Source organism: Choloepus didactylus, chromosome 10, assembly GCF_015220235.1.
Source record: "Choloepus didactylus isolate mChoDid1 chromosome 10, mChoDid1.pri, whole genome shotgun sequence".
Taxonomy (NCBI): Eukaryota; Metazoa; Chordata; class Mammalia; order Pilosa; family Megalonychidae; genus Choloepus; species Choloepus didactylus.
The window spans coordinates 91364211-91924641 of NC_051316.1; the positions used below are offsets into that span (position 1 = coordinate 91364211).

The window sequence follows — 560431 nt, forward strand, 5'->3', positions numbered from 1 at the left end:
GCAAACTGCATAGGAAAGAGCAGTATAGGTACAGCTCTTAAGGGGTATAATAGGTTCCTCAAAATCAGTTCCTAAATTGCTGAGCAAGCTTCTCTTCAGGCAGTGGGTGTTGCGGGGCTCAGGACGAATTCTCAGAGATGCCCCACTGTGTGTGCAGCATTACAGTAAGAAATAGCAGGTGACCACCAGTCCTCCCACAGGAGAGCCCAGACAGGCACCGTGGGAAGGAAGTCAACACTTTTTTTTTTCTTACACCATTGACCCAGCCCAACTGCCACAGCTGTCAATCTGTAGACCTGACAGATTCCTGGTAGAAGGGCAGGGCACCCAAAAGCAGTGGCAACAATTGAGCAGTCCACAGTAGATGCTGGGAGGTCTTAACCTGGGTGTTGGGTCCTGGGAGATGGTGAGCTGTTCTCTCCACCAGGAAGCAGCAAGGCAGATTTGGTCAGACGTATGTTCCTGACTTGTACCTTAGCTTGCCCTGTCCGTTGGAACAGAGAAACCAGAAGGCCCCCAGCTTCTCATTACATGACCTGTTATTTTTCCACATGGCTTCCAAATTTCAAAAGATTTTGCTTACTAGACTGTATTTGTTGACAATTATGTTTTTCCATTTTTTTCACCAATGATGATAGGATTCCTATAAAATGTTAAGAAATGAGATGCTGTAGCACACCAGGGCAGTCTAGAGGAAGCAAAGGGAAAGCATTTTCTTGCCCTTGGCATCAAGGTAAATTACAGAGTTGGCTTTTGGACACCATTACTGAATTGCTCTGAGCTGCAGTTCCTCATCCGTAGCAGTCCTTTTCTCACAGGGCTCTTGTGGAGATTAAAAAATGTTTACTGAGTACATACCATGCCCAGAACTTGTCCAGTGTTGGCACAGAGTAAGCACTCAATAACCCAACACTGAGGTCAGCAGGTCAAGTTTGTCTCCCCAGTCTAACATTGGAGTTACTGGCTGGATGGTGTGCCGGTTTGAGTGTATTGTGTCCCCCAAATGCCATTATCTTTGTGGTCTTGTGTGGGGCAGAAGTTTTGGTGCTGGTTGGATTTGCTTGGAATGTGCCCCACCCAGCTATGGGAGATAATTTTGATGAGATGTTCCCATGGAGGTGTGGCCCCACCCATTCGGGGTGGGCCTTGATCGGTGGAGCTATATAAATGAGCTGACTCAAAGAGAGAAGGGAGTGCAGCTGGGAGTGATGTTTTGAAGAGGAGCAAGCTTGCTAGAGAGGAGCGTCCTGGGAGAAAGCCGTTTTGAGGCCGGAGCTTTGGAGCAGATGCCAGCTGCCTTCCCAGCTAGCAGAGGTTTTCCGGATGCCATTGGCCATCCTCCAGTGAAGGTGCCCGGTTGCTGATGTGTTGCCTTGGACGCTTTGTGGCCTTAAGACTGTAACTGTGTAGCGAAATAAACCCCCATTTTATAAAAGCCAATCCATCTCTGGTGTTTTGCATTCTGCAGCATTAGCAAACTAGGACAGATGGTGATTGTACAATCAATACCCTGGTGAAGGAAAGTTTAGCAAGAGAAGGCAGAGGGAACATTCTAAACTACCCACCCCCCTCAGAAGTGGTTTTGCTGGATGCAGTCCAAAGGGGCAGGGCAGCATGGACTAAAGGGGTCTCATTTGCTGAGCACTAACTACGCTAAGCAGCTCTTCATATGACCCTACTGAAAAACAAGGACACCAAGGTTCAGTGTTGTGGTTACATTCACAGGCATGGGCCTTTCTAACTCAAACCCCATGTTCTCAAATGCCAGGCTCCACTGCTTCTAAAGCACATTTAGACAGCATGGACAACTGAATTTCTAATTAGGAAAGTTCTATACTGGGTGTGGGGGAGGGAGGGGAAGCCAATGAGACCTGGAAATAGCAAGGGGCCCATTAAAATTATGGCCAAAGAGAGGAGCAGTTCCTCCAGGCCCTTGCCAAGCGCCCAGCCTCTCATTCAGTCACCAATGCAACTCCAAGAGGCAGATATGGGGCCAGGACACACCCTTGCTACTGACTGCGAGTACAGCAGGAGCTCTGTACAAGGTGGTCACTCACATATGGCAACTGAATGACTGATCCAAGTCTGGAAAGGGGGGAGCTGGGTTAGATCAGTGATTCTTAAAAGTGTTTGTCCTTGGATCAGCCATATCAGCATCACCTGGGAGTTTGTTAGTAATGCAAATTCTCAGGCCCCACATGAGACCTACTATATCAGAAACTCTGAGTCTTGAGGGTATTCTGATGCTCACTCAAGTTTGAGAACCACTGGATAAGATGATCCCCAAGGTCCCTTTCAAATCTTTTCTCAGCTTCACCATTCTGGAATTGCTTCTAAGTTTCTCTCATTCTTGAGAGTTCCACCTGATTCCCGGGCTCCCCATTCTCAAGATTCCCCATCCCTACTTCTCAAGCTTGGTTCCAAAGACACCCCTGGTAATCCAAGCCTCTGGAGAATCAGCAGACGAAAGCTTTGGGTAAGGCAATGCCCCCACCTGGAAAACCCGGGTCAAGTGATGTGGATTCTCAGGCCCCTTTTTATTTTGAACTTCTATGGTGTAATAAATCGAGGATAATTCTAACATTATAATAAACATAATAACAACAACCAATAGAGCTACTTTCTCAGTCCTTACTGTGCCAGGCACAGGGCCAAGTTCTTGATTTAATCTGTTACCCCAACAAGATTGGTGTGAAAACACTTAGGTTCTCGTCTCACTTCTGACCCTTATTAGCTGGATGACCTGGGGGTGGTCAAAATCCTCTCTAAACTCCAATTTTTGTAGTTTCCAAGTCAGGGGTTTAAATGGATAAACTGCAAAAACATGCTACATGAAAGAATCAGACACAAAAGAGTACATACTGTACAATTCCATTTATAAGAAGTTCTAGAACAGGCAAAATAAATCTATGGTGAAGAAATCAGATCTGTAGTGTGGCTTCCAAAAGGCGGGAGGGTGAGGGCAGTTTTGACTAAGAAGGAGTACAAAGGAACTTTATGGGGTGATGAAAAGGTTCTATCTTGTTTGTTGTGGTGACCTCAGACTGTTTATACATTTCTCAAAACTTTTATCAACTGTACATTTAAAAAAGATGAGTTTGAGATATCACAGGGCCCTGTCCCAATGAAGATGGCCGAGTAAGAAGCTTCAGGGCTCCATCCTTCCGGAGAAGCTTTGAACAACCAGCAAGAACTGGCAGAGACATCTTTCTTAAAGCTCCAGAAAACAGTTAAAGGATTGTAGTAACAGGGTGAGTATCAAATTTTTAAAAAGGCCATTTAAACGTGGTAGGATCTCCTGTACCCTGGCTGGCCCCTCTTCTACCCCTTACCAGCCCAGCACAGAGCTGGCAGTGCTCTCAGTTTGGATCCCTGGTCTCTGTTCCAGGGGGAGCACAGTGATATACTGGGAGCATGTAAATCTGGCCCAGTCTGTCTTGTGGTGGCCTGAGGGACTCTCTGTCCCAGAACTTGCCCTGCATGTAGAAGGTGGCTCAGAGCTCTCATACAGGAACGGTATGAGAGAGCACTCAAGTGGCTGCCTGGGCAAGGGATTGCTGGCTGTAGGGCACATAGTACAGTGTCTAGGACCATAAAGAAACTATTTTCTACAGAAGAGGGGGCATTTGTATCTATGTAAACATTCCAAGGGCTTGCACATACCCAAGTTGAGGTATGTGTAGAAAGGATCAGGGAGGCCCCAAATTTTGGCCTAGAGCTATTCTCTAAACTCAGTGGATGGATAAATTCTGAAGAAAAACACTCTCACAGGTCAATCTGCAAAGACTTGGAAAGGTGTTTTGTTTTTCTCCTTTTTTTGTTAGCCTTTGACATTCAAAGAAAGCTCTGTCATAATACTAGCTGGATACAATTAGGAATAGATGCCTCAGAGTCTAAATTCCAGTGACAACACATTAAAATATCAAAATGTTCAGGTTTCAAGAAAAGATTACAAAACATACAAAGAAACAGGAAGTGGTCAAAGGAGAAGATCAGTGAGGAGGATCAGATAAGGGACATGCTAGACAAAAACTTATAAAAATTGTCCCAATTATGCTCAAAGAGCTGAAGAAAAACATGGACAAAGAACTAAAGGAAATCAGGAAAATGACAGATGAACACAAAGAGATTATCAACAGAAATGAAAAAGCAAGAAAAGGAACCAAACAGAGCTGAAGACCACAAGTTACAGAAATTTAAGATACCCTAGAGATGTTCATTTGCAGATTGTAACTGACAGAAGAAAAAATCAGTGAACTTGAAGAGAAGAAAAAATCAGTGAACTTGAAGATAAACAATTGAAATAATCTAGTCTGAGAAGAAGAAAGAAGAGAGAATGAAGAAAAGTAAATAGAGTCTGAGGAACCTGTGGGACACCATCAAGCGTACCAATATATGTATTGTGGGAGTCCTGGAAGGAGAAGAAAGAAAGAAGCAGAGAGAATATTCAAAGAAATAGTGACTGAAAACTTCCAATTTAATGCAAGGCATGAATATACACATCTAAGATGTTCAATGAACTCCACACAGGGTAAATCCAAACAGACACATATTGTGACATATTATAATCAAACTACTGAATGCCAACGACAAAAAGAATTCTCAAAGCTGCAAGGGAGAATCAATGTCACATACAAGGGAGCCTCAAAAGATTAAGTGCCAATTTCCCATCAGAAACCACGGCAGCAAGAAGGCAGTGGGAAGACATATTTAAAGTGCTAAAAGCAAAACATTGCCAACCAAGAATTCTATATCCAGCAAAACTGTCAAAAATGAGGGTGAGATTAAGACATTCTTAGATACAAAAAAGCTAAAGGACTTCATCACCACTAGACTGACCCGACAAGAATTGCTGAAGAGGGTTCTGCAAGTTGAAAGGAAAGGACACTCGACAATTGACTGAAGCCACATGAAGAAATAAAGATCTCCAGTAAAGATAATGAAATGGGTAAATATAAATATCACCATTATTGTATTTTTAGTTTGTAACTCTACTTTTTACTTCCTACAGGATCTAAAAGGCAAACAGAAAATGTAATGAGAAAGCAATGGTTTTGGACTCATAATAATGTGCGTGTGTGTATCTACATATATATAATGTGTAACAAGATCTACATATAGATGGGGAAGAGAGAGGTATAGAAACATAGTTTATGTATGCTATAAAAGTTAGTCTGGACTCAAAACAAATGAGATTGTCATAGATGCAGGATATTAAATTTAAGCCCCATGGTAACCACAAAGAAAATATCAGAGAATATGGAAATTCATAGAGACAGAAAGTAGACTACAGATTACCAGGCATGGGGAAGAATTAATGAAAAATGAGGTAGGGTTTCTGTTGGGGGTGAAGGGAAAGTTCTAGTAATAGATGGTGGTGAGAATGCGAAGATTTATGTTTCCACAATTTAAAGAGAGAAAGTAAAGAGAAAATAATTAAATGCAGTACATGATATTAGAAGGGATCCAAGAATGGAGGAGAAGAGGCTCAAAAGGACATTATTGGGACAGAAGAAAAGACTGGATTATAGGATGCAAGTTTTTTATCAATGCTAAATTTTCTGAACTTGATAACTACACTTAAGGTGATTATATAAGTGAATATCCTTGGTCATAGGAAGCGTACATGGAAGTATTATGTGTTCAAGAAGTATGTGTGTAACCTGCTCTCAAATGAAAATTGATGGATCAAGGTATCTAGGGTGGGGGTATGTTAGAATTCTCTATATAGGGTTTGTATTATTACTGCAATTGCTCTATAAGTTTGAAATTATTTCAAAATAAAAAGTTAAAAGTTCCTAGTAAAACAAGGGTTTTGAGATTGGATGACTTCTAAAAATGCTCTGAGCCTAATATCCTGTATTTCTAATATTCCAATATGGAATAACTTACACCACAGAGGTTAACAGCCTGTTTGATAACAGAGGTCAGGAGGAGATGCATTCAAGCCTGTTGTCATCTGAGGCTTTGCCCCAAATTTCCACTGTCATCTCCCCCGGGTCTTGATACAGAAAACAACCTTTACACCTCCATCTCCCAGCCATGTAGGCAGGACATCAGTAAACTACAATTTATTTTTAGTCTGTTCCAAAATATAGCTTCTGGAGTTGAAGTCAAGTTTGAGCTTCAATAGCGGCTGCCACAGATCTGCTAAGATACCTAGTAGGTGTCACTATTGTCAGTGGGAGCAGGTGGGAGGCAGTTAACTAATTTAATGAACAAAAATCACAAAGAAAAAATTATAAGAGGGAGGGAGAGGAGAGAAAGCACCAAGGAGTCAGTGACTCCCTAGGATTACAAACATACATTTCTGTCATAGAATCTTTATTTTGCACATTTGCATCAAAGCAAGAGAAACCATCCCATACATCATCCTGATCTAAACCCCGACCCCCATTATGTTTATGTACTCTTCAATGATTAGTGTGAAAAAAAAATGACAAATCCTTCTGCATCCCAATCTTAACCTATAAAGCAAAATATTTACAGACCTGCAAGCCCTACCCAACTTATTCATGGATTAATTATGTCTGATTTGTGGTCACAGGTCTAGGCAAATCCAGTTTGCAATCTGTAAAAGTTGCTTAAGGAGTCAAGAAACTCCCTTGTGTGTCCAGGATTTTTGGATCCTTCTGTAACAGTATCTTAAATGCTAACAAGTCCAACTCATCCAGCCCTCCTGTGTGATTTGGCTACCCACTACAAAACCTCAAACCTTGCCTCAAAATAAACTCACTGTCCTGGGGATGAGTTTGCTTTTTTGTTTCATTTTGAACTTTGCTAGCTTAATCTAGAAATCTTCCTCCCAAATGGCCTGTCTGCAAACTTCCTGCCATCAGAATTTGAACAGGTTCCTGATGCAACTCAAACAAACCCTTGCTGCCCCATCTACTTGCCCTACTCCCTCAGTGTGCTTTCTTCCCTCAGCATCTCAGGGGATATGCCTGCCCCATGGCCTAGGATGAGACATCTAAAATCATTACCTATTTTTTCAAGCATAAACCATGAAGAGAGGGCACAGATGTATCATCAGAATACAAGAGGCCGCTGGGGAATTTGGAGAATGTTCAGCTTGCCTGCCGATCAATAACTACATTCCGGGTGATGACAAGTATTAGCATCAACTCAAGTGGATGACTTTTAAACACTCCATACCAAAAACACCATAAGAAAAATTGGATTAAAGTGATCTTTTAGAACATTTGGCATATTCCAGATGAATATCTTTTTGGTATACCAAGAGGTATCAAATCAAAGTCTTAACTTCTCTAGTGGGAAGCCATTAACTTACTGAATCCTAGCAGGGACGGGGAGAGCAGGAGGCCATTGGCATCCTGGATTCGTCATATTCTGAATCTGTTAAAAGCAGGGCAAGGTCAGAGAAAAGCAAAGGAGTGAGGCATGGAGTGTAGAAACAGGAGTGGAAGAGTGGCCATCTTTTACACTCTTCCTTGGTCTGTAAGGACTGGTTTCCCGTAGTACCTGCTTCTAAATACTAAAACAAGACATACTTTTTAGTGTTGGGGACGAACATCATACATAGCCCAAAGCAATAAAAATAGCATTAGTATATCCTGTCTTTATAAAATTCCCCTAGTTTAGAAAATATATCCTTCACATAGCTGCTGGGAGAAAATGCTGCAGTACACCAAAGCCTTTAGCCCTCATTCCCAGACTGAGCCTCTATGGAACTGAGCAATCAACAGGCATGGGCAAAAGTGGGGTAGAGGAGGGCTGGAGGAAGTGGGGGGGGGGGGAAGGAGGGACAGCAGGGTGGGAACAAAAGAGAAAAGATCTTGATGAGACCATAATGCAGGAATGGAAATCTCACCATAACAATTGCATGAAATGGACTTAAGATTAGGCACTGTGCTGAAGCCTTGTGGCTGGCTGGGCATGTCCAGGGGGAAAAAAAACCCTGGAAATTTTACTGTAAAGTGGTTTCTTGAAAGAAAACTGAACTGACTCAGGCCATAGTCTGAGGAACCATCTTAAAACTGGAGCAAGCTTTTCCATACAGGAGAATGAACTGCCAATTCACCAGAGTCATACTCAGCAGTATAAAATACATTGCTACTAAAATTTTAAAGCATTGTGGGACCCAGAAACAAGCTGATTGAGTCCTTGGTCACTGTTAAGAGGAAGGATTAAAATAACACTTGTCCAAGAAATAATCTTCTAGTAAAACACAAACTTTACTAAAAGAAAACAAGACCCTTTACTTCCTAAAATTTCACGGTCAGCAGCACTTCCCATCCACAACAGATTTCTCAAAGGAAACATGGATATTTTGTGTAGGTAGAAACAGTGAGTAGGAGAACAAAGTAAGCTATAAATACCATCAATCTCTCTGCAATGTGCACCCAATCAGCACCCCCCCCCAATCCCTGATATACTGAAAGGGCTTCACCATTCAAACACTGTATTACAATAATGAACCCAAGTGGGCTGCTAAAATAGGCTGCAGGAAAAGGGCTTGTTAGCTGGAAAAACTACTTGGCTCTGGACCCCTATCAGTCATCTACTCAAGAGCAGAGCTGAACACTGGGTCACAGCTATTAAGTGATGGAAAAAGAGAAGAAAAATTTACAGAACTGATGGAAAGTATAGTTCTTTTTTTCAAACTTGAACTCCCACCTATTTTCTCAATCTTGGACTAGGTTTTTGAGTTTTCTTAATTATTGGCTTAACCTCAAACCTTCTACCATTTACTTCAAGATATAGGCAAACGATCTGCTTGTTAGGAAGGCTGTGCTGGCCTTTATTTCTAAAATGCTACTGTATCTCACCTACTCCAGAAGGGTCAGGTTTATAAAATTGCAGCAACCCAGCAATTCTATGAGTGAGCCTAGAGGTATGCATGGGATTTAAAGAATGCTCTGCCCCACAGAGAGGCCCAAGACTCAGGTTTGCATGCTAATATAGTCGCTGAGGCTCGGTATCTGCCAGTAGAGGAGGCAGGGGTGGCAGCAGCAGCCAGGCTCCTGGGATGAATCAGTCAGGCTGACTCAGTCAGACTAAGATAACAGTGCTTGTCCACACACGTTTTCGTTCTCCCTCTCACTCCTTCACTCACTTACTTCTTTATTTTAAAATCCAAGCACATGAAAAGAAGACCCTCCATGGAGACCCTTTTGTTCTTGCCAAGAAATCTATCGCTTAGTCAACAACATCTGCTTGCAAGAGAACAGCAAATGCATCCCTCTGCAGAAGTACCTAAAAGGGTTTTTGGTGGCCACAGCACAGGACACATTTCTGTAGCACTGGTATCATGTTTATGCACAGGAAACGAAATGTTAAAAATATTCCCATTCTCCCTCCAACTTCCTTTTCCTGTCACATAGCTACAAGTTAATGTTAAAAAAATTCCTTAAATTAATACTCAGGGCATATTTACCTTTCTCCTGCAGATGGACAGATAAACGAATGCTTCCCTAAACCATGTGTCCAGAGGTGGAAGATGCTTGCTTTGATTCTGTGCTTAGTCAGAACTGAGACTTTGTGAAGGTTGGACTGTGCAGAGCACAAATAGCTGATAAAAGTGTGTAAAAGAATGCTTGCTTCCTCATTGGTCATTTAGGAAGTGAAAATGATCAGGAAAGGGAAAACAACTGTTTTCTGAGTAGAGACTTTACAGGTTCCCAAACCTAGGACAGTGATCACCTCCTACAAATCCCATTGTTTCTGACTGACACTTCCAAGCTTGAGGTAAGAGAACAACATCCAGAGACTGTCACTGTCCACTCCCAAGGAGGCCCTTGTCTCTTACAGATGCAACTTACTGATGAGCCCAGGCAGGGATGGGCTCTAGCTTCTGACACACCTGGGCACTAGAAGCGACCCTATCCAGATGGCACCCAAGCATTTAAACAACTTTCCTGATGGGGCCATATTTCAGTCTCCTGACTCAGTCCTGAGCTACCAAAAACACAATGAGAAATTATCACCAAGTACTTGTAGGGCCTTACTCAAAACAGATAGCTCTTCTGAGCTTGTCCCATTATTCAAATGACTATCTACAAGTTGCAATACTGTTCATTTTATGCAGCTACCCATGTTCATCCCCACGCTCTGAAAGATTGGAAGGGAACCTCACTGAGTTTCAGTGACAGATTTCACTATCCCCGAATCCCTGAAAGTAAAACTGTTTAATGCACTCATTTTCTTCAAATACATATTCTTAGAATACAGGGATCAGATCTCTTTAATTCCTCTATTAGAAATCTTATTTAGTCTATAGGAAAAGCTTTTTTAATGATGATGATTTGCTTATACTTAAGTATTTGCTTAAACATTACCTTTCTTCACCAGCTGCTCCTTAGAAAAAATTCCTTCCCATTTTTTTTCCATATTCTGACCACACACACACACACAAAAACACATACAAGCCATAAGAAAAGAGTGAAACAAGAGCTGGTGCTGCTCTGGGCAGCCAGGGAGGTCAGATGTTTGGGGAAATCCTACAGGAGAATGTTTTTCTGAGCTTAAAAATATATTCTTTCTATCCATCAGGCAATTCAGAATATATTTCAATCAAAAAGCCATTTTCCGCCAAGCAGGCTCTGTCCTAGGTCTGTGACCCCAACAGTGACATTACAGCCCTCAAATGACAGAGCTCTTTCTGAAAAGAACACTGGGCCTCTAAAGCTGTAGGTTCCTGGTCACTTTCAGAATCCAGAATAAAGGTCTGGGGCAACATCCAGGGCTAGAAATCTTGGGGGCAGGCTCTTCAGACCAAATTGGATTTTGACCAAGGTGATTCCTATTTTGCTTTCTCAATCTAATTTCATTTATTTTTGTCCTTGAAAGATGCAATAATACTCTCCCTCTTTCATGTCTTTGTAAGTCCTTGTATCTTCACTCAACGTTTGCTCATTTCCCAAAGTCCTGTTCCTCAACTGTGATTGGCATAATACACACACCTCCTGCCTTCCTTTCCCCATCCCCTGAAATCACCAACATTTGTTTCTATGCTGCAACACAGTCACAAGTGCATATACCTTAAGAGCTCCCAATAAAAAGAAATATATATTAAAAATTAAAAACAAATTCTTCCTTTTATCCTCCTCTTCTCTACACTCCCTCTCCACCATTCCCATGTGAAAGAGAATTCTAGCTGCCTATAACCAGCCACAGATCCAGTTTTCATAAAAGAAAGGAAAAAATTAGGTTTCCATGGCACTTTGCTCCCAGTCACGCGCTCTGTGGTGTCACTGTCAGGAGGTGCCAACTGCTTTTGCTCACCAATGGGACTATTAATAAATTAAAAGTTTTCTTTGACAGTGCCATCTTCAAAGTTGGCTCCATCACGCAGTGCCTTCCCAATCGCCCTGGGGCTCCAGGGAGCCATTGGTCACCTTCTTGACTTTCTTCATATTCTCCATCACACCTGATGTTGTCACTCTGAAAAGGAAAAAAGGAAAGAAAAAAAAAAATCAAGACAATCTTACAATCTTATAGTATAATAAGTAAAACCCACTTCCCAGAACTGTCATGAGGGGAAAATTAGATGCTCCAATATACCTAGTCAATAAATATCAGCTATGATTATTACAATCATCATTAATCTTTCTCTCCCTTTTTTCATGGCCCCCAAAATTTTTAGGTTGCATACATAACACAGCTAAAATTTGAGATATCTGTATCATAATTAGCATTCAGAAAAGAAAGCTAATCAGCTGTACAGACATTTATAATAACTAGCTACAGTGGATCACTTATAAGTAATGCGACAGATCCACATGACTTTGGAGGAACCTACTGGGCCCAAAGATTCTTTGACCATTACAGACAGAGAATTAGGTGTTTTCTGCAAAAGCAGGCCCTAGTACCTGCAGGCCAGGGGTCAGGCCAAGCAGCTGCCAGTCAGCATGTGAATTCCACCTCCACTCTGTGAACTCCAGAGACCTATTCTCTTTATTTTGGAGCCTGGCACTACGGAGGTGCCACAGAGACATTCATTAAATGAGTAAATTAAAAACAGAAGATTACTGGCCTCAAACAGTGTCACAAGTTAAGCAAGGTGACCCTTTCCATAAAAGAAAATCACAATATCCCTTGAGAAGGAGGGATCTATGAGAAGACTACCTCTTAATTCACAAAAGGTGAGCTGGACAGATTTTAAGGATTGTGAGAATCTGTGAAGGAACTGGGTGGCTTAATGGCAGGAAAAACCAAGCAGAGATATTAACTAGAGTGTAAAAAACCACCTAGCTGATGAATGTACAACTAGAATATCCCATATTTTTCCTACCTCCCTATCATTGAGATATATTCACGTACCCTACAACATCCACAGTTGTTCCGGTGACCCCAACAGTGACATTACAGCCCTCAAATAACAGTGACAATTGTACACTGTTGTGCTGGTTTGAATATATTATGTCCCCCCAAAAGCCATGTTTTAATCCAGCCTTAATGTTTTAATCCAGCCATATTTTAATCCAGCCATGTTTTAATGTTTTAATCCAGATTAGGTTATTTCCATGGAGATGTGATTCACCCAACTGTAGGTGATCCATTTGATTAGATTATTTCCATGGAGGTGTGGCCCCGCCCATTCAGCATGGGTGTCTATTAGTTTACTGGTCCTTTAAAAGGAGCAGACCCAGACACTGCTGATGCTTTTTTTGAGATGCTAGCCTAGAGTTTGCTCCAGAGAAGCTCAGAGAGGACAAAACACCCCAAGAGATGCTTGCTGATGCTTAGAGATCCTTGAAGACAAAGACAGAAGGACATTTGGAGATGTTAATCTAAGAAATAGCCAAAGACATTTTGGAGAATGCCATTTTTGAAATGCAACCCAGGAGCAAAGAAGCAGCAGATGCTAGCCACATGCCTTCCCAGCTGACAGATGTGCTCTGGATGCCATCAGCCATTCTTCAGTGAAGGTATCATCTTGTTGATGCCTTAGTTTGGACACTTTTATGGCCTTAGAACTGTAAATTTGTAACTTAATAAATCTCCTTTATAAAAGCTAATCCATTTCTGGTATTCTGCGTAATGGCAGCATTAGCAAACCGGAACAACTGTGGATGATTTGTAGGGTATGTGAATATATCTCAATGATAGGGAGACAGAAAAAATACGGGATATTCTAGGTAGTCTTTTTTTGCTTTTATTTTTAATTTTATTCTTATTTTTATTTTTTGGAGTAATGAAAATGTTCAAAAATTAATTGTGGTGATGATTGCACAACTATATGATAATACTGTGAACTGTACACTTTGGATGATTGTATAGTATGTGAATATATCTCAGTAAAATTGCATTAAAAAAACAAAAAAACAAAAAACAAAAAAACCCACCTAGCCCAGCATTTCCCTTAAGTACTCTACGAAATAATGAGGCATTTATTTCCCCCACCATGGACCACAGGAATTTCCTACTCAGTAAAATAAATTCAGTCAATCAACTTAATATAGTCTCTCTAAGGACCCTAACCTATCCTTTTCCTGATGACAAAATCCTTTCATCTACAAATGATAATGTGGTGGCCCTATATTTGACACGTAGAGTTTGTACAGCTGGACCTAATGGTAAATAAATGTTTTCATGGGGTAAGGAAAGAAAAATCCCCTTGTCCTTTTTTTCTCCCTTCATTCCTACCACCATGTTGCTGCTATACCCAAGCCTCAAAGCCATCTGGTCTCCCCCAGTGAGTCGGCACTTTTCTCAAACAAGAGTCCTTCAGAATCATAGGTTACTTGTATTTCCGGAAAAGTGAGAACTAGGCATATTACCAGAACATGGTTCTCATGTGAACTGAGAGATTTCTCCTGCTGCTGTTAACAGCAACAAAAGAAAACACCTCCACCAATATAACTCAGTGTCACTTCCTTTTGGCTAGTTCACATTTCAGGCCTGATCCCATTAAAAAGAGATCACACTTTTTCCCAGGAGGAATGGGAGGCACACAGTGCTGTTCTTAAAGAGACCTTCTCCAGACTAGGACACAGGGAGTTGGTGTATCTGTTTGACTAAGATAAGCCTTTCTAACTCCAGGAAAGTTGCCCTGCATTTCTCCATACTTGTTTAGATCAGAAAAGAAATGTAACTTAAAGACTTACAAAAATAATGGAACCTTGTTATTATAATAACTTGGTTATTATAGCACCCTGTTAGAAAAGCAAGCCGGACAAGGAATTCAACACATGTTGACACTGAGAGGCAATGCACATTCATTGTGACATAATATGGTGCTGAAAGTACATCTGGAAAAAACATGCTACCTTTCTTTCTCTAAAAAATATTTCTTTCCAGATGGTGGCCCAATTGAGAAAACAACTTGCAATCTTTCATGTCAGACCTGGTGCTAGGGACAAAGAAGTTAAAAAAAGGAATTGTCTCCAGAGGAATCAAGGCAAAGGAGACAATCTTACTGACCACAATGTAAAACCATTTAAAATATAGATAGCAGTGCTAGGAACCAAGAGTTTAACAATTGCTCAAGATGAGAAGAATCACTTCCGTTGGCAAAACTGGGGGACAAGCTTTGAAGCCTGAATTAAAAGAGGAGGGGGGAGGCTGGTAAGCAAGACGGAGGGGTGGGAGGAGGGCAGAGAAGTTTCTGAAAGAAGAAATAAAACATGCAAAAACACAGAGGAGAAAAAAAAAAGAGAGAAGAAAAAGAAAGTTCTTCAGAGCAGTCAGGGACCAGCAGACAGTGGAGCAGCATATTTAAAGTTCTTAAAGAAAAAAACTGTAAATCAAGAATTCTGTATCCAGAAAAATTATCTGTCAAACATGAAGGAGAAATTAGGACATTTACAGATAAACAAAAGCTGAAAGAGTTCATTACCAGAAGACCTGCTCTACAAGAAATGCTTCAGGCTGTAATAAAAGAACAGTTGACAGTAACTCAAAGCCATAAGAAGAAATAAAAAAATACTAGTAAAAATAACTATATGGGAAAATATAAAATCCTATACTATTGTACTTTTGGTTGTAACTGCTTTTTAACCCCATATGACTTAACAGGCAAATGTGTTAAAAAACTTTCAATTTATGTTAATGGGCATATAATGTATAAAGATGTAATCTGAGAGATTAACAACATAAAGTGGAAGGGACAGAGGTATATAAGGGTAGAGAGTTTGTTTACTACTGAAACTAGGTTGCTACTAGTTGAACTAGGTTATTAGTTTTAAGATGTTAATCGTAATTACAAAGACAACCACTAAGAAAATAACTAAAAAATATAGAGAAAAGGAAAGAAGAAGGGAATCAAAATGGTTGGTTCACTACAAAAAAGCAACTAAATTTTTAAAAAAGGGGGCAATATTGGAGTAAGTGAAGAACAAAAACATACAAAACATATGAAAACAAATAGTTAAATGGCAGAAGTAAATCCCTCCTTCTCAGTCATTACTTTAAATGTTAATGGTTTAAACTCCCCTATTAAAAGGCAGAGATTGGCAGACTGGATGAGAAAGATGAACCATCTAAATGTAGTCTGCAAGAAACTTACTTTAGGTACAAAGTGACACAGAGGTCCTAAGTAAAAGGGTGGTAAAAGATATTCCACACAAACAGTAATCAAAAATTGTTGGAGTGGCTATATTATTGTCAGACGAAATAGACTGTAAGTCAAAAAAGATTACAGGAGACAAAGAAGGAAATTATATATTGATAAAGGCTCATTCAGCAAGAAGATATAATAATTATAAATATATAAATGCCTCACAACAGAGCCCCAAACTATATGAGGCAAAAATTGACAGAACTGAAGGGAAAAACAGATAGGTATATAATAGAGACTCCAATGCAATAATAGAGACTTCAATGCACCACTTTCAGTAACTCATAGACCATCTGAAAAGAAGAACAAAAAGGAAATAAAGGACTTGAACAAAACTATTAACCAACTAGACCCAAGGTACATATATAAAACACTCCACCCAACAACAGCAGAATACACTTTATTCTCAATTGCACATGGAATATTTTCCAGGGTAGACCAAATGTTAGGTCCCAAATCAAACCTTAATAAATTTGAAAATACTGAAATCATACAAAGTACCTTCTTGGACTACAATGGAATAAAGATAGAAATCAATAATAGAAAGAAAACTGGAAAATAAAAAAAATGTGGAAATTAAACAGTGCACTATTAAACAACCAACAGATCAGAGAAAAATAACAAAGGAAATTAGGAAATACCTTGAGGTGATGAAACAAAAACATAAGACACCAAAACTCAAGGGAGGCAGTGAAGGCAGTACTCAAAGGGAAATGTGTAGCTCTAAATGCCTAAATTAAAAAAGAAGAAATATCACAAATCAATAAATCAACTTCAGACCTAAAGAAACTAGAACAAGAAGAGAAAACTAACCCAGAGTTGGCAGAAAGAAGGACATTCTGAAGATCAGAGCAGAGATAAATGAAATAGAGGAGAGAAAATCAAGAGAGAATCGACAAAACCAAAAGCAGTCTTTTTTTTGTTTTGTTTTTGTTTATTTGTTTGTTTTTAAGACCATTCAAATTGACAAACCTTTAGCCAGACTGACAAAACACCAGATAGGACACAAATAACTAAAATCAGGAAACACTACCATTGATTAAACAGAAATAAAAAAAGGGAATACTATGAACAATTATATTTATATGCCAACAAATGAGAAAACTTGGATGAAATGGACAAATTCCTTGAAACATAAATACCAAATCTGACCCAAGAAGAGATAGAAAATCTCCACAGACTCATAAGAGATTGACTCAATCATCATTTTAAAACCTCCCAATGAAAAAAAGGACAGGATCCAATGGTTTCACTGCTGAATTCTATCAAACATTTAAAAAAGATTTAATACCCATCCCTCCCAAACTCTTTCAAAAAACAGAAGAGGAGGGAATATTTCCTAATTCATTCTGAGGTCAACATTACCCTGATACCAAAGTCAGACAAAGACAGCATAAGAGAAGCTAATTAAAAACAAATATCTCTTATGAATATAGATGCAAAAATCCTCAACAAATAATGTCAAACTTGATCCAATAGTACATTAAAAGGATTGTATACCATGAACAAGTGAGATTTATTCCACGACTGCAAGGATGGTTCAACATAGAAAAATCAATGTAATACACCACATTAATAAAATGAAGGAACAAAAACACACAATTATCTCAATTGCTGCAGTAAAAGCACATCACAAAATCCAACATCACTTCATGATAAAAACAGTCAGAAAACTAGGAATAAAAGGGAATTTTCTCAACATGACAAAGGGCATTTATGAAAACCCCACTCATAAGGTGAAAGACTGAATGCTTTCCCCCTAAGATCAGAAACAAGAAAAGGATGCCCACTGTCATCACTGTTTTTCAACATTGCCCTGGAAGTTCTAGCAGAGCGATCAGGCAAGAGAAATAAATAAAAGGCATCCAAATTGGAAAGAAAGAAGTCATATTATCCTTATTCACAGATGACCTGATCCTATATTTAGAAAATCCCCCAAAATCCACAAGAAAACTACCAGAACTAATAAATGAATTCCGCAAAGTCGCAGGATACAAGATAAACATGCAGAAGTTAGCTGGGTTTCTATATACGATAATGAACAATCTGAAAAGGAAACCAAGAAAAAAATTCCACTTACAATAACATCTAAAAGAATGAAAATACCTAGGAACAAATTTAACCAAGGAGATGAAAGACTTGTACACTGAAAACTACAAAATAATGCTGAAAGAAATTAAAGAACTGAATTAATAGAAAGACATCCCATTTTATGGACTGGAAGATTTACTATTGTTAAGATGTCAATTCTGTCTAACTCAAACTACACATATGATGCAATCCCTATCAAAATTCCAGCAGCCTTTTTTGAAGAAATAGAAAGGACGACCCTCAACTTCATATGGAATTGCAAAGGGCTCTGAATAGCCAAAACAATTTTAAAGAGGAAGAACAAAGTCGAAGGACTCACATGTCCTGACTTCGAAACTTACTTCAAAGCTACCATAATTGAAACAGTGTGGTACTGGCATAAGGACAGACATAATGACCAATGGAATAAAATTGAGAGTCCAGAGATAAATGCACACATCTACAGCCAGCTGATTTTTGACAAGGGTGCCAATTCCTTTCTATGGGGAGATAACAGTCTCTTCAACAAATAGTGCTGAGACAACCGGAAATCTACGTGCAAAAGAATGTATGTGGACCCCTACCTCTCACAATATAAAAAAATTAATTAAAAATGGATCAGTGACCTCACATAAGAGCTAATACTATAAATTTATTACAAGAAGACACGGAAATATCTTCAGGACCTTGTGAACTTTCAGATTTTACACCAAAGCACAAGCAACAGAAGAAAAACAGATAAAATGAACTTCATCATAATTAAAAACTCTACTGCATCAAAGGACATTATCAAGAAAGTGAAAAGACAACCTACAGAATGGGAGAAAATATTTGGAAACCACATATCCAATAAGGATTTAATATCCAGAATACATAAAGAATTCCTACAACTCAACAACCAAAATACAAACAACCCAATTAAAAAACAGGCCAAGGATTGGAACACACATTTCTCCAAAGAAGATATTCAAATGGTCAATAAGTATATGAAAAGATGCTCAGCATCATTAGGCATTAGCAAAATGCAAATTAAAACCACAATGAGATTCCACTTCATACTCACTAGGATGGTTATTATTTAAAAAACTAAAAATACTAAGTGTTGGCAAGGATGCAGAGAAGTAGGAACCCTCATACATTGTTGGTGGGAAAGTAACATGGTGCGGTCACTTTGGAAAACAGTTTGGCAGTTCACCAGAAAGTTCAACCCAGAATTACCAAATGATCCAACAATTCCACTCCTAAGAAATGAAATACTTAATTTCCTAAGAAAGTAAATACTCCAAAGAAATGAAAGCAGGCACTGGGACAGATATTTGTACACCAATTTTCATTGCAGCATTATTCACAATCATCAAAAGGTGGAAGCAACAAAGTGTCCATCAACAGAAGAATGGAGAAACAAAATGTGGTATATACACACAACAGAGTACTCTTCAGCATAAAAAGAAATATGCTACTACATGAACAAACCTTGAAGACATCATGTTGAGTGCAATAAGCCAGACACAAAAGGACAAATATTGTATGATTTCTCTTATATGGAATACTTAGAATAAGCAAATTCATAGAGACAAAAAGCAGAATAGTGGTTACTAGGGGCGAGGGGAGGGAGGCATGGGGAGTTATTACCAAATGAGTATGAGTTTTGGTTTGGGATGATAAAAATAGTCTGGAAATAGATTGTGGTGAAAGTTGCACAGTATTGTCAATGTATTCCATGTCAAAGAATTGTTCATTTAAAATTGTTAAAATGATTTTTTGTTATGTATATTTTACTGCAATTAAAAATAAATTCTAAAAAGGCAATTATTGACATGAAATAAATTGGAACATAGACTATAAGTTTATATTAATGTCAAATTTCTTGAACTTGATAACTGCACTTAAAGTGGTTACATAAATGAATACCCTTGTTCGTAGGAAATGTACATGCAGTATTAAGTGTTCAAGGAGGATGATATAACCTGCACTCATGTCTTCAGAGAATGGACTGATAAATGGAGAGACAGACAGACAGGTAGATGGCTAGCTAGATGGATAGAATGATGTGGCAAAATGTTAATATTGGTGGATCTGGGTATTTGGGGTGTTCTAGTTTGCTAATGCTGCCGGAATGCAAAACACCAGAGACAGATTGGCTTTTATAAAAGGGGGTTTATTTGGTTACACGGTTACAGTCTTAAGGCCACAAAGCGTCCAAGGTAACATATCAGCAATCGGCTACCTTCACTGGAGGATGGCCAATGGTGTCCGGAAAACCTCTGTTAGCTGGGAAGGTACGTGGCTGGTGTCTGCTCCAAAGTTCTGGTTTCAAAATGGCTTTCTCCCAGGACGTTCCTCTCTAGGCTGCAGTTCCTCAAAAATGTCACTCTTAGTTGCACTTGGGATATCTGTCCTCTCTTAGCTTCTCTGGAGCAAGAGTCTGTTTTCAACAGCCGTCTTCAGACTGTCTCTCATCTGCAGCTCCTGTGCTTTCTTCGAAGTGTCCCTCCTGGCTGTAGCTCCTCTTCAAAATGTAACTCACAGCTGCACTGAGTTCCCTCTGCCCGTCAGCTCATTTATATGGCTCCACTGATCAAGGCCCACCCTAAATGGGTGGGGCCATGCCTCCATGGAAATATCCAATCAGAGTCATCACCCACAGCTGGGTGGGGCACATCTCCAAAGAAACACTCAAAGAAATCTAATCAAAACTGATAACGTCTGCCCACACAAGATTACATCAAAGATAATGGAGTTTGGGGGACACAATACATTCAAACTGGCACAGGGGGTTAGGAGTATATTGGAGTTCTCTATATAGGGTTTGTATTTTATTTGTAACTGTCCTTAAAGTTTGAAGATATTCCAAATAAAAAGTTTAAAATAAACAAGCATATAGATATTTGAGCCTCTGGCATTTGGAATCTGAATCTCCAGGGGAGGGACCAAAGAGTTGATACTAAAACAAACAAACAAACAAACAAAACACTCCACAAGTGGTTCTGGTAGCTGTGGAGAATGAAAAGGAAGGAGTAAGATCAGGAGAGGACAGCAGCAAGAGATCCTGAGTAAGTCCAGCCACAAGAAGAGCAGGAAAACTGGGATAAAGAGATGTGAGAGATACAAAGTGAGAATTACAGTATGCGGTCACTCACTCCACGTGGGCTGAGGAAGAGGGAGGCTTAGGCCTATGCCTTAGTCTTGGTGTTGGCCTGGGTGGACGGCAGTGCAGTTTCAAGGCTGAGATGATGGTGGGCAGGTAAGTACATGGATCTGAAGTTCAGGAGAGTGGAGTGGTCAGCAAGTAGATGGTAGAGGCAGCCTCGGGCTTGGATGAGTACCCAGAATGAGTAGAGGGAGAATGGAAATCTCCAAATGGTTTAAGATCAAGGATGAAGGGAGTAAGGGCTTGTGTGAGTTCAGGAGATTTCAGAGGCGGAACAGGTGATGATGAGAGGTTCAGCATGTGACAAGGAGAGTGAGCAGCTGAAATGAATTTAAGGAGGTCAAGAAGTCTGGCAGTGGTAATATTGGGCGGGCCACTGCATCCTGTTTCTCTAGCAAACCTTTTGGGAAATTAAAGGGATGCCTGGTGCCCAAGCGCAGCAGTTCAGCCTGGGTAAACCCCTACAGACTTTGTTAGTGACTCTCCTTGTGGCTGAAGCTTCAGACAATGCAGCAGTGTGAAAGAATGAGACCTAGGTTAGATTAACAGCCTAAACTCTCTCTGGCAGGCACACAAAAAGGTGGTGCTTCAGCAACTTCGCAGCTTCCCATGCACCTCCCTGGGTGTCCTAGTTTTGGTGCAAACAGTGAAAGGGGCCAAATAGCTGAAGAGGCAATATCCAAACAATCTATACCACAGATAACCATTCTCAAATGCCCTAAATGCAGCATGGAAAGGGGCTCTACAAAGCTTGGATTAAGCAATGAGCAGCAATTATTTTTAGTCTAAATTCAAACTCTACAGATTCAGTCACAGCCTCACGGAACTGCATAGATCACTGTAACCACTACTCATTTTACAGATGGGGAAAGCGAGGTCTGGAGAAGGGCAGTACCTACTGTTAAAATGAGGTCCAGGGAAGGGTGATACTTGCTGTTCTTGTCTCTGCTCATTCCTTGTCTAGTTCTTGTGCACCCTTCAGGAAGCCTGCCCTGACTGCCCCAAGCAGGTGAGATACCCTTCCTCTTGGCTCCAGGTGCACACCTCTATCACAGCACTATCTATACTGTGTCATACTTGTCCCCACACTGGACCACGAACTCCCCGAGGGCAGGGCTTCTGCACAAGCTGGTGTGTCACAACTTCCTATTGGGATGATAGAGTCGATCACAGTGCACGGACAGGCTGGCCTCCCTGCCTGCCAAGCCCCAAGCCCATTCCAGCAGCTGTCCTGCCTCCTGTACTTGCTGAGGGAAGCAGTTCTTTGAGGCAGCAGCCCAAGAGCTGATCTGTGCTGAGGGGACAACAGTGATAAGCCAAGCAGAGGTGCTCTCTGTGGGATCTGTACTGGAGAGTCTGCGGAAGATAGAGAGGAGAATGGAGTGTAGAGATACCCAAGAGTAGCAGAGGTGCTCAAGAAAACAATCAGAGGGCTCTAACAGATATGGAGAGAGCAGCTGGACCCAAGACCACCACCCATGTCCCTTCTATATCTAAGTGGTGATCCTCTTTTCCTTGTAGAGTACTGAGTCTGTACTTGCAACCAAAAGGGCCCAATGAACACAGAAAAGATATGAAAGGGGGTCTCAGGCACCCACTGTTTCTTCTGACACATTAAACTGCAAGCGAATGTGGCCTGGGCCCATATGGTCCATTAACAAATCTGTTTCTATAATCAAACAAAAAATGTTCATTTTTCTGGACTTGAAATATAGTGAGGCCTGGTTAAGACACAATTCTATTAGTCTCCAATTCTCCCATTTCCACTTTTCTTCCCTATCCACCCAAATGAATGCTTTAAGCACTGAAAGGTTAATGGCAACTTTGAGGACAGCATCCTGGAACAGAAACCCCAGGGAGACAACTTCCAACCTTGCAAACCACAAATTCACACCAAATATCTCTTCCCCACTTCCACTTCTCAAGATGGCAGAAATAATTCAGGTCACTGAGAATAAGCATACCATAAAAGGAGGCTACCAAGTAAATGTGTTAATTAAAATTGCATCTGATACTTTTTAACTTTTTATTTTGAAGCACTTTCAAACTTACAGGACAGTTACAAAGATAATACAAACTCCATTCAGAGAACACCAACATATCATTCCCCCTCGGATACCCAGATTCACCAATTTTAATATTTTGCCATAACTGCCATATTATTGTACCTATCACATCCACTACTTTTTAACTTGCTGAATTCTTTTATGATAAATTGTTAACCAAATTTGTAAGCTTCTTTGAGCTTCAGCCCAAATAGAGATGTTGAAAAAATAGAAGGGGAAAAAGACAGAAAGGCAGTGTAACTTCTAATTGCATCCTCATTATACAAGTTCAGAAGATGAAGCTGTGTTAAGCCTAGTGGGTCAACGGCTGGGCAGAAGGTGACTGCGCCTCCTCTCGCTGCACTGAGCTGAGCTGCAGAGGGTCTGGAGGCCACCTGCACACAGGCCTGGGCTGGAGGAAGGGTGGGAGCAGCTCACCTGGAAGCACTCTACCCCCAAAGGGAGCATGACTCAGCCCTGGGACCAATTGGCACGACTCACCTCCCAAATGCACTGCACTCACATAGCTCAACTTCAGATGAAGGCGGTGAGGACAGGTAAAAAAGGAACTATCCAGAATCTCAGTCAAGAAGGTCAGTGGGTGACCCAGATTGGAGTTCAAGTGCTCCCAATGGATAAGACTCATTAAGAAAAATCTGGATTTGTTTTGGGGTGTGTGTATCAGGGAAAAGGGGCAGAAGGTTTAAGGAATATCACTTCCCATAAAGTGCTGCTTTGCTCTGTGGCAGGGATCAGACCTAGCTCCCTCCTTCAGGAAGCACCCACCAATGTATGCACTGTAAAGTTATAAAACTTTACAGGGAGCTAACAATCTTCTAGAAAACAGAGGAAAGGGCTCTGCTTGCCTGTGGCTTGGATTATTTCTGGAGGATTTAAGAGATGCCATGTAGAAACAGCACTTCCCCAAGTAAAAGCAAGAGATGACAGCCCTGGGTACCTGTGTCATCACTGAGAAGCTGCACTAGCCTTTCCACTCACCTGCAGAAGAATATGGATGACAGGTTGACAGCTGGAGCCTCTATCTCAGGCCTGCTATGCTATGTAACATCTTATAAATTCACAGAACTTTTCCAACAGTAGAGTTCTCGGCCAAAGAGAAACCCAAGAAGAACTTCCCCAGAACAATTTCCTTGCCAACTTAAAGGCGCTTCACCTGAATCAGCTCCTGAACTTCATTTGTTCCTCTGTTTACCTAGTATACTTCACAAACTTCTTTTTCACAGGCTAAAATTAGGCTACTGAGTACTAAATATACCATTGCCCTAAATAAAACCCTCATTTGGCTGATAGTTGAAACCTGTTTGACTCTTTCTATATAGTTGTAATACATGCAGCCTTTCTGCTACTGAAGGAAAACTTACTTTATTATTACAATATGGCTCATACTAAGAAAATGTTCAATTTAATCAGAGTTTTCTTCTCCTTGTAATAGGTATGTAAACTGAGGTAACTAGATAAGCCTTGATCCAACATTCCAAAATTCCTCACATAGGAACCCTTCTCAAATCTTACCAGAATAAAGAACACACTCCTCCTAGTCCCCAAAACTACAGTGGTCTATCTGTCTACTCCCTCCCCCTTTCCTTCCCTGATTTTAACACAGACATAGAATTTCTTGCTACTTTAGCACTGCCATCAAATATCATCAGAGAGAAACAAAAAAACAAAACCTACCAAACTGAAACAAAAAAGATTTTGCAATGCTACAAAAATATCTTCACAATGTATTCATGTTTCAAGATGTAATAGCTGATGGAAAGGATATGAGGAAACAGAAACTCCTACATTGCTGGCAGGAATGTCAACCCATACAACCATTTTGGAGTGCAATTCAGTAAAGTGTGCTATGACACAGCCACTTTACTTCTAGAGCTGCCTGCTCCGGAGAAACTATGCAGTGACATTTATGGAAACAAGCTAAAGATCTCTCAGTAGGAGAACGGGTAAATACATGATGTTTAAGGTTACTTACAGCTGTTGCTGCTTATTAGACTGACTCTTCACTTATGCCTCTTTAATAATCATTGCTTAGGTTCTGCTAATTCTAGAAAAGGCACATCTGATGGTTCTCCTGCTTTACATCCCACTATCTAAAAAGGTTATTTATTGTTATGCACAGGGAGATGCTGTTTTGGGCCCATCAGTAGGACCTGCCTTCCATTTATTGTTCCAGTAATGGAGCGAACACAAAGAGTTGTCTCATGCTGCCTGACCTGTCCAACAGTCAAGCATAGCGCAGCCCAGCATGGGCCTTGTGTCTTAGTCTTCGAATTGCAAAAAATCAAAAAGTTGCCAGCACAATTGATATAAGTGAAACAGGAAGGGAAAAACTCAGCCTTAGGCTAATCACCAAACACAACAATTGATCTGGCTCATCAAATTTCATGAGTTAAGAAGCAAATATGTTCATTCTCTTAGAAAATGAATGCCCTTTCCCAGAAAATGGGACCCTAGAGTCACTTACCTTGTGAACCAAAAAAAGCACATATCAACACTCAGATATAGGTCAAAGTCAGTGTGCTAGCTGTGAAAATCCACTTAGTTAACTGATGATAAATGACGTTTGAAAATAATTAGCAGGCTAACAAATGATTCAGATGATTACATTTTCAGATGTAAGCTCCCAACAGCAGGGGCCCAAAAGAACGCAGGGGTGCCCATTCTCAGCAGTTCTGAACAGGCCAAGTATATTCCCATATTCTTGCAACTGAATTATTTCAAGCAGGATCCAATTATGCTTAATAGGACAGCAAGTTCTATTTTCCCTGAAGAGACTGAGCACTGATAGGCAGATATGTTCTTCAAACTAAATAAGAGAGCCTGAGGCTAAAGTGTCCATTTCCTTTCACTAAAAATAGAGGAACCACCTCTGGAGCAGCAAAATGCTGAGAGCAGCAGGTCCAATTCACAGTGTGCTGCTTTTAGTTAGGCAAAGGGGTCAGGTAAAGAAAGAGGGAAGACAGAGGAGATTTCTTACACAGACTCCATTTCCAAGTCATCTTCTTCCTGAGAAAGCTGTAGGTAGGGGTTATCTGAAGCTGGGCGGAATTTATACCCAGTTAGAACAAAGAATACCAGTGTGGCCATTTCATCCAGGAGCTGTAGATGTAAAAAAAAAACCACCCAAATGAAGATTAGCAATACTGTTCTTTAAATGGCAGTGGAACTAAACACATTGACACACTCCCCCATCCAATCCACTATTCTCTGATTACACAAATGCCCGAGTTCATTGCTAGAAAGCATTTTCCTTAGAAGATTTGCTGAAGCCTCAGCCAGCAGCCATTATGTCCAGAGATAGCATTTAAAAATCCTTGCTTTAACCAGAGTCTTCATTGGTATCTTTTAAAAGCTCAGTATATACCCACATATTCCTCCAATGCCTACAGCACAAAGTGAGTTCTTAAAGAAAACGGAAGTCTCTAAATCATTTGGTGGTTTATTCTAGTAGTTAAGCTTTCTAGTATACTGCAAAGATACGTTATTAGTGAACTAATAAAGAAGAAGGGAGGCCTGGATTCAAAGCTATTCTAAGCCCTGTAGCTGAAGGAAAAGACCAAATCTTACCTACCTTTTAATTATACAGTACAAAGCTTACTTTCTCTGCTTGAGGTTTTTCTGTTCAAATACTTTTAAAACTGAGAACTAAAATCAATAATGCAAATTCCTTCCATACTTCTCATGCAACCCAGAAGCTTTCCTAGACAAAGAGATAATCTTAATCGCAGACTAGAATGGATGGCAAATCTTACTGATCACTCTCAGATAAATTATAACAACCTTAAGTTATACCTGTGACTGTTCCTGCACCCTAAAGACTTTACATCCTCAGAAATAAGATCTCTGGCACTGTCCCATCCCAGCAGCATACCTGGTAGAGCCACTTCCACTGGAATGGTACAGCAAGTTTGAGGAGAAATGCAATGATCCTTGTGAAGTATATGTAACATACAATCTATATAAAGAAGAAAGAAATAAGAAATAAAATCAATATAGAAATTATGGCACCACTTTCTTCCAACAATTTGCTTTTACAAATTAACTACAAAAACAAAACAAAACAAAACAAACAAATAAAAATCCAAAATTACCCTAAGGAAATTGATGCTTGCAGTGCCAATAAATGTGATAGAACAAGAGGACTACTCTGCTAGTTACACTTAAAAGGATTTCTTCACTCTCTCTAGGTGAACAAGACATTGATAAACACCCACAGAGAGGACAAAACTTTGCCATGCTTGTTCTTGCCTCTTGAGTAACCCCTTCCTCACCCTATTCATATACATAACCCATTGATTTCAATCCCCAAAGAGTAATAATTTTTACTTCCACACTCTGAGGAATATTTTCCAATAGTAATAGCAACATAAAGCCACACAGGGAAAAATACTGACTTTTAGTCTCTTTCACCAGCAGATACTGTAAATATTTGAGGTACACATTCAAAGAAGTAGAATTAATACTAAGCACTCCAGGCAAGGAGGATGCCTTCATTTCTCCTGTGACAAGGGTTCAACATGCCAGCCACAGAAGCATGGACTGCTCACTGGGACCTGCACCTGCTCAGTTTCAGGGCATTAAGGCTCACTACCCCTGGCCTGGCCATCAAGGACACTCTTCATAGACACTGCCCCCGAGGAGAGAGCTGCCTCCTGCACCTGTTCTGATGGACGACATAAAAGCCATGGCAAAAAAAAATCAAACCCAAGAGGACTGTCTGCCCTGGCTTCACTACTGCTGATGTCTCTAATTACTTGCTCAAGCAAATGAACTGTCTAAAGTGACAGTTAATGCCAAAACCACAGCTGGAAGAGACTTGGAAATTTTTTTTTTAGGAGATAAGAAGTAAACTCTAAAAGATCTCTACCTTATACATTCCAAGAAATTATGATCCTAATAACTTATAGCAAGTCCTGACTTCGGTGCTATGCTTATAGGACTTTTCATGTCCATTGTAGTTCTGTTTTTAGGTTTTACAAAACCTGCCATAAGTTTTCTGTTCTTAAGGGAAATATTTTTACCATAACATGAAACTAGTTTTCTGTAAGGAAATTTGAAGGAAGAAGAGAAAAAGTATACATTATACTCTAATAATTTTTTTTAAGAGGACAGAAATTCTCCTTTACTATGTACTGCTCTTGTGCCAGGCATGCACTGTGCTAAGAACTTTACATGCATTATTGCTTTAAATCCTCAAGCCTCTCCTGTGAGACTGGTATTCTTATTTTCCTATTATATATGAGGAAACTGTATACTCTATTTTAAGTTGGGAAAAAAAAGCTACAGAAGAACATTATGGTATAATCCCACTTTTGTAAATGAGTGAAACTAGCAAAAGTTAGTACTGTGTATGCTCAGGAAAAAATCTAGAGGAATAATTACTAAGCTGTTAGCAGTAATGACCTTGGGGGAAGGGAAGGAGTAGGAGAGAAGATCAGGATCACACAGGGCTTTTGCTGTGTTTATATAATCCACATATTTTTTTTTTTTTTAAAAGCACATATTGCTTTTCTAAGTATTAAAAACCAAATTCAAAACTAAAATTTAAAAAGTAACTCAGACATTTTAAAAGACACAATTTGTTTTTTGTTTTTTGTTTTTTTTTTGGTAAATCACTGCATTACTTATAATAACAAAATTGGAAGCAATTCAAATGACATTAGTGGGATGGTTAAGCAAAATATGGTCTATTCATTCTATGAAATATATAAACATTAGAAATAATAAATAAAAAACAGTTTAATGACTTGGGAAACTGCTTATAATACAGATTCTTCTTCTGATTCTTCCTGATCTCCCTGAACTCTTAGTTCATGGTACTCAAAATGTGGCCCACTGACCAGCAACAACATCCCCTACGAGCACAATTTGATTTTATAAAATGAAATTCACAGGTCCCCAGGTAGCATAACACCTTATGGTTTCACCAATGCTTTGGAAGTTAATTTGTTTCTATTCCTTGATTTAATCTTATTTACAGCTTTAGGATATTTTACTCACCAAGACATAATAATGTCTGAAAAGTTTCAGCTTTGCTAAGTTAATAGCGGCTAGGGAGAAGAAAGAACAAAAACGAAAGGCTTGTTAACTTCTTTTCTCATTTTTAAAAGCAATTCACATTCAGGCACCTTTGCAGTCAAGAAACCAAGTCTAACACAGATGAATACTGCCCAGGGACATGTCTGTATTTCTGAAAATGCCACCATTTGGCAGGACCTCCCCCAATTACCAGGAAGAAACAGGGAGTTCTGGGAGCTGCACGCTGGGTTCCAGCTTCAGCGGTCTAGAGCTCAGCTCACACTGGCAAATTAGTGCATCTCTCAACTCTGGGTTCAGCAGCTTGAAACTGGCCATGATGGGAGGATACTGACACTACAGAAATTAGCAAACACTACAAATCAGGACTGTTTTTTTTTGGCTCCAGAGAGTCAATGTTAAACTTTTTCCAGCACACTACTACTGCTGACAGAACTGTACCTGCACCCTCCACCAGGACCAGTCTCAAGAGTGGTCCCAGAGCACCAGCTGGGGGAGCCTCCTGACACCTAAGGGCCTGAATACAGTTAACCCATCTGTGCATTTTGCAAATTTCACTTAGGTTTTTGCTAAGTGCCTTGTAACAGGCCCTTTAAACATGACTTCTCTGTTTATGTCCTGTCTTCATGATTGCTCAAGGTCAGCTGAGCCAGGACAGCTAACTTCTGCCACCGCCTACGGCTATGAAATATTGATGACCACAGAGGGTAGCCTGGCTCCCTCCCCGATTAGCAATCCTTTCATTCATCATAAACCTTCCAGCAGGGGGCAAATTAATTTTTGCTTAACAGCATTTAATTACTGATTCAGTTTAAGAATGGGACTGTGGGTGGTGAAGGTAAGAATTTCCTCTTCCCTCTTTTGGCTCATGATCAGTGGAGGGCAATCAAGCTTTTAATTCCAAGGGAAATTCCTGGAATCCTAAATTATCCTCAAGGTGATTATCAACTAACAATAAGTATCTACAAGAACCTCCTCTGAGAAACTGAATGCAATGATGAGGGGAGGTTCAGAAAAATTTTCAGGGCCATTCTGACTTCCAAAACTGAGAGGATAAAACACCCACATCTAGAGCTGCAATGGATTCACACACACAAACACTTGAACAAACTAAATTAAAGTAGGTAGGTCAGCAGAGGCCTTCTTGTCTAGCAACCTCTTTGGTAGCCTTGTTATTATTTTTTTAAATTAAATCTCTCTGCTTACAATCGAGTGAGACAAACATTAAACAAATAGTAACACAAGTAACTATGAAATTATAACTAGATGGTACAATGTCATTTACATAATTTTAAAAACACATAGGAACAAAACTACTGAAGTTTTAAAAACACATTATGTAGTAAAAACATAAAAACATAAATGGGAAAGAAACACATCAAAATTCTTGATAGTAATTCCTCTGAGCAGAGAGACAGGAGAACAAGCATGGGGAAGGGGACATTTTGTGTTTGATTTATTTTAATGAGAAAGGAAAGATTTGAAATGTGTAGGACTAAAAGATGACATATGTTAACGTTGTTAATTCTGGGTCAATGTTAAATTGTTCTCTTTGTTTTTCTAGATTTGCTTTTTAAAAAATAAAAATATATTTGCAAATAAAAAAAAAGTAAATCTCTCTGGTCCTCATCCATTGTTTTACTTAGTCAACAAAAATTTATTGATTCCATACTCTGCCAGGTGACACAGCAGTGAATAAGATGGACACGGTCTCTGCCCCAGCAGAGGTTGCAGTCCCATGGCGAACAGAGAAGCACTGCATCAGTTATTATAATAAAACTCAATGAATGATAAGTGCACACAGAATATTGGGTAATATGAGCATGTAATCAAGACATTCCTCCTAGTCTAGATGGATGGGGAAGGCTTCACTGAGAACAAGACATTAAAATTGAGAAATACCGGATAAATAAATTACCAAGAATTTAAAACTTTGCACACTTTTATGAACCAGTATTCCTTTTGGGTTGCAGAGCAAAGCATACACAACTCCTGTTCATACTGCCAGTGGTCAAAGAAGTGGCCAGATTGTACTGCACTGTGCCCCACAAAACCAGCTACTCTATGGGAACCGAGATCCTTCCAAACAAGCTAAATTATTGCTTAACAATGAACACTCAATTCTCTTCTTTGTAAATAAGTGAGAAAAAAACCCCAACACAATGAGAACATTTAAATAATCAAAATGCTTTAAAAATCTCTTCTGAATTTTGTCTGCTAAAATAAAACCTGACAAATGAAACTTCTACCTTCATCAAGAGCCATCAGCAACATCGAGAAGTGCTAGGTCAAGGATAAGCAAGGCTGCCACAGACACACTCAAGAAAGGGCTGCCAACCCAGATGCAGAGAAAGGAGTAGAAAGAGAGGATTTCCCAAAGGAAATGATGCCTAAGCAAAGGCTTGGATGGAGCTCAGGAGTGAGCAAGACTGGAGAGAAGGCAAGTGGAAAGAATGTTTGTGAACAGTAGGTATAAAAGCTTAGAGGTGATAGTATCATGTCAGCTAAGGGAAAGCAACTTAGGACAGCTGGACATGGAGAGGTTAGGGAATAGATTTGGGTTAGGAGTAAAGCCGAAAATTAAGTACAATCCAGATGACCATGAACTTTTCAACCACGTTAAGGAATCTGGACTTGATCCTGAGGGCCCCAGGGAACCTCCACAGGGTTATTACTATTTAACTGTGGTAACATACACATAAAACACAAAATTTTCCGTTTTAACCATTTTTATGTGTGCAATTCAGTGGTATTAATTACATTCACAATGTTTAGCTACTATCACCACCATCTCAATACCACAACTTTTTCATCACCTCAAAAAGAAACTCTATACCCATCAAGCAATAACTCTCCATTTCTACCCACCCCCCAACCCTCTAACTGACCCCTAGTAACCTCTAATCTACCTTCTGTCTCCATGAATTTGTTTATTCTCAATATTTCATGGACTCATACAATATTTGCCCTTTTGTGTATTGCTCATTTCACTTTTAGCATAATGTTTTCAAGGTTTATCCATGTATGAGAATGTCATTCCTTTTTGCAGCTGAATAATACTTCATTTATGCATGTACCACATTTCAAGTAGCGCAGAGTCATGATCTGTTCTACATTTTAGAACAATCTTTCTGGAGGAGAAAGAATGGAGAACAGGAGTAAAAGCTCAAATGAAGTCAAAAGACTTTGAATTTGTGGAGGCCCCTGTTGTGAGTGGAATTGTGTCCTCCAAAAAGGTATGCTGAAGTCCTAATCCCCAGTACTTGTGAATATGACCTTATTTGGAAATAGGGTCTTTGCAGACATAAGATGAGGTCAAACTGGATTAGGGTGGGTCCTAAATCCAATGACTGATGACCTTTATAAGGAGAGAGAGTTGGAGACATACACAGACAGAGAGAGGGAAGATGGCCATGTGAAGATGGAGGCAGAAATTGGAATGATACAGCGAAAAGGCAAGGAACACCTAGGATTACAGGCAACCACAGAGGCTAGGAAAAAGCAAAGAAGATTCTTCTCTAGAGTCTTCATTGGGAACACGGCCTTGCTAATACCTTGATTTTGGACTTCTAACCTACGAAACTTTGAGAGAATAAATTTCTGCTGTATTAAGCTACCACATTTGTGGTAATTTGTTACAGCAGCCTTAGGAAATTAATAAATCCCCTATAAAAGGTGGTGAGACTTTTCTTTATCAATGTAGAACAACCAAGGTGTGGACAGGGGGAGTGAACAGACTGATCTCAATTGGTTTTTGCTGTGTGAGAGGGCGGAACTACAAGGCGGTGAAGTTGAGGACAGCAGAAAGAAATCTTAAGGTAAAGTATGATGGGTCCCCTCCCTTTCATAGGGAAGGAAATGATGGTGGCGGGAGCAAACTGAGAGAAAGCAGAGGAGTTAAGGCACCATAGGCCTTAATGGAGTACAGGACAAGCATAGGGTATGTGAGCAAGGGAGTGAAAGCTTTGTCTGGTATCACCCCAGTGTCATGCACCAGCAAATCTTAACCTTACAGGCTGACTTTTAAGATGCTCTCTGAAATGAGGCAGGCTATGAACCACTCAAGAAATGAGACTGTAGGGTCCACATCTGGGCATCACTAAAGAAAATTCACAACAGACACAGGTGTCATGCCATTCCAGGGCATGTGTTATGACTAGCAAAAGGATCTTGTGAAATACAGAATTTTGCCTATTAAGAAATGCAGCCAGATGGAGCAGAGTTCAAGATTTTTCCTAAAGCCCATCAATATTAACAGAAACCATTTCCAGTCACATGTAAGGCATCTGTTTATGAGACTGATGCTTGCAGGATTCAGGTTCCCATTACCAAGGGGCATTTCTTTTTCTAGTTCTAGTCACAACCCAGGCAGTGAAGGCAGGAAGCTAGCTTATTTACTGCAGTAAGGAACAGGATGGCAGAGTGGTTAAGAGCACAGGCCCTGTACATCTGATCATCTTGGGTCCAAATTCCAATTCTGCTGCTTACTAACTGTGTGACAAGTTGCCAACCTCTCTGTAAGACAGGACCAATAATGCCTACCTTTAAGGTTGTTGGGGGAATTAATGAGACACTGCATGGAAAGCAAACAGCACCTAGTAAGCACCAGTGAACGTTTGATGGGATAGTATTAATAATCAATAGGCAGGCCCAATACCAAATATGGCATATACTGTGTCACAGTGGCTGCCACATTTGGCAGAAATCCAGACTTCTGTAAAGTAAAACTGGAACAAATGGTGACCTGAGGACTGCCAGAGAGCCCTGGGCTCCCTTGGAAGCAATGCTGCCATATGCATATGATGAGTCAGGATGTTGAGCAGGAGATGAACCAGCTCTGAGGAGTGTGAAACTTCCTCAGCATTATGCAATGATCAGTGACGCAGCAGGTCTCAACCTGGAATCCCAAGCTTTGCTTTTCTTCCAAAGAAGACTTTCCTGGAGTTAAAAATGCTGACAGCTCGCTGCTCACTGGACAGAAGGAGCTGGGCTCCCAGAGGAATGAAGGCTCATGAAGCCTAGGATGGCTATTTCTGGCCCTACCACAAGAACAGCAAATATGGTAAAAGAATGAGCTTGGTGAGAGCCAGGAGACCTGAATTCTGGTCCCTACACCATCATAATTCAGTGTGCCTGACCCTGGCCTACCACTTCCTTCTCCAAGTACTGGTCTCTTCATTTGAAGAGTCAGAGATTGGGTGGGGAGGGGTGAGGCAGTAAATTTGAATTTTATATGGCAATACTTCTTAATTGGGGAAAACACCAGAATCACCTGCAGAGCTTTACAGATGTCCTAGCTGCATTCTCTCCCACACCCCCTCCAACTTACAGAATCAAGCCTGGGAATAAGGAGTTTGAAAAACTTATCAGGGAGTAGGGAAGGCAAATAAATGGAGGAGGGAGGAGTCCCTCATATATACCTGCTTTAGGAGCACCCACAATGCTGACCTCTTCTGTTGTGAGATTACTCTTTCTCCTACTCACTGTCAAGAAAATGACCATAACTTCCAACTTTGACAAGCACTTCTTACTGATGAAAGTAGAACAAGTGCCCACTGAGGCAGGAAGTACCACAGATCTTTTAAGTGCTTAACAAGTCTCTCTCAACCAACAGCAAAAGAGCAAATTCAAACCATCTAGAAGAGATGTAGTCCTTTTCCTAGATTTTCACCTTTCCTCTTTAAAGTTAAAGAGTAAGCAAGCTGGCAAGAAGACAGATTGCCCCTTTCTTCCCCAGAGACTTCCGTGGATGATCTTGTAACCATGACAATGATAAAAACAATAGCATTGATGGCCACCATTTACAGAATGACTACCTTGTTCCAGGCACTGGGCCAGGTGGGACCCTTTCAGGTTTCATCTTAAGTGATCCTCACAATAATCTCTATGGGGGAAAGGGTGTCTTTACCACTGTCTCACATATAAAGAAATGAAGCCTGGAGAAGTTATTATCAAAGTCACAGAGCTTATAAGGCAGGTAAGTCAGGACTCATGTCCACCTCCCTCCAAGGACCAAGGTCTAAATGCCTACAAGTTGCTATAAGACAAAGGCAATTCATAGCTTCATAATCCACTGGCAGGTCAGGCAATGCAATCATGGTTCAAAACACCAGGCAATGCCCAGGAGTTGCCAGTAATTCATTTTAAGGAGTTACTACTATCATGATTTATGTGACACACAGAAGCAAAGGCCTGAGACAGCCACTTAAAAGGTGAAAAATTTCCAAAACAATCCTTCCCTGGGTGTAAGGAAAGCCTCAAGGCTTAAAAACATTTCCACCTACCCATTATCCTTTACTCCTCCTTCCTCCCTGATGTGCTTCAGACGGAATTTTGAGTCAAACATAAAAATTAAAGAAATTAGGGTGATGGCAAAGACTGGTTGGCATTAGACTCACTTGGAGTTTTAACATTTCCACAATGTGCTTAAGCTGGGTACTCAACCTCACTCCACATGGGGCAAAAAGGGCGCTTGTTCCATTCATAGTCAAGCAGGGTCCTGAAAACCAGGCTGCAAAGCCTATCTCAGTAACCAGAAAGAGACACCAAAGGCTGCAGGCCTCAGGCTGAACTGTACCACACTGTCCTGAAAGCATCCATTCTGGGGCGTGGTTAGCTAAGGAGGTGCCCTCTGGCCACCAACTAAGAAGAGATCCCACTAATCCATCTAACAAAGACAGTATCATGATCAAAAACAGAGAAAGGCTGTGATAAGATAACAAGAACAACAGAGAGAATGAAATTCTTCCATCCTCAAACTGTTAAGTGTCGTATGAAAAAGTGATTCAAAATACATTTTCAGTATTCATTTAAAAAAAATAACCCAAATATATACCCAAAAGAAATGAAAACATATATCCACACAAAAACTTGTACACAAATGGTTACAGCAGCATTATTCATAATAGACAAAAGGCAGAAACAACCAAACTGTCCATCAACTGATGAACGGATAAACAAAATGTGGTGTAACTATATATGACAGAACATTATCTGGCTATAAAAAGGAACGAAGTATTGATACATGCTACAACATGGATGAACCTTGAAAATATTATGCTAAGTGAAAGAAACCAGTCACAAAAGACCACATATTGATGATTCCATTCATATGAAATATACAGAAAGAGGAAATCTATAGACAGAAATTCAATCAATGGTTGCTTAGGGCTGGGGAGTGTGAAGGCATGGGGGTATGGGAGGGTGATAGTAAGAGGGTATGGGGTTTATTTCTGAGGTGATGAAATATTCTAAAATTGACTGTGGTGACGGTTGCAGAACTCTGTGAATATACTAAAAAAACACTGGATTGTACACTTTAAATACTAGTATGGCATGTAAATTATACCTCAACAAAGCTGCTGTTTTTTGTTTTTTTTTTAATGTCCCAGGAGTGGTCAAAAGTCACTGAACTGAGCAGAGAGCTGTACATCTTTTTGTAAGCAAATTACATCTTAAATAAGTAAAAAGCATAAAATAAATAAACTAAAATCCCTCAAGAAAGTAGCTAAAGAACATATCACACTATGAAAAACTAACTCTATAAAAGGCTAACTCTATAAAAGCCTTCTGCTATGAATTCTAGTAAGTTTTTACCTTCCACTTCCCTTCTATTCTAGAACCACACTAAAGGCACTTCTAGAGAAGGTTGTCCTAATGGCCGGCGATCTCAGACCCTGCTCCTGTCAGTCCCCACTGACTCTCGGCCAGCCTGCAGTGTGCAGCTGCAATGCTGCATCAGTCAGGCATCGCATCCGAGACTGAAGTAGAGCTAAGAGGCATGTTGCTCCCCTTGGTTGTCCAATGCACGGATTCAGAGTCAGCAGTGAGCTAGATGACGAAGAAAGTCAGACTTCCCATTGCCCAATGATGCGAGCAGACCAACAACAAGAAAACCTTCTCAATAAGGGAATATGATTCCCCTAAATAAACTGCCATAATCATATGAGAAGAGTTGGTTCCAACAGTGGCTCATGACACAAGGAAAACAAATGCATGCTAACAGCATCACCAAGTCCAGGCAGACCCAAGGAGGGCATACCACCAGGGATCACTAACGAGGCCCACTGGGTAGCTGAGAGCCCCCCAAGGTATTTAGGTTCCCAATATTTAAAGACATAATAAAAAAAACTGGCAATGTATCTATGACAAGGCTGCTTCTGAGGCTGGTGATATGGGGGGCCTCAGGGAGGTATCACTGGTCCATGTATTATTTCAAAAGGTTGATCAGAAGCCATGATTAGGTTGATGACATTACAGGATTTCTGGATAATCTGTTGAGGCAAAGTAATAAGAGGTTTTTCCCAGAAAAGATCATGTTCTTTTAATCCATTTCTGTGGTTGTACACCTATGGTAGGTGGGACCTTTTAGTTGGGTTATTTCAATTTAGATGTGACCCACTGTTCTGGTTTGCTAAAGCTGCCATTATGCAAAATACCAGAAATGGACTGGCTTTTTAAAAAATAATATAATATAATAGTTTAAAAAAAAAAGAGGTTTTTGTTGATCAAAAGAAAATTAAAAACAACTGTATTAAACCAGTCTAATACTCCCTCATTGTCTCTTCATAACAGTCTATTTAGCAGTTTTTAACCTGTCTAGGGACCCAGACCCTGTTGAGAATTTACTAAAAGCCACGAACCCTCTCACAGATACATGCATGCACAAAATCTCACCTAGTTTCTGGGATCCACTGACCCTCCCCTGTGTAATGCATTCATAGAGGTCATGTGAAGAATATCTCAATCAGAGAGTGAGTCACATACTTAAGTGAGATGGACCAGAGTGTAGAACACAATCTTTTGACGGCTACTTCACCTCATGTCATAAGAGAGACCTAGGAACTTCATAAGTACATATGTCAATTTGCCAGAAGAGAAAGTACTATTTGCCCGCCTACCGTAGATTGTTCATGATCCTCTAATCATGACTTTAGGCTTCTGGGACAGGCATGATGTACAAGCATATGTTCTAGCTACATGGGAATAAAATTTTTTGAGTAACCAGATAAAGGGAGTTTCATCTTTTCTGTCTCTTCTCTCCTAAACCACAAAACAGTGCTCCAAAGGGTGAGATCCCAATAAACCATCCTCAATAGTAGTGCAGACAACAGCATACTGCTGTGTTGGAGGAAACCAACAAGTCATTCTTGACCAGACTTCACCCAGTTCTACACTCCTCCCCACATGCTGGAGAGACAGAATCACAGCAAAATGTGCAGCTGAGAGGTACCTTTCATTCTAAAGCTCCTGACCTGGAACACGTAGATTTAACCTTGTAATAATTCTCAGGGCCTGTAGCACCAGCGGCTCCAAGAATGGAAAATAACAAAAATCTAAACATGAGTTGCAGCCATGATGCACACATGATTATTTCTCTTCCTTCTCACCTGAAGGTTTTTCATTAGGTTTGTTTATATGAACACATCCAAATAAAACAGTTATTTGGCATGAGTTGCCCAGAACTAATGGACATCTTAAATAGCCACAAGCATCTGGCCAAATAAGTCTCAGATGAGATCAAGAGGCAAAGGAAAAAGAAGCAGGCAGCCTTCCACTCACTTTCACTGTTCTTACACAGTCATCATAACCTCAAGAGACTGAAGATGCCTATTCCCTAACATGATGGTTCTCAAACTTTTGGTCTCAGGACGCTTTGAACAAAATCATTAAGGACCCCAAAGAACTTTTGTTCCTGTGGACTATAATGAGAAATTAAAATTGAGAAACTTTAAAAATATTTATCAGTTTAAAAATAACAAAAATAAACCTATTACATATTGAAATACATAATTTTTTAAAATAAAAATGACTCCAAAAAATTTAGTGAGAGAGTGGATATTTTACATTTTTGTAAATCTCTTCAATGTCTGGCTTAACAGAACATAGCTGAATTCTCACATCTGCTTCTGCATTCAATATGTTGCAAAAGATAATATGGCCTTACACAGACTATCACATAACTATGGATAGTCTGTAATTCTATGCTAAAACTTGACAAATCGTAGTTTCTTAAAGATTACTGCAGTGGGTAAACTAAAAAGCAGAATCAATGAACTTTTTGCACTCTGGTACATTAAAATCCACTGGCCCATCTTGTACTTTGAGTGGATCTTTTAGCCATGCATGAATGTGTAACATCTGCACTGATCATTTAGAAAACATTGTTTAACTGAGTCATACAGATCTTTCAAATACTGAAACATTTTATTATAAAATATTTTAAAAATCAAATTTGTTAATATCACTCCAGCTTATCTCAGAAGTCTTTTAAGTATTGGGAAAGTGTCAAGCTGACAGCAGAGGATAAAAATTTTCCTAAATTCCAATTTTCACTTGAAAGCACAAATTTTGTCACTGGTAACAAATACTATCAGTTGTTTTCCTTGAAGTGATAGTCTGAATTCATTCATTTTCAAGAAAGTGTCTGCCAAAAACCCAAATATAAGTAACTATAGTCTGATATTCTTTCAAGTAAAAATGATATTCCACAGAAAAAAGTGGTTAGTTCAGCTTGCAACTCAAACTATCAGTCGCACACAGTACTTTTTCATCAAGACAACCAGTACACAAAAGTGTTTTATGCATGCTTTCCATTCATCACACAGATGTACTCAAAGGTTGAGATTTAATAAAATTAATAGTTCTTGATATTTCATCAAGGTCATTCTTAAGTGAAATGAGCTTTCCACCCCCTCTGAAAGCAAGTAGCAGTGGAGACTGCAATAGCTATTATTAGTTTAGTACTACTCCCTTGATTTGTGCTATGGTGCCAGCCATTTCATTGCTTTTGCACCATCAGTGCAAATGTCAATTGTGAAAAGGCCAATAATGTAATATTATAAAAACAGTTGTGATCCAAGGACTCCCTTGAAAACTGCTGCCCTTACAAATACCCCTCATGGCCACAGTTACTTTCAGAGCACGGGAGCAGCTCAGAAGGAAGCCATTACTCCATAAACCCTGCAAACAGCCAATCATCATTTGCTTAAATGCTTTTGAAGCTCACATAAAAGCTAAGATTCTTCAGGATACTTGCTCTGAATTTTCCACAAAAACACAGGGAAAAAATGGATGATTAGATATGTTCAGAAGACAGAGCAATAGATGATGGATGATAGATAGGGAGGGAGGGAGGGAAAGAGAAATGGCGGTGTGACAGCATGTTAAAGTTTGTAGATCGGGGTATCGGGGGAGGGGGGTCAGGGTATGCTGGAGTTCTGTGTATGGGGTTTGTATTGTTTTTGCAACTGTTCTATAACTTTGAATTTATTTCAAAATAAAATTTTAAAAAAATGGATGATTAGAAGCAGACATTGTTCCTTAAATTTATGGGGTATACTACCAAGCCAGTCCTATAAGGTAATGACACTGGAGAAAGAGAAGGTAACAGGGGATGCAGGTTCAGTGACCACAGAAGTCAATAAATCTTGGCAGTGGAACTAGAGGTAGATGTGTCTGTGGCAAGACTCAATTAAGCTTCCTCTTAGAAGACGCAGTGCAGCAGTGAATCTAAATGACAGAGGACCCAAGAGAAGCAACAGTGTGCGATAGAAGAGAAACAGACACAGCTTAAGGACAGTGGACAGCTTTTCCTTAATGTTTTCCTTTACACTTCCCTCTGGTTCAGTCAAAAGGAACCCTGAGATAAAAAAAGTAAACAGAGGGAAGTTCCTTGCCAAGAGTGCCAAGGGCTCTATCCTTGATTTTCTGCTTTATCACTAGAAGAAAACCCAGGAGGCACCCTGATCAAAAGTGTAGATTTCACGATTCGGGGAGGAGAGTCAATACCAGAGATGACAGAATGAGAATCCAGAGTGATCCTGACAGCCTGAAATGCTGGGTCAAAAACAATAAGATGCGGGAGAGGCGGGGCAAGATGGCAGACTGGTGAGCTGTATGTTTTAGTTACTCCTCCAGGAAAGTAGGTAAAAAGCCAGGAACTGCGTGGACTGGACACCACAGAGCAATCTGTCTTTGGGCATACTTCATACAACACTCATGAAAACGTGGAACTGCTGAGATCAGCGAAATCTGTAAGTTTTTGCGGCCAGGGGACCCGCGCCCCTCCCTGCCAGGCTCAGTCCCGGGGGAGGAGGGGCTGTCAGCTCCAGGAAGGAGAAGGGAGAATTGCAGTGGCTGCTCTTATCGGAAACTCATTCTACTGATTCAAACTCCAACCATAGATAGACCGAGACCAGACACCAGAGACTCTGAGAGCAGCCAGCCCAGCAGAGAGGAGACAGGCATAGAAAAAAAACAACACGAAAAACTCCAAAATAAAAGCAGAGGATTTTTGGAGTTCTGGTGAACACAGAAAGGGGAAGGGCGGAGATCAGGCCTTGAGGCGCATATGCAAATCCCGAAGCAAGGCTGATCTCTCTGCCCTGTGCACCTTTCCTTAATGGCCCTGGTTGCTTTGTCTATTAGCATTTCAATAACCCATTAGATCTCTGAGGAGGGCCGTTTTTTTTTGTTTTTTGTTTTTTGTTTTTTTTTTTTTTTTTTAAATCCTTTTTGCTTTTTCTAAAACAATTACTCTAAGAAGCTCAATACAGAAAGCTTCAAAGAATTGAAATTTGGGCACATCAAGTCAAGAGCAGAACTAAGAGAGCTCTGAGACAAAAGGCAATAATCCAGTGGCTGAGAAAATTCACTAAACAACACAACTTCCCAAGAAAAGGGGGGTGTCTGCTCACAGCCACCATCCTGGTGGACAGGAAACACTCCTGCCCATCGCCAGCCCCATAGCCCAGAGCTGCCCCAGACAACCCAGTGTGACGGAAGTGCTTCAAATAACAGGCACACACCACAAAACTGGGCGTGGACATTAGCCTTCCCTGCAACCTCAGCTGAATGTCCCAGAGCTGGGAAGGGGGAGCAGTGTGAATTAACAGAGCCCCATTCAGCCATCATTTGAGCAGACTGGGAGCCTCCCAACACAGCCCAGCAGCCCAGAACTGCCCTGGGGGGACGGCACTCACCTGTGACATAGCACAGTCATCCCTCAACAGAGGACCCGGTGTGCACAGCCTGGAAGAGGGGCCCACTTGCAAGTCTCAGGAGCCATACGCCAATACCAAAGACTTGTGGGTCAGTGGCAGAGACAAACTGTGGCAGGACTGAACTGAAGGATTAGACTATTGCAGTAGCTTTAAAACTCTAGGATCATCAGGGAGATTTGATTGTTACGGCCACCCCCCCTCCCCGACTGCCCAGAAACACGCCCCACATACAGGGCAGGCAACACCAACTACACACGCAAGCTTGGTACACCAATTGGGCCCCACAAGACTCACTCCCCCACTCACTAAAAAGGCTAAGCAGGGGAGATCTGGCTTGTGGAGAACAGGTGGCTCGTGGACGCCACCTGCTGGTTAGTTAGAGAAAGTGTACTCCACGAAGCTGTAGATCTGATAAATTAGAGATAAGGACTTCAACTGGTCTACAAACCCTAAAAGAACCCTATCAAGTTCAGCAAATGCCACGAGGCCAAAAACAACAGAAAATTATAAAGCATATGAAAAAACCAGACGATATGGATAACCCAAGCCCAAGCACCCAAATCAAAAGACCAGAAGAGACACACCTAGAGCAGCTACTCAAAGAACTAAAGATGAACAATGAGACCATAGTACGGGATATGAAGGAAATCAAGAAGACCCTAGAAGAGCATAAAGAAGACATTGCAAGACTAAATAAAAAAATGGATGATCTTATGGAAATTAAAGAAACTGTTGACCAAATTAAAAAGATTCTGGACACTCATAGTACAAGACTAGAGGAAGTTGAACAACGAATCAGTGACCTGGAAGATGACAGAATGGAAAATGAAAGCATAAAAGAAAGAATGGGGAAAAAAATTGAAAAACTCGAAATGGACCTCAGGGATATGATAGATAATATGAAACGTCCGAATATAAGACTCATTGGTGTCCCAGAAGGGGAAGAAAAGGGTAAAGGTCTAGGAAGAGTATTCAAAGAAATTTGTTGGGGAAAACTTCCCAAATCTTCTAAACAACATAAATACACAAATCATAAATGCTCAGCGAACTCCAAATAGAATAAATCCAAAAAAACCCACTCCGAGACATATACTGATCACACTGTCAAACATAGAAGAGAAGGAGCAAGTTCTGAAAGCAGCAAGAGAAAAGCAATTCACCACATACAAAGGAAACAGCATAAGACTAAGTAGTGACTACTCAGCAGCCACCATGGAGGCGAGAAGGCAGTGGCACGATATATTTAAAATTCTGAGTGAGAGGAATTTCCAGCCAAGAATACTTTATCCAGCAAAGCTCTCCTTCAAATTTGAGGGAGAGCTTAAATTTTTCACAGACAAAGAAATGCTGAGAGAATTTGCTAACAAGAGACCTGCCCTACTGGAGATACTAAAGGGAGCCCTACAGACAGAGAAACAAAGACAGGACAGAGAGACTTGGAGAAAGGTTCAGTACTAAAGAGATTCGGTATGGGTACAATAAAGGATATTAATAGAGAGAGGGAAAAATATGGCAAACATAATCCAAAGGATAAGATGGCCGATTCAAGAAATGCCTTCACGGTTTTAACGTTGAATGTAAATGGATTAAACTCCCCAATTAAAAGATATAGGTTCGCAGAATGGATCAAAAAAAATGAACCATCAATATGTTGCATACAAGAGACTCATCTTAGACACAGGGACACAAAGAAACTGAAAGTGAAAGGATGGAAAAAAATATTTCATGCAAGCTACAGCCAAAAGAAAGCAGGTGTAGCAATATTAATCTCAGATAAAATAGACTTCAAATGCAGGGATGTTTTGAGAGACAAAGAAGGCCACTACATACTAATAAAAGGGGCAATTCAGCAAGAAGAAATAACAATCGTAAATGTCTATGCACCCAATCAAGGTGCCACAAAATACATGAGAGAAACATTGGCAAAACTAAAGGAAGCAATTGATGTTTCCACAATAATTGTGGGAGACTTCAACACATCACTCTCTCCTATAGATAGATCAACCAGACAGAAGACCAATAAGGAAATTGAAAACCTAAACAATCTGATAAATGAATTAGATTTAACAGACATCTACAGGACATTACATCCCAAATCACCAGGATACACATACTTTTCTAGTGCTCACGGAACTTTCTCCAGAATAGATCATATGCTGGGACATAAAACAAGCCTCAATAAATTTAAAAAGATTGAAATTATTCAAAGCACATTCTCTGACCACAATGCAATACAATTAGAAGTCAATAACCATCAGAGACTTAGAAAATTCACAAATACCTGGAGGTTAAACAACACACTCCTAAACAATCAGTGGGTTAAAGAAGAAATAGCAAGAGAAATTGCTAAATATATAGAGACGAATGAAAATGAGAACACAACATACCAAAACCTATGGGATGCAGCAAAAGCAGTGCTAAGGGGGAAATTTATAGCACTAAACGCATATATTAAAAAGGAAGAAAGAGCCAAAATCAAAGAACTAATGGATCAACTGAAGAAGCTAGAAAATGAACAGCAAACCAATCCTAAACCAAGTACAAGAAAGAAATAACAAGGATTAAAGCAGAAATAAATGACATAGAGAACAAAAAACAATAGAGAGGATAAATATCACCAAAAGTTGGTTCTTTGAGAAGATCAACAAGATTGACAAGCCCCTAGCTAGACTGACAAAATCAAAAAGAGAGAAGACCCATATAAACAAAATAACGAATGAAAAAGGTGACATAACTGCAGATCCTGAAGAAATTAAAAAAATTATAAGAGGATATTATGAACAACTGTATGGCAACAAACTGGATAATGTAGAAGAAATGGACAATTTCCTGGAAACATATGAACAACCTAGACTGACCAGAGAAGAAATAGAAGACCTCAACCAACCCATCACAAGCAAAGAGATCCAATCAGTCATCAAAAATCTTCCCACAAATAAATGCCCAGGGCCAGATGGCTTCACAGGGGAATTCTACCAAAGTTTCCAGAAAGAACTGACACCAATCTTACTCAAACTCTTTCAAAACATTGAAAAAAATGGAACACTACCTAACTCATTTTATGAAGCTAACATCAATCTAATACCAAAACCAGGCAAAGATGCTACAAAAAAGGAAAACTACCGGCCAATCTCCCTAATGAATATAGATGCAAAAATCCTCAACAAAATACTTGCAAATCGAATCCAAAGACACATTAAAAAAATCATACACCATGACCAAGTGGGGTTCATTCCAGGCATGCAAGGATGGTTCAACATAAGAAAAACAATCAATGTATTACAACACATTAAAAACTCGAAAGGGAAAAATCAATTGATCATCTCAATAGATGCTGAAAAAGCATTTGACAAAATCCAACATCCCTTTTTGATAAAAACACTTCAAAAGGTAGGAATTGAAGGAAACTTCCTCAACATGACAAAGAGCATATATGAAAAACCCACAGCCAGCATAGTACTCAATGGTGAGAGACTGAAAGCCTTCCCTCTAAAATCAGGAACAAGACAAGGATGCCCGCTGTCACCACTGTTATTCAACATTGTGCTGGAAGTGCTAGCCAGGGCAATCCGGCAAGACAAAGAAATAAAAGGCATCCAAATTGGAAAAGAAGAAGTAAAACTGTCATTGTTTGCAGATGATATGATCTTATATCTAGAAAACCCTGAGAAATCAATGATACACCTACTAGAGCTAATAAACAAATTTAGCAAAGTAGCAGGATACAAGATTAATGCACATAAGTCAGTAATGTTTCTATATGCTAGAAATGAACAAACTGAAGAGACACTCAAGAAAAAGATACCATTTTCAATAGCAACTAAAAAAATCAAGTACCTAGGAATAAACTTAACCAAAGATGTAAAAGACCTATACAAAGAAAACTACATAACTCTACTAAAAGAAATAGAAGGGGACCTTAAAAGATGGAAAAATATTCCATGTTCATGGATAGGAAGGCTAAATGTCATTAAGATGTCAATTCTACCCAAACTCATCTACAGATTCAATGCAATCCCAATCAAAATTCCAACAACCTACTTTGCAGACTTGGAAAAGCTAGTTATCAAATTTATTTGGAAAGGGAAGATGCCTCGAATTGCTAAAGACACTCTAAAAAAGAAAAACGAAGTGGGAGGACTTACACTCCCTGACTTTGAAGCTTATTATAAAGCCACAGTTGCCAAAACAGCATGGTACTGGCACAAAGATAGACATATAGATCAATGGAATCGAATTGAGAATTCAGAGATAGACCCTCAGATCTATGGCCGACTGATCTTTGATAAGGCCCCCAAAGTCACCGAACTGAGCCATAATGGTCTTTTCAACAAATGGGGCTGGGAGAGTTGGATATCCATATCCAAAAGAATGAAAGAGGACCCCTACCTCACCCCCTACACAAAAATTAACTCAAAATGGACCAAAGATCTCAATATAAAAGAAAGTACCATAAAACTCCTAGAAGATAATGTAGGAAAACATCTTCAAGACCTTGTATTAGGCGGCCACTTCCTAGACTTTACACCCAAAGCACAAGCAACAAAAGAGAAAATAGATAAATGGGAACTCCTCAAGCTTAGAAGTTTCTGCACCTCAAAGGAATTTCTCAAAAAGGTAAAGAGGCAGCCAACTCAATGGGAAAAAATTTTTGGAAACCATGTATCTGACAAAAGACTGATATCTTGCATATACAAAGAAATCCTACAACTCAATGACAATAGTACAGACAGCCCAATTATAAAATGGGCAAAAGATATGAAAAGACAGTTCTCTGAAGAGGAAATACAAATGGCCAAGAAACACATGAAAAAATGTTCAGCTTCACTAGCTATTAGAGAGATGCAAATTAAGACCACAATGAGATACCATCTAACACCGGTTAGAATGGCTGCCATTAAACAAACAGGAAACTACAAATGCTGGAGGGGATGTGGAGAAATTGGAACTCTTATTCATTGTTGGTGGGACTGTATAATGGTTCAGCCACTCTGGAAGTCAGTCTGGCAGTTCCTTAGAAAACTAGATATAGAGCTACCATTCGATCCAGCGATTGCACTTCTCGGTATATACCTGGAAGATCGGAAAGCAGTGACACGAACAGATATCTGCACGCCAATGTTCATAGCAGCATTATTCACAATTGCCAAGAGATGGAAACAACCCAAATGTCCTTCAACAGATGAGTGGATAAATAAAATGTGGTATATACACACGATGGAATACTACGCGGCAGTAAGAAGGAACGATCTGGTGAAACATATGACAACATGGATGAACCTTGAAGACATAATGCTGAGCGAAATAAGCCAGGCACAAAAAGAGAAATATTATATGCTACCACTAATGTGAACTTTGAAAAATGTAAAACAAATGGTTTATAATGTAGAATGTAGGGGAACTAGCAGTAGAGAGCAATTAAGGAAGGGGGAACAATAATCCAAGAAGAACAGATAAGCTATTTAACGTTCTGGGGATGCCCAGAAATGACTATGGTCTGTTAATTTCTGATGGATGTAGTAGGAACAAGTTCACTGAAATGTTGCTATATTATGTAACTTTCTTGGGGTAAAGTAGGAACATGTTGGAAGTTAAGCAGTTATCTTAGGTTAGTTGTCTTTTTCTTACTCCCTTGCTATGGTCTCTTTGAAATGTTCTTTTATTGTATGTTTGTTTTCTTTTTAACTTTTTTTTTCATACAGTTGATTTGAAAAAAGAAGGGAAAGTTAAAAAAAAAAAAAAAGAAAAGAAAAAAGACAACAAGGAAAAAAAAAAAAAAAGATGTAGTGCCCCCTTGAGGAGCCTGTGGAGAATGCAGGGGTATTCGCCTACCCCACCTCCATGGTTGCTAACATGACCACAGACATAGGGGACTGGTGGTTTGATGGGTTGAGCCCTCTACCATAAGTTTTACCCTTGGGAAGACGGTTGCTGCAAAGGAGAGGCTAGGCCTCCCTGTATTTGTGCCTAAGAGTCTCCTCCTGAATGCCTCTTTGTTGCTCAGATGTGGCCCTCTCTCTCTGGCTAAGCCAACTTGAAAGGTGAAATCACTGCCCTCCCCCCTACGTGGGATCAGACACCCAGGGAAGTGAATCTCCCTGGCAACGTGGAATATGACTCCCGGGGAGGAATGTAGACCCGGCATCGTGGGATGGAGAACATCTTCTTGACCAAAAGGGGGATGTGAAAGGAAATGAAATAAGCTTCAGTGGCAGAGAGATTCCAAAACGAGCCAAGAGATCACTCTGGTGGGCACTCTTACGCACACTTTAGACAACCTTTTTTAGGTTCTAAAGAATTGAGGTAGCTGGTGGTGGATACCTGAAACTATTAAACTACAACCCAGAACCCATGAATCTCGAAGACAGTTGTATAAAAATGTAGCTTATGAGGGGTGACAGTGGGATTGGGAATGCCATAAGGACCAAACTCCACTTTGTCTAGTTTATGGATGGATGTGTAGAAAAGTAGGGGAAGCAAACAAACAGACAAAGGTACCTAGTGTTCTTTTTTACTTCAATTGCTCTTTTTCACTCTAATTATTATTCTTGTTATTTTTGTGTGTGTGCTAATGAAGGTGTCAGGGATTGATTTAGGTGATGAATGTACAACTATGTAATGGTACTGTAAACAATCGAAAGTACAATTTGTTTTGTATGACTGCGTGGTATGTGAATATATCTCAATAAAATGATGATAAAAAAAAAAAAAAAAAAAAAGTAAACAAAATCCATTCTCCAAAAGCTACACTCAATTGCATATCCAGGATGAGCAGCTATAAACAGCAGTTCCCCTCATTGGCAATTAGTCAGTCAGAATTGTAGCTAAACTAAAAATGATATTCTTAAGTCCAAGTCATTGTCCAATGTCACACTACGAGTCAGTGGAATAATGAGCCTAAGAACAGGAACCAGAATGTCAGGATGCATCTAGCAAATTGCTTCCAAATCTAATAAAAGACAATACTGCCATAGCCTTTTACTTTTCCAGTCACCTCTAGGATGGGCTAGATTTCAGAAGGGATGAACTGAGAAGCACAGATGGCCAACACAATGATCCAGGAAGGTTATAGTATGCTCATTCCAGCTTTCCCATACTGCTTCCCATCTGTCCTATTGTGGTTGAGCAGTATACTCTTCCACATTGCAGTCACATCCAAGGCTGGCTTGCCAACATGGAATGCTATTCCTGCGAGTTCTCTGTAGAAAAGACTTCAGCTGTGAGAACATGGCTGCTTGACTCTGAAGTGTTACAAGCATAACCATTTTTCAAAGTATAGCATGAAATACGTATTTGCAGATAAGCTCAAAAGCATCCCACAGTCTAAACTCAATTTAGTCAAAGTTAAGAACCTAAATCAAAAAGACACACCCATGCTAATCTACTCTGTCCCACTGTTAAAGAGGTCATGATATTCGCTGGTTAAGAAATGGGTACTTAACAGTATGTCATCCTGAGAATGGTCAATGTGAGCCCAAGTGTGCCATGCTACTTACTTCCTGCTTTCATATTCGCTCGAGACCCCATACTGCCACCTGGTGGAAAAAAAAAAGGAGAAACTGCCTAGTATGCTCTAGGTCAGGACAAAAGCATTCCTGTTCCACTGTTTCCGCAGATGCTGGGGGTCAAACCTGGGCTTCACTGCTGTACTATCCACCCCTGGCAGAGTACTTTACTAGGATTCTTTGTTAACTACTAACAGGATCCGGAGTAAATAAATGATCACAGACACAGTTAACAATAACCAGTCATCCCCAAACCTCTAAAAGCAACTAGTGGAGAAGGCAGAGTCAGTCAGAGGGATTAGAATAAGGGAATTAGTGGGAAAGGGACAGAAGAGGCCACAAAGGGAGAAGAATTACACCAAGAAGAAAAATACAGATACAACTTATCACCTTAAAAATATTGCCCATAGGAATTCTGATATATTTTCAACCAAACAGCCAGAAAAACTAACTCAGAAACAAAGAAGTACATAAAGATGAGAAATTCAAATGTCTCATCTCAATATATGAAAATAAGAAACAGAACTATTGCATATAGGGAAAAAATAAATACTTATTGCAAACTATATACTACAGTTAGTAGTATTTTAACATTCTTTTATCAACAGTAACAAATGTACTATACCAAAACTATGAATCAATAATGGAGGGGGGGCATGGTTAGGGGTATGGGAGGATCTGAGTTTCCTTTTTTTTGGTCTTTCTTTTCTAGAGCAGTGAAAATGTTCTAAAAATTGAAAAAAAAAAATTTGTGTTGATGGATGCACAGCTGTATGGTGGTGCCGTGGGCAACTGATTATACACTTTGGATCTTTGGATAGTTGTATGGTATCTGAACAATCTCAGTAAAAACAAACAAACAAACATATATATATATAAATAGATTGGGGTGATGAATGCACAACTATATGATGGTACTATGAACAGTTGATTGTACACCATGGATGATTGTATGGTATGTGAATATATCTCAATAAAACTGAATTAAAAAAAAAAGAAACAGACCTATTCATAAATTATAAAAATAATAAAGTCATCTTTCTTTATAATGTGTGTGAAGAGACAAGAACATTCCCCCAGACATTAGTTATTTCCAGAGGGTGGGTTTTTATTTTCTTCTTCGGGTTTTTTTCTGTATGTGGCAGGGTAGTTTTCCTTTACCCCATTCCAATAAGGCAGGAGGGTCCTCTGTGCCCCCTGGCTCAAAGGAAACTGTGTAGCCAGGCCAAAAGCAAAAACTCTCTGATAGTAAGTGTTTTAGCTTAAACTCATTGAAAAGTTTACACCAGAGGGAGAAAAAGGGAATCCAAGGCCTCCGAAGGAAAAGAGGAGAAAAAAAGAGAGAAGGGCTATTTCTCAGGACTAGAAAGGAAACAAAGGCCAACATATTCTGCGAGAATCCTGACGGGCCTTGGGAGGCCGGACTCTGAGAACCAACCAGGGCTCCTAGCTGAGGCAATAGGCAAGATCCTCAGGCCTAACGCTGCCTAGAAGCAAGAGAGCTAATGGACCTCAATAGACCACAGGGGACTGGATAATAGGAATCTTGGAGGTAACTAATGTGGGCCAAAACTGGGGATATCCTCCTGAAAGCTATTCTAAATAAGAAGAACCCTTGGACTCTGCCTGTAAAGACTGGAAGGTAGGTTTAGTTCAATTTAAAGAAAATCACGTGATATTCATTGTATACCAAGTTTATGAAATCCAATTCATACCCACTATGTTTTCCAAATTTTCTAAAATGAACCCACGTTACCTTTATGATCAGAAAAAAAGGTCATAACAAAACTTCAACAACAAAAACCCATTTAAAAAAATTATTGGTAACTAAAAATCTGCCTTACAACAAAATAAGGTTTTAGTGGCTAAGAGAATTCAAATAGAGTCAGGAGGTTGTCCTGGAGGTTACTCCTATGCAAGCTTCACCTAGATATGCCAAATGACCACCATATGATAAGCCCAAATCAACAGCAGTCCTGAAAACCTTAAAGAATACCCAGATCCCTATCTGAGACTCAATAAATTTATTCTTCAGAAACTCAAATCCTTCCGAGTGCTCCTATGCCAGCTAAGTCCCGAAACCAAGAGGCAACAGCCTCTTCAAGAACAGCAACTATATGTGTTCTCTTTGCTCATAAAGTTGACACCCCTTTTCAATATGAACAGGTTAGGGTGGTCACTGCCTAGACATCCCTGAAGATCGGGAAAGTGATTAAACTAGAGGAAAGGGTAGCAACAGACAAGATGAACATGACATAGCAAAGGATTATGAATATTGAATTCTTATATAATTTTCTTTTTCTTAGTTGTAGGGTATTAGAATAGTTAGAAAGAAAGAATTGAAATGGTGGAACTGTAAACCATAACATCCTTTGAAATTTGTTCTATAGCTACTTGTTAAATTGTAATTTGAAAGCTATACCTTTTTGTATATATGTTAGATTTCACAATAAGGAAATAACTGAAAATGTGGTACTATAACTCATAATAACTTTGGAAATTTCCTATATATCTACTTGTTAATCATACTTTGAAAGATATTACCTTTTTGTATATATATTTCATAATAAGGAAGTAACTGAAACTGTGGAATTGTAACCTATAATATTCTTTGAAATTTGCTATTTGTTAAATTGCACTTGGAAAGCTATCACTTTTATGTATATATGTTATATTATACAATAAAAAATATGATTAAAAAACTTATTTGAACAATTAAGTTTTGCATGCACGTAATTTAAAAATTGGAAAACACAGAATAAAAGGAAATAACACTACTTATACTTCCACTAAAAAAAAATCTGCCTTAAAGAAAAGAACATGAATATCAGCACTGGGTGTATGATTTCATGGATCCAGAGGCAGCTTCGATGTTTGAGAGAGAACTGCTCCTTGAACCCCTGTGGTTTAGGAATTCCCTTTATGCCAAAGCCATCTGTGGTTGTGGATATAATTCAAATAACCTCAGAAACACTCCAAACATTTTCTTTGTGGCTTCTTTACTGACTTAGGAGGAATGGTTGGAAAATCAAGGAGATGTAAAAGGTTTGTAATGGCACAACCATTTAAAAATCAGAGTTTTAAAGGTTCTTTCGGGCATCAGGGTCTCGTTTTAAATTAATACCAACACATCTATTTTGAAAGTGTGTTAAATCAGCAGGAAGGGATGCTTTACACATATCCATCTCCAAGCCATAATAGCTCCTGTTCTCACGATGAAGTGTTATCTCTCCCTGGCCCCTCCAGGACAAGATTTTCTCTTTCTGATTCAATTTTGAGAAGGTGAAAATCACGCTCATGAGCAGAAGCGAAAAAAATCATCTTTATAAACTGTGATCACCCCCAAGCCTCCTTATACAAATGGTTTCTATAATATTCAACATTTGCTTCTCCACCAGACAACCCTTGATGCTCTTGCCAGTGAGCCCAAGGACTCCTCTGAAGACAGTATCTTGAGACCCATCAGTCCTTCCTCCACCTCTTAGCAGCACTTAAGCATGTGGGTTCAGGGAAAGCTGAGCAGCACAAAAAGCACAAGAGAACTTGCCTTTTCCATCTGTTGCTGATGCTTCCTGTAAATGTCTGATTGACCTAAAAATAACAAAAGGTTAGCTAGAAAATTTGCATTCTTCTCTATTTCTAGCTCTAACTATGTATGATTCTGGTAAAGACAAATATTTCTGGGCCTTGAATTCCTGAATTATAAGCTGAAAGAGCTGGACTAGATGATTTTAGAGCACTCTTCTAACTTAAAAAAAAAAAGTGATCTCTGATAATCCACACAACCATGTATAGTGCTCAAGTCTGAAAGCGAAAAATGCCCTCTGCTGGCTAAATCAAAAAGTCTGGCAGGAGCCAGTGTAGGAGGAGAAAATCAAACAAAACAATCAATTAAAACTCCTGATACCCATTCAATCTCTCATTCCCATAACTATTCCACACATTCCCTCCTCCCAATCCCCCAACACCAAGACAATGGGGCATCACTGACCCCACCTGCTATCTGGAAGAAGACAACCCTATAAGAAGGTCACCAGGCTGACTCCTAAAGTCTAAATCTATACACTGTAAGCATATGGCTTCATGCAAACTTCGTATTTCACTGACTGGAGATTTAAATTTCGTTGAAGAATATCAGCCTCCAGCAGATATCCTGTGTGCTTTGGGATCAGTTTGACAGCTGTTGCATTGGACAGGCAAGTCATGTGGTACCACATGTGTCCTCCCTACCTGCAGGTTACTCACCACACCACTGGGAAAAGGATGGCTCCACAGCACAGTAGGTCAACCAGAAACAGAGAATCCTTCCACAAGCCATACTCAGTCGTCCCTTCCTCGGTGGACTCAATGATAATGTAGGCTACATTTGCTAGGACCTAAAAGACATGAGAAGATGCTGAGGCCCAAAAGCATGGATGTTTCATAACAAGAACAGCAGCCCCAATAAGAGTGTGGACACCTGAGCTGACAGGTCCCCAACCTTTGACCACAGCATTATTTCTGGTCTCACATGCTCTTCCAGAACTTTGCCACTTTCCTATCAAGAAGTAGCCTCTGAGTTCTTACATGAACCAGAACAAATGTATGTCATTATTGCAAGGTATTAATAATAGGGTGGTATATGAGAAAAATTACAATTAATGCAAACTAAGGTCTAAAGTTAACAGAAACATTATAGTATTTCTTCATTAATTGTAACAGAGGCACTAAACCAAAGTTAAACATCAATAATAGGTGGGGTATACGGAGTATGGGATTTTTTTTCAGAAGAAATGAGAAAATTCTCGTATACACTATGGTGGTGAATGCATAACTATGCGATTATACCAAGGGCCAGTGATTGAACACTTATGATGGATTGTATGGTATATGAATAAAACTGAAAATAAATAAGTACATAAATAAATAAATAAGCCAAGAAAATTAATAAAAGGCATTCAGATTGGAAGAGAAAAAAACAAAAAGGAAGTAGTCCCTGTGCCATCCCCTTGAACCTGAGCAGCTTTTAAGTACTCTGACCAACAGAGTAGAGTGAAAGCAATGCCATGTGATTTCCAAGACTCTCTCTCTTGGGACACATATCTTTGGAGTCATGAGCCTTCTTGTAAGAAGTCTGATCACCCTGAAACTGCCACGCTGGAGAGATCATGTAGGCATACAGATGCCCAAGAAGCCCCAGTTATTCCAGCCCCCAACTGATCAAGTCTTTCCAGCCCATGAGACAGACATGAGTGAAGAAGCTTTAAGATGATCCCTGCCCCAGCCACTGTCTCACTTTACCCTGTTGAGACCCCAAGCAAGACCTATCCAGTTAAGCCACCCCCAAATTCCTGACCCAGAGAAACCATAAGAGAATAAATGGTTATCGTTGCTGTTTTTAACTTTTTATTTTGAAATACTTTCAAACTTACAGGACAGTTACAAAATTAACATAAACTCCATACAGAGAACTCCAACATGGCCCTCCTCCCTCAAATACCCGGTCTACTAATTTGAACATTTTGTCACATTTGCTTTATCATTCCATCTATCCATCTGTCTGCCTGCCTGACTATCTATTTACCAATCCATTTTCTCAACATTTGAGTGTAGGTAGCATACATCATGCTCCTTGAATATTTCCTAAGAAAAGGTTTTTCACTTAGGTCACCAACCACATTAAATGCAATTATTAAGACTGAGAAATTTAACACTGATATAAAGCTTACAGTCTATATTCCTATTTGGGTTTATCCTGTTCAGAATTTGATGAGCATCTTGGGGATGTGTATATTGATGTCTTTCATTAAACTTGGGAAGTTTTCAGTCATTATTTCTTTGACTATTCTCTCCACCCTTTTCTCTCTTTTCATTCTGGGACTCCGACAATGTATGTATAGGTTAGCATGACGGTGCCCCACAGGTTCCTCAGGCTCTGTTCACTTTTCTTTATTCTTTCTTTGGTCTGCTCCTCACACTGAATGATTTCAATTGTTTTATCTTCACGTTCACTGAGTCTTTCTTCTGTAAGCTGCAAGCTGCTGCTGATACCCTCTAGGGAATTTTAAGTCTTGTCCTTTGTTTGAGCCATTATTTCTGGTTTCTTTGTGTGTTTTGTGACCTTTTGTTGAAACATGTACATCTGATATCTTAATTTGTTATTGTTAAATTTAGATGCTGAGGCATCTGTTCTTTAAGTTTGCATCCAGCTAGTACTATGACAGAGCTTTACTTCATTATCAAGAGCTAACAAAAAAAGAAAACACTTCCCCAGTCTTTGCAGAAAGACCTGTACCTGGAAGCCTTATCCATACAATCAGTTTAAGGGTACAGCCCTAGGTCAAAGGGTAGGGGCCTCCCTGATCCCTTCTGCACATCTTGTCTTGGGCATGCACTTGCGGCCCTTGGAATTCCCGCATTTACACGGTTCCAAATATCCTTTCTTCCCTAGGAAACAATCTCCTCAAGGTCCTGGGCCCTGCAGTCTATATCCTACAGTCAGAAATCCCTTGCCCCAGGCAACACAACTTGTCTGCTCTCCCACAGCATTCTCTAAGAGAGTTCCATGAGCTACCGTCCTATACATAGGGCAAGTTCTTAGATGGCAAGTCCCCTAGGCCACCACCAGCCAGACTGGGCCAGACATACATGCTCCAAGTATGTGAGTGAGGGTGACTCTGCCCCTTCTGGCACCAGGACTAGGGATCTACTCTGGAAGCACAGGCTTCCCTGCACCAAGCCAACTGAGGGTGGGGACTGGGCCAGCCAGGGTGTTAGGGGATCCTACTGCTTTTAAGTGGCCTTTTTCTTGATTTGGTATTTGCCCTATCACTGTAGTCCTTTAACTGTTTTTTGTTTGGTTTGGTTTGGTTTGGAGCTTTGAGAAAGATGTTTCTGTCAGTGCATGCTGGTTGTTCAAAGCTTCTGTAGGGAGACAGAGCCCTGAAGCACCTCATTCCACTATCTTGAGTCAGTGATCATTATTGTTAAGTCACTAAATTTTGGAGTGATTTGTTATACAGTAATAGACAGTTGGAAGACTGTATTTTTGCTTTTTTAGGCACCATGGGCCTCAGAGGACTCACTCAGGTGCTGAGCAGGTAGGACTTTATATCCAATTTAGCCACAACGCTCATAAAAAAGGAGTAAACAGGGAAGTCTGGGCTCCATTACCCCACAGTTCATGCCAAAGGGAAGACGATTCAAAACAGAATGGATGGTAGCAGGTACTAAAGGAAAAAAGACACAGGAAGGCAGTATGGCAAAGTAGGAAGAATGCCCTCGTTCCATCAAGCTCTGAGACCTCGGTAGGCTGTAGGAATTTGGCCTGGGTCAGAGAAGTGGCCCTGACGGCTCAACAGCCAAAAGACCCATACAGAATCTTCTTTCACCAGACAGAAGTATTACATGTTTCTGCTCCTACTTCTTTGCCTTTGTCATATTCCCTCCCTTAAACATCCAGTCATAGCCCATCTCTGCCATAAAACCCTCCCAGATCATCCTAATTTAGGTAATTTGCCACTCCTTGGAGCCCTATAGCAACTGGTCTGTAGCATTCATTTGGTGCTAACATGTTGCTTATTATTGAATGTAAGGGTGGCTTTGCTGCAAACAAGTGCCATAATTTATCAAACAGATGCTCTTTGGTCGGCAGAGCCCTACTAGAAGCTCTCTACTTAGTGTAAGACTTTTATGTCCAGGTTTTGCTTCTAATATAACTGTTTAATATAAGACACGATAAGACTCCTCTTCTGAAGAGTTTATAACCATGTAAGGCAGACCTCAGCCCAGGGCCCCAAACATAGGAAGTGTTGAATATATTTGCCCACAATGCCTACTACAATATTCTACCTTGTGGAAATTCACTGGCATCATCCGCAGTTAATAAAATTATTATGTACCCAAGCTTCTTCAATAAAAGTACCATTTTGTTATAGGGCAAACTGATGCAGAAAAGGCAGTAATTTCCCAACTTCTCAGCAGCTTTCCATTCAAAGTCTAGGCATCCACATGCTGGTTTTAAAGACGACTGATGGTCAAGCATCTCTTAGACCAGAAGTCTAGGTTTTTGTCAGAATTCCAGAAAGAGAGCCCTGCAGTCTTCAATCCCCAATGGCAGACTCAGCCTTGAACTGAGCCCTGCTGAGGGCCAAGAGAGGAACTAGAACAAGCAGGATTAGAGTTCCTTTACCTGGAGTGGAATGACAATCATGAAGATCTTTTTGTCCTTATCAGAAAGGATGTGCTTAATGAAAGCCCAGCCAGTACCAATAAGTGCAATGGTGATAAAGAGTAGTGCACCTTTCAATCTGAAAAAGAAAAAATTTAACAGACACCAAGAGATTTCTTCAGATTCTTATTCTGAGAGTTAAATTGTGCAGTTCATTCTAGGACTTCATATGCCTCTTACAAAAGACAGGCACCCAAATTCAGAAAATTCACCTTAAGTGAACAATGAAAATAGTTAGCTACAAACCCAACTACCTACCACACAAATATTTAGCTATGTACTCCACTATCTGAGCATTCAAATGCTGCAGGTAAGCAGTCTCCTTCTAGTAATGCACTAGCAATCCTGGGTTATTAAGTAGAGACAGCCACCTATAAGTCACACACCTTTAGCATGGCAAAGACCCAGATGGGCTGCCATGGGAGGGCAGTGCTGGTCAACCTGGGACAGGTCCTTTCCTACCATGGCTTTCCTAACTTTTCTTGTATATCTTTTCATGGTATAAGTATTTCACATGTCACCCTGCATACTTACAGGTGAGTGATGTAGTACACAACAGCCCAACCTTCAATCGGAAAGCCCTGGGAAGAGATGTAGTGATAGTCGATCTGAAATCAAAAAACTGCATTTCAGAAAGGCTGATCTACCACATGCCTTAGCACACACTGAAAACAGCAAATCACACCAGAGGATCTCATGATGGGGAATGTCCACTCCCACCTAATTCCCAATTCCTAATTTGTCAGTTCACAATTAAACATGTGAGTGCACTAACAAAACATCAGGTAGTGTGATAAACTTGACATAAGGTTTCAATGTCACTAACACCCAGATCCTTCCCTTGAGAAAAATGGCTGCCTATTATGTTCTTAAAAATCTCTAAGGTCCAAATGTCACAGATCTTTTCAGTATCCAAGTCTATATATACATATGGATATATATAGATATACAGATACAGATAAATATATAATAAGTCAGTCAGTCAGTAAGTAAAATAATGTATGCAGAATCAGCAAAAGATTTGGCTTTGGAAAAAATCAATAAATTTAGAACTACCCGAGGCCACCAAAGCATTGTAATGAAAGTAGCAAGTTTCAGTAGTATGCCCAAAATGTTTCCTGGCAGAATACAAAATTCTAACTTTAATTTCTTTATACAGCTCTCATCCTATCACAAATGGCTATCTAGATATTAAAGTTAGTCAAGGATTCTATCCCCATTATCTATATGGTTCCAGAAAGAATCTTTTAACTGGATCGAATTGGGAAATTATCCCATTAACTGACATTTCTTGAAATTGTAACTGGATATATTATTGCTTTTTCCAGTGACAACATTTTTAAATGTGGTAGGAGAATACATGTCTGGAGATTTCTGCCCTCACAAGTGTGGTCCATGGGCAGGTCTACAAATTGGGGAAGTTGTGATCTTAGCCCCACAGGATAAACCTTCAGTTCTAGATATTCAAAACTTAAGCTTGAGTCTTATGTTTCAATCTTTAAAGCATCAATTTGCTCTCAAATAAGTATAACACTGAACTTCAAACCAAATGGGAATGTGAGGGAATATTTGGAAAAATAAAGGAAATAGTGGAAACAATTCAGCAGGTGGTACTCTAATCTCAAGAAATAACAAAAACAAATAAATAAAAGCAAAATAGTGTTCCAGGAAAATTCTGTGTTTGTAGGGAATATAAGATTTCTTAAGTCTAGTTTTGAGAGAAGTTGTGATCATTTAGCCCCCAAGACCAGCCCCCACCCCAGATAAAAGAAAGCTTCTTAGAAAGACATTGTTTCATCTTTTGTTTCTCACTGATCTAACACCTTTCTTCTAACTAAGTTTTTTTGCTCATATAGTCATTGTATACCATTTCACAAATGACCCCCAAAATGCTAATACATACTGCGTGGAACACCAAGGAAAGAGACTTGGTGAAAGGAAGAGCTGCCATCAGCCAGTGAATTTTAAATACATCATTCCTATAAAAACAGAGAAAACAGAATTAAAGAAGTATTTTATTCTCCCCAAGGAGAGCAGAAGCTCCAGGCATCAGATATATTCTTAAGGAGTATATACACCTAAAATAAGCAAACCACACAAACATGAAGGCTTTTTAAAAAAGTAGTTTCTGAAGGTAGAAAAGGCTTCAAATAAAGCCTTAAAGTCATCTCTAATATATAATCTGATGTTATGAATGGAACCACGAGTTGTGCACTAAAGCCAGACATGGGCTCTGAGTCCTGACAAAATGGAAATCTAACACAGGCTGCTGGCTTCCTCCCCAGAAACCACCCTGGAAAAGCCAGAGACAAGAGTGAGGTGGATGGATCTGAGAAAACAGAATGAAAACCTCAGGAGAAAGCAGAAGCTGATGAGGGTGCGTAGGGGAAATCTGCAGCTCAGAGTAGAGGAATGCTGAGAGCCAGGCATCAGGGATGAGCTAGAACAAAGTGCTTGCACCACACAGCTTTCTCTCCCCCTCACAGCTGCTGCCTGCCAAACACACCAGGCCAATGGGGCACAACACCTATTGCCACCCCCACCTCCCAACACAGGGGTATAATGCTGGTATTAGCCCTCCTTCAGTCTTCTAGGTATTAAATTCCTCTCCCACTTCCTCCTAAGAATTAACCTAATAGAGGACACAGGAGAACATTATGGAGAAAAAGGTAAATCTGTATTAAAGTACTTAAGTGAAGACTTGAATAAGAGCCACAAGGGGAACTCACACTCTCAGATATTAAGACATTCTGCAAAGCCACATGAGTAAAAATAGTGGAACACATGAAGATCAGACAAACAGACCAAGAGAACAGACTAGAGAGCTCAGAAATAGATTCATGATTGTAGGGAAGCTTGTTCTATGATAAAAGTTACACCAAATCAGTAGCAAAGGATACACTGTTTACTACTTGGCAACTAGAATAATTGGCTCAAAACTATACACAGAAAAAAAATAAAGTTGGAACTCTACTTCATACATATATAAAAGGAGAACTCCAGATAGAGTTCTAAAATAAAAATGTAACACAAACATTTTATGATGTTGGAGTAGGAAAGAGCTTCTTAGGATCCAAAAGATACTACCCTAAGAGACTAAAATTAAGAAGCTGTGATGCCACTGAAATGAAAGGCTTTCGTTCAACAATAACACTACAGACAAATCTGTCTTCTACCAACAGACTGGTAGAAGAAATCTGCAATGTCCAAAATGGACTAGGGATTGATATCCAGAAAAGACAAGAAACTCATGTAAAGCAACAAGAAAAAGACAGAACACCCAAAAGAAAAATATGCAAAGAATATGAAAAGATAGTCACAAGAAGGGAAACCCAAATGGTTCACAAATCTTTGAAAATATACTTCATATCAATAATATTCAGAGAAATGCAAAATAAAATGAGGTATCAGTTTATATCCGTCAGATTGGCAAAAATTAAGGTGTCAGTGTGGAAGAGCATGTGGGGAAATGGGAACCCTTACGCACTGCTGGCGAAAGATAAAAGTGGTATAGCCATATTGGTGAGCAACTCTTATAGTACTTAATAAATGAGATTATACTCCACCACCTAGCATGCCTCCTTCTGGGAATGTACCTCAGGGATTGCACAGATCCATAAAGAGACAGGCAGGAGGAAAGTTCACGGTAGCACTGTTGGGGGTAGTATGGAGATGGAGGCAACCTAAGGGTCTGTCACTTAAGGAATGAAAAAGTAAAATGTGGAGATACTTACTACGGAATGTTGGGGAGTAGTTAAAAATCAATGAACTAAAGCTACTTGAATGTTCCATTAAAAAAAAAAATGAAGTAGATGTATATACATCAATGTGAAGAGATTTTTATAAAAAAGGATAGTAGAATGGAAGGAACAAAGTTATTTCAGAATATGTGTTTTTCCCATTGCTTTGCTTTATTTTGTTTATAAGTATTTTTTATTTGATAAAGTAATTAAAAAAGGATAGTATAGAGTGAAAAATGCATAAGAACAATATCTATAGAAAGTATAGTTTATGTAAATTAAAAATACATGCAGTATCAATAAACGTTATCTATTTATATGACTGCGTAACTATCCAAAAACACATGTCAAACACATTTGAATGGATATCTATGATTGGGAGGGAATGTGAGAGAAGATAGGAAATGGAGGGGAAAAACAAAATAGAAGATGATGATAATGAGTGGGTGCCATGAACAAGGCATTTGTGGTCCAAGCACAACCAGATGATTTGTTCCCTGTTACTTTCCTATTCTGGTGCCCACCTACTTAGAGGTCAAAAGGGAAGTCAAGGCCAGAGTAGTCTGTCACTACTGAATAGCAATGAGATTTACACACAGTGCAAAACTGCCCATTGTAAAGAGCTGTGCTCACTCATACATTCTGGCAACTTTGACTAAAATGTCAATGGCCAGGACAGTGATATGATGGAAAGAACACAGGCTCTGAAGCCACACCAACCTGGGCTCGAATATTGCTTTTACCCTTATGAACTTAATCTCTCTAAGCCTCAGCAACCTCTTCCGAAAATGGGGCAATATCTACTTCAAAAAGCTGTTGGAAAATTAACTGAATTAACCAGCATAAGTGCCTGACTAGGCACAGAACAGATACTCAAAAAATTACCAGCTGCCTGTTTTTCCTTAACACTTCTCCAGGATTCTCTTCCCCAAGATTTGAAACCCAAGACAGAACTCACAGAGTTGAAAGAGCCAAATATATACACAGCAAGCAGATATGAGTTCCAGTCCCAGTGCTGTCATGTGATGCTAGCCATGTCTCTCACTTCCCCTCCCTGGGCCTCAATAAAAGGCCACTGAGCTCTCCAGTTCCTTGTAGCTCTAAGGGGCTAAAGCCCTCTGAAATGCCTGGCAGCCTTGAAGTCAAATACCCTTACATCATTAAAATGTCCAACCTACCGGAACTATCTGTAAGACTCCCAGAAAAACATAGGGATGAGGCCAGAGGGCTTAAAATATTTATGCATTTCTGCATGTATACTCACATTCTACTTTGAAAAAAAGTTAAGCATACATAACTTATACAAAATAGGCCAGCCTCATTTAACCACAGATTTAAAATGTCAGAGCCTGTAACAATGACTATTGGGTCACTAAGTAAACGCCTGGTTAGTAAAAATTATTTTACATGTATTTCATATTTGCAGAGCAACCTGGTTTTCAAAGCACTCTCATATAGATTATTGTTTGGAAATCATATAGCAAATCTAAGAATCTAAGATTCGAAGACAAAAGCAGATTACTGTCCCAATTTTGAGCCGAGGAAAAAAGAGACTTAAAGTGAAGCAAGGCATGCTGGTTGTAAGAGAGACTTCACACTTGAAATCAGGTCTTCTGGCTCCTAGTTCTTAATTTTCTAATAAAAGGAAAAGCAAAACTTTCAATCTTTAAAAGAAAAACACAAAAACCCTTTATGGCCTGAATTTGTAGGATTCTTTCTATTTTAGAAATGACTGCCTGATAATCTAGTCTAAACAGGATTACATAGGTTCTTCACAACCAAACAAGAAACTCCTTCCATCAGGTGGATGTAAAAGATATTACAACAAACAGGAATCAGAAACTGTACCCAGCCAGAGCCCAATATTCCCGACTCTGAGAATGTCCCCTAGAAGATAATCATGCTACCGGGAATTTAAGCCTCTCAATTTCTGCCCCCAATGCTCCATAGAAAGAGGTATTTGGTATTTGTGGATGCTTATTTTATGAATTTCAATTAATTCCTTTTAAAACATACATCATTTACTCACTTTATGGTCTTATAATATCATAAATAGTTCATACTATTTATTCTCTAACAGAAAATTAGTATTTTCTCAATTTCTCAGAAGGGAGACAGACAATTAAACATTAGCTCCATGCACATGCAGCTACTGCCTCAAGAACCAAGTAGAGGAAGTTAAAGCCTCAGGGATTTCAGAAGGAAGGCCAAGAGCCAGGCAAATGGGATCTGAAGAAGCTCCCTCCAGTGACAAATATCTGGATGTCAATAAAAAGAATCTATCCCAGCCAGGCTTTCAGCTGATGCCCTCAGTACTGAACAGTAACTCCACACTCTCACCCAGGCATGGGTCCTTTTCATTAATCTCCTCTTTAGAATGATCAGGCACTGAATGGGACCAATGTACTCACTCTTGGTTCTAGACTGTGGTATCTCTGCTGTGGAAACACTTTGTTTACACATTTTATTTTGTTTGTATGTTATTGAAATATTTGGATTTGTTTTTAAACAAAGCAATGGGAAAGGAACAAACACCAAGGAATGCAAAGGTCTCCCACACTACAAGAGTCCTGAACAACCTCCCTAGTGTTCTGGGGACGATGCTCTTTGACGACAAGATTGCTAGTGCTAATTCCTCCCAGATTCAGAAGCCAGTAAAAGATGAAATTTAAAAATCTCAAGACACTCTAAGTTGAAGGTCTAAAGGAAATAATAATTTACCGTCTTTTTCGAAGGATGTGAATCCAGATGGTCCCAGAAAGGAAGAAGAAAAAGGCCATAGAAATGTATAATTTGGGGAGAGGAATTTCTCCTGCTGAGAGGTAACTGTCAGGATTCTTCTCTGTGATCTCAATCTGAAACCAGTATGAAATCAGTTTTACTTTCAAGGAAGGGATCATCCCTTACTCAGCAACTTGGAATCTCAGTTTCCCCTTGAGCTTAAGAAAGTGAGTATCAGCAGATAAGAGCCACACTCTTACTGCATAGTCAAAGTATAAACCACTCTAAACTGCTTTAATATTATTTATGGATTCTCTGCTAAAGTACCCCAGTAGCAATGATTTTAAACTTCCACATTTTTCTCTTACTCTGCTTAAGAGTTCTCAAAATCTATTCTTATCGAGAAATAAATGATTTTCATTTTATACTGCTGACAACATTCTCAGGCCACCCCATGTGGAATTGTCTCCATACGGTACTCACATCAAGGCTGAATGAAAACTTGCCACTAGACCGTCTTTCATTTCCAAGGCATTTATGAAAATAAAGACTGTAGAGGCCTTCTTGGTCATCAGTGCTGATGTTAAAGAAAAACTGAAAATGAAGAAGAAAAAAAATTTAATCTTCAGCTAAATTTTTAAATCTTAGAAATAAATCATGACTATTCTAGACAGAAGAAAATATAGTCTACTTAATCAATGCTCCCAGAGCAGTTTAAACAATGTTTTCTTGTTCTGTGATTCCCCTTCCAAACATTCTGTCCTGACAATTTAGAAGTATACAGAAAAAACAATTGGACTATGAACACCTATACACCACTTCCTAGATTCTACAATTAACATTTTACTAGAGTTGCTTTATCACCTATCTATCCATCTATGACAGCCTGCAGAGATAATCTAAGATTCAAGCCCACATATCATTCTGCTCTCTAAGTAAAAAATACTCTTTAAAAAGAAAGGAGGGACTTTTGGGAAGATGGTGGAATGAGGACAGGCAGAACTCACTCCTCTACCATAAAACAACTAGAGAACAGGCAGAAACTGTACAAAGCAGTGGTTCCGGGGCCCGGGTGACCAGAGAAGGACCACTGCAATATATAATGAAGAGCTGGATGAAAAAGCGGAGAAACTACAACTGAGAAACTACAATTGAACTGGAAGTGTGCTCAATCACAACCACCCTTGAGGCCCACGGCTGTGCACCGGATGGACCATATTTCGGCTGCAGTCTGGAGGAGTTAACCCTCTCAGTCCTGCAGCCTAGAGTCTTTCCATGTGGGAGCCCAGGAGCCAGCAGACTCATTATGTCCACATACAGAAACCCTGCTACGGAGCCCAGTGCCCAACCCCCATCCCTGAGGCTGGTGCTGTAGATGCCTGGACTTGGGGGAGACTGAGAAGCCCTCCCCTCGGGAGGAGAGGGAAACACAGAGCAGTGTTAGTCTGAAGGCCAGCTGGAAGGGAGACCCTCTGGGTCTTACAGCCTGGATTATATCTGCATGGGGGAACCAGGGCTCTCATGGCTTGGCTGCGTACACAAGTGGAGAGGCAGGGTGAGGGAGAGAGCTACATTGCAATGCCAGGTACCCTTTCCCCGTACCCTAGAGGCTAGCAGGTGTACACTGGCCTGGGTTTTGCCCGCTGGTGAAATGCAGTGCACTTGTGGGTTGGCTGCTGGCTGGTGAAGTTGAATCTCTAAGACTTGTAGCCTGAGATCTTTCCTTGCAGGAGTCTGGGAACCACCAGATCCACCATACCCACAAGCAGAGTCTTTGCTGCAGTGCACAGTGCCCATCCCCTATCTCTGGAACCAGGAACTTCCTGTGTGCCTGGACCCGGGAGAGACCGGAAGGCCCTACCCTCAGGAAAACAGGGAGAAGCAGATTAGTCCTAAGCTAATCGTTGGCTGGAGAGGGCAGCTCTCTGGGGTCCAATGTTCTGGACTCCGACCTTGTCTAGACTCTGCCCAGCCAGTTGCTACAGTCAGAGAGAGGGGAGGTTGAGGGGAATTGGTGGCCCAAGAGTACCATCTGCTGGAAAGACTAGGAAAGTGCAATCTGGCAAGCTGCTTTTCTGCCCAGCCACTAACACAGCCTTCTGAAAGTGGATGCACCCTCTGGGAGACCCCAGCCCTGGTCTGGCTGGGAATTACTGACAAATCAAATACCTAAGGAGACCTTCAACGCAAACTCAAGCAACAACAAAATCTCAGACAAGCAAAGGAAACCAATTTTCAAAATAATCTTATCAAGATTATCAGATGCCACGAAATCAGCAAAAAATAACAAGGCACATGAAGAAACAAGAAGATACAGTCAAGTCAAATGATCAACTTAAAGTCAGAGACAGAATTTGGAAACAATGAATCAAGGATGTTCAAACAAATCTACTAAATAACTTCAATGTGATGGTTAAAGAGATAAGGGATATCAAGAAGACAATAGAAGAGCATAAAGAATTTTAAAGAACAGAAAAGTAGCAGATCTTTCAGAAATGAAAGATACTGTAGATCAAATAAAAGTATACTAAAGACATACAATAGTAGATTTGAAGAGGCAGAAGAAAGAATAAACGAATTAGAGGACAGATCAACCAAATTTGAATGCACAAAAGAACAAATGGAGGGAAAAAATGGAAAAATTTGAAATGGATTTCAGGGAAATGATTGACAACACAAAGCACACAGAGGTTAACAATAATAGGTGCCCCAGAAGGAGAAATGTAAAGGGCAAAAAAGATTATTTGAGGATATAATTGCAGAAAATTTCCCAACCCGTACAAAAGACAAATATGCAAAGCAAAGCACAATGTACTCCAAATAGAATAAATCCAAATAGACTGATTTCCAAGACACATAGTAATGAGACTGTCAAAGGCTGAAGAGGAGAGAATCCTGAAAGCAGCAAGAGGAAAGTGATTCACCACATACAAGTAAAGTCACATAAAGACTAAGCACTGAATTCTCATCAGGTGCCATGGAGGCGAGAAGACAGTGGTACAATATATTTAAGATTCTGAAAGAGAAAAATTGCCAGTCAAGAATTCTTTATCCAGCAAAACTGTCCTTCAAAAGTGAGGGACACTTTACAAATTTCACAGACAAACAAATGCTGAGAGAATCTGTTAAAAAGAGACCAGTCCTGCAAGGAATACTAAAGGGAGTTCTGCTGGCTGAATAAAAAAGACAGAAGAGAGAGGCTTGGAGGAGAGTATAGGAATGATGATTATCAGTAACAGTAACTAAAAGAATAAAAAGAGAGAAAAATACCAGATTTGACAAATAAAAGCCAAGGGATAAAACAGTTGAAATAAGGATGGCTTTTACAGTAATAACATTGAATGTTAACGGATTAAACTCCCCATTCAAATGACAAAGATTGGCAGAATGAATAAAAAAATATGATCTGTTTATATGTTGTTTACAAGAGACTCATTTTACCCTAAGATACAAATAGGTTGAAAGTAAATGGATGGAAAAAAGATACTACACGCAAGCAACAACAACAACAACAAGCTGGGGTAGCTGCACTAACAGCAGATAAAAAAGACAAACAAATAACAATCATAAATATTTATGCACCTAATCTAGGTGCACAAAAGTGCATGAGGCAAACCGGCAAAACCGAAGAGAAAACAGATGTTTCTACAATACTAGTGGGAAATTTCAACACAACACCCTCTTCAACAGACAGAAAATCTAGACATAGGATCAATAAGGAAACAGAGAACCTAAATAGTGTGATAAATGAATTGGACTTAACAGACATTTATAGATGGTTACACCCCCAAACAGCAGTATATACAATTCTTTTCAAGTGCTCATGGAACATTCTCCAGGACAGACCACATGCTGGGGCATAAAACAGGTCTTCATAAATATTAAAGGACTGAAATTATTCAAAGCACTTTCTCTGATCATAATGCAATGAAGCTGGAAATTAATAACCACTGGAGAACTGGAACTTTCACAAATATATGGAGGTTAAACAACACACTCTTAACAGTCAGTGGGTCAAAAAGAAATTTCAAGAGAAATCAGTAAATATATGAGATAAATGAAGACAAGAATACAACATATCAAAACTTAGGAGATGCAGCGAAGGCGGTGATGAGAGGGAAATGTATAGCACTAAACACCTACATTAAAAAGGAAGAAAGCGCTAAAATCAAAGATCTAACTGAACTGAAGAAACTAGAGAAAGAGCAGCAAACTAATCCCAAAGCAAGCAGAATAAAAGAAGTAACAAAAGATTAAAGTGGAAATAAATGAAATGGAGAAAACAAAGATTCAAGTGGAAATGAAATGGAGAATAAACAAACAATAGAGAGAATAAATAAAACCAAAAGCTGGTTCTTTGAGAAGATCAATAACCCCTTACCTAGCCTGACAAACTCAAAGAGAGAGAAGATGTAAATAAAGAAAATCAGAAATGAGAGGGGTTGGGGGGGTTATACCATGGTCCTCGAAGAAATAAATATCATAAGGGGATACTATGAATAACTGTATGCCTACAAACCAGACATGTTAGATGAAATGGGCAATTTCTTAGAAACACACAACCTATTACAGATGAGAGAAGAAACAGAAGACCTTAACAAACCAATCACAAGTAAAGAGATTGAATTAGTCATCAAAAACCTCCCTACAAGGAAAAGCCCAGGAGCAGATGACTTCACAGGGGAATTTTACCAAACATTCCAAGAAGAATTAACACCATTCCTGCTCAAACTCTTCCAAAAAAATTGAAGAAAAGGGAACACAACCTAACTCATTCTATGAAGCTAATATCCCCCTAATACCAAAACATGATAAAGATACTATAAGAAAGGAAATCTAAAGGCCAATCTCCCTAATGAATATAGATAACAATAATTCTCAACAAAATATTTGCAAATCGAATCCAATGGAACATTAAAAGAATTATATACCACAACCAAGTGGGTTTTATTCCAGGTATATAAAGATAGTTCAACACTACAAAATTAATTAATGTAATTCAACACTTTAACAGATTGAAAGGGAAAAAAATCACACAATCATCTTGATTAACATTGAAAGGCATTCGACAAAACCCAGTATCCTTTTTTGATAAAACACTTCAAAAGGTAGGAATCAAGGGAAAGTTCCTTAATAAGATAAAGGGTATATATGAAAACAGAAAAACCTCCCTACAAAGAAAAGCCCAGGACCAGATGACTTCACAGGGGAATTTTACCAAACATTCCAAGAAGAATTAACACCATTCCTGCTCAAACTCTTCCAAAAAATTGAAGAAAAGGGAACACAACCTAACTCATTCTATGAAGCTAATATCCCCCTAATACCAAAACATGATAAAGATACTATAAGAAAGGAAATCTAAAGGCCAATCTCCCTAATGAATATAGATAACAATAATTCTCAACAAAATATTTGCAAATCGAATCCAATGGAACATTAAAAGAATTATATACCACAACCAAGTGGGTTTTATTCCAGGTATATAAAGATAGTTCAACACAGATAACATCATTCTCAATGGTGAGAGACTGAAAACCTTCCCTCTAAGATTGGGAATGAGACCACGACGCCCACTATCACCACTGTTATTCAACATTGTGCTAGAAGTTCTAGTTAGAGCAATTAGGCAAGAAAAAGAAATAAAAGGCATACAAATTGGAAAGGAAGAAGTAAAACTCTCATTATTTGCAGATGACATGATCCTATATTTGGAAAATCCTGAGAAAACCTTCAACAAAGCTACTTCAGGTAATTAATGAATTCAGCAAACTGGCAAAAAACAAGATCAACATGCAAAAATCGGTACTGTTTTTATACACTAGTAATAAGCTATCCAAGGAGGTAATTAAGAAAAAAATTCCATTAGCAATAGCAACTAAAAGATACTAAAAGTATCTAGGAATGAACTTAACCAAGGATGTAAAGAACCTGCACACAGAAAACTACAAAACATTCCTAATAGAAGTAAATACCTGAAACTGTCGAACCGCAACTCAATGGCCAAGACTCTTGAAGAGGCTGTATGTATAATGATGTAGCTTACAAGGGGTGACAGTGTGATTGTGAAAGCCTTGTGGATCACACTCTCTTTATCCAGTGTATGGATGGATGAGCAGAAAAATGGGGACAAAAATTAAATGAAAAATAGGGTGTGCGGAGGGGGTGATTTGGGTGTTCTATTTTACTTTTATTTTTTATTCTTATACTTCTTCTGGTAAAGGAAAATGTTCAAAAAATAGATTGGGATGAAGAATGCACAACTATATGATGGTACTTTGAACAGTTGATTGTACACCACGGATGACTGTATGATATGTGAATATATCATAATAAAACTGAATTTAAAAACAAAATAAAACAAAAAACATTACTAAAAGAAATCAAAGACCTAAATAGGTGGAAAGACATTCCATATATCTTAATATCCTTTCATCGACAGAAGAAACAAGTGTAATACACCAATACTAGGGGTCAATACTACAGGGGAATAAGTGGTATGGGGTATTTTTTTTTTTAATGTCTATCTGTTATTTTCTTTTTGGGAGCGATGAAAAGGGTTTAAAATTGAATGTGATGATTGCACAATTAGATGACGATACTGTGAGGCACAGATTGTATACTTTGAATGGGTTATATGGTATGTAAATATATCTCAATAAAAATTGCAGGTTAAATAAAAATAAATAAATAAATAAATAAATAGCTGACTAACTAATCAAATAAATAAAGCAAGCTGGTAATGGGCCCTCATAGAAAACACAGCTTGCTAATCAACAAAAAAAGGGATGAAAATAAGTGATGGTTAATACTGTGTACTCATTAGTTATGTGGCTTTAATCAGAAAAATGAAGCAAAGATATGCAGAAAATTTGGATATAATAAAGACATTGCCAAAACAGTTATCGATAAAACCAGCAGGAAAAAAGATAGGAAATTTGCATAATTCAATGTATAGGATTTCCCCCTTAAGGAGGAAAGAATTGGTCACTGTATGACAACATGGATGAACTTGGAAGACATCATGTTGAATGAAATAAGCCAGACACAAAAGGACAAATATTTTATGATCTCATTGATATGAAATAACTAGAATAAGTAATTCATAGAGTCAGAATCTAGAATATAGGTTACCTTGGGATACAGTGGGGTTAGGGAATAGGGAGTTAAGGTTTAAAATCTGCAGAACTCCAATTTGGAATGATGGAAATGTTTGACAATGGATGGTGGTGATGGTAGCATAAAATTGTGAATGTAATTAACAGCACTGAAATATATATTTGAATGTAACTAAAAGGGGAAATATTAGGTCTCAAATATGGTAATAATTTTTTTTTTTTAAGTCCCCATGGTACTGCACTACATAAACAGTAAACCCTAAGTTGAACCATGGATTCTAGTTAATAGTTCAATTACAAAAATGTGCTTTCGTCAATTGAAACAAGTGTTCCACACCAATGCATGATGTTAATAATAGGATGGTATACGGGAATCCTGTATTTTATGCATGATTGTTTCATAAACAATTTCTCTAATAAAAAATGTAAAAAAAAAAGGGAGATTCACTTTGATACTTGAAAAGGTAAAGAATCAATGTTCCTTAATCAAAATGTATGCCTATAATTTAAGACAATAAAAAAGGCAACATTTCTGTATTTTGACATTTTTCTATAGTTTCCATATATTCCATGTGATACAAATGAAGTTCAATGTAAATAAAAAGACCATATAAATATAAGCTCACAGAATGTGCTTCCTTGGTCAACTCTAAGAACACTTTACTATAAGCAGTAAAAACCTGGAAAAGTCCTAACAGTAAAAAGGAATCTGTCTAAAATATATTGTTTAGGACTGCATATATAGATGGTAAAATTATAAAGAAAAACAAGGTTATAATTATGATAAAATTTTCATAAGGGTTATCTCTAGAGTTGGGAAGGGATGTATAGGACATACAAGGTTTCTGGGGTACTAGCACTGTTCTATTTCTTTTCCTTGGTGATGCTTACACAGTTGACTATTGTTATTTCTTAAAGACAATATAAGCACTACACATTGTTCTGCATTACACTATTGTGCCGGTTTGGATGTATTATGTCCCCCAAAATGCCATGTTCTTTAATATAATCTTGTGGGGGCAGACGTATTAGTGTTGATTAGGTTGGAATCTTTGGATTAGGTTGTTTCCATGGAGATGTGACCTACCCAACTGTGGGTAATACCTTTGATTAGATTATTACCATGGAGGTGTAGCCCCACCCATTCAATGTGGGTCTTGATTATTTTACTGGAGCACTATGAAAGACAGAAGGAGCTCAGTGCTGCAGTAGAGAGAGACGTTTTGGAGATGGCCACTGAAAGTAGACTTCTGCTAGTCCAGAGTTTGCCTGGGAGAAACTAAGAGAACGCTCCCAGAAGCCTAGAGAGAAACGTCCTGGAAGAAAACCAGTTTGAAACCAGAACCCCAGAGCAGATGCCAGTCACATGCCTGAGCCTTTCCAGCTGACAGTGGTTTTCCGGACGCCATCGGTGTTCTTCAGTGAAGGTACCCTATCGTTGACGCCGTTGTTTGAACACTTACATGGCCTTAAGACTTAACTTTGTAACTAAATAAACCCTACCTTTATAAAAGCCAATCCATTCCTGGTATTCTGCATAACAGCAGCATTAGCAAACCGGAACAGCTATATCTTGCAATTTAAAAGAATGGCAAAACAAGAGACATTTGATGAGGGGAAAAAAAAAAAAGACCAAGAACACTAAAGCTGAAATTATTAAAACATGTTCCAAACTCATCATTGTAAACATGACAGCATATATTTTAGCCTTTGTAGGATAGCCAGAAAAAGAAAACTTCTAAACTTATGAATAACTTTTAGTTCCAAAAGTTCCAAAAGTTCATGTGACATTTAGTTCCAAAAGTTCCAAAAGTTCATGCGACATTTCTAAGAAAAACACAAAAAAATCAGTATTTATGACACCAAAAGCAGGAGCAACAAAAGAAAGTATCAAGTGGACTTCATCAGAATTAAAAACTTTTATGCTGCAAAAAACATTATCAAGAAAATGATGGGCAGAGTATAAGTGTATTTGTGGGACCCCTGAGGAGCTGGGGAGAAATGCAGAAATACTGGACTTCCCCATCTGGGCTATTGCTGATTTTCCCACAAACACTGATGACTGCCAATTTAGTGGGCCAAGCCCTCAATCTGGGGGCCTTCCCCTGTGAGGCTACCTGCTGCAAGGGAGAGGCTAAGCCCACTTATAATTGTGCCTAGGAGTCCCCCCCAAGAGAGCCTCTTTGTTGCTCAGATGTGCCCCCCACCAAGCCCACTGGGCAAGTGAACTCACTACCCTCCCCGCTACGTGGGACTTGATTCCCAGGGGTGTGACTCCCCCTGGCAATGCAGGAAATAACTCCTGGAGATGAGCCTGGACCCAGCACTGTGGGATTGACAGGATCTTCTTGACCAAAAGGGGGAAGAGATGAAGCAAGTAGGGTTCCAGTGGCTGAGAGACTTCAAAAGGAGTCGAGAAGTCACTCTGGAAAGTATTCCTATGAACTATATAGATAACACCTTTTAGTCTTTAGTGTGTTGGAATGGCTAGAGGGAGATACCTGAAGCTGTCAAACTTCAACCCAGTGACTTTGATTCTTGAAGACAATTGTATAACTATGCAGACTGCATAGTGTGCCTGTGTGACTGTAAAAATTTGTGGCTAGCATTCCCTTTACCCAGCATATGCACAGATGAGTTGAAAAAGAGGGGTAAAAATCAGATGAAGAATAGGGTGAGATGGAGGAGATGGAAAGATTTAGGTGTTCTTTTTTGCTTTTATTTTTATTTTGGAGTAAGGAAAAGGTTCAAAAATTGATTCTCGTGATGAACACACAACTGTATGATGGTGCTATGAATAACTGACTGCACATTGTGGATGACTGTAGGGTGTGTGACTAAATCTCAATTAAACTGTATTTAAAAAAAGTAAATGAACAATGGGGGGAGGAGCAGAATGGGATGTTGTAGATATTCTTTTTTATTTTAATTTTCACTTTATTTTTTGGAGGAATGAAAATATTCAAAGTTTGACTGTGGTGATGAAAGCACAACTATTATGATGATACTGTGAACAACTGATTGTACACTTTGAATGACTGTATGTTATGTGATTATATCTCAATAACACTGCATTAAAAAAAAAGCAAAAAAACAAAAACAGAAGTCCTAATGGGGTAAAAAAAAAGACTTCAAGAAAACAAAAAAGGCAACTGAGAGAATGGGAGAAAATATTGAGAAATGATGTATATCCGAGAAGAATTTAATATCCAAAAAATATAAAGAACTTCTTCAACTCAATAACACAAAGACAAGTACCCCAATTAAAAAAATGGGCAAAGGATTTGAATAGACATTTCCCCCAAAAATACATACAAGTGGCTAATAAGTACATGAAAAGATAATCAACATCATTAGCTATTAGAGAAAAGCAAATCAAACCACAATAATAGGGAACCTGTGGAGGAGGGTTACATGGGAAATCCGTATTTTCTGCATGATTTTTCTATAAACCTACACATTCTCTAATAAAAAAAAAAAGCAAATAAAAATTTGAAAAAACAAAAACCTACAATGAGATACCACTTCACACTCTCTAGGATGGCTATCATCAAGAAACGGAAAATAAAAAGTATTGGTGAGGATGTGGAAAAACTGGAACCCTTGTGCATTGCTGGCAGGTAGGATATAAAACAGAGCAGACACTGTGGAATAAAGTCTGGCAGTTCCTTAAACCGTTGAACACAGAGTTACCATAGGACCCAGCAATTCTACTCCTTGTATACCAATGTTCAAAGCAACATTATTCACAATGAATGGATAAGCAAACGGGAGTATATCCAAACAATGGAATGTTATTCAGCCATAAAAAGGAATGATACATGCTACAACATGGATAAACCTTGAAAACATTGTGCTAAGTAAAACAAGCCAGACACAATAGGAGAAATACTCTATGATTCCACTTATGTGCAATATCTAGAATAGGCAAATTCATAGATACATAAAATAGATTCTATAGATTACTAGGGGCCAGGGTAAAGAGAGAAAGAGAATTGCTGCTTAATGGGTACAGACTGTTTGAGCTGATGAAAAAGTTTTGGAAATAGATAGTAGTAATGGTTACACAACATTGTGTGTACAACATTAATATCAACAAATTGTACATTTAAAACCGGTTAAAATGACTAATTTTATGTTATATATGTTTTACCACAATAAAATTTTTAAAAACACAAACACAAATCAAGAAAATAACCATGGTTGATCAGAGTAGGTACCTGACCCTTAAAGGAAAAAAAAAGAAAAAAAAAAAAAATGCAAATTTTAGAATTGGAATGAGGCCTGACAGTTCCCTTCCTCCCTTTGGGCAGATTAACTATCATCTCCATGTCCCAGATGAAGCAGCAAACACAGACCAACTGCATAGTTCAAAACTAGGAGAACAACGAGGTGCCTACTGAATTATTTACATGGATGGGGAAAAGTCAGAGAAAAAGTAAACTGTCCGTTCACTGCCTGTTTTATGCATCATAAGAACCCTATGAACTGGCTATTTTAGCCAATGCTCTTAAGCATCACATATGTGGCTTTCCCCCCTCAACACTCATCCTGACAGAAAGGGTTAGTAGCTGACAAATGTGCATGTATCCTACAACACTTTCCTTTTGTGATTTTAAAAAAAAAAGGCTAACAAATCTTATTAACAAGCATTTTAAAGTGAGGGAAAGAAGAGAAAAAAGTACCTCTTATATTTTCTCAAGGAGGTAGTAAAGGCAAGTTACTCAACCTTAACCTCTCTGAGCCTCAGTTTCCTCATCTGTAAAAGTGGAGTATTAACAGTACCTACTTCATAGAATTTTAGGGAGGATGAACTGGGATAATACACATATGAATACTTAGCACAATGCCTGGCATTTGTTCATTTGTCCCCATAATTACTGATCTAGGATCTATTATGGACCAGGTTCAAGTACTAATGTACTTGAAACTCCAAGGAGATTATTAGAAATAAAACAGATAAAAATCCCTGTCCTTATGATTACTTCAAGAGGGAGAGATAGACTATAAACCTAATAAATAAGTATAGTGTACAGTATGTTAGAGTGGATAAGTGCTAAAAAAAAAAATACAGAGCAAGGTGAAGGCAAGTGGAAGTGGGCTGATTTTAAAAGATGGTCATCAGGGGAAGCTTCATTGAGAAGGTGACTTTTTTTTTTTTTTTTAAGTCTTCATTTTATTGAGATATATTCACATACCATGCAGTCATACAGAACAAATCGTACATTCCATTGTTCACAGTACCATTACATAGTTGTACATTCATCACCTAAATCAATCCCTGACACCTTCATTAGCACACACACAAAAATAATAAGAATAATAATTAAAGTGAAAAAGAGCAATTGAAGTAAAAAAAGAACACTGGGTACCTTTGTCTGTTTGTTTGTTTGTTTCCTTCCCCTATTTTTCTACTCATCCATCCATAAACTAGACAAAGTGGAGTGTGGTCCTTATGGTTTTCCCAATCCCATTGTCACCCCTCATAAGCTACATTTTTATACAATTGTCTTCGAGATTCATGGGTTCTGGGTTGTAGTTTGATAGTTTCAGGTATCCACCACCAGCTACCCCAATTCTTTAGAACCTAAAAAGGGTTGTCTAAATTGTGCGTAAGAGTGTCCACCAGAGTGACCTCTCGGCTCCTTTTGGAATCTCTCTGCTACTGAAGCTTATTTCATTTCCTTTCACATCCCCCTTTTGGTTAAGAAGATGTTCTCCGTCCCACGATGCCAGGTCTAGAGAAGGTGACATTTGAGCAAAGACTTGGAGGAGGTAAGAAATTAGCCATGAAGCTTGTGAGGAAAGAGCATTCCTGCCAGCAGGTACAGCTAGAGCAAAGTCTGGGGTCTGATCTTTTTGAGGAACAGTCAGATGACCTGTGTTGTTTGATCAGAGTGAGCAAGAGGAAGAATAACAGAAGAGGTCAGAAAGATAATAGACACCCAGGGCCTAAAAGACCACTGAAAAGACTTGGGCTTTACTGTGAGACTAATGGGAAGCTGCTGAAGGATCCTGAGTAGATGAGCACCCTGCAAGCACTCAATAAATGCTAGCTATTAATACAAATGGTGATATGAATATGATGTGTACTGAACTTTAAAACACTTAAAAATTGTTAGACAGTCAAAACAATCCGTGGTGAAAGAAATCAGAATGGTAGCTGTGGGGGTGGGGTACTTTCTGAAATGATACAAATATTCTCCATCTTGTTAGAGTGCATTACACAGGTGCATGTGTTTGTCAAAGCTGACTGAATTGTATGCTTAAGGCCTGTGCATTTCACTGTAAGAAAATAATACCTCAATTAATGAAAACTGGTTAGAAAAAAGGCAGTGATTTTTACAAATTGATATAAAACATTTGTACAGTGCTTTATGAAGCACTTTTACACACACAAAAAATATTTAAAACAACCTTATGAGATACGTGTCATCATTTTTCATTTTTAGATGATTAAACAGCGAGACTCAGGAGTTATCCAAGGTCTTCCATCAAGTAAGTGGTTTCTGAGACCCACTCCAATGTCCTATCCCCCTACATATGCTGTGATGCTGCCATAAAACAGTTACCATGCAATTAATAATTGTGAAAGTTGGGCAGGTCACTAAAGGCCACTGAGTTTCAGTTAACTTATCTCTAAAATTATGACAACATCCTAAATGATCACCAACAGTCCCTTTGGGTGTAGAGTTCTATGTTTCTGGCTGTTATGGTACACTCTGAATGGAGGCAGCGTGGTCAGCCAGACAGAGGAGTCACAGGGACAGCCAGGAAGAACTAGGTTGGAATCTGGGCCTTGTCACTTACATTGGAATTCATGAAGTTATTCACTGTCAGTAACTTAAGATTTAATACTAGAGATAATAATATCCACCTTATGCATTTATTATAGAGATCTATTATATTCAAGTGACTGACAAATGGGGTGCCTAAAATATTACTAAGTTCAAATTTCCTTACAAAATTCACTCTTTTACATGATAGAGTTAAACTCTATAAAGCTTTACTCAAAGAGAACACATACCTGAAATGAAATTGCCCCATCATTATTATGAACAGAAAAGGATTTCTCTCCCATTGCCTAAAAAGATACAACAACCTCTTTTTAAGATAATATCAGCAGATAAAGTATGCTAATTAAAATAAAAATTTTAAAAAGCTTCTTCTTATATCCAAAATTTGCCAACTTTCAAAACTTCTCTGAAAATTCATTATCCTTACCAAGATATGTTTGGAATCTTTCACAGAAAACAGTTACTGTTCTTCACATATTTCCTTTATTCAGTTGTCTCTTCTGCCTCTTCATGCCCCCTTCCCTGCTATCTCCCCAATCTTCTTGCTAGAGTGCTTCTCTACTCTAAAAGTATCAGCTAGTATTTGTAAATTAAGGAGGCTGACCCACATCACATCCTGACACATCACCTGAACTCCATTCTTAATCTGCAAATGATCAAAACAGTACCATTTGTACAATGGAATAATAACACTAAGCAATGAAAAGGAATGAACTCTTGACCACTGTAACAAAAGGGAAGAATCTCAAAATAATTATGCTGAATGAAAGAAGACAAAGAGTAAGTACTGTATAATTTATTTACATAAAATTTTATAAAATGCAAACTAATCTATAAAAAGAGATCAGTGGTTATTTGAGAACAGGGTAATTACAAAAAGGGAAGGAAAAGCTTTTGGGGGTGATGGATATGTTCATTATCTTCATTGTGGTGATGGTTTCGTAAGTGTATATGTCAAAACTTGCCAAATTGTACATTCAAGTATGTATGGTTTGTTATATGTCAATTATACTAAAACAAAACTGTTTACAAAAACAAAACATTACCATTTAGATGCCCCACACTGAAAAATCAAGATATCCCAAACTAAAATCTTCTCAATTTTTACACTTCTGGTATAATTGGGAAATTAGACCATTGTCAAGTCCTCTGACCCTCTCTTACTGGCCCTTTCTAAGATCTCTTTCTCTGCTCCCAAATATGTTCCTTTTACTTCAAATAGGCCAGTGCACAGCACCTGTTACGCTCATTATCAAGTTCAGGTCTTTGCTTATGACACTCTTCATCCCCTGCTTTCTCCTCCTCTTCCCCAAACAAACCCACCGAACTCCAAGCTCAGTCCTGGTGACATCTTCCAGAGGGTTCTCTAGATGCCTCAGCTTCTCTCTTAACTATCTATCAAATAAGTGCTATACAATTTGGCACTCAAATTGGCTTTGAAATTGTTTCAAAGGTTAGTTCTTACCTTTGAATCCACTGTACTTCTTTTAGATTTTTCACTGTCTAGAAACATAAACATGTAAAAGATATTATTGAATGATTCAGCTCACATACACCTTACAGTATCATTTTATGAGCCCCCAGGTTGTCTAATATCAAACAATCAAAACAAAGCAAAAAACAAAATAAAAAAAAAAGTGAGGTCATAAGCTATTTTATGGGCTACAATCCCCTCAGGTCTCAAAACAGAATTCTTGAGCCATGGTAGCAGCAAATCAGAACTTGTTATATTATAAATACTATCTAATAAATGACAATCATTAGCACCAACAGAGGAATTCATCCCTAAATAATCTAGTGTATGTTACTGCCAGATATGGCACATGGAATGATTTTCCTTATTTTCCAAGTAATTACATTTGAAAACAGATAATTATTTTTAAAAACCATATAAGAGGTTTATTTACACATATGGAAAAATTAATAGCAAATAATATTAGCATAATGCATACTTTTTTTTTTCCACAGCAAGGAGTGTTAACATTGCTAATGGCTTCTTTCATGGAACAGAGGGCATCTGTGCCTTACTTTTACTTAAGATACTCTTCATGGGGAAGACAGGATTTCAAGCTCCCTGCAGGAAGGGAGAGAGTTTCAGAATAAAGAGAAGGAAAAGAACATTCTCCGTCCAGGGATTGGTTATGTGAACATGAGGAACCTGGACAAGGAGATGGTGCACAAACATTAAGACTACACCATCATACAAATTTAATATTTCTATGTCTTCCAGTGTGGGTTAAGCTTTACAAACTTAGGGGAAAAAATGTATAAACAATACAATACATAGTAAATTACCTAAAGGTTTCATATAAATCATTAGAAGAACTGATAGTTAATAAAAGAGGAAATAAATGTAAATTGGTTAATCAACATACAGGGAAAAGTATAGCCTCAGTAATAAGGAAAGAGTGAATACCAAAACAAGAAAAACTTTTCTTTCAACTTCAGATTTTTTTTTTTTTTCCTTAAAGAAAATACCCAACAGTGTCTAGGACATGGTGATGTAGGCACCACTCTTACATTTTCCTGACTGGAGTATAAATTAACACAGCTCATTTGGAAAGGAATTTGAAAATGTGTTTTAAGATTCTCAAAAGTATTCATATCCTTTGTATCAGTAATTCCAATTCTGGGAACCCACCCTAAAGAGAGTTTTATACATTAAAAAAGAAGTTCTATGAATAAAGAAGTCCAATATTATGCAATATATATAATGGCATAAGAAAGAAAATGTCTCTGGAGTTTATTCTTATGCATTATGTAGATATTCCTTTAAGTTTCTAGAATAGCTGGGGGGAAATGCCTGAATCTGTTGAACTGTAATCCAGTAGACTTGATTCTTGATGATGATTATAAAACTATATAGTTTTTATCATGTGACCATGTGATTGTGAAAACCTTGTGACTGATACTCCCTGGATCCAGGGTATAGGCAGATGAGTAATAAAATAAAGACAAAAAACATATATAAATAATAGGAGGGGATGAGGAGTATGGGATATTTTGGATGTTATTTTATATTTTTCTATTGTTTTTATTTATTTGTTTGTTTGGAGTAACAAAAATGTTCTAAAATTGATTGTGGTGATGAACGCACAACTATATGATGATACTTTGAGCTACTGATTATAATAGTTCGGATGGATATGGTGTGTGAATATACCTCAATTAAATTGCATTTATTAAAAAAAGGAAATGTCTCTCCTTAAGGGAACAGTTTAGCAAATTACAGTATCCATTTGTAGTGGGTTGAATAGTGTTCACCCGAAATTCATGTCCACTGGAATCTCAGAATATGACCTTATTCGGAAACAGGATCATTGCAGATGGAACTAGTTAAGATAAGATCATACTGGACAAGGATGGACTCTAAATCCAATGACTGATGTCCTTCTAAAAAGAGAAGACACACACAGACACAGATACATAGAGAAGAAGGCCCTGTGAAGATGAGGCAGAGATTGGAGTGAGGCAGCTACAAACCAAGTGACACCAAGGATTGCTGGAAGCCAAGAAAAGTCACGGAGAGGCAAGGAAGAAATCTTCCCTAGAGCCTTCAGAGGGAGCATGACTGTGCCAACAACCTGATTTTGGACTTATAGCCTCTATAATTGTGAGAGAATAAATTTCTGTTGCTTTAAGCCACCCAGTTTGTGGAAATTTGGTGAGATCCCTATAAAACTAATACACCATTTAATGGAATATTATATAGGCATGAAATATGTTAAAGTGAACAGGGATGCATATAAAATTATAAACATGACTATGGATTTTAAAAATCAAATTCTCTAGATTTAGCCAATAGGACTAGAAGGAAACATAAATTACCAAAATTCTTACACTGGGACTAAGGAGAAATGACTGTTCCTTTTCCTTCTTCATATTTTCCACATTTTTCTTTAAAGTTCTGTAGTTTTTGTAAAATCTCCAAAATAAAATAATGCTAAGACTGCAATGGATTACATTTGTTTTTACTTAGCAATAAAAAAGGGTCTACAAAGTAGGATAGTGAAAAAAATGCTAGTTTCAACTTCATAGCTCACCTTGCTTTTTCTGAGTCTGGTTGCCTGCTGAAACAGGATTAACACCAAGCTCCTGGCTGGGTCCAAGGACTTTCTCATCCTTGCTGAAGATGATCTTTGGTAACTGGGTACCAGCTTCCGGTGGAGACTTTATTCGTACTCTACATTCAAATAAAACAGAAGGAAATTGCATTGCTTATGGCCATTTATTAAGTGCTGTGTGCTAGGCATTGTGTCAAGCTCTAAATACATTATCTCATGCAGTCTTTACAATAATATCATAAAGATTCTATTATCCACATTTTACAGATGAGGAAATTGAAGCTCAGAAAGGTTAAATAACTTGCCCAAGGACACTAAGGTAGTAAGCAGCAGGGTAGGACCCAGACAACTTCACTTTAAATCTTAAGCTCTTAGCAACTACACTATTCTGCTGTATATATATTTTCCCCTAAATATCCTTAATATGTTCAACAAATTGTTGCACAAGAGAAAAGAAACAAGAAGTAAAAAAAAAAAAAAAATACCCCTATTAGTTGCCTGCCTAATAACCAATTTCACCCTTCTCCCTTCTTACCAGACCCAAATTTTGTTCACATATCCATCCTGCCTGCAGAGGGGCCAGTGACAATTTCCATCCCAAGGGGACACGTAAACTAAGCTGGCACATTCAAGGTGAAGGGAAGCATTTCTACTCCTTGAACTGGAGAAGATCTCCTCTCTTTCCTTGTCCTGGATGTGAACAATTAAGCAGAGCCATGTGGTAAGACTAGGGAATCCAGCCTGAGGATGACGCTAACACTGAGGATCGCGAAGCAGAGAGATGAAAAGGACCTGAGTCCCCAATATCATTAAGCTACTGCAGATCTGCCTCTCACCTGGTGCCTACTTGCCTTAACTCTAGAATTTCAGTGAGGTGAGATATGCAATGCATACAATGTCTTCACTGTTTAAGCCAGCTTCCAGTGAAGTCTTTCGTTGCCTGCTGCCCAAAGCACCCAAACTCACACAAGAGACTGTCATTAGTGTTCTTGAATGAAGACAGAGGTTATCACAGAGAATATTTACCGAGTTATATTCTGCAATGGTTTTGTGAAAATGCATTTTTAGAATATATATATTTAAAAATTTCCTAATCAGTCTTCTTACCTCCAATCTTATTCATCTCAGATCTATCTACTCCTGAGCTGCTAGTAGTCTCATCTGAAGAGCAAGTCTGAGTACACCATCTCAGGCTTAAAGTCCTTCAAGGACTCCCCAAAAAAAACTACACACAGGGGACCTGTGAAATGGCCAGGTAGAAATGTACTGAACTTCAGAACACAAAGTTTCTTCTAGTCATCTAAGTTGAAATATTTTAAAAAGACCGAATTATCAGAAATCCTTACAACAATCTTATGAGATAGCTAAGGACACTGAGGCTCAGAGTCATAGAGCTGGTGTATGGCAGAAGGAGTCATCAAATGCAGCCTAGTACGAGAACCTATACTCTTAATGACTCTCCTAGAGCTGAGGGTAAGACTCAGGCCAGAGCCATCAGGTTCCAAAACTATCAAGAGCCCAAACTCCTTGGACTGGCATACAAGACTGTCCCATTATTTGGACTCATTCTTGTTTCTTTCCATGCTCTCCTCCAACTTTATTCTCTATCAGTTTATTGAACACATGGTGCTATTTCATGCCACTCTGCCTTTGCATATACTCTTCCCTCTGCCTGGAATGCCCTTCCCTTTCTTTTCATCTGGTAAAAGCCTATTTATTAGAAGACTGCCTTAGTCAACATATACCTGCAACCTTCTCTTCCATTCTACAATTAATCAGTTTCTCTTCCCTACTAATTCTGTACTTTGTTGTGTTCATTTGTACTGGTGTTCTGTCTCCCCCACTAATCTATAAGTTCCTCAAGGACAGGAGCTCTTCTCTCTCATGTCATTTTTCATCTCCAGTACACAGTACAATAAACATTAGTTTAAATAGTAAATTCCTCCTAACTTTACTCTATTATTGAACTGAAGGAATATTAAAATTACTTACTCACTTCTGGAGATGTCTAGGATTAGAAGGGTGACAGAAAATGACTGTTTCTTTAAAATACAGTAATTCACATCTTCATCCTGAGAAGAGAAGAACCAACTGTACATAGTCTTATTCATTCACATTAGAGCAAGAATAAAAATGTTTGCAGAAACAATGCAAGTAAGTGGTATGATCTCCATTCCCAAACAGCAAATGCAACTGTGCAACTATGGATGTTCAAAAATGCTTGGAAGTAAAAGCAGTCACCACCTCAAGAAAATGGCACTGAAAAAAGCAGGGTGTTCCTCTTGGGCTGAACTGAAGAGAATGATCAAGTTATGTACATAAAACTTACCAGATAAGAAGAAAACCCATCATTCTTTGTGCGGTCTAGGCTGAATCCAATCTAAGAGGGGGTAAAAAGAGCACAGGTAAATATTCATATGATGCTCTGGTATCCACACCTTTCTTACTCGAAGAGCAGAAAAGGTGATTCTTTTAACCTAGCTTCCTCTTGGTTTTCTTAGCATTCATTTTTCAAGAAGGCAATACCTGCTTAAGTAAAATCACTAATTACTAGAATTATTCAAGAATTACAAGTTAAGCATTAAAAGTAAAACTATCTGATGCCATAAATATAAATTTGGGACTGAAGTTTAATTTTCTCCATATTCTGATATTTTATATTAAAGTATGGGGGGCGGGGAGGGTGGAGCTTTCACCTAACCAATGGAAAAGAGTAAGCCCCTTGATCTCATTAAAAGATACTTACAGTTGCATCTTTGTCTGTGACTCCTTCAGGCTCATTTACCGAGAGGCTACTGACATTCACCACCATATACCCATCCTTGAAGAAGCCAAAGGTGTTCAGGTGAACCTTATGCCTCACATCATCCTAAAAAGATTTGCAGTAGAGTAATTAGTAACATGCAGAAGCTAACTTTTGATTATTTAACCTATTCATTTGTTCGAAAAATTATGGTTCCTAATTTCCTGCTAGCAGGCCAATGTTTCTATATGCGCAATAATATATACGACTGTGGTACCTTATCTTTCCCCAAAAGCTGAAGAAAACTCACCAGAAATTCATTAGATATAAACAGTTTTGCAGAAGGAAACACAACATGCATTCAATTCATTCCAATGCATTGGTATGAGTCCTGGAGGCAAACTTAAAGTCAGTGGTCAGCTGGAATATGAGTTTCAGGAAGGAGGAAACATGTTTTAGTCATCCATACATCCTTTGAGCTCAGTATAATGTGTGGCATTCAGCAGACATTCAAAACGTGTATGGGATGGAAGGGAGAGAGTGCCAAATCTATTTCAAGAAAACACTCATTTGTACAAACCCTTTTGTACAAACCAGTTTGTGTGTACCTGACTGAAGGACATTTCAGGATGAAGAGAAATATCTGCACATTAATTTTGTTTGACTTTAAAACAAAGTTTCATTTGCACCTAAAAATGTAGTATATGATGAGTTTTCAGGGAACAAAGTTTTATGTAAAAGGAATCCTAGTTGGATGTAGTAGGAACAAGTTCACTGAAATGTTGCTATATTATGTAACTTTCTTGGGGTAAAGTAGGAACATGTTGGAAGTTAAGCAGTTATCTTAGGTTAGTTGTCTTTTTCTTACTCCCTTGTTATGGTCTCTTTGAAATGTTCTTTTATTGTATGTTTGTTTTCTTTTTAACTTTTTTTTTCATACAGTTGATTTAAAAAAGAAGGGAAAGTTAAAAAAAAAAAAAGAAGAAAAAAGACAAACAAGGAAAAAAAAAAAAAAAGATGTAGTGCCCCCTTGAGGAGCCTGTGGAGAATGCAGGGGTATTCGCCTACCCCACCTCCATGGTTGCTAACATGACCACAGACATAGGGGACTGGTGGTTTGATGGGTTGAGCCCTCTACCATAAGTTTTACCCTTGGGAAGACGGTTGCTGCAAAGGAGAGGCTAGGCCTCCCTGTATTTGTGCCTAAGAGTCTCCTCCTGAATGCCTCTTTGTTGCTCAGATGTGGCCCTCTCTCTCTGGCTAAGCCAACTTGAAAGGTGAAATCACTGCCCTCCCCCCTACGTGGGATCAGACACCCAGGGAAGTGAATCTCCCTGGCAACGTGGAATATGACTCCCGGGGAGGAATGTAGACCCGGCATCGTGGGATGGAGAACATCTTCTTGACCAAAAGGGGGATGTGAAAGGAAATGAAATAAGCTTCAGTGGCAGAGAGATTCCAAAACGAGCCGAGAGATCACTCTGGTGGGCACTCTTACGCACACTTTAGACAACCTTTTTTAGGTTCTAAAGAATTGGGGTAGCTGGTGGTGGATACCTGAAACTATTAAACTACAACCCAGAACCCATGAATCTCGAAGACAGTTGTATAAAAATGTAGCTTATGAGGGGTGACAGTGGGATTGGGAATGCCATAAGGACCAAACTCCACTTTGTCTAGTTTATGGATGGATGTGTAGAAAAGTAGGGGAAGCAAACAAACAGACAAAGGTACCCAGTGTTCTTTTTTACTTCAATTGCTCTTTTTCACTCTAATTATTATTCTTGTTATTTTTGTGTGTGTGCTAATGAAGGTGTCAGGGATTGATTTAGGTGATGAATGTACAACTATGTAATGGTACTGTAAACAATCGAAAGTACAATTTGTTTTGTATGACTGCGTGGTATGTGAATATATCTCAATAAAATGATGATAAAAAAAAAAAAAAAAAAAAGGAATCCTAGGAATTAGTCAGGTGGAGACAGGATCTTAGGGTTATGGGACAATCCTAAAGTTTGCTGAAACCACATCACATGTGCATATGCTGATTCCACCAGCTCAAAACAGTCTTAAAGTTGTAATTACAATCTCAACTAAATCCCTACATTTTAAGGTCAACGGAACAATGAATAAATAAATTTTTATAAAACTTAAATTACAAAAAAACACTTTAGATTATGTAAAATCATTGCGTTTTATGTTGGGAATTATTTACCTAGACCAGAGCACCTTTAAGAAGTCTGTAATAAGCTAACAGTTACCAAGTAACTCAAAACAAACTGCCAAGCACTATGTTAAGTACTTTTCTAAAACTTGTATTTGGTTCTTCCTCAAATCTGCACAGTCATTTTTGCATTTTTGTTTCTTGCTTATATTTTAAAATCCCATCCTTTGCTTCTTTAAATTTTAAATACAGCAATTTTAGCAATTTTAGCTCTAGGGGTCTGTGTCAGTTTGGGTGTATTATGTCCCCTCAAACGCCATGTTCATTGATGCAATCTTGTGGGGGCAGATGTATTAGTGTTGATTAGATTGGAATTCTTTGAGTGTTTCCATGGAGATGTGACTCAATCAACTGTGAGTGAAAATGTTTGATTGGGTAATTTCCATGGAGATGTTATCTTGCCCATTCAGTGTGGGTGTTAATTGGATCACTGGCGGTCACAGACAGAAGGACCTCAGAGCAACTGAGAGTGATATTTTGAAGAGGAGCTGCAGCTAAGAGAGGACAAAACGCCCCAAGAGCAACATTTTGGAGAAATCCATTTTGAAATGCAACCTGGGAGCACGTGGATGCCAGCCACATGCCTTCTGAGTTAACAGAGGTTTTCCAGATGCCAATGGCCATCCTTCAGTGAAGGTACCCTATTGTTGATGCCTTACCTTGGGCACTTTATGGCCTTAAGACTGTAACTTTGTAACCAAATAAATCCTTTTATAAAAGCCAACCCATTTCTGGTGTTTTGAAAAATGGCAGCATTAACAAACCAGCACAGGGTCTAACTCTGCTTGTCATTGTTTCTGCTGAGTTTCACAGTAGTTTATTTCCTTGTGTAAGTAGAAACTTTTTATTTCCAAATTTGGGATTTCCTGGACATCAAAGGTAATGTAAATTCAAACACCAAAGACTTGTGAGGAAAGACTTGTGTATCTGATCTTCTGCAGAAACATCATATATTACACACACACAACCCACCCAGCTCCAGTTAAAACATTTTATTGCCATTAGAAGGCTTTTATTTACTAGCCCATTCTTTCATTCAATGAATATAGCTCTTACAGAGTCCTAAATTTATGGGCTGAGGAGAAGAAGGATGCAGTTCCAACTTCCCTCACTGCATGGGACTAAGACCTTGATTCCTGCTATCCCTAAGCAGCTGGTAAAAATCCAAGATTCTAGGGTCCTCATTCTGCAATGCTACAGGGCAGACCCGGCTTTGGTGTTCTTTTACCACTGGAGTTTCAGCTCCTTCTCCGCCACCCCACTACCCCCCCCCCTTTTTTTTTTGGTTCCTGGGGATTTCCCTTATTTTCTTAGCAGCTCAGCTATGTGATTGAAACAGCTTTGTTGGATTTCCATATCCCAGTAGGATGGAGTAGATTCCTGTAAACCAACACTCCCAGGAAGAACAATCAGAAAAGCCAGATAAGATAATAGAAGTCATCTATTGGAAGGCATTGGAGAGCTGCTAGATGGGACAGTAAGAACCAGAAAGGCTAAGGCCACAGCCTTTGTCAGGGCTCTGTGAGAAAATTAAGCCTTTCAGAAAATGAACTGAGTGACGATTTTCTCAATTCTCCCAAGGATGGTACATAGCCACTACCACCCTAGATACATAGGAGAGAAATTAATTCAACTACACACAATGGAGGCCTTAGAACATTAGGGCTTAATTCTCTGGCAAAACCCTAACCTGAGAAGGGCTGCAGAGGAAGAATGAATGAGAATGAACAGACTTCACCACATAGAACAACATGGGTGAATCTCACAAACATACCATGGAGTTAAGCCATATTTACCACAGGTATGTGAATCTAAACACAGAAGAAAATAATCCATGGTGATAGAGGTCAGGATGGTGATTAGTCTTGGGAGGGAGGGACTTTCCAGGCACTTGGAGGAGAGGTGTGTAAGGGGTTTGTGGAGGTGCTGGTTGCATGAATGTGTTTATATTACAGAACTTTGTTGAGTTGCACTCTTATAATGAGTAATTTTTGATATATAATTTTAATTCAATAAAGTTTTCACTTAAAAATACGCTTGTTCCAATTTACATGTTTAGATGTTTTGTAGCAAAATGAAAGGCACATTTTATATTCATGGTCCATCACATTGTATGGTTTCTAGATTTTTATGGGGGGAATGTTACATTTGCAATCTTATAGCAATTCTTTTTTTTTTCTCACATAAGCAGTAAATTTCTTCATTGCTTTTTCCTCACCTTGATATCATTATTTTATTTAATAATGTGAAGCCATTTAAAACACGTTTTTGAAGAATATTTTAAATAATAATAATGCTGTAACAACTTGCAGTCTTCAGCACTTACCAAGTACTAGGTTACATGCCAAGTGCTTTACTTATGATCTCTAATCCTCATTTAGACCAGTGTGTTACCAGTAGTATTCCCATGGTAGGAATGAAGGAACAAGTTCAGAGGTGAAATGATGACCCAAGACAATGTAGAGTATACGTGATAAAGCTAGGATTTGAGCATGATCTGCTATGAAAGCCATTTTCATATTACTCTCTCTTAATATGGGAAAGTAATCATGATAATATTATATGTAAAGAGCAGAATTCAAACTATATACAATAAGATTCATGTTTGTAAGAAATAATTAAAAGGTATATACTTATACTTTTATTTATTTATCTATTTATTTATAAAAGACTTGAAAGAAATTCACCAAAATATTAAAAGGTTAGTACCAGTGGAATTGTGGGTGACAATTTCTTTCTTTACATTTTTCTATATTTTCTAAATTTCTATCAATGATGGTATATTAATTTATAATTAGGAAAAATCAAGTATTTTGTAAAGTATTACATTTGTCAATAATACCTGCAGAAAACTTCACCTAACTCCATCTCCATTTTAAGATATCATCTCACCATATCATATGAAATAATGCATGTAATTGACTTTGTAAACTATACCTCACTATACAAATCAGAGAAACAGAAATCCCAAAGCTAGAAAGGACCAGGAAGGTCTTACATTCTAATCACTCATTCAATTTTATTGGTTTCAATTCAATGCAAATAAACCAATATTTACAGAAAACTATTAATGGCTCAGTCTCCGGAAATGAAAATACTCAGTCTCGAGGATAATTGGTCTGCAAATCTCCAGCAATCAGTCCTAACCATCCAGGAACAAACAGACCTTTCCTTTCACCATAGGGAAGTCAGAGACCTGAGTGCTCTGGGATAAATGCCCAATCCACTCTGCAAGTCCTACACGCAAGTGCTTCAGACAGCATCTGGGGTGGAGTGGGAGTGGAGAGACAGAAACCTCAGCATTCACATCCATCACCTTTCATATACTCTCCTAGAAGGGGCAGCAATGTCAGGGCACTGCCTTTCTCCAGTCTCCTGAAGGCAGGATAATAAAGCAAAATGAAGCACAAGCAAGAGTTGCCAAAGTGTGGCGAACGTGACTATACCAGACACAAGCAACAAAAATTTAATTACCTTTTCAACAACCATCCTCTCATTTCCATTAGCACTGATGGCAGTAAAGTTTGTTTATTTGTCCAAGGATTTCAGGGATTGCAAGCATTTAACCTCATATCTAGTACTGTGTTAAGAGCTTTATATTATCACTCATCCTTATTACAGCCCTGGGAGGCAGGTGTCATTATGACAATTTTACAGACAAGGAAACTGAGACTCAGAGATGTAAAACTTGCTTAAAATCATGAGGTTGGTAGGTGGCAGAGCCGTAGTCTAATCCCAAACCCATGCTTTTAAACACCTCAAACTTTTTTACAACCAAATAAATGGCACATCTTTAAAAAAAAAAAAAATTACATTACAGAAAATTTCAAACTTTCATAAGAGCAGAGAAAATAATACCATATATCCATCACCCAGCTAAGAACAATCATCAATTCATGGTCAGTTTTGTTCCTCTACTCCTCCACCACTCCCACTCACAATAAGGTAGCAGCAAATCCCAGACATCCTATCATTTCAACTATTAATATTTCAGTGTGTGTGTCCGATAAGGGCTCTTTTTAAAATCCGAGCTTTCAGTGAGTTGTAATCTTTTTGCTGACAGAGGGTCTTGCCTCGATGCTGATGGTTGCTACTGATCAGGGTGGTGGTTGCTGAAGGCTGGGGTGGCTGTGGCCACACCTTAAAATAAGACAACAATGAAGTTTGCCACATGAATTGACTCTTCCTTTTGCAAAAATTTCTCTGCAGCATCTATGCTATTTGATAGCATTTTACCCACAGAACTTCTTTCAAAATTGGAATCAATCCTCTCAGACCCTGCTGCTGCTTTTTCACCTAAGTTAATGGAATATTCCAAATCCTTTGCTGCCATTTCAAAAACGTTCATAGTATCGTCACCAGGAATAGATCCCATCTCAAGAAACCACTTTCTTTGCTCATCCATAAGAAGCAACTCCACATTTGTTAAAGTTTTAATGAGATTGCAGCATTTCAGTCACATCTTCAAGCGCCACGTGCTATTTCCACCACAGCTGCAGTTATTTCCTCCTTTTAAGTCTTGAAACCCTTAAAGTCATCCATGAGGGTTGGAATCAACTTCTTCCAAACTCCTGTTACTGTTGATATTTTGACCACCTCCCATGAATCACAAGTGTTCTTAATAGCATCTAGAATAGTGAATCCTTTCCAGACGGTTTTCAAATTAGTTTGCCCAGATCCATCAGAGGAATCACTATCCATGGCAGCTACAGCCTTAGGAAATGTATTTCTTAAATAATAAGAATTGGAAGTCAAAATTACTCCTTGATCCACATGCTGCAGAATGGATGTTTTATAAGCAGACATGAAAACAATATGAATCTTATATTGTACATCTCCATAAGCTCAAGTGACCAGCTGCACTGTCAAAGAAGAGTAGTATTTTGAAAGGAATTTTTTTTCTAAGCAGTAGGTCTCAACCTAAAATATTCAGTAAACCATGTTCTAAACAGATGTGCTGTCACCCAGACTTTGTTGTTACATTTATAGAGCACAGACAGTAGATTTAGCATAATCCTTAAGGTCCCTAGGATTTTCAGAATGGTGTATAAGCATTGGCTTTACCTTAAAGTCATCTGCTGCACTACTCCAAACAAGAGAGTCAGCCTGTTCTTTGAAGCCAGGCAATGACTTATCTCTCTAGCTAGGAAGTACTACATGGCATCTTCCAATAGAAGGTTGTTTCATCAGCTATGAAAATCTGTTGTTTACTGTAGCCACCTTCATCAATTACCTTAGCTAGATCTTCTGGATAACTTTCTACAACGTCTACATCAGCACTTGCTGCTTCACCTTGCACTTTTACGTTTTGGAGATGGCGTCTTCCCTGAAACCTCATAAACCAACTCTGCCAGCTTCAAACTTTTCTTCTGCAGCTCCTCACCTCTCTCAGCCTTTATAGAATTGAAGCCTTGCTCTGGATTAGTTTTGGCTTAAGGGAATGTTGTGGCTGGTTTGACCTTCTATCCAAACCACAAAAGTTTCTCAATATCAGCAATAAGGTTGTTTCACTTTCTAATGATTCATGTGTTCACTAGAGTGGCACTTTTAATTTCCTTCAAGAACTTTTCTTTGCATTCACAAGTTGGCTAACTGTTTGATGCAAAAGGCCTAGCTTTCGGCCTGTTTCAGCTTTCGACATGTCTTCCTCACTAAGCTTAATTATTTCTAGCTTTTGATTTAAAGTGAGAGAAGTGCACCTCTTCCTTTCGCTTGAACACTTAGAGGCCACTGTAGGATTATTAATTGGCCTAATTTCAATAGCGTTGTGTCTCAGGGAGTAGGGATGCCTGAGGAGAGGGAGAGAGACGGAGGAACTGCTTGTCAGTGGAGCAGTCAGAACACACAACATTAATCGACTTAAGTTTGCCATTTTATATGGGAGCAGTTCGTGAAGCCCCAAAACAATTACAATAGTAACATCAAAGATCACCATAACAGATATAATAATGGAAAAATTTGAAATATTGCAAGAATTACTAAAATATGACAAAGACATGAAAGTGGGCACATGCTTTTGGAAAAATGACACTGATGGACTTGCTCAATGCAGGGTTGCCACAAACTTTGAGTTTGTAAAAAACGCAATATCTGCAAAGCGCAACAAAGCAAAACACAATAAAAAAGGTATGCCTGTACTTACTGTTCCCAGATACATATTTATACGGTTGGTTTTAAAACTTGAAAATCCTGGCTTTTCTAGCAGACTTATAATATTTTAAATCAGGGGAAACATAACTGGCTTTAACACAATTATAATCTGATGAGGAAACAAGTATTAGTATGAAGATATTGAAGCAGTCTAAATTAATGTATACTTGATTTATCCTGAAGGATCTCAAAGAGAAAAAGAAGCAACAACAGTAACTAGACTTACAGGGGTTTAAACAATTATTCTGAAAGGTCTTCTTATTTTCAATAAACTACTTTGTGAAATTACAAGATTATTAAAATTTTTAAGCAAAAATTTATTCATAAGTTTTAAAAAATGTATAGTTTCAGGCCTTAGTTATGGATGCAATTTTATGTTTTTCCCATTTTCTGTTTGCATGCAACTTTCTTCTTTTTTTTTTTTCCTATGTTTCTTTGTGGCTTGTTTTTATTTTTTACGGCTACAGAAATTTAAAAAAAAACAAGACAAACTTTCAGCAACTTTATTCTTAACACAACAAATGACTTATCAGCAATTTAAGAACATACACACATTGAGAAGTAAATTCTTACTGAAGTGAATTTCCCTAAGAATTCTGATTTATAGAGGAAATCTGAAATTAAAAGACAACAGAAGGCTAATAAATATGCTGAGATCCTGAACCTCAGGAATAATGAACTTAAAATGAGATGTCACTTGTTTCATGTCAGGCTGGCAGAATTAAAGACATACATTATGCTGTGTTTTTAAGTATGTAGGTAAATGAACATTTCCTAAACTACTGATGGGAGAATAAATCAATAAAACCTTTACAGAGGGCTTGCTGCCACCATGTATTTAAAATAACCCCATATGCGGGAATCTACCCCACAGACATACTGGCACTGGTGCACAAACATACACAGACAAATGTTACTAAAGTAAAAAATTTTTAAAAAGATTTATGTACAAGAGTATTCACAGCAGCCTTGTTTGAAACAGCTAAAACCAAACAACATAAATGCAACATAAATATTATCAACAAAAGAATAATTTTTTAGAATTATGAATCCTCCCTACAATAAGTTAACACTCAGTATAGTGGTTAAAAGCACAAAGTAGGCCCATATTTACTAACATTTTAAAAAACATCCACAAGGTTAGTGAAAAATACAAATTTATTCATTCAACAAGTATTTACTGAGTACCTACAGCCCTTGGTGGGTAGGTTCTAGATTTTGAGAATGGAGCAATGAATAAAATGAACAAGAATTACTGCCTCAATGACAGTAATCAAGTAAACAAGTAAAAGACATGGCATATTAGACCATGATAATTGCTACACAGAAATAAAGCAGGAAAGGAGATGAGGAGGAAAGTGGAGCACTGCCACTGAAATTAGGGAGGTCATGGTAAGCTTCACCAAGAAGGTGATGTTTGAGCAGAGACAGAGGAATGACGGTATCAGCCAGGCAGGTATCAGGAGGAAGGGCATTTGGGGACTGCACTTTGGCTTACAAGTCATTGAAGAGCTCTAGGCATAATCTGATCTTAGAATTTATTAAGTGTGATTACACACACACACACCCCCACTCCGCCCTACTCCACCCTCCAAAAAAAGAAAAAAGAAAGAAAGAAGCCTGCGTTTGGGCATGAATATATGAAGAACATTAAAATTATGAGGAAAAATTTGGAAGGATACACAAGATTTGACAACAGTTAACTTTAAGGAATACAACTGAAGGGATGGGGAATAGGAAAGAATTTTTAACAAGCTCTTACTACTATTGTAATATAAAAGTGTTTAGTATACTGTTATATACTAAATACTATTTTACTCCTTCAAACACTTTATGAAAGGAATTGTAATTCGTGTTGTTCTATTTGTACTGTAATAAAAAATGTCTTGTTTCTATAAACTCTGAAAGAAATATTATATTTTAAAACATTGTTTTTATCTGACTTCCATGAGTGAAATGTAGGACAGATTTTAAAACTATAATTTTTAAAAACTTACAATTTTTTAAAAATTATAAGTAACATCCACATTAGGGAAAACAGAACCAAAATAATAACAAAAGGGCCACCCCTTTTTTCAACACCTTGTGAAAATCATTTAAAATTTTGAGACTTTCCTCTAATCTCTTTTATTTTATTTTATAGCATATTTTTAATTTGAATTGTAAAAAAAATTAATTTGGGAAAAAAACATAAAAGAGGCTGTAAACCTTATTATTCAGACGTAACTATTAAGAGTAGTTTGGTGTTTTCATTCCACATCTTAGAAACTTAAAACCTTTTTCAGTCATCAGAGCTCTTAAGTGGTTCTAAGCAAACAAAATATGTTATAGCTAGAAGAATATAAACAGAACCATTTATGATTTTGCTATCTGATGGCATCAATAGCAACATCAGTCATGTATTAAGCACCCACACTGTACCAGGAGCTAAACTACGCCCATCACCCAAGAGCAGAGAATTTCTACTTCTATAACTATGGTGTGGCAGACTGAATTATGTACCCCAACACAGACATATTCTTAATCTTAATCTGCATTCCTGTGTGTATGAACCCAACATAAACAGGACCTCTGAAGAGGTTATTTTTAGTTGAGGTGTGGCCAAGTGAAGCAGGGTGGGTCTTAAACCAGATTATCCGAGGTCTTTTAAAGAAAAGAAACAGGAAGCCAGAGTGAGGGAAGGCCACAGGGAGAAGGTAGAAATCAGCAGGAAGAGGGGAGGACATCGCCATGTGACAGGAAAGCCAAGGAACCCCCAAAATAGGTGGCAAGCCAGCACCAGAATGCTACCAACCTTGGGAGGAAGCAAGGCTTCTAGCTTCTGAAACTGTGAGACAAATTCCCATGTTTAAACCAGCCCATAGTGTAGCATTTGTCATAGCAGCCTGACAAACTGAGACACAAGGCAACAATACTTTTTCCAATAATAAGTGCTCAATTTAGAAAAACTGGAAAATAGAAACACACATATTCCCTCATTCAACAACCAACTACTGAATCCCCAATATGTGCCAGGCACAGTGTAGTCAATGGTCAGCAAGACAGGTGTGGTCCCTGTCCTCAGGAGGCTTATAATCTAGGGAGAAGACAACCAGTTTCTGATTTTTAAAAATGTTTTCTAAAATATAGAAAAGTAAAAGCAGTAACAATCTATTTACCCAAAATGCAGAATTATCAAATGTCTATATTTATTATATTGCTTCAGATCCACAGGAAGGGAGAAAAGGAAGGAAATAAAACATTAGCAAAAAAGTTAAGTCTATTCATACTCCTGCTGGATTCTATTGCCTTCCATCATCTTTCACCACCCTCATGAATTGGTTAGGTTCTTTTTATTATTATGATTATTTTTTAACACACTTTTATGACATATATACATAGCCATAAACATAGTACAGTATCATTCTGTGTTTTTAAAATTTAGATAAACTATGTCATAATGTATGTATACTTCTGCAACTAACATTTTCAGTCAACATTGTATTCTTTGGGGATTCGCTGTTGATACATTTGTTATGCTAATTTGTCATTTTATCTGTTTGTAGTTCATCACACATACATCACATTTCTCCATCATTGTGCCTTCATGTTATTTCCAATTTTTTTCCTACAGTAATGCTGCTATGAACATCTCTGTACAAATCTTATCTGTATAAAAGCAGATTTCTAGGGTTTATATCTAGACATGAAAACCTTGGGACCTTTATTAGAAATAGCCAAACTGTTCTCCAAAGTATATGAGAGTTGCTCATATCCTCAACCAACTCTGGTATTATCAGACTTTATTTTTCCCCACTATCGGGGTAAATTAATGCTTACATTTGCATTTTCCTAATACTTTGTGAGGATGACCACCTCCTCTTATGTTAATGGTCCATTTAGGTTTCTCTTCTGTGAAATACCTTTCATATATCCTATGCCCATTTTCCTATTAGTTTTGTTTGTTGTTTTTTTTTAAATTCATAAAAGTTCCTTACATATTCTGGCTACTAATCTTTGATTTTTATGTTACAAGTACCTTCTCCCAGTATTTAGTGTTTTTGTTTTGTTTTGCTTTTTAAACCATGTAGTTTATTTTGTAATTTAGGTCTTTCTAAATTTTGAAAGAAAAAAACTTATAAATCATTATTCTTGACAGTATATTATCTTTAAATATCTTTCTAAAGATAACCTTCTCTAACTTGAGCTCATAAAAATATTTACCAACATTTTATTCTAAAAGTTTAAGTGTTTTCATTTTTTGGTCTTTAATCTACCTGGAATATACTTTTGCGTATTCTCTGCGCAGTGAAGGGTTAACTAAGCAGGGTTAGGATGTTCAAACCACGCACAATCCAAAAAAGGACTGGCCCTTGACTGGCTCCTGGGCCTCTCAACCCTTGGGATAGCCTGCCAGATAACACTGTATACTGGGGCCTTAGCCTATGACAGATCATTTATACTACCAGTCAATGTGATTTATGGTGAATGCCTGTTTTTGTTCACCTAGGACCCTGGGCCACACTGTATCAGTCTGAGAGGGGAGCTGGAGATTGAGCAGTTAAGGCAACCACATGGATGGATGCTCCATGCCATCATTACTGACACCCAAAAAAGCCCTGGACGCCAAGGCTTGGGTGAACTTCCCTAGTTGGCAATACTTTATTCACTGCTGCTGAGAGAATTAAACTCTGTCCATACAACTCCACTGCAAGAGGACAACTGGAAGCTTGCTCCTGCTTTCTCCTGGACTCCTCTCTATGTGTCTTTTACTTTTGCTGATTTTTGTTTCTTAAACTTTTTATTTTGAAATAATTTCAAACTTACAGGACAGTTGGAAAAAAAAACCATCCAGAGAATGCTAACATTACTCTCCCAGACACACAGTTGCACCAATTTGCTGAATCATTCTTTTCATCAATCCATACATCCATCTATCCACCTATCTATCAATGTTCTAAACATTGAGGTTAGGTTCCATACATCATGCTCCTTGAACACATAATTATTTCATGTATATTTTCCAAGAACAAGGATATTCACTTATGTAAACACCTTAAGTATAGTTATCAAATTCAAGAACTTTAACATTGATATAAAGCTTTCAATCTAAATTCCAATTTTTTCATATGTCTCAGTAAGGTCCTTTGGGGTCTTTTCTCCTCCATTAGTAGATTCAGTCCAGGATCACGTATTACATTTAACTATTGTTCTCTTTTGTTGCCCTCTCTTTTTTTTTAATTGTGGAAACTTATATACAACATAAACTTTCCCAAATCAACCAACTCCCAAGCATACCATTCAGTGAGATTAATCATATTCACAATGTTGTGCTACCCTCATCACCATCCATTACCAGAACTTTCCCATCATCGGCCTTTGATGATTTTAATCTATATCCTTTCAATGTAATAAATCATAACTATGAGTGTAAGAGCTTTTCTACATCAAACCTGACTGTGGTCCTGGGGACCCGACACAAATCTATTTCTTTTTTATTTATTTTTTCCTAAATGGAAAGCAATCCATCCTAACCTTCACTGCTCTATGATGCCACCTCTGTTGTATATCAAGTTCCCATTAAGACAAGAACAACAAGATCCAGCACTTCTATTCTACATTCCAAAGAAGCAACAATACACAGGAGCCGCTGGCCATTCTCCCTTGCTGTCTCACTGAGCCAGCACACTTAAGACATCTACCTGGTCTTTAACAACATTGAGTTTGTGACCTCAGATTTTTAAAAAAATCAGATCCAAAAAGTAAGCAAAAGTGCCTTTAAGTAGCTATAACCAGCTTTTCTATTAATGGTAAAAAAAAAAATTGACATGGATAATAATAGTATATACCATTTACTGACTGCATTCTATTAATGGTTGGAGACACTATCCTATGAAGCTTGATATTCAAATTCTTGACTCATTTTCTATAGATAGCAATTCACAAAGAGAACGGGGTCAAATTTGCTCAAAACAAAAACCTGACAGTTACGCACATGGGGAGAGAGAAATACTACAAAAAGTGGAAAGAGAACGAAAAAACACAGAAGGCTGGGTGGGATCCTTTAATATCCTGACAAACAGGGCTATACTCTTCAACAGTTACTGAGGTCTTCAGGCATCTGAAGCTCACCCACTGTGGGTGGTAAGATGGAAGGAGCACCGATCACAGGTTCAAATTTTGACTCCTCCACTTACTTAGCCCAAGTTTTGCTTTCCTAATTTATAAAACAAGGATAATAACATTTATCTCAAAGGGCTGCTGTGAGGAGTCAATGAATAAAAAACATCAAATATTCAGCACAGTCTCTGGTTCATAGTAGATGCTTTACTAACAAGCAGCTATTAACATTACTTAAAATTTGTATTATGTTGAACACCTCTTTTTCTCCAAGAAAACCAAGAACAGCCGTCACTGGAACAGTGGTCTCAAACTTTTTTGTGCACATGGCACAGTCTCAAATAATAATTAAGAGATTGAAAGACTCAAAACAACACTAAAGGTGTCAACAATATTTACGTCAAATTCACACTCTTCACCTCATCCCCCCTTCTTCCTGTCTTTGCTATTCAGCTGCAGTTGCCTTGGGTCAGCTGTTGGCTGCCTTCACTAAGCTCTTCTTCATGCTCACAAAGCAAAGATGCTGGGCTTGACATGAAGTTACCACAACAGCAAACTGTACCCTCTTCTACACCATCCTGATCAAGAGAGTCAGCTCAATATTCTGGACACACATGGCTAACTATAAAGTTGCAGCAAACATTATTTTTACATATTGATTGTAGTTTTGGCAGCACCCCTAGGAAGGGTCTGAAGTTTACCTTGATGGACCAGCTGAGAACCAAGAGAGATGAAGAAGATCCTCGACTAATTTCCCAAAACTTTACAGATACTTTTTACTTTAGGAGGTGGAGAGAAACAGATGCATCCCTCTCTACTGGGAATCCAGGAAGCAGTCTGTGAAGGCTGGGCTGCAGCCACTGGTTTAAAGAGGTTTCACCACACAAGGCTTGAGCAATCAGGCAGATCTTGATCTACTGGCAGTGATTCTAGAGTATTTGTATCAGGAGGGTTTGGGTTTATTTATTTATGAACATCACTAACTTGCTAAAGATGTTCTCTAAAACTTTTTACTCAAAAAATGTAATAACACATTGTTATGAAGGTAGAGAAGAGGTTATTACATATCCATGCTTTTCATTATTTGTATTGAGGTGCTCTTAATTACCTGGCCCATATTTATGTCATCATTCTGTAACTAAACAGATGAAGGAAAAGAAAAGTTCTTCTGTAGTACAGACAATATTTCTTGACCCTAACTTTTTTTTTAATGAAATTCAGTTTTATTGAAATACATTCACACAGCATACAATCATCCATGAAATACAATCAACTGTCCACAGTATGATAACATAGTTATGCGTTCATCACCACAATCTCTCTCTGAACATTTTCCTTACATCAGGAAGAACCAGAACAAGAATAAAAATTAAAAATGAAAAAAGAACACCCAAATCATCCCCCATCCCACCCTATTTGTCCTTTAGTTTTTATCCCCATTTTTCTACTCATCCATACACTAGATAAAGGGGGTGTGATCCACAAGGTCTTCACAATCACACTGTCACCCTTGTAATCTATATTATTATATAATTGTCTTCAGGAGTCCAGACTGCTGGGTTGGAGTTTGGTAGTTTCAGGTATTTACTTCTAGCTATTCCTATACATTAAATTCTAAGAGGTGTTATCTATATAGTGCATAAGAATGTCCACCAGAGTGACCTCTCGACTCCATTTGAAATCTCTCAGCCACTGAAACTATTTCATCTCATTTTGTATCCCCCTTTTGGTCAAGAAGATACTCTCAGTCCCACGATGTCGGGTCCAGATTCATCCCTGGGAGTCATATTCTGCATTGCCAGGGAGATTTACACCCCTGGGAGTTCTTGACCCTAACTTTTAAAATTATTATTTTCGAAGAATAAACCACATACAAGAATCTAAAAACAAAAACAAAAATAAAATCTATAACAGCAATGGATAGGACGGAGGACAGGGGAAAGGCAATAAAAGTGGAAAAAAGAAAAAAAAAAAGAACACAAAAAAATCACTGGAATTCTCCAGGCTGTTTTATTAAGAAATCTCAGCAACTGAACATTTAAAAAAATCATTTAAAGTACATGTTTAGGTTAGGAAACTTGCTAGTTCAAATATGGCCAAGTATTGATGCTAAAATAACTTTGTACTATGGACTATCACAGCTTGGCACATAAAGGTAAGAAAAATGAACAACCCAGATAAATGTATATGTTAACGTTATCCAAGTCCAAACAAAATGAAAACCTGCTGCCTTTTGGCCACACAAATTAATTAAAGAGTAGCATGTGCTCAAGCCACCTACAACAAATTACACCGCTGGTTAACATGAGGAAAAGGAATAATTCAGTTAATGGCTGATAGACAGGAACTGCCCTTCACATTGTGCAAAATATGTCAGTAAGATAATGATACCACCCCCACCCCCAACTTAAATCCTTCCACCAGGAATGTGAGTGGGAGAGTGAGAACCTATGTTTACAATCTGTGGATAAATATTCATATTGCTTACCAACTATTACGTCACAGTAACAGTAATATTTCATCTTCCTCCTGTCCTCCTATGGTTTCTCTTTTCCATGGTGACACCAATTTCCACAATCATAATCCCTGTCAGCTACCTAGATGCCATCTCCTCCCTCACCCCCACATCTGTCCAACATTGTCCTAAATAACTGGTGTAACTGTCCCCACTTTTTGCTTCCACCATTGTCCTACTTTAGGCTCTAATCTCACACCTAGATTATATCTATAACCTAGCTGGTCTCTTGCTTCCAGTCTTGCTCTCTCTGATCTAGCTCCAAAAGTAAACTAGCTATCTAAAATGCAAATATTATTCTGTCACCCTCAGTCTAAAAACACTCCAGTGGATCCCCAATGCCAGAGATACGGATAAGAATGCCCTCCATGTTATAAAGGCCTACCTCTCATGCATTTCCTCTGCTCTTTGCCTCACTATACACCAACACCATGCTCCAAGGACAATTTCTTGATGCCCATGAGGCTGTCCCCTCTGACCGAAATATTCTACTCTTTGTTTATACTTTTCTTGGTTAATTACTTTTCCTATCATGTAAACTTTTTTAAAGTTCAGCTCAGATATTACCTCCTATAGGAAATCTTCCCTGACCTGCCCTCTTGGAAAGAGTTTGGGACCCTTTCTGTGTGTTCCCCACAGTACCTGGATGTGACCGTTATCACTGCCACCATATTGTCTCATAACTACCTATTTATGGTTCTCATTTTTATATCCCCAGTATCTAGCACAAGGTAGGCATTTACTGAATGTTGAGTGAATGAACTACTAAGTTCACTGTACCACTCAGTGTTACTATTTTACATAAATTATACCTAATCCTCACTATAACCCTATAAGAGAGCTAATACCATTCCTGTTTTACTGGTAAGAGAACTGAGGATCAGAGTATCATATGCACAATCTCCGGTGCTCTCTCTCCCACACACACTCTAATCCCAGTTTACCCTGAACTATCCTTATTCATTCTTCAGGTCTCTGCTTTAATGTTACTTCTTCAGAGAACTGCTCCCTTATGCACAAGACCAGGGCAGCTTTCTCACCACACAAAATAAAATTCACATGCCTTACCATGGCCTCCAAGATCACATGAACCTCCTCACCTGCAATTCCTACCTAACACTCTCCCTGATCAGTCTGCTCCAGCCCTGATGACCTCCTTTTGGGTGTGTAAACAAATGAAAATGAAGAATTTTCCTACTCAGGGCCTATGCATTTCCAGTTTCCTATGTCAGTAACACTCTTCCCTAGATCTTCAAATGCTTGGCTCATCCTTTAAGTCTCTGCTCAAAAGTCATCTCTTCAGAGAAGCTTTCCCCAGACAACCTATCAAAAGTAGCCCCCAACTTCATTACTCTTTAGTTCCATACTGTTTTATTTTCTTCTTATTGACTCAACTCAATTTTAAATTATGACGTGCATCTATGTGTTTAATAGTTTCTGTCCATTATCACTAGAATGAAAGCTCCATGTAGGTAAGTGAACAAGTCTTGTTCAGTGCCACAGCCTGAGTCTAGAACCAGTGCCTATCTAGCATATAACAGATACCTAATGAATAACCTAATTGATAACTAATAAATATTTATTGAATGAGTACAAGGAGGCCTATGTTGCAAAATCAGCCTAAAAAAAAAAAAGTAAACTTAAAATCATTTGTTTTAATCAAATATGTACGGGTAGTTTTAAGTCAAAATAAAATTTCAGAAAAAATAAATAAATAGAATATTTCAGGTACATATCTTTTTTTGGTGATTTTCTGCTTTAATCCACCTTTTCACTTAAGACCTCTTGTTCTAGAACCTATCAATTAAGAGGACTTCTACTACTGAAAGTCCAAAAGTTATACAGCAATTAATGAGTCAGGATTCCAATCCAGATTTGTCTCTTCCAAAGCCATACTCTTTCTTGTATTGTTTGTTAAGCTGCTGGTATAAAGTTTTGATAATTTGAATTATGGTTTGTGAATAATTATCATCAAAATAAGTCCCCAAGTCAATAAATATCCAAATTAAATCAAAGACATGTCTACAATGATAGTGGAAGACTTCAATACATCACTGTCCTCTATAAATAGAACAACTAAACAGAGGACCAATAAGGAAACTGAGAACTTAAACAGTATGACAGATGAATTAGATGTAACAGACATACATAGATCATTACATCCCAAAGTACCAGGAAATACATTCTTCTCTAGCAACTATGGAACATTCTCCAGGATAGATCGTAAGCTGGGGCACAAAACAAGTCTTAATAAATTTAAAAAGACTGGAATTACTCAAAGCATATTCTCTGACCATAATGGAATACAACTAGAAATCAAAACCACCAAAGAACAAGATCTTTCACAAATATGTGGAGGTTAAACACCACACTCCTAAACAACCAGTGGGTCAAAGAAGAAATTGCAACAGAAATAGGTAAATATCTAGAGACAAATAAAAATGAGAACACAATATATCATAACCTATGGGATGCAGTGAAGGCGGTGCTAAGAGGGAAATTTATAGCTCTAAATGTATACATCAAAAAGCAAGAAAGAGCTTTAACCAAAGACCTAACTGAATAACTGAAGAGGCTAGAGAATGATCAGCAAACTCACCTTAAAGCAAGTAGAAGAGAAGAAATAACAAAGATTAAAGCAGAAATAATGAGCTAGAGAACAAAAAAACCAATAGAGAGAATAAATAAAACAAAAGTTAGTTCTTCGAGAAGATCAACAAATTGACAAACTATTAGCGAAACTGACAAAGTCAAAAAAAGAGAAGACCCAAATAAACAGAATCAGAAATGATAACGGAATAATTACTACGGACCCCAAAGAAACAAACAAACAAAAAATCACAAAAGGATACTATGAACAACTGTATGCCAACAAGCTAGACAATTTAGAGGAAACGGACAATTTTCAGGAAACACATGAACAACCTAGACTGTCCCAAGAAGAAATAGAAGACCACAACAAACCAATCACAAGCAAAGACATCCAGTCAGTAATCAAAAATCTACCCACAAATAAAAGCTCAGGGCCAGATGGTGTCACAAGGGGAATTTCACCAAACTTTCCAAAAAGAATTGACACCACTACTGCACAAACTCTTTAAAAAAATTGAAGTAAAAGGAACCCTACCTAACTCATTTTATGAAGCTAATATCACTCTGATACCAAAACCAGATAAAGATATTACCAAAAAAACAAACAAAAACAAAACAAAACAAAAAACTGTACGCCAATCTCACAAACTAATAGAGATGCAAAAATCCTAAACAAAAGACTTTCAAATCGAATTGAAAGGCACATTAAAAGAATTACATACCACGACCAAGTGGGGTTCACTCCTGGCATGCAAGGGTGGTTCAACGTAAGAAAATCAATGTAATTCAACTCATCAACAAATCAAAAGGGAAAAATCAAATGATCATTTTGATAGATCCTTAAAAAGCATTTGACAAAATTCAACATTTCTTTTTGGCAAAAACACTTCAAAAGGTAGGAATAGAGGGAACCTTCCTCAATATAATAAATGGGATATATGAAAAACCCACAGCCAGCATAGTACTCAACGGTGAGAGGCTGAAAGCCTTCCCACTAAGATCAGGAATGAGACAAGGATGCCCACTGTCACCTCTGTTATTCAACCTTGTGTTAGGAGTTCTAGCCACAGCCAATTCACCAAGACAAAGAAATAAAAGGTATCCAAATTGGAAAAAAAGAAGTAAAATTGTCATTGCTTGCAGATGATATGATCTTATGTTTGGAAACCCTGAGAATTCGACGACAAAGCTACTTGAGCTAACAAAAGAATTCAGCAAAGTGGCAGGATATGAGATTAAAGCACATAAATCAGCAATGTTCCTATACACCAGTAATAACCTAACTGAAGAGGCAATAAAAAAAAAAATACCATTCACAATAGCAACTAAAAAAATCAAGTACCTAAGAATAAACTTAACCAAGAATGTAAAAGACCTCTACACAGAAAATTACAAAATTTTACTAAAAGAAATAAAAAAGGACCTAAATAGGTGGAAGAATATTACGTGCTCATGGCTGGGAAGACTAAATGTCATTAAGACTTCAATTCTACCCAAACTGATCTACAGATTCAATGCAATTCCAATCAAAATTCCAATAACTTACTTTGCAGACTTGGAAAAGTTAGTTATCAAATTTATTTGGAAGGGAAAGGGGCCTCAAATTGCTAAAAACATCCTTAAAAAAGAATGAAGTGGGAAGACTTACACTTCCAGACTTTGAAGACTACTATAAAGACACAGTGGTCAACAGAGCATGGTATTGGCACAAAGACAGACATATTGATCAATGGAATTGAATTAAGAGTTCAGAAATAGATCCCCAGATCTATGGTAGACTGATTTTTGATAAGGCCCCCAAATCCATTGAACTAAGACAGAATGGTTTCTTCAACAAATAGGGCTAGCAGAACTGGATATACATAATCAACAGAATCAAAGAGGACCTCTACTTCACACCCTATACCAAAATTAACTCAAAGTGGATCAGACTGCAATATAAGAGACAGCACAATAAAACTCTTAGAAGATAATATAGGAAAACATCTTCAAGACCTAGTATTAGGAGGTAGCTTCTCAGACCTTACACCCAAAGCACAAGCAATGAAAGAAAAAATAGATAAATGGGAACTCCTCAAAATCAAAAGCTTCTGCACCTTAAAAGACTTTCTCAAAAAGGTGACGAGGCAGCCAACTCAATGGGAGAAAAATTTGGAAACCATATATCTGATAAGAGATTGCTATCCTGCATATATAAAGAAATCATACAACTCAACAGCAATAGAACAAAAACAGCCCAATTATAAATCGGGCAAAAGATATGAAAAATCATTTCTCCGAAGAGGAAATACAAATGGCTAAAAAACACAGGAGAAAATGTTCATCTTCACAAGCTATTAGGGAAATGCAAATCAAAACCATGAGATACCATCTCACATCAATAAGAATGACTGCCATTAAACAAACAGGAATGTATAATGGTTACAGTCGCTGTGGAAGACAGTTTGGCGGTTTCTCAGAAAACTAGATATTTAATTACCATACGATACGGCAATTCCACTTCTTGGAATACACCCAGAAGATCTGAAAGAGTGACATGAACAGACATTTGTATACTGATGTTTCTAGTGGCATTGTTCACAAGTGCCAAGAGATGGAAACAATCCAAGTGTCCTTCAACAGACGAGTGGATAAACAAAATGTATACATACACGATGGAATACTATACAGCAGCAAGAAGAAACAAGGTTCTGAAACACATGGCAACATCGATGAACCTGGAAATTACAATGCTCAGTGAAATAAGTCAGACACAAAAGGAGAGATATTGTATGTTACCATTACTATAAATTCCCTGAACAATGTAAAATCAATGTCTTATAATGTAGAATATTGGGGATCTAGTGAGAGACAGAAGCTAGTGGAGGGAGAATGATAATCTAATATGTTCATATATGCTAATGACGGTGAATTCAAAGATATGGGAATGGATGGGGCAGTGATTGTTTGTTACTGGGATTATAAGTATCAGAGCTGTATTGAAGTGAATGGGATCGAAAGGAGTTGTTTAAAGGCATATATCCCATACAGCAGCACTACAAATAAACATAGCTGTTTGCATGATAAACTTCTAAGGTATGCACTAGTACAGAGAGTTGACAACAGAATGGTATATGGGAAAAATCTACCTATTGCATTCTAGGGACTATAATCAATAGGAATACCTTACTAGTACCACACAAATACTTGGGTCAAATAATTAAGGGCTGAAAAGAGCTATGGGTGTTTTCGAGTCATGAGAATTGATTAAAATGGAGAGTGATGAGGATTGTACAACTAAGTGGTGAAAATGTGAGACATCAATGAATTATGGTAGACATAACATATGCTATGGGAACTTAGGAACCTCCTACTTCATAAGTCAAGCCCTCGATCTTGAGGCTTGCTCTTATGAAGCTTATGATGGTAAAGGGGAGGGTAAGCCCATCTATCATTATGCCTAGGAGTCACCTCCAGAGAACCTCTTTTGTTGTTCAAATGTGGACTTTCTAACCCCAACTCTGCAAATAAATTCATCACCATCCCCCCGACATGGAATTGGATCCCCCCCAGGTCCCTCTGGCGATGTGGGACATGGATTCTGGCAAGGAACCTGACCCTGGTATCAAGGGGTTGAGAATGACTTTTTGACCAAAAGAGGGAAAAGAAAAGCAACAAAATAAGGTTTCAAGTGCCTAGGGGAATTCAAATAGAGTCAAGAGGCTGTCCTGGAGGTTACTCCTATGCAAGCTTCATCTAGATATGCCAAATGGCCACCCTCTGATAAGCCCAAGTCAATAGTAGTCCCGAAAACTCTAAAGAATGCCCGGATCCCTATCTGAGACTCTATAAAAGTTTCACTCACTAAGTTTATTGTTCAGAAACTTAAATCCTCCAGAGAGCTCCTATGCCAGCTAAGTCCCAAAACCCAGAGACAACAGCCTCTTCAAGAACATTAACCAGATGTGTCCCCTTTTCCCATATGTCGACAACCCTTTTAAATATGAACAAGTTAGAGTGGTCACTCCCCAGACATCCCTGAAGATTGGGAAAGTTATTAAACTAGAGGAAGGGGTAGCAATAGACAAGATAGATATTAACAAAGGATTATGATTACTGAATCTTGATATAATTTTCTTTTTCTTAGTTGCTAGGGTACTAGAATAGCCAGAAGGAAAGAACTGAAATGGTGGAGAGGTAACTTGGAGCATTCTTTTAAATTTGCTCTAGAGCTACTTGTTAAATTGTAATTTGAAAGTTATCACCTTTTTTTGTATATATGTTATATTTTACAATAAGGCAATAATTGAAACTATGGTGCTGTAACTCATAACATTTTTGGAAATTTCCTATATAACTACTTGTTAAATCGTACTTTGAAAGTTAATACCTTTTTGCATATATGTTTTATTTCACAATAAGGAAATAACTGAAACTGTGGAACTGTAACCCATAACATTCTTTGAAATTTGCTAATTACTGGTTTAATTGCACTTGGAAAGTTATCACTTCTATGTATATATGTTATATTCCACAATAAAAAATACGATTACAATTAAAGAAAAAAAAGACAAGGAATCTAGAGAAAGATTAAAAGTGAGGAAATCGGGAAAACCAGAAGAATGATGAAAAATGGACTTTGGGATAAGAAAAATGAATAAAAAAGGAAAGAACTCAATTCTAATTTTTTTTAATAAACAATAAAAATATGGGAAGAAGGAAGTGATATTGGGTGGAGGTGGGGAGAATTAGCTACTGGTAGATGGTTGCTTGGCCTGGTTGACAGGTACTTTGGGGATTCATTATACTCTTGTCTACTTTTGTGTATGTTCAGAGTTCTCCATGATAAATAGTCTCCTAAAAGATCAATGCATATCTCTAGTACTCAGCAGCCTCTTCATGTTGTTATATTCAGGCTGGGTTTATAATCCAACCAAGTCTCCTACTTCTCACTCTAATGTTGTCACTCTGACAGGCTCTCTGGGTAATTTTCATTTCCTTTGGGCTAGAATAATGTTTATTTTAAAAGAAAAAAAATTACAATATAATTTTCGAATGAGTTCCAAAGTATAATACATGTTACAAAGAAGAAGAAAAACATTAAATGATTTAGCACAATAGGGAGAAATCAATCACCAGAATTAGATCAACTCCAGTTTGCATCTACTACTGAGCTTAGTATACTTTTTTTATCTATACCAGCATTAATCAAATAAACCACCTGGTAATTTAGTTCTAGAAATGCACAAAAAGCCCTGGACTGGGAGCCAGGAGACACAGAAGTAGTATGGATTACTACTAGCTTTGTCTCTAATTTATAAACTATAAGAACTTGGATTAAATAATATTACTTAATCTAAAACTCAGTATCCTAAACTACAAAATGAAAGACATTTGAAGATCAGGAGTTCTTAATCTGTGGACATAAACCTGGACACTGAGGTCTATGGATAAGCTTCAGCAGGACTGTAAATTCCCAGAAAATCCAAGAAAGTTTTGTCTACATTTCTACATGCACTGCCTGGGGAGAAGTTCTAAAGATTTCAGCAGATTCTCAAAAGGATGTAGAATTCATCAATCTCTCTACTATTAAGGACTGTTTTAATCAGGATAATTTTTATTTACAAACAGCAAAAGTTGATACCCAAAAGTATGGTGGTGTCTGACAAGGCTTTTATGTCCTGAATCTGTATTCCTTAATGTCTACGTTAACAAATGAAATGCTTCGTGGTTTATTAAAACAATGTGTTTTAATAATACAAACTTTCTACAAGCTCATAATGTATGAAAATTTGTATACTATGAAAAAATGTACAAGACTTTGAGTAATAAGGATTTTTTTCCTATTTGCCAGATATATTAACCGGCTGAATCGCCTGCAAGCACGTTTTAGCCTTAGGGGAATTTTGGCTTTGAGTTATAAGGTGAGGCTCAGGGGATCATTCTAAATCTATCACAAATCTTCCTTCCCTAGACAGAAAAGAACGGGAAAGAGGGAGAAAAAGGCTGACTCCCTAATTAGAAAAACATTTTTTTAAAACAGGTTTTAAATTCTCTGTCATACATTTCAAATGAGATGTGATATTCCTTCCGGGGATTCCCTCTCTTTTAAGTCCAGAAAGTGCCCTAAACCCAGCAGGGAAACCGAGCCCAAGGTTCCATTTACCTTTAATCCACTAGGCACAGGGGATGGAAAAGTGAAGACCGCGGACAATGGGAGTCAGAAATAAAAGTGGTAGGTGAGGGGAGCCGGGAGGAAGAGCAGCAAGGATGGCAAGGACGTGGAGAAGCCTACAGAGATTCCAAGCGCGGCCTCCGTGAATCCTTCGGGGTTACGCCACAGTTCAGGCCCTTCCTCACCTCATTTCGAATCTTTCTGCTCTCTCTACAGGGTCCGAAAAACTCCCTCGCTGTCCAGCACCTTCCAGCCCCCGCCGTCCCCACCACCGCCTCCAGTCCCCTCTCAGAGGGATGCCACGACTGGCATCCCCAATCGTCAGGCCAAAGTTGCCCCCAGCCCCAGGGGTGCAGCCTCGACCTCCGCCCCGTGGCCCAGACAGGCCTTACCTTTAGCGCCAGGTGGTGGACACGGCCCAGGCCGGGCTCGGCCAGCAGCTGCAGTATCCCCAGCAGCGGGAGCAGCCGGAGGCCTGCGGCCAGCAGTGGACAGCCGGAGCCCGAGAGACCGACGGGCGCCGGGACCGCCATGTTTGTTCCAGCATCACCAACCCCTCCCTCTCCCGCCCACTTCCGGGGTTAAGGGGTGGCGGCCGCCGGAAGGGCCTGCCCAGGGGCGCGGCGGTGGGGCCGAGGAGCCCGTAGTCGCTTTTCTGTAGGGTACGGCCGGAGAGGTCGCCGAGAGGCTTTAACTGGATACCTCGGGCTATTCAGTTGGCTTCACCTTTGCGGACTTGACGTTTTTAGCCAGAACAGGTTGTTTCCCCTTGTGGCGGCCCCGTGGCAGATGCCGTGGTAACCGTGGCTGGGCGGGACCAGCCTGGGCCTCATCTCAGCGTTGTGGAGCTTTGAAAGCGGCCGTGGGCCTGAGGGACCCCCAACCAGAGTGGGGTCCTCGGCACTCCAGGAGTGGGGATGTGTTACACTATGGCGGCAACACGGTGCTTGGCCGTTGATTGGACTGATTTCATGAGCTGCGGTGACTCGGTGGAAATCATCTTTAAGTTCTTGATTTGTCACAGGTCCCTTTTTTCCCCTGGCACTCTACACTGAAACAAATCTCAGGAGGAATGGTTGCAGTAATAGGATTCATTGAGCGCTTATCAGGTCTTTTATGTATAGTGTTGCGTTGAATCTTTGAAACAATCTGATGAGACAGGAGGTAGGTACTATTATCCCTGCTTTACAGGTAGGGTAACTGAGGCTCCGAGAAATTTGTTCCAGGTTGAAATGGGAATCACGTGGAAACTTAACTACTTTGCTGTATTGCCTCATGCATTTCATCCGACCACTAGGGTTAGGACAACTCTGAGTCAACGTATTTTTCTTCATCCTGTGCGGAGGGATTCCTTTCTTTTCTAATCTTTGAACCCTATAGGGAGATATTTAATGGAAGAAGTCAGTCGGTCCTCTCCGATTCCCCGTTTTTTTATCAAGGAGTTTTAGAAGAACTGGCTTATTAAAATTGTAGATAGAATAGCCAGGTTTGATTTTTTTAAGATTCTGTTTTTAGCTTGCTGCACAAGTTAGGCATGCTCTTGTGTGAAATCAGATAAACAAAAAAAGAGGAGAAAATAAAAACCAGAAATCCCAACAGTGAATTATTATGTGTCCTAGTCTGTTTATGACAGAATGAGATTTTTAAAGTTTGATTGCAACTAACAACTAAAATTAACATGAAAGTACTGCATTAAGATTTTTTAAAAATCAGTTGCGAAAGTACAGATCAGGAGTCAACTAGGGGTGAGGGGCAAGGTAGAATCCTAAATCATGAATTTATTAGTTCTTCCTTTCAATTAAAAACCAGTACAAATTCTGCAACACCCTCTGCAAGTACAAAAGTGCACACTAAGGTGGAGCCAGGAAGATTGTAGTATTTTTAAATGCTGAGGTGATCACTCAAGAAAAAGGGAAAGTTTACTAGTAGGTAGTGAATATTCTTTTTCTTCCCTAACCTCTGGTCTTTGGCCATCTATTACAAGTTTCATGTAATCTTACACTTTTGAACAGAATTTTCATCTGATCCTACTATTCCATTTTACAGATAAACTGAGAATAAGAAACTATAATTACTATTTTGTGAATACGCACAGGGAGATAAATTTATTTATTGAGTGATTAAAATCTACCAAATATTCTGCTAAGTATATATGCATTATTTCATATAACCTCACAAAAACCTTTTTTCTCATATGAGGCAACTGAGACCTTGCAAGATTAAGTAATTTATTCAAGGGCACTCTGCTCATTTATAAGTGATCCAGCTAGAACTCTTATCCAGGCTTGTCTGCCCACAATGCCAGCACTTAATCCCTATCCTGCATTGTTGTAAAGAAAACTTATTAGGCTAGGAAGGTCTTTAGATAATCAACTAGATCATCCTTCTTACCTAACAGATGTGAATACAAATCCAAGAAAATTAAATGACTTGCTCAAGATCACACAACTAGTTTGATCATTTTTGGCAAGTATCTTTAGAACCAGAACTGCTTCTGAGTTGGATCTGTGCTTCTTGCACCATACCATGTGGCTTTCTAGTTCTTATAATTTTAATTTAAGAAAAAAAAAAAAGTAAAGCCCAGAGTCTGAGTAACAAATATGCTATCAAATGGAATGCTAGAGTTTTAGATAGCATTAAAAAAATCAATAATATGGAAAGAATATAGTAGGAATGTAAAGTAAATGATATTTTCTTTTAGGTATCAAGAGAAATAATACTAAAGACAGTAGATTAACTGATTCTCACTTCGATATGAAACTAATTGTTAAAGGGAAAGGTGATTTTTAAGGGCAGTATCACTATTTAAAGGCAATATACAATGCTTTGGAGTTTTATCTTTTTACTTTTGGGTGCCATTTTTGAGAATGGCTGGTTTTAAAATTTGAATATTATAGGCTTCTAAAAATGGAATGAGGTAGGAGATTCTTAATTTCATTTGATAATATAATAGTGATAAATATTAAGATAGTTTCTAAAATAGATGACTTTGTTTTCTAGTTTCTGGAAAATGGTTTTATAAAGGCTTAATATTGGGATCTTATGATTTCTTGCTTCTTTATACTAGGGAATTATGTGACCTTCACAGGGTCACACCAGTGGTACCTCCCCAGGGTTTTGTGAGGAATGGCTTCCTTAGGTATTTGAGAGCTATATGGTACCAATCATTATTTTGGGATTGAGAGGGAAAAGTAGTTATAAAGACTTTTTTTAGATAGTTATTTTTCAAATTCTGTAAAAACTGCTACCTTGGCAATTTTATTTAGGCACATGATTTCAGAGTTTCTAGAAAAGGTCATTTGCATAATCACGACATTGTAACTGGAAACAGACATATTGAGTAGCAAAACAAGTTATGCCTGCTTCTCCCTGGCAACATTTTCAAAGGGGCATTAAACTTTAAGGTATTGACTGAAAAAGCCTGGAGGGGTTGCAAAAACTTATCTTCTAAATCTGGGTTTTAGGCTTACTCTCCTAGTCAAATGCATTTTATTTTCCTATTTCTCTGACTTTGTGGGATCAAGTAAAGGTTACCACTACTAGTAGAATTTGTAGTTTGTACCTAGTGCTATTAATAATATTTGACATCAGTTTAGAAATTTCTAAAAATCTTTGAGGCGATTAATGGGTTTATTTTCTCCAGTTGTAATAAGGTATAATTGTCATGTTTTTCCTATCAAAAGAATTGATATTTCAGACCTACCTATATAAATATAGTACAGGGAACCAGCTGTCAAATTGCAGCCTAGCAATACACTCAGAAAGTCAAATGTCACTTGCATTCTTTGGCTTGAAACACCATTTATTCCGGAATTGCAGCTAAGGTTTTCAGGCATTTCCTGGGGCATGGGGAAAGTTCATTGGGACATCATGGAGAAGCCAGGCCCTGGCAGGTATGAAGTCAGTATGATGGTCCTGACACACCTTAAATCCTGCAGGTTGGAGATGAACTTCAAATTCAAGTCTCTTCAACTTAATGACACAATATGTAACTTGCTTGCCACAGGACAGCTGGTTTTTCCTGATTATATGCACATATTTACAGAGCTTCAAGGGAATTAGATCTGGAACATCAACAGATTATCAAGTGCAGAACTGAGTTGCAGTTTTGAGATTTTACTTACTGTAGAGGTCCCAATTTTATCCTGCTCCAACTTTTTCCACTCAACAGCTTTTTTAGATCCTCAGTAAATAGTTGGAATGCTAAACAAATGGAAAATTTTAAGTTAAAAGGTGATGGAAACTATTTTAAAGGAAAAATTCCTAAAAATTTCATTAGGAGCATATTTCAGCAAGTGAATAGATAATCAACTATAATTCAGGAAAGCTGTAGTACTGCATCAATTAGTATAAAGGATTGGTTTCCTTGATACAGTAACAATCTTCCTTCCAAAATAAAGGAAAAAAAGGAAAAGGAACCAATATTTGTGCCTTTATTATGTGCTAAGCATTTTACATGTATCCTTTTAATCTTCACAATAACGTTTGAAGTATCATTTCTATTTTATAGAGAAGAAAACTGAGGTATAGAGAAGGAAAGTACATCAGCCAAAACTCTGTAGCTGTCTGAGGAGAGCTATCCAACTCTGGTTTAACTCCAAAGCCCATGCTCTCCCCATAGTTTCCTCATTTCAGCCTCATAACAGCCTGTGGGGTCCCTATTTTATGAATGAGGAAATAGAAGTACAGAGAGGTTAAGTAACTTGCCTAAGGCCAAACACCTAATAAGTGTTAGAGCACAAGGGATCCCAGTTTAACAATTATAAAACTTTATCTCCTTTAATATCTCTTACATCTAAGCCCTGGATTAGATGTTTGTAATTGCAGGCAGGATAAGAGTTGCCAAACAGTCCAAATGGGGTACTTGCCTCTAACCCCACAGCAACCTATACAGGAGCTCTCTTCATCCTATTTGTACAGATACTTTATTTCAGTGCTAATAATATCATATGATCAGATTATTCAGTGGAACTTTATATAGAATCACCCATCAAGATCATAACTTTGTAAATCTGTGTTCTCCAGGTATTACTGAGAAGTGAAACCAGTTGTACATAAACCAGACCCTCTAGGTACAGCATTTACATAGACAGGTTTTATTTTTATTATTTTTTTTATTTTGAAATAAATTCAAAGTTATAGGAACAGTTGCAAAAACAATACTAACCCCATACACAGAATTCCATCATACTCTGACCCCCCTCCCCGATAGCCCAATCCACCAACTTTAACATGCTCATAGACAGGTTTTAGAATACCTATTGTGAAAACTGATTCCTAAGTAGGTGTTCTAGTTTGCTAATGCTGCCAGAATGCAAAACACCAGAGATGGATTGGCTTTTATAAAAGGGGGTTTATTTGGTTGCACAGTTACAGTCTTAAGGCCATATAGTGCCTAAGGTAACATGTCAGCAATCAGTACCTTTACTGGAGGATGGTCAATGATGTCCGGAAAACCTCTGTTAGCTGGGAAGGCACGAGGCTGGCGTCTGCTCCAGAGTTCTGGTTTCAAAATGGCTTTCTCCCAGGACGTTCCTCTCTAGGCTGCACTTCCTCAAAAATGTCACTCGTAGTTGCTCTTGGGGTGTTTGTCCTCTCTTAGCTTCTCCGGAGCAAGAGTCTGCTTTCATCGGCCATCTTCAAACTATCTCTCATCTTCAGCTCCTGTGCTTTCTTCAAAGTGTCCCTCTTGGCTGTAGCTCCTCTTCAAAACATCACTCACAACTGCAGTTGCACTGAGTTCTTTTTGTTTGTCAGTTCATTTATATGGCTCCACTCGTCAAGGCCCACCCTGAATGGGTGGGGCCACACCTCCATGGAAATTATTTAATCAGAGTTATCACCTAACAGTTGGGTGGGGCACATTTCCATGCAAACAACCTAATCCAAATGTTCCAACTTAATCCCCACTAATATGTCTGCCCCACAAAACTGCATCAGAGAATATGGCTTTTTCTGGGGGACATAGTACATTCAAACCAGCACAGTAGGTCAGGTCACAGTAATTTCTTAATAGTGAGAATTCCTTGTCTTAGAACCACCTCCTCTTAATGTAAGGGAAACTGAAATGGATTTAGTTCTTAAAAAAATAATGTGCTCTATTTATTTTATCTTTTTCTCTGCTGGCTCATTTGTCTTTATCATGAACCCTGTTTGTTTCCATTGCTTCATCAATGGATACTTTTTCTTTTTTTTTTTTTTTTTAAGATTCTGACACTTTCATTTTCCAGTTACCACCAAAACTTAATGAAGTCAAAGTTATTTGCATAACTCAGTTCCATACAGTTCTGCTGTGGCCTTTAATTGTTCCTATTAACAATTTCCTCCTTACTCATCTTAAAAAGTTTCATCTTCATGTGGTCTCTTTTTCTTCTGCTGGTCCTTCCTCCTCTTCATCCACTTCTTCCTCTTCTCTAAAACAGTGGGTTGATTTTTCTCCTGATTAGCATATTTTCACAAGTGGTCATTTTTTTTTTTTTTTTTTTTTTTGAGAAGACAGACACCAAGAATTCAGTCAAGATTAGATCATTGTATTTCACTGAAGAAATATTCAAGTTTGACAGGAAAGTAAATTGAGGTGATTACCAAGGCACTCTTGTTAAATAATCTGCATTTCATAAAATTTCCAAATGTTAGTAGACTAAACTGTGCAGCATTGTTTGAAAGTCCAAACTCACTCTGGCTATTCATCTGCTCTAGGAGGTAGGTGGCTGGCTGTTCTGATTGCTCTATATATCTAATGGTCTCTGAAGTAAAGAGTACCCAGACATGGTAACTGTAAAAGCAAAATATTTAAGCATATGCTCATGCACACACAAATGTTAAAAAAAAAAAAAAAAAAAGGTGGGTGGGGGAGCTTGTAACTGAAAAAAGACAGACCAAACAGTTTTGACAGTTTAAATTTATTTTAACTCTGTCCGACAAAGGAAGTAGACTTGGAGGTTTATCTGCAAGGGTTTTTCAGCTCCACCCTTTCATGGGAGAATGATAAACTGGTTGGGGTTGGGGACTGTTGGAGAAATGCATCATTGTGAAATATTTTTAGAATGAGGCCCACTTTGGGAGTCCACAGTTACTCAGAAAAGGATCTAGTAACAGCATTAGCTGAAAGAGCCAAGGGGAAAAAAAAAAGATTTTGGGAAAAAGGAATTGGTGATTCAGAGAAAAGGGTTGGAACTCCAAAAATTCTCCATAGCTGATTGGGAATGATTTTTGATATTTGCATATACCTATGGAATATAGACAAGGGGAGTCAGTATCTGCAGATAAAATTAGCTCTCAGTTAACGCGATAGGCCAGGTAACAAGTGCTCATCTCTTTTATCCTCATCACTACACCTACACAGCGATATGGAAATAGTTAACTCTTTTTGGCAGGTAGGATTTCCGAGCTAGAGAGGTGGGCTCATTGTCCAAGACCACTCAACTAGTACGTGCTGGAGGCTGGATTTGAACCAAACAAGTTATCTGCTTTTACCCACCAGGCGATAACATGATTTCTGAGAGTTTCTTGGCCAAACAAGTTGGAAATCACTGGTTTCAGAGATTAGAAATCACTGGTTGTAAGCCCCTGGATTCCTACTCCAGTCACTCGAAGCTTTTCCTCAAAATCCCCATTTATACAGAGCACAAACACCTCCGTGCCAGGTCCCACACCCACTGCTCAAGGCTGCAGGGTCTGTCGAGACTCCCGGGTTGCTGGGCGGTGGGAAAAGAGCATCCGGAGCAAACTCTGGTCGATGTGAATGGCTGCCAAGGAAAAGTATTGTCCTTAAATCCAAGGCGGCACTTGGCACAGTGGAGCAATCTCAGGCCTCTGCAGTGAACCGGTAATAACAGGGGCCGGCTACGTTCAAAGACGAGGGGTTGTCCTAAGAGCAGAAAGCGTGGTTGCTAATAAGTAATTTCATTTTCATTTAAAAGTTGCAAGGGGGTGTCCTCCCGTCTCCAGATGCCGGCTAGTCTCCGCGTCCTTCCGGACCCCCGGGTGACACGGACCTGGCGGGGGGTGCGCAGCAGGGGAGGCTGGGTGGGACCGGACGCGGGGCCCAGGATCAGGGGCCTGGGGCTCCGGTTGGGGGAGGGACAGGGGCCTGGGGCTCCGGTTGGGGGAGGGACAGGGGCGGGGCGGGCGCGCCTGCGCGAGCTGTCAGGACGACCACGCCCCCTGCGCGCGGCCCTGCCCTCTCCACCCCTTCGCCCGCCGCCCCTCCCCTCCCTTCCCCCTCCCCTAGCCTCTCAGGGTGTGGGGCAGGCGGGCGGGCGCTGCGGCGGCCGCGGCTGCTGCTTCCTCGGGCCATTTTGCTGAGGAGCGACGGGGAAGAGAAGCAGCCGAAGAGCATCAAGGAGAGGCGCGGCGAGTCGTAGGAGGCACGGCCCGCGGGCACCAGGCTTCCCTCGGCCGCGAGGATCTCGGGAGGCGAAGGGATCGCCGGGGAGGGGGACTGGAGGAGCCGCGCCCGCCGCGCGGAGCGCCCCTTCCCGCCCCCTGCACCATGAGCTGGGGCACCGAGCTCTGGGTGAGTGAGGGGCTGGGCCCGCCGGGCTGCCGGGGAAGGTGCAGGGCGCCTAGGCAGCGTTTCTCCACCGTTTGGGGAGGGGGCGCGGGCCCGGCTGCCATGGTGGAAGCGATGGTGCGCGAGTCTGGTTCCCCGTGGCCTGGAAAGGGGGCGCGGATCCCGGCTCCTCTCGTCGGCCTCGACCTGAGCGGTAGGCGCCGGCCAGACTCGCCCTTCGGAGGCGAAAAGGAGCTGCTGTGGGTCTTCCCGGTGGTCTGAGAAGGGGGCGCGGGTCTGGGTCTCCCCGGCGGCTTGAGGAGGGGGCGCGGCCGCGAGTCTGAGACCCCCTCGGTCCTGAGGAGGCCCCGAGCCCAGCGGTGTGTACTGGGGAGAGCCTTAATCCCTCGGATCGAGTAACCGGATGGATCCCCTCTCTGCGCCAGGGAGGGGCTTCGATGGGGCACGGAAGCCTTCGGATTTGGGGGGCTGCGTTATTCGGGAGCCCCAGCCCGAGTTGCTAGAGCTGCTTTCTCTCTGTGGAGGTGCCTGGACTGGCGCTCCTCCTGGGGGCGGGGCGGCCGTGCCGGCGCGGGTACGAGGTTTTGGGTTTTAGGGTGCCAGGAGCGGGAAGTGGTGTTCTTTCCCCTGGAGGTGAGGACTTTTGACCTGTGGCGGTTTGGGGAGCACTTGTAATCCTTGAGGGGCACCGAAAATCCTGAATTTTATTTGGGAACTGCAGCGTTTGGCCCGGAGGAGGAAAGTAGTAGAGATTAGGGGAGATCTTGTTTTATTACCCTTAGAAAGAGGCATTCGCTATATAAATCATTCTTGAACCGCTTAGAGGAAATAGCTTGAAATGGGGAAGGTTGGCGGAGAGGGGCTCCTCGCCCAGATTCTTTGGGTCGACTGTATCCTTATCCTGGTGGGTGCGGGTGGGTAAACAAGTAGCTTTGTGTTGAGTGGCTCTCTTTCCAGTACTGAGTGTGAATAAGGGATGCGAAGGCAGTTCAGGCCGTCCCAGGGAAGGAGAAGCTGTTGGCTTTGGAATCGAGCTTATTTCTCTGCCTTTCTCTGGGTTCCTGGGGAAATCACTGGGCAAGAGCTGGGCAGTGCGGTGTCCAGTGGGAGGAGTGAACGAAATCTCAAATTATTGCGCTGAAGTGCTCTCAGGACGAGCCATTTCCCATGATGAACTCTAAAGTAACTCTCTTACTACCTTTTGGAATTCAATTTTAAAGGGTGTGGAAGAGAAAGTATGGGGTGGTAGTTACTATGTGAAATGAGGCCAAGAAATCTCCTGTCAAAATAAAACAAGGTTAGAGCAGTTATAAAAACAGCATCTTCCTTTATTTTTTTTCTTTAATATTCATGTCTTAGACCCAGAAACAGCTACTGTATACAAAATCCTAAAGGCAAAAGCTCCTTTAAACTAAGGTAACTCGTTCTATAAACATCCTCTGTCCTAAAGGATTCATGACAAGGTTTCTAGTGATGTTTACAAATATGCATTTTTGAAATAAAATAACAGATGACTTTAAATATTTGCACATACCTAATTAGACAAAATCTATCATTCTGAGTGTTGCATTTCTTTCTTCTACTCCTCCTCCACTCTCTTTGACTCTTTTTAGCTTATCTGGGGTAGGAGAACAAATCAGAAGTAATCTATCAAGAGAAAAAGAATTTTGCCATGATTTGTTCAATTAGGAGAATGAGATTGTGCAGGAAAAAAATACATCTCTAAGTGAAATAGACTGTGGTTGAAGGGACTGAACACAATGGTGGACATTTCACAGTGATATTGGTGAATGTTTTAGAAGGTGAGCCAGTGAAGAGGAGGCAACTACCAGGAGGGAACTGATAAAACAGTTCCAATTCCCTGCATTGTTCTGAGCCTTTTTTTTTTGGGGGGGGGGGGGAGGAGGAAGGAAGGTGAGGACAGAGAATTGAAAATAAATGGGAACTGGAATATTTACAGATGAATTGATATAAAGTCTTGGGTTTGCTTCAGAATAATTCGGGGGTGGTAGTATATGGGGATATCGATGAAATAAAATTGACCATGAGTCGCTAACTGTTGAAGCTAGGTGATGGGTATAAGAGGGTTCATGACAGTTTTCTTTCCACTGGCTATGTTTGAAATTTTCTATAATAAAAATACTTGGAAAATATTTGTAAAGGAGAAAGTATGTGAACTATTTGAACTTTTTTTCACTTGGTAAGTTTATGAGGAAGGAGTCAGTTAGCAGTTCTATATATACAAATATATGGCAATGAAGAGTTAAAAAAGGAAAGGCATTACTATAGAGTGCCGTCTTTCACCCTTGAGTAGTTTATAGCTTAATGGAGAGAATCAGTACATTATTTACACTTAGAAGTGCAAAATCTGATTTTTAAGATGAAACACAAAGAAGTATAAGGGCAGTAAAATGTCTATTTTTGCCTTTTTTTATTAATGGTATTTGAGATTAAGAAAAAAATAATTAGAGGAATCAAAGACTCTGAAAATTAAACCCTCAGTTTTCTATTGGTCTGAGACTGGATGATATGTGGTGTGTTGGGTAGACCAGCGGAGGGCAGTGATTGAGGGTTTTTCTTGAATGGTGGCTTTGGGATCATGCACATGTGTAATGAGATAATGATGGGGCACCAAAGCCTAACTTAGCAGAATTGTACTTCTGGATGGAGAGAGACGGAGCTATGGTTTGGGTGTCCATGAGTTGCTTATGACAGGTGGTTGCAGCATTTCATGGACCCTCCCTGATACTGTCAGGTTTGACACACATTTTCTGACTTTAGTCAAAGTTCCATATACGTTTTTAAAAACTGCAGGTTTCTACAGACATAGGGAACTGGTGATTTAATGGGTTGAGCCCTCTACTGTAGGTTTTACCCTTGGGAAGACGGTTGCTGCAAAGGAGAGGCTAGGCCTCCCTGTATTTGTGCCTAAGAGCCTCCTCCCGAATGCCTCTTTGTTGCTCAGATGTGGCCCTCTCTCTCTAGCTAAGCCAACTTGAAAGGTGAAATCACTGCCCTGCCCCCCTACATGGGATCAGACACCCAGGGGAGTGAATCTCCCTGGCAACGTGGAATATGACTCCCAGGGAGGAATGTAGACCTGGCATCGTGGGACGGAGAACATCTTCTTGACCAAAAGGGGGATGTGAAAGGAAATGAAATAAGCTTCAGTAGCAGAGAGATTCCAAAAGGAGCCAAGAGGTCACTCTGGTGGGCACTCTTACGCACAATTTAGACAACCCTTTTTAGATTCTAAAGAATTGGGGTAGCTGGTGGTGGATACCTGAAACTATCAAACTACAACCCAGAACCCATGAATCTCGAAGACAATTGTATAAAAATGTAGCTTATGAGGGGTGACAATGGGATTGGGAAAACCATAAGGACCACACTCCCCTTTGTCTAGTTTATGGATGGATGAGTAGAAAAATAGGGGAAGGAAACAAACAAATGAACAGACAAAGGTACCCAGTGTTCTTTTTTACTTCAATTGCTCTTTTTTACTTTAATTATTTTTCTTGTTATTTTTGTGTGTGTGCTAATGAAGGTGTCAGGGATTGATTTAGGTGATGAATGTACAACTACGTAATGGTACTGTGAACAATCGAATGTACGATTTGTTTTGTATGACTGCATGGTATGTGAATATATCTCAATAAAATGAAGATTTAAAAAAAAAAGGGGATAAAAAAAAAAACCTGCAGGTTTCTAACATGCACTTTACAGTAAAGGCCTACTCATAAGCCACATCTGTCTTCATAGATAGAGTGAAACCTTTCTCTTCTTTTCCTTTTTTTTTTTTAGTACCTCTATGGGAGTAAACTTTCATATTTTAGGAAGTTTTGAGAAGTCGTGAATTGTCAGGAAGTTATCATACAACTATAACAATGAACTCAAAACCCATAATTAACTGCTAGTTATGTTTGTAATAACGTTATTGGATTAGTTTTTATTTGAATTGATGTATTCTATTTTTGTATCGAAGGATATGGCAAAATATAAGTGGCTGTTTTAAAGTGATTAGGTTATAATTGTTTCTTTACGACTCTTCATAGCACTACCTTTTAATCAAATTTTAAAACTTTTATTGAACAACTACTAAAAACAAGATACCTATTTGAGTCACAGTTGTAAGTCACATTGTATACATTGAAGTATATCTACTTATTTCAGTGACAACATATAAAGTATTTTTACTTCTGGCCTAAAACATCAGAGTCAAAAGATTTATGTTTCTATGTAAGATGAACCAAAATGTATTTACTTGGGATTTGTTAAAAAGACAAAGGTAATAGAGTAAATATGTTGCACCAACTTATTGAAAATGTTACTAGTCAGGAAATATCACACAGCAAGAGTTTGCTACGTTTGAATGCTTTTCTTACCTACTTATTGACAGGAAGCGACAGTTCAGCTTTTTATTAGCTTGCTCATGGAGTGTGATATGAATAAAATCCACTGGAAATTTTTTAACTTTCTTAATAATTACTCTACTCTTTGCAGTTAACACTTAGTGACAGAACCTCGTTTTGTTGTCTCCCAGTGTCCTCTCTGCCATCTTTATTTTTTACTCTGGTGCTATAAAGAAATGAAGTAGCTCCAAACACCAAATGGAGGAAAGGACAAAGAGACCTGAGTAATACATATTGGTTAGCATAGTAAGTAGCCTCCTGTGTTGATCATACCTATTTTTTAAATCAATTTTATTTTTTAGAACATTTGTAGGTTTACAGAAAAATTACACATAAACTACAGCATTTCCATATACCCCCAGTTTTCCCTATTATTAACATTTTGCATTAATGTAGTACATTTGTTACAATTGATAAACCAATATAATTAGAATTACATTATTAACTAAAGTCTATAGTTTACATTAGAGTTCACTCTTTGTATTGTATGGTTCAATTTGTTTTTTTATTTTTATTGTAGCAACATATCCAACATAAAATTTCCCATTTTAATGACTTTCAAATATACAATTCAATGGTATTAATTACATTCACGATGTTGTGCTACCATCATCACCATACATTGCCAAAATGTCATTTCTTTTTAATCTGTATTTTTAGGATAATGCTTAAAATGAGCTTTCAACGTGTTGAATATGTTGACATTGATTATGGCGTGTGATTTTTAGAGACAACAGGGTTAGAGTTACCTACCAGCTGTATTGAGAATAATACCTGGCTCATAGTAGGAGTTTAGTAAATATTTATTGAATGAATGAATGAATCCTTTTTTTTTTCCTTTTAGCATTTACTTTTTTAAAGTAACTGACAAGTATGACAAGTAATCATAATACCTTTCTGCACTTTGACAGTTGTAAATATTTTTGTAATCCTAGGCACCTTTTTTTTAAATTTTTAAAGCAGGGCTTGAAAATTTATATCTTCTCTGCTCATGCTACTTATGCCTGATAAATACAGGTGTGGTTTATACAAGAACACTTTGTAGTGTGTTGAAATTATAAACTAGGTAATACTGATTTATTTATTTATTTATTTATTTATCTTGACTATTAGTCGTTCCAGGTTTTGGAGAATTATTACCTTTTGTTACTGCTCTTTGAATACTAAATGGAGTAGAATATTAACAATAGTCCATAGTTCTTCTATTGCTGTTTATATTTAACACTTCAAAGATTTCTGTTTGGTTAAGCATAGCACGACCATCAGAGAGACACATTACTCTCTGAACTATGGTATATAGAGCAGAATTACCTCAGAAGATAGACTAAATCAAGTTTAATTCTGTTGCCCAACCTTCCATTAGAATAGGCTTTGCAAAAAATATTTTCTGGTTACTGAATAAAACATGGAAAGTCTGGTGATTCTGTGGTTGATATTTATATATTAGCTTGTTGCTTTCACTTTATACATTAGGTATATACCTGAAAACTTGTATAAATTGCATTTTTGTTAGGTAAAACTGTATTTCAAGTATCATAGGAAGGTTTGTAAATGTCCCTGCTTACTGTGACCACATTTCAACTAGTGCTTTACATTGGTGCAACATAGAAAGTGCTTCTTTGAAGGACTATTCAAGTATCACCCACTTCCTAGCTAAAGCTAATATTGTGTTTCCTGCAAGTATTACTCATACTTGTTTCATCAACACCACCCACATTTAAAAATAAGGCTTTATTTTGACACTTAAAAATTGCAAGCTACCCAGAATACATGAATGCCCTGGGAAATTAATCTAATTAGATTTTAGAATATGGGTGTGAAGTCTTCTGGAATTAGTGTTTATAATGAAATACTTGTTTCCTGTTTTAGTAATGTACAATCATACTGGCTTGCACCTAGTGATGTATCTGGTTTAAAAATTTAAAAAACGTACAGGGCCAAATATTTTATTGGAGAGTTTGTTGGAAGTATACAAGATTTTAATGTTGATTGGTCATGCTTTTCCAATTGGGACTGACTTTTAACTCATAACCTCATCCTATTTGTAAAATACTATGTTTAATTTATGTAAAGCCTAACCTCAATTGTCAAATACTAGAAATAGACTCAAAAAATTTAAATAGATGAAACTTCCATTTTCTTGTTGCTAAAGTTATAATACCTATTTACCTTTAAACTGTAACACCACATAAGTTATAGGGTAGAATTTTTAAAAAATTAGAACATACTACTCTAGTAATTTAAGTTAGGTTTTTAACAAGAATTAGTGCTTAGAATAACATCTGTGATTTCTGATTATACAGTTTAGCAGTTACAGTTTCCATTTGTACTTTTCTACTCTCTTTGTATGGTTTTCAAAAAAGAAATACCTATGACTGCCTAAACTCTATTGTTCTTGTAATATTTTTGCATGCATCATGGCCTATTGCCTTAAAAACTGTTAACTCATCATCATCACCACCATATATTGAGTGCTTACCACATCCCAGGTACTCTGCAAAATGTTTTACATCCATCATCTCATTTATTCTTACTAGGATTCAGTGAGGTAAGTACCATTTATGCCAGCACCTGGAAAGATGATGTTGCGATGAAGTTAAGAATGCAAAAAGTTGACTCTGGAGTAACACCTGTGAAAGAAAAAGGGAGGAATTGGGATTGGGCAGAGGGAGCCGTCAGAACATAACGCAACCCTGACAGTCTCTGTCAGCCCAAGGAGGACTTCCACAGCAAAGATTACCCATTCACGGAGTCTTGTAGTTGGCAGCAATGCAAGGCCCTTGTACTGCCGCCTTGAGCATTCATTGGCCAAGGGCCTCCCCAAGAAGAGCAACTTTGGCTACCAACTCAGCTCAAAACATGAGTTCCTGGTAACTACCCTCATTGCGGCTAGGCCATGAGTCCTTTCTTGAAGGAGGTATCCAAGTAATTGACGGTTGGCCACATGATTAATATCCCTTTTTAAGAGAAGTTGATGCTCGGAAAGGTAAAATAATTTGCTGAAAATCGCAAAGTAGGAAGCAGGGATTCAATCCCAGGTTTTGGGACTCACTTAGAGCCCTTCTGCCTCACCCCCCCCCCCCAAGTTGATACCTTTTTTAAGTTTATTATTTATTGTTTGAACTTTTTTATTGTAGAAAGTTTCAAACACACCTGAAGTACAGAAAATAATGTTATTATCCCCATGTACTCATCACCCGGCTTCAAGAATTATCAACATTTTGTCATTCTTGTTTCATCTATCTGTCCACACATATTTTTTAGAGTCCTTGTTTTCACCACCATACATTGTAAAGCTACACTGCTGCCTCACTTTCTGGAAGAATCACACATAAATCCAAAATTCTTCCCTTGCCTTTAAAATACGGAAACAGAAGAGAACCAACATTTATTAGTGCGTAATGCACTTTTATTAGGGGATTTAAATAAATCCTTTCATAATCTAACAAGGACCCTGTAATTTAATAGGAATCTCCATTTTATAGATGAGTGTCAGAGAAGTGAAGTTACTTAATAGACTCATACAAATAGTGAGTGCTAGAGCTAGGATTTAAATACAGCTATTTTGTTGTTTGTTGTTTCTGACACTAAACATGCCCATGGTGATTGGAAAAAAACAAACTGCATTTTCTGTGTTAGTAGCTCACAATCTCCTTTATTCCCGTAAGTCATATTTCCCATCACTGATGTAGGTTTTTCTTTCTAAAACAGTTGCTGTTACTCATATTGAGAATCCACAACTCACAGTGCTAGTGCTACACATTGAGCAGGAACAAAACAGTCAGGAATGAAGTGTAGTCCTCTAGCATGTGTTTCATGAATGTCTGGTGATCCCTTCATTCTTTCAAATCCAAAGTGATTTTTTTTTTCTTTTCTAATTTATAAGAAATTAATTTCTAATTAGTAAGAGTAATATCAAGTTTCTGATTTTATCTCTAACAAAAGTATGTCTTGGTGAATAGTATTTTTAATTGGATTGAGGAAGAGCGAAATGAATAGAGACCACTTTGGGGATGCTTTAGATGTCATAGGCAGGACTTTCAAAGTTTTGTTTCTCAAAGAACAGGAAACCGAACATTTTTTTCTCTTATCTATGGCAAAAGAAAACTTGGCACCTTTAAAGAAAGGTATTCCCCTTGTACTTCTGTTGGCATAGCCAAAACTGAGGGTGGGTCCCTGAAATGTATTAAAAAGCAGACAGATTCTTGGGAGAAGTGATGTAGGTGCTTCCAGTGGAGTGAGGCAGCACTGGGGGCTCAGCCGGGGTTGCAGCACTTGCCTAATCTAACATTTATTAGTATTGGATGAGTCCTGTATCTCTGTTTGTTTTCCTGATGGTATGACGACACTTGCTTTCCTTTTCACAAAGATGAGTGCTTGTTTGAAAACTGCTTTGAGAATGTTGGATAAGAGGTGATGGATAAATATGAATTATTATAGTAATGGGAGGATTAAGTGGGGAAAAAGCTGTTCCTTGGGAACAAATTGTAGAACTCTCCAACTGCAAGCAGGACTCATAAAAAATGAACAATTCACTGTTGTAGCCCTCTAGTTTTCATGATGACTGTAGTCTTTGTCTTTTGTTTACATGTTAACAATAAAATAACAATATTGAGAAAATGCCTGGAAATCTTTGCTTTGGAAAGGAAATCGGGATTTGAGGAGGTCATTACTACATGTTCATTTTTTTTTCCGTATAAAATATACTCCAAAACACTAACCACACTAATTTTTAGCACTCTATCTAGGTCTTCTCAAGACATAATTTTAATGTTACCCTTTTAGGATGGAAAGAGGTCTCTCTAACTCCTCCTTGGCTATTATTACCACTTTTTTAAAAAAAGTTCTACTGAAGTCACAGTGTTTCCCAACAAAAAGCTGGATATTTGCCACTTGAGAACATCAAATATATTATTCCATATACCAGCTTAGTTTGTGATTGATTTCTTTTTAGCAAAGAAAGCTGAAGAGTTTAAAAATATTTGCATTAGGACAGATTTATATGGAAATGACTGGAAATCTTTGGGCAAATAAATTTTAATTTCAGGACTATGTGTGTATGTAAAATATATTTTTCACCATTAATTTGAATTTTTAAATTTAAATTTTACTTATCTTTAAAAAGAGGTTATCTATTTTCATAGTTCAAATTTCAGAAGGTACTAAAGTATACATGAAAAGTTTCCCTGTTATCCTAGGATATATTTAATTGCTAATTATCATTTCCATTTTTGGCAAGAAGAGTGGTTGTGTTAGTAGTAAATAACTATGACTTTAGTATATAACAGGAGAAGCCAAATAAAATTTTATAAATTACATTACATCAGATAAGAGATACAGACATGATTAGTATGCCTGAGACTTACTTATTTTATCTGCAGTATATATTTATTGAGCACTTACTGAGTGCCAAGACATGGTTCTTGCCTCAGGTAGCTCATAGTTTAGTAGTGTTATAGAAACGTAAGCAGTGTGGTAAGGACTGAGGTAGAGTAAATACATGGAAGCATATATACAGGAGTGTAACCCAGTTGGGGAAGAAATGACATCCATGTAGAATCCTGAAGGACAAGTAAGTTATAGAAGTGAAGGGAAGTGGGCAGTTTAAAGGAGTGATCTAGACAGAGCCTTCCAGAAAGTGGGAGTAAGGCATGTCCAAAGGCTGAGAAAGTGCAAGAGGGCATAGAGCTCCAGAATGAACAGGGCATGTGATGGGGTTATAAGAGGAGCCTGAAATGGTAGACTGAGGCTGAAAACCATGTAAAGACTATGGTTTCACCCTGAGACTTCACAAAGACACCCTTTAACTCCTGAAAGCAGGAAGCTACAGGGCCAGATGTTCAGTCTCCTTATTGCAGTGTGGGGAAGGTTAGAAAGGAGCTAGAGAGCTTGCAGAGTTGAGGGCTGTAGCTCCGCGCGGAAGTTGCTGCCTTGCTGCAGGGATCATGGTGTTCTACTTCACCAGCAGCAGCGTTAATTCATCTGCTTACACTGTTTACATGGGAAAGGATAAATATGAAAATGAAGATCTAATAAAGTATGGCTGGCCTGAAGATATTTGGTTTCATGTGGACAAACTCTCTTCGGCTCATGTATACCTTCGATTACATAAGGGGGAGAAGATAGAAGACATTCCAAAGGAAGTGTTGATGGACTGTGCACATCTTGTGAAGGCCAATAGCATTCAAGGCTGCAAGATGAACAACGTCAATGTGGTATATACACCGTGGTCTAACTTGAAGAAAACAGCTGACATGGATGTGGGACAGATAGGCTTCCACAGGCAAAAGGATGTTAAAATTGTGACAGTGGAGAAGAAAGTGAATGAGATACTGAATCGATTAGAAAAGACCAAAATGGAGCGGTTCCCAGACCTAGCAGCAGAGAAAGAATGCAGAGACCGTGAAGAGAGGAATGAAAAAAAAGCCCAAATTCAGGAAATGAAAAAGAGAGAAAAAGAAGAAATGAAGAAGAAGAGGGAAATGGATGAACTTAGAAGCTATTCATCATTAATGAAAGTTGAGAATATGTCTTCAAATCAGGACGGCAATGATTCAGATGAATTCATGTGAATGGAGAAAAGGACCTTTTAAAGATGCAAATTTAGGGACAGCTACAGACATTTTGATTTCAGTTATGTTCTGAATTACAAAAACAACCAACCACAATTCTACCTTCATTCTACACAAATATTAATTTTGGAGATTTTTTTTTTGAAGTCCCCTTTGTTGCTGACAGAAAATGTTCATATATATATATTTAATATAGATGGACTTGAAGACAGCATATAACTTTAGGAAAGTGAAAATATTTTTGCCAGAACATCTCTTGGTACCTCATAAAAGCTGGCTGCCTTCGTTCTTCAGATAGTCTTTAGAAAGAACCAACTCTGAAAAGTATTTCTGTTACTGTGGTCTTTCCCTGAACACAGATGTTGAAAAGCTTTTCATATTCTTAAAATATCTTCTCCCATGTTTATAAGAATGTGTTGGTGGGCAGTATAGGTGAATGCCACCCCCATACACACCTGATTTCCTGATTAGAAAAAAGAAGCACATGATTTTGAAGATAGTAGTGGTATTTTCAGAAGATTGCTGGCTTCAAAATCCATGTACCATTGTGTTGTCTTCGTCTATTATGATCCTCAGGCTTTTGACTTGTTCTAGTTTCTACATCCTTGCTTTCTCTGAGTGAGGGCCTCCATCTTAGTTCCATCGTATTTAAAGAAATTACCTATGTTAATCAAGGTTGGGCCTTGTGGGAGCTTTTTCTTGAGCCCCTAGTAACCCAGGCCACATATATTACAACTTCCAGGCTCTGGAGTCATTTCTCAGCCCTGAGGCAGGGAAATAGGAGAGAGGATGCTCTGTGAATCCTTTTGGAAATGTAGGTTACTGATTTTTGTCTTGGGATACACCATGAAGCAAAAGTCCACATTATAATTACAATTTTTAGGAAGAATTAAGCCTTTTGCTAGCTAGCCAAATTTGTTTACTTACTTTGACATAAGATTTATTTTGAGTTGAAACCTGAGGGTTCAGATTTCTCAATTGTAGTCTCAGTGATTTAAGATGTAACATTACTACTGATTTGAATGACCAGCTATCCAGTGTGATTCTGAATAGAAGATACGGTTTTTCTTGCAGAGTATAGGCAAACTCTGTACAAACAGACAAAACAAAACAATGAAGGGGGTAGAGAACAAAACTTGCAGGACAGGACGGACACAAATTCACGTTTGACCACACTGAGAGCCTTCTTATTCTTAACTGTATTCTAATCCAGCAAAACTCTCCTACAAGAAATATTCTACCTGCAATAGCACTTTGATACTGTGGATAAAACCAAAGGACTTTAGTGTTTCAGTATATCCTAAGTTGGTCTGTGGGTTGAACTGGAAAATTCCCTTAAGGGGTTTTGAAGGGATTATTTAAGAAGACTCCAGAGATTAGTGATGGTGTGTTTGAGTGTGTGTGTGTGTGTGTGTGTGTAATGATATTCTACCTGGTATTCTGAAATTTAAAAAAATTATAATAAAATATCAATTTTTATTTTGGAAAAAAAAAAAAAAAAAAAAAAAAAAAGAAAGGAGCTAGATAGCTAGAAACTGGGCCAGGCTCTTTGACTGACTAGATTAATGATGGAGATTGGAGTAGAGAGCCTTTCCATGTACTGTACCCCCCAACATTTTTGTACAAGTAGAATTAGGTTAAAATGAACTGCTGAAGAGCCTTGGATGGCTAAAGAAGACCTGGCAGTGTACATTTTGAGAGGTGAGCCAGAGAATGGGGAGGGTGAGGCAGATCCACTGCTTTGGCTTTAGGTTAAATAGTACATCAGCCTCAGGTCCTTTTTTTCACCAGCTGGGCCCCAAACCCAAACCAATAATCACTATTTTCTTATACTCTCTTTGTCTCTGGTCAAGTTTGTTTCTGGTAGAGTTGCTACCTTATAGTATTGCTGCTCTTCAGCTCTTTTAAAAAAGCTAAGAGATCTGGTATTTTCAATATGCCTAAAGGTAACTCACACTAACCAAATTCCCAAGACTGGTGCATAAACCTGAATGCAAACTTTAAATTTATGGTGAGAAGTATATTCTTTTTTTAAAAATTTTTATTAGAGAATTTGTAGGTTTACAGGAAGACCATGCAGAGAACACAGAGTTCCCATATACCTGACCCCATTTTTAACATTTTGCTTCAGTGTGGTACCTTTATTACAATTAATGAGAGAATGTTATTATAATTGTAGTATTAATTATCGTCCATCTTTTACATTAGGGTTCACTGTGTTGTGTAGTCCTATGGTTAAGAAGTATAATCTTAAGGAGACTGGATACTCATATTTGCTGATCTGTGCATTCTCTCCCTGTAGGCTAATCTATGTGGAAAGTTTCTTGGAGAGCATAAAATCAAAATAGAGTTGGATGATCTTAATGGCTGGTGACACCAACGCTGTGGCAGCCTCAGGCATCTATCTCCTCTAGAGACAGATTTGCATTAACGGTAGACACACCCAATTTAAAGATATGTAGGTGATTCCTTTTCTGTTTACCCATTATTTCTTTATACAGACTATAGGGTAATTGGTTATGTTTAAACCTTCTTAATTCTAATCTGTATTTGGTTTTGCATCTCTGAGATTATATTCAGATACCTAGATTGGATGGTGGGTGTTCATCATCTCATCACTTACCAGCATTTCCCAAACCACTAAGTCTGAGAATCTGTAATTTTGGAAGCTCTCCTAGGTAATTATGATGTGGCTTAGGTATCACTGTATAACACTTTGATTCCTTGTCATGCATTCTAAGTTTTTGTTCATTTTTATTATTCTTTATAACAAATTTAAAATCTAATGATATTTTAGAGCTATTTCCTTACCCTTTCAGCTTACAAACATCAAAACCATTTTAAGGGATCTTTGTTCCATATGGTTCCCTAGTTGTTATTCGCTCAGTTGCCCACATAAGTCATCATTCATTAATCATTCAACAAATATTATTGACCACCTACTATGTTTCAGTCATTGTTCTACGCAAAGGGTAAATGATAGTGAACCAAACGATAAAAAGTGTTGCCCTTCCCACTCAGCAGGTAAATCCACTGCCCTTCCCGCTATGTGGGACATGACTCCTAGGAGTGTAAATCTCATGGAAGCACGGGACATGACTCCTGGGGATAGGCCTGGACCCAGCATCGCAGGATTAAGAAAATCTTCTCGACCAAAAGGGGGAAGCAAAATGAAACAAAATAAAGTTTCAGTGACTGAGAGACTTCAAATTGAGTCAAGAGGTCACTCTGGAGGGTATTCTTACGTGCTATATAGATATCCCTTTTCAGTCTTTATTATATTGGAATAGATAGAAGGAAATACCTGAAATGGTCAAACTGCAACCCAGTAGCCTTGATTATTGAAGACAATTGTATAACTATGTAGCTCACATGGTATGACTTTGTGATTGCAAAAACCTTGTGGCTCACATTCCATTTACCCAACATATTGACAGATGAGTAGAAAAATAGGGACAAAATAAAACAAAAAATAGGTTGATATGGGGGAATTGAATGTTTTGGGTGTTCTTTTATACTTTTATTTTTATTCTTTTTTTTGTCCTTTTTTTGGAGCAGTGAAAATGTTTAGAAATTGATTGTGGTAATGAGTGCACAACTATGTGATTGTGCTGTGGACAACTGATTGTATATTCTGAATGACTGTATGGTATGTGAATATAACTCCATAAAACTGAATTAAAATATTAAAAAAAAAAAGTGTTGCCCTTATTTGTGATCTCTACATATAGGGTATCAGCTAATGATAAGTGCTATGGAGAAAAATAAGGGAGTGAGACTATGAGAGAAGTAGGATTAGGGTTGGGGCTGAGGGGAGAAGAACAGAAGTTAGTGCTGGCCATTTACTAGCTGTCCATTACATATCCAAGTGGAGAGATAGTTAAATGTGTGCATCTGCTGTACAGGGAGAGGTCTAGGCTGGGTAGATCAGAAAATTTGGGCAATCAGAAAAGCTAGAATTGAAATGGTAAAATGTAAGCTTTTGATATGCTAGAGCTATGTTGCTAAGTAAAACTGTCATAATATGTTGACCTTTTGAACAGTGACTGCATCTCTGTTTGCTGAAGTGTTTACCTTACTGAGAATCATTATGTGAAACTTGTTTTAAATTGAGAGGGGTATAGACTTAAGAGTTGATTGGTTTGGCAAATTGTTATAAGTACATAATAAACAGATGTTGAGATTTTTGTATATTTAGAAATAAAACTAACGTGCCAATTCATAAATTGAAAAAGTAATAATAAATGGCCATTGATAGCTATTCAGTGTTTGGTAGTAACAGAAATTAATGTCACACATGCATCATTTAATAGGGTTTTGCAGATGGTCTAGTAGTGTAGATTCTACTCCTTTGAAAACTGCTTATGTGCTTATTTTGACATTTGGAGATGACCAGAGAATGTTAAGAATTACTCATTTCACACTCTTGTTGACTATTTGAGATCTTTTATACCCAGTATTTTAAAAATTTTCCTCTTTATATTATTTCTCAGAGATAGTTTAAAATCGGTAATACTATATTATGAAATAAATCAGATTTGGGGAGAACTCTACTTGATATGTAGTGACAGATTCTATTTCACAGATGGTCACAATATCTCTTATCCCACCCGCTCTTCTTATAATGTGACCTTGAGCGTCCTCCCACTGAGTGGTGGTAAGCTTATGTCCCTTCCCCTTAATCTTGGGCAGAACTTTGTGATTACCTTGATCAATAGCAAGTGGTAAAACTGACACCATATGACTTCCAAGGCAGGAGCATACATAAGCCATGCATTTTTTTTTTGGGGGGGGGGGTGGATTTTATTTTTTAGAGAAGTTGTAGGTTTACAGGAAAATTACACAGAAATATGGTTTCTGTATTCTCCCTGCCCCAGTTTTCCCTATTATTGATATTTTGTGTTAGTGTGGTACATTTGTCACAATTGGTGAACTACTATTATTATAACTATATTATTTTATATATATAATAATATATATATAGACTATAAAGTCCATAGTTCACAGTAGAGTTCACTCTTTGTATTGTGCAGTTCTATTTTTTTAATGTTTTAATTTTTATTGCAACATATAGAAAACCAAAAATTTCCTGTTTTGACCACTTTCAAGTGTATAAATTGGTGGTATTAATTGCCTTTGCAATGTTGTGCTGCCATCAACACCATCCATTCCGAAAGCTTTTCCATTACCCCAAACAGAATCTCCACCCAGTAAGCATTAACTCCTCTTTCCCCACTCCTACTCCTGCTCCTATACCATATACTTTTTTTTTCATGGTACCATATTTATTCAAATATTTGATTACTCTGTAGAGTATATGTTTGATAGAGGCCAACAATGACACAGCTAACTAATGTCCACACTAGAAAGAGGGCTTTGACAGATGTTAATAATCAGTGAGAAAGCAAGTGTAGAACAAGTTAATTTCAGTATTTTTCTTAGTCATAGTTAGCATTTTTCCATAAAAGACCTAGAGAAGATTATGTTGGACCAATGATGACAATGGTAAGAATCAAAAATGATGATTAATCCAAATTCCTGCACTTGATATCATAGGAAAAAAATACAAAAAAGTAAGGAATATTTAGAAAGAAAAACATTTTTACAATATTTTTAAATGATTTAATAAATATGCAGTGCTTTCCAAAAGATGAAATTATTATGTTTGTAATAAAGAATCTTGAAATCATCTGCAAGGCGAAGGGAAGTGACTATTTAAAAAAGAATTTAAAAAAAGTAGTAAATTGTTAGGATAAAGAGTTTTTGTTGGGATTGGATATTCAGTTTTCACTGTGAAGATTATTTGGAAGAGAATTATACTGGTTTGAAGCTGTTATGTACCCAAGAAAAGGCATGTTCTTTTAATCCTTCGCTGTGGATATAGACCTATTGTGGATGGGACCTTTTGGTTAAGTTCTTTTAATTGAGATGTGACCCACCACATTCAAGGTGGGTCTTGATCCTTTTACTTGAGTCCTTGATGAGAGGATAAGAGAGGTGAAACCAAGAGAGCTTAAAGAGGACAGCACTGGAACTAGAAACTGAAAGCAATGAGACCCGGGAGTAAAGGACCAGCAGACACAGGCCATGTGCCCTGCCATCTAACAGAGGAACCCCAGATCCAGCAGCCTTTCTTCAGAGAAGGTATCAGTCCTGTTGATGCCTTAATCTGGGCATTTTCATGGCCTTAAAACTCTTAATTTGTAGGCTAATAAATTTCCATTGTAAAAGCCAACCCATTTCTGGTATATCACATTCCGGCAGCTTTAATAAATCAATATATAGTGGTCTGTGTGTATACCTTGTAAAACACCTGTTCTGAGAAACAGTTCAATATCAGAACCTGTTTTCACTAACTCTTCTATTTTCTTAGGATAAATCTCACTTTTATTATTTTTGAATTCTTCATTTATCTTAATTCTGGCTGCTTCTAATGCTCTGGCATCATTTTTAAAAACATGTTGTCTGGTCCTGTGCAATGTTTTAAAGAGTTGTAAAACCTTGGCTACTTGACCCATGGCTGTCCTCGCCACAGAGCTATATCATATACTTTTGCCTTATGCTTTTGGGACAAACATTCTTAGAACCCAACTGCCATATTGTGAGGAAGCCCAGACAGCCTTCAGGGAGATACCATCTGAAGAAGCCAACTGTGGAAACTCTAGTTGACAGTCCAATTTAGCTCTCACCCAACAGCCATCATCAGCTGCCAGACACAGGAGTGAAGGTGCTTCCAGATAATTCTAGCCCCCAGCAGTCAAGTCACTGCAGCCTTCAAGTCTTCCCAGTTGAGGTTCCAGACATGATGGAGCAGAGACAAGTTGTCCCTGATATGCCCTGTCCAAATTCCTGACCCATAATAAAATGATTCTTGCCCACTGTTTTTTTAACTTTTTATTTTGAAATAATTTCAAACTTACAGGACAGTTACAAAAATAAAACAAAACCAGTACATAGAACTCCAACATTCTCTCTACCCAAATACCCAGATTTTTTAACATTTTGCCACATTTGCCCTTCTTCCTTCCTTCCTTCCTTCCCTCCTTCCTTCTTTCCTCCCTCTCTCTTTCATCTATCTATCTATCTATCTATCTATCTATCTATCTATCTATCTAATCTATTTTCTAAACATTTGAGAGTAGGTTGTGTACATTGTGCTCCTTGAACATATTGTCCCAATAATGTCCTTTTTTCTTGCCTACTAAGTTTTGGGGGTAGTTTGTTACACACCAGCAACAGTAGCTAGAACAATATCCTTGAATGTGGTTGTAGATAGTAATAATACTACCTCTTCTTCATTTATTAAAGGACAAGGCAACCATGGTCCTTTTATTCTAATCTAAAAATAAAATAAGATCATTTTCTCTGTGAAAAATTCCCTTATGATATGAAAATAAAGAGAGAATCAACATCCAAGAAACTTTTACTTATTTCCTCTGAGGTTGATGGAGTAGGAAACTGAGAAGCTCTGATATGAAGACATTGAGGCTTATTAGAGAAAAAAAGAAACTGAAACTAAATGTGTGCTAAGGTTCTTGTCACAGATTGCACACTGAATGTGGTGATTCAGTGTTATTCTTCATCAAATCTTGGGATGTTTACATTAATGTCATAACATCCATTGACTCAAAGAAGAAGCCATTTCATGGCTATTTTCTTTTGTAAGAAGATGTTTTGCCAGTTTCTTTCCCCCTTTATCTCCTTTTCTTTGAAATATCAGCCATGCTGATCCACTTCAAAATTGTTGTTTTCAGGAATATCTATTAAAATGCAAACTCTCTGTAGGTTTAGTTGTGAAATAGAATCAAGTTTTGGAGGCAATTAACTGCCAGACTGAAGTTAGGCATATGGATCTAGTTCTTTCTCTGCTACTTTAAAGGAAAGACTCTTTAAAGCCTGTTTATTTAAAATTATTTTCTTTTGTTCTTATTAGATTAGGTGTCTGCAATTTATGCAGTATAACTTATTGTTCAGGAGTATGAGTCTGGAGTCAGATTATTTGTTCATAGCCTGATACTAACTAGCTGAGTAATTTTGGGCAAGACATTTAACCTCAGTTCTTTTATCTGTAAAATGGGGATAATAAGAGTCCCTCCCTTATAGTATTGAGAATATTAAATGAGTTAATGAATACTTGGAGGAGTGAATATCTGACACGCTAAGCTTTATTAGCGTTAGCTATCATTATTTACCTCAAACACAGAGCCTTTCATGCTGCTGGTTGTGATGATATTTCATTCCTGTCTAATTCCATGTTAAGTAGAAACTGCATGAGCACTTCCTTGTTGCGGGTTTTGTAGAGGGGATCAATGAAATGGGTGTAAACTAAACGGGGTGACCTCAAGTTCCTTCAACTCAAGTGTTCTAAGGTAATCTGAGCTCCAGGATCAACTGATGCTGAAATAGTTGTCCTAGGAGTACTGATTAATAATAAACACAGAACATGTCAGTGCCAATTAAAGTAGAGAAACTACTTCTAAGGTTGGAAACTCTGTTTAGAAATGTTAGGTATAGTTCCCACAGTGGAGCTCAAAGAAATGCTAGTAATGTTAATAGGAGGCTTGTAAAGTGTTCAACAATCCAAAAAGTGACACATAAATAGAATTATTAGGCGCATTCCTTAAGAGGCTAGACACTGGTTACAACAATTGGGTGTTTTGCGTGTGATTCTGTAGGCAAAAACATGAGGGACTTGCTCATCCAAAACTTTTTTTGAGAAACCTGAGAAGTCTTTCTAGAAAAGCTTAATGTTCAATTTATTTTGCCACTTTGGTAGATCAGTGAGTATATAGGTAGGTAAATAATATCATTTCAGAAAAATTTTAGATGGTAAAATACTTCATTTCTAGATAAAAACATTCTGCATAAACTTGATGAAATGAAAAGCAGAGAGATATTTTTCTCTTCATTTCCAAATTTCCTTGGGTTATGAAATGCTAGTAATTATTTGAGAAAGCAGAATGAATAGCCAATTAGATGAGGAAACATTCAAGAAAAGTTGGAAGCAATTGGGTGGATAAAGAATGTTTCTAATGACTTCAAACAGATCTATAAAATATCATTTGATTATTAAAGAAGGACTGAAAAACTAAAAAGCTAGTTGCACAAATGAGCAGTGTAGTGCCCATCAACAGTGTTCAGTTAGGTGTCACCAATGTGTGAGACTCTGTAAGTATAATCTGTTTATTTAAAAATAAATGATACTTATTTGAGGTATGGGCCTCTCCCCTTCCCCCAGCTCAGATGCTGTTAAATTGTGTTTAACACATGATTGTTAAATGATTTCAAATGCAGGACAAACTAAATATTATATTTACTTTGATTCTTCAGTGTGGCAGACACCAGGTTAGTTTGAAGGGACGTTAAACAAGACTATTTCATACATCAACTATGTACCTGGTAGTCTTTGAATTGTGGGCCAGTCCTACAGCCAAGGCAATCTCATTTGGGAGATGAGATTGGGATAGTGCTGGAAACTACTGCACTAGGCAAGGTAAAGTTCAGGCACCTCAAAGTGTGAGTGTGGAGAGTGAAAAATCTGTAGAGAAACTGCAGAAACTGCTTTCAAAGAGGAAAGAGATCCCAGGATGAGCTTCCTATGGGGCAATTAGCCTTCTGGGAACTCATTAAAAGTAAAGAAAAGGAGAAAAGAAAGACTAGAGGGAATATAGGATATACTCATGTGGATGAAAGTTTGAGCTCAGGGTAACTGAGTAAAATGCTAAATGTCCAGAATAAAAATGTTAACCATCCAACGGGTCCTATAGGCAGCACCAGGAAAACACTCAGCGACCTAGATCACCTCAGATGGAGTGGGTGGCACTCAGACCTGAGCAGAAAACCTGTGAATGACTCCCTAGCTCAGAGTAAAAACTAAATTTAGACAACCCCTTTATCTTGCTGGTCTGGCACTACTTCGCCCCCTCCCCCCACATATTTTCCAGCCCCATATGCCTTCTCATTCTTAACACACACCAGCCTGCCCCACTTCAGGGCTTTGTGCTCCTTTGTCTAGCTTTGCCCTCCACCAGAAATACTGTTGCCCTAGAAAGCTTCATGGTCCTTTACCTCCTTCAGCCAACCCTACTTGTATGTAGCTTTCATCATCTTAAAATCCCTTCAGTGCAGTTATACACTTAAATGAACTCTGGTATTTCAGCCATGATTAAAGAAGACTGTTAAATAAGCAAAATTGGGGGGAAATCGTGATTTCAAAAGCATGGTTTATTACTTATTTGTTCATGCATTTTTGAGTAAGCAACACATGTACATGGTATACATTTCTCTAACCACCAAGTTTTCCTCCCTAGAGGCAGTCCTAGTTTCTTGTGAATTCTTCCAGAGATACAGCAAGCATTTATAAACAAATGCTCCCTCATTCAAATGTTAGGATACTATATACACTTTTAGGTACCTTACTTTTTTCCCTTATACTATCTTAGTGGTTCTTTTTTTTCCCTTTGCTGCTTCTTTCTTCTTAATGTAACCATTAATGGCTAATTAATAGTTATATAAATTTCTGTTGTATGGATATATTGAAATTTGTTCATCTTTTAGATTGTTTCGATATATTTTGCCAGATTTGGGATTAATAGTCTTGTGTATGTTATTTTGCACATGAAAAAATATCGGGGGGTTAAGTACTGTGAACTTAGATACATATTGTCAAATCACCCTTCCAAGAGGTTGTAACAGTTTATGCTATCACCAGCCATGTGTTAAAGTTCCTATTATACCACATTCTCCCCAACACAGTATGTAATCAAATATCTACTGATCAATCAGGTGAACAGTGGTATTTCAAGATAGTTTTAATTTTCATTTAACTTTTCAAAGTTTAAGAACCATTTTCTTTTCTGTAAACTACTTGTGTCCTCCAGTCATTTTCTATTGAATGGCAGTGCAGGATATGAATATAGTTTAACAAATAAGTAAGCTGAATGTATAATACAAAATGACTTGTTTTAAGTATTGGCATATTGTCAATAACTTAGGAAAAAACAGATTAAATTTCATCTCCAAGAATGTTTTATTAAAAAACAATTAGATAAAATGTTTCTTTCATTGCCCTACCATTCTCAGTTTAGATGGACTACCATATGTCTTTTTTTGTCATATCCTTACTGAAAAAGAATCTTTTAAAAATAGTTCATAACTATATAAATTAGTATAAAATAGAGGTTATATTTCTAAAAATTGAGATTATTAGTATAAAAAGAAGAGTGCTGCTATTTGTCTGATGTTTCTATTCTTGAGGATACTAAAATAAAGTATGTTCCATATTTTTGGCCCCAAGGTTTTGTAAGCTCATAGTAAATTTGTGTATTTCCTTGTTGTAATTACTTAAAATGTACCTGATTAATATGCCAAGCAGTACTCTTAACAGTAAAAGTAAGATATTCCTTTATTTAAAGAACACAAAGAACTTAAATTGTTCTTTTATCTCTGTACATAAGAGCCCTAAATGGCCTGTTAATGGGTTCAATATTTTTAAATATTTCTATGAAAACTGCATTAGCCTTTTTTACTATGTCTGTTTCCCAGGTTTAATAGATTTAGTAAGTATTTATCAAACTTTCCTTGGAAGGTTAGTTCCATGAGGGCAACGATGTTTTGTTCACTGCTGTATAGTGTCTGGCACGTAGTAGCTGCTGAATAAGACAGTTGCCAAGCTGGAAACAGTCTCTGACAACATACCCACTTGGGCTCTTTTCTAATTCATGTGACCTCCAAATATAGACTTTAGCAGTATGAGTAGGTCAGTTTTAAAGAAATCAGTAGTTAAGATTAAAATTGTTTATATTTATTGTCACCAAAATGGAGAATAAAAACAGATCGGTACTGGGTATCTCTATGATGGCAAAGAGCTAATTTGGGAAGCTCTTTGGTCTTTGGAAATTTAAAAACTAATGTAAGTGTTGTACAAAACAATAGATCTTTAACTCCTCACAAGTGTTCTATAAACTTTATACCAAGTAATTAAAGGATTGCTGTGCTGTGTTTGAAGTCTCCTTAATGGTTGTCTAAGTACACTGGTTGCAAAACAGGTTACTGTTAAATACTAGATGTTATTTTAAAATACACGCACAACATTAATCCAAATGCAAAGAATTAATTGGGAATTGTTCACTCTGCAAGTAATTTTCCATCAAATCAGTTGTTAGTTATATACTAAGTTAAGTCTGCTAATGGTAGTCTTCTTAAGAGCATGTGAGCTGAAGTAGAAGAGAATGGTTTTTGCAGTGGGCATCCAAGTAGCTTTGGCTTTTTTACACCTCATTATAATTATAGTGTGTGACTGAAAATAATTATTTGGTTCTCTTTTTAAACTGCTATATTTAGATTGACTATAAATGCTATAAAATTTACCTGTGTTGTAATTTATTTCCACAAACATGAGCTGTGCAGGGCACTGAGCTAGGTGCCATGTGGGGTAGATATGAAAAAATTTGGCAACTGTCCTTAAGTTTAATAGGGGTAAGATTTAGAAATTGCTTTAATTTTTCATTGTCTAAAACCTATCTGTTCTGAATTACTAGTTTTATATTATTTGATATCAGAAGAATTTTGAAAAAATAACCAGCAGTTAGACATTGTTTGGGGGAAGGTTTCTTTAAAAGACAGAGGTGAGAATGTATGTGTGTTTATCTGTTTAATAGTGCTTTTAATTAGCCTCGGTAACAGGGGAAGTTAGAACTAAATCTAATTATGTACGTCACACACAATCTACACATCCAATCACATTTTATATTCTGTTGTTCCTGTATTGAGGAATGAAGAGCTGAAAGCTGCTCACCACTTGAAAAAATGCCAGCTTTTCAAAGTTCTTAAGTGTTAACCTCCTTTGAATCTGTTAAGGCATTCTGAGCAGAGTACAAGAAGCTTAAGATTTGAATTACACTGTATCTCTTTTGAGTTGGCATAGCATAGTAATTCTCTATTCCTGTAGTAACTTTTCGTGTTATTCCTACATTCTTAGGGCTTTTTGTTTCATGTTGATGTGAGGTCCTTTAAGTGTTACAGAAACAGTAGTTTTAAAGAAAAGTTAATGGGCAGTTGTAGAGTGCCCTGATTAAATGAGAAAAGTTCATTTTCGGTTAAATTGTTAATATGAAAATGAGCACACATAACATTGTCTCCAAGCAGAGACACTGCTGTTGATGCCATTTTTATCATGCCAGGGTTTTTACAGCCAGTGGGAATTTCCCTCTTAGTATTCACACTGAGAAATGTGATTAAAACCCTTGCCTGAAAGGCAAGTTACAAGAACAGCTTTAAAGGATACTGCAGCAGTTACTTTCAAGTTATGTAGCCTTTTTAGTTTTGTTTTTAATCTGTTGGGGTCCTGTGAAAATAGTCCATGTTTATATAGATAAATTCAGCATTGTGTATTTGACTACTTGAAAAACTTGAGGTTTATCTCTGCCAAGCCCAAAACAAACAACAAACCAAGCAGGGGTGGCATTGTTTATTTCTTTCCAGTTAATTATTGCCAAATATGAATTCATGTGGCAGATTTGGGTTCCAGATGGAGCAGTCATGATGATCTGTTTTGGAACTTTACTCATTGATTTTTGTAAACATCAGAGCAAATTACAAAATTGACAATCCAAAATATTTTCTTAAACCACTCCGTGGACTTATCTTTTATCTCAACTCACTATTAGATCCATAAACACTGTCTTTATGAAACCAATGCTTCTAATTGTCAGTTTAATAAAAAAAAAAAATCAACTTCGCTGGTTGGCTTTTGTCTGGGGAAAAATATAACTGTTTGATTGTCTTTTTCAATATATTATTTTGCTATTTCTAGTTAGCAAAAGGTGATTCTGGCTTTCAATGAAGTCCCCCACTTTAGGAGACAGAATTTTCAGGGTTTGTAGAAATTCTCCTAGCACAATTTAGCTCCATTATTATCCTTATATTTAGTAGTAGTAACTATGTTATAAAAGTGAACAGTTTTGACTCTATTTAAAATAATTCAAATAGTTTCTATGTGCTATGTGTCAGATCTAAAAATAAAATTTTAAGATACCACAAATTGCAGTGAGCCCTGGTAATTCTTTTTTCTCTTCTATCTACAATAATTTTCTATTTTTTTATTTTTAATTTTTAGAGCAGTTGTAGGTTTACAGAAAAAGTCATGCGGAAAGTACAGAGTTTCCATATTCCACCACCCCCCTCACAACATGCAGTTTTCCCTATTAACAGTTTGTATTAGTATAGTACATTTGTTACAGCTGGTGAACCAATATTGTTATGGTTAAATTAATAACTAAAGTCCATATTTACATTAGAGTTCACTCTGTGAATTGTTCTATGTTGTTTTTAAATTTTATTTAAAAATGTATATGTGTGTGTGTGTGTGTGTGTATATATATATAAAACAATATTGTTACCCTCACCATCATCCATTATCAAAATTTTTCCATCACCCTAAACAGAAACTCTTGTACCAATTAAGCATTAACTACCCATTCCCCACCCTACCACCCCCTGCCATTTGTATATTTTCTTTGGACAAATGTCTATTCAAGTCCTTTGCCCATTTTTAAATTGGGTTGTTTGTCTTTTTGCTGTTATGTTGTAGGAATTCTTTATAAATTCTAGATATTAAACCTTTATCAGATACATGTTTTCCAAATATTTTCTCTCATTCTGTAGATTGTCTTTTTACCTTCATGATGAAGTTGTTTGATGCACAAAAGTATTTACTTTTGATGAGTTCCCATTTATCTATTTTTTTCTTTTGTTGCTTGTACTTTTGATGTAAACTCTAAGTAACCACTAACACAAGAACCTGAAGAGGCTTCCCTATGTTTTCTTCTAGGAGTGTTATAGTTTTAGTGCTTATATTTAGGTCTTTGATTCATTTTGAGTTAAGTTTTATATATGGTGTGAGATAGGGGTCCATTTTCATTCTTTTGTGCATGGATATCCAGTTTTCCCAGCACCATTTGTTGAAGAAATTATTCTTTCCCCATTGAGTGGACTTGTCACCCTTGTCAAAAATCAATTGGCCATAGATGTAAGGGTTTATTTCTGAGCTCTCAACTCGATTCCATTGTTCTGTATGTCTCTTCTTGTCCTGGTCATGCTATTTTGATTACTGTAGTTTTGTAATAAGTTTTAAAATTGGGAAATATGAGTCTTCCTTAATTGTTCTTATTTTTCAAGATGGTTTTGGGTATTTGGGGCCCTATACTCTTCCATTTAAATTTGATGATTGGCTCTTCCATTTCTGAAAGAAGGCTGTTGGGATTTTGGTTGGGATCTACATTAATTTTTTATGGTGTTTTTTTTTTTTTTTTTTTTCCTTTATTGAGAAAGTTAAGTCTTGGGTACATCTAATAATATCAATTTCGGGGGGGGGGGGCAGGATCAAAACCAACAATAATAATAAAAAAAAGGTAATACTGACTGGGCCATAACAGAACCCTGAGAATGTATTTGTAAATTGAAAAATTCTAGGCACTTCATAATTGACCCTTTGATATAAAACAACTTATTAAATTTGTAATTTTAGGTTCTTGGTGTTGAGGTCCATAGGACAAGTTAGGAAATCTTCAAATCTTGAGCTAAAATCTGTGAAGAGTTATTTGGCTTTTGAATCAGTTTTTTCCTGTCTCAGAGGTGACAGCAGCTATAGCACCCACCTTCTAGGCGAAGCTTCCTTCTTGGCATGATGAGCCTGTAGAACCACTACAGCTTCATCCACCTTGGAGCTGACAGAGTCAGGAACCTACAGCATGTGCAAAGGCTCCAAGCTGTCAATCTCTGGAGGCCTCCCTATAATCTTTCCTCCCAGGTTTGAATGCATTGTTTGGATGAGTACATTATGTTATTATTAGCCATGTGTAATATGTCATTGAAGTCTTCTCAAAATTAGGAATATGTTTAGAGCCCTAAGAAATTTCTCACTAACACTGGCTCTTTGGATATTATTGAAATAATAATTTTTGGAAGGATCAGAGGCCCCAAATACCCAAAACCATTATTTATTTATTTATTTATTTATTCTTTCCACTATACACTGGGCTCTGGGCTAGGAACTGGGAGCATACCAGATATGGTATCTGTCCTCTAGTATTGAAGATGACGCTAATCAAATAAATACATAGATAAATGTGCATTTATCTGCTTAATATTGCCACAAAGAAAATTGCATAATATTATGAGATCACATATGGGAAACCAATTTAGTCCAGAGAGCTCTGAAACACTTCCCTGAGGAGGCGAATATTGTCTTGCAAGTTTATGCTATCTTTACAAATTTTTCTTGAAAAAATTTACATGATATGTCTATAATTTACCACACATAAAATTATTCATAATTATTAAACAAAGGTGCTGTGTTCTTTTTGGTCATTAGCATTTCTTATAAATGCTTGATAGTGCTGAGAAAACCATCTGAGAGAAAGTTTTTTTAATTTGAGGAAATCCTGACTTTTCTGTGAGGTCACTGTGCTTTTTAAATAGTGCTAATTGTTCTGTTATCAGTGTTTCTTTTTAAAATAAGAAAATAAAGAGAATGACCTTGCAAATAAACAAGAATTTACTGTATTTATTTGAAATTAAAATATCAGTGGAGTAAACTAAGATTTTTAAGTACCATATAATAACCTTGGGATATGTTGGAGAAAAAATTTGCCATTGCAAAGAAAACTTTGTCTACAGATTTGCATTTTAAATGTAAAAGAATTTGCATTGGTTCTTTTCCTGACTTAAAAAACAGTTTTCCTCCCAGAGACAAAGTTTTATTAAAGTATGGTTTTATAAAATGACCTATTTCTGAAGAATCCATCTATGAATTAAATAATTTCTGTTCTAGTAAAAGAGAAAATGAGGTGTATTTTCAGGAATATTTCAAAAATTCAAATTCTTAATAGTGTTATTACAGTAATGTGGCTGTGGTCTGCTCAGTTGGTTGGGCTGTACTTCTCATTCACATGCCTTTTTAGAAAAATAAATGAATACAATAAATAAATAAATAAAATTTTGGAAGCAAAATTCTATGTTGGAGGTGTGTTGGAGAGTTGAGATGAGAACAACAAAGTTACTATCAGTTATAGATCTTTTATGAGGCAAAATTTAAACTTGACTGTTATAATTGCTGCTTATAGTAACATTTACTGTGATAAAGATAACCTTTCCTTCTTGTGATAATTGGAATTTATTTCCTTTACCTGGAATAAGCATAAGTTTAAAATTACATGGATATTTGCACTGCACTACCTGAAGGGCATAGAAAAATGTAACATTTTTGGTTCAATATTTGTAAGATAACCACTATGGTAGACATGTAAATTTTTATATTTTAATCTTTGCATTAAACTTTACAGTTTAATATTTGATATTATTTCTACTATCCTTATGATTGGGTAGAAAATCAAGTTCCTTCCTTTCCATTTAAAAATTTCAAATACGCACACCCACTCAGCCCACAGTGGATAACAGAATGACCATCATAAAATACTCCCCAACCCCCAAAACGTCTATGAGTCTTTCACTCTTTAATTTCTTTCATGAATGTTTTTCAAGTTTTTTCCCATCTCCAGAGAGGCTAATAGGAATTAAGGTGAGTTCAAATTCTGATTCTACTTCTTAGACCTTGCTTTGTGACCTTGTGACAAAAAAAGGGATATAACACTGGCCATACCATGGGGTTGTTGTGGGGGCATAAAGATAAAAGGTTCATAAAGGACTTAGCACACTGCAACCAACAGTGGAAGAAACCAAGAGCAAGGCTTATCCTGAGCAAACAGTCTGGGGTTTAATCTAGCAATTAAGTTCATGGACTCTGAATCTCTGAGTTCAAATCTCATCTCTTGCAGTTAAGAGCTGTGTGATCTTGGGCAAGTCCTTTAATCTTTCTGTTCCTCATTTTCCCCATCTCAAATAAGGGGATATTAACATTGGCTGCCTCAAAGTATGGTTGTGATTATTAAAGAAAAATGTAAAATGCTTAGAACAGAGCCTGGTACATAATAAGAACACGAGAAGTGGTAGCCACTATTATTATTATCCATGGCTTGAATAATGTGCCCTGAAGATACTGAGAGATCAGGATAGATGACTTCTGTTTCAAATGAATCTTATCAAGTCCTGAAAAGACTAACTCAATTTATATTGTTAACAAAATAAGATAGATACATTGGAATTAAACCGTAAACACCGCCACCAAAAGCTGTAGGCAGTTACATTGACCGTATGGATCATTTTGGGTTGCTGGCACTTCCCTGGACTTACACAGTTCCTTCCGTTTGCATAATGCTTTGAAGAATTTCTGAATATGGACATTTCCCTCTCAACTAGGGGTTCACTGTGGTCTGGCCTTGAATCCCTGAACCACGGGGAATTCTGCCTTTAGAATCAGGGCTATGACCATAACCATTCACAGTGTAGGATCCCTTACTGGCTTACACCATGACTAATTGATGTATGGAAAGTGGGAATGGAATCTAGTTATAAGCATGTTTTTATGTACTCTTTTACAGTTCAAATGTTGATCATTTGACCTGTATTATGATATTGCTATGATGTTTACTTTGTCAGTAATAATAACTACTTCCTTACTAGGTGCCAGTTTTAAGCACTTTATGTATATTAACTCATTTTGTCCCAATAAGTTGGTACTGTAATTGGTTTCACTTTTTGAATGAGGAAATTTACTGAAGAGAAGATAAGTGACTTCACACAGCTAGTTGGGTGAGTGTGCTGGGATCTGAGCACAGGCAGTCTGGCTGTAGTGCCCAAGATTTAACCTCTGTGTTAGGTGCCTTGTGTTGCAGAACCTACAAACCTCCCCTCATGCTGTAATAAAATACCTGCTATGACTAAGTTCTGTAAGTTTTTAGTTTATTTGTTTTTAAAGGATAGTATTAGTGTGTTGGTTACATTAGCATTTTGCCCAAAAGAAATTTGTAAGACAGAAATAGGAGCTCAAAACATTGAGAGAAGATGAAGCTAGAAATACGTTAAAACCAAACATGGTAGGTTTTCTTTGAAATATCTGTTAATGTTTATTTTTAAAACTTGAATAGCTTTTAGGTATTAAAAAGAACTGACTACCCTTGAACAATTAATGACAACACTTGTGCTAGGATTATAGGTATATAAACACTTAGATACCTCACATTCTTTGGCAACGGTAGAGAACGCAGCCATGTGCTAGAGGTTTTGAGGTGTTTAAAATTTTTTTTTGAACTCTTTTGCACGTGATCCCAGGGACTTAACATGTTCCTAATGGCATGTTTGAAGTAAAAATAATAGTTTAAAAAAGATTATCATCTTACATATGTAAATTTATCATGTTATTGCATATTTTTTGTAAATAGTATTTTTTAATAACTTCGTGAGAGTGGATACTCTCCTCTTATTGTTGTCATTCATTGTTGCACAGTGGCTGACACACATTATCCTAATATTCAGAATAATAAGTTATGTCTGTGACTGAAACTGAGTCTAGCCATCTTTGGGCTAACAGAATTGCAGTGATGGTTGAAGAAGTTTCCATTCATTCATTCATTCATTCAACAAATATTTATTGAAGGGCACCTAGTGTTTAGTAAGTAGTAACTGTATATAAAAGTGAACTCTTTGATTCCATTCAAAATAATTGAGATATTCTCTATATGCTGTATGTCAGGTCTAAAAACAAGATTTTAGGATAGCAGAAATTGCATTGAGACCTAGTAATTCTTTTTTCTCTTCTTTCTACAATAATTATTTTTAATTTTTAATATTTTTAGAGCAGTTGTAGGTTTTAAGAAAACTGCAGAAAGTACAGCATTCCCATATACCTCCCCATACACGTAGTTTTCCCTATTAACATTTTGCATTAGTGTAGTACCCTTGTGATATTCTTCAAGAGTGTTTTGGCTATTAATTGACATTTGCAATGCCACTTAAATTTGAGAATTATGTTCTCCAAGAAATTTATCAGGATTTAAATTGGAATTGCATTGAATATAAATATAATTTGGGGGAGAACTGACCTTTTTTCAATATATAGTACTCCCAATCCATGAACATGGTATATCTTTCCATTTATTCTGGTCTTCTTTAATATCTTTCAGTAAAGCTTTGTAATTTTCTCCATGAAGGTCTTACACATCTTTTATTGAGTTCATTTCTGGCTACTTGGTAACTTTCATGCTATTGTAAATGCTATCTCTTTTTAAATTCCATATTTTGTGTTATTGGTGTTCAGATAAACAATGAAGTTCCTTGTGTTTGTCTTGACTAACAGTGCAGGATGTGGTGAGTCAGGCCCGGATGAGGTTGTGTTGAGGAAAAGTGATAACTAGTACTAGACTACCTGTGACAATGCTGAGTGAGCTTTGTGGAAAGTGGTCATGCTGAGGATATTATGAAGACAGCAGCATGTGGCAGCAGATTTAGACATTTAGAGGAAAAGACAACTGGAAGTGAATCTTGGGTTTTTATTTAATGTTAAATGACAATTTAGCAGAGATATGCTTTATTTTAGTAAAAATGTTGAGCATAATAGGGCAGCAATATTTGTGCTATTTCATCATTATGAATTACTGTCTAGAAAGAAATAGTAATATGGTCAAGTGAAAGTAGGAGGTATTTTCCATGATAGATATTTCCTCATATTATTTCCTTAGATGTCTTTAAAATTATAAGTCATGAATTAAATTAGTGCTATACTAAATTGATACTCAGAAAAAAATGCTCATTGAGTATAATTTGCAACACACAGGGCTAAGTGCAAAATTGGGGGGGACCCTCATAATTCTAACCCCCTGAGGTTGATCACATGGTTGATCATACATTTATATGTCTGTGTGTCAAAAAACATAATATGTAAAATTTTAAATCGAATGAACTAGGGGAAACATACCAGGTATGACAATGTTTCTAATAGATAAATAAACAAGGATTAAGAGAATAATTACAGGAGGAAAATGTTGAAGGCTAATGAACATGTCTAAAAAGTTTAACTTCATAATTAAAGAAATGCATGATAAAAGCAAAAGCAATTTGCTCACCAAATAAGTCAAGATTTTTTAAAATTTTTATTGTGGTAACAGATATATAGTATAAAATTACCTGTTTGAACCATTTTTAAGTAGGTAATTCAGTGATGCTAATTACATTCACAATGCCGTGTTGCTATCACCACCATCCATTACCAAAAATTTCATCACCCCCAAAAGAAACTCTGTCCCTATTAAGCAATAACTCCCTATTTCGCCCTTCCTCCCAGCTCCTGGTGACCACTAATCTACGTTCTGAATTTGCTTATTCTAGATATTTCATGTCAGTGGAATCATATAAGATATTCCTTTTGTGTCTGGCATATTTCACTTAGCATGATATTTTCAAGGTTCATCTATGTTGTAGCATGTATGAGAATTTCATTCCTTTTTATGAAGACTAATATGTATGTATATATCACAGTGTATATATACACCACATTTCATTTATCCATTCATCTGCTGATGGACACTTCTGTTCTTTCCATCTTTTGGCTATTGTGAATAATACTGCAATTACTGTACAAGTATCTAAGTTCCTGTTTTCAATTCTTTTGGATGTATTCTGTACTGGTTTGAATGTATTATGTCCCCCAGAAAAAGCCATATTCTTTGATGCAATCTTGTTGGGGCAGACATATTAGTGGGGATTAAATTGGAATGTTTGGATTAGGTTATTTGCATGGAAATGTGCCCCACCCAACTGTAGGTGATAACTCTGATGAGATATTTCCATGGAGGTGTGGCCCCACCCATTCAGGGTGGGCCTTGATCAGTGGAGCCATATAAATTAGCTGACAAACAGAAAGAACTCAGTGCAGCTGAGAGTGACATTTTGAAGAGGAGCTACAGCCAAGAGGGACACTTTGAAGAAAGCACAGGAGCTGCAGATGAGAGACAGTTTGAAGATGGCTGTTGAAAGCAGACTCTTGCTCCAGAGAAGCTGAGAGAGGACAAATACCCCAAGTGCAACTAAGAGTGACATTTTTGAGGAACTGCAGCTTAGAGAGGAACATCCTGGGAGAAAGCCATTTTGAAACCAGAACTTTGGAGCAGATGCCAGCCACGTGCCTTCCCGGCTAACAGAGGTTTTCCGGACACCATTGGCCATCCTCCAATGAAGGTACCCAATTGCTGATGTGTTACCTTGGACACTTTATGGCCTTAAGACTGTAACTGTGTAACCAAATAAATCCCTTTTATAAAAGCCAAACCATCTCTGGTGTTTTGCATTCTAGCAACATTGGCAAACTAGAACATATACCTATAAGTGGGTTTGGCAGGTCATACGTAATTCTATGTCTAACTTTTTGAGGAACCGTCAACCTGTTTTCCACAGTGGATCAAAGGATTTTTTGTTTTGTTTTGTTACATGCTAATATTCATTTGTGGTCCAGGCTTAGCAAAATAGGGGCCCTTATACATTGTTGGTAAGTGTGTAATGGTTCACCTTTTTTGGGCAATAGGCAAGGCTGTCTTCAGTCAGGATGCCCTTGCACAGCTGACCTCTGTTCTGATTGGATGAGGAGTCTGTGCTGAAATGTTGGTAAGTATTTTACAAGTAAAGACCTATTAGTTTGTAAGCTCCATAAGGAGAGAGAATTTGTCTTCTGTTCTATGCTATGTCCTCAGTTCCTAGAGTAGTGTTTGGCATATCATAGGTGCTCAATAAATATTTGTTGGATGAGTATGTTTTTGGCATAGACTAGAAACAGCATATGTTACTCACTGCAATATTTACTTACTGCAATGTGTTCTCTTTACCTTCATAAACATTTTATTTGAGAAAATTATCTAATATATTCCTATAGTAGTATATGAAAAATATTTTTGGCTTTTAGACAATAACAGTCCTAGATTTAAAAATATATATTTTTCCCCAAATGTGAAGTCTTTTTTGCAGTCAATAATCAATTCATACTTAGGTATTAAATGATACCATTTTCTGAAGAACTTTTTATATTTTTTATAGAATAGGAAGTATATCAACCAGGGAAAAAATAATAGTTCATTACTTTATGTAATAGATTTTTCTATTGACTGAAGGTTTTATTTCATAAAAGTTTCATATTCATTTTTGATCTCCAGGTGGCAGAGGCTCAAGTGATCTTAAGTATCACTTGTACTGAAGGATTTACCATCAACTTAGTTGTAAACTAACAAATATTAATTATAGCATATTACAAAAGAATGTATGAAAATACATGTACAGAATGATATATAGGAAAATAGCAATAAAATGCACATCCATGAATACGCCACCCAATTAACTAAGACATTACACCAGAAGCTCCCTATAGCCCCTCCTTGATTACATTCCCTTGTCATCCTCCTTCACCCTAAATGAATATTAGCCAGAAATTTTTATTAGAAATTATTCTCATTTTTTATAGGGTTTCATGACTTCTGAATGTATCTCTGAACATACATTGTTTAGTTTTGCCTGTTTTTATACTTTATTTAGGTAATCAGTTTATGGACAATGTGTTGATTCCTGTATTTTGCTATTATAAATTATGTTGCTATAAACATCTGTATGCATTTCTCTTGGTGCATGTGAGCAAGAGTTTATTGTCTAGGTGCTAGACTCTAAGATATATACATCTAGAGAAATTGCTGGGTTGCAGGGGAGGTCCATGTTCTATTTTGGTAGATAAAACCAATCTGTTTCCCATGGCCCACCAGCAGTGTATGAGTGTTCCCATTGCACTGCATCCTTGTTAACATGTATGCCATTTGAATGTATTGTATCCCCCAAAATGCCATTATCTTTGATGTGATCTTGTGTGGGCAGGCATATTGGTGTTGATTAGATTCTGGAATCCTTTAGGCGTTTCCATGGAGGTGTGATTCAGTCAACTGTGGACAAGACCTTTGGTTGGATAATTTCCATGGAGGTGTTGTCCCACCCATTCAGGGTGGATCTGAATTAAATTACTGGAGGACTATATAAGCTCAGACAGAAGGAGCAAGCTTGCTACAGCCAAGAGGGACACTTTGAAGAATGCACTGGAACTGAGAGAGGAGCTTCAGCTTACAGAGACATTTTGGATACAGCCTTTGAAAGCAGACTTTTGCTCCAGAGAAGCTAAGAGAGGACAAATGCCCCAAGAGCAACTAAGAGTGACATTTTTGAGGAGCTGAAGCCTAGAGAGGAATGTCCTGGGAGAAAGCCATTTTGAAACCAGAACTTGGAGCAGATGCCAGCCACGATGTGCCTTCCCAGCTAACAGAGGTTTTCTGGACACCATTGGCCATCCTCCAGTGAAGGTACCTGATTGTTGGTGGACACTTTATGGCCTTAAGACTGTAACTGTGTAACCAAATAAATCCCCTTTTATAAAAGCTAATCCATTTCTGGTGTTTTGCATTCCAGCAGCATTAGCAAACTAGAACAACATGTACGTGTGGTGCATGCTTTTTTTGTGTCTTCCTTAAAAATCCTTCTCTACTTTTGATCAGAAAGGTATTTTCCTTTATTGTCTCCTGAAAGTTTTATAGTCTTGCCTTTTGCATTTAGCTCTTTAATCTTTCTGGAATTGGTTTTTGTATATTGTAAAAGTAGAGGTTTGATTCTTCCAGCACCGTTTATTGAACAACCTGCTCTTTCTCCATTGGTCTATGATGGTGATGATGATGATGATGGCTTTAACACTTACTGAGGGCTTACTGTGTTCCAGGCAGTGTTCTAAGCATGAGATAGCTTATTTAATTCCTATAATAACCCTACACATAGGTCCTGCTTCCCATCCCCACCCCCATTTTTAGATAAGAGACAGAGACACAGAGGTTACATAACTTGCTTCATGTGACATAGCTGATAAATCAAAGAGCTGGAATTCAAACCAATTCATTCTCACTCCAGAGCCCAGGTCCTTAGCCATTAGGCTCTGCATCTTTTCTACATGGGCACCTCTATTCTATATCAAAGGTTTTTTTTTAATGGAAAAGCCTGTTCCTGGCCTCTATGTTTTGTTACATTTGTCTATTTTTCTGCCCTACTTTTCTACCACACAGCCTCTTAATTAACTTTATAATAAGTAGGTAACTGATATGGTGAGTACCCCACCTTGCGCTCTTCTTCAAGAATGTCTTGGTTGTTAATTGACCTTTGCAACTTTTGAGAATTACGTTCTTCAAAACATCTGTTTTAATTGGAACTGCATTGAATCTAAGCTAATTTGGTTGGAACTGGTAAATTTCTAATATAGAACCTTCCAATCCATGAACATGGTATATCATTCCATTTTTCTGGTCCTCTTTAATATCTTTTAGTAAAGTCTTAGTTTTCCAGAACTGTTATCACAAATATCACACAAAGGGTTGTTGTAGGCAATGGGACTTTATTGGCTCATGGTTTTGAGGCTAGAAAAAGTCCCAAATCAAGGTACTGGCAAGGTTTACTTTCTCTCCCAAATGCCTGTAGCATTCTGGTGCTGGCTGTCAGCAATCCTTGGGGTTCTTTGGCTTGTATGTCTGCCTGCCATCATGTGGCAATTCCTCTCCTTTCTCCTTCTGTGACTTTCAGGTTCTCTTTATAAGATCTCAATAATCCAGAATAAGGACCACCCTGGTTCAGTTTGCCACACTTTAACTAAAAATAATATCCTCAGAAAATCCTATTTACAATGGGTTCACACCCACTGTGATGTGGATTAAGATCAATGTGTTTTATAGAGTACCTAATTCAATCTGCCATATACAATTTTTACAATTTACTCCATGAAGGTCTTGCACATCTTTTTTAAGTTAATTTCTGTCTGCTTATTATTTTTCATGCTATTATAAATGCTATCATTTTTTAAATTCCATGTTTTACTTTTTGCTGTACAGATAAGCCATTATGTTCTCTGTTCATTTTTATATCCAGAAATTTTGTTAAATTCTTAATTCTTATAATTTATCAGTGGATTCTTTCGGATTTGCTACGTAGTTAATCATACATCTGTGAATAATAACAGTTTCATTCTTTTCCAATCTTTTTATCTTTCTTCCTATTTCTTATCTTATTGAATAACTGATTTCCCAAAATTTGGTCCAAAATCCATTATCCAAAACTTTTGGGGCCAAATATGTTTTCAAATTCAAGATATTTGTAGTTTAGAAGGGAATGATAATAAATATATCATATATTATGTAACATTAATATTTCTGCTATGAAAGGTATGAATAATCACACTAAATTGAATAAATAGAGACTATAAATTGCCTCAGGTGAGGTTTTATCATCAGACAAATGAAGAATAAACTTTTAGTTTTCAGGATTTTTTAGATTTTTGATTTGCAAATAAGGGGCCATGAGCCTGCATTAAGATAGTTGTAATGTCCCCTCTCCTAGTATTTATTGCAACAAATTATTTAAAATCCAGCCTTTGTATCTGATTCTCCCTTCCTATCAAGTCTATTCTCCCATTTTAATTCCTCTCCTGAGAGTGTCACTGCAAAGACAGCAACTGATTTGGGAGGGCAGGACTAAAAGTATGTTTCACAATATTAACAGTTCAAATAACACTTATCATGCTTATATACATTGTCATTTGATTTTTTAAGGACTTGTATGAGGTTGTGGTAGACTGTGCTGCCACTTTACAGATGAGGAAACTGAGGATTAAGAGAAAAAGGATCTTGCCCAAAGTAACAAGACTTGTAACTTTTAGAGTAATAATTTGAACCCAGGTATCCATGCTGAAAATCCAAAGCTCTTATGTTATACTTTCCTACTTAGGAATATTTGGAAAGATGGCATTATAGAAAAACTGCTGCTTCTGGATTATTGGATTAGAAGAAAATATTGGTCAATAATGCTTTTGAGTTTTCTCAGAAAAAGATTTTTGCTTTAATGTATAGTTGACTTCATATAGTAAAAAACTTTACAGAATCATAAATTTTGTCCCTAAATCTCACTAAATAATATTAAAACACAGGCTGTAGTTCACAAAGAAGTATTGGAGAGAAAATGGGATTGTATTGGTTGACAAACACTTGTCACCAATTCTGAAAAAGAAGATTATCCTACCTAATGCTGACCGTGGCCCCTGTCTGTCTTCCCTACTCTTCCCGTTTATCTTGGCATTCCAGCACACTGGATATCTTACATCTCCTTCAACTTTTCAGTGTTCTTTTCTTCCCAAGTCTTTGCACATCCTCTTCCCTCTGTCTGCAATGTTTTCCCCTTTTTTTCCACCATCTATCTCCTCTTCTCCCTGCTTTGCCTAGCTGATTTTTACTTATCCTTCTTGTCTCAGTTTAACCATCACTTCCTCTGAAAGGTTTTCCTTAACCCCTTATCTAGGTTAGGTTCCACAATTATATGTTCCCTGTGCTCTTTTATTTTAACTCCCAGTAAAATGCCACTATTCTCGACTGTAATTCCAGTGTTAACCAAGAGCTTGACTCATGGTCAGCTCTCAATAAGGATTAGTTGAATTATTGCTATTTATTGGGGGTGTATGGGTTACGATGTTTAAGGCTGCGAGCAACAAAAAATCCAATGAAAAGCAGCTTAGACAATAAGGACACATATCATCTACATTACAAGGAGTCCAGGGGAAGGGAGGTTCTGGGGTTTGTGTGGGATTTTGTGATATCATCATCAAAGAGCCAGGTGCTTTCCATCTGTTGGCTCTGCCATTCAAAGCATATCAGTGATGTTCCTCTTCCTAGTTGCAAGGTGGTTGTGTGATTGTTTCAGCAGTGCCAAGGATCACAGTGACCTATGACCATGTCAAGTAAAGAAAAAGAGGGTTTCTTTGGAGGGAAAATCTTTCTCAGAAGTTGCCCATAGACATCCCCTACATCTGGTTAAGCAGGAGGTATCAGATGTCCATGTCCTAGCTGCAAGGGAGACCGGGAAAAGTGATCTTGTAATTGGAGAGGTGCTCTGCCGAAGGGAAGAAGGGTGGGGTGGAGGATAACTGCTGGATTGGCAGTCAAGAGTGTCTGTCCGAAGGGATAGTTTACCAAACTAGGGATTGGAAGAAAGGGCCAGTCTCACAAAGAACTTGAATTGGCCAGTGGAAAGCTCTACAGCTGCACCTATTGTGGATGCTCAGGGTAATGTTGTCTTGCATCTCTGCTTTATTCTTTATCTCTGCAGACTATTTTTTTTCCCCAATTTGGCATGCACATGGACAAAAATAGCCTCTTGGCAATTTCCACCTCTTAGATCCAGCACCCAACCACAGAGAGTTTTGATTAGTCCAGTCTAGCCTGTCCGTTGGGTGTTTTGGGTCAGGTGCCCACTATGGAAAAAATTTTTCATTGGTGTTAGCTGAGTTTCAGGTGCCAGGGCCTTAAAAAATGTGTTCCCTATGATATTTTTGTAATATTTTTCACCCTACCCCTCACCTGGAAATGTTGATAGAGGTTAGAAATGTCAGGACTTTTAAAATCTGACTTTTTTTTTTTCTTCTTAAAAGTATAACTTGTATACTTTTCATTAGTCTTTGGATTGCTTTCAAACCTCTTCCTGGTATTTAGAATGTGGTTTGGTTTCTTTATCTCTCTATCTCCTTTGTTTCTGCCTCCCTTGGGCTGGTCTTGAACTTGTGTGCTGCAGTTGAGAATTGCCTGCAGAGAATGGCGTGGGATGTTTGGGAGTCACAGTTCTCCAAGGCTTAAAGGAATTAGGAATAGTTGGAGGAGGGGAAGCTGACTGAAGCAGGCTCAGGAAAGAGACTAATTCCTACTTAGATAGACTTCATTGTCCAAGTTGATACATAGAAACCAGAAACCAGGAAATGAATGAGTAGATTCTATTTCCAGGTTGAAGCCAGACACTGATGATACTGAATTTTGTGTCAAGGATGTGCATCTTAGAGTCACAGTTTGACTAAGCCTCTTACAGTGAGACATGGAGCATTTTTTATTATAAGAAGTAAGATCTCTGCTTTCTGTGACTGGTTTCTATCTATCATTAGAGGTGATTCAGCCCACCACAATTACAAGTTAGAACTATCTTTCTGAACCTACTTTTTATAGCTTCATCATCCTTAATACTTATTCTCTTCTATTTAAGATATTTGATAATGCCTATCTGGAGGAGTATTTTTAAAATATCATTTGAAAATTAACTAGGTTTTTTTTTTAACTGATAAAAAGAAAGCACTTTAAAATTTTTTTTTTTCCTTGAGAATCTTATTCTTTGTATTCTCTTTCACTCAGCATGTTTGGAGCAGTTACAGATGTTTGTTTTTGTTTGTTTTTTGTTTTTACTGTATCCAAAGGAACAGAGATGGGAACTGAAAATGACAAAGGTGTTCAAAGAACGTTGAAATAGGCCAGAAGTTTATTGCTGCCACTTAAAGAAATGCATCCCATAGCAATTTCACCTCCAAATCTCATGTGCTTAGACTCTAACAGAGTCAAAATTCTGTGTTTTTTCTCCAAGTGGTATTCCCCCTCCCCCCTCCCTTTTAATTTCAGAATGCAACATAAAATTGCATTATATTTGACTTAGGTATCCCTGCATTCATTAATCCTGAGTCTTCTACTTTCTTTGCCCTTCCAGTTTGTTGCATATCCAACATCAGCCTCCTTATTGCCCTTTATCGCAATATTACTATTGTTACAAAAGGGTACCAAGTTCAGCTTTTCATATTGTGTCTTTCTGCCTTATCTCTCTAACTTTGTCCATATGCTCTTGCCTCTTAAACTTCAACTAAATTTTTTTAACCCATACACATATTTTCATCTTGTTTGCTTTCATTCTTACCTCTTGGGTTTAGAATGCAATTTCTGGAAAGAACCATGAACGTGGACTAATTCCTTTGTACTTTCATTTTCAGAATAGAAACAGACTAGTTACAGCAAATAAGCATAAGTTTGTACTTGTTTCTATGGAAAGTTGTAGAACGTTTCTAAAAAGAGTCTGAATTCTGTAAACTTTTCATTTTGTGTACTTTCCCTTTCTAATTAAAATTTGTGGCATTAGCTTGACTCTCCAACCATGGCACTGTGATGTTGTAGCCCCTATTTTGCCGACTACATCACAAGTTCCTGCTTCACTGGACATTTTCAACCCAGGGAGCTCACAACCCTAGTTCACAGAACCAATTTCAGAAACAGCAGGTGAATATATGATTTCCATGAAATCTGCATCTACTTGTACTGTCAAAACATATTTGTGCTCTTTGTAACAAATCCTCTAATTCTACCTTTCACATTTTATCTATTCTTTATTTAGGTAAATAATGAAGTCACTTTGGGTAATGCTTTTTCATCACCTCAAGATTTGAACCTTTTATGTTAAAAAATTATATTTGGGTATTGCTGCCAATATAATGTAGGAGAAATTTTTTAATTTGTCCATGGAAATTATTGAAGTCTTTCTTAAAAGCTTGAGAAGTAAAATTTCAGGTGGTATTTGTGATGAAACATTTTTGTTCATAAAATTTTATAAAGTGTTTTTGTTCCTATATATACAACTACTTTAATGTTCAGAACCAAATTGATTTTTTAAAACATTTAAATTGGAGGTTTTGTTACAGTTACTTTTTGGATAAATCTATACTTTCTGACACTTTCCCTCAAAGATAAGAGGAAGCTAATACCAGTAATATCTCAAGGGATTCTGTTTAAATAGAGTCATTTAATGTCTGTTTCACAAAGTGGCCAAGTGCTTAGAAAAGTGCATTTATGAGAAATTAGGGTATGCTAGTACAATAGACTCAATAGAACAGACAGAAGTGGACCCAGTATTATGGAGGAGAAAATTCCCTGCACTGAGCAAACACCTTGCTGCAGTGGGAGAGATTTGTTTTTGGAGGGGGACCAATCTCAGGAACCCCTCTCCTTGAGTCTGAGCCACTTACCGGGGGTAACATTAGCAACTTAGTTCCTTGCTGAATTGGACAGTGTTGGTTTAGTACACTTTTCAGTTAGTACACTTTTCAAGCATAGTATTAAAAATCGACCTACCTATACTTTGGAGAAAGACTTGTTGATTACTTGGGTCCTGTTCATCTCAAAGGAAAATGGGTTTCTGAATGTGATCCTGTGTCGGCTCTTTTGCATAATTTGAAAAAAAAAATCAGATTTCAGAAGACTTCCTGAAAAACCAAGAATAATCATTATATACTGACCTAGAGAGGCTGTTCTTTTTTTTTTTTTTTAAATTAAATTCAGTTTTATTGAGATACATTCACGTAACATACAATCATCCATGATGTACAATCGGTTGTCATAGTACCATCATGTAGTTATGCATTCATTACCCCAATCTTTTTTTGAACATTTTTCTTACACCAGAAAGAATAAGAATAAAAATAAAAGTAAAAAAGAACACCCAAATCACCCCCCCATCCCACCCTATTTTTCATTTAGATTTTGTCCCCTTTTTTCTATTCATCCATCCATACAGTGGATAAAGGGAGTGGAATTCACAAGGTTTTCACAATCACACTGTCACCCTTTGTAATCTACATTGTTATACAATCGTCTTCAAGAATCAAGCCTACTGGGTTGGAGTTTGATAGTTTCAGGTATTTACTTCTAGCTATTCCAACACATCAAATCCTGAAAAGGGTTATCTATATAGTGCATAAGAATGCCCATCAGAGTGACCTCTCGGCTCCATTTGAAATCTCTCCACCACTGAAACTTTTATTGTTTCATTTCACATCCTCCTTTTGGTCAAGAAGATGTTCTCAAACTCATGATGCTGGGTCCATATTCCTCCCTGGGAGTCATATCCTGCGTTGCCAGGGAGATTCACACCCCTTAGAGTCAGGTCCCACGTAGGAGGGAGGGCAGTGAGTTCACCTACCCAGTTGGCTTATCTAGAGAGAGAGGGCCGCATCTGAGCAACAAAGAGCTACTCATGGGGAGACTCTTAGGCACAATTATAAGCAGGTTTAGTCTAGAGAGACTGTTCTTAACACTGAATGATGGGTATACCGTCATTGGTTTGTGAAGACAGAATTTGTTTTCACTGATCTTCATGGTTCTATAGGAACACTGATGAATATAATGACCCAAACCAGTGCCATAGTTTCTACTTATTCTGGTTTCAATCTTCAGCATATAAAGAAGCTTAATCACAGTGTAGTGCATAAAGCCAAACCTGCATATAGTTGTAAAACACAACAATTTTATAGTAGTACAATTGCATTTTCCTCACTTGTCTTTTCAGCTTACTTAGCTTGTCATAGTTGAAAGTTCCTGGCATGAACCTTTGGTTGGTTTGAATTCAAGGAGCAGTGTGAGTTCAAGAGAGGTGTTTAGGGGGGTTCTTGAAAGGGACCTGTTAGATTGTAACCAGCTACTTGGAAACTTCCCTTTATGGTCCTCTTAACAATTTTAGAGTTAATAGTTGAGTGGGTATAGTATACATATAAATTAAACATTATTTTCCATCAGATGGAATATTATCTGGCTTCATCTTTGGCAAATACAGTTTTCAAATAGAAATTTTAGAGTATGTCACATGGTAGCAGTTCTCAAAGTATAGTCCCCAGACTTCTGGAGATACCTCAGAGACTTTCAGGTCTTCAAGGTCAAAACTGTTTTCATAATGACACTAAGACATTGTCTTTTTCACCGAATTGAGATTTGCACATATGGTGCAAAAGCAACAGCAGGTAAAACTGCCGGAGGTTTAGCAGAATCAAGACAGTAGCCTGACTACTGGTAGTTTTTGTATTGTTCATCACCACTCACTGTTTAAAGAAAAATTTAGTGTTATTTTAAAATGTCATTGATGAAACAGTCAAGATTATTAATTTTATCAAATCTTGACCCTTGAATAAACATATTTTAATGTTATGTGTGATAAAATGAGAAGTATGCATAAAGCACTTCAATGCATACCGAAATGATTGTGAGATTGAGTCATAAGCTGAACTAGCTGCTCTTTTCATGAGACACCTCTTTTTCTTCGAAGAATGAGTGACAGAAAAACTTGGGGTATTTTCCAGACATTTTCTCAATAATTAATGAAGTGAGTCTTTCACTTCAAGGAACAAACTTAAAATAATCTGTTGCTAATGGTAAAATTCTAACTTTAGAATGAAAATTAGAATTTTGGAAAATTTGTATTCACCACTGTGAGCTTGACAGCTTCCAAATATTTAAAAAGTTTTCTGATGAGGTCAATAGTGATATAAACAAATGTGATTTTGTTGATGTTTTATAATGAAATATGTCACTTTGATGAAGATCTGCATAAATCAATGAAATAATATTTTCTAAATGACCAGTGAAAGATGTTACACAATCATATACGGGTTAAAGATCCATTCAAAGTGTATGATAGACCGGTGGATTTTAATGGAACCTAGTATGAGAAGTTTATTTCTGTGGTTTCAGATTTCATGTTGCAGCGAAACTTGAAAAAACTACTATTTGGTGATAATACACAATTATCTAAAAAGGCTATTTAAATACCCTTTCCTTTTCTAACTACATATCTGTGTGAAGCCATATTCTTTTCAACTAAAGTCACAGTAACCAAAGTCACAGATAATAACAGATTGAATGCAGAAACAGCTGTGAGAATCTAGCTGTCTTCTATTGTTAGTTATTAAAGAGATTTGCAAAAATGAAATCAATGGGCATTCTTCTCACTAATTTTTTTTTTTTTTTAGTTTTGGAAAATAGTTTTAAAAAATAAAAAACTGATTTATGTTGACATATAATGGGTTTATTGTCTTTTGAAATGAATTGATAGAGATTTTTTAAATTTCTCATTTTAATTTCTGATAAATATTGATAGATATAACCCATATAAACAAAAGCTCTTTGGCATTCTCAGTAATTGTTAAGAGAGTGAAGAGGTCTTGAGAAATACTGTCATGTGGCATCTAACAGGACGGGATGTGTTTTTGATAATAGTATCATCCCCAAAGCAGCAAAGCCTGTTTTTTAAAGGACCATTTATAATACTGGCTCACAAAAGGAGCCTTTTTAATATTTGAAGTTTTTTTTCCATTAAGTTTTCCACATTTTAGTCAAGAATGTAAATGGATTGATTAGATTTTCACCTGTTTTAAATTTTCTTTTAGCTGCTGTCAGAAAAGTCCATGCTGCAGTGATTCATATGATAGTACCAGTAGAGAGTGATATTGTCAGAGATGTTTTAATATAGCATAAAAAGAATTATGTTTTACTCACAATTAAGCACTAATTTATTTGTCACTGATTAAGAGTTTAATTGTTAAAATCTTCTTTCTTATTTAGACCCTGTTGTTTTAGTCAGTACTTTATTACAGCTTGCAGCATGTTCTTGACTACAGATAACTTTACAGAAAACATATTGTTGTTTTGGGGCCAGTAATTTTTAAGGTGAACTCAATTCAAATATAGATTTTTTAAAGGGTTTTGGTATCAAAAACTGTTGCTTTGTATTGTATACATTGAGACTTAAAAGAATTTGCAAGCTAATGTAAAAGAGAGAAATATATAGGCAGGATAAGTGAAAGCTACAAGCTTTCAAGTTTCCAAGGAGGCACCTATAACTGCTGAAAATAACCAAAGCTTTGGTAATATAGGAAATTATACAGAGAGGGGGGTTTCAAATGTAGGGAGGGGTATGGAAGGCATCTTTAAATAAACATAGCTATGAAACTAAAGCAACAAAGGGTTACCAATTAGCTGGGGGCTTTAATAGCAAAGAGTGATTTGTGATCATTACTTGAATTGTTTGTATATTTGTTCTCTAAAGTTGTTTAAAGGGACTACACTATTAATGTGCACAACAACCCTTTTCTTTATAGATAATGTAAATTACCTTCCTGATTCTTAAAATGAAACTTACGGTTTGTGGAATGTGTTAGTTATTTAAGACCAAGAATCAATGAGAACTTTACAATTTTGTCCTTTATTTTTATGATAATATTTAAAATTATCAGTTACAAAGACAAACGCTTTTTAGCAATTGCTTTCAATTAGCAAAATATTTTAGTAAAATGGGACCTTAATTTTTTAAGTTGATGTTTCTCAAACTGTTTTGTGGACTGGGTGGTGGGAAAGTTGGAGAGAAGAGGGCCTCTCAAATTTGAGAAATAGTGGGTTTTTTTTTTAATTCAATTTTATTAAGATATATTCACATACCATACAGTCATCCAAAGGGTACAATCAATTGTTCTCCATACCAGAGAAATAGTGGTTTTGACTCTCCTACCTGCCCACCCTCACCCAAGTTTGATTTATATGGAAAATTTACTCACTTTACAGTATGCACTGCTTTGAATGGAAAACAGTCAAAACACAATGACAGACTAAAAACTGAAAGATGTGGGATTTAAAAAAACAAGCTGAAGGGTGACTTTGAGCATGCACTATTAGACATGCATGTGATAGGATTAAATTATAACTTTGTATTTTTATATTTAATTTGGCATTTCCCCATTTTACCTGTTCCTCATGATTAATTTGTAAGATGGGCAAGGATTATATCTGCATTTTATAGGCAAATGACTAAATCTTCAAGGTTTTCAGTGGCCTGTCTCCACGAAGTCCCAGTGCTGGGGCTAGAAGCCTGGTTTTTTGGCTCATGCTCTTTTACTGTTGTCTCTCATGAGGCAGCAAACTTTCCATCCTTCTCTCACTTGAAATTCTCACTTCCCTGTGATGCTGTGCTAAAGCTCTCTTCTGGTTCATTTTCTTGCCCTCTCTGGGTTCTTCTTTCTGGGCCAGGCCCTCTTTGCGAATTCTAAGCAGAATGGCAACAGATGTTGGCATTCTAATCCTTGACTACAGCTTCAGTTCCACCAACTCACTGCCCTCCCTCCTTGATCTCTGAATAGACTTGCTTCCAGCTCTCTCCTGGACATGTTGGTCCCTCATTCAGTGCATCAGAACGACATTTAATTTTCACTCCACACTGCTGCTCCTCTTTATCTTCTAGACTTTCTATCTAGTCATGAGAGGCAGAGCCTGGGAGGGACCCTAGAATTTCCTTCTTCCCAGCCCCCCCTCATCCAGTCAGTCACCAAGACCAGGTGATTCTGTCTGTTAAATGTCTGTAAAATTCTTCTCTTCTGCATCCCATTTTCTCTCATCTGGACTATAGAACAGTCTCCTGACTTCTGTCTCCCAGTGATTCTAAACACATCTCTAGTTATGCCAGTCCCCTTTCTAGTATTTCAGCAGCTCACTTGTGTCTACTGGAGAGTTAAGCTGTTTGATTCAAGGCCTTGGGGAATCCAGACCTGTACTATATCTGGTCACTCATCTACTTGCAGCCCCACCTTGTGCTCCACCTGTTTCCTGGGTCTCTCCATGCCATTGCTGTGGTTGGAATGTATCATTCTTTCAGACTACGGAACATCAAAGTACCCTGTGAATTTCTGTTCATTTCAGTTCCCCAGCTCCACCCACCATTCCTGGCACACAGTGTAGGCTCAATAAATGTCTGAATGAATAAAGTCCATGTGAGTTATTTTATTTACTTGTTTGAAGAAAGCGGAATTTTGTTGCTTCCCCACTCTCATTTCCTTGCCCCAAATTTCAATCAGTTATTTTAAATGTCTCATGAGAGACAACAGTAAAAGAGCATGAGATAACAGATAAGGTGCTAATAGTGTGACTGAGTTAGTGTGTGTGTTTCATCAGTCAGATTTTAGTATCTGGGCAAGACATTTTCTTTGCACTAGGACATTAATTATAAACAAAAAATGAAATAAAACAAAAACCAACCCAAAAGACATGTTTCTAGTAGGAACATGGAACATGAACTAATGGGTCAGAATTTAGTACCCCAGGCAGTTTTCAAACCAAATTTGGTAATGTTGATTTAAAACTGCTCAACAAAAAAGCACCTGAATACAATCATGGAAAATTTTAGTACTACTTTCCACAAAGAAATATGTTGTTGAGAGAATTGTTCATGAAATTACCTTTAATCAGAGAGAGAGACTAAAACTTTCTCTTTCTTTTTCAACAGGATCAGTTTGACAATCTAGAAAAACACACACAGTGGGGAATTGATATTCTTGAGAAATACATCAAATTTGTCAAGGAAAGGACAGAGATTGAACTCAACTATGCAAAGCAACTCAGGTAAGTTGATATATTGAGAAAGATTATTTGTTTATTAACTACAAAATGGCTGTAATGATAACATATTCTCATTTTATAGTATAAGTATATAATCCTTTAAATATTTCTTTTTTCCTTTTATGTAATATAATATTATTTGAATGGAAACAATTGTTTTTTGGTTGTGGTTTTTGAAGGCTATTTTCTTAATTTTGGAGCATGTTGTTCAGAAAACTTTTTATTGAAATATAACGTATGCAAAGAGGTAAACAAATCAGCATAGAGCTTCTGTAAATTTTCAGAGTGAACATATCCATGTAACCCAGCACTCAGGTCAAGAAACAGAAAGTTACCAGCCTTGGAGGCTTTCCTCCTCTGGCCCCTTCAAGCTCACTTTTCGCCCCCGAGGAGTAGTCTTCTGACTTTAACAATGTAGATTAGTGTTGCCTATTTTTGAATTTTATGTGAATGTAATCATTTTGTTCTACATTAAGTTTGTGAGACTAGTTCATGTTGTTGTATGTGGTAGAAGTTTGTTTTCACTGCATTTCAGAATTTTGGTCTATGCATATACCACAGTTTATCAATTCTGTTGTCACTGGGCAATAAATAGGTTGTTTCCAGTTTGGAGATATAAGGATTAGAATTCTATGAGCATTTGTGTTCAAGGCTTTGCTGCATATCTGTGCAAATTTCCAAGAATATACCTAGGAGCAGAATTGCTGAGGCATAGGCTGTTTGTATGTTTAGCTTTAATAGATAAGATCAAACAGTTTCCAAAGTGTTTGTACTGATTAACATCCCCATAGAATGGAGCAGCATTTTGGAAGCATCTTGAACCTCTTAAATCTTTAATGATAAAAATTTTTTGAAGAAAGTTGTGTTTTTATATAAACTATTTAAATGTTGTTTGTGGAACTAAGCTTAGTTTAAAGTGGCATGCAAAGTCTTTAATTATTTATTTATACATTGTTGAATTGGTTTGCACATATTGTTTTTTTTTTTTTTTTTAATCATCATTTTATTGAGATATATTCACATACCACGCAGTCATACAAAACAAATTGTACTTTCGATTGTTTACGGTACCATTACATAGTTGTACATTCATCACCTAAATCAATCCCTGACACCTTCATTAGCACACACACAAAAATAACAAGAATAATAATTAGAGTGAAAAAGAGCAATTGAAGTAAAAAAGAACACTAGGTACCTTTGTCTGTTTGTTTGCTTCCCCTACTTTTCTACACATCGATCCATAAACTAGACAAAGTGGAGTTTGGTCCTTATGGCATTCCCAATCCCACTGTCACCCCTCATAAGCTACATTTTTATACAACTGTCTTCGAGATTCATGGGTTCTGGGTTGTAGTTTAATAGTTTCAGGTATCCACCACCAGCTACCCCAATTCTTTAGAACCTAAAAAAGGTTGTCTAAAGTGTGCGTAAGAGTGCCCACCAGAGTGATCTCTCGGCTCGTTTTGGAATCTCTCTGCCACTGAAGCTTATTTCATTTCCTTTCACATCCCCCTTTTGGTCAAGAAGATGTTCTCCATCCCACGATGCCGGGTCTACATTCCTCCCCGGGAGTCATATTCCACGTTGCCAGGGAGATTCACTTCCCTGGGTGTCTGATCCCACGTAGGGGGGAGGGCAGTGATTTCACCTTTCAAGTTGGCTTAGCCAGAGAGAGAGGGCCACATCTGAGCAACAAAGAGGCATTCAGGAGGAGACTCTTAGGCACAAATACAGGGAGGCCTAGCCTCTCCTTTGCAGCAACCGTCTTCCCAAGGGTAAAACTTATGGTAGAGGGCTCAACCCATCAAACCACCAGTCCCCTATGTCTGTGGTCATGTTAGCAACCATGGAGGTGGGGTAGGCGAATACCCCTGCATTCTCCACAGGCTCCTCAAGGGGGCACTACATCTTTTTTTTTTTTTTCCCTTGTTTGTCTTTTTTCTTTTCTTTTTTTTTTTTTTTTTAACTTTCCCTTCTTTTTTCAAATCAACTGTATGAAAAAAAAAGTTAAAAAGAAAACAAACATACAATAAAAGAACATTTCAAAGAGACCATAGCAAGGGAGTAAGAAAAAGACAACTAACCTAAGATAACTGCTTAACTTCCAACATGTTCCTACTTTACCCCAAGAAAGTTACATACTATAGCAACATTTCAGTGAACTTGTTCCTACTACATCCATCAGAAATTAACAGACCATAGTCATTTCTGGGCATCCCCAGAACGTTAAATAGCTTATCTGTTCTTCTTGGATTATTGTTCCCCCTTCCTTAATTGCTCTCTACTGCTAGTTCCCCTACATTCTACATTATAAACCATTTGTTTTACATTTTTCAAAGTTCACATTAGTGGTAGCATATAATATTTCTCTTTTTGTGCCTGGCTTATTTCGCTCAGCATTATGTCTTCAAGGTTCATCCATGTTGTCATATGTTTCACCAGATCGTTCCTTCTTACTGCCGCGTAGTATTCCATCGTGTGTATATACCACATTTTATTTATCCACTCATCTGTTGAAGGACATTTGGGTTGTTTCCATCTCTTGGCAATTGTGAATAATGCTGCTATGAACATTGGCGTGCAGATATCTGTTCGTGTCACTGCTTTCCGATCTTCCGGGTATATCCCGAGAAGTGCAATCGCTGGATCGAATGGTAGCTCTATCTCTAGTTTTCTAAGGAACTGCCAGACTGACTTCCAGAGTGGCTGAACCATTATACAGTCCCACCAACAATGAATAAGAGTTCCAATTTCTCCACATCCCCTCCAGCATTTGTAGTTTCCTGTTTGTTTAATGGCAGCCATTCTAACCGGTGTTAGATGGTATCTCATTGTGGTCTTAATTTGCATCTCTCTAATAGCTAGTGAAGCTGAACATTTTTTCATGTGTTTCTTGGCCATTTGTATTTCCTCTTCAGAGAACTGTCTTTTCATATCTTTTGCCCATTTTATAATTGGGCTGTCTGTACTATTGTCATTGAGTTGTAGGATTTCTTTGTATATGCAAGATATCAGTCTTTTGTCAGATACATGGTTTCCAAAAATTTTTTCCCATTGAGTTGGCTGCCTCTTTACCTTTTTGAGAAATTCCTTTGAGGTGCAGAAACTTCTAAGCTTGAGGAGTTCCCATTTATCTATTTTCTCTTTTGTTGCTTGTGCTTTGGGTGTAAAGTCTAGGAAGTGGCCTCCTAATACAAGGTCTTGAAGATGTTTTCCTACATTATCTTCTAGGAGTTTTATGGTACTTTCTTTTATATTGAGATCTTTGGTCCATTTTGAGTTAATTTTTGTGTAGGGGGTGAGGTAGGGGTCCTCTTTCATTCTTTTGGATATGGATATCCAACTCTCCCAGCCCCATTTGTTGAAAAGACCATTATGGCTCAGTTCGGTGACTTTGGGGGCCTTATCAAAGATCAGTCGGCCATAGATCTGAGGGTCTATCTCTGAATTCTCAATTCGATTCCATTGATCTATATGTCTATCTTTGTGCCAGTACCATGCTGTTTTGGCAACTGTGGCTTTATAATAAGCTTCAAAGTCAGGGAGTGTAAGTCCTCCCACTTCGTTTTTCTTTTTTAGAGTGTCTTTAGCAATTCGAGGCATCTTCCCTTTCCAAATAAATTTGATAACTAGCTTTTCCAAGTCTGCAAAGTAGGTTGTTGGAATTTTGATTGGGATTGCATTGAATCTGTAGATGAGTTTGGGTAGAATTGACATCTTAATGACATTTAGCCTTCCTATCCATGAACATGGAATATTTTTCCATCTTTTAAGGTCCCCTTCTATTTCTTTTAGTAGAGTTATGTAGTTTTCTTTGTATAGGTCTTTTACATCTTTGGTTAAGTTTATTCCTAGGTACTTGATTTTTTTAGTTGCTATTGAAAATGGTATCTTTTTCTTGAGTGTCTCTTCAGTTTGTTCATTTCTAGCATATAGAAACATTACTGACTTATGTGCATTAATCTTGTATCCCGCTACTTTGCTAAATTTGTTTATTAGCTCTAGTAGGTGTATCGTTGATTTCTCAGGGTTTTCTAGATATAAGATCATATCATCTGCAAACAATGACAGTTTTACTTCTTCTTTTCCAATTTGGATGCCTTTTATTTCTTTGTCTTGCCGGATTGCCCTGGCTAGCACTTCCAGCACAATGTTGAATAACAGTGGTGACAGCGGGCATCCTTGTCTTGTTCCTGATCTTAGAGGGAAGGCTTTCAGTCTCTCACCATTGAGTACTATGCTGGCTGTGGGTTTTTCATATATGCTCTTTATCATGTTGAGGAAGTTTCCTTCAATTCCTACCTTTTGAAGTGTTTTTATCAAAAACGGATGTTGGATTTTGTCAAATGCTTTTTCAGCATCTATTGAGATGATCAATTGATTTTTCCCTTTCGAGTTTTTAATGTGTTGTAATACATTGATTGTTTTTCTTATGTTGAACCATCCTTGCATGCCTGGAATGAACCCCACTTGGTCATGGTGTATGATTTTTTTAATGCGTCTTTGGATTCGATTTGCAAGTATTTTGTTGAGGATTTTTGCATCTATATTCATTAGGGAGATTGGCCGGTAGTTTTCCTTTTTTGTAGCATCTTTGCCTGGTTTTGGTATTAGATTGATGTTAGCTTCATAAAATGAGTTAGGTAGTGTTCCATTTTTTTCAATGTTTTGAAAGAGTTTGAGTAAGATTGGTGTCAGTTCTTTCTGGAAAGTTTGGTAGAATTCCCCTGTGAAGCCATCTGGCCCTGGGCATTTATTTGTGGGAAGATTTTTGATGACTGATTGGATCTCTTTGCTTGTGATGGGTTGGTTGAGGTCTTCTATTTCTTCTCTGGTCAGTCTAGGTTGTTCATATGTTTCCAGGAAATTGTCCATTTCTTCTACATTATCCAGTTTGTTGCCATACAGTTGTTCATAATATCCTCTTATAATTTTTTTAATTTCTTCAGGATCTGCAGTTATGTCACCTTTTTCATTCATTATTTTGTTTATATGGGTCTTCTCTCTTTTTGATTTTGTCAGTCTAGCTAGGGGCTTGTCAATCTTGTTGATCTTCTCAAAGAACCAACTTTTGGTGATATTTATCCTCTCTATTGTTTTTTTGTTCTCTATGTCATTTATTTCTGCTTTAATCCTTGTTATTTCTTTTCTTCTACTTGGTTTAGGATTGGTTTGTTGTTCATTTTCTAGCTTCTTCAGTTGATCCATTAGTTCTTTGATTTTGGCTCTTTCTTCCTTTTTAATATATGCGTTTAGTGCTATAAATTTCCCCCTTAGCACTGCTTTTGCTGCATCCCATAGGTTTTGGTATGTTGTGTTCTCATTTTCATTCGTCTCTATATATTTAGCAATTTCTCTTGCTATTTCTTCTTTAACCCACTGATTGTTTAGGAGTGTGTTGTTTAACCTCCAGGTATTTGTGAATTTTCTAAGTCTCTGATGGTTATTGACTTCTAATTGTATTCCATTGTGGTCAGAGAATGTGCTTTGAATAATTTCAATCTTTTTAAATTTATTGAGGCTTGCTTTATGTCCCAGCATATGATCTATTCTGGAGAAAGTTCCGTGAGCACTAGAAAAGTATGTGTATCCTGTTGATTTGGGATGTAATGTCCTGTAGATGTCTGTTAAATCTAATTCATTTATCAGATTGTTTAGGTTTTCAATTTCCTTATTGGTCTTCTGTCTGGTTGATCTATCTATAGGAGAGAGTGATGTGTTGAAGTCTCCCACAATTATTGTGGAAACATCAATTGCTTCCTTTAGTTTTGCCAATGTTTCTCTCATGTATTTTGTGGCACCTTGATTGGGTGCATAGACATTTACGATTGTTATTTCTTCTTGCTGAATTGCCCCTTTTATTAGTATGTAGTGGCCTTCTTTGTCTCTCAAAACATCCCTGCATTTGAAGTCTATTTTATCTGAGATTAATATTGCTACACCTGCTTTCTTTTGGCTGTAGCTTGCATGAAATATTTTTTTCCATCCTTTCACTTTCAGTTTCTTTGTGTCCCTGTGTCTAAGATGAGTCTCTTGTATGCAACATATTGATGGTTCATTTTTTTTGATCCATTCTGCGAATCTATATCTTTTAATTGGGGAGTTTAATCCATTTACATTCAACGTTAAAACCGTGAAGGCATTTCTTGAATCGGCCATCTTATCCTTTGGATTATGTTTGCCATATTTTTCCCTCTCTCTATTAATATCCTTTATTGTACCCATACCGAATCTCTTTAGTACTGAACCTTTCTCCAAGTCTCTCTGTCCTGTCTTTGTTTCTCTGTCTGTAGGGCTCCCTTGAGTATCTCCAGTAGGGCAGGTCTCTTGTTAGCAAATTCTCTCAGCATTTCTTTGTCTGTGAAAAATTTAAGCTCTCCCTCAAATTTGAAGGAGAGCTTTGCTGGATAAAGTATTCTTGGCTGGAAATTCCTCTCACTCAGAATTTTAAATATATCGTGCCACTGCCTTCTCGCCTCCATGGTGGCTGCTGAGTAGTCACTACTTAGTCTTATGCTGTTTCCTTTGTATGTGGTGAATTGCTTTTCTCTTGCTGCTTTCAGAACTTGCTCCTTCTCTTCTATGTTTGACAGTGTGATCAGTATATGTCTCGGAGTGGGTTTTTTTGGATTTATTCTATTTGGAGTTCGCTGAGCATTTATGATTTGTGTATTTATGTTGTTTAGAAGATTTGGGAAGTTTTCCCCAACAATTTCTTTGAATACTCTTCCTAGACCTTTACCCTTTTCTTCCCCTTCTGGGACACCAATGAGTCTTATATTCGGACGTTTCATATTATCTATCATATCCCTGAGGTCCATTTCGAGTTTTTCAATTTTTTTCCCCATTCTTTCTTTTATGCTTTCATTTTCCATTCTGTCATCTTCCAGGTCACTGATTCGTTGTTCAACTTCCTCTAGTCTTGTACTATGAGTGTCCAGAATCTTTTTAATTTGGTCAACAGTTTCTTTAATTTCCATAAGATCATCCATTTTTTTATTTAGTCTTGCAATGTCTTCTTTATGCTCTTCTAGGGTCTTCTTGATTTCCTTCATATCCCGTACTAGGGTCTCATTGTTCATCTTTAGTTCTTTGAGTAGCTGCTCTAGGTGTGTCTCTTCTGGTCTTTTGATTTGGGTGCTTGGGCTTGGGTTATCCATATCGTCTGGTTTTTTCATATGCTTTATAATTTTCTGTTGTTTTTGGCCTCGTGGCATTTGCTGACCTTGATAGGGTTCTTTTAGGGTTTGTAGACCAGTTGAAGTCCTTATCTCTAATTTATCAGGTCTACAGCTTCGTGGAGTACACTTTCTCTAACTAACCAGCAGGTGGCGTCCACGAGCCACCTGTTCTCCACAAGCCAGTTCTCCCCTGCTTAGCCTTTTTGGTGAGTGGGGGAGTGAGTCTTGTGGGGCCCAATTGGTGTCCCAAGCTTGCGTGTGTAGTTGGTGTTGCCTGCCCTGTATGTGGGGCGTGTTTTTGGGCAGTCGGGGAGGGGGGGTGGCCCTAACAATCAAATCTCCCTGATGATCCTAGAGTTTTAAAGCTACTGCAATAGTCTAATCCTTCAGTTCAGTCCTGCCACAGTTTGTCTCTGCCACTGACCCACAAGTCTTTGGTATTGGCGTATGGCTCCTGAGACTTGCAAGTGGGCCCCTCTTCCAGGCTGTGCACCCCGGGTCCTCTGTTGAGGGATGACTGTGCTATGTCGCAGGTGAGTGCCGTCCCCCCAGGGCAGTTCTGGGCTGCTGGGCTGTGTTGGGAGGCTCCCAGTCTGCTCAAATGATGGCTGAATGGGGCTCTGTTAATTCACACTGCTCCCCCTTCCCAGCTCTGGGACATTCAGCTGAGGTTGCAGGGAAGGCTAATGTCCACGCCCAGTTTTGTGGTGTGTGCCTGTTATTTGAAGCACTTCCGTCACACTGGGTTGTCTGGGGCAGCTCTGGGCTATGGGGCTGGCGATGGGCAGGAGTGTTTCCTGTCCACCAGGATGGTGGCTGTGAGCGGACACCCCCCTTTTCTTGGGAAGTTGTGTTGTTTAGTGAATTTTCTCAGCCACTGGATTATTGCCTTTTGTCTCAGAGCTCTCTTAGTTCTGCTCTTGACTTGAGGTGCCCAAATTTCAATTCTTTGAAGCTTTCTGTATTGAGCTTCTTAGAGTAATTGTTTTAGAAAACGCAAAAAGGATTTAAAAAAACAAACAAACAAACAAACAAACAAACAAAAAAAACGGCCCTCCTCAGAGATCTAATGGGTTATTGAAATGCTAATAGACAAAGCAACCAGGGCCATTAAGGAAAGGTGCCCAGGGCAGAGAGATCAGCCTTGCTTCGGGATTTGCATATGCGCCTCAAGGCCTGATCTCCGCCCTTCCCCTTTCTGTGTTCACCAGAACTCCAAAAATCCTCTGCTTTTATTTTGGAGTTTTTCGTGTTGTTTTTTTTCTATGCCTGTCTCCTCTCTGCTGGGCTGGCTGCTCTCAGAGTCTCTGGTGTCTGGCCTCAGTCTATCTATGGTTGGAGTTTGAATCAGTAGAATGAGTTTCCGATAAGAGCAGCCACTGCAATTCTCCCTTCTCCTTCCTGGAGCTGACAGCCCCTCCTCCCCCGGGACTGAGCCTGGCAGGGAGGGGCGCGGGTCCCCTGGCCGCAAAAACTTACAGATTTCGCTGATCTCAGCAGTTCCACGTTTTCATGAGTGTTGTATGAAGTATGCCCAAAGACAGATTGCTCTGTGGTGTCCAGTCCACGCAGTTCCTGGCTTTTTACCTACTTTCCTGGAGGAGTAACTAAAACATACAGCTCACCAGTCTGCCATCTTGCCCCGCCTCCTGCACATATTGTTTTAAGACTTGTTAAAGAAAGTTTAGAAATGTTGAATTTTAATCCAAAGAGTGTCTGCCCAAAGGATACATAATGAGTCATTGAAAGAATATAGGTTTGTAATGAGTTTGTTTTTTTTGTTTTATTTTGTTTTTAAATAAACTCCTAAGTGGTACATATGAAATATTTTTTGGGTGACATATTGTCTTTCCGTTGAGTGAATAAAATGTAAAAACTCTCAGTGAAATAATTTTTATAACTTTAATCAAGATCAATTTCTAGTGTCCTGTGTACATATCGGTCTTATTAGTACTGTGTTTTACAACTGAAAGAAGGAACAGAGAATGGTCTGCTTCATGTTGATTCTTTAAATAATAATCAGAGTTAGTGTATAAGATGTCATCTTTCATGTGGAAACAGACTGCATAATAACTTTAGTCAAAAACATATATATTTTTATTAGTTCCACATTATGGATTTGTTTTTGTTGTGTCTTCCTTCCTTTTCTATTAGTAGAAACTACCTTTTTATGGTGCCTTATAGTCCATTATTTAGTTTTTTTTCAGAGGTTTGTTATTAGATCTCATTAACAAGCTTCTGCATCAGTTTTGTATTTTGAAAGGAAAATGCTTTCTTAGCTCCCCCTCTGGAATGCATTTAGCTCCTTGCTCTTTCTTATACCCCAGGTTAGAGAACTGAAGATTTAGGTAACAAAATGGGAGATTATTAGAAAAGACTCCAAATTCCAGTATGGGATAAAATTTAATCGGTCTCCATTGACCTTCGTACCCTGTCACAAAGCATGTTTTACAACATGCAATAGAGTACCGGTATTTACCAATATGATGATCATTTCTTGGGAAGTACTTTTCTTGAGATTTAAATATTAACATTTGTTTTATTACATTCCTGAGAGGTATTTACATTTGTAATTGTTGGGAAAAGTTGATTAAAACGGTTATGAGTAATCGAACAAATGCCTTCAAGACAATTACTAATTCTTTGTAGGAATCTACTAATCTTTTAGACACCTCAGCTGGGCCCTTAATGCTGATAAGTAATTATACTATATATCCTTTGTTGATTCACTTTCCCACTCCACTAAATGATTACACAACTTCTCCTCTGTCATCAGCCCCCAACACCTTCCTTCCCATCCTCACCCTTTGCGGAAGATCTTGCTTTCTATTTCACTGAGAAAACTGAAGCAATCAGAAGAAAGTGTCCCCAGGATCTCTATGGTTCACTCCCTCACCTCCAAGTCCTTGCTCAAATGTCACCCGCTCAGTGAGAGCTGCCTTGCCCCGCATTCCTCTTACCCTGATGTACTTTTTCAGTTTTTCCGTAGCACTTGTAACATTCTAACATTGTATACAATTTTCTTATATTTTCTATGTATTGTTCATTGTCTTCTGCTCTCTGCCTGCTAGAATGTAAACTCTTCAAGGACAGGGTTCTTTGAGTTTTGTTTACAAATGTATCCCAATAGCATTGAATAGCATCTGACACAGTAGGTGCTCAATAAATATTTGTAGAAAGAGTGAATCAATGAGGTACAGGTCTAATAAATTTGGTCAGCATTGTTTCAAGGGGAATTACATGTTTGCACAGGCCTGTGAGAGCTGATGAGGCTTTAACAGCAACTAATGTGCTAACAGCGTTCCAGTCACTGGGGATGCTCTAAAAATCAAGAAACAGGGAAACAGGAAGTAGCTGAGCCTGGGGAACTCACCTTCTCATTGTGGGAAATAGACCACATGCAAATAGACATATCATTTCAAGATAGCACTTATCACTCCAAATAAGTAAAATTAATGATGTGTTAGAGAGTGATGAAGGTGGGATGAGGATTACTTAGCTATGCTGGTCAGGCAGACACCTTCTTTGAGAACTGAAGGACCAGAAGAAGCCAGGCATGCAAAGATCTGCAAGGAGCTCTTCCAGGTGAAGGGTCAGCAGTGCAAAAGTCCTGGTAGGAACACATTCAAGGAATGGAGAAGCCAGTGTGGTTGGACCATATTCAACAAATATTTGCTTGAAATATCAGTGTGATGTTGAAAAATCAAGGTGACCTTCTGGGGGAGATTGGTATCAAATATTTAAATTTTTTTCTGCATTTTGGGGGGAAATGCCACCTTATTTTAGTCATAGAATATGCTAGTGTTTTGGTTTCTTTAGGTCAGAGGTTGGCAAACTATGGTCCTCGGGTCAAATCTTATAGATAAAGTTTTATTGTAAATAAAGTTTAAATAAGGTCACACACATTCATTTCCATGTCACCTCTGGCTGCTTTTGTGAGACAAAGGCAGCTGAGTAGTTTGATAGAGATGGGGGAACCCACAAGTCTAAAATATTCACTATCGGTCCCTTTACTGAAAAAGTTTGCCTCCTCCTGCTGTAGGTTCCTATCTATTCAAGGCAGTGTGGGTTCAAATTCTTAATATAATTTTAAACATCATGTATGACCTATATGGAAGAATCAACTATTGATTGCCCTTAGCAACTATTTCTTTAAAAAAACCACACAACTGAATTATTTGTTATGACTGAATAATTAATTCATGTTATTAAAAATTCCAAAGATCAGAAATGGTATAGAGTGAAAAGGCTCCCACCTCCTATCCCTGTCAATTTGTTTCCCTTCCAGAGCCAATGTTATCAGTTTCTTGTATCCTTCCAGAGATATTTTTTGCATACACCGGGCAGATAAATGCGTGTTTTCTTCCTCACCTCTCCTCCAGTACAGTAAATACACTGGTTTGGCTTTTCTGTATCCTGGAGGTAGCCCCCACAAAATACAGTATGTTATTCATTTTCATTTTTACAGTTTCACAATAACGCATTGAATCAATGGACAATTTAGATTGTTTCCAATTATTTGCAACTGTGAACAAAGTTGTAATACTTAGCCTTGACTAATACACATGGGTAGTCATATCTAGAGGCTAAATTCCTAAAAGTAGCGCTTCTAGTTCTGGTAGATACTGCCCTCCGGGGACATGGATGCTGTTCCAATTGCCATTCCCACCAGCAGTGCATGGACATGCCTGTTACTGAAAAAGTTTGCCACCTCCTGCTGTATGTTACTATGTATTCAAGGCAGTGTGGGTTCAAATTCCTAATATAATTTTAAATGTCATATATCACCTATATGGAAGAATCAACTATTGAGTTTTTTCACTAGTGCTTTGTGTTTTCAAATTTTTTGATCTCTGTCAATTTGATAAGTAAAAATAGGTAAATCTGTGAGTTAATTTGCCTTTCCCTCCGTATGAATGAGGTTGGGCATCTTTATGCATTTGAGTCATTTGTACTTACTTTTTAATGAACTGTTCATCTCCTAGTCTGTTTTCTATTGGAGATCATTGTATATAAAGGGTATCTAGGGAGAAGTTATTTTGTAAAATAAATTATGCATGCTATTTATGTTAAAAAGTATTAAATTGAAATTTACTTGACTTTAATAGTAAAAAAGACATTAAAGCAAAACTGAAAGATTTGCTGCACTTTATTTCTTTATCATAAGTGATATTATTTTCTAAAAATTCCTGTAAGATATAGCAAAAAACAATGAAAATTGTAGGATGTCATTACTGGTGTTTTTATTTTTTATTCCATGTTGCAATCTTAAACAGGATGAATTGACTCACTGCTATGAAAGATAAGGAAAATAATATTTACATGCTCTCCTTCCTCTTCTAATTGAGTTATATTGCTTGATTCTGTAACGAGTCCCACAGTTAATTCATCTTAATTCTATATTTAAGTGTAGGTTTATGCTCAACACTATTCCTTCTACCACAGTTTTTCTACTTGACTCTGGCATCAAGAACAGATCCCCCTCAATAAGACCTCATAGTATATTCCTTAAATTCTTTCTCATTTAAGAATGCCTTTATACATGAACAACAACTTGCTTTGGTTGTTCTCTGCTCATAGTTCTTTCCAAACTTTATAGATGTTGTTGAATTGTTTTTTGTCACAGACTATTGATGTGGAGAATGTGAAGCCAGCCAGATTTTTTTCTTTGTAGGTGACTTGTTTCATCTGACTAAATATGTGAAGAATTTTTTGTTCAGTTTAGCAGTTTGATAACTTAATCCAGCTATGCTTTGGTGTTGATCATTATCAATTTTTCCTAGAACATGATCTGCCCTTTCATATGAAGATTCAATTCTTCATTTATTTCAGGGGAACTTTCTTCAACTGTATATGAATATTTTTTCCATTCTGCTTATTGGCTTATATACTTCGGAGATACTGGTTATGTTACATCATCTTGTTCTTTGTGTCATCTTTTTTCCTGATTACGTTAGTTGTTTTGCACACGATGATTATCTCAAAACTTTACTCTCTATTAATCATTTGATATCCAGCCTATTTTATTTGTTAGTTCTATAATGGAATGTTTTAGTCTTTAGTTCATTTCCTTAGCTTTGCAATCTCTCTATTCATCTCATTCTGTTTTATCCTGGAGTCTTGGTATTCTTGCTTTACTGGCTTCATGTTTTTATTAAGCTTACTTATAGTGTAGAATATTCCGGAGGGGTTTGGTTTTGCTTCCTTTCCTTGGATGTTTTCTTCCAGGCTTAGTTCTTCTCTGTCATTTTCTTTCTTTCTTTTTTTTCTGTATTACTATATAATTTCTTTTCTCCTTGCTTGTGCTTAATATGGGCAGTTTAGTGAAGTGTTTAAGAGTTCAGACTCTAGAGTCCAAGTGCCTGGGATGGGATCCTGGTTCTACCACTTACTAGCAATGTGATTTGGAGTGAGTTACTCTCTGTGCTGTGTGTAGGTTTTTGTTTTTGTTTTGTTTTGTTTTTTATCTGTAAAATGTGAATAATAATAGTTTCCACCTCATTGTTGTGGGAACTGAATGAGAAAAAGCATGAAAAGTTCTTAGGCTGATGCCTACCTGTTTTTATTATTACTTTAAGCAACATGAGTGTACCTAATCACTGTGATAGAGTGTAGGTGAACATTCCTCACCATGCCTCCTTTCTTTTCTGGTACCTGTTGGTCTTTGCCTCTGAACTTCATTTGAAGCTGTGTATTTTATATTCTATCCACTTCGCTGAAACCTGAGGACAGGTGGTTATGGGGTGGTGTGGGATGGGGGGTTATGCACGTCTTTGTTTGGGACTCTAAGCTCTGTCTCTCTTCTGAAGCTTTATTGGTGGTTCTCCATTGGGTTGAACCTATATCTTACTGCTGTGGAGTCCCTAGGTGGGGAGGGATTCCCCCCATGCATTCAGCTGGGAGCTTTGGAAAGCAGAAATCCCAGTTTGTGTTCTGAGTTTATACTCCTTTCTTCATTTGTGTATTTTTTGCTGTTAAAAATTTTCTGGAAAAAAGAAATTTTCTGGCTTTTGTTTTCACCTTTTTTATTTTGGGAAAGCACAATTCTCTGATGCCGCCATCTTTGTGTGGAAATCTTATAGTGAACTTCTTTTTTTCCCTTTCAAAGTTTTTGTTATAATATTAAGTCAACAGAATAAAAGTATATCACAATCCTTTACTTACATAATTGTCATTTTTAAGTTTTAGGTACATGCTTTTTACATTAAAATTTTAATTTTAAATGTAATTTTGGGTAAGCCAAAAGGTAATTATAATTTCTCAGTCCAACTTACAAGCATTCTTCAAAAGGTATTCTCTTGGCCTTTAAAATGTTTCTATGTGAAAACTCAGAATCAAGTAAAATCTGACAAGTCACCATATCCTAAGGGTTTTCAAAATTGAAAAACTTATGCAATGAATACTTATTAAAGTTGAATTGACAAACACCATTAATTACAGTCCTAACAACCCAATCCATGATTGTTTTTCAACCTTCTGGTGACATGGTTGGATAAAATGTTATATTCAAGTTGGTGAGATCCCTGGAAGAAATAGTAGTGTCTCCTGGAGTAGAAGGCTGCATCTATTTTAGTTCCAATTCCTGGAAAGCTTTTGGTAATCCATTTGCGATAATAAAGGTCCATGAGTTGTCTCCTCTCATCATACCTCCAATACCAGTTATTTACAAAGAAGTAGGTCTTGTAGAAAACTGGGTGAAAAATGGCTGCATCAATTTTTTTCACAGAGGCAGGGAAACCCAAAGAATATATGCTCTTGGGATAGTTTGTATGTGTTCTTAAATTGCTGATTAACCAGTACTTGTCATCTTTAAAAAGAAAGACTTCATTTCTAGCTCCAATTTCATAGGCAGCTTGAAGACCAGATGGCAAAGTTGGCCATAAGTTAGAAATTGAACTAACACTCATCTTAGGTGTCTCAGCATGCTTCCACCAGAAGAATCTGTCTTTAAAGAAAAAGATTTTATTTCCAACTGTAGTGACAGCGTTGAACCTCAAATTGAGGTCACAGATGTCTATCTGGTTGGGATCTGGCTTGGGTTGGTGCTGTTCCGGGCCTCCGAAGAGGAACTGAATGCCACATATGTCATCAGAAGAGAGGCTAAATGTGTGGGGGTCAACATAACTGTAGGTGGGAAACATTATGGCCTTTGGATCATTAGAATGGTTAAGACCCAAGGAATGGGCCAATCTCATGAACTACAACAAGAAATAAGTTTATGCCTCTGGAGTTTTTAGTCCAGATTTCATCCTCATCAAAATGAGCATTTCGTCCAATATCAGCTCCAGGTCCAAAAGCATGGGCTAAAACTCCACTTTTTCCATCAAAAGGGTAGAAGTCTCCATGCTCTCCACGTGAAAAGAAGATCATAATGTCTGCTTCGCCTGCACTAATCTTTCTGAATTTCAGAGGGGGTCACATCACTCCATACTTGAAAAGCCTTCTGGATGGCATAGTTGACATCTACATGTGCCAGGTCAGGAGTGTAGTTGTTGATTCTCTAGGTGATAGAATGTTTCTTCCATACTGGCCTCCCTCTCATTGTCTTGAAATGATGAACGTCTGGCACACCACATCGGGGTGCGTGCATCACTTTTAACCCCAAGAACTGCTGCATTTCATGGATTTTATTCTCTATGAGGTTCCTATTGGCTTTTTTTTTTTGGTCACTGGAAGGCTTTCCATGTGGAAGTCATAAAAATCTCCCAAGTATCTTTGGGCATACACCACATCATTTTCTTCTGTATTTGTATGTCTGGCCAGGGGAACTGATCCAGAAGCAGTAACTTGCAGGACCAGAATCAATAGAAGAAACTTCATTCTAAACTTCTCCTGAATGGTTTACCCCACCTTACTCTGTTCCTTTTCTTGTAGTGAACTTTTGAAAAATAAAAGGAAGAAAGATAGAAACAAAAACAAAAACAAAAGCTTCCTGGGCTCAACCCTGGACCTTCTGTTTCAGAAGGTCTGGAATGGGGCCCAAGTATCTCATTTTATAATCCACCCTGGTGTTCTTAGCAACAACCAGGTCTATACCCAGCATTCTTATTAAGGATATATATTTTTATTTTATTTTTTTAATTAGGCTATCTGAAGAGCAAGTTAAGCATGGTAAAATATTTAAAATTTCTCAGAAAGGCCCCCTAAATTTGAAGATTGTGTGTGAGGGGTGGCTATTTGCTTGCTTGTTTTTAAAATAACCTAATACAAATACGGCAAGAAAATCTGTTTCCAGAGAATGGAAATGAAAAGTTGATCTTTTTTTTTTTGTAGTTGGTTCCTGAGAGAAATATCCATAGAGCTGAAATTCACTTCTAGACTTCTTAAGCTTTTAGTTTTCTGCTGGTATTTATTTAGTGAGTTATTCATTAGTGCTTTTAAGTACTATAGAATGTAATATATGCTAATATTGCCAAAGTTGTATTCATTCATCAGGATTTGAAGAATATCACCCACAAGTGATAAAAAGGAGCTATAAATCCTGGTTTTACCTAGACTAATTCAAGCTGTGTTTTCTTCAACCAGATGTAAAATTTTAATTATTATTTTTTTCTTTTGTCTGCTAAGGACTGGAAGCTAAAAAGAAAATGTGAGTTTTAATGAGCCTTTAAAATAACCATTTTGAAAGAATTTTTTAATATAAGCTATGAACTTAGGAGTGCTATTTTCAATTTGTAAATTATAGTTAACTGAAGAAATAGTTAATATTTAAACCCATACACTAAAAAGGTCTCACATGCAGCCACTAGGCTTTTCCAAACTCTAATCCCCCATATATCCTACTCTAAACAAATTTGGGAAAGAATCTACTGATTACTTGACATCTGCTTTCCATCTGCTCCCCTTTCATTCCTGATACTTATGGTGTGTTTTTACTCAGTCTGCTTTAAGGAATGATTGATGAACTAACTCAAAGGACTGTGCTTCAAAATAAAGTGTTTCTCTCTTTTGCATTATTTTTTTTTCTAAGGCACATCCTTTAAGGAAATACTGGTTTATTTGTTTTTTCACATTTTTTTGGATCTAGATTTGTCAGATAAACTTTACTATGTATTCACAGTACCAGTAGAGAAAACATGCCAGTTTATGTATTTGTTGAAATATATACTCATATGACAGCAACCTGCAAGTGAGTACATTCTTCTTTCATTAGTTGGTCTAATTATTCTTTTTACATTGTTATATATTCATTTGTCGTGTCTTCAGTGTTTTGAGTAATTGCATTTATCTTATGTTGGATGTTATATATTCTCTTGGAATTTCAAGACCAGAGGAAACAATAGAGGTTGTTTTGTCCAATGCCCTCCAACTTGCAGATGAGGAAATGGAAGCACAGTCATATCCCCTGAATTCTGCAAGGTCATGTTGTCCAGGCACAAGGTCTCTTGATTCCCAGAGCAGTGTCGGTTTTACTAAACTCCACTGCTTCTCACGTCATCTAGCAATGTTTGTTAGAGATGAAATCACTTTTCACTTGTATTTTATGTAAAATGTACTATGACCAAAATTGTAAGTTCATTACCATATATTTTTCTAGGAAAATCTATAGATTTTTTTCCAGCAGTTTTATTGTGATATAGTCACACACCATACAATCCACCCAAAGTATACAATCAGTGGTTCACAGTATCATCACCTAGTTGCTCATTCCTCACCACAATCAATTTTAGAACATTTTCATTATTCAAGATAAACAAAGAAAACCCCAACACATCCCATATCCCTTATCCTCCCCTATTATTAACCCTTAGCATTGGTATGATACATTTGCTATGTTGATGAAAGAATATTAAAACATTAATGTTAACTATAGTCCATAGTTTGCAGTAGGCATATTTTACCCTATATACTACTCTACTATTAACTCCTTGTAATGTTGATATACATGTTCTAGTTCATGAAAGAACGTTTTTATATTTGTACTATTAATCCCAGTTGTCTAGCACAGGATTCACTGTTATACAGTCTCCTGTTTTAATCTCTAGCTTTCCTTCTAGTGACGTACTCTATTCCACACCTCCCCTTTCAACCACAATCACATACATAATTCAGTGCCGTTAATTGCACTCACCATATTGTGCTTCCATCACCTCTGTCCATTTCCAAACATTTAAATTCAACATAGCTAAAAATTCTGCCCATGTTAAGTGTCTGCTCCCCATTCTTTACCCACATTCTATTTCCTGGCAATTTATATTCTAGATTTTAATTCTATGAGTTTACTTATTATAAGTAGCTCATATTAGTGAGATCATACAATATTTGTCCTTTTGCATATGACTTCAAGGTACATAATGTCCTCAAGGTTCATTCATGTTGTCACATGCATCAGGACTTCATTCCTTCTTGCTGCTGAATAATATTCCATATTATGTATACACCATGTTTTCTTTATCCATTCATTGGCTGATGGACACTTGGATTATTTCCATCTTTTGGCAATTGTGAATAATGCCGCTGTGAACATTGGTGTGCAAATGTCAGTTTGTGTCCCTGCTTTCAATTCTTCTGGAAAATCTGTAGATTTTTGAGAAATGGAAGAAGAAAAAGTAAAATGTGAAATAACAAAGGTAGCACCTATAAAGAGGAATAGCAATATGGAATGAATAAGGAATTGACTACCGACTTGCTGACAAATGAAGATGCCTACTGTGGATCATTAGTCAGCATCCTATGGCCATTTCTCTATCGCAGTAGCCTAAAGTAAAGACCCAAGAGAAATCACCCAGTAGAACCAATGCTAATGAGTTTTCTTTTTTCATGATTACTTCTTAGTTTTCAGTTTTTTTTTTAAATTAAATTCAGTTTTATTGAAATTATTCACATACCATACAGTCATCCATGGTGTACAATCAGCTGTTCCCAGTACCATCATATAGTCATGCATTCATCACCACAATCTATTTTTGAACATTTTCATTACATCAGAAAGAATCAGAATAAGAATAAAAAATAAAACTAAAAAAGAACACCCAAACCATCCCCCCCATCCCACCCTATTTTTCATTCAGTTTTTGTCCCCATTTTTCTATTCATCCTTCCATACTCTAGATAAAGGGAGTGTGATCCACAAGGTTTTCACAGTCACACCTTATAAGCTACATTGCTATACAATCATCTTCAAGAGTCCAGACTGCTGGGTTGGAGTTTGATAGTTTCAGGTATTTACTTCTAGCTATTCCAGTACATTAGAACCTAAGAGCTGTTATCTATATAGTGCATAAGAATATCCACCAGAGTGACCTCTCGACTCCGTTTGAAATCTCTCAGCCACTGAAACTTTATTTCATTTCATTTCACACCCCCTTTTGATCAAGAAGATATTCTCAATCCCATGATGCTGGGTCCAGATTCATCCCCGGAGTCATAACCTGCATTGCTAGGGAGATTTACAACCCTGGGAGTCAGGTCCCACATAGGGGGCAGGGCAGTGAGTTCACCTGCCGAAGTGGCTTAGTTAGAGAGAGAGAGGTCCACATCTGAGCAACTATGAGGTACTCAGGGGGAGACTCTTAGGCACAATTATAAGCAGGTTTAGCCTCTCCTTTGCAGTAATGAGCTTCATAAGGGCAAGTCCCATGATAGAGGGTTCGGCACATCAAACCTCCCGTCCTCAATGTTTGTGAGAACATCAGCAACTATCCAGGTTAGGCGGTTAGGCAGTCCAACACTTCCTCATTTTCCCCCAGTTCCTCAGGGGGGCCCTGCAAATATATTTTTATTCTTCGCCCATATTACTTTGGGATGTGTCACTGTTTCACTCTAACTTATACAAACCTACCATATCTCACTTCCTATTCAAAGTTCCATGTAATTGTGGTGTTTGAACAAACTGACTGTAGAGTTATACTGTTTAGAAAATATAGATCCTGCACCAAATAGATATCTCTTCCCCTGGTCTCACATGGAAGTTGAAATTTTAAAACACTCAGTTTTGACCTTTACACTTTGGCCGGGTTTGCCCTAGTCTTAACCAGATCTGCTTCATTCATATCACTAATTGAAGTCTGGGCTCTTTCTCAGCTTTTTTTTTTTTTTTTTTTTAAACAGTTGCTGTATGCGTTAATACTGACATTCATATCTGCCAAGCTCTAGCTCTGAGTTTCAGGTGTCACAGAGATAAATTTCTTCATTTTTGTGTAAATTTAAGCATGCTAATTGTAGACAAAAGTATTTGGATTCTTGACCTGGAGATAGGATTAGGGAGACGGACTGCGGTGCCTTTGGTAAGTCTGAGTGTGTTCTGTGCAAACCTGATGAACAGGTTAAAACTTTTCCTAAAGTATCTTAGCATGAACACCCCAAACTTGTTGTCTCTGATTCCTTTAAGAAGACTTATTCTCAGGTAGTTGTCATTAGCTCTTTGGGGGTGCAGCCTACAGCCTTGAAAACATGCACTAGTATGTTGGACTTTTAATTTAAACATGAAAACAGTCCATGTTTTCCTTGGATTTGGAACAGTAATGCCAGACTAATGATGGTGGCCTGTTAAGAAAAACTGCCCTAAGCTCAGTGCTACAAATGAAAGCCATTGCTTACGTACACATGATCTCTGTTCTCCAATTAAATAAAGTTAGGGTGGGAAAAGGTTCAAAGCTGTGTAAGTCCTTCATAATGGGAGCTTCATCACTCATGTTGAGAGTTGGAAGGAAATAAATGGATTTCGGTTGTGGACATTTGGGGATTGAAAGCTTGTAAACAAGAGCACTAACTTCATCTTTCATTCCTGGTTTCTCAATTACCTTTTTAGATAAGGTGATATGTCTGCGTTTTTGTTTTAGGAATCTTTCGAAGAAATACCAACCTAAAAAGAACTCAAAGGAGGAAGAAGAATACAAGTATGTTTATCATTGATAGTTATGTGGTTATGTCTGTATGCCATTGGGGAGGATTATGAAGAGGAAGGAGAAATATATAAGTTGCATTAATGCATCAAATTAAGTTGCATTCCCCACACATATCTGTGTCTGTTTTTTTATTGAAAGAAAGAACATTAAAAACATACTCAAGTCACTTTTCTTGTACTGACGCACTAAGCCTGTTCCAGATTGTTTCAATTAAAGTAATTAGGAAATGTTTAGGAAATACAAACAAGTGGATTATGCATTCTAGAGTCTTGATTTGGTGTATAATATCAGGAGTCCCTATCAAACTGCTCATTCATCAGAGAAATATGCCAATTTCAGCCGGCAAATAAGGCATCTTAACATGGACAGCTCAAAAATATCTGTCTCTAATTTAGATATCTAATTTAGATCTCAATATTTTTCTCTAATTTAGATATAAATATTTAGATCATTATATTAGTAAATATAGTGTGTGTATATATTTTGGATTATGTTTGGGCTAAGTATTAACAAAACCAAATATTGCATTATATAGAGCAGTTCAGTTTCACAAAATGAAAAGTGCTTCAGTTGTAATTAATTCTGACCCATTTGATGAGAACACTATATGTAATGAACTGTCAGGATCCCATGGGAGGTCAACGCAAATTAACTTGATTTTAATTAATATTTCTTAGAGTAAAGCAGTATTCAAATGGATGTGGCCTTGTTTGAAAAGGAGTGGTATGTGTTCTGTTCCATAGGTATACATCATGTAAAGCTTTCCTTTCCACCCTGAACGAAATGAACGATTACGCTGGACAGCATGAAGTCATCTCTGAGAACATGACCTCACAGATCACTGTGGAGTTAGCACGCTATGTGCAAGAACTGAAGCAGGAGAGAAAATCGGTAACAAAAATTTATTTTTTCTTCTTGAAGGGCATGCCAAAACAATGGGGATATCCCTAGGAGATTTAAAATAAAGAAGAAAAATATAAGATAGTGGGTCTTAAATTGATCCCTTTGAGAATCCTGTAAAAGCTGTGGACCACGTTCCTAGAAAGTGTTCCTAGGCCTTTACATACAATTTCAAGGGTCCCTTAGACAGTCTGAAACTTATCTGTGGACCCCAGAATTTGGGTCCCTTTGAGGAATTTAAATATATTTGAGAATATCAGACATGAAAAGAATTAGCAATATAATATAATATGGCTGTGTGGAATAAATAATATTAAAATAAGTGTTTATAAGAAATAAAAAAAAAAAACACAAAACAAAGCTGACCTCATTTAATCCATTTTATTCCTTGTCTCATTCATTTCTCTCTAACGAAGAGGAAACTGATTGCCCCCTCTTGCCACCAGGACAGTTTTTCCATAGTTTTTATTGTTAACAAAAAGGAGAAACATGCACTGAAAATAAGGTGTATTCACAGTCAAGATTTTGCCTTAAGGGATTTATCTTTAAGCCATGGTCTGTATCATTGTACTTTGATTGCTTGTGAGTTGTGTAATAATTTGTTATTAGTAATAAAGTGCCAAGTGGACCAGTGATATATATGTCAATAAGATAGACATGGTTCCTGCTGAAATGGAGGGGACATTAAATAATAATAATAACAAAATAATTATATAGTTATAATTATGATAGTTGCCACAAAGTAAGAGTAAGAAAGTGTATAATAGCAGCACCTAACCCACTGGGGAATTAAGGAAAAGCTTCTCAAGGGGCTTAACTTTTTAGCCAAGACTTGAGGAATAAGTAGGAGTTGCTGGGACAAGCATGCAGTAGAGGGAGCAGCCAGTGCACAAGCCCTGCGGCAGGAAGGTGTTTGGAACGTTGAGAATCTTACAGAGGGCCACAGGGCTGGGTTTAGAAGGCGGATGAAGAGACAAGAAGGAGCCAGACTATGCAGGGCCACGTACGCCATTGATGACAGGTTCAGGGTTGTTCCTATAATCATGTCACTGTCAGTCAGCTGACTCGGACATTGATTAACTCACCCCATACTCATTCGGTACCTATTACGTGCCAAGCACTGCTCTAGGCCATAGAGATGCAGCAGTGAACAAGGCAGATGAAAATCCCTGCCCCTGTATAGTTTACATTCTAGTTGCGATGGTGTGGCGATGAAAGTGGAAAAGTCAGTGAACTAAATAATGAAATTACTTAGTATGTTAGAAAGTGATAAGTGCAGTGGAGAAAAGTAAAGTGAGGAAGAGGATGGGAAGTGCTGAGGTAGGACATTGTTCTCGATTGCTAATGCTGCCATTATGCAAAACACCAGAAATGGATTGGCTTTTATAAAGGGGGTTTATTTGTTTACAAAGTTATAGTTCTAAGGCCATAAAGTGTCCAAACAAAGGCATCAACAAGAGGACACCTTCACTGAAGAACACTGATGGTGTCCGGAAAACCTCTGTCAGCTGGGGAGGCTCAGGCATGTGACTGGCATCTGTTCTGGAGTTCTGGTTTCAAAAAGGCTTTCTCCCAGGATATTTTTCTCTTAGTGTCTGGGGGTGTTCTCTTGGTTTCTCCCAGACAAACCCCGGACTAGCAAAAGTCTACTTTCAACAGCCGTCTCCTAAATGTTTCTCTCTGCTGCATCACTGAGCTCCTCCTGTCTGAGCTTTTATAGTGCTCTAGTAAACTAATCGAGACCCACACTGAATGGGTGGGGCCACACCTCCATGGAAATAATCTAATCAAAGGTATTGCCCACCATTGGGTGGGTCACATCTCCATGGAAACAACCTAATCCAAAGATTTCAATCTAATCAAAACTAATAGTCTGCCCCCACAATATTGCATTAAAGAATATGGCATTTTGGGAGACATAAAACATCCAAACTGGCACAGACATGTTGTTTTGTTTTGTTTTGTTTTTTTAATGCATTTTTTTTACTGTGAACTTTAAAAAATATATGTAACAGTGATAACTTTCAAAGTATCTAAACCCATTTAGATACTTTTTTTTAATTTTACCCCAGCATCTAAATATATATATATATATTTACATAAAGTTTGAGTATTCATAGACCTTTGTTAAATCTTAACTTGTTTGTTGCAACCCCTTCCTCTCAGTCTTTTTCTCCATCTTCAGGGGTGTCTAGGCAGTGAGCACCCTAACTTGTTCATATTGAAAGAGGGTGTCGACAGTATGGGGAAGGGGCTGTATCTGATTGTTGTTCTTAAAGAGGCTGTTGCCTCTGAGTTTTAGGATTTGTCTGGCATAGGAACACTCTGGTGAATTTAAGTTTCTGAGAGAGAAAACTTAGTGAATGAATCTTTTATAGGATCTCAGGTAGGGACCTAGGTATTTGGAGACTACTTTTTTTTTAATGCATTTTTTTATTGTGACCTTTAACATATATACATAACAGTGACAACTTTCAAAGTACAATTCAACAAGTATTTAGGGAGCAAATTTCAAAGAATGTCTTGGGTCACAGTTCCACAACTGCAGCTATTTCCATTATTTTAAAATATAATACACATACACAAAGGTGTTAGCTTTGATGTATACCTCAACAAGCAGTTATATAGGTAATTTCAAAAATTCTTATGAATTACAGTTCCACAATTTTAGTTCTTTCCTTATTATGCAATATATGGTGTATACAGAAAGGTAAAGTCTTTCAAAGAAGAATTCAACGAGTAGCTTTAGAGCAAATTTCAAAGAATGTTATAGGTTACAGTTCTACCATGATATTTACCTTCTTCCAGCTATTCCAACAGTCCAGCATCAAATATATATATATATGTATTAGTATTCCTAGACCTTTGTTAAATCTTATCTTGTTTGTTGCTACCCTTTCCTCTTACTTAATCTCTTTCTCCATCTTCAGGGGTATCTAGGCAGTGACCACCCTAACTTGCTCATATTGAAAGGGTGTGTCAACAGTATTGTTCATATTGAAAGGGGCTACATCTGATTTTTGTTCTTAAAGAGGCTGGGTTTTAGAGCCTGTATGGCATAGGAACAGTCTGGTGGACTTAAGTTTCCAAGAGAGAAGACCTAGTGAGTGAATCTCCCATAGCATCTCAGGTAGGAATCCAGATATTTGGGGGCTACCCTTGGCAACAGCATGGCCTACTATGGCCATTTGGGATGTCTAGCTGTCTAGCTGGAGCTTGCATAAGAGTAACCTCCAGGATAGCCTCTTGACTCTATTTGGGATCTCTCAGCCACTGTAACCTCAGCTTATTACCTTTCTTTTCCCCCTTTTGGTCAAGTAGGCATTTTCGATCACTTGCTGCCAGGGCCAGGCTCATCCCTGGGAGCCATATCCCACATCACCAGGGAGATTCATTCCCCTGGTAGTCATGTCCCTCACGGACAGGGTTGGGGGGTTGGTTAATGAATTTATTTGCTGAGTTGGGCTTAAAGAGAGAAAGTCCACATCTGAGCAACAAAAGAGGTTCCCTGGACGTGCCTCTTAGGCATAATTATAGGAAGGTTCAGCTTCCCACTTACAGCCCTAAGTTTCACAAGAGCAAGCCCCAAGTAGAGGGCCTGATAATTACTAAGTAGTGGGTTCCTAATTTCACTTACTAGATATTCTATCCCAAGATAAACAGTTTCTTACATTATCTTCACTTAGTTGTATAGTCATCATCACTCTCAACTTTAAACAATTATCGTAACATAAAACATCCCAGAGCTCTTATCAGCTACAGGTTTGTAGTGCTGCTCTGTGGATTACATGCCTTTTTAAATGCCTTCAATGCATCACTGATACTTTTAATCCCATTAATGAACCATAGTTACAACTGACCATTCCCATACCATTAAGTTCACCCTCATTATCATATCTGTACATACTAGATTATCATTCCCCCTTCACTAGCTTCTGTCTATCTCTAGGTCCCCTATATTCTACATTATAAGACACTTATTTAACATTTTTCATGGAGTTCACATTAGTGGTAGCATGCAATATCTCTCCTTTTGTGTCAGGCTTATTTCACTCAGCCTGTCTTCAAGATTCATCCATGTTGTTATATGTTTCACGACCTCATTCCTTCTTACTGCTGCATAGTATTCCATCATATGTGTGCCAGTCTGGATATATTACGCCCACCCAAAAGCCATATTCTTTAATGCAATCTTGTGGGGGCAGACGTATTAGTGTTAATTAGGTTGGAATCTTTGTTTCCATGGAAATGTGACTCAATCAACTGTGGGCAAATCATTTGATTAACTTATTTCCCTGGAGATATGGACCCTGCCCATTCAGGGCAGGTCTTGATTTAATCACTGGAGTCCTGTAAAAGAGCTCACAAATGGAGCTCAGAGCAGCTGAGGGGGACATTTTGGAGAGATGCTTGGAGACCCTTGGAGAGGCTAGCCCAGGGTTTCCTCCAAAGAAGCTAAGAGAGGACCCCAATGCTTAGATGAACAAGAGCTGAAGAAGCTAAGAGAGACCCAGAGACATTTTGGAGAAAGCCATTTTGAAATGCAACCTGGGAGCAAAGAAACAGCAGACACCAGCCACATGCCTTCCCAGCTGACAAAGTGTTCTGGACACCATGGGCCATTCTTCAGTGACGGTATCATCTTGTTGATGTCTTAGTTTGGACACTTTTGTGGCCTCAGAACTGTAAATTTGTAACTTAATAATCCTCTTTATAAAAGCCAATCCATTTCTGGCATTTTGCATAATAGCAGCATTAGCAATCCAGAACAGTATGTATATACCACATTTTGTTTATCCACATATCTGTTGAAGGACATTTGAATTATTTCCATCTCTTGGCAGTTGTGAACAATGGTGCTATGAACATCGGTGTTCAAATATCTGCTCATGTCACTGCTTTCAGATCTCCTGGGTGTATACCAAGAAGTGAAATTGCCAGATTGTAGGGTAATTCAATATCTAGTTTTCTGAGAAACCACCAAACTGTCATCCACAGTGGCTGCACCATTATACAGTCCCACCAGCAATGAAAAAGAGCTCCAATTTCTCCATATCCTCCCCAGAATATGTAGTTTCCTGTTTGTTTAATGGCAGCCATTCTTATTGGTATGAGATGATATCTCATTGTGGTCCTGATTTGCATTTCCTAATAGCTAGTGAAGATGACATTTTTTCTTGTGTTTTTTAGCCATTTGTATTTCCTATTCAGAGAAATGAACATATCTTTTGCCCGTTTTATAATAGGGCTGTTTATACTATTGTCATTGAGTTGTAGGATTTCTTTATATATGCAAGATATCAGTCTCTTATCAGAAACATGGTTTCCAAATATTTTCTCCCATTGTGTTGGCTGCCTCTTCACCTTTTGACAAATTCCTTTGAGATAAAGAAGCTTTTGATTTTGAGGCTGTCCCATTTATCTGTTTTTTCTTTCATTGCTTGTGCTTGGGGTGTAAGGTCTAAGAAGCTACCTCCTAATACTAGGTCTTGAAGATATTTCCCTACATTATCTTCTAGGAGTTTTATTGTACTGTCTCTTATATTGTGGTCTTTCATCCACTGTGAGTTAATTTTTGTATAGGGTGTTAGGCAGGGGTCCTCTTTCATTCTTTTGGATATAGATTTACAGTTCTCCCAGCCTCATTTGTTGAGGAGACTGTTCTGTCCTGGTTCAGTGGATTTGGGGGCCTTATCAAAAATCAGTCAACAGTAGATCTGGGGGTCTATTTCTGAATTCTCAATTCCATTGATCATACGTCTGTGTTTGTGCCAATACCATGCTGTTTTGACTACTGTGGCTTTATAGTAGGCTTCAAAGTCAGGAAGTGTAAGTCTTCCCCCTTCTTTTTCCTTTTTTTTTTTTTTTTTTTTTTAATCATCATTTTATTGAGATGTATTCACATACCACGCAGTCATACAAAACAAATTGTACTTTTGATTGTTTACACTACCATTACATAGTTGTACATTCATCACCTAAATCAATCCCTGACACCTTCATTAGCACACACACAAAAATAACAAGAATAATAATTAGAGTGAAAAAGAGCAATTGAAGTAAAAAAGAACACTGGGTACCTTTGTCTGTTTGTTTCCTTCCCCTACTTTTCTACACATCCATCCATAAACTAGACAAAGTGGAGTTTGGTCCTTTTGGCTTTCCCAATCCCATTGTCACCCCTCATAAGCTACATTTTTATACAACTGTCTTCGAGATTCATGGGTTCTGGGTTGTAGTTTGATAGTTTCAGGTATCCACCACCAGCCACCCCAATTCTTTAGAACCTAAAAAGGGTTGTCTAAAGTGTGCGTAAGAGTGTCCACCAGAGTGATCTCTCGGCTCGTTTTGGAATCTCTCTGCCACTGAAGCTTATTTCATTTCCTTTCACATCCCCCTTTTGGTCAAGAAGATGTTCTCCGTCCCACGATGCCGGGTCTACATTCCTCCCCGGGAGTCATATTCTACGTTGCCAGGGAGATTCACTCCCCTGGGTGTCTGATCCCACGTAGGGGGGAGGGCAGTGATGTCACCTTTCAAGTTGGCTTAGCCAGAGAGAGAGGGCCACATCTGAGCAACAAAGAGGCATTCAGGAGGAGACTCTTAGGCACAAATATAGGGAGGCCTAGCCTCTCCTTTGCAGCAACCGTCTTCCCAAGGGTAAAACTTATGGTAGAGGGCTCAACCCATCAAACCACCAGTCCCCTATGTCTGTGGTCATGTTAGCAACCATGGAGGTGGGGTAGGCGAATACCCCTGCATTCTCCACAGACTCCTCAAGGGGGCACTACATTTTTTTTTTTCCTTGTTTTTCTTTTTCTTTTTTTTTTTTTAACTTTCCCTTCTTTTTTAAATCAACTGTATGAAAAAAAAAGTTAAAAAGAAAACAAACATACAATAAAAGAACATTTCAAAGAGACCATAACAAGGGAGTAAGAAAAAGACAACTAACCTAAGATAACTGCTTAACTTACAACATGTTCCTACTTTACCCCAAGAAAGTTACATAATATAGCAACATTTCAGTGAACTTGTTCCTACTACATCCATCAGAAATTAACAGACCATAGTCATTTCTGGGCATCCCCAGAACGTTAAATAGCTTATCTGTTCTTCTTGGATTATTGTTCCCCCTTCCTTAATTGCTCTCTACTGCTAGTTCCCCTACATTCTACATTATAAACCATTTGTTTTACATTTTTCAAAGTTCACATTAGTGGTAGCATATAATATTTCTCTTTTTGTGCCTGGCTTATTTCGCTCAGCATTATGTCTTCAAGGTTCATCCATGTTGTCATATGTTTCACCAGATCGTTCCTTCTTACTGCCGCGTAGTATTCCATCGTGTGTATATACCACATTTTATTTATCCACTCATCTGTTGAAGGACAATTGGGTTGTTTCCATCTCTTGGCAATTGTGAATAATGCTGCTATGAACATTGGCGTGCAGATATCTGTTCGTGTCACTGCTTTCCGATCTTCCGGGTATATACCGAGAAGTGCAATCGCTGGATCGAATGGTAGCTCTATATCTAGTTTTCTAAGGAACTGCCAGACTGACTTCCAGAGTGGCTGAACCATTATACAGTCCCACCAGCAATGAATAAGAGTTCCAATTTCTCCACATCCCCTCCAGCATTTGTAGTTTCCTGTTTGTTTAATGGCAGCCATTCTAACCGGTGTTAGATGGTATCTCATTGTGGTCTTAATTTGCATCTCTCTAATAGCTAGTGAAGCTGAACATTTTTTCATGTGTTTCTTGGCCATTTGTATTTCCTCTTCAGAGAACTGTCTTTTCATATCTTTTGCCCATTTTATAATTGGGCTGTCTGTACTATTGTCATTGAGTTGTAGGATTTCTTTATATATGCAAGATATCAGTCTTTTGTCAGATACATGGTTTCCAAAAATTTTTTCCCATTGAGTTGGCTGCCTCTTTACCTTTTTGAGAAATTCCTTTGAGGTGCAGAAACTTCTAAGCTTGAGGAGTTCCCATTTATCTATTTTCTCTTTTGTTGCTTGTGCTTTGGGTGTAAAGTCTAGGAAGTGGCCGCCTAATACAAGGTCTTGAAGATGTTTTCCTACATTATCTTCTAGGAGTTTTATGGTACTTTCTTTTATATTGAGATCTTTGGTCCATTTTGAGTTAATTTTTGTGTAGGGGGTGAGGTAGGGGTCCTCTTTCATTCTTTTGGATATGGATATCCAACTCTCCCAGCCCCATTTGTTGAAAAGACCATTATGGCTCAGTTCAGTGACTTTGGGGGCCTTATCAAAGATCAGTCGGCCATAGATCTGAGGGTCTATCTGTGAATTCTCAATTCGATTCCATTGATCTATATGTCTGTCTTTGTGCCAGTACCATGCTGTTTTGGCAACTGTGGCTTTATAATAAGCTTCAAAGTCAGGGAGTGTAAGTCCTCCCACTTCGTTTTTCTTTTTTAGGGTGTCTTTAGCAATTCGAGGCATCTTCCCTTTCCAAATAAATTTGATAACTAGCTTTTCCAAGTCTGCAAAGTAGGTTGTTGGAATTTTGATTGGGATTGCATTGAATCTGTAGATGAGTTTGGGTAGAATTGACATCTTAATGACATTTAGCCTTCCTATCCATGAACATGGAATATTTTTCCATCTTTTAAGGTCCCCTTCTATTTCTTTTAGTAGAGTTATGTAGTTTTCTTTGTATAGGTCTTTTACATCTTTGGTTAAGTTTATTCCTAGGTACTTGATTTTTTTAGTTGCTATTGAAAATGGTATCTTTTTCTTGAGTGTCTCTTCAGTTTGTTCATTTCTAGCATATAGAAACATTACTGACTTATGTGCATTAATCTTGTATCCCGCTACTTTGCTAAATTTGTTTATTAGCTCTAGTAGGTGTATCGTTGATTTCTCAGGGTTTTCTAGATATAAGATCATATCATCTGCAAACAATGACAGTTTTACTTCTTCTTTTCCAATTTGGATGCCTTTTATTTCTTTGTCTTGCCGGATTGCCCTGGCTAGCACTTCCAGCACAATGTTGAATAACAGTGGTGACAGCGGGCATCCTTGTCTTGTTCCTGATCTTAGAGGGAAGGCTTTCAGTCTCTCACCATTGAGTACTATGCTGGCTGTGGGTTTTTCATATATGCTCTTTATCATGTTGAGGAAGTTTCCTTCAATTCCTACCTTTTGAAGTGTTTTTATCAAAAAGGGATGTTGGATTTTGTCAAATGCTTTTTCAGCATCTATTGAGATGATCAATTGATTTTTCCCTTTCGAGTTTTTAATGTGTTGTAATACATTGATTGTTTTTCTTATGTTGAACCATCCTTGCATGCCTGGAATGAACCCCACTTGGTCATGGTGTATGATTTTTTTAATGTGTCTTTGGATTCGATTTGCAAGTATTTTGTTGAGGATTTTTGCATCTATATTCATTAGGGAGATTGGCCGGTAGTTTTCCTTTTTTGTAGCATCTTTGCCTGGTTTTGGTATTAGATTGATGTTAGCTTCATAAAATGAGTTAGGTAGTGTTCCATTTTTTTCAATGTTTTGAAAGAGTTTGAGTAAGATTGGTGTCAGTTCTTTCTGGAAAGTTTGGTAGAATTCCCCTGTGAAGCCATCTGGCCCTGGGCATTTATTTGTGGGAAGATTTTTGATGACTGATTGGATCTCTTTGCTTGTGATGGGTTGGTTGAGGTCTTCTATTTCTTCTCTGGTCAGTCTAGGTTGTTCATATGTTTCCAGGAAATTGTCCATTTCTTCTACATTATCCAGTTTGTTGCCATACAGTTGTTCATAATATCCTCTTATAATTTTTTTAATTTCTTCAGGATCTGCAGTTATGTCACCTTTTTCATTCATTATTTGTTTATATGGGTCTTCTCTCTTTTTGATTTTGTCAGTCTAGCTAGGGGCTTGTCAATCTTGTTGATCTTCTCAAAGAACCAACTTTGGTGATATTTATCCTCTCTATTGTTTTTTTGTTCTCTATGTCATTTATTTCTGCTTTAATCCTTGTTATTTCTTTTCTTCTACTTGGTTTAGGATCGGTTTGCTGTTCATTTTCTAGCTTCTTCAGTTGATCCATTAGTTCTTTGATTTTGGCTCTTTCTTCCTTTTTAATATATGCATTTAGTGCTATAAATTTCCCCCTTAGCACTGCTTTTGCTGCATCCCATAGGTTTTGGTATGTTGTGTTCTCATTTTCATTCGTCTCTATATATTTAGCAATTTCTCTTGCTATTTCTTCTTTAACCCACTGATTGTTTAGGAGTGTGTTGTTTAACCTCCAGGTATTTGTGAATTTTCTAAGTCTCTGATGGTTATTGACTTCTAATTGTATTCCATTGTGGTCAGAGAATGTGCTTTGAATAATTTCAATCTTTTTAAATTTATTGAGGCTTGTTTTATGTCCCAGCATATGATCTATTCTGGAGAAAGTTCCATGAGCACTAGAAAAGTATGTGTATCCTGGTGATTTGGGATGTAATGTCCTGTATATGTCTGTTAAATCTAATTCATTTATCAGATTGTTTAGGTTTTCAATTTCCTTATTGGTCTTCTGTCTGGTTGATCTATCTATAGGAGAGAGTGATGTGTTGAAGTCTCCCACAATTATTGTGGAAACATCAATTGCTTCCTTTAGTTTTGCCAGTGTTTCTCTCATGTATTTTGTGGCACCTTGATTGGGTGCATAGACATTTATGATTGTTATTTCTTCTTGCTGAATTGCCCCTTTTATTAGTATGTAGTGGCCTTCTTTGTCTCTCAAAACATCCCTGCATTTGAAGTCTATTTTATCTGAGATTAATATTGCTACACCTGCTTTCTTTTGGCTGTAGCTTGCATGAAATATTTTTTTCCATCCTTTCACTTTCAGTTTCTTTGTGTCCCTGTGTCTAAGATGAGTCTCTTGTATGCAACATATTGATGGTTCATTTTTTTTTGATCCATTCTGCGAATCTATATCTTTTAATTGGGGAGTTTAATCCATTTACATTCAACGTTAAAACCGTGAAGGCATTTCTTGAATCGGCCATCTTATCCTTTGGTTTATGTTTGCCATATTTTTCCCTCTCTCTATTAATATCCTTTATTGTACCCATACCGAATCTCTTTAGTACTGAACCTTTCTCCAAGTCTCTCTGTCCTGTCTTTGTTTCTCTGTCTGTAGGGCTCCCTTGAGTATCTCCAGTAGGGCAGGTCTCTTGTTAGCAAATTCTCTCAGCATTTGTTTGTCTGTGAAAAATTTAAGCTCTCCCTCAAATTTGAAGGAGAGCTTTGCTGGATAAAGTATTCTTGGCTGGAAATTTTTCTCACTCAGAATTTTAAATATATCATGCCACTGCCTTCTTGCCTCCATGGTGGCTGCTGAGTAGTCACTACTTAGTCTTATGCTGTTTCCTTTGTATGTGGTGAATTGCTTTTCTCTTGCTGCTTTCAGAACTTGCTCCTTCTCTTCTGTGTTTGACAGTGTGATCAGTATATGTCTCGGAGTGGGTTTATTTGGATTTATTCTATTTGGAGTTCGCTGAGCATTTATGATTTGTGTATTTATGTTGTTTAGAAGATTTGGGAAGTTTTCCCCAACAATTTCTTTGAATACTCTTCCTAGACCTTTACCCTTTTCTTCCCCTTCTGGGACACCAATGAGTCTTATATTTGGACGTTTCATATTATCTATCATATCCCTGAGATCCATTTCGATTTTTTCAATTTTTTTCCCCATTCTTTCTTTTATGCTTTCATTTTCCATTCTGTCATCTTCCAGGTCACTGATTCGTTGTTCAACTTCCTCTAGTCTTGTACTATGAGTGTCCAGAATCTTTTTAATTTGGTCAACAGTTTCTTTAATTTCCATAAGATCATCCATTTTTTATTTAGTCTTGCAATGTCTTCTTTATGCTCTTCTAGAGTCTTCTTGATTTCCTTCATATCCCGTACTATGGTCTCATTGTTCATCTTTAGTTCTTTGAGTAGCTGCTCTATGTGCTGTGACTCTTCTGGTCTTTTGATTTGGGTGCTTGGGCTTGGGTTATCCATATCGTCTGGTTTTTTCATATGCTTTATAATTTTCTGTTGTTTTTGGCCTTGTGGCATTTGCTGAACTTGATAGGGTTCTTTTAGGGTTTGTAGACCTATTGAAGTCCTTATCTCTAATTTATCAGATCTACAGCTTCGTGGAGTACACTTTCTCTAACTAACCAGCAGGTGGCGTCCACGAGCCACCTGTTCTCCACAAGCCAGTTCTCCCCTGCTTAGCCTTTTTGGTGAGTGGGGGAGTGAGTCTTGTGGGGCCCAATTGGTGTACCAAGCTTGCGTGTGTAGTTGGTGTTGCCTGCCGTGTATGTGGGGCGTGTTTCTGGGCAGTCGGGGAGGGGGGGTGGCCCTAACAATCAAATCTCCCTGATGATCCTAGAGTTTTAACGCTGCTGCAATAGTCTAATCCTTCAGTTCAGTCCTGCCACAGTTTGTCTCTGCCACTGACCCACAAGTCTTTGGTATTGGCGTATGGCTCCTGAGACTTGCAAGTGGGCCCCTCTTCCAGGCCGTGCACCCCGGGTCCTCTGTTGAGGGATGACTGTGCTATGTCACAGGTGAGTGCCGTCCCCCCAGGGCAGTTCTGGGCTGCTGGGCTGTGTAGGGAGGCTCCCAGTCTGCTCAAATGATGGCTGAATGGGGCTTTGTTAATTCACACTGCTCCACCTTCCCAGCTCTGGGACAATCAGCTGAGGTTGCAGGGAAGGCTAATGTTCACGCCCAGTATTGAGGTGTGTGCCTGTTATTTGAAGCACTTCCGTCACACTGGGTTGTCTGGGGCAGCTCTGGGCTATGGGGCTGGCGATGGGCAGGAGTGTTTCCTGTCCACCAGGATGGTGGCTGTGAGCGGACACCCCCGTTTTCTTGGGAAGTTGTGGTGTTTAGTGAATTTTCCCAGCCACTGGATTATTGCCTTTTGTCTCAGAGCTCTCTTAGTTCTGCTCTTGACTTGACGTGCCCAAATTGCAATTCTTTGAATCTTTCTGTATTGGGCTTCTTACAGTAATTGTTTTAGAAAAAGTAAAAAGGATTAAAAAAAAAAAAAAAAAAAAAAAAGGCCCTCCTCAGAGATCTAATGGGTTATTGAAATGCTAATAGACACAGCAACCAGGGCCATTAATGAAAGGTCCACAGGGCAGAGAGATGAGCTTTTCTTCGGGATTTGCATATGCGCCTCAAGGCCTGAGCTCCGCCCTTCCCCTTTCTGTGTTCACCAGAACTCCAAAAATCCTCTGCTTTTATTTTGGAGTTTTTCGTGTTATTCTTATTTATTTATTTATTTTTTTCTATGCCCGTCTCCTCTCTGCTGGGCTGGCAGCTCCCAGATTCTCCGGTGTCTGGTCTCAGTCTATCTATGGTTGGAATCTGGATCAGTAGAATGAGTTTCCGATAAGAGCAGCCACTGCAGTTCTCCTTTCTCCTTCCCGGAGCTGACAGCCCCTCCTCCCACGGGACCGAGCCTGGCAGGGAGGGGCGCGGGTCCCCTGGCCGCAAAAACTTACAGATTTCGCTGATCTCAGCAGTTCGGCATTTTCATGAGTGTTGTATGAAGTATGCCCAAAGACAGATTGCTCTGTGGTGTCCAGTCCACGCAGTTCCTGGCTTTTTACCCACTTTCCTGGAGGAGTAACTAAAACCTACAGCTCACCAGTCTGCCATCTTGCCCCGCCTCCTCTTTTTCCTTTTTTCGAATAGTTTTGGCAATTCGAGTCCCCTTTCCCTTCCAAGTAAATTTGATAACTGGCTTTTCCAAGTTTCCAGAGTAGGTTGTTGAAATTTTGATTGGAATTGCATTGAATCTGTAGATCAGTTTTGGTAGGATTGGCATCTTAACATTTAGCTAGCCTTCCTATACATGAACACAGAATATCTCTCCATCTCTTTAGGTCCCCTTTTATTTTTTTTAGTAAAGTTATGTAATTTTCTGTGTAGAGGTCTTTGACATTCTTGGTTAAGTTTATTCCTAGGTACTTGATTTTTTTAGTTGCTATTGTGAATGAAATCTTTTTCTTGAGTGTCTCTTCAGTTAGGTCATTTCTAGTGTATAGGAACATTACTGACTTATGTGCATTAATCTTGTATTCCACCACTTTGCTGAATTTGTTTATTAGCTCAAGTAGCTGTGTCAACGATTTCTCAGGATTTTCCAAATGTAAGATCATATCATCTGCAAATAATGACAATTTCACCTTTTCGTTTCCAATTCGGTTGCCTTTTATTTCTTTGTCTGGCTGGATTGCTCTGGCTAGCAATCCCTCACTGCCCCCAGCACAGGAGCTCTTGGCTGTGGGTCTGCAAAGGGCTACCATCCCAGCCAAGTGCTGAGGAGGGTACACAGGGCATGGAAGACTACCCTCCTCCACACTCGTCAGCCTGCTCCAACTGCCATTCCCTGGCGGCGTTCCAGGCCAAACACTCACCAATGTTAATCTCTCGGCTCCTCCAGCTATGCACTCAGTTTGTGGTGTAGAAGTCCCTGCCCAGCCGGGGGAACCCTGGAATTGCCGTTTACCTAGTGTTTTTCACAGAGGAGAATTTTGCTCTGTCTCTCCTAACCCACTATTTTCCTGGACGTCTCAGGACATGTTTTAACAGAGTGGCAGGGAAGTCCTCACTGTGAAGGAGACATTTGAAAAAGGACTTAAAAGAGATGATAAAAGTGGGCCTCAGGGACCAAGCCCTGGGTATCCCAAAATTAAGAGTTGGACTGCGAAGGAGTGACCAGCCAGCTAAGAGGTAACAAAGAGAACATGGGGTTAAAGACCCCTCAAGTAGGGCAGGTAAGAGTTGACCGTTGTTTCAGCACCATGGGGGTCACTGCTGGCTTCTTTGAGAGCAATTTGGTGGAGTAATCTGGGGGAAAGCCCAACTGGCGTGGGTGTAAGGGAGATGGAAGGAGAAGTGAAAAAGTGGCAGCAGCAAGTATCGACACTCTGTCAAGGACTTCTACAGAGAGGAGCAGAGAAATGGGGTGGTAGCTGGAGGAATTTGGGGGAATAAGAGGTCTTTTTAAAAAAATCCTTCAGTAAAAGAAGACAAGTGGAGTTACATCTGCAGTGCTAGGAATTTCATACAAACTTGCAAAAATATTGGTCAGAGACTATTCTGGTTATTGCTGTGTAACAAGTCACCTCAAACCTTAGGGACTTAAAACAATGGTTTGTTAGTATCTCATGGTTCTGGGGTTGACTGGGTTCAGCTGGGTGAGTCCTGCTTTGGGTCTCCAGGCAGCTGCAGTCGGGATAGCATCTGGGGCCGGAGTCACCTGAGGGTCCTCTGGGCTGTCCTAGTGGTGTCTTCACTCACATGGCTGGGCCCTCAGACACCTTTGCCACCTGAGTAGCCTGGACCTCCTACGTTGTGGCTGAGAGCTCTGAGAGGAAGGAGGCGAGGCTGCTGGGCCAGTTAAGGGCTATGCCTGGTATTGTCCCAGTGTCCCTCTCGGCTACTCTTGTGGTCACACAGATTGAAGCAGATGGAGAATGTGGTGACTTCTCATCAAAAAAGAGCATGTGGGATGGCAGATACTTTAGCAGTTATCTTTGGAAAGTACTATGTGCCACAAGGACTTGTGTGTCCCTCACTCACCAGTATCACCAGTGCCTAGAACAGTGCCTGGGCAGTAGTAGGTGCTCTGTAAATTTTTTATGGTTGGATAAATGCGTGCGTGTCTGGATGAATGAATGAATGAACATATGTCTAGTCCCCAAATGGAGACCATTTTATGTGGTATGAATGATAATATAGACAATGGACTAAATTAATTGCACAGACTACACCAGCTCACTTTTTACCTTTCCTCCTACACTCTGGTTCTTTCTAAACTATAAATATGAGGCACATGGATTTGGGTTTATTTAGAAGGTATGGAGAGATATATGCCTTAAAATCAACCCATTGTTTAAAAAACAAAACAGTGTGCTAATAAACTGAGATAAAGAATTTTCATTTACTCACATTAGATCAATGGTTCTCAATGGGGGCAGTTTTGCCCACCCCCACTCCCAGCTACATTTGCCAATGTCTGGAGACATTTTTGGTTGTCACAGTTGGGGGGCTGCTACTCTATCCTCTAATGTTAAGCATCCTACAAGGCTCAGGACAGCCCCCCACAACAAAGAATTATTTGACCCAAAGTGTCAGCAGTGCTGAGGTTGAGAAAACTTGCATGAGAGTTCCAAGTTAGATGACAACCCCTGCTGTACCACTCACTATAAAAGACCTTTTCTATTACATGGTAAAAAGGAAGCAAAGAAACAGAATACAAAGTTTCAGAATAAAGTACAAGTGCCTAATATCATTATAAAGTGAATAAAATAAATCTGAACACCACTGAACTGCTTCCCTTGTTTCTGAACTTCCCTTGGCCTTGTAAAGATTTATACCTTCTTCTTGTTACTTTGGTTCCTGCTTTTCATCTCCTAACTGACCTTTCTCCATCCATATAGTTTAACATTTCAGGCAACTCCCTAAGCAAAACACAGAAGGAATTTACCTTAAAAGGAAATATAAATTCGATTTCTGAAGTGAATCATGAGATGCGGAGCCCACATAACCGGGCCTTCTGCTAACACTCTGAATTCCTCTCTTACAACCACAGGGGCCTGCTTGATGCTCCTTATCCATGCCCAGTGGACCTCCGCCTCAGGGCCTTTGCACTGGCTTTTCTCTCCTCGGAAAGCTTTCCACAGATATCTGCAGAACCCTCTCCCTCACTTCTTTCTCAGAAATGTCACCCTCTCAGTGAGGTGTTTCCTGTCTGCTTTATTTAAGATTGTGAAGTCCCTCTCCCACTTCATTCTCACCAACTCTTGCTTTACTTTTCTTCCATGGTATCTATCAGCATCTAACATTTTATACATTTATTTGTTGGTTTTTCTTTTACCCCACACTAGAATGTAAGCTCTATGAGAGCAGGGATTTTGCTTGTTCACCTTGGTATCCCTGTCACCTGGCATAGTGCCTGGGGACTGCACAAAGCAGGCCCCCAAATACTTATGGAGTGAAAGAAGTAATTGAGAAGCAAAAGTAGCAGTCTTAAGCTCAGCCTAGTTCTCAATTAGACTTGATTTTACTAGTTGAGGATTTGTTTATTTCTTTGCTGTGTTGTGATTGGGTACTTTTGTTTTATTTATTCACTGTTAATCACGTCTTTTTTACAGTCAGTCTTCTCTGTATTTTGAACTCTGTTGCTTTTTAATTGAAATTATAGTAATTTATGGAGTAAGTTATAGGTGGTACATATGCACATTAAATGATATCTTGTAATATTACATAGCATTCCTTTATTATAAGGAGAATTGCAAGTAAACAGCTCCATCAGCTCTTCTCTTGAGAGGAGCTGCAAACACCATGTTTACCCAAAGTGTTCATTTTTATAGATTATAATAGCTAACATCTATTGTACTTTTTAAATGCAATTTTATTGAGATATATTCATGTACCAGAAAATCATCCTGCTGTTTATGTTTAATCTTCACAATATCCCTTTGGGATGGGGACCTTTGTTTTACACATGATACGGAGCCTGCAGCACAGGGAGGTGAAGTGAGTTGGCCTGTGTCACACAGCTAATTAGTGGTGGAGCTAGGAGTCAACCTGGCAGCCCTCCAGCAGTGCGTGTATGCATGCATGTTGTTGTTTCCACTGATTTATTTTCTTTAATTTACATTTAAAGATGTTGGGTTGAACAATGTGAACATCTTCTGCAATTAGCTTTAGAAAAGGAACTACTTGAGATCTTCTCATACTACCCAAATTTCTTTAGAGCTTTTACTTTTGGCTACTCTGACTTTTCTAATTTTTGTGAGGCTGATTCTTAAAAACAGCTGTAGAGCATTATCATTTCCATTTTCTGGTGAAGTTAATTATTGGCAAAAGTGACACAACAGAGCTGGAACGCAAATCTAGGTCTTTGATGGCAAATCCAAGGAAGGACTCACAGTATGCTTCGGACCTTTCTTAGGAGATGGGGAGAGCCAAACTCAGCACTCTGTCCACAGAGCTGCCACTGCCTGCTAAGTTGTTGGATGCGTAAAGGACACAGGTTTTCTAGTCAGTAAACCTGACTCAGGATTCATGCACCCCCACCAGCTGTGTAATCAATCATAAGCGGATTGTGTAAACTCAAGCTCCCCGTTCTAAATCACAGAGTTGAAGGGAGGATTGCAAGGGTACAAGTACAAACCACCTAGCACGGCACTCAGGTTTTCTGATATAGACATTGAGCACCTAGAAGCTCTTATCATGGTCATTCTGTTTCTCAAGACAACATTTTGTTTCTATCCTAAAGTTTCTTGATCAAGATGTAATTATAGAAAATAGGAGTGTGCATGGGCCCCCTGTGACCATATGTCATACCAGTAGTTGTCCAGTGGATTTAAAATGACCTAAAAATGTTGACTTGGTAGATGGCATTGAAACAAGCTGCTTTTTAAAGTTTAGACCTAGCTATTATTTCTCATTGTTGCTAGAAATAATGTCTTGCATAACTATCATTGTTAACCATTGTATTATACATGTTGGGCCGTTTGATACAGCAGCAGAATCCTGTCTACCTAAGGGACGACTTAGAATTTACAGGATATTGCCAGATCTCATTAATGCATGTGGAACGTATTTCCAAATCAGTTGAGAATACTGGTAGAAAATTAGTTTTCAGCTAGATTTTACTATGTTTAAGTAGATGAATCTCTGGAAGCATTGACCCAGTGAAGAATAGCCTTCTGTGCAATAGATGAGGTTTCCTTCCTTTTTTTAGGTATGGATTTGAAAAGTAGAAGAAAGTAAGAAAGATGGAGAGATTGACATGCTCCTTGACTTAGAGGCCATATCATGATAATTAGCTGGCTATTGAGCTTTACATCTTCAAATCTCTAATTGTAAAATAAGATAGTACTTATTTATGTTTTTAGGAGAAAAGATTTTTATGCAGACGTTTCTGCATATACTATATTCTCACATCACAGTGCAGTTTACTCACAGAGTGTTATAATAACCCATGTTTGTAGGGACACAAATCTGTTGGCTCATTTGGATAAAAATATGTTGATTTTTAAAAAGCAAATTATTTTAAAAGAGAACTTTGACTTGCCTTCTGCAAGAGCATAGCAGTTTAGAATCTTCCCTGCCTGATCTGAGCCTGCAATGGTCACCCCAAGATGAGAAGGGCTCTTAAATTTTTCACATCATGGGCTCCGCTTAAGGCAACAGTATTTTTGGCAATTTTCAGCTTCTCTTTAGAGATAATGAAATCAGGAGCCAGTCTTTGGGGTGAATATAAATCAAAGTACACAGTTTTGTTCATTTACTTTTTTTTTCATCTCTTATTTAGAAACAAATTATCAACAAAACTGTGCTCCATGACAATGTCTAGGATTTATTGGGGCTTAATAATAATGAGTAGAAATTACTGGGAAGTCAAGAGTTTTTTATAAGTCAATATGATTACTTCTAATGTACTAAAATCTGAAAATTTTATACTTAGCTGAACTTTCTAGATTTTTATAAATTTATAGTGAAACTTTATTTATTATCCTTTTAAGCTGACCACATACAAAAAGAACTTCTCTTTCTTTCATTTACTCTCCATTTGGGGAGACATTGGTGCTTATTCATTTATAAATTTCTCAAACTTTCAAAGAATATTACTAAAACTGAGTTAAGAACAAAAACTCACAATACCTTATAAGTCAAAGTCTTCATTTTTCCAAGTTTCCTTCTGGATGTTATTTGTAGACATATATAATATTTCAGTGGATTAGTCCTGGTAGAGGACTTCATTCCTCCATTTAATATCATAAGCTCTCTTCATGTTTCTACATAGGTTTTGATAATTAGAACTTTTAGGGACTATGTATTATTCTAATACTATTATACTTCACTTAACTATTGTTTGAGCTATAGGCTATTTCCATTTGTTTGTTTGTTTGCTTGTTTTTTTAATATATAAACAAAACTGCAATGAATTCTTTACTTATGTGGTTATTTTCTTTGGAGGTGAGGGCATCCTGTTGCCATAAGCCAAATTCCCAGGAGTGAGAATATGAAGTCAAAAAGCAATGTTTAAACTTATAATTTATGGTTCTTGATTATTAAGCTGATCACTTATAAAATTAATGATCTTTAACAGAATTATAGACAAGACTCCCAAATGTCACGGAAATCATAAACATGGATGTGAACTGGTCTATTTGAGATGTAGGTAATTCAGAGTTGATATCTGTAAGAACTACCACAAATACACTCTTTTAATAGAGATTTTTGCCAGTTGAATCAAGTTCTTAAAGAATTTTAGAGAGAATTGTTTGGTTTCATTTCCGCCTTTGACTCTGATCACCACTAACTGTTCTGGCTGGAGCCTCCAAGAAGACTTCTCTCTGCAGGTGGAAAATATGGTTTATTACTCAGAAAATGTTGGCCAGGAGCAGAATCACTTTTTGGTGGTAGTTATCTAAAGAATTCTAAGGAAACAATTATACAATACCTTCAGTGACTCACTATAACTTTTACAAACCTCAGAGTATGCCTACAGACCCTAGTTTACTCATGAGTTGACCATTTAAATTTTTTTCTCAAGGTTTCTGAAATGTTTGAAAGATGATACTACCCCCAAAGCTACAACATTCTTTTTAAAATTAGGTGTTGGATAGACCCTATTTACGGACCTTATGAAAGGGCTTAATTCCTATAAGACAGCTCTGTGGCATAGGCTGATTCCAATATGCTTAGAAAATATTTTTATAAGAGATTACTGCAAATAGATAATAGCACTAAGGACAGCAAAAACTGTGATTATGTGTGTGATCAAACCAATTACAAATCCATCTCTGATTTATTTAGTCCTATTAAGATTCAGCTGTTGATATTGTGTTATAAAGCCAGGACCTGTAGAAAGAAAACACATAAAACCAAGGCTGATTCTGTTAATGTGTCCCTTTCTCAATCTAGAAAAGGAGCAGTTGGTTTTCATAGCAGTTCTTCCGTACTGGGGCTATTGCATTTGTTTAAATAAATCAAAAAGCAAGAATTCTTCTTTATTTTTTTAAAGAATCCCTTTTAGTTGTCTGCTGTTTGCTTGGGTTACACTAATACAATGCCACCACCCCCACCACCCCACCCAAAATCAGGAATTGTCTTCTTTGCGTCATTGCCTATCAGTAATTTTTAAATCTTTATGGTTTGATTTCATCCTGTCCCTCCCCAACACACACAACGTCCCTTGATTTAGTGTTATCTCTAAAAGGTGCATTTTATTATGTTTTGTCTTCATTTTAAAAGAACATGTGATAGTGGCATTCTGTTAATTAGGCATGGACCCTATTACCCCTCAAGCATCACACTCTGATTTTATTGCCTGGGAAATCCTTTGTCTGATCACTTAATGGGTACAGAGTTTCTGTTTGGTAATTGATGTTGGTGATGATGGCACAATATTGTGAGTGTAACTGATATCACTGAATTCCACATTTATAAGAGGTTAAAAATGGGAAATTTTGTGTTGTATACATGTTACTGCGATAAAAAAAACAAAATGAACAAACAACAAAACCCTTGGTCTGGTGAACTGAAGAAAATTTATTTCATCATTTATAGAATAATATACTTGGTTATCAGGATATTCAAATTCTGTTCTTGATATCATGGGTTTGAAATGTAACCGTGTTTCATGTTTCTCCTCTGAAAGCTGGAATTATACCTTCTTTTTTGTCTAAGACTTGTGAGAATCACGTGACTCATGCTTTCTATCTCACCTGACTCCTGTATCCAGTCTCTGGTTTGACATCGCTCCTTAGATGCCTAGTGTAGCATCATCCCATCACACCATTTTAAATGAGGCCCCTGGAACCCACCAACGGTGTGACGTGCCCCCCCAGAGTTGTGCAATGCAGTGGCCCGGTTAATGTGTCCCAAAACAAACTTTTGATCCCCCCAACCCTCTTCCCGTTCTCTACTCCAGCTGGCCAGTGGTCCAGCTCTCCGTCTCCAAGCCACCACCACACTCCCTTAGACAAGTATAACAGCCTTTTCCCCGGTCAGTCTGCCACTCTTGCTCTCTTCAGTAAATTCTCCACACAGCAGCCAACATGACCTTTTAAAAATGCAAATCAGACCATGTCCCTTCCCTTATTAAATCTTCCAGTAAGTTCCCATAATGCTCACTGTGACTTCTATACCTTATCCCCTTCCACTAACCTTTCACATGTCTCATTGCGCTGACATTTTGCTGTACCTTGAACATGCCACTCCCTTTCACACTTCAGAGAGTATACATTTGCTGTTCTGAGTGCTTAGAATAGGCCTTTGCAAGCTCACTCCCTCACTTTATTCAGATCTCTACTCAGTTATCCCTCCCAGATCACCCTGTCTGGAACAACCACCCTTCACCCACCCCCATCCCTGTCTGTTCCCTTACCCTGTTTCTCTTACCACTGTATCAAACTGAAGTATCATTAAGATAGAGAATTGCAAATTCACAATCTTTTCCTCACACCTAAAGCAGCACCATGCACAAGGTGGGCATGCAGTTAACATTGATTGAAAGAATGATCAAATTAGACTTGAAGACCTTTCAACCCAGGGAAGGATTACTGTCCTGGGAGTGTTTCACCCCTCAACCTGACACTACCTGAAACTCTTATTAGTGGAGATTCTGCTTGTTTTGGTTTGGAATTAACAGCTTTATATTCTTGGAGGGATCAAGTGAAGGGCATCTGTCATTTGCTGTTTAATGTTGATCATTCCAAGTTGATCCTTGCATCCTAAGAGTTAATTCTTCAGAGGAATTAGAATTTTAAGGAATATGAAAGAAGGGATTATTTTGAAAACAGATAAAAAAGACTGCTGAAGTCCAGGTAACCTGCTGGACGTGGAGAGTGCTGGGTAGCAAACGCCGGTCCGAGAGTGAGCAGAGGAACCGCCGGGAAGAGAGGCCCGAGGAGTGGGAGTGAGGGAACTCGACTTTGTGTGCTGCTGAGATCTGACCACGCTGGGGTGCACGTCCACGCAGGTCCCCCACCCCAGCCCAGACCATCCAGGCTAGGGGTGAGGTGAGCCCCTGGGCATGACTCTCGGAGGCGGGCATTTTAGGAAACTAAGGGTTTCCTAAAGGGTTTATTGCGAAGGTATTTTTCTTGTAAATGAATTTGGGATAGCAGGCCTTAATAAAAGAATGCCACTCCTGTCACTAAAGTTTCTGTGTTTCTGGTTTGAGATTTAAGTGAGGGTGAGGTGTGCTCACCCAAGCAGGACTGAAGGTGATTTATAGTTTTTCCACCCAGTCCATGTAAATATCTATGCCTCACAAATTTATAGCTAAATTTAATTCTGGGAATTCAGAGTTAGGCTTAGAAGCTGCTACTGTTCAAACGAACTACACTGTTTATACATGATTTTGAAGTTACAATATTTGTCAGAGAACATGTTTTCTGGAGGCTCTTTTTTTTTTCCTTTGCCCTTTTTAAGTCTTTATGTTTCTTTGTTTTCATCTGTGGAATATGAGTTTTATTTAAAATTCCAGATGGTAGCCTGTTCTTGTGTGTTTATTCTTTTATTTTTGGCTGCTTTTATTTTAAAGTGACTACTCTCACCTCAATGACTTATTTTGCTTTTTTATGTAGTTTGGATTATTAATGGTATAAATATTTATATATTAAAAATGAGCAGCTATTGTACCAAATTGTATAGTGTATTAAATAAACATTCTCAGTTTGTCTACTTCTTGCTGCACCGTAAAATCTTGAAAGCTTTGTCATAATTCATGGCTTGCTTATTTTAGGTTCTCTGATTTTTATTTCAACTAACCCTGGTCACTAGGAAACTTCTAAAATTTTTTGAAGTGTACTTTTATTTGTACACACAGAGGTTCAAACAAAAAGTTGAAGTATAAATAAATTAGTTTAGTTGTCACCTCAGATACTATTAGGCTTTTTTTTGTCTATTATTATATGTTATTTTAACTAAAAAAATTTTTAATACAAAAGCTGCAGGTTTGTAGAACAATCATGCATAAAATCTAGGATTCCCATGTACCACTCCACTACCAAAACCTTGCATTGGTGTGGGACATTTGTTACAATTGATGATAGCATATTTTTATGATTATACTATTAACAAAAGTTCATGGTTTAACTTAGAGCTCCCTGTTTGTGTAGTGTACTTCCATGGATTTTTTTTTTTAATTTTAAAAAAATTTACCTTATATACAATCCAACATTTCCCCTTTTAATCATATTCAGATATATATTTCTGTGCTGTTAATTGCATTGACAATGCTGTGCTACCATCACCACCATCCACTACCAAACATTTTTATCATTCCAAATAGGAACCTCGTATATTATAAGCCTTAACTTCCCATTCCCTATCCCCACCCTATCTCCTGGTAACCTATATTCTAGCTCCTGACTCTGAGTTTGCTTATTATAATTGTTTCAAATCAGTGACATCATACAGTATTTGTCCTTTGTGTCTGGTTTATTTCATTCAACATGATGTCTTCACGGTTCATCCATGTTATTGTAAGCATCAGGGTTTCACTCCTTTTTACAGCTGAATAATACTCCATTGTATGTTGTTCTAGTTTGCTAATGCTGCCAGAATGCAAAACACCAGTAATGGACTGGCTTTTATAAAGGGGGTTTATTTGGTTACACAGTTACAGTCTTAAGGCCATAAAATGTCCAAGGTAATGCATCAGCAATTGGGTACTTTCACTGGAGGATGGCCAATGGCCTCCAGAAAACCTCTGTTAGCTGGGAAGGCACGTGGCTGGCGCCTGCCCCAAGTTCTCCTTTCAAAATGACTTTCTCCCAGGATGTTCCTCTCTAGGCTGCAGCTTCTCTTCAAAATGTCACGCTCAGTTGCTCTTAGGGTGTTTGTCCTCTCTTAGCTTCTCTGGAGCTTGGGTCTGCCCTCAGCTGCCGTCTTCAAACCGTCTGTCATCCGCAGCCCCTCTCCCAGCTCCTGGGCACTCCCCAGAGTGTCCCTCCTGGCTGCAGCAAGCCTGCTCCCCCTGTCTGAGTCCACACAGCGCTCCAGCAAACCAATCAAGGCCCACGCTGAATGGACAGGGCCACACCTCCATGGAAACCACCCAGTCAGAATTATCACCCACAGTTGGGTGGGGCACATCTCCTTGGAAACAACCCAATCCAAATATTCCAACTTAATCCCCACTAATATGTCTGCCCCACAAGATTGCATCAAAGAACATGGCTTTTTCTGGGGGACATAATACACTTAAACCAGCACATATGTATATACCACATTTTACTTATTCATTCACTGATTGATGAACACTTTATTATGTTTTAAAAGAACCTGAAAGCATCTTATTACAGAAAGATGGCAGAGTGAGATGCTTTAGGGTTCTTTCTCCCCCAGAGAAGCTTTGAACACCAGCAAGAACTGGAAGAAACATCTTTCTCAAAGCTCCAGAGAACAGTTAGGTCTGCAGTAACAGGGGGAGGGCCGAATCAAGAAAAAAGCTACTTAAAAGCAGTAGGATCTCCTGGCCCCCTGGCTGACCTCTCCTCCAACCCTCACCAGATCGGTGTGGAACTGGCCCATGCTCCCAGTACAGATTCCTGATCCCAGTTCTGGATGGAGCAGAGTAACCCTCATGCACCTACCAGGGGCAGGTATCTCTGGTCCAATATGTCTGGTGGTGGCTTGAGGGACTCACCATTCCAGAACTCACCTTGCGTGTAGAAGGTGACTCGTGTAATCCTGCTAGAGAACGCTCCAGGAGAGCAGTCAAGATATACTGCTTGGGTCAAGAGATTGCTGTCTCTGGGACACACTGTACAGTGCCCAGGACTGTGAGGATACTCTTTCCTAGGGAAGAGGGGACCTTTGTATCTCTGTAAACAGGGAAATTTCTAGGGCCACACATGCATGCCTAAACAAGACTCATGCACAGAAAAGATCAGAGGCCCCCTATGCTTTGGCCTTGAACTATTTTATGGACTGATTGTATGGATAAGCCCTGAAGGAGAACACTCACAGCTCAATCTGCAGAGACTGGGAGAGGTATTTTCTTTTTTTCTTTTTTTTTCCTTTTTTTTTTCTTTGTTAGCTTCTGTCATTCAAGGAAATGTCATAATACAAGATGGATACAATCTTAAGGAAACAGATTCCTCCAACTCTAAATTCTAGTGATAATACATTAAAATATCAAAATGATCAGGTTTCAACAAAAGGTTATAAAACAAAGAAACAGGAAGCAATTACCCAGGCAAAGGAGAAGATGAAAGCATTGGAAACCATCAATGAAGAGGCCCAGACCTGGGACATACCAGACAAAGACTTCTAAAAAATGGTCTTAGTTATGTTCAAAGAGCTAAAAGAAAACAAGGGTGAAGAACCAAAGAAAATCAGAAAATGATGGATGAACACAAAGAGAATATATCTGAAGAGAGATGGAAGTTATGACAAGGAACCAAACTGTGCTGAAGACCACAGTAAAAGAAATGAAAAACTCTCTAGAGGGTTCAACAACAGATTTGAGCTGGAAGAAGAAAGAATCAGTGAACTTGAATATAAGACCACTGAAATCATTCAGTATGAGAAATAGAAAGAAGAAAGAATAAAAAACATGAACAAAGCCTGAGGAACCTGTAGGACACCATCAAGTGCACCAATATACTTATTGTGGGAGTCCCAAAGGAGAAGAAAGGAAGGAGCAGACAGAATATTCAAAGAAATAATGGCTGAAAATGTCCCAAATTTAACAAAAGACATAAATATATATCCAAGACCCTCAATGAACTCCAAACAGGATAAACCCAAATAGACCCACAACACAGATACCAGACTCAAACTATCAAATGCCAAAGATAAAGAGAGAATTCTGAAAGTCACAAAAGAGAAGCAACATGTCACATACAAAGGAACCTCAAAAAGAATAAGTGCTGATTTCTTTTGGAAACCATGGAGGCATGATGGCAATGGGATGGCATATTTAAAGTACTGAAAGCAAAAAAACTGCCAGCCAAGAATTCTACATCTGGCAAAACCATCTTTCAAAAATAAGGGAGAAATTAGGACATTCCCAGAGAAAAAAAGCCTGAGGGACTTCATCGCCACCAGACTGGCCCTACAAGAGATGCTAAGGAGAGTTGTTCAGGTTGAAAGGAAAGGACAATAGACAATAGATCAAAGCCACAAGAAGAAATAAAGATCTCCAGTAAGGGTAATAACATTGCTAAATATAAATGCCAGTACTATTGTATTTCTGGTTTGCAACCCCACTTTTTACTTTCTACAGGGGCTAAAAGGCAGATGCATAAAATGCAATGATAAATCAATGGTTTTGGGATCATAATGTATAAACATGTAGTTTGTGACAAGAATTTCATAAAGGTGGGGAGATGAAGGGGTATAGGAACATAATTTGTGTGTACTATTGAAGTTAACTTAGTATCAAAACAAACAAGGGTGTTATAGATTTAGGATGTTAAATTTAAGCCCCATGGTAACTACCAAGAAAATATTGGAGAACATGCAAGGTCATAGAGACAGAAATTATAGTACAGGTTGCCAGGAGCAGAGTTAGGGAAATGGAGTGTAGTGTTTCTGTTTGGGGAGATGGGTAAGTTTTAGTAATGGAAAGTGGTGAGGGGACAGCAACATAGTGAATGTGATTAATCCCATTGAATGGTATGCTTGGAAGTGGTTGAGGTGGGAAACTTTATGTTGTATGTATGTTCCCACAATAAAACAAAAAGAGCAATTAAAGAGGTAACGATAATTAAAGACAATACATGATCCTGGATGGGATCCACTGAGGGGGATGAGAAGGCTCAAAAGGACATTTTGGGATATATGAAAAAAAAAAAGGAATATAAACTGTAAGCTTTATATCATTGTTTAATTTCTTGAACTTGATAACTGCACTTAAAGTAGATACATAACTGAATATCCTTGTTCTTAGGAAATGAATAGGGCAGTATTAAGGTTTCAAGGAGCACAATGTATACAGCCTACACTCAAATTTTCAGAAAACGGATTGATAAATAGAAAGACAGATACACAAATAGATGAATAGATAGATGCATTGATAGAAGGATGGACAGATAGCTGGAGTGATACAGCAAATATAACAAAATATTAAAATTGTTGGATCTGGGTATTTGGGGGGATAGGGTTATGTTAGAGTTCTCTGTAAAGGGTTTGTGTTATTTTTGTAACTGTCCTGCAAGTTTGAAAGTATTTCAAAATAAAAAGTTTTTAAAAAGTATATTACCACATCCAGTTGGGTGTCATTTAACGTTGAAGCTTGGATAAAAAGACAAAATAAACTAATAAGAAGTAAAAACAAATGAAAGAGTATCTTATTACAGGAGAAAGTAAGGAGCATTCTCTGGGTCTCTAGAGATGGCGTTTCCTTTCTCTTCTCTGATAGGAGATGTGATGACTTCACTCCCTGGCTCCAAAAGAAGTGCTTATTATCTTTTTCCAAAGAACAATTCCTCTTTATTTAAAACTCGGAGGCTTACTTTTTAGATACACAGTTGTTCACTGTCAAGAGAAGAAATGTTTTGCCATTGTTTATTAATAAACAACAAATACATCTGGCAAGCTTGTTAATTTATTTAACTTTATAACGAAATGGCTTTTCCAATTACAAGAGGTTAAAAATGATCCCTGCTCTTTAGGTCATGGTGTACACAGACAAGTAAGAAGTTCTTTTGTTACATCCATTAATTTCCTAAGGGATCATAGAGCACAGAAGGTTTTTTGTTTTTGTTTTCTTTGCATTCTAGCCAAATAAATTTTGGAGGAACACATACCATGAAAGAAAGACTAGAAAGAAAATCATGGACACTTAGATTTTTTTTATTAAGCCATATGAAATATTAGTCATAAGTGCAGTTTTCAGGTAATTGTTTTAGAGAAAGCTCACCATTAGAGTAAAAGTACACATCATGCTTTAAAAAAATTCATATTTATTAAACATTTAAATTGAGTGGCAAGAGAATTTCTTGCAAGGTTTTCAGTCAATCCTTGGTGCTTTTTAATCTCTTTGAACGCTATTGTTTTCAAAGAAGGTTCCTTTTATAATAAAGCCAAATCAACTTGCCCTGTGAATGACTTCTGCCTGTATTCCTGTCTGTATTTGCTCCTTCTACCCAGCACTGCTGCAGGCTTTAAGGGAGCTTTGGTTTGTAACAACATTAGTTTTAAGAGTTGCTGTGAGAAAGAACTAAACCTACAGCAAATAGCTGATGCTGGTGTTTTATTTTTCTTTCTGTGCCTGTCTTTGAATCTCAAAGTAAAACTTTTGGAAATGGTGATATCTTTTCAGTAAATAGTAAGGAACACTGAGGTCTGGCTTGGGAAATACAGATCGTCCTCCTGACAGGGAAAGTCATACTTTTGAACTGAAAGGGGCTTTGGGGACTGAAGGTGCTTCACTGAAAGGGCACTGTGTAGCACAGGTGGTTTGAAATGGATCCTTTGTTTCTCTCAGATTCTCCCGGAGCCTAGTCTTCTGCTTAGCTGTCTCTTGTTCTCTTTTTCCCTGAGAACCTCCCTCCCATCTTTTTTAAAGCAGTATTCACTGCTTTCAGTACACCCTTTGCCCTCTGTATTTCCTCCAAGGTTCAGAGTTTTCCTAACACAGGCCTCACCTCTACTTGTAACTTCTTCTGTAGTCTTGATCCTTTCTTACTTTAGACTCTTTTTTTCTGTTTTAGCCCTTTGTCCATTATGAGATTGAAAAATGAAGCCCCAAGTGGCTCCTCTTAGGTTTATAGAGTCCAAAAAATTGGTAGATGGATAAAACTTGGTGCAAAGAGGTGCAGTGAAATGTGACTTGAAAAAAGAAATAAGAAAACATTCCCTTATAAAGGAGCACTGTTCTTTTTTTTAAAAAAAAAAAGTCTGATTTTGTCTCCCTACCCCTCGACCTACCCAGTAGTCAGCTATCTTTCGCGACTCCGCTAAATCATAGGTTCTGACAAGGTAAAATAAAAAGCTCTGAGACTGTACTTAGGAGACCTCTTCATAACTGTTATTCTTTTACCTTACCTTCTCCATAGTACACCCCCACCACCAATGCTTACCTTGTCAGGCAGAAAACAGACAGCACATTCAAAGGAGTATTTGAAGGAAGGTAGTTTATTAAAAGGAGCATTTACAACATTATGGATAGGATTCAGGAAAAGCAGTAAGGGATGGTGCAGTACCCCAGGGCTAGTAACTGTGAGGAGTAGCTGTGGCACTAGGTCTCCTCGGGCAAGGGAGGGAACCTGACAGAAACATCATAAACTGGCTGTATCGAGAGGGCTGCCTGACCAGAGCTGTGGCGTTTGGTTGAGATACGCAGCCCACCCGTGCCGTCTCAGCCTGGGCAAGCCACAGGCATAGGATCCTGCCCTCTGAGATGCCAGAACCTCTCTCTGGTAAATCTAATCAGATCCAGAGGGCAAGGGGTCCCACTCATGTGATCCCTGCAGGCCAGCCTCTGGACACAGAACACAGTGGAGAATGGATCTGGAAGATCCCCAGCGTATCTGTTCATCACAACTGATGGAATCAGTGATGTCACCGTTGCAGGATTTTAAAGGTTTTAGGAAACATTGATGACTTTCGGTTACTAGAAAAAAAAAAAGACATTATTTCCTTAATATTTCTGTTTGCTTCTAGCAGGTCTTTCCTTAGGATCTCCAGCTCCCTTGATGATCTCATCCAGTCTTATGGCTTTAATTACCCTTCTTATACTGATGACTTCCAAACTGATCTTTTGCAAGCTGACCCTTCCTTGAACTCAGACTCATCCAATTATCACTTGGGGGTCTCATGGAATATCAGCCTTAACGTGTCTAAAACTAAGTGTCTCATCTCTCCTCAGACCTTCTTCTCTCCTTCCAAAGCTCAGGCAATGACCTTGGAATCACCCTGGACTCGGTTGTCTCACAACCCATATCTGATCTGATCTGCCAGAGATCCCTGGTGGTTTTACTGATCAGAATGCATCAAGGGTCTGACCCTTTCTCACCAGCTGGCCCAAGTCACTGTGTCATTGTTGGAACAGCCTCCTACCTGGAATCCTCATGACATGGCACTTCTGTACTAATGAAGTGGTTACACACTGGCTATACACTGGCTCCCCTTCTCTGTATACTGTATACTATACACTTCTCTGTATACTGTACACTGGCTCCCCTTCTCATTCAGACAAAAAGCCTACAAGCCCCTATGCATCTCTCCATTTCTTCTCTGACACCGTTTCCTAATACTCTCCTTGATGCTCACCCTGGCCAGCTCCACTGGTGCCCTTGCTGGTCTGTACCAGAAATGTGCTATCCTCAGGGCCTTTACATATAGCAGGGAAGTGAATTTATCTTTAAGTTAAAAAAGATCTAAGTAATGAAAACATCTGTCCACACAAAACTTGCACATGGATGTTTATAGAAGGATTATTCATAATAGTAAAAAACTGAAAATAACCCAAGTGCCCATCAACTGATTAATGGATAAACAATATATGTTATAACCAAATGTCGTTTGGCAATAAAAAGAAATGCAAAGCACATGCTACAACATGGATAAACCTTGAAGATACCGTGTTGAATGAAATAAGCCAGAAACAAAAGGAAATATTGTATGATCTCATTTATATGAAATAATTAGAATGTGCAAATTCATAGTTAGAAATTAGAATACAGGTTACTAGGGTGGGGGTGGGGAATAGGGAGTTAATGCTTAAAATGTTTGGGATGATGGAAAAATTTTGGTAATGGATGGTGGTAATGGTAGCACAACACTGTGAATATAATTAACACCACTGAATTGTATACTTGAAAGTGATTAAAAGGGGAAATTTTATGTTGTATATATGTTACCAGAATAAAAATTTTTAAAAACACAACTGTAAGAAAGAAATTTATGTATGAAATAACAAAATAAAATACAGATGGGTTAAAAAAAGAAAAAAGGCTATAACATGGTTGAACCTTGAAAGCATTATGCTAAATGAAAGAAGCCAGACACAAAAGCCAATGTATGGTATGATTCCATTTATATGAAATGTCCAGAAAAAGCAAACTTATAGACGTAAAGTAGATTAGTGGTTGCCTTGGGCTGGGGAGATTGGGGGGTGGGGAGGTGATAACTACTGGGTGTGGGGTTTCTTTTTGAGATGATAAAAATGCTCTGTGGTGATGGTTGTACAACTCTGATTTACTAAAAGCCATTGAATTGATACACTTTAAATACATGATGTGAATGGCATATGAATCTTACCTCAATAAAGCTGTTAAAAAATGACCTAAGTGATTGCTATCTTAATAAAGCTCTCCTGTAGTTTTTACAAGTGCTGTATATAAGCCTTAGAATATTTAGAAATGTAAAGGGAACTCTATACCTAGTCTTTCTTTTATTTCCATTTTTAGTTACTTTTTAACTCTTAAATCTCTTTGGAGTACACATCCTAGATGTTCAATATTTAAATAGTATTTAAGCAGATGAGTTTTTTTTCTCGTGTGTTAATATGAGAACGAGAGTTACTAATCCCTGGTGTGTTTTTCCCCTTCCAGCACTTTCACGAAGGACGTAAGGCACAGCAGCACATAGAGACGTGCTGGAAACAACTTGAGTCGGTAAGGGAAAAACAAACAGCTGAAGAAACGTCTTATGAGAATTTTCTAATTTGAATTTAATTTAATCTTGATTCAATCAGTAATTTATTTTTAAACAAAAACAAAAAACTAAAAAAAATCTTTATAGATTTTTCTGATTTGAACTTAATTTGTTTCTTGTTTAAGAACCAAAAGAACTCAAGTAAATATTTTCCTAAAAGTCATATGGAAAGAACAAAGATTACACAGTTTTGATGGAAATAAATGCAGATTTTAAAACGAACTTCCTAAAATTATGACTTGATTATAACAGATCAGTTCAGAGAATAATGCTTATTTGGGGATTGAAAGAAAATTATATCTTTTCACATGAATCTCGTTGATTTTGTAAATAATTACTTTCCCCACCACCACTTTGCTCTGCTTTTAGAGTAAAAGACGATTTGAGCGGGATTGCAAAGAAGCAGACAGAGCGCAGCAGTACTTCGAGAAAATGGATGCAGACATAAATGTTACAAAAGCAGATGTTGAAAAGGTAAGGCGAAAGTGAGAGTCCTTCTTTTATTTCCCTTTTTAATGTCCGTCACACATCCTCCCAGACTGCTGGTCCCCAAGTTCTCCTTTCTGATGTAGCCAGAAAAAAGGACTCAACTTGTTATCTTTTTCATTCTGTGTCAACAGTTATAGAGATCAGAAGTTAAGACTTTGGGAAACTTCAGTGTTACACTTTGAGGAGTTTATTTATTTAGTCATCAGGATGATAATATGGAGATTTAGACCATGAACATGTCCTGGGAGGATGGTTTCAGGAGATTGTGGCTATTTCTTAATGTCTTTTCAAAGAGAAAGTCCACTTCTTGAAAGCTGGAGTAGATGACTCAACACCGTCTGGAAGAGTTTGTGTGTATAACACTGCCTTGCCTGACTTCTAATTCATTCTCTAATTCACACTGTTTGCCTGACTTCTAATTCATTCATTCAGGTTGATAACAGTGATGTTGCAGTTGAAGGGTTGAATTTTTATTTATTATTATAAAGCTTGCACTGTCTCTTCTTGTGGCTAAATATGTGTTTTCCCTAGAAGCTGAATTTTCTTTTTATGAAAGTCATTAATATAGTATAAACAAAATTAGACTGTTAAATAACTGTATTCATTCTTTATGGCCCAAGGCTATTTTGGTATTCACAGTCTCATACTTTAAGTGGGGAAAAACCTTATGTTTTCATTGATTTCTTGCACTTTTGCCAGATTAGTTGGAGAAGAGTTGGGAAAAAGTGTGAATTAGTTATTTGCCCAATTATTCAATTAACTTTTTGATTAAGGACTAAATATGTATTATTATGTCTTCCTCTAAAATTATCTAATATAATGAAATACATATTCTCAATCTCTGTATTTGATTTATTTTTATTAGAGAAGTTGTGGGTTTACAGAAAAATCATGCATCAAATACCAAGTTCCCATATACCATTCTATTATTAATACTTTATATTGGTGTGATTCATTTGTTTCAACTGATGAAAGAACATTTTTATAATTGTATTATTAATGTTAGTTCCTGGTTTAACTTAGCATTCACTATTTTGTTGTGCAGTTTCATGGGTTGTTTTTTTTTTTAACATTTGTTATTGTGAAATGTAACATATATACAGAAAAGTGATAACTTTCAAAGTACGATTTAACAAGTATTCGTAATCCTTTGTTAAATCCTTCCTTGTCTGTTGCTACTCCTCCTGCTCGTTTGATCACTGTCTCAATATTCAGGGATATCTGCGCAGTGACCACCCTAACTTGTTCATATTGAAAAGGGGTGTTGACGTTATGGGAAAGGGGGATGCATCTGGTTGATGTTCTTCGAGAGGCTGTTGCCTCTGGATTTGGGGACTTAGCTGGCATAAGAACACTCTGGAGGATTTAAGTTTCTGAGAAATAAACTTAGTGAGTGAAACTTTTATAGAGCCTCCGATAGGGACCTGTGTATTCTTCAGGATTTTCAGGACTTCTGTTGCTTTGGGCTTAGCATACTGTAGCCATCTGGAATATCTAGCTGAAGCTTGTGTAAGAGTAACTTCCTTCATGGTATTTTTTTAAAATTTTTATTCTAATAATATATTGCAACCAAAAATTTCCCCTTTTAACCACATTCAAATATATGATTCAGTGCTGTTAATTATGTTCACAATGTTGTGCTGTCATCACCATCCAATACCAAAACTTTTCCAACATCCCATACAGAGACTCTGTACATTTTAAGCCTTAACCTCTTATCCCTTATCTCCATCCCAACCCCTGTTGCCTATATTCTAGATTCTGACTCTATGAGTTTGTTTATTCTAATTATTTCATATCAGTAAGATCATACAATATTTGTCCTTTTGTGACTGGCTTATTTCACTCAACATGATGTCTTCAAGGTTCATCCATGTTGTTGCATGTATCAGAACTTCATTCCTTTTCATGGCTGAGTAATATTCTTTATTTGATTTTGACTGGGAATATTTACTTTACCAAAAGATATATTAATTTGCTGACAAAGTTACCAAAATTATAAATTCACCATAAATTTCTACTAAGTAGCCAACTCCCCAAAATATTTAAAAAGTTATTCAATTAAAATATATTAGATTGACAAAATTTTTCAAAAAACGTTTTGGGTTAGATGAGATAAAATCAGTATATGTGTCCCACAGATATATCTAGAACAAATGTATGATTCTTTATCATGTATTTTATTATCCTAAATGTAGAAGTAATTTTTTTCAATTAAATTTTTTAAATAAATTAATTTTATGGCCTTTTCTCATTGTAAAAGCTATTGTTCATTGTAGAAATATCTGAAAATACCAGCAACCAAAAAAAGAGAAAAAAAATAAAAATCTCCCAACTATTATTAATGCCTTGATATTTTATATGTGCAGTATAAAGAATAATAACAAAAGGAACACCTGTGGTCCGTAACCTGTCTTAAGAAATAAATCTTATTAGTACCTTTGAAGTCTCCCTCCTTGATTGAATCCTTTTCCTTATCCCCATCCCAGAGGTAAAATTTTGCTGAATTTTATGTTAATTTGCTACCTTTCATAATTTCACCACATGTGTATGTATCTCCAAATAGTATATTTTATGATCTTCCCTCTTTTTCAACTTTATGCAAACAAAATCATAATTTCACTTACATTCTTCTGACTTGATTTTTTTTTTTCTTTTCATTCAGTATTGTGTTTTTAAGACCTAATTCCTGTGGCATATAGAACACATTGGCTTTTATATATTAATATTAGAGCCAGACACCTTGCTATACTCTCTTTTTACTTCTGTTTTGGGTTTTCTGTAGAGATGAGCATATCGCAAATGAATAATGATAGTTTTATTTCTTCTTTTCCCATCCTTTACCTTTCTTTTTCTTATCTTACTCAGCTGGTATGATCTCCATTATGCTCAGTAGAAGCAGTCATAGTGGACTTCTTTATCTCATTTTTATTTTAAAGAGAGTTTCCCTATTAAGAATGATTTAAATAAACCCTTTATTAGGTTAAAGAATTTCCTGTGTTTTCCTGTTTTAACAAGTGGTCTGTTTTTTTAAATCATATTTTCATATTGCGTATCATCAAGTATTTTTTCTGCTTCTTTTAATCCATTAATGTGTGGTGAATGACATTAATCAGTTTTCTTATATTGAACCCAAATTAGCATTCCTGTGACAAATCCAACTTCATATTTATTTGTGTATTTAGAGAAGTTGCAAGTATACAGAAATATCATGCATAAAATACAGAGTTACTGTGTATCACCCTGTTATTAACACTTTGCATTTTCATGGTAATTTGTTACAATTGATGGAAGCACATTTTAATAATTGTACTATTAACTGTAATCTATGGTTTACATTAGGGTTTACAGTTTGTGTAGTACAATCTTAAATTTTTAAGTTTTATTCTAGTAGCATATGTACAACCTAAAATTTCCCCTTTTAACCACATTTAGTATATAAATTCAGTGCTGTTAATTATGTTCATAATATTGTTACCATTATCCGTTAACAAAACTTTTCCATCAACCCAAAAGGAAACTCTGTACAATTTAAGCATTAACTCTCCATTTTAACAGGAAGTTTTTTTAATCTTAATTTGATATTAAATATCATCAAGTATTTTTTCTGCTTCCTTTAATCTATTAATGTGGTAAATTGCATTAATCAATTTTCTTATATTGAACAAATTAGCATTCCTATGACAAACCCAACTGGGTTTTGATGTGTTTGGTTTTTTTAAATATAGCTGAATTTGTTTTGTTAATATTTTATTTTAAGGTTTTTACGTCTGTATTCATTGTAACTGGTCTATAATTTTTCTTTTTGTCTGTCTAGTTTGTTTTATTTATTATCAATATTATGCTCATCTCTTAAAATGAGTTTTGGAGTATTTGCTCTTTCTACTTTCTGAAATAATCTATGTAAGATGAAATTAACTGTTCCTTACATGTTTTGAAACATCATCTGGGTCTGGTGTTTTCTTTGTGGGAAAGTTTATGACTATTGACTCAGTAGTAAACAAAAATAAAGTAGTTTTTATTGTTTATTTCTTTGGTTGATCTTGGTGGATTATATTTTCTAGAAATATATCCATTTCATCATAAATTTTCAAATTTATTGGCAAACATTGCCCATGATATTCTCTCACCTTAATTTTTGCTGCCTATGTTGTTATGTCCCTTCTATTTATTCCTAATATTGTTTATTTATACCTTTCCCTAACTGATTTTTCTGGATCAGTTTTCCAAAGTATTTTTATTAGTGTTTTGTTTTGTTTTGTTTTTTCTTTTTGTTATTTTTTTATTTGTATTTTTCAAGAACCAAATTATTTTTGGTTTTTATTTTATATTTCTATTTTTATTTTATATTTCTATTTTACATTTCTATTTTTATTTTATATTTCATTCACTTTCCTTCCTCCCTCTTTCCCTTCCTCCCTGCTTCCCTCCCTCCCTCCTTCCTTCCTTCCTTTCATCAATGTCTTTGAATTTATTTTATTGCCTTTTTAAAAATGTTCTTTAGATGCTTACCTCATTTCAACCTTTCTTGTTTTCTAATGTAAACATTTTATATTACAAGTTTCTTATTTAAGTACTGTTTACCTGCATCCCACAAATTTTGATAGTTATATTTTTAATTGTTCATTTATACATATTTTTTATTTCTTTTACAATTAGTCTCTCACTTATGATTTCTGTAGAAGCATTCTTTTGAATTCCAAATGTTTGGCTTATTTAAACTTATCTTTTTGTTATCAATTTCTAATTTAATTGCATCATGGTCATACAAAACTTTAAGAGCTTGTGTCTTTTATATTTATTGAAATTTGTTTTATGGCCTAGAACATGGCCAATTTTTATAAATGTTCTTTAAGTGACTGAAAAGAATGTGTACTTTCCAATTCTTGGATGCAGAGCTCTACATATTTTCATTAGATCAAACTTGTTGATTGTGTTATGCAAATCTTTCTATTGTTAAGGATTTTTGTTTGCTTGTTACAGCAGTTTCTGAAAGATGTATAACTTCCTTGTACCTTACTTTCCTTGTCGATAGAATGGGGAACACAGGGGAATAGGACTACAGTGAGTATTGAGTTAATATGTAAAGAGTACTCAAAACTGTTTCTGGCTTGTGGTCAGTGCTCCATAAGTTAAATATTTTGATAATAATGGAGCAGGATTTCTTATTTTCTGTCAATTTTGCTCTTCTATTATGAAGTTATTAAACACAAAAAAGTTTAGAATTGTAATATTTTCAATGTGATTTAAAGTTTTTTCAGTGATCATCTTTAGTTCTGGTCATGCTTTATACCTCAAAGTCTATTTTATATTCTCTATTTGATTAATTTCAGTAACTGCAATATTTGTGGACCTGATTCTTCAGTTTGTTGTTTCTGCTAATTTGTTTATATTGAACTGTTTCCTGAGTATTTTTGAGATACAAGCATTTCTGGTATAATGTCAATAAATGCATTACCAAGAAACCTTAAGTTTGACAAAAACGATACTAAAAATAACAAACAGGGCTTATGGGGAAAATGGGCTTAAGAACAGATCACTAAAATGCCTATAGAACTTTGTAACCAAAGCACTAACAAAACAACAATCCTAGTGGAACTCCTAGCACACTTAAATCTCTGCTAGGATTTGCACTGAGCATCACAGTCAATCCTTGTACTTCCTCCTTGGAAATGTGGGTCCTTGAGAGCATTCACTTCAAATGGATACTACTTTTATCAAAGTTAAAAATCTGATCCAGGGTGTAGCTTTCTGCATTTATCCATTGTTTTAATGCAGGAAGAAATATCTTCCGTTTTTGCATTCGTACTCCTAACCTCACTTTTTAGCCCAACATGATGGATATTGTAGCAGTTCTTGAAGCCACTAAGCCAGCTACTGTCTGTAGATTTTTAGCATTTTTCTTAAGCGCAGCAGGATGTTGCTAAGGCTTGCTGTTAATCATGAGAAAGCTTTCCCCTGATTGGCTCCAAACATTAACATGCTGTAAAAAACCTGCATATAGACCGGAAAGACTTCTGTGTTATGCTAACATCATTCTCCTATTTGTCAGTCACATAAGAAGGTGTAAGTCACAGCAGAGAAATGTGAGGTATAAAGCTGACTGTCTATGGTTATGAATGCTTCCTTGGAATTTTACCTGTAGTGATTCTTTGAGCCTGGGCATAAAATGGGTTCTGGAGGGAGCAGGCATTGCCTGGGGGCACGACCAAGCTAGGACAGCATCAATCTACATTTTCAGCTTGGGGTTTGGGGGTTACACATGCTGTGCTTGAGGGTAAAATTGTGGTTCAAAAATTTGCAGGATGACTATTTTCTTTGTTGTCCTTCCTCAGGTTAGATCCAAGGTAATTAAGTTATCAGAAGTGCAATTGCTAAACTGAATTGCTATCCTCAACTACTTGAATAGTTTCAATGATATAGTGCTTTCTCTTATACTGAGAGGACCATTTTGTTATTTTTATGAAAATACTACTTATCTGCTCCCCAAGGATAAGATAAATTACCCGATTTTGGCATCACAAACATTGAAGCTGATAGAGCAGTGTCTAAACATTGAAATTCTTAAGTTGTCTTGCTTTTGAGTATGGCTTAAAATGCTATAATTTCCAAAACAAACAGTAGTTTGGCTGTTATATCAGTTTTTTATTTTATTGCCTTTTAAGCCTGTATCACTATCAAGCTAAAAGGATACAGTTTCAGTTCTTATCATCATTTAATGTAATTTCCCATTTTAACTACTGACAGTCTTTGAATCCAATATAAATGTCTTTTTCCCCAGTTTCCTAAAATGATTAAATCTCATTGTATTCAAAACAACTCATCTTCCTTTTCCTAGCAGTCAGCCATACAACACTTGGAATGATTGGCCTTGTGTTTACGAAGACATTCGGACTGCTACCAATATGAGTAGAATAGACTTCTCTTAACTGTTTTTCGTATTTGATGTGCTCTATAGTGCATTTTCCAAACTATTTAGGTTCTGAGTATGGGCCTGATTTTTCTTCTTTTCTTTTTGAAAAGTTTAACAGCCCACATGTGGATTGAAACCATACTTTTCCTAAGCACTGTGTTCAAATTGCCTAAATCTGTCCAAGGTCACTGTAGGACGACCGACTTTTACTTCATGTCAATGTGTGGCTAACTGTATTATCCTTGACACCCAGCTTAACTAAAAGTAAATTTATATATGAAAAACAGGCATAAGACAACAACTGACAGTTTTATTTCTGGGCAAATACACGTATTTGGATGTCATGATTTAAGGAACAATGAGGACAGGAAATAAACTTATTTGAATAGTTTTTTTGGCAATAGAAACTCAAGGACTTTGCAGTCTCTTTTCCCTTGCTGAGATGCAGCTGACAGAAAGATTAGAATTTAAAGACTTAAAACTAAGTCAAGTGTTTTGGACTTAGTCTGGATTTTTAAAAGAACTGATATATGTTGGAATATGAACCAAAAATATGTTGGATTATGAAATTTCATAGCTCATGACCCATTTGCTTTTACGTTGAAGATAAAAGCAGATGCTTTTTTTTTCTTTTTAACCCCTTTTAATGAGAAGGAAAAGATATTCCTTACAATCTATTTTGTAATGTTGAGAAGCAAAAGACTACAAGGGAACAAGAGAAAAATAAACCATGTCTTACTCAAATATAGGATCCTGCTGTAAAATATAGGATTCTACTGTAAAAAAATTTTAAAACTTTAAGGATAAGGTTAAAGTATTCTTTACCATTTAATACTCCCAATCCCAGGCCCTCCTCAGAGGTGTAATTTACATACAGTGAAGTGGCCTCATCTTAAGCAAAGAGCTCAGTGAATTTTTACCCATATATGAAATAACATCACCATCACCCAATAGGAACCATTTCTAGGATCCCAGCAGGCTTCCTTGAGCCTTCATCAAAGGTGACACAAGTCTGGCCTCCGTCATCTACTAGTTTTGTCTGTTTCTATACTCTATACAAATGGAATTATACGATACATATTGTTCTGTGTCTGGCTTCTGTTACTTAGCATTGTGTTTGTGAGATTTATATTTTTGCTGCATATAGTGGTAGTTGGTGTTGTTCATTTTAAATTGCTGTGTGGTATTGCATTGTGTGGATATATCACAATTTATCCATTCTCCTTTGGTGGACATTTATGTTATTTCCAGTTTAGGGCTACTAAGAATAAAACTGCTATGAACATTCTTATATATGCCTCTCGGTGGGCATGTCTCTCAGTTTTCTTGAGTATATAACTAGGAGAAGAATTTCTGGGTCATAAGTGTACATTTGGCTTTGATAGATGCTGTCAGAGTTTGCCAAACGGTTATACCAGTCGACACTCCTTCAGCAGTTGCTCCTTATCCTCAACAACATTTGGTATTGTCAGTCCTTTTATTTTAGCCATTTTATTGGTTGTGGAGTGGAATCTTGTGGTGGTTTTAATTTGCGTTTGTATTTCCCTGATGAAAAATGATGTTGAGCATCTTTTCATATGCCATTATCTGTCATTTGTGAAGTACCCAAGAATTTTGCCCACTCTGAAAATAAATTTTTATTCTGAATTTGTAGGACTTCTTTATATATTCTGGATATGAATGTATATATGTAGTATTTATGCACTATGCTCTTGTGTCTGGCTTCTTTTAATGAACAGAAGTTCTCAATTTTAGTGAAGTTCACTTTACCAATCTTTTATTTTATGGTTAGTACTTTTGGTATCCTGTTTAAAAATTCTTTCCCTTGATATGTGGGTGATTTTTTTATTTTGAAATATTCTTCATTGCTATTAAAATGTTGTTAAGCAATTAGAAAAGGCCTAGACAACCAGAATATGATAGTTTCCAAGTCATGTGTTTTTAAGGATCACACTTAGGAGTACAGAGAACCAGTCTTCCTGGGGCTCCCTCTGTCTCTTCTGATGACCACGCCATCAGAATTGACAGGTGCTAAAGAGCCATTGTTCATTGTCACCTTGAACAGTTAAACTCTTCTGTGTCTTGATTATTTTTTGTGAGGTTGGAGTGTAGTGGGTGTGTACTGGAGAAGTGGACAGGAGTCTAATAGTTTTAATGGATTCAGCATTTCAAGCCCTATATAGTTTGGGGATTGTTGTCGAAGACAGGAATCAGAATTCTAAGTAACCATTAATTTATGTTACTAAAATGTGTCTAGCCATTTAATTTGCTTGCAGTCTGTGTCTGCTTAGTACAAAGCTTTTTATCCAGCTATATTCTGAATTTTTGTCTCTATTTTCACATTCCCCAAAATGTGTCCCCCCCCCAATTATTTTGATTTAAGTGAATTCTAATGAGATCATGACATCATGGTTTTATTTTCATTTCAAAAACATCTAACTTAATGGAATTCCTAAATTGTGAGATGTTCTCATTCATTCCTTCATTCATTAACTCACCCATTCATTGTGCATCAAATGGTGAGGTGTGGAGGTGCCACATATACCAAAATATAATCACACAATCCTTGACTTTAAGGAACTTGCCTTTTGTTTTCTTCCTGATATGTGGTTTACTGTATTGTGAATTTTCTCATTTACCCCCTAAACAACTCTGAATGGCAGTTTGGTGACAAAGACTCCAAAATCACGATTTGTCACTCTGTTTTGGAATAATAACATGTTAGACACACTTGGATGTGAAGCAGTACCTAATTTTTGTGTTTTGATAGTGCTGCAAGTTGGTTAGCGGGTGTTGGGAATAAAAAGGAAAAGGTTATCAAAATGAATGGAATGTGAACTAATGTTTCTGAACAGAGAGAACAGTGTTTTCTAAATGCATGCATCAAACTGAGTTCATCCATGTCAGGCAATGAATAATTCCCTTTCTCTATTTCACCCTTTGCCTTGTGACTGTTAGCTCTTACATAATTTCCAAATGCAAAAATAGGATATTGTTTAACAGAAACTGCAGTTAGTGGTTACAAAAAGCTGCAGAAATTGTTAGTACGTTCAAGTTATGTTTTTAAAATTCCAGTATCAATTTCTTCTTTTTAAGTCTAGTTTCATTTAACTGTATGATATTATTCTTTTACTGCTAGAACTTAATTTTATGGGCAGTTGTTTGGCACAAAACAGTTAACTTGGTTTCTTCATTCAAATTCATTGCAATTCTGAGTGTTGACTAGACAGAAGAGTTCTTCATACAATGTGATAGGTTTCCTTATTTCTGGTTTAGTCATGGGTTTATTGTATAACCTGATTTGATGAAAAGTTAAAAAAAAATTGACTTAAAATCCTGACCATGAGCACTTAGTACAGTGTATCAGTTTCTTAGGAAGTTTGCATTCTGTTTTATGATTTCTAAAATTACTTGACTTTGAACATTAACCTTCTTTTCTATATAGATGTCTCTGTTGTAAAGTATAGGAAATCCAAATTCATTTCTGAATTAAAGTAGAATTCTAAGAAATGTGTGATAAAAGGTGAAATTTCCTGTTTTATAATTACAATAAAAGGCAAATAGACTCTATTATAGCTATCATTTATTATATAATAGAATATTTTAAAGGGAAAAATAAAATCATAGTAAGAAATCTATACTAATTTTGAGCTAGAATGAAGGGATTTAATTTGGATAATTATCAGTTTGACTATTATCTCAAGAAAACAAATGAAATTTACTAGTTTAGAAAGTCTTATTCAGTTGGAATCAGTGCTACCAACTCTGTAAAGCGGAGGCAGGGTTAGTTCTGGTCTAACTGAAGCCAGCTGAGTAGCAGAGTGTTAAATTTTTTTACCATTTGGGGAAGCAGTCTCTAGCAAGATGACTACTTTAGTTATTGTACGTATAAGGAATTGTACTATTAAACTTTTTGTTTGCTCTTGCTGTAACTACTAGATTGACATCTTTATTGAACATGTTAACAGCTTTAATGCTTCATATAAAATGTCTGTTTCATATAAAATATGCTCATATAAAATGTCTGACTGGTTATCTGGAGGAATTGTTCACTGTAACAGTTCAGAAAACATTTCTTTTTTAAAGAGGAAGTGGGTAGTTTGAGTGCAGGAAATAAATTTGCAACAGCAGCTTGATCTTTCAGGGTAAAATATTTTTTGTTTAAAACAAGATAAAACTATGTAGAATTTAAAAGTAAATGTCAAAATATTAATATTGTTGCTCTGACTATTCTTTAAAAAGTGTATCAAGGTTAAAATGAAAGATTCTAAAAAAGACATTCTGTTATTTTCCTGTTTATATTATTCTGTTAGCAGTCATATCTCTAGGGTTTATATTTTGTTCACTTTGTTTCTTAGTATGCCTATGTTATATAAACAGCCTGAATGTAAATGGTTTCGATTCTTAATATCTGTCCAGAGCAATAAGGGATATGTTTTCTTCTTTTGAGGCTTCATGAAGGAAATGGAATTTAATGAAAACTAGATGTGGAGTAAATGTATTTTATATGTGGAAGCAAGACATAACTTTGACCCTTGTTAAAAATGAGTGTTACTAGGATGAAATAAAAGAAGAGGCTGTACTGAAACTGTCAAGCTACAACCCAGAACCCATGAATCTCGAAGACAGTTGTATAAAAATGTAGCTTATGGGGGGTGACAAGGGGATTGGGAAAGCCATAAGGACCACACTCCACTTTGTCTAGTTTATGGATGGATGAGTAGAAAAATAGGGGAAGGAAACAAACAGACAAAGGTACCCAGTGTTCTTTTTTACTTCAATTGCTCTTTTTCACTCTAATTATTATTCTTGTTATTCTTGTGTGTGTGCTAATGAAGGTGTCAGGGATTGATTTGGGTGATGAATGTACAACTATGTAATGGTACTGTGAACAATCGAAAGTACGATTTGTTTTGTATGACTGCGTGGTATATGAATATATCTCAATAAAATGAAGATTAAAAAAAAAAAAAGAAGAGGCTGTAATACCCAATTTTAGTTGTATCATTAAAAATGAAATTTTGATAGCAATATTGGAACATGAAATTATTATGGTTAAATATTTCACATAAAAGTACTCTTAAAATTGTATTTAGCTCCAAGTTTTGGTTCATTTGCTAGCAATTGCTATTGTCTTTATATTGTTACTTTTAATTTTCACTTATGTTTGAAGTAAATGGTTTTTACACTAAAAAATGGAGTTTAGTTAAATATACATCTAAAAAGAAATAGGAAAATCAAAATCTCAATAGTATTTACTATCAGAAATGTGTGTGAGGAGGGGTGAGGGGGGATTTCTACCAAAAGTAAATTAATATAAAGGCCAAATGCTTTTTAAAAGCCTCTTCAACAAAATATTTCCAATATGCATTGTTTCTTTTACATTAAAATGTTGACATGAGAATATTTTCTTGGCTTTGTTTTAGTACTCCTAGGAGCATAATCCAAAACAAACCTGCAAGTTAATGTGCAAAATAACAAGAGTGCAAAGCAAAATGACAGGTCATTCTCATAACCTAGATCTGAAGATGGAAATAAATTTCCCGAGGCATTTTATATTTTGTGTGTGTGTGTGTGTGTGTGTGTGTGTGTGTGTGTGTGTGTAGCTTCAAACACTGAGCACTTCTTACATGCCCTATACTCTTCTAAGGGCTTCCATATGGCAACTCATTTAATAAATAAAGTATTTTAATTTTCACTGATAGTCCTGGTCTAGTGTGACCAACAGCTTATTCTTAATCTTGATGCGAGACACAAGTGGGTTCAAATCTTGTTTCTGCCACCTACAACTGGTACGGCTTGAAGCAGTTTATTTTATCCTGAGCCTGTTTCTTCATCTGTGGTTGTGAGGGTTCAGTGGTACAGGATGTATGTAAAGAATTGGCCTATTTTTGGATTGCAGTTAATTGGTTGGTGCTATTATTATTATTTGCCTGTATGTGTCCTTCTCTTTGCTTTACTTCTAGCTCCTTCCTCCCAAACTACTGTTGATCAGTTCACTGTTTTCTGAACATTCGGGGCATCGAGGCAATGAGAATATTTATTGAACAAATAGTGCATGGCACCAATTGAATTACAGGAGATACCTATCCTGAGGGCCCTGTTAGCAAATAGTGGTGAGATGGAGACACAAGGAAAACCTGAGTCAGTTGGAGAATAAGATAATGTATCATATGTTACCATTTGTATGGTGAAGATAATCAGGGCAATAGCAGGTAAAAAATTATTATTGAAGTGTATCACCTGGTGCTATGACCAGCAAATACTAGGCGCTCAAAAGCTGTTGATAGACTCTGCTTCTGGGGAAGGTCTGCGTGAACTGGAGATTGTTGGGAAAGGCCTCAAGAAGGAATTGGGACTTGAATATGAAGGGGGTGTAGCAGTCGGAAAGATGGAGCAGAGAGAGAGGGCAACTGAGGTGGAGAGAACTCCATCCAGAGCGCCGAGGGAAACATGGTGATGATGTTGACCTGGCTGAATAGGATCTAGCTGGAGAGGTGAGATGGAAATAAATTATGAGGGAGGTTAAGTGGCCAAATGATGGAATGAATGTGACCCTGATGAAATGCTAGTGAACCTACTTCTCAAAAAACTTACATTGAAAGTGTTTTTTATTTTCCAAAGGATTTTTAATCCTTTCCATAACTCTTTTATCCATTTATAGTTAAAAAGGGTGAACCTAAAGCCTAACATGGCTCTGCTTCAGCGCAGACTGAAGCACATTTCCATGCTTTGAATTCAGTGTTCTTGTCAGTGTACTGAATGGCTCCTCACTGTTAGCCACTGATCTTGCCTGCAGAACTAGGCAGCTATAGACATGAGTGAAGCTGGTGGGTTAGGGCAGGATGACAAATAGCAACTGACATGAGGCCTTAGTGTCAGGGACCCCATAAGAAGTACTTGATTAGGGAGCATGGGCTCCATCTGAAGGGGACAGCCTTTATCCATCATCCACACACACTTGTTGCCTTGTGATAATGCAGGCCAAGTTCATTACTTCTTGCATATCTTCCCTTTCTGGCTCAACTTTCCTTTTTCCTAGCTGATAGGTTGTTTTCATAATTTTTTTTCTGTGAGTGGCAAATTTTCTTTCTTTCTTTGTCTGAGATATCTTTTTTTGTCCTCACTCTAATGTAATAGTTTAGTTAGCTATAGAATTCTAAGATGACAATTTTTTTTCTTAAATATTCCAAAAATATCATGCCATTATCTTCCATTGCCAGTTGTTTCTCTTGGGAAGTTGGCTATCTATTAAATTGCATTCCTTTATAGTTATTTTACTTTCCCAATTGTTAAAGTTTTTTTAAAAATTCAATTTTCTCGAGATATATTTGCATACATACAGTCATCCAAAGTATACAATCAGTTGTTCAAAGTAACATTATATAGTTGTGCATTCATCACCACAATCAATTTTTTAACATTTTTATTACCACAAAAAATAAAAAAGATGAATAAAAATTAAAGCAAAAAAGAATACCCAAACATCCCACTCCCCGCATCCCTCCTTACTAATATTCATTCATTTTTTGTCCCTATTTTTCTACTCATTTGTCCATACACTGGATAAAGGGAGTGTGAGCCACAAGGTTTTCACAATCACATGGTCAAATAGTATAAGCTATATAGTTATACAATCATCTTCAAGAATCAAGGCTACTGGGTTGCAGTTCAACAGTTTCAGGTATTTCCCTCTAGCTATTCCAATACACTAAAAACTAAAAAGGGATATCTGTATAACACATAAGAATAACTTCCAGAATGTCCTCAACTCCATTTGAAATCTCTTAGCTATTGAAACTTTATTTTGTTTCATTTCTTTTCCCCCTTTTGTTCAAGAAGGCTTTCTCAATCCCTCGATGCTGGGTCCAGGTTCATCCCCACGAGTCATGTCCCACGTTGCCAGGGAGATTTACACCACTGGGAGTCATGTCCCATGTAGAGGGGAGAGCAGTGAGTTTACTGCAGAGTTGGCTTAGAGAGAGAGAGGCCACATCTGAGCAACAGAAGAGGTTCTCTGGGGGAGACTCTTAGGCACAATCACAAGCAGGCTTAGCCTCTCCTTTGCAGTAACAAGCTTCATAGGGGCAAGCCCCAAGACAGAGAACTCAGCCTTCTAAATTGGTAGTCCCCAATGTTTGTGAGAATATCAGTAATTCCCCAGGTGGGGAAGTTTAATATTTCCACATTTTTCCCCAATCCCTCAAGGGGGTTTTGCAAATACATTTTTATTCTCTGCCAAATTACTTTGGGATGTATCAGGGCTTCACAGTAACCTGTACAAACCAACCAGATCTCATTCCCTCTTCAAAGTTCCATGTAATTACGGTGTTTGAATAACTGACCATACAAGTTAAATTATATAGTGTGCTACAGAAAATATAGATTTTGCTCCACCAACAGTGGTTAGGTATATCCCTCTTTCCACATTTTCTCCAACACTTGTATCCCTCTGTTTATTTTTTAAATAGTTTTATTGAGACACCATACATTCCCTCCTAAGTAAACAGTCAAAGTTTCCTGGTATAATCACATTGTTATGCATTCATCAACACAATCTATTTGAGGACATTTCCAATTCTTCCACAAAGAAAGAGGAAGAGGAGAAAAAACTAAAAAGAAAAAGGAAAAAAAATGACAACTAAAAAAATTAAAAAAAAAAAAACTAAAATAAAAATGCAATACAATACAATACAATAAAAAGGTCAGACAACAATACCAATGCCGAGAATCCCATACCCCTCCCTTATATCCCCTTCTTGAAGACATTTCACTCTGGTATATTGCCTTTGTTACAGTTAGTGGAAGCATATTACAATGTTATTCTTAACTATATACTTTAGTTTGTGTTTATTGTATTTTTCACCAATACCATCCCATTTTCAACACCTTGCAAAGTTGACATTTGTTTGTTCTCTGTCATGTAAAAACATTCTTATATTTGTACATTTAATCACAATCATTGACCACTCTAGGTTTCACTAAGTTATACAGTCCTAGTCTTTATCTTCTGTTTTTCCTTCTGGTGTCATAGATATCCCTAACCTTCCTCTTTCAACTGTATGCATAGTCTTCTTTGTTCATTGTACTTACAATATTGTCTTACCATCACATAGTATGGTGCTATTCATTTCTGGATCTATACAATTAATCCCTCTTGAACATTCTATACTCCTGCATCATCAAATGCCTGATCTCTACCCTCTTTCTAGCTCCTGATATCTTCATTTCTATACTCTTCTCCAAACCTCTCTCCTGTCTTTTCCTATCTGTCTGTAGCACTCCCTTTAGCATTTCTTGTAGAGGAGGTCTCCTGTTCACGAATTCTCTCAGTGTCTGTCTGTAAATATTTTAAACTCTCCCTCATTTATGAAGGATAGTTTTGCTGGATATAGGATTCTTGGTTGGCAGTTTTTCTCTTTCAGTATCTTGAATATATCATACCACTGTCTTCTTGCCTCCATGGTTTCTGCTGAGAGATCTGCACTTAGTTTTCTTGAGCTCTCCTTGTATATGATGGATTGCTTTTCTCTTGCTGCTTTCAGAATTTTCTCTTTGTCATTTGAAAATATGATTAGTAAATATCTTGGGGTAAGTGTAGTTGGATCAATTTTGTTTGGGGTATGCTGTACTTCTTGGACCTGTAATTTTATGTCTTTCATAAGAGTTGGGAAATTTTCATTGATTATTTCCTCTATTATCCTTTCTTCCCATTTCCCCTTCTCTTCTCGTCCTGGGATACCTATAACATGTATATTCATGTACTTCATGTTGTCATTCAATTCTCTGAGACCGTGCTCATATTTTTCCATTCTTTTTCCTATCTGTTCTTTTGTGTATAAGTTTTCAGATGTCTTGTCCTGTAGTTCACTAATCCTTTCTTCTGCCTCTCCAAGTCTGCTGTTGTATGTCTCCATTGTGTTTTTCATCTCTTCTTTTGTGCCTTTCATTCCCATAAGTTCTGCCATTTGTTTTTTCAATCTTACAAATTCTTCCTTGTGGTCACCCAGTGTCTTCTTTATATCCTTCATCTCTTTTGTCACATTTTCTTTCAACTCATTGATTTTAGAAGATTTGTTTGAACATCTATAATTAGTTGTTTCACCTACTGAATCTCAGTTAAGGTGTTAGTTTGTTCCTTTGACTGGGCTATATCTTTGTGTTTCCTGGTGTGGCTTGTGATTTTTTGTGTTTAGGCATCTGAATTTCTTGAGTATTTTATTCTGGAGGTTGTTTTCTCTCTTTTGCCTAGGGTTTTCTTGTTGTTTGTCTTTGATCTCTATCTTTTCTTTATTTCTCTCACTGTCCAGTTGTCACATTGGCTCTGCCCCCCCCCAGTGTCCCCCCAAAAATCAAGCACCCATAGGGATGGGAGGTAGGTACTTGGAACCCCACCATGTTCACTGTGTTTGGTAACATAGATCTGCTGGCTTCCAGTGGTGCTCTGATTTCTGCTGGCCAGGAAGACCTGGGTTTGTTTTAAAGCCCTGCTTTAACAGTTGGGTCTTCCATATTTCTCAGCAAAAACAGGGCCAGGTTTCCATACAGTATGTGTAGACCAGCTCCTGTGGTCCTAAGAAAAGGTCTGAATCATCTTTTTAAAGGTATGTCAATTCCCTTACACCTTCTGGACTGTCCAGCAGATTGTGATGTTCAGAAATTTAATTGTTCTCAGAAGCAGCTTTGCCTCTGAACGCCGGCTGCATTTACACAAGTGAGCTGAAACTGCAGGATTTTATGCCCTCACTTTGCCAGGCACAATTTGGCTTGATATGGGGCTCCAACTGTGGCAGAGTACTCCCTCAGCTGACTTAGTACTCCGGCCATCCCCAAGGCAAAGAAATGGCTGCTGGCTGCTGCTTCCCTCAAGGGTGGGGGAAGGGCTTTCAGACCCAGGGATGGAAATACAGTCTCTGTCCATGTTTTTTCAGTTTCTTTGTCCCTCACTGACCTGGTCCTTGAAATGTTCTCCCCTGTCCCCCAGGTCTTCAAATGTGGTGGTATGTCTCACTGCTGTGAGAGATTTTATAGTCTGTGTCTGTGGTGTGAGGGGTCCCATCTGCTGATTCTGTGTCTTTCCCACACTGAGACCAAGTGAGGGGGAAGGGAGAGGACCAACTAGTCTAGGACAGAAGAATCCTACCTGATATTTCTTTTCTTTCTTCAGTTCAGCATTTGCAGAGTCCTTCTCCAGTTTATATCCTCCTTCAGAGTGTCAAACAATTCAGAATTGTACCTTTCTTCATTGAATCTCTGGAGAGAAGTTTTCATGAGCTGTTTATGTCACCATATTGGTGACTTCATCTAATCGTTAAGATCTTGTCTTTGACTTTGGTGTTCTGCAACATCCTATGATGTTTCAAAGTACAGAAAATTTTTAACTGTATTTGAGATTTCTTTTGGTTCTTAAATCTGAGCATTTGTGTTTTTCATGAATGTGGGGGAAATTCTCAGGTATTAACTCTCTTCAAATATTGCCTGTCCAATGAGTAATAAAATAAAGACCAAAAATATAAAAATAATAGGAGAGGATAAGGGGTATGGGATATTTAGTGTTTATTATTATTATTATTTATTTATTTATTTTTTGGAATAATGAAAATGTTTTAAAATTGATTGTGGCTTTGAATGCACAACTATATGATGATTCTATGAGCCATTGATTGTATACATTGGATGGAGTATGTGGTGTTTGAATATATCTCAATAAAATTGCATTAAAAAAATTGCCTGTCTTCCATTCTCTCAAATTGTTGGTTATGGACTCATTAGATGTGTGTGAAACTTCTCACTCTATTCCCTGTGACTCTTCTTTTTCATACATTCTATTCCTTTATGTATTACATTTTTTTTGTAGCTTTCTAGCTACTTCATTACTTCTCTTCAGTTATTCTACTTTGTTATTTGCCTCATCTCTTGAGTTTTAAAATTTCAATGACTACATTTTTAAAATTTCTAGCAGTTCTGTTTAATTCTTTTTCAGTTCTGTCTGATCTTTATTTACAATGTCTTATTTTCTTATGGTTTTACTTGCTACTTTTATCTCTTTAATAATTTTAAATATTCTTGATTTATATTTTCTTTCAAATTGTTCTTTTAGCTCAAGTTATTTAGGTGCTAATTTTCCCCTCTATTTTAGCAGTTGAGTGTCATGGTGGTTTATTTCCTTGTTTTATGATTATGATTGTTTTCTTTGTGTGTGCTAATCTTCAGCATGGATTGTTTTTTTCCTCTGGGAATCACATGAGGGCTGGATTGTAGAAGTAACCCCTAGCAAGGTTTTCTGCCAGACAACTTGGAACCAATTTTTATGTCAATTATTGGCTTGAGGATTCCTATATCAGGAATATAGTGTGGCACAGACTTAAAGTTTTGATTCTCAGAGGAAACTCTTCTACTTCACCCCAGAGCCCAGAACTTAAGCTTCCTAGCCATCTGCTCTGCTCACCGGGAGAAGTTTTTCAAAAGGTTGCCCAATTTTAGCACTGAGGTTACAGTGAAAGGATGGCTAGTAATCTTATATCTCTTGGCTTCAGTGATAGTATATTACTGAATAATGTATGTAAGATTTTTAGTATCAAACAATCCTGATTAGACTTCTCTTGTGGCTTGGGCACTAAGAGTAATTAGCAGGCTGCTAACCTTATCGCCAGATACCTCACATTTCTGCAGAAATAGAAATATGGTATTTTCATTTCTTTCATTGGGGTATGTAATGTGACTAATTTACTCTACTAAGGAACATATCTTTTCTATAACAGCGTCTACAACGTTCTTTAAATATTTCTGTGCTTCACAGTAGCCCCGCAGCAGTAGAGAATGGTGATTACATGGGTATGGACCTTAGCCAGAAGCCAGGCTGTCTTCAACTTTACATGTCACACACTTGGGGTGAGGTTATTTGTTAAGGGAAAAAAGGAAAGGGAACAGGATAAGCAATTTCAAACCGACCACAACTGAAAACTCCAGTCTCTTGCTAGTGACTATGCATTAGAACCAGGGAGGAGGAGGGCACCAAGTCTTGGAGTCTGTGATATGTTTGTACCTTCCTAAGACCTCTGAGCTCATAGAGAACTTTTCATCAGCCTACCTTGGAGGTGTGTCAACATCGAGATGCACAATCAGCTTTGGCTTCTTCTCTCTTCATAGAAATTGTCACTCACCTTGAGTAAATAGATATTTCAAATTCTGCTTTTCAAACAAGGCAATCAGGGTGTAGGGGAACAGTTTTCTTAAAACTGTTTTGCAAGTGAATGGCCTGTGTGAGATTGGGATGCTAGTCTCATTTACTATCTCAACAGATTCTTTCCTTTTCAATGACTGCAACAAACTCTCCTGCTGCACTGGGCTAGAAAGTTGTAAGAGTGTTAAAAAAAAATGTAGGAAATTGCTGGAATATTTCAGGCATATTTCTTTGGTTAACTTATTTTGAAGTTTCTCTCTGTTTTGTATTTTAGTCTGCCCTTAAAATTTATCAAAGACAGACTCATTGTTTTGGCATCCCTGGCCTGAAAGTATCCAACAAAAACGCACAGCGCTCTGTCTGAATAGGAATTTATAAATGCATTCTTAGTCATGAGCTTGAAAATGTATTCTAGATGCAACAGTTTGCTGGGTACTTTAAACAATGTCATTTATCATACAACAGCATTGCTCTGGACAAAGAGCTTTTTCGTCTCTTCTTTTGTTAGTATTCCTCCTACTACATTAACTTTTCAAAGCTTTTTTCTTCCTTGGCCTCAAATGCAAACCATAACTCTTCAATCTCCCACTGTTTCTGGAATTCAGTATTAGAAATTTTACTAATATTTTGGTAAAATAAAATATTGCTTAATCATATTTCTTAGAAGTGATCATTATTAATGTTTTATTTTTTAAGTAATGGGATTATGCTATACTGTTTGGAACCTTTTACAATTAAAAATATAAATAATAGCTTTCAGTTTTCCGTGTCATTAAATATTATTTTACTTTGTTTTTTACAAGTTCCACATTAGCTCATCAAGGATATGCCATAATATTTGACTAATCACATTACTGGGCTTTTAATTTGTTTCAAATTATTAGCTCTTCTATGATGGATATCTTTTGTGAACACTTAAAATTACTTTATTAGGATAAATTCCCAGAAGTTAGAATTGCTGGGTCCAAGGCTAAAGTAAAATCAAGTTTTACTCCTCATCATTGAAAAATGCCAGAGAAATCAACTAATCCAGTTAAGAGTTTTCAGGGATTTGCAGCATTTTGCTGTTTGGCTTTGCCTGATCTAAAAAATACATAGAAAATAGATAATGATATTCTGTGGCCCCTACCTCACTGGAATGCTGTGAAAACACAGAGCTTCCTCTCATTTGTCTGGCCATGTTCAAAAGGCAGCTTCTGGGTATTTCTGAGACTCACCAAGTCTGTCCCTTGCAATATGGTGATTATATGGTATGTAATGCAGCTGTTCTTCTGAACTCCTGAGCTTGTCTTTGCTGTGAATTTCCCCAGGCTGCTGGGCCTCTTCTCCATATAACCTCAGCTACTGCCCCACAAATTAAGAACTCAAGGCTGTTACTGTTGGCAGTGATTATCAGGATGTGGAATCTGCTGGGACTTTTACTTTCTAAATCACACGTTTCTGTAAATTTGAAGTATTTACAGAAAGCAGATTTTTTTTTTTAATGGGGGGAATAAAGATTGAGAGAGGTGGTCATATAGCACAATTTCTTACATTATTATGTTTAATTTTTTCCACAATGTTAAGTCATTGGCTCAGGTGGTTTGAAGAAGTGCTGGCATCTTGTTGTGCCTCTGGCCCTGCCTGTCACACTCCCCATGACTGCATTTTAGGAGTGGCTGTCAGGCCCATCTGCCAGCTAAATGGAGCTGCCACGGTGGCCAGTAATTGGATAATAATTATAAGCATCTTATGTCTGGTACAATACAGTAAGTTCTTAAGGAAAAGGGAATAAAATCTAGATTTAAAATGCAATACAAAATCCAGTTGGTCTCTTCTTGTGATAATAATGAAATCAAATATTGAAGGTGCAGCTGCTCCAGAGAACATTTACTTATGTTTGGGCTACCTGTGATAACTTTAAGTATTTGTCATTGCTCTCCCAAAATTTTGGTAATATAGGGTGGACATTTATAATTTGTTATATTATATCCTTTTAACAAAGGGGAAAAGTGGCTTTCCAAAAACTCTTGAGAGCCACTATTATAAATAGTTTATCATTTAAGGACCTGCAGTGGATAAAATTCTGAGAGGTCTTAGGTGACACTCAAAAAAAACTAATTTCATTATTTATTTATTCAGTAAATATATAAGTGGAACCAGTCCATATTTGCTCAATTTGTTAGAAGTTTAAAAGCTATAAGCAGCCTTCAAAAAAGATGTGAGGTAGGATTTGCCCTTGGGAAGACTGCTGCTGCAAAGGAGAGGCTAGGCCTCCCTATAATTGTGCCTAAGAGCCTCCTCCCGAGTGCCTCTTTGTTGCTCAGATGTGGCCCTCTCTCTATAGCTAAGCCAACTTGGCAGGTGAAATCACTGCCCTCCCTGCTATGTGGGATCAGACACCCAGGGGAGTGAATCTCCCTGGCAACGTGGAATATGACTCCTGGGGAGGAATGTAGACCCGGCATCGTGGGATGGAGAACATCTTCTTGAGCAAAAGGGGGATGTGAAAGGAAATGAAATAAGCTTCAGTGGCAGAGAGATTCCAAAAGGAGCTGAGAGGTCACTCTGGTGGGCACTCTTATGCACAATATAGACAAACCTTTTTAGGTTCTAATGAATTGGGGTAGCTGGTGGTAGATACCTGAAACTATCAAACTACAACCCGGAACCCACGAATCTTGAAGACAACTGTATACAAATGTGGCTTTTGAGGGGGGACAGTGGGATTGGGGGGGCCATGGGGATCACACTCCCCTTTGTCTAGGTTGTGGATGGATGAGTGAAAAGGTGGGGGAAGGAAACAAACAAACAAACAGACAAGGGCACCCAGTGTTCTTTTTTACTTTAGTTGCTCTTTTTCACTTTATTATTCTGGTTATTTTTGTGTGTGTGGTAATGAGGGTGTCGGGGATTGATTTTGGTGATGAATGTACAACTATGTAATGGTACTGTGAACAAGCGAAAGTACGATTTGTTTTGTATGACTGCGTGGTATGTGAATATATCTCAATAAAATGAATATTTAAAAAAAAGAATATAAAGATTAAACAATGTCCAAAAGTGGGAAAAAAAAAAAGATTTGAGGGTAAGCAAACCTACCATGCTACCCATGTAAAAGTGAGAAAGTTTTTTAGTCCACCTTCACAAAATTGAGATTCAGCCATCAGGGTTATTTTCTCCCTAATATTTTGAAATATTAAGGAAAAAGTAATATTGGATTAAACAGGAAATAACTACACATTTTGGCCATGCTAATAATCTAAATTTAGTTAACTAAATGGATTACAGAATTTTTGTCTTGGAACCCATTAGGATTTATTAGTATTGGGCTGCAGTTCAATTTCTAAAATACTGTTTTCTTTATTTAGAAACTGCACCTCTGACCTTTTAGGCAGTACAGTTTTACTAGCATGAGGACATTGAGATGGACTATGCTAAGAATTAGCAAGCAGTGAACTCATGTTTATAAGATACATACTTGGGCCTGTTTGGATTTATTTGGGGAGTTTCCCAAGAGTTTGTCAAAGAAATTCTAAAATTTAAATTCAGTCTTCTGATTGACACCGAAAGTGGTCTTGATCTTACTCAAAGATGTCTGTTACTTACAGCTTCAGGCAACTGTGGTCAGTCTGGAATTTTTGGAATATTATCTCTAAATTCTGTAACTCTGACCCATTTAAAAAAAACCCTCAGAACATCTTTCTACCCTTCAGAAATGTTTGCTATAATTTGCAGTGTCTTTTATCCTTAGAAGAATGGGAAATTTAATTAAAAGAAATTGCTTATGGTCTGTTTTAGAATGGAAATACTGTATCTCTTTGAGATAATATTTGCTATTTTAAACTGACTTAAGAAATGAGAAACAGTGATAGTTATAATCTTCATTTAGCCCTAGTCATTAGAAGACACTCCCTAAAATATCTATTTACTGACTGGTTACTCCAGATAAGTTTTTGAAAATATTTTTAGAGATATTTTTAAAAATACATTTGTAATAATGAGTAACTGACTCAACACTAGTTTTAGAGAAAAACTCTTATGTTCTGTTCTGAAACAAATATAGCTTACTAAATAAAAATAGGGTTTTCCATAGTAAAACTTGATCAGAGCAATGCCACATTCCTGGCCTGGGATTCAAAAGTGAATACTAATTCAAAGCAGCTGGATCCTGAAACTAAGCGAATAAGACAGTCCTGTTTGGATTTATTTGGGGAGCTTCCCACAAGTTTGTCAAAGTCCTGTCTTACTACAATATTTTGCTGCTTTTCAGTGCTTCTGTATTCTTTTTAGTGAGAGAGACACTGACAGCTGTAGAAATAGAATTTTGCATCAATTGTCCAAGCTTTGGTATTCAAGAAAAACTCCCTGAGAGAATGCTCCTTTTTAACATAAAAGGTAGACCTGTTCCTTATAAATAGGTTTGGTTTATTTTTTTCAACTCAGGGCTAACTTTCCTGTTTTCTGGCTGGATTTTATATCCATATTATTCCTCATTTCACTTTCTTCCACAGTTCACATCTAGTGGTCTCTCATTAGATTGCTGGATTACTGCTATAAACAATGTGAAAGGCATCGTAAAACAATTATGAGTTAATATACTTCCAAAGCAAGAGAAAGCCACAGCTAAAACATTAAGATGGTTCTGAGGAGCTGGAAGAGGAGGAACAGCCTATTCCATCCAAATATATATATAATGATGACACTCTGATTGCAGTTTCAGAATGTAAGCTATTTAAAAAATTCATTAAAATAGAACCATTTCTCCAGAATAAATGAGGGAACTCCTGTGTCTTGTTACTTAGTACTGTAACAAGGAGAAACCTTGAAGATTTTGAGTAAGACTTTTTCTGAGGCAGGTTTGTGAATGAAATAGAGACTGTCTTAGAAATTTGAGATTTTCTTTTGTGGGAATTTCCTTGTTTGTTTGTTTTCATATTTATAGCAAAGCCATAACAATGAAGCTGTAGGTAACTGAAAGAGTTAAAAGGATTTCTCTGGATGCATTAGGGGAGCAGATGGAATGCATGTAGGTGGGAAAGCTGTTATTCAAACAGAGGAAGGCTACTGTATGTTGGAAGAGAATAGATTTTTGAGGGTAGCAGGGGTTTGGGGGGACTTAACAGTTTAGGTCTAAATTAACATATTTACAAGTGGACACAGTAAGAAGAGGAAGCCAAAGCATATGGACAGGAAAGGAGTTAACAGGCTACCAACAAAGAGGAAGAATGTGGCAGCTAAAATAAACCTAGTGTAGACGAGAAGTGGATAAAATGGTATTAAGATAACTAAAAACCTTAAGAAACTAAAGAGCCTTAGATAATGAGGAAATTAGTTTGGAAAATTTGATATTGTTACCTTCATTTCAGAAGTATTTATGTATGAATAGGGAAGAAAATAGAGGAAGCAGCTATAAATTACTTCTTGGGCTTTCACCAATATGAGTAAAATGTGTCAAGGAAGTGAGAATCAGGTTAAGCTTTCAAGTCACATAGGCAGGAAGCCAAAACAAAATATTGAGATGCTAAAAAACCGTTACTAGGGGTTACCAATTATCAGACAGAAAGTGGGACAGTCCAACTACTCCAACATTTCCTCTGTTACATCTAAATGTCTCTATGTTCGTTCATTCTCTTTCTTTCTTTCATTAGGTCTTAATTTTCTCTAGCATTGGTTCAGTAAAACATACAAACAAAAAAACAGTTGCCTTGGTTATGTTGGAACAAGGCCCTTTTCCTGTTGTGTTTTTGGCTCAATATAGTAAGTTTGCCAAGTTACCTAAGGCTGATAGGGGCTAGTTTTTACCCTGTGTGGACCTCAGATTGTGTTGGAGATTTATGAGATTATATTTGTCAAGTTACCTCCAAAGTGCTATATGAATCTGTAATAATTCCTTGTCGTTGTAGATGACTGTTTATATACAGTCTTAACTGAATTTTAAACTAGAGTCCACAACTTTTCAATACTGCCTCTTTCTTTTAGTTATATGATTAACTGAAATATGAATTAGAGAGACAAATAGATTTATGAATTTTTATTATTGATTTTCTAAAGAGAAAAGCAATTCAGTAAAATACAAAATAGAACATTAAAAAAATACAGAAAGGACATCATAGGTACTGCTTTGTCAAACTATATTCTAAAAATAAATGTAGTGGAGAGTTTTAGAAAACTCCATTTTGATGAGTGGTTCACAATGCCCTTTTAGTACATCAACCCCACTGAGAATTGAATAAAAAATATCTGTTAGGAGCAGAGGTTCCCACAAGGGCCATCAAAGTAACATAAATATATGAATTGGGCCAAATGCAGACAATAGAGAATGGTGGCACTTGTGTCAAACTAGAAAGAGCATGTCAAGTTAAGACAATAGAGAATGGGGTTTGTGACAAACTAGAGTGTACATTCCTTACCTAAAGTAAATTCAAATTCAAAACATTTTTTTAAAAATAGCACCTACTAAATATAAGCCATTAGCAGTGAATTTGGCCCCTGGAATCCCCAGTTTGTAATTCTAGACTTTTATTTCTTCTGTATAAACATGAAGGTATTCTCGTATTTTGTCCTAAGGCACGACAACAAGCTCAAATACGTCACCAAATGGCAGAGGACAGCAAAGCAGATTACTCATCAATTCTTCAGAAATTCAACCATGAGCAGCATGAATATTATCATACTCACACACCCAACATCTTTCAGGTAAGTGAAATCTCTCAGATTTCATGTTTTGGTTTGTTTAGAAATACGTTGCTTCTCAATGATGATTACTGGACTTGTCTTCAAAGTGTTTATGTAATTCAAATCATTTTGTAATTTTCTAGATCAAGCATTGACTAGCAATAAGAATTAAATACACATTAATCTCCAGATTAATCGGTAGCCTTTGCAAACTTCCAAATCTGTTAATATAATTCTTTGGTTCACATTTGGCAACCATTTTTTTTCCAGCCTTAAGATTGTCTTTCTTAGATTAATACTTTCTTTACTAAAAGGACCATTCTCATTACAAAAATGCCACCTTAACTGTAGGAGTTAAAGCAGCATTCATAGAGTGGTGGGATTTGAACAAATGTCAGACAGTTCTTTCCTTTTGATTGTTTTTCTTTTGGCTATTTTAGGTTGTCAAAAATGGTATGAGAAAATACATATAAATGTTCTGCCATTTGGGGAATCTTTTATGACTTAGGGTCCAATTGTAGCAAAAAATAATAAATATTTGCTTCTTGCATACATGGCAAACAAGAATTTGTAGAAGGAAGGTATACTGGTTATGTCTCAGAAACCAAGACTTTTTTAGGTTGAGACAAATAGTGGTTTTGGTAAAGGGTAAAGCAATGAATTAAAGATGAAGAAACTCTTTGAAATATATTGTCAAATGGTCTTAGCTGAGTTTGAGGGTTCTTACAGAAGTTGGAATGGATTTGTGCAAAGTATACATTTTGAGCAGACTAACAATTTATAAAGTATGTGTACAACTAGCTTACATGGAGATACAGTAAACTTACTGTTGCTCTGATTCTAACCCCTTTTTATTAGCCTGTTTGTCACCTAGAGAATTGTTGGAGATCATAATGCTGTTGAAAAGTAACTTCCTTAAATAATAGTGGACCAAATTAATTCTATACAAAATCTAATGTTGCAGAAAATACAAGAGATGGAGGAAAGGAGGATAGTAAGAATTGGAGAATCAATGAAGACATATGCTGAGGTTGATCGGCAGGTGATACCAATTATTGGGAAATGCTTGGATGGAATAGTAAAGGCAGCTGAATCAATTGATCAGAAAAATGTAAGTATGGTAGTTTGGGCTTAATTCACAACTGTTTATGGTCCATTATTCCAACAAGTAAATTTTTAAACAACCATACAAGTTCTTCTCCTCCTTCCCATTCCAAAGAGTCCTCATTTAACCATCTCAGAATAGGTAGTACCTGGTCACAGTTACTTGTCAACAGTAGCAACACCACTTGAGAGTTCTTTTATTCAGTCTTCTGTGTTTTAGGTTTAGCTCCCTTTACAAAAAAACAAAAAAACAAAAAAAACAAAACAAAAAAAACACACATTTAAGTGGTAAATTTTCTGAGACATTATGGATTTAAACAGAAGTATTTTCTTGTTAGTTGGTTGAGCCCTTCAACTTGGTATCTGATTGATTTCTGGAAAAAGGCAACCTTTTGTTTCCTTTAGGGTGGGGTTTCTTTTGCTAAATATTGACATTTGGGCCAGATGATTCATTGTTGTGGGGAGCTTGTCTGTATATTGTAGGATGTTTAGCAGCATCCCTGGTCTTTGTTCACTAGATGCCAGTAGCAGCCCCACCCCCACCCACCCCCAGTTATAACAATCAGAAGTGTCTCCAGACAGTGGCAGATGTTCCCTGGGGAGCAAATTCATCCCTGATTGAGAACCACTGCCCTGGGGTCAATATTATCAATTTGGATTCCTTCCTTAGAAACCTATTTCCCTCAACAAATTTATCAATTAGAAAGGAACCCTATTTCCTTCAACAAAAAAATATCGACTAGAACACCAACATAGGCTTTTATAAACATTTATTAATTTGCAAAATGGAATATTTAACATAGAACTTTACCATAGTATTCTGTCATAAGGACTTCTTAAATTGAGTCCAGGGAAGGGCTGCAAGCAGTCTTTTCCTTGTGAATAGATCTCCTTGTCATTGGCATAGATTCTTGTATGCACTAAGAACATTTGATGTGTATTAAAATTTGGGGTTGTCTGTGTAAAAAGTTTTTTTCTGTCCAATGTGCTTAAATGCTTCCAGAATTGTTAAATAATAAATGTTGGTAGGAGGGCTGATTTCCTGTTAGCAGGTTGTTGGGTTTTCTTTTTTGTTTATTTGTCATAGAGTCTTTGTTCACTATTTTAACACCTATTTACCTAGGGCATCCATCTTCAGTGATTTTAGCTAACTTTTCAGGAAAAACTTATTGTTGTTTCTGAATTGTGGTGCTTCCTCCTGAACTTCGTTATGCCACTTTTTTTTCCAGAAGGGATCAAGCCACCCTTTTCTTGAGCTGAAAATGTCTTTATTTAATGATTTTCCTTGTCTGTTTTAAGCGTTTCAAAACAGAGACAGTACCTTTGCTGCAGGTGTTACTTGATTAGAATTACAGGGATCTGTGCAGTCAAGTTTTTCCGTGTTACGAGCCTTCCCATTTCATTTTCTTATCATTATTGATTAGTCAGTTCTATACATCTTTGTATCTTTGGTTTTGGTTGCGGTCTTGGTAGTTGTAAATGTCGGGGTCATAACAGAAAATCAAGAAATAGTTTCTGAGAGACATTCTCTGATTACCGTATTTAAAATTTTAATAGATACAAATAAATTACTATAGCAGTCCTTTAAAGAGAAGTAGTAATAGTGGGGTTTATAAGTTGTCTTCAAAAGTCATGTCACCTCTGTGTGAATCTTAACTTTTCTTTTAGCTTCATTGACTGGCATTGATTAAACTCTGAAACCAGCCTGATTTTACTTTCTTACATTAGAAGTTTGGAAATTTCTTTTTCCTTGAAATTTTACAGTTTCACAAGATTGCATCTGAATGAAGGTTTCCGTTTATCAGTTTTATCTGGGAATTTATGAGTCCCCTAGACTCAGAGGATTTTTTTCATTCATTTACTTTTTGTCCCTCTTTTTTCTACTCATCGGTCCGTACACTGGATAAAGGGAGTGTGGGCCACAAGGTTTTCACAATCACACAGTCATCCCATATAAGCTAAATAGTTATACAATCGTCTTCAAGAATCAAGGATACTGGATCACAGTTCAAAAGTTTCAGATATTTCCTTCAAAACTATTCTAAAACACTAAAACATAAAAAGGGATATCTATATAATGCATAAGAATAACCTCAAGAATGTCCTCCTGATTCCATTTGAAATCTCGTTTACCTGCAGAGTTGGCTTGGAGAGAGAGGCCACATCTAAGCAACAAAAGAGGTTCTCTGGGGGTGACTCTTAGGCACGATAATAAGTAGGCTTAGCTTCTCCTTTCCAGTAATAAGCTTCCTAAGGACAAGCCCCAAGATGGAGAGATTGGCATACAACAATGGTAGTCCCCAATGCTTGTGAGACTATCAGAAATTCCCCAGGTGGGGAACTTTAATATTTCCAGTTTTTCCCCAGGCCCTGAAGGGGGCTTTGCAAATACTTTTTATTCTCTGCCAAAATTACTCTGGGATGTATCGGGATTTCATGGTAACCCGTAGAAACCAACCAGATCTCACCCCCTGTTCAAAGTTCCATGTAATTATGCTGTTTCAGTAAACTAACCATACAAGTTATATTATATTGCATGCTCCAGAAAATATAGATTTTGCACCAAATAAACATCTCTTCCTTTGGTCTCACACAGAACTCAAAGTTTTAAAACACAGTCAATATCATCCTTTTCCCTTTAGTCTGGTTTATCTTAGTCCTAATCTAGTCTATTATGTTCTTATCTCTAATTGAAGTCTGATCTTTTTTGGCTTCTTTAACACTTGCTGTATGGGGTAATGCTGACATTCATAGCTACTTAACTCTGGCTATGAGTCTTAGGTGTCACACGGATACCCAGAGTTCCAGGGACCAGCCAGGATATACACAAAAAGTTCATCGTCTCAGAATTTAGAAATAAGCATTACAACTCATGAATAGATGTGACTGCTGTAAGAGCTTACAATCTAGGAACCTTACCATAAGCCTTCCCCTGATAACTTATGCTCTCAGATTCAATTCTCAGAGTTTGCACATTATTGTTAGTCCATATTAATGAGGCGTTATAATGTATGTCTTTTCGATTCTGGTGTATTTCACTCAACATACTGTCATTAAGGTCCATTCACCTAGTTGCATACCTCACAACTTCATTTCTTCTTTCCCGCCACTCAATATTCCATTGTATGTAAACACCACAGTTCACCATTCCATTTATCGTTTGATATACCCTTAGGTCATGGCCATCCTTAGCACATCATGAATGCTGCCACCATAAACACCAGCATGCGATGACCATTCATGTATTTGCCCTCAGTTCTTCCAAATATATACCCAATAAAGGGGTTGCAGGACCATATGGCAACCCCATAGTTAGCTTTCTCTGGAACCACCACATTGCCCTCCAGATGGGCTGTCCCGTTCTACTTCCCTACCAACTGAAAATAGGTACATCCCTCTCTCCACATTTTCTCCAGCACTTGTATCCCTCTGTATATTTTTTAAACAGTTTTATTCACACACTGTTCAATCCATTCTAAGTAAACAATTAGTGATTCCCAGTATAATCACATAATTATACATTCAACATCATAATCTATATGACAACATTTCCATTTCTTCCACAAAAAAAGAGAAAAAAGATGAAGAAGAAAAATATAAACGATGGAAGAAAATAAAAATAAAATAAAATACAATGAAAAGGTCAGAAAACAATATCACCTCTAAGAATCCCATATCACTCCCTTATATCCCCATCTTATAGACATTTAGCTTTGGTATATTGCCTTTGTTACAATTAACGGAAGCATCTTACAATGTTACCGTTAACTATAGCCTAGTTTGCATTGATTGTATTTTTCCCCCATGCCATCCAATTTTCAACACTTTGCAATGTTGACATTCATTTGTTCTCCCTCTTTTAAAGACATTCTTATATTTGTACATCTAATCACCACCCTTGACCACTCCAGGTTTCGCTGTTATACAGTCCCAGTCTTTATCTTCAATCTTTCCTTCTGGAGTTATGTATGGCCCTAGCCTTCCACTTTCAACCATACTCACATTCATCTTTGTTCAGAGTACTTACAATATTGTGTTACCATCACACAGCATTATGCTATCCATTTCTGGATCTATACAGTCAATCCTATTGAACCTTATGCACTCCTTCAGCATCAAATGCCCATTTTTTAACTTCTTTCTATCTCCTGATAATCTGTGTTCTGAACTTTAACTCTCAAATTTGGCTCATCAATGTTAGTTCATATTAGTGAGTCCATAGAGTATCCATCCTTTTGTTTCTGGCTAATTTCACTCAGTGTAATGACTACTGTCTACCATTTTGTCTTTTGGATTTTATATGTCATATCTTATTATTTTTTTCACTCTCTCTTTTTACTCTTATTGATAGTCTTCATTTCTACTCTCTTCTCCAAACCTCTCTCTCCTGTCTTTTCCTATCTGCCTATAGTGCTCCCTTTAGTATTTCTTGTAGAGCAGGTATCTTGTTCACAAACTCTCTCAATGTCTGTTTGTCTGAAAATATTTTAAAGTCTCCCTCATTTTTGAAGGACAGTTTGCCAGATACAGAATTCTTGGTTGGTAGTTTTTCTCTTTCAGTATCTTAAATGTATCATACCACAGCCTTCTTGTCTCTGTGGTTTCTACTGAGAAATCCGCACATAGTGTTATCAAGCTTCCTTTGTATGTGATGGATCACTTTTCTTTTGCTGCTTTCAGAATTCTCTTTGTCTTTGACATTTGATAATCTGATCATTCAGTGTCTTGGCATAGGTCTATTCAGATCTATTCTGTTTGGGGTACACTGCACTTCTTGGATCTGCAATTTTATGTCTTTCTAAGAGATGGGAAATTTTCAGTGATTTTTTCCCATCATTATTCTTTCTGCCGCTTTTCCCTTTTCTTCTACTTCTGGGACACCCATACACATATATTCATGTGCTTCATGTTGTCATTCAGTTCCCTGAGACCTTGCTCATATTTTTCCATTCTTTTCCCTATCTGTTCTTTTGTGTATAGTATTTCAGATATTCTGTCCTCTAGTTCCAGAATCCTTTCTTCTGCCTCTTCAAATCTGCTGTTCTATGTCTACATTGTGTTTTTCATCCCTTGTATTGTGCCTTTCATTCCCTTAAGTTCTGCCAATTGTTTTTACAAACTTTCAATTTCTTCCTTATGTTCACCCAGTGTCATCTTTATATCCGTCATTTCTTTTGCCACATCTTTCCTCAACTCATTGATTTGATTTTTGAATTGATTTAGCATATTTGTTTGAAGATCTTTAATTAGTTGTTTCAAGTCCTGTATCTCATTTGAAGTTTTTGTTCCTTTGGGCCATATCTTCATTTTTTCTAGTGTGATTCTTAATTTTTTGTTTTGTGGGCATCTGGTTTCCTTGATTACCCCAGTCAGATTTTCCCAGACCAGATGGGCCCAGGTCTCAGGAAGAAGGTGTAATCAGTATCAGGTTTCCAGTTCTTTTGCTGTGATCTCAGCCGTTCCACACATTCCAGACTGATGTATGATGTTTGTCTGGTTACAGATGTCCCCTCACAGTTGTTCCAGACTATTTACTAGTTGTTCCTGGCTATATGCTAATTGTTCCAGAAGAGTAACTAAATTCCACATCTCCTTATGCCACCATCTTGCCCCGTCTCCCCAGAGTAACTGTTAACATTTGTTTCTCCAAATGTGGAAAAAGTTATTGAAAGTATCTTCAAATCTCAATTAGATCATTTTAGAAATTATACTTAAATTCTTTCTAGTGATAAAAAAATTATTGGAAAAATCTATTATCAAACATAACTTCCTTAGAATTCCATCTGTATGGGATCATCTCATATAATTTGTTGTATGAAAAGTACCCATTTGAACATATTTGTGTGTGGGGGGGGTGTTGTAATTTCAGGATTCGCAGCTGGTGGTAGAAGCTTATAAATCAGGGTTTGAGCCTCCTGGAGATATTGAATTTGAGGACTACACTCAGCCAATGAAGCGTACCGTGTCAGACAACAGCCTTTCCAATTCCAAAGGAGAAGGCAAATCAGAGCTCAAATTTGGTGGCAAATCCAAAGGAAAGTTATGGCCGTTCATCAAAAAAAATAAGGTACTGATGGTTGGATCCAGTGTATTAACAAATTGTGGAGATCTTTACTTTATTCTTTAGTCTTAAGAAACTGAGATTTTAAACCATTAGTTTCAGAATGCAAAGTTAGTGTGCTATTTTACTTTAAAACAGTATTTCTCTTTGGTGGTGGCGTCTTTGCCATGGCCATTTGTCTTACACAAGATGTACTAGCACTTGTTTGGTGTCATGCACACTAACAGATTAATGACCTGGCGGCCGCTTCCCATCACTCCTTTCACCTCTAAGTCTACTAGACTGCTGGTTACCTCAACTGGGAGAGGCAACACTGTGCAAAATTTTATAACAATTCATCAGCACATCTAATTGGTTTTGAATTCATGCTAATATGTGTATCCATGAACATTTTTCTTTCTTTTTTTTCTAATAGTGTGATACATAGGTGCATGGCAACATTAACCTGGGGACATAAAATACAATCAAGGCAACATTGCTGCTTATCCTTAAAATAATTTATTATTTAATTTTTTAAAAAACCGTCTTGCTCTTTTTACCACCTTAGCATTGAAGGTCTTTCATTTTGTCCCATCAAGCTATGTTAGTTTAGGTAGCTTAGAAATATTTACCCTCTGGCTTAAATTGGTTTAGAATAACTAAACTGTAGTTTGCATGTGAAAGTCTGCATGAGCTTCTTGTCAAATATATCTTGCTATTCTTCTGTTGCATTACTTACTAAAACTCCCACTTTCATCATATTCATTTAATGTATTCTACATGTTTTCCTTTTGGATCATGGCCTAAATATTTAATTGTTTGTGTTTTACTTGTTTTGGATTTCAAATATTATTTGATGCTTATTTTTGTTTTGTGTCTTATCTTCTTGTTTCTGATTTTATTCTGCCACTGCTCCATCTCTTACACGTAGCTTATGTCCCTTTTAACATCCCCCCATCAGCCTCCCCCTCCTCCCCCTGCCTCTGCCTCACCCTCTGCTGTTCCCAACGGCCCCCAGTCTCCCAAGCAGCAAAAGGAACCCCTCTCCCATCGCTTCAACGAGTTCATGACTTCCAAACCCAAAATCCACTGCTTCAGGAGCCTAAAGCGTGGGGTAAGTTCTGCTCTGGAATCCCGTCTCTCTTGCGTGCTTTTGTTGCATGTTTTGTTCTGCATAACTTATTTTGTTTGTGAATGAATCCATTGTGTTTTTCCATAACATAAAAAAATTAGAACCTATGATTCCTTAGGGCTAAAAAGAAAAAGACAGAAAGAGGAGGAAAGAAAGGAGGAGGAGGAAGGATGGATGGAAGAAAAAAGAGAGAGCAAGCCAGCCCAGACTTCCTTTTGTCTCTACTACATTTTAGAAGTATTTTTCCCACTTCCCCTTTAAAACATCTGAGTCATTAATATTTTGCCTTTGTTTTACCAAAGAAGGAAGCCTAGATTCAATTTCTAAAATGAGTGACATATGAGATGAGGAATTGGAAATCACTGTCTAATCAGAAATTATTTGCTTAATAATTACTAAAATGACATGAATGTAATGAAGATACTTCTCGCTGAGCTATGCCTCAGGGTTCTAAGGGGAAATGTTGTTAGTCACAGAAGTTTCATTAGCTATTTTGGTTAAATTATAAAATGTTGATAAAATATCTGGTGACTGGAAAAGGCCTAAGGCAGTATTTATCTTAAAGGGTGAAATAATAATAATAGCAGTCAACAGTTACTGAGTGCTAATTATAATGTATGCCTTTACTTTTCTTTGACCACCCTATGAAGCCAGGTGCTAATGTTTCCTTATTTTACTGATCAGGAAATCAAGGCATAAAAAGGTTAAGGACTTGCATAAGATCAAGCTAGGAAGATGTAGAGCCAGGATTTAAATCCAAGAAATCTGTTTACAGAGTCTGAGATTCTATGATACCTGCATTCAGGGGGAATCTTTATTATATGGTTGACCCATAAGTGGATGTTATTAAAATTCAAGTTTGCCATTCTAAGTTAAGATTGCATGTGCTGATGTCACAGGGTTTGATAGAATTGATCCAGCAACCCAATGTAGATCCTTGTTTGGTTTATATAAAAAAACTTGGAATAAAGTAATTTGTAATCGCCTGAATATATCTACATGGTCAGTTTAGTCTAAGCCTTCCCCAAATATTTTTTATAATGAAGTGTGGCAATCAAGTAGACAAACATTTAGTGCAATAACACATCCAGCAAGGTTTTTTATCCTGTCCTGTGGGAATTGCAGGACGGTTGTAATGGGATGCTTTCTTTTACAAATACAATTTTTATTTATCTCTTCTCCTGGGATCTCCAGAAGAAATTACTTCTTTTCATATACTTACTGCCAGATATTTAAGTTATCACTAAAACCAGAGTTGGATACCAACCTTTAGGGCAGGTAAAGTGAAGCCAAGCATTAACTTAAACTAAAAATTCCTAAGTTTTGTTTTCTCATTCTAAACCATGACTAATTAGCTAGATGAGAGGTGTCCTTCTTAGAACTGAAGTCAACAACAACTGATTACCAGGATGAAAATGATGATAGGCACTGTTGACCTGACAATCTTTTTTTTTTTGAGTCTACACAAAAGTACTCTATATAAAAAGGAATGTAAATAGTTCATTGGTAACCTTTTAAAATAAAAGATAAAACAGCGTTTCTTTGTATGCAGAGTCCCTTTAATAAGAAAATCTCAAAGTTTTATGCATAGAATACAGTTGGTGGGATTATCTTGTTTTAGGTTACTGAGTATACTGGGTTAAGATTGCAAGAGAGCCATTGTTAAAAGGCAGAAAACAGCTTCAAATGTGGGTGATGGATTTTGTTGAGCTCTATTTTTGGACTTGCTGCTAGATTATAAAGCTTTGTATTAGCTATAAATCCCATCTCTGCCACTTCCAAAACCTTTGCTGAGCATATATTTATTATGTTCATCATAAATATCTCTGCATTTGTCTTTTGGAATCTCGTGTTGAAGTATGTTGAATATTCATGCTTGTTTGCCATGTATTTATGTACCTGTTCCATTATTCCTCTCAACATTGCAGTCTCTTGCAAATGTTTTCTGAATCTGTCATGGTGTCCTCTCACTGTTTAAGAAAAGACCAAAGAATGTCAGTAATCCATAAGTGTTAAGAAAAAGATGACTAGAAAAAAATGTAATATTTAAGAACAAAAACCAGTGAAATGGGAAACTGGTTAATTTGATGATTTAAAAGGAAGATTCTTTTTACCATAATTAGCAAAACAAATTTCATTTCTTGCTCCTCAAATCCATGCTCAGCAAAACTCTGTTTAAAAAATTTCCTAAATGGTGAGTGTGTTTTCCTGGAGGTAAACACACTCACATACAACTAGAAAAATAGTTCATCTATGTAAACAGAAAAATGTTTTGCATCCATCATTTTTGAACAACCTCAGATTTAAATGTGCCTTCCTTCAGGAAGTAGCAGTGCAAGAAAGACAGAAAGGAGGGAGAGGGAGAGAGCAAGAGAGCAAGAGAGTGAGAGAGAGAAAGAGAGAGAGAGAATCAAAAGGAAGGGGATACATCATAGGAATAAGATTAGGAAGTTCAAAAAACAGATCTAAATTTTGGGGAAATAAAATTTGATTTTAAGGCAATCTTAACATGGAAGGTACATGGTTTACAAGATCCGTGACTAAAATGATACAGTTCTTGCTACCGTTTAGTTTATTCTACTTTTCAACTTATGACTCTTATGCCAAAGATAATTTACTTAGTGTCCCAAGAGAATAACAAATGTGTGATTTTAATGGCTTTTAATTTGTCATGTTTTGCAGCTTTCAGATCCAGATTTCAATAATTCGTTTCTGTCATCAGAATGTTCACATCCTGTGCAAACATTTCTTAGTATAACTGATTTTGTTACTAAATAATTAAACAGGATAAAATATTTTTGTTGAAGACCTTGACTCTTGTAAGAAAATTTTGTTTCACTGAACATCTTTAAAGATTGGTATGCCACCTGAGCATTAAATTATTTCATCTTTATGTAAGTCAAAGAAAAATGAAAATAGATAGTATTTTCTCCATTTGCAGTCTACAAATTGTACTTTCATTGTCTTAAATTAAGATTTCTTTTTGTGGTCTGAGCAAGGGATTTCTGGATCTAAAATATGGGCATAATTTTTTCCATAGTTTAGAGTTAATTGTATGGAAAAATACCGTCAACGTTGATCATAAGGTTCTGAAAATCCTTACCAGTTGTTTGTCAGATGTTACAATCCTATGGTTTTTTAAATTTTATTTATTTTATCTTGTTCTCTTGCTGATTATTGGCAGACTCAGTCTTTCTGTTTACACAAAGAACTCATGAAGAGGACAATAGGGAAACCCACGTATGCCTTTGAGGCTAGGGACTATGTTGTAAGTTTTCCTGTGACGGTCAGGTCATAGTCACGGCACAGCCACTAACCCCATTGATGGCACCAAGACTGGGGACCCAACGCACTCTCTTCTGCTTCCACACAAAAGGCAATTCTTTACTGAGAAGAGTGGACATAGGAAAAAGTCTAATGGTATAAATTCAACCACAGTACACTTCATCTGAAAAACTTGTGTGAAAAAAGGAACCAACCTTCTTAAACATGTCAGTGAACTGAGCTTGTTTTTTAACTTCCCTTTTCATTCTGGTTCTGGTACAATCTTTAAAGGAATTATGACTGCCATGTGAGATGTCGCTGGGTCTGTGTATGATTTTACAGCAGAATTTCACCCATAAAATGCAGCTGCAGAGTGTAGTCACAGGAGAATGACACTCTTACAGACCGCAGTTTTGTGGCATAATTATCTACATCTATGTTTGTAATAAATGGATCCATAAGGGATTTATGTGCATGAAGCTTGGAGAACAAACAAACAAAAAACACTGAAGCATGAGCAAGTCCATAGAGTAGTCAAAATGATTTTCCATGGACCTTAAATATATGTTTATATATTTATTTCCTTTGTCCCCTTTCTTTGTCCTTGAGGTTAGTGCCTGTGACTGTCCAATAACACATGGACCCGCTGGCTCTGTGTTCCCTCATGTGTTATTGACGCTTGTGGCTCCCAAGGCTCTTTAATTGTTGCCTGAAACTGACAGCTTTTTAGTTCTTCAGATGTCTAGCAATGCACATAATGGAACCTTTAAAAATTATTATTTTGGCAGATGATTTGGTTTCTAATTGTAAATTATCTAATTGACTGGCTTACAATTTAAGTGTGAAAGCCAGTTTATCATCGTTAAAAAGAATACCATGGTGGTGCTTCCTGTAGATTATCAGTCACAGTCCACTTCAAAAATTGAATTTGTCTTAGAATTCAGTACTTCGTATTTCTACTGGAATTATTTTCAACCCTATAATGACTTGTTTGTATCAGGAAGTGGTAATCTTCCAATGCTATAGTTCTGATGTGAGAATTCTGTTTCTGGAATGTTTAAGAAAGAATATAATACTTCAATAACTGAAGTAACTGATAGTGTACATATTCAAGTGTTGATTCTTTGAATTATCAACATTTAGATAATCCATAACATGAGAAACCAGTTGTATAAGGTAGTGTGCTTTGTAGGAAGATATTTGGGAAGTTTTCTGCTGTGCACCATAAGTGTTGTCTGTATGTACAAAGAACTCAAACTGTGATGAATAGATCTATGCCAAAGTTCACCGGAAGGCTCAAGTAGTCTATGCAGACTGCCCCCTTCAGTACGGTCATGAATGTGACACCAGCTAGCTTTTCTTTCAAAAGTTCTATCTTGCTATTTTTTTTTCCTTAAAAGTCTCTATTTTCCCTATAGGGACAATTTCTTTTAAAAGTTTAATCCTATTTACAAAGGAGGTGCCAACTTCAATTTGATCTTAAACTAAGAATTAGATTTTCTAAATCTCATTTTAACCTCTCCTTCCCAATTTAAAAACAAAGAGCACTTTCTTTGGTATTTTGTCTCAAAAAATATATTTTTTTAACAGATTAAACTTCACTTTCTAGAATTGATAACAGCCAAGAAAATATACACTGAACTCTTAAAATACTGCTGTACAGCCATAGACAGCTTTCACTTGTTAGTAAAGAGCCAAATATTATTTTTCTAATTTTGAGATGCCTTCTTTGCCCCGTTTTGGGGTCCATTGGTCATTACACCTCTGAGACCCAGCAGTGATGTGGGAACTATCAGGAGGTCTATAGCAAAGAGCATCCCTTGGTAGTTGAGACAATTGACTACCCATTTCCTAAAGGTAACTTGCAAGAGCAGTAACTGCTCTTCATTCCCCAAATGATATGTAATCCCTGTGGATAGGGCTCAGAGTTAGATAGAAAGCCTCTGAAGAACCGCCCCACAGAGCAGGTGGTGGTACACGGGGCCCGTGAGTCCTCGGGCAGGGCCTAGCAACAGCCTCCTGCTGAGAGGGCTTCTGGCTCCTGGAGATAGTTTCTTAGGGCAACTTCTAGTCTTCACTTACCCAGTCACCAGTTTGAGAGCTTTGCCTTAAGGCCTTCAAGAAATGCAATGTCCATATTTATTAGATTTCCTTAAAATAAAAAATATTACTTGCATCTAGTGAAAATAATTGGTGTTCAGATTTTTTTAGTCTGTGAAAACGTTCCTTGGGATACCTTGTGAACAATATGCTTTATGATTATTTTTGTCTTTTATATTTTATATATGTACACACATTATATTTATATATCACTGACTGCAACCTTACTTTAGTTTACATCCAGGATGACATGACCAACAAATACAAAATTGTAAACCAACACTCTCCTTTTCTGCCTTTGCCCTGACAACCTGGCCGCTAAAGGAGGGTTTCGGTAGGGGTCAGCCCCTCCTGTGAACTTTTGCAGAGATTCGCTACAAGTCATTTTCACAAATCCACAGGTGAATTTGTGTTATGTTAAATACAGTGGAACTGACCAAAGTCCCTCTTCTTCTGATGTGCTATTGTTTTCTCTCTCTCTTTTTTTTTCCTGTTACCCCTTCAATTTTTACATGAAGCTTTCTCTCAAGCTGGTAAGCACAATTATTCCATGCATGCCCTGAGTCTAATCAGGTTTTTGTGTGTGTTTTGTGGGTGCTATGCCATGTGCAACATCTCTTCAAAATTAACTATTGATTTGCATTTCTCTTGTGTATGCTTTTCTTGGTGTTTTCTTATTAGACCATTTGAATACAAAGGTCCAGAATCTAATAGAGGTGATCTTAATCTGTTACAGTTGCTAAGAAAATTAACCCTTAACTCATAATTTGGTTTCTTTTATTATTGGGGCTTTAAGAGGATGACATATTGACAAACTGTTTATATAAATATGAACATCTATACTAATATTAAATATTGTGTGATTTATTTTGAATAAAAATAAATTTAATAGTTGAATGCTGCTTCTCCCTGGGAGCCATAGAAATAGATGTGAAATAGATGAAAACAGCTGGAGCCTGCAGGAATGATGCAACCTGTAGTGGCTGCCCAGGTTTAAGGCTGTGAGAATTGAAAACCATGAAGTTTTCCAACTGCTACATAGATATGTACCTTTTGCATAGCTAATTTAAGAGGCTACAAGATGATTTTATGGACAGTGAAAAGAACCTCCTAAGCCTTTCTAGAATTATTTACTTAGTGTTCTGTGTTGTTTCTGTTTATTTGCATAGCCCTAGTAAATAGCCAAACTAATAAATTTATTAAAAGAAACTCTTAACCAACATAACCCATAACTATACTTCAAATATGTATGTTGCATAGAATTCTCAAACGCCACAGCTGATAATATCCTAAAATAATGGACAATGATAAACCATGATTATTTAATAAGATCAGCATTTTATGTACTGCTGTTGATAACTTAGGATAGTATTTTATGGTTATTCTTATATATACTTTTATGTGTGTGTATGCATATATATACATAATTTTGCAACCCGACTCAGTGTTTGGCAACTTGGTGTTTGCCAACCCTGAAGGAAAAGAATATTTAACTAAATTAAACATTTCTTAGACTGTGAAATAAAATTTTGATGAAGGAGTCTACAAGAAGGAAAAAAATCTAGACACTTTAAACGAAACTCATCAGCCGTATTAATTTAGGAAAACTTGGACCAATTGACTAGGAGTCTTTCTCAGATGCCAGGGTTTCTTTCTTTGCCCTTTATTTGTTCTTTTGCTAACAGCAAAAGGTGATATTATCAGTCAATCTTCCTGTTTGAGATGCAAATCATTTTACCAACTTGGTATTGAATTGTTGCTTTTTACCATTACTTTGACGCCAGTTAGGAAGTGAAATGTTGCATGAAGATGGCTTGGTTGTCTAAATAATAAAATCACAAGAAGCAGCTCTTTCAGGGTGCTTGTGCTATTTGGTGGCGAGTTGCCCAAGAGCAAGTGTTTGACTCCATTAGTGTGTAAAAGAAGATCCTCTTACATAACTACAGCTATTTAAAATATACATATATGTGTATGAACCCCTCTTCCAATACCAGTTCCACCTGGTATGGCCAGTCTCTTTGTAAATTGGGCAGTTCTAAAGATTCCAGAAAATCTATTCTGACTCAAAGCTTGAAATAAAAATTCCTTCATGGCAAAATGAATCATAAGTCAGAGTATTATTTAAAAGAATTCAAGCTTCAAAAGGTTAATTGGATGAAATGACCATTTAAGGACCTTTCAGAAACCTTAAATTTATTTGGATCTAGAAGAAGCTGTTACTGAATCTCCAATGGCAATGGTTGTTTGAGGCATAGTTACTGAGATTAATTTTTAAATAACAAAGAAGCATAGATTATCTATTGAAAGGGACCTAATAGATAAATTAGATTAACGCCTGATCAATTGAAGACAGTTCATTTATTTTTTAATTGTTTTTGTCTTTGTAAATAATCAATATTGCATTTTATTTTTCATTGGCAAACACAACTACTATTTAAGGTCACAAGTATGTTGAGTTTTACTTGGATTTCTTTGCAGTGTTTATACAACAGTGCTAGTCTGTTCATAGACTAGGTCTGTGCTGTCCAATGTGGACGCCACTAACCACATGTGGCTATTTAAATTTTAATTACTTAAAATTAAATACATTTTAAAATTTAGTTCCACAGCTGCATTAGCCAAATTTCAAGTGCTCAGTAGACACACTTGTGGCTAGTGGGTAAAATTAGGCAGTGCAGCTATAGAACATTTCCTTCATTGCAGAAAGTTCTATTGGACTTATAGCAAATTAGAGTTAGATGAAAGCTGAGACAACCCCATCAAGACAGAAGCATAAGAGGGGAAGTTGCCAACTAGTTAGTACCTGAGTACCGTAGCCTTGCCCAGGGCCCAGCACATAGTAAGCCTCAGTAAACACTGGCAAAATTAACATGACCACTCACTAGGTTTCCTAACTTTTTCATAGCACTGTATCTTACACTATGTTTTGTTGCATTCTGGCTTTACAGAAAAACTCAAAAGACAAAAAATTCAACTAGAAAACATGTTGCTCTGCTTTAAATAAATTTAGAATGAGAAAAAAGTGTTTTCTTTCCAAATCAATGATTGAATTGAAGAAAAGCAAATAATTGAGGTTTCAAATACCATGACACCAGCATATGAAAAAGAAAACTCATTTATTTTTATATTGATGATTAGTTTTGCTTCATCTCGGTTTCAGAGTCCAATTAAACTTCCTTAGTTTAGCACTAGCGAAAAGTCACCTCTATTCTGGTTTCACCCAAATCTTATCTCTTCCCATTCAACACAGGCAACCAGAGAGTGAAGAGGAATCAGTCATTGTGTCTTATTGGAAGTCTTTGAGAACAGTAGTGGAAGGTCTTTGTGTGGCCTTTGTGGTAAACTATGTGCTGAATCACGAACTTCCCAGCACAGCCTACTGGCATTTTAACATAATCAGCCTAGAAACTAGTCACAAGCCCCTATGTAAGCGGCTTGGCAAACTACTTGAATTTGTAATTACATTTTCTGGGTCCCTTCTTTTCCACCCACTCGCAAGCCAGTCTTGTTTTAAAAGAATTGGGGTTTTAAAATAAAAATCTCTTTTGTAAATTCCCTGGCTTATCCCTGACTACTGAATAAATTTCTCTTTCTTCATGAAAATAGCCTCATTAGGTAAAATCACTTGATACTAAAACTCAGCTACAGCTTTCTAATAAGTAAGCACATGTAAAAGTCTGAAAACTCACTTTTCTACTTAAAATCACACTCACAGAGGAAAGGTAGTGTTTCAGAAAGGAATCAAGATATCAGTTTACTTCTTCAAACAGAGTAAAAACAGCTGAGGTTGATTTCATCTGCTGTGGGAAGTTGATTTTGAGGTCATTCCATAATGAAATCTTTGAAACGGCTCTAAAGGTTATGAGCTAGCAATGCATCAAAAAGAAGTGAACAACTTAGAGGCAGCAGAGAGAAGAGTACATGGAGGAGGAGAATATACTTTTTTTTAATGTCCTTTTCACCCATATTCTCTGAGGAATATGATATTCCATCTGTCACTTCACAGGGATGGAAACTTTTGGCATCAGCCTTGTGTGAAGAGACAAGGAATAGTCAGACTAGGGGAGGAAAGCAGTGCCTTAGACATGAAACAGTTGATGGGAGCTGATCACTGGTTTATATTAAGGAAAGATAAACTTCCTTAACACTTTGGTGTTGCCACAGTTAGAGATGTTAACACTTTGAAGTAAAATGAAGAATCTGTCTCAAAATTTGTTTTTAGTTGATTCTCATTGGCGTCACTTTGGAGTCAGAAGTATTTCTTCCTCTCTCTTTCCTATAGCATTGCTCCTTGCCCTTTCAGAGGCATTTTGGCTAGCTTAGATGAAATATGAAATGGTTTGTGGGACTTTTGCAGTTTTGCATGCATTGATTTTGCATCTCACCTCTGTGTAGTGAGAAAGAGCTTAATTTATTTCATGAAAACATGCGGATTTCTCCATCTTTCTGGTGTCTGGTGAATCTTTCCTGCAGGCTTTACTCAGTATTTTTTTCAAGGAGTAACTTAGGGCTTTCTAGCTTCTCATTTATATATTTGCATCTGCAGGGTGCAACACCAGAGGATTTCAGCAACCTTCCACCTGAACAGAGAAGGAAAAAGCTACAACAGAAAGTCGATGAATTAAATAAAGAAATCCAAAAGGAGATGGATCAAAGGTAGAGTTTATCAATATGACTTATTAAGAAATTCCAGTTCAGTTTGGAAAGATGATAAACACTAAAATAGATTTAAAAATGATTCTTTAGCAGAGTGTTTTGCCACAGATAGTCTACTGGATTTATTGCAGTCTGGGAGATTCCCTTTTACAGATGGGTTTTATTTTGAGTTTGGGGAACAAAATGCATCTGTTTATCTCTTTTATCATGAATGTATAGGTGAGTTTCTTGTACAAATGAGGAAGCAAAAAGTGGCATTGAAGCCCACCCTCTCTTTTGCCCCACATCCTAGCCTTGGGTTCAACATATATTTGTCAATTTGCATATAAATAAAAATCAGCCTTCATATAGTTCTCAAGTTTTCTTTTCTTTTTACATGGTGTACTGATGGTGTCTAAAAGCAAATCACAGCATGTTTTCTTACACACACACACACACACAGCCATTAGGGATGTAAGTATGTGCTTGCTCTTGAGAAAAGTCTGTACTTGGTTCCCACTTTTCTGAGCTGTTTTGTAAGTTTGATCTCAGGGATGGTAGGTTGGTGCATGTGTGGGGGAAACAAAAGAAAAAAAAATGATTTGATATCTCTTCTATTTGGGTTCCCTCCCCACATTTATAATCTGTAATGCTTTCACATCGTTTAGGGAATATTTGCTAAAAATCCTGATTAAAAACCACTTTATTAATTGACTCTCACCTTCTGTGTACTCACTGAGTGAATTAGGAGATTCATTCATTTATTTGAAATTTGAATTTAAGAGATAACTTGAGGTTTTATGCTCTATAATTAAGCCCTATGGTGATTCTGCATAAAATTTTGTTATGTTGAAGCTGAGGTTAAAATTTGGTTTTGCAGTAAAATTTAAGTACATGCAAAAGAAAAAGATATGTTTTATTCTTTGTGCCTGATAGAGCAGCAACTAAATAAAGGGTCATTTTGCAAACATGGTTATAGTGAATATAAAAAATAGGTATACATTCCTTCCTTTATTCTGATTTTGTATTAGAAATATACTTCATGAAAATTTGTGTTTTTTATTCCATTTGTGACCAAATATAAAAAGGGTTAATGCATTATAAACCTCATGTTTTTAAATAAGTAAGCAGTTATAATTTCTTAAGGAGTAAAAAATTACTCCTTAAGATTAACTTAAGGGGTTTATGGGTTATTGACAGAGTTAAAACAGATCTACCCTTTCTTTCTCATTGTCCAACATCATGCAGAAAATTCTCTGTCACTTGGGTCATGGCTGTGGAACCTGGTTAACCTTTTAACATCCATGGCAAGCTTACTGGTAATAAGGTAAATCATGTTCAACAATTCATTTTAAGACTGCTTATTGAGCACTTACTATGTGCAATGAAATATTCTAGGCACTAAAGATAAAACAGTGAACAAACATACAAAAAGAAAATACCCTGCTCTTGTGCATTTCCCTTTTTTGTGCAGAAGAAACGGAAAATAAATAAAAAGCATTTGAACAAAGAAGTGATATGATCTAGGAAGTTTTTAAAAATAATACAAAAAGGCAAACGAGAGAAAAAGAAATATGGAATAGGCAGTACAATCAAAAAGTACAAAGTAGGATGACAGATTTAAAACTCAATCACTCCAGGCACCTGGGTTCAAATCCATCTCCACCACTTACTATTGCAGACCTTGGACAAGTTCCTTAACATCTTCATACTTTAGTTTCCTCACCTTTAAAAGAGGGTTGATATGCCCTGTTTGTGTTTTGTGTGGGGATTAAGTGAGTCAAGGTATGTAAAGTGCTTAGAACAGTGCCTGGCACGCAAGTATTATAAAATCAATATGTAAATGTAAACAGATTACATGTTCTAATTAAAAGATAGAGATCCTCAGACTGGACCCCACCCCTACCCCCAAAGGAAAAAAATATCCACTGTAAGCTGTCTCTGGGAGACACATCTAACTCATAATATATAGAAAGGTTAAAAATAAAAGAATTGAGACAGAAGCAATTCCAGTTGACCACGACAGCAGCATAAGAAGCTCCAGGATACTGTTCCCTCATAGAATCTTTGAACAACTAACAAAAATTGGCAAAGCCATCTTTCTCAGAACTCCAGGGAAACAGTTAGAGACTTTCAGTAACTGGTCAGGTGCCAGATCAAGAAGACACAGCTTTAAAAACAGTAGGAGAAGCTGTGGCAACCTCACTGGCCGATCCCCTGCCTTTTCCCTTTGTGGTGTGGAGCCAGCATGCACTCCCACTGTGGGTCCCTGGACCTGTTCCGCAGGGAGTAGAGTAACCCTCATGCACGTACTCTCCACATGTGCCTGCTTATTGGTGCCAATCTATATACAGTGGAAACCTGAAGGAATGAACCAGGGAACTTGTCTGGGGCTTTCCCTAACAGAACTTGCCCTGCAAGAAGAAAAAGCTTTCAGGCTGAAGCAGTGTAAGAAACAATTAAGTCAAAGCAGACTGGGGAAAAGATTACCTGTTTAAATCATACAGTCCAGCACCTTGGAGGGGGAGGATATCTATTTCATAGGGAGTAGATGGGGGCATTAAAATTACTTTAAAAGCGGGGATTCTAAGGCTGCAAGCAAGCACAAGCCCAGGACAAGGTGCAGGCTCAGAAAAGATGGAGAGGAGCCTGTACTGAGTCTTCAGGAGACCTAAACTCTGAAGGAGCACGCTAACTAACTCAGAGCCAATTTGCAAAGACCATGAAAGGTGTTTTTTACATTGTTTTGTTTGTTTCTGTTAACTCCTGGAACTAAAAAACATCTCTGTCATACCATTAGGTGGATAAAAGCTTAAGGAACAGACAGCTTAGGGACTAATCCCAGAGATAACTCTTTTAAACATTAAAATACTCAGTGTGTGACAAAAAAATTACAAGACAAAGAAACAGGAAATAATGATTCATCCAAAGAAACAAGATAAAATTCCAGAAACCATTAATGAAGACCAGACTTTGGACATACAGGACAAAGACTTTTAAAAAATGATCCTAAATATGCTCAAGGAGATAAGGGAAAACATGGAGAAAGGACTAAAGGATATCAGAAAAACAATGAATGAACAATATGAGAATCTCAATAAAAAGATATAAATTTTTAAAAGGTACAAAACAGAAATATAGAGTTGAAGACAACCATAACTGAAATAAAAAATTCCCTTGTGGGTTTCAACAGCAGATTGAAACTGACAGAAGAAAGACTAGGTAAACTTGAAGACAAGATAATTGAAATGATTCCAGCTGAGGAGGAGAAAGAAAAAGGAATGAAAAAAAGTAAACAGTCTTTCATGAATTGTAACAAACGTACTCCATTAATGCAAAATGTTAATAATAGGGTGGTATATGGGAACTCTGTATTTTATGCATTTTATTCCTTAATTTAAAAAAAAAAGGTGAACAGAGGAGAGGTGGGGCCAGATGGTGGCATAGGGAAATATGGAATTTAGTTAGTCCTGTAAAGCAGCTAGTAAATAGCCAGGAACTGTCTAGAACAACTGTTTGGGGTACATCCGGTGACTGGGCACACATCATACACCAGTCAGGAATGGGTGGAATCACTGAAACCACACCATAGAACTGTAAGTAAAGCCCCCAAACTGCAGAGCTGGTGCCTCTCCCCCACTAGCACAGCAGGCTGAATTGGAACACTTCCCTGTGGGAAAAAGAAGCAGTCTCTACTAGGAGCAAGGGAAGGTAGCTCAACAAAGCTCCAATTGCAGTTGTTTTTTTTTTTTTTTTTTAATTTTTAATTGGTTAACTTTTTTTAATCTTCATTTTATTGAGACATATTCACATACCACGCAGTCATACAAAACAAATCGTACATTCGATTGTTCACAGTACCATTACATAGCTGTACATTCATCACCTAAATCAATCCCTGACACCTTCATTAGCACACACACAAAAATAACAAGAATAATAATTAGAGTGAAAAAGAGCAATTGAAGTAAAAAAGAACACTGGGTACCTTTGTCTGTTTGTTTCCTTCCCTTATTTTTCTACTCATCCATCCATAAACTAGACAAAGTGGAGTGTGGTCCTTATGGCTTTCCCAATCCCATTGTCACCCCTCATAAGCTACATTTTTATACAACTGTCTTCGAGATTCATGGGTTCTGGGTTGTAGTTTGATAGTTTCAGGTATCCACCACCAGCTACCCCAATTCTTTAGAACCTAAAAAGGGTTGTCTAAATTGTGCGTAAGAGTGCCCACCAGAGTGACCTCTCGGCTCCTTTTGGAATCTCTCTGCTACTGAAGCTTATTTCATTTCCTTTCACATCCCCCTTTTGGTCAAGAAGATGTTCTCCGTCCCACGATGCCAGGTCTGCATTCCTCCCCGGGAGTCATATTCCACGTTGCCAGGGAGATTCACTCCCCTGGGTGTCCGATCCCACGTAGGGGGGAGGGCAGTGATTTCACCTTTCAAGTTGGCTTAGCCAGAGAGAGAGGGCCACATCTGAGCAACAAAGAGGCATTCGGGAGGAGGCTCTTAGGCACAACCATAGGGAGGCCTAGCCTCTCCTTTACAACAACGGTCTTCCCAAGGGTAAAACCTGTGGTAGAGGGCTCAACCCATCAAACCACCAGTCCCCTATGTCTGTGGTCACGTTAGCAACCATCGAGGTGGGGTAGCCCAATACCCCTGCATTCTCCACAGGCTCCTCAAGGGGGCACTACATCTTTTTTTCCTTCTTTTTCTTTTTTTCTTTTTTTAACTTTCCCTTCTTTTTTAAATCAACTGTATGAAAAAATAGTTAAAAAGAAAACAAACATACAATAAAAGAACATTTCAAAGAGACCATAACAAGGAAGTAAGAAAAAGACAACTAACCTAAGATAACTGCTTAACTTCCAACATGTTCCTACTTTACCCCAAGAAAGTTACCTAATATAGCAACATTTCTGTGAACTTGTTCCTACTATATCCATCAGAAATTAACAGACCATAGTCATTCCTGGGCATCCCCAGAACTTTAAATAGCTTATCTGTTCTCCTTGGATTATTGTTCCCCCTTCCTTAATTGCTCTCTATTGCTAGTTCCCCTACATTCTACATTATAAACCATTTTTTTTACATTTTTCAAAGTTCACATTAGTGGTAGCATATAATATTTGTCTTTTTGTGCCTGGCTTATTTCGCTCAGCATTATGTCTTCAAGGTTCATCCATGTTGTCATATGTTTCACCAGATCGTTCCTTCTTACTGCCGCGTAGTATTCCATCGTGTGTATATACCACATTTTATTTATCCACTCATCTGTTGAAGGACATTTGGGTTGTTTCCATCTCTTGGCAATTGTGAATAATGCTGCTATGAACATTGGCGTGCAGATATCTGTTCGTGTCACTGCTTTCCGATCTTCCGGGTATATACCGAGAAGTGCAATCGCTGGATCGAATGGTAACTCTATATCTAGTTTTCTAAGGAACTGCCAGACTGACTTCCAGAGTGGCTGAACCATTATACAGTCCCACCAACAATGAATAAGACTTCCAGTTTCTCCACATCCCCTCCAGCATTTGTAGTTTCCTGTTTTTTTAATGTCAGCCATTCTAATCGGTGTTAGATGGTATCTCATTGTGGTCTTAATTTGCATCTCTCTAATAGCTAGTGAAGCTGAACATTTTTTCATGTGTTTCTTGGCCATTTGTATTTCCTCTTCAGAGAACTGTCTTTTCATATCTTTTGCCCATTTTATAATTGGGCTGTCTGTACTATTGTCATTGAGTTGTAGGATTTCTTTATATATGCAAGATATCAGTCTTTTGTCAGATACATGGTTTCCAAAAATTTTTTCCCATTGAGTTGGCTGCCTCTTTACCTTTTTGAGAAATTCCTCTGAGGTGCAGAAACCTCTAAGCTTGAGGAGTTCCCATTTATCTATTTTTTCTTTTGTTGCTTGTGCTTTGGGTGTAAAGTCTAGGAAGTGGCCGCCTAATACAAGGTCTTGAAGATGTTTTCCTACATTATCTTCTAGGAGTTTTATGGTACTTTCTTTTATATTGAGATCTTTGGTCTATTTTGAGTTAATTTTTGTGTAGGGGGTGAGGTAGGGGTCCTCTTTCATTCTTTTGGATATGGATATCCAACTCTCCCAGCCCCATTTGTTGAAAAGACCATTATGACTCAGTTCGGTGACTTTGGGGGCCTTATCAAAGATGAGTCGGCCATAGATCTGAGGGTCTATCTCTGAATTCTCAATTCGATTCCATTGATCTATATGTCTATCTTTGTGCCAGTACTATGCTGTTTTGGCAACTGTGGCTTTATAATAAGCTTCAAAGTCAGGGAGTGTAAGTCCTCCCACTTCGTTTTTCTTTTTTAGAGTGTCTTTAGCAATTCGAGGCATCTTCCCTTTCCAAATAAATTTGATAACTAGCTTTTCCAAGTCTGCAAAGTAGGATGTTGGAATTTTGATTGGGATTGCATTGAATCTGTAGATGAGTTTGGGTAGAATTGACATCTTAATGACATTTAGCCTTCCTATCCATGAACATGGAATATTTTTCCATCTTTTAAGGTCCCCTTCTATTTCTTTTAGTAGAGTTATGTAGTTTTCTTTGTATAGGTCTTTTACATCTTTGGTTAAGTTTATTCCTAGGTACTTGATTTTTTTAGTTGCTATTGAAAATGGTATCTTTTTCTTGAGTGTCTCTTCAGTTTGTTCATTTCTAGCATATAGAAACATTACTGACTTATGCGCATTAATCTTGTATCCCGCTACTTTGCTAAATTTGTTTATTAGCTCTAGTAGGTGTATTATCTCTAATTTATCAGATCTACAGCTTCGTGGAGTACACTTTCTCTAACTAACCAGCAGGTGGCGTCCACGAGCCACCTGTTCTCCACAAGCCAGTTCTCCCCTGCTTAGCCTTTTTGGTGAGTGGGGGAGTGAGTCTTGTGGGGTCCAATTGGTGTACCAAGCTTGCATGTGTAGTTGGTGTTGCCTGCCCTGTATTTGGGGCGTGTTTCTGGGCAGTCAGGGAGCGGGGGTGGCTCTAACAATCAAATCTCCCTGGTGATCCTAGAGTTTTAAAGCTGCTGCAATAGTCTAATCCTTCAGTTCAGACCTGCCACAGTTTGTCTCTGCCACTGACCCACAAGTCCTTGGTATTGGCGTATGGCTCCTGAGACTTGCAAGTGGGCCCCTCTTCCAGGCCGTGCACCCCGGGTCCTCTGTTGAGGGATGACTGTGCTATGTCACAGGTGAGTGCCGTCCCCCCAGGGCGGTTCTGGGCTGCTGGGCTGTGTAGGGAGGCTCCCAGTCTGCTGAAATGATGGCTGAATGGGGCTTTGTTAATTCACACTGCTCCACCTTCCCAACTCTGGGACAATCAGCTGAGGTTGCAGGGAAGGCTAATGTCCATGCCCAGTTTTGTGCTGTGTGCCTGTTATTTGAAGCGCTTCGGTCACACTGGGTTGTCTGGGGCAGCTCTGGGCTATGGGGCTGGCGATGGGCAGGAGTGTTTCCTGTCCACCAGGATGATGGCTGTGAGCGGACACCCCCCTTTTCTTGGGAAGTTGTGGTGTTTAGTGAATTTTCTCAGCCACTGGATTATTGCCTTTTGTCTCAGAGCTCTCTTAGTTCTGTTCTTGTCTTGACCTGCCCAAATTGCAAGTCTTTGAAGCTTTCTGTATTGGGCTTCTTAGAGTAATTGTTTTAGAAAAAGAAAAAAGGATTTTAAAAAAAAAAAAAAAAGGGCCCTCCTCAGAGATCTAATGGGGTATTGAAATGCTAAGAGACAAAGCAATTAGGGCCATTAAGGAAAGTTCCACAGGGCAGAGAGATCAGCTTTTCTTCAGGATTTGCATATGAGCCTCAGGGCCTGAGCTCTGCCCTTCCCCTTTCTATGTTCACCAGAACTCCAAAAATCCTCCGCTTTTATTTTGGAGTTTTTCGTGTTGTTTTTTTTTCTATGCCTGTCTCCTCTCTGCTGGGCTGGCTGTTCTCAGATTCTCTGGTGTCTGGTCTCAGTCTATCTATGTTTGGAGTTTGGATCAGTAGAATGAGTTTCCGATAAGGGCTGCCACTGCAGTTCTCCCTTCTCCTTCCCAGAGCTGACAGCCCCTCCTCCCACGGGACTGAGCCTGGCAGGGAGGGGTGCGGGTCCCCTGGCCACAAAAACTTACAGATTTCGCTGATCTCAGCAGTTCCACGTTTTCATGAGTGTTGTATGAAGTATGCCCAAAGTCAGATTGCTCTGTGGTGTCCAGTCCACGCAGTTCCTGGCTTTATACCTACTTTCCTGGAGGAGTAACTAAAACATACAGCTCACTAGTCCGCCATCTTGCCCCGCCTGCAATTGCAGTTTTAAATAACAAATGTGGACTACTGAATTAAAGGTGTGAGCACAGATAAACCCAGAGCAAGCAAGAAAGGAACCCTGAGGTCTCTCCCAGCAGAGAGGAGGTGGGGCTGATGGAAAAATAAATAAATAATTAATTAATTAATAAAAACAAACAGAGGATTTTGGAGTTGGCCAAGCCCAGAATACTGAAAAAGGGTTGTGCCCCAGGAAAAGGGGCACATAAAGCTTGGTACCAACTCCAGCTCTTGACTGGTGAACCTTGGGGGCTAGGGACTTGCTCTGCAAAAGGGATTCTTTTTAAAAACTATTCTAAGTAGCTCATTAGAGAAAGTCTCAGATATTTTCAGTTGTCAGCACTGACCCAGGCAAGGGTGGAGTTAAGATAGGTCTGAGAGACAAAATAAGTAGTCAAGTGATGGAGATAATTCCCTAAAGAATGAATCTTCCCCTAAAAATGGGGGAGTAGGGCTCAGCTCAAATGGTGGCCCTCCTTCAGAGAACTCAGACACCAGGGGCTGTAGGACAGAGACAGCTTAAGCCCTCCCTCTGCCTCAACCTCTATATCAACCATGCCCTGGCAAGGACCAGGCATGCTGAAAATTAAAGGTACTTCACCTCTTCACGCTAGTGGGGAGCTGAAGACTGACAAGTGCCACCTGCTGGGCAGGATAGGAAAAGCCCAGAGTCTAAAGGCCTCACAGGAAAGGCTGACAACCTGTTGGGTCTCATCCTCAGGGTAACTTGATACTGATGACACCCTCCTCCTGAGACCTGGGCCTGTCTGGCCTGGAAAAATCTGATTGGGGTTGATCATATCTGGATAGACCCTCCTCAAAAAAAAAAAAGAAAAAGAAAAAGAAAAAGTTCCATATAGGCAGAGCAAAAACCAGAATAACAAGAGCTGAAAAATTCTTATCAGTTAAACAGAAACTATGCTAGAGGTCTAGAATAAGTTGAACTGGATGCCAAAGAACAGATAGAGCACAAAGCCAACCAACAAGAAAACCCTAGGTAAAACAGTGAGAACAACCTCTAGAATAAGCTAATCAAGGAAAACAGATGCCTAGACACCAACAAAAAGTTATAAGTCATGCCAGGAAAAACAAAGATAAGGCCCAGTCAAAGGAACACTTCAAACAAGATACAGGAGTTTAAACAACTAATTAGAGATGTTCAAACAAACATACTAAATCAATTCAAAAATCAAATCAATGAGATGAGGGACAATATGGCAAAAGAGATGAAGGATACAGAGAAGACACTCGGGGAACATAAAGAAGAACTTGAAAATCTGAGAAAACAAATGGCAGAATTTATGGGAATCAAAGGCACAGTAGAAGAGATGAAAAACAATGGAGACTTACAACAGCAGATTTGAAGAGGAAGAAGAAAGGATTAGTGAATTAGAGGACAGACATCTGAAATCCTACACACAAAGGAACAGATAGGGAAAAGAATGGAAAGATATGAGCAGGGTCTCAGGGGGCAAAATGACAAGATGAAGTGCAATAATATATGTGTTAGGATGTCCCAGAAGGAGAACAGAAGGAAAAGGGGCAGAAGGAATAATGGAGGAAATAATCACTGAAAATTTCTCATTTTATGAAAGACATAAAATTACAGTCCAAGAAGCACAAAGTACCCCAAACAGAGTAGATCTCAGAAGCCCTACTCCAAGATGCTCACTAATCAGAATGTAAAATGTCAAAGACAAAGAGAGAATTCTGAAAGCAGCAAGAGAAAAGCAATCAATCGATCACATTCAAAGGAAGCTCAGTGAGACTATATGTGGACTTCTCAGCAGAAACCATGGAGGTGAGAAGGCAGTGGTATGATATATTTAAGATACTGAAAGAGAAAAACTGTCAACCAAAAAGTCTATATCCAGCAAAACTGTCCTTCAGAAATGAAGGAGAGTTTAAAATATTTTCAGATAAACAGACATGGAGAGATTTTGTGAACAAGAGACTTACTCTACAAGAAATATTAAAGGGAGCACTATAAGCAGATAGGAAAAGACAGGAGAGAGGGGTTTGGTGAAGTAAGGGTAAAAAGAGTATCAGTAAGGGTAAAAAGAGAATGTTGAGAGTTGAAGTTGAGAACACAGGTTATCAGGAGATAGAAAGAGGGAAGCAATTGAGCATTTGAGGCTGAAGGAGAACAAAATATTCAACAGAATTGGTCATATAGATCCAGAAATGGATAGCACAATACTATCTGATGGTAGCACAATATTATAAGTACATTGAACAAAGCTGAGTCTGAGTATATTTGAAAGAGGAAGGCTATGGGCATGTATGACACCTGAAGGAAACACAGAAGATAAAAACTGGGACTGTATAACTTAACCAAATCTAGAGTAGATGTGATGGTGATTAGATGTACCAATACAAGAATGTTTTTACATGAAGGAAAACAAATGAATGTGAACATTGCAAGGTGTTGAAAACGGGATGGTAAATGGAAAAATATAATCAATGCAAATTAGAGTCTGTAGTTAACAGTAACATTGTAATATATTTCCATGAAATGTAACAAAGGAATATTCAAAACAAAGCAATATACAAAACCTAAATGTCAATAAGAGGGGCTATAAGAGGGGTAGGGGATTCTTGGTATTGTTGTTTCTCCTTTTTTTTTTTAGAAAAGAAAAACAACAAATATAATTTCTCATTATTATGGACTAACTATAATGTGCAAACTGAGAGTTGAATTCGAGAGCATAGGTTATCAGGGGAAGGCTTATTGTAAATGTTGCTAGATTGTAATCTCTTACAGCAGTCACATCCATTCCTGAGTTGTTAGAGTTATTTCTAAATTCTGAGATGCTGAGCTCTTTGTGTATAACCTGGTCATTTCCTGGAACTTTGGGTATCTGTTTGACACCTGAGACCCAGAGCTAGAGTTCTGCAGCTTTAAAAGTCAGCATTACCCCATAAAGCAACTGTTTAAAAAAAGCTGAAAAAGAGATCGGACTACAATTAGAGATATGAATGAAACTGATCTGGTTAGGGCTAAGGAAAATCAGACTGAAGGGTAAAGGATGATACTGACTGTGTTCTGAAATTTCAACTTCTGTGTGAGACCAAGGGAAGAAATGTTTATTTGGTGCAAAATTTATATTTTCTGTAGCACACTATCTTATTTAACTTGTGTGGTCAGTTTGTTTGAACACGATAATTACATGGAGCCTTGAATAGGGAGTGAGATCTTGTTGGTTTGTACAGGTTAGTGTGATGCCCTGATATATCTCACAGTAATTTGGGCAGAGAATAAAAAGTATTTAAAAAGCCCCCTTGAGAGACTGGAGAAAAATATGGAAATATTAAACTCCCCACCTGGGGAATTCCTGATATTTTCGCAAGCATTGGGGACTACCAATTTAATAGGCCAAGCCCTCAATCTTGGGGCTTGCCCTTACAAAATTTATTCCTGCAAAGGAAAAGCTAAGCCTATTTATAATTATGCCTAAGAGTCTCCCCCAGAGAACCTCTTTTGTTGCTCACATGTGGCCTTTCTCTCTAAGCCAACTTGGCAGGTAAACTCACTGCTTTCTCCCCTGCATGGAACTTGACTCCCAGGGTTGTAAATCTCCCTGACAACACAGGGAATGACTCCTGGGGATGAGCCTGGCAATGGCATCATACGATTGAGAATGCATTCTTGGACCAAAAGAGGGAAGAGAAATGAAAGAAAATAAAGTCTCAGTGACAGAGATTTCCAATAGAGTTGAGTTATTCTTATGCATTATATAATTATCTTTTTCTAGTTTTTAGCATATTATAATAGCTGGAAGGAAATACCAGAAACCATTGAACTGCAATCCAGTAGCCCTGATTCTTGAAGATGATTGTATAACTATGTAGCATTTATTGTATGACTGTGTGATTGTGAAAATCTTGTGACTGACACTCCCTTTATCCATTGTATGGACAGATGAGTATGAAAACAAAGATAAAAAAAATAAATAAATAAGGGGGGAAAAGAGGTATGGGATATTTGGGGTGTTCTTTTTTATTTTAATTTTTATTCTTATTTTTAATTTTTTTTTTTTTTGAGTAATGAAAATGTTCAAAAATTGATTGTGGTGTTGAATGTGCAACTATATGATGGTACTGTGAAGCACTGATTGTACACTTTGGATGATTAACTGGTATGTCAACAAATCTCAATAAAATTACATTTTTTAAAAAGGTGAACAGAGGCTAAGAGAACTGTGGACACCATCAAGCATACCAGTATACACACTGTGGGAGTCCTGGAGGAGAAGAAAGAGAGAAAGAGAGAGAAGGAATATTCAAAGAAATAATGGCAGGAAACCCCCCAAATTTAACAAAATATATGAATACATACATTCAGGAATCCCAACGAACCCCAAACAGGATAAACTCAAAGAGAACCATGTACAGACACAAAGTCAAACTGTCAAATACCAAGAACAAGGAGAGAATTCTGAAAGCTGTCAGAGAAAAACAATGTTTTATGTACATAGAGTCCCAAAAATATTGTGTCAATTTCTCATCAGAAACCATGGAGGAAAGAAGACAGTGGAATTAATGTTGAAAGTGTTGAAAGAAAATGATTCCCACCCAAAAATGGTGTATCTGGCAAGATAGTTGTTCTGGTTTGCTAATGCTGCTGTTATGCAAAATACTAGAAATGGATTGACTTTTTTTTTTTTAAATAAATTCAAAGTTACATGAATAGTTGCAAAAACAATACTAGCCCCATACACAGAATTCCATAATACCCTGACCCCCCTCCCCCGATAGCTCAATCAACCAACTTTAACATGCTGTCACATCACTATTTCTTTCTCTCCCTCCTTCCCTCCCTCCCTATCTGTCATCCATCATCTATTTCTCTGTCTTCTGTACATATGAGAGTTAGCTGCACACATCCTTGAACATACACTATAATTCATGTATGTACTTCCCATGAACAAGAACATTCTTTTACGTAATTCCATTAAGCGCAGCTAAGAAGTTTAAGAGATTCAACAATGATACAATGCTTACATTCTGTATTTCCTTTTCCTTATGTCTCAACTGTGTCCCTTCGAGCCACCTGTCCTCCACCCTCCAATCCCATCCAAGTTCATCCTTAGCATTCAATTGTCGTCTAGTTAGACTGTCTTTTTTTTTTTTTTCTTTTTTCAATTGTGGAAACATATATACAGCCTAAATCTTCCCATTCCACCCCCTCCCTAGCCTTCCATTAGTGGGATTAATCACATTTAGAATGATGTTATGCTCTTTCCCACCATCCATTACTAGAAATTTCCCTTCACCTCAAACAGCAACCCTACACTCCTTTCTTAACTCCCCATTGCCCCTTCCCCCATTTCTCTTAACCCAAACTCTACTGATCATCTCTATGGTTATATTCTCTGATAATTTCTTTGTGTTTACTGTGGGGCTTAAAATTAACCTCTTAAATCCCTATCAATCTTGTTTTTCTTTGATACCACTTCACTTCAATAGGGCACATAAACTATGTTCCTATACTCCTTCAGTCCCCCACCTTTATATAGTTGTCTAAAATTACATATTTTACATTGAGTTCAAAACCACTGATTTGTCCTTAGAGTTTGTGTATTTTTTATCATGTAGGAAGTAAATAGTGGAGTTATAGTTCAAAAATTATTGACTTCTATTTGTATTCCATTGTGTTTGGAGAATATTCTTTGAGTATATTCAAATTTTTTTTTTCAATTAATTTCTTGAGGCTTGTTTTATGTCCCAGCTTATGGTCCCTTCTGGAGAAAGATCTGTGATCACTAGAGAAAAATGAGTGTCCTGGTGATTTGGGATGTAAGGTACTACATATGTCTGTTAAAATTCTCTATATCTTTCTCCTTTCTTTGTCTCTCTGTTGGTAGGGCTTCCGTTAGAATCTGAAGTAGGGCAGGTCTTTTATTGGCGAAGTCTCTCAGCATTTGTTTGTTTGTGAAAAATTTAAGCTCTCCTTCAAATTTGAAGGAGAGTTTTGCTGGATAAAGTATTCTTGGCTGGAAATTTTTCTCTCAGAATTTTAAATATGTCATGCCACTGCCTTCTCGCCTCCATAGTGGCCACTGAGTAGTCACTACTTAGTCTTATATTGTTTCCTTTGTATGTGGTGAATTACTTTTCTCTTGCTGCTTTCAGAACTTGCTCCTTCTCTTCAGTATTTGACAGTCTGATCAGAATATGTCTTGGGGTGGGTTTATTTGGATTTATTCTATTTGGAGTTCGCTGGGCATTTATGCTTTGTGTTTATATTGTGTACAAGGTTTGGGAAGTTTTCCCCAACAATTTCTTTGAATACTCTTTCTAGACCTTTACCCTCCTCTTCCCCTTCTGGGACACCAACGAGTCTTAAGTTTGGACGTTTTATTTTATCTATCGTATCCCTGAGATCCATTGCGATTTTTGTGATTTTTTTCTCCATTCTTTCTTTTGTTCTTTCATTTTCTGTTCTGTGGATTTCTAGGACACTGAGATGTTGTTCAGCTTCCTCTAGTCTTGTATTGTAAATATCCAGAGTCTTTTTAATTTGGCCAACAGTTTCTTTTATTTCCATAAGATCTTCTATTTTTTAATTTACTCTTGCAATGTCTTCTTTATGTTCTTCTAGGGTCTTCTTTATGGCACTTATATCCTGGGCCATGGTCCTCTTGATGTCCTTTAAATCCTTTGCCATGTTTTCATTCTTCGATTGTAGCTCTTTGATTAATTTTGCAAGATATAAGGTTTCTTCCGAAATCTTGATTTGTGTGTTTGGAGCTGGATTCTCCATATCATCTGGTTTTAGCAAATGCATTAAGATTTTCTGTTGTTTTTGGCCTCTTGGCATTTGTTTTGCTTGATAGGGTTCTTTCAGGTTGTATCAAAAAAAAAGGGGGATATCGATCTAATTTTTCAGAGAGACAGTTTGGTGATGTACACTTTCTCTAACTAACCAGCAGATGGCGTCTGTGAGTCACCTATATCCCTCAGATCAGTTCTCAATCTTTTTTCCACGGAGTGTGGGGAAATGATTCTTGTGGGTTCAGTTGGCAAACTCAGTTTGGGTGTGTTGCTGGAGCTGTCCGCCCTGAATGTGGGGTGTGTGTACGGGTGGCCAGCGAGGAAGGGCAGTTCTACTGTTCAAATCTCCCAGGTTCCAGGAGATTCAAGGCTGCCGCAAGAGTCTAAGCCTTCATTTCAGTTCATCCCCAGACCTTCTCTCTCGGTGTCGCACAAACCACCGGACTTGGCATAGCGCCCCTGGGTTCTCCGAGTGGATCCCCCCTCCCAGCCGCGATCCTCCCTCAGCTGAGGGAATGCTGTGCTATGTCACCAGTGTGCGTTGTCCCTCAAGGGAAGCCCTGGGCTGCTGGGCTGTGCCGCGGGGCTTTCAGCTCGTTTCAGATTGCAGAATGTCTGAGGCTGTCTTTACTGCAATGCCTTGTGGGCTGAGAACAGCGGAGGTTTTCTCCACAGAGAGAGAGCGAGGGACAGAAAAACTTCCAGGTTCACCCGTCAGCCAGAGATAGCACCCGATTCTCTGGGCTCCCTATCCTGAGACAGATACGTCCCCCGATTCTCCCAAGGTCAGTTGTCACCAAAAGCCTCTGTCTGCTTGTTGAGGATTTGCTGTCTGTATTGAGCAGTTATTATTAAAACCTCACTTGGAGCTGGGCTGAGAGAGTGCACGGCGCGGCTTCCGTGAGGGAGGGACTCTCAGCTCTAGGTTCTCAGCTCTCAGCGCGGGTCTGCAGTTTTACTTATAGATTTTATGCTGTGATCTCGGGCATTGCTCCCAATTCAGGATGGTGGATGATGAGTGGACAGTCACGTTTGTCTCCCCGCTGTTATTCCAGGTTATCTACTGGTTTTTTGTTCATTTATGAATTGTTCTGGGGGAGACAAAGTCTTCCACTTCTTTCTATGCCGCTGTCTTCCCAGAATCCTCGGATTGAATTTTATAAAGGGGAATTATTAGGTTATAAATTGATAGTTCTAAGGCCATAAAAGTGTCCAAACTAAGGCATCAACAAGAGGATACCTTCACTGAAGAAAGGCTGATGGCGTCCGAAAGACCTCTGTCAGCCGGGAAGGCATGTGGCTGGCGTCCTTTGCTCCTAGGTTGCATTTCAAAATGGCTTTCTCCAAAGTGTCTCTGGGCTTTTATCTCTCCTAGCTTCTCTCAGCTCTCTGCTTGGTTCTCGGGCATTTTTCTCTAAGCATCTGAGAGTCCTCTCTTAGTTTCCTGGGGGCAAATTCTGGGCTTTATCTCTTAGCTTAGCATCTTCCACATCTTTCTGTTTGCATCTCCAAGCATCTGGGTCTGTGTTGGCTCTTAGCTTCTCCTGGGGGCAAACTCTGGATTACATATCTTAGCTTCTCTCCAAAATGTCTCTCTCAGCTTCTCCTCTCCATGAGCTTTCTTAAAGTTCTCCAGTGAGCTAAGATGAGGGAGTTTATCATCACTATACCTACAGGCAATCCTAAAGGTTGTTCTTCAGAATGAAAGGAAAGGATGCTAGACAGTGTCAAAATGGTATAAAGAAATAAAGACCTCTGGTAAAGGTAAAGACCAATAAAATAAAATAAAAAAAAAAACCATTAGCTAGACTGACAAAAAAAAAAAAGAGAGAGAAAGGATGCAAATATTTAGAATCAGAAATGAAAGAGGGGAATATTACTATACCAACACCACAAAAATAAAAAGGATTGTAAGAGGATACCACAATTTTATGCCAAGAAACTAGATAACCTAGATGAAATGAACAAATTCCTAGAAACACTGAAAATACCTACACTGACTAAAGAAGAAATAGAAGATTTCAACAGACCAATTACTGATGAAGAGATTGAATCAGTAATCAAAAACCTCCAAACAAAGTAAAGCCTAGGACCAGATGGTTTCACTGGTGAATTTTACCAAACATTCCAAGAATTAACACCAATCCTGCTCACACTCTTCCAAAAACTTAAAGAGAGAACACTTCCTAACTAATTCTATGAGGCCAACATTACCCGAATACTGAAACCAGATAAAGCTACTATAAGAAAATAAAACTAAAGACTAATATCCCTTCTGTTCCAATTTGCTAATGCTGTCATTATGCAAAACACCAGAAATGGATTGGCTTTATAAAGGCGATTTGTTAAGTTACAGATCTACAGTTCTACAACCATAAAAGCATCCAAATGAAGGCATCAAGAGGATACCATCACTGAAGGACACTGATGGCATCTGGAAAACTGTCAGCTGGGAAGGCAGTGGCTGGTGTCTGCTCTGGGGTTCTGGTTTCAAAATCACTTTTTCCCAGGACATTTCTGTCTAAGCATCTGGGGGTGTTCTCTTAGTTTCTCCCAGGCAAACTCTGGGCTAGCACAAGTCTATTTTCAACAGCCATCTCCAAAATGTCTCTCTCAGCTGCAACGCATTCTTGGTTGTTTCTCCTAGGACGTTTCTCTCTAAGCACCTGGGGGTCCTGTCTTAGCATATCCCATGGCAAACTCTAGGCTTCATCTCTTAGCTTAACATCTCCAAATGTCCTTCAGTCTGCATCTCCAAGCATCTCCAAGTGTCAGCATCAGCAAACATCTCTCCAAAAGCCTCTCTCTGGTGTAGCAAACATCTGGGCCTTTGTGGCTCTTTTTAAAGGACTCCAGTAAACTAATCAAGACCAATGCTGAATGGGCAGGGCCACACTTCCACGGAAGTAATTCAGTCAGAGTTATCACCTACAGTTCGGTGAGTCACATCTCCATGGAAACACTCAATCAAAAGGTTCCAACCTAATCAACACTTCATGTCTGCCCCCATGAGATTGCATTAAAGAACATGGCTTTTTCTGGGGGACATACTATATGCAAACTGGCACACCTTATGAATAGGATGTAAAAATCCTCAATAAAATACTAGCAAACTGAATTCAACCATATGTTAAAAGGATTATACATCATGATCAAGGGGGATTTATCCCAGGATGCAAGGATAGCTCAACATGAGAAAATCAATTAATGTAATATACCACATTATTAAAACAAAATGAAGAAACCACACAACCATCTCAATTGACACCGAAAAGGCATTTGACAAAATACAGCATGCCCTCTTGATAGAAACATTTAGCAAACCTGCAATAGAAGGAAATTTCCTCAACATGATAAAGGGCATGTATGAAAAGCCCACAGCTAACATCATACTTTATGGAGAAAGACTGAAAGGAATAAGACAAGGATGCCCATTGTCACCACATTGTACTGAAAATTCTAGCCAGAGCAATTAGGCATAAAAAAGAAATAAAAGGCATCCAAATTGGAAAGATAGAAGTAAAACTTCCCTATTTGCAGATGATATGATCCTGTTTACAGAAAACCTTGACAAATTGACAACAAAGCTACTGGAGCTAATAAGTGATTTCAACAGAGTGGCAGGGTACAAGATCAACACACAAAGATCTGTAGTGTTTATTTACAATCGTAGTGAACAATCTGAAGAGAAAATCAAGGAGAAGAATCCTTTTATAATAGCAATTAAAAGAATCAAATATCTAGGAATAAATCTATCCAAGGATGTAAAGGATTTTTACACAGACAACTACAAGACATTGCTAAAAGAAGTCAAATAAGACCAAATTAAATGAAAGGACATTCCATGTTCATGAATTGGGAGAATAAATATTCTACCCAAAGCAATTTACAAATTCAATGCAATCCCAATCAAAATTCCAATATCCTTCTTTGCGGAAATGGAAAAGCCAATCATTAACTTTATAGGGAAGTGTAAGAGAATCCAAATAGCCAAAGCCATCTTGAAAAAAAAATGAAGTTCCAGGACACATACTTTCCAACTTTGGGATTTATTAAAAAGCCACAGAATTCAAAACAGCATGATACTGGCACAAAGACAGACATATAGACCAAGGGAATCAAATTGAGAATTTCAGAAATAAACCCCTCACATTTAAGACCAACTGATTTTTGACAAGGGTGCCACATCCACTCAATTGGTAAAGTTTAGTCTCTTCAACAAAAGTGCCAGGAAAATTAGATATCCATATGTAAAAGAATGAAGGTAGACCCGTACCTCATTCCATATTGAAAAATCAACTCAAAATGGATCAAAGACCTAAATATAAGAAGCGAGACTATAAAATTCCTAGAAGAAAATAAGGCAGTGTATTAGGTAGTGGTTTCTGAGACAAAAGAAAAAATAAATGAGATTTCATCAAAATTAAAAATGTTTGTATATCAAAGGACTTCATCATGAAAGTTAAAAGGCAACCTAAAGAATGGGAGAAAATATTTGGATACCAAATATCCAGAATATATAAAGAAATTCTACAATTCAATAACAAAAGTACAAACAAGATGATTAAAAAACGGGCAAAAGACTTGAAGAGACATTTCTCCAAAGAAGATATACAAATGGTGAAAAAAGCACATGAAAAATGTCAGTATCATTAGCCAATAGGAAAATGCAAATGAAAACCACGAGATACCATTTCATTCCCACCAGAACTGCTACTATTTAAAAAAACAGAAAATAACAAGTGTCGAAGAGGATGTGGAGAAATATGAACTCTCATTCATTGTTGGTAGAAAGTAAAATGGTGCAGCTGTTGTGGAAGACAGTTTGGGGGTTCCTCAGAAAGTTAAGTGTGGAATTTCCATATGACCCAGCAATCCCATTTGTAGGTATATACCCAAAAGAATTAAAAGCAGGGATTCAAACAGATATTTGTACATCAATGTTTGTAACATTGGCATTGTTCATTTGGCATTACTCATAATTGCCAAAAATGGAGGCAGACCAATGGAATATTATTCAGCCATAAAGAAGAACGCTACAACATGGATGAACCTTGAAGACATCATGTGGAATGAAATAATCCAGACACAAAAGGACAAATATTGTATGATATGTGTTATATGAAATACTTAGAATAATCAAATTCATGGAGACAGAAAGCATAATAGTGGTTATCGGGGGCAGGAGGTGGGGGCAAGTGGAATTATTGCAAATGAGTCTGACTTTTAGTTTTGGATGATGAAAATAGTCTGGAATAGTGGAGAAAGTTACACAGTATTTGGAAGTGAACTTAATGTCAAAGAATTGTTCACTTAAAATGATTTAAATGATTTTTATGTTACATATATTTTACCACAATTAAAAATAAATAAATTGAGATGGAAGAAGATGGCAGCATAGAGAGGAGTGGAAGCTAGTTTGTCCCCCTGGAACAACTAATAAACAACCAGGAACCACTAGTAAACAATTTGGAATAACTGCAGGGGGACAGATGTGACTGTCCACTCATCATACACCAACCTGGATTGGGAGGAATGCCCAAGATCACAGCATAAAATCTGTAAGTAAAAACTGTGGACCCAAGCCAGGAGCCCCCTCCCCCCATGGCCCAAACTGCAAAGCCTCATGGTGCTAGAGAGCAGCACTCTCCAAGCAAGCAAATATAGCTCAGCCCAGCTCCAACTGGGATTTTAATTAACAAATGTGGACTGCTCAATACAAGATATGAATCCCCAACAAGTAGACAGAGGCTATTGGTGATGACTGACCTTGGAGAGCCAGAGGGTGGCCATGGACTGGCCCTGAAGGGGGCTTTCTATACCTTTTTTGGCTCAGAGAAAGCCTCAGCCATTTTCAGTTCCCAGTGCTCTGACCCAGACAAGGGTGTAGATAGCACAGGCAGAGAGACTATTCAAATGTAAATGACCTCTCCCTAGAGGGTATATCTTCCCTATGAGGAAGAAGGTGATGCCAAGTTTTACTACCCGCCTTCCTATCAGAACCAAACCCCAGAGCCTGGAGGAAAACAGCCATGGGCCATACCTCCTTACACCAGTCTGGAGCTACAGGCTGACAGGTGCCACCTGCTGGGCAGAAAAGCACGGTGACTTGAGGCCTCACAGGGTGTACCAAACTTCTAAGACACCCTCAGGGAAACCAGATAGTATTCCCTCCTTCCAAGACCTGAGCCCCTTCTGGTCTGGGAAAACCTGATTGGGGTAACCAAGGAAACCAGATGCCTAGACAACAGAAAACTACAACCTACACTAAGAAAAACAAAGTTATGGCCCAGTCAAAGGAACAAACTTACACTTCAGCTGAGATACAGGAATTTAAACAACTAATACTAAATCAATTCAAAAAGTTTAGGGAAGATGTGGCAAAAGAGGTGAAGCATATAATGAAAACACTGGACGTACATAAGGTAGAAATTGAAAGTTTGAAAAAACTACTAGCAGAATCTATGGAAATGAAAGGCACAACGCAAGAGGTAAAAGACACAATGGAAATATACAACAGCAGATCTCAAGAGGCAGAAGAAAACACTCAGGAACTGGAGAACAAGGCACCTGAAAGCCTACACACAAAAGAACAGATAAAGAATGGAAAAATATGAGCAACGTCTCCGGAAACTTAAGGACAAAATGAAATGCAGGAATGTACATGTCATTGGTGTCCCAAAGGAGAAGAGAAGGGAAAAGGGGCAGAAGCAATAATAGAGAAAATAATCAATGAAAATTTCCCATCTCTTATGAAAGGCATAAAATTACAGATCCAAGAAGCACAGTGTACCCTGAACAGAATAGATCTGAATAGACCTGTGCCAAGACACTACTTAATTAGATTATCAAACATCAGAGATAGAGAATCCTGAAAGCAGCAAGAGAAAAGCAATTCATCACATACAAAGGAAGCTGGATAAGACTATGTGCGGATTTCTCAATAGAAACCATGGAGGCAAAAAGGAAGTGGGGTGATATATTTAAGATACTGAAAGACAAAGACCACCAACCAAGAATCCTATATCCAGCAAAACTGTCCTTCAAATATGAAGGAGAAACAGTAAAGGGAGCACTACAGACAGAAAGGAAAAGACAGGAGTGAGAGGTTTGGAAAAAATTTTGGTAGATAGTAGCACAGCAATGTAAGTACACTGAACAAAGATGACTGTGAGTGTGGTTGAAAGAGGAAGGTTAGGACTATGTGGGACACCAGAACGAAAGACAAAAGATAAAGACTCAGACTATATAACTCAATGAAACCTAGGGTTCTCAATGATTGTAATAAAAGGTACAAATATGCTTTTACGTGAGGTAGAACAAATGAATGTCAATATTGCAAGGTGTTAAAAATAGGGTGGAATCAGGGGGAAAATACAATCAATGCAAACTAGAGACTATAATTAACAGAAACATTGTATTATGCTTCCTTTAATATAACGAAGGCAATATACCAAAGCTAAATGCAAATGGAGGTGGGGTGGGGATATGGGGGTAGGGTATGGGACTCCTGGCATTGGTGATGTTGTCTGACTCTTTGTTCTACTTCAGGTTAATGCTATCTTCCCTTTTGTTGCCTTCTAGCTGTCATGTTTGTTTGATTTTTTTTCTCTCTCTTTCTTTTTATTTTGTCCCTCTACCTTCCTTGACTCTTCCTCCTTCTTTGTGGAAGAAATGGAGCTGTCCTTATATAGATAGTGGCGATGGTGCTGAATACATAAATACATGACTATACAGGGAACCAACAATTCTTTACTTAGGATGGACTGTGTGGTGTGTGAACAAAACCATTTTTTAAAAAATGGTTTGATGAAGAAACCTTGAGGGCACTATATTGAGTGAAATAGACAGACACATAAGGACAAATATTGCAGGGTCTCACTGATATGAACTAATTATAATATGTAAACTCATAGACATGAAATATAAGTTACCAGGATATAGAAAGAGCTAAAGAACAGGGAGCGGTTGCTTATTATGAGCAGAATGTTCAACTAGGGTGAACTTAAACGTTTGGAAATGGACAGAGGTGATGGTAGCACATTGTGAGAATAACTGACAGTGCTGAATGGTGTGTGAAGGTGGTAGAAAGAGTAAGCTCAGAGTCACTGTGTCACCAGAAGGAAAGTTGGAGGTTAAAAGATGGGAATGTATAAAACACTGAATCTTGTGGACAATGTCCATGATTAACTGTACAAATATTAGAAATCTCTTCATGAACTAGAACAAATGTATGACATTATAACTAAAAGTTAATAATAGAGGGGCATATAGGAAAAAATATATACCTACTGCAAACTACATACTACAGTTAGTAGTATTTTAACATTCTTTCATCAACAGTAATAAATATACTATACCAAAACTATGAATCAATAATGGAGGACAGGGGGTGGTTAGGGTATGGGAGGATTTGAGTTTCCTTTTTTTGTGTTTATTTCTTTTCTGAAGTAATGAAAATGTTCTAAAAATTGAAAAAATATCAGTTGTGGTGATGGATGCACAGCTGTATGATGGTACCATGGACAACTGATTGTACACTTTGGATCTTTGGATAATTGTATGGTATGTGAACAACCTCAATTAAAAAAATAAATTTAAAAAATACATAAATTTTTTTAAATGAGGTTGTAAATAACAAGTAGTCTAAAGAAGAAATCACAATAGAAATTAGAAAATATGTGTAACAGAACAGAACCATTAGTAACATGCTGCCTAGTTTCTGGGATGTCACTAAAGCCTTGCTTATAAAGGGAAATGAATAAGTTTCAATGCACATTAGAAACAAAGAAGGCAGATATCAGTGAGCTGACTATCCATCTCAAGAAGTTAGAAAAAGAGTAGCAAATTCAACTCAAAGAAAATAGAAGAAAGGGAGTAGTAAATTAATTAACCAAAATATACTCATACAACAAAGAGGATCAACAGATCCAAAAGTTGGTTTCTTTGAAATGACTAATAAAATTGATAAACTTCCAGAGAGATTGATCACCAGATAGTTGGAGGAGAAGAATTGAAAATTAATGAGTTTAGAGTTTTACTGTGAAATAGGGCAGTAGCTGGATGTGTAGGCCATGAAGTCAAAAGAGAGTTTTTATAAAGATGGACAACAGTACAGTTTGTCATAAGAACATTTATTTCATTTAACAAATATTAATTGAGCATCTCCTCTTTGCCATGTATTGTCCTGGTGCTTGGGATGCATCAAGTTAACAAAATAAAGATCCTAGCCTCGTAGTTTTCATTCTAGTGAGAAGAGACAAACAATAAACCATAAGCTTAATAATATATAAATAATGTAACATTGGAAAGTTTTACATGCTATGGAGGGAAGAGACGAGCAAGGTAAAGGGCTGGGCGCCCAGGCGGAGCCAGAGCTCCCGTGGAGAGTTGGTCTTGGGGGGAGCCAGGGAAGGTAGGCAGCGTGCATGGGCTCCGGTGCCTGCAGGCGAGTAGAGGGGTGGTGAGCATGAGTGGACATTCTCTTCTGTTATGCCTCTATTTTCAGTTAAACTCAGTTAAACTATTTCCCATGACTCCTATATTTTGGTTTGCTGGTCTTGTGTTGTGTCATTGGTTTGGATGTTCTTTTGCCAAAGCTCATTAAAGTTCTCTCCTTACCCCCAGCAAAGAGTCATTTGCTCCAATCTTTGAATAATTTTAATCCTGCGTAAACTAAGATTAAAGTTAGTACAGCTTTTTTGGCCCAGAGACAGCCTACACACCTGCCTGCAGCTCTTCTCTAAGATTCCTCACTCAGGCTACCGCGGGCCGGCTTTGCAGATGCGATTTCAGGAAGGGCGTGGAGTCTTGCAATTTAGAACTTTCAGGCGCTGTGGCCACCTATCGTGGGTACTAGCTATGGATCCACTTTCCTTCCTAATTGCTGAAGTGGTACAATTTCCAAAGCAATTAACTGTGTTTCTTCACAAGGTAAACTGCAGCCCACAAGACCTAAGGTGCCATTTGTAGCTTTGGTTTGCCTGAAGAATGTGCCCATGGAAATATTTGGGTTTTGTTTGTTTTTATTGTTGCTTAGGGCACAGGGAGGGGCAGGATCAATTTATGTTTCTCACTTGCTAGAGACAAAAGGGAGACACCAATCAGAAAAGGCAACAGAAATTTAAAAAAACAGTCTCTGGATTATCCAGATTTTGGTAGCAGAATACTTACAGAGAACTTGGAGAATGAAAGCTGGCCCCAATATTCCCTTCAAAACCACACTCAGATATAATCTTCCCACACTCCCATTCACTTGATTTTCAAAGTGATAGGAGAATATAATTGACTGACAGCAATAAACCTTTTACCATGTTCTGCTCCTTCTTTTTTCCAGAGAAGCCATAACGAAAATGAAAGATGTCTACCTAAAGAATCCTCAAATGGGAGACCCAGCTAGTTTGGATCACAAATTAATAGAAGTTGGCCAAAATATAGAAAAATTGCGACAAGAGACCCAGAAATTTGAGGTATGAAGAAGCTGTTGTTGAAAAGCTTTATTGGGGCTTGGGGGAAGGGGACGAAAAAGAAATGGGTGTCTTTAAGTATGTCAACATTTCTTTGGGAGAGATGCAGCTTGGAATGTCGGGTTGTTTCATGAGTTATGATAAAAGGAAAAATGTACTGTCATCCATTGAATGTTCTGCTTTTCAGTATATCCCATTTTAACTGTATTCCCTAAAAGTAACACTGTTTTAAGTTGTATTTATATACAGTGTTGTTAATTTAAGCATTTCACTTAACTTTGTTCTGTCTCATCTCATGGTAATAATGGATATAATCAGGAATATACAATCACCCATCATCTCAGTGACTCAAAAATGGAATTTAGAAAATCAAATTGCAATATGTTATTGTTCTTCCAGAGGACCCATTTTCAAAAGGTTATGTATGTGAAAATTAGTAACACACACATGAGAAATGAGTAGGAATTGCAAATAACTTAAATGTTTTAAGGGGAAGGAGGAACACTCAAGCTGTGGACCAAAAGCCTCTTTTTCAAACACCCACCCAAATTTAAAGACTTACATAGCATGGAAAAATGAATTAGTAACTACTATACCAATTAGAATTGATTATTTCTAGCAAAGAAGGGTCAGAGACAGCTTTTTCCATTCTCTTTAGAATCTACCAGTCATTATTATTTGTTCTTTTCGACTCTAGAAATGTCCTTTTCTGATCATTTTTACTTCTTTGCCTTCCTTATGCTATTTCAAATGTTGCCGAAGATGATTTTATCTACTTTGATTTCCTATGTACGAGTTTCTTCTCCATTAAAAAAAAAAAAATGTGTACACCTAAAAAAAAGAAAGTATGGCTTTCAAATTGAGTCACTGCATAAGTGCACAAGCAGTGCCCCCGTGTTCCCAGTGTGATCTCATGATTGTACGATTTTTGGAACCAGAAGGGACTAGAAGTGACTTGTCCAAGATCATCCAGCTGCTTAGAAACCCAAGAGTATAACAGAATCCAGTGTTCTTTCTACCAAATTCTGGACAATTGCATAAATATAAATTTGCTTCTTCTCCAGCTTTGGGTGAACTTTAAACCATTACCTTTCAGTACATGTGCACAGTCAAGTGCAAATAAATTGGAGATTCTGCCCCATAAAAGCCTTTTCATATCAGTTTAAATGACCAACAAGCAGGCTCTGAGTTTGGGACATTGGCTTTGTGGTCTGGTTCTCCGATGAGTTCAGGCCAGAGGCTGTCATTGCTTTTGCTTCCAGGCCTGGCTGGCTGAGGTTGAAGGCAGGCTCCCAGTGCGAGGTGAACAGGCCCGTCGGCAGAGTGGATTGTATGATACCCAAAACCCACCATCAGTCACTAACTGTGCACAAGACCGAGAAAGGTACAGTATCTGTATGGTACCATTTGTTTTGTTAGCCTGCTTTCTAGCAAAGGAGCAATTTTGCTTTGTATTTATTTCTAACTTCTGGAATCTGTAAATGAGCATATGCCACTAGTTAGATACTAAAATGTCTATTTTGATTGACTTTTAAGTTTTTTCTTGGTACAAATTTAGAACTTAAAATGGGAATAGTGATCTAGGCATGTGGTACAATTTAAGACGGTCTTAATTACAACACTTGGGCCTGCAAACACCTAGTGGTTGCATGGACTGAATTTGCAACCTCACTGGAGTCAGTCGCTATAGTTGCTGTGTGTTTTTCTTTCTTGAGCAGCCCGGATGGCAGTTACACAGAGGAGCAGAGTCAGGAGAGTGAGGTGAAGGTGCTAGCCACAGATTTCGACGATGAATTTGATGACGAGGAACCCCTTCCTGCCATAGGGACTTGTAAAGCTCTCTACACGTTTGAAGGTAGCTCTTCATGTCCTCTGGATTTCCTGTTTTTTTAATAAACTGTATCTGAGTCACTCTTCTCTTTCTGTGATCAGAACCTTCTTATGAAGCATTCCACAACTTTATTCTTTTGTTCTACTCATAGTATTATTATCATCATCACCATCCATGTTATTATTATTATTGGGTTGGTGGCTGCATGTTTTGAGATAAGGTGCATGCATTTTAACAGCTTTCAATGAGCTCATCTATAGCAGATAGTATTTCATCTATTTGTTCAATATTCATGGAGCACCTGTCTTAAAAAGGACCCCGAATGGATGGGATGAGGTGTATGGTATAGCACCTGCCCTGAGGGAAATAAAGCAGATACACATATTGGAGAGGGCAGCTTGTATCATTTACCAGAGGAGGAGCATAGAGTGAGGGGGAGTCATGGGGGAATCAGATGACTTCCTTAAGAGGGTTTAGAGAACGCGCTGTGCTGCTGTGTTTTCAGAGGGCCGGGCATTGCCAATCATAGAGGTGAGGAAACCATGGGCCTCACTGTGGCTGGAGCTTAGATCCCTTAGGTGGTAACAGTGAAACATAAGACCAGAAAGTGGGATGTGCCAGTGGGGCAAGGGGTGCTTGGGTTAGAGAAGCATTTGGATTTTATTTGATAGTGGGGAGCTGTGCAAGTATTTGAGCAGACGGTTGATATGATCAGAGCTGTAGCTTAGGTTTATTGTCATCAATTAGAAAACATGGATAATGGTCAGAAAGACTAGCCTAGTGTTTCCTAAACGAATGAATCTTGAAACAATATCCTGCAGAATGTTAATAAGGCTGCTGTGAAAAAAAGCAATTGGAGCTCAAATAAGTTTGGGAAGCCCTGGAATAAATTAATTTTAGAGATTTCTTTACTACAGGCCTTCTCAGAGCCTTTAATAGACTAAATGTTTGTTGTAACAAAACAGGAAAGAGAAGTACCAGATAAAATGTTCCCCGTTTTACTTTATGTCCAAACCTTCCCCCACCCCACAGTACTCCTATAACAGTTCCCTAAACAATTTGTCTTTCAGAACACTCTTGGGGCCCTAAGTAAGTTACAGGCACAAGAGATGCTGCAGTTGACAAACTGGTTGGACTCAGGACTGATAGGAAATTGGGAACAAGGACAGGAGGAAATCAAAGATGATTACCAAAGTTACATTTCTGGAAGAATGGAGATGTGCGGTGAAATAGGAAATTAGGAAGATCTAATTTGGGAGGAAAACAGTGAGTCCAGATTCACCCATGTTGAGTTTCAGGGGCCAGGACAACATCAAGGTGGAAATGTGCTGCAGGCAGTAGGAAAATGGGACCTTACCCGTGAAAAAGGCCCATAACTGGAGAAAGAGATGCGGAGTTACTGTTTAAAAAGCTATAACTGAAGCACGGGAGTGGTTTTACCTCAAGAGAGGGATCTGAGAGAGAGTGAAAACACTAGAGCAGAGGGAAGTACCTGCCATTTGGGAAGGGAGAAATTAGACAAGGATCCTTAGAAAGGCAGGATGTGAGGACATGAAAGTTTCTGGGTGGAAGTTTTGGGGTAGTTGGTGAGAGATCAGTGGTGGTAACTGCATCCAACACATCAAAGGAGGATGGATTTTGTACGGTCTCGTCTTTTACTGTACTTGTTTCCATTGCATAGGTCCTTGTCTGCTCTCTACCTGGATTTAGTAGGAAACCTAAAATGCTCTGATATTTTTTTTCAGGTCAGAATGAAGGAACCATTTCAGTGGCTGAAGGAGAAACACTGTATGTTATAGAGGAAGACAAAGGGGATGGGTGGACCCGCATTCGGAGAAATGAAGATGAAGAGGGTTATGTCCCCACTTCATACGTCGAAGTCTGTTTGGACAAAAATGCCAAAGGTGCTAAGACTTATATTTAATATCACTTAAAAAAAACTTTTAAAAAAATTGGAATTGTTTGCCCTCACAACTGTGACTGTTACAGGCAGTTCTTCAAAAGACTGGATGGAGAGCACCACAGCCCATGCTTTCATGCAGCCACGCAGTGGACTTTTAAACCTTGTATACCTGAATTTCCTTGGCTAGTTTCACTTGCTGAGATGATGTTTTATATGGAAAGCTGACAACTGTCAATTTAAAACTGTGTCATTTGAAATCTGATAAGCATTCCTTCTTTTGGCAGCATCTTTAGATAACGATGACAAAAAAAAAAGTTGCCTTCTAGCTTTAAATCAATATTTCTGAATTAAAAAGTCCACAGACATCACGGAGATGCAGAAGACATCAGCTCTCTTATTTATACCTAGTGTCCACCATAAATTGAACTACAGTAGAATGTTACATTTTATAACTTAATAAATTGAACTCTGCTAGTTTATTAAATCTTACAATTATTCACTTTAGAAGAAATCATAAAATAAAATCTCCCCTGTTGAGTAAAGAAGTAAATCAGAAAATCCTGTCATTGGTACTAAAAATGTGTAGTGTTTTTACTTAGTTTATCTTGATTATTCTATTATGTCTTTATGATCCCAAGCAGCCAATTGAACTCTGGAACAAAGTCTGGTCAATTCACCAGTGGATTTTTACATATGATACCACTGATCTTACTTGCCAAATTGATACAGTTGATCAGAAGTGTTAATGCTGTTTAGATGAGCTTACATAAAAACAGTGCATGTCTACGCCTCAATTCTCATTTATTTTCTGACACTTGGTTCGTTTCTGCTGGAAGTTTTGTGGCAAGTGGAGCGCTAGCAGCTCACACTCCCCCAGGTGGAGCTATAAATAGAAGGCAGCGCAGGGGCAACTGCTTCCACACAGAGGTAGATCTCAGCTCATGGCTTTTCAAAGGGGGGGGGGGGGGGTGCGTAGTTGATGGTATCTAAGGGTTTCAATTTACTGGGAATTGTTTTAAGCAGCAGACATAATGTTCATTTTAGAAAATTATATGATTAACTTTAGCCAGAATAAAATAAAATTCCTCACTCTCTTTTAAGAAATCTGGGCCACATAGGAATTTGCATTTTTAAACTGGCACTGAAGGAGGAGGATAGATAATGAAATTGGTTGCATGTGCAGACAGGTGCCATGCACAGTGTTAATTGTGCCCAGTGATGGGAATCTGACCTGGATTACAGCAAACCAGCTGTAAATGGGTCAGAATGAAGGCGTTGGGTTGAGAGTTTTCTTTTTGTTTGACTTGGGAAATTATTTATTCATGTCCTTCTAACTTTTAAATAGGAAAATTATCTTCTTGCCTCTACATTATGGGCTCGTTTTGTAAGCTCAAGTCAATTTACAGCTGATTTTTAAAGCAACAGCTGCACATCAGGGGACTAGAAACAGGTTGTGTTGGGTGGTCTATGTTTGAAGATTCTAGCAGAGTTAGCTTAAATGTCACAAGGGCTACCAAAATGGAATTTTGTGACCTTTACTTAATGACAGTATGATTAAAAATATATATATGGAGAGAAATTGTCAGGAAATTATAAATATGGTACACAGAGGTCCTGTGTGTACTTCCATAGTTTCCCCCAATGGATACAGATTACAAAATTATAATATAAAATCAAATCCAGTAAATTGATGTTGACCAGCCTGATTTTTAAAATATATGTTAATTGTGTAATTAAAATTTATTTTAAAAGATTACTGACATAATATCAATATGGCCATTCAACCTGACCCCAGATCTTTTCTGGGAAATTGTTTCAGTTCTCCATTTTTTAGGATTGCAGCAAGAAAACGAGCTGGCCCTTAAACCACAGGGATTTGTTTTAACAAGCAGTAGGCAGTTACCAAGCTTTAGGCATGGTAACCTAGCGAATGGGGGACCCAAGATATTAAAATCTGATTAAAATCTTCCTATCTGATGACAAACTCATTTCCAAACAGTTACTACTAAACACTTGAAAGGTCTAAAATGGAGCAAGACAGCATTGACCTTTTTAAAAGCCTGCCTTGAAGTTGTTTCATATTTTTTTCTTTAGAGTTGTGCAAATTTGATTTAGAAAATAACAGATGGTTGCATGGGATGGGGGGGATGGTTTGGCACATACGTTATGATCATTATTTTAAGTTGTAGGCATCAGCACCTATAACAGGTGAATAGATGTGATATTCACTAAACAGTTGCATTTTGTAGTTCCAGTTCCTCTAGTCAATGAGTGAAGTATTGTAAAAAGTACTGTAACAATTCCCCAAATATCAGGAATTTCCATTTCCACTCAAATTATGCTTTGTTTTCTTCCAGCAATTCTCTGTTAAAATAAAAGAAGCAAAGCCTCAACTTGTTGATAAAGTTTCCTTCCTTTATTTTAGAGCTACACTTGCAGGTTTATAATGTATATGTAGAAGCCATTCCTCCCTGCCTTGTTAATAAATCTATCAAACCTCACCCCAAAGAACACTTGCCTTAAGCCCTCCTATCCACATGGCCTTGCCCAAGCAAGGCTGCTGCTTTCTGAAGCCCATCACTCAGAGCAGTTGTTTTATTTTTAATAATGCCAGTGCACTTTGTGTGTGTGTGGTGTCTGAGATGTGATTATTTAAAAATTGCCAAAATATTTAGACTAACTTTCCACTGGTCAGCTGGATTGTGACTTTCTTCTGTGGTTTTGTTTTTATTTTTTAAATTGCTTTTTTTCTGTTAAATATTTCCATAATTCCCCCACAGAATATATTTGTATATACTGCAATTTAAAAGCTAAAAGGATTACTTGAATTCATTGTTTTAACATTTTACTCTTTTATCTGTTTGTTTTATTGGCTATTTTGCTGCTTAATGACGTTTTTGTTTTTATAACTGCTGGGGAAGCCACAAGGACTGTTACTCCTAGCTAGGTTCCCTGCTGGCTGCTCCACACTTGACTTTATTTAGACACTTGGTTCTGAGTAAGTTTTGTCTGAATACGGCCAATGTGATTGTTTCTTTCTATTCTTATTCTAAAAGAAAAGAGTCTGTCTTGCATCTGTTAGTTGTACCCTTGCATCTGCCTAATAAACGTTATATTTTTCTCATTGTTGTGTATTTTAAATGATTTTTCACCTTTCCAAGAAAATTATTCTATATAATATGAATATTTAATCCTTTCATCTTTAGTAATGGGAAATTTTCTAGCCAAATGCTTTTTTAAAATTCTGCCTTTGTTTTTCCTTGTAAATGATGACATCTTCCTTGTTCTCACCCTGTGTGTACTTGAGGGCTTGACAAGTCTGTTTCTCTTGTTTCTTTTCTCCCTCCTCAAGATGAAGAACTTTCACTGTTTATTGCTCAATAAGCGCTAAGTGATAAGTTTTCCTTTTCACTAAAGATTTTATATTTACTGTTTAAAGAATTAGGGGAATCGGGCCTTTATTTTTCTGGCATTGTTCTGGGAATCTGATCACATCTCTCTCTTTCTCTCTAAAATATATGTATCGGGAAGATTAGTTGGGGTGGATGGCTTCACCAGTCTTCTACGGGGGCTTCTCTTAGCCCTGAAGGAAAGACTAGCTCACTATTGGGATAAAACAGCGAAAGTTCCTTGTCTCAGAGCATGCTCTAAAAGCCCGTCCTCCTACCTTTCCCTCCTTCTCCTTCCCTCCTCACCCTTCCCCCAGGGCGGCCATTTGCATGGAAGAGCAAAATGCCCGCCACCAGCCTGCTGCCTTCTTCTCTAACAGAAAGTTTTTCTTCTCTTTCTTTTTGTGTTGTAGATCCCTAGAGGTGGTGCGCACAGCGAGCCTCGGGGTGAGCCTGCCCAGGAGAAACCGTCCGGTCTGCTTGTCTCCATAGGCCTCAGACATGCCCGTGTGCACAGGCTCTGGGTCTGGTCTGGAGCATAGCATTTGAAATCTCAACCTGAAATGACATCCCACGCCGTTCAGCTGCTTGCCTTTTTATTTCTTTTCTTTTTAGAGCATGCAACTCGTGGCTCAGCTAGCCTCATGGCCCAGTCTGGCCATCCTTTTGGGGACCAGTCTTACTGAGGGGCTTGTTTCCCATGCAGCCCCTCACCTCCCTCCCCACTCTGCCAAGGGCCACAGACAACTAGACAGCGCTCCCATCTTTCACTTGCTCCTTGGCTCTCAGCCCACCCGGTGTTCAGTCTGACCTGTCCAGATTTCACACTGTGCCTTTTGTGAAAACTTTACCACTGGTTTCCTGGAGAGACTCACAGAATCTGGGTAAGGAGGGTCAGACATACAGCCGGTAGACTGAGCACCCTAACTCCATTTATGTATTCCCATATTGTTTACATTAGAAAATACTTCATCTTTTCCAAAGTCCATTAAATGTCCAGTGGTCCTTTTCTGATTACGGACTCTCATCTTAGTAAACATTGGCTCTTTAGACACTTCCCCACCTGTTCCCCGCCCCTGCTTCTGGGGGTGTTGGGCTTGTGTGCATGCACACACACATTTTTGTTTGGAGCCGTCTTCAGGGGTCCAGAAGGGCCCAAACCGGAAGTCAAATTCCAGCTCGTGTGCCAGCCCTGCTGTCTTGCCTGTCAGCCTTTCATAAGGTCAAGGAATGTTCCAGTCCATCTAATTCCTGTCATTTCCCCATTAATGAGAACTGCAGATCATGGTGCTTTGTGAACAAGTATCTCACCTCTGTACTAGCTCACTGCAAAGTGAAAATTCCTCTCCTTTCCATGAATTCCAAGATTTGCATCTTAGAATTTTAGCACTTTCAGCACCAAAGACTGTTAGAAGTCTCTCATAGTCCTCCAAGTGATCCCGTGGCTGCACCTTCTGCATTTCATGTGCTCTTCAAGCCACCCTGAATTACTGGAGTTTGCTTTTGACTAAAGTTCCTTTCCCTTACGGATCTTTGAGGAAAAACTAAGGTCATGTAGCCTGTGGCCATTTGCACCTTAGAGCAGTGTCTCTCTTACCTGGTACAGAAAGTCAAGAGAAATAATTGGCCTTGAGCATCTGTGAATGACATCATCTTCAGAAGCCAAAGGATGAAATAGGGCATTTTTATTCTTTTGTTTGGCTTTGGCAACTAGGTGGTCACCTTGAGCATTCCAACTCATCACTATTTATGAAACTAAGACAAGGAATTCTTATAGAAGTCAAAGGGACAGGACTGAAAAGACAGGTCCTAAAGGTTAGGTCCATCTTTGTTCAGTGGTTCATTGCGTGTTTGGAAATTAGAAAAATTAATTCCTCTCAGCAAACCAGGTTGACCACACACCACACTTCAGGAGCAGCTCAGTCAACCCTCAGCGACTAGAAACCACAAGCAAGTAAATGCCAAGGGTAGGCAGTTGAAGAGGAAATGGCTTCAGGTTTGAAAAAGAGAACTAGCATGAGCCTCCTCTCACTCTTCCTTCCTCAGAACTGAGGCTGAGTCCAGGGGACTGAAAACTCTACCTGCTGGCAAGCCTCTCCAGTTGTGGGAGCCCCAGGACTGCTACATAAGCCACAGGCTTCCATTCCCTACAGATCATGACCCAGTTGTAGTGCATTGGACAGTCAGCTGGTTTGGCAGATGAAACTGAGGCCAGGATGCTAAAGGGTGAGAAGAGTCAGGAACTCACCTCTGACTCGGCAAACCAACAGGTGCATAGTTAATATGGTCCCAGCAGCTCCAAGGAGGGCTCCTCTGTCAGCAGGGGTCCAGGTGTCTCTGGGACATTCTGAACATCACTCAGTCATGCTGACCACTCTCTACTCCACAAGGATGCTATATGATTTTTTAAAAATCTCTTTTTACAGCCTCAGTAATGCATGTGCATTGCATCTTTCATATCATGGGTCTGGATAGATTAATTTCTTGCAACATAAGGAAAAGAGTATAAGCTGCAGTAACTTGGTCTTTTAACATCTGTTAAATCCAATATAGAATATGCTTGAATCCCCCTGTATCCCCTGCACCTTTTTTTTCCCCTTTTGTATCACTTGGGTCCACAAAAGAATGGAAAATGAATGATTTAAGTGCTTAACTGGTGTTTGCTTCTTCACCAGTCTGTGTGGCTCTGTGGAAAGAGCAATGCTATACCAGCAGGGCTTATTAAAAAGGAGATGAGTTGTAATATGATGATAGTTGACATATATCATTTACTCTGGGAATCCTACTGTGAATTCATTTATATATATTCACAAATCGTAGAAATGTGGGGTTTCCGCGTCCTCATCTGCTGCCTGTTGTTTCTCCAGTGCTAGGATATTGTTGTCTTGTAAAAATGACTAATTTTAAAAGAGCCTGCCCTGAAAATAACTTAAAAACAAAGGGAAAAAGAGGAACTTATCATTTACTCAGTTTTTCTTTTTAAGGATGGGAAAAAAATTAAAAGGCAGAGAAAGCTGCAATGGGATTTTCCTTTGAGTTTTTATCAGTCTCGTCTTGGAGCGTTTAGGTTGTTATGCACAGTCTAAATAAGCCTGTAGCTCGCCTCACCAGCAGTAGCACAAAGGCGTCCAATGCCTTTTTGGTAACATCTACAATTACAGAAGTTTACTGAACATGAAAAGTTATGTTAATGCTGAGTATTTTTCCAGAAATGTTGGTTTCATTCTTCTTACTGGCTCTGCCTCCTGTGCTTATATCATCAAAAAACTTCTTTTAAAATAAAGATCCAAAATCCTATTCTAACATGATATTGAGCACCTTTAAATTTTATTGTGTGTATTGCACTGATTGTAAACTTTGGAGGCAGTTCAGTGTTTTGACGGTCCATTGCTATTGTAAAGGTCCTGGAATTGCCCGTTTGTCTCTGAAGATGGAATTCAACCAAATAAAGTGCTTCCTTTGGAAGGCTTATGTTGACCTTATAACTATATGTTAATCCTCTAAATGTTAATAAAAGTATAACTTCTAGCATACTATCCTGGGACTGTTTTGTTTCACGGAGAGGTGGCCCTAGTCACAGAAGCAATCTGGGGTTGTCAGAAGGCTACAGGACTGGGAGGGTCTGCACCCTTACTAATTTATTGTGTAAACCCAGGACAGGCCATGTGGCCATCACTCAGTCAGACCTAGATAACTCTAAATACTATCTCCATCCCTACCCCCTTGGGGGGAAACATGGTCAGTCATTGGAGATGTGAGATTCAGGATGAAATCAGTCCAGAGCCGAGAGAGAGAGAGAGAGAGAGAGAGAGAGAGTGTGTGTGTGTGTGTGTGTGTATGCACACATGCATGTTCCTCATTAGGAATTTTTTTCCATGAAAATTTTTTTTTTCTGATACTATAAAAGGTATTTATTCACTATACAAAGAACATGCCCCATATAAAATGTTCATGTAAATCACTAAAAAGTATAATCTGGTGAACATTTTCTCAATTACAGAACATACTAAATCAGTTGGGATAACGGCTCTGTCTGCCTCAAAATAGTAATTTTAGCACCCAAAGAGTCTCCTTTATATCTAACGCAAGGTTTGATACTTATTTTGGGATTACTTCCTAATATGTGTTTGAAGAGGCAGTTAACAATTTAATATAACTCTGGTATATTACAGTCACTGCACAATAAATCAGTTTATTACAGATTAAAATAAATCATTTTTCATTATCTGTATTAATGGGATGCAAACAGAAATACTGGATACCTAAAAATGGCAGATACCCACAAAATTACTTATCTTTGATAGTATATATTGGGTTTTATAATTACATTAGGATATGACTGGTGTAAAATAATTGTTACGAGTACACCTCAAACAAAACAATGAGGTGGTGCTGTAATGATTCACTAGATTGTGCTCTCAGTAGACATTTATTAAGTGAATTATATCTGTTTCTCTGTCCCCAATTATCCGGTAAAACGTTTTGCTCAACAGTAAGGGTGCAATAAATGTTTGCTGAATATACTGACTAGGTAAGAGGTGAGAAAGAGATGACCCTCTTAGCTGGATATCAAGAATCATATTTGGAATTTACCTGGGAAAGAGGAAGATGTAAGCTGCATGTGGTGTGCAATAAACAAACTCAGATGCCAACAAAGCAAACAATTAAGCAGAAAACACTGGCACCAGAATAAACATAGGCAAGGTTTGCTAATAATAGCAAAACTGGAACTGACTTTAGAAGACAACCAAAGAGAAAGTTTATATTGGATCATATCTTTTCCCACCAATTCAGTTTGAGACAGACCAATAGAAGCACCATAAGAGACTACAGCTGTCTTCCTTGACATTCAGACATCCTAGTTTTCAATCATTTATGATGGACCTATTACCCATGAGTCAATATAACCTATTCATATTTAGGGATTAGTTTCCACAAGTACAAAGTTGAACGTCCTTTCATTTGTCCTAAAATGCTTACTTTCAAACTTGAAGGGACTTCAATTATTCTGTGTAGTTTTCGGTAACATTCTTTTTATCTTTTCAGACTTAGAGTCAAAATATTTGTACAGCATTCAAACTGCAGCACCTTCCACTCACCCTTTGGTCGCTTGAGCTGCACTTCTTGGGTCTTCTTCCACTTTGTCAGCTCTTTCCTGAAATGTAGTAAGCAGAACTGTACTGGGTATTCCAGCTGCCGTTTGGTCTGTCATTGTCGGAATAGCTTCTGCTATACTGTGGTCTTCTAGTCTGTCTACTGTTTGTTTCTAGGACTATAAGATCTTCTAGAGTTGTAATCAAAAGACCGACTTCTTAATCTCTTTCCATAACTTCGGCTTCTAGAATGTCTCTATCTGTCATATCATCATAGACAGAAGAACTGTATACATTCCTTCCTTCCTTGGCTTTCATTTGATTTGGTGTCTTCCCACCCCCCTGTGCAAACTGGATGTCAATTTGACATCCACAAATCCATTTTCTGTCCAAATTATGTAACTCATCTTCAGCATCATGAACATTCTTAAATTGAACATAAGCCAATCCTCTTGGACAAGTGTAGAAATCAAGTGGAACATACACATCAACCATAGGACCATAACGATCAAATTCACGACGTAAATCTTCAGACCTGGTGTTGTCGGCCACGTTCCTCGAGAACAGAGACATGTACGGGGGCTGTAGCTAGTGGGACATGGCGGTGGTGTAGTCTTGTCCATGGGAACTAACAGGCTCAACAAACTGTCTGCAGCTCCTCAGTCAGTAGGAATTTAAGAATTGTGTTTTGAGATCAGCTTCCTTATAAATATTGGATTTAAATTATAAATATAAATGCTTTTGTTCAGTTCTATTATGTGCTTGATAGTATTTGCTATCGGTTGTCATAATCCTTGTCTTCAAGGAGCTTCCAACTTTAGAGAAAAGACAAGTCAGCGAAGGCATAGTTAACTCACATGCTGAGATCACTGGATGTCTAATGCTGGATTCCAAAGTTTCTATGAGATTGGGTCATCAAGGGTTATGAGCACAGGGCATCTTAAATGTATTAAGAACTGAGGCTTATTTAGGGAAAATTGTTCTAGAATATTTTTCTATGAAAATTTACCTGGCTGCTACTCCAGCTTTCCAGGGATCCTATAGGAGGAATGAAATTGGAGTCTGTCTGAGTTTAATTGACAGTCTGGTGCACAGGTGCTCAAACCATACTCTTGAGTAGCTTGGCTGGAATCACTTTTGTGAAGTTGCAGGTACCTCTGAGCTGTTTCAAGACAACTTAAAGGTTGGGACTTTGTGTCTGGCTTTCGTTGGATGGCTATAGTGGGAGGCTATGTTTTCATATCCAGCTTTAAAGTTTCACCCCAGCCTCTTGCAGGCGATATTGTTTTGTGCCTACACTTCTCTGTTTTTTAAGGTTCTTTAGAGCTGTTTTAGGAAAGCAGTTGATCCAAGAGTGAAATATTACCTGTTACACCAGGTGTGGGCAGGACACCCCTGCTAATGCAAATTGTCAATTGACTTGCTGGGGAAGGGAGGGGTGAGGTCATCAAAAGAGGAAACACCAAATGATAGCCAGACTACATTGCCGCCTCAGCCTCCTCCCATGAAATGATGCCATTAGGTTTTTTTGTTTTTGTTTTTTTTTTTTTAATCATCATTTTATTGAGATATATTCACATACCACGCAGTCATACAAAACAAATTGTACTTTCGATTGTTTACAGTACCATTACATAGTTGTACATTCATCACCTAAATCAATCCCTGACACCTTCATTAGCACACACACAAAAATAACAAGAATAATAATTAGAGTGAAAAAGAGCAATTGAAGTAAAAAAGAACACTGGGTACCTTTGTCTGTTTGTTTCCTTCCCCTACTTTTCTACACATCCATCCATAAACTAGACAAAGTGGAGTTTGGTCCTTATGGCTTTCCCAATCCCACTGTCACCCCTCATAAGCTACATTTTTATACAACTGTCTTCGAGATTCATGGGTTCTGGGTTGTAGTTTAATAGTTTCAGGTATCCACCACCAGCTACCCCAATTCTTTAGAACCTAAAAAAGGTTGTCTAAAGTGTGCGTAAGAGTGCCCACCAGAGTGATCTCTCGGCTCGTTCTGGAATCTCTCTGCCACTGAAGCTTATTTCATTTCCTTTCACATCCCCCTTTTGGTCAAGAAGATGTTCTCCATCCCACGATGCCGGGTCTACATTCCTCTCCGGGAGTCATATTCCACGTTGCCAGGGAGATTCACTCCCCTGGGTGTCTGGTCCCACGTAGGGGGGAGGGCAGTGATTTCACCTTTCAAGTTGGCTTAGCTAGAGAGAGAGGGCCACATCTGAGCAACAAAGAGGCATTCAGGAGGAGACTCTTAGGCACAAATATAGGGAGGCCTAGCCTCTCCTTTGCAGCAACCGTCTTCCCAAGGGTAAAACTTATGGTAGAGGGCTCAACCCATCAAACCACCAGTCCCCTATGTCTGTGGTCATGTTAGCAACCATGGAGGTGGGGTAGGCGAATACCCCTGCATTCTCCACAGGCTCCTCAAGGGGGCACTACATCTTTTTTTTTTTCCTTGTTTGTCTTTTTTCTTTTTTTTTTTTTTTTAACTTTCCCTTCTTTTTTAAATCAACTGTATGAAAAAAAAGTTAAAAAGAAAACAAACATACAATAAAAGAACATTTCAAAGAGACCATAACAAGGGAGTAAGAAAAAGACAACTAACCTAAGATAACTGCTTAACTTCCAACATGTTCCTGCTTTACCCCAAGAAAGTTACATAATATAGCAACATTTCAGTGAACTTGTTCCTACTACATCCATCAGAAATTAACAGACCATAGTCATTTCTGGGCATCCCCAGAACGTTAAATAGCTTATCTGTTCTTCTTGGATTATTGTTCCCCCTTCCTTAATTGCTCTCTACTGCTAGTTCCCCTACATTCTACATTATAAACCATTTGTTTTACATTTTTCAAAGTTCACATTAGTGGTAGCATATAATATTTCTCTTTTTGTGCCTGGCTTATTTCGCTCAGCATTATGTCTTCAAGGTTCATCAATGTTCTCATATGTTTCACGAGATCGTTCCTTCTTACTGACGCGTAGTATTCCATCGTGTGTATATACCACATTTTATTTATCCACTCATCTGTTGAAGGACATTTGGGTTGTTTCCATCTCTTGGCAATTGTGAATAATGCTGCTATGAACATTGGCGTGCAGATATCTGTTCGTGTCACTGCTTTCCGATCTTCCGGGTATATACCGAGAAGTGCAATCGCTGGATCGAATGGTAGCTCTATATCTAGTTTTCTAAGGAACTGCCAGACTGACTTCCAGAGTGGCTGAACCATTATACAGTCCCACCAACAATGAATAAGAGTTCCAATTTCTCCACATCCTCTCCAGCATTTGTAGTTTCCTGTTTGTTTAATGGCAGCCATTCTAACCGGTGTTAGATGGTATCTCGTTGTGGTCTTAATTTGCATCTCTCTAATAGCTAGTGAAGCTGAACATTTTTTCATGTGTTTCTTGGCCATTTGTATTTCCTCTTCAGACAACTGTCTTTTCATATCTTTTGCCCATTTTATAATTGGGCTGTCTGTACTATTGTCATTGAGTTGTAGGATTTCTTTGTATATGCAAGATATCAGTCTTTTGTCAGATACATGGTTTCCAAAAATTTTTTCCCATTGAGTTGGCTGCCTCTTTACCTTTTTGAGAAATTCCTTTGAGGTGCAGAAACTTCTAAGCTTGAGGAGTTCCCATTTATCTATTTTCTCTTTTGTTGCTTGTGCTTTGGGTGTAAAGTCTAGGAAGTGGCCGCCTAATACAAGGTCTTGAAGATGTTTTCCTACATTATCTTCTAGGAGTTTTATGGTACTTTCTTTTATATTGAGATCTGTGGTCCATTTTGAGTTAATTTTTGTGTAGGGGGTGAGGTAGGGGTCCTCTTTCATTCTTTTGGATATGGATATCCAACTCTCCCAGCCCCATTTGTTGAAAAGACCATTATGGCTCAGTTCGGTGACTTTGGGGGCCTTATCAAAGATGAGTCGGCCATAGATCTGAGGGTCTATCTCTGAATTCTCAATTCGATTCCATTGATCTATATGTCTATCTTTGTGCCAGTACCATGCTGTTTTGGCAACTGTGGCTTTATAATAAGCTTCAAAGTCAGGGAGTGTAAGTCCTCCCACTTCGTTCTTCTTTTTTAGAGTGTCTTTAGCAATTCGAGCATCTTCCCTTTCCAAATAAATTTGATAACTAGCTTTTCCAAGTCTGCAAAGTAGGTTGTTGGAATTTTGATTGGGATTGCATTGAATCTGTAGATGAGTTTGGGTAGAATTGACATCTTAATGACATTTAGCCTTCCTATCCATGAACATGGAATATTTTTCCATCTTTTAAGGTCCCCTTCTATTTCTTTTAGTAGAGTTATGTAGTTTTCTTTGTATAGGTCTTTTACATCTTTGGTTAAGTTTATTCCTAGGTACTTGATTTTTTTAGTTGCTATTGAAAATGGTATCTTTTTCTTGAGTGTCACTTCAGTTTGTTCATTTCTAGCATATAGAAACATTACTGACTTATGTGCATTAATCTTGTATCCCGCTACTTTGCTAAATTTGTTTATTAGCTCTAGTAGGTGTATCATCGATTTCTCAGGGTTTTCTAGATATAAGATCATATCGTCTGCAAACAATGACAGTTTTACTTCTTCTTTTCCAATTTGGATGCCTTTTATTTCTTTGTCTTGCCGGATTGCCCTGGCTAGCACTTCCAGCACAATGTTGAATAACAGTGGTGACAGCGGGCATCCTTGTCTTGTTCCTGATCTTAGAGGGAAGGCTTTCAATCTCTCACCATTGAGTACTATGCTGGCTGTGGGTTTTTCATATATGCTCTTTATCATGTTGAGGAAGTTTCCTTCAATTCCTACCTTTTGAAGTGTTTTTATCAAAAAGGGATGTTGTATTTTGTCAAATGCTTTTTCAGCATCTATTGAGATGATCAATTGATTTTTCCCTTTCGAGTTTTTAATGTGTTGTAATACATTGATTGTTTTTCTTATGTTGAACCATCCTTGCATGCCTGGAATGAACCCCACTTGGTCATGGTGTATGATTTTTTTAATGCGTCTTTGGATTCGATTTGCAAGTATTTTGTTGAGGATTTTTGCATCTATATTCATTAGGGAGATTGGCCAGTAGTTTTCCTTTTTTGTAGCATCTTTGCCTGGTTTTGGTATTAGATTGATGTTAGCTTCATAAAATGAGTTAGGTAGTGTTCCATTTTTTTCAATGTTTTGAAAGAGTTTGAGTAAGATTGGTGTCAGTTCTTTCTGGAAAGTTTGGTAGAATTCCCCTGTGAAGCCATCTGGCCCTGGGCATTTATTTGTGGGAAGATTTTTGATGACTGATTGGATCTCTTTGCTTGTGATGGGTTGGTTGAGGTCTTCTATTTCTTCTCTGATCAGTCTAGGTTGTTCATATGTTTCCAGGAAATTGTCCATTTCTTCTACATTATCCAGTTTGTTGCCATACAGTTGTTCATAGTATCCTCTTATAATTTTTTTAATTTCTTCAGGATCTGCAGTTATGTCACCTTTTTCATTCATTATTTTGTTTATATGGGTCTTCTCTCTTTTTGATTTTGTCAGTCTAGCTAGGGGCTTGTCAATCTTGTTGATCTTCTCAAAGAACCAACTTTTGGTGATATTTATCCTCTCTATTGTTTTTTTGTTCTCTATGTCATTTATTTCTGCTTTAATCCTTGTTATTTCTTTTCTTCTACTTGGTTTAGGATTGGTTTGCTGTTCATTTTCTAGCTTCTTCAGTTGATCCATTAGTTCTTTGATTTTGGCTCTTTCTTCCTTTTTAATATATGCGTTTAGTGCTATAAATTTCCCCCTTAGCACTGCTTTTGCTGCATCCCATAGGTTTTGGTATGTTGTGTTCTCATTTTCATTCGTCTCTATATATTTAGCAATTTCTCTTGCTATTTCTTCTTTAACCCACTGATTGCTTAGGAGTGTGTTGTTTAACCTCCAGGTATTTGTGAATTTTCTAAGTCTCTGATGGTTATTGACTTCTAATTGTATTCCATTGTGGTCAGAGAATGTGCTTTGAATAATTTCAATCTTTTTAAATTTATTGAGGCTTGTTTTATGTCCCAGCATATGATCTATTCTGGAGAAAGTTCCGTGAGCACTAGAAAAGTATGTGTATCCTGTTGATTTGGGATGTAATGTCCTGTAGATGTCTGTTAAATCTAATTCATTTATCAGATTGTTTAGGTTTTCAATTTCCTTATTGGTCTTCTGTCTGGTTGATCTATCTATAGGAGAGAGTGATGTGTTGAAGTCTCCCACAATTATTGTGGAAACATCAATTGCTTCCTTTAGTTTTGCCAGTGTTTCTCTCATGTATTTTGTGGCACCTTGATTGGGTGCATAGACATTTATGATTGTTATTTCTTCTTGCTGAATTGCCCCTTTTATTAGTATGTAGTGGCCTTCTTTGTCTCTCAAAACATCCCTGCATTTGAAGTCTATTTTATCTGAGATTAATATTGCTACACCTGCTTTCTTTTGGCTGTAGCTTGCATGAAATATTTTTTTCCATCCTTTCACTTTCAGTTTCTTTGTGTCCCTGTGTCTAAGATGAGTCTCTTGTATGCAACATATTCATGGTTCATTTTTTTTGATCCATTCTGCGAATCTATATCTTTTAATTGGGGAGTTTAATCCATTTACATTCAACGTTAAAACCGTGAAGGCATTTCTTGAATCGGCCATCTTATCCTTTGGTTTATGTTTGCCATATTTTTCCCTCTGTCTATTAATATCCTTTATTGTACCCATACCGAATCTCTTTAGTACTGAACCTTTCTCCAAGTCTCTCTGTCCTGTCTTTGTTTCTCTGTCTGTAGGGCTCCCTTTAGTATCTCCAGTAGGGCAGGTCTCTTGTTAGCAAATTCTCTCAGCATTTCTTTGTCTGTGAAAAATTTAAGCTCTCCCTCAAATTTGAAGGAGAGCTTTGCTGGATAAAGTATTCTTGGCTGGAAATTCCTCTCACTCAGAATTTTAAATATATCGTGCCACTGCCTTCTTGCCTCCATGGTGGCTGCTGAGTAGTCACTACTTAGTCTTATGCTGTTTCCTTTGTATGTGGTGAATTGCTTTTCTCTTGCTGCTTTCAGAACTTGCTCCTTCTCTTCTATGTTTGACAGTGTGATCAGTATATGTCTCAGAGTGGGTTTTTTTGGATTTATTCTATTTGGAGTTCGCTGAGCATTTATGATTTGTGTATTTATGTTGTTTAGAAGATTTGGGAAGTTTTCCCCAACAATTTCTTTGAATACTCTTCCTAGACCTTTACCCTTTTCTTCCCCTTCTGGGACACCAATGAGTCTTATATTCGGACGTTTCATATTATCTATCATATCCCTGAGGTCCATTTCGATTTTTTCAATTTTTTTCCCCATTCTTTCTTTTATGCTTTCATTTTCCATTCTGTCATCTTCCAGGTCACTGATTCGTTGTTCAACTTCCTCTAGTCTTGTACTATGAGTGTCCAGAATCTTTTTAATTTGGTCAACAGTTTCTTTAATTTCCATAAGATCATCCATTTTTTTATTTAGTCTTGCAATGTCTTCTTTATGCTCTTCTAGGGTCTTCTTGATTTCCTTCATATCCCGTACTATGGTCTCATTGTTCATCTTTAGTTCTTTGAGTAGCTGGTTCTAGGTGCTGTGTCTCTTCTGGTCTTTTGATTTGGGTGCTTGGGCTTGGGTTATCCATATCAGTCTGGTTTTTTCATATGCTTTATAATTTTCTGTTGTTTTTGGCCTCAGTGGCATTTGCTGAACTTGATAGGGTTCTTTTAGGGTTTGTAGACCTATTGAAGTCCTTATCTCTAATTTATCAGATCTACAGCTTCGTGGAGTACACTTTCTCTAACTAATCAGCAGGTGGCGTCCACGAGCCACCTGTTCTCCACAAGCCAGTTCTCCCCTGCTTAGCCTTTTTGGTGAGTGGGGGAGTGAGTCTTGTGGGGCCCAATTGGTGTACCAAGCTTGCGTGTGTAGTTGGTGTTGCCTGCCCTGTATGTGGGGCGTGTTTCTGGGCAGTCGGGGAGGGGGGTGGCCCTAACAATCAAATCTCCCTGATGATCCTAGAGTTTTAAAGCTGCTGCAATAGTCTAATCCTTCAGTTCAGTCCTGCCACAGTTTGTCTCTGCCACTGACCCACAAGTCTTTGGTATTGGCGTATGGCTCCTGAGACTTGCAAGTGGGCCCCTCTTCCAGGCCGTGCACCCCGGGTCCTCGAGGGATGACTGTGCTATGTCACAGTTGAGTGCCGTACCCCCAGGGCAGTTCTGGGCTGCTGGGCTGTGTAGGGAGGCTCCCAGTCTGCTCAAATGAAGGCTGAATGGGGCTTTGTTAATTCACACTGCTCCACCTTCCCAGCTCTGGGACATTCAGCTGAGGTTGCAGGGAAGGCTAATGTCCACGCCCAGTTTTGTGGTGTGTGCCTGTTATTTGAAGCACTTCCGTCACACTGGGTTGTCTGGGGCAGCTCTGGGCTATGGGGCTGGCGATGGGCAGGAGTGTTTCCTGTCCACCAGGATGGTGGCTGTGAGCGGACACCCCCCTTTTCTTGGGAAGTTGTGTTGTTTAGTGAATTTTGTCAGCCACTGGATTATTGCCTTTTGTCTCAGAGCTCTCTTAGTTCTGCTCTTGACTTGATGTGCCCAAATTGCAATTCTTTGAAGCTTTCCGTATTGGGCTTCTTAGAGTAATTGTTTTAGAAAAAGAAAAAAGGATTTAAAAAAAAAAAAAAAAAAAAAAAAAGGGCCCTCCGCAGAGATCTAATGGGTTATTGAAATGCTAATAGACAAAGCAACCAGGGCCATTAAGGAAAGGTCCACAGGGCAGAGAGATCAGCTTTTCTTCAGGATTTGCATATGCGCCTCAAGGCCTGAGCTCCGCCCTTCCCCTTTCTGTGTTCACCAGAACTCCAAAAATCCTCTGCTTTTATTTTGGAGTTTTTCGTGTTGTTTTTTTTCTATGCCTGTCTCCTCTCTGCTGGGCTGGCTGCTCTCAGAGTCTCTGGTGTCTGGTCTCAGTCTATCTATGGTTGGAGTTTGAATCAGTAGAATGAGTTTCCGATAAGAGCAGCCACTGCAGTTCTCCCTTCTCCTTCCCGGAGCTGACAGCCCCTCCTCCCCCGGGACTGAGCCTGGCAGGGAGGGGCACGGGTCCCCTGGCCGCAAAAACTTACAGATTTCGCTGATCTCAGCAGTTCCATGTTTTCATGAGTGTTGTATGAAGTATGCCCAAAGACAGATTGCTCTGTGGTGTCCAGTCCACGCAGTTCCTGGCTTTTTACCTACTTTCCTGGAGGAGTAACTAAAACTTACAGCTCACCAGTCTGCCATCTTGCCCCACCTCCCGCCATTAGGTTTTAAGGAGAGACCTTCAGCAGCTCAGTGAAGACAGTTGCCCACAGTGCCTGGGGAGGGTAGGTCATGGAGGCCTAACTGAGCTAAGCCTTCCGAACAATCGAGTATTCAGGGTTCTTAGTAAGAACTGTGGTAGAAGGAAACAAGGTGAATCTACCATCCTAACTGCCGGCCCGCTTTCCTACGTTGCTGGCAAAGGATTAATTTAGGAAGACTATTTCCAGCATGTTCTTTCTGGGCTTTGTCTTATTTTAACAATAGTCTCTAACAGTCCATGTGTAAGAACTGAAGTGTCCCCACCTGTCTTGCTTAGAACCCTCCTGCCCTGAAGAACCACACCCAGTGGAGTTGGAATAAGGGAGCTGGGTTTGATTTGGGGCACAGGCTCCACCTCTCTGGGCCTCAGTTTCCTTGTGCGGTGAGGATACTAGCACCCTTGGGAAGTTACTATGATAGCATGAGAATGTTGGGAAAGCACTTGATAAACTCTGCAGCAGTTCACAAATGTTAGCTCTGATTCAGAGCTTATTCCAAAGCTCTTGTTATGGCATTTAAAATTTTCTGATTTTTAAAAAGACAATTTCCAATTCAGAGCTCTGTAACTTTATACTGAGCTTGTTGGAATCTGAAACATAAAAATGTACACCTTTACGTTCCTACTTGGCAGAAGTGTTTGTGGGAATTGGCACCTCAACCTGTCCGTCCAGTCATATACCTGAACCTTCTGGTCACCTGACTTTTACCCCTGCTGGAGAGCAGTAGAAAGTCATAAGAACTATGTTGCCACACAATTCAGTCTTCTTGTGCACTCAGGAAGTCACCTGAAGGCATGGGTTCCATCCAGTAGGAACTCCTGAGTCAGAAGGCTGCAAAGCAGAACTGTCAGCAAACACGTCATGGATGAGTAGATCGGGCTCCTCCAGTAAACTGGAAATCTCACCCGTCCAAGGCATCGCCCAGCCTCTCCCTGCCTCCTGGGGCTCTGGTGGCTCCTCCTCCTGTACCCCATCACGTCACCTCCTACCTGCCCCATAGGCCATGCCCAGACCTGAGGCAGCTGGTCCACAGAGAAGGTAGGGACGCCTAGAGGAAGCAGCAGAGGGTGGTAAAGGAAAGAGCAATGAGAGCTCCTAATTTAAGGGGATGACTAGAATCGAAATGGGAAGTGGACAGGGCTGTCACATACAGAGAGGAGGTTCCAGTGCCCACTACCCCCCTTTTAAAGGAAAAGTGACCTGTGAAATCCATGGGACAACTTGGACATCAAAATTTGAATTGCTGCTGCAAAAGATGGATGTTGTGGGTCTGAGTGAGGAAAGGAGCCAGGCCGAATTGTGAAAATCAGAAGCCGCAGCTCTGTCCCAAGGCCTGAACAGTGAGGAAGTCCGGTCCTCTGGCTCCGCCCACCCTGCCTGGACAAGGCCTCTCCCTTCACCCCCTTGGCCTCTGCTGTCCCTCTTTGCGAAGGGGAGGCTGTAGTCAGTGTTGCCAGCCCCCTGTAAGACCGGGATTAAAGGAAAGCTGCAAATTAGTACCAAGCAGACACTTTGAATGTGTTGGGAGGTATTTCTCTAGAGTGGTGTGCATGCCCATTAGGGCCTGATTTAAATACTTCTGTCTCAGTCTAGCTGGACTGGTGTGTGACATTTACTTAAATTACCTTCAATCAGTTGGGGCATCTCTGGGCCACAAAAAGTACAGCAGAAACTGAGAGTGGTCTTCATGCCTTTGTCCTCAGAGCTAAGGGGCCAAAAGCTGCAGGAGAAAACACTCAGAGTTTAATTCTCCTCTGATGGACCTGGAAGCAGCCGTGGAGAGGGATCTGCTCAGCCCCCGCACATTCTGCCCAGGGAGCAGAGCCCAGGATGGGGCCGTGGCCTGTGTGCTCCTCACCTGTGCTCACCTCTGCCTGAATTCGGCCAAACCCCGCCCAAGCCCACTAAGTACCCAGTTCCCAGGTCCAGCTCTCCAAGTGCCCACTCGCCCAGGGCTGGTCGTTGCTATTAAATAGAAGGAAGAACTGAAGACTACATCCTAACACATCCCTGGGACAGCTTTCCAGAACATAATCTGTCTAAAATGTTTAATATTCTTTTTTCATAGCCTTTCTTAAAGGCATGCCACAGCTCACCTTGCTATAATGAACAAGTTTCTTTGTGCTGAAGGAAAAGTTGTAGTAAAGAAAAGAGCTAGAGAGAAGGAAGACTCCAAAACACCACTTACTTCCCAAAAGGCTCTCTGGGGCTCAGAATTAGGTATTGTAAGACTCAGGATAATTTATGTTTGCACTGAATTTAAAATAGAACAAAGACAGGAAACTAAGCTTCTTGAGTGGCTGCACCTTGCAAAGGTATTTTCTGATGCAGGTTTGTGAGCAAAACCACAGGCAGATGGAAAGGCCTTTAAATAGAGGTAGCAGTTGGTCCACACACTCCCCCAGTCTGCAAGGGGTGGCTTTTGGCTCCTCTGAAAGGTGCTGCTGGCGCAATGCCCAGGCCCCGCTCTGCAGAGGAGCCCAACTGGGCAGACGAGAGAGAAAGACTGGATCACTGGCTTCTGCCTGCCACTAAGCATTTCCTGTCTCCAGCCCAGCCTGGGAGAGAAACCAGAGACTTGTGTTTCGTCTTCAGATTCCAGCATCTAAATTTGACCAAGCCCCTCAGAAACCAGGCATTTCAAGGGAAAAAAAGAAACATTTTCAGGTACTAGATGCAAATCAGTACCTACCTATTTCTATTTCAACTTCCTACAGTACAATAAATGAGTATCTCCAAACCTCTGGAATAAATCCTCCAGACAAAACTTTATCATTCTCTCCTTCAATGTTAAACAAGAAAAGCAAATCACAAAATACATACCATGGAATTCCATATATGTAAAGTTCAAATGGGAGCAAAACAAAAATATTGCTTAGAGATACATACATATGTGGTAAAACTATGAAGAAAAGCAAGGGATAAATGCAATGCAGGCAAGGCGTTCCCTCTGGGGCATGGGCAGGACCGACAATTTCTGTGGAACTGGTAATATTACATACCTGGGCTGGGTGCCCTGTCACCTTTTTTATCATTCTTTATGTTGAACATATGTTTCTGGACACTCATACGTGATGGATTTCACAAGTAAATTTTTAAAAAATAATACATAAAAATCTCAAAATTTTCTTGCCCCTGAAAAACCCGCAAAAGTATAAACAAAACAAAACAAAAAACCCGGGGACTTTAATAAAAAACTAGCATCACTATACATCGGAAAGCTCCCTGTGCGGAACACCAGGACCTGAGATGCAGCGTCCGAGGCCCTAACTTAGGAGAGGATGCTCCCAGGCAGAAGATCACCAGCTCACACCCTTCACCCAGGCCCAGGCACCAAGGCCCGCAGCGACCGGACAGGGCCCGCCGTGGCTCGTCTACGTCAGTTGCCGCCAGTGGGGAGCCAGCCTGGGGGATGTACTGGCCTCAACCAATGACCACATCTGGCCCCACTTCTCTGGGGCTGCGGATGGTTCCAGGAAAGGAACAACACACGTGCTTGATTGTGTTTAAAGTGGCTCCAGCCTCCTGTTCCGTTCGCTCAGCATCCAGATGGTCTCTGGTTTCAGAAAGCCCCATGCAAAGCCTCTTTCTGTGTGCAGTCGTTTGTAATGTTAATCACCCTGGCTCCAGGCCGCATGCAAGGGCGGAAAGTGGTCCCCTCCCCCACAGCAGTGAGCTTCAATTTTCCCTCCAGTAACAGAATTAACTGCACTGAACACAGAGACACAGTGTGGGCTGTGGGGAATGAATACGTATTTATTCTGACATTCTGAACACAAACTAGACAACTCCGACGTGGGGCAAGATTACAATCTGAACAGTGGAATCTCTACGTCACAAACAGTACATACAACATGCAGCCACAAAGGCTTTGCAGTGGGTTCACTGCTTGCTGCAGCAGCAGCTTTCAAAACACTGGCAAACATCAAAAAATTCCAACAGTGGCTTGTTCTTTGATCAACAAGCTGCCACAGCCGGGAAGAAACGGAATCTACGTAAAGCAATATAACTGAGTGAGCAACATGAAGCGAGAGGCTTCAGGGGCTCTGGCCTCCTAGAATTTCCACTGACATCTGCTTCTACAGAGTCTGAAGGCCACGGGAGTTTGGGAGGGAGTTTGGTCCCAGAACCCTTCCCAGCACCCTTTCCCCATTTGCTTTGACCCTGACATGGTGAGCACCTTCCCCAGCTCCTTCTTCATGGGGCTTTAGTGCCACTGGAAACACAACTCCAGACTTGATGTGCTCAGCAGGTCCCAGTGCCTCAGCATCCAGAAGAGACACTTCTGGGGACCTACTTGTGAAAGCTGCCCCTAATACCACATCCTTGAGGTGGGGCTCTATGCAGCTCAACAGTGTTGGGGAGAAAAGGAAAGTGTGTTTCTTCTACCATTATCCCCGGGGAAGCTGCCTTAGTGGCAAATGATAACATGAGGTATTTCTGTTTCATCGTCCGGTTCCCTTGTGGGGGCTCAGCAAATATTCCATAATGATGAACCACTAAGCTCTGGGGCAAATTACAGCCAATCCAAGGGGCAAGCTCAGCAGGACAAAATGGGGAATTGAAGGGGAACCAATTGCTTCCAGAGACATCCCCCATTGACAGAAATTCAACCCTCTCCTTGTGTCCCAATCACGAACAAGTCCCGAGTCTTTAGTCTGCAGGATTAAAGAGAAGTCCAAGACTTCAGGGAGCCTTTCTGGTTACAATGAAGCAATGTGGGGATGAAGTGGGACCACTGGGAGGAGCTGGCTCCGTGACAAGCATGAGCATCTGCACTGCTGGCGTTTTCAGTTCCTCTGCTCACCACTGTTGTGACTCTTTTGGGATGCTGGACCAAGTGCACAGAAAGTACCTGTGAAGCAGCAGCTAATCCCTGAACCACTGTCCCAAGGCCACAGCCTCTGATAGGGAGGCAGTGTTGGGCCCCAAATCTCAGGCGGCCATGGGCCCAGGGCTCCAGGGACAAAAGCTGGGCCCCCACTAGTGAGAAGGCAGGTTTGGGGGATGTAACAATGACAATGGCTGATCTGTGCACTGCCAGGTCAAAGACCCAAAATAACGCCACAGAGTCTTGGTCGTTTACAAGTCTGAAATTAATATATTTCCTAGTTGCAGCATTACTCACTGTGAACCAAAACAACTTTTCTGCCTCTTTACACATCTGGGTTTCTGAAGTGGCCAGCCTCTCTTCTGGGACCTAAGCACACCCTCTGCAGGGATAAGGAGCAAATGCAGGGGCCTGTGGGGACACTCAGTGCACTCAGCAGAGCAGGGGCCCACGCAGAGGGTTCTCCTGAGCAGCCTCAGGGAAGGTGTGTTCAGGGATACATTCTTCTGACACTCTAGGGACAAAAGAGGGACTCTGGAGAGGGAGGAAGGGACCACAGAGCCCCTGGAGGGACCCAGCCAGGGAGACTTACAGATTGGCCCACCAAGGTCACATGGCCCGGGTCTCAGCTTCAATTTTTTGTTCTCCATATAAGCTCTCTGTGTCCTGAAGCTGGGCCACACTTTGTCGGATGGCGATCTCAGGGCCACCTCCATACAGGTTGTTCAGGTAGATCCAGGTCTCCTCTGAAATCTGCCCATAGTCAGCTCCTGCAGGGCACAACACACCCTCAGGGGGAGGGTGGGGCTTGCACCTTCTTCCTAGAGAAAGCCACCACTTTGGGCAGTGGGGGCTCCAGGAGGGCAGGCCCCAGGGGTTAGGGAGGATGACAGGGGCTTCTCACGTGACGTCAGATATAAACCCCAGAATTTTCCAGAGAAATATCCATTCTGCCAAGGACTCTAGAGGACACATTTCTGGCTGCCACCCCATTTCCCAGGTGGTAAAGTTAACAGGGTAGGCAAAGCCTGCGGAGGGTGCAGAGGCAGAGTGGGGCATGGGGTCTGAAGGAGCCTGCGGGGTCTGGAGGAGCCTGCAGAGGCCAAGCCCCTTGGACCATCTGCTTGGCCCCATGGGCCTGGACTCAGGTGGGACACTGCAGTCTTCACGGAGGCTGTGCTTTCTCTGACTCTACGACAGGCTCCTGGCAGGACTGTGACTGGGCAGCCAGCTGGCAGCCAGGAGGCAGAGAGGAACCTGGCTCAGCCTGGGAGGGCAGGTGAGACTCACCCTGCTTCAGCTGGATGTGGCCACTTCCTTTGATCTGTGTGATCCTGCTGTTGTCAATGGGCCCTGGGGGCTCTGGAATAGACAGAATAGCTCAGGCTCAGCACCTCTGGGCCCCTCCAGCAGTGAGAAGACACCCTCAGTCCCAGCATCTACCCTGTCCTCCACCCCTCCAAACAGAACAGAGCCCTTCTCAAGCTGTGACTCTAACACCTGAGGCCCTGGAAAGGCTGGCCTGTGCTCCAAGGGCCTGGGCTGCAGGACCCACATGCACAGTGAGGTGCTCAGGGCACCAAATCCCCATCTTCTAGAAATCTGAGAGCCAGGAGGGACGCACAGCATCTGTTACCAAGCAGAGGGAATTCTGAGAACTCCTGTGCTAGTTTCAGACTCTAGCATGTGGTCAGCAGGAGCAGCACTGGGCAGACAATGCCCTGATATGATGGCAGCTGCCCCTCCCTGGGCATCCTCTGTGTGCCTGGCACTGAGCTTAGCAGTGTGCATGTATTATCTCAGTTAATCTTCAACCACTGTATGAGATTAAAACTGTTTACAGGGACAGAAATTGAGGGGCAAGTTAAGTAACTTGCCCAGGTCAAAGCTAGCAGAAAGCAAAGCCAGGATGCAAGCCAGGGCTGCAATGCCAAGGCCAAGACCCTACCCGCAGCTATGCCTGACTGCCTTGATCAACACTAAGGAGGTCACTGGTTGTCCCCGGCCCCATCATGAGCCAGCCAGGGGAACTGAGTGGTGGTGAGGCCCCTCTTCCTCCCTAGTACTGGCTGGTGCTGATACTCTGAGGAAAGGGCAAATGTCCAGTACATGGAAACTACTGGCTCTGCTGCCCCTGCAGACCCCGAGGCCCAAACTTGTGCCTAAGAGTGAGCTCAAGGCAGTGAGAGTGGGGACACGTAGAGGCCAAGGCTCAGGCTCTGCTACTCTTTGCCAGGGACTGTCAGGGGACCCCAGGAACCTCCTTTGTGATGGAACCTGTTTCCTCCTCTGTAAAATAGAACACGGTGTCCCAAGTACCTTTCTGAGTCTAAACCATCTATCAACTATATTATTTAGAGCAAGAAAATCCCCAAAGGAAAGGGCCTTGCAAGAGAGGAAGAGCAAGCTCTCCTGGGCTTCCCCAGCATCAGTAGGAGTAGAGAGTGGGAGGGAAAGGGCAGAGAAAAATTGGCTTCCTGTCATGCTGCAGCCACTCAGCAAGAAGGCTAATGGCTCTGGGGTGCTAGGTATGCCCCCAAGAGCACCAAGCCTGGCTTAGGGTGGGCTTCCAGCTCAGGGGATTAGAAGAGCACCTGTTTTCTCTGTGCATCCTAGGAGAGTGCTCACCTGGAAGAGTAGCACCAAAGACCTGCTAGGCAGGTACAGACCCTTGGGCCCCCTGGGGTTCAGGGGCCACCATACGCTGCCCCTCCTCCACTGGCATCTATGAGCAGCACCTCATGGCCATCATCCTCCCAGAGAGGCTGCCCCACTCCTAGCAGAGGGCGGTGAGGAGGGGAGTGCCAGGCATGGAGCCAGAGACCCTGCTCTACTCACCATTGTCCTTCCCCTTGACAAAGGCCTCCCACTCCCGGAACCACTGCATGCTGATGCAGTAGATGATGCTTGGCGACTCCTCGGCCTGGAATGCCTTGTTCAGCTGGGGCCAGGGGTGGGTGCAGATGGGGGAGAAGAGGGGTAGGGTCAGTCTTATTGTGAGCAGTCGTGGCTGTTTCTTTATATTCAGCATGAATTTTTCACCCTCTCCCTCTCCCCCAATCTTCACCCTCAACTCAGAGAAATACTAGACACTCAAGGTAGAACATTTAGAACACAGAGACAAGTTCAAAGAAAATAAACATCTCCCATAATCCCACTACTTGGAGACAACTGCTGGATACATTTTTGGTGAATTTCTTTTTCAATAACTTATTTTTAACCCAGCTTGAATCACACAATACATGTTTTTCCTCCACTTAATAGAATGCCTATTTGTTCATATCATTAACTACTCTTCTGTCATTTTTTAATGGCCGTAAGTGCCAGTGCCCCTTAATGCTTTCACCCCCATCTTCTCTCCTGGTGAAGGGCCATTTCTAGCCTCCCTGTAATAAGCAGCACTGCAGGGAGGCCGTGTGCTCATGGATCCTCGGCCTCACACGCATCTGTTTCTACAGCAGAAGTCCCTTTTCTAAATGGGATCATCCCATGAGTCCTTTTTTGCAATTTGTTTTTTTTTCACTTACTGCTCTATCTTGGGTATCATTTCAGATCAATTTGTATAGCCCAGTGACCCTTAACCAGGGACAATTCTGCCCCCCCCGAGGGACATTTGGCAATATCTGGAGATAATTTTGGTTGTCACTGGCATCTTGTGATAGAGGTCAAGGATACCAATAAATATCCTATAATGTACAGGACAGTATCCCATAATAAAGAATTATCCAGCCCACATGTCAACAGTGCCAAGGCTGAGAAACCCTGCTATATACCTACCCTATTCGTTCAACAGCTGCTTAACAGTACATTGTGTCGATGGGCCTTAATTTACCAAGCCCAACCCTTTCTGCCAGTAAAAATCTTCCTGGCAAGTGTCTGGCCAGGCCTCTGACTACTCTGGTCTCCCACAGAACACTTCTTCCAAACAGGCTGCCTGACTGCACACAGCTCATTCATCCCTGAGGCCCCATGTGTCCAAAGCAGAGGCTGAAGGAGCTGGCCCCCCACACCACCCCCACCTGCATGCACCTTTATGAAGGTGTCGATCTCGATCCTTCTGCGCTTGGCTAGAGCCTCTATCTCCACCTGGCAGATGGAGCACACGTACAGATGGTTCACAGCAGGGCCACCCCCGAACCTATACCCAGGGCGGAGGGAGAGAGAAACACGAGCCCTGAGGGGAGGGCCCAGGGTGGGGAGTGGGAGAACTTGCTGAAGAGCAACTACCGCCCTCCATGTGGTGCGGTTCTGCTGCTCCTCCTCTGGGTCTCAGATGAGCCGTGAGACCCCTAGGAAGCTTTCCCTGATGTTGCCTCTGCCCACCCATCAGGCTCCCCTCAGTGCCCTGTCACATGGCCTGTTTCCTTGTCTGTCTTCCCTACTAGACTGTGAGCGCCACAGGAGCTGACACAGGTGCCTGCTCACCAGCATGCTCAGAGTACCCGGCAGAGCACCTGCCACACAGTGGGCATGTCGCAGATATCTGCTCCATGAGCAAAGGCCAGGATCAGCACTCTGAGCTTTGGTGGCTGAGAGCTCCCCTGGCTGGACCCTGAGGACAACATCAAAGGAGGCTGCAGGCACCAGTGTTTATGGTGGCAGTATTCACGATTTGCAATGGATGGAGGTGGCCTAAGGGTACATCCAGGGGTGAACGGAAAGATAAACTGTGGTGCACAGATACAATGGAATATTGAGCAGTGGCAAGAAGGAATGAAGTTGTGGGGCATGCAACTAGGTGAATGGATCTTTTTTTTTTAATTCAGTTTTATTGAGATATATTCACATACCATACAATCATCCATGGTGTACAATCAACTGTTTACAGTACCATCATATAGTTGTACATTCATCACCGCAATCAATTTTTGAACATTTTCCTTACACCAAAAAGAATAAAAATATTAAAAAATAGAAGTGAAAAAGAAAACCCAAATCATTCCATTCCCCCATCCCACCCTATTTTTCATTCAGTTTTTGTCTCCATTTTTCTAGTCATCCATCCACATACTGGATAAAGGGAGTATGAGCCACAAGGTTTTCACAATCACATAGTCACAGCATGTAAGTAAGCAACATAGTTATACAATCGTCGTGAATGGATCTTGAGGACAGCATTTGGAGTGAAATAAGCCAGACATGAAAAGACAAACATTATAATGCCTCACTAATAAGGGCTAACTATAATGTCCAAACTCTGAGAATTGAATCTTAGAGTACAGGTTATCAAGGGAAGGCTTAATGTGAAGGTCACTAGATGGTAAGCTCTTACAGCAGTCACATCTGTTCCTGAGTTGTAATGGTTATCTCTAAACTCTGAGATGCTGAGCTGTTTATGCATAACCTGGCTGGTCCCTGGAACTTTGAGTATCAGTGACACCTGAGACTCAGAGCTAGAGTTCAGCAGCTATGAATGTCAGTATTACCCCATACAGCAACTGTTAAAAAAGCTGAAAAGAGTTCAGACTACAATTAGAGATATGAATGAAGCAGATCTGGTTAGGACTAAGGCAAACCAGGCCAAAAGGTAAAGGACATTATTGTGTTTTAAAACTTCAACTTCTGTGTGAGACCAAAGGAAGAGATGTTTATTTGGTGCAAAACCTATATTTTCTGTAACACACTAAATAATTTAACTTGTCCAGTCAGTTTATTCAAATACCATAATTGCATGGAACTTTGAATAGGGAGTGAGATCTGGTTGGTTTGTACAGGACAGTGTGAAACCCCAATACATCCCAAAGTAATCTGGGCAGAGAATAAAAATGCATTTGTAAAACCCCCCTGAGGGACTGGGGAAAAATGCAGAAATATTAAACTTCCCCACCTGGGGAAGTAGTGATATTCTCACAAGCATTGGGGACTACCAATTTAGAAGGCTGAGCCCTTGATCTTGGGGCTTGCTCTTATGAAGCTTGTTATTGCAAAGGAGAAGCTAAGCCTACTTATAATTGTGCCTGAGTCTCCCCCATAGGGGGGACTCTAAGCCCACTTGGCAGGTAAACTCCCTGCCCCACTCCCCCATGTGGGATCTGACTCCCAGGGGTGTAAATCTCCCTGGCAACGTGGGACATGACTCCTGGGGATGAGCCTGGACCCAGCACTGTGAGATTCAGAAAGTCTTCTTGACCGAAAGGGGAAAGATAAATGAAACAAAATAAAGTTTCAGTGGCTGAGAGATTTCAGATGGAATCCAGAGGACATTCTGGAGGTTATTCTTATGCATTATATAGATATCACTTTTTATTTTTTAGTGTTTTAGAATAGTTTTGAAGGAAATACCTGAAACTGTTGGACTGCAATCCAGTACCCTTGATTCTTGAAGACAATCACATAACTATTTAGCTTAAATGGGATGACTGTGTGATTGTGAAAACCTTGTGGCTCATACTCCCTTTATCCAGTGTATAGAAAAATGGGAACAAAAATTAAATGAATAATAGGGGGATGGGGAGGATGGGATGTTTGGGGAGTTCTTCTTTCCTTGTATTTTTAATCTTTTTTTTTTTGGCAGTAATGAAAATTTTCAAAAATTGATTTTGGTGATGATGCAAACTATTTGATGGTACTGTGAACAACTGTACACTCTGGATGACTGTAGGGTATATAAACGTATCTCAATAAAACTGAATTGGGGGGAAAAAGTATTATACAGCACTAATTACATACCAATATATTAATGAGAAAAATAATCTTTTGCCAAATTACAGAGTAATATGAATTATCATTTTTGAAAATAACATGAATCATGTAAGGTAATATTTTATGTTAAAACTGAAATCATAGTATATGATTTTGTCCAATTCCTTACACATATATTTCGCAATTTCTTGTGTGTTGACAAGAACAAAACATTCATTTATTAAAAGGTTGCCATTCAAAAAAAAATGGAGGCTACAGGTAGGAGCATATGTGTCCCTAGCCTGGGGTGTCTTCACAGGATTTGGGAATGCCTCTCCCTGTGAGGATCTGACCCACCCATGGGCAACTAAGCAAGGAATGTATGCTCCTGACCTGCAACTAAATGCAATATAATCATGAGGCACCAGTGCAACGAGAACTTCTTGGCCTCTGTTTGTAATGACCACACTCTCAGCTGTAGAGTGTCTGGGTCAAGAGTAGGGCCCATGACCCAGTCTGGGCTGCTGAGAGGCAGGCCTGAGCTGGTCTGCAACAGGAGAGCCAACTGCTCTTGGTCTGGATGGACTTGAACCTGGAAGCCCACAGGCCAGAGTGCCTGGGCAGCCTGAGCCCAAAGCCAACACAAGCAGGGCAAAGGACAGAGAAGAGAGGCCAGGCTGGATGTGCTCCCATGCTGCCCTGCAGCCAGCACTACCCAGGACCTTCAGTGAGGCAAGACTATATGGTCACTTTAGCATAAGCTAGTTCTCTGCCCCTTATGACTGGAAGGGTCCCACTGGAGTCACACAAATGACATGCGTCTTTTTGAATGCAGACACAATTGTATGTGTTCCTAGAAAGCTACCAGAATGGAATCCCCTAAGAGCAGGGGTTTCTTCTGTCCTGTTCTACTGCCTGAGTGAAGGACAGCCTGGGGGCTCACGGGTGTTATTCCATCCGCTGGTCTCCTTTCCCACCCAGCTGAGTCCCAGGCCAGTCGGAGGCAGACTGGTTTCTGCAGAAGAGGCTGGCCTTGGGCATCTTACCTGTTATAGAGGTGCTCCCAGACATTCTGGGGTAGGATCACCACCAGGTCATCGATGTAGTGGTATTTGTTGGGCGGGATGCCTGCAGAGGAAGGTGCAGGAAGGAAGAGCTGGGGACCAAGATGGCCACTCAGACTGCCTTCCTGGATTCCTATCACAGAAAAGAAGCCCCAGGCAAGCCTGCTGGCAAGAATGCCCTCACCTCCATGGGAGCAGAGAAAGGTATGGTTGGTGATGGGTCCCGGCTCAGTGAAGGTGTTGAATTTGTTGAGCCATTCACGGGACACGTAGAAGCGCAGCAGGCTGGGCTCCCGCATGGCAGCCAGCGACACCACCAGCTGCCGCTCCCGTACTGCCTCCTCACTGCTCTTCCTGGGTGTGGGTGGGAGAGGGGAGTATTAGGAGCAGAAGCTGTGGATGGTTGGCACTGCCCATCTACCTCCCAAGCCCCTCAGCGATCCATCCACATCTCAGCAGCCCAATGCCCCTGCCCTGGGTCTGGCTGTCATCATCTTTCCCCCACCCTGAGTCCAGTACAGAGGATCCATACTTGATTCTTGCCTCCAGTCTTTCCTACTTTTCCCATAGCAGCCTCAGGTCTCTTTCATAAAACCCAAATCCTTACTTTGCCCAAACTGAAAACTCTTCCAGCCTCACCCCCCCAAGAGTAAAGTCCTCTGGAGTAGTGGCGGGACACCCAGGACCCACAAGGCACCAGGTTTGGAGCCCAATCACCATCCTTCAGGGGAACCCAGGCCTACCATGAGCAAACTGCACCCCATGTCTCACACCTGTAGAAAAGGACATAGGCCTCGGAGTTCTGCACCACCGTCTCATGGACCTCAGTGACGTACTGGTCATCAAACTCATACCACTGGCCATTAATCACGTTTTGGCAGTAGGCAATATAGTGCCCACCTGTGGTGGGAGAGAGGTAGGTTACAGAGACCCTAGGAGACAAGGGGATGTGGCGCCAGAGCAGGGGTAGCCAGACTCACTGCCTGCTGTGCCGTGGTGGCAGATGACTGAGAGGAGGTCGTAGGTGGTGATCTGGGACATACAATCCTTGGCAAGGAAGGGGCGCAGGTCGAGTCCCTCCAGTGGGAAGGAGACGTGGCTGCTGATTTTGAATGAGTACATCACCTCGTGCCGAAAGCGCTTCAGGTGAATACATAGGATCTGAGGGGAGGGGAGGGGTAGGGTGCTGATCGTTCCAGAGCTGGCTCAAGCCCTAGGACTCTCAGCAATCTTATGGGGCCTTGTAGGAGGGCCCAGAGACCTGCCGGCTCCAGGACACCCACTAGCCCACCTTCTGACCCATGCACTGAACTACTCAGAGTCTTGTTGTCTACATAGAAAATGGTAAGAAATCTTGGAGCAAAATGCACAAGCCACCTGGAGAGATCGAGCCCACTGACTCCATGTGAACAAATAAAAAAAAATTTCTGTATGGACACTGAACTAGGCTCACTTCAAATTACATGGATAAAGGCAGACATCCAGACGTGGCTATAGGACTTGCTACCCTTACATAGGATCTACTGCCAAGATGGACCATCCCTAGAGTGGCTGGGCTGCACAGGAAACTGACCACTTCTCTGCACTGGCCCATCAGATTTATCATTGGAAGAACTTTGACAACCAGTTCTTTTGGCACCAATTCTCAGAAAGCTTCTCCACAAAGGTTTTCCAGACCTGCTCAGCACCATCCTGAGGACTGAGCTCCATTATCTTGGGCCACTCTCCTCTTTGTTTTAGCCACATAGAGCCTTGGTTTGGGCCAGCTCATGCCTGCTTCAAGCTTTTTACCATGCTGTTCCTTCCCCACTCTCCTTCCACCAGGTTTCCAGAGGTCGACACCACTACACCACTACAGCCATAGAGAAGCCATCCCTGACAGCCTCGGCTGGGCCAGGTCATCCACACACACACCCCTCCCTGCCCCCACACACTAACAAACTCTCACAAAACACACTGAACGACAACTAAGCTGAGACCACCAAGAGAAAGGTCATCAAGTTACAAACCAAAAAATGTGCCCTCTCTTAAAATGTCAAAATTGGTGGTTCTGGGTATTTGAGGGGGTGGGAGTATGATGGAGTTCTCTGTATGGAGTTTGTATTATTTTAACAACTGTCCTCTTAGTTTGAAATTATTTCAAAATAAAAAGCTTAAAGAAAAAAAAGGGGGCCCTCTCCAAAATGCTAGACCTTCATATCTCAGCCAAATCAACAGAATCTACACAGGCCTCTTTGGCTCAGAACCGGGCTGCAGGCTGCCCTGGATGATGTGAGAATAAATGGGTCTGGGGAATCATCTCTCCAGACGAGAGAAGGCACTCACCTCGGGCAGCCGGAGAACTTTACAGTACTTCACCCCATTCCGCAACCTGGCGAGGGAAGAGTGAGGGAGAGGGCAAGCGTGAGCCACTGGCCTCAGTGTGGGGGCAGAGGGACCAGATGAGCACCCCCTCACTTCTGTCGGGTCAGGACTGAGCACCCCAAGTGAGAGTGAGATGGGGGGAACCCAGGGGGAACATGCAGCCCACAGACACAGTGGAGACTCGAAGGTTAGGGGGGAGACCCCAGGACACACATACTTACTTTTTACACCGTTCACAGCTATACATGTTGTCACCTAGGAAAGTAACATAAGGGACAGATGTTAGCAGGGAAGAGAAATAGGGATTAGAAGCTCAGATTTTAAAAAGTGAACATAATGATTTATGCCTAAGAAATAAAACCAGAGGTACCAAAGGGAGGGGCGGCCCTGGCTAGACCAGGAAAGCAGAATCCAAAAAAGGAAAAATGGATAAATTTGACCCTAAAAACACTCAAACTCCTGAATAAGCATCACCATCAACAAAACTGAAAGGCAAGGAGAAATGTAACATTAGAGACAGAAAATGTATTAAAGTCTTTAAGGTATAAAGAGTTTCCCCAAAGGTTAATAAGATGCCCAACACCCAACAGAAAAACAGGAAAAAGACAGGAGGGAAAATTTCAAAACAATAAATTCAAAGAGCCAATATACTTATGAAAAAATATTGAACCTCATCAATAATACAAGAAATGCAAAATTAAATATCATTTTTACCCATCAAATTGGCAAAAATTAAAAATAGATTAACAACCAGAGAGAATAATCAAAGAAATAATGGCTGAAAACTTCTCAAATTCAACAAAATGCATGAATATACACACCCAAGATGTTCAATTTGGGTTTATCTAAATAGGATAAACCCATAGAGAACCACACTGTGATATACAAATTATTAAATGCCAAAGACAAAGAGAGAATTCTGAAAGCCTCAAGAAAGAAGCAACGTGCCACATACAAGGGAGACTCAATAAGATTAAATTCTGATTTCTCATCAGAAACCATGGAGGCAAGTTGGCAATGGAATGACATATTTCAAGTGCTAAAAGCAAAAATCTTCCAGCCAAGGATTCTATATCTGGCAAAACTGTCTTTCAAAAATGAGGGAGAAATTAAACATTCCCAGATAAACAAAAGCTGAGGGACTGTGTCACTACTAGACAGGCCATATAAGAGATGCTAATCAGAGTTCTGCAGGTTGAAAGGAAAGGACATTAGACAATAGATCAAAGCCACAAGAAGAAATAAAGATCTCCAGTAAGGGTAATAACATGGGTAAATAAAAATGCCAGTACTATTACATTTTTGGTTTGTAACTCCGCTTTTTATTTTCTACAGGATCTAAAAGGCAGATGTATAAAATACAATGATAAATCAATGGTTTGGGAATTATAATATATAAACACATAATTTGTGACAAGAACTTCATAAAGGTGGGGAGATGGAGGGGTATAGGAACATAATTTGTGTATACTATTGAAATTAAATCGGTATCAAAGCAAACAAGGGTGTTATAGATTTAGGATGTTAAATTTAAGCCCCATGGTAACTATCAAGAAAATATTGGAGAACACACAAGCTCATGGAGACAGAAATTATAGTACAGGTTGCCAGGAGCAGATGTCAGAGGAAACGAGGTGTAGTGTTTCAGTATGGGGAGATGGGAAAGTTTTAGTCATGGAAGGTGGTGAAGGGACAGCAAAATAATGAGTGTGATTAATCCCATTGAATGGTATGCTCGGGAATGGTCGAGATGGGAAAATTTATGTTGTATATATGTTACCACATTTATTTTTAAAGTAACTAAAGAGACAATGACAATAAAATGCAATGCACGATGGTGGAGTGGTGAAGCATGGAAACCAGCTACTCCTCTAGGACAGCTGGTAAATAGCCAGGAACTGATGGAACAGCCATTTCAGGAACTTCAGTGATGGGTCACGCATTATACACCAATGCGGAATGGGTGGAACAGCTGAGATCACAGCAGAAAAACTGTAAATTTCCCCAGACAGGGGGCTGGCGCCCTGCCCCACCCTGCCCCCAGGCATGACAGACTGTCTTGGAACTGGTTCCCCGAGGGAAAAAGAAATAATCCATGCTGGGAGCAAGGAAGGGGGCTCAAACCGGCCCCAACTGAGAATTAACAAATTTGGACTGCTGAATAAAAGCTCCAAGCACAGATAAACCAGGAGAAGATAGGAAAGAACCCTGGAAGAATTCATCCAATTCATCTGGCACTGAAGAGCCATGGCTGACATCAACAAGAACAAAAAAAAGAGAGAGTTTTGGAGTTGGAGGTGTTCAGAATACTGGAAAAGGGCTGGGATCCAAGAAAAAGGGGAACATAGAAACAGGTACCAACTCGGGCTCTGGCTTCCAAACTGGGGAGCTGGGGTGCAGCTCTGAAAAGGGTTGTTTTTTCTTTTTTTCCTCTTTTCCTTTCTTGCTGTCCTACTCTTTTATCTTTTTACTTTTCAGTTGCCCATCAGAGCTCCTGTTTCAGCACTGCCCCGGGCAAGAGTGGAATTGAGAATTAAAGTTGTCTAAGAGCAACTATTCAGGTGAAAGAGATAATAGCCTAAATAGCCCATACCAGGACTGAGAAAACTTGGGGGCCAGGGAAAGGCACTGAAAAGAGATTTCCTTTTTTTTTCTTTCTTTCTTTCTTTCTTTCTTTTTTTTTTAAAATAACTATTTTAAGTAGCTCATAACAGAAAGCCTCAGATATTTGCAATTGGTCGCTGGACCCAGGCAAGGGCGGACCTAAGATAAGTCTGACAAACAAAGCATTGAGTCTAGTGGGGGAGACAATTCCATAAAGGGCATAACTTCCCTAAGAAAAGGGGGGCAGGGCCCATCTCAAGTGGCAGAACTTCTTCAGAGGACTCAGAGCCCAGGGGCTGGAACACAGAAACCAGCTTGAATCAGCCATGCCCCTGGAAGGGACAGGGTCTGCGGTGAATTAAAGGCATCTGTGGCACCTCTCTACACTGGTGGGGAGCCACAGGCTGACAAGTGCCACCTGCTGGACAGGCTAGGAAAAGCACAGAGTCTAGAGGCTTCACAGAAGGGTCTGACAACCTGTGAGGTCTCATTTTCAGGGAAACCCCATACCCTCCTCCTGAGACCTGGACCAGTCTGGATTGGGAAAATCTGATTGGGGTTAATCTTTTCTAGGGACACCCTATCACAAAAAGGTTACACAGATGCAGGGCAAGAATCAGAAAAATAAGAGGTGAAAAAGTCTGATCCACTAAACAGAAGCTACGTTAGAGGTCTAGAATAAGTTGAACTGAACACCAAAGATAGAGAACAAAGTCAACAAGAAGAAGACCCTAGGTAAGAGATTGAAAACGAGCTCCAGAATAAACTAAACAAGAAAATCACATGCCTAGACAGCTAAAAATAATGAGCCATACTAGGAAACACGAAAGTATTGAACAGCCAAAGGAACAAACTAACACTTCAACTGAGATACAGGAGTTGAAAAAACTAATTAATAATCAAATGGCTCTCCTAAATCAATTCAAAAATCAAATCAATGAGCTGAGGGAACATGTGGCAAAAGAGATGAAAGATATAAAGAAGACATTGGGTGAACATAAGGAGGAACTCAAAAGTTTGAAAAAACAAATGGCAGAACTTATGGGAATGAAAAGCACAACAGAAGAGATGAAAAACACAATGGAAACTTATAACACCAGATTTGAAGGAGCAGAAGAAAGGATTAGTGAACTAGAGGACAAAACATGGGAAATCCTACACACAAAGGAACAGATAGGGAAAAGAATGGAAAAATATGAGCAGGGTCTTAGGGAACTGAATGACAACATGAAGTACATGAATATACATGTTATAGGTGTCTGAGAAGGAGAAGAGAAAGGAAAAGGGGTAGAAATAATAATAGAAGAAATAATCACTGAAAATTTCCCAACTCTTATGAAAGACATAAAATTACAGATTCAAGAAGTGTAGCATACCCCAAACAGGACAGATCCTAATAGAACTATTCCAAGACACTTATTGATCAGTGCCCAGTGTGAAAGACAAAGAGAAAATTCTGAAAGCAGCAAGAGAAAAACGATCCATCACATACAAAGGAAGCTTGATAAGACTATGAACAGATTTCTCTGCAGAAACCATGGAGATGAGAAGGCAGTGTTACGACATATTGAAGATACTGAAAGAGAAAAACTGCCAACCAAGAATTCTATGTCCAGCAAAACTGTCCTTCAAAATGAGAGTGATTAAAATGTTTTCAGACAAACAGACACTGAGAGAGTCTGTGAATAAGAGACCTGCACTACAAGAAATACTAAAGGGAGTGCCACAGACAGACAGGAAAAGGCAGGAGACAGGTTTGCAGAAGAGTGTAGAAATGAAGACTATCAAGAAGGGTAAAAGGAGAGAGAGAGAAAAAAATAAGATATGACAAATAAAATCCAAAAGACAAAATGGTAGAAGTTACTGCCCTTACAGTAATAACACTAAATATTAATGGATCAAACTCCCCAATATGAAGACATTGACTGACAGAATGGATTAAAAAACAAGACCCTTCTATATGCTGTCTACAAGAACCTCACTTTAGACACAAGGACAAAAATAGGCTGAAAGTGAAAGGATGGAAAAAGATATTTCATGCAAACAACAAGCAGAAAAAAGTGGGAGTAGCCTTCAAGTGTGAAACAATTAACAGACACAAAGGAGGACACTATATATTAATAAAAAGGACAATTCATCAAGAAAACACAACAATCATAAATATTCATGCATCGAGCCAGAGTGCCCCAAAATACATGAGGCAAACACTGACAACACTGAAGGGAGAAGTGGATAGCTCTACAATAATATTTGGAGACTTCAATACACTGCTGTCATCAATACACAGAACATCTAGACAGAGGATCAATAAGGAAACAAAGATGTTGAATTGTACAATAAATGAACTGGACTTGACAGACATTTATAGAACAGTACACCTCACAACAGCAGGATACACTTTTTTCTCAAGTGCTCATGGATCATTCTCTAGAATAGACCATATATTGGGTCACAAAGCAAGTCTCTACAAATTTTAAAACACTAATATTAAACAAAACACTTTCTTGGATCATAATGGAATGAAGTTGGAAATCAGTAACAGGCAGAAGGTCAGAAAATGCACAAATATATGGAGGCTAAATAACATATTCTTAGACAACCAGTGGATAAAGGAAGAAATTACAGGAGAAATTAGTAAATATCTTGAGGCAAATGAAAATGAAAACACAACATATCAAAACTTATGGGATGCAACAAAGACGGTGCCGAGAGGGAAATTTATCGCCCTAAATGCCAATATTAAAAAAGAAGAAAAAGAAAAAATTGAGAAATTACCCACTCACCTGGAGGAACTAGAGAAAGAACAGCAAACTAACCCCAAACAAACAGGAGGAAAGAAATAACAAAGATTAGAGTAGAAATAAATGAAATTGAGAACAGGAAAACCATAGAGAGAATCAACAAAACCAGAAGTTGGTTCTTTGAGAAAATCAATATAATCGATGGAGCCTTAGCTAGGCTAACAAAAAGAGAGAGATAGAGAGAGACTGCAAATAAACACAATCAAAGATGGGAAAGGGGACATAACTACTGACCCCACAGGAATAAAGGAGATAATGATGAGAGGATACTACAAGCAACTATATGCTAATAAACCAGACAACTTAGATAAAATGGACAACTTCCTAGAAAAGCATGAACAACCAAAATTAAGTTGAGAAGAAACAGACGACCTCAACAAACAAATCACAAGTAAAGAGATTGAGTCACTCATCAAAAAGCTCCCAAAAAAGAAAAGCCCAGAACCAGATGGCTTCACATGTGAATTCTAACAAGCATTCAGGAAAGAATTAGTACCAATCCTGCTCAAACTCTTCAAACAAACTGAAGAGAAGGGAAAGCTACCTAACTCATTCTATGAAGCCAACATCACCCTCGTACTGTATAATGGTTCAGCGACTCTGGAAGGCAGTCTGGAAGTTCCTTAGAAAACTAGACATAGAGTTATCCTTCGATCCAGCAATTGCACTTCTCGGTATATACTTGGAAGATCTGAAAGCAGTGACACGAACAGATATCTGCACACCAATGTTCATAGCAGCATTTTTCACAATTGCCAAGAGATGGTAACAACCCAAATGTCCTTCAACAGATGAGTGGATAAATAAAATGTGGTATATACACATGATGGGATACTATGCAGCAGTAAGAAGCAACAATGTCGTGAAACATACAACATGGATGAACCTTGAAGACATAATGCTGAGCGAAATAAGCCAGGCAGAAAGAGAGAAATATTATATGCTACCACTAATGTGAACATTGAAAAATGTAAAATAAATGGTTTATAATGTAGAATGTAGGGGACCTAGCAATAGAGAGTAATTAGGGAAGGGGGAACAATAACCCAATAACAACAGATAAGCTATCGTGGGTAAATTTAACGTTCTGGGAATGTCCAGGAATTACTATGGTTTGCTAATTTCTGGTGGGTACGGTAGGAACAAGTTCACAGAAATGTTCCTATATTAGGTTATTGTCTTGGGGTAGAGTAGGAACATGTTGAAAGCAAAGTAGTTATTTTAGGTTAGTTGTCTTTTTCTTATTCCCTTGTTTTGGTTTGTTTGAAATTTTTTTTTATTGTATTTTCTTTTTATATAATTAATAGTTAATTAAAAAAAAAAAAACAATGAAAAAAATATGCAGACCCCCTCTGAGGAGCTAGGGGAGAATGCAGGGGTGTTGGGCTTCCCTACCTCGATGGTTGCTGATGTGCTCACAGACATTGGGGACCGGCAGTTTGATGGGCTGAGCTCTCTATCACGGGACTTGCCCTTGGGAAGATTGTTACTGCAAAGGAGAGGCTAGGCCTGCTTATAATTGTGCCTAAGAGTCTCCTTCTGGATGCCTCTTTGTTGCTCAGATGTGGCCCTCTCTCTCTAGCTAAGCCAACTTGGCAGGAGAAATCACTGCCCTCCCCTCTACATGGGATCTGACACCCAGCGGTGTAAATCTCCTTGGCAATGTGGAATATGACTCCTGGGGAGGAATCTAGACCTGGCATTGTGGGATGGAGAACATCTTCTTGACCAAAAGGGGGATGCGAAATGAAATGAAGTAAGTTTCAGTGGCTGAGGGATTCCAAAAGGAGCCAAGAGGTCACTCTGGTGGGCACTTGTATGCACAATATAGATAACCCTTTTTAGGTTCTAATGAGTTGCAATAGCTAGCAGTAAATACCTGAAACTATCAAACTACAACCCAGAATCCTTGAATCTTAAAGACGATGGTATAACAATGTAGCTTATGAGGGGTAACAATGTGATTGGGAAAGCCATGTGGATCACACTCCCCTTTGTCCAGTGTATGGATGGATGAGTAGAAAAATGGGGGCAAAAAAAAAAAAAAGGCACCCAGTGCTCTTTTTTACTTTAATTGTTCTTTTTCACTTTAATTTTTATTCTTATTTTTGTGTGTGTGGTAATGAAAATGTTCAAAAATTAATTTTGGTGATGAATGCACAACTATATAATGGTACTGTGAACAACTGATTGTACGCTTTGTATGACTGCATGGTATGTGAATATATCTCAATAAAATTGAATTAAAAAAAAGAAAATTATACACCAATCTCTTTAATGAATATAGATGCAAAAATCCTCAACAAAATACTCACAAATCAAATCCAGCAGCACATTAAAAGCATTATATACCATGACCAAGTGGGATTTATCCCAGGTGAGCAAGACTGGTTCAACACAAGAAAATCAATTAATGTAATACACCACATCAATAAATCAAAGCAGAAGAACCACATGATCATCTCAATCGATGCAGAAAAGGCATCTGATAAAATTCGACATCCTTTCTTAATGAAAACATTTCCAAGGATAGGAATAGAAGGGAACCTTCTCAATATGATAAAGGCGATATATGAAAACCCCACAGCTAACATTACACTCAATGGGGAAAGACCAAAAGCTTTCCCTCTAAGATCAGGAAGAAGACAGGGATGCCCAATGTCACCATTGTTATTCAACATTGTGCTGGAAGTTCTAGCTAGAGCAATTAGGCAAGAAAAATAAATAAAAGGCATCCAAATTGGAGAGGAAGAAGTAAAACTTTCACTGTTTGCAGGTGATATGATCTTATATGTAGAAAACCCAGAAAAACCTATAGCAAACCTATTAGAGCTAATCAATGAATACAGCAAAGTGGCAGGTTACAAAATCAACACTCAAAAATCAGTAGTGTTCCTATACACAATGAGCAACAGGAGGAGGAAATCAAGAAAAAATTCCACTTACAACTGCAATCAAAATAATCAAGTATTTAGGAATAAACTTAACCAAGGCCACAAAAGACCTATACATAGAAAACTACAATAAATTGCTAAAAGAAATCAAACAGGACCTAAAAATATGGAAGAACATATCACGTTAATGGATTGGAAGCCTAAATATAGTTAGGATGTCGATTCTACCTAAACTGATTTATAGATTCAACACAATACCAATTAAAATCCCAACAACTTACTTCACAGAAATAGTAAAACCAATAACCAAATTTATTTGGGAAGGCAGAGTGCCCTGAATAGCCAAAAATATCTTCAGAAAGAGGAACAAAGTGGGAGGCCTAACACTACCTGACTTTAAAGCATTCTATAAATCTACAGTGGTGAAAACAGCATGGTACTGGCATAAAGATAGATATACCGACCAATGGCATCGAATTGAGTGTTCAGATTTACATTTACATACAATTGATCTTTGATAAGGCAGGCAAGCCAATGCAACTGGGACACAGCAACCTCTTCAATAACTGGTGTTTGGAAAACTGGATATCCATATCCAAAAGAATGAAAGAGGACTCCTATCTCACACTTAATACAAAAATTAACTCAAAATGGATCAAAGATCTAAACATTAGCATTAAGATACTAAGACTTCTAGAAGAAAATGTAAGGAAATATCTTAAAGATCTTGTGACAGGAGGTGATTTACTAAACCTTACACCCAGAGTACAAGCGATGAAAGAAAAAATAGATAAATGGGATCTCCTCAAAATAAAACACTTTTTTTGGTCAGAAAAGTAACATGGCAGCCTATGCAATGGGAGACAGTATTTGGAAACCACATATCAGTTAAGGGTTTAATATCCAGAATATATAAAGAGATCCTACAACTCAACAACAGAAAGACAAACAACCCAATTGAAAAATGGACAAAAGACATGAACAAACACTTTTCTGAAGAGGAAATACAAATGGCTCAAAAGCATATGAAAAGATGCTCAACTTCACTGGCTATTAGGGAAATGCAAATCAAAACCAGAGTGAGATATCATCTCACACCTACTACAATGGCCATTATAAAAAAAAAAAAAAAAACAGAAAATTACAAGTGTTGGAGAGGATGAAGTGTTGGAGAGGATGTGGAGAAAGAGGCACACTTATTCATTGTTGCTGAGAATGTAAAAGGGTACAGCCATTCTGGAAGGCAGTGTGGCAGTTCCTCAGGAAGCTAAGTATAAAACAGCCATATGATCCAGCAATTCCATTACTAGGTATATACTCAGAGGAACTGAAAACTAAGACAAGAACGGATATCTGTAAACTGAAGTTTATAGCAGTATCATTCACGTTGCCAAAGGATGGAAACAGTTCAAACATCCATCAATGGACGAGTGGATAAACAAACTGTAGTATATACACACATGATGGAATATTATGCAGCTGTAAGACAGAACAAAGTCAAGGAACATATAACAACGTGGATGAACCTTGAGGACATTATGTTGAGTGAAGTTAGCCAGAAACAAAAGGACAAATACTGTATGGTCTCACTAGTATGAACTAACATTAATGAGCAAACTGTGAGAGCTAAAGCTGAGAACATGGGATATCAGGACATAGAAAGAGGGTAGAGATCAGGCATTTGATGCTGAAGTATTATAGATTGTTCAACAGAATTGATGGTATAGATCCAGAAATGGATAGCACAATACTGTGTGATGGTGGCACAATACTGTAAGTACACTGATCAAAGATGTCTGTGAGTGAAGTTGAAAGAAGAGGGCGGGGGACATGTATGACACCAAAAGGAAAGATAGAAGATAAAGACTGGGACTGTACGACTTAGTGAAACCTAGAATGGTCAATGATGGTAATTAAATATACAAATATAAAAATGTTTTTACAAGTGGGAGAACAAATGAATGTCAACCTTGCAAGATGTTGAAAAGGGGATGGTATTGGCAAAAAAATAAAATCAGTGCAACTGGAGTCTATGGTTAACAGTAACATTCTAATATACTCCCATTAAATGTAACAAAGGCAATATACCAAAGCTAAATGTCTACGAGAGGGAGACATAAGGGAGCAGTATGGGATTCTTGGTAGTGGTGGTATTGTCTGACCTTATTGTTGTATTTTGTTTTTTCTTTTATCTTTTTTATCACTCTTTTTTTTTATTTTTTTTGAGTACTGAATATGTTCAAGTGCTGATTGTGGTGATGAATGCACAATTATATGATACCATGAACAACTGATTGTATACCGTGGATGATTGTATGGTATGTGAATACATCTCTATAAAATTGCAGGGAAAATAGTTAAACAGAGCAATACAAGAGCTGGAGAAAACTTGGAGAGAGGGATGTACCTTTTCACTGTTGGTGGGGACGTAGAACGCTGCAGCCTATTTGGAGGACAGTGTGGTGGTTCTACAAGAAGCTAAGTATGTGGGTGACATAAGGTCCTACAACCTCATTATTGGGTATATACTTGGAAGATCTGAGAGCAGGGACACAAATGGACATCTGCACAATGGTGTTTATGGTGGCAGCATTCTAGATCTGCAGTGGATGAAGATGGCCTAAGAGCACATAGACTGATGAGCAGAATGGTGAACTGTGGTATATGCATACAATAGAAAATTGAGCAACTGCAAGAAGGAATGAAGTTGTGAGTCATGCAACTAAGTGAATGGATTTTGAGAACAGCATTTTGAGTGAAGTACACCAGAAATGAACAAACATTATAATGCCTCAACTAATATGGACTAACTACAATGTGCAAACTCAGAGAATTGAATCTTACAGTACAGGTTAACAGGGGAAGGCTTAATGTAAAGGTCCCTAGATTGTAAGCTCTTACAGTAGTCACATCTATTCCTAAGTTGTAATGGTTATCCTTAAATTCTGAGAAGCTGAGCTATTTGTGTATAACATGGTCAGTCTCTGGAACTCTGGGTATCTGAGTGACAACTGAAACTCAGAACTAGAGCTCAGCAGCTATGAATGTCAGTATTACCTCCTACGGCAACAGTTAAAAAAAACTGAAAAAGAGTTTAGACTTCAATTAAAGACATGAATGAAGCAGATCTGGTTAGGACTAAGGCAACTCAGGCCAAAGGGTAAAGGACAATATTGACTATGTTTTAAAACTTCAACATCTGTCTGAGACAAAGGAAAGAGATGTTTCTTTGGTGCAGGATCTGTATTTTCTGTAGCACACTAAATAATTTAACTTGTATGGTCAGTTTGTTTGAACACCTGAAGTACATGGAGCTTTGAATGGGAAGTGAGATCTTGTGGGTTTGTACAGGTTAGGGTGAAATTCCTATACATCTCAAAGTGATTTGGGCAGAAAATAAAAATACTACCAATTTAGTAGGCCAAGCCCTCAATCTGGGGGCTTTCCCTCATGAGGCTTGTTACTGCAAGGGAGAGGCTAAGCCTACTTAAAATTGTGCCTAAGAATCTCCCCCAGAGAACCTCTTTTGTTGCTCAGTTGTGGCCTGTTTCTCTCTAAGCCCACTCAGCAGGTAAACTCACTGCCCTCCCCCACTGTGTGGGACCTGACTCCCAGGGGTGTAAATTCCCCTGGCAATGTTAGACATGACTCCTGGGGATGAGCCTGGGCCCAGCATCATGGAATTCAGAAAATCTTCTTGACCAAAAGGGGGAAGAGAGATGAAGCAAAATAAAGTTTCAGTGGCTGAGAGATTTCAAATGCAGTCAAGAGGTCATTCTGGAGGTTATCCTTATGCGTCATATAGATATCCTTTTTTAGTTTTAAGTGTGTTGGAATGGCTAGAGGGAAATACCTGAAGATGTCAAACTGCAACCCAGTGGCCTTGATTCTTGAAGACGATTGTATAACTATGCAGCTTACACAATGTGACTATGTGATTGTGACAACCTTATGGCTCACACTCCATTTATCCAGTGTATGGACTGATAAGTACGAAAATGGGGACAAAAATTAAATGAAAAATAGGGTGGGATGGGGGATGGAATGTTTTAGGTGTTCATTTTTACTTTTTTTATTTTTTTTAGAGTAAGGAAAATGTTCAAAAATTGATTCTAGTGATGAGTGCACAACTGTATGATGGTACTGTGAATGCTTGGTACACTGTGTATGCTTGTAGAATACATGAATATATCTCAATAAAACTGTATTAAAATTTTTTTTTAATATGCAATGCACAATCCACATTGGTATCTAGCAAGGGAGGAGAATAAGCTCACAGGGACATTACTGGGACACAAGAAAAAATAGAAATATAGAATGTAAGTTTTATATCAATATTGAGTTTCTTGAACTTGATAACTGCACTTAAGGTAGTTATAAAAGTGAATATCCTTCTTTACAGGAAATGTACACAGCAGTATTAAGTGTTCCAGGAACATGATGTATACAACCTACACTCAAGTGTTCAGAAATGGATTGATACATAGACAGGCAGACAGATAAATGGATAGACAGGTGGACTGATATATTGATGGATAGATAGAATGGTTTAAAATGTGGACAAATGTTAAAATCGGTAGATCTAGGTATTGGGGTATAGAGGTATGTCAGAGTTCTCTGTGTGGGGATTACATTATTTTTGAAATATGTATAATCCTATAAGTTTCAAAGTTTTCCAAAATAAAAAAATTTAAATTAAAAAAATAATAGGTTAGCACCAAGAGCTCCTAGGCAGTGGGGCTGAAGAGCACATAGCCTGAGACCCAGCTTGACTGGTGGCAGGGGTCAGATACTAACTTGACCAACTGTTGAAGCAAAATCTGATGGTGTATAACATAAACCCTTAACCGTACATTTACCTGAGGAGTGGATAGTGCATGTTTGCGCAAGAATCAAAACAAGGTCCCCCAAAGCCTTCAGGGGTTCCCAGCAATCCCCAGCCCAGCCAGCCCAGTCTACTCACCCTTCAGCTCATCAGCAGCAAAAAAGGCAGCAAGGCAGTCTTCTAGGGTGACAACAGGCCCCCAAAACCACCTAGGGGTACAGGATATCACTAACCTATGGAAACACAAAGAGGGTGGGGGTGGGGGGCACTGCCAGGGCCTGAACAAAAAATAAGACCTGGGGGAACTTTGGGCCAAGGTTTGCTCCAGGCCTGAGACCCAGAAGGACCTTGAAAAGCCTGAGAGGTAGCTTGGCACAGGGGGTGAAATGGGTCCAAGCATCAAACCCTGGTACCACCAGTCACTAGCTATGTGTCCAGGGGCCAAGGATCATGATGCTCCTGCCTCTGGGTAGCTGCAAGGGCTCCTGACATTGTACAAGCAAAGCATGCCCCACCATATGTAGTGAGGACCAGGAGAGCTGCCCACTGCTCTTCCCCACAGGGTGAGGCCTGTGCACTCCAGTCACTGCCCTCCTTTCTAGTTGCCTCTTGTCACCTTCCCTACTATTACCAACTCCACAGGCTCATCCTTTGTTCCCAGAACAGGACCATCCAAACCAGGAAATGCGAATGTGGGCAAGGAAAAACCTCCACCCCCCTCCCACTCAACTAACTCCTGTGCATCCTTCAGGCTCAAGGAAGCCTTCCCTAGCCCTAGCCCAGGGTAAAGCTCCCTTCACTTGCCCCTAGTCCCTGCAAACACTTGTACTTGGTCCTTAAGGCCTGTTTCCTGCCCAGACAGTGAGTTCCAGGAAAGCCAGACCAGAGCCCATCTTATTTCCCTATCGGGCAGGAAAGTGGGTATACCGTCGAATATACTCGACAATGAAGGCAAGCCAGCCTTGGGTGGCATAGCTGTCCCCACAGGCGCCCGGCTTGGCCGGCACATTCTGATAGATTGATGAGTGGAGCTTAGCCAGGTCCTCCTTGCCAGGAATGGGCAGCGACAAGTCCTGGAATGTCTCCACTGTGGTGGATACCTGTGGGGTTAAAAGGTCAGCCTAGTCTCCACCTTCCAGAATGATCCCTGCCAGAACCAAGCAACATCTGCACCACAAACCCCAGCCATCAGCTGCTAGATGCTGGGGAGAGGGCCTGTTCTCCAAGCTCTAGACATGGGAAGAAATGTCTTTCCTGGAGAAAGATAGGAAGCACCGGATGGAGAACCTATCCCCCCATCCCCAACTGGAGGGAGTATTGCTGGCAGCCCATATGTCCTTCCCCATTCCAGAGGCACTCACCCGGTCACAGGTGAGACACTGCACAAGGCTGAGAATGGAGCCATCAAAGATGTCCGAGATGACGCTGCGGTAGCGCTGCTCCTTCCGCCTCCGGCTGCCTGCAGTCAGTACCTGGGCTTGGGGCACAGCATGGGCTAGGCCCAGCCTTCACCTGTCTGTCTGGGGTAAGGGATGGGCACTGGGGCTTCCTTTGCCAGGACATGGGGCCAAACCTTTTTAAGTCATGTGACTGGGTATGTAATTCACTCAGCATCATCCTCTGTAAACTGGGGCTACCCCACTCACGTTCTTGTGGTATTATGAGATTCAGAGAGATGCTGTGTGAAAAGTATGTAGCCCAGTCCGTGGCAACAAGTACTCAAAAGTGCCAGCCACAGGCATTATTTCCACTCCCAGTCCTGAGCTCTACTGTGCTGATCTACCCCTCTGCCCCACTCCTCCGAACCTTTCTTGAGCACATATGATGGCCCCATCCTCACAGGGCTTGCACGAGGAGGGCTGCTGGACAGCTTAACGTGGCCCTCATGATGCTGGACTGGGCTGCAGGAGCGAGAGGAGCTGCGCATGTGGGCGTCATTGTCCGGTTCTGGGGGGCAGAAAGGGGACTGTGCTGGGGACCAGGGAAGCCAAGCCAGCCAACCAGGCAGCGGTACCACACCCCAAGTCTGGGGCCCAATCAGGAAGAGGACCTGCTGGCACTTCCTAGTGGGACTAAGGCCTGACTTCAATGTGTCCCCTGTGTCCTGTGCCCACACCTGGCTCCTGCAAACATACCAGGATGGAGCTGTCTGCACATTCCACTTTTCCGACTGAGGGCTCGGGGCTCTGGGGCACGGGTCTGCCCCAGCTCCGGCTTTACTAGCTTGGTGAATATGGACACATTATTTAACCTCTCCAAGGCCATTTTCTCCCCTAACTTGGGTTTAGTCGTAGAATCCACCTAGGGTGGCTGGGAGGACTGAGTGGGCTACTGTGTGTCAGTGCTTGGCACACAGCAAGTACTGGCAAACGGGGCTGCGGACGTAGTTTCCATGATCCCTCCCAGCAGTCCTCGGCAGCCCCTGGCTGGCTGATACCTGGTGTCCGGCAGGGGCTGGTTGAACGCGGTGATGGTGGCAGAGCTTCTGTGGGCTGGTTGTCAAGGGCGGCCATGGCGGTGTCCACATCAGCATCCTCATCTACCTGCTCGGAGTTTGTACGCTGCTGGCCCCAGGAGAACTTGCGGTCCTTCATCCGCTCTTTCTCGGAGATGGCACGACCCGCCTCTTCTGGGATCAGCAGCTCTGTCTCAGCCTGAGAGCCGCCCCCACCACGACCCTGCCCATCACCCTCACCGCGGTCGCTGCTTGAGTCACAGGATAGGAACTCATCCTCTGATGGGCTCCGGTCACCCTCCCGCTTCTCATCCGTGTCACTCAAGTCTGAGTCCCGAGCCTCTGTTACTGCTGCTGCCGTTGCTGCCACCTCTGGCTCCTTGAGCTCCTCATGCAGCTGGTCCATAAGGCAGCGCAGGAACTCCTGGGTGTCCTGGAACCAGAGGCTGGGTCAACAGAGCTTTCCCGGGGAGCTGGGAGGAAATGGTCACAAGCACCCACTACTTCTGCTGAGGAGAATGCCAGCCACTTCCCTGCAGCGAATACCTTGTGAGTGCCCTGTGCAGATGATCTAATCAACTCCTCACAGCTGCCCTCTCAAGGCAGTTTTGTCCTAAGACCCATTTTAATGAGGAGAAAACTGAGGCTCAGAGAAGTTAAGGGACTCCTCCCAGGTCAAGCAGCTAAAAAAGGGCAGAGCTGAGATTTGAACCAAGTTCCAGCTAACTCCACAGTTCACATTCTTAATCACCTGCAATTCTGCTTCAAAAACTCAATGTGGAAGGAGAGAGAGGTGTATTATTACACTCAGTCACTAAAGTTATTTGTTAATAGACACAGCCTTGGCTTTAACAGCCTCTGCTCCCTCAAGGACAGGCCAATGGGTATGGCAGGGAGCCCCTGGCTCATGAAACGATGAGGGAGAGTGACACTCAGGGCATGTGCACATGTGAGGACTCAGCTGTGCTCCACACTGAGCAATTCCACCCAGCAAGGCAGGCCAACTACATTATCAATTCTTCCTCTGGACTCTCCCTGCTCTCCCAATCTTATGCCCAGCACCCAAGTCCCCCCTAGTCTGCTACCTGTGTGCCCACACCTTCCTTTGCCATCTTGACACTGTGAAGTGATTCTAGACTCTGGAGGCAATCCTACCTCTCTGCAGACCTGTGGAAGATGCTGACTAAGCTGCCACTTACAGGCTGGCTGAGTGCTCAAATCACAGTAGTGACTATTTTATTCTGACTAACCTAGGACTAGGTCTCCAACCCAGCAGGAAGCAGGGCAGCAAGACCTCTGGGGCAGCCTGCCCACCAAGCCCAGCCCACAGCTGTGCACACAACACAGGAAGGGCTTTAAAAGGTTAGGCGGTAATGATGGTGGCCAATCTCTGACAAATGGAGGCTCTCTGTGGTGTTGTGTCACTGAGGGAGGACCTGAGTTCCAAGTCCAGCTCTGCCCTCACAGTCTGACCCTGCTGCAAGAAATAGCTACCACATCCAACTTCTGACCCACACGAGATGGGGTCATACAGCAACTGAACACAAATACCTAAGCCTCATGTCATAAACCTGAAGACAGGGGCCTCATTCACAGTTCTAGCAAAGAGAAAGGAGATTCTAGATAGATTTCCCTGGGCAAAGTGTCAGACACCAAGATCAGAGAAATTAACCATTTTCTTATCTTGCATTAATTAGGGAGATGGGGAAGGAGAAAAGAGAAGAGTGTTCTCGAGTATCCTATGTCAGATGCACTGAAAGGTTCTAAGAAATAGGCCTTCGATATGCCACCTAGTTTTCTTTCTGGTTCTTCCCTTAACAAAAGTATTATGTGTCCACTGCCAAAATCCCAATCCATACAGAAACATGAAAGCATCCTTTGGCCATTAAGAGTGGCCCATAGTAAGCCTATGTTTCTGATAACATCCCCTTCACTACGTCTGAAAACCAGGAAAAAGAAGCTTTTTCTGGAGTCCAGCTGGATGTTACACTGCAGCTGGGTGACCTTTACTTGCCAGTGTCTTCACTGAGAGCCTGAGTGGGGTACCTTGAACACAAAATGAGGGTAGGGCTGTGGTGAGAAGTACAGGCTCAGCTAGGTTTGAATTAATTCCATTTCTGCTGCTAAGTACTATGTGACCTGGTCAAGTTGTAGAACCTCTCTGAGCCTCACTTCTTACCATAACACAAAAGCGATATCAGTGCCCACTTCATGAGAGTTTGTGAGGATTAGACAGGGTCATACCTATCAAGTAGCATGTAATAACACTTAAGAAATGGCAGGCAGTAAAACCTCAATCTCTTTGGATGTTACCACTCCTCAGAAACAGTGGTGTTCTGGTAGGGTTGGGTTTCTCTGGCAGGAGCCTGGTATTCAGGCCGAACAGGTTCAATTGAGCATGTGAGCAGAGAAAGGCCCAGCAGCCTCCCTGGCAAGGAAGGGATGGGGGAAGTAGGAGGGGTGGGCAGGAAGAGACAGTTGAAGGCATCCCTCACATCACCACTGTTCTATTCCTGACCCCCACATTCAGTCAACAGAAAAGATAAACCAGACAGGCTCAGCTCTATGCTTCATCCCAACAGTGGAGCCCCAGGCCATGCAGCAGTTTGGGGCAGGGACTCAGATCACATGAACTACCAGCTTAGCTTGGAACTAAGGTAGATTTTATAAAATAAAAAGATGTGGTGACTTCAAAGGGGTTCTCTAGAATTCAATATATATATATTTTTATTTATTTATTTATTTATTTATTTTTATTTAATTTAGTTTTTTATTTAATTTTTTATTTTATTTAATTTTTTATTTAATTTTTTATTTATTTAATTTTTTTTCTTTTATTGAATAAAAGTGAAATTCTGCCTGTGGTTTGAGGAACAAAAGCTGTGTGCCATTTTGAGTGCAATGCTGAGGAGCACAGACTCTGGAGTTAGACTGAGTTCAAATTTCCTCTCCGCTATTTATCAACTATGTCACCCAGGAAGTGACCTGGCTGCCTAAGCCTCAGTTTCTCCCTCTGTAAAGTGGAGAAAACACCAGGAGTACCTGTTTCAACAGGTTGCGGGAGACGCCAATGTCTTCACATACATAACATGCTTAGGTAGTGAGAACCTGGTCCATGAGATAGGCCTAGCAACGGTTAGCTGTTGTTGCTATTTTCCACTCTGGTTTTGGCTACAAAGCCAGGCCTGATAGGCAATGGCCCTGGGTGTCCCCTGGGCAGCTTGGATAGCCTACCTGCTGAGCATAGCCTCGGAACATCGGGTTGACCAACTTGATCCCATGAGACAGGCTGGTGGGAACCACGTAGCTTGGGCTGTTGGGAGACCAAACCTGTTAGTCCAGGTGACCTGCCCTGAGCAGCTCAATACTATGAGAGGGAGGCAGACAGGCAGGCGGGCAGGCAGGCAGCAGTAAAGCTGGATCAGACTCGGCATTTAACAGAAACTTTGGGAGGTGCCTACCCTGCTAGGAGCCTCAGCAGGCTCACACACCTCTATGGTCTAAAAAGAAAATGTCAAGTCAACAAGGCAAAGAGCTCTTGACTTGGGGGACATCATTTCCAATTAGGCCAGTACAAGTCCACTTTAAAAGTTACTTGTTTTCATTTAAAAATGATATTTACTGTAGTTTTTCTAATTTCAAAAGTAACACATGTTCATTAATGAAAAACTTAAAACTTCAAAAAAGCACAACAAAGAAACATCACCACAAATTCCAACACCCAGAGATATCTACCCGTAAAATTTCCAAATTTTTCTGTAAAAATACAGACACATATACAAAAATACATACAAGTATATGCTTAAACAAACTGTTTTTTTACAAAATTGTTATTATATTGTATCATACTATTTTATAATCTGCTTTTACACTTAGTATATTTCTATGCACTCATTTTAAATTTTTCCCAACTTTGAACTGATCCAAGTTTCTGCTCTTCTAGAAGCCTGGACCAGTTAATGCTAGCCATCCACTTATGCTTATTCTTTCAAATGTGCACAGGTGTAACTGAAACCTAGGACTAGTTATGACATGTCTCTGGGCCTCAAAACACACATCTGCAAAGTGGCCACCTGACAGGATCAATGCCAGGTTCAAATTCCAGCTCTACCTTTCACAAGCAGTGTGAACTTTAGCAAGATACTTAAATCTCTCTGAACCTCCGTTTCCGTTGGTAAAAGAGGGTTGAAAATGTTCTAAACCTCAAAGTTGCTTTAAATTCTACACAGGGTAAAGTATGACAAGCACTTGGCTCAAGAGAACCCAAAGAAAGTTCTCAATAGGATAGTATCATCCCCATACATCGGCCCAAGGTCAGGGACTCACCGTTTTTTGTGCCAGACCTCAGAGACCAGCTTCTGGTAACTTTTGCACAGGGCTGGCTTCTTGTCTGTGCGCACCAGGCCTCCACACTCCAGGAAGAATTGGGTTAGTGGAGGGCTGGGGGTAGGGGAGTGAGCAAGATCAGAAGAGAAAAGAAAGGGAAATGGCATTGTTTAGAAAGAGCTGGGTAAAGAGCAAAAGCCCTGAGTGCTCATGAGGGTACATGCAGTGTGGCCCCTTAGACCAGAAATGACTAAAAGGATCCCACCCTTTCCTCTCTCAAGTCAGACGTGAGCCCCCCACCAGAGGTCCCATGAGGTCAGGGGACTGCTGCTGCACGAACAAGAGAGGAACTAGCTCCCCCTGCTCCACCCATCAGCCTGCTGCACGGGAACCCCTCCTGAAGGAGTCTCCTGTAGTCCGTCCCCCTTCCCTTACGTTTTTAAAACTTATCTTATTACACAAGAATATACACTTGTAGAAAAAATAGAAAATATAGATAAGCAAACAATAATCAACCATAATCCTAATACCTAAGGATAGTCACACTGACCATTTTGGGGTATATCCTTCCAGGTTTTTCTATGTACACAAATCCACTCTTTCTTTCCTTCCTTCATTCACATATATACTGAATCCCTAATATGTAAGCATAGGAGAAATTCCTGGCCTTGTGGAGTTTTGACAGCCTACCCTACATGAAAATTAATATTTCCCCCCAAAATAGGATTATACCACACAAAGCTTTATAACCTCTCCCCACTGCCACTTACCATACTATAACCCCTTTGTATTTCAATAAATATTGTCCTGCACCATTTTTAGTGACTATATTTTTGTTCCACTCTAAGGTTGGGCTACAATGAACTTACCAATCCCTCATGGCTGGACCTTTAAATTGTTTCCAATAAACAACAGAGTGATGGAAATCCTTGCACATGTGATTTCCCAACATCTCTGATCATGTCTTTAGGATCAATTCTGATTGGTGAGATAGCTAGGTCAAAGGGCATGCATGTTTTTAAGAATTCTTATGCATAATAACCACATACACGCATTCATGGACAACATGCACAACACAGCTTAGCTGCTGGTGTTTCCAGGGCTTTGCCAGGGACAGCTCCTGGCTCCACCATTCCCCCCAGATGAGGTGAGAACCTACCAATTGGACAGGGCCTGCAGGGCAGCATTCATGTAGCAGGAGTTCCCAAGGTTTTTCATGCCCGTGAGGCCTAGGAAACCAGCACACACCGGGGAGGGGAAGGTAAGTGACCAGTCCTGGATAAGAAACCTCACAATTCACCCTTACCTTAGAGGTGAACTGTGGCTCTCACCGCCCCCAGGGCCCAATCAGATGAGGATATGGGTGGATGTTTCAATCCTGAAATCTTTCCAACTTGGTTCGTTTGGTTCCTACCCACAAGAGCTTATGTTAACTGAGTATGTTAAATATGCAGACTCATTTACCCCTCAACCTAACTAGGCTCACTATCTGCACTGTACGGACAAGGAGGCTGAGGTGCAGAGCAGCTGGGAGATGGAAGTGGGGACTAGGACGACCAGGTCTCTGTTACTTCAGCAGAGCAGGACTCAGGTCAGAAACAGGCTGGTCCTAGTGGTACTCGAAGGGAAGCCACACTTGTGCCACCACACCCTTCCCTGCCCAGGGAGGCACAGTGCATGCAGAGACAACGATCCAAAACTTTCCAACCCACAGCTAGGCCCCAAGACTGACCCAAGAGCTTCTCCCATTATGGGGGCTGTTACCTCGAGGTTTCAGGTCATCATCTTCCGACTCAGACTCTCCCTCGTCGGCCACGGCAATAGGGACAGCTTTCAGAGGGTGAGAAGGTGGTGGAGAATCCTGCATTAAAGACCCAGAGTGAGGGGAGAAAAAACACGGAAGTGGGGAGAAAAAGGGGTTGGGGTCAGAGAGCCATGTGTTTCCTTGGGGAAAAGAAGCCCAGACCCACAATCCCACAGCCTGGTCCTGGACTCAGCAAGCCCCACTGAGCAGGTGATTCTGTAGAAGAGATGGGATTGATGCTTTCACCCTGGGAACTTTGTGACTTGTATTTACAAAAATGAATAAAAGGACTTCAGGGAAGATGGCAGAGAGGGCTTCCCCTCCATGAAAGAAACTAGAGAGGGGCCAGAGAACACCTGGGACCATGGTTTTCGGGTATAACCGGCCATAGAGGGAACCCTACAGTACATGGTGGAGACGCAGACAAAAATGCAGAGAGACAGGGCCTCAAGGGATGGGGTGAGTTTGTTAGGGCCGGGAACACCTCCCAGGGCCAAGAGCAGCAAGACGGCCACCGAGCAACGGAGTGAGCAGTGGCTCTCCAGTCCTGTGCACCCGCCTTGGCAGTTAGCTGGGGAGGTGATCCACTACATCCATACGGCCAGGAGCTCCCGTGAGCGAACCTAGGAGGCAGCATTTACACTCCTCCCACAGAAGACTGGGGAGTGCACCAGAAAAAAGCAAGAATAGGAGAGGGTGCCATACGGAAACATCAGGAGCCCCTCCCATAATTCAGAGCATCGCAGGTGTGTGGCAGGCACGGAAAGGGCACATTTGATCTAGAAGGTGCCCTTAAGCAAACTCCCTGCTGAAATGCACAGGGATCATATCACACCCCCAGGGCAGGCAGTCCCCAGTGCACACGGAGAACTGGTACACTGATTAGTTCCACACCCAGTTTGGACTCTGCCCACCACAAAGGAGAAGTTCAGAGAAGACAAACTTAAGAATAAAAGAATGCCACCTGCTGGTAGGATAGGGAAACTGCACTCCAGCAAACTGTAGCTCTGTCAAATTACATATAAATTCTCAAATAATCATGCATTTCCCAAAATAACCTCAAGACAAACAAATGCCCCGAAGCCAACAGAAAATCAAAAAGCACTTGAAGAATTTAGAAGACATGAACAAGCCAAACAAACAAATTAAAAAGCTGGAAAAGTCACAAAATGTGGAGCAATTAATTAAAGAAGTACAAAGAAATCTCCAAAACAACTTCAACAAGATGGCTAAAGACATAAAGGACAACAAGAAGACCCTAGAAGGTATAAATCTCCCTGGCAACACAGGACATGACTCCCAGGGATAAGCCTGGACCCAGCATCATGAGACTGAGAAACTCTTGTTGACCAAAAAGGGGAAGCGAAATGAAACAAACTAAAGGTTCAGTGGCTGAGAAAATTCAAATGGAGCAGAGAGGTCACTCCGGAGGGCATTCTTATGAATTATATAGCTATCCATTTTTAGTTTTCAGTGTTGGAATAGCTAGAAGGAAATACCTGAAACTCTTGAGCTGCAAACCAGTGGCCTTGATTCCTGAAGATGATTGTATAACTATGTAGATTACACGGTGTGACTGCATAATTGTGAAAACCTTGTGGCGCGCACTCCCTTTATCCAGTGTATAGACAGATAAGTAGCAAAATGGGGACAAAAATTAAATGAAAAATAGGGTGCGACACGGGGATGGAATGCTTTGGGTGTTCTTTTATTTTTCTTCTTATTATTATTTTATTTTGGAGTAAGGAGAATTTTCAAAAATTAATTGTGGTGATGAATGCACAATTATATGATGGTACTGTGAAAAGTTGATTGTACACTGTGGATGATGGTATGACATGTGAATATATCTCAATGAAACTGAATTAAAAAAATTTTTTTTTAAAAAGAAGACCCTAGAAGAGTAAAAAGAAGAATTTGAAAGAGTAAATTTTTAAAAAATAGCCCATCTTATGGAAATAAAAGATACTGCTGATCAAATTTAAAATATACTAGAGAAACACAATAGCAGATTTGAAGAGGCAGAAGAAAGGATAGGTGAACTTGAGGACAGAACAATTGAACATGAGCACACAAAAGAACAAACAATGAAAAAAAATCTAAAAATTTGAAATGGATCTCAGGGAAATAATCGACAACATGAAGCAAACAAATATAAGAATCACTGGTGTCCCAGAAGGAGAAGAGAAAAGGGCTAGGAAGAGTGTTTCAAACATAGTCGGGGAAAACTTCCCAACCCTTCTGAATGACATAAATATGCAAATCAAAGATGCCTAATGAACTCCAAATAGAATCCAACCAAAATCATCTGAAACATACTGATCAGACTGTCAAATGCTGAAGAAGAAAAACTTCTGAAATCAGCAAGAGAGAAGCAATTCACCACATATAAGGGAAACAACACAAGACTAAGCAATAACCACTCAGCAGGCAACATGGAAGTGAGAACACAGTGGTATGACATGTTTAGTATTCTGAAAGAGAAAAACTGTCAGCCAAGAATTCTTTATCTAGATAAGCTCTTCTTAAAATTGAAGGAGAGGCGGGGCAAGATGGCAGACTGGTGAGCTGTATGTTTTAGTTACTCCTCCAGGAAAGTAGGTAAAAAGCCAGGAACTGCATGGACTGGACACCACAGAGCAATCTGTCTTTGGGCATACTTCATACAACACTCATGAAAACGTGGAACTGCTGAGATCAGCGAAATCTGTAAGTTTTTGCGGCCAGGGGACCCGCGCCCCTCCCTGCCAGGCTCAGTCCCGGGGGAGGAGGGGCTGTCAGCTCCAGGAAGGAGAAGGGAGAATTGCAGTGGCTGCTCTTATCGGAAACTCATTCTACTGATTCAAACTCCAACCATAGATAGACTGAGACCAGACACCAGAGACTCTGAGAGCAGCCAGCCCAGCAGAGAGGAGACAGGCATAGAAAAAAAACAACATGAAAAACTCCAAAATAAAAACAGAGGATTTTTGGAGCTCTGGTGAACACAGAAAGGGGAAGGGCTGAGATCAGGCCTTGAGGCGCATATGCAAATCCCGAAGCAAGGCTGATCTCTCTGCCCTGTGCACCTTTCCTTAATGGCCCTGGTTGCTTTGTCTATTAGCATTTCAATAACCCATTAGATCTCTGAGGAGGGCCGTTTTTTTTTTTTTTTTTTTTTTTTTTAAATCCTTTTTGCTTTTTCTAAAACAATTACTCTAAGAAGCTCAATACAGAAAGCTTCAAAGAATTGAAATTTGGGCACGTCAAGTCAAGAGCAGAACTAAGAGAGCTCTGAGACAAAAGGCAATAATCCAGTGGCTGAGAAAATTCACTAAACAACACAACTTCCCAAGAAAAGGGGGGTGTCCGCTCACAGCCACCATCCTGGTGGACAGGAAACACTCCTGCCCATCGCCAGCCCCATAGCCCAGAGCTGCCCCAGACAACCCAGTGTGACGGAAGTGCTTCAAATAACAGGCACACACCACAAAACTGGGCGTGGACATTAGCCTTCCCTGCAACCTCAGCTGAATGTCCCAGAGCTGGGAAGGGGGAGCAGTGTGAATTAACAGAGCCCCATTCAGCCATCATTTGAGCAGACTGGGAGCCTCCCAACACAGCCCAGCAGCCCAGAACTGCCCTGGGGGGACGGCACTCACCTGTGACATAGCACAGTCATCCCTCAACAGAGGACCCGGGGTGCACAGCCTGGAAGAGGGGCCCACTTGCAAGTCTCAGGAGCCATATGCCAATACCAAAGACTTGTGGGTCAGTAGCAGAGACAAACTGTGGCAGGACTGAACTGAAGGATTAGACTATTGCAGTAGCTTTAAAACTCTAGGATCATCAGGGAGATTTGATTGTTAGGGCCACCCCCCCTCCCCGACTGCCCAGAAACACGCCCCACATACAGGGCAGGCAACACCAACTACACACGCAAGCTTGGTACACCAATTGGGCCCCACAAGACTCACTCCCCCACTCACCAAAAAGGCTAAGCAGGGGAGATCTGGCTTGTGGAGAACAGGTGGCTCGTGGACGCCACCTGCTGGTTAGTTAGAGAAAGTGTACTCCACGAAGCTGTAGATCTGATAAATTAGAGATAAGGACTTCAACTGGTCTACAAACCCTAAAAGAACCCTATCAAGTTCAGCAAATGCCACGAGGCCAAAAACAACAGAAAATTATAAAGCATATGAAAAAACCAGATGATATGGATAACCCAAGCCCAAGCACCCAAATCAAAAGACCAGAAGAGACACACCTAGAGCAGCTACTCAAAGAACTAAAGATGAACAATGAGACCATAGTACGGGATATGAAGGAAATCAAGAAGACCCTAGAAGAGCATAAAGAAGACATTGCAAGACTAAATAAAAAAATGGATGATCTTATGGAAATTAAAGAAACTGTTGACCAAATTAAAAAGATTCTGGACACTCATAGTACAAGACTAGAGGAAGTTGAACAACGAATCAGTGACCTGGAAGATGACAGAATGGAAAATGAAAGCATAAAAGAAAGAATGGGGAAAAAAATTGAAAAACTCGAAATGGACCTCAGGGATATGATAGATAATATGAAACATCCGAATATAAGACTCATTGGTGTCCCAGAAGGGGAAGAAAAGGGTAAAGGTCTAGGAAGAGTATTCAAAGAAATTGTTGGGGAAAACTTCCCAAATCTTCTAAACAACATAAATACACAAATCATAAATGCTCAGCGAACTCCAAATAGAATAAATCCAAAAAAACCCACTCCGAGACATATACTGATCACACTGTCAAACATAGAAGAGAAGGAGCAAGTTCTGAAAGCAGCAAGAGAAAAGCAATTCACCACATACAAAGGAAACAGCATAAGACTAAGTAGTGACTACTCAGCAGCCACCATGGAGGCGAGAAGGCAGTGGCACGATATATTTAAAATTCTGAGTGAGAGGAATTTCCAGCCAAGAATACTTTATCCAGCAAAGCTCTCCTTCAAATTTGAGGGAGAGCTTAAATTTTTCACAGACAAACAAATGCTGAGAGAATTTGCTAACAAGAGACCTGCCCTACTGGAGATACTAAAGGGAGCCCTACAGACAGAGAAACAAACACAGGACAGAGAGACTTGGAGAAAGGTTCAGTACTAAAGAGATTCGGTATGGGTACAATAAAGGATATTAATAGAGAGAGGGAAAAATATGGCAAACATAATCCAAAGGATAAGATGGCCGATTCAAGAAATGCCTTCACGGTTTTAACGTTGAATGTAAATGGATTAAACTCCCCAATTAAAAGATATAGATTCGCAGAATGGATCAAAAAAAATGAACCATCAATATGTTGCATACAAGAGACTCATCTTAGACACAGGGACACAAAGAAACTGAAAGTGAAAGGATGGAAAAAAATATTTCATGCAAGCTACAGCCAAAAGAAAGCAGGTGTAGCAATATTAATCTCAGATAAAATAGACTTCAAATGCAGGGATGTTTTGAGAGACAAAGAAGGCCACTACATACTAATAAAAGGGGCAATTCAGCAAGAAGAAATAACAATCGTAAATGTCTATGCACCCAATCAAGGTGCCACAAAATACATGAGAGAAACATTGGCAAAACTAAAGGAAGCAATTGATGTTTCCACAATAATTGTGGGAGACTTCAACACATCACTCTCTCCTATAGATAGATCAACCAGACAGAAGACCAATAAGGAAATTGAAAACCTAAACAATCTGATAAATGAATTAGATTTAACAGACATCTACAGGACATTACATCCCAAATCACCAGGATACACATACTTTTCTAGTGCTCACGGAACTTTCTCCAGAATAGATCATATGCTGGGACATAAAACAAGCCTCAATAAATTTAAAAAGATTGAAATTATTCAAAGCACATTCTCTGACCACAATGGAATACAATTAGAAGTCAATAACCATCAGAGACTTAGAAAATTCACAAATACCTGGAGGTTAAACAACACACTCCTAAACAATCAGTGGGTTAAAGAAGAAATAGCAAGAGAAATTGCTAAATATATAGAGACGAATGAAAATGAGAACACAACATACCAAAACCTATGGGATGCAGCAAAAGCAGTGCTAAGGGGGAAATTTATAGCACTAAACGCATATATTAAAAAGGAAGAAAGAGCCAAAATCAAAGAACTAATGGATCAACTGAAGAAGCTAGAAAATGAACAGCAAACCAATCCTAAACCAAGTACAAGAAAAGAAATAACAAGGATTAAAGCAGAAATAAATGACATAGAGAACAAAAAAAACAATAGAGAGGATAAATATCACCAAAAGTTGGTTCTTTGAGAAGATCAACAAGATTGACAAGCCCCTAGCTAGACTGACAAAATCAAAAAGAGAGAAGACCCATATAAACAAAATAATGAATGAAAAAGGTGACATAACTGCAGATCCTGAAGAAATTAAAAAAATTATAAGAGGATATTATGAACAACTGTATGGCAACAAACTGGATAATGTAGAAGAAATGGACAATTTCCTGGAAACATATGAACAACCTAGACTGACCAGAGAAGAAATAGAAGACCTCAGCCAACCCATCACAAGCAAAGAGATCCAATCAGTCATCAAAAATCTTCCCACAAATAAATGCCCAGGGCCAGATGGCTTCACAGGGGAATTCTACCAAACTTTCCAGAAAGAACTGACACCAATCTTACTCAAACTCTTTCAAAACATTGAAAAAAATGGAACACTACCTAACTCATTTTATGAAGCTAACATCAATCTAATACCAAAACCAGGCAAAGATGCTACAAAAAAGGAAAACTACCGGCCAATCTCCCTAATGAATATAGATGCAAAAATCCTCAACAAAATACTTGCAAATCGAATCCAAAGACACATTAAAAAAATCATACACCATGACCAAGTGGGGTTCATTCCAGGCATGCAAGTATGGTTCAACATAAGAAAAACAATCAATGTATTACAACACATTAAAAACTCGAAAGGGAAAAATCAATTGATCATCTCAATAGATGCTGAAAAAGCATTTGACAAAATCCAACATCCCTTTTTGATAAAAACACTTCAAAAGGTAGGAATTGAAGGAAACTTCCTCAACATGATAAAGAGCATATATGAAAAACCCACAGCCAGCATAGTACTCCATGGTGAGAGACTGAAAGCCTTCCCTCTAAGATCAGGAACAAGACAAGGATGCCCGCTGTCACCACTGTTATTCAACATTGTGCTGGAAGTGCTAGCCAGGGCAATCCGGCAAGACAAAGAAATAAAAGGCATCCAAATTGGAAAAGAAGAAGTAAAACTGTCATTGTTTGCAGATGATATGATCTTATATCTAGAAAACCCTGAGAAATCAACGATACACCTACTAGAGCTAATAAACAAATTTAGCAAAGTAGCGGGATACAAGATTAATGCACATAAGTCAGTAATGTTTCTATATGCTAGAAATGAACAAACTGAAGAGACACTCAAGAAAAAGATACCATTTTCAATAGCAACTAAAAAAATCAAGTACCTAGGAATCAACTTAACCAAAGATGTAAAAGACCTATACAAAGAAAACTACATAACTCTACTAAAAGAAATAGAAGGGGACCTTAAAAGATGGAAAAATATTCCATGTTCATGGATAGGAAGGCTAAATGTCATTAAGATGTCAATTCTACCCAAACTCATCTACAGATTCAATGCAATCCCAATCAAAATTCCAACAACCTACTTTGCAGACTTGGAAAAGCTAGTTATCAAATTTATTTGGAAAGGGAAGATGCCTCGAATTGCTAAAGACACTCTAAAAAAGAAAAACGAAGTGGGAGGACTTACACTCCCTGACTTTGAAGCTTATTATAAAGCCACAGTTGCCAAAACAGCATGGTACTGGCACAAAGATAGACATATAGATCAATGGAATCGAATTGAGAATTCAGAGATAGACCCTCAGATCTATAGCCGACTGATCTTTGATAAGGCCCCCAAAGTCACCGAACTGAGCCATAATGGTCTTTTCAACAAATGGGGCTGGGAGAGTTGGATATCCATATCCAAAAGAATGAAAGAGGACCCCTACCTCACCCCCTACACAAAAATTAACTCAAAATGGACCAAAGATCTCAATATAAAAGAAAGTACCATAAAACTCCTAGAAGATAATGTAGGAAAACATCTTCAAGACCTTGTATTAGGAGGCCACTTCCTAGACTTTACACCCAAAGCACAAGCAACAAAAGAGAAAATAGATAAATGGGAACTCCTCAAGCTTAGAAGTTTCTGCACCTCAAAGGAATTTCTCAAAAAGGTAAAGAGGCAGCCAACTCAATGGGAAAAAATTTTTGGAAACCATGTATCTGACAAAAGACTGATATCTTGCATATACAAAGAAATCCTACAACTCAATGACAATAGTACAGACAGCCCAATTATAAAATGGGCAAAAGATATGAAAAGACAGTTCTCTGAAGAGGAAATACAAATGGCCAAGAAACACATGAAAAATTGTTCAGCTTCACTAGCTATTAGAGAGATGCAAATTAAGACCACAATGAGATACCATCTAACACCGGTTAGAATGGCTGCCATTAAACAAACAGGAAACTACAAATGCTGGAGGGGATGTGGAGAAATTGGAACTCTTATTCATTGTTGGTGGGACTGTATAATGGTTCAGCCACTCTGGAAGTCAGTCTGGCAGTTCCTTAGAAAACTAGATATAGAGCTACCATTCGATCCGGCGATTGCACTTCTCGGTATATACCCGGAAGATCGGAAAGCAGTGACACGAACAGATATCTGCACGCCAATGTTCATAGCAGCATTATTCACAATTGCCAAGAGATGGAAACAACCCAAATGTCCTTCAACAGATGAGTGGATAAATAAAATGTGGTATATACACACGATGGAATACTACGCGGCAGTAAGAAGGAACGATCTCGTGAAACATATGACAACATGGATGAACCTTGAAGACATAATGCTGAGCGAAATAAGCCAGGCACAAAAAGAGAAATATTATATGCTACCACTAATGTGAACTTTGAAAAATGTAAAACAAATGGTTTATAATGTAGAATGTAGGGGAACTAGCAGTAGAGAGCAATTAAGGAAGGGGGAACAATAATCCAAGAAGAACAGATAAGCTATTTAACGTTCTGGGGATGCCCAGAAATGACTATGGTCTGTTAATTTCTGATGGATGTAGTAGGAACAAGTTCACTGAAATGTTGCTATATTATGTAACTTTCTTGGGGTAAAGTAGGAACATGTTGGAAGTTAAGCAGTTATCTTAGGTTAGTTGTCTTTTTCTTACTCCCTTGCTATGGTCTCTTTGAAATGTTCTTTTATTGTATGTTTGTTTTCTTTTTAACTTTTTGTTTCATACAGTTGATTTGAAAAAAGAAGGGAAAGTTAAAAAAAAAAAAAAAAAAAGAAAAAAGACAAACAAGGAAAAAAAAAAAAAAAGATGTAGTGCCCCCTTGAGGAGCCTGTGGAGAATGCAGGGGTATTCGCCTACCCCACCTCCATGGTTGCTAACATGACCACAGACATAGGGGACTGGTGGTTTGATGGGTTGAGCCCTCTACCATAAGTTTTACCCTTGGGAAGACGGTTGCTGCAAAGGAGAGGCTAGGCCTCCCTGTATTTGTGCCTAAGAGTCTCCTCCTGAATGCCTCTTTGTTGCTCAGATGTGGCCCTCTCTCTCTGGCTAAGCCAACTTGAAAGGTGAAATCACTGCCCTCCCCCCTACGTGGGATCAGACACCCAGGGAAGTGAATCTCCCTGGCAACGTGGAATATGACTCCCGGGGAGGAATGTAGACCCGGCATCGTGGGATGGAGAACATCTTCTTGACCAAAAGGGGGATGTGAAAGGAAATGAAATAAGCTTCAGTGGCAGAGAGATTCCAAAACGAGCCGAGAGATCACTCTGGTGGGCACTCTTACGCACACTTTAGACAACCTTTTTTAGGTTCTAAAGAATTGGGGTAGCTGGTGGTGGATACCTGAAACTATTAAACTACAACCCAGAACCCATGAATCTCGAAGACAGTTGTATAAAAATGTAGCTTATGAGGGGTGACAGTGGGATTGGGAATGCCATAAGGACCAAACTCCACTTTGTCTAGTTTATGGATGGATGTGTAGAAAAGTAGGGGAAGCAAACAAACAGACAAAGGTACCTAGTGTTCTTTTTTACTTCAATTGCTCTTTTTCACTCTAATTATTATTCTTGTTATTTTTGTGTGTGTGCTAATGAAGGTGTCAGGGATTGATTTAGGTGATGAATGTACAAGTATGTAATGGTACTGTAAACAATCGAAAGTACAATTTGTTTTGTATGACTGCGTGGTATGTGAATATATCTCAATAAAATGATGTTTAAAAAAAAAAAAAAATTGAAGGAGAGTTTAAAATTTTCACAGACAAATGCTGAGAGAATTTCTTAACAAGAGACTTGCCCTGCAAGAAATACTAAAGGGAGCTCTACCACCTGAGAAAAAAAGAAAGGAGAGAGAGGTCTGAAGAAGGGCACAGAACTGAAGAATACTAGTAAGGGTAACTTAAAGGAAAAAAAAAAGAGAGAAGTTAAAAATAGATCTGATCACCTGCCAGAGGGACAGTCCCTCAAAAAGGACAGTGATAACCAGAGCTCTAAGGCATAACAACTCAGTGCAGATGCCACTCTGGTGAGTGCAGGTAGAGGCAGACTGACACCCATTCACTCTGACTCCCAGCTCAAATGTCCATGCTGTGCTGCATGGACTGCTGCTGCCTTCACCACCACACCGCCGACCAGTACCCACTGCTGATGGATTTGGGTCATCTGCTGACATCATGCTGGGCTGGCTCCCAAGGCCTCTTGTGAAAGGCACCAGCCTGCTTGTGCTGGCCTTCGTGCTGACAGACTTTAGAGACTCTGGTATCCTCCACTTTTAAATGTGCTGTGTGCCCTTGGCCTAGTTATTGCATATCAGCTGTGTTGACAGCTTGTGATTAAGAAAGCAAATAAATTGCACTGAACATCCTGAAAAAAAAAAAAAAAAAATAGATCTGACAACTAAAAACCAAAGGATAAGATGGCTGGTTCAAGAACTCCCTTTACAGTAATAACTTTGAATGTGAATGGATTAAACCCTACAATTAAAAGATACTTCAATACACCACTCTCCTCTATAGATAGAACAACCAGATGAAGGACAAATAAGGAAACTGAAAACCTGTACAACATGATAAATGAATTAGACTTAACAGACATATAGATCACTACATACCAAAGTACCAGGATATACATTCTTCTCTAGCAACCATGGAACGTTCTCTAGGATAGATCATATGCTGGGGCACAAAACAAGTCTTAGCAAATTTTAAAAGACTGAAATTACTCAAAGCACATTCTCTGACTATATGGAATGCAACTAGAAATCAATAACCATCAAAGAACCAAGTCTTTCACAAATATATGGAGGTTAAACAACACAATCCTAAACAAACAGTGGGTCAAAGAAGAAATTACAAGAGAAATAGATAAATATCTAAAGACTAATGAAAACAAGAACACAACATATCAAAACCTATGGGATGCAGAGAAGGTAGTGCTGAGAGGGAAATTTATAGCTCTAAATACATACATCAAAAAGCAAGAAAGAGCTAAAACCAAAGACCTAATTGAATAACTGAAGATCAACAAACTAAGCATAAAGCAAGTAGAAGAAAAGAAATAACAAAGATTAAAGCAGAAATAAAAGAGCTGGAGAAAAAAAAATACAATAGAGAATAAATAAAACCAAAAGTTGGTTCTTTGAGAAGATCAACAAGATTGACAAACCCTTAGCTAGACTGACAAAGTCAAAAAGAGAGAAGACCCAAATAAACAGAATCAGAAATGAGAGCAGGGTAATTACTATGGATCCCGAAGAAACTTTTTAAAACTCTCATAAGAGAATACCATGAACAACTGTATGCCAACAAATTAGACAATTTAGAGGAAATGGATAATTTCCTGGAAATACATGAACAACCTAGACTGACCCAAGAAGAAACAGAAGACCTCAACAAACCAATCACAAGCAAAGAAAGCCAATCAATCATCAAAAATCTACCTACAGATAAAAGCCCAGGGCCAGATGGCTTCACAGAAATTTTACCAAACATTCCAAAAGGAATTGATACCATTCCTGCTCAAACTCTTTCAAAAAACTGAAAAAAAGGGAACACTATCTAACTCATTTTATGAAGCTAATATCAGTCTAATACCAAAACCAGATAAAGATACTACAAAAAAAGGAAAACTATGGGCCAATCTCCCTAATGAATATAGATACAAGAATTCTCAACAAAATACTAGCAAATCAAATCCAAAGGCACAATAAAAGAATTATACACTACGACCAAGTGGGGTTCATTCTTGGCATGCAACGGTGGTTCAACAAAATAAAATCAATCAGTGTAATATAACACATTAATAAATCAAAATGGAAAAATCAAATGATCATCTAGATAGACGCTGAAAAAGCATTTGACAAAAGTCAACTTCCCTTTTTGACAAAAACAGTTCAAAGGGTAGGAATCGAAGGAACTTCCTCAATATGATAAGGGGCGTATTTGAAAAACCTATAGCCAATATAGTACTCAACAGTGAGAGGCTCAAAGCCTTCCCCCTAAGATCAGCAATGAGACAAGGATGCCCACTGTCACAACTATTATTCAGTGTTGTACTAGAAGTTCTAGTGAGAGCAATTCATCAAGACAAAGATATAACAGGTATCCAAATTGGAAAGGAAGAAGTAAAACTGTCATTATTTGCAGATATGATCTTATATTTGGAAAATCCTGAGAAATCGACAACAAAGCTACTTCAGCTAATAAATTCAGCAGAGTGGTGGGATACAAGATTAATAGACATAAGTCAGTAATGTTCCTATACACTAGTAAGGACCTAACTGAAAAGGCAATCAAAAAAAAAAAAAAATTCCATTCACGATAGCATCTAAAAAAATCAAGTACCTAGAATAAACCTAACCAAGGATGTAAAAGACATCTACACAAAAAAATTATAAAACTTTACTAAAAGAAATAAAAAAGGACCTAAATAGGTGAAAAGACATTCCATGCTCATGGACAAGAAGGCTAAACTTCATTAAGATGTCAATTCTACCCAAACTGATCTACAGATTCAATGCAATTCCAATCAAAATTCCAACAACCTACTTTGCAGAGTTGGAAATGCTAGTCATCAAATTTATTTGGAAGGGAAACAGGCCTCTAATTGCCAAAAACATCCTGAAAAAGAAAAACAAAGTGGGAGGACTTACACTTTCAAACTTTAAAGTCTACTACAAAGCCACAGTTGTCAAAACAGCATGGTACTGGCACAAAGATAGACATATTGATCAACGGAATCAAAGTGCAAATTTGGAAATAGCCCCCAGCTCCATGATTGACTGATTTTTGATAAGGACCCCAAATCCACTGAAATGGGTCCAGTCTCTTCAACAAATGGGGCTCAGAGAACCAGATATCTACATCAAAAGGAATGAAAGAGGACCCCTACCTAACACCCTTTACAAAAATTCACTCAAAGTGGATCAAGGACCTCAATATAAGAGACAGCACAATAAAATCCTTAGAAGATAATATAGGGAAACATCTTCAAGACCTAGTATTAGGAGGTAGCTTCTTACACCTTACACCCAAAGCACAAGCAACAGAGGAAAAAATAGATAAATGGGAACTCCTCAAAATCAAAGGCTTCTGTGCCCCTTTGTCGAAAAGGTGAAAAGACAGCCAACTCAATGGGAGAAAATATTTGGATACCATATATCTGATAAGAGACTGATATCCTGCAAATATAAAGAAATCCTACAGTTCAGCAACAAATGGGCAAAAGATATGAAATGGCATTTTTCCAAAAAGGAAATACAAATGGCTAAAATACACATGAAAAAATGTTCATCTTCACTAGCTCTTAGGGAAATGCAAATCAAAACCACAATGAGATACCATCTCACATCAATAAGAATGGCTGTCATTAAACAAACAGGAAACAACAAATGCTGGAGAAGATGTGGAGAAACTGGAACTCTTATTCATTGCTGGTGGGAATGTATAATGTGGAAGAGTTTGACGGTTTCTCAGAAAACTAAATGTCAAATTACCTTACAATCCGGTAATTCCACTTCTCGATATATACCCAGAAGATCTGAAAGCAGTGACACAAACAGACATTTGTAAACCGATGTTTATAGTGGCATTGTTTACAATTGCCAAGAAATGAAACAACACAAGTGTCCTTCAACAGATGAGTAGATAAACAAAACGGTTTACACATAGGATGAAATACTATGCAGCAATAAAGAACAAGGCCCAAAACATATGACTACATGGATGAACCTTGAAGATACAATGCTGAGTGAAACAGATCAGACACATAAAGAGAGATACTGTATGTTACCACTACTATGAACTCCCTGAACAATGTAAAATCAATGTCTTTTAATATAGAGTATTAGGGGACCTAGTGACAGACAAAGGCTAGTGAAGGGGGAATGATAATCTAATATCTTCAGATATGTTAATGAGAGTGAATTCAAAGGTACGGGAAGGGATAGGGGTGATGATTGTTTGTTAATGGGATTATAAGTATCAGAGCAGTGTTGAAAGTGAATAGGATTGAAAAGAGTTGTTTAAAGCATATATCCCATGAATCAGCACTAGAAATATAGATAGGTGCTTGCATGATAAACTTCTAAGGTATGACACTGGTACAGAGTATTGACAACAGAGTGTATATGGGAAAAATCTACATATTGCATACTAGGGACTATAATTAATAGGACTACCTTACCGGGACCACACAAATACTAGGGACAAATAATTAGGGAATGAAAAGAGCTATGGGGTGCCGGGCTTGGTGGCACATGCCTGTAATCCCACCTCCCGGGTGGCTAGGGCTGGTGGATTATGGGTGCTTGGGGGTTCAGGACTGTGACAGATCCAAGGAGCGCAGCATACCCCAAACAGAATAGATCTGAATAGGCCTACACCAAGACACTTAATAATCAGATTATCAAATGTCAAAGACAGAGACTCCTGAAAGCAGCAAGAGAAAAGCAATCCATCACATAAAAAGGAAGCTTGGTAAAACTATGTGCAAATTTCTCAGCAGAAATCATGGAGGCAAGAAGGAAGTGGTGTGATATATATAAGATACTGAAAGAGAAAAACTGCCAACCAAGAATCCTATATCCAGCAAAACTGTCCTTCAAATATGAGGGAGAGCTTAAAATATTCTCTGACAAACAGACAATGAGTGAGTCTGTGAACAAGATACTTGCTCTACAGGAAATACTAAACGAAGCACTACAGACGGATAGGAAAAGTCAGAAGTGAGAGGTTTAGAACACAATTTTGGGTGATGGTAGCAAACAATGTAAGTACACTGAACAAAGATGATTGTGAGTATAGTTGAAAGAGGAAGGTTAGGAGCATGTGGGACGCCGGAAGAAAAGAGTAAAGATAAGGACTGGGACTGTATAATTCAGTAAGACCTAGAGTCTCAATGACTGTGATAAAATGTACAAATATGTTTTTACATGAGGAAGAACAAATGAATGTCAACCTTGCAAGATGTTAAAAATGGGGTGGTATTGGGGAAAAAGTACAGTCAATGCAAACTAGAGACTATACTTAACAGAAACATTGTATTATGCTTCCTTTAATGTAACAAAGGCAATATACTAAACCTAAATGCATGTAAGAGGAGGATATAAGGGAGGAGTATGGGACTCTTGGCATTGGTGATGTTGTCTGACTCTTTTCCTGTACTTTAGTTTAATTCTGTCTTTCCTTTTGTTGCTTTTTAGCTGTCATTTTCTTTTTCTTTTTCTTTTGTCTCTCTACCTTCCTTGACTCTTCCTCCTTCTTTGTAGCAGAAATGGAGATGTCCTTATATAGACAGCGTTGATGGTGGTAAAAACATGAATACACGATTATCTAGAGAACTACTGATTGTTTACTTAGGACAGAATGTATGATGGGTGAACAAACCATCTTAAAAACACAAACAAAAACAAACAAACAAGCAACAAAAAAAACAGGTTGATGAAGAAACCTTGAGGGCACTATGTTGAGTGAAATAAGTCAGACACAAAAGGACAAATATTGTATGGTCTCACTGATATAAACTAATTATAATATGTAAACTCATAGACATGAAATATAAGTTACCAGGATATAGAGCAAGGCTAAAAAATGGGGAGTGGTTGCTTATTATTAACAGAATGTTTAACTAGCTTGAACTTAAGTATTTGGAAATGGACAGAGGTGACGGTAGCATGTTATTGTGAGAATAACTAACAGTGCTGAATGGTGAGTGAATGTGGTGGAAAGGGGAAGCTTAGAGTCATGTATGTCACCAGAAGGAAAGTTCGAGGTTAAAATATGGGAATGTATAAAACAGTGAATCTTGTGGGGGACAATGTTTGTGATTAACTGCACAAATATTAGAAATCTCTTTCATGAATTAGAACAAGTACATGACACTATAACTAGAAGTTAATAATAGAGGGGTATATAGGGAAAAAATATACCTACTGCAAACTATGTACCACAGTTAGTAATATTTTAACATTCTTTCATCAACAGTAACAAATGTATTATACCAATATTATGAGTCAATAAGGGGGGGGCAGTTAGGGGTTTGGGAGGATTTGAGTTTTCTTTTTTGTTTTAATTTCTTTTCTGGAATACTGGATGCACAGCTGTATGATGGTACCATGGGCAACTGACTGTGCACTTTGGATGATTGTATGGTATGTGAACAAGCTCAATAAAACTGAATTAAAAGAAATTTTTAAAAAGGTCTCAGAGAAATGAAATTAACATTAGTAAATCTAAATGCTGTTTAACTGCTTTGAATAGAAAACAAAGAAACAGAAAAATCTTCTCTCCTGATTTCCTAAAACTTCCATATCATTGCTCATTTTAAATTAGGCCTAGTGTAATCCAATGACAATACAGAAAAGATAATGAAAAAATAAAAGAAAGAATTGCAAGGGCACACTCAGAGGCAGGGAATGCTCAGTAGACCAGGTTCTGGGAGAATCCCTACCAGAAAGACCACAGATGGGCAGCTATGGTGGGAGAGACCCTGTATCTGCCCAGAAATGTACATGTGAACTGATAAGAATGCCAGTCTACAACCACGTTGGATATAATGAGAAAAGGAACAATTGAAAGAAAAGGAAAAAATAAGGCCAATTTTCCCCCTCTCTACTGGATGGAAAGTGTAGTCGTTTCCTTGGACCTAGAGAGAAGGAACATGTTGAAGACAGCAGAACTGACTGGTCAAGGATAAGAGCCATCTACCCGCCCCAGACTGCCCACCAACCTGTAAAGTATTAAGTGAGGAATGAACTTCTAGGTTGCCTGAAGTACTGAATTTTAGGGTATCTGCTACAGCAGCCTAGCCTGCACCTTAATTAATATAGAAATTGATACCAGAAGTGGGGCATTGACGTAAAAAATAAAACATGAAAACATATGGCATTGTCTCAGTAAGGTTATATAGTAAGTGCAAAGACTAGCTATTGTAGGATAAGCTGGTGACCTTTGTTATATACGGGAAAAACATTTTGTAGAAATGTCTCCTTCAGTAATTAGGTTAGCAGACCACTGGTCACCTGAGCTTGTAACTCTAGGGAACTGACTGGAAACACTCAGAATGTTGGGGTGCATATTGCTCCTTTTTGCTTTTTGCAAAATCCTATAAGTGAGATGAACTCAGGCAAGAACTAGTCAGTTTGCAAGCAAAGATGGAAGGAAACAGAGCTCTGCTAAGGGATCCTTCTCTTCCAATGGCCTGAAATCTAAAATAACTAAACTCCAGATGCTTGACACATAGCAGAGCTAGAAAAGCTAATTGCTTTCTGATTCAGAACCCTTCTCAAAAGCCTCCCACACAAATTCTCCATGAGACCATGGAAGACAACTGGCTATGTTGTATTAGGAGCACTGGCATCGTACTCAAGCTGTTAGTTCAGACAGCTTCAAGGTTGTAACCTTTCAGCTGAGGAAGAGAGGGTTGGCCTGCTCAGAGTCAGATAGATGAAAAAGGAGATTCTATACATTTAAGAACAGTAAAAGAGATTTTGGGGTATGGCTATGTTCACATGGACTTTTTGATAGTTTGAAGCTGTATGTACCCCAAAAAAAGATTATGTTCTTTTAATCTATTCCTGTGGGTGTAGACCTGTTGTGGGTGGGACCCTTTGATGAGATTATTTAGGTTGAGGAGTTTCCAAGGATGGGTCTTAATCCTCTTCTCTTACTGGAGTCCTTCATAAGACGTTAAAACACAGAAAAAGCCCCAGAGAAGCTGAGAGAGGAAGCCACTGAAGCCAGAAGCTGAAAGGAATGAAACCTGGGAGAGAAGGACATCAGATGTAGCCATGTGCATTGCTCGCCGACAGAGGAGCCCAAGCTCGCCAGTAGCCAGTCTTCGAGGAGACGGTGTCGTCCTGTTGATGCATTAGTTTGGACATTTTCACGGCCTTAGAACTGTGTATTTGTAAGCTAATCAATCCCCACTGTCAAAAGCCAATAATAACAATAATAATAATAGTAATATTTTTCTTTTATAATAAACTTAGGAAAAAACAAGAAACATTAAAGAAAAACAGACACAAGATGCAATCCTAGTCTTCAGATAACCACTGTTAACACAGTCTATACTTATATATGCAGGCTGTTAATTGTTAATATATTTTTAATGCTTACATAGATATGTAACATAAAAACAGGGTAGTATGCATATCGTTTTATATCCTCTTTTTTTGGTAAAACATCATAATCATAAACAGACAAAAGGCCTGGCCTCCCTGGAGCTTCTACTCTAGTAGAAAGTTCTGACAACCAGGATTTACAGACCATTACCTAAAGCAAGCACTGAGCAGAGCCCTTCAGATGCATGAGCTCACTGAACCTCCCCATCTTTAACAGCTGTACACTACTCTGCTGTGCTAAGGAATCACTATTTAGTTGACATATCACCCAGGTGGTTTCCACATTTTTTAATAGAAAAGCACGCTGGAGTGACTAGCTTCATTTGTTGTCTCATTATTCCCTTGGAACACATTTCTAGATTTGGGATGTCCGGTGGCCAGCTGTGACCTTGTAAGCCTCCCCATAGGGCTTGGAAGATGTCTACACTCTTGCCAAAGCCTCAAGAAAATACCATCTGTACTGGTTTGTATATATTATGTCCCCCAGAAAAAGCTATGTTCTTTGATGCAATCTTGTGGGGGCTGACATTTAGTAGGGATTAAGTTGGAACATTTGGATTAGGTTGTTTCCGTGGAAATGCACCACACCCAACTGTGGGTGATAACTCTGACTGGATAATTTCCATGAGGTGTGGCCCCGCCCATTCAGTATGGATCTTGATTAGTGAACTGGAGCACTATATAAGCTCAGACAGAAGGAGCAACCTTTGCTACAGCCAAGAGGGACACTTTGAAGAATGCACAGGAGCTGAGAGAGGAACTGCAGTTTTATAGAGACATTTTGGAGACGGCCTTTGAAAGCAGACTTTGGCTCTGGAGAAGCTAAGAGAGGACAAACACCCCAAGAGGAACTGAGAGTGACATTTTTGAGGAGCTGAAGCCTAGAAAGGAATGCCTTGGGAGAAAACCATTTTGAAACCAGAAATTGGAGCAGACGCCAGCCACATGCCTTCCCAGCTAACAGGTTTACAGGACGCCATTGGCCATCCTCCAGTGAAGGTACCCGATTGTTAACGTGTTACCTGGGACACTTTATGGCCTTAAGACTGTAACTGTGTAACCAAATAAACCCCTTTTATAAAAGCCGATCCATTTCTGGTGTTTTGCATTCCGGCAGATTAGCAAACTAAAACACCATCCCTAACACCCTAAGCTCTCCCCAACCACTTCACTGCCTCATAAGACAGTTTTGTGGGTCTGCCTCCATGGTTTGTGACTCTCTGAGGGGAGGACCTATTTCTAGTCACCTTTGTGCCCTCATCCCCTCACACAGAGCACATAGTTGGTGCTCGAACAGCATTTGCTGACCTAAGTTCCTCAAAGTCACCTAAGAATACCAGTGACAAAGGAACAGACTAGGTCTTGGACCCACTGACGAGTGCATGAGTCATGCTGCCCCCAGTCACCCCAGGGAGGGGAAGCCAACAGTTCTCAATCGAGTCTTACAAACAACCAAACTGACCCCACTGCACCTCCTAACCTTCTCTGAGTATTTGGGTGAGGGGCTTGGTGGGTGAGCTGCCAGCCGTTGCTCCAGGAACACTTCCTTCTCACAGGCATAACACCACACACGGAAAGTGGTCAGGTTCACTGTCAGGTTGTGCTTTTTTGCCTAGAAGGTAAGACCCAAAATAAGGTCAAGAAGACAATGGCCTTACAAGAGCCCCAAGCCCGCGATGGGGCTGCCTTAGCTCTCTGGGCCTCAGTAAGAGGTCCTGTTGGGACAGAGGCTCAGTATTTGCTCACCCTCCAGCTAGGACTATCAAGGGATGCCATTTGTCAAGCAGGTACAAGTATTTTTATCTCTTGCTTCTCTACAGCAACCCTACTATGATTATTCCCATTTTATAAACATAGCCATTGAGGCTCCAAGCAGGTGGATAGAGCCAGTAGACAGCTGGACCCGGACTTTGGACCTGAGGGTGTAAACCTAGGGCTGCCTGATTGCAGAGCCCATGCTCTCCGCCACCATGCTCACCTGTGCATGAATAGTGCTGTGGTCAGCAAAGGATTCTCCACAGCCAACATAGGGGCAGGTGACCTGAGGGAAAGGAAGGAAAATGGATTGGGGATAGCCAAGAGGAGAGTGTCAGTGCAGTGACTATCTAACTTCACCCCAAAATCATTGTCCCATCTTGGCCCAGATGCTGTATCTTCTACAGTCCCCATCTCTACCCAACAAGGGATTGATGCTCTGCCACTCGGAAGGAACTCGGGTTTACACAACTGACATTTTCTTGGATGGAGGTGCCCACATAAATGTCACCCCTGACCTCTGCTTAAGGTCAGGGTGCTCGGGGCTGCTCCTCTCCTATGAAAAGCCCAGGGAGGAGACACCAAAGGGATGGCAGATGGGGTCGAGGCTCTCACCACCTCTAGTCATCCCTCTCTCATTAAAAACACCTCCCAAGCTCCTATCCCACTTCCTGATGGGCCAGTTATTAGGGTCCATGCTTTTGATGGGTGATCCTGGGCCCCACAGCCATTATCTAATGAAAGAAACTAAACAGGCACCAGGTGTTCAAAACAAGCGGCAGAGGAGACTGTGCCCAATGCTGACCCAATGCCCAATAGTGGGGCCAGCATATCCCTGTTGAGACTGCCTTTGGCCTTGCATTCCCCTGTCCCAAATCTACCCACTCTCCAAGGCTCAGCTCAAGCACATCTTCACTGTGGGCTATAGCCAGTATCCAGTGGCAATCATGCTTTCTTCTCCATAGGAGTATGCAGTGTCCTTTCCATTTGTGATCAGTACCACACAGGCTGATGAGGGCCTTTCCAAGAAAATGACTTTTCAGCTGAGTCATAAAGGATGTATCATCTTCTTCATGCTCCCATACGTGTTTCTTGAAGGGGACTGTGGACTCCCACAAGATAGGACCGTATCTTACACTTCTTGCTGTCCCCTGGTGCTTAGAACAGTGTCTTGCTATGGTAAGAAATGTACTATATGCGGATCTGCATGCCCGAAGAGAAGAGGGCAGAATCTTGCTTGGAGCCCCTGTATCTTCTGCAAAGACTGACTTGGACTGTGATGTCTTTACTCCTCAGTGTGTCTTTTCTTTTTCCTCTTCTACCTGTGTTTTTCTTTCTTTTTCTTCCCTTCTATTATTTTTAGAAAATTTATTTTAGGTAATAGCCATTTTTAGTATGATTATAAAATGCAATTCATCTTGTAGAAAATTTGGAAAATACTAAAAAATTATAGAGAAAAAAAAATTACCTGTAATACCACTGCCCAGAGAAAATCACCTTACCTACTCTTACTCTTTTTAAACGGTAATAATATTAATAAACACTATCAGATTTTACTGGATACTTTCTATGGGCCATGCACCATGCTAAGTACATCACAAGCATCATCTCTTCCAATTCTACTTAACCCCACAAGACGGGTACTAGCGTCAGTGTTATGGCCCCTGTTTTATAGGATGGGAAAACAAAAGCCCAGAGAAAAACAAGACTGGCCCAAGGACAGAATGTTACTAAGAGGTAATGCTAGTGTTTAAACCCAAGATGTCTTACATCAACTCTCCCATACACATGCAAATATAGAATTTTGTTTTGTCTTTCGACAAAGATGGGATCATTCAGTCCAGTCTTCTCTAACCTGCTTTTTTCTTTTGTCATTTTTAATGGCTGCCAGGGAGTCCAGCCTAAAGACTTGTTGACTCTGGAGCCCTCTTGGCTTGGGCTTGAGAACTGCACCTGAGATGTCCAGTACCCTCATGTCCTTGCTCAAGGTTTCCCTCAAAGGACAGATGTTCCCAGCCCAGATTAGGTAGTGAGAGTCTAGACCACCTCCATGCCTTTCAAGAGTTTCAAGGATACTTTACCTGGAGACAGGCCCACAGGTTCGGTCCAGTAACACCACAGGACTGACAGGTTCCCTGTGTGGTGAAGGTGAGAAAGAGCAATGCGTGAGCAGACTGCTGGAGGCTTTCTTGTTGGGTGCCTGGAGACTGCTGCTGGGCCTGTGTACCTGCCACTGCTCCCATCTGGAGGCCTGAGCACACCCAGCTCCACCAGCTAATGTTTTATAAACCCAAAGTTCTCAGCTTAAAGGTCTCTCCTCAGAAAGACCTTCACCAGTCAACCAATCCAAATTAGGTACCCTACTGGGGAAGGAGTAGGAGACTTACTTTATACTTTATTGTTTGAATTTTTTTTAACCATGTGCCTGTGGAAACATTTTCAAATAAAATTACTTAAAACTTAAATAAGCAGACCCTTTAATATCCCCTCTTGTCACACCCTCTACTCTTCCTTTGTTGCACTTACTTATTTAAGCCTTTCTCCCCATATAGACTATGGACTCCAGGAAAGAGGAACAATTTATTTTGTCTAGCCCCATGTATGCACAATGTCTGTGCAAATTAGGAGATTATATATCTATTAACCTCAGAAAATACCTAGATTTCTGGGGGTCTGGTTGACAGAGCCTATTCCTTGTCCACCAATATCCTTATTTCCCTTCTTACTTTAATAATAAAATGCATGAATTTTGGCTGAGCACATGATCACCCAGCTACAGATTACATTTTTCCAACTTCTCTTGTGGCCCACAGTGATCATGTCGCTCAGTTCTAGCCAATGAAGAGTGAATGAAAGTGATGTGTGCTACCCTCGCTCTTTGTCCTCTTTCCACTAGCTGGAATGTGGATGTGATAGTGGGAACTGAAGCAGCCACCTTGGGCCCAGAGATGAAAGCCACATGTTGAGAACAGCAGAGGCATCCTATTAGTCCTATTTCTGGATTATTCTACAAGAAAGAAAGGCACTATCTTTTTAAGCCACCATATTTCAAGGTCTCTTTGTTACAGTGACTCAAACCGTGCTCTAAATAATTTGGTACATGTCTAGAACAGCAATTCCCAAGTGAGATCCTACAATGCCCAATGTGCCTCCACCAGTCTTAAGATAAATTCTAAGTGGCCCATCTCTGACAGCAGTTACAATATTAAGAGCAGTCACAGTGAAAGCCGACATCTGGTAAGGGATTACATCGAGTCTAGTATCCAGCTAAGTTCTTTACACACTACTCATGTAACCCCTGCCCCTTTTTACAGATGAGAAACTGAGGCTCAAAAAGGTGATGCCCCTGCCACAGAAACACACCCAGTGAGCAGCAGAGTCAGAAGATGAAGCCAAAGAAGCCAGAGAGGCAAGGTCATCAAACCTCCCAGCCAGGAAACTCTGGTTTCCCCCTAAGGGTGGTCAAGTGGCTCCCAGGGCTCCATGTGAGCTTTCCATTCTCAGTAAACCCAGGTTCTGGCTGTGTTCCTAAAGAGCCTGAACACTGAGTCCTCACTAGGGTTGAGATAAAGCAGCTTATCCCATACAATGAAGCTGAAACCTGCAATCTGTGATTTAGGGTTCCTTGCTGAGGATGCTGCAGGGGTTGGTGAGATTAACCAGTCTGCTTACTTCGCAGACTCAGAGCAGCAGTCCCTCACCTGTCCAAATTTGTAATCTCTTCTGTGATTTTTTTATTTCATAATTCACCCCCACCTTCTCAGGGTTTGTTTTTTTCCCCCCATTTCAGTCATTTGAATTATAGAAGAATTGTATGTTTGCTATAACAAATCGAACAATACATATATGCTATTAATAATTTGAAGGTATATCCCTCTATACTTCCTTCTTAAGCATATATAGATTTGGGGAGGGTATAGTTTTTAATAAAAATAAGATCATATTATACATGTCTCTGTGACATGCTTTTTTCACCTATTTATGGACATCCTGCTAAATTAAACATGGAAACTTCAACTCATTCTTTTCAATAATTGCACAGTATTCTCACAATCATCTCATAGTATGGGCATATCATAACTTACAAATCCATTCTCTTCTTGATGAATATTCAGGCTGCCACCATTTTTTTTTTCTTTTTACAAATAAAGCTCAATAAATACTGCTGTCTCTGTACCTTTATAACGGGTACTAACATTTCTATTGGATAAATTCCCAGAAACGGAATTGCTTTCCTAAAGATTACATTAATTCCCGGCCCCACCACAGTGTGAATGGCCCATTTTTTGCCACCACCATCAGCTCCAAATGTGATCAGTCTCCATTCTTGCCCATCTGAAAATGGAATCCTCTTGTTTTCATTAGCAGTATCATTGACCACTAGTGAAGTTAAGGCTTTTTTTTTCAAGTTTCCTGGCCATTTGCATTTCCTACCTGTTCTTATCCTTGCCCCTGCTGGGTATTTTAAAAGAAAGTTAAGAGTCAAATAAGCCAGACACAAAAAGACAAATAATATACGATCTCACTTACATGAAATAACTACAATATGCAAATTCATCGAGACAGAAAGATTACAGGGTACTAGAGGCGGGGGTGGGGTGGGGTGGGGTGGAGTGGGCAATGGGAGGTTAATGTTAATAGGTATAGAGTTTCTGTTTGGGGTGATGAAAAACTTTTGGTAATGGATGGTGGTGATGGCAGCACAACACTGTGAATGTAATTAACATCACTAAGTATATACTTGAAAGTGGTTAAACTGGGAAATGCTATGCTGTAAACACGTTACCACAATAACAATTGTTTAATGTTAATTTTATTTTACAAATTTCCTGATATCCAGAGGGATGCTGAAGACATGTTCTCTGAAATGCAGACAGAGAGACACCTCTAAATGTTCCTGATCTTTCTGATTCAGAAGCATTAACAAGACCTTCAGAAGGCTGTCACATCAGGTGCTCATCTTCCTATGTTCTGCCTTACTCCTCCTTCCTTGTTCATGTCCTCTCTGCTCTCAGATTCCCAATTCCTATCTCCTTTGGAGGGAAAATCCTTTTCGTGTGTCTCACTTCTTCCTTTGTGCAGCTTCTCTTCTTTATAAGAGAAACCCAACATTAGACAGTTTAAATGCACCAAAGCCTCACTCTCCATCTCCAAACAACAGAATTGAAATTGCTTCCAAAAAATGTTACAAGCACTTAGAAGAACCAGCTCCCTCTCCCAGTCCACGACTAACCCAGCTCAGACAAAGGCCACCACAGACCTGCTGGTGCAGTGAAACTGAAAACCCGGCATCAGACTTTCTGGAAAGAAAACAGAGCAACAGAATTACCCCACTTCTGGGAATTTGCTTCACATATAACTGTGCACATGTATGAAATGACGTTTCTATGAGGCCATGCATTGCAGCATCATTTGTATTGGCAAGAGATTACAAATAGCCTAAGTGTCCATCTATAAAGGATTAGTTATCAAGTTTACATACACAATGAAATATAAAGCAACTTAAAGACAAAGAAAAGAGTGAGAAAGCTGCCTCTATGTAATGATGTGGAAAGAACTCCAAGATATATTATTATACGAATAAAACAAATGGCAGAATAGTGTCTACAGTATGCTACTTTTTATGTAAGAATCGGGGAAATTAACAATAAGTGTATTTGCTTGTATTTACATAAACTTTGAAAAGATACAAAAGAAACTATCAGAAGAGGTTACTTGAGGGTGGGGTGAGGAGAGTGGTCACAGGGATGAGAGGGGGACTTCTTAACATTTATCTTCTTCTATTGTTCATTTTTGAACCACGTGAAAGCATTTAGTTTAACAAAATAAAGATGACAGTGGTGGCAATGCATCCTTCCTAGGCCAGAGAAGTGGTCCGTCTCCTCATCACAGACCACGTGAGCATTCCTCAGGTCACGTTTGTGAAAATGTCCATGGACTCTGAAAGCATGATTCGTTCCCTGTCTTGGAAAGGCTCTGTGTACACACTCCAACAGCTAATGGACAGAGAGCATTAGTGGCCCTAAATGGACTGGTCTAAAGTATAATCAATGGCTATTAGGACATAGCCCCAGGAAGAAGGCCTCCAAAACCAGACACCAGCTTTCCATTTAGACAAAAGGCTGAGCAGAGACTGTCAGGGAGCCAGTTTTTCCACTTCCTCAGCAATGTTCGTACCCCAGGAACATGGCTCTGGTATGATCTTGCCCCATTAAGCTCTAGTCCTTTACCTTAGATTTGAGCAGCAAGTCCTCTTTAGTCACTTCCCCTATTGAGTCAAGGTGAGGGCAAAGATCTCTGGAGTCTCCCATTCTGGGCCTGGGCTCACCTACGAGAAGACACAAGGAATCTTGGGTTAATGGTAGCCACTGCTAGGGAAGTGGAAGGCTATTAGTTGAGTACATGGACTTTGGTGCTCTGCCACATACCAGCCTGCAACCGTGGGCAAGCTACTTAACCTCTCTGAGGCCCACTTTCCTTGTCTGAGAAATGGAGATGATGACAACACCTACCCTAACAGGAATGGTAACACCTACCCCCATGAATTGCTCTGAAGATTCATGAAGATAATGTATATAAAACACCTGGCACAGGGTAAGCATTTGATAAATGTTAGGAGTGATAATTGGAACTGTAGATAGGTAAGAAGTAAGAATCCTGCCTACATTCAGAAAGCTACATACCAGAGAATCCAAAACTGTGGATGCTTTTTTAAAAGGAGGCCTAATCTACGACCTGAGACCACTCTATTCCAAGAGGCAGGGCAGAGGGGAGACAGTGCAGAGAGGCTGGTTTCAAACCAAATAGAAAAGTAAGATAATTGAATTCGGTCTTTGAACATACAAGCCCCTCTTCTTAAGAGCCTCTGAGAGGTCAAATGCCCAAAAGACCACTCATCTCACATCCTATGAGAACCCTCATGTATGGAACACTTTTACACACAAAATAGCAGAGGAGGCCGCCAAACCAGTGTTTCCTTCAGAAAATGTCTTCTAAGAAAAGGAGAAAGTCAGAAAGAAGTATATGCAAACAAACCTGGGAAAAAGTCTGGAAAGATGTTCACCAAATGCCAACAGTGGTATATCCAGGTGATCAATTTGAAGTGATGAAAAAAACAGATTTATTGTTTTTTGTTTAAATGGTATGTCCTCATTTTAAAAAGAAAAATCATACAAATAAAAAAAGGACAAAGTAAAATAAAGTACTGATGACACTATGGCAAACATGCTTCCCAACATTCTTCTGCATACAATTTCTTTTTGAAATCATTAACAAAAAAATTATTTATTTGGAAAAATAAATGCTTAGTATGAGGAAGTTCCTTGTGTAATGGTGGAACAGTTCTGTATCTTGCTTGTGGTGTGGTTACATGAATTTACTCATGGGATAAAACAGCACAGAACTAAGTATGCACACACATACAAATGACTGCTTGTAAAACTAAAGAAATCTGAATAAGCGCTGTGGATTCTAACAATGTCATTTTACTGGTTGTGATACTGTATTATGGATATACCAAAGATGCTACCATTAGGGGAAAGTGGATGAAGGGGACATAGGACCTCCAGTACACTTTTTGCAACTTTCCATGAATCTATTATTATTTCAAAATAAAAAGTTTAAAGATAATAACTAGGGGGAGGTATCCCGGCGGTCCACATGTGCGGCCGCATTTGAATGGCCCTGAGTGGGGCCCAGCCCGAATCAGAGGGATGCTTTAGGCTGCCAGGCACGGTTCATCATCAGCACAAGGGCTGAACTGAGGCGCTGTGGTACCAAGAGGCCGGTATTTAAGACATTATGGCATCTGAAACCCACAATGTTAAAAACGGAACTTTTGTAATAATTTTGAGGATCGTTACATTGATCTTCCTAGAAAAAGGATCTCTAATTTCACTACTAAGAACATGAAGGAGGTCAAGAAATCTCCAAAACAGTTGACTGCTTACATAAATAGAACAGTTGGACAAGCTGTGAAAAGTCCAGATAAACTACATAAGGTGATCTATTGCAGAAAGAAAGTTCATCATTCTTTTCCAAATCCTTGTTACGGGAAAAAAAAAACAGTCCCCAGGAACTGGGGGCTGTGACATGGCAAATAAAGAAAATGAAGTGGCTTGTACCAGCCATCTGCCTGAAAAATTACGTCTTGATTGTCGAACATATTTGGTTAACTCCAGTGATTCTGGTTCTTCACAGACAGAAAGCCCATCATCAAAATATAGTGGGGTTTTTTTCTGAGGTTTCTCAGGACCATGAAACAATGGCACAGATTTTGTTCAGCCAGAATTTGAGATTGAATATAGCTTTAACATTCTGGAGGAAGAGAAATATAAGTGAACTTGTAGCCTATTTGGTGAGGATGGAAGGAAGATCTTGGAGTTGTGGTGGATTGCCTTCCTGTGATCCCCAGTAGTTCACAGGAAGAAAAACAATACATCTCTCTTGGCTGCTGTGTAGACTTGTTGCCTCTAGTAAAATCACTACTTAAAAGCAAATTTGAAGAGTATGTAATAGTTGGTTTAAACTGGCTTCAAGCAGTCATAAAAAGGCGGTAGTCAGAATTATCATCCAAAACAGAAGTTATAAATGATGGAAATATTCATATTTTAAAACAACAATTAAGTAGATTGTGGGAACAGGAACACCATCTCACTTTGGTCCCAGGATATACTGGCAGTATAGCTAAGGATGTAGATGTGTATTTATTACAATTGCATTGAGAGGTTTCATCTACTAAAGAGTGCTTGGTTATTCAAAATATCCCTGGACTATCTGATTTCCAAAAAAAAGGTCTTGTTTGAGAACTGTGAACTGTGAAAGAAGTCAAAACCATTTTTTTCTTTTAAAAAGCCACATAATGAAACCACTAATGAAACTTAACAATCTACTTCACATTGAAGTGGAAAATATCCAAAAGGAGCAGCTTCAGCTTCAATGAGGTGAAAGTGCACTAAGAAGATTGTTCGCCTTTGTTGAATTTGGGATTTATATGGTTATTTGGTAACATTGTTTAAGAACTACTGGGTCTTGATGCAATCCTGAATATTGCATAAGAATATAATTTATACTATGTGAAAAAAATAAGACAGGACTTATCGCTAGGAACTAAAAAGACCAATCATCACTAATTTTTTAAGATTGTGTGCAGCTATTTTCTTATGTTGAAAAGACTGAAAGATTAAAACATAGCAAATAATACTAAGTATTTTTGTCCACACTGGAACACTATGTTTGCAAAATGCCTTAATTATTAATAAGCCAATGTGTTGTGATACAAATATCTGTTAAAAAATTTGAAACCAACCATGTTTCTGGCATGATAAAATCATGGAATTAAATCAGGGGTTTACATTCACATAGAATGTTGATGTTTGAAACCTACTCCACGCTATCTTTAAAACTTAAGAATATTTTAGTATCTCTTATTTTTTCTTTTTTGCCAGAATCATGTCACGTATGTATGTGTTACACCTATATAAAATTTTAAAAGGTGAATACTTATTTGTATGAATGCTTAACTGGAAATGTCCATGAAGTTGGCTAATATATGTTCACTTTTTATTGTATATAGATTTCTAATATTTTCAGTTCTGTATCATTTAAGCTTCCTTCATTTGAGTAAATTCACTAAATATTTCTTTTTGCTTTTAAAAAAAATAAAATAAAATAAAAAAATAAAGATAATAACTAAATAAATGTTTCAGCTACCCAATACATCAATAGATATACCCAGGAATCTGACTGCTAATTCAACCTCCAAATTGCTGATAAGAAAAATCCAGACCAACCAAAAATGTAAGTGGGCCCAAGAGTGGTTTAATCAAAGGCAAAGACTGTGCCCACCAAATCCAGGAGTTGGACCACCAGACTCCTCCTGGGAGCCCCTCCCTGCCCAAAGTCAATTCCCCCTCAGCAGAGAGAACAGTCAGCCAGGGCCCGCCTGGTACATTCTCCCTGTGGAAACACTAGTCCTTGGTGTTGATTAGGCACTGGGCACCAGGCTAAGCGCCTTACATGCATAATTTCATTAACCACTCTACCAGCAGTATTTAAGGCAGATGTGATTAGCCCCAGTTGAGAAATAAGGAAATAGGAGCTCCTTCATGTCTAAAGTCTCAGAGACGGAGAGGCAGAGATAAAGGTGAAAACCAATTTAGTCAGACTATTATGGCCCTGTCTCTCTCTCTCTCTCTCTCTCTCTCCTTCCCTCTCTCTCTCTTTCTCTCATAGAAACTGTTAAAACTACACAAAAATGGAAGAGTATAAGGCACTCCCAGGCAGCTTTAACAAATCACAACTTACAGCCAATCTTGTTTCATCTCAACTTCCCACTTCCTCCTTATATTATTTTTAAACAAATCCCAGACATAACATCATTTCATTTGTATTTTAGTATGTATTTCTAAAACATAAGGGCTTAAGAAAACAACAAACAATTCCATTATTTCACCTCAAAAGAAAAATTCATACCTCCTCTTCAATCTGTGATCTTAAAGGCCCCACCTGAGGAAAGGAGGTTGTGGACCCACCTCTGGGTAAAGCAACGCCCCCAGGAAGTGGCCAGCTTTTGCATTCTCCTCTGAGAGGTGATGGCTGCCGTAGGGCTGCAGAGAGTGGAAGCCTCTGGCAAAGTACCTGGAGGGGCAAACCAGCAAATTTCAAGCAGTCCATTATTTTCAAATCATTTTTAGCACCAGAGGATAAAAATTGCCTAGAAATCCTCCTAGGAGGCAAAAGTGAGTTTTTAAATACTTGGGACACCCACAGGTTGGACACACTTTCCAGACCATCCACAGTTACAATAAAAACACACCAATTCAAAGAAAGCTAAAGAAGGCTCGGGCGGAGCTGGCAAACAGGGCAGCCTCTTTAGGGGGGTGCTACAGCCTTCGTTAGTCAGTGCTGGGGCATTACCTTTGTGATACCCCAGAAAGGAGACCTCCAAGCTCTGTAGGAGGAGACCACAGGATTCTCCTTTTGCTCCCTCTGCCTGCCACTGCCCCTCAACCCTCTGGACAGGAAGGCCCAGCACCTTCCACTCACACTACTGGCCCCTGGCTGATTATGGCTTGGCCTAAAAGGTCATCTTTCAAGCCTCCCAAGGACTCTGTACTGCTTGAGAATCCCCAACCCCCAAGTCTTCAGCAGTCCTAGGCTATAGGTACAATCAGGTTCATTCCCATGTCATCACTGCCCTCCTTCCTTGGTAAGCCAAGCATCCTCAATTTGGGCAGTCTAAAGAGGGAGGGCAGTTAGAAGCTAACATTTAAAATGGTCACATGACAATGATGGCGTTCAAGATTCTAAATTCCAAACCTCCACTTGCAGCCAGGCTTTTTATTTTTATCTTTTTTCAGTGTTTCCTCTAAAGTCAAGTATCTTGAGTTGGGACTAGTCCTACACTATTGTAAGCTACTTTAAGTTGGGGGTTTTTGTTTTTTGTTGTTGTTGTTTATTTGGTATGCGCCCCATCCCTCCAGCTAGATGGCTGGGGAGTGGAAGGGATCCAGGTTATGACCTTGGTGCCCCAGTGCCAAACTGATGCCCAGGACAAGGGATGACAGTGATAGTTAAGCCCATCTTTAACTCACATGTGCAACCCAAATATTTAAATTCCAACCCTTTGACTAACAATCCCATATGTACTCTTGCTAGCCACCTTTTACACGAAGAAATGGAATTGGAGCCTAAGAAACTAAGTAACTTGACCAAGGTCAATCACCCAGGGTAGGGGATAGAGAACCTAATCACTTCTGTCTGGTGCAAAGCCATACTTTAAACTTTTCTGTAAAGGACCAAATAGTAAATATTTTAGGGTTTGTGGGCCACATCCAGCCTTTGTTATATATTCTTCTTTGTGATTTTGTTCTTTACAACCCTTTAGAAATGTAAAAAACCATTCTTAGCTCAAGGACCATATGTAAACAATCCTGGCCTGCTACTACTGCTTGTCAAACCCAGTTCTAAATCACCATGCTGTTGGACCTCCTGAAAGCAAGCCAGGATTATGGGCATTTCACATCCCACTGCACACTAATCATCAACAGTTTAAAAATAGCAAAGAACAGTCCAGAGGGTTAAGGTGGCTCCACATTTATTCTAAGTAAATAATCAAAGAAGTTGCAAAGATGGAACAACAAAGTTATCTACTGTAGCACTGTTTATAATGGAGAGAAACTAGATGCAATCTAAGCAAACAACAGGAGGGAGCTGGATTAATAAACTATGGCACAGCCACACACTGAAGTACTAAGTAGCCATTAAAAATGATGATGATTATCAAATCTTCCAATCCACAGAAATAAATTAGATCTAAATAAATGGAGAGATATACAATATTCATGGATTAGAAGACTCAATATTGTTAAGATATCCATTCTCCTCAAATTGATCTACAGTGTCAATGTAATCTCAATCAAAACTCCTAGCTCGCTTTTTTTTTGTAGAAATTATCGAGCTGACTCTAACATACATAAAAAAATGCAAAAAACCTAGAATAGCCAAAATAATTTTGAAAAAGAACAAATTTGGAGAACTTACACCATCTGACTTCAAAACTTTCTATAAAGTTACAGTAATCAAGACAGTGTGCCATTGGCATAAACATAGATACAACTCAATGGAAGAGAACCGAGAATAGAATCAGACCCACAAATACACAGTTCAACAAAGGTACTGGGGTAATTCAATGAGCAAAGGATGGTCTTTTCAACAAATGGCGCTAGAATGATATCCATATGGGGGAAAAATGAAGTGTAGACCCTACATATACGTAATATCAGAGTCCCAGAAGGAGAAGAGACAGAAGGAATAGTCAAAGAAATAATGAGAACTTCCCAAACTTAGCAAAAGATATGAATATGCACATCCAAGAAGTTCAGAGAACACCAAACAGGATAAACATGAAGAAAAATATACCTCTTGTACACTGATCACACTATCAAATGCAAAGGACAAGGTGAGAGTTCTGAAAGCTGCAAGAGAAAAGCAATGTGCTATGTACAAGAGAGTCTCAATTAGACTGCCAATTTCTCATCAGAAACCATGGAGGCGAGAAGGCAATAAGTTGAATTACTTAAAGTGCTGAAAGAAATCAACAGCCACCAAGAATTTTATACTTAGTAAGACTCTTTCAAAAATAAGAGATTAAGACATTCTCAGATAAACAAAAGCTGAGGGAGTTCATCACCACTAGACCTGCCCTACCAGCAATGCTAAAGGGAGCTTGTTCTAGTTTGCTAATGCTGCCAGAATGCAAAACACCAGAGATGGACTGGCTTTTATAAAAGGGTGTTTATTTAGTTACAAAGTTACAGTCTGAAGGCCATAAAATGTCCAAGGTAACACATCAACAATCGGGTACCTTCACTGGAGGATGGCCAATGATGTCTGGAAAACCTCTTTTAGCTGGGAAGGTACATGGTTGGCATCTGCTCCAAGTTCTGGTTTCAAAATGGCTTTCTCCCAGGATGTTCCTCTCTAGGCTGCAAGCTCCTCTTCAAAATGTCACTCTCAGTTGCTCTTGGGGCATTTGTCCTCTCTTAGTTTCTCCAGAGCAACAGTCTGCTTTCAATGGCCATCTTCAAACTGTCTCTCATCTGCAGCTCCTGTGATTTCTTCAAAGTGTCCCTCTTGGCTGTAGCAAGCTCGCTCCTTCTGTCTGAGCTTCTATACTGCTCCAGTAATCAAGGCCCACAATGAATGGGTGGGGCCATGCCTCCATGTCAATTATCTCATCAGAGTTATCACCTACAGTTGGGTGGGTCACATCTCCAAAGAAACACCCAAAGGATTCCAATCCAATCAGCACTAAAACGTCTGCCCACACAAGATTGCATCAAAGAATACGGCTTTTTCTGGGGGACACAATACATTCAAACCAGCACAGAACTCTTCAGACTAAAAGGAAAGGACACTAGACAGTGGTCCAAGGCAGCATAAAGAAATAAAGAGCTGTGGTAAGGGTAACCATTTGAGTAATTATAAATGCCAGTATTATTGTATTGTATTGTTTGGTAGATAACTCCATTTCTTACTTCCTACAGGTGTTAAAATGCAGATTCATAAAAAGTAATGATAAATCTAGATTTTTGGACTTACCGTGTACAAAGATATAAGTGGTAACAAGTACGAAAAAAATGGTGGGGGACAGAGGGATATAGGAGAAGTGTATGTGCATACTATTCAAGTTAAGTTAGCATCAAACCAAACATTATTGTTATATATTTAGGACATTAAATTTTAACCCCATGGTAACCACAAGGAAAAACAGACGAAAAACATCCAGACAGAAATAAGAAGGCATTCAACACGGCACAACACAAAAAGTAAATAAATATAAAAGTAGGGATTAACAGAAGGGAGGGATAAAAAAGGTATAAGACTTTACAAAGGCTAAAAAGCAAAATGGCAGAAAAAAGTCCTCATTATCAGTAGAAAGTTTAAATGTAAATGAATTAAACTCTCCAGTCAAAAGGCAGAGATTGGCAGAATGGATTCAAAAAGCATGACTCAACTATACACTGTCTGCAAGAGACTCACCTTAAATTCAAAGATACAAGTAGGTTGAGGGTGAAAGGATGGGAAAAAATGTACCATGCAAAAAAGCTGGGATGGCTATACTAATATCAGATAAAATAGACTTTAAGTCAAAAACAGTTACAAGAGAAAAAGATGGTCAATATATACTGATAAAGGGAGCAATTCAACTAGAAGATGTAACAATCATAAATATATACATGTACATAACAGCAAAGCCCCAAAATATATGAAGCAAATACTGACAGAATCGAAGGGAGAAACTGACAGTTCTTCATCAATAGTAGGAAACTTTAATATACCAGTCTCAAGAATGGATAGAACATCTAGTCAGACCAATAAGGAAGTATAGGACTTCAATGATACACCAAACCAACTAGACCTAACAGACATATCCAGAACAAAAACAGAATACGCATTCTTCTTGAGTGCACATGTATTGTTCTCCAGAATAGACCACATATTGGTCGCAAAACAAGTCTCAATAAATTCGAAAATATTAAATCTCCAACAACAAAAGAATGGAGCTAGAAATCAATAACAGAGGAAGAAAGGAAAAATTCACAAATATGTGGAAATTAAATAACACACTCTTAAACAACCAAATGGGTTAAAGAGGAAATCAGAAGTAAAATTAGGAAATATCTTGAGGTGAATGACAACAAAAATACAACATACCAAAACCTATGGGATGCAACAAAGACTGTGCTGAGATGCAAATTTATACCAAATTTGAAAGACTTCAAATCAGAGACCTAACCTTAAAACTGGAAGAACTAGAAAAAGAAGAACACACAAAACCCAAAGAGAGCAGAAGGAAGGAAATAACAAAGATTAGAGCAGAGATAAATTAAATAGAAAACAAAAAACAATAGAGAGAATCAACAAAACCAAAAGTTGGTTCTTTGAAAAGATCAATAAAATTGACAAACACTTAGCTAGACTGAGAAAGAAAAAGAGGATACAAACAAAGAAAATCAGAAATTAAGAAAGGGAACGTTATTACCGACCCCGCTACAATAAAAAGGATTACAAGAGGATACTATAAACAACTGTATAACAATAAATTAGATGAACAGACAAATTCTTGGGAACACATAAACTATCCACATTGATTCAAGAAGAAATAAATGATCTCAAAAAACCAATTACTACTAAAGAGAATGAATCAGTAATCAAAAACCTCCCAACAAAGAAAAGTCTAGGACCAGAAGGCTTCACAGGGGAATTCTACCAAACATTCCAAGAAAACGTAATTCCAATTCTTCTCAAACTCTTCCAGATAATTGAGGAGGAGGGAATACTCCCTAACGCATTCTATGAGGCCAACATCACCCTCATACCAAAGCCAGATAAAGATACCACAAGAAAAGAAAACTACAGATCAAATATCTCTTATGAATACAGATGCAAAAATCCTCAATAAAATACTAGCAAACCACATCCAAAGCCTATTAAAAGAAGTACACACCATGATCAAGTAGGATTTATCCCTGGTATGCAAAGATGGTTCCACATAATAATATCAATTAATGTACTACACCACATTAACAGAATGAAGGAAAAAAATACATATGATCATCTCAATTGATGCATAAAAGGCATTTGATAAAATACTGCACCCTTTCTTGATAAGAACACTAGGAATAGAGGGAAACTTCCTCATCATAATAAAGGGCATATATGAAAAGCCCATAGCTAACATCTTATCTAATGGTGAAAGACTGAAAAGTTTCCATCTAAGATCAGGAAAAAGACAAGGATGCCCACTGTCCCCACTGTTATTCAACACTGTACTGGAAGTTCTTGCCAGAACAATTAGGCAAGAAAAAGAAACAAAATTGGAAAAATGAAATTCAAATTGGAAAGGAACAAGTAAAACTTTCCCTAATTCCAGATGATATGATCATATAATTCAAAAATCATGAAAAATCCATCACAAATCTCCTAGAGCTAATAAATGAACTCAGCAAAGTGGCAGGGTGCAAGATCAACACCTAAAAATCAGTACTGTTTCTATATACAAGCAATGAACAATCAGAAAAAATCAAGAAAAAAATTCCATTCACAATAGTAACTAAAAATCAAATATCCAGGAATACATCTAACCAAGGATGTAAGGGACCTATACAGAGAAAACTGCTGAACATTGCTAAAGGAAATACAAGAGGACCTAAATAAATGGGAGGACATTACATGTTCATAGAATGGAAAACTAAATATCATTAACATGTCAATGCTATGTAAAAGAATTTTTAGATTCAATGCCATCCTAATCAAAATCTAACAACCTTCTTTGCAAAAACAGAAAAGCCAATCATCAAATTTACATGAAAGACTAAGGGGCCCTGAACAGCTAAAGCCATCTTGAAAAAGAAGAATGAAATTGGAGGACTCATACTTCCCAATCTGAAAACTTATTACAAAGCCACAGTAATCAAAGTAGCATGGTACTGAAACAATGACAAACAGACATACAGACCAATGGAATAGAACTGAGAGCTCAGAAATCAACACTCACATTTATGGCCAACTGATTTTTGACAAGGTGGCAAAGACCACTCAATTGAGAAAGAAGTCTCCTCAATAAATGGTGCTGGGAAAACTGGATCTCTATTTGCCAAAAAAAAAAAAAGAGAGAGAGAGAGCGCTGCTACCTCACACCACACATAAAAATAAACTCAAAATGAATCAAAGACCTTAGTATAAAAACAAATATTATAAAGATCTATATTTATATATAAATATTATAAATATATCTAAATAAATAGAACTTTGTGCCAGTTTGAATGTATTGTGTCCCCCAAAATGCCATTATCTTTGATGCAATCTTGTGTGGGCAGACATACTGGTGTTGATTACATTGTAATTCTTTGATTGTTTCCATGGAGATGTGACCCACCCAACTGTAGGTGGTAACTCTGATAATTTCCATGGAGGCGTGGCCCTGCCCATTCAGCATGGGCCTTGATTGGTTCACTGGAGCACTATATAAGCTCAGACAGAAGGCCGGGCTTGCTACAGCCAAGAGGGACACTGTGAAGAATGCACAGGAGCTGAGAGAGGAGGTGAAGCTTACAGAGACATTTTGGAGACGGCCTTTGAAAGCAGACTTTTGCTCTGGAGAAGCTAAGAGAGGACAAATGCCCCAAGAGCAGCTGAGAGTAACATCCTGAAGAGAAGCTGAAGCCTAGAGAGTTACATCCCGGGAGAAAGCCATTTTGAAACCAGAACTCCAGAGCAGACACCAGCCACATGCCTTCCCAGCTAACAGAGGTTTTCCGGACGCCATTGGCCATCCTTCAGTGAAGGTACCCCTTACCTTGGATACTTTATGGCCTTAAGACTGTAACTTTGTAAACAAACAAACTCCCTTTATAAAAGTTGATTCATTTCTGGTGTTTTGCATTCTGGCAGCATTAGCAAACTGGAACAACCTTAGTATCAGAGCCAGAATTATAAAATTCCTCAAAGAAGACATGGAAAGCAAATTCAGGATCCTATGTTACGCAGCCGCTTCTTAGACTTTACACCAAAAGTAAAAACAACAAAATAAAAATAGACAAATGGAAAGAAGTTCCAGGAAGATGGCTGAGTGGTAAGGTGGAGCGGGCTTCTCCACTGTTAACAAAACTAGAGAAAGGCTGGAGGATGCCTGAGACCACGGTTTCAGGGTGTGAGTGGTCAAAGAGGGACTCCTGTGGTGCGTGGTGGGGACGTGGATGGAGGGGCAGAAAGACTGCGCCTCACGGCACAGGGTGAGTTTGTCTGGCCAGGACCACCAACCAGGCCGAGCAGCAGCAAGATGGCCGCCAGGCAAGGGAGAGAACAGCAGTCTCCACTCCCATGCACCTAGCTAAAGAACTAACTGGGGTGATAATCCTCCACAACCACATGGCCAGGAGGAGCTCCCATGAGGGAACCCAGGAGGCAAAAGACGAGTATTGATCACATTTACTCTCCTCTGATGGAAGTCCAAGGGGTGCACGGGCAAGAAGTGGGGATAGAAGTGAGTGCCAAATGGAAGCACCAGGAGCCCCTCCCACAATCCAGGGGCTCAAGGGCTCACAGCAGACAGGGAGCAGGGCATGCTTGAGCTGGACGGTGCCCTTGAGCAGATTCCCTGCCAAACTGCACAGGGCCCACACAGCACCTGTACAGAAGGCAGTCTCCAGTGCACACAAAGAACTGGTAAACTAATTGGATCCCCACCTGGTTTGGACACCGCCCAATGCACAGGAGAAGTTTGGGGAAAGCTGGCTTGAGAGTAAGCAGTGGCTCAAGAGCGCCACCTGCTGGTAGGGCAGGGAAAGTGCACTCCAGCACGCTGTAGCTGTGTCAAATTATATAAGCTTGCATTTCCCAAAATAACCTTACCAAGATAAGCAAATGCCCCAAAGACAACAGAAAATCATAAAGCATCTGAAGAACCAAGGAGATATGGACATGCCAAACAAACAAATTAAAATGCCATAAGAGACACATAATTTGGATCAATTAAAGAAGTACACACAAATCTCCTAAACAACTTCAAGGAGATAGCTAAAAACATAAAGGACATCAAGAAGACCCTAGACAGTGGGGGCGGGAAAGCCAGGGGAAGGCTTCACATCAGAAACAGGGAATAAGGGAACAGATTGCAGTTGATGAGCAAAGCTCTAAAAATCTTATTCTGATGCTAATGACATTGAAAGCTTTAGGGAGAAAGCTACAGGAAACTGGAGAGAATTTGTTTGAATCTCACAGGGAGAATCATTTGTCTTGGATGTTTCTATAGCTGGTATTACAAAGCTCTGCAAGGGCCTCCTGCCCATTCTGATACACTCCCATGAAAAAAAAATCAGCAAACATTCAAATAATGCAAAGTGATAGATACATACCCAATATTTGTTTTCATGTAAACAAAATCTTAATCAAAAGAGAAGTGGTTACTATAATGAGTTATTGATGCTATGACAACCTTAACAAAGCCCAATAATTTGGACTGAGATATCATTTAATGTTAAAAAGAGTCAATAAAAAGTAGGATGTTACAGCTTTATCTCCTAGCAAGGAATTCAGAATAAAATGTATCCATACTTATTTTAATAGTAAAAAGGAAACAATGTAGAAACATGCCCAAAATAAGACATTTGAAGTCTCTCTCTTTTATTTCTGCCAGATACAGTGTCAGTGTCACTAAGAGGATGAACTAGAAAGAGCAGGCTAGAGCTTTGACACTGGTGAAGTGCCAGCTTTTATGGACCTCAGAGATATGCCTCTTGCCTCAAGATTCATGGTCTGGAGCAGTATAGCCAAAGTGACCCGTAGAGGGATGTAGGAAAAATAATTACGGTATAGAAATGTGGATTCACTATTACTAAGGCAATATAGATTATACCCCAAACTAGGGATCTGAAAAGGCATGGCAGAGATTTGAATGAAGTGGTAGCTCCTTGAAGACAAGGGTTTTTAAAATCCATTTTGCTCATCAGGTGTATATATATCAGGAACAAAGCAGGCATTCAAAAATAATTGCTGTTGTATGGAGACAGGTGTGGTATGATACTGCCACGGCTAAGTGCTAACTTTCTTCCCTGGCTTTCTTTCCCTTTCCCACAACGAAGGGCTTTACTGCTCACTGTTTAACAGTTCAGACAAGTCATCACCACAATTACAACATTTCAAAAAGATATAAAGAAGAAAATCACTTGAGATTGTATCACACCAAAATAGTGGCCTTTGAAATATTTGGCGTATATTCTTTAAATTTTTCAAATATGAATACACATTTTTTTCCTGAAAAAGAAAAAAAAGGAATAGTGTTGAATCACTTGTGTTTTTTACTTAATAATATTCGTACTGGTATCTTGATGTCCCCCATTGCTGGACATTTGTTTTCAAATTTTTTTCTCTCTTCAAACAATACAGAAACATTTTTGCATATACACCTTTGGACACTTGCCCTATTATTCTTTTATGATAAATTCTTAGATAGAGGATTGTTAGGTCAAAGAATATATTCTTTCATAGAGCTTTTGACACAAATTACCAAATTTCTCTCCAGAAAGGTTTTATCTCTTTACAGTCTATGGAAAGTATGATCTTTCTTGTCTTTACTATCTTTTAGCCTTTTCTTTGAAGTATATATTTTATAATATATACTGCCTAATACATGTTATATAATGTATGCATCAATAAAAAAAGGTAAACAAAAAAAAAATATAGGCAGTCCTTGCTTTGCACAGTAGCATGAGACTGTTAAAATGCCCACACAAGGTGAAATCATGAAAGCAATGTTAATAATCAATGGGAAAAAATACCATTGTTTCATGATCTTTAAACATTGTTAAAACATTAAAAACTCCTTTATGGTCAGTTACAAAGGTAGAGGAAATTTTTTTGAAAAGTAAAATCAATACTTATTTAGTACCCTGTAATTTAAAACATTAACAACATTGAGAATTGAGGTGTTTTATCTCTTTTTTAAAAACTTATCAAAAGTAGTTTGAACAGTGGTTGCCTTCTTCTCATCCTGTAACTTATGATACAAAGTGCGCATCTTTTCTACACTTGGCAAACTGACATACTCCTTACGAAGCCTGGAGCAGTTTACAACATTTTATCCTTTCTGCCTTCAATGTTGTAAACCATCTCTCAGAGTTGCTTTAACGTGATTTTGAGAGATCACTTCCTCTGGGACATCAGCACTCTTTTTGCCAAAAGTACTTTCCTCAGCCTTCTTGGACCAAAAAAAGGGAAGAGAAATTAAACAAAATAAAGTTTCAGTGGCTGACAGATCTCAAATAGAGTCGAGAGATCAATCCTGAGGTTATTCTTATGTGTTATATAGATACTCCTTTTTAGTTTTTAGTGTACTGGAATAGCTAGAAGGAAATACCTGAAACTGAAGAATTGTAATCCAGTAGCCCTGACTCTTGAAGATGAATGTATAACTATATAGCTTTTACAGTGTGACAGTGAAATCATGAAAACTTTGCAACTGACACTTCTTTTATTCAGTCTATACACAGATGAGTAAGATAATAAGGACAGAAAATAAATAAATAATAGAGGGGGATAAGGTGTATGGATGTTTTGGGTGTTCTTTTTCATTTTTATTCTTATTTTAATTTTTAGAGTAATCAAAATGTTCAAAACTTGATTGTGATGATGAATGCACAACTATATGATGATACCATGAACAACTGATTGTACACTTTGGATGATTATCTGGTATGTGACTATATCTCAATAAAATTGCATTAAAAAATTAAAAAAAAAAAAAGTGACTACCTGTAAAAAAAAAAATAGATAAATGGCACCTTATCAAAATCTAAAACTTTTGGTCCTCAAAGAACTTTATTGTGAAAGTAAAATGACAACCTACACAATGCAAGAAAATATTTGGAAACCGCATATACGATAAAGGATTATCCAAAACAGAAAAAGAAATTGTTCGACTTAACAACAAAAAGACAAACAATCCAATTTTAAAAATGGGCAAAACTCCTCCCGAATGCCTCTTTGTTGCTCAGATGTGGCCCTCTCTCTCTAGCTAAGCCAACTTGAAAGGTGAAATCACTGCCCTCCCCCCTACGTGGGATCAGACACCCAGGGGAGTGAATCTCCCTGGCAACGTGGAATATGACTCCCGGGGAGGAATGTAGACCTGGCATCGTGGGACGGAGAACATCTTCTTGACCAAAAGGGGGATGTGAAAGGAAATGAAATAAGCTTCAGTGGCAGAGAGATTCCAAAAGGAGCCGAGAGGTCACTCTGGTGGGCACTCTTACGCACAATTTAGACAACCCTCTTTAGGTTCTAAAGAATTGGGGTAGCTGGTGGATACCTGAAACTATCAAACTACAATGCAGAACCCATGAATCTCGAAGACAATTGTATAAAAATGTAGCTTATGAGGGGTGACAAGGGGATTGGGAAAACCATAAGGACCACACTCCACTTTGTCTAGTTTATGGATGGATGAGTAGAAAAATAGGGGAAGGAAACAAACAAACAAACATACAAAGGTACCCAGTGTTCTTTTTTACTTAATTGCTCTTTTTCACTTTAATTATTATTCTTATTATTTTTGTGTGTGTGCTAATGAAGGTGTCAGGGATTGATTTAGGTGATGAATGTACAACTATGTAATGGCACTGTGAAAAATCAAATGTACGATTTGTTCTGTATGACTGCGTGGTATGTGAATACATCTCAATAAAATGAAGATAAAAAAAAAAATGGGCAAAAGACTTGAACAGACATCTTTCCAAAGAAGGTGTTCTAGTTTGCTAATGCTGCTGGAGTGCAAAACACCAGAAATGGATTGGCTTTTATAAAAAGGGGGTTTATTTGGCTACACAGTTACAGTCTTAAGGCCATAAAGCATCCAAGGTAACACATCAGTAATCGGGTACCTTCACTGGAGAATGGCCAATGGCGTCCGGAAAACCTCTGTTAGCTGGGAAAGCATGTGGCTGGCATCTGCTCCAAAGTTCTGGTTTCAAAATGGCTTTCTCCCAGGACGTTCCTCTCTAGCAAGCTTGCTCCTCTTCAAAACGTCACTCACAGCTGCACTGAGTTCCTTCTCTTTGAGTCAGCTCATTTATATGGCTCCACTGATCAAGGCCCACCCTGAATGGGTGGGGCCATGCCTCCATGGAGATATCCCATCAGTTATCATCTACAGTTGGGTGGGGCGCATCTCCATGCAAATAACCTAATCCAAACGTTCCAACTTAATCCCCACTATTATGTCTGCCCCACAAGATTGTATCACAGAATATGGCTTTTTCTGGGGGACATAATACATTCAAACCAGCACAGAAGGGATACAAATGGCTAGAAAGCACATGAAAAGATGCTCAACATCATTAGCTACCAGAAAAATGCAAATCAAAACCACAGTGAGATACCATTTCACACCCATTAAACAGCTACTATTAAAAAAAAAAAGAAAAAGAAAAGAATAAGTGTTAGAGAGGATTCAGAGAAATAGGAATATTCATTCACTGCTGGCTATGATGTAAAATGGCGCAAACACTGTGGAAGACAGTTTGTCAGTTCCTCAGAAAGCTAAGAATAGAACTACCATATGACCCAGCAATCCCACTACTAGGCATATAACCACAAGAATTGAAAGTAGGGGCTCGAACAGATACCCACACACCAATGTTCACAGCAGCATCACTCACAATTGTGAAAAGATGCAAGCAACAGGTGGCCATCAACTAATGCATGGGTAAATAAAATGTGGTGTATCCATACAATGGATATTATGCAGCTATAAAAAGGAATGAAGTCCTGATACATGCAACAACATGGATGAACCTGGAAGACATCACGGTGCATGAAATAAGCCAGACACAAAAGGACAAATATGGCATGATCTCACTGATTTGAAGGAATCAGAATAATCAAACGCATAGAGTCAGAATCTAGAATAAAGGTTACCAGGGGATAGGGTGAGGATAGGGAATGGGATGTTGAGGCTTAAAATGTACAGGGTTCCTATTTGCAATGAAAAGTTTTGGTAATAGATGGTGGTGATGGCAGCACAATGTTGTGAACACAATTAACAGAACTGAATTATATATCTGAACATGATTAAAATGGAAATGTCAGATTGTATAGACAGTAACAGAATTAAAATTAAAAAAAAAAAAAGATCCATGGAACTATACTGCACAAACAGTGACCCCTAAGTTAATCCATGGACTTTTACGAATAGTACAATTATAAAAATGTGCCAACATCAATTGTAACAAATGTTCCACACCAATGCAAGTTGCTGTTGGTGGGGTGGTATAAGGAAATCCTGTATTTCCTTACACCTGTAAAACCACAGCTTCTCTAATAAAGAAAAAGGAAGCATTGACAAATTGGACTCTGCCAAAAATTTAAACTATTTTCTTTTCAAAAGTCATTAAGAGAGGGGGATCTAAGATGGTGGCATAGAGAGGAGTAGAAGCTAAATAGTCCCCCTGGAACAACTAAGAAAACCAGAAACACCTAGTAAATAATCCAGAATAACTGCAGGGGGACAAACGTGACCGCCCACTCATCATACATCAACCAGAACTGGGAGGAATGCCCAAGATCACAGCACAAAATCTGTACGTAAAAACTGCGGATCCAAATCGGGAGACCCCTCTCCAACAGTCCAACCTACAAAGCCTCGTGGTGCCAGAGAGCAGCTTTCTCCCAGCAACGGAATATAGCTCAGCTGAGCTCCAACTGGGGTTTTAATTAGCGAGCGTGAACTGCTCACTATGAAGTATGAATCCCCAAAAAGTAGACAAAGGCTTTGGTGGCACTGACCTTGGAGAGCCAGAGGGTCACCTTGGAGAGCCAGAGGGCCGCCTTGGACTAGCTCTGTTCCTTTTTCGACTCAGTGGAGAAAGTCTCAGCCATTTTCAGTTCCCAGTTCTGTGACCCAGACAAGGGTATAGCACAGGCAGAGAGAGACCATTGAAATGCTAATGACCTCCCCCTAGGGCATCTATCTTCTCTAAGAGGAAAGGGGTGGGGCCCAGCTCTATACCTGCTTTTCATTCAGAACTTGGGGAAGAAGAGCCTCACCTCCTTACATCAGTCACGAATTATAGGCTAACAGGCACCACCTGCTGGGCAGAAAAGCACAGTGACTGGAAGCATCAGAGGGTATACCAATTTTCTAAGACACATCCTCAGGGAAATCAGATACTGAATATTTCTTCCTTCTGGGACCTTAGCCCATTCTGGTCTGGGGAAGCCTGATTGCGGTAACCAAGGAAACCATGCTTACACAACAGAAAACTACAACCTACACCAAGAAAAATGAGGTTATGGCCCGGTCAGGGGATCAAACTTGCACTTCAACTGTGATGCAGGACAACTAATAATAACTGAACTCAAAAAGTTTAGGGAAGATATGGCAAAAGAGATGAACCGTATAATGAAAACACAGGACATACATAAGGTAGAAATTGAAAGTTCAAAAAACCAACCAGCAGAGTCTATGGAAATAAAAGGCACAACACAAGAGATGAAAGACATACTGGAAACATACAACAGGAGATCTCAAGAAGCAGAAGAAAACACTCAGGAACTGGAGAACAAGGCACCTGAAAGCCTACACACAAAAGAACAGATAGAGAAAAGAATGGAAAAATATGAGCATCATCTCCGGGAACCTAAAGACAAAATGAAAAGCAAGAATTTACGTGTCATTGGTGTCCCAGAAGGAGAAAAGGGACAAGGGGCAGAAGCAATAATAGAGGAAATAATCAATGAAAATTTCCCATCTCTTAAGAAAGACATAAAATTACAGATCCAAGAAGTGCAGAGTACCCCAAACAGAATAGATCTGAACAGGCTTATGCCAAGACACTTAATAATCAGATTATCAAACGTCAAAGATAAAGAGAGAATCCTGAAAGCATCAAGAGAGAAAGATCTATCACATACAAAGGAAGCTTGATAAGACTATGTGTGGATTTCTCAATAGAAACCATGAAGGCAAGAAGGAAGTGAGGTGATATATTTAAGATACTGAAAGAGAAAAACCACCAACCAAGAATCCTATATCCAGCAAAACTATCCTTCAGATATAAGGGAAAGCTTAAAATATTCTCTGACAAACAGACAATGACCGAGTTTGTGAACAAGAAACCTGTTCTACAGGAAGCATTAAAAGAAGCACTGCAGACAGAAAAGACAGGAGTGAGAGGTTTGGAAAACAATTTTGGGAGATAGTAGCACAGCAATGTAAGTACACTGAACAAAGATGACTGTGAATATGGTTGAAAGAGGAAGGCTAGGATCATGTGGGACACCAGAACAAAAGACGAATGATAAAGACTGGGACTGTGTAACTCAGGGAAACCTAGGATGCTCAACGATTGTAATAAAAGGTACAAATATGTTTTTACATGAGGTAGAACAAATGAATGTCAACATTGCAAGGTGTTAAAAATAGGGTGGGATTGGGGGGAAATACAATCAATGCAAACTAGAGGCTAGAATTAACAGAAACATTGTATTATGCTTCCTTTAATGTAACAAAAGCAATACACCAAAGCTAAATGCATATGGGGGAGTGAGGAATAGGGAAAGGGTATGGGACTCCAGGGATTGGCGATGTTGTCTGACTCTTTATTCTATTTTAGGTTAATGCTATCTTTCCTTTTGTCACCTTCTAGCTATCAAGTTTTTTTGTTTGTTTATTTTTCTTTCTCTTGCCTTTTTCTTTTGCCTCTCTACCTTCTTTGACTCTTCCTCCATCTTTGTGGAAGAAATGTCCTTATATAGAGAGTGGCGATGGTGCTCAATACGTAAATACGTGACTATACAGGGAACCAATGATTGTTTACTTAGGACGGAATGTACAGTGTTTGAACAAAACCATCTTAAAAGAAATGGGTTAATGAAGAAACCTTGAGGGCACTATATTGAATAAAATAAGACAGACACATAAAGGCAAATATTGCAGGGTCTCACTGATATGAACTAATCATAATATGTAAACTCATAGACATGAAATATAAGTTACCAGGATATAGAATGAGGCTAAAGAATGGGGAGCAGTTGCTTATTATGAGCAGAATGTTCAACTAGGGTGAACTTAAATATTTGGAAATGGACAGGGGTGATGGTAGCATGTAATGAGAATAACTAACAGTGCTAAAAGATGTGTGAAGGTGGTGGAAAGGGTAAGCTCAGAGTCACGCATGTCACCAGAAGGAAAGCTGGAGGTTAAAAGATGGGAATACATAAAACAGTGAATCTTGTGGTGGACAATGTCCATGATTAACTATACAAATATTAGAAATCTCTCTCACGAACTAGAACAAATGTATGTCACTATAACTAGAGGTTAATAATAGAGCGGCATATAGGGAAAAAATATATACCTATTGCAAACTATATAATACAGTTAGTAGTATTTTAACATTCTTTCATCAACAGTAACAAATGTACTATAGCAAAACTATGAATCAATAATGGAGGGGGCGGGGCATGGTTAGGGGTATGAGAGGATGTGAGTTTCCTTTTTTTTGTCTTTGTTTCTTTTCTGGAGTAATGAAAATGTTCTAAAAATTGCAAAAAAAATAATTGTGTTGATGGATGCACAGCTGTATGGTGGTGCCATGGGCAACTGATTGTACACTTTGGATCTCTGGATAGTTGTATGGTATATGAACAATCTCAATAAAAAAAAATTTTTTTAAAGTCATTAAGAAAATGAAAAGGTAAGCCATAGACTGGGAGAAAATATTCACAATACATATATCTGACAAAGCACTTATATCTGAAACGTATAAATAACTGTCATAACTGAAAAAGAGATAAACCAAATTTTTTAAATGGCACAAGACTTGAACAGTTACTTCACCAAGTAAAAATGGACAATAAGCACATGAAAACATGCTCAACATCATTAGTCATCAGAGAAATGCAATTTTAAATCATGAGATAACATCTCAGTCCTCTAGAATACCTATAATTAAAAAGATCCACAATACTGAGTATTGCCAAAAATGTGAAGATGTAAAGGAATTCTCATATATTGCTGATGGGAATGTAAAATGCTAGCTATAACACACTTTGGAAAACAGCTTGGTAGTTTCCTACAAAGTTAAACATACACATATGATTCCACAATTCTACCCCTAAATATTTGCCCAAGAGAAATGAAAACATATGTCCATGCAAAGACTTTTACATGCAAACACTCACACTCATTTTAAACACAATAGCCAAAAAATTGAAACAAAACAAATGTCCATCAACTGGTGAAACAAATTGTGGTATAACCATAAAATAGAATATTACTCAGCAATCAAAAGGAGAAAACTACTGATACATGCAACAACATGGATGAATGTCAAAATAATTATGCTGAGTGAAAGAAGCTGGCCAAAGAGATGGTTATATGGTGCAAAACCTGTATTTTCTGTAGCATACCATATAATTTAACTTGTATGGTCAGTTTACTCAAATGCCATAATTACATGGAAACTTGACTAGGGAATGAGACCTTATTGTTTGCACAGGTTAGCATGAAGCCCCGATACAACCCAGAGCAATTTGAGCAGAGAATAAAAAGTATTTACAAAGCCCCCTTGAGGGACTGTGGGAAAATGTGGAAATATTTAACTTCCCCAGCTGGGGAATTCCTGATATTCTCACAAACGTTGGGCACCACCAGCTTAGTAGACCAACACCTCAATTTTGGGGTTTGCCCTTACAAAGCTTGATATTGCAAAGGAGAGGCTAATCCCACTCATAATTGTGCCTAGGAGTCACCCCCAGAGGGCCTCTTTTGTTGCTCAGATATGGCCTCTCTCTCTAAGCCAACTCAGCAGGTAAACTCACCACCCTCCCCCCTATGTGGGACATGACTCTCAGGGGTATAAAATCTCCCTGGTAATGTGGAACATGACTCCCGGGAATGAGCGTGGACACTGCATCATGTGATTGACAAAGCCTTTTGGACCAAAAAGGAGAAGAGAATTGAAACAAAATAAAGTTTCAATGGCTGAGAGATTTCAAATGGAGTCGGGAGGTCATTCTGGAGGTACCTCTTACACATTCTATAGATATCCCTTTCCAATTTTTAGTTTATTAGAATAGTTAGATGGAAATACCCGACACTGTCAAACTGCAATCCAGTATCCTTGATTCTTGAAGGTGATTGTATAACTATATAGCTTATAAGGTGAGATCGTGTGATTGTGAAAACCTTATGGCTCACACTCCTTTAACCCAGTGTATGGACAAATGAGTAGAAAAAATGAGGACAAAAAGTAAATGAGTAATATGGAGGAGGGGGATATGGGACATTTTGAGTGTTTCTTTTTACTCTTATTTTTATTCTTATTTTTATTTTTTGGAATAATGAAAATGTTCAAAAATTGACATGATGAATGTACAATTATATGATGATACTGTGAACAATTGTTTTACACTTTGGATGATTGTATGGTATGTGAATATATTTCAATTGAAAAAAAAAGTAAATGAGGGGGGAGGAGAGGTATGGGATGCTTTGAGTGTTCTCTTTTACTTTTATTTTTATTCTTATTTTCATTTTTATTTTTTGGAATGATGAAAATGTTCAAAAATTAATTGTGGTGCTGAATGCACAACTATATGATGAAAGTGTGAACAACTGCTGTACACTTTGGATGACTGTATGCTATGTGAATATATTTCAATAAAATTACATTTAAAAAAACACAATGCATGATCTTCGATGGTATCTAGCAAGGAAGGAGAAAAGGCTCAAAGGGACATTATTGAAACATACGAAAAAATTGGAATATAGAATGTAAGCTTTATATCAATTAAAGTTTCTGCACTTTTACATGGTAACATAAGTGAATATCCTTGTTCTTAGGAATTATACATGGCAGTATTAAATGTTCAAGGAGCATGATGTATACAACCTTCACTCAAGTGTACAGAAAATGGATTGATTGATAGACAGATAGTCAGAATGGTATGGCAAATGTGACAAAATGTTATAATTGGGGGACCTGAGTATCAGAGGGTGCTGGAGCTTGTGTGGGGTTTGTACTGTTTTTGTAACTGTCCTGTAAGTTTGAAAGCATTTCAAAACAAAAAAGTTTTTTAAAAGTACAAAAAATTATAAAACATTATTACAGTAAAATTTCATTTTTATAAAATAATTTTGAGTTTTGTGCCTAGATAAAGGATGTTATTATCTCTGGTTGGATAGAATGAAAGTGATTTTTATTTCCTCTTTTTATGTTTGTCTGCATTATCTACAATAAATTTATATTGCTTTTGTATTAAATAACCTAATAAGTAACTTTTAATTATTTTTAATGTTTCCAAAATAAGAAGGGCACGTGTCTAGCTTCCTTGGTATAAGAGGTTTCCTCTTATTGGGACTGCTCTTGCTTTTACTCTGAGTACAGAGCCCCAATTCTTCAGAGACTGTCATCACACAGGCCTGGCCCCTTGCTCTAAAGACAGGCAGCAACTGCTGTTCCTTCAGTTCTCCAGTCCCCTGTGGAACATATTTTCAAGAGGGGATGGCAGCAATATCAGAATTCCAACAGAGGAACACTCTAAGCTGTTATTTAATTTAAACAGTACATCTTTCCACATGATTCATTCAGTTGAAGATCTGCTCTAAACATCTATGTTTTTGCCCCTTTTACCTCCATATTGGATTAAAATTTTTCATCTTCTCCTATCTTGAAAACATAAAAAGTCATTTTTGTTTTGTTTTAATAAAATTAATATATGCCTTTGTAGGAGCTGGAAAACAGACAAATATAAAATAAATTAAAATCACCTGTAACATTTCTTAGCAGAAAATACATGGCTACTATTTTAAACCTTGTTTATATGTATGCATATATAAATTCAAAACTAATTTGGAATTAAATAGACACAAGATAGATAAAGCTTTTATTTGGTTTATATCATATCCAAAATTGCTTTTCAACAACTCTGTAAAGGGATATCTCAGGAGGCCTGGAATGCCCAAACTCCACACATTCCAAGGGTCTTTAGAACTGGCCCTTGAGCCTGCTGGGAATATCCTGCCTGAAAAATGTGTTTTTGTATACCTGGGGCCTTGAGCCATGCCAGATTGTTTATGCAAACAACGTGATGTATGGTGAATGCCTATTTCTGTTCACTGAGGGCTCTGGGTCACACAGAGTTTGACTCTGAGGAAGATGAAGACTATCTCATGCCTGACCCCCAATAAAAACCTCAGACCCAAGGCTCGGGTGAACTTCCCTGGTTGGCAATACGTCATACATATTGTCACACACATACATACATACATATTGTCACACGCCGTGACTAGAATCAAGTGCTGTCCATGCAACTTCACAGGAAAGGGACAACTGGAAGCTTGATCCTCTTTCTCCCAAACCCCACCCTTACGTGCCTTTTTCATTTGCTGATTTTTATCTGTATCCTCTCCCTGTAATAAAGTGTAGCCATGAGTATAACAACTTTACTGAGTTCTGTGAGTCCTTCTGGCAATTCATCAACCCTGGGGGTGGTCTTAAGGACCCCTCACACAAACTTCATTGTTAATGAGCGGATAATACTGCATCACATGGCTATACAATAACTTAATCACTTTCCTACTGTTGCACTTCAGGGTATTTTTGTCTCTTGTATGTGTGTTGCCATTATAAACAAGACAGTGAGAAACATTTTAGAAAATAAATCTTTGGCTACATCTTTTATTAAAAGAAAAATTACTGCATCAAAATGTATGCTTCTAAAGCTCTAGATATACAGCAACAAAATAAGTTTATGTGCCTAGCAGCAGTGTATGAGCATGCCCAACATAGAAAGTTTAAGGTTTTATTAAGATTTTTATAAATTAAAGGTTTACCTGTAGCCTTAATTTTTGAAGACAATTGTATAACTATATACCTTACACGGTGTGACTATGTGACTGTGAAAACCTTGTGGCTCACACTCCCTTTATCCAGTGTATGGACAGATGGGTAGAAAAATGGGAACAAAAATTAAATGAATAATGGAGGGGCTGGAGAGGATGGGACATTTTGGGTGTTCTTCTCTACTTGTATTTTTATTCTTAATTTTTTTTTTTTTTTGAGTAATGAAAATGTTCAAAAATTGATTTTGGTGATGAATGCACAACTATATGATGGTACTGTGAACAACTGACTGTACACTGTGGATGACCGTAGGGTATGTCAATATATCTCAATAAAACTAAATTGAAAAAAATTAAAGGCTTAAAAATCAATTTATATGAGAGGAAAGGCCGAGTTGTAGTAGTAAAAATGCTGGGTGCTACTCTGTATACAATACCTAAAAGATCAGAAAGGCATGGGTCTGTAAGGGTTGTACAGATTTCAACTGTCTGAAAGTCATTTTGTTTTATCTTGGTACCCAGCCAACTTTGAGCACCTCCTCAGTGCCAAATGCTGACCCTGGGGCCCCACAAAATATGCCAGACTTGGGCCCTGCCTTCATGAGGCACAGAGTCCCAAGTTTCAACACCAGGGTACATGCATGCAGCCTCTAAAGATGTTAAGTTTACTAATGGCAAGCACCTCTTGTTGTGCTCTTACCATATAGTCAGTTGCTTCCCATATGTTATCTTGGGAGGTGAAAATTACAGAGGGCAATAATAGCTAGCCCTATGTTCAGCTCCTCTGGTAACACCTGCAAGCTATGAAACCTTAGATAAATCATTTAATCCTGTTTCCCCATCCATAAAATGGGGACAATGAAAGCAACTAGGGTTATTGAGAGGATGAAGTTAAACAATGTCTAGGAAGCATTTAATATGATGACATCCAATCACATGGACTTTTAAGATGGCTCAGATCCGTATTTATCTGCACACCAAGAATGCTCAAAAATGCCTACTACTATAATTGGTGTTATGGGGCACACTTTATAGATCAGGGAACTGAGGTTTGTTAGAATGTAAGTCACATGTCCAAGGTCACACAGAAGAGCATGGAGCAGTCAGAATTGAAACACCATTCGTCAGACTCTTCACTCAGGGCTCTGCTTCCCTGAGGGTAGCATAGGCCAAGCAGTCCAGCAATGAAACACAATAGCATCAACAAGTTGGGCACAGAGCTGGTGACTAATGCATGGTTGTTCTGATTCTTGGTGCTACTTTTTAAGATCCAAGCTCATCTCCTGGTGCTTCTGACATCAAAGAAAAAGTGACCCCATGGGCTGAGGCAACTCCTCAAACACCTTTCCCATCATCCTGACATAGCTGGCACCTCTGTGTCCTAATTCCTGCTGAGTACCTCTGCTTCTTCTCTGCAACCTGAAGACTCCCTTTCTCAACAAAGAAAGGCTGAAAAAGTGTTCCAGATAAAAGGTCCTAAAGAGACAAAATTGGATTGTGGATCAAGGGGAAAACTGCCATAAAGGACATTATTGGAACAACTGGCAAATTTGAATATGGGCTGCAAATTAGATAATAGTATTATATCAATGTTAAAAGTTTTAGAAGGTGAAAATCACTCTCTGGGTATATATGATAATGACCTTATTTCTCAGGAGATAACCCCTGAAACATTTACAGGTAAAGAGTCATGATGTTTATAACTTACTCCCAAATAGGTCAGCAACAATAATAATGATGACGCTGATATATATATACACACACATAAGAGAGAGAGAGAGAGTAAATAGAGCAAAAATGTTGGTAATTGGTAAATCTACATGAAAGGTAAATGGGAGTTCACTGTATTATTCTTGCAATTTTCTGTAACTTTGATTTTTTTTCAAAATAGGAAACAACAGGAAGTTTAAAAAAAAAAAAAGATTTCCCCTTCTCTTGTTTGAGGTGGAAGCAGGGAAGGAGTTTTTTGAAGAAGACAACCCAACTCAACATCAGGAGCTCTGGGATCCACATCTACTTATCCTGGCACCATGCCCAGTGTTTCGCCTGCACCATCTCATCAAACATTCACCCATCCCTCAGGCAAGGGCAACTATTTCTCATCTTACAGAGGAAGAACAGAAGCTCTGAGATGGGGAGCCACTTGGCCAAGATCACACAGCAAGTGGCACAGCTGGAATTGAGCCAAGCTGTATCTGCCTTCACAGCCATTTTCCACCTATACCTCTATGCAAATAAATGTAGAAGACAGAGTAGGTATTTAATAAAGGCTGAAAGGGAAAGAAACCTACACGCTGAGAGAACGGGGATCCTCCACCCCAACCCCTACCACCAACCCCATAAGGCCCTATTGGTAGCAGCTGATCCTACTGTGTATTCTCACAGTCAGTGCCTGTCGATGCCAGCCATCAGGGTTGCGCCTCCATGACATCACCCGCAGAGTGTCTCTCCCTCCACATCCAGCAGACTCTGCTCCTCTCCTGGGGGATGACAAAGCAGGAGGAACGGAGGCAGTGCTGGTAGGTCACCCACTCCTGGCCCCGGATCATACCTCTAAGTCACTTTACTAAGGCAGTTTTCCCTCCCTGGGGCCTATAGCAATTGAGAGGGAAAAGTGCCACCCCCTTCAGGGACAAAGCTGAGGGGACAGGGCCTTGGGGCAGGCCCGCCCAGCATGTAAGCACAGTTAATCAGCATATCCGGGCCTGGCACCAGCTGCTGAGACCAGCCTCAGGTGCCCATTACTCATCATTTTCCTGGAGGTTTTAGCTACATCCTCCTCCTCCCAGTGAGGAGCCCAGCCCCTCAGGACTGGAATGGTAATGCTGCTGAGCCTTCCACTTACACAGGGATGCCCATCAGCCCTGCCGACACAGACCCTCACCACATTAGCCACCCCACACCCCACATACCCATCCTTGCACACGTGCAAATGCCCACACCCTCCCACACTCCCTTCTGCCCCTGAGTACATGGACCTTTTCCCTCCTTCCTGCACTCTTCTCTCTACCCTCAAACAACTCCATTTCCCCTAGATTTCAAACATACTCTATTCCTTAATGCAGTCTTAATTCCCCAAGAGTCCACCATCCTTCTGGTTCTTAAAGCAGAACCCCTGAATCTTCCCTGCCTTGACAAGCTCTGCTTCCCACATACCTCCAGGTCTCATTTACCCTTTAGCTTTACCTGTCTTGCCCCCTGCCCTAAATAGCCCCTGTGTGCGGGACACTGTTATCGAGTTCCAACTTGGCGGGCCTGGGCCAGGGGAACTGATCAGCCCCTAGGAAAGGTAGTGGGGCACGGGTGGTAGCGCCCTCCACGGCCCCCCGGGCCTGAGAAAGTGGAGCCGAATGCAGGCCCCATTTCCTCACCCCAAAGTAAAACCGTCAGGGGAAGCTTGCCGGAAAAAACCGCCCCCTTTACCTTGCCCGCCCACTCCCCGTTACCGGAGCAACTCCCGCCCCTTTTCAAACAACCTCCGCGCCCTCTCAGAACCAATCCAAGCCTTTAACCTCTACAGCTACCCCGCCCTCTAAACCGCCCGATATAAGCTTGTACTCTCCCCTAATAAACTCTCTTGGCTTCTTCACCCTAAAAGAAACATGTCTCGCCTGTTCCTTTTTCGCCGCCCTCCATACTTTGCACGCCACTGCCGGGGACCTGGCCAAGTCCCCCGCCTCGCCCTCGCCTCCGGGAAAGAGCCCCCGCCGCCGGTACCCTCCAAGCAGTCCTGAGAGCCTAGGATTTAGCAACCGGCCGCCACCCCCCACCAGACGAGTCAACTGCGACCGCACCTGTGTATTAGAACTGATACTAACAGCTCCATGTCTTGAGCTCTTACATACATGATCTCAGATTCCTCATAACCTCCCTGGGAGGTGGGTACCATCACTAGCTCCAATTAAAGATGGAGAAACTGAGGCTCAGAGAGATGGAATAAGTGGCTAGAGGTCACACAGCTACTGAGTGGCTGAGCCAGGATTCAAATTCAGGACTGTCTACCCAGAAGCCAGTGCTCTGAAGTGTTGGCTACACAGCCTCCCATACAGACCCAGGCCAGCCTGCCCTCAGGAAGATCCTGACCTCCCCAACTCCAAACACCCAGACTCCAAAGGAAGCCTCCCCCAGCATTACAAGGAAAATTATCTCCTTCACAAGAGCTTCTTCTGAGTCATTCTTCATGGAGCACTTTTCTGCTCAATTTAAACTCCTTGAAGCCTAGGAAAATATCTCTGTGCAGGCCAAAACCTGGCACTGCCCTTTGCTCTGGGCTCCATAAGAGTCAGTCAATTAGACAGGCCATGAATTTGGGGCTACCCAGGCTGGCAGACACAGGAAGCCAGCAGGCTGGAGGAAGTGACTGGCTCAGGTCATGGAGAAGGCCCCAAACCCTGGTGTGAGTGTGTAAGTAAAAGCAGAATCTCAAGACTCAGAAATTTTGGATCTGAAGACACTTAAAACCACAGAGCAGCTGAGAATCAGAGAGTCACACCAAAGGTCACACAACCAGTAAATGGTAGAGCAGAGACCCTGGTTGGGAAAGACAGGCTCAGAGAAGGTAAGGCTTTTGCCCAAAGTCACATGGCAATTTGGCAGAACCCGGTCTTGAACCCAGTGACCACTGCTTCTTCAGTCAAGTTACCAAGCAATACATTATATTTGCAACTCAACCATCCCTCCCACTGCTGATTCCCCTTGCCTTGCTCTATTTTTTTTTCTCTTTTCCATAGCACTTGTCATCTTCTACAATACTTTATTTGTTATGATATTAGAAAGCAAACTCCACTAGGACAGGAATCTTTTGTCTCTTTTGTTCTCTGACATATTTCAAGTACCTATAACAGTTCCTGCTCCATAAAGTATAAGTCCAATAAATATGCATTAGATAAATGAATTAATCTAACAAACACTGAATACCTGCTGTGTGCCAGGCTCTGAACTGTATCACTTTGCTGGATCCCAAATCCACCTGAACATTAATGCTCACTGAACCCTGAAATGCCCCAACATTTCATCTGGCTCCAGACAGGAGATAGTAAATCAACCCAAACTCAAGCCAAACCGGAACATTTTCTTAAACAAACAACTCCCAAACAGATTAAAACATAAGACTCATCTCTGAACTGAACAGAACCCAAATTTCTTAAGACTCCCTGTGAGAAGCAGTCCCATCCCACTCCCCAAAAAGGCCCAGCTACACTTGGAGGGTCTGCAGTCCCTCAGTCCAGTCACTGCCAGATTCGCAGCTATCACTTTTTGAGCACTACCAATGTGCAGACACTGTGCAAACCATCTCTAAATCTGCCATAGCCCAAGCGGTATCACTGGGCACTCTGGCCTCTCCTAGGGGGGCAGCTCAGTTGCACCAGATGCTCCTTCCTGGGACTTCAGATGAGGAGGAGGATCCAAAAATGAACCTGGCCTTCCGGCCCTCTCCAGAAGCTGCCTGGTGAGTAGTGTCCAGTGGTCTTTGAAAGCTGGTGTTGTGCAATGGGAGGACTGCCAGGTGGGCAAATTCAGAGCCACTCTCACAACAATTTCTTGTGTTTCTGCAGTGATCCCGAAGGAGCCTCTCTTTCAGCTAATAGGGAAATGGTACCCAGCAATTCCCATGTACATCTGGGTTTTGATGAATCAAACAGCAGAGGCAAGACTTCTAGACAGCCAAAAGACTGTTCCAAGAACTCCTGAGTTACTATTTGTTAGTCCAAGACACAGAAAAACAATCTTGGAGGAGAATGTTCCAGAGAAAAGTAAAGCATTCCAAAAATGCTGCCCTGCTTTAGAATGGTCTTCCAGAAGAGGGAACCCAAAGCAATCTCGATTAGCCCCTCCCCCAAGCCAATGAGTTGTAGTAACAGTAGCGGCAGCAAACATTTGCTCAACTCTTAACTCTGTTAGGTACTGTACAAAATGTGCAGCAGGGAAAGACCTGTGACCGATTCCTTGCTCCACCTTCTAACTGTGTAACTTTAAGCAATAATGACCTCTCTGATCCTCAGTATCCTCATTTGTAAAATGAAAAGTAACATTTGAACCTATTCCCATAGGTTTGTTGGGAGAATTCAATGAGACAATGCTTAGTCCAGTGACTGCCACATAGTAAGTGCTTAAGAAGTAGTTTTTTCAAAGAAGAGACTAGCCTGTATAGAAAAAAGGAAAACTATTGTTACTTAAGGCAGTTCCTTAAAGTCCCATGATAAGCTATTATTTATACATTCAACTCTATCCTAAGCGTTTGTTATGCCCATTTTTCAAATAAACTTAATCCTCGCGGTATCCTCTGGGTGGCAGGAGCAGAGGACAGAGGGACAGTCTTCCTGACAAAGGAGAAAAACAAGGGCCCTGAAGGTCCAGGGAGGTGGCCAGCAAACACCCAACGCAGCGAGGAAGGGCCCTCAAACCCTCCCGAGTGGGTTCCAAACCTCAGGAGCTCCTCTCCTCGGGGTCTGTCGGCGCTGGTACCTTAATTCACCGCAGCTAAGAAGTGGTCATCTTTTTCTATAAAGAAAAATAAAATAAAAACGCACGTCAGAGCCCAGTACCCTGGGGAAATACAAGTCAGCGCCCCAAGATACCACACGTATGTTTGCAATGCGGGGTAAGGCCTGGGTGAGAAATAAAAGCGATGGGCAGCCCCTGTTCCAGAGAAACAAGCTCCGGGGTGGCGGGTACTAGGTGGGGCCCTGGGGTCTCATAGGACACCCCGGGCGCCGGCCGGAGAAGTGGAGGGAGGGCGGCGGCCGGGTGGTCCTGGGCTCCACTCACCTGGCTGCAGCTTTGGGCGCCCCTGGCAAGGCCAGGGCCCCGCTGGCCTGGAACTTGGACGGGGTCGCCCTGTCCCCGAGAGGCCCAGCCCCCTGAAGTAACCCGCAGCGGTCCAAAACTCACCTGCAGTCGCAACCGGGCCGCGACCGCCGCCTGTCAGTCAAGCGCGCCCTCAACTGCGCCGCGCAGGGCCATGGGGCAGAGCCGGACACGCCCCGCCTCCTTCCCTTCATCCGCCCAATCAGAGGAAGCTGACGCGACAGGCAGGGGCGTGACCAGTCGGGCAGTGGGAGAGCGGGGGCGGGGCGGGGGCGACGTTCTGACAACACTGTCGCGCGCCGGAAATAGTCTGAGTCTCTGCGCCGCGGCGCGGCAGCCGGACCCCAGGGGTCTCCGTGCCAGCATGCCGGCCACCGGGAAGACCTTTCGCCGGCGCCGGGCCGACTCAGAGTCGGAGGAGGATGAGCAGAACTCAGAGGAGGTTCGGTGCGTATGGGGCGAGGCTTCTGCGGGACGGGAAGAGGGAAACCAGACTTGGAGCACTTTCAATCGCTGTGAGCCTGAGTTGTCCCCTTCTGCGGGCGAACACATCGAGCCTCCGAGGGGAGAGGCCGCCAGCCTAAGACCTCACTGTTGGGAGAGGTGCCCCAGGGATGCGCTGTAGCTCTGTCTTCCCTATGGGTCTAGGTGCAGGGTCGCTGTCTGGACCACTGTGCCGGCGGCTCAGCAGCGGGGTAGGGGTGTCTGTCAAGCTGCCTGTTGGTTCGGAGTTCCAGGGAGGGTCTCCCAGCCGGTTCATTGCTTGCCTTTTTTTTTTTTTTTTTCCCTCAGATTAAAACTGGAGGAGACCCGAGAAGTGCAGAATTTGAGGAAGCGGCCCAATGGGGTGAGGTGGGTACCGCGGAGGGACCCTGGGGAGGAGGAGACAGGGATGACAGAGATACGCCCCCGCCCACCACATATCTCATCTGTCATAGCTCCTTCTCTTGATACACTGTACAGCTATCACTGCCCGAGGAGGGGACTAGCGTTCACTATGCGAATGTTTAACCAGGACATGCCCTGGGCTGTGTGGTCTTGAAGTTTGTTCCAGAGATAGAGAAATGTGTTTCTAAATCATTTTTTTTATTGCACTCTATTAATTCTGAACTGTACACTGACTGTTAAGAGTTTGGAAAATTTAGAAAGTATAGCTAAGAAAATAAACATCGTCCTTAATTCTAACATCCAGAGGTAACTAGTGTTGATGTTTAATGTTCTTTCCAATCTCAGTTTCCTCTCTTATTTTTTTTAAAGATTGTGATCAATTTTATATACACTCTTATGGCCCACTATTTTCAACTCTACATGACACTGTGGGATTCATGCACATTGTGAAAATAATTTTCAAAAATCTTTTCAATGGCTGTATAATATTCAATTAGATATATGTACCATAATTTGTTAACTAATCTCCTCTTTGGAGCCATGTAGATTTTTTTGTAAATTTTCACCATTATATAAGGCTGCAATAGATATTTTATATTAGCTGCATTTTCTCTGAAGACAAAATCTTAGAAATGAGATTACCAGGCCAAGGAAATGCCAAATGGTTTTACGGGAAATCGTACCACTTCACTCATCCCCCTTCTCCCCCAGTGACTAGAGTAGAGTGCTTTCTGAGCCCTACTTTATTCTTGTTGGCTTTTCCGGCAGATTTTGGCACCCACGCCTCAAATATTGCCCCTGTACTGATGTTGCAACCTACAGACCTCCTGGGTGTTTCTCCTCATCTCTGAATTGTGCCATTTCTCTTTCTGTCTTCCTTTTTGGTTTTGTTCAGTGCTGTGGCCCTGCTGGTGGGAGAGAAGGTGCAGGAAGAGACTACTCTAGTGGTAAGTTGTGGGGCCCTCACCCCTGAAAACATGCCTGCTCTTCACTGAGTGATTGTTTTTTCTTAAAAGGAAATTCCACTGCCAATTATATAGATGCACCCTGTGTGTTTGCTTTCTGCAGGATGATCCCTTTCAGATGAAGACAGGTGGTATGGTGGACATGAAGAAACTGAAGGAGAGGGGCAAAGATAAGTAAGTGCAGGACAAACTAGGATGCAAACTCACCTTTAGCCCTTGTCTGAGTTCCTGAGTTCTCAGAAAGCTGGACCTACATCAGCAGTTTTACTGGGGCATCTTAACATGTCCCTTGTGCTTTGTAAAGGATATGTTGTTTAAAAACAAAAGGAAATAAAAACTTTTAAAAGTTAGCTTAGAAAGTAGTGCGTAGAATTCTTGTGTAAAGGCGCGTTGTTTGTCTTTCAGACCAATGTAGAAATTTTGTTTTGTTTTGGTTTTTAAGAAAAACACAGTTACATCCAAACAATACAAATGTTTAAAAATGAATGTATACACTGATTCCACAGAGGTATCCCCAGATGTCAAAGTTTGCTTGCATATGTTTCTACAGTTTTTTCTGTTTACATACTATATATGTTTAATTTTCCCCAAACATAAACAGAATCATACTATTATTTATTTGTAACATAATACTCAGTATCATTGCATTGTAACTTTAAAGCTCAGCCTCACTGTTCTCTCCCTTTAGGATTAGTGAAGAGGAAGACCTCCACCTGGGGACGTCATTTTCTGCAGAAACCAACCGAAGGGATGAGGATGCAGACATGTAGGTCCGCGGCTACATTGAGGACCAGTGTAGCATCCAAGACACCGCACGCTGATGGAGTCCCAGATGTTTTGTCCCAGATGACATGTCTAGAATTTTGCAAAGATGTCAAAGTTGGCCTCTGTCTTCCCACTTCTCAGGCTTGAGAACTGTGAAAACTTGAAAGTTTTTTAAAAGGGTGGTTTTTGGGATTTTAGATTCCTGACTAGTAAAAATATTTCCCTAAAACACTGCAGGGATAAACATGGACTTACCCACTTTTTAAATTTAAACAACAACCATCTAACATTGTCTTTCTGTCTTCAAAGAATCTTCTATGTCATAACACCGAAAGATTGGCAGGATATGATCTCATAAAATTGAAAAATTTTTAGCTTGATGAAAAAACTCAAGTTATCTTTATTTTTCTCATTTCTCTACAGGCTAAGGAAAATATCATCATGGACCGTCGCTGGTCTATGGGCCACTATTAGGGACCACTAGTTTAGAAGATTCCTGTTTTGAGCTTCCTGGCCCTCCTTGAGACCTGTGTGGTTCTCATTTCAGGATGAAGTACATTGAGACAGAGCTTAAGAAGAGGAAAGGGATTGTGGAACACGAGGAACAGAAAATAAAGCTGAAGAATGCGGAGGATTGTCTTTATGAACTACCAGAAAATATCCGTGTTTCCTCAGCAAAGAAAACCGAAGAGATGCTTTCCAACCAGATGCTGAGTGGCATCCCTGAGGTGGACCTTGGCATCGAGTACGTTTCAAATCCATGGTAGAAGGAAGAGTGCTCTGCTTTCTGGTTAAAATTTAAGGGTATCATTTCTTACCTGCCTCCTTGGAAATCCACAGGTATAAACTATTACTGTTTTCTCTGCCAGGAGTTTCTCTGAAGGGTTGGTCAGAGTGGTTGAACAGATTTAAGGGACCCTGATCACTAATAGTGGAAGTGTTCAGCCTTTGTTCAGAGCTTTTCAACTGTTCTAATCAGGCTCTTGTATGTTTCTGTTTTATTCTAGCAGGGACAATGTTACAGGTTCATCCACCCTCTCACCACATGGTCCTTTCTTCATTTTAACTACAAAATATCTGCTTAAAAGGGGATTGTCATGGAAGAAAAATGGTCAGAATCATCTTTGGCTGTAACAGAAAGTCTCTAGACTTCTGTGTTTCCACCTCTTTTCTGGCGCCTTTACTAGCTTTGAGCCTTAGACAGTTAACTTCTCTGAATCTCAATTTCCCCTTGATTTGAGGAGAATAACTCCTGCTCTTCCATGGCTGTGAGGCCTCATGAGAATGTGATAATAAGAGAGAATGTGATTGTAGAGCGCTGTGCTCTAAAAAAGATGATTTCCTTATGCAGTGGTAGGCTGGCAGCCTTACCACTCTTTTCCATCTGAGTACCAAATGTGCTACGATCTAATGCATGGTGTGGATCCTTTCTCCTTGTAGTGCTAAAATTAAAAATATCATTTCCACGGAGGATGCCAAGGCCCGTCTGCTGGCAGAACAGCAGAACAAGAAGAAAGACAGTGAGACATCCTTCGTGCCCACTAACATGGCTGTAAATTACGTGCAGCACAATCGATGTAAGCATCTCTGGGAAAGGAGCCTTGCCCTCGTCCCCCACACCATAGAGTTGAGATCCCCAGGAACACTATACTCTGCTTGACACATTCTCTGCTTTCTTTTGGTCCAGTTTATCATGAGGAGCTCAATGCCCCCATACGGAGGAATAAAGAAGAACCCAAAGCCCGGCCTTTGAGAGTGGGTGACACGGAGAAGCCGGAGCCTGAGAGTGAGTATAGCAGAGACCGGGGAGCTTCCTGGAGGGGTCAGTGCCCCCTGGACTCATGGAGGCCGGGTGGGGCTGGCAGGGATAGAGCTTGAGTTTGGGGGTCGGGAGCACCTGGGTTCCATTCCATGCTATAAAATACAACCACATGTCTTCACCTTTCCAAACTTTGGTTGGAACCTACTTCTTGAGGTTACCCTGAGGAGTCAGTGGGCTCTCAAACATAGTAAAGATGGAAAAATTTAGAAAATTTCAGTAAACTAAACTATATTAAAAATTAGTCATAATTTCACCATTTAAAAACAACCATTGTTAATAATTTTGTGTAATATTTCCTAGATTAAAAAAAAATTTATACATATATGAAACATATATATTGTCACATACTTAACAGGATTGTTCCAGTTTGCTAATGCTGCCATTTGCAAAACACCAGACATGGATTGGCTTTTATAAAGGGGGTTTATTTGGTTACAGTTACAGTCTTAAGGCCATAGAAGTATCCAAGCTATGGCATCAACAATAGAGTAACTTCACTGGAGAAAGGCCATTGGCTTCTGGAAAACCTCTGTTAGCTCGGAAGGCACATGGCTGACATCTTCTGGCTCCCAGGTTGCGTTTCAAAATGGCATTCTCCAAAGCGTCAGCTTTCAGTGGCTGTCTTCAAAATGTCTCTCAGCTGCAGCACTCTGAGGGCCTTCTGTTTATGAGTTCTTATAGGGCTCCAGTGATTTCATTTAGACCCACCCTGAGTGGATGGGGTAATACCTCCATGGAAACTAACCAATCAAAGGTCCTGCCCAAAGTTAATTGAGTCACATCTCCGTGGAAACAATAGGTTCCAACCTAATCAACATTAATACATCTGCCCCCACAAAATTGGATCAAAGATAATGGCATTTTGGGGGACACAATACATCCAAACTGGTACATTCCACCCCCTGGACCCCAAAATGACATGATCTTTCCATATACAATATACATTCATCCCCACACAATATCAAAAAAGCTTAAATCGAATTGGGGTAGCTGGTGGTGGATACCTGAAACTATTAAACTACAACCCAGAACCCATGAATCTCGAAGACAGTTGTATAAAAATGTAGCTTATGAGGGGTGACAGTGGGATTGGGAATGCCATAAGGACCAAACTCCACTTTGTCTAGTTTATGGATGGATGTGTAGAAAAGTAGGGGAAGCAAACAAACAGACAAAGGTACCTAGTGTTCTTTTTTACTTCAATTGCTCTTTTTCACTCTAATTATTATTCTTGTTATTTTTGTGTGTGTGCTAATGAAGGTGTCAGGGATTGATTTAGGTGATGAATGTACAACTATGTAATGGTACTGTAAACAATCGAAAGTACAATTTGTTTTGTATGACTGCGTGGTATGTGAATATATCTCAATAAAATGATGATTAAAAAAAAAAAAATAGGGCTGGGAGATGATTGTGTAACTATTTAGCTTACAAGGTGTGACTGTGAGACTGTGAAATCCTTGTGGCTTACCCTCCCTTTATCCAGTGTATGGACAGAAGAATAGAAAAATGGGGACTCAAATTAAATGAATAACAGGGAAGGGATGGGGGAGATGGGATGTTTTGGGTGTTCTTTTTTACTTTTATTTTTATTCTTGTTTTTATTTTTTTGAAGTAATGGAAATGTTCAAAAATTGATTGTGATGATGAATGCACAACTAAATGATGGTACTGTGAACAACTGATTGTCCACTGTGGATGACTGTATAGTATGTGAATATATCTCAATAAAACTGAATTTAAAAAATAAAAAAAAAAAAAAAAAAAAAGCTTAAATCAATTTAGTAACAATAGTTAAGTACAAGATCCCATCAAAATCATTTACAGGTGAGGTCTGTCCTAAGGCAAAATTCCCCTCTGGCTGTGGACCTGTGAAACTTAGAACAGGAAACAGCAGAAACTTAGTTATCTGCTTCCAATATACAAAGGAGGGACAGTCATAGGATAAACATTCCCATTGCCATAGGGAGAAACTGAAAGGAAAACAGGGTTTAGGGGACCAAAACAGTTCCTAAAACCCACAGGGCAAACTTCATTAGATTTCCAAGTCTGAGAGTCATTTATACAATGATGTTTTATTCTTGGGGCTTGAAAGCGCAGCAGTTCCACACTTTCCAAAGGCTTACGCTGCAGCCCTTTTCTCTCCAAACGTCTGCCCCCACAAAATTGCATCAAAGATAATGCTATTTTGGGGGACATAATATATCCAAACTGGCACAGGATCTTATAACTTTTTACTCAGTAGAATACCCTGAATGCTTAACCATGAAAGTATGCATTTGATTTCATTTTTTAATGGTTGATCGTGTTCCATTGTATACATTGATGTGTTTTTCTGCATTTCAAATAATGATGCTTTAAGCACATGTTCTTTATTGTTGTAATTAGTCCAGAAAAATATAGTTTTGGGAAGAATTAAATAAATATCCATTATATTAAAAAAAAAATTGAAGGAAATAATGTGTTAAAGGATTTAGCACAATGCCCAGTACATAGTCAAACTCGCAGTGAAACAGCTACAGCTATTCACCTATTCTAATGCTGATGTCAGCATATTTTGGCTGGTACCTGCCTCTATGTTTGTCTTCATTCATTCAGTAACAGATATTTACTGAGGCCCTACTGTGTCTCCTTGCACTAGGTTAGGCCTTAGGGTGCCTGTAGGGAGTGAGATGTGCATGGTCCTTGTCTATGCAGGTGGGTTCCACTATGGCAAACAGCCTTTCCTATTCTTTTCCTTCTCAGGGTCCCCTCCTAACCGCAAGCGTCCTGCTAACGAGAAGGCCACCGATGATTATCACTATGAAAAATTCAAGAAGATGAACAGGCGGTACTGAGGGTGGCTGAAGGGAAGAAGTGCAGTACCGGATGTAAATAGCACCCTTCCCCCATCCTCTGAAAACAGGTTTTCTGGACACAGTCCTACTGATTTTGCTAGCAGACAGTTCCAAAAAACAGACTCCATTAGTCCTGCTGCTTACCTGCTGGATTTTCAAGCACTGAATTTGTAACCTTTTGAAACAAAACCATGTGAAGTTTTCCTATTTGGGGGGCAAACTATTCTTGTGAGCATTATTAAATCTTGTTTGTAAATGTTTGACTTTCTCTTAATATTTGTTCTGGGTCAGGATACAGCTGTGTGTTCAGAAAAAAATAGCCTTTAGATTGTGCTTTTATCATTATATGTGCAATCATGTCTTCTACTTTCAAATATCTGGAATAAGGTTCAGAAATGCATTTTCATCACAACCTGTTTAGAGTGGATCCAGCTGATAGCAGAAAAATCTAGAATAGGACCAAAAGGACACTCATATTTTCTGACTTTTACAAGTTACCTTTTTTTTTTCATTTTAAAAAGACAACTCCAATCACTTTTGTTGCTTAATTATTAAATATGAAATGAATCCAATCTTAGTGTTTGGATTGTGTTTCCTATACCAGCACCAGAGCCCAGGGGTTGGTTAGCTCAAATGCAAAACTGGATTACTAAAAGTTTTCTCATTTCATTCAAAAGATACAGGAATGGTCCAACCTGCTTCCTGTCAAATATGTTATGATTTGTGCTGTCCTTTTTTCTTAAGGCACTTAGGTTTAGATGAGGAAAGAACAAGTCAATTGATTTCTGGACTGATTTAGAGTGGGTGTTGTGGTCAGAGAGGTTTGGCTCTGGAACTAGTCAGATCTGAGTCCTCCTCACAGCTTAATTATGTCATTGGACAAGTCCCTTTCTATCTGAGCTGCAATTTTCTCAATTGATAAAATGGAGATAGCCCCCCCACACACCCACTCACACACACACTAGAATGCAGGAATCATATGTCCCTTATTTTTCTCTTTGAATCCCCAGGACCCATAACCCAACACAAAGGAGATACTCAAAAATATGAATGACTTAATGAATGAATGATCCCTATCTCCAGTGTTGTGTTTAGAAGTGATATGTCAAGGGTTTGAATTATAATAGGTGCTAATACCATTTGTTACTCTTTTAATGCAATTTTATTGAGATATATTCACATACCATATAATCATCCAAAGTGTACAATCAATTGTACACAGTATCATCATATTGTTGTGCATTCATCACCACAATCAGTTTTTGAACATTTTCATTACTCCAAAAAATAAAAGTAAAAAAGAACACCCCAAACATCTCATACCCCTCCTTCCCCCTCTATTATTCATTTCCTGTTTGTCCCTATTTTTCTACTATCTGTCCATACACTGGATAAAAGGAGTGTGAGCCACAGGGTTTTCACAATCACATAGTCACACCATATAAGCTATATAGTCATATGATCGTCTTCAAGAGTCAAGGATACTGGATTGCAGTTCAAGATTTTCAGGTATTTCCTTCTATCTATTTGAATAAACTAAAAACTAAAAAGGGATATCTATGTAATGCATAACAATAACAAGAATGACCTCTCGACTCCATTTGAAATCTCTCACCACCAAAACTTTCATTTCGTATCTCTTCCCCTTTTGGTCCAGAAGTCTTTCTCAATCCGACAATGTGGGGTCCAGGCTCATCCCCGCAAGTTATGTCCCACTTTGCCAGGGAGATTTACACCCCTGGGAGTCATGTCCCATGTAGAGGGGAGGGCAGTGAGTTGATTCAGAGAGAGGCCACATCTGAACAACAAAAGGAGTTTCTCCAGGAGTGACTCTTGTTAAATTGAAGAATTTCTTTATATATTCTGGGTAGTAAACCCTTAATGGATATGTGGTTCCCAAATATTTCCTCCCATTTTGTAGATTGTTGTTTAACTCTGGGGGTGACTCTAGGGGCACAATCATAAGTAGGCTTAGCCTCTCCTCTGTAGAAACAAGCTTCATAAGGGCAAACCCCAATATCAAGGGCTCTGGCTATTAAACTGGTAGTCCCCAATGCTTGCAAGAATATCAGTATTTCCCCAGGTGGGGAAGTTTAATATTTCCACATTTTCCCCCAGTCCCTGAAGGGGGCTTTGCAAATATTTTTGTTCTCTGCCCCATTTGTTATTTTTGATATGAGAAAGTTGAACCTTAAAAATGTTTTCAGATTATTCCTTACAGTGTATAGGGAAACCATGATGAATACTGAGGGCCAAGCACATTCCTTCACATAGTATGTGTTCAACAAATATTTGGGATGGATGGGTGAACAAGTAAATGACACACAGTTCCTGCTTGCCAGAGTTTCCGTTGCTGGAAAAAGGGTGGCCTTTTGCTCAGCTTAAAAGCGGCTGGCGGATGGTGGGACCCAGATTTCTCACTGTTGGTGGGGAGGAGATTTGAATGCTCCGTATAGTAATGGATCAGAGTTGGAGACATCAGTATGAACTTATGTTTAGCTTAACATAGTTACAGATGGTTGCATATAGAAATATTGCAACATTACCTAATTTAGTATACACACATATATTTCTTCACTGTCAGCTGAGAGGCACTGAAAGAAATGATACCCCAGTAACAACAAGCACACCTGGTGCCTGGATCTTGGTTTCTAATGCCATTAAAAGGAACCAGGGCTCCTTGGAGAAATGACCAATTCTAGGACTGGGACAGGAAATATACAAAATGAACCTGGAACATCTTGTAGTGCCAGAAAGTAAGGAACTAAAAAAAAAAAAAAAAAAAGTCCCACATTGTTGAGAGTATGTCAAAGGGGCACAGGAAATAATTGGAAGAATCCCTAGTGGCCAAAGCTGGAACAATTTATTTGAGTTACAAAAGAAAGTAATATTGGATTATATAACCCAACATATAAAATAAATATCGGAGAGTCCACATTGATGTAAATGATTTAATAAATAAATGAGGGAAAAAAACAAACTCCCCCCTGCAGAAGAATTGCAAATAACTTACACAGATACTCAGCCCTCAACAAGGTGGTGCATAAATCCCTACTCCTTAAGCAAGGACTACACATAGTGACTTCCTTCTAAACAGTACTGCATGGAAAGAGGGGGGGAAAAAGAGTAACTTTACAACTGGAGAAACCCGACAACATCTCTGCCAGGTGATCAAGGTCAATATCAATAATCATGACGTGCCAATAATACGTATCCTTGATATGTGATGAAAATGGCACTTCACCCCGTGGTCTTCTCAAAAACCCTTAACCTCAGTGTAATCATGAGAAACACATCAGACTAATTCCAACAGAGGAGCATCCTCCAAGATACCTGGCAAATACACCTCAAAACTGTCAACTCATCAAAAACAAGGAGTCAGAGTAACTCATAGCCAAAGGAGCCTAAGGAGACTTGACAACTAAATGTGGTATCCTGGATGCGATCCTGGAACAGAAAAAAAGACATCAGGTAAAAACTAAGATAATCTAAATAAACTATGGAGTTTAATAATAATGTATCAATATTGGTATAGTAATTTTAACAAATGTAGCATACTAACATAAGATGTTAAGGGACACTATTCGTGGGGGGATATTAGAACTGTCTGTACTATCTACTCAAGCTTTCCGTAAATCTAAAACTGTTCTAAAAAATAAAATCTATTAATTTTTTTTTTTTTTAAAGTGGCCCCCAGGGGGTTTTGCAGCCCAAGCTTTCCGGAAGCAGGGAAGGTACCTGCCACTAACAAAGATGGCGGCTGCTGGCGGCTGTAGGAAGCCCGGCCCTCACAAAGATGGCTGCTGGGGCGGGGAGGAACCGGAAGCGCGGCTCTGGAGGTAGCGCCCGACCGCGGTAAACGCGAGAACCGGCAGGGTGGTGCGGGTCCGGGCATGAAGCTGGGCCGGGCCGCGCTGGGCCTGCTGCTGCTGGCGCCATTGGTGGTGCGGGCAGTGGAGCCCATCAGCCTAGGGCTGGCCTTGGCAGGCGTCCTCACCGGCTACATCTCCTACCCGCGCCTCTATTGCCTCTTCGCCGAGTGCTGCGGCCAGAAGCGGAGCCTCAGCCGGGAAGGTACGATCTGAGCGGATGCATGACGCTGGCACGCGGGCTGGGGTAAGGTAGGGGGTCAGAGACAGGGCTCGGGGTTCCAGGAGTTCAGAGCTGAGGCCGAACCTGGGCAGGTGCCGAGACTAACTGGAGCCTGAACCGGGGGAACCCGATTAGCCCAGGGTGCAGTTGGGACCTGGCGCCTTGGCCACGACCAGACAAACTGGACTTTGGTCGGAGACCTGAGAAGACTGGAGCTGCAGCTTGGGCTGCCTCATGCAGAAACTGGGGGTGTGGACCCTGTTGCAAACTTCCTCCAAAGAGCGCTTTTCCTCCTTCCTAGCTGGAGACAGGAAGGATGATGGGGACTCTTCCGGATCTGATCAATGGTGGCCAAACCGCAGCCTTTATCTTGCCCTGCCTTGGTGTGGGAGGAGCAGAGGAGGGGTTAGGGGTGCAAACAGGTGGCAGCGGCAATCAAGCCAAGGGCTCCTGGCTGAAAAGGAGCCAGCCTTGCTGATGGCCAGGGCATTGGCTTGGGCAGGACTAGCAGAGAAGAGCTTCCTGGACCTACAGTTCACTTTGGGGCAAGTGCATACAGTCCCTGTTACCTCAGCATTTCACAGGGTTGTTGAAGAGAGCTCAGGTGATTTGCTGACTTTCATATGGGCCTGCAAACTTTCACATGAAAGAAGGGGAGTAACCTGTGCCTCCCACCCCCACCCTACCTGCCCCCTCCTCTTGACTGGCTTTATTTTTCCCAGCATTGCAGAAGGATCTGGACGACAAGCTCTTTGGACAGCATCTTGCAAAGAAAGTCATCTTAAATGCTGTGTCTGGATTCATAAGCAACCCAAAGCCCAAGAAACCTCTCACCCTCTCCCTACATGGATGGACTGGCACTGGCAAAAATTTCGTCAGCAAAATCATCGCTGAGAATATTTACGAGGGTGGTCTGAACAGTGACTATGTCCACCTGTTTGTGTCCACTCTGCACTTTCCACATGCATCGAACATCACCGTGTATAAGGCAAGGGCAGAATTTTGGAATCCTTCCTGGATGACCCTGGGTTTGGGGTTTCTTTGTTGTGGAATGGGATTTGGGAATTCCATGTTAAAAGTAGTGAGCTCTGAAAATGGCTAAATGTGTTAGTTCCTCTTTGAAAGATCTGGAAGTTACACAGTGTTTGAGATTCATAGAGCAATTACACTATGAAACTTTTACGGTAGTTTCTGAAAATAATCCCAATTATTCTTAGTAGTGGGATCATACAATTTCAGAGATAGACATAATCAAATCCAATTTAAAAATCATTAAATCTAACTAATTTTATAAATGAGGAACTGTTTCTAGAGAGGCCTCTGTTTAACTTAGCTGTTGGTTGTGAACTGCTTTTACAGTTTAACTCACTGATTAACAGCCTGGGCTTTGGTGGTTGACAGACCTAGATTTGTGTCCTAACTCTCCCACCTGCTAGCTATGCAGTCTTGGGAAAGTCACCTCTCTCCTTGCTGAGACTCAGATTCTTCATCTGTAAAATGGTGGTTGTGAGAATTCAGTGTTAACATGGTTCCTGGCTCATGAGCATTCAAATAAGTATTAACTATTGCTTTTTTTTAGTCCATGTAACAACCCTGCAAGGTGGGCAAAATGGTCAGATATTTAGCCCTTGCCTGTTTGAACACATTTTTCCCTTCTGCCTAGGCTAGCATTAGGGTTCCCAAGCATCAAGGGTTCCTGGGATATGGGACTTTCAGTGCTAAAACTGGGAAAGTTTGGGCAGAGTGGGGCAAGTTGGTCACCCTACTTAGCATTCAGGCTCCATTTCGTAATAGCTGCATGACTTTGGGCAAGTTACTTGACCTGTCTGTGCCTCGATTTACTGATCTGTAAAATAGGGACTGCAATAGTAACTACCTTGATGGGTCTCGGGATGGCACAGTAAAATCTTATGTGAACAATGTTTAGAACAGTGTCTTGCCCATAGTAAGTGTTGAGTACATGATTCCCAGCAGGTAGCAAAGTGGGAAAACCTTGACTATTGGAGCCTCTTACTCGCTTTGTGACCTTAGACCAGTCAGTTCAGCTCCTGTAAAGTTTCTCTTCTGTCAAAGGAGGATAGTCCATGCCTACAGAGCAGAATTACTGTTTAGACTGGGTACACTTGAGGAACATTGTAACCATGATCAGGGTAGCCAAGTGAAAAACAAAATAAATCAAGAGCCACACTGTAACTTCCAGAGTCTTCCTCAGAAAACAAATAGCTAATTTCTCTACTTCACCAGGAAAAAAATATCTAGAAAAGCTTTATATAGAACTGTAGCTCAATTTTCTGATATTAAAAGGCACAGAAAGGGTCTTTTCTTTTCTCCCTCTTACCTTGATTGCTTAATGTTTTAAGAACCACCTAAACACATTCTCATGGAATGTTTCTGTTTAGGTAAATTTATTTCAGAAACCTTCAGGTGTTCCGGAAACTCAAGAGTGTTACATCACCAAACTTATCCCAAAGCACACATGCTCTTGAGGCTACAAGTGCCTCGCTTAAGGGAGCCTGTGTTCCTTACTTTCCCCATCTAGAAGTTAGAGCACCTCTTCCGGCTAGTCTAGGGATTTAATAAGAGTAGGTAACTTGGTCTCTGCCTTCTTCCAAGAAGACTGGTGTCCACGGGATATATATTAACATTGCCAGCAAGTCACTGATACTGACACCGCATCGATGTGACATCTCACTGCACAGGAATCTTATAATCAAAGTGTGGGACTTTGGAGCTAGGCTGAGCTGGGTTCAGATCCCAGCTCTGCCACATACTGACTGTGTAATCTTGGGCAAGTTAATTAAGCTCTCTGTGCCTCAGTTTCCTCATCTGTAAAATGGGTATGACAAGGCCCACCACATGGGACTGTTTGCACAAGCAAAAGAGCTCGTGCTTGTAAAATTCTCAGCAAGTGCCAAGCACACAGTAAGTGCTCCATAAATGTAGCCATTGTTAGAAGTACTTATAGTGTTAATGATGTTAATGCTGATTGTTTTGACTGCACTTGAGAAGTTTATATTCGCTTTTTCTCCTTGTAATTCAGGATCAGTTACAGTTGTGGATTCGAGGCAATGTGAGTGCCTGTGCGAGATCCATCTTCATATTTGATGAAATGGATAAAATGCATGCTGGCCTCATAGATGCCATCAAACCTTTCCTAGACTATTACGACCTGGTGGACGGGGTCTCTTATCAGAAAGCCATCTTCATATTTCTCAGGTAAGGACAGGGCTGCAACACGACTGAAATGCTATGCTGTGCTCCTGAGCCTGTTGGCTTAAGGAGAAAACTCTGTTCTCATGCACTGGAAATTATTTTTTAGCAATGCTGGAGCAGAAAGAATCACAGATGTGGCTTTAGATTTCTGGAGAAGTGGAAAGCAGAGGGAAGAAATCAAGCTCAAAGACATGGAGCATGCCTTGTCTGTGTCAGTCTTCAATAACAAGAACAGTAAGTAGGACCATCAGTTAATAACCCCATCTTGTTCATAATCTTGTGCCCCTATGTTTTAAAGCATCAACAGTATTGTCACCTGGGAGCTGGTTAGAAACGAAAATTCTCAGTTCCTTCCCTAGATCTACTGAAGTGGAATTTCTGAAGGGAATCTGTGTATTAACAGACCCCGGGTGATTTTTATGTACACTAAAGAAAGAGAGGAATTTTTAGTCATTAAGATCTTGAAAATTAGTTCCCCTGTTTTCTTCAGCTAAATCATTTTCCTTTGTAGAAGAAAAAAAGGTGATTGAGCAAGGGAGACTGCTTTGGGTGCCTCTGGAATAGATAACCTATTAAGCCCCTTCCTTTCTTCGTGTCATCCTAGGACTCGGGTTCTGTGCTTGAGAATAACAGCCAAACAACTGTTGGGTCCTTATTCTGTGCCACACACTGTGCAACACACAGGTGACCTGTGTGGCCAACCTGAGAGGGATGAGGGAGTTAACCCTGTGGACAGCTGAGGTTTTCCATCAGAGGCAACAGCATGTACGAGGGCCCTGAGGTGGGACTGTGCTTGGGTCACCGTGGCTAGATCGAATGAACAAAGAAGAGGAACGGGAGGCTGACTAGGAAGTGTGAGTAGGAGTGAGGGGGGATTCATAGCAGGTTTGGTGGGCCATGGTCAGGCCTTGAGTTGTACTCTCAAGAGGAAGAGAAGCCCCTGGAGGGTTTTGAGTGACAGCAGCATGATCTGCTGGGTCAGGAGTAGACTGGAGATGACAAGGGACAGGGAGACCAGTTAGGAGCTCCTGCAGTAACCAGGAGAGAAATGCTGTGGCTTGGACCAAGGTGGTTTTGCTGGGGATGGTGAGAAATGGTTGGATTATGGATGCATTTTGAAAGTAGAAACAATACGATTTCCTAAAGGATTGTATATGGGAGTGAGAGAGAGATGAATCAAGGATTTGGCTTATGCAGTCAGAAGAGCAGCACTGCCATGTAGAGAGAGAGACTGTGGGAGGAACAGGTTGGTGGGGAAGGGCAAGAAATCAGTATGGTGTGTTTAGTGTATGATGACTTACTAGGTTTAAGGCACTCAAGCAGAGATGTTGAGCAAGCAGTTGGATATTCCACTGGAATTCCAGGGTGGCGTTCAGCTGATAAAAATCTGGGAATCGTCCACAGATGGTTTTTAAAGCCATGAGATTGTATGAGATCACTTGTTCCACCAGAAACACTTTTTTCCCAGATCTTTGTTTGATTGGTCCTTCTCATTCAGTCTGCTCAGAGGTCACCTCTGACCGCCTAGCTAATGACCCTTATGCTCTCCTTACCTAATCATGCCATCTCCTTACCCCATTCTATAGTATTCATAGCTCCTAGCACTATCTGAAGCAGTTTACTAGTTTGTTGAGTGTCTCCCCATCTAGAATGTAAACCCCTTGAGGGTACCATCCGTGTCTGTATGGCTCTCTGCTCTATGCCCAGGGCCCAGGGCATGCCTGGTAGAGTAGGTCTTCAAGAAATAAGCTCAGTGAGCACACAAGTAGGAGCTCTTTCACTTGTTTTTACTGTTCATTGGTTATCTTCCTTTCCATGGCCAAAGACTCCACCCCTATCCAATCAACCAAATTGAGCAGCAACTGTGTGCAAAGCACTGTTGGGAAAGAAAATCATAAACCCCAATCTTTGAGGGGCTCATGTTAGGGAGCCCATTCACAAGAATTAAACAGCAGTGTGGAAGGGAAACCGGTGACGTGAAGAAATGCCGTGGGCTGGTGGATGATGTAGTGGGAGGCTGTGCAGTTTCAGAGGAGGGAGTGGGGGCTCTGGGTAAGGAGGTGCGGGCACTGGGTGTGGGAATGTGACTGGGTTGGTGCCTAGCCAGTGATCCATGGGGGAAAAAAACACATAGCAAAGTCCATGCCCTACTCTGAAGATTCTAATTTTTGGTCCCCCAAAATGGCCTGTGTGGTTGGGACGCACTGGCAATGCTTCTACCTTGTTACCCCAGCTGCTGAAACTCCAGTGAGAGTCACAAGTTTATCTTCCCCAAATAAAGGTGAGCAGCTGGGCGAGTCCTTCCTTGGGATCCGCTTTTCTTACTTTTCGCTTTGACACTTGAACAACCTGTGAGTCTGTTTCCTTTCCCACTTTGCCTCTCTGCCTGTCCCCAGGCCCCAGACACACTGGGGCTGTGAACCTCTCTCCCACCTCAGGTCTTTAAGTTACATCTTCAGAGGCCTTTCCTGAGCCCTCACCCTAAGCAAGGTGTTTCTATTCTGCTCCGTCAGGTCACCCTGCTCTTTGCCTTCATACATGTTTCACAACTTGTAATTGTTTATTAGTGAGCTCCCTGCTTAATATCTGTCTTCCTCACTGGATCATGAGCCCCATGAGGTCGGGGTCCACGGCTCTATCTCCAGGATCTAATCCAGAGGCTGGCATGTGGTTGACACTCTACAATAGATATGTGTTGGATAGATGGACAGGTGGATGGGTGGACAGATGAGCAGATGGATGAACTGCACCTGTTTTCTTTTTCCTAGGTGGCTTCTGGCACAGCAGCTTAATTGACCGAAATCTCATTGATTATTTTGTTCCCTTCCTCCCCCTGGAATACAAACACCTAAAAATGTGCATCAGAGTTGAAATGCAGTCCCGAGGCTATGAAGTTGATGAGGACATTGTAACCAGAGTGGCTGAAGAGATGACATTTTTCCCCAAAGAGGAGAGAGTTTTCTCAGATAAAGGCTGCAAAACTGTGTTTACCAAGATAGATTACTACTACGATGACTGATAGCACAGAAATCATTGCTTAGCATTGGAGAAGAACGAACACAAAACTCAAATCCTTCCTACTCCTCCCCCTACTCCATCCCCTGGAAGAGGAGTAAAATGAATTTTTCCTGTTCAACACAACAGGAATTTTTCTGGGCAGTGTTTTCATTCAGCAGAGTCTTGCAACCTTACAAACTGTTGACATTGGAACAGCCTCCAGAGCCTTTAGAGGAGGGAGCCAGCTCCCAGCCCACTCATACCAACGCTTATGATTTTTTTAAAATCATGTTTTAATTACAAGTGTTTCTGTTTCAAGGAAGGACGAGTAAGTTTTACTGAAAATGTGATAACTTTATTTAAAATGGTTTTTAACGTTATGAAAAACTCTTCGGACTCAAATTGTTGAGTTTTTTGTTGTTGTTGTTATTTTACATTTCTATCATTATAACATACACTGTGATAAGTTTTTACTGCAGAAACCCCAAGCACAAAGTTTAGATGATGGCCTTACTGGGGACAGAGGCTGTAGTAGTGACCAAATCTGACACAAAGTGTGACTACAGCCACACTGCCAGGGGCAGCAAAGTGTCTAGATAGAACAAATAAGAAAGAGGAACTGAAACTCAAGGGTGCACAGGTACCTCCTAGGTGGAGTCTTGAATGTCCTTTTGAAGGGTTTTAATCTTAGTAACATTATGAACAGTGGGGATAACCTGAGTATCATTGTGAACAGGCTGAATGAAGGTTTATTAGACCCAGTCTCCTTTCTTTTAAGAAGGCTATTTCCAGCTTGTCACTTGCCATTACTCAGGCCTTGCAAAAAGCCCTTTTCTATTATATTATCCATTCCCAAATGAGCCTCCGATTGTCTCTACTTGATTCTAAACTGTTGCATGGCAAGTTCTGCCATATTTTTCAAAACCTTCCTCATTTATCACTAGATTTTATGTCCAATCAGAGCCCTCAAATCCTAAGAAAACTTAGTTGCCCCTCTTAAGGATGCTAAGAATAATGTTTTTATTTATAAATGCAAATGACTACCATTTCACAATAAAGTTCTATTTTATAATTTGTGAATACATTTTTTAAGTGGAAAAAGAAAACCTCTCCACTGTTGGCTTTGTGTGCTTAAACAATGAACCAAGACCCAACAGATGCAGTCCAGGTTGGAGTGAGAAGTCTTAATGCAGGAACCCTTTGAGGATCCTGGAATAGCTCTGGCCCCTCACTCAGCTGCCTGGGGTATCACACTCAGGTGGAGGGGTTTGTGGAGCTCCTGACTCACAGCCATGGTGTCCAAGTCTAGAGATGAAACTCCAGCTGAGATGCCAGGCAGGAGTACTGAGGCTTGTAGACTAAATATACTTTGTTCTATGCAACATGTATATGCGTCTACAAAAGGACAGGCCTGTCGGGGACTAAGTGTTGTATAGAGTGCTCACAGGGATGACTTTCAGCAGACATGGAAGAGGGGGTTTAGCAGGCCTTCGGCTAGGCATCTGGGCTAATGCAGGACCCCTTTGCCTCGTGGCTACCCAGCTTGTACAAAGGCTCCTCTTTAGGCCTCACAGGCCTCCTAAGGCTGGCTCTAGAAAGTTTTTGGTGTTGAGCCAAAGCTGTCCTGTTAGCTTCGTTGTCTTGAATCAGCCACCAGGATTGGTCCTGTCCTCAGGAGTCACAGAATAGGTCTAATCCTTTCATTTGAAAATGGCAGCTGAGCCTCTGGGCATCACTAACTAGGAAACACAGGGGTGCTCTGACTTATTTTTGAAAAATTCAGTCTTTGCAGATGAAGCAGTATGGGGGTAGAATAGAAACTGCGTTGGGCTGGGAACCAGAACTAGAAAGTCAATCTCATGGAACAAGCACCTTCAGTTGAGAAATGAGGAGACTAGAGAGGATGACAGCAAAGAGGGTTTGAACTTGATGAAAATCGGCTATCCCTAAGTCCTGGGAAGAGGGCCGTGTTACCAATCAACTGATAAAGATAAGCAACCAGGTTAAGTGAGTAAAAATGAGCTCTGATTAACCTAACTAGGATTTCATTACTTATTAGTTCTGGCTCTGAGCTCAGCTCTTGCCTTGGGTTCACACTGTCAGCAGGGAGTTATGTTTTCCCAGAGCCTCAATTTCCTTCCTACATTAATTTTAGGAGAGTATACATTTTAGAAAGAAGTCCATCTGTTTCTGGTGAAAATGTTCACCATCAAATTCAATTTAACTTCATATTTGTTTGGGGATAGCAGTCTTTAAGGCAAATATTGATTCTGTATGATGCAAAGACTGCCAACCAACATGTCCAAGGTACAGTAAACCTGACACCTGAGCTGTTACAATAGTCAATTCCACATTCAAAGCTTAATTCTTAATTCCACATTCAAAGCTTTTCAGAGTTACCACATAAATAAACCAGGGGGAAAAAGTTGACAAGTTACATCTCACATGATAAAATTTATGTTTATTATTTTATATCCAATAGGTCAATTCCAGCTCTTGTTTCCATCTTAGGTGGGGTGGGGGAGGCTGGGCCGTGGTCAACCGTGGCCTTTTCAAGTTACAAATCAGTAACAGCGGTCCAAAGGTGGCCAACGAGTTGAGTTTATTGCATCATTGTAAACAGAGAAAACCTTGTCTCCTTCTGACCAGACACCCCAAAGCTTATAAAATATACGTAACTTAACTCCAATTTGAGAATATGTACTAAAAAAATTCAAGCCTCACCTTGGCATTTTTTTTAAGACTAAGCTGGACACCTTATAAGGCACTTCCAAGTTGTAAAAATATTCATTCTACTACATCTTATATATGTAAAAAGGCTGCACATTTTCAGGCTTCATGCCTGCAGCTGCACTGCAACTAAAGGACAGACACAGAATGATTCACACTGGCTGAAATCTAAGTCTTATTTCCCAATGATCAGAGCAGTCTAGCCTGGCACTGTCAAATAGGGTGTTGTTATCAGATGACACCCAGGACCAGCCACCAATTCAGACTGACCTTATTTGATCTTCAAAGTTCCAAATATTAGCACAAATAGAATAAAAATCTGTATCATTTGTAAAGAGTATCTGAGAAAGGAATAAGCAATCATGCCATTTTATATCCTTTCCATTATTTAAAATAAGCAACATCCTACACTTCCATTTTACAAGATTCAGAAGTAAAAATATCATAATTAAAAAATATACACATCCTTAAAAACTCTAGAATGTCTAGTGTACAATACTCCCACCTCTATAACAATGCAGAATCTACAAACTGAATGCTCAGTTGGCAGGTGTCAGCCTGGAAAATAAGTATGTCCTATGGATTTCAAATTCTGTGGAGTAAAGTGAGAGGCTGACCCACGTATAAATTCTAACAGACAAACATTTCGCCGTGGGAACTAAGGACTTAAATTCAAAGCCAACGGTCTCATTCTGACTCAACTCTAGTGAAGATGTGGTTGGGAGAAAATCTAGTGATGACTGAGGTCCAAGTGGCCAAGGTACAGGAAGGCTGGGATCAAGAACGAGAGATGGGAAAAGGGATTCAATGACAGACTGAAAGGTCCTGACTGTCCTACTCCACTGCAGAAGCCCAACACAGACAGCTCCCCTCAGGTCAAGATCCTCAGGCCCAGGATCCTCCCATTTGATAATGTCTCCACCTGCAGGTGCCACCAATCCTAACGAGTGAAAATATCTCAAGTCAGCTAACGCTCTCTACGTAGAGAAAAAGAAATAGGGCAGAAGAACGTTTTTGGCAGGTGAAAACCTAATGTTACCCAGATTGCAGCAGGGCCCTTAAACCCCTTTAGTTATAACAGTAATTCTAAGGTGTGGGTGCCACAGGGCCAGAAACAATCCTAGGGCTTCACTCACACAGCTGTTTTCAAGGCACTTTTGTCAAGGTCAGGAACGGTAAATGTGGAGGGGATTTTAAAAGTTCACCTTCAAGTGCAATTAACAGTTGGAGTTCTGTTATGTTGCAGCAATGACAAATGTACTTGACAGATTGGCGTCTTTTTAAATCAACTCTTCCAGATCCTGAAAGTCCACAAGGTGCAAACATGCAAACCCCTGAAGAGGTCTTCAAAAATGCTTCCATTTGGATAAAAGCTCAGTGAAAATCGAGTCGTGATTGCACAGTCTTGCAGCCCTTGTCTGAGTAGATTTTCTCATCTTTTGGAAAAAACGTCATTTCCTCTGCCACTCTTGTGACAATGTCTTCATCTATGGCAGAACCACGGGCCTTCATTTCTGCCCTGATACACATTTTCACATGACTGTACTCCAGGGGCAGGAAGGGGATAAAGTAATCGATGAGGTTTCTGTCTATCAGTCCACTGCGCCACAGACCACCTGTGAAACAAAACACAGCTGGGTTTCTTGCCCATCACATCACCTGCTCTTACAGAGGCCATTTTAATCATGACCCACAATATATTCAAGTGTTTGCCCCTCAAGAGAGTCTCTTTTTGTCAAGTGTGAAATAAACCTGATGTAAGAATGAGTTGGACACCCTTGTTAACTGGCTTCTCCAACAGAACATCCTAAGGAAAAAAGTCTCTACTTCAGCAAAGCCATAGGGCAAGTAGGATTACTTGACTTTGTGAAATACTCAAAGAAAGAGAAGAAGCCTCTCTGCTGGCAGAGTTAAGGGGCTCCTTATCCTGAGGAGACTTACTGTGTTTATTATTGAAGACTCCGACAGACAGCACAGGTTCCAGGTCTTTCAGCTGAATATCTTCCCTCTTTTTTCCTGCCCTCCAAAAGTCAAGGGCTGCCTTAGTTATTAGGTCCCCACCAGCATTGCTAGGTTTGACAAAGAAACAAAGATTAAGATCACATTTTCATTAAGGCTTCTGTGTCAGTTTGTAAGGACATGTACTGGCTCTAAGGCTTATTCTTTTTTAAGAAAAAAAAAAGTTTATTTTGAAAATAATTGCAAACCTACAGGACTGTGGTAAAAATAATACAAAACTCATATAGAGAACTCCGTACACCCCACCCACTCACCCACCCAAATACCCAGATCCACCAACTTTTAACATTTTGCCACATTTGCCATGTCATTCTATCTATACATCAGGTTTATTCTTAATCAAGGAATATTTATTAAGTGCTACTAGACAAAGAAAAATTAGTGTCTGCCCTCAAGGAGCTTAAAATATGTTTCTTCAGAACTTGCCAGGATAATGCTTTGGCTTTTTTATAATGCTCAGAAACCACATATGCAGTTAATGAAACTGCCTATTACCAGGTGATTATTTCTTAAGCTCATTTTCTCTTGCCAGCACTCAGTGCCATGCAGACATGCAAACCAAAAGTAAAAGACATGAGCAAGTCATTTTGGCCAGACTGGAATTTCTGTCACCAATATCTGTCACCAGTAAACAGAAGGCTGATGGTCACCAAGACCTCATTCTAGCATTGAGAAAATGAAGGGCTTATGTGCCAGCCTCCCTTCTCAGCACAAGAAAACAGTTCCTGCTGACCTGAGAAAGATGAAGATGGCCTTCCGATAAGATACCCCATCAACCTGCTCGTAGTAGTCTAGAAATGGCTTGATTGCATCGATGATCCCAGGGTGCAATTTATCCATCTCATCAAATATGAAAACAGAACTTGCACATGCACTCACGTTACCCCGAATCCACTTCTGTAACTGGTCCTAGACCAACCATAAAAGAAGAAATGGAATGCACAAGTTCAAAGGATGTTCCTCATTCTCTGAAAGATGAAAAATCAGAGCTCTCTGGGGTTTAAAAAGAACTCTTAGAACAGCTCCAAACCTCCATCCACAGGGTAACAGCTTTTCAAAAACCTTATCTATAAAAAGTAGAAACTAGTGGAGACAGGTGCTAAAATGCAAAGAATGTTTGTCCTAATTCAAATGACAGGCTAAATGTGACTTTTTAAAGATATAAGAAATATTAATAATTCACTGTTAACAAATCCATACTTTTCATCTCACTGTGGAGTGAAATTTCAAGTTAATTTTAGCACAACTTACTGAGGAATAATAAACTAAATTAAGACCTGCACAATACTCAGGACCAATGCCTTCCACTGGTGCAATGAACATTTCACGAAAAGTATTTGTTCCTATGCTCTTTCTTGAATCAAACAAAAGATACCCAAGCAATGAGCCCTCAACCCTAAAACATGGAGGGCAGTGACACCCCTAACCCACCCATGCCCCACCCCCAGGCACCTTCACCAATCTTACTATGCTTCTAGAAGTCTAGGAAAGAATTTGGAAAATAAGAAAATATTCCTTCTTTTTGGGGCAATCTTCCCTGTCTTAAAATTTCCAAGGCAAGTACCCACTTTCACTTCCTTATTCAGTTAAGTTTCTGTTTCTTATTTCAGTCTTCACCTAAGGGTAGGAGTAGTAATCTTTACAAGGATAACATCTAAATGAGAATTAACTCTACCAGGCAACTGAATATAAATTAAATGTGGAATGTCTCAAAAGGAGAAAAGGTCTCAAGATTCAGTTATTTGAGTTTTTCTTTTGAAGAAAGAAAGCAATGCCAAGGAATTGAAGGATGGGAGGAATGAAGGAAAAAACAGCTCTTTAGGGAAAAAAGTCCTCTAGTCTACACCGACAAATGCAGAGGCAAAGCTGAGGCTGTGTAGTAGATGTAGAACATTAAATGAAGCCATGTCCAAGCAAATTGTTTACAAATGCCTCACTTAACACCAACTGCTCTGATGAGAATGCTGAGTGTACTCATTCATCGAAGAAGTGGCTATGGTGTGAACTGGGAGTTAGGACACTTGGGTTCAAGTTTCTGCTCTACCACAAGATCACAAGGATTATAAGGAGCAAGTTGCCTCGCCTCTCTTGGCTCCCATCTTTTAATGGAAATATCACTAATCCATGGTATTATTTTGGGATTAAGTGGGAAAAAAAAGGTTGTAGGAGAGTTTTAAAGGGCAAATGGAAAGGGTTACCCAGGGTAAGTGGGCCTTAACTCTGGTGCCTGGGGATGTTGTCAGGAAAAGAAAATGGAAGCAGAGGCATTGTAGTGAGCAGGTCACCAATCTGAGTAGCCCATGGATGAAATAATAGTAGACTCTCTTGCCTGGTACAGTTTTATCTTCTGCTCATGAGGGAAGTGCAGAGTCGATACAAACAGGTGCACGAAATTACTCTTCAGGCCTTTCAAGTGAAGATTTTCAGCCATAATTTGGCTGACAAAATTCTTGCCTGTGCCAGCCCAGCCATGTAAGGAAAGGGTCAGTGGTTTCTTGGGATTTTTGTTGTTCCTGAAGCCAGTCAGTGCCTTGAGAATCACCTCTGTGGCCAGATGCTGCCCAAACAGCTTCTCCTCCAAGTCCAGCTTGAGGGCTGCAGGAGCCAGCCCAGGAACAGAAAGAAAAATACATGTTAAAAATGCACCAGAAAAGCACTTTCCCCATCCAGCAAAAGTGAGAGGCAAAGAATAATGAGTGATCCACCAGAGTTTCTGCTGAACCCCAGGGCCAATGCTTAGGCTGAACCATGGTTTGGGGAGTCAAATGATGCCACTTTCAAGAAAAAGCATTATGCAATGCTAAACATGTTCATTCATCCAAGGATTAACCACCTCTTGACTGAGCCGCAAGCTACTTCCCCAGACATCCCTTTTGGCTTGTAAGAAAATCAAGGGCCAAATGTGGGCTTTGTGGGCCGACGGTCTACGTCTGAAAACTAATAAATAGGACTGACATGGTGTAGACGGACTGGCCAAGTTTCTTCTTACTGTAATCCCAAGGAATCCAAACATTTAGAAAATCTCCTGGGGAGAGCCCCACGATCTGGAGAATCTGTTTCAGAAGGCACACCTTCCAGGCTGGAGTCAGGCCCTGTTAACTCTTCCTTCCTTCCCTTCTCCCTGCATTGAGCGCTGGAGGCCCAGACCGAGTTCCCGCCCTCCAGGGATTACCACTGGGAAAGACTCTTGGCTGCCCCTATCCGTCCTCCCTCCCAACCCAAATCAGTACGACTGCCGCCTGCGGAGTGCCTACTGGGTGCCAGGCGCGTGACATGCTCGCGGAGTCTTGCCCCTCCGCGCCCCTCGTTTCCGAGGGCCGGGACTCGCAGCCAGGCGTCGAACCCGCGCCCTTCCCGAGCTGTCCCGACAGCCCGCGCGCGCCTGCCGTACCCGAGGCGTTGAGCGGCTGCTCCGCGCGGCAGCACTCGGCGAAGCGGCAGTAGAGATCAGTGTAAGACAGGTAGCCGGTAAGTGCCGACGCGGCCCCGATAGCTATGCCCACGGTGATGGGCTCGAACGCCGCGACCATCTGGGCCGTCAGCAGCCACAGCAGCAGCTGCAATGGCAGCACCACTGCGCCCCTGAGCCACCCACCGGGCGGCATACCCCTACCTCCCAACCAGCTGGCGGCTGCCGAGCCGCACACCTAGACGGCCGAGCAATAGGCTGGCTTCCGGTTCGGTTGCGTCACTTCCGCCCCGCAGACCTGCCCACTACGGCGACCGTTCTGCTGAGAGGTGACCCGTGCTGCCATCTTTGTGAGTGGCATTCAACCACCACCACCCTTTCTCACCTGCCCCCGGCTTTTATGGTTTTGATTTCTTAGGAGCTTCTTAGATCCCTTGATTTGGCTTTGTCATCCCGTTCCCACTTCCCCTGGAGCTATAACGAGCGTTTCTCCTTTCTTCAGTTCCGAGAGACTCAGGGAGGTTGCCTCCCTTTTTTCTGAAATAGTTACTGAGCGCTCTAGGTGCTGAGCCCTAGGCTGAACACTGGGGAGACGGAGACACCAATTCAGGGCTAGTCTGGCGTGTACAATCAAACCCAGAAGATCATTCTTTCATTCAACATATTACATGCCAGGCCCCATGCTAAATGATGGGAAGATAGCAGTTAAGGAGATCGACCAGGCCCCTGCTCTCTCCCAGCTCCCAGTACGTGAGAGGAGGCAGACAAAGGGACAAGGACCAATACTGAATGGTGGGAGGAGGGCAGGGGCTCTGGAGCAATAAAGGATTTTGTCTAAGCTGGGAGCTAAAGGAGTTAGCCAAGCAAAAGGTGAGGAGTAGAGTGTTCAACTGTCAGAGGCCCATATGGTGGAGGGTGGAGAGAGGTGAGGCTGGAGAACTTGGCAGAGACTGGAAAGTGAAGGCCTAGAGAGTGCTATAAGGAGTTTGACCTCTATTCTGGGGGGCAGTAGGAAGCCACAGAAGGGTTTTAGGCAGGGAGTGACATGATCAGATCAGAAATTGCTCTGGCCGCTGGGTTCACAAGAGAGACAGACAGCAGAGAGCTAGGAAGGAAGTTGATGCAGTCACCCAGGTAACCTTGGCCCAGGTTTTTCCAAAACTCTTTGATGTCGTTCATCAGCCAATCCATCAACAAATGTTTAAGGAACTCTGACTCTGTGCCAGACACAGTGCCCGATGCAGGGAATAGAGCAGGGAATAGGAAAGACATAGTCCCTGCCCTCACCAAGTTCTCAATCTATTGGGGGGGACAGATGGTCAAGCAGACAGTTTATGCTCCGCATGGTCAGTGCTGTGATGTGGGGCACACAAAGGTGGCACCTCACCCAACATTTGGGTAAAGGAAAGCTATTCACCTTCATATCTAGGCTGTGACCTGAAGAATGAGTAAAGGTTGCCCAAGAGAATTTGGGACAAGTGAGAAGAGGAGGAATGAAGTGGTTAGGTTGAAGGCTCCGGGCAGGGAGTAGCCTCTGTGCAATGGACTGGCCCTAAGTGGGACCTAGGCAACTGGCGAGTCCACGTGGCCCAGTCTGCTGGGATGGGAGAAGGAAGCCTGGAGCAGCAGGCAGAGGCCAAGCTATGTGGGGCCTTGTCATCTGTGCCAGAGAGAGGGCTTTTATCCTGGGGCCAGGAGGGAGCTATGGAAGGGCATCTGATAGTGATTGCTCAGACTACTCTGGCCTTGTATAGGGGTTGGAGAGACCAAGACTATGGCAGGGAGACTGCTTCCAGGGCTGCAGCAGCACTGCAGGAGAGAGTATAGATGGTGGCCTAAACTGGGTGGTGGGGGGTGGGCAGAGGCAGTGGGAAGGAGGAAAGGGAATTTGAGAGTTATTCCAAGGTTGCAACTGATTAGGGGATGGGCCCGCTATGGTTGGGAAGGAGGTGGGGAGCACTAGAGAGAAGGAGCAGGAGGAGTGATGATGAGGATTTGGAAGCACTTCCATTGCTTTGATGCCAATCTGCTTGTTATTTGCAGGACACGGTGTGTATCTTGTGTTAACATTAAAGTAATAAATTTCTATTACTGAGCTCTTGTAATTTCAGATCTGAACACCATTGAGTCCTTTCATTGCTTTATATAATACTTAGCGACAACACATATTTCCTCTCAAACACTAGTGACCAAAACAGTCTCTCCAGAGTTGCGAATTCCACAGGAGTGTTAAGAGTATCAAAAGAGGTGATAATCACTGCAGTTGGCTCTTCCTGAGCTCTGACTATATGGGATGCTAAGTGCTCACTAAGCACCACCACCACCACCCCTCAAACAACAACAACAGCAAGGGACTGTTGTGGTCCCCACTTTACAGATGGGGAAATTGAAGCCCGGAAGGGTGAAGTCAAACATCCAGAGCCACTCAACTAAGAAGAGAGGGAACCAGGTTCTAGAGCTTGTATGATCCTAGTATCCTATTCTTATATCCCCAGTCCATGCTGCAAATCCCCCTTGCCTTTCTCGATGGCACCCCAAGGAAGGGGCAAGACTTGGCCAACTGCATACTTGAGGCAACCCCTCTGTCCTTAGGCCAGCTGGAGATAGTCAGATGACGCAGGCCTTGCAGCCAGGCCTCTTATTTACACCAGCCCTGGTGGATAAAGCTTGTCAGATGGTCCTGGCGAGGTGCTGCTGGAGCCCCGATTCTTTATGGGGTGGGGGAGCAGCACCTGCCTCTCCCTGCCCTAGGCCAGCCATCTTCACCCTGGAATATTTGAGCCCCTGGGGTTATATGAAGATGTCCCAAGAGCGCGTGGATGTGGCTCACTATAAGGAAACTGATTCTAGAAAGAGATACCTGTTTCCCTTTTTCTCTCAGAGCAAAGCACCAGTGGCCCCAGCCTCCCAGCAGCACTCTTTCTCACCTTCTTTTTCCCAGTGGCCTCTGCCCGGGGCAGAAGGAAAGCCACCTGAACCCACCCTGGGTCTTATCAAGGAACATTTTCCTGCAGCATCAAGACTGAACCTCCCAAGCATATCAACTAAGCGACAGTTTTACAGACTGGCACAGTGTTGGAAAAATGCAGGATTCTGGCAACCAGATAATAAATCTCTTTGCAGTTTCAACTTGGTATTTCCAAGTCTTTGTTTTCAACAAGATTAAACATGTTATCAGCTGGTAGATCATTAACAATAATTTATTATGTTAGATAACTGTGGGGTTTTTTAGCCAGTAGCTCACAAGAGTTCAAAGAAGTGATATCACTATAACAAACCCCTTTGTATTAATTATCTACTGCCACATAACAAGTGATGCCACACCTAAGCAGCTTAAACAACAATAAACATTTATTATCCCACACAGTTTTGGTAGGTCAGGAATTCCATGGTGGCTTAGCTGTGTAGTTTTGGCTCAGGGTTTCTCATGATAATGTGATTAAAAAAAGCTAGCCCTGGCTGCAGCATTGGAATACTTGTCTGGGACTAAATCATCCCTTCTAGATGCGTCACTCACAGGGCTTTTGCCTGGAGGCCTTAGTTCCTCTCCCAGGGCTACCTTAGCATCCTCACAACATGGAGGCTAGCTCTCCCTAGAGGGCAAGACAGAAGCCACAATGTCTTTTAGGACCTAGCACTGGAAGACACACTTGATCATTTCCACGCCATCCTATTATTTACAAAGCTTAACCCTACCCATTATGGGAGGGAACTACAAAGGCTGAACCAGGAGATGGGGGTCGTTCAGGGCCATGCAATCCTGGAGGTTGCAGTACCACACCCTTCCATTCCCCTCCACTTATTTACATATGTGACTGAGAACATGCATAACAAGAAAAATAGAGATGGGATGGATGCTGAACCTTGCCTCTTTCTAGCACTCAGTAATTTCCCCCAGCGGACACATGAGCTAAATGGAAAAGAGCAACAATCCCATCTATCTCATAAAGGGATACATTCTTCCCCCCAATTTAATTCTTTTGTTTAATAATTATAAACATTTGTAACACATTTGTGTTTTGACTACTTATGTACTGACAATAATCCAAAAGAAACATTTTAACACTTAGATCCCTATGGCCACCTGAAAATTTTTTATATTAATTGTTAATTTATGGTATATACATACATATTTTTGTTTCAGAGAAGATAAGATGATCAGTAAAATAATTTTAGGCATAAAAATATATTTCACTAGAATGACGTTTAATGGGGTAGTGAAATGGAAATATTAGCCCAAGTACAAAAGTGATAATAAATATCTGATTTGTTTACATATTTTATAAATGGATGATGGCAGGTAAAATTGCTATGTTGTTTTGATTCCATTGTGCACACCTAGAAGAGCAGTGGAACAATGTTATCTTAAAATGTCAATATTTAGAATAGATAGGCAGTTATATCCATTGCAACACTTTAAACTTATGATGATGAAAATTTTAAATGTTGACTTTAAAAATGTGTGAGGGGTTTTTTTTGTTTGTTTTTTGTTTTTCAGGGCTCTTTGCAAAGGTAGCGTAAGTTAGATTGCACCAAGCCAGCTGCTGCAGTTGCCGTAGTTTTGTCTACAGCTTCACGATGTTTCCCTTGGCCAAAAACGCACTGAGTCGTCTGGGAGTTCAAAGCATTCAGCAAACAATAGCAAGGCAGAGCCACCAGAAACGTGCAACTGATTTCCATGACAAATATGGTAATGCTGTATTAGCTAGTGGAGCCACTTTCTGTGTTGCTGTATGGACGTATACAGCAACACAAATTGGAATAGAATGGAACCTGTCCCCTGTTGGCAGAGTCACCCCAAAGGAATGGAGAGATCAGTAATCATCCCAGCTGATGTGATGATTGAAATGTTTCAAAACCAACTTATAATTGATGACAAGTAAAAGCGTTGTGCACCCATTAAAATACGGCATTAATGAAGAAATAAAGTACATTTGAAGCCTTAAAAAAAAAAAATGTGTGAGGGTATGTGTGAGCAAAAAGTGTGAAGATCCCTTCCCGAAATCGTATCCTGACTAGCAGGTGCTTACCCTCCATCCTTCCTGGCAGCTTTATGCTATTTACGGTAAGTGGTTGAGAGAAGGGGGTCATCCGCAATGTTGAAAGGTCCCTTCTGAATTACCATCAGCCAGCGAAGGACTTTTGTATTGATCTGAGCTCAGTTCCCCAGCTGGATTGCTTCCTTCCTTGGCTGCCTCCTCTTCCCTCTCTCCCCACTCCACGATGTTGAATGGCTCCTGGGCTCATTATGGACCCCTTATCCTCTCTCTATCCTCTGTCCCTGGGTAAGAGGCCCCCAGTTTTCTCTCTCCAGCCCTGAACTACAATCTCCTGGATCTGGCTGCACAGTCAACATCTCCACCTGACTGTCCACCAGACACCTCAGCACCTGCACAGTCAAAACAAAAGTCTCGATTGTTTTCTCCAAACATGTCCCTCCCCCAGTGGTCCCCATCTCAGTAAATGGAATCATTTTCCATCAGTTGCTTAACCCTAAAACTAGGGGTCACCCTGGATTCTTTTTCCTCTTACCCCTCACCTCCCATCAGCAGGTTGTCAGCTCCATCTCCAAAACATATCCCAAAATTGTTCAGTGATCTCCCTCTCTTCAGCCACCCCCTAGTCCAAGTCATCCTGCCTCCTGGGGTGACCACCTGCACCCATGCTTGTCCTCTTTAGTCCATTTTCCCCACAACACAGACAGATGGTCAGGTTTTTTTAAAGAGCAGCTGAACACTTACAGAAAACTCATGCAGAGAGTACAAATTTTCCCTATACCCCTCCCCCCCACACACACACGGTTTTCCCTATTAGTATTTTGTATTAGTATTTTGTATTGTTACAATTGGTGAAACAATATTATAATTATACTATTAACTTTATTTAGCCCACTGTTTACATTAGTGTTCACTCTTTGTGTGGTATAGTTCTATGGGATTTTTTTGGGGGAGGAGGGTAACTGATAGACAACTTAAAATTTCATTTTTTATTCAATTCAAATATACAATTCAGTGGTGTTAGTAACATTCACAAAGTTGTGCCTCCATCACCATCATCCATTGTCAAAACTTTTCCATCACCCCTAAAAGAAACTCCGTACCAAATGAACATTAACTACCCATTCCCCCCACACCCCACCCAACCTCTGCTAACTTGTGTTCTAGTTTCTGACTTTCTGAATTTGCATATTCTGCTTAGTTAAGTTAAGTGAGATCAGACAGTATTTGTCCTTTTGTGTCTGCCTTATTTCACTCAACGTGATGTCTTCAAGGTTTGTCCGTGTTGTAGCTTGCATCAGAACTTCATTCCTTTTTATGGCGAAATAATATTCCAGTCTATGGCATATACCTTACTTTGTTCATCTATTCATCGGTTGACGGTTGACACTTGGGTTGCTTCCATCTTTTGGCAATTGTGAATAACGCTGCTATGAACATCAATATGCAAATATCTTTTCGCTTCCCTGCTTTCAACTCTTTGGGGCTATATACCTAGAAGTGGGATTGCTGGGTCATATGGTAATGTTATACATAACTTTCTGAGGAATTGCCAAACTGTTTTCCACAGTGGCTGCACCATTTTATGTTCCCACCAACAATGAAGGAGTTGTTATTTCTCCACATCCCCGCCAAAACTTATATTCCTTTTTTTTTTTAATAGTAGCCATACCAGTGGGTGTGAGATGGTATTTCATTGTCATTTTTTATTTTAATTTGCATTTCCCTCATGGCTATTGACTTTGAGCATCTTTTCATGTATTTACTGGCTATTTGTATCAGATGATCACTTTACAACAAACTGGATCATCTCACTCTCTGCTATGAACTTGTTAATGACTTCCAAAGCCCTTAGGAAAAAACCCACCCTTCTTACTCTGACTTCAAAGCCCTACATGACATGCCCCTCCCTTCTCTTGTTTTCCCATCCTGCATCCTCCCCCCTCTCAGCCCCACAGCCCTCCACTCTCTCCTGCCAAGAGTCTTTGCACAGCCCCATGTCATTGCCTGGGCTCCTGCTTCAGTCTCACCCGGCTAAGAGCTTTCAGGCCCCATGTCAGAGCCCACTTCCCCTCTTCTGACCCATGCCACTTCCCACTCACCCTTCACCCCGTTTGTGTCCCTATTTATTGTCCAGCTCACCTGCTGATTTGTGGGCTGCAGAAGGGTAGGAAACTGCCTTTTGTCCTCTGTATCTCTTACTCCTAGAATTGTGCCCACTATACAGTAGGAGCTCAGTAAATATGTGTCTACTCTTCAAGGAGAGAACAACCCAGGAGACAGAGCAGCATAGCTCAAAGAGGGCAGGATCTGATCTAGGGACTAAAGATGTTCAAGGCCTGCAGGGCAAGGTACTATACCCACCATGAAGAGCTGTCCAAACAAATGCCCACAGCACCTCCTTTGAGAAACTTTGGACTTCTCTAAACCACTAGTGTTCCACAGGACACCCCCATTCCGGTCCTTGCCTTTCCTTGGGGCTTTACCTTCCTTTAGAAGGGCAGGGAACTCACTTTGTTTCATTTTACATGTGAGGAAACTACAGGGAGAGATTAAGAGATTCCCCTGAGTCGTGCAGCCGAGCCAGGAGTCAACTCCAGCCTTCCTGGGCCCCACATCCATCTTTTTCCCCTTTACTCACTGCCTTTTCCAGGAGCCCCTCCTCTCCCCCACTTCTCACCCACTCTCCCTTCTGCCTTTCTCATACTCTGCTTTGTAATGTGACTTTTTTCCTTATTTGCTCTAATATATGGTAAATTTGAGGGCAGGGTTTTGGTCATATTCATCTGTTTACCACCGTGGTACTCAGTCCAGCGCCATGTCCATAGCATATGTTAAACAAATATTTGTGAGAAGGACACTTACCACCTCTCTGTTCAACAAAAAAACTTCAAAACTGCTGGCTCCAGAAGCAGACACACCTGGGTTCATGTTCTTGCTCTGCCCCTTCTGGCTGTGTGACCTCGGGAAAATCACCCACCTTCCCTGAGCCTCAGTCTTCTTATCTTAAGACAAGGCTTTGGGTTTGAGGGGACTGTCCTCTGATCACAGTTCTGGCCCGGTCACATGTCAGGGGTCATGCTTTGGAAATCTGTGCCACCAAGAACTCCTCCAAAGTCCCACATTCTTGAGTGCAGGAAGGCACAGTGGGTTTTTCTCAAACATGTTTCCTCCTGTCCTTATTGCCCACTTCAGGCTTTTGGTGTCTTCACTTAACAGCTCTGTATTGGGGGTTCCAGAGACCTGCTGCCCAAGAACTTTGAGAAATATGCTGGGGCAAACTGTCCCATCAGGGATGAGAGCAGAGACGGAAGAGGAGAGGAAGAGGTGGCTGCCTTCTGAGCAAGCATGAAGATTTCAGAGGAGGCACGAAGCAAAAAGAACAAATTTCCCAGAATGGTTTGCCAGTTAATCAGTGATATCCATAGGTTAGTTACTCTCAAACCAACGAAACTCCAAACTCTTTCATAGCAGATGGACAGCCAATGACCAGCCATGGTCTGGACTGTGAAATTCACTTCTATTTGTCAAGAACCATGCTTTCCAGATCCTGTTGGTTTGACAATTTGGTTTCCACTTCACCTGCAGTGTTGAATTTTTACTTAATTCATAGCTTTCCTTGATTTCATATTTGTTTGCCTTTTATCCATGTTTCTTTGAGTCTTTTAACTGATGGATACTCAGTTGCCTTAAAGCAACGTAAATAATTTTTTGTTTAAAAAAAAGAAAAACAAAAACAGCCCCACATTGCTAATGTGGCCAAAGAAGTTATCAGTCACTCACTTTGGGCAAATGAGGTGAATTGAACCTAATTCACCCAACCGACATTTACTGAGAAACTTCCCTGCAGAACCCTCTTCAGAGGAGCTTTGTCCCATGACTATGGGGCCTCCACTAGAGAGAGAACCCCACCATTCCAATGGCGATGGCATTGATGGAGAGCTGCAGGGAGCTGGGAAGATGTGTTCAGGGGTGCTGACCTGGTCTGGGAGGTCACAGGGGGTTCCTGGAGGATATGACATTTAAGCTGGCCCCGGGATGAGTTGGTGTGAGCAGGTAAGGAGTGGAGGAAGAAAAGCCTCCCAGGCCAAGGGCAGCAAAGGGCAGAGCGGCTGGGCGTGGCTGTCAAGGTGAGGCAGGAGGGGCAGCGTCAGCTTGGGTAGGGGCTACAGGCCGCTTTAGGCTTTGTAGTCAGTATCCTTCCAAGCAATGGGAAGCCGTGGGAAGCCTTTAAGCAGGGGAGAGACATGATGTTCTCATTTGGAATGGTTTGCTCTGGAGTTAGTGTGGATACTGGACGGGAAGGGGTGAAGGTGACCGGATGAGACCAGTAAGGAGAGTGCCACGGTGGTCCAGGCAGGAGATGACGGTGGCTTTACTCAGGGTGGTCGTGGTGGAGCGATTCAAGAAATGTTTGAGTAACCTCAGTTTCCTCTCCTGTAAAACAGAATGTCAAACCGTCATGGCACAGGGTGGTTGTGAGAATTCCATGAGGTCATGCAGAGAGAGCACCTGGCACAGTGCTCACTAAACGTTCCCCATCCGTGGTCTACCACAGAAGCACAGGATGAGGAGGGCCATGAGCTCTTCCCAGGCTGGAGGTGAGAGGGAGCCTCAGCATTACAGCTCGGCACACTCCACTCCTCGGCTCCCCTCTCCCTTTGGTGAGATGAGGTTTCAGGCACTCTTAGCCAGAGACTGTTAGACACCCAGTTTGAGTACTCAAACCCTGGGAACCTCTGCTCTGTGGTTGGCTCCCAGTGAGCAAGGCTTTCCCAGGCTCACCTGATGCTGGACATCACCGTGGTGTTTGCAGAGCTCATGGCGTCCCAGCACCTCCTAGGAGATTGATTCAGGGGCCAGGGCTGGGGCTGGAATTCTTTTTTTTTAAGAACATTTTTGGGGGGATTTGATTTTTTTAACAAGAACACTCAGGTGAATCTTATATGTAGGGACATTTGGGAAGCCCTCACCTGACAGGCCTGGCCTGTTATAATGACTCCTCCTGCTCAGTCTCTGAAGTTTCCTTGCTCTCCCCTGGTTCCCCTTAGACCCAAGAGCTTGATTTTTTTTTGACCGTGGCTTTTCCCACCCAACATGTCAAGCACACATTGTACAGCCAGGAAGGCATTTAAGAAAGAGTAGATGTCCCTTGCCAATCTCTAGCTCATGGTGACAGAGGGGAGGTCTTGTGAGCCCTGGGGAAGGGGGCATATGGGGGGTGGGTGGGATGGATGCACATGATAAACCCAGTCATTGTCCCACTTTCTCAAGTGTTTGAAAGGCTTCCTCTAAGTCAGTGCTCTTCAAACTTTTTTATGCTTCCCTTTTCCCTAAAAGAATTTTGAAAAATTAAGCATCCCTTCACACATTTTAAGTTGATATATAAATATTTTCATTGTTAGGTTTAAATGGTTGCAAATGATATAACTTACAGCATTTTAATATATTGATATTTTTAACCAAAACTCTTCTGTCACTCTGGCATCTTGTGGACTCTAAATACCATAGAGATGTGATATAGAAACAACCATTTTTAAAAAATGTACCAAGAAGCTCTTCTCTGACAGTTCGGAAATCTACGTTATTCTTTTATCTGCTTGACAGCCTATTTCCAGTCTACTTCCCCTGCAGAATTTTTTTCTTAATGCAATATATTTTTAAGGTTGGATGGATTCCATTGAAGAAAAGAACTTGGAAAAGAGAACATAATTTACAACAACCTTTAGGTGGTAGAGCCTTAATGGTTTTATTTGCATTGTTTGGGCTTTATGGCACAAACAGAGGACTTGGACAAGTAGTTACAGCAAGTATGCAGCTAAGGAAAGGATTGTGCCTGTGACAAGCCAGGCAATTACATCATGTGTGTTCTGAGTTATATTATCTACTTAAAAACTGAAGCAATCGAAATTTTGTCAATAGTAAGTTTAGCTAAGTGTAGTTCAAATATATGTCCAGAGAAGAGTCTATTTAAACAAAAATTTCAACAGATGTTAGTATTATGTTAATTAACGAACTTAAATCCACATTTGGAGAAAATTGATACATTTTTTCCCTCACAAAGCAGTGCACTGGGAAGTCTAACCTTTTTCACATGGAAGTAAAAATAGTTTGTCTACTATCATTTTTTAGTTTAAAAAGCAGTTTTGTGTGTGCTGCTGCATGACCACCAATGATATTGTAAAAATGTATAATCATACATGCTTCAATTCTTCTAAACTGAAATTGTTTTGTAAAAGTGTATAAATGTCATGAGTCTACCTGGCGACATGGGACACGGATTCTGGAAATGAGCGTGACCCTGGCGTCAAGGGGTTGAGAATGCTTTTTTGACCAAAAGGGGGTAAAAGAAAGGCAACAAAATAAGGTTTCAATGGCTAAGATAATTCAAATAGAGTCAAGAGGCTGTCCTGGAGGTTACTCCTATGCAAGCTTCAGCTAGATATGCCAAATGGCCACAGTATGATAAGTCCAAGTCAATAGTAGTCCCCAAAACCCTAAAGAATACCTGGATCCCTATCTGAGAGTCTATAAAAGTTTCACTCACTAAGTTTATTCTTCAGAAACTTAAATCCTCCAGAGAACTCCTATGCAAGCTAAGTCCCAAAACCCAGAGGCAATAGCCACTTCAAGAACATCAACCAGACGTGTCCCCTTTTCCCATAATGTCGACACCCCTTTTCAACATGAACAAGTTAGGGTGGTCACTCCCTAGACATCCCTGAAGATCAGGAAAGTGATTAAACTAGAGGAAGGGGTAGCAACAGACAAGATGGATATTAACAAAGGATTATGAATGCTGAATATATAATTTTCTTAGTTGCTAGGGTATTGGAATAGCTAGAAGGAAAGAATTGAAATGGTGGAACTGTAACTCATAGAATCCTTTGAAATTTGTTCTATAACTACCTGTTAAATTGTAATTTGAAAATTATCACCTTCTTGTATATATGTTATATTTCATAATAAAGAAATAGCTGAAACTATGGTACTGTAACTCATAGCCTTTTAGGAAATTTCCTATATTAACTACTTGTTGAATCATACTTTGAAGAATATTCCTTTTTGCATATATGTTATATTTCACAATAAGGAAATAACAAACTGTGGAACTGTAACTCATAACATTCTTTGAAATTTGCTCTCTAACTACTTATTAAATTGCACTTAGAAAGTTATCACTTCTATGTATACATGCTATATTCCACAATAAAAAAATAAATGATTTTAAAAAGTGTATAAATTTTACTTGTTGAGCATAAATGCTCAAATGACTGAATGAAATGTATGAAATGGATATATTATCTATTATATATCCATGAAAATAAATACTTGAAACAAGACAATCTTTTATTTACCACCCTAGCATATGTTTCTGCAATGAAAGTAGACATATATACTGAAATTTGAAAGGATATAGAAAGTTCCTATGACCAAGAGCCTCTGAATGTTAAAAAAAATTTCTCCTGGATTGTCATCATTACAGTTAATATTAGCCCACAATTTGTCAGAATAGCAGACTTTTTTTTTTTTTAATTTTGTTAAATAATCAACATATCTCTCAGTGAAATGGCTGGGGAATGTGTAGGGGCCTTGGTTGAAGGAGTCTTGGCAGACACCTACAGCTGTGGTTCCCCCTCAGAACTGTGGAGTCAGAACTGACCCTTTCTTTTCTAAAATAGAGAAGATTGTGAAAGAGGAGGCAAATCAATTTTAGGAAGGAGGACAGTGGAAGTTGAGGATCTGAAAGTTGATTCCCTTTAAATTATTCTTGCTGCGTACTCCTTGGAAAATCCATGCCTACCCCAGAGGTTTGCTCCTGCAGTGTGAGAATCCTGCTCTACATTATGCCAAAGGCCCTCTGCTGTCATGGGAGAGGGTCTGCACGTGGTCCAGGTTTGCATTAAGCAACCCTGAAAACTGCCAAACACCCAGCCACCTTGGCCGCCTGTACTGGTCCCTGAATGCAGAGTCTTCTGCATCTGTCCCCCAATCCTTAATTACTCCTGTCCCCCCTGGACAGGTAACCTTCAAAATCTGTAGTTCCCACACTCCTCAGATTGCCTGATTATGTGAAATAGTGGATTCCTCAGTTCCTCTTTCCTGCACAGATCCTGCTTGTCACCCTCCACCAGGGCTCTGCTGGACCTGAACCTCAGCTACAGATGAAGCCACATGGCTGAGGGAAAGCGGTGAACTCTGCTCTGCAATGAAGGCACAGCTGCGGGGGCATTTCTAAGGGTCTAGAGTTCTGGGTCTACCAAGTCCTCCACATCCCTCTGATAGCCTCCATACAGTTGTCTGCATCCCACCTTTTCTCCATCTTTTCTTCATTTTATACCAGAGACCTGGAAAAATGGAATTAAACCATGATGTCAATCAGCATCTGTTATGGATTTAATCATGTCCTCCACAAAGTCGTGGTTCAAGCCCTAAACCCCAATCCTATGGATGCAAACTATTTGTAAATAACATCTCTGGAGATTCTTTTAAGATGTGGCCAAACTGAATCCGGGAGTCCTTACAAGTAGAAAAAAAACTTGAATGCAGTAGTAGGGGCAGTAAGAGACAGAAGGAGACAAATTGCCGTGTGACGGAGGCAGAGTTGAATTATTGATTGGCAGCAAGCCACCACCAGAATGCTACAAACTCCAGAGAAGGCATGGCTTGCCAACATCTTGATTTTGAACATCTAGCCTCCAAAACTGTGAGATGATAAATTCCTGTTACTTAAGCCAAACAGTCTGTGGTATATGTTATACCAACCATAGGAAATTAAGACAGCATCTATAGAATCAATCTTTTTTTTTAATTTAATAAATTTTATTTTGAAATAAATTCAAACTTACAGGAACAGTCACAAAAACAATACAAAAACCCCATACATAGAACTCCAGCATACCCTGACTGCCTCCCCCGATACACTGATCCACCACCTTTAACATCCTGTCACACCACCATTTCTTTCTTTCCCTCCCTCTTTCCCTCCTTCCCTCCCTCCCTATCTATCATCCATCATCTATTGCTCTGTCCTCTGAACATATGAGAGCAAGCTGCACACATACTTGAACAAACAATATAATTCACATATACATTTCTCATGGACAAGAACATTCTTATATGCAATCCCATTAAGCGCAGCTAAGAAGTTCAAGAAATTCAACATTGATACAAAACTTACATTCTATATTTCCTTTTTTTTTTCCTTATGACCCATCTGTGTCGCTTTGAGCCTCCTCTCCTCCATCCTCAGATCCCATCCAGGATCATCCTTGGCATTTAATTGTCATCTATTTAGACTGTCTTTTTTTTTTTTTTTTCAATTGTGGAAACATACATACAGCCTAAATCTTCCCATTCCAACCCCTCCCTAGCATTCCATTAGTGGGATTAATCACATTTAGAATGTTGCAATGCTATCACCTTCCCACCATCCATTTCTAGAAGTTTCCCTTCACCCCAAACAGAAACCCTACACTCATTTCTTAACTCCCCATTGCCCCTTCCCCCACCTCCCATAACCCATACTCTACTTATCATCTCTATTGTCATATTCTCTGATACTTTCTTTGTGTTTACCATGGGGCTTAAATTTAACATCTTAAATCTATAACAATCTTGTTTTTCTTTGATACCAACTTAACTTCAATATGACACATAAACTATGTTCCTATACTCTATCATTCCCCCACCTTTATGTAGTTCTTGTCAAAAATTACATATTTTACATTGAGTCCAAAACCACTGATTTATCAGTACAGTTTATGTATTTTAGATCCTGTAGGAAGTAAATAGTGGAGTTAAAAATCAAAAATGCAGTAGTATTGGTATTTATATTTACCATGTGATCTTTATTGGAAATCTTTATTTCTTCATGTAGTTTCAGTCAATTGTTTAGTGTTCCTTCCTTTCAGACTGCTCAATTCCCTTTAGCATTTCTTATAGGACTGATTACTGGTGATGAAGTCCCTCAGCTTTTGATTATCCGGGGATGTTTTCATCTCCCCCTAATTTTTACCCTCCAGTTGTTTGTGAATTTTCTAAGTCTCTGATGGTTATTGACTTCTATTTGTATTCCATTGTGGTCAGAGAATGTGCTTTGAATAAATTCAATTTTTTTTTAAATTTATTGAGGCTTGTTTTATGTCCCAGCATATGGTCTATTCTGGAGAAAGATCCATGATCACTAGAGAAGAATGTGTGTCCTGGTGATTAGAATCAGTTTTGAGATTGTTTTCCAGAGTCCTCAGCCCTTCCAATGCAGTAGGAGATTTTTCTGGACAATTTTTCAAAGAAAGGCCTTGGAGTCTCTGAAGCAAGATGTTGAGATTTGCATGTATCTTTCGATTGCTTTTGACTTTCCAGTTTTGTTAGGAGCCACTGCCCTGTCCTAGTAGTGGCGGAGGAGGGGGTCTTAGCCTTGCTTACCCCCTTACAGTGGCCTGAGGCAGCAGCTTCCCAAGGCCCCAGAGCTTACCTCTTGGTGGACTCATGGTCCCAAGGGGAACCCAGGTGATAGTCACTTAGCTGTTTTCTCATTGTGAGTTTTGATACTTTCCTTTCCCAGAAGATGGGGGGTGGGAAAATATCTCCCTGCATTTTTCTCCACATGGGCCCAGTAATCAATTCAAAACCTCCATATTTCCATAAATATCTCTTGCCCATCTCCCACTCTCTCAGTTACCAATTGCTCTATCAGTCAGGTTCTTTGCTTCCAAGCAACAGAAACTGATACCAACTGAATTGGGCTATAAAGGGCTTATTAGAAGGATTCTCATGGAAGTACAAACATGCTGAGTGATCAAGTCTTGGGAGGCACAGGATCCCAGGTGTGGACTGTGTAGGATTTAGCAGCAGAAGCCCTGGGGACTTGTTGCTCAAACACTGCCCCCAGGTGGGTCAGTTCTGGTGTCTTCCCATACCTGTGTGCTCTGGTCCAGGTTTCAAGTTTGTGGGAGAATCTGATTAGCCAACCTGGGTCAGGTATCTTGACCTTGATCAACTAGTCATAGCTGGGGGGATATTTGTGAGCTTGGTAGCCCCCCAGTTTGTGCCACTCTATATACTTGTATGACATTTTGATCCCTTAAAAGTATTATGAATATTTCCTGATTTGTCATTTGATCATTTTTCTCAAAGTTTGCCACTGGAATCCACATAGGATGGGAAGATGGCAGGAAGGGTAAAGGGTTTCTTTTATAAAAAAACAAAAAAAACTTTATCAAAAAAAAAAAATTCAAAACAAAATGAAAGGGTTTAACTCACAAAGAGTCCTCTGAGAGAGCCAGACACACCCGAGCCTCAGACGTGGACACAACTCAGCCCCGGCAATCCCCATCCCCCATCTGCATAATGATCCTGGCTCTGCTTCATGCCCCTTTACTCTTTCTATTATCGCTTCCTTGTATCATTGATTAATTGTTTAAATTGTTAATTAAAATAGTTCAAAACCACCAGCTTGACTCCTCGAGGCCTCTATAGTTTGAAAGAGCAACCGGGAAAGACTTGGAAGAGTGATTCTGCTGCAGAAAAGGCGCTGCACTTTGGTTTCCCGGCTGGCCGAGATTTTCAGGACCAGAGACAGCGTCCCTATCAACACCTGTTTCTCACGGAGCTGCCAGCTTGATGACTAAGGAAAGGGGTCACCAGGCTGATAGATTGGGAAATTGCCCTTTGCTGGGAGGACTTACTGAGCTCGTGCCAAGGGAAGAACTAGAGGGTGCTCAGGCTGCGGACTCATAGAGACCTGGGTTCAAATCCTGACTGTCACTCATAAGGTCACAGAAAATAATGCCTTAACAGAAAATATTCAAGAGCCTAGACTCTTTAAAGCTTCAGCTGTTTACACTGTCTTGTTCTCAGCCAAATCTTTTCGGTGTTTATATTATACAGAGAAGCTCTCTTAGGATACATGGCATTTGGCATTCTTCTCATTTGCTATTTTGGGTACAAAAATATACATAGTTAATTTCTATTAAATTTTAATGGCTAGAGAATATTGCATGTTTTCAAAGAGCTTTATGGAAACAGCTGCATTGAAGTTGTATATTTAAAGTATACAATATGATGCGTTTTGACATCTGTATACACCTGGAAACCATCACCGCAGTCAAGGGGGGAGTATATCCACCACCCCCAAAATCTCCTTGTGCCCCTCAGTTGCCCATTCTTCCTATCCTCCCCTCAACTATCTTTCCCTGGCAACTGCTGATCTACTTTCTGTCACCATAGACTAGTATGCTTTTAATTGAATGCTATATATTGCTAAAATAATGTTGCATATATTATTTTATTTATCAAGTGCTTACTTGTGAGAATTCTGTAGATAAAATATTGTAAACTAGAATGTCTCACTTTGCTATGCTATGTTCTTCATGTAGTACGTTCCACTCCCAAAGCCAGGCTTATCTGTTGTCTACTTGCCTGTCAATCTTTGTGTCATAAAGGTCAAAATGTCCTGCCTCCCCTCCTGTCTCCCTAAACAGCCTTGAGTGCCAGCACGTCTCTTTACTCTGAAAATCTCAATAAAAACCGAGATGAGAATTGCTGGAGAGGACACTTTCCCTTGAGTTGTTCTCACTCTTGCCTCTGTTGACTTTTGTCTCGAGTAATTCACTGAGTCACCGTGGTTACTGCTGGACAGAAAACCACACTTACTTAAAAGTTTCAGTCTTATTGCATTATAGTCATTATCTCATTTAATTTTAACGCACCACTGTGGTAGCCATGGGACTCCCCATTTTACAGATGAAGAAACTGAGATCAAGAGAGCAGAGAGGTTAAATAACTTCCCCAAAGAGCTTACTACATGAGTAGAAAGCAGTGGAGCCAGACCTGACACTCACTGTCCTGCCTCTCACTACTCCATCTGCAGGCAGATTGGTGTGGTGGTTAAGATACTCTGGAGACAAACTGCGTGCATTCAAATCCTACCCCTGCCATGACCACAGGTATGAGCCTGGGCAACCTCTCTAGGCCTCAGTTTCCTCATCTAAAGAATGGTTGTGCCAGCAGTCCCTGCCTTATAGGGTTTCCCTGAGGACCGATTGAGAGGATGAGTGCCAAGGGTACCTTATTAGAGGGCTCGGGCAGGACAGATGAGTAAACAAGTACACACGTACACATGATGCAGGTTGTGAATGCAGTGAGACAGAAGAGCAGGGGAGTCTGGGAGGTGGCAAGGCTGGAGTGTTGGCATGGCGGCCAGGAAGTCCTGTTGGAAATGTACTTATTCACCAACTTGTGGTGGAGTGCTTCCTCCATGACAGGTACTGTGCCTGTTCCTGAAAATGCAACAGAGAATAAGAAATACCTCCCTTCCAGGGCTCCCATCTGGAAGGGGAGATGGGCAAGTTCCTGGCAATTACAGTCCAGCGTGATCAATGCTGTGATGGGGGAAATACAGGTGAGTATTCTTCCATTTCACCTTTACATCCCTCGAAGCTTCTTTCCTTCAGGTTCTAATAATTTCCATTATTTCCTCACCCAAGGCTGGCCACCCTGGATATTTCTTTGTAAATGCAACAACTCTGTTGCTCCTGCTGCTGTTGAAAAACCTCCTGAAGACGTTTCCTGTTCTTTGTGCTTACACACACCTTAAACAAATCACCACTCTGGTCTCTCACTATTGTTTCCTCACCAAGTGCCAGCTTCAGCCTCCAAACCAAGCACAAGCTGGATGGCCAAGAGCTCAGGCTCGAGAATTAATTAAACTGGGATTCAAACCCAGCTGCACCACTATCAGGCTGTGTGACCTTGGGCAATCCTTAATTTTTGGTTAATTCTTGGTAATTCAGTTATGAATTCTCTGCAGCACATGTTTAACCCAAAGCAGGCTTCTCCTCCTCAGACCATTCACCCTCTTTTACCTCCCAATGAGTGTGGATTCAAGGACTTCCAATCCATTTAATAAGCAAAACATAATGAATGGGGGAAAGGAAATCTGCTGCCCAAATTGACCACACCATGAGGTCCAAATCCAAGGCTGGAGAAGGTGGTTAATGGATTGCATCCATCAGAACTTTTGGTTTCAAACTGAAGAAAACAGTGGAGCTAGGTTAAGCGGAAAGAGAACTGGATCATCAGGCCCCACTAGTGTCTCCTGGTATCCAGGGCAGGAGTGCCAGGGGGCCAAGGAAGGGATCTGAACAGAAGTGGACATCTACCTCTCTCCCTCCTTCCCTCTCAAGACGTTCTCTCTGTGGATCTGCTCCATTCTTCTCTCCATAGCAGGAGCTTCTGCTTCTGCCATGGAATTGGGGGACAGTACTTGGATTTCTGTGTGCTAGGGCTATGGGTCCATACACTCAGGTCTCTCTCTCTTACACACAAGCACACACACACATACACAATCCAAATTCCAAAGTCCAGGGAAGGGACTTTGATTGGCCCAGGTTGGGTCAAGTGCCCCTTGATACAATCAGCCGGCCTGGAATGCAAGCAGAATTATGTGGTATGAACATGGCTGTCCCCACTGTAACTATGTGAATGAGGAAAGGGCAGTTCCTTGCAAAGGAGCCTAATAGTATCTATCTCATGTGTTGGCTTCTATGGCTCCATTAGTGCAGGCCACTTTGTGATGGCTATTCCATGTGGATGCCACGAATGCCCAGAATAGACAGACTAAACAATCTAATCTCCCACTCTGCTTCAGCACAAAGTCTCCATGCCTACCAGGTCATTTTCCCCCTCCACTCAACAACCCTGCTTGGTCCTGGCTCTAACACCAAAATTCATTCATCCATTCATTCAACCAGCATTTTTTGAGCATCCCCCAACGTGCCAGCCATTGTGTAAGGGAGAGCAAGACAGAACAGCGAACTCCTCTCGTGGGGCTGGGGTAGGACAGACAATAAACAAAGGAACACATACACAAAGAAGATAATTCCAGATGGCAATAAATGATATTTTTAAAAACAGAGCTGACTGTGAGCCCCTCAAAAGAGACCAGGGGTGACCTTTCTCCTTTGTGTGTTTCAGGGCCTGGTGCTGTCCTTTGCATATTTTGGATGCCCAGCGAATCTTGCTGTATTCACAAGAGAATGAAACCCTCCTGGATGTATGGGGTGGGGGGCAGGGCCTTGTCAAGGTCTGAGATTTTACCCTGCCCCAACAAGTTAGCCTGCCGGTTTCATAGAAGTTGGCAAAGACCTGAGTCAGAGACAAAGGACTTTATTAGTCACAGCACACACACCAGGGATCAATAAATATTTGTTAAATGAATAGATGGTTGGATGCTCTCCTTTTCAGTCCTGTGCTACAAACTTCAAGAAATGACAATCATCCCAATCTCTTGGGGAGCAAGTACCCCAGAAGCCAAGCTAAAAAGTTAAGGTAGAAGACCAGTTTGGCAGTATCTGGTGAAGCTGAAGACGTGCATGCCCTAAGAGCCAAAAATTCTACTCTTAAAGTCTTTATCACATTTTGGCACACACAGAAAAGGAAACTATTGGTACAGCCCACTGGGATTAATGGAGAAGGCTGCTGGAGAAGGTGACTGGGCCCAGGGCTCTGGCTGCCCCAGCCTCTTCCCAACTGTCCACCTCTAACTATTTATGGCAAGGACGTGAAAAGCCCTGCCCTAGAGTCACCCATACATACGCAAAAGGAGACCTGTTCAAGAATGTCCATTGAAGCATTACTTTAAATATTAAAAATTGGAATCAAAATTAATTTCTCAACTTAGGAAAATGGATAAACAAACCATTGTTCAGTCATGCAATGGAATATTATATAGTAGTTAAAATGGATGCACTTGAACTATATACATTGATGTCTCTAAATCTCAGGAACCAGAGTAGAGTAAAATAACAAAAATTGAAAAAGGATATGTATATTACACCATTTATTTACATATTAACAATTCACGGTATTCTATATATTGTTTATGAAACATACATATGCAGTTAAAGTTAAAAAAACATGAGAAGTAATCGATATACTCCAACTTGAGGATGGAAATGTTTCTGGGGAGAAAGGCAAAAGAAATGTGGCTTGGAGATTTAGCTTTATTTTATTAAAGATATAGGGATAGAAGTAAATATAGTAAAAATGTTGGTATCTGTTAAATCTGGGTGGAGGGTACATGGGAATTGTATTAGTTCCTTTACCTTTGAAATATTTTATAGTTAAAACAAATAGGAGGGTTAAGGGGGACTCCATGGGGGTAACTTAAATACATTTGGAGAATCTGGCATCTGGTGATCTGAAGAGTGTTGGTATTTTTGTCTGGGAGGAAAGAGCCGGAAGGCATTGATTTCCCCAAACCCTGCCTCACCCTGCGGCATGTCAGAGGGAGGCTAATGTACTTCCCAAGGATAACCACTAGATGGAACCAGCACTCAGGGCTAGAAATTGGGAGAACAGAGGGAGGGAAGCCATATCCCTCTAGAGACGTGAAAAAAAAGGAAGAAAATTTTTGCAGGAGAGAAGCAAAACTAGAGAATTTATTTGAGAACATGAGAGGCATGCAGAAGTAGAGGAAAACAGTGGCCAAGTAACAAAAAGACCCCTAATTGAAGTAGAAATACCCTTCACAAGTATTGATAAAGCACCTTTTAGTCCTCAAAATTCTATGAGATGCAATTGTTAGTTGTTAAAACAGCAAGGAATTCAGGGAAATTCCATCTCCACCCTAACATGTGATATCCTTCCATTCAGGTTCACTGAATGACTTGGGGGCGGAGGGGAGGAGGCAGGTAGTGTAGCCTCTAGAATGTGGAACAATCTATGCTTAGTATGAAGTGCCTGGGCTTTGGCATAAAGGCCCTGAGTTCACATCCTGACTCTGCTCCTGACCAGCTGTGTGACCTTGGGCAGCTGTCTTAACCTCTCTGGACCTCAGTTTTCTGATCTGAAAACTGGGATACTAATAGTACCAATTCCGCAGAACTGCTGCAAGAGTTAAATGAGATTGTATATACAAACCTCCTGGCACATACTAGGAGTTTGATTAAATGGTAGAAGCATTAGACCCTAATGCCCAAAACATTCTAAAGTAAGTGATTCCATAGAGCAAGGATGAGGTTTTGAACCAGCAAAATGGTACACAAAGTTTAAAGGTCTTGTGAGAATTAAAGATGTTTTGAGGTATCCAGTGATGGGAAAGGAAAGTGGTTAGCTGTTTGAAGACCCTCTAGAAGGAGCAGCAGGAAACACTGCCACTTCCCAAAGGTGGAGATGACACCATTCATTCATTCCCTCACACCTTAGATGAGTATTTAAAGAGCAGCTACCCTGCAGCAGGCCCTTTGCTAGGTCCTGGGATACACCCCTGAACAAGACAATCCAGCCAGGGCAGAACAAATATATGGTGAGGATTCAAGGACAAAGAAGATGAGGGTGGGATAAGATGATGTGAGTATAAATTATGAAGCCCTATGTATCTGCTAGCCTTTCAAACACAAGATTCTATGAAATTTAAGAAAATACCAGTCTACATGGCCCAGCCCAATGATTTTTAAAAATAATGTTATTGAAGCATATTTTATATATCATATGATTCTTCCTTTTTGAAGTGTACAATTCAGTGATTTTTAGTAATTTACCAAACTATGCAACTATCACCACAAATCAGTTTCAGAACATTTTCATCACTCCAATATGATTTCTCATGCACATTTACAGTCAATCCTTGTCCTCCCTTGCCCCCCACCTCAGGCAACCACTAATCTAGCTTGTTTTTAAAGCTTTGACTTTTATGGCTATTTCATATAAACAGATCATGCAATGTGTGGTCTCTGATGTTTGGCTTCTTATTCCTGAGCGTATTTTTGAGGTTCATTCAAGTCATAGTGGTTATCCCATTTGTTCCTTTTTACTGCTGAATACTATTCCATTATAAGAATATATCACATTTAGTCAATCTATTCTTCCATTGTTAGACATTTAGGTTGTTTCCAATCTTTGTCCAGCCCAGTGAATTTTAACCTGGGACCAGTGGAGGGACTACACAGTCTCTGTCAGTCCCTGGACATGACAAGTGAAATGCCTGTGTGTATTTTTTATGAGAGAAGTTCTGCTGTTTTAACAGAGTCTCAAAGGGGACTGTGACCATTCCCCAAAGTGTTGAGAAGCAAGACGTTAAACTAAATAAAATTGGTTCGGTGAAGCCAGTCTAAACTAGGTGAAGTTATTTAAGTTGTAGACAAAGAGCATGGGCCTTTGCTTAGGGACATTGTCCAGAGGGTCTCCTGGTTGAGGGCTGGAGGTCAGGAGCCAGCAATGGTGTGCCAGTTTGGATGTATTATGTCCCCCAAAATGCCATTATCTCTGATGCAATCTTTTGGGGGAAGATGTATTAGAGTTGATTAGATTGGAATCCTTTGATTGAGTGTTTCCGTGGAGATGTGATTCAATCAACTGTGAGTGAAACATTTGATTGGATAATTTCCAGAGGGAGGTGTTACCACGCCCATTCAGGGTGGGTATTAATTGGATCATTGGAGTCGTATAAAGGAGTTCACAGAGCAGCTAAGAGTGACATTTTGGACAGCAACTGAGAGTGGCATTTTGAAGAGGAGCTGCAGCTAAGAGAGGACAAAACGCCCCCAAGAGCAATATTTTGGAGAACACCATTTTGAAACGCAAACTGGGAGCAAGCAGATGCCAGCCATGTGCCTTCCGAGCTAACAGAGGTTTTCCGGACACCAATGGCTGTCCTTAAGTGAAGGTACCCAATTGTTGATGCCTTACCTTGGACACTTTATGGCCTTCAGACTGTAACTTTGTAAAAGCCAATCCATTCTGGTATTTTGCTTATCGGCAGCATTAGCAAACCGGAACAAATGGCCAAACCTACATTCTCTTGAACCAAAATCCAGGCTGTGCCAGCCCAGGAGGCAGGGACGGGAGGGGTTCTGAAGGTCTGCGTGCAGCAGTTCTCCCTAGGAACAGCATTATGAAGAATGGTGAGGTTCCCAGGCTAGCCCACGGTATCTGTTTAACACACAACAATGTACCTTAGTTGGTAGTCCTGAAAATGAGGTGGGGGAAGAGAAAAAATGGGGACAAAAGTGCCCACTCCCTTTCCTAATGCGAAGAGGAGGCAAGAGACCCCCCTTCTGGGTGACGGTGTGATTGTGGAACCCTTGTGGCTCACACTCCCTTTGTCTAGTGTGTAGATGGATGAGTAGAAAGATGGGGACAAAAACTGAATGAAAAATAGGGTGAGATGGGGTTGTGATTTGGGTGTTCTTTTTTACTTTTTTTTTTTATTCTTATTCTGATTCTCTCTAATGGAAGGAAAATGTTCAAAAATAGATTGGGGTGATGAATGCATAACTATGACGGTACTGTGAACAGTTGATTGTATACCATGGATGATTGTATGGTGTGTGAACATATTTCAATAAAACTGAATTTAATTTTAAAAAAACAACTATAGCAGCAGACACACACAGCATTGCACATAACTCAGGAGAGTTAACGTTCCTTTCGTAATCCTTCTACACACAAACCATTTGCCGTATGATTTCTCCCACACAGGCTATACTTTCTCAAGCATCTCAAGGACTTCTTAGGCACCAGGGTCCATGTCCCCATCAAAAGTTTGCCACTCTCTCCTCACTTAGCCTCCTGAAATTGAGGTTCATATTATTACCCTGTGAGGACAGTGATAAAAATAACTCTAGTGTATTATTATCACCAATAACTAACTTTATTGGGCACTTACTATGTGAGTCCCTTTTAAACACGTCTATACATATTAACTAACTCATTTAATCCTCGAACAACCCTCTAAAGTTTTCTCTGAAGGAGACGTTCAAGGAGGAGGAGGAATGTAAGGAAAAGGGAAGGCAGAGGGGAAGCAGGGATTGTCCTCAGGGAGAGGGAATGGCTCCTGTTTGGTCTTCTGACTTTTATGGTGTCATGCACCTTCAAAGCCTTAGAAGTAAAGGCACCTGAATATCCTGTTATGCAAATACTTCTAGAGGAAACGAACATGGTATGCAGGAGAATTTGCCAAATTTCCCCTGGGTTTTCTCCCTGAACTAACAGGTTAAGCAGTTGCTTGACTCAGCAGAGCCACAGCAAGGCCTCGGAGGAAGGACTGAGGTGCAAGTCCCGACTCCACCACCGACCAAACCAGCTGAGTGGTCTTCTCTGAGCCTCAGTTTCCTTGTCCATAAAGCAGGGATGATAATAATAAAACCTTCCTCAAAAGGTTCTTGTGAGGAGTAGATTACAGGGTACAAGGGGAAGAGATGGATATGGGGAATGGGGAGTTAATGTTTAATGGGTACAGATTTCTGTTTGAAGTGATGGAAAAGTTTTGGTAGTGGATAGTGGTGATAGGTAACACAATATTGTGAATGCAATTAACACCACTGAACTGTGTACTTGAAAGTGGTTAAAATGGGAAATATGTTGCATATTGGTCACTACAATAAATTTCTTAAAAAATAAAAAAAAAAAAGAAACCCTCCTTTTTAGAGAATTGATAGTTTAGTTTTTAAAAATTTTGAACCTACAGAAAAGTATTAAGAATAGTGTTGAGGCAGGTTACAACAGGGGGAGAGGGGAGAGAAGAGACCCTGAAGGAGCCCGTGAGCAGGGAGGTTACCCCAGGTCAGGAGGGCCTGTCTGGCTGACACCTGCCTGGGGGCTACACACCTAGGGAACACCCAACAACAACCGACCCACCCAAATGCAAATATCTACCACCAGGCACCGCTCTGGAGAGGAGGGAGGGGAGGGGAAAGAGCCGGAAACAAGGAAAGGGGAGGGGGAGTAAATAAAGCTAATCCATGAAAGCAAATGGCAGGCCTCTTGCTCTGACCTTTCTTTATGTAACAGAGAAGTTAGGATTTAAGGACTGATGATGGTTACTGAATCATTATATAGATATTCCTTTTTACTTTCTGGTCTATTAGAGAAGACAGAGGGAAATACCTGAAACCTGAACTGTAATCCAGCTGCCTTGATCTCTGATAATGATTGTATAGCCTTTATCTTGTACCCTTGTGATTGTAAAAACCTTGTGACTAACCTTTACTTGTACCCATTTATCCAGTTTTTTTACTTTAAAGCCTTATGATCACTAAAGACAGCCCCTAATGTTTATTAATGGAGGATCTTGGGTCCACCCCCTTGGTCTGGTAACAGTTTTGTGATTTGTAGGAACTATCCTTAATCTTAAGAGACACATGATAAAGGGTTTAAGGTTGAAGATTTATTTTATCCTCAAAGTGCTTTCAATTGGGTCAATTAAAGAGAAAGAGAGAGAGAAAGGCAGGCAGTGTGGGAAAGTGTTAACATTTGGTGAATCCAAGTGAAGGGTATGTGTGTGTTGCCGGATTTAGGCTTCCAGGTTCTCGGCCATGTGGCAAGAAAGAATTCCAGGGCACAGCACTGACTAAAGCAGGTAGAAAAGTTATTAGATACACATGTGAGAGGAAAGTGCAGGCACTCTCACAAGTAAATGTTACCAGACCAAAGCGGTGGATTCTTTTGCCCGATGCGCTCAAGTGACCAATTCTTGAGACACTGGGGTTTCAAAGAGAGAAAGAGTTTATTGCTAGGCATGAAGCAGGACGACAGATGGCCTATTGGTCCAAACTGTCTCCCCAAACTGCAGTAATTCTGATAGCTCTATAGCATCAAAAGATGGGCAGGTTTTAGGATAATGAGTACAATGGCCCCAGATGATGTACTTAGAAGTGATCTCCTTATTGAGCATGCACAGATCGATTACATACTTAGTCACAGAATGTATGTAAGAAAATGGCAGCCTTAATATGACGATGGGTGTGATTTTTAGTGTTATAATGAGGTATAGGTGACTTGTAGATTAAAGTCTAAGCAGCTACACATGTCAGGCGGGCTCATTTTGGTTAGATCCAGCTTCAGTTATCAAGATAACTTTGAACTTGGGGTGGGTTAGTTCTGGGCTGACCCAAGACCCTTCATTAATAAACATTAGGAGCTGTCTTTTGTGATCATAAGACTTTAAAGTCGAAAAACTGGATAAATGGGTACAAGTGAAGGTTAGTCACAAGGGTTTTACAATCACAAGCGCACAAAATAAAGGCTATACAATCATTATCAGAGATCAAGGCAGCTGGATTACAGTCAGGTTTCAAGTACTTCCCTCTGTCTTCTCTAATATACCAGAAAGTAAAAAGGAATATCTATATAATGATTCAGTAATCATCATCTTCAGTCCTTGAATCCTAACTTCTCAGTTACAGTACCACTGTATTACCCAATTTAATTTTAATACTATAATACTAACTAATATACAGTCCACATTAAAATTTTACCAATTATCCCAGTGTCTTTTAAGGAGTAAAAATAAAAATAAAAATAAAAATCCAAGAGCCAATCAAGGATTAAGGTTTGCATTTATTTGTTGTGGGAAGTAAGACTCTCAACTGGACAAAAATAAGGAAAACAGCTAGTCCGTGTAAGAAGTGGCACCGCGCAGGCGCACCTCATTTCAGCCTCACAATAGCCCTCCGCGAAGAGCAGGGTGGTTTCTGCCCAGGGTTCATTGCAGAGGAGACTGGTTCGGAGAGATGAGCTGCTGCTCCCCTGGTTTGATAGGTGAGAAAAGCGTGGTTTGGTAGCTCTTGCCCACGGTCCTCTTACATGCGAATAGAAGAGCTGGAATTTGAACCCAAGTCTGGCCAACTAAAGGGCCAAGGCGCTGAAGCGCGTGTCGTAGGGCCTGCTTGGCTGACCCGGTGCCTCCCGTCCCATCTCGGGCCCTGTCGGGTCGCCGAGAGCTCCAGATCGCACCCGTGGGTTAAACGTCATGTGCAGGCTAAGCTGACTCCCGCTCCTCTGCAGTGGGGAGCGCCCGGCCGGGGAACACGCTCCCACCCCGCCCCGCCCCCAGAGACTCCGGAATATTCGTTAACTCAGGCCGCGCCAGGCAGTCGGGTTGGGAGAGGTCGCGAGGGGAACGCGGGTGGGACGCCAGAGCCGAGCGCGCCGCTGGGGGGAAGCCAGGGCGCACGGCTCCTGGGCGCCCTGCAGGGTTTCTGATTTTCCGATTTCCCGTCTCTCAGCCAGCTCGGACCCCCGAGCAACGGGGGATGGGGGGCGGGGGCGGGGAGTAAGGAGCTAATAAAGCAGGGTGGGTGCCTGGGGCACTTCTTTTGACTTAAGAGTTAAAAAAAAAAAAAAAAAGGACACCCATAATGGAGGTGGGGGTGTAAGTGTGTATATTTTTAAATCGTTTTTTTTAAATACAGAAATAGTACATGTGCATGAAGATAAGTAAAAAATACAGAAACAAGCAAAAATAATGAAAAACGTCACATCCCCACCACCCAGACATCCTTGCTATTCAAATCTCAGCATATCTTATACCAGGCACACAGATTCCTTAGGGTTTTGTTTTGGTTTTCCGAATTGAGATCTCATGACTATATTACTGAATGATGAGGTGCTGTGGTTTTCTAAGAGAAGGTCATTGTTCTTAGGAGATGCTGATTAAATGATCGTAAAGTGGTTTCATTTGGTAACAAAACAAAATATACTGTTTTGTAACTTCCTTTAATCAGCCAGTGATTTCCATTTCTGTACATTTTCATCTTATCTAAAACAAGATTTTCTTATGATTTTCCCAATTAACCCAAAATTGTCCTTGACATCTGGTTTGTGCAAGCCTATGTTCAAGCCAAGGCTATGTGTCACATCCATTACTTATGTTTTGAGTCTCTTTTAATTTAGCACATCCCTTTTTTGTGATGGTGATGTGTTAAAGAGACCAGGCCAGATGTCTAACGGAAAGTCCCATCCTCTGAATTTGTCTTTTACCACCCCATGGTGCCATTCAATTTATTCCTCTATCCTTGGTATTTCCTCTAAACTGAAGTTAGAGCAAGGCTGATGGTGAGAAATATGAACCTGTTATTAAAATTCCCACCAATACAGAAGTGTATTGTGGAGACCCAGGGACCCAGGGTCTGGGCTCCCCCCGCCCTACTGGGGAATAAGGCCCCACAGCACATAGCAGCCTGTGTGAAAGGGACAGAATTTGAAGGTCATCAGATCTCCTCAGGGAAGAAAGTATGTACAGATGGAATCCTAAACAAAGCTTTGAACCTCCCCTCCCCTGATCACTGTTGATAACAAAACCCCAGACCCCTGTGTCATGAGACCCTGCTAAAGCTCTGTTCTCAGACCCTATGGAATGCCTTCGTCCTAAACCCTTATAAGCTGTCCCTTTGCACCCCCACCCTTGCGGAGCGCTACCTCCATTTTCCACGAACGGCCGCTACTGGGGACCCTCTCCTGTTTGTAAGTCCCAATAAACCCACGTCTCACTCTGCCTGGAGTGTTCTTTGGTCTTAGGGCTGTACTGACCCAAGCGCTGCAAGAGCTGAATTGGAACATGTGTAAAATAAGGAGAGAAGGTTTTCTACTCCATCCTTCCCAATCCTTCTCCCCAGAGGTGAGCAAGTCTGTTACCAGTTGGTGCTCCTCCTTCCAGACCTTTGTCTCTGCTTATGCAGATGGACTCCTCTCCCTGTGCAGGAGTGGGGGGTTGGGGTGGGGTGGGGGTGTTTGCTTTTGTTTTTACAAAAAAAAAAAGAAATTGATATAATAGCTATTGTTCTGCCACTGAAAAAATGGTCAGTGTATTCTGGCCGTCTCTCCAGGTCACTCCATATACATGAGCCCCTTTGACCTCAGTCCAGGCCAGCAGCCCAGGCAGGGACAGCAGACACATGCCCCAGAGGGTCATGGAGGGGGTCCCCTGCCTTTGCCCCAACTCTTAGGCAGCAGGCTTGGGGGGGTGGTAGAAGTTGTGAATTGGATATAATGCAAAGATTTTAAATAATCGGGACTCTGCCTTAAGAAGTGTTTTAATAACAAACATGACTGAAAGTTGGTGGACCTGGGCTGTGCCTGGCACATAGCAGTGCTCATTAAATGTCTGTTGAGTGACACTTGGAAGCACACAGGAAACTTGGCCCTCTCTTGCTGGTGTGGGATGTGGCGCAGACGGGGAAGAGAATGGGCAGCGCGGCATGCAGTAGGGTGGGGTGTACCCAGGGGAAGCAGCTCTATCCATTCCTCTTTGGGATGCTTGAACCCCCACCCAGGGCCCCGGAAGCACATTCAGCCATGGGGTGCTGTGGCCCTGTGGTCACCCACCCAACATCCCGGAGCCTCAGTATTGCTAGAAAGCCTTCTTTCCTGTGCCTTCCTGGGCCTCCCACCCCTGGGGTTCAGTCCACCCCCTGGGCTTATACAACCATCCAACCCCCTTCAGGAACTTCCTCATTCTTCAGCTGTTTTCTGCATGACATGGCAGGTTGTGTCTCCTGCCACATGCCCCTTCCCTGGCACCCTGAGGTCACCCCTCTGTAAGAGGTCTAAGTGATTGAGGAGAGCAGGACACCCATTTGCTCGTTCTCCATCCCGAACCTCTGTCAATATACCCTAAGGTTGCATTTGCTTTTTTTTTTTTTTAAGTTAACTTTTGCTACTCAATTAAAAAAAGAAATTAAACAAAAATGGAGAAAATTACAACTGATATTGCATCAAATAAGTAAGGTTCACTCATGGCAAATTAGCATGGACAGAGGCTCAACATTTTATTCAGCATTAAATGAAAATTCATAATACCTGAACTGTCACTACCAATCCAATATAACCATCAATATTAGGCTTCGGTGGGAGTTTGGAGAAGGGAAGCCTCACAAATCACTGGACAGAGAAAAATGGTGCAATACCATTTCAACAGCATTGGGGGAAAAGCCTTTGCATATAAATCTAACAGAATATGTGCTGGATCTGTATGTGGAAAAAAAAAAAAAAAAAAAAAAAAAAAAAAAACAACACAAAAGCCTTGAAATTTTGAAAATATCTGAATAGTGGAAGACTATGGATTCAGGGATCTGTAGACTCAGTACTTCAAAACATTTTTTTTTTTGTATTAGAGCAGTTGTAGGTTTAAGTCTTTTTTTTACTTTTTTTTCTTTATTAGAGAAGTTGTGGATTTACAAAACAAGCAGGCATAAAATACAGGATTCCCATATACCACCCTATATTAACACGTTGCATTGCTGTGGAACATTTGTTACAATTGATGAAAGCACATTTTTATAATTGTACCATTAATTATAGCCCATGCTTTAACTTAGGGTTCACTGTTCATGTAGTATACTTTAATTTTTACTGTTACCATATATAAAATATGACATTTCCCCCTTTAATCATGTTCAGATATATATTTCAATGCTGTTGATTGTGCTACTGTCAACATCATCCATTACCAAAACATTTCCATCATTCCAAATAAGAACCCTGTACATTTTAAGCCTTAACTTCCCATTCTCTATCCCCTGATAACCTATATTCTAGATTCTGACTCTATGAGTTTGCTTATTCTAATTATTTCAAATCAGTGAGCTCATACAATATCTGTCCTTTTGTGTCTGGCTTATTTCACTCAACATGACATCTTCAAGGTTCATTCATGTTGTTGCATGTATTCATTCCTTTTTTTTGGCTAAATAATATTCCATTGTGTGTATATACTACATTTTATTTAGCTGATTAAATAAACCGATGAATCGGTTAAAGCAACTTGGTTTGCTTCCATCTTTTGGCAATGCTTAATAATGCCGCTATGAACATTGGTGTGCAGGTATCTGTTCGAGCCCCTGCTTTCAATTCTTGTGGGTATATACCTAGTAGTGAGATTGCTGGGTCCTGTGCCTATGGTAGCTCTATACTTAGCTTCCTGAGGAACCCCCAAACTGTCTTCCACCATTTTACATTGTTATTTCTCCGCATCCTCTCCAACACTAGTTATTTTCCTTTTATTTTTTTAAATAGCCACCATTCTAATGAGTGTGAACTGGTATCTCATTGTGGTTTTGACTTACATTTCCCTGATGGCTAATGATGTTAGGCGTCTTTTCATTTTTATGCCCATTTCACATTAGCTTTTGAAAACTAAAAAACCACACTGCTTTTGTGCATAAGCTTCGGTTAAACTGAAGTGCAAATGCCCTGGGAAAGATAACATCTAACTTATTCAATAGGCTTTCAACTCCCGAAGTTACCCTCAAACACTTTTCCTCACTGGAGCCAGGGTGATCTTTTTAAAAAGTCAAATCATTCAACTGCTTAAAATCCTTCAAAGGCTCTCATTGCTCTTGGGATGAAGCTCAAACCTCCAAGTGGTCCCTCCACCTCGCTAGGCTTTTTCCCCTGCCTTTCACTCATTCCCAACGCACAGACTTTGCACATTCTGCTCCCTTTCCTGGAATGCTTTTCCCTTTCTGGAGCTCTTTTTCTCTTGAACTCTTTTTGCTCTCTAATATATTTTTCTTTGACTGCATAAGAAAAGTCACTAAAAACAGCTGGTCACTGATTTCAGGCCAAGGTTGTGGGCAAGTGTTTTTAGTCTGGCACATTTTCAGGGGTAAAAAGACACCTCTGAACAGGAGGATTTCCGGAGTCCCAGAACTTTCTAATGTTCTGGGAAGTTTCCTCGTGTCCTATCCCAATCAACACCCCACAGAAGTAACGACTGTTCTGACTTCTGTTGGGCACCAGCTCTTTTCACCTCCTCCCACATCCACTCTAGCTCCTAACAGCCCGTCTATCACTCAGGCCCAGAAAGCTGTCATGTGGGCGACTGCAACAGCCTCCACACTCGCCCTCTGTCCTTCTCTGCCTCCCCCTCTACTCTAACCCACTCCTACCCCACAGCAGCAGACAGCAGGGCATGTCACCACCCTGCCCAAAAACCCCACAGACTCCCTATTGCCAAGACACCCACCTGCTCTTAACTGCTCTGCCCTCCTTTGTGAATGAATGGATGAATGAATGAATGAATAATCTATTACCAGGTTTTCCTTTTCAGAAATATAGCTATTACCTGTCCCAACACTAACCAACTGAATTCTGCTTTTAGGCCACTGAAAACAGAGGAGAGGAGAGCAGGGAGCGCTTTGTCAACGAGGAGCGGGGTTGGGGGTGGGAGGAGAGAGGAAGTCGGAAAGGATCCAGCAATTCAGGGCAGAGGGTGGTTTCTGCAGGAAGCCTTTCCTCACTGGGGCACTTTTCTGAGGACTGGCCTTGACCTCTGGCAGAGGAGAAAGTCTTCACCTACTCAGACGCTGAGCCCTGGCTGTCAGGAGGCTGGCCCATCCCCACCCACAGGACCTGTGGTCTGAGTGAGGAAATTAATTGCGTAAAAATGGAGGGTCTTACCACAGCCCAGATCCTGTCTCTGCCTGAGTCATGCTGGAGAGAAAGGGAGGAGGAAGCAAGAACCTCCAAGCGCCTCGGATTTCCATGGGGCTGAGGCCTCTGGCATGACCTCGCTGAAGTCACCGCCTGATGAGCTCAGGCAGAGGCGTCTGGAAGCAGCACCTAGGGACTGGGTAAGAGGGGGGAGGGCAAGGATGGCTCAGGGGGATGACGGACCTGGGCTGCAGAAAGGCCATGGGGTCAAGCGTCTACCAGAGAGAGCGCCAAGCCACACCCAAGGTCGAGTGCCTCTGAGGTTGACCCCAGTGTCCCTGGCACCCAGCACAGTGCCTGGCACATCGCAAGTGCTCTGGATTCAGGTGTTGAATGAATGAATGGGTGAGGCACCCTCTGCTAGGCACTCTGGCTCCCTGTTCAATTCCGTGACTTTCAGAAATGGCTGTTTCTCTTGGGTCTCCTGACTTCCCTCATTCCCAAAAGGAATGACACAACCTGCTATTTCCTCTGCAGGGGGTTGTGTGGTTCAATTTGCGCAGAGCTGGGAGAACAGTGGGTGCAAATACAGCCTTTAGCCAGGGCAAAACAGCACTCTTCCCTCTAGGATAACATTGTGCAATTCAGGGGCCCAAAACTATGCTGTCCCCCAGGGCTGGAGGGGGCTGCTGCTACTGAGACAGGAGGGTCAGGGCCTCCTAGGACTGTCAGAGCTGAGCCGTGCTGGCTCAGCTGAGCTTTTGCTGACACCTGGAGACCTGGGGGTGGGGTGGGGGGGTGTAGCTGATCCTTTCCGGGCTCCCACCTCAGGACCTTCTGGGATACTTGAGGGCTGAGCAGGGAGTTCTAGCACATTTGCTACTTTACTGCAGTTCTGAGACAGACAGTCCAGGTTGGAAACATCCAACTGGGCCCAGTGTGGGAGATTAGCCCAATGGGTCTCCTACACTGCACTCTGGGTGCCTGTCCTTTCTCAGCCAAGTCCTCTCCCATGGGGATCTCTCAAGATCCTTTTTGTTTTGTTTTGTTTTGTTTTTACATATACCACCAATATACGTATATTTAAGGCATTGTGGTTTAGCACAGAATTCGGTGAAGTCGCTTCTCTCTGAACTTCAATTTCCTCATCTCTAAAAAGGAGGTAATAATAGGCCCACTTCCTAGGATGGTTACAAGGAGGCAGTGAGCTAATATGTATAAAACACTGGGCACAGTGCCTGGCAAGTGAAGTTAGCTATTATCAATACTGTTATATAATAATTATTATTATTGCCATTAGTTTTTATTGCTGAGCTTGTGTTCCCAGCCCGAGCCAAAGCTCTGCCTCTGGGCATCCCCTGACTGAACAGAAAGGGCCTATTCTTTTGTGGCCAGGTCTGATGGCTTGAAGCCAAACTCTGCCTGCTCAACCCCTGGGCCTGGCCCTGCTCCCCAGGGCACGCTGGCCTCTTCTCTCAGCTGCTGCCCCAGCCATGCTCAACACACCGGATCCCAGATGCTAATGGCGGTTCTGTGTGGCCTGAGTCTGCACTGAGAATGGCCTGCAGGAAGCACCCAGAAAAGGAGGGGCTGCTGGCTGCAAGGGGCTCCTCTGGGCTCAATACTGTGTTCATCTGCGCCCAGGAAGGACCTGGCTCTTGAGGCCAGTGTGAGAGCAGAGATGCATTCAGGGTGGTGGAGTTAGGGTGCGGGGCACGAGGAAGCGGTGATGGGCTTACACAGAAAATGTCCTCTTACTCTGCCACGTCCAGAGAACAGGCAGGGCTTGGAACGGACTTCGGTCATGGCCTTGGCTTCTGGTTGATCCGAGAGTCCAGTAGAGAAGAACAGGTGGCAGATTTGTGCTAACCAGCACCCATTTGATTTGTAGCAGCTCATTCGTTTTTGTCATTGCTAAGGCAGAGCCACCCTGAGGATCCCTGGGATAAGGGGTTTACTGTGAGGACGTTCGTGGTACAAGGCTGCCACCGCGGGGCAGACTCTCGTGGGAACATGGGTGAGGTTCTCCAAGGCTGGTAGGAGCCGAAGTGGATTTATGGACTAGAGGTTTTTTCCACTGCTCCTGCTGCTCACAGCCTCCAAGTTCAACCCCATCCTGGTGCACCCCGGCTCCTGCACCCACTTCTAACCCTCCATCTCTCTGAGTATCTTCAGTTCACACCCCAGGGAGGACCCACTGGGGTGGAGCTCTCGCCTGGCTACTGATTTCATTGGCTGTTGGCTAACCCCAGCGTTGGCTGCCAGTGGTCAGATGCTCTCCCAGGTCCAGTCAGCTGTGGCCATGGCAGTCCCCGCTGTGGTGGAAAGCACGCTGCCTGCGCATTGGGAAATGGGTAGGGCCATTTTGGTGGGGGAGATGTATCCATGCATGCGTGGGGTGGTGGATCCTTTATCAGGAGCCTGGGCAGGGGTGCCTTCTGGGCCTTATCCAGTACACCTGGTTCCCAACCAAACAGCCAGGCTCTTGGGGGACTCACCAGTAGCCCTCCTTTCTCCCCACTTCACCTGGTAGGCACACATCCTCAACATGGATCTCATCCTGTTGTGAGATCATTATTCATTTACTAAGCTTTCTCCCCACTGGACTGATAGCTGGTCAGATGGGCCTTTCATACCGGCATTTCCAGTTCCTAAGGCCCAACTTGGGGCCACTGTCAGAATTTGTTGGGTGTTGGTTTGTGCAACAGTTGTGCGAAAGGTGGACATTAACCTCACCGTGTCAGGAGGGCTGGGGTGTTGTGAAACTCCTACAAACACTCCTGCCCCCTCTGGCTGTGCTGGCCTGCTTGCATCTGATCCCAAGGTGTTGGGACCTGAGTTTGGACTCAGCAGCCCGTGGTTAACTTCCTCCTGCATGGTAAGTGGTTGCTGTGTATTTGTTGACTCTCCCAGAATACAGATTGTTGGTTCACTCACTTCCTAATCCCTTTAGCTGGTTGGTCTGGGTCATAAGTTTGTCCTCTGCATAAGAGCTCTGCCTCTGGAATTAGACCGGCCAGGGTTTAATCTCAGCAAAACCAATAGCTGCAATAAATTACATTTAGCACCAGGCACAATACCACATGCAACCCACATTGTTTCGCAGTAATCCTAGGAGGAGGGTCTATTATCATGCCCATTTTACAGATGGGAAAATGAGATGCGAAAAGGTAAAGTATCAGGCCCAGGTAGCAAGTGGCAGTGCACGACCACAGCCAGGCACTGGTTTCAGGGTTTGTGCTCTTACACACACTCCTTCCTGCTCCTCAGCCACAAGGCCATTGTGGGCAGGCTCCTGGCCTCTCCAGGCCTCGGTTCGCCCTTCTCCAAAAGTGGGATAAGAAGACCTAACACATGAGACAGTCACAGGAAAGAAGTTAAGGCACTTTTCAAACTGTGAAGCTCAACCTAGGTTTGCATTGTTATGGTAGATAAGAGGAATTTTGCTGTTCTTTCCACAATAGATTAGGGTTTGCACAGTTGACCTTTAAATTCAACTCAAAATCAGCTGACGATTTGGGCACCTACCTCAAGGTCAATTTCAACATCTTGATTGAGGCATCTTGGGGTCTGGACCGGAAGGCATGTGTTTCATCCTGAGAGTCTAATCACAGCTGTGACTTTTGTACCAGGTGTTTTAAAAATGTAAAAAACCTGAAAGACACAAATTCTAGGACATTTTATCAACCAGTGAAAGACAGATGGTATTTCATGTCTTTGGGTAGAAGTACACTGTCTCATACAGTAGTCACAAGCCAGATGTGACCACCGAGCCTCTCTAATATGCAAGTCCAAATTGAGATGTGCTGTCAGTATAAAATTCATGCCAAATGTCAAAAAGCTAATATGAAAAGAACGTAAAGTACCTCACTGATCACTTTAAAATACTGATTATATGTTAAAATTATAATGTTTGGGATATTATGGTTTAAATACTACAATAATATATAGTAGGCTGAATAATATCCCCCAAAGATATCAGGTTCTAATCCCTGGAACCTGTTATTGCGACCTCATTTGGAAAGGGTGTGATTAAATTGAGGAGTTTGCAAAAGGGAGATTTTTCTGGATTTTCCAGGTGGGCCCAAATGCAATCATATGTAGCCTTATGAGGGAGGCAGAGGGAGATTTGACAGACATAACCCAGAAGAGGAGGAGGCAATGTGACCTCCAGGGGGCAGAGACCAGCGTGATGCCGACACAAGCCAAGGAGTGCCGGCAGCCACCAGGGGCTGAACAAGGCAAGGAACAACTTCTCCCCTCAAGCCTCTGGAGGGAGCCCAGCCCTGCTGACACCTGAATTTCAGCCCTGTGAAACTGATTTTGGACTTCTGGCCTCCAGAACTGTGAGAAAGTTCTGCTGTTTTAATCCACCAAGTTTGTAGTAATTTGTTACAGCAGCCACAGGAAACAAATGCAATTATTCAAATGGATATTGTCTGTTTCATTTTGTTTTTTCTAACACAGCTACTGGAAAATTTAAAATGCCATATATGCCTTGCATTTGTGGCTTGCATTATATTCTTACTGGACAGCGCTGCTTTAGAGCAGCAGGAAGTCAGGTGGACCTGGACCTTTCTCCCTGTTCTCTAACCTTGTCTCCTCCCAGGGAAGCCAGCTCCCCTGTCTGGGTGCCTGGCTCCTTGTCCACAAACTTGGAGTTTGGGACAGCACTTCCGAAGCTAAGGTCCTTGGGTCTCTGAGTGTCCAGGAAGGAGTCTGTGGGTTTATTTTCAAGTATCAGTGGAATAAATCTTTAGCCTTTGCCTGAATCATATGAGCTGAGCCTGCTCTGGAGATCTGACAGGCTCTCTGGACACGTGAAAGCTTTCACATCAGGAGAAGGCATGCTGCTGGCGGCTGCAAGGAGGCTCAGGGCATCTGCTCTGCGACCTCGCGGCTCTTGGTTTGGAGCCTCCACTTGTAACCGAGAAGTTATGATTTAATGCATAATTATGACTACTGAATCATTATACGAATATTTTTTTTCTCCCTCAGGTATGAGTAGAGACAGGGAAATACCTGAAATCTCTGAACTGTAATTCAGCTGCCCTGATCTCTGAGGATGATTATAAACGCCCTTATCTTGTGCCTCTGTCCCTTTTTTCACTTAGAAATTTGTAAGAGCAAATGCCCAAATGCTAATTGAGGAACTAGAGTCAGCTGTTAACTGATTCCAGCCCAGTTTCACTCCTTTACATTTGTAAATTGTTTCTGCTTACACCTGCTATTGAAATGCTAACTCCGCCTCCCTTCCTCTCTGCTTACACTTGGTATTGAAATTGTCATGACTTGAACTCCCTTGTTAGAATCCATAAAAACCTTGAACCCCCCGTACTTGGGGGGACAGATTTTTTTAGCCCTCTAGGCCATCTGCTCTCCTGCTTGGCACCTCTCATTGAAACCCCTGGGCCTCAGGAATTGGTCATTTGAGCGCATTGGGCAAAGAATCCACCGCCTTGGTCTGGTGTCACACTTGTGATCTCTTGTGGTTGTTTTATTCATCCTGAGCCTCAGGAATCCTCCCCCAAAAATGGAAGTAAGTGAGTACTTACCCCACCGGTTGTCGTGAGGCCACTTATTAGTTTTGTGACTTTGGGTAAGTTGCTTAACTACTCCATGCCTCAGTTTCTTCATCTTTAAAATGGGCATAATAACAGTAACTACCTCATCCAGTTGCTATGAAGATTAAATGAGTTAATATTTGCCAGGAACATGGTGAGCACTACCTAAGAGTTGTTGAAAAAAGTATTGCCTGATGCTTAGCTCAGAGGAAGCACTTAACAACGCTCGCTGCTTTTTATGTTTCATATTATTTTTAACAAAATGTTGCCATCCATTAAACTAGAAAGATAAGCTCAAAGGCCCTATCAAGCTCTGATTGTGTCTTTCATGGTGGTCTCTGGTGTTCTCCTTTCACTGGCTTTGATTAGGACCTGCCTTCTTTTCTCACCCCATGTAGACTCATCCTGAGCTTGGAGTCAGAGCCAGCTTCTAGGGCATGCAGCCTGGACAGTCACACAGGACTCCACAATCGGAAAGCCTCTGCTATCGCCATCTCGAAATTCTTAATAGTATTTGAATAGGAGCCCCACATTTTCATTTTGCATTCAGCCCCACAAATTATGCAGCCAGACATGTTTGGAGTTACAATTCTTCCTGTGCTTGTAGCAGTGAGGGGTCCTCAGCAAGGGGTGGTGGTCTCTTCCGGTCTGAACTGGGTCAGTGGCACACAGGGTCACCGCCCCGCCAGGAGGACCCTTTATAAACTAGAATGATCTAATGGTTGTTGGGGCTGGAAAACCTGGGATCTGAGGATGAGCTGTTGGGGTGGCAGTTGTTTTGCCTGAAAGAGGAGATTTAGGGTGGACCCGGTGGCGTCCTCCAAGTTCTGGAGGGCGGTCTGGAGAAGGGAGCACGTGTTCTCCTTGCCCCAAAGGGCAGATCCAGTTCAGCACAAAGAAGGAATTTTGAACAACGAGAGTTGTGCAAGAAGGGAATGAGCTGGCTTAAATTCAAACCGCAGTTCTTTCCTGGGGTTAAAAGCCTGGGCTCTGGCTTCAGACAGCTCCACCCCTGTCCAGATCCATGACCTAGGACAAGGTCATTCATAGGCTGGAACGTATTTCCCCATCTGTAAAAATGGACCTGATAATACTCTATAATGCAGGGCAACAATGCTGAAGATAAAACGTGCTGAGTTTAAACAAAAAGCACCTAAACGGTCCCTGGCCCACAGGAGGTGCCTAATAAATGACAGCTGTATTTCCTGTAACTGTCAGGGTTCAAGCTCAGACAGACCATCAGGGAGCTGTAAAGAAGACCCTTGCAATGGAAGAAGGAGGAAGCATGTACTTCTCTCCCTTGACAGTTTGGCATCTGGCATATTTGGATGTTTGGTTTAAAAATATGATCATAAAATATAAGCTGTTTGACAAAGGCCTCCCTGGGAAAGGGTGTGTTCTTGTGGAACAGAGGAAGTTTGGGGGTTCTGGAGGCTGCTGAAGAAGTAGGAGGGGTTCTCCTCGTTTCTGTGTTTGAAAACCCCGGCCAGCTATCCTGGGCACCACTGTCGGCTGAACAGATCCCAGGAATGCAAGCCTCCCCTTTGGCACCTCCTGGGAAATGGGTTCCTGATGTGTCCAAGTGTGGACATCAGAATTGCCCATGTGCTCTGTGGGCCACAGGAAAACAGCACCTGTGGGGGATATTTTTGTGTGCGTGAGATTTCGTGTGCCTGGATTGATGCGTGGGCAGCCCAAGGGATGGTGGTAGTGGTGAGGGGTGTGTCTTGCTTCTCCCTGGTCCTGGGGGCCTCTGCCTGGAGCCAACACTCGGCAACAGCAGCTTCCCTGGAAAAGTCTTGGCAGTGGTTTGTGCAATTGGCAGTGGTTGCTCTCCCTCCTCCCCTGTCTGCTGTGTCCTGTCCCTGAGCTACATCCAAGAAATGCTCCCTGCCTGACTGCAACTCTGGGCATCAGTAACAGGAATTGAGGCCCGGAGTCCAAGGGGCAACAGATGCAGTCCATCAGGGCCATGCTGTGTCGGAGCTTGGGGTAGACACGAGAGGCCTTCTCTCTCCTTAACCAGCATTCAGGTGGTCACTTCATTCCGTTCACTACATTACTACACTCCATCACATTCACAACGTGTGTATTGCGCCTATCACCTCTATTGGATTCCAAAACATTTTCATTACCCCAAAAGCAAACCCCGTATCCATTAACAGGCACTCGCCTTTACCCCCTCCTCCCACCAATCCGCTCCCTGTCTCTATGGACTAGCCTATTCTGGATATTTCATATAAATGAATCATGCAGTAAGTGACCCCTGGATCCGGCTTCTTTCACTTAGCATGATGTTTTCTGGGTTTATCCCTGTTGCAGCATGTATCAGCACTTCACTCCTTTCTCTGGCTGTGTAATGTTCTATTGTATGTATATCCTGTCTTTCCTTATCACTGGGCTTTACAGCTGAGCAGTCCTGCTTTTCCACACTCCCAAAGTTTCCTGCCTTGGACAATATGAAATCAGAGTAGAAGGGACCTTAAATTACCCGTTAAAGGCTGCCATCGCTTGACTGCTTGGCAGGTACTGGCCCTACCGAGATGCCTCTGTGATGGGAACATCACCTCTGCCGAGGTCCAGCTGGGTGACCCAAGGTTTGTCCAGTCACCTCCCTAGCCCTCAGGCTCCACATCTGTAAAATGGGAATAGTAGTCCTACCTCCCTCAGGAGGATTAAATATAACTGTCTGTGCTTGGCCCTGGGCCAAATGTGAGAATGATGCCCAGGGACCCTGTGACTATCACCCCATCTGGCTGTCTCAGGAATGGGCTAGAGGGGACAGGCTGGGCGCAGGAGCCTGGACAAGCAGCCTCTGGTCAGCTCGGGTCACTGTCCTACCTATTTGTTCTTGTCGATAAAAGTCAGCCCTGTATTTCTGCTCTGCTGGAGGAGCGAGCATGCTGTCAACACTCGAACTAACCAGCTCTAAAATGCACCCCCTTTTCCAGGCCCATCTGAAGGATCACCGAAGATGGGTGCCCTGGGGCAAAGCCCCCATTATCTTGTTCTGGTCCCAGCCTGCTGGGCAGCCAGTCCCATTCAGAACACAAAGACTTCTTCCTTGGCTCTCTGCCCATGGAAGACAGACAAACAGGCTCTGCTGGGTGTTCCAGGATGTAGGCGGGCAGGAGTCGGAACCCAGAACCAAACTCCTGGAATGGAGTGGAGGTTTTTACTTATCTTGTCTAGATTCTTTGGGTTTTAAGGGATGGAAATCCAAATCAAATTAGCTTGATTCAAGTCAGTTAAATAAATTGCGGTTGTGGCTATGAGTCAGGCACTGTACCAGGTCCTTGTGGTTTATCTGAGACTCAAACCAAGGTCCCTGCCCTAGGAATGTATTGGACAATAAACATAAATAAATTACATGTGTCAGTGGGTGATATGTGCTATGGAAGGAAAAGAAAAAGTAGAAGCGGAAAAGCGGCCTCGGGGGTGTTGGTGGGATGGGGCAGGCTGCAGAAGTGGTTAAGGTGGTCAGGGCGGGTCTGAGCGAGAAGGTAAGATTTGAGCAAAGATTTGAAGGAGATGAGGTGTCAGCCCAGCGGACACCTGGGGAGCGAGAGTTCCAGGCAGAGCAAAGGCCCAGAGGCAGGGCTGTGTCTGAGGACCGGCAAGGGGGCCATAGTGGCCTGGCTGAATGAGCGAGGTGGGACAAGCAACCTAGAGGTTGGCAGAGGGGCTGAGGCCACTGTCCAGACTTTGGCTTTTACTCTGAGATGGAAGCCACTGCAGGGTTTGGAGCAGAGGAGGGACGTGATCTGACTGATATTTTGTTTAAGCAAAAAAAGAAATATTTAGGCTCCCAGACTGGGTGAGTCAGAGGTGGAGACCTCATTCTCTCTTCCCGAGCATGGGCTCCTTCCATGTGGGGTGTGGCTGAAGCCAGCTTCAAGACAACACCATCCCAGGGCTCTGTCCCAGAACCAAGAGGGTCTCCCTCCCAGTGTCAGGATCAAAACTCCCAGGGAAGGTCTCTCATTGGCCTTGTGTGGTCATGGGCCTCACCCTTGGACTGATCGCTGTGCAGGATGCAGGGGACATTGTGATCGATTGGCCTGGGCCGTGTGTCTACCCCATAACAAGTAAATAGGGCCCTCCGATTGGCTGCCCCACCGGAATTCCAGGTACTAGGGGTATGGATTTTGAAAAAGAAAGGGTGTGCTTTTCCAGAAGAAGGTAGGAAGCAGAAGTGAGCTGAAAAAAAAACAACAATCCTTCACTAAGTTGCTCATCACAGGGGCTCCCACCTGTGGGCTTCTGCCCCAAGAGGGGCTGCAGATCTATCTGTAGGTGTTCACCACTGTACGTTTGCACGGTGCTGTATCTGTGGACTGCACACCACATTTCACAAACACCTCCTACTGCTTCTTAAAGGGAGTGATGCCACAGTGACGTCTAATACAAAATCCGACTTAAAAGGTCACTTCAGGCACAGTCATTTTTTATGCATTTTATGCATTTTCCCTATCACTGGATACAGAAAGCCCCACCATCCTCCCAGAGGTCAGGTACCAGCTTCCGAGGTCGGGCCACTTCCTCTCCTTTCTAAGCCTCCTCTGATGTCAGAGACAATTAAACAGCGTGAAGAGCTTGGTTTCTGATCCTCAGGAAATGACAAGGAGGGCAAGCTGCAATAAGCTACACCGCAGTTTTTCTTTACTCAGGGTTGTAGAATGGTGATGGGGAAAACTTGTTTGTACTTGTGTGTGTTTAAATACAGAGAAGTGACAGGTTTTAAAGAAACATCTGAGTGGATTTTTACATGTGTATCTACCTGTGTAACCACCACCTGGTTCCCATGGGGTGGAGCCAGGGGCCCCTCTTGCCCTCATTTTGTGCACACACTGCCATGTTTTCCATGAGCCCCGGGTGAGCTGACCCCGTCCCCCAGTATTCTGCGCACACCATCTCCAGTCCCTCTGCTGCTCTGTGAGATGAGTCACCAGTCCCATTTTACAGGCAAGGAAAGTGAAACTTAGAGAGAAGTACCCCCACCATCACCACCACCACCAAAATCAACAATAGCAGCTACCTGTGATTGAAGGCAGTGTAAGGGGAATTCTTGGCCAAAGATCAGAAAGGGTTTCATTCTCCTTGGCAGGCTTTGACTTAACTGGTTCATTTCAGCAGGTGGCGAGGAGAAGATTCCTAAGATGAAATCAGACATCAGTCAGAAGGGTTACCCTATAAAGTCCTCTCGTGTCAGCTCCAGATAATAGTAGGTAATAATAGGCTGCTTGCCCGTGATGTTTCCCAGCTTCTGCTGGTGAGTTTTCTCTCTCGTCATTTCAGGAGACCAAGCAGGGCCAAGTAATCCCCAGAGTCAAAGGAGGGATGGATGCAGCGAGGGTCCCCTCTTGGGATGTGTCTGGTCCATGATTCTGAGGGCAGGGCAGCCCCGACCCCATAGCTGAGCTTTCTCACAAGGAAGATCGCCTCATCTGTGCTGTCCTCCCTTCTCAGATAGAAGTATCAGCAAGGAGCAGGCTTGCACAGTTCCTTCTTGTACTTTCTATGGCCCATCCCCTAATGTGACCTATTATTTATCTTTTGGATCTGGGACAGCCAGCCTGACAGCTCCATGTTCTAAGAACATGGGCGTCAGTTTATCAAGAATGATGTTTGTCCAGACAAACGAAGGCTTGGCACATGGCAAACGGATGAGAAGCCATCCCCACCCCTACCCCCATTCCACCCCCACTGCCCTGCTCTCAGCACTTGCTAGGTTGGGATCATTAGCCCCATTTTGAGGAGGGGGAAACTGAGGCTCAGAAGTTCTTCATGGTGGAGGGCCTGCTACATGCCAGGTGCTTTATTATTATGACTCATAGCATGACTCCTTTTAGTTCTCACGTCTGCTGAGGAAAGTGACTATCAGCTGCATTTTACTGCTGAGAAAATGGGTTCAGAAAGGGAAATTGCTTGCCCAAGGCCACACAGCCACCGAGGGCTGCCTCTGGCATTCGATGCCAGCCGGGTCTGGGAGCACATAGCCAGGGTCTTCAACTTCTGGTGAGTGTTCCACTTGGTCTCTGCTGCTTTTAGCTGTGGGCCAGACTGACCTTGCAGGCCTTCTGAGCAAGAGTCATTCCTGGGGGCCTGGTCAGGCCCAAGGATGGGGAGCTGTATTTTCCCTATTCCCCACTTCCCCTGAGTTGGAAGTGTTGGCAAAACAAAGGGTGCGGAGCATAGGATTCTTGCCTTTGCTGAGGCCCTGCCCGGGAACAAAGGTACAAACGTCAAGGTGAGGATTTTCAGGTGAGGAAGTCAAAGGATCTTAGGGCACAAACTGCCTGTTGATGATTGACATTGCAGAGTGGATGGAACTTTCAGGAGATCCTGTAATGATTTGCCTGGGCAAATCTTCTGGAAAAAGTGAAGTGATGCTAAAGAAGACAGTAAAATAGTGTATTAGTTTACAGTTGCTGCTATAACAAATTACCACAAATCTAGTGGCTTAAAACAACACAGATTTATTTTCTTACAGTTTTGGAGGCCAGAAGTCTGAAATTAATTTCACAAGGCTGAAATTAGTTTCACTAGACTAAAGTCAAAATGTTAGCAGGGCTGGTTCCTTCTGGAAACTCTGGAAGTGCATCTGTTTCCCGGGTTTTAACAGCTTTTTGAGGCCACCTGCCTTCCTTGGTATTAGGGATTGAGTCATGCCCCAACAAAGACACATTTAAGTCCTAACCCCCAGTCCAGGGAATGTGAACTCATTGGTAAACAGGATCTTTGAAGATCGTGATAATTAAGATGAGGCCAAATCAAATCAGGATGAGCCTTAATCCAACCTGACTGGAGTCCTTAGAAGCACAGGAAAGTTGGGCACATAGAGGAAGAGACAGAAGAAGGCAGCCGGCCATGCAACAGAGGCAGAGACCGAGTCATGGACTGCCAGCAAATTATCAGCAGAACCTTACAGATTTCAGAGAAAGCACAGCTCCACTGACACCTTGATTTGGGACTTCTAGCCTCCAAAACTGTGAGACAATAAATTCCTGTTGTTTAAGTCAGCCAGGCTGTGGTACTTCTTACAGCAGCCCTGGAAAACTAAGACAGGTTTTGGTACTGAGAATGGGTTGCTGCTGTAATAAATATCTAAAAATGTGGAAGTGGCTTTGGGATTGGGTAATGGATAGAGGCTGGCAGAATTTTTATGTACTTGGTAGAAATCACTTAAATTGCTTTGAAGAGCCAGTTGGTAGATGTTAAAGGGACTTCCGGTGAGGCCTTAGAAGGAAGTGATGGATGTGTTATTGGAGACTGGAGGAAAGGTGATTGCTATTATAAAGTGGGAGAGAACTTGGTGGAATTCTGTTCTGATATTGGATGGAAGGCAGAACTTGTAAGTGATGAACTTGGACATTTAGCTGAGGAGATTTCCAAGCAAAATGTGGAAGGCACAGCCTGATTTCTCCTTGCTGCTTACAGTAAAATGCAAGAGAAAAGGGATACATTGAGGACTGAACTGTTAAGCAAAAAGGAACCAGCACTTAGTGCCTTGGAAAATCTAAGCTTATCCAGTTAGCACACTATGAGACTAGGGCCAGAAGCAGCCCTAATGGGGCTCTACCTGAATTCCAGGGAGGTAAGTTCCCAGTGAATGGGGCTCCATATGAGGGTGTGGTTTAACAACCATTTGCTAAAGAGATGAGGTCTGTATGACTCGTGGACCCAATTAAGCATCTCAGGGCAAGTCAAGAATGGAGACACAAGTATTGAGGAAAGATCTGTGGAAATTCCTTTGTCTAATGACTCGGACTCCTGTAAATTACACAGAAGACTGACAAGGTTTTTTGAGAATTTTGCATCAGCAGAAATACTGCCAGCCTGAATTGGAAGGGACAAAATGGAACAAAATGAAGGAAAAATGATCCCAAGGGTGGATGAAGGGGCCTCCTTGGGCCAAGACAGAGAGGTTACTGCACCGTGTATGGAGAGGGCAGGCCCCCTGCGTATGGAGAGACCGTGCCCACCCGAGCTGTTTGGAGAGGGTGGGGCTGCTGCTTCTGCAGGCCTGAGGACAAAGCATTGGGCCACAGATGACTTCAGGTTTCGAAATCAAATGGAATTTGCCCTGCTGGGCTTTAGACTTGCTTGGGACATTTTTCCCTTCTAATTTCTCCTTTCCGAATTGGGAATATCTTTCCTATACCTGTCCCACCAGTGTATTTTGGAAGCAGATAAACTTGTTTTCCAGATTTCACAGGTCCACAAACAGAGGAATTTTGCCTTAGGAAGGACCACACCTATGACTGATTAAAATGAGGTTTTGGACTTTGAGTGGTTACTGAAGCAGTTTAAGGCTTTTTGGATGTTGGGATGGGGTGAATGTATTTTGCTTGTGGGAAGAACATGTCTTTTGGAGTCCACTGGGCATACTGTTAGTGAATTGAGTCATGTCCCCTGCAAAGATATGTCCACATCCTAACCCCCAGTCCTGGGGATGTGAGCTCATTGGTAAATAGGATCTCTGAAGGTCATAATAACTAAGATGAGGCCACAATGAATCAGGAGGGCCTTAATCCAACCTGACTGGAGTCCTTAGAAGCACAGGAAAGTTGGGCACAGAGAGGAGGAGGCAGAAAGGCAGACGGCCACGCGACGGGGGCAGAGAGTCACGGGCTGCTGGCGAGCCACCAGAGTAACCCTGCAGACTTCAGAGAAAGCACGTCTCTGCTGACACCTTGATTTTGGACTTCTCTCCAAACCTTCAAGAAAATAAATTCCTGTTGTTTAAACCAGCCGCCTGTGGTGTTTGTTACAGCAGCCCTGGCAAACCAAGACACCTGGTTCGTGGCACCTTCTGCCACCTTCACAGCCAGCAGTGTGGCACCTTCTGTCCTCTCTGGTCTGTTTCCCTCCTTTCATTTTTTCTCTAACTCTCCTGACTTCCTCTTGGGATTATGTGGGCCCACCCAGTAAATCCAGGATAATCCCCCATCTCAAGATCCTTACTTAATCTCATCTGCAAAGTCCCTTTTGCCCTGTAAGGTAGCATAGTCACAGGTTCTGGGGATCAGGACGGGGACATCTTATTTAGCCTCCCACGAACAGCAAGGTCATGTTGACACAGGTATGGCTGTGGCTGAGTGTGGGGTGAGTGCGGGGGCAGACGGTTTCAGTTCCCATGCCCACCACCATCCCTGGTGCTCCAGGAGGTGGGTATAGATCAGCAGCATCTGCCAGGTGCCAAGCCTTGCCACACACCCAGAAGGCAGGCATGACTGTAATCTCCATTTTACAGATGGCAAAACAGATCTGAAAGCCTTTCAGGATTTGTGAGGCAGGGGTGGGCCAGGGGCAGGGGCTGCATCGGGGCCACGCCCAGGCCCTCTGCTTCCCCCAGCACTAGGGGGACAGCGATTGCTTCATCTCCAGGGAGGAGAGAAGAGGCCGAGCGCCTTGTAACAGGAGAAGGGGGCCTGTCAGGGAGAGTGGGCGGGTGTTCTCACAGGCTGCTCTCCCCGCCTCCTCCCTGCCTTCCCCACAGCAGGCGTGCCGGGAGACGCGCACACCCGCCATCCAGAGCTCCTGGCCCACCCGCCGAGATGCTTCCCTCTGGCCTGGCGACGGTGAGGGGCCAGGCCCTGCCGGCTTTCCTGCTCTGCAGCACGCTACTGGTCATCAAGATGTATGTGGTGGCCGTCATCACCGGCCAAGTGAGGCTGCGGAAGAAGGTACGTGATGCCCTCGGGGATCTGGGACAGAGCTGTGCTCCAAGGGCTTTTCCAATTTTAGAGAGTGAGCAGTGCTCAGGAGCTAGGCAGTTTTCCCCTTCTCCCTTAGATTGCTCCCTGCCGGCCGTCTGTTTCAGCAGGGCCTGCACCTTTTTGTCTTTTCTGGTAAAAGAGTATTTTATCCACTTGCCAAGCCGCCAGGTGAGCTCTTGGCCAAACGAGACTGGATGAGCCTGCTGCGGGCGCTCTCAAAGAGCAGCAGGGCCGGAGGGTAGAACGTGACAGCTGAAAGCCTCCAACCGGTGGCTTCCCAGCATGCAGGATCGGATTTGGGTGGAGTGGGAACTGGCGAAACAGGAGCCTGAGAAAACTTTAAGTGGAAATTCCCAACTCCCTGGTGAATGTTTCTTAAAAACCTGCCGCGGACTCCAGAGCTCAGATCTCAGCCAGACTCTATCATCGTTTGGAATTTTCGGGGAGGAATCTTCCCCACCAATCCAAGTCCCTGAAAAACAACAATAAAGAGGCCCAGAGCAGAGCCAGGGTGAGCGAGCAAGCAGGACGGCCCATTGCAGACTCTGCTGGGACTGGACAGCGATAGCCGGCCAGTGTGCCGGGAACCAGCTCCCAGCCTGCCCGAGTCACGCAGAGCAGTGTCACAGCCAGTGCTGCCTGGACACCCATCCTGTAAGGATGCAGAGGGGCCCCAAGAAGTACCTGAAGTTCCTACCTGGTTTTCACCCCACACGCCGATCATCATCCCCGATATTTTAGTAGAGGAATAGTTTCCGCAAACTGTGCCCCTTTCTCCCCCTTTGTCCACTGCAAAGGCAAGTCGAGCTGGTTCTGGCATCGTATGCCGGGTGGACATTGGGGCGTGGGGATCTCTCCCGTCAGGCAGGCTCACCCCCTGGTGCAGGTACCGACGGGGTTGAAGGCAGGGCAGCTGCCCAGGTGGAAGTGATGCCCAGTGGCTGTGGCACAGTGGTAGCTTCTGAATTCTCCCTGCCTTGGCCCATCCCAGGGATGTGGGATGCAGGCATCGAGAAGGGACAGCTGCATTCACTCGTTGAGTCCTGTGTTGCTGGCATGCAGCTGAGCAGTGAGTCCCGCGACGGCCCTCTGGGCTCAAAGAGTAGACGTCACGGCAAAGGTCATGTGGCCAGTTTTGAACCCAACATCCAGCTGCAGAGCCCACGTCCTGACGTGGGGGAGGTGGGGTTCTGAACAACGGGGTACAGGGGCCCAGAGCTTTCCTTTTAACATGCATTCAGGGAAGGGAGGAGGCAAACGGCCGGGGGTGCCATTCTGCCTGGTCAGTGGGGAAGTAGCAGAAGGAAACCTCCCGCCAGGCTGCCTGCGAGGTGCTCCCCACAGTCAGCGCCGGCCCCTTCTCAGTTCTGCTTTTGGCCTTCGGAGTTACCCAGGGTCTGGTTCAGTCAGCCAGGAAGGACCTGGGGAAGCAATGCAGTGGGGAGATGACAAGGCAGGCTCTCCCCACCAACCTGGCACCTTAGGCAAGTCTGGGAGCTCGGTTTCCTCATCTGTCAACTGGGCATAATACTAGCATCTTCCTCATCAAACTGCTGGGAGAATTCAATGCCTGGCACATAGCAAATGCTCCACAAATATGTGTCCTTATTACTTAATAATTTAAGATAACATAAACGACAGCAGCCCTAAGTCTTCCTGGGAGCACATGCAGACACTTGCCACTTGCCCCAACTAGAGGCTCCTCTGGTCTGCACGGCAGCTGGCTCCTGGCTAGATTGACTTGTATTCAAGTTCTGTCTGCAGGGGTGAGCAAGCTTGCTGGACTGTGGCCTCTGAGGGTAGGTGCTCACTAAAGCCAGGGTATCATAGGTCCATGGCGTTTTTATGGGGTCATCGGAGTTGGTGCTGCCCCAAGTCCAGGGCCAGCAGAGAGGGACTCTGGGTGTGTGGACCTTCACCAGGCATGACAGCCAGCCCTGGGCTGCATTCAACCTTGGGTAGGAAAGGGGCAGGTCCTACCAGGCAGGATAAACCAGCACTTGGGGACAGATGCCACTCACACTCATAAGTCAGAAGTGTAGGTTTTGGCCATCTGGATGAGCAATTTAGAACATCTGCTGCTGAGATTTAGGTTCTGGGGTAGGGCTGGTGGGGTTGGCTTTGCTCAGATGCCAGCAGGGTCTGGCTTGGCACATGGACTTTTGGGGCCGTGAGTGCGACCTTAAGTCATTGCTTTCCTACAGGAGGAACTGATGATTGCCCAGCTTCTGACCCCAGGGCCTTTGCACGTGCGGTTCCTTCTGCCTAGAATGCTATAGCTCCAACCCTCCCTTCATCTGGTTTACATCGACTCATCCTTCAAGCCTCAGCTGAAATGTCACTGCCTCAGGGAAGCCTTCCCTGACACCCAGACTCGATCATGTCCCCTGCAGACCTTCTTAAAGCCAACCGTGTGTTCTCCTTCCTAACACTCACTACCTGTGGAGTTCCCTGGTCCATGGGCTAATCCACCATCAGACTGTGGGTTCACAAGAGAAGGGAAAGGAGGCCCTGTTCACAGTGAGCCCCTGCACTTGGTGCATAGTAGGAGTTCATGAATGCTGGTCGAATGGATGCTCGTGTGTGACGTCTCCAAGTTCCTGGCCACTGTAAATGTGGTCCATAGGCAAAACACAGAGCCAGGCAAGTGGGTCATCCATATCATGAACAGTAATCCTCAGCTGATGTATTTCAGGCTTTTGCCAACCCCGAGGATGCCTTGAGACATGGAGGCCTTCAGTACTGCCGGAGTGACCCGGACGTGGAGCGCTGCCTCAGGCAAGTACCACAGGGCCACAGGCCTGGCCAGGGCCTCTCCTTTCTGACCCGCTTCCTAATGAACTCTGAAAAGACAATACGTGCTCATGCACAATACTACAAAGTTGGAAAAGAATATTCAATGAAAAGTCAGTCTCCCTCTGTTTTGGTTTGCTAAAGCTGCCAAAATGCAATATACCAAAAATGGATTGGCTTTTTCAATAGGCATTTATTAGGTTGCAAATTTACACTTCTGAGGCCATGAAAATGTCCAAATTAAGGCATAAAGCAGTAGATAGCTTCTCTGAGGAAAGGCTGATGGCATCTGGGATTTGTCTGTCACATGGGAAGGCACATGGCTGGAGTCTGCTTGTCCCCTCTCCCGGGTTTAGTTTCTGGTTTCGGTGGCTTTCTCCAAAATGTCTCTCCATAATGTCTCTAGGCTTCTCTGAGTGCTCTCCGAAATGTCTCTGCCTTATCCTCTCATAGAGGACTCCAGCCCACCTTGAATGGACAGGATCACATCTCCATGGAAACAGCCTAATCAAAAGGTCCCGCCCACAATGAGTCCGCCCTCACAAGACTGGATTAAAAGAACACGGCTTTTCTGGGGTACAAAACAGATTCAAACCAGCACACCTTCCCACCTCTGATCTCCAGATATACCCCATTTCTGCTCTCCAGGAGCAAATGCCACTACCAGTATCTTGTGCATCTTCCCAGAGACATTTTCCACATTTACAGACACATATGCTAGTTTCTTTCCTTTTTACCCCCAGAAGAATCACTCTTTACTGATTGTGCTCCACCCCCCCACCCCCCCCGTAACAACAGAGATAGTTTCATATCAGCTCACGGATGGGCCTCACTCATTCTATCCGTGCTACAGTATTTATGCCGTTACCTATAACTCATTAACTTATCTCACCAACTGCCCACTGATGGGCATTTAGGCTGGTTCCAGTCTTTGTTATGAACAATGCTGCACCAAAACCTCTTTTATCTGCCTGTGTGAGTGCGTGTGAGCAGTCCTGCGGGCGGCAACCAAATGGTGCTCAAATCTCCACTCCCACAACTGACGTGTGAGGTCTGTTTCCCCAAGCCGCTGCCAACTCAGCGTATCAGCCCACTTTTGGATGGATCCCTGCCAATGTGACAGGTGAAAACTTATGTCACCTTTTAGTTTTCTTTGCATTTCTTTTATTCTGAGTGATGTTGGACATCTCATGTTTAACCTCCCCCAGTCAATTAAAAACAATTTTTCTTATTATAAAAATATTCATTGCAGACAATTTGGATAATGAATTACATAGAAGAAAAATAGGAAACCCATTCACAATCTTAATCACTATTAACATTTTGATCTACTCCTTGTCTTTATATATAAATATTTTTCATATAATTAAGCATGTATCAATGTACCTAATTTGGGGTTCTCATCTTTTTTCCCCAATTAACATTATTTCATGAGCACTTCCCCAAAAAATGATTCTTAAAAAGTGGCTGCATAAAATTCCATCGACTGAATACTAATTTCACACAACCAGTCCCTTTTATTGGATTTTGGGGCAGCTTCCTCTGCCTGTTTTTCACCAGAGGGCTGGAGGGTGAGGAGGTGACATTCTTGGGTCATCAGTGGAATTTCGTGGGAAAGTGGGTAGGATGGGGGACTGGGGGAGGGGGGATGGAGGGGACAGCAGGAGACAAACCCTCACATAGTTCTCAACACATTCCTGTGTGTCACAGGCAGAAATGGGTGGGATGCTACAGTTTAAATAATAGAAATTCTTTCATTAAAGGAAAGCCTGGATTGTTTGTTTTGCTTTGTTTTGTTTTGTATGGTGTTTTTTTCGGTTTGCTAAAGCTGCCGAAATGCAATATACCAGAAATGGACTGGATTTAACAATGGGGATTTATTATGTTACAAATTTACAGTTTGAAGCCAAGAAAATGTCCAAATTAAGGCATCAGAGAAATACCTTCTCTGAAGAAAGGCTGCTGGCATCTGGGGCTCCTGTGTCAGATAGGGCACATGGCCGGCGTCTGCTGGTCCTTTTCTCCTGGGTTTTGTTGCTTTCAGCTCCTGCCTTTAGTGGTTCTCTCAGCAACTCCAGGGGCTTTCCTCTAAGCATCTCTGGGTGTTTCTCTCTCTCCTGGATTTCTCTTTCTGAGCTCTCTGGCTTTTTTCTGTCCTTTAACCTCTCATAAAGGACTCCAGTAAAGGTTTATGATTCACCTTGATTAGGATGGGTCCCACCTCCGTCGCATCTCCATGGAAAAAACCTAATCGAAAGGTCCCACCCACAATAGGTCCACACCCACGGGAATGGATCAAAAGAATATGGCCTTTTCTGGGGGTACATTTCAGCTTCAAACCAGCACATATGGTTTTCTTGGCAATTAAAAATAATATACATGGTGTGGTTTTAAAAAAACACCAACAGAAATGTAGGACTTGAAATTCCTTGCTATTCCACTCTTCTAATATAACCACTGTTGGTACAGTCCGTCAAAAGATATCTATTCATCCATCCGTCCGTCCATCCATCCATTTATTCAACATTAAATGCACACCTCCTGTGTGGAAGGCATCATCCCAAGCGCTAATTGTACTTTAATGAAGGAAAGAGAAAAATACTTTCCTGTACAGTAACCCATATTGGTGACCCCTTACTCTGGCCCTCGCCCCAGGTGGCTGGACTTTCCAAATTGTCTGAGGAGGATGTGATGAGTAATTGAAGCAGCTTGCTCACACCAGTGACAAAGAGGATTCAGACCTTCTCCCGGGCTGTGGGGGTTCTATGTACACTGCTTACTTGTGGCACAGGAGTAGCCACGTGGGCTGACAAATTCTTGGCTTTTTTTTTGCTGGCAATAACCATACAGACTGGTTGTTTTTTCTTCTGAACATCATCTCTAGTGCTAGTGGTTGAATTGTTGGAATCCACATCAGCACTTTTTGAGTGCTTTCTATCCATTTGGCGAGTATTTATTGGGGTCCCACTGCACAGGCCCATGCCAGACCTGGGGGCTCCTGGTCCCCAGGACTCTTCCTCCACTTTCTGACTTCATGGAACATCACGGAAACTTGAGAGAGCAGAACTAAGAGAATCACACATCCTGCCATCCACTACCGGAAAACTGTCTGGAACCCGAGCAGGGGACCCCTGGAAGAAAAGCTGGTTAAATATTAGACCAGGGTTTATTGTCCAATCAGAGTCACTTGTTTGGTCAAAACAGGAAAGCCCTTAAGTCTTGATTTTTGGAGCAATAAATCTGCCTTGCAGATTGGCACATGAGTCCAGCTCTGGGAGAAACCAGGTACCAGGTCTAAAGGAAAGCAGAGACCCAGCCCCCTTTCCAAGGAACCTATTCACACTTCCCGGTAAGGTGTGGTCTGGCCAGGTTCTGAGGCCTGTGCAAGAAACAGCAGGGAGGCGGTTACCTGAAGAAGGAAGGTAAACACTTGACTCTAGCTTTCGGATATTTCTGATTAGTTGCAGCATGTAGTCTTCACCTGAGTGAACTGGCTTGTCAAGAGATCGGGTCCCAAAGTATCAGCCCTAGGGAATTCCTTAGACATGATCCAGTGCGTTCATTTTGTAAATGGTGAACTGAGGCTCAGAGAAGAAGAGAGACTTGCCTGGGGCCACCGAGCTTATTAGTATGGCAGCAGGGTTAGAGACTCCTGGCTTAAGTGCTCCCTAATTTGGTCTCTGAGTCTGAGGGCAGCAGGGAGCCTGGCAAAACCTGCAGGGTGAATTTAGCTTTAACAATCACACGCAGGACAGGGCTGGTGAAGGTGGTGGTGATGATGATGAAGATGGTGTCAGGCAGTGTTCTAAGCCCTTTACAGGTACTAACTCATTCAGCTCTCCCAACCACCCTCTGCAGAAAGTACCATCACCCATAGGTGGAAAAACAGGTTTGCCAAGACCACATAGCTAAAGATACTTAAGCTGAGATTGAGCCCAGGCAGTCCAAGACTCTTGCTCCTAACCACTCTCCTTCTGCATGAATGCAATTTTACTATATTTTATACCTGCCATAAAAACTGCTTAAGCAGCTAATAGGTTGTATCGAACGTGAATTCATGAACGTCACCAATGTGGATGGTAATCAGGGCTGGGTGATCCTTGCTGGGCCTGCCGGGCAGGGAAGCCTACAGGAAGTGGCTGCCAGCACCTGGCCCTGCCTAGGACACCTGGGGTAACCTGAGCTCTCCTGTCTCCCCACCGCGGTCACCTGAAGCAGTGAGATGCAGCTCATGTCGCAATGTCTGCTGAAGGCAAGGGGCAAGCTCGATGCTGCCGGAGGCCATGCAAGTCTGGTCTAGCAGGAATTTGCTTTGGGTCGCTTTTACCTTAAAAAAGCAGTTATTATGGGAATGACACATTTCTTCTGAGCTTTTCCCTGGTACGTGACTCCATTCCTGTGTCTTGACACTTCAGTTCCTGGGGCCAGGGGAAGAGATGAGTTTTCTTGCATCATCCCTGATTTCCCCATTTCACCCTGTCCCTGGCATCCCCTGCGAGTTTGTGGAAGCCCCACTGCGGTTTGGGACAGACAGGAGAGGCAGGCAGGGCTGGGCCAGCCCCAGCGGCTGAGAGTCAGAGCCTCGGGTCTTCAATCCCTGCTCTTGACCATCTCTTCTGCAATGCTGACCTCTGAGTCACTGTGTGACTGTTGGAACTAGCAGGTGGGGCTCAGCAAGGGCTGCTTCTCCCCACCTCGTGGTCCCACCTCGAAGAGAATCACCTGCACCTGCTGTGAGCTTCTCCCCTCCCCGCTCTGGGTTGCCCAGCTTCTGTCCCCTCACCAGACTTTCAGGTTTTGGCCATGTTTGTGTTCCACCTGTACTGATTCTCTTAACAGCTTTCAAAAACTTGACCTCACTCTCATGACGTAAAAACATACTTCAAGGAAAAATATCTGAATGAATGGGTTCCATATGCTAGTTATGCTTTTTCTGAAACTTTAAAATAAATATATAAGTATTAAAAAATATTCATCCAGGTAGCACCTAAAAGCATTTTGTGAGTTACCTGTAGTAGGCTGATTAGGTTTTGGGACACACTGACTTCATGTAAAATAGTTTTTCCAAGGTGTCCCTCTACTCAGCATGTGGGGGGATGTTGGTATCCACAGTCCCATTTCCACAGGGCAGAGCAATTTTAAGGAATGCTTGTGGCCTCGCCCTCTGACTGTCCCCAAGCTGTCCTCCACCCAGGAAGGTGAGGGACTTACTTGACTGGGGAATTGGAGTGAAACTGGTGCTTGGTTTCTCGTTTTCTTTCTTCCCTATTGTCAGCTTCCTCGGGTCCCGTCACAGCCTGCCTCTCGCTTGTATGAGCAGGCGGCAGTCTTGCCCACATCTGGGTAGGAGCAGCCCTGCTGCAGACTTACTTTCCCCATGGCTGGGTCCCAAGGTCGCAATTCAGTGGAAAAGGAGAAGAAAGCTCCATGTTGGCCTCGGGATGTGGGGACAGAGGTGCAAGCTGCAGTGTCCTGAGTTTGGCTTGAGAAGAACCCAGACCCTGCTGGGTTTGCAGGAGCTTTTATATACCCAGATTGAATCCCAGACTCCTTATTCCTGCTTCCCAAGGCTCCTGTCCCACGTTCACCCTGCCTCACTCCCTCTCATGCACCATACTCCAGCCAACAGTCTCTTTCCTGTGCCTTGAGCACTCAGCTCATTCTCACCTCAGGGCCTTTGCACATGCTGGTCCCTCTCCATGGAAAGTTCTCCCCCTACACAGCTGGCTCCTCATCATTCAGACTGCAGCTCAAATATCTCCTCCTGACTACCCCCACCCTGATTGTGCATTGGGTTTCCCACAGCATTGGGTTGCCAGTTGTTCCAGGATCTTCACTGCCCTGCTCACTTCCTTTTTATCAGGTCAGCATACCGTGGCCCTTGCCCAAGACTCTCTCCAAGAGTGGGAGGGAAGTGGAGGACTCCACGGCAGGTCACCATCCAGGGGCTACTGGGCTGAGCCTGGACAGTTGGGATGAAGTGTTGGTGAAATGCATTCCAGCCATAAGGCTGGAGAAGGAGCTTCTGTTCCCAGCAGTGTCTCCGCACCTCACACATTGGCCTGTCATTGAGGGGAGGTCACAGCCCGGGCACCGGGATCTTGTTTATTTGAGCTTCCATCGTGGCCATCTATGGCTTCAGTAGCTCGAGCAGTCTCTAATTTATGGGACTCGACTTCCCCACCCTTCGTCAAGGAAGCTGACATTAGTGGGGATCATGGAAACTGTAAACTAACTCCTACCAGAAGTGGGTGAGTTTTCTTTCTGGACCCTTTATTTATGGCAGGTTTATACACAGGCCCCTCGTTCTCCACCACACACACTCACACACTTGATTATTTTAAACAAAAAGGAAACAGGACAGCAAGAACGAAATGAACAGTTTCGCCATGGCCTGGTGATTGGTCAGCTCCAGTAAGTGGAACTTGTTCTTGTTGTTATTATCTCCAAAGGGGGCAGGGCTTATATTTAGAATCAGAACAAGACAGAGCCAGGCGTTCATTTCAAATGCATGCTCTTAGGCTCTGTCCCCATTCCTCCCAGGAATCTGCATTTGGAAGGAGGGCAGCCTCAGGCCTAAGTCAGAAGCTCACCCTCGTGGTAGAGCACACAGATTCCAGTGAGACCTCAGTTTGAATCCAGGCTCTATCACCCACCACCTTTGCGAGGCCCATAACCCCTCTGAGCCCCTGGTTTCCACAGGCCAGGTCCCAGGGAACCCTAGGGCCATGGTCAGGAAATCCCAGACTGGCAGCCCCTTTAGACTCCTATTTCAATAATCAGGGCCTTCGTTTCCTCAGCTGCTTGCAGGCATAACCTTGGCATTGCTGCCATCCCCAACCCCACCCCGCCTCTCAGGAATCTCTTTGTCCTGGCCACAAATGGACTTGTGCCCTTTCACCACATTCTCCAAAGGGCCCACGGCCCCAAAGCTAATGCCTGGCTGACTGCACGCACCCCTCTTGCCTTCCCAGGGCCCACCGGAACGACATGGAGACCATCTACCCCTTCCTGTTCCTGGGCTTTGTCTACTCCTTCCTGGGCCCGGACCCCTTTGTCGCCCAGATGCACTTCCTCGTCATCTTCGTGGGCCGCATGGTGCACACCGTGGCCTACCTGGGGAAGCTGCGGGCTCCCACCCGCTCCTTGGCCTACACCCTGGCCCAGCTCCCCTGCGTCTCCATGGCCCTGCAGATCCTCTGGGAAGCAGCCCGCCACCTCTGACCGGCAGCTACGCCTCCTCGGCTGCAATAGCACGGCGGCTCGGCTGGACCTGGGGCACTCAAGATTGTGGTTTCCTGGCAACCTGCTGAGCGGGTGGATCCCTGAGGGCCTGTGTGTGTGCACATTTGTGTGTGCCTGTGTGTGTGTGTGTGTGTGTGTGTGTATGAGTTTTTCAGCTCTTCGGATTCCTGGATGAAGTGGTGGGTTGGAGACATATAGAGAGGGGCTGTCAAGCTTGATAGAGCCTTAAAAGCATCACGCTCTCTCCCTCTCTGAGGAGTGGGAGCATGAGGGAGACTCAAGTTCAGCATTCCTAAACCTAATGGTCCTCAGGATCCGGGGTTAAAAATGCAAACTTCTCAGACCCACAGAGACTCTGGCTCAGGCGGTCCAGGATGGGGCCTACAGAGGCCTGGACATCTGTATTTTCAAAAGGCTCCTCACGTGAATCCGAGGGATGGCCAGCCCGGTGCCCTCCAGATGTAGGGCCCAGGACGGGCAGACTGTCCTGTGATTTCTCTTATGTGGGAGTTTAGTGAGCAATGGGTGGGGTTACCCTCCCTGCTCCCTGTCCACACTTCCCTCCACCACTGCTCCACATTCCTTTGCTCGGTCCTTCTCAGGTGTGGGTGGGAGGCAGCTTCTTCTTCCAGAAGGTTTCGTTGCTCCAGAGGGCTGCCCATCAAGAACAATGGACTCAAATGACCAACGAGCAAAAGGAACTTTCTGGCTCCATCCATGTCTGTGAGGTTTGGAAGCTGCAAATGCTCACGCCTTTGGGGAATCTGTGGGGTTGGGGCATGTGGGGAAGTGTCTTTCCTAGACTCTTGTCTAAGGTGAGTGGTAGTTTTTAATCATTAAATCAGCCAACTGCCTCGCAGCCGCTTGGATTGCCTGTTCCTTATGTCTGGCCGATGCTCCAGTTTGGTGGGTGTTTTTTGCTGATGTGTGCCTTGGGCCAAATTGGCAAACACACAGATACACCCCGGGAATTAAGTGACACAGCAAGCAGGATGTCCCAAGACACCTTCCTGCCTCCTGCAAGGGGGACCCAGAAATGCCTGAATCCTGGACACCCCTCCCTGTGATGCACCCACCTCATGGGTGCTGGTATCAGCTCCAATTTTACAAACAAAGAAACTGAGGCTCCAGAAGGTGTGCAGCCCCCCAGAGCCCCTGTTCACTCTGCTGAACTGCGTCCGTCTCCCTCCCAGCACTGCTCCATTTTCTCCAGGATCTGGGGAAGTCCTCCTCACCGCTCTGCAGTCCCTGAACTTCTGTCCCCTCTGACTGTTGGGACCTGCAGGGCGGGGGCCTCACCAGGGACTCAGGGGACCCCAGACCTCACTAGAAATTCAAGTGAGCCCCTGCCCTGGTCACCCTCTCCGCTGGGAGCGAATAGTGCTGCCCCCTTGTGGTGACATGAAGCCTCCATTCATCTCACAGCTCATTTCTGGAAAGCTGCCCATCTGGAAACAGGAACACGATCAGGTATTGAGCACTTACTGTTTGCTAAGCAGTGGGCTGGGCGCAGCATGTTTTCTCAATCCTTAAAACAATCTGCTTTTCAGATGAGGAAAGTAAGGCTCAGGAGAGGAGACCCAACCAACAATCTGAGATGGTAGAGCCAGAGGGAGGAAAAACCCTAGAGCAGGGACCACACAGTTTAAAGGGTGGGCAGACTGCTCAGTCTGGGGCACGTGGGGTGAGCACAATTCTGTGTTTTTATATTTTACTTCTGGGGAAAAGAAGGCTATGAGGGCAAAGTGCCCTGCTCAGGATCTGGCTAGACCCAGGCAAGGAGGGGCATCTGATGCTGGTGGCAACCTTGCAAACCTGAAACACAACCCGGGGCCCCAGGAGAGCCAGCGCCCACCTCCCAGGCATTGCTGAGTGAGCACAGCAAGGCAAGCCAAGTTGGATGGGGAACCACATGACCAATCATGTCAGCTGACCCCGCCAGGGTTCACGCAGCAGGACTCGGCCGTCCCCAGAAGACACTTGAGCGCTGAGTGCAAGCTCAACTTCTGGGCCACCAGTGACATTCTTCCCCTTCCTTCATTCCTTCAAAGGCAGCACACACTCCTCCCAGACCCCACCCAGACTTGGGCCAGTACCTGTGAAGCCTCTCAGGGGCTGCCTCCTCCCTCCTGACCTGAGGGTTGGGGCAGTGGCAAGTGTCGGCCCTGATGGCCTGCATCTGGGGATGGGGAATGCTGAGCGGGAGCCCCGGGGCTCCCAGAGCCACAGCTCAGGGAGACAGGCCAGGAGGGTTTTTTGGCCTCTTTGGGGCAGTGAATGGGGCTGAGGCTGGGGTCTGCTTCTGGGTGCATCTTCTTCCGAGGGATAGTAGGTTGGAATTTGGAGGACCTCTCCTCAAAATGTTGCCAGTTTGGACTAATGCTATGGAACCCTTTGTCCCCTCTCCCAATGATACTCATCAGAAGTGGTGGGCTCTCTGCCTGATGTGCTCAAATAACCAATTCCTGAGACATCAAGTTTTCAAAGAAAGAAAGTTTATTGCTAGGCACAACGCAGGAGGTCAGACAGCCTATTGGCCTAAAAATCTGTCTCCCAGAACTGCAGTAATTCTGATAATTTTATAGTATCAAAAGATGGGCAGGTTTTAGGATAATGAGCACAGTCTCTAGATGATGTAATTGGAGGTGATCTAATTATTGAGTATGCACTGATTGATTAGAAGCTTAGTCACAGAACGTATGTAAGTAAATGGTGGACTTCATATGACAATGGGCATGATTTTTAGTATTATAATGAGGTATAGGTGACCTTAAAGTCTAAGCTACTACGCATGTCAGGTGGGCCCATTTTGATTAGGTCCAGCTTCAGTTATCAAGATAACTTTGGACTTGGGTGGGATAGTTCTGGGCTGACCCAAGGCCCTTCACTAATAAACATTAGGGGCTGTCTTCAGTGATCACAAGACACCAAAGTTGAAAAACTGGATTAAATGGGTACTGGTAGAGGTCAGTCACAAAGTTTCTCCAGTCACAAGGGCGCAAAATAAAGGCTATGCAAGCATTATCAGTGATCAAGGCAGCTGGATTACAGTTCAGAGATTTCAGGTATTTCCCTCTGTCTATCCTAATATACCAGAAAGTAAAGAAGGAATATCTATATGATGATTCAATAATCATAATCATCCTCTAAATCTTAACTTCTTGGTTACACCAACATATACACCTTCTTAGGATGACACCTGACATAGGTGATGGCTGATGTGCTTCTCAGTCCCTCAACAGCCCCTCAAGGAAACTCTGGGACTCCCTCTCAGCCACAGGCTGTGAATTCCAGTCAGGCTGGGCCTTGGGAAATCACAGAAGAGGCTAGTGTCAGCTGAGGCTGGTGGGAATCCAGGAGGGCTTCCTGAGAGAGGCATCATTTGAATAAGAAATTGAAGGTGGATGGACTTTTTAAAAATTATTAATTTTATGTACTCATCAGTAATGGTCAATGTCAAAGATGTGGTAATTATAGAAAAATTCAGAGAAGAAAGTAAAAACCTCCTTTACTCTCACCACATGGAGGCCATCACAGGCCACACTCAGAGCTTTCTGGAACCCACGTTTGTGCATGTTGCCATGAGGGCCTGGTCACTGCAATAGCCTCCCAACCAGATCCCTGCATCCACCCTAATCCTCCAAGGTCCATTCCTCACCCGGAGCCAGAGGCTCCATCCCTCCTGCATGCAAAGCCCTCTGGTGGCTTCCATCCCACTGGGAGAGAAATTGAGTTCCCACGTGGCCGCCAAAGCCCTGCACGATCGCCTCTGTGCCAAACATCTTCCCCTTCTTTATCATCTGTCTCCCCTTCTAGAAGGTTTGCTCAGGGAGGGCAGGGACTTGGGTCTGTGTTGTTCCTGTGTACCTGTGTCTCCAGGCCCTGGAAGAGTGCCTGGCCCCCAGGGGAGTATCTCTGTAAAACAAATGTGTGTGTGCATACATAGAATAGAAAGATTGAGATTCAGGATGGTTTTTATCCAGGATGGAATCCCACAACAAAAAAAATATTTATCAAGGGCATCTTAGCACCAGGCCCTGATTTGGCACTGGGGAGATGTCCGTGTGTCAGACATGGGTGGCGTCCATGTACACAGGCTCACAGTCTCCTGGCAACACCCCGGCCTTTTGTCATTGCTTGAGATTTTCCTTTAATAGTATATCTCCACTTCCTCCCAGGGCTCTCGATGGTCAATAGCTTAAAAGTTAATAGCTCCCCGGCATTCCATCATGTTGAGCACCCTCATCATTTATTTAATCAACCCTTATTGTTGGATAATTCATTTTCCAGTTTGCATTAACATAAGCATTGTTTTTGCAGGCATCTTTGTGCATAAATCTCTGTAATGCATCCATTTCTCTAAGGTGTATTTCCAGAAGTAAAATGACTGGCTCAAAAGGCATGCCTGTTTCTAAGGCTTGTTGTGTATATTGTCTAATTATCCTCCAAAAAGATGGTTCCAATCTGGATAGTATTTTAAAGAGTTTTGTCAAGGTTTAGAACCCAAGAAGAGAATTTTACAAGTGTGTAAATAAAGAATAGAGACCACCCACAATCCCACCTCCCTGAGAAAATTACTGTTAACATTTTGGTTTATGACTCTCCAGATTTTCTTACAATGCATATTTAAAAATTTTTATATATATTTATATATATACACACACACACACACATATGCAAAAGAGAGAGGGACTGTGAGGTAGGCAGTGTTCCGTGCCCTCTGAGCCAATGCTACGTTCTCATGCTCCCTGGAGGTTCTGCTGTGTGGCTGCCCACGTGATGATGTTTGTTCCTCAGGCATCTGCGGCAGCCAAGAAGACTTTGACTAGCTTCACCTTTTAAAGTTTCAATAATGAAAATAAACGGATATTTCCCCCATTTTCCAGATATAAAATTATAACACTGAATTATTCTTTTTTCAAACTATGCACATCTCCCCGGAGATGCTGACCTACCCGCTGACTGCCTAGAAGTTAACTTGATTTTTTTAAGTTGACGCTTTATTGTAACCTTCATCGGAATGGATTTTAACTGGCAGACATGAGTTGGGTGGCAAGGACATTGCCGCCTGGGAAATGGAGGGAGGGGGAAGTGCCGTGAGGGGAGGGGACTGAGTTGGCGGGATGGTCATGAATCTGGGGTAGGGGCCGAGGCGGGGTTCAGGCTGGACAGGGTCATTAGGAACAGACGGTGGAGTCTTGAAGACCAGCCCTGGGAGACTGAACTTTGCTAGGAGGGCCCTGGGAGCCATAGGAGGCTTTAAGCAGGGGAGGGGCATGAGTAAGGCTGTGTTTTAGGACAATTAACCTGTCAGCTTGTGCAGAACCGCCTGGAAGGAGATAAGACAGAAGGCTGTTACTGTGGCCTAGCAGCTAATTTGAACAGTGACCTCAACTCTGCTCTGTGGTGGGCCCGAGATCTCCTGGGATGGACTGAGGACAGAGGGAGGCAGAGCTCAGGATGGATGTCCAAGCTCTGTCCCCGCCTGTGTTAGTTTTCTATGGCTGTGTGACAAGTGGCCACAAACTCCCTGGCTTAAGACAACACATACTTATTACCTCCCAGTTTCTATAGGTTGGAAGTCTGGGCATGGCTTAGCTGGGTTCCAGGTTGCATGCTCAACTGGAGAGCTCAGTGTCCTCTCCCAAGCTCACCCAGGTTGTTGGCGGAGTTCAGCTCCTTGCTGTGGTAAGACGGAAGCCCTGAGCTCCTAGAAGCCACCTCTCTGCATAGGCAGTTCCCAACCTGGTTGTTTGCTTCTTCAAGGCCAGCAGGAAAGCATCTCTCCTGCTTTGAATCTCTTCTTTCAGGGAGCATCTGGACTCACTTTTAAAGGGTTTGCCTGATGAGGTCAGGCCCACCCAGGATAATCTCCTTTCTGATTAAGTCAAAGTCAAAGTCTGATTAGGGACCTTAATTACATCTGCAAAATCCCTCCACCCTTGTTCTATTCTATTGCTTAGAAGCAAGCCACCGGTTCTGCTTGTGCTCAAGTGTGGACAGCAGGGCTGGAGTCACAGACTTAGAATTCTGCCCACCACATACCTCTCCTTTGAATTCCCCATTGACTTCAGGGTGCCCATGCTCTCATATCCCAAGCTCAATCCCTGTCCCATTTCTCTTAAGGTGTAAACTAATAAATAAGATGTTCTCAAACACTCTTCTGCCAGCAGTTGCAATATAAAACAAAAGCTTCAAGACCTGAAAGACTAATGGTGAGTTACTAGGCAGAGGGGTAGAGAACTTTGAAGAGGGGCTTGGCAGTCATGCCTCCATTCCCAGGGGGTGACTGGAGGACACCACAGACTCATAGATGTCCAAAGCTCATGTTCAGCTCTCTCCTAGGCAAGGGAGACATAAAAGACAGGGATGAAAGGGCACTTTTTACCTTCAAAGAGCCCCTTATGTATTTGAGACCATTACAATGACCTGCTTGGATTTTTTTTTAGATCGTTTTATTTTTATATAAAATTATTAGCCACATTAGAAAAAATATGGAGACTATCAGATTGTGAGCCACCATTAAAGTTAGGTTAGTTACATCTTGGTTTGTATCTTCCCAGATTTTTTACATTGCATGTATAAAATATGTGATAAACATCCTTGTGCACGTCGCTTTTTCCCCATTTTGTATTATTTCTTGTAGTAAGGGCTCAGAGATGGAATTACTGGGTGAAAGCACGCCAGCGTTTTCGTGGCTGTTGGTACATTTTGCCAGAATTAAGTTCCGGAACGCCTGTGCTAGGTTTTACGCTGTGATCCCTGCTGGTGGTTTGGGGTTTGTTGTTTCTTTGTTTTCCAAGAGGAGGTTGGCTCAGGAGCCAGCCGCCAGCCCTGATGATGGCCAGTGGTTCTCAGGATCCCGGCGGGAATCTGGCTCCCTGCCCCACAGTGGCTCCACAGCGCCCTCCAGGGGCGGGCGGCAGAGGTGCGGGAGCTGAGGACGCCATTTTGACTTTGGCCACCAACTGGCACCCCAGAGGAGTGTGGGGCCTGAGGGGCTCATGGGGAAGAGCCCCTGAGCCATGAGTGCCTGGTCCCCCTGGGCAGGGAAACTGTCATTTCTGGGTGTATTTTGACTTCCTCAAACTCCACCTCTCACTCTGTGCTCTTCGGGGATACACACAAGTGTCCAATTATGGAGACTGTGCCACTAACCCGTGAGGTGGATTCTATTATTTCCTCTCATTTTACAGAGGAAGAAACAGAGGCTGAGGGAAGTGTCTTGCCCATGGCCACAGAGCCAGAAACTGATCTTTATTTCTCAGGTTTTGCAAGAGCCAAACTGCCTTTCCATCTCTTTCTCCCTCTCCCTCTCTGTCTGTCTCAACCCAAGTTCCTTTTTTCTAAGAAAAACTGAAAGCAGACACATGCAATGCCCTCTCCCAAACCCAGTTGGCCAAATGGGCAAAGGCAGGCAGAGAGAGGAGGATTCCAAGCTCCCCCCAGCCTGAGCCAGGCATCAGGTACCTTGTCCTTGTGCAAAGTTATATCCTGGGACGGGTGCCCAGTGAGCTGCCCACACAACCCTGCAATTAGGGCTACAATAGTGACAGCAGTGTTTGAATATTTTTTCTCTTACAGGGAGGGCTGTCGTGCCCCCTCCTTCCCAGCTTCCCGAAGCAGCATGTGTAAACGATTAAGCCCGTTTGTTTGTTTTCTCTAGAGCACTCAGGAGGAAGTGACATTGACATCCCTGTGGTCCAGTGGCAGGGCCAGTGCCTCTGTGGGAATGGGGCCCCTGGCTTTTTCCGAAGCTGGCATTCTTGGGACTCGTCTTCCAGTCCCCGCAGCCTGAGCTCCCCTACCCTGCTACAGGCAGCCGCAGCCTGGTGATTCCTCGTGGCACCCTCCCTTTGCATTGAAAAACAGAGAAGACCTAGAAGGCGGCCGCCTGTGCCTCCGTCTGAGGTCTGGAGGGCTGTTGGGGTGCCTGGGCAGGCATGGTCCACTCTCTCACCTGGAGGTTAGGGCTTCTGGGGAGAAAGGAGAAGGTGCCTCCGGGCTGCAGCGTGGGAAGGCAAGCTCCATGCCGGGCAGGACCCTGCTCAGGTCAGGACGGCCATCAGCTCTTGACAGGCCAGCATCGCTCAGAGCCTTCCACCAGGCTATTCCCAGTCGGGGGGCTCGTTCTCCTGGCCACACCTGTTTGCTTAGCCAAAACCTGGTCCCACAGCTTCCCCCTTCTCCCTCAGCCCATTATCTAGTAAGGCACCAACTCCTGCCCTCGCTGCTTCCCAGATATTCCTCGGATCCACCCACTTCAATCTCCATCTGGTCCAGGCCACTGCCCCCTCCCTCCTGGACATCTGCCCCGGCCCCTGCTTGGGACTCTCTGTCTCCACCCTTAGCTGCCCAGTCCCTGCTCAACATAGTGGCTGGGGGTTGCATCTCTCCACCAAGCATATCTCCCTCATGGCTCCCCAAGGACAGCCCTCGGGATTTCTAGTCCTGGCCTCACAAGCCCTGCTTGAGCCAGCCCCTGCTTCTCTCCACCTTTGACCTTTGCCAGGAGCTCCAGCCCCTGGATCTTCTCCCACCACCCCAAGGAGACAAGCTTTGTCTTGTCCCACATATGCTGTTTCTTTAGCCAGCAACACTGTTCTCTCTTCCCTTTGTCTAGAAAACTCTTCATCCTTCTAGGCACACCTCCTCCAGGAAGCCTGCCAGGATGCCTGAGTCTAAGTTTGTGGCCCCCTCTAGGTGCTCTCAGCCCCCTGCGCCACCTTCTCATAGTCATGTGATACTGTAATTACCCATTTAGTATTTTGCACTATTTAGATGGTGCAGCCTCTGTGTCTGTTCTCTGCCTGGCAAATGGCCCAGAAGCCAAGCTGGGCAAGAAAACACAGTTCTGACCACCCACCCGTTCCAGGGCATGGGTCTCTCACTTGGTCCAGCCCAGCCCTCCTAGTCAGGTCGACCTGAGAAAGCTCAAGGCATTGGCAGGATGCCCAGTCTGAGTCTGTGCCTCCTCACCCCACCTTCAGTGTCCCAGGCCCTCCTGCTGTCCAGAGTCCCTGCTGCCAGGGAAGAGACCATCCAATCACCCAAGCACGGCAGACACACAGCGGCTGGGTGGTCAGCCTTTCCCAGGACTGTCTGCACTTCTGAAGAGGGCAATTCCTAACCCACAAGAAAGATGTCTTCAGGGTGGCATTTCAGATGGAGCACTGGAGAGGAATATTTAGGGATGTATTGGGAGAAAATGGGAGGGGGCCTCTCTTCACTCGTACCTATAGTTACCATACCTTCTGAAACAAAATTGGGGGCCACCCTCTTGCGAGGATTTTCATGTGGCTTCTGTTTCAGGCTATCTAGCAGATGTAGGCTGTGGGGGGGAACCCCAGCATATCCGGGACATTTTGATGCAGTATGGGCAGGGCAGAATATGTGAAAACAGGCCCATCTCATTGACCTCATCAAGGGATGACTGTGCCCTTGGGGTTGGGGGGGGGGGTGCTGTCCTCCTTCCTGGGCACTGATGGAGGTTGCTTCTAGCAGAAAGAGTCTGCTAACTTCCCCAGTGGGCAAGCCCATCAAAAGGGGTGGCAGGGGCCAGGCAGAGGGGGCTAGCTTCAGACTACTGCCTCCCCACTCAGCTTTCTGCGATGTTATTATCTAGTGGACAATACCCTCTTGCAGCACATTTGCCCTCTGTTGGGTTGGGGGACTTGGGAGAGGACCTTCCTGGTGGTCTCAGCCATCAGGAAGCACCCCTCTGCCCTGTGAGTACCACCAGGATCTCTACTCCTAACCCATTTTCTGGACTATTTGCCCAGGTCCCTTGCCCAGAGGTGCCCCATGCTTTTTGTGTACACAGAAGCAAGGGATGTAATTCCAGGATCTGCCCTGGATAGCCTCTGACCAGTTCAGAAAGCTATGGTCACCCATCCTGATTTCCAGGGGGACCACAGAAGGAGCCCCCTGCCCAGAGAGAGGAGGGGGCAGAGGCAGGGCTTGGGCTGGGAGCCTTGGGCTTCCTGCTTTTTCCTCTCTAACACCTGGGTGTCCACTAGGCTTGAGATAGGAGATGGTGACCAGGAAGGGTCTCTGTCACCCTACCCCCTCTTGTCTTGTCTCCCCTACCCCTGGGGATCAGTAGGGGACTGGAAAATGGGCGTGAGAGCAGCAGGCCCCATGGGGCTTCTAGTCTGAGCCGGGCTCTATTTCAGCTGCCAAAACTACGTTGCAAACCTGCCCCCTCACTGCCCCTACCCACCCTCCCACAACCCAATTTTAGGACTTTAAAAAACTCATTTTATTTCTTAAAGACAAAAGCTTTTTGGTTCTAATACACAAAGTAAATGAGGTCCTTGGCGAGCTCCTCCTCTGTCGTCCAGCGCAGTCCCTCCAACGGTCATTTGCAGGCAGCTGTGGGCAGAGGAGCTAAGCCGGTCTCCGGGTGCCTCAGCAGCCTCTCAGGGCCAGGAGTCCGGGCTGGAGAGAGGGGCCAGGACAGCCCAACCAGCCTGTCCCAGATATAAGGGACAGGAGAAGATCACTTTCCTGGGTGTCTGCCTTCTTCTCCATCGTCAGACAAAGGTGGCGGCTGGGTCCTGGCGGGGCTGGCCGTCAGTTCACTGTGGGCACCTGGCTGTGGTGCAGGCTGAACTCCTTGGCCTTGAGACGGAGGCTGGCAATGCTGTTGGCCATGTTGACTCCTGGGGTCGCGGGGCCCGAGCCCCCAGGGCTGTAGGGCGGCACTGTGCTGGGGGCGACAGGGGACACAAGGACACATTGGTGTGCTGACCTCTTCTGGCTATTGGTCCTCGACCCCAGCCTCTGGCCCTTCTGCCTCTCCTCCTCAACTTGCTCTCCCCTTTACCTGGGGGCGGGTGGTCTGGGGCTGCAGGATTTGGGGAGGAGTCAAGGCACTCTGGGTGGGTGCCAGGACAAGGGAGTCTTCCCTGTTTCTGTGCTGACATTCCTCCCTGCACCTGGGCTTCCTGAGCACCTGCTCACCCTGGCACCTGCCCTGGACCCGGCATATACCTGTATTAAATGCCACCTCAGCCCTTCTGTTGCCCCAGATGAGGACTGGGAGGGGAGGGTGTGGGCAGCACTAGGACTAAGATTCCACAAGCCGACCCAGCCATCCGCTGTGTCCTTCCCTCCTGTAAAACCACAGCTCCAACAGTCATGCACACAGATGGAGGGGTGAGTGGCGCCCCCTGGAGTCGGGTGGTACAGCTACCCTGCTCTCTGAGCACCAACTCCCTCTTCCTGCCACCTCGGAGTCTTTTGCCAACTTCGACCTGGGCAGAAACTGCCCAGAACTTGGCTCTGGGCCCCTCACCCCAGTCCAGGCCAACGGGAGGGAGAGCCCTTTCCCCGAGCTCTCCTGCTCTCAATTTCTTACCTGAAGGGTCTATACGTGGTGCTGGGGTTTCTGGGACAGCCTAGAAACCTTCTTGCAGGTTTTCAACTTTCTCAGGGTGATATCTGTACTTCACTCCCCCTCTAGACAGGCCTCACCTTCTCTCCCCTCCACATGTTCATGCACATTCACACACGCAGTCACGATCCTGCGCACGTGCTCATGCACTTGTAGGCACACATGCACACACACTGACACACTCATGCATGCACACATATTTGCTCACACATGCATAACACTTCACACACTCACATGGGCACTTATACATGCGTGCACACTCACATTAATACACACATACTCATGGGAGTGCACACACTCATTGACATATTCACATACACATTTACACACACACTCACGCACTTGCACATACACTGCCTGGTGGACCCTGGGTCCACGTGGCACTTGGACACCATTCACAGCTCTCCTCTGATCCTCAAAGGAGTCTTGCTTCTAAAAGGCCTCATGAGGTCTCCTGGATGCCCCCTCCCAACCAGAAGGGTCCCCACTCTCACCTATAGGGGGACGAGGCTGTCCAGGAGAGATAGTCTGGACTCAGGGTGGTGGGCCGGGGAGCCACGGGCTGCTCGATGGTGGCCTCCTGGCTGTAGGACTTGAGGAGCGAGGCAGAGCGGTTGGCCAGCATGGCCCGTTCATTCCGGCGGAATTTTGCACGGCGGTTCTGGAACCAGACCTGGGGGTGGGAGTGGATGGTGAATGGGGCCCAGTGGGCGGAGGTAAGGGGGGAGTATCTCAGGGCTCCAGAGTCCTTTTGGAGCCCCACAGACCTGTGTGTGTACCTGCTCTGCCACCAACCCTGGCCTGGCCAGCTTCCCCTCTCCGAGCCTCAGTTTTTGCATCTATAAAATGGGGATGATAAATGATACCTACTGCTTGGTAAGTATGTGTTGAAGAATGAGCTAATGAATGAATCAACGGATGGATAAATGCGCACACAACCACTGTGAGACTGTAAGAAGAGCGTGCATCGCTGAATCGCTGAGCACTCAGCTCAGGTTTGGCACAGAGAAAGCACTCAACCCTTCAGGACAATTTTTATTTATCAAAACCCTTTGTGCGGAGCACCGGCCTCAGAAGCTCCTGTTGTTAAACACCCCCTCTCGGCAACTCCTTACCCCTGGGTGAATGGTGGCTGTACACTCCCCGGGCGGGCGCACGCTCTCACGGGTGGCCCTCGCAGGGGCAGCGCTCACCTGGACGCGCGCCTCGCTGAGGTTGACCCGCCGGGCAAGCTCCTCCCGCACGAAGGCGTCGGGGTAGTGCGTGCGCTCGAACACGCGCTCCAGCGCCTGCAGCTGGCTGCTGTTGAAAGTGGTGCGGTTCCGCCGCTGTTTCTTCTTCCGCTTGGCGGCGCTGCCGCGCCCTGGGCTGCGGCACTCGCCTGCGGAGAGGGCAGGAGGGTCAGCGGCGCGGCGGGCGGGGCGTCGTTCCCAAACCGCCCCCAGCCCCACCGAGGCGCCTACCCGGTCACAATACAGCCAACGGCTCAGCGACTCAGCCACTGGACGCTTTAATTGTGCCTGCCTCTGCAGATGGTCGGCCCGAGGACAGATCATATCCCTGTAATCCACTCCGTCATGCATTCTTTCGTTCGTTCGTTCATTCATTCATTCATTCTTTCATCAACACATATTTATGGAGCACCTACAGTGTGGCAGGTGCAGTGCGAAGCCATGAGGCCCCTGGGAGCCGACCAGGAGCTAAGTGTTGATGGGATTCGAATTCAGCATCCTGAGCACCAACTGTGGGCCAGGGGCTGCACTGGGTGCCGGAAGAGATGACTTAGACCACTCTTGCCCAGCAGGAGAGGCAGACACCAGAATAAGACATCCCAGGACCACAGGGTAAGGGCTATGCCAGGGTGGGGCCCAGGGTGCAGGAGGGTGCTCAGCCCTGCTGGGCAATGAGGGGAGAGGCAGGGGAGTCCACTCAGGCCCACAGGAGCTTGACCTGGGGTTTGAAGGATGTAGGAGAGTTCTCCAATCAGACCAGAGGGAGGGAGAAAAGTCACCTCAAGCAGGCGGAATGGCCTAAACAAGGCGCAGGAGAAGTTGGAGTGGGAACTTCCAGGGGGTGAATCCCAGTGGAGAGGGCATCGAGGGTCCCTGCTGGCCTGCAGTGCAGAATCAGCAGCTTGGAGAATAGTGGAGGCACGATGCTGGGGAGGGCATGGAGTCAATGACTTCTCAGAAACCATCATCTTCCAGGTCCACTCTGTCTCCCAAGGGTCAGGATGGAGGGTGTTCAGCTGCTGTTTCCACATTTAAATTTCATCCAGCAGCAGAACCACTCTGACCCTTCATCCCCCAGGGCCCAGCTCATTGCCCATGCCTCCAGGGAGACCTCCCTGATTACTCATCCACATGGAACCCACTCCCTCAACTGCACTCCCCTTCCACTTAGAACCAACACCTCACAGTTCAGCACTACCTGTGTCTCTGCATTTCTTATCAAAATATATATTTTTAGTAACAAAGTAATGTCACTGCTTGTCACAGGAACAGATTCAAACAACACAGAAGGCTATACAGTAAAACAAGCCCTCCCCTCCCCTCAGCCCCAGAGGGGACAACTGTTCATAGCTTGTGGGCCCAGCATGGAGGGTACAGCCCTCCAGCTGCTTTACAAGATCTCTAACATAAATGTAAACATTTACAAACATGAAATCATGCTACACAAACTGTGCATTTAAAAATGTCCATTTTTATTTAATAGTATTTTGGACACCTTTCCATGTCAGTACAGACACCTAGCCCTCTTTATGGCCTAGATATCCAATTAAAAGAGAATCTGATCTCCTGCTGATACATACTTGAACCCATTTTTTAAAAATTAAATTTTGTTTTATCCTTCCCACATTCCTTTTTGCAAATATAAAAAGATATATGTAATATTTTCTCCCCCTCTTCTATCAAAAGGTAGTATAGCATGTACAATTCTGAACCTTACTTTTTCCCCACCTAACAATACAGGGGTTCCTCCCTAACAGTGCATGGAAATAACTTGCATTCCTTTTCAAAGCTGCATAGTATACCATTGTGTGACCCTGTGACCATGGTTTATTCAACCCATTGACTGGCATTTAGCATGTTTCCAATCTTTTGCCACAGTGAATAACCTTGTGCAAACATGATTTTTTTGTTTCTGCTAGTACATCCTTGAGGTGGATTCTTAGAAATCGGATGTGGGCCACTGAGTAAATGCTAGATGTAGCCAAATCCTCCTCACCCCCATCTGCAGAGGGCTCATTCCGTGTTGCTTTCCCACCAGAAGTATCCGGGAGAGCCTGTTGTGCTCATAGTTTGGCCCACAGAGCATGTCAAATTTTTGGATTTTTGTCCATATTTTTGTTTCCTCAGTTATATGTTCCCTCTATGCACCCCATGTTCTTTGCACGGTGCCAGTCATTTGTTTCGTTAAGTGTTACTGAGCATCTAGAACATGCTGGGCCTGTCACACGCAATCCCTGGCTTCAAGCAGCTACTAGGTTAGCAGGGTTTACTGATGCGAGAAACCAACTAATTCGATTTAAGGGTCTCAGACAGGAATCAGGGAGGGCACCCTGGCAAAAATGACCCCAAAGCTGGATTTAGACCACCTGTCTGAAGACATCTGATTGTCACGACTGGGGTGGGGGGAAACTACTAGCATCTAGTGGGTGGAAGCCAAGGATGCTGCTAAATATCTTACAATACACAGGGCAGCCCCCCGGCATCAAAGAATTATCTGGCCCAAAATGTCACTAGTGCTGCGGTTGAGAAACCCTGGTTTAGAGGAATGGTGAGGAGTTTATGTTTAGTATTTTTCCCCATTAGGGAAGTACTTGCCAACACTTGAGTCAAATGTGGGGGAGGGGAGGGCAGTGGGGAAAGGACACCGAGTGGCCCCGGCAAGCTGGCCTCGTGGCCTGGACTGGCTTCACACTTCACTCCTCACCCCTGCCCTCCAAGAAAAGGTGCAGATGGATGAGAATGTCTGTGGTGCCTGTGAACGTCTGTCCACCATCACCCCCACCCCCATTAGCAGGAAGAAACTTTAAACTGAAACAACAAGGGCTGCGTGCTGAAAACCAGCTGGTGATCAATATCCTGAAAGGAGGGATGGAAGTCTCTGGAACGCCAGCCACCGCAGAGCCGATTTCCAACCCCCCTTCAGGTGACGTTGCTTGGGCACACACCCAAGGCAGGAGGCATTTCAGCCAAAAAAGGAGAATTTTTCAGGAAGTTTCTGAGCAATTCAAAACTGGGGGTGTTTAAATGAAAAACATTTTGCAGCCTTCGTCCCGGAGAGTGGGTGTCAGAAGAAACAACTCCACTTTTAAACCAGTTAAGCCGTGTGGTGCTGGGAGCCAAAACCTGCACCTAAAGGCATCTACCTCCTAGACCTCCCCCAGCCAACACCAAGGGGTCTCCAAAGCGGGTCTTGAGTTGGTGCTCTCCTGGGCTCACCCTCAGGGCAGTCATGATGGGACTCACTCCACAACTGTTGGTTTGTGCCAGGCCTGGTGCCAAGTGCTCCACACGCTTCCACCCACTGAATTCCTGCACCCACCCTGTGCGGCATGTCCTGTTACCCCATTTTACACTAAGGGAAATGGAGGCTCCGACAGTCTCTTGCCCAAGGTCACGCAGCTGGGGTTTGAATCCGTGTCTGCGGAAGGTTCAGCCAGCTCAGGCTCCGGTGGATGTCTCCTTCCTCATCAACCTTGCTCCTAGGGACGGTGACGTGGGGGGCTGTCACACTCTCAGAGCCAGCTCGCAAAGCCCACGGTCAGGGAGACACTATGGGAGGGACCTCCAGTCTCACGACATTTCACCGATGCAGAAACGTCCCAGTCTCCAGCGCAGCCTGGTGGAAGTGTGCACCTGGGCACCTTTTTGTTCTAAAGGAAGATCTCAGAGCTGGGAACTGTGCGGGACAGTGGCTTGCCCAAGGTCACGGTCGAAAGAGCTGGAAGGGGCCCCCAGTCCCAGGCCACGATGTGGCGCAGCGTGACACTGCAGCTTGTCTTCTTGGACATTTCTTGGATTTGAGAGGGCCCCGGTTTGCTGCTGCTGGCGGGGGGCAGAGCACCTGCTCACGCTTTAGCTCCTGGGACAGTTCACGATCCCTACCAACAGCCCTTCACACCAGACCACCCGAGCTCCAGCCCCTCTGGCCACGTGTCCCACCTACTCCACATGTCTTCCTCCTCTTCCCCTACTAGCAACTTGCGCTGTAGACTAAAGCCATGTATTGACCACAGGCTTCGGTGTCCGTCAGACTTGGGTTCACACTGGTTTTGCTGTCGTGTAGCCATGGCAAGGGACTAAAGCCCCAGAGCCTCGGCTTCTCCATCTGTAAACAAGGATGGCTTCCATGCCCACCACACAAGGTTGGAGTGCGGGGCTGCATCGAGCTCAGTGCCAAAGCAATAGTCACTGCTTGATGAACGCAGGGGAAACACAGGTCCACACTGCCTGCAGCTAACTGAGGCTGAGCAAGGCGACCCAGGATGGGATCCCATAGCTTTTGACTCAGTGGGGAACCCTTGCACTGGCCTCTGCTTGTGATTATTCATTTGTAACCAGGAGTTCCTGAATCACCCCTGGAGAAATGCACTGTGGTGGGCGTGTATCATTTCTCTGGGGGCTTAAAGCATTCAGAAAATAAATCCTCTCCCCTCCCAGGCCCTCTGTGTTCAATCCAGTCCTTTTCACAGTGCCCCTTTCATTGGGCCAGGGAGACGCAAGGCCCGTTCGGTCCAACAGAGCTGGGCTCAAACTTTCCTTTTGATCAATAAGTGTTCTGCTGTGCTCTGAGATTTAAAACAAAGCATTAAACTGCTTCCATTTGAACTGGCCATTTAGATGCTATCCTGGGGACCCATATTGCAAGGGATAATCAGGTTGGGGAGGCCTACTGATCTCTCTCTCCCTTTAAACCAAAATTACATCGTCCTGGATTACATTACCGTGAAAAAAAAAAAAAAAGACTAGTGCACAGTTTTCTGCCATTAAATTATTTCACACATACCATTTATTAGGCTGACTGTGGGCCAAAGACATTTAAAAACTCTGCTCGCAGCCAAGTGATCAAGTGTTTCTGACTCCCCTCCCCTGCGCCCATGGTTTTTCTTATTCCGTGTAATTTAAGGGTCTAAATAGTCTGGAGGGAATTAACTGCAAATTCTTCCTAACACAAATAAACCCAGCCTCTTGGTTTCTGCCTTTCTCAAGCTGTTGAGAGACACTCTCTGTTTGTTTTTGCTTGAAATAGTCAGTTTGCGTCTGACCTCAGGGCTATGGTGAGGTCCAACCCAAATAAATAACTTTTATTAATTAGCATTTATTCGGACCAAATAAGCAGTCCCGTCCCACTCCCCCCCACCCCTGATGTGATCTCTGCCAACACGTTCGCAAAAATAAACAACGGGTCCCCAGGACCTTGATGTGGATTTAACAAATTAACACGGGGCCTTCGTCAGAGGGGCCTCGGAGCTGCAGAAATATTTACAGCCAGAAAAGTCTTAGGAAGTAAGTGGAGGTGGGTGGGGGTGGGGAGGCAAGGCTTCGGCTACCCTCCGACGTTTCTTGGTGGAGATCTGGATTCCTCAGAAGGACCCCTGGGAGAAGGGCTCAGACAGGTATTCTAGAAACCGCATCCTTAGCTGCCGCCCAGGTACCGTCCGGGAGGACATGAGTGCCCAGCATTTTTCTCCCTGAGGCCATTAGGGGATACTGGAGGGAGAATTTCCTCCCTCCTCAGATCACAAGAGGTGAGAGGCGGGTGGCACAGCCTAGTGGTTAAGGAGGCGGAAGGACCCAGATTTGGCTCTCAGGTCAGCCCAGGCTCACCAGCAGGGTGGCTGTAAACAAACCCTTTACTCCCTGCCTATGGTAGCTTGGATCTGTGTACCTGGGAAAAACATGGTCTTAAACTTAGTCCATTCCTGTGGGTGTGAGCCCAGTGTAAGGAGGAACTTTTGATGAGGTTAAATTCAGTTAAGGTGTATCCCACCTTACTGGAGTCCTTTATAAGAAGAGTGAAATTCAGACAGAGAGAGAGCCACAGGAAGCAAGAAGCTGAAGATCAGTGGAACCCAGAAGAGAAGGGAAAGGCCAGGAGAGGCCGCCATGTGCATAGCCGTGTGACAGAGGAGCCCAGGACCAAGGATTGTCAGCAGTCAGCCCCAGAATGCCAGTTTTTGGAGAGAAACCATCGCCTTGATTTGGAGTTGATTCGGACTTAGCCTCAAAACCATGAGCCATTAAATTTCCATTGTTTTAAGCCAACACATTGCATGGTATTTGCTTGGGCAGCCAAGGAAACTAAAACACAGCCTCAGGAAATCCCACCTGAAAATGGGAGTAACAGAAGCGACCTCGTTTGGCCTTTATGACAACTCTACATGGATGGCTCTTAACCTAATTTTACAAATGACAAAACTGAGGCACAGAGGGGCTAAGCAAAATGCCCAAAGCACATGACTAGTAACAGTCTGGAGCTGAGATTTGAATCTCCAGTTCAGCACCCGAGTCTGGACACTTAACCACCTCCCCACACTGCTACACGAGCCCACCTTGACCAGGGGAGCCAGCCCCAAGTGCCCTCGTGTAGTGGGATCTGAGGGTCTCTCCAGGGGTTACAGGTGTATGGAACAACCAAGAAGAAGGAATGCTGAGGGCAAGAGAAGCATTTCTGGAGCCAGGGCATGTGATGGAGTTCACGATCACCCAGGCCTGGGCAGGGGTGGGGGTGGGGGTGGGGCTGCAAGCAGTGTGCAGGCGGGGTGGTCATGAGAAGGGGGTGCTGAGGGCTGTCCAGGCCATGAGCCCCGTGGGACAGGGCCAGGGTATGGCTAGGTCAGCCTGGCACAGAAGAAGAAGAAACATGGTCACTGGAGCCCTCTGGAGAAGGGCTCCCAGGATTCCCACAGCATTCCCTGCAGTCCTGCTCCACCTCAGCCAGCATCCCAAGCAAGGGGCCTAAGAGCTCCTTTCACATCCGGCTGAGCCGGCCTTGGCCTCAGCCACTCCTCCACCTGGAACACCGGTTCCTCTGGTGAGGCCTGCACAGACAGACTTCCCATCACCACCCCTGCAAAGGCCCCAGCAACACTGAGAGGGACAGGCAGGGAGGTCTCTGCCCCACCAAGGAGAGAACAGAGGGCCAGGGAGGGGGCAGGATCTGCCCAAGTTCACACAGCTAGCTAGAAGCTCCCCCTGCGAACCCCAGAGCCCACTTTTCTCACCACACCCCTGGTGGCCCTTTGGTGGGGATGGTGGGCCCTGGGTGAATCTGTCTGTGAAGAAGATAGAGGAATGGAAACTTTCTTTCAAGGATCTTTCTGGCTCTATGTGCTAGATGGATGACCCAGCCACCCCAGTGGGTGGAGCCAGGGCTGGTGGACTCAGTGGGTCTCAGGGCTTCCTGGATGCTGTGGGTTGTCCATCTTGTCAAAGTTCCCAGCCTCCATGGGGTCAGCGCTCACATCTGGGCAACGCCACACCCTCTCTCACTCGTGGGCCCCTGCCCATGCCCTTCATGTGCTTGTGGCCTGTCCTCTCTCCCTCCCTGGTTCATTCTTCAGGTCTCAGAAGAGACGCCACCTCCTCCAGGAAGCCATCCCTGACCCCTAGGCTTAAGTTCCCACAGAGCCCTGCCCTTGCCGACCCCCCACCCCCATTGCTCTGTCACTTTCTAGGGTAAGGGTGGGGTCATTTGTCCAGCTCCCATACTGGACATGAGGTCCTTGAGAGCAGAGACTGGAACTTACTGTTTTCCATGTCTCCGGAACCCATTACAGGGCCTGGCACAACATAAGACTCTCCATAAAAACTCAATGTTGAAAAAGTGAATGAACAAATGAGCAAACAAAGCATTGGAAGGACACAAGACTTCAGAGCCTGTCCCCCTTGTCTGGGGTGTCTCCAAGGCCAAGGGGTCTAGGTGCCTCCTTTTGGAGCTGTAAAAGCCTGGGCCACTGCTGAGTCACAAGAGGTCATATCCATAGGAAGAGAGGAAGGGGCTGGGGGGTGGGGGCAGGGCCCAGCTACTGCCAGCCCCCGCCCCTCTACCCTTCCAAGGACGTTTCACCTCATTAATTTTGAACAAAAACCCAGGATACTGACACATCGTTATAGCTACCAGTGTGGAGAAGAACGTCTCAGGAAGGAAAGCCAGGAGGGGGGACTCTGTGAGGACCTAGGAGTTGGAGAGGCCCCCGGGGGACCCTATCCATGCCCCAGGGGCCATACAGGCCTCAGCGCAGCATGTAAGAATCTGGGGGCAAGGGCCCACCCCAGGCTGAGCCTGCCTTACCCCCACCCTGCCAGCCCCAAGACCAGCGGCCAGTGTGGCTAAGAGGAGGCCTCAGCCCCGCAGTCTGGAGGAGAGGCGGCTCTCCACGTCCTCCAGAAACCGTCGCAGAGCCCCAGGGGCAGCTGTAGTGCATCTCTGTCTCTCTGGGGTCTGCAATTCTCTCCTGAAATGCACAGAGGGCATGAAGTACTGCAAACACTTCCACAGAGCCACCTGGTCCCCCCAGAGAACCCCTGTGGAGGGATCAGAGCACCAACGGGAGCTGCCCTTCAGAAGGAGCACAGGCACCTTCCTGCCTCAGGGCCTTGGTATGCGTTCCCTCTGCCTGGAACACTGTCCTCCACCTGGAACCCCCTCCTCCACCCGGAACCCCCATCCACCACCTGGAACTCCCTCCATCTGGAACCCCCTCCTCCACCTGGAACCCCCATCCTCCACCTGGAACCCCCATCCTCCACCTGAAACACCCATCTTCCACCTGGAGCACCATCCTCCACCTGGAACACCCATCCTCCACCTGGAACACCCATCCTCCACCTGGAACACCATTCTCCACCTGGAACACTGTCCTCCACCCCCTCACCCTGCTGGTCTGTCTAATGCTTGCCTGGCCTTCAGTCTCAGCCTAAACGCCCTGCCTGGAAGAGGCTTTTCCAGACCCCAGACTAGGACAGGTCTTCTCATTATAGGCTCCCAGAACTTCCCCTCTCTGGGGCATCTGTAATTAAGAAATTTTTCTGTTTAGTTTAGCTGCTTCACATCTGTCTCTTCCATTAGCCTCTAAGCACCAGGAGGGCATGGACTGGGTTTGCCTTGTCACTGCTGAATCCCCAGGATCATGCAACAAGTTTGGTTTCAAAAGCATTTTTGAATGAATGATTGTGTGTAAATAAAGGAATGCTTCATTCCAGGAGGGGATGGGAAGCAGGACTCTGAACTCCCAAAAACAGTATCCTTTATCGGGATTTCCACTTCCAAGGGCCAGACCACAGTTTCTCAGATGCAATACCAAAAGCACAAGCAACCAAAGGAAAAAAGATAAATTAGACCTTATCAAAATTAGTAACTTTTGTGAACACCATTAAGAAAGTGAAAAGATCATGGTGTGGGGTATTTCTTGTAAAGTGATAAAAAAGTTTTGCAACTATGGAGAGCTGGTGGCTATACAACACTGTGAATACAATAAATGCCACTGAATTGTACTCTTTAAAATGGTTAATTGTATGTTAAGTGATTTCACCTTCGATTTATTTTAAAATAAAAAGACAACTCAGAGAATGGGAGAAAACATTTGCAAATCATATATTTAATAAGGGACTGTATCTAGAATACATAAAGAATACTTACAGCAGAATAATAAAAAGACAAATAACCCGATTTAAAAATGGGCAAAGGACCTTCACAGACATTTTTCCAAAGAAAATATACAAATGACTAATAAGGACATGAAAAGATGTTCAACATCATTAGCCACCAGGGAAATGAAAAGCAAAACCAACGTGAGATACTAGTTCACACCCAATAGTTTGGCTATAATTAAAAAAAAGGAGATAATAAAAAGTGTTGATAAGGATGTGGAGAAATTGGAACCCCCATACACTACTGGTGGGAGTGCAAAATGGTTTAGCCGCTTTGGAAAAGAGTCTGTTAAATGTAGAATTAAAATATGACCCAGCAATTCCACTCCCAGGTATATATACTAAAAGAGATGAAAACATATACCCCCACAAAAATGTGTATATGAATATTTATAGTGGCTTTACACATAACAGCCAAAAGGAGAAACAACCCAAATGTCCATCAACTGAGGAAAGGATAAACAAAATGTGGCATAGCCATACAATGGAATATTATTCCACAACAAAAAGAAAAGATGAACTGATATTTCCTACCACATGGATGAACACTGAAAACATTTTGGTAAGTGAAAGAAGCCAGTCACAAAAGGCCACATGCTCATGATTCCATTTTTATGAAATATCCAGAATAGGCAAATCCATTGAGACAGAAAGTAGATTGGTGGTCACCAGGGGCTGGGGGTGGTGGTGGTAGTGGAGGGATTAAAGGGTACCAGCTGAGGGTTTCTTCTAGGGGGTGATAAAAATGTTCAAAAATTGATTGTAGCGTTGGTTACACAACTCTAAATATATTTTAAAAACATTGGATTGTACACATTAAACGGGTGAATTGTATGGTATGTGAATTATTTCTTGATACAGCTGTTATTAAAAAAAAAAAAAAACAAAAAAAAAACAGGAAAATAAAAAAGGGAAGCCAGAGAGAAACTTTGGGATTGGCAGAGAATGGCGAGCAGTGGAGATCCCCTGAACTCCCGGGGCTTGGGGTGATGGGGGCGGGGAGTGACACGCAGCAGGGGACAAGGCCTGCTCGCTCCAGCACCGATTAGGAAGCCCCAAAGCTGCTTTGGGCTGGAGACTTTGGGAAAATCCTCAGAAAGAGAGCATGGCGAGGATGGTTCTCAGGACAGGGCGTCTCCATTTGGGAGCTGCAGCTGTGGGCTCACTCGGTAAGGGCAGGGTTGGGGAGGCCAAAACCTTCCCAGGTCCAAGAGCCCTGAGAAATGGGCTCAATAGGCCCAAGGGGGAAGCAGGGAGGAAGCTACCTCGCAGAGAATATTTGTTTCCTATTCTCAGGCACAGTTAAGGGTCAGAAGGTCAAAGGTCAGCTACAACTGACTGCCCCAAAGCCTCTTGGGTCCCCAGCTTGGCACTAGTCGGAACTACCCCCTGGTGTCCCCAGCCCTCCTGGAGCCAGGAGTTCAAAGTTCCAGCCTCTCCTCATCTTATTTTTGTTCAGCCCAGTCTCCTCCACTCCTGAGACCCCCAAACCAAGCTCCAGAGAGGGGGGGCACTGGCTGGGCTGGGAGCACAGTGGTCGGTGGGAGGTGGGGAGTCACCAAGGAAGAGGAGCAGCCCCTGCTCAAAACTTGGTCTAAGAAGGGAGTTAGTGTCTGTCCCTTCTGGTTTTAATCTAAGGTTGATGGCCAAATGCCAAATTTATTGCAAGACCTACATTTTAATAAGGGGCTGGTATCTGGAGGAAAGCTGCCCTCGTTAACCATTTCCGGACCACGGTGAAATCTGCTGCTAAGGGCCCACTGTATTTTTTTGTCTTCCATTTAAGAGCTCCTGGGCCTCTCTAAGCCAGCAGACAGCACCTGCTGGGAAGTCAGGGTGAGTTCTGGAAGCTGCCCCAGATACCATTCTGGTTTCCTGTGGCTTGGTTTGTTTGTTTGTTTTTAAATTCAATTTTATTGAGATATATTCACATACCATACAATCATCCAAAGTGTACAATCAACTGTTCACAGTACCCTCATACACTTGTGCATTCATCATCCCAGTCTATTTTTTGAACACTTTTCTTGTACCAGAAAAAGTGAAAACAAGAATAAAAATTAAAGTAAAAAAGAACACCCAAACCATCCCCCCCATCCCACCCTATTTTTCATTTAGTTTTTTGTCCCCATTTTTCTACTCATTCATCCATACAGTGGATACAGGGAGTGCGATCCACAAGGTTTTCACAATCACACTGTCACCCCTTGTAATCTACATTGTTAAACAATCATGTTCAAGAGTCAAGGCTACTGGGTTGGAGTTTGATAATCAGTTTCAGGTACTTACTTCTAGCTATTCCAATGCATTAAAACCTAAAAAGGGTTATCTATATAGTGCATAAGAATGTCCACCAGAGTGACCTCTCGACTCCATTTGGAATCTCTCAGCCACTGAAACTATTTCGTTTCATTTCACATCCCCCTTTTGGTCAAGAAGATGTTCTCAATCCCACAATGTCGGGTCCAGATTCATTCCCGGGCATCATATCCCATGTTGCCAGGGAGATTTACACCCCTAGGGGTCAGGTCCCACGTAGGGGAGAGGGCAGCGAGTTCAACGGCGAGTTGGCTTAGCTAGAGGGAGAGGGTGTGGCTTGGTTTTGAAACAAGTCTGCGCACAACTCTGGGGTCTCAAGCAGGTTATTCTTGTCTTTCAAGGACTCTTGGAGCCTGAAGGGACCTTTGAAGATCACCTGTCAAAATCCCTCCTTTTGCAGATGGGGAAACCAAGTTCCGAAGGCTGAGAACACACATTTCCCTCCTTGCTGCCCCCGTCTCTTTTCCTGAGCTGCCTGGGAGGACTCTGGAGCAGATCCCCGACCCAGGAACTGGGTGCAGGGGCCAATCAGCAGCCCGTAGCAGACAGCAAATGACTGCCTCTCCTGAGCATCTGGGAAAGAAAGAAACTTCTCCATGTTCCTCAGTGAAGAGATTTCACCTCTTGGATCCTCGGTTTCACTGTCTGCACACTGGGCACGAGAACAATATCTACACCCCCACAGGGCAGCTCAGTGAGGATGGAGCAGCCCAGTGACTTCCTAGGAACGTGCTAAACACGGTGGGGCTGATGAGATGACCGCTCTCTCCAGCACTATTTTTTGGAATAAAACCTAGGCCCTGTCTCACTGGTCCTTCCCCTAGTTCAATCATGAGCCCCTTGAAGAATCTGAGGAATGCTAAGGACCCTTCCCCAGAAAAACACAGGCGCACACAAAAGTCTGCAAGTAGCTTTGGAGGGGAAGTTGTTCATAGACCCCACCCTAAAATGTCAGCTCAAGGGAAAGCCAGGTGGTCTTTGTGTTTTGTTTTGTTTTGTTTTGCCCCAGAAGAACCTGTCCCTTCTGCTCCCACCCCACGCTGGGTCCCAGGGCCAGCCCTCTTCCAAGGCTGATGGGACCTCTTGTGACCCTGGGTATGGGGCAACACTGCACTCCCAGAGAGGTTGGCCTTTAAAGCATCACTGGAGGTTTTATGACCCATTTGTGAGTTCTGGGCATGCTGGAAAATGTGAGTTTAAGGCTGGGTCCGGCGAAGTTCCAAGAGCTGTCTTCAGTGTTTCTGCCGCTCGCCTTACCAGAGTTTGGGACCTGTGGGGAGGAGAGAAGGTCTCCTTCTCCCACCCTATTTTTTGGCACCCCATATACTAAGATTTTATGTGCCTGGCACTGGGTTAAAAAGTCCTGCCTTCTAAAATGTGGAAGGCACTGTTATGAAGCCTTATTCAGACTTAGGGACCATGAGATTCAGAGAGGTAAAGTCACTGACCAAGGTCACACAGCCAAGCAGTGATTGAGCAGGAACTTCGTTCTGTCTGTCCCCAGAGGCAGCATCCTTTCCCACCCTCTCTACCTGAGAAAACCCGAGTGCTCTGCCCACACCCACACACCAGGCTCATGGGCGCTGGTGCCCTTAAAGCTGAAATCCCTTGCTGTGTGTTGGAGGAGTGGGGACCTTCTCTGTGTCCCAGCCTCCGTGGGGTAGCCGGCTAGCTGCTGCTGCCGCCTGGCCCTGTGCAGCTCATCACGGCTGTGAGTGCATGCACGGAGCTTGAGCACAGAGCCATCTTCAACATCTCTAAGGTGCTCCCTGTCACATCTTTGCATGACAGTCAACCCTGACTCTGGAAAATTCTCCTTTACACTCAGCCAGAATCCATCATCCTATGGGCCCACCCCAGTGGTCCTGAGTTTGTGACTCTAGGAGGAGCTCACGAGGACTCTGTTCCCCAGGACCTCCTGGTTGACCTGGGAAGGCAGCATCTCCAGTGCCTTCCGCACTGACTCAGGGAGGCTGGCCCTGCCCCCCTCGCCACCCTGTAGGCATCTGGTGGGGGGACTGGTGCCAGATCTTCCAGGTTTCTCGAAGGGACTGCCACTGACAATTTGCTTTGGAACTACCTGGGCAGCTTGTGAAGAAGGGATATTCCATCTCATCCCAGGGGATTCTGATCCAGCAAGCCTGGCCCGGGTGGGAATCTGCAGCACAGGCTCCCACACCTGCAAGTTCGGGAACCAAAGGTATCAGCGCAGCAAACTAGGATTGATGTGACTCAAAACGAAAGATACTGAGCTTCTCTCTACAACTGCACTGTCCATTGTGGTAGCTACTAGCTACATGGAGGATCTAAATTAAAATTTAGATTAATTAAAATAAAATAAAGATATAAAATTCAGTTCCTTAGTCACACTAGGCATATTTCAAAGGGCTCAAGAACTACATATCATTAATGGCTGCTATGTTAGCTTAGATTTGGAAAATTTCCATCATTGCAGAAAGTTCTATTGGACATAGCTGCTCTAGAGATCCCCAATTATCCTCCTCCTCTTTCCCCTTCTTCTTAAGGAGGCAGAACAACAACAGAGACAACACTGAAGGACACACCAAAAGAGGAAAATCACCCCTAAAGCTCACCATGTCAGCCTGTTTAATTTTTTATGTACTTTTTGACCCATGTCCACATGTATTCATCTCTCACATGACTCCAAGTATCACGTGCATAAAATTTTCATTTTTGGACAGGGTACTGAAGGAGTTCTGGTGATTAAAATCAGATATACCCAGTGACACCATGTATGGTTGCACAAGTTGTGCACTGCACAACTTGAGGGGCTGCATTCCCTTAGACTACAGTGTGACTGGTGTCCCACACAGTTATGCAGTGAACAACCTGCCCACCCATACTCAGGTGTCCTAGCTGCATTCAGGTCCTGCCTTCACCATGAGGCAGCTACGTGAGCTCTGTGAACAAGTGTCATCACCTCTCCGAGCCTGTTTCCACACTGTAAATGGACAGTGGTACCTAAAAGTACTTCAACAACACCTGGCACCTGATAATCAATCAAGTTAACATCAGCTATTATGTTGGTGATGTTTATTAACTCACCATTTTATGCAGCAGATTCCATGCAACAAGCAGGCAAAGTGCTCCTCACTGCAAGTGGCTGATATTCACTTAATCTCCACCCTAAACCCTTCCGACATTTCCCATCCTCTTTGCCATGATCCTCATGAGCTGCTGCATCATTTCACCTAGTGGTGATTCTAAAATTGCTTAACTAGTTAGTACTTCCTTTAGATTCATTCCAATTTTCCTTCTCTTGTAAACACGGTGAAAAATCTTTCATTTCTTTTTCCTCCAGCTGAATTTCAAAACTCCACCTGTTTGAGCAGATCTTACAAGAGCATCCTCCTCTCTGCCATGATCTCTGAGTTCTTTCTTGCCACCAAGTCAGTTAGGACAGGCAAAATGATCAAGAGCTGAGTCTGTGGTTCACATGCCCGTTTAAATCCCAGATTCGCTAGTTACGACCCGTGTGACACTGGGTAAGTTATAAACTCTCCATGCCTCAGGTCTCTCATCTAGAACTTGGAGTAGTAACAGTATCTCCCCATTGAGTACATGTAAAGTACTTAGCATAGTGCCTGGGACACAGTAAGTGCTGAGTCACGTTAGTCAATAGAATATTTATTTGGAGTCAGAAGGGTCTGGGTTCAAATCCCTGCCATATATTGGCTGCATAACCTTTTGGCATGTCACCTAACCTCTCTAGACCTCAGCGCTTGTATCAGCCAAATGGAGACTGGCTGCTGAGAGGATCAAGGGTGACCATGTGCCTGGTACACGGAGGTCTTGCTAGTAAACAGTAGCTGTTAGTGCTTCATAGATGAAGGCCAAGTTCTCTGCTCCCCGGGATACGTCTTCCCCAGAGCCGGTACTAAAACACACACACGGTGAGGCTGCCCTCAGCATGCCCATGCAGCCCTTCTTCATGGACTCTTCTGGAGTAGGCTGTACCACAGTCACAGATAGTCTCCCACCTCCTTATTCTCAGCATCTGGCACAGTGCCTGGTATATACTAGGTACTCAATAAGTATTGAATGACTATGTGAAAGGAAGAAAGGAAAGAAAGAAGAAAAAAAGGGAGGGAAGGGAAGGGAAGAGAAAAGAAGATGAGAAAAGAAGAGAAGTTAAGTTGGGTCCTAACTGGGAAGTAATTCCAATTCTCCAACCACCAAACATGCAAAGACTTATGAACCATATTAGAGTAAACTGTTACAAGCCCTCTCACTTTCCTGACCTTCTTACCTGCAGAAATTATTTCCTTTTCCTTTAATTTTGGGGCCAGAGCATGAGCCAGAGAAACTCCCTCCCAAAGGGAAAGGTCTCCTGCCTGATTTTGTTAGTGCCCAAGGCCAGACATGCCGGAGCATGGACCTTCTCAGAAGGAGGGCAGCCTAGGGGGCAGCCCCAGGGCCAGAGCCACACTCTGCTAAGCCCAGCCAACTGGACTGGTCCAGACTGGAGTTGGAGGCCCAGCTAACCTGATCCCTCCTGAAAGGGGTCCAGCACCCTCCCCTCATTTCTTAAAATTTAGCAACAGACACCTTGTTCCTTGAGTCTGCAAACCCAAAGGGGATTTGATCCCAAGCCCAAAGTTTGGTAGCTGGAGTCTGAGAGCCTGGGTCCAATTCCCACCTCTGCCCCTTCCCAGTTCGGTGACCTTTGGTACACGACTTCTCTCTGGGCCTTGGTTTCCTCATGAAGTGGGGATAGGATGGCTCGGATGGAATGGCAGTATGTAAGAGAGTGTCCCCTGTAGCACTGATGAATGGTCAATGCTTTGGCCACCTAGGCCTCAGCCCTCTCCACCCCTCCCAAAGCCCGGAGAAGGATACAGGCTTCCACCCCATACTCACTCAAAGGGGATTAGTCTTGGGTGTTTAGTGTTTATGGCATTGGCACCCCTCCACCCCAACCCAGCATCCCAATGCTCCAAATGCATTTCCAAGACAGGGAAAGCTGGGCAGGACTGAACAACCTGCTCTTTCCTCTATTTTCAAAGGTTTTCTTTGAAACTCTTCTCCCGAGCACAGGGAAGGGCTGCAGACCAAGGGGTCCTCCCCAAGCCCAAAGGCCCAGGCCTGGACAGGCCATCTCCTCTGCAGCCAGTCTGGGCTGGACTGGCCTGATGACACTGTCCTGACCTGCAGCCTACCCTGCTCTGAGTGCTGCCTCAATCGAGATTGGATCAACCCCATCCAACCTTGGGTCAAAGCCATCTTCCTAACCTCACCTGAGGCCAGGAGAAGGGAGCGGACAAGGGAGCCCACATGGTGAGGCCTGGGTGCCCTCAGGGGCCCCAGCTCCATTTTGCAGACCCAGAGAGGGAGGCAGCTGGCCGGCAGAGGAGAGCACCTCAAGGCTGCACCAGATGCAGGGGACCCAAGGTGCTGACATGGAGCCAGGACAGGGAGCCCACCCCGTGGCTGATGCAGATTCGGTGTGAAGCTGGGAGAGGCCTCAATGAAACCCTTGTGCTTACCCCAGTGGGTAAAAGCCCCTTTCTGAGTCCCTGAGTTTAAAAGCCACCAACCCCTATATTACACCACCTCCCCTCCCCCAGTTTGGCTTTTCTCAATATGGCCAAAACTTCTCATCTTATGGGAAGCTCTGACTCAGAACTTTAAAAACTCTTACACACAAACTTTAAAAAAACAAACTTTGGGAGTTGGAGAAGAGTCCCGAGCCCTGGGCAGTTAGGGGGGCACGTGAGCGGGAGGTCTGAGCTTTCTGGGGGGGCCATCTTTCTGTGGCAGGGCTGGAGGGGCGAGGCAGTCCCCACCACAGGGAGGCCAGCGTCGCGGGGGCGGGGGGGGGCACAGGGGGTTCTCATCTGGGAGGGGTGTTATACGCTTCCGACTGCCAAGGGGTGGGGTGAGTGTCTCTTTTACGCACACGCCGATCTGGGGTCCTACCGAAATCCAGGGGGTGCCCCGCCTTGGCGCGCCAGCCGCTGTCGGGCCCCGCCTGGCCATGTGCGCACCAGCCCGTGCGTGCGAGCGCGCCGCGCCGGTGGCGGCCAGAGCGGCGCCGCGGCACATCTGGTTCCAGGCGAGCCCCTGGCGCCTGCCTTGCCGCAGACCCGCGGCCCAGACACACAGACGTTAATAGATCGGCGCGCCCAGCCCCGCGCTGCCCGCGCCCGCCGCCGCCAAGCCGCTCATTGTGAGTGCGAGGCGGCCGCCAAGGCGGGAGGGTGGGCGCGACGCGGAGGGGTGGGCGCAGGGTGGGGTGCGGCGGGGGAGCGCCGCGGCCACCCGCCGGGGCCCTCACCCTTTTTTTTCCCGCCTCCTCATCTTCCCTCCCGCTCAGATTCCCCCCACCCTCTCCCAATCTCGGCTAGCGCCCGTTGGAACTGGAACTGCCCTTTCCCATCCTGCTAAACCGTGGGCAGGAAACTTTAACCCCCAATTAGTAACATGGGTGGTTCCCACGCTGAGCGCGTGCCATGGGCTGCTCTGCACAGGCAGGTCTTGGCACACAATAACCATAACCTATGAGGCAGGTACTGTCACCACTGCTACCACCCCTATTTCACAGTTTGGGAAACTAAGGCTAGAGGGGGCGGTCACTTACCCGTGGTCACACAGGGAGAAGGCAGCAGACCTGGGTTCAAATGGGCTATTAGACTCCGGCCCCCAGGCAGGTCCTTTGCACAGCTGTACCTCTCTTCTCGCCTAATATGCACACCTGGAACCCCAGATCACCTAATATTGACAGCCACCCGAGCCTTCTTGGGCCCCAGGTGTGGGGCCTCTCCACTCCCCTCACTTCCTTGTAAGCCCTCTCCTCAGCTGCAGCCCTGATCCCTTAGCTGATGCCCTGGGGGTGGGGTCGGGTGGGGCGTCCCTCCAGCCCATGTGCCTGGGGGAAGTGTGACTTTGTCCCGACTCTCCTGGAATTTGGGTGACTCGTTTCCCTTGGAAAGGCTCCAAGACGGCTGGTATTTGGAATTCTGCCCCATATCAAACCCCAGAACTCAGAGACTACACTCCAGGAAACACTTCTGTTCCTGAGAAAAATGCCCTGCTCTAGAAGCTCGTTTTAATTATTCAGTGGTTTATGACTTGTTTCGTTTTGAAAGGGGGCTATAATCCTTAGGAACAGCACTTTAGCAGATTTCCTAGATTAAATGATGATAAATCTGCTAAAGAGACCAAAACAATGCTAAAGTGGGTTGGTGAGTGCGAGTGGGTTTTGTGTGTGTGTGTCTGCCTCTCTCTCTCTTTTCCTTTCTTTTTTTCCCTGCGGCCTTTAGCCCCTTAGGGCTAAGCATGTGTGCTTGCAAATTGCAAGTAATTTGGAGGCTCCAGGTTAAATTTTAGCTTTCCCTCTCCTTAGAAGGGAATTTATAAGGAAATGGGGCACTCGGAGGCCCACATCAAAGTGCTACACTCGCCCTTAAATTGGGAGAAGAGAATTTTTTCGAAGCTGCTTACATGCCGGACGGAGCAGTTCTGTTTAGAACTTTCCCATTAATACCCTCTGAATTCATTTGGGGGCTTGTTAACTTGGGCTGTCAGAAATTCTGGATTTTAGAACAAAACCACACTTTTAAAAAAAGTCCCCAACCTGAAGGTAATAAGCTCTGTAATGACCGTGGTGGACGTGCCCAGGCATTCTGAAATGGGCAGGGAAAGAGTCGTTTGTTTGTTTTTTTTTTTTTTTAACTTTACAGTCAAGTTCCAGTTGTGGGTTCCGGGCTAGGGGGCCCTTGCCCCACCCCACTCACCTTACCCACCCCCCACTGCCCAAGGAGGGGGAAGGCTTGGGGGAAGGGCAGTGTAGTGCTCAAGCAAACGGGGGGCTCCCAACCCAGCTGTCAGCCCTCTAGCATCATAAAACTTAGCTCCTTCCCCAGCAAATCCAGGGAGGGGCAAAGGCCAGGCCACCAGCCAGGACCAAACAAAATCGAGGCCCTAGGGTGTATAAAAACCAAACAAGCAAGCTGAAAGAACTGCCCACAATTCCCCCCTACCCTCCTGGTCAAGTGGAGCTTGGAGCAAGTGACAGCAAATTTGGAGGAAAGCCAGTTCTGGAAGGCATCCGGCACCTCGGCATCCTGTCTCTTCACAAAGGCAATTTCTTCTAGTACCAGAGGGAGCTTGTGGCAATTTCGGTCACACAACTTTGTCTCCTGGCTTTTACTTCTACCCTGTGGCCTTTCCTCACTGCCCCTTAGCCAGAAACCTCTGGAGGGGTGCTGACTGCAGGTACCCTCTCCAAACTTGAGGACACGGGTACCGGGTGGGCAAGGGCTGGCAGGGGGCCCTTCCAGAGAGGGCCTGGATCTTCATGGAGCCCTGGTCTCGCCCAAGCCCCATTGCTTGTTTGTGGGATATTGAGATTCTCCCTGGGTTGCTGGGTGACCTCCAAAAGATTAGCCAGTGGGCACTGTGGCCCCATCCATGACATCTAGACCTCTGTGAGCCAGCCTGTGGCCCATTCCTCTCCATGGTGAGCCCCAGTGCCTCCCAGTGTGCTTGGGTAAATGCTCCTGCTGAGAGCATGGGTGAATCTGCACTCACCTCCTTCCCAGGCAGCAGCCACACAGAGTCAGAGTTGGAAGGGACTTCAGAGAACGCTCAGAACAGGGCTGGCTCATGATGTCACCTCACCACCACCACCATTTCTGATCACCTGGTAGTGGCTGCCTGGAATGCTGTGTTAAGGAGGATTCTGAGGAGCACTGGTTGATTAGTTTTGTCTGCCATGGGCTTAGGAAGACAAGAGAGGCGAGTAGTTGCCAATTCCAAGGCTGGTTTCAATGTACTCATTCTACAGATGTGAAAGATGGAGCCCAGAGAGGAGGCGAGACTTGTCCAAGGGCACAGGGAAAGTTCAGGACAGAGCCAAAGTGGGGCCCTGACCTTCACTCCCCACTCAGGGCTCTTTCCACTGCAGGGGGCATGGACCACCATCTCAATACCCCTCATCCCCTGACACATTCATTTTCTAAAGTTCCACATTAGGTCACAGAAGTAAATTTGAAGAGAACTAGGTTCAGTTCTGCCTCTTAAAGGAAATAAATGAACAGCAATTTGGTGTGTTGCCAGCAGGCAAACCCTTGTCCAGGGCCCACATGAAGGCAGAAAAATTATCCAACCTCCCCTAACATATTTGAAATAGGGACAAAATTTCACCTCCTGTACATAAATACCACATTGCTAGGTAATGTTGGCAAGGCAAGTTTTACCCCAAGAGAACAATTTTTGTTTTCCAAAAAGACTATTTACCATGAGGAAGCTTTTTTACAAAATTAAATTATAACCAGTGGTGTGCTGATAAATGTTTAACAACTGGTTATCTGGGTGGGGGCGGGGGCCCCCTAATTTATAGCATTGCGGGTCTGGGGTATAAATATTTCTGCTGAGGCCAATGTCAAGCTACAATGGGAAACTATATGTGCAGTAGCACACCAGTATGTATTATTTCCACATCCAGATGCAACAGATGCAAATAACCTCAAGAGCACAAATAGTAATATGTAGGAAGAGTATTAGAAAGCGATGAGTTGTATGTATTGCATTTGTTTTAAATATATTCATTTAATTGTATGTTTATGTTATTTAATTTTTAATGGCATCTGTGTTTGACAGCCAGGTCCCCAAATTGCTGAAAATGTAACAGTTGGCTTTCATGAACCAGTACAAGCTGGCTCTAGCACACCACTTCAATTTATATCCCATCTAAAGGATGATGTCTTATTTGTATGCATTTTCTCTCATCGTTATCCACGTGCAGACATATTTTGTTGGCCAGCATCATGGTGTACAACCCCTTTTGGATTTGAGAGCCAGCTACCATAGCTATGGTGATAGTCGTGGCTGGCTGGGAACTAACAACCCCGGAATTGCTGCCCTCGAGAGAGCCTGTTAAGCCCCCAAATCCTGCTTACCTTGTGGTCGGGGTTTATATCCTTCCCCGTCAACCTGATGCAACATGTGAGCCTAAGTACATCACCTGCTCTGGGGCCCAGGACTTTTCTAAAGCAATTTTTTACCCTCAAAGGTGTACCCAGAGGGCTGAAAAGTCCCAATGGAGAAAGCTCTGCCCCTGCATCTGCAGCTTTTATGCTAATTGTCAGGGGAAGAGAGATGCACACCCAAACCAAAGGACCCAGGCATGAGGATGGGCCGTGTGAAGCGGGGGGCGAGCAGGGGGGTGTAGGCAGCAGAGTGGAGCTGAGGTCTCGGCTCTAGCTGCTCAGTGTAATCACTGGTTGGAGAATGGAGATGGAGGTTTTAAAAATAAGATGACTAGTCCCACCCCTCAGAAAGCATGACTTAACACATTTGGGTTAGGGCCTGGCCATCAGCATTCATTAAAAGCTGTCCAGGTAATGCTAAGGTGCAGCCAGGCTTGAGAACCACTCACTGACAGTGCCACGCTTTGGGCATGGGTTTGCCCTGGGGTCAAGTCCCAGCTCTATAGCCATCGGCCACTTATCCAAAATGAGCCTCAGCTTCTTCATCTGCAAAAGGGAAATGTACCTACACACAGGGTTGTTACAGGCGATAACTCAGATAACTAAGCACGGTGCCCAGTACAAGGTGGGCGAACAGGAAATAATAATGAGTTCCATTAGCATGATGTGGAGCCATTCCTACAGCTGGGTGCTGAGTTAAACGCACCATATCACTGAAGTCGCACACAGCCCTTGGAGATAAGCACCATCATTTATTCCCCTTTTACAGTGGAGAAAATCAAAGCTCAGGGAGGATGAGAGACTCATCCCAGGTCATCCAGCTGGATCAGGATTCAAACCGAAGCAGGTTGGCTTATTGATGGAAACATGAGAGCTTTAGTTGCCCAGAGAAGAGCTGAGGGTGGAGAAGGCAGGAAAGCTTGAAAGAGGAGACATTTGAAGAGGAGATGAGAGCATGTTAAGGGGCCCAGGAGTGTCTCCCTGAAACCAACAACATGGAACGTTTTTGGTCTCGTGCACGCTTCACCTTCCCGTGAGTCTCTCACACCTATCACTTTCAGGGAGTCTCAGAGCAAAGCAGGCACTTTCCATTCCATTCTAAGGATGAGCACTTGCAGGCATAGAGGGAGGCTGCCAGGCTCAAAGCCACACAGCCAGTGGTGGGGCACAGCATGAACTAATGAAGAAACCAAACAAACTCCTACTCATCCTGCAAGACCCCACTTGAAAAGCCCTCCTCTGATGCTCAGAACTCCTTTTGTACTCCTTTTGTCTGCTTTAGTCTCCTCACACTGGTTCCTATGCTTTGTCCCCTGCCTCAGGTCCCCATGGGCTGTGAATTCCAGGTTTCAGATACCTCTTCGGTCCAGTGCTATCAGAGGAAGACACAGAAGCAGAAATACAGACCCCATGAGCCTTCCTGGCCTTTCTCCTTCAGAGTCAAACAGACCTTCTCTTGATGTTGACAGTGCTTCTTGGGAAAAACATGAGATTCATATGCTATCGCACCTATTGGGGATGGGGTGAGAGGAAGGCACACAGAGATGGGAGGGGCTGAGGGGGTGTCTTATGTTCAGTATATGCATTGTGGCTGAGGCTCATTTTGGGGGTGGAGGGGTCTCAGCAGAATGCTGGGACCCATGGCCTGGCAGGCAGGTTGGCCCATCCAACCTGCCCCCTCCAGGTAGATGAGGTATGTGGAGGGCTGTACTTGTGCTTTCCAACCACAGTGATACTCATGCTGTCGCTTGATCACCGTCCACTGACGGGCATTCTATCTGGGCAAGGAAAGAGGCCCAGAGGAGCAAGGCAACCTGCCATGGTCACAGAGCCTGTGAGAAGCAGAGCCTGCAGCCTGACTTGGGATCCCTTTTGGTTGCTGCACTCGAGTCCATGAAATCATTATAACAACCTGGTAGAGGTGGGACTCTAATTACACCCACCTGAGATTTGGGGAGCAGGGGACTAGCATGGCCCAGGGCTTCAGGGCAGATAGACAGACCCTGGCTCAGATCCCACCTGGGTAACTTTGGGTGGGCCATGTCAATTCTCTGAGCCTCAGTTTGCCCATTTGTAAAATGAGTTAATGATAGCACCCATCTCACATGGTTCCTGAGGGGATTGAAGAGGATAGATGAGAAAGGGCTTTGAGGACTGGGAAGGGCCCTGTGACGTAAAGGGGGTCATTTGAAGAGCCTCCTGGGACCCCACTTTCCTTCCATGCTGCATCCCTGAATGACAAAGGTAGCCTATGCCACCGTGAAGGCTCAGAGGTGGCCATATGAAGCAGCAGAAGTGTCCCACCCATCATAACCCCCCCATCCCCCTCTGCAGGGGGGCTTCACTGCAGGCAGCCATCCCTCAGCAAGTGCCAATCAAATATGAAGAAAAGCCCATGAGGGGCTGGGCACATTTGCTTAATTCACCCCTCACAGAGCATGGCTCCCACCTGGGTGGCCCTGATTTCATTAGCATTCTGCTGAGACCCCTCCACCCCCACTGGACTCACCAACTTCTCGCACTAAAAAATCAGGATATTGATGTTTTTTTTCAGAGGAGAGGGGGCACCTGGAGGAGAAGGGACAGCTGATTGTGAGGGCAAATTACAAGGCTCCTGGGGAGCAGGGAAATCAGTTCTGAGCTTGCCCAGGCCTAGAAAGAGGACAGTAAAGTGCCGGGGGTGCAGAGTTAAGGAGGCACTCATCTCAGGCGCTGACTCTGCACTCCCACAACCTTGACAGCGAGCGCCTCCTTAAACTCTGTGCCCTTGGTGCCTCACTTGCCTCACCCTAGTCCCGACTCTGGTTCTGAGCAAAAGCCAGAAAGGAACCTAATGTGCCAGACCAGAGTCTCATTCCCGGTGTCAGGACCTGCCCCCCTCAAGCCCCATCTTGTGCCTCTACACCCCACAAGCCTCCTGCCAGCCACACTGGCCTTCCTTTTGCTCCTTGTACACTCCATGCTCTCTGTCACTTCCTGTTCCTACTGGATAAAAACACTTTTCCCACCTCTTCATTAAGCTCAATTCAGTCTTTACCTGACCTTATCTGTAGGAATCCTTCCCTTTCTGCCCCCAAAAGGCTCAGGAGCCTGTCTGCCACCCCCAGCCACTTCACTATCACCAATTAAATTTGACTGAATTGCACTGCCTGTTTTCCTCTTCTCCCCCCCACCCCACCCCACCCACTCCTTAGTTGTCTGTCTCAATATTGGGGTCTGGCACATGGCAGATGCTCAGTAAACAGCAGATGAGTGAATGAATGAGTGAATTAATGAATTACTCACAATGCCTAAGGCCCAGGAAAAGGGTAAACCTGAAATACAGTGTTTTATTTTATTATTTCCAAAATACAAAAGCTGCAGAAGGGTAAGTAATAAATGGTTAATGAATTGTCAACCACACATGAGGGCACGGCAACCAGAGCACCACAGTCCACCACCAATCTTGGCTATGGGAAAAGCATATTTGCCAGGGGGTGCCTGATGTAATGGGAGGGGGATGCTGCCACCGGAAGGGGGTGCTGAGCCCAGTGAGGCCCCAACTGGCCCAGCTCCCCTAGCCTAGCAGCCTCTCCTGGGCCTGTGCTACGGGTCTGGCAGGGGAGTGATGCCCCCTTTGGAAGCTGTCTCCATGGCTTCCTGCTACTGCCCCTCTGGGCACTCCTCAGCTGCTCAGATTCTGCAGGAGCTGAAGGAACCCACAGGGTCCATCATGGTCAGGTGGGAGCCCCCAGCCCGGGAGGAAGGAGGGCAGGGTCTCAGCAACAAGGCTGCCAGTCCTGGTGGATGGAGGCCGAGATGGTGAAAGGGTGGTCCCAGGGCCAGCCACCCAGGCCTCCTGCAGCAGATTCTGGTTGCTTTGAGGGTCATGGTTGAGCAAAAAAGGCCCTGGGGTGAGTCACTGCCTCTCTACCCCCTTGTCAGGTGACCTTGGAAAGTTGCTTGATCTCTCTGAGCCTTGGTTGCCCCACTGCTGTTTATGTTACTCTACCTCCTAGAAAGGTGAGCTCACAGCCCAGCCTTCAGCCAATCAGCACTCACCTTCCTGCAGCCACTGTGATTGGTTGGCCTGGGGGATTGGGCGGGCAAGGACTCAATAATGGCACAGTGAGACTCTTGCTGGGACTTTTGGGAAAGACTCTGAACTTCTCTGCAGGATATAGGGGGTTTTGGGTGCAAGGGCAGGAGCCACTGCAGCTGTATATAAGTATGAGGGGTGAGCCTCTTGGAGAATAGAGCCTACAGGAAGGTGGGTAGACCCAAGAGACAAAGTCAGGGGAGAGGGAGGGAAAACAGAGAGAGAACCCAGGTCCTGGTGCCATGGTTTTAAGCCCTGCACCAAGTGATGCCTGAAGTCCCACCATAGATTTTCCAATTGCATGCATCGGTATATCTTGGTTTTGCTTAACGAGCTGGGGCTGGTTTTCTATCTCTTGCAGGTGACAGAACTAGAGTAGCATGCCCCCCATGCCAGCAACCGCCCCCCCAAGCCTACCGAGAGCAAGGTGCCAGACGGACTTGCAGACCTGCCTGTGAATCTGCTCACCTGTGTTCCCAGCCCCGCCCCTGCCACAGGGGCTGGCCATGGGTCTTGCTCCAGAGTAATCTGGGATGTGAATCTTTGCAGCCTGTTGGGAGAGGCTCCCATGAGCCACAGTCTTGCACAGTGGGACAGCTGGGGGTGGGAGGGCTTGAATCCCAGCTCTGCCAGGTGCTGGCTGTGCAGCCTCAGGCTGGCGACTCCTCCTCTCCAAGCCTGAGGCCCCTGTGCTTCTCCTTGGTGGCACTTTTCAAGCACAGTAACTAATTATCTGTCTTGTGTCTTTATCTGTTAATTGCTGTCTTCCCTGCTACCTGTGTAGCTCCCTAAGGGCTGATTGGTGGATATTTGCCCAGTGCCTCACTTAGTAGGTGCTCAAGAAATAGATGTCAAATGAAGGAGCCTCAGTTTTTCATCTGTATGAGGGAAATTTCAATAACATTCCATAAAGATGGCTGAGGAGCATGTGTGCCATATGCTTCGTGGGGGCCTCCTAAGGGGGGTTCCAGCAGGGACTCCCTGTGAGTAGTGATTTCATCCAGAGAAGTTACTTTAACGGTGGGGTGGCAGGCTTAGGCACGGCTGGTGGAAGAGGGGATGATGAGGTGGTGGTCCGAGGTCCCTGATGGAGCTGGAAGTCAGGAAGATTGGGCCCTTCCCTCGGGACCCTGCTCTGGCGGTCCCGGTTCTTTGTCTCCCGTGTCTGTGGCGAAGGCCACCATCACCGAGAGAAGGGTGGAGATGCTGTCAGCACCCCCACCCCTCCCAATCTTCACTCCAGACAACAGACAATGGGAATCAGCAAGCTGCTACTCGCCCGCCCCAGGGTGGGGCTGGGGTGAAGGGACAGAGTTTTTACCTTAATATGGAGCTAGTCTGGACTGAGGCAGTCCCTGTGCTGGGGAGATGAGGGTCCTTGGGGACCAGCAGCTGCCAGGAGTATGTTTGGGGGTGGGGGTGGGGTGGTCCCCAGCCCAGCCTTCTTCAGAACTTCAGAACAGGAGTTGGGAATAACAGCAAATGGCAGTAATAATAACAATAATAATGGTGGCAGCATCTGCTGGCCAGTACTATGCGAAGTGCGTCCTCTCTCATTGCATTCTCAGAACCAGGCTGAAAGGTAGGTGCAGTCGTGGCTCCCATTCTACAGATGAAGAAACTGAGGCTCAGAGAGAGGTGTCAGCCTGAGTGGACACCGTTAATGCAGACTAAGGTGGGGAGTCAACTGGAGTCAGTCTGGCCCCCTGGCCCGCCCTCCCCTCCCTGCAGCCCCTCGGGCACATGAGGGGGCCGCTGTGCACTAGCCAACGACTGCCCGGAGCTGACTGCCCTCCTGACCAGGACGCACCTGAGGGTAGAAGCGGGAAACTTGTGGCACCCAGGGCAGCTCACTCTCCCGACCACTGCCATTGTTCCCTGTTTTGAAGAAAGGGGCAAACAATCGCCCACAATCCCCAGAAAGCCAGGAAGATATACATCCTGCCTTTGGCCTTTCTGGAATGGGCTCCTTGGACCTCCTTCCCCCATCCCTCCCTCACTGACCGGGACTCTCATCCCGTGCATGCTGCCTGCCCTGTCCTCAGACCCATTCTTCACTTGGATTTCCATCTGGTTCTGGTTTGGGGGGTGCTGGAGAAAGGGGAGGGTTTAGAGAGCAGCTGAGAGCTGGCACTGATGGAGGTAAATCCAACACATTCATTTCTTTTCTTTGAGCCCTAAGCTCTGTGCATTTCCCTCTGCCATCTGCCTCCACAAACCCTAGGGCTGCTTCATCACCATGGCACACTGCTCTGAGGGCCTCTTGGACATTGTGGTCCTGGCAGAGAAGGACCCTTTGGAGGAGATCCAGGCCAGCATTGAGAGCAGCTTTCCCACGAATGCAGATGCCATGTCTAAACCACCTTGCCAAAGCCCAGGGGCTAGCTGAGTATGTACACGTGTGCATGTACGTGTGTGTGTACATGCATGTGTGTGTGCCTGTCCTAGACATGCAGCAAGAACCTGAATGTAATCTCTGAAGGAACATATCTGAATATCTTAGTCTTCTCCCCAAACTGTCTTATCCACAGACCTTCTAGAAGTTGCAATTAATCTCTAATTTGAATTTCTTAACCTCAAATGCCGCATTATAAAAATAGTTCTGTTGTGTTTTATAGACGGTATTTGTCATGAAATTATACATGGTTTTAATTTTTGCCACATAAAATAAAGCAGGAGCGGCAGTCAGGCCCGGCTGGCAGCAGGCTGGGGCTGCAGCAAACCAACACTGCTCGTCAGAGAGGGGCCCCCAGGTCACCAGACAGGGCAGGGCTGCGGGGTCGGGGCAGAGGAGTGTGGGTCCTGTGAGGAGGCACAGGGACTGGCTAACCCGTCTCCTTGTTGGAAAGCATACTTAGGAACCAGCCAAGGCCACTGCGGCAGACTCCTGGGACCTGGAACTCTGCTCTTACTCTCAGCTCCTCCTCCTGTGGGGCATGGGAAAAAGTCTTCCTCCTTGGTTTTCCATCTTTGAAAGGGACTCAACAGTCCTTAAACTGTATTTGCCTCCTTCCAAGTATCAGGAAGAGTGAAAGAGAAAAGAAATTCACGTTGACGGAGCACCTACTGGGTGCCAGGCCTAGACCTGAGCACCTCCCTGCTTGATCGTGGCGACTCCTCTGAAAAGCCCCAAGCCCTAGGTACTATTATGATGCCCATTTTGCAGGTGAAGAATTGGAGGCTCAGAGAGATGAAGGCATTTTCCCAAGATCCACCCAGCAAGCGAGGGTGAGACAGGGCCAAAATCCTGACAGCAAAGCCAGGCTCCTCCTGTCTCCGAGAAGGTGGTGGCCTTCCGACCGGAGGGGGACCCACTGGAACTCTCTGTGGCCAACTCTCCTTTTCTTTGCCTGCACCACCTCTGAGCTGCACGGGGGCAAATGGGAGCTGTCCCTGCCCTAGGACACCAACAATCAGCAGTCCCTGCTCCAGTCTTCCAGAAGCAGTGTTGTTGCATCTCTTGCCCTTCTCTTCCTAAGTGGGCCTGGAGAGGCTGGGTGAGGCTGGGAGCTCCGGGCAAACGGGGACAGGGGCAAGGGGGGTGGACACAAGACCAGGCCCCACCACATCCTCACTGTGTAACCATCTCTGGGCTTCAGCTTCCTCATCTGGAAAATGGAGCAGTAGACTACCGTCCTCCTAGACTGTTTGGGAGGATTCAATGAGATGATCCATGCAGACGGTTTGGCACGTAGTAGGTGCGCAATAAATGGTGCAACTGTCAGGATCGCTGGGCTGCTGAGGAGGAGGATGAAGACAAACACCCTCACAGCCACCACCACCCGTACCCTGGTCATCCGGTAAACCGTGCTACAGCACCGCAAAGCCACTCTGCTCTGCACAGGGTGCAGATTTGCAGTCAGACACCCTGGGACGATCTTCCTCATCTTGTGAAAGGGGAGTTAATGAAACTTCCAACTCAGGGTGGTTATGAGCCGTGAGATACAGCCCCGGTGTTCGGTCCATTAATTTGTCACCAGCGATGGGTGCTTGTCTCCCCTCCTGCACCTGTTCTTCCTCCCCACCATCCTGCAGATGGTGAACTGGTGAGCCCAGTCCTGCCTCTTCTCTGAATAGCTCCTGGAGGCTCCCCTCCCCAACGTGGGAGCTAGGCTTCTGAAATGGTCCACATTTCTGAGCAGCTGGGCCGGGGTCAGAAGAGGCAGGGGGCAGCCTGTCAGGGGCGTATGGCCACTGGGGTAGCCCAGGAGGCTCCAGGAAACCGGGACACAACTGCTGCCCCAAGTCAGCCACTGGCTTCCACTCGCACCCATTGAGAACCACTGGGGAGAGCCTGGGTGCTCCCAGACACGCCGAGAATGCCCACAGCCCCAAAGAAAACATTCCCACCACTCTTAATACAAAGAGCGTAAATCCCGGACGAGGCCTTGCTCAATCAGCCCTCTCCCACCGTGCTCCCTCTCATCCCTTCTGCTCCTGGAACAAGCCAACTTCATTACCAGCCCTGAGCCTTTGCATCTGCTGTCCCCCACCCCCCACCCCTCAACTGGAACATCCTCCCTGACCTCTTCTTCTGGCCAACCCCAACTTGCCCTTTAGGTTCCCTCCAACATTCCACCTCCTCCAGGAAGCCTTCCCTGACCCTCACAACCAGGTTAGGGCTCATGAACTGTTCTCACAGCAGCCCAGATGTCTCCTTCATAGCATTTCTCTCCATTGTCAAACACGAATTCTTTAACATCTGTGTTCCTGACTGGACTGTGGGCCCCAAGCAGGCAGGGACCACACCTCCCCTCTACCCTGCTGGGACCCCAGTGCCCAGCACAGGGCCTGCCATGGACTAGGTGCTCAACAAGTATCTGTGGAAGGAAGGAGGGACGGAAGGGGTCACAGCGTGCTTCCCCCGCTACCCCTTCCTTGAGAGCAAAACCAGCTCTGCTCCACTCCAGACTCAAATTTGCTGCAATGGCAACAGTTTTCTTTAACCAATGACCCTGCTTTCAGCCAGCATTAGATCTTTGCATTTTCTTTTTTCCTTCTCAGTGAAACCAGAGTAGTCCGTTTTTACTTCTTGTCTCCAGCAATTTCCCACTTTGAGCCCTGACACTCTCCTCGCCCGGAGATGTGGTGGCGGGGCAGCCAGCTCTGCGGGAGATGCTGGCCTTCCAATTAAAACACGATGTCTCTTGGAAACACGAGATCCCCCAAGGCTGGGGCCCCGCCCTGGCTCACATCCCCACTCTGGGCCTCTCCATCACAACGTGGTCCAGGGCCCCCTGCCTGACTGTGCCATGGGCCAGGGTCTGCACAGGTGTATTGGGCCGAGAGAGAAGGCCTTCCTAGGACACTGCAGAGGTTTCTGGGTGTGAACCAAGGGGTTGGGGAAGGGCACGCCCTCCCTGGCAGGGCCTGCACAGCTCCCAGCCAGTGGCCACAGTGGCTCTTTGGCCAACTGGGGGACCCAGGACAGGGTGGTCAGTATTGTACTTGGGCTCTGGAGATCATGACATATTTCCCAGGTGACTTTGGGCAAGTCATTTTACCTTCTGAGCCTCACTTTCCTCATTTGTAAGACAGGGATAAGGCTTAATCTCCCTCAGAAGGCTGTTGGGAGAATTCACGAGTTCTAAGCTAGTCAGACGGTTAAGAGTTGGCTAACAGGAAGCTATGTTGCCTTTGTTTTAAGCTCCATGCAGTCAGGGACCAGATCTGGTGTTTCCCAGCATGATGCTCAAAACAACACAGCTGCGCATTGAATGAAGGAAAGAATGAACAAACAAATAAATGAACAAATGAATGAATTCCATCCAGTTTCCTTAGAATCAAAAACCAGGGCAGATCTTGGCAGGGGGTAGGGGAGGCAATGGTGTGGAGTTTAATATAAAGTCTCTTAGGGGAAGGCGAGAAGAGGGTCTCCTTTCTGTGGCTTCATCATGAGGGGGAAGCAGGGAACAAAGTGCCAGTTTGTCTTTTCTCCCAACTTTGGGACTTTTCCTGTATTTTTTTTGTCCCTAGTCTGGGAGGCAGCCCTTCCTCCTCCAGGTTTGATGCCCCTTCCTCGCTGAGCTTTGGGCTCAGACTTCAGGTCCTGGTGGGGCACCAAGGTCTTCCAGCCCCTCTCCCCGTCTTTAAAGCTTCCTGCATCCAGAGTAGTAGGGACGTTGAGGGGCTGCCTGGCCTCAGTGGGGCCTCAGAGGTGAGCTCAGCCCCTCCTGCCATCAGCTCTAGACCTGAAGCCCTCTGAGGGCAGGGGCTGTGTCTGACCTGTTTCTCCCTTCTCCCTCCCTCCCTCCTTTCCAAGCAGAGACAATTTTATGGGCTGTAGGAGAGACTCCAGAACTTTTCTTCTGTACCACAGAACCCCCTTCAGTGGCTAAACAGCCACGTACAAATAGTATCCCTGTGTCAAATCAGTGCTCTAATAATTTATATAAAAGAGTTACAATATTCTCTCAAAAGATTTCTTATGTGACTGAGTTAAATTTTATCTGAATTTATTGGTATGCATCTCTTGTGGCTGGTCTAGTTTTTCCTTTAAATGATGTTTTGATTTTTACAAACTCCTTTCAGTTTTTTTCTTTTATTATTTTTTGGCTACTTTTCTCATATCACCCCCTTAATCTTGTATTGGTGGTGCTAGTCTAAGTAATTGGCCCTAGGACCACCCTTCCAGTATATTCAGATTGGATAATAACCTATTCAGTTCTTCACCACCATTTATTAAAACGCTACTTTTCCTTGGCTTCTAGCTCATCTCTAGAACTCAGTGTAGCTATTTATGCTATGGCTAGTGTCATCTGACTTTTGAAGTGTCATATACTTTAATCTTTAGCATATCAGTTCAAAATTCTTCAGGGGCTTCTCATTACTTATAAAGTAAACCCAAACTCCTTAGCAGGGTACATAAGGCCCATGATTCCAGCCTGATCCACACTTGGCATGGAATTTGCACGTCTCTCCTTGCTTCATGGAATCGTGAAAAGGGCGTAGGCTCTGAGGCTCCAAAACTTAATTCTCTACCCACTGTGTGACCTTGGGCAAGTCACTTAACCTCTCTGAGCCTCAGTTTCCTCAACTGTAATCATAATAGCAGATAACCTTTCCGAGCGCTTCCCACATGTTTGCCTACATGTGGAGTACTCTACTTCCATCATCTCCTCAAATCCCTAAAGCTACATTGCAAGGGGGCATGACTTCTATCCACACATGGCAAACGAGGAGCTCAGAGAGAAGGAGAAACTTGCCAAGGTCCCAGAGCTGGTCAGAGGATCAGTCGGAGCTCAAACCCCATGCTGGAGGGCTGTGACACAGGATGCCCAGGGGTACCATCCCTTCCCAAACTCGTCTTAGGGGATCTCATTGGTGAGAAGAGACGGGTGAATGACTAAGTCAGAGGAGAGGTGGGGAAGGAGGCTCCCAGGTCCCACAGAGTGCAGAAGGAGACCCAGGAGGGCAGGGGCTACTGCACCCCTGAGGGCCCTGCACACCCACACCCACACCCAGGGGTGCGGGCAACCAAAACCCGAGCCCACCTCAGCCCGGCTGCCTGCTGGCTGGACCAGCCGCCCGCGGCACCATCTTGAGAACATTAGGGGCTGTTGTTAACAGATGTTTTCTGTTACGTGTTATTTGTTAGTCTAATGAAAGGAGGTGCGCTCGCTTTCAAGACCTCAGGGTTCTGCAGGGGTTTTATATCGGAGGCCAGCACAGAGAGGCCGCGAGGCCCCTGCCAGGCGTGCCTGGCGGCTCCCGCTTTGATTCCGAAGTTGCAGCCATCCGCGTGGTAATTCCAGCTCTGGTTAAATGTCATTTTTAATAACGCCATCTCTGGCATGTAAACGTCTGCACCCGCAGTGAGGAGGGAGGCACAGTGGGGCAGGGAAGGGGGACAGAAAGGGAGGCTGGGGCAGGAGGCAGGTGGATGAAACTTAGGACAAGGCAGCCGCTGCCTAGGGCAGTGGATCCCCAACCCCAGACAGGCCTGCAAGGGTGAGGGTGGGGTGGCAGGAGGCTGAGAGGGGGCTCTTCCAGAACAGAAGCTCAGTGGAAAGGCTTCTGACCGCCCCTTCCTGACCCCGGCCAGCCCCAACCAGAGGGGGCTAGGATGGAAGAGAAGGGAGACAATATTCTTCCCCTATATCAGTGCCCCCTTCATGTTAGTCCTTTGGGCTGCCTCGGGGCTGGTACTCAGTAGGTGCTCAATGAATGCTATGGAATAGTTGACAGCAATTGTTCTCTCCTGGACACGGCAGAGCGGTCACGAGGGCATCCTGGACAAAGCCAGGTCTCTGGGGATGCTGGGGCTCGGCCTGGGAGCAGCTCCCTCCCCATCCAACACACCACACCCACGCGATACTAGCCTCATGCATCCTGGGGCAGCCCTGCCTGGCTTTTCCAGCCCCCCACAGAGGACCGTGTTCCACTCGGGCAAGCTGAAGACAGTGACAGAGGTACAGAGTCAGGGCTGGAGGGGGACTTTGAGAACATGAACCTCAGTGGCTCTCAGCTTTCAATGCACACAAAAACCACCAGGGGACTTTGTTAAATGCAGATGCCCAGGCCTGGACCCCAGAGACTCTGCCCCCAAAGGCTGGGGTAGGGCCTAGGAGTATGGATTTCAGTCAGCTGCCCGGGTGATTCTAATGTCATTCCTGGGGCCACACTTAAACAAACACAGATGGTCCAACCCCCCTTGTTTTACAGATTGGGTCATGGAGACTCTGATCAGTGACAGGGCATGTCCTGAGTTGAGTGGGCTGGCCAAGATGAGGTGGGAACCCCGGTTTCCTGACTCCCAGTCCAGGGCCCCACTTACTACCACCCAGGCAGCAATGTCACGGGAGGTGATTTGCCCTCACCTTGCCAAACCTCGAGCAACTGAGGCACTTGTTCAGCTCTGGGACGGAAGATCCTTCCGTTGTAGCCTCTGGGCCTCGCAGCCTCTGGCTCCTCAGTGTCCCACATCCAGGACTTTCTCCAAAGACTGTAATCTGCCCAGCAGCCCTCTGCCCACTGCCTGGCTTTCCAGGCCCACCGGGTCCCAGTTCTTGGCTTCTCCTAAACTCATCACCTCGCTCCTTCCTAACCCCTCCCACTGCCCCCCACACCGGAAGGTCCCAGCTGCCTGTCCCACACAGACAACAGCAGAATCTATCACAAAGAGGGACCAGAAACATTGTCTTCCCAGAGCCTGCCTCATTTGTAGGACACAACAAAAGATATTACCCATAAAGGGCCCCATGTGCACCATGTCCTGTCCCCACGGCAGCCCCTCAGAGCTTCCCAGATGGGTGGAAGGGACATGAAGCCACAAAGCAGGGTGGCCAGACTCGGGCACAGGCAGTGAGAGTAACTGGGGAATCAGTGCTCTTTTTTTTTTGTTTGTTTTGTCTTTTAACAACCTTTTTTCCCCAAGACACCTGGAGATTCATGACTCAGGGTTCTGGCCAGAAGCAGCTCTGCCTCTGCTGTGCCTGGCAAGGCCTCGCTCCTGCAGGCCCGGTCTTTTCCTTGGCAGCGGTGGCAGCTCTGCCCCTGCCGGCAACACGCCCCCACCGTGTCCTCTTGCCCACCTGCTAGTCGCTGTGGGGACCCCGTCTCTCTTCCTCCCCCCGGCACCCCGGATCCCATGGCTGCCTCTGCCCCTCTGCTCAGCCTGCATGGGAGCCAGGCGAGCCAGCTTTCCCCAACCTCCGTCTGTCTAAACAGGAAGCTCCCACGGCTCTCTCCTACTCACCACCTAACAAAAGGCACTTAACCCTTGGCCCACACCAGTACAGATATGTCGGCTCATCTACTCGCAAGCTGCCGCTGCCGCCCCAGCCCTGTGGAGGCTGGGCTTGGAAACTGGGCCGGGCGCTGATTCTGACAGAGCATGAGAGAGAGGAGAGAGAGAGAGAGAGAGAGAGAGAGACTGGGAAAGCCAGACCACCATGTGATTCCCAAATGACAAAGTTTTCACCGACCTACCGCAAAATGAGAAAAATAGGGGGCAATTACAACAGTTTTTTGTTAATCTACATTTAGCCAGGTTTGAGGGCCTTTCTTTCCTCTGAGGTTCAGATGCTAAAAGATTCTCTCTTAGACATGAAGATGGAAGCAACAAGACAATAGTTGTGGGCAAATGGCTCTTCTTGGCAAAATTTAAAAGCTGCCCACTCTATTGGTGTGTTCCTCCGAGATGCTGGAAATTTCCCTAGAGGTGAAATCTGAAAGTCTGGGAACCACAGGACTAGAGTCTGGGCCCTTGGGGCAGGCGGGGTGTGAGGTGCTCCAGGCCTGACACATAGCAGGTGTTCAGAAAGTGATTACAAAAGAATGAATGATTGAATGAATGAGTACACGAGCAAGGGTGGAAGGGGGAAGGGGCCTGTCCCTTGTTGTTCCTCAGAGGCGGGGGCTGGAGACGGCCCTGTGGAGGGCGAGTGGGGCCATTTCAGTTGTTTCTGGGTGAAACAGATGCAGGAGCAGCCACCACTCATTCTCACAGCTTCAACCACCCCCACGGCTGGTCAGCGACCCAGGCCAAGCTGCCAAGGATATCGAGCCTTCCTGAGGATGAACCCGCCTAAGGATGACATTCCTGGTCAAACAGTGCCCAGCATTCCTGGGGCTCCTGGGTGGCTTTGGACAGTGGTTAAGAGCACGGGCTTTAGAGCAGGACGGCCTGGGCTTGGAATCCTGGCTCTGGTGGGAACGGCGTGACCTTGGCAAGTGGCTCGACTTCTCTGAGACTCGGTTTCCCTCCTAATAAAGTGGGGATGATAAAAGGACCCACCTCACCTGGATGGTAGGAGGATAATTCGGGGTGACGCATGTGAAGCCCCAGCCAGCACAGCAAGTTCTCCGTTAACCCTGAGAGTGTTTCTCGCCCTCACCACATCCTTGCACGGGACTGACCCTTCTCTTCTACTCCCACAGTCTTGGACCCCAGGGCAGAGCCCTGGCCAGGCTGCAACACTGGCGCCCTTTTTGCAAGATGTGTTCAGGGAAGCACCAGCTCCCCCTGGGTCAGCCACTGTTCCTTTGGGGCTGAGACATGTGAAAGCTCCCTAAGTTCTGCCTCAACCAGCCAACCTCAGGTACCTGCCCAGGAGGAGCTGTCCCAAATCCTTCTTTTACATCTCTACCCACTTAGAACCCCCTAACATGCACACAGCGTCCATCCCAACAGCCCACTCTGTGCCAGCCCTCAAGACTCAGCTCCCCCTGCCTCACCATGCTCCCTCATCCCCACCAAGCAAATCTCTGCCCCATGTCTCCCCAACAACCAGTGGGGCCTGCCCTTTCCCATTTCTCCAGCCCAAGCATGATCCAAACCCTCTGAGATCTTGGGCAGGTTGCTTGGCTTGGCTGAGCCTCTGTAAAAAATAAGGATGCATTTGCCAGCCCTGCCTGATTCACAGCGATCTGTGCTCAGCACCCCATGTCCACTCAGGGCTCAGCACATCCCCGCAGGGGCATCACTGTCCCTCATTTCCATTTCACAGATGGTGACTCTGAGTCAAAGGGCACTCTCTAGACCTAAAGGGTGGTGTGCATGCAGGTGCTATCACTACCACTCCAAAGTTACTTTTCTGGGCAGGGACAGTGACAGCTCCAAGCCCATTGAGCTTCTGCCCACAGGGAGGGGCCCTTGTGGGGGCCCTGCCCAGTCCGAGGCCCCGTTCCAGGCCCCCAAGCTCCACCCAGTTGATCCACTGGATAGAGAAGCAAGACCACCCTGGAATCATGAACGATTAACTCAATAGGAAATGCCTTCCCTGCTGACACAAAGCCAGGGATGCAGGCCGTCGCCCCTCCCCACCATCCCCCACCACCCCTAGTTGCCCTGGGCGACCCCCTGGTTCTCAAACTGAAGGCCCTCTGGGCTCCCAAGCTCCAGGCTGGTTCCTCAGCCCCTCACCTCTACACACCCCCTGCTCCCGGGCATCTGATGAGAGACACCTCACCTGTCCAAGGCAGCAGTACCCTGAGGCCGGACATTGGGCTCAGCCAAGTCCCAGGCCTCCAACACGCCCAGGGAGATGCAGCGCGTGACAGCGCGTTGTCTAAGCCTGCGGGAAATCACCCAAACATCTGCACACTGTCTTCCACACTGTTCATGGGGGGGGACCTGAGGCCCGGAGAAGGGGCAGGTCACAACTAAGGTGACACAGAGATGGCAGCACAGGCCAGATGTCTTGACTCCCAGTCCAGTGCTCAGTCACTGCAGACAACTCTGCCCCCATCAGGAAATGCAAATATGGAAAGGAATGAAGCTTGTCTTTAAAAGGCTCTGTTCTCATTCCCTGCCGCCACCCTCCCACTTCAACTCTTCAGCAGCCCCAGAGGCTGCCACGGCCATCAGCTTCCCAATCAGTTACAGGAAAGGGGGATTAACACCGGAAGGCAGGAATGGATAAACAAAACGCGGTATATACGTACAACGGAATATTATTCAGCTGCAAAAAGGAATGCTACAACATGGCTGAACCCTGAAGACACACACAGAAAGACAAATATTGTACGAGTCCACTTATTTGAAATATCCACAATAGGCAAATTCACAGAGGCTAAGAAAGTAGATTGAGGTTACCAGGGGCTGGAGGAGGGGGAAATGGGGAACCATTTATTGCTTAATGGGTACAGAATTTCTGTTTGGGGTGATGAAAAAGTTCTGGCAATGGTAGCATATCATTATGAATGTAATTAATGCCACTGCTTAGAATGGGAAATTTTATGATAAATATGTATCATGACAATAAAATTTAAAAACAAACCAAAAACAGAAGGCATGTCTGATGGTTTGTCAAACTCACTGTTCCCAAAGGCCACCCATTCCGGATACTCTGGCCCGGTGCCTCCCTCACTGGCAAGGGAGAAGGGCACACCCTACTCCCCAAACCAGACTGACCCCTGGCTTCCCCTCACCCCTGTGATTCGAGGAGCAGTTCACGGGAAGGCTGGGCCCAAAGCCCCCGGGTTCCAGCCTGGCCTGGCTCAGCCTGGGCCCTTAAAATTCCAAGCGATTCCTTGTCCCAAATCTCTGGAAGGTCGGTGCACTCTGTCCTGAGGTTTTCTGAAACAGGTACCAGCCCTGAACACTGGCCAAGGGGAGTGGCCTCCCCTGTCTGGAAGCTTCCCCCCTGCCTGGCTCAAGGCCTTTATTTATTTGCACAGTGCGAACCTCAGACCCTGTTTCCGCCCTGCCCGCAGGAGGGAATGCTTTAAAGAAAATCTGTTATTAATGTGGTTTCTTTTGTTGTAAGTCATCGCAAAGGCAGCAAACGAGGGTTTATTTTCCTAACGTACTTGGCATAGCTCAGCGCCCCAGCCCAGACCTCAGCGCTTGATTTGGGAGGAACCCGAGATCCTGGTTTGTTCTGAGTCACCGAGCAAGCCACAGCCTTCCCGGCCAGTTCCGGGGGGAGCCTGGTCTGGGAAAGTCATTGGCAGGAATAGGCTACATCTACCGGTAGTATTGTGAAAACAAAACCTTTTAAAAAAAATAATAATTTTAAGCCTGCTAGCCTGGCAGGTTGCAAACAGCAATTTTCTAAGTCATTAGTTTCCCCATTACACATTATTTTTCTAAATGGGGGACACCTCATCTCTTTTTTGGTATCAGTCTCTTTCAGCTGGCCTGGAGTCTGGAGTCCTGGCACCCCAGATTTGTTTCCCTGCTTTGGACAGGAGTCCAGAAATGTGGGCTGGTCTCCCCAGGATGGTGCTGAGAGAGGCCCCTTCTCGCCTACCTGTGGAGCCCACAGGACTTGGGAAGCCACAGGAGGAGACCCTGACCACAGGAAAGGGGGGGCGAGAGGCCTCTGCCCGCACCCTCCTCCCCCACCCTCTGCCTGACAGGTCCAGACCCGCAGGAGAGCAAGCTGAAGGAGTCTCCCAGGGTCCATGGGCAGCCACGGAGCACCCACCCCACCCCAGGGAAACACCGCCTGACAGTGCACACCCCTGGACTGCTCCCAGTGGGCCCCGGGGAGATGTCTGGCTCTACTTAAAGCCTTTGGATTTCATGGATTTGCATTTTGAGGAGTGGGCATGGGGTTACCCCCTTTCAATTCTGCCAAGTGCGGACATTAGAGTAAGACAGTCTCCAGTTAGTGGCACTAATATTTCATTTTAAAAGGTGGGGGAGGGAGGTATTTTAATAACAAAAGTAAGTAAGGAAAATGTAATTCCCAATTCAGAAGAATCTTTTAAAGTGGATTTTTTACATTCGTATAAAACTCTCCATATTGTCTATGTTTTCCTTAATTTGCTGAGGCCTGGAGAAAATCTCCCTGAGGGCCTGTAGCACTGAGCTGGACTGCATGGCTGCCCCCAACTCCATAGACCTCAGGGCAGAGGTCCTGGGCGGGTTCCGAAGGCAGGAGCCAGCTGAGCGCCCGCTGACCCCAGCCCAGCCCCTGCGGCAGCCCTGCCCCTCACGGATGAGGGGAGGAGATGCTGGCCTCGGTACAGACCATTTATCGTGGCCCTCGGCCCGTCCCACCTGACCCTATACACTGCGTGGCCCCCCATTGCCAAGTGCACAGGTCCTGCATATTTTGAGTGTGCTAGAAGCCCCTTCTCAGGAAAAGGCCTGTGGGCCCCCCGGGCTCTCACGGAGGAGTCACAGCCCCGGGGGCTGCTGGAGAGGCCCATTATCCACCTGGCTGCCCGGAAGGTCACCAGTGCCCTGCCCAGGCGCTCACCCCAGACGAAACTAGCTGCCCTGGGACTCCCTGTGAAACGCTCCATTCAGAGACCTTCTGTGCCGTCCAGCAGAAGCAAGCCTCCCACCATCTGTCCTCCCCTGGTTCTGCAGACCCAGGCCGAAACAGGCATCCATTCCCTAGGCCACACTGGAGAGCCAACGCCTGGGTCCCTTCCTTCTCGCCCCATCAGTCCTGTACCCTTCTCTTCCTTCTCCTCTGCCCCTCCCATTCTCCCTCCTTTCCTTTTTTTCTCCTTTCCTTCTTTTCTTTCACTTCATTTGTTCTTCCTCTCCCCACCTCCTAGGGGTCCTCCATTTATTCCAGTGAAATCAGAGACCTCTACCTCTACCCTGAGGGGAAGCCAACTCAGAGCTGCTACTGCCATGAGACTCGAGGTCCTCCTCGGGCTAGCAAGTTCTCCCCTCCGCACAGACAGCAGCCCACTGTATTCCTCCACCTTTCCATCAGGGATCTAAACCCAAACTCCCAGAGAGGGGTCTGCCTAGTCCCAGTTCCCCCTGGGCTGGCGGCTGCTGGATACGACTTAGCTGGCCACACTGGGTCCCTGGGATGGAGACAGTGGCCTTCACTTTGGGAAGTGCCCGATGCAGGTAGGCAGGCCCTGACACCAGCTTGGAGCTCTCTGAAGGTGCACGGTGGAAGGCAATCACGGCTCAGGCATCCCCAGACCCCCAGCCTGCACAGGCACGGACCCCTGGACACAGTTTCAGACCAGGCTACAGTCACCTCAGCTTTCCCTGCACCTACTCTCACCTGAGAAGCCAGGGGGACACAGCCAAGCCAGGCACCCCTGAGCCCCGGAGGCTGGTGAAGGGGGCAGGGGGATTCCCTGGGGTGGGTGGGAAAGTTGCTGGAATCTGGGGGTTACTCTTAAAGGCCCCAGAGCTCCAGCAGGACAGCCTACTCTCCAGGCGAGAGGGAAGTGGCCTCAGGCCACCCCATCCCCTCCTTAGGGTGGGGGTGAGCTGCCGGGACTCTGGTCCCCTCCCCTGTCCCATGCAACTGTCCAGGGCTGGGATCTTTACTTTATCTCCATCTTCTCCTGCTCTACTCACTTCTTACCAACAGCTCAGACCCCGGCAATCCTATGTGACTTTTTAAAAGAAGTCACTTGGGTGGGTTGTTTGTTTTTAAAGCCCCTTCCTGATGACCTTTAACTCGGAGGGGGAAAAGAGGCCTGGATGGCTCTTAAAGACCAGGCTATTCCACTCAGGAAGCTGCTTGGAGGGGCAAACAGAGGGAGTAGGTGGCAAACCGAATACCTTCTGCCAAAGAATCCATCTCAAGAAGTCCTAGCAGGAACTGGGAGTGTGGGGGGTGGGGAGGTGGACAGAGTTTCAAACCTAGTTGTATGATGTTAGTCAAGTCGCTTTGTCTCCTCTAAGCCTCGGTTTCCCCATTTGCAACATGGTAACAGTCTCTCCCACTTCTCAGGCTATTTGGGAGTGGAGAGAAAAGGCCGGGCCCAAAGACAGCACTGACTCTCAGCGATCATCGCAGTTATACTCAGAGGACTAGTAGTAGCTCTGGCCAAAAGAAGGTCCTCTCACCCAGTTGCGAGAGTCTTGGTCAACCACAGCCCACCCTAGCCCAACAGTGGCCCCAAATGTAGGGTGAGCCAGTCACCCCAGACTCAATGCCCAGCGCCCTTCCATGCTGGGCACCCCCGGGAGGGCCTGCCGCAGCGTCTCCTCCAGCGCCCCTTCAGCGGTGCAGCCCCCACGCCCCACGCTGCCCCCACTCTGGATCCGGGCAGATGGAGCGTCCTTGCATCTTCGGCCTGCCCTCCCCCCACCCCCGCGCGCCCCTATGGTCCCGGGTCTCTCCAGCTTCGCACCTCTCTAAGCTTGCAGCCCCGCTTCCCCTCTGCCCCCTCCACCCCCGCATTTCCGTTCCCACGCCCTCGGTGGTCCCGCGCCCCTGCCCTCTGCCCCGCGCCGGCCCGCACTCACCGTCCTGCGGCGCCGCCTCGCTGCCGCTGCTGCCCCCGGACGGCTCCCGCGCCGCGCCCTCCCGCGCCTCGGCCCTGGCCCCAGGGCGCGCCGCCAGCCGCCCGGCCGCCGCCACCTCCTCCAGGTCCAGGAGGTGGCTCACCGTGAAGTTCTTGCGCGCTTGGGCGCAGTCGCCGGGCCCCAGCGCGGGCGGCGGCGGCCCCGGGCCCAGCGCTGGCTTGTCCAGGGCGAAGGCGGCGCTGGCCGCGCTGTCCATACCCGCAGGCGGCCCGGGCGTCGCAGGCGCGGGTCGCAGGCGCGGGTCCGAACGAGCGCGCCCCAGCCGCCCCGCGCTCTGCCCCGCTCCCGGCCGCCTCCTCGCTCCGCGGTCGCCGCGGCCCGCCCGGCGCTGACGTCGGGGGGGGAAACGAACTTTCCTCCCTCCCTTTCTCTGCTCCTTCGCTCTCAGTGAAGTTGCTAAAGCACAGGCTCCGCTGGCCACACGCCCCTTCTTGAAGTAAACCTCGCCCCCCTTCTCCGACCCCTCCTCCGCCGCCCACGCCTTGCCCGCCCCCACCCCTCCGGCTGCTGGGGGCGCCCTGCAGATGCTGGAAGGCTGGGGACGGGGAGAGGGAGGAGAAGCAGGGGTGTCCTCCCTTTACATCCGCCTCTCCCCAACACACAGAGTTTAAAGAGTGGAGAAGTTCAGTGTGTTTTTAAACTCCTCCGACAAGCGACTGGGAAGGTGATAGAGGAAGGACGGACAGCCCCCCCTTCCATTTACAAATTCCTTCGCAGGTGAGGGTGAGCGGCTGTGAGACGGTTGATAAGGAGGTTGCCAGAGGAGATCTCCGAACTCCCGGCTCTGCCCTCACTCCCACCCCTACCCCTGTGCGCCCCAGTGTTCTCCCGACCGCTAAGGAAAGAATCTGAAGTCTTTTAAATCCCTCTGCCCATCTCACCTGGCGCCCAGGTTCTCTTCCAGAAAGCAAGTGCACTCGCAGCCTCCTGGGATGTAGGTGTCCCGCACCCTAGAGCCCTACACCTTTGCTCCCAGCCTTCCCCAAGGCAAACCACCCTGGGAGGGAAGAGTTTTCCCTCTGGAATTCCTAGTATACAAGCAAAGGATAGACAGCCAGACCACAGCTAGACTGACAGATGGGTGACAGAAAAAGAGAGGAAGCCTCACATCTCCACTCTTGTTTTTGTTTTTCAAGGAAAACACAGAAAAAATGCACCCCGTGAACAGAACTGAGACTCTAACAGAACTGGCAACCTTCAGATGCCACAAGTCCTTCCCCAGGATGGCTGCTTGCTGGCCTGTCCCTCTGTCCTCCCTGCATCACCACCGAAGCGTAATATTGTATCACCAAAAACAAAGAAGCCAGGAGAAGGCTTTTGGAATGTCCTTTCTGGGATCCCACACAGAAAACAAACTGAAAACCTGTAGACCTATAGGCTAGGTTCTCCCCAAGTTGGTTTTTTTTTTTCCAAGAAAAGAGTCATCCCCAAATGCGGCTGAGTGTCTTCCATATGACTTCAGCAACCATGGGCCATGGGGGTGCACCCGTGGATAAGTTGATGTTTGGGAGATGATGGGGCTTTTTCTTCCTTGGAAATTCCCCTCAAGGAGTGTCCAGTGAGAAAGGGCTGGCAAAGGAGGTGGCAGCCTTCCTTCTCCCAGGGGCCTGCCAGGACGAGCCTATGGCACCAAGGAGCAGGAACCCAGTCTGGAAAATCAGGGGGCCCCTGGAGCTTCCCATAGCATGTGTGGCTATACAACTTTCTGAAGGACCGAGCAGGGTGAGGCTGCTATTTGGCTCTGGACCCTGGGAGGGCTTTGCCCTTACTGGAGCACCCAGCAGACCCCCAAGTGGGGGAGAGGTCTTGACCCCAGAAAGAGCATAGCCTAGTATTTAGAATGGCTTTGGTGTCAGAGACACCTGTGCTTTACACTGCCTTGTGCCCTCAAATGTGTCACCTCCCCTCTCTGAGCCTGTTCCATCACCTGTAAACTAAGGATAACAAAGGGACTGATCCAAAAGTGTTCATGTTGAAGATGGCATTATTATTATTGTATTGTTATTGAGTTGTTACTGTCCTTGCCAGTCCTGGGGCTGGGGGCTGGGGTGGTATAGAGATGGCAGGGTGGGGCAAGGGGCATTGGCTATTATAACAAAGCCCCTCCTTTGGACAGGAGCTCCAGCCCTGATCCAGCCTGAAAATACACCAATGGAATCTCAGTCAACCCAGGGAAGAAGGAATAGAATTCAGGGGCTCATATACCTCAAAAGGATATGGCTGAAAAATAAATAACTTCCATGGTGGTTTAGATAAATCTGTGATGCTAAACCAGAATCAGGAATCAAGAGAAAATAAGATCCCAGTTTGGAGGAGGTATGGTGGGGGGTGAGGAAGGAGGTGTCCACTTAACCTCTCAGTTCAGTCAGTGGTAACTGAGCCAGACACTGCTCCAGACAGCAGTGGTGGGGAGGAACAAAAAGGAAGCAGAGAGGTCTCTGTTCTCCAGAGAGGGGTTCTGTGGAGAAGGAGCTGATTATTAATCAGTGGCTCCACTGGAGGCTGGTTCCCGGTCTGATCTTGACTGAAAATGCATATTTGTCCCCAAAAGCTCATGTGATGAAAAAAGTTTACTTTTCTTATTACAGAAGTAATATGTTCATTGTTGAGATTTTAGAAAACAAGTAAAATTAAGAAAATGAAAACCACCTATATCCTACTCCCAGAGATCTCTGACACACAGTAGGCATTCCATATCTTAAAAAGAAAAAGTTGTTCTAATGAAAGGAGTTGAAGATAATCATCCTATTTACTAAATATCAAAATGAAGACCTGGAAAAAAGCAATAAAGCAATAAGACAAGAAAAAGAAAAGAGCTAAAAATTCTTTTAGTTTAGTTAAAAATTTTCTTTTAGTAAAATTTCTTTCTAGCTTATATCTATATATCTACATAGATGGAGAGAAATAATTATATACAATAGAAATGGAACCATCTTGTACCAAGTATTTTAAAATGTGCTTTCCATGTCATTAAAGATTCTTGTCCACTTTTAGTTTTAATGAAAGCCTTGTGCTACCTTATTGATGGATTTGGTAAGCAGAATGATGACTACCCAAAAAAGTTGTCCACACCCTAATCCTTCAAAACTTTTGTATTAGTTAGGGTTCTCTAGGGAAACAGAACCAACAGGAGATATCTGTAAATATGAGATTTTGTAAAAGTGTCTCATGCAACTGTGGGGATGTGCGAGTCCAAATTCCATAGCATAGGCAGCGAGCTGGCAACTCCGATGAAGGTCTTCGATGAACTCCTCAGGAGAGATGGAAGTTCTTGCTCATCTGCCTTAAAAGTCTTCAACTGATTGGATTAAATCCACCTGATTGAATTCCCTCATTGCAAAAGACATGCCCTTCATTGATATGATCAGCCATAGATGCAGTAAATTGACTGATGATTTAATAAACCAGTCTTCTGGTTTATTAACCAGTCATAAATGTCCTTGCAGTAACGGTTAGGCCAGTGCTTGCTTGATCAGACACCTGGGCACCATCGCCTGGCCAAGTTGACACATGAACCTAACCATCACACCTGTGAATTTGGCAAAGAGGAATTAAGGTAGCAGACAGAATTAAGGTTGCTTATCAGCTGGTCTTAAAATAGGGAGATGATCCTGAATCTTCAGGGTAGGCCCAATCTAATCACAAGATTCCTAAAAGTGGAAGAGAAAAGCAAAAAAGTCTGTGTCAGAGTGAAGTAATATGAGAAAGATTCAATTGGCCATTGCCAGCTTTGAAGATGGAAAAGGGCCAAGAGCCAAGGAATGTGGGCAGCTTCTAGAAGCTGGGAAGGCAAGAAACAGATTCTCTCTTGGAGCATCTCGAAAGGATGCAGCCCTGCCAACACCTTGATTTTAGCCCAGGACTTCTGACCTCCAGAACTGTAAGATAATAAATTTACGTTGTTTTAAAACACTAAGTTTGTGAAAATTTATTATAGTAGTAAATAGAAAACTAATACAATGGGTCAAAGATTCTGCAAATTGTAAGGCTTTTGATAATGCTGCCAAATTGCCCCCAGAAAGGTTGTATCAATTTACACTCCAGGCAGTTTCTCCGTATCCTTGCCAGCATGGAGTATTATAACAATTTATTTTAAATTTCAAAAGGCATTTCCCTGTTTTAATCTGCAAATCTTGAATTATTGGTGAAGGTAAATATTTTTTGGTATTCAACGGCCACTTGCATTTCTTGTAAAATGTCTGTTCGTATTCACTACCCATTTTTCTACTGGAATGGTTCTCTGTTTCTTATTGAGTTCTATTAGCATTATTCTTTAACTATCACAACCTCTACAAGACACTTGACTGTCAATCACTCGAAGACCTGATCCATTCCACAGATGGGGAAATGAAGACTAAGGATGAGATGGAACCCTGCATCTTCCGGGTTCAGCCCTGAGAGCTGCACACTCAAGAGCCTGTTCCAAAGAAGACAGTTTAGTTGGTGCAGCACACAGAGGCACATAGGCTGAATCCGTGCTCAGTGCTGCACACTGGGGAATCATAAACGCCACAGGCCGATGTGACTCAGACATGACCAGGCATGACTATGACAGATCACAGGGTTCTGTAAATATTGTGTCAGGCTGCAATCACAGCGGGGGCTCCCGCTCATCCCAGACCCAGGTCCACCGCCCTGTGGGAAGTAGAGCAGAGCCCAAAGAGGCAGGACATCTGGCTCTTTCCCCCAACTCCCTGTCCAAACTTTTCAAGCCTCGGTGTCCTCCCTGACATCTCCTGGCAGGGGTACCCTGAAGAAGTGACTGGCTCTCAGCTCTCTGCATGGGTTAAAATACTAGACCCTTTTGGAAAATGTTTCTGACCCACCTGCAAATCCAAAGATAAAGACACGTCCTATAACAAGAGGGGCTCAAACTGAATGAGCCTTCCTGTAAGCCAGGCAGACCCACACTGACTCCCTGCATCCTCACGCTCCCATGGAAAGGAGAAACTGAGGCTCGAAGAGTATAAGCCATTTGTCCCAGTAAGTCTGTCGAGCTCTGGCTCTTAACCACCATGCCAGGTTGTCTCATGAGAATTTAGGGAGAGGCAGTTATCCATTTCTCTTGGAGAATCATGGTGCCTCCTTCCGAAAAAGAACCAAATAATGAGACTTGGGCCCTCCGCCGTGTTTCCTTTTTTGCCTTGGCTACCAGGAAAGCCAAAGCTAATGTTAAGACATAATCACAGGAATTGTATTCAGCCAGGTGGCATATCAACTTCCCTTTCTTTCTCCTTCCGCATGACTTTTGTGTTTTCCTGTTTCCGTTATAAATCTTTTTGTATGCACTGGCCTTGAACCCTACGTTCTGCACTTTTTTGTGTGACATCTGAGTTTCAGTCTCCTCATCTGTAAGTTGAAAGTAATAACAGCACCTATCTCAAAGGGTTGTTATGAGAATCAAATAAAATGATTCATGTTAAAAGCACATAACCTGGCATGTGGGAAATAGTCAATAAGCATCAACAATGGATGTGAAAAAAGGCTTAAAGCAGATAGAACTCCAGCTAGAAGTCAGAAGACATGGCTGGGTTTGCGGCCGGCTCTGCTGCGGACTTGCTGTGTGGCCTTGGGCCAAGCATTTCCCTCTCTAAGCCTCCACTTCTGGTCTGTAAACTGCCTGCTGTGCCCTCCTGACTCGGTAACTGTGAAGCCAGGAACTTTGTCCTTTTCACCGAAGTCTCCCCAGAGCCTCTCACAGAACAAAGGAGAAGCCATCCAGGCCTCTGAGCCTGGCACATAGTAGGCCTCCACACATGGTTATCCCGAGAGGGAATGGCTGGCCACATGGCTGGTGATCAGAAATCCCATTGCCTGACTGGTAGAAACGCCTGGTCAGTGTGGTGCCAAGGCAGTGTTAAGGTCAGTCTGGGGTCCCGGGGACACAGTAGGGATGAGCTGGGAGGGCTGGGACAGATAGGCCTGGACCCCAGACTGGGGCCAGATGGTGAGGCTTCTGTTGACTACCTACTGTGTGCAGGGCTCCAGAGGGATGGAGATTGGTGCCACTCTGTGCTCTAGACTTCTGGTGAACCCCCCTGCTGTCCTCGAAGGCCTGCAGGCTTCACGGGGAGACAGATCACTCCTGTTTCATTCCACAGATTTATTGAGCACCTACTGTAGACTGAGGCATCTCAAGTGAGCAACAGGCCACAAACCCTGGCAGCACTCTCGGGAGTTGCTGCAGTCCGGCCATGGCAACGGGCGCCCTCTAAACCCTCAGCTGGGCCGGGCTGCTCTGGTTCTGCCAAGAAAGCTTCCAAGCCTGGGGGGACTCTGGGTTCCTGGAACAGCTGTAACTCCCAGGAAGATCCTTAAGGGAGAATCCTATAGAAAGGAGGCTCTGAGGGGAAAGGATCAGCCCAAGGGCACACAGCTGGGTAAGAATCTAGACCCACCCCACAAAGCCACTCTGGAATTCTCTCCTGACAAACTGCTGTCCCCAACCCCTCCCGCCCTCCTTCCCCAGAAGATGGAGAGGTGGGCAATGCCTTGAGGCGAGGGGCACAGGCCGCGGCCTAGGGGATCTCAGTGCCTTCACAAAGGCTTCCGGAGCCCTCGGGCCCTGCAACATCTTGCTGTGATTACTTTGTGGTGAAGTGCAGCTATGCGAGGCTCTTCATTGCACACAGCATGGGTGTGGGTGTGTATGTGTGTGTGTGTGTGTGCATGGCAGGGATGGTGTGCGAAGTGGCCAAGGATAATGGGGCCTGGAGGCCCTGGACAGGGCTCTCAGCTTATGGACTTAATTGGGGATATTAATAGTTATTATTCTTTATAACTTACTCTTGAACCCTCTCCAGGAGGGTGTGTTCACAGCCCGCATGATCCAGGCAGGCGTTAAATAATTAAACCAAGGGCCTAATCGGCAGCAAAACTCCCCGTGGGCTCCCACTTCCTTAGTTTGCTGATTGCTGATATTTTGGGGGTGAAATATGACCATTTTTTATGATCAAAGAGATCAGAGCTCCAAAGGAAAGAAACGGAAAAAAGGGGGTGGAGGGGTGGTAGGGGCAGGCTTTTCCAGTTTTCTTTTCCTCTGACTTAGTGGTCTGGTAAAGTTTCTTTAGACATGCAAAGATTTACACACCTTTCTGCAGGGAGCCTTAAATTACTCCCCGATTCCTCACACATTTCTCCGGCCGTGCAGGAACAGTAAGTCATTGAGAAATGGACGGGCCTCCCCGTAATCGCTCCAGCGGCCTTTGAGAACGAGAATGTCTAATGACTTTTTTTGAAGTGGAGGTCAAGGTTTTTTAAATAAAACAATCTGTATTAATGCAATTTCCTTTTAGCCGTAGCACTGGATTTTTTTTTTCTTTCTTTCTTTATTTTTTTTTGGAAACGGGAGGCAGGGTGGGGAAGGGCATAATTTTTCTCTTGCCAGACAACACGTCCCTAATGAGATACATTTATTTAAAAATCTGTATATCATCGCCCTGTCAGGGCCTCCATGCAGGACCCCGAGTCTCCTTCATTTGTTTCAGATTAGCAGGACATGTGGACGGCCCAGCAGTCTGGCTGGCTCTCCCTGCCACTGGTTTTCCTCTCCCTCCCTGCAACCTGAGTGCAGCCTTTGGTAATTGCATTTTATGCCCCTGCCGCTGCCACGTGCCCCCACCTGCCTCCTGTCGCTTGGTCCTGGCTCCTCAGATTCCTGGAGGACTCTTTCTCGGCCCCAGGAAAGGAGGGAGAGGACAGATGGCTCAGTGGTTATGCCTGGGGTTCGAAATGAGTTCAAATCCCTGCCTCAGCCAATCACCAGCTTCAAAACCCTGGGCCAGCTACCCAGCTTCCCCCCAACCTTCCCCCTTTCATCTGCCAAATGGGGAGAAGGGAGTGCCCCGTGGGTTACTGTGAGGCTGTGACAAGGCTGTGCGTCCACGTGGCCCTGGCCTACAGCACACGCCCAATAAACAGCAGTGGTCATTGTTGCCGCCATCATTGCCAGGCTAGACCTTGAGTGGCTTGAATACCTTCGCCATGCCCAGACTGGCCTGGGACACTGGCAGCAGAGCAGTGACCACAAGAATCCAGTCCTGTGGAGAAGTCAATAAACCAAGATTAGGTAGCAGGGAGTGCTGTGGAGAGGAGCAGGGGACATTGGGGGAAGAGGGGGAGAGGGATATCAGGAAGGGCTTCTCTGAGGAAGAGGCATTAAGCAACCTCTTGAAGGATGAGCAGGAGTCATCAACTGAAAAGGGTCGGGGTCTAGGGAGGGGGTGGGGGTCCAGGCAGGAGGTCCAGCATGTGCAAAGGATCTATAGGCCACCAGTTTCATCTCTTTTGAGTGGCTGGGGGTCTGCAATATTATCCTTTTTGGGTCCCACTGTTCCTTACTTTCCTCTCCGTGCTAGAGAACTTGAACTACTTTTTAAAACTGCTCTGCTAGCTGAAGGTCTTGCAACCTCCATTTAATAAAGATGTGCTCAGCTCAGACCCGGGCCCAGCATGGGCCCACACTGGGGACTAGGCTGGAGCTGGCCCCTGCCCTCAGGGCTCCCAGGCTAGAGAGGAAGAGTGGCAATGGGGCATGCACACATTGGGGTTGAGGCAGGGCTGGACTTCAGCCATCCCTAGAAGGGTTGGGGTCAGAGTCCCCCAGGCTGTCTTGGGACCCTGCCAGATTGAGGTCTCTGCAGGAGACCAAAACTGGCTCTGGGGAAGGAGGGCAGGTCGCAGCGGGCTGGAGGGCAGGCACTGGATTTTAGAGGGAGGAAGGGAAGTACCTCAGAGGTTCCCAGACCAGGGAGAAGCTTGTTCTTCCCCAGCAGCTGGTGGGAGCTTGGGAGCCTCATTTGGGCCTGGGGACTCTGAGGTCTGGGAGCAGGAGTGGTGGTGGTAAGCATTCAGACCAGGGGCAGGATTGCTAATGTGCAGGAAACTGGCTGAAAGAGGGGACTAGGCCAGTGTCTGCTCACTCAGCCAGGCGGATGAAGGCCAGGAACCCATCCCTTCATTCCCATGCCCATGAGCACCCACTCAGGCCCAGCCTGGAGCTGGGGCCTGGGGCCCGGAGGATCTCTGCTCCCCAGTGGCAAAGAGAGAGACCCCAAATGTCTCTGCCCCCCTCCTCTCCTAGCCAACTCCTTCCCGGGCTCAGGACTCGCCGCAGGCCCTGCTGCCCCAGGGAGGCTTTTGCCGGCTGCCTAGATGCCTAGATGCCTAGGTCAGCCATGTCTGGCTCCACCATCCTGTGACCCGCTGTGAGCTCCAGGCTGCCATCCTAGAGTCTAACCAGGTGCCCAGCACCCCAAAAGCATGAAACGAATAGCCACCAAGTGAATGAAATCACTGCAATCAAAGTGACCCAGGAGCACATTGAGGACAGATGGTGACCTTTGGCAAGTCACTGCCCTTCTAATCTGTAAGCATCTAGAGGACAGGGATGCTGGAAGGAATATCTTCCATGCAGGGAGCTAGCAGGGCAAGGGCTGGATAAATGCTGGTTTTCTGCGGGACTCCAGGCCAGGCACACTGGCTTCTGGAATCCTCTGGGACCAAATCCCAGTGCCCAGCTGGCCACACCCTCACCCACTTCTTGTTCGTTCCTGGCTCTCCCCTCCCTGGTCACATCTATCTCTGGGGCTCTCTGCCTCTGTCGCGGTCTTTGTCCACCTCTGTCCTGCCTCTGGCTCACTGCATCTCTACCACGGTTTTTCTCTCTCCCTGGTGTTCTCTCTCTTTCTGTCTCTGCCTGCCTTGTCACTCTCCCTCTTTATCCACCAGGAATTCTGTCCCAGAGGAACCAATACACTATTCCAAGGCTCCACTAGTTTCCCTTTTACAGCAGTGAGATGGGAAAAGAGAGAGGGGGAAAAAGAAATCAAAGCTTCACATATTGGTTCCAGATGTGGCCCTCTCTCACAGCCCTCTCCAGCAATTTAATTAAATTCCCCCAGACAGCCAGGAGGGTTTCTTAATGATCAAATTTCCCCAGCTCCCCTCCTCAGATGCCCTTGTTCGGGCCTACTCTGTCTCCCTGACGGATAGCCAACGGGATCCTTCCTGCCGTCAGCTTCACCAAGCGGGACCGGCGGGGGTGGAGTAGGGGGTTCCCGGGGAGCATGAAGGGTCCTGCCCTCCCCCCACCGCTACCATCCCTGCTTCCCCAAGGGATCTGAGCTTGCCTGAGGCTTCTCTCGGCAGAGCCAGCCCGATTGGGCCTAGCTGCAGCAGCTGGAGGGGGCCCAGCCAGCCCCTCCCCAAGCTCTGTCCCTGGGGCTGGCCTGCCAGGGACTGGTGCCAAGTGGGCGGCAGCAGGGTTTGGAAGAGGGAATTTCTGAGATCAGGATGCTAAGCCCAAAGCTGCCAGAGATGGGGCAGGCTCAGACCTCCTGGGCACACACACCCACCCCTGTATTCAGCAGCTGGAAAGACCAAGGCCCAGAGAAATCAAGGCCTGGGCCCAGATCACACAGCTCTGCTCTACCAGTGAGTGGAGGCAGAGGTGGCTGACCAGCATTTAGGAGACAAGGATTTGCCAGGAAGAGGTCACGGGATATTTCTCGGGACCTTTCCCCTGAGTGAGGTCAAGGGTCATGGGCAGGATCCCACCCTGGTAGACTCTCCGCAGGACCCCTGACTTCTGGAGCAGGAAGGAATCTAGGCCAGCCCATGCCCACCTCTTCTTGTGCCGATGAGGCAGTGAGGGGCAGAGAGGACCAGGCCAGAGCCCGGGCCCCAGTCTCCCTCCCACCGCCAGGCAAGGGCCTGAGGGGCTCCAAGCACCTTCTCATCTTGTTCTCCTGGACTTCTAGGGGCTCCGAGGACTCACCTCACCCAGGAGGCTGGGGCCAGGCGGGGCCTCTGATGCGGGCACATGGGGTGGCAGAGAAAGCAGGTCCCTCTGAATCCTCTCTGAGCTCTGGGCTCTCCACTCCGGGGGTCTGTTGGGGTTGGTCCAGCCCATAACCACTTTCACAGGCCTTGGACAGACCCTGCCCTGGGAGCACCAAGAAGCACCTTCCGGGGTCTGGAT

General features: G+C 41.4%; 10 protein-coding genes and 3 pseudogenes across 46 annotated transcripts; 7 read left to right on the top strand and 6 right to left on the bottom strand.

Moving 5' to 3' along the window:
* Positions 1-6303: 6303 nt before the first annotated feature.
* GPR107 (G protein-coupled receptor 107) lies at positions 6304-112011 on the bottom strand. 2 transcript variants are annotated; one of them, XM_037851007.1, is made up of 19 exons: positions 110871-112011; positions 84748-84870; positions 84331-84381; positions 83994-84073; positions 81981-82120; positions 79403-79440; positions 78168-78224; positions 64506-64616; positions 64023-64156; positions 59465-59540; positions 58096-58169; positions 57523-57640; positions 53598-53728; positions 52900-52943; positions 49344-49382; positions 28808-28857; positions 26679-26762; positions 25785-25906; positions 6304-11403 (listed from the first exon to the last, which is right to left on the bottom strand). In XM_037851007.1, exons 1-19 carry the CDS (start codon positions 111009-111011, stop codon positions 11307-11309), a joined length of 1710 nt encoding a protein of 569 aa, XP_037706935.1. In that variant the 5' UTR covers positions 111012-112011; the 3' UTR covers positions 6304-11306. The 2 variants fall into 2 exon arrangements, with proteins under 2 accessions (XP_037706935.1, XP_037706936.1); XM_037851008.1 differs by lacking the exon at positions 49344-49382 and having other exon boundaries at positions 110871-112008.
* Positions 112012-118690: 6679 nt separating this feature from the next.
* On the top strand, positions 118691-303346 carry FNBP1 (formin binding protein 1). Of its 18 annotated transcripts, XM_037798145.1 has the most exons (18): positions 118692-118996; positions 166866-166981; positions 187944-188000; positions 188753-188900; positions 221479-221541; positions 221951-222055; positions 248716-248844; positions 249788-249934; positions 255797-255994; positions 256899-257081; positions 260284-260367; positions 262982-262996; positions 267010-267119; positions 292558-292690; positions 293950-294071; positions 294403-294542; positions 296264-296422; positions 300224-303346. In XM_037798145.1, exons 1-18 carry the CDS (start codon positions 118973-118975, stop codon positions 300229-300231), a joined length of 1941 nt encoding a protein of 646 aa, XP_037654073.1. In that variant the 5' UTR covers positions 118692-118972; the 3' UTR covers positions 300232-303346. The 18 variants fall into 18 exon arrangements, with proteins under 18 accessions (XP_037654071.1, XP_037654075.1, XP_037654078.1 ...); XM_037798143.1 differs by lacking the exon at positions 300224-303346 and having other exon boundaries at positions 118691-118996; positions 296264-299546; XM_037798147.1 differs by lacking the exon at positions 300224-303346 and having other exon boundaries at positions 118691-118996; positions 256929-257081; positions 296264-299546.
* On the top strand, positions 125605-130115 carry LOC119505393 (coiled-coil domain-containing protein 25). Its single transcript, XM_037798162.1, has one exon. The coding sequence runs from the start codon at positions 129351-129353 to the stop codon at positions 129975-129977; it is 627 nt and encodes a 208-aa protein (XP_037654090.1). The 5' UTR covers positions 125605-129350; the 3' UTR covers positions 129978-130115.
* On the bottom strand, positions 181605-182982 carry LOC119505392 (annotated as a pseudogene).
* Positions 303347-304921: 1575 nt separating the features above from the next.
* On the bottom strand, positions 304922-305503 carry LOC119505372 (annotated as a pseudogene).
* A 12542-nt stretch (positions 305504-318045) lies between these two features.
* On the bottom strand, positions 318046-410282 carry USP20 (ubiquitin specific peptidase 20). Of its 16 annotated transcripts, none has more exons than XM_037851291.1 (28): positions 410097-410226; positions 409754-409829; positions 405712-405808; positions 381952-382057; positions 377650-377747; positions 373501-373554; positions 371643-371705; positions 371145-371276; positions 350862-350958; positions 350257-350326; positions 349098-349211; positions 348006-348084; positions 344754-345204; positions 344123-344263; positions 343678-343793; positions 343244-343416; positions 342455-342549; positions 329414-329447; positions 329154-329199; positions 327809-327989; positions 327602-327728; positions 327013-327182; positions 326811-326892; positions 323173-323281; positions 321982-322084; positions 320434-320505; positions 319736-319913; positions 318046-319143 (listed from the first exon to the last, which is right to left on the bottom strand). In XM_037851291.1, the coding sequence occupies exons 3-27, from the start codon at positions 405757-405759 to the stop codon at positions 319753-319755; spliced, it is 2922 nt and encodes a 973-aa protein (XP_037707219.1). In that variant the 5' UTR covers positions 405760-405808; positions 409754-409829; positions 410097-410226; the 3' UTR covers positions 318046-319143; positions 319736-319752. The 16 variants fall into 16 exon arrangements, with proteins under 16 accessions (XP_037707219.1, XP_037707218.1, XP_037707217.1 ...); XM_037851290.1 differs by having other exon boundaries at positions 318046-319525; XM_037851289.1 differs by having other exon boundaries at positions 318046-319657.
* Positions 379220-380142, top strand: LOC119545602 (annotated as a pseudogene).
* A 157-nt stretch (positions 410283-410439) lies between the features above and the next one.
* C10H9orf78 (chromosome 10 C9orf78 homolog) lies at positions 410440-417672 on the top strand. Its single transcript, XM_037797300.1, has 9 exons — positions 410440-410582; positions 410928-410987; positions 411919-411970; positions 412092-412162; positions 412677-412754; positions 413301-413498; positions 414194-414330; positions 414441-414539; positions 417321-417672. Exons 1-9 carry the CDS (start codon positions 410500-410502, stop codon positions 417410-417412), a joined length of 870 nt encoding a protein of 289 aa, XP_037653228.1. The 5' UTR covers positions 410440-410499; the 3' UTR covers positions 417413-417672.
* A 2881-nt stretch (positions 417673-420553) lies between these two features.
* On the top strand, positions 420554-440509 carry TOR1A (torsin family 1 member A). 2 transcript variants are annotated; one of them, XM_037797804.1, is made up of 6 exons: positions 420554-420883; positions 421100-421486; positions 422227-422492; positions 424545-424720; positions 424824-424951; positions 440371-440509. In XM_037797804.1, the coding sequence occupies exons 2-6, from the start codon at positions 421306-421308 to the stop codon at positions 440391-440393; spliced, it is 774 nt and encodes a 257-aa protein (XP_037653732.1). In that variant the 5' UTR covers positions 420554-420883; positions 421100-421305; the 3' UTR covers positions 440394-440509. The 2 variants fall into 2 exon arrangements, with proteins under 2 accessions (XP_037653732.1, XP_037653731.1); XM_037797803.1 differs by lacking the exons at positions 420554-420883; positions 440371-440509 and adding an exon at positions 427486-428786 and having other exon boundaries at positions 421142-421486.
* On the bottom strand, positions 430156-436119 carry TOR1B (torsin family 1 member B). The gene is made up of 5 exons (XM_037797802.1): positions 435855-436119; positions 434793-435058; positions 433197-433372; positions 432386-432513; positions 430156-432060 (listed from the first exon to the last, which is right to left on the bottom strand). The coding sequence occupies exons 1-5, from the start codon at positions 436066-436068 to the stop codon at positions 431819-431821; spliced, it is 1026 nt and encodes a 341-aa protein (XP_037653730.1). The 5' UTR covers positions 436069-436119; the 3' UTR covers positions 430156-431818.
* Positions 440427-440809, top strand: LOC119505142 (cytochrome c oxidase subunit 7B, mitochondrial-like). Its single transcript, XM_037797805.1, has one exon. It carries the CDS (start codon positions 440451-440453, stop codon positions 440691-440693), a length of 243 nt encoding a protein of 80 aa, XP_037653733.1. The 5' UTR covers positions 440427-440450; the 3' UTR covers positions 440694-440809.
* A 22587-nt stretch (positions 440810-463396) lies between these two features.
* PTGES (prostaglandin E synthase) lies at positions 463397-495210 on the top strand. Of its 3 annotated transcripts, none has more exons than XM_037798496.1 (4): positions 463397-463414; positions 484094-484280; positions 487009-487091; positions 494081-495210. In XM_037798496.1, exons 2-4 carry the CDS (start codon positions 484152-484154, stop codon positions 494328-494330), a joined length of 462 nt encoding a protein of 153 aa, XP_037654424.1. In that variant the 5' UTR covers positions 463397-463414; positions 484094-484151; the 3' UTR covers positions 494331-495210. The 3 variants fall into 3 exon arrangements, with proteins under 3 accessions (XP_037654424.1, XP_037654422.1, XP_037654423.1); XM_037798494.1 differs by lacking the exon at positions 463397-463414 and adding an exon at positions 469088-469227; XM_037798495.1 differs by lacking the exon at positions 463397-463414 and adding an exon at positions 471815-471905.
* A 9434-nt stretch (positions 495211-504644) lies between these two features.
* Positions 504645-549699, bottom strand: PRRX2 (paired related homeobox 2). Its single transcript, XM_037797783.1, has 4 exons — positions 549391-549699; positions 506943-507130; positions 506244-506422; positions 504645-505062 (listed from the first exon to the last, which is right to left on the bottom strand). Exons 1-4 carry the CDS (start codon positions 549644-549646, stop codon positions 504927-504929), a joined length of 759 nt encoding a protein of 252 aa, XP_037653711.1. The 5' UTR covers positions 549647-549699; the 3' UTR covers positions 504645-504926.
* Between the last annotated feature and the right edge of the window lie 10732 nt (positions 549700-560431).

Bases quoted from the DNA above. Each gene is read 5' to 3' on its own strand.
- GPR107 (XM_037851007.1), bottom strand. From the start codon at position 111,011: ATGGCGGTCCCGGCGCCCGTCGGTCTCTCGGGCTCCGGCTGTCCACTG. The intron at 82,121-83,993 runs GTAAGTAATTTT...ATTTGAATGTAG, and splicing joins CTAGACATCTCCAGAAGTGA to AGTACGAATAAAGTCTCCAC. The intron at 57,641-58,095 runs GTAAGTATGCAG...TTTCTTTTTCAG, and splicing joins GTGTACTACATCACTCACCT to ATTGAAAGGTGCACTACTCT.
- FNBP1 (XM_037798143.1), top strand. From the start codon at position 118,973: ATGAGCTGGGGCACCGAGCTCTGG. The intron at 255,995-256,898 runs GTACTGATGGTT...TCTTACACGTAG, and splicing joins CGTTCATCAAAAAAAATAAG to CTTATGTCCCTTTTAACATC. The intron at 292,691-293,949 runs GTATGAAGAAGC...TTTTGCTTCCAG, and splicing joins AAGAGACCCAGAAATTTGAG to GCCTGGCTGGCTGAGGTTGA.
- LOC119505393 (XM_037798162.1), top strand. From the start codon at position 129,351: ATGGTGTTCTACTTCACCAGCAGCAGCGTTAATTCATCTGCTTACACT.
- USP20 (XM_037851286.1), bottom strand. From the start codon at position 405,759: ATGTCATGGAGGCGCAACCCTGATGGCTGGCATCGACAGGCACTGACT. The intron at 371,706-373,500 runs GTAAAGTATCCT...CCTTTCCCTCAG, and splicing joins ACCTGTGGGCCTGTCTCCAG to GTCACCTGCCCCTATGTTGG. The intron at 349,212-350,256 runs GTAGGTTCTCAC...CCCTACCCCCAG, and splicing joins CTGCAGGCCCTGTCCAATTG to CCCTCCACTAACCCAATTCT.
- C10H9orf78 (XM_037797300.1), top strand. From the start codon at position 410,500: ATGCCGGCCACCGGGAAGACCTTTCGCCGGCGCCGGGCCGACTCAGAG. The intron at 411,971-412,091 runs GTAAGTTGTGGG...TGCTTTCTGCAG, and splicing joins AGGAAGAGACTACTCTAGTG to GATGATCCCTTTCAGATGAA. The intron at 414,331-414,440 runs GTAAGCATCTCT...CTTTTGGTCCAG, and splicing joins TTACGTGCAGCACAATCGAT to TTTATCATGAGGAGCTCAAT.
- TOR1A (XM_037797803.1), top strand. From the start codon at position 421,306: ATGAAGCTGGGCCGGGCCGCGCTGGGCCTGCTGCTGCTGGCGCCATTG. The intron at 421,487-422,226 runs GTACGATCTGAG...TATTTTTCCCAG, and splicing joins GCGGAGCCTCAGCCGGGAAG to CATTGCAGAAGGATCTGGAC. The intron at 424,952-427,485 runs GTAAGTAGGACC...TCTTTTTCCTAG, and splicing joins AGTCTTCAATAACAAGAACA to GTGGCTTCTGGCACAGCAGC.
- TOR1B (XM_037797802.1), bottom strand. From the start codon at position 436,068: ATGCCGCCCGGTGGGTGGCTCAGGGGCGCAGTGGTGCTGCCATTGCAG. The intron at 432,514-433,196 runs GTCAGCAGGAAC...TGTCAAACCTAG, and splicing joins GCCATCTTCATCTTTCTCAG to CAATGCTGGTGGGGACCTAA. The intron at 432,061-432,385 runs GTAAGTCTCCTC...TTTGTTTCACAG, and splicing joins AGTCTTCAATAATAAACACA to GTGGTCTGTGGCGCAGTGGA.
- LOC119505142 (XM_037797805.1), top strand. From the start codon at position 440,451: ATGTTTCCCTTGGCCAAAAACGCACTGAGTCGTCTGGGAGTTCAAAGC.
- PTGES (XM_037798494.1), top strand. From the start codon at position 469,184: ATGAGCTCAGGCAGAGGCGTCTGGAAGCAGCACCTAGGGACTGG. The intron at 484,281-487,008 runs GTACGTGATGCC...GATGTATTTCAG, and splicing joins AAGTGAGGCTGCGGAAGAAG to GCTTTTGCCAACCCCGAGGA. The intron at 487,092-494,080 runs GCAAGTACCACA...TTGCCTTCCCAG, and splicing joins GACGTGGAGCGCTGCCTCAG to GGCCCACCGGAACGACATGG.
- PRRX2 (XM_037797783.1), bottom strand. From the start codon at position 549,646: ATGGACAGCGCGGCCAGCGCCGCCTTCGCCCTGGACAAGCCAGCGCTG. The intron at 506,423-506,942 runs GTGAGCGCTGCC...TCCCACCCCCAG, and splicing joins TCAGCGAGGCGCGCGTCCAG to GTCTGGTTCCAGAACCGCCG. The intron at 505,063-506,243 runs GTGAGAGTGGGG...TGTCGCCCCCAG, and splicing joins ACAGCCTCGTCCCCCTATAG to CACAGTGCCGCCCTACAGCC.